Here is a 576,716-nt window from a genome sequence, read left to right on the forward strand (position 1 = left end):
GCCCTGAGACAACAGGCTTTCAAATGGTGTCACGATCTGCCGTGTGCTGGACACACTGGAGGGAAGAAAACCCTGGAAAAAATGCTACGCACCTACTGGTGGCCCACCATCCGCCCTGATGTGTTTGCTTGGGTTCAACGGTGTCCATCTGTTCACAGGCCAAGAGCGATCGTCGCCCTGCACAAGGGCTTTTGCAAACCATGCCCACTCCTATGAGTCCTTGGGAGAGCTGTTTGGTGGATTTCGTGGTGGGTCTCCCTACAGATCATGGTATGACAGCTATAGTAGTAGTGGTGGACTACTTAACAAAAATGGGTCACTTCATTGCCTGTAAAGGGGTTCCCACAGCTAGTCAGCTTGCCCATTTACTGCTCCTTCATATAATCAGGTTGCATGGACTTCCCAGGGTCATAGTTTCAGACAGAGGAGCCCAGTTCACCGCTAAGTTTTGGAAGGTCTGGTGTGACAGGTTAGGCATTGCTTCTTCCTTGTCCACCAGCTTTCATCCTCAGTCAGACGGGCAAACCGAAAGGTTAAATCAGACCCTCAAACAATACCTGAGATGTTTTGTAGATACCACTACTGAGGCATGGGTTGACTGGTTATGGACGGCTGAAGTAGCATATAATGATGCTGCCCATTCCTCTACTTCTTACACCCCGTTTTTCTGTACCTACGGGTTTCACCCTAGGTTTGCCCCATTGAGTGTTCCATCCATTGAAGCTCAGATTCCTCAGTTGCAGTCTCGATTGGTGCAGTTGCGGAAAACAGTACTCTTAGCTAGAAAAAATCTTGAGAAGGCAAAACAGAGATATAAGGCACAGGCTGATAAACACCGCAGGTTTTGCCCTGAGTATAGCAAAGGGGATTGGGTATGGTTGTCCACTCGAAATATCCGTTTCCGCAAGTACAGTGTCTTTAACCCTAGGTTTATTGGCACTTACCAAGTGATTCGCCACGTCAACCCTGTGGCTGTGAAACTGAGACTTCCAGCACATTTCAGAATACATCCGGTGTTCCATGTGTCGCTGCTCAAACCGGCGAAGTGTCCCTGTACTACTGCCCCTGCGCCTGTGAGAGTACATCAGGATGTGGAGTATGAAGTACGGTGTATCTTGGATGCCCGTAGAGTGCGGGGCAAGCTCCAGTACTTGGTGTCATGGAAAGGATATGGACCGGAGGAGGACTCCTGGGAACCTGTGGGAGCCATACATGCCCCTAGACTGGTGCGGAGGTTCCACTTGTCCCATCCTGGCAAACCTGGTGGCAGTCAGTGAATTTTGCGAGAGGGGGTGTCCTGTCAGGATTCCCCGGCCGCTGGTAGATCACTGCCTGCATCCCGAGTTCAGTATGGGCGGAAAAAACTACAATCCCCATGATCCTTAGCGTGGTGCACTGCAATGACGCTATGCGCCCGGAAGGGAATATCCTGGCGTTCTCGAAGAGAAACGCTGCCGATTATTTCTCCTGGCGAGCAAGAGGCATTGCTCGTGATTCCTGTTTCCAGTCGGCGTTTGCCGTGGTGGGCTGAGGTAGCTCACATCTCTTGTTCCCCGGTCCTGTGGATTATCTTGGAGGGGCTTAGGAAGCGCCCGTATCCTGGGTGGAGAGTCCGTGTCATCATCACCGGCGTTTCACCGGATCTGTGGATTATCTTGGAGGGGCTTAGGAAGCGCCCGCATCGCGAGTGGAGAACGTTGTTTCAGGTTTTTTCCTCTGGCCTGGGGGGTGCTTGTACTTCGAACATTCCCGGTGACAACTGCATATTCTCTCTCGCTATAAACTACCGAAGAGGAGTGTTAACCTCATATCCTGGCCGGACACCTAGGCTCAGGTGCCGCTTGTTGCTATAGGGAGTTCCGTCCCTGTTGGTGCTTGCAGAGAAGTATCTGCATAGACGCTGGGTTGGCTACATTTTTGTTTTGTGCTGGGTATCTTTTTGCTTTACTGGTTGATTACCAGGAACATACTTGGTGAACTCCATTCAGGTGATATATGAATAGTGTAGGGGTTAACTCTTACGCTTCCTGCGCTTACCCTTGACTCTTGCTGTTCATATAATTACCTCGGAGGGGAAATCCTTTTCATAATTGAATAGTATTACTGGAAAGGAGTGATAGTGATTTCCTGGGGCTTTCAGGTCTTCTTCATTCCCTTTTGGGTAGGTGTACCCGCACATACTCTTTTACATTGGAATAGTGTCACTAGAAGGGAAAGGGACAGTGGCTGATTTATGTTTTCCTTTATTGTGTCTTTAAGTAGGAAAACCAGGGGATTTAGAAGACGCCCTTTCTATTACTCTTTGCTGCTGCATACCTGTAGGATATTTCAGGTGAGGAAAAGGGTAGCTTATTGTGTAGATAAGTTAACCATTGAGGGTTACAATTCCACTCATTCCCTGCTTTATATATTTACAGGTTTCCAGTTCCAGTCGCCCAGCTGTTCCCCTCCGGACCTATTTTTCCCCCGCTTGATCTCCTTAATAGTCTGCGAACTTGATAGCCAGACTTGGGATGATCTAGAGGAGGGCCCCCTTTATAGCATCAATCCAATCCTGAGGAGCAGCCACGAAAGCCCTGACACCCCTAATCCGGTCGTTGGTTCGTATAAGGCATGCCAGAGGCTCTATCGCTAGGGCGAATAGGAGCGGTGAGTGAGAACAGCCTTGCCTCATCCCCCAATTGAAAACGGCTCTGACAGTGCTCCATTGACGAGCACACGTGCCTGCGGTCTGGCCTATAGCACCTTGACCAAATGGCGGAAGTATTGATCTAGATCCATCTCAACTGGTATATCCTCCAGGTATCGCCAGTCTACTGAATCAAAAGCCTTATTAAAATCAATGAGAAGAAGTGCACAGACCTATTAAAATTAATAAGTCTTTTTTGCCAAAGTGGATAGTACTTTGTTTAGGGTTGTGTGGGTCAACAGAAAAGCCAGGGTTTTAGTAAATTAATTTAAAAAAAACCCACGTCTAATGGAGGTGTTAATTGTCCTGACTTAGATGCCATCTTGCTTTGTTTGAAACAGGACTTAAATACTACATTGCCATCACATGAATCTTCAGAAAAAATCTGGTATTCCTTGTGTTAGAACTGGTGGTCTCTAGTTGGAAATGGTATACACCTTTGACCAAATAGGGACCCTTGCTTCTAAGTTAGGACAAGGGGATTACACTCCGAGATAACCCCTGCTTACCCCCTTGATAGCTTGGCACGACAAGACAGACTTATCTCAGAGGTAGTGTGTTAAGCATTTGTAAATATACACAGCAATACAGTGAAAACACTACAGATGGACACCACACAGGTTTTATAAAAAAGTATTCTTTATATACACTTAACACAAGATCACACATGACAAAAATCCACAATACTGTACTTAAAGTTGACTTAAAGATGGTAAAAGTTACTTAGTTCAAGTTGGTGATAAAAGCGACACAGTTCTCACAAAAGTAATTGGATGCTTAACGCAAAACAAACAAAAGGCTCGCAGAGTGGGAGATGCGTCGGTTCTGTGCTTCGGGGGAGATAATGCGTCGCGCCTCAATGCTTGCGCAGAGCAGGGGATGCGTCTTGATCCTTACCGGAGTGGATGTGATGCATAGATTCTCGTCCTGCGGCCTGGTTGCGATGCGCAAGATGGCGCCGCTATGTGATACGCCACTACGGGTGCGATGCAAGAAGATGGCGCCCTTGATGCGATGATGTGAAGACGATGCGTGCACGCCCGGCGGCCATGAGGCAAACTCTGTAGCTTTTTAGCCACGACAGGCCCTGCGACACGCTTCTCCAGCGATGCGAGCGCGACCTTGCGGTGGCAACACGCTTCTCCGGTGATGCGTCGGGTAACAGGTTTGATGAAGTCATGCTTCTTTGGCGATGCAGCGGCAACGTCGGCGGCGGCGACATGCTTCTCCGGTGATGCGATGGCAACAGCTGCGACTGCGACACGCTTCTCTTGATGCGTTGCGCTTACAGCTCCCAGCGACATGCAGGCTTTTGTAGACAGAATTCCCAGCAAGGAGACTCTGAGGGGAGCTGGAGGTGAAGTTTGTTGTCACTGTGACTTCAGCAGGAGGCATTTTTAGAGCAACAAGGGGGACCCAGCGGGTAGCTATGAACCATGGGTATCAACTGAATTTTAGAAACAAAGGTTCTTAGCTTATTTGGAAATATAACAATACTGTATAGAACACAATAGGCTACTATACGTTTAAACTTCCTTGCCCAGCCGGACAAGGAATTTATTTATCAACAAATATCAAATATAGTTATAATACATTTCTACAGCAGTAGCATGACACAATCCTGTGCCGTACTAGGAGGAAAAAGGAAATAGAGAAGAGTGAAAGAGGTGTTTTCAGGCAAAAGAAAGGAGCAGGCATGGCACTGTTAAAAGTAAAGAATAGTGACAGTGTCGCCTAGAGTAGCACATACAAAACCACATATGAATTATTTTCATGTATGCCAACTCATGGGTGTCGACGTTTCGATCCCTTTGCTCAGTTACATAAAGGGGATCATCATCAGGACATTTATAATAGAGTATGCCTGAATTTGAGAGCGCCTCTTAATGAGAGGTGAGGGATGGTAAACTTGGTTATTAGATACTGGTGATGGCGCCAGAGCTGGTTTGCAGCAAGATAGCCAGGAAAAACGTTCCTTAGATAATCGAACAGTTGCTCTAATGGTGCGGACGGGTGCTGAAAGCTTTATTGTATTCCCCGTTAAGGCATGGTGCCGAGCATTCTTTGCTGTGCTCTCCGTTCCTAATGAGATACAGGCGGAGAAGAGGGTCGCCGGCTTACTGGTCGCGCCGGATGTGGCGAGCGTAATCAAGGATAGAAAGTTAGAGGGAGGCTCAATGGCCGTCGTCTCCTTGCGAGCAATGTCGGAACGGAATGGGCCGCGGGTCGGAGTCGAACTCGCGGATCACCGTCTGGGTGCGTGGTCTTGCTGCCGGTTCCTCAGGAACTCTTCTCTATTTCCTTTTTCCTCCTAGTATGGCACAGGATTGTGTCACGCTATTGCTGTAGAAATGTATTATAACTATATTTGATATTTGTTGATAAATAAATTCCTTGTCCGGCTGGGCAAGGAAGTTTAAACGTATAGTAGCCTATTGTGTTCCATACAGTATTGTTATATTTCCAAATAAGCTAAGAACCTTTGTTTCTAAAATTCAGCAGGAGGCAAGCACAAGTTCAAGCCATTGGAGCAATATTCTGCAAGATGATGAAAGTTCTTTAAAAGTTACTTCTCCTTTCCTTGGCAATAAAGAAACCACTGCAGGCCAACCCAGCAAACAGCACGCTGGCAGAGAGGAAGTCCAAGCTCCTGCAGCTTCCTTGGTTCTTCTCCTTGGCAAAAGGCTCGTCTTGTTCCCAGAAGTGATCTAAAGTTATTGGGTCTGGGTCCCAATATTTATACTACTTTTCTCTTTGTTCTCTGAAGGCAGAGAGGCCTCTGCCTAGTTTGCCTAGTCCAAACCAGTTCTGGAGCACTCTGTTTACATGACTCCTTCTTTCATTTTACAGTGCAGGGCAGAAACATCAGACGCCCCACAGGTGGTGAAGCCAGCATTGTGGAGGAAAGGCACAGCCACGGAGCACACTGTTGACATGACTCCTGCTCTCCTTTCACAGTGCAGGGCAGAGACATCAGACACACCACAGGAGGTGGAGCCAGCATTGTGGAGGAAAGGCACAGCCCTAATCAGGTCCCAGGTGCAACTCCTCCCTCACATCTAGATGCAGATCTCTCCATTAACCACTGGGCTGACTCATCCTGTCTCCTGGAATCCCCCAGCCCTATCATTCAAACTCCAGACAAGGAATACACAACCTAGCAGAGGCAGGCTTGGATAGTTAGACAAGAAAATACCTGCTTTCTAAAAGTGATATTTTCAAACACAGAATGTTAAAACCAACTTTACTAAAATATGTATTTTATCATTCTGAGTTCAGACATACTAAATTCTGATTTCTGCCATGTTCCCTGAGTCAGTTAGGATTATAAAATGTAATAATCTAACTTCCCAATTCTGGCCTATGGAGAACTAATAGCCTTGCAATAGTGAAAATGGCTGTAATTCACTATTAGGACATGCTACACACACCAGGGCATGTCCTACCTTATACTTACAATTCACCCTGCCCTTGGGCCTACCTTAGAGGTGTCTGATATGAAGAAAAGGGAAGGTTTAGGGACTGGCAAGTGGGTGCACTTGCCAAGTCAACATGGCAGTCACAGACTGCACACAGGCCTTGCAATGGCAGGCCTGAGACACACTTTACAAGCTGCTTTTGTGGGTGGTACAACCAGTGCTGCAAGCCCACCAGCAGCATTTGATTTACCAGCCCTGGGAACACATGGTGCACTGTACTAGGGTCTGACAAGTAAATCTAATAACCCAATCATGGAGTCACTAATTAGTACAGCAATTTAACATAGGGAGCACTTGCACTGTGGCACTGAATAGCAGTGGCACAGTGCCCAAAGCATATAACCAGCAAACATATCATAAAAAGAGGAGGCAATCAGTAAAAATGGAAGGGAGACTCACACCAATGATGCCAAGTCTAACACGTGTCCCCTCCAGCTGAAATGTGGGGAGAACGACCCTTCCCCTTCGGAGTTCTCTTCACTAAGGCGGTAAAATCTGGACAGACCATCAGCGTTGGCGTTTTCTGTACCCGGGCAGTGTCCCACCGTAAAGTCCATACCTTGTAGGGAAATGGACCACCTCAACAACTTTGGGTTCTCACCCCTCATCTGCATTAACCATATGAGGGGCCTGTGGTCGGTCTGAACAAGGAAGAGAGTCCCAAACAAGTATGGTCTCAACTTCTTCAGTGCCCAGACCACAGCAAATGCCTCACGCTCAATTGCACTCCACCTCTGTTCCCGTGGAAATAACCTCCTACTGATGAAGGCTACAGGTTGGTCTAGGCCCTCCTCAATAATCTGTGATAGAACAGCCCCCACAACATGCTCTGAAGTGTCTGTTTGGACAATAACATCTTTCAAGAAGTAGGGCGCCTGAAGCAAGGGTGCTGTGCACATGGCAGTCCTCAGGGCGTCAAAAGCTTTCTGACAGGTGTCAGTCCAGTTCACTTTCTTGGGCTGTTTCCTGTAAGTCAGCTCAGTCAAGGGTGCGACAATATTGCCATACCACTTGACAAACCTGTAGTACCCTGTGAGTCCTAAAAAGTCTCTCACCTGTGTCCGAGTCTTTGGGGGTTCCCATGCCAGGATGGTATCAATCTTGGGTTGCAGGGGCGCCACCTGGCCGCTCCCTACCTGATGCCCCAGGTACACCATGGAACCCTGCTCGATCTGGCACTTACTCGCCTTGATCGTGAGGCCTGCCTTTCGCAGTGCCATCAACACTTCCCAGAGGTGGCGCAGATGTTCTTCCCAACTGGCGCTGAACACTGCAATGTCATCCAGGTACGCAGCACTGAAATCTTCCAGTCCAGCCATCATCTGGTTGACCAACCTCTGAAAGGTGGCAGGGGAATTCTTCATCCCAAAGGGCATAACCCGGAATTGGTAGTGCCCATATGGAGTGGAGAATGCTGACCTCTCTTTGGCCCCATCAGTCAAGGCAATCTGCCAGTACCCAGAAGTCAAATCAAACGTGCTGAGGTACCGTGCAGCCCCTAACCGATCAATGAGCTCATCAGCTCTGGGGATGTGGTGCGCGTCAGTCCTGGTGACTGAATTGAGTCCTCAGTAGTCCACAGACAACCGGAGTTCAGTTGTGGCACCAGGTGCGGCAGCCTTTGGGACCAAAACCACTGGGCTGGCCCAAGGTCTGCTAGAGGACTCAATCACCCCTAAGGCAAATATCTTGGAGAATTCCTCCTTAATGTTAGCTCTGACCTTGTCAGTCACTCTGTAAGTCTGGTGCCTCTTAGGAGGAGTGTCTCCAGTGTCCACATCATGGACACACCACTCTGTGACACCAGGAATCAAGGAAAACAAATCAGAGAACTGTCCCAATAGTTGGCGACAATCTTGCTGATGATCAGGGGTCAGTGTGGCAGAGAGACTGATACCATCCATTGACCCATCTTGCTATGTTGCAGACAGGAAGTCAGGAGAGGCTCTGTCTCCTCTTCCATTCCATCCTCTGTCACTAGGAGCATTCCCACTTCGGACCTTTCTAAGTGGGGCTTTAGGCGGTTAACATGTAGGACCCGCAAAGGGTTCTTGGGAGACTGCAAGTTCACCAAATAGGTGACATCACTCTTGCTCTCCACCACCTCAAATGGTCCAGTCCACCTGTCCTGGAGCGCACAAGGCTCTACAGGGGCCATGACCCAAACTTTCTGTCCAGACTGAAGCTCAATCAGAGTGGCATTCTGATCGTGCCACCACTTCTTGTCCTCCTGGCTGGCTTCCAGATTCTCCTGAGCGAGATGTCTGAATCGCTGAGTCTGGTTCCTGAAGGCCAGCATGTAACTGTATACATCCTGGGGAGGTTTCCTGGGAGATTGCTCCCAGTCTTCCTTGACCAGACTCAAAGGTCCTTTTACCGGGTGTCCATACAACAGTTCAAAGGGGCTGAACCCTTTCGACTTTTGTGGCATGGCACGGTAAGCAAAAAGAAGGCATGGCAAGAGGATGTCCCACTTACGCCTCATAGGTTTCTCAAGACCCATAATCACGCCCTTAAGGGTCCGGTTGAATCTCTTAACCAGTCCATTACCTTGTGGGTGGTAAGGAGTGGTGCACTTATATGTAACATCACATTCCTTCCACAGAGACTTCATATAACTGGAAATTAAATTTGTCCCTCGGTCAGACACCACCTCTCTGGGGAACCCCAAACTGGAGAAAATCCCCATAAGTGCACGTCCCACCACGGGGGCCGTCACTGTCCTGAGCGGGATGACTTCCGTGTACAGGGTAGCATGGTCCACCAAGACCAGGATAAACCTATTGCCTATGACTGTCTTGTGGCCCCACAGTGTCAATGCCCACCCGTTCAAAGGGGGTACTGACTACAGGGAAAGGTTGGAGAGGAGCCTTGTGCTTCCTTCCACTTTTCCCACTTGCCTGGCAAGTTTGACAAGTCCTACAATGAGAATCTGAACTTTTTCCCATCTGGGGCCAATAAAAGTGGGTGACAAGCCTTTCAAAGGTCTTGTTCTGCCCCAGATGTCCAGCTAAAGGCACGCCATGAGCCAACCCCAGTAGGAAGGCTCTGAAGCACTGGGGTACCACTAGCACACTCAACCTTAGACTCGCTATACAGAAGGTCGTTCTCCCAGTAGATCTAATGTGATCCAGACTGATCACCTGCTGCCTGGTTTGTGGCCTGTTGCCTCAAACCCACAAGAAAAAGGCCCTTCTTCTGCTCTGCACAAAGTTCCTACCTGTAGAGGCCTCCTTCTTGCTGCCAATGTAATTCTTGGCGATGTATTTAGGCATCCACATACAGGCAGTGAAATAAAATTGCATCACACATCAGATTGCACCACCGAGGTGGTTATTTACGCCATTAAGTGCCCCTGCGGATTGGTGTATGTGGGTAGGACAAGCAGAAAAATAAAAACGAGAATAGTGGAACACAAGTGTCAGATTCGAAATCACACCACAACATCCCCCCTAGTGGTACATTGGCTAGATGCGAAACACACGATCCCACAATTGAGATTCACCATTTTGGAAAAAATACAGTGCGAATCAGGAAGTGATGTGAACACCTCCCTGGCACGGAGGGAAACACATTGGATAATAATGCTGGGGACAGTACACCCAGGAGTCTAAATGATCATTACGAACTGTTATGCTTCCTATAAATAATCATGTACAGTAGCAACAATAGTAACACTTTGTGGGGTGTTTTTCAGTAAATGCGGGTTGTGATTACTGAACTTTTACTATTGTAATGGGATTTGCACCACTTGGTTGCTTTTATATCGCTTTTCTACTATGTTTTTCCTGTTTCGCTTTTTTGAAGCCTATAGTATGATTTTATTTTGCACTTTGACATAACCATAATATGAACACTCCAGGTAGCTCATACTACATTAGTAAACATATTGAATATATAGTGTGCATCCAGAGCAATTGTTAAATTGGATTACAGATAATGCATGGTTACACTATGCATTTATATTTCACGATATTGAGATAAGAGTGACCTAATGGCATCTAAATAGACAGTCACGCACAAGGGTTAATAAATATGCATAATCGCAAAAACATATTGAAATCGGGAAAAGAATGGCATGCAGGCTTGATATTTAAACCATTGTGAGTCTGAATAAAGATTTCACGTTTTGAACAAGGAAGTCAGTTTCGGGCGTAGGTCCCTTTAAATACAGAAACCGGAAGAGCAGGCAACATTCGCGTGTGAGAAGCAGAGAGGTCAGACGGCAGACGTTTGAATCTGGGTTACGGCATAGAACGGTGAGAGTTAATTGGCGATTTGGTGGACAATCAGAGCAGACGGCAATGTAGTTGTTGAACAGAGGATCTGACGCTTGGTGTCATTTTTTTCAGTTGGAGTTGAGAAAATAGTACGCGTTTGGAAAACATGAGTGAAAAATAACTGGCAACACGTGTGACGAACCCAGAAGGGTAAGGGAAATGACTAAGAAGCATAGATTCTGTAATTGGTGTTGAAAGGAACATGTGGACATGAGATGTATGGCGGATGTATTTCTTTATATCCTTTAGGTTTTATATACATTGGAGCACGCTACTACAGTCTTCATGAAGGGTGAGAGATCTCTGAAAAATGCATCGCACATATATGGTGGCTAGACACTGGGGACAGCTGGACGTGACTAAAAACTTGTTTCAATTGTGGAAAGAGAGAGTGCAACACTCTCAATAGCAAACAATTATTACAAAACTGCCCTTTTATTGAATCAATATTTATGATTTAGCATGCAACATTTGTTTATTAGTGAACCGACCAACATATTTTTTCTTTTTTATTTAAGTTTATTATGTATATTCATTGTTGTATAAAAATATATATATATATATATTTTTTTTTCTCTCTTTTCTTACAAATATTATTTATACAAAGAAGATATTAGTTGTACAAACAGAAATCCATACAATTATATAACACATACATAGGTGAAAAAATCAAACAGACATGAAATTTGGTCGATGGGAAACTGAGGTAGGCAACAAGATGGAATAAAGCACAAACTTGAGGTAGGTAATGCGGTGGAATAAAACACTTCGCGCGTTTCGGCCTGTGGCCTTCGTCAGGTGACCGTCAAACTTGTTTCAGTCACCACACTAAGAGGAGAGGGTTATAAGGTGTTGACTCAGTTGAGTGTCTACCCTAGTTTCTAAACAACACAGTATGGGAAGATAGAGCTATTAGACAGACACACATGGAGGATAGTTCTTTCACTTGTATTATTTCCTTAACCTTCACTTTATTTATAATTTCTTCTTTCTCTTATCGAGTGCAAATTCCAGCAGACATTCATGTGTAATGAAGGTTGTTAATATGAAGATTGCTTTTTGAGTCATGATTTTCTGACATTGCGTTGTAGGTCCAGAACAAATTCAAGAAGATTGAAAAGAACCGACATTGTTACTTTATAATTTCCCTGAAGAAGGGTTCAGAGGAACCCAAAATGCATTGGGAGTTTTGGGAATTTTTAGTGATGTATTAGAATGCACATATATGAAGTATATTGTGCTACAACCTGTTTAAATACAATGATGTGTATGTAATGCGTCAAATGAAATACAATTCGGGCAGGCTTTTTGTGAACTGATTTCGTTTAATAATGCATATTGTGAAACATGTTTAAATACTAAAGAAAACTAATCATAAACTTGTGATTTACAAGCTCATAATAATTGTTTGAACATTATTGAAAGCACGAAGTGTTCACAGCAGTGCACCACGCAGGCATACAAAGCTTTCTGCAATAGCTGGGGGCTCAAGAATCGGCGCTCCCGCAGGGTCCAGGACTCGCGGCAGAGGCTGGGCAGGTAAAGCACTCTGGCATAGGCGATGGAGCATCTTGCTGGATTTGTACCCCATTGATAGACACTACTACAAGTTGCCAGCAAAGCCTGACGGGCCTCGTCCATCAGTAGGGCTGCATAGCGTTGCTGAGCCAATACTAACTGTTGTCTGGCCGGGCCTCCGTCCGCCTCCCGATCCCTATGTTCCAATGCCTCCACTTCTGCCTCCCGATGCACCAAGTCCCTCTGCCACTTCCTCCGCGCAGCCACACACCACAAAATATCCACCCCACCCAGCGTGGGTTTCAATGCCCCCCAAAGTACTGCTGGAGACGTGACTGACCCCATGTTTACTACCAGATAATTATCTATCTCTTTGGTCAAATGTTCCCTGTATTCCTCCTTCTGCAACTACCACCCGACATACTCCATTTAAGTGGCTGCCTTACCGGGCCAATCCGGAATGTGAGAGCAACTGGTGAGTGATCCGACAAGCCTCTGGGCATAATGCCAGCCGACAAGACTCTGTGCACTAGCCCCCTAGGAACAAATATGTAGGCCAACCTCGAGAAAGAATCACGTGTTGTGGAGAAGTAAGTATATTCCTGGCAGAGGCCATGTAGGTGCCTCCAGACATCCACCCAGTCCAGCCCCGTCACCAGGGATTGTAATTTGGTAGGGGATCCACCCACCACAGCAGCGTCCCCGCTCCTCCATATATACTGACGCAGCTCCATCACGTCATTCCAATCCCCCCGCAACAGAGAGTGTGTCCAAAGATTTAGAAGTCGTTCCACTAAAGACCACTGTAATGGCGGTTGAGGTTACACGCTGCCCAGCGTCAAAATGTCTCCCCCAATTCTGCCCTGTATAAAGATGTACCATACCTGTGTTCCGACCAACGTCTCTCATGTGCATATAGGACCCTGTGATGGATCAGTATCACCACGCCCCTCGAACCCCGTGTGAAGCCTGAATGGAATATGTGTTGGTACCCGTACCTCTGCAGGTATAGGGCTTTAGTACCCATCAAGTGTGTTTCCTGTAGCAGGAGCACATCGACCCTGCCCGTTTGTTATAATGAAGTATGGCCCCCTGCTTCACCTTGTCTAGGGCCCTGCGGACATTCCAACTAACTATGCACAGGGAACCAGGGGTTATCTGCCTTTCCTTCTTCATGCCAGACATAGCAAGTAGTTTATGCCCTCATGGCCTGTCTATGTGCTTCCCAGTGTGTACGATGAGTTGCAAGTAACCAGCATGGACGTGCAATCAAATGAATAGAACAAACCCCCCCAACAACCCCCCTACCCCATACCTCATGAACGTGGAAGTATCTGTCGCAGTCGTATAGGAGCCAAGTCCCCAACTGGGGAACAGGAACCATACCTTCCAATGGATCCCCAACTGGCCACCCATAACCCTCGGGCCTTACCCTTCCCCACCCACCACTGCGTGGCCAGGTTTCCAGCCCAATAAATGTGCCTATTTGGACATGAAAACGCAATCCCTAGTCTCCCAGCACCTGCTAGGCCCTCGGATTAGTCCGCCGAAGCCTGTCTCTCTGGAGTCAAACCCCTCTGCCAGAGGGTGGAGCCGGACAGAGAACTATGCCTGGACCTCGATCTCCTGTTACCTCTCTGTTGGCCTGGGGGGCCCCTCCGGGCCACCTCACTCGAAGATGAGTCTGATTCCATAGCAGGCAGAGTGTGGACTCACACCCGCACAGTCTAATCAGTCCATTTAAAGACTTCCTCCGGAGAGTCGAAGAAGTGCGTGCGGTAGCGGTAGACAACTCTCAGGCGGGCCGGAAACAACAGTACGTATGGGAGCTTGAGGTCCCGGAGGCGAGCCTTGGCTACCAGGAAAGGATTGCCGCTGCTGCTGCACCACCAGGCACGTGTAGTCCGGGAATATGAGGATATGCACGTTATCACGGGTGAGGGATTCCTTAGCTCTGGCCTGCTTCAGGATAGTGTCTCGGTCCATACATTTCCGGAATTTGGCGATGATCGGCCGTATTCGAGCCCCTTGCGGGGGCTTCTGCATAAAGGCTCTGTGGTCCTGCTCTACCACGAAGCAGCAGGAGAGTGCAACCGGGGGGAGCCAGCCCTCCAGCCACTGTGTCAGGAAGCGATCCACGCTATCTCCCTTGCATCCCTCCGGGAATACCACAAAGCGAAGGTTGTTGCGCTGAGCACTCCCCTCAGAGTCCTCAGCCCACATTGCTAGACTTTTTTGAATCTTTTCCATAGCCGCCACTTTCTTCTTTAAGGTCGTAACATCATCTTCCGCCTCCGATATGCGGGTCTCTGTCATCGTGATGCTTTCCATTGCATTGGGCAAGTCCAGCATGACATCAGAGCCCTCGGCCCGACCCTGGACTGGGTAATGGCTGCCAGAAGTGCTGCGTTATCCGGTAGCTGCCCCTGCGATCCCACTGTTCCAGTCCCAGCTCCCGCTCCAGTACATTTGTCAATGGTGCCCTGCTTGGTGTGGCCCCCCGCCCTTATCGCGCGCCATAGTCATTTACTAGGCGCTTCCCTCAGGCACTCAAGGCCGGCCACTCAGGGGACGGAGCGTCAAAACAGCTCGACAGCCAGGAAGCGTACACCCAGTTCAAAAGTCTCCCCCTCCAGACCACTCTGCAAATCATACCAGCCCTGAGGCCACGTAAGATGGCTGCAGGTTCTCCCCCACCCCCACCACTGAAGGCCTCACTTCTGTGGCCAGATCTGGCCACCAATATTCGCCACTGTCCTTGGCTATGCCTGGGGCTCCGCTGTGCCTGCTTTCTGTGTTATGACTGCTGAGCTTTGCCTGCGTAGCTATGCCTGGGGCTGTGCTGTGCTGCCCTTAGCTGTGCCTGGGGCTCCCCTTGATGGCGCGTCCTAGAACAACCAGCGCCTTAATCGCTCCACTGTCTCTAGTCTTCCCTGGGACTCCAGTTATCCCAGAGTGGGCATCCTTGCAGTCGAAGGCTCTGGGGCACCGCCCCTCCCCCACCACCGCTGCGGCCCAATGCGTCCGCCGAGTTTTGGTAGCCCGCTGCGGGCAGGCAAGAAGATGAAGAAGAGGGCTATGCAGGCACCCCCAGAGCCGCCGCACCCCCAATCCGTCAGGCCACACGCGGCCGCCCCGGGGCTCCACAAGATGGCCCTCTCCTCTGACTCCTCCACCTAGGGACTCCACTGCAGTGACCCAAGTCAGCCACTGGCGCTCACCTCTTCTCACCGCTGTGTGTGGGACACCACCAGCTATCTCGCCCAACTACCCCCAGTGCTGCGATTTCAGGGGGTTCCAAGGCTGGAGAATGTATCCAGGCGCCGACCCTCCTGTGGCATGCCCGCCAGCCGCGCCATCTCTCAGGCCCCCTTCTTGGACGGACTAGTCACTTGAGTCTCCGGCTTCTCCCAGGACATCGCTCCGCCAGGCCGCTTCTGCTTACGGCACTCAGGGCGCCACCTCTGCGCCTTCTCCAGCTCTCTAGCTCACGTCGGAGAACCGCTTGGATGCTCGGATGCTCTAGGGCTCTCTGGTGCAGGTCACACCAACACAGATGTCGAAAGGCAGGATAACAGACCAGGATATTACGGGGCTGGTCGGAGCGCTATTAAACCGCAACCGCCATCTTCGCTGGCTAAGCCACGCCCCCATGTTTTTATCTTTTAAATATATAATAAAACATGTCAGTAATGACCTATTGAGTCACAGAGAATTATCTGTGATAACTTAATGAAATGAGGCACTGGAGATTAGCTTTGAGATCATGTTTCTAATAGTTGTTTGAGTTGCCTATTCACTGCATGAGCAGGAGATTGAATAAAAATAAATTAAAGATAATGGCACATCCAAAGTGAAAATATTTAAGATGTAATCTTTTTTAGATCACTTGCATTCTGCCATATATCCTGATATATTCAAGCTTAGGAATTAAATCGTCAACTGTTTTTGATATGTAGTACTTGCTAGATATATTTAAAAACCCCTCCTTTTCACTTAATAAATAAAATGTGCCGGCTATATCTTAAAGTGATGATAGCTTGGTGTTAATGGTAATATTTCCTGTTTGTGTATATTTTAACCAGAATCAAAATAGAAATGTGCCGTACTATAGTCAGGCTCACCTTTTTAGGACTTGTTAGCAAGACTGATGGGTAACTAGTGTGAAGTTGTTGTGCAGTTAAATATGGTCAAAGGTTGGTAGATGGGTTGTTTAAAGTTAATATTACAAACCTACAAGACAGCACAAAACATGGAAAAATTTGATGGCTCATAAGGAGTCTTCAGAAGTTTTTTTAAAAACAAAGGTGATATATTTATGCTTCCTTTTCAGTCTTGGCCTAAGGAGGCAACCGTTCACACTTGGCTCTTCTCATTGTATCCTTCTTCAAGACCTACTGCTTAGGCTGGTACTGCTGGGGAACGTGCCAACACCACCGTGTCTGATGTTTACCAAACCAAAACCTGGCTTTTAAAAAGAATTGACTGGAGTAAAATCTGTTGATGGGGTCAGGTGACCTCTAGAATGTTTAGCTGCTTATATATATATTCACTGAAAAAACCATAGGTTTTATACAAGTTATAGTTAGGAATTACCATTTAAAAAACCTTAGAAATTCACTGAAAAACCAAAGGTTTTAGGGGTGTTATAGTTAGTTGGACATTTTACTCGTACAAAACCATTAAAATTCCCCCGTTATAGTTAGTTGTACTAACTATAACTCGTGCGCCCGCAATCCACTGCTGACGATGGCACATATTACATAATTCATGACATGGTCAGTGACTTTTATATATATATATATCTATATATATCTATATATATATATATATATATATATATATATATATATATATATATATATATATATATATATATATATATATATGTATATATATATATATATATAGCACTCTGCCCTGAAGACTGAGTGGATGTATAAGTGTCTGAATATAGGATTTAGTAGCTATGTGATTGACTGTCTAAGTGACAACTTTAAAGCATCTCACTGAATATATGGGATAGTGATTACACTGTGTGAATACCTATATCACTCTATCTCTTGTTGTGTAAACTACTATATACGTTGGTTACTAGCTATGTGAAAGTCTATATTAGTTATTAATTAGTTAAGTGAGTATTTGTATGGGATAGTGAATGAATGTGTGTGTGGTTGGGTGGGAGGTGTGTGACTGTCCAAAGATGTGTAAATAGTTTATTTAGTAGGTATATGAGGTTAAGACTGTATGTGGAAACAATTGTTTGGGTGAGTGAATCTCTTTATGGGTGTGGTGATGAGTAAATATATTTCTCAATGATACATGTCCAACAAACCAGAAATACAAAAGGCATTGTATGTGACAGTTGTTGTATATAAATAGGTATACATAAGACTCAGTAATTGTATGAGTGTCATATGGATAACTGTATACTTGTAATAGTGATTTTATAACACACTAAGTATGAGTTACTATCTACATGAATAAATAAAGTGGTGTTTGTGTAAGTGTGTAGCTTAGTAAATATAAGTATGATCAAGTGTTTGCCTAAGTGAGTAGGATGACTGCATAAGTGAGTATGATGTGTGCTGGTGTGTAATGTTGATGTAGGTGTATAAGTATATTTAATAGTGTTCTATTGATCTTTGTTAGCATGTATGAGTGAATCTATAGGTAAGTGTTTAGATGTGTGTGTAAGAATCACTGAGTGGGTTTTTAGAAACTTGTATTGTGTGTCAATGGTTTCAAATATGGTAATTCAAATTTTATAACGAGTGTTGAAAAGTTATACTAGTGTATGATGTCATCAGTGATGTCATCAGTGATGTCATGAAGGCATGGCAAGAGGATGTCCCACTTACGCCTCATAAGTTTCTCAAGACCCATAATCACGCCCTTAAGGGTCCGGTTGAATCTCTTAACCAGTCCATTACCTTGTGGGTGGTAAGGAGTGGTGCACTTATATGTAACATCACATTCCTTCCACAGAGACTTCATATAACTGGAAATTAAATTTGTCCCTCGGTCAGACACCACCTCTCTGGGGAACCCCAAACTGGAGAAAATCCCCATAAGTGCACGTCCCACCACGGGGGCCGTCACTGTCCTGAGCGGGATGACTTCCGTGTACAGGGTAGCATGGTCCACCAAGACCAGGATAAACCTATTGCCTATGACTGTCTTGTGGCCCCACAGTGTCAATGCCCACCCGTTCAAAGGGGGTACTGACTACAGGGAAAGGTTGGAGAGGAGCCTTGTGCTTCCTTCCACTTTTCCCACTTGCCTGGCAAGTTTGACAAGTCCTACAATGAGAATCTGAACTTTTTCCCATCTGGGGCCAATAAAAGTGGGTGACAAGCCTTTCAAAGGTCTTGTTCTGCCCCAGATGTCCAGCTAAAGGCACGCCATGAGCCAACCCCAGTAGGAAGGCTCTGAAGCACTGGGGTACCACTAGCACACTCAACCTTAGACTCGCTATACAGAAGGTTGTTCTCCCAGTAGATCTAATGTGATCCAGACTGATCACCTGCTGCCTGGTTTGTGGCCTGTTGCCTCAAACCCACAAGAAAAAGGCCCTTCTTCTGCTCTGCACAAAGTTCCTACCTGTAGAGGCCTCCTTCTTGCTGCCAATGTAATTCTTGGCGATGTATTTAGGCATCCACATACAGGCAGTGAAATAAAATTGCATCACACATCAGATTGCACCACCGAGGTGGTTATTTACGCCATTAAGTGCCCCTGCGGATTGGTGTATGTGGGTAGGACAAGCAGAAAAATAAAAACGAGAATAGTGGAACACAAGTGTCAGATTCGAAATCACACCACAACATCCCCCCTAGTGGTACATTGGCTAGATGCGAAACACACGATCCCACAATTGAGATTCACCATTTTGGAAAAAATACAGTGCGAATCAGGAAGTGATGTGAACACCTCCCTGGCACGGAGGGAAACACATTGGATAATAATGCTGGGGACAGTACACCCAGGAGTCTAAATGATCATTACGAACTGTTATGCTTCCTATAAATAATCATGTACAGTAGCAACAATAGTAACACTTTGTGGGGTGTTTTTCAGTAAATGCGGGTTGTGATTACTGAACTTTTACTATTGTAATGGGATTTGCACCACTTGGTTGCTTTTATATTGCTTTTCTACTATGTTTTTCCTGTTTCGCTTTTTTGAAGCCTATAGTATGATTTTATTTTGCACTTTGACATAACCATAATATGAACACTCCAGGTAGCTCATACTACATTAGTAAACATATTGAATATATAGTGTGCATCCAGAGCAATTGTTAAATTGGATTACAGATAATGCATGGTTACACTATGCATTTATATTTCACGATATTGAGATAAGAGTGACCTAATGGCATCTAAATAGACAGTCACGCACAAGGGTTAATAAATATGCATAATCGCAAAAACATATTGAAATCGGGAAAAGAATGGCATGCAGGCTTGATATTTAAACCATTGTGAGTCTGAATAAAGATTTCACGTTTTGAACAAGGAAGTCAGTTTCGGGCGTAGGTCCCTTTAAATACAGAAACCGGAAGAGCAGGCAACATTCGCGTGTGAGGAGCAGAGAGGTCAGACGGCAGACGTTTGAATCTGGGTTACGGCATAGAACTGTGAGAGTTAATTGGCGATTTGGTGGACAATCAGAGCAGACGGCAATGTAGTTGTTGAACAGAGGATCTGACGCTTGGTGTCATTTTTTTCAGTTGGAGTTGAGAAAATAGTACGCGTTTGGAAAACATGAGTGAAAAATAACTGGCAACACGTGTGACGAACCCAGAAGGGTAAGGGAAATGACTAAGAAGCATAGATTCTGTAATTGGTGTTGAAAGGAACATGTGGACATGAGATGTATGGCGGATGTATTTCTTTATATCCTTTAGGTTTTATATACATTGGAGCACGCTACTACAGTCTTCATGAAGGGTGAGAGATCTCTGAAAAATGCATCGCACATATATGGTGGCTAGACACTGGGGACAGCTGGACGTGACTAAAAACTTGTTTCAATTGTGGAAAGAGAGAGTGCAACACTCTCAATAGCAAACAATTATTACAAAACTGCCCTTTTATTGAATCAATATTTATGATTTAGCATGCAACATTTGTTTATTAGTGAACCGACCAACATATTTTTTCTTTTTTATTTAAGATTATTATGTATATTCATTGTTGTATAAAAATATATATATATATATATTTTTTTTTTCTCTCTTTTCTTACAAATATTATTTATACAAAGAAGATATTAGTTGTACAAACAGAAATCCATACAATTATATAACACATACATAGGTGAAAAAATCAAACAGACATGAAATTTGGTCGATGGGAAACTGAGGTAGGCAACAAGATGGAATAAAGCACAAACTTGAGGTAGGTAATGCGGTGGAATAAAACACTTCGCGCGTTTCGGCCTGTGGCCTTCGTCAGGTGACCGTCAAACTTGTTTCAGTCACCACACTAAGAGGAGAGGGTTATAAGGTGTTGACTCAGTTGAGTGTCTACCCTAGTTTCTAAACAACACAGTATGGGAAGATAGAGCTATTAGACAGACACACATGGAGGATAGTTCTTTCACTTGTATTATTTCCTTAACCTTCACTTTATTTATCATTTCTTCTTTCTCTTATCAAGTGCAAATTCCAGCAGACATTCATGTGTAATGAAGGTTGTTAATATGAAGATTGCTTTTTGAGTCATGATTTTCTGACATTGCGTTGTAGGTCCAGAACAAATTCAAGAAGATTGAAAAGAACCGACATTGTTACTTTATAATTTCCCTGAAGAAGGGTTCAGAGGAACCCAAAATGCATTGGGAGTTTTAGGAATTTTTAGTGATGTATTAGAATGCACATATATGAAGTATATTGTGCTACAACCTGTTTAAATACAATGATGTGTATGTAATGCGTCAAATGAAATACAATTCGGGCAGGCTTTTTGTGAACTGATTTCGTTTAATAATGCATATTGTGAAACATGTTTAAATACTAAAGAAAACTAATCATAAACTTGTGATTTACAAGCTCATAATAATTGTTTGAACATTATTGAAAGCACTAAGTGTTCACAGCAGTGCACCACGCAGGCATACAAAGCTTTCTGCAATAGCTGGGGGCTCAAGAATCGGCGCTCCCGCAGGGTCCAGGACTCGCGGCAGAGACTGGGCAGGTAAAGCACTCTGGCATAGGCGATGGAGCATCTTGCTGGATTTGTACCCCATTGATAGACACTACTACAAGTTGCCAGCAAAGCCTGGCGGGCCTCGTCCATCAGTAGGGCTGCATAGCGTTGCTGAGCCAATACTAACTGTTGTCTGGCCGGGCCTCCGTCCGCCTCCCGACCCCTATGTTCCAATGCCTCCACTTCTGCCTCCCGATGCACCAAGTCCCTCTGCCACTTCCTCCGCGCAGCCACACACCACAAAATATCCACCCCACCCAGCGTGGGTTTCAATGCCCCCCAAAGTACTGCTGGAGACGTGACTGACCCCATGTTTACTACCAGATAATTATCTATCTCTTTGGTCAAATGTTCCCTGTATTCCTCCTTCTGCAACTACCACCCGACATACTCCATTTAAGTGGCTGCCTTACCGGGCCAATCCGGAATGTGAGAGCAACTGGTGAGTGATCCGACAAGCCTCTGGGCATAATGCCAGCCGACAAGACTCTGTGCACTAGCCCCCTAGGAACAAATATGTAGGCCAACCTCGAGAAAGAATCACGTGTTGTGGAGAAGTAAGTATATTCCTGGCAGAGGCCATGTCGGTGCCTCCAGACATCCACCCAGTCCAGCCCCGTCACCAGGGATTGTAATTTGGTAGGGGATCCACCCACCACAGCAGCGTCCCCGCTCCTCCATATATACTGACCCAGCTCCATCACGTCATTCCAATCCCCCCGCAACAGAGAGTGTGTCCAAAGATTTAGAAGTCGTTCCACTAAAGACCACTGTAATGGCGGTTGAGGTTACACGCTGCCCAGCGTCAAAATGTCTCCCCCAATTCTGCCCTGTATAAAGATGTACCATACCTGTGTTCCGACCAACGTCTCTCATGTGCATATAGGACCCTGTGATGGATCAGTATCACCACGCCCCTCGAACCCCGTGTGAAGCCTGAATGGAATATGTGTTGGTACCCGTACCTCTGCAGGTATAGGGCTTTAGTACCCATCAAGTGTGTTTCCTGTAGCAGGAGCACATCGACCCTGCCCGTTTGTTATAATGAAGTATGGCCGCCTTCTTCACCTTGTCTAGGGCCCTGCGGACATTCCAACTAACTATGCACAGGGAACCAGGGGTTATCTGCCTTTCCTTCTTCATGCCAGACATAGCAAGTAGTTTATGCCCTCATGGCCTGTCTATGTGCTTCCCAGTGTGTACGATGAGTTGCAAGTAACCAGCATGGACGTGCAATCAAATGAATAGAACAAACCCCCCCAACAACCCCCCTACCCCATACCTCATGAACGTGGAAGTATCTGTCGCAGTCGTATAGGAGCCAAGTCCCCAACTGGGGAACAGGAACCATACCTTCCAATGGATCCCCAACTGGCCACCCATAACCCTCGGGCCTTACCCTTCCCCACCCACCACTGCGTGGCCAGGTTTCCAGCCCAATAAATGTGCCTATTTGGACATGAAAACGCAATCCCTAGTCTCCCAGCACCTGCTAGGCCCTCGGATTAGTCCGCCGAAGCCTGTCTCTCTGGAGTCAAACCCCTCTGCCAGAGGGTGGAGCCGGACAGAGAACTATGCCTGGACCTCGATCTCCTGTTACCTCTCTGTTGGCCTGGGGGGCCCCTCCGGGCCACCTCACTCGAAGATGAGTCTGATTCCATAGCAGGCGGAGTGTGGACTCACACCCGCACAGTCTAATCAGTCCATTTAAAGACTTCCTCCGGAGAGTCAAAGAAGTGCGTGCGGTAGCGGTAGACAACTCTCAGGCGGGCCGGAAACAACAGTACGTATGGGAGCTTGAGGTCCCGGAGGCGTGCCTTGGCTACCAGGAAAGGATTGCCGCTGCTGCTGCACCACCAGGCACGTGTAGTCCGGGAATATGAGGATATGCACGTTATCACGGGTGAGGGATTCCTTAGCTCTGGCCTGCTTCAGGATAGTGTCTCGGTCCATACATTTCCGGAATTTGGCGATGATCGGCCGTATTCGAGCCCCTTGCGGGGGCTTCTGCATAAAGGCTCTGTGGTCCTGCTCTACCACGAAGCAGCAGGAGAGTGCAACCGGGGGGAGCCAGCCCTCCAGCCACTGTGTCAGGAAGCGATCCACGCTATCTCCCTTGCATCCCTCCGGGAATACCACAAAGCGAAGGTTGTTGCGCTGAGCACTCCCCTCAGAGTCCTCAGCCCACATTGCTAGACTTTTTTGAATCTTTTCCATAGCCGCCACTTTCTTCTTTAAGGTCGTAACATCATCTTCCGCCTCCGATATGCGGGTCTCTGTCATCGTGATGCTTTCCATTGCATTGTGCAAGTCCAGCATGACATCAGAGCCCACGGCCCGACCCTGGACTGGGTAATGGCTGCCAGAAGTGCTGCGTTATCCGGTAGCTGCCCCTGCGATCCCACTGTTCCAGTCGCAGCTCCCGCTCCAGTACATTTGTCAATGGTGCCCTGCTTGGTGTGGCCCCCCGCCCTTATCGCGCGCCATAGTCATTTACTAGGCGCTTCCCTCAGGCACTCAAGGCCGGCCACTCAGGGGACGGAGCGTCAAAACAGCTCGACAGCCAGGAAGCGTACACCCAGTTCAAAAGTCTCCCCCTCCAGACCACTCTGCAAATCATAACAGCCCTGAGGCCACGGAAGATGGCTGCAGGTTCTCCCTCACCCCCACCACTGAAGGCCTCACGTCTGTGGCCAGATCTGGCCACCAATATTCGCCACTGTCTTTGGCTATGCCTGGGGCTCCGCTGTGCCTGCTTTCTGTGTTATGACTGCTGAGCTTTGCCTGCGTAGCTATGCCTGGGGCTGTGCTGTGCTGCCCTTAGCTGTGCCTGGGGCTCCCCTTGATGGCGCGTCCTAAAACAACCAGCGCCTTAATCGCTCCACTGTCTCTAGGCTTCCCCGGGACTCCAGTTATCCCAGAGTGGGCATCCTTGCAGTCGAAGGCTCTGGGGCACCGCCCCTCCCCCACCACCGCTGCGGCCCGATGCGGCCGCCGAGTTTTGGTAGCCCGCTGGGGGCAGGCAAGAAGATGAAGAAGAGGGCTATGCAGGCACCCCCAGAGCCGCCGCACCCCCAATCCGTCAGGCCACACGCGGCCGCCCCGGGGCTCCACAAGATGGCCCTCTCCTCTGACTCCTCCACCTAGGGACTCCACTGCAGTGACCCAAGTCAGCCACTGGCGCTCACCTCTTCTCACCGCTGTGTGTGGGACACCACCAGCTACCTCGCCCAACTACCCCCAGTGCTGCGATTTCAGGGGGTTCCAAGGCTGGAGAATGTATCCAGGCGCCGACCCTCCTGTGGCATGCCCGCCAGCCGCGCCATCTCTCAGGCCCCCTTCTTGGACGGACTAGTCACTTGAGTCTCCGGCTTCTCCCAGGACATCGCTCCGCCAGGCCGCTTCTGCTTACGGCACTCAGGGCGCCACCTCTGCGCCTTCTCCAGCTCTCTAGCTCACGTCGGAGAACCGCTTGGATGCTCGGATGCTCTAGGGCTCTCTGGTGCAGGTCACACCAACACAGATGTCGAAAGGCAGGATAACAGACCAGGATATTATGGGGCTGGTCGGAGCGCTATTAAACCGCGACCGCCATCTTCGCTGGCTAAGCCACGCCCCCATGTTTTTATCTTTTAAATATATAATAAAACATGTCAGTAATGACCTATTGAGTCACAGAGAATTATCTGTGATAACTTAATGAAATGAGGCACTGGAGATTAGCTTTGAGATCATGTTTCTAATAGCTGTTTGAGTTGCCTATTCACTGCATGAGCAGGAGATTGAATAAAAATAAATTAAAGATAATGGCACATCCAAAGTGAAAATATTTAAGATGTAATCTTTTTTAGATCACTTGCATTCTGCCATATATCCTGATATATTCAAGCTTAGGAATTAAATCGTCAACTGTTTTTGATATGTAGTACTTGCTAGATATATTTAAAAACCCCTCCTTTTCACTTAATAAATAAAATGTGCTGGCTATATCTTAAAGTGATGATAGCTTGGTGTTAATGGTAATATTTCCTGTTTGTGTATATTTTAACCAGAATCAAAATAGAAATGTGCCGTACTATAGTCAGGCTCACCTTTTTAGGACTTGTTAGCAAGACTGATGGGTAACTAGTGTGAAGTTGTTGTGCAGTTAAATATGGTCAAAGGTTGGTAGATGGGTTGTTTAAAGTTAATATTACAAGCCTACAAGACAGCATAAAACATGGAAAAATTTGATGGCTCATAAGGAGTCTTCAGAAGTTTTTTTAACAACAAAGGTGATATATTTATGCTTCCTTTTCAGTCTTGGCCTAAGGAGGCAACCGTTCACACTTGGCTCTTCTCATTGTATCCTTCTTCAAGACCTACTGCTTAGGCTGGTACTGCTGGGGAACGTGCCAACACCACCGTGTCTGATGTTTACCAAACCAAAACCTGGCTTTTAAAAAGAATTGACTGGAGTAAAATCTGTTGATGGGGTCAGGTGACCTCTAGAATGTTTAGCTGCTTATATATATATTCACTGAAAAAACCATAGGTTTTATACAAGTTATAGTTAGGAATTACCATTTAAAAAACCTTAGAAATTCACTGAAAAACCAAAGGTTTTAGGGGTGTTATAGTTAGTTGGACATTTTACTCGTACAAAACCATTAAAATTCCCCCGTTATAGTTAGTTGTACTAACTATAACTCGTGCGCCCGCAATCCACTGCTGACGATGGCACATATTACATAATTCATGACATGGTCAGTGACTTATATATATATATATATATATATATATATATATATATATATATATATATATATATATATATATATATATATATATATATATATATAGCAATCTGCCCTGAAGACTGAGTGGATGTATAAGTGTCTGAATATAGGATTTAGTAGCTATGTGATTGACTGTCTAAGTGACAACTTTAAAGCATCTCACTGAATATATGGGATAGTGATTACACTGTGTGAATACCTATATCACTCTATCTCTTGTTGTGTAAACTACTATATACGTTGGTTACTAGCTATGTGAAAGTCTATATTAGTTATTAATTAGTTAAGTGAGTATTTGTATGGGATAGTGAATGAATGTGTGTGTGGTTGGGTGGCAGGTGTGTGACTGTCCAAAGATGTGCAAATAGTTTATTTAGTAGGTATATGAGGTTAAGACTGTATGTGGAAACAATTGTTTGGGTGAGTGAATCTCTTTATGGGTGTGGTGATGAGTAAATATATTTCTCAATGATACATGTCCAACAAACCAGAAATACAAAAGGCATTGTATGTGACAGTTGTTGTATATAAATAAGTATACATAAGACTCAGTAATTGTATGAGTGTCATATGGATAACTGTATACTTGTAATAGTGATTTTATAACACACTAAGTATGAGTTACTATCTACATGAATAAATAAAGTGGTGTTTGTGTAAGTGTGTAGCTTAGTAAATATAAGTATGATCAAGTGTTTGCCTAAGTGAGTAGGATGACTGCATAAGTGAATATGATGTGTGCTGGTGTGTAATATTGATGTAGGTGTATAAGTATATTTAATAGTGTTCTATTGATCTTTGTTAGCATGTATGAGTGAATCTATAGGTAAGTGTTTAGATGTGTGTGTAAGAATCACTGAGTGGGTTTTTAGAAACTTGTATTGTGTGTCAATGATTTCAAATATGGTAATTCAAATTTTATAACGAGCGTTGAAAAGTTATACTAGTGTATGATGTCATCAGTGATGTCATCAGTGATGTCATGAAGGCATGGCAAGAGGATGTCCCACTTACGCCTCATAGGTTTCTCAAGACCCATAATCACGCCCTTAAGGGTCCGGTTGAATCTCTCAACCAGTCCATTACCTTGTGGGTGGTAAGGAGTGGTGCACTTATATGTAACATCACATTCCTTCCACAGAGACTTCATATAACTGGAAATTAAATTTGTCTCTCGGTCAGACACCACCTCTCTGGGGAACCCCAAACTGGAGAAAATCCCCATAAGTGCACGTCCCACCACGGGGGCCGTCACTGTCCTGAGCGGGATGACTTCCGTGTACAGGGTAGCATGGTCCACTAAGACCAGGATAAACCTATTGCCTATGACTGTCTTGTGGCCCCACAGTGTCAATGCCCACCCGTTCAAAGGGGGTACTGACTACAGGGAAAGGTTGGAGAGGAGCCTTGTGCTTCCTTCCACTTTTCCCACTTGCCTGGCAAGTTTGACAAGTCCTACAATGAGAATCTGAACTTTTTCCCATCTGGGGCCAATAAAAGTGGGTGACAAGCCTTTCAAAGGTCTTGTTCTGCCCCAGATGTCCAGCTAAAGGCACGCCATGAGCCAACCCCAGTAGGAAGGCTCTGAAGCACTGGGGTACCACTAGCACACTCAACCTTAGACTCGCTATACAGAAGGTCGTTCTCCCAGTAGATCTAATGTGATCCAGACTGATCACCTGCTGCCTGGTTTGTGGCCTGTTGCCTCAAACCCACAAGAAAAAGGCCCTTCTTCTGCTCTGCACAAAGTTCCTACCTGTAGAGGCCTCCTTCTTGCTGCCAATGTAATTCTTGGCGATGTATTTAGGCATCCACATACAGGCAGTGAAATAAAATTGCATCACACATCAGATTGCACCATCGAGGTGGTTATTTACGCCATTAAGTGCCCCTGCGGATTGGTGTATGTGGGTTGGACAAGCAGAAAAATAAAAACGAGAATAGTAGAACACAAGAGTCAGATTCGAAATCACACCACAACATCCCCCCTAGGGGTACATTGGCTAGATGCGAAACACACAATCCCACAATTGAGATTCACCATTTTGGAAAAAATACAGTGCGAATCAGGAAGTGATGTGAACACCTCCCTGGCATGGAGGGAAACACATTGGATAATAATGCTGGGGACAGTACACCCAGGAGTCTAAATGATCATTACGAACTGTTATGCTTCCTATAAATAATCATGTACAGTAGCAACAATAGTAACACTTTGTGGGGTATTTTTCAGTAAATGCGGGTTGTGATTACTGAACTTTTACTATTGTAATGGGATTTGCACCACTTGGTTGCTTTTATATCGCTTTTCTACTATGTTTTTCCTGTTTTGCTTTTTTGAAGCCTATAGTATGATTTTATTTTGCACTTTGACATAACCATAATATGAACACTCCAGGTAGCTCATACTACATTAGTAAACATCTTGAATATATAGTGTGCATCCAGAGCAAGTGTTACATTGGATTACAGATAATGCATGGTTACACTATGCATTTATATTTCACGATATTGAGATAAGAGTGACCTAATGGCATCTAAATAGACAGGCACGCACAAGGGTTAATAAATATGCATAATCGCAAAAACATATTGAAATCGGGAAAAGAATGGCATGCAGGCTTGATATTTAAACCATTGTGAGTCTGAATAAAGATTTCACGTTTTGAACAAGGAAGTCAGTTTCGGGCGTAGGTCCCTTTAAATACAGAAACCGAAAGAGCAGGCAACATTCGCGTGTGAGGAGCAGAGAGGTCAGACGGCAGACGTTCGAATCTGGGTTACGGCATAGAACGGTGAGAGTTAATTGGCGATTTGGTGGACAATCAGAGCAGACGGCAATGTAGTTGTTGAACAGAGGATCTGACGCTTGGTGTCATTTTTTTCAGTTGGAGTTGAGAAAATAGTACGCGTTTGGAAAACATGAGTGAAAAATAACTGGCAACACGTGTGACGAACCCAGAAGGGTAAGGGAAATGACTACGAAGCATAGATTCTGTAATTGGTGTTGAAAGGAACATGTGGACATGAGATGTATGGCGGATGTATTTCTTTATATCCTTTAGGTTTTATATACATTGGAGCACGCTACTACAGTCTTCATGAAGGGTGAGAGATCTCTGAAAAATGCATCGCACATATATGGTGGCTAGACACTGGGGACAGCTGGACGTGACTAAAAACTTGTTTCAATTGTGGAAAGAGAGAGTGCAACACTCTCAATAGCAAACAATTATTACAAAACTGCCCTTTTATTGAATCAATATTTATGATTTAGCATGCAACATTTGTTTATTAGTGAACAGACCAACATATTTTTCTTTTTTATTTAAGTTTATTATGTATATTCATTGTTGTATAAAAATATATATATATATATATTTTTTTTTTCTCTCTTTTCTTACAAATATTATTTATACAAAGAAGATATTAGTTGTACAAACAGAAATCCATACAATTATATAACACATACATAGATGAAAAAATCAAACAGACATGAAATTTGGTCGATGGGAAACTGAGGTAGGCAACAAGATGGAATAAAGCACAAACTTGAGGTAGGTAATGCGGTGGAATAAAACACTTCGCGCGTTTCGGCCTGTGGCCTTCGTCAGGTGACCGTCAAACTTGTTTCAGTCACCACACTAAGAGGAGAGGGTTATAAGGTGTTGACTCAGTTGAGTGTCTACCCTAGTTTCTAAACAACACAGTATGGGAAGATAGAGCTATTAGACAGACACACATGGAGGATAGTTCTTTCACTTGTATTATTTCCTTAACCTTCACTTTATTTATCATTTCTTCTTTCTCTTATCGAGTGCAAATTCCAGCAGACATTCATGTGTAATGAAGGTTGTTAATATGAAGATTGCTTTTTGAGTCATGATTTTCTGACATTGCGTTGTAGGTCCAGAACAAATTCAAGAAGATTGAAAAGAACCGACATTGTTACTTTATAATTTCCCTGAAGAAGGGTTCAGAGGAACCCGAAATGCATTGGGAGTTTTGGGAATTTTTAGTGATGTATTAGAATGCACATATATGAAGTATATTGTGCTACAACCTGTTTAAATACAATGATGTGTATGTATTGCGTCAAATGAAATACAATTCGGACAAGCTTTTTGTGAACTGATTTCGTTTAATAATGCATATTGTGAAACATGTTTAAATACTAAAGAAAACTAATCATAAACTTGTGATTTACAAGCTCATAATAATTGTTTGAACATTATTGAAAGCACTAAGTGTTCACAGCAGTGCACCACGCAGGCATACAAAGCTTTCTGCAATAGCTGGGGGCTCAAGAATCGGCGCTCCCGCAGGGTCCAGGACTCGCGGCAGAGGCTGGGCATGTAAAGCAACCTGGCATAGGCGATGGAGCATCTTGCTGGATTTGTCCCCCCATTGATAGACACTACTACAAGTTGCCAGCCAAGCCTGACGGGCCTCGTCCATCAGTAGGGCTGCATAGCGTTGCTGAGCCAATACTAACTGTTGTCTGGCCAGGCCTCCGTCCGCCTCCCGACCCCTATGTTCCAATGCCTCCACTTCTGCCTCCCGATGCACCAAGTCCCTCTGCCACTTCCTCCGCGCAGCCACACACCACAAAATATCCACCCCTCCCAGCGTGGGTTTCAATGCCCCCCAAAGTACTGCTGGAGACGTGACTGACCCCATGTTTACTACCAGATAATTATCTATCTCTTTGGTCAAATGTTCCCTGTATTCCTCCTTCTGCAACTACCACCCGACATACTCCATTTAAGTGGCTGCCTTACCGGGCCAATCCGGAATGTGAGAGCAACTGGTGAGTGATCCGACAAGCCTCTGGGCATAATGCCAGCCGACAAGACTCTGTGCACTAGCCCCCTAGGAACAAATATGTAGGCCAACCTCGAGAAAGAATCACGTGTTGTGGAGAAGTAAGTATATTCCTGGCAGAGGCCATGTAGGTGCCTCCAGACATCCACCCAGTCCAGCCCCGTCACCAGGGATTGTAATTTGGTAGGGGATCCACACACCACAGCAGCGTCCCCGCTCCTCCATATATACTGACCCAGCTCCATCACGTCATTCCAATCCCCCCGCAACAGAGAGTGTGTCCAAAGATTTAGAAGTGGTTCCACTAAAGACCACTGTAATGGCGGTGGAGGTTACACACTGCCCAGCGTCAAAATGTCTCCCCCAATTCTGCCCTGTATAAAGATGTACCATACCTGTGTTCCGACCAAAGTCTCTCATGTGCATATAGGACCCTGTGATGGATCAGTATCACCACGCCCCTCGAACCCCGTGTGAAGCCTGAATGGAATATGTGTTGGTACCCGTACCTCTGCAGGTATAGGGCTTTTGTACCCATCAAGTGTGTTTCCTGTAGCAGGAGCACATCGACCCTGCCCGTTTGGCATAATGAAGTATGGCCCCCTGCTTCACCTTGTCTAGGGCCCTGCGGACATTCCAACTAACTATGCACAGGGAACCAGGGGTTATCTGCCGTTCCTTCTTCATGCCAGACATAGCAAGTAGTTTATGCCCTCATGGCCTGTGTATGTGCTTCCCAGTGTGTACGATGAGTTGCAAGTAACCAGCATGGACGTGCAATCAAATGAATAGAACAAACCCCCCCAACAACCCCCCTACCCCATACCTCATGAACGTGGAAGTATCTGTCGCAGTCGTATAGGAGCCAAGTCCCCAACCGGGGGACAGGAACCATACCTTCCAATGGATCCCCAACTGGCCACCCATAACCCTCGGGCATTACCCTTCCCCACCCACCACTGCGTGGCCAGGTTTCCAGCCCGATAAATGTGCCTATTTGGACATGAAAATGCAATCCCTAGTCTCCCAGCACCTGCTAGGCCCTCGGATTAGTCCGCCAAAGCCTGTCTCTCTGGAGTCAAACCCCTCTGCCAGAGGGTGGAGCCGGACAGAGAACTATGCCTGGACCTCGATCTCCTGTTACCTCTCTGTTGGCCTGGGGGGCCCCTCCGGGCCACCTCACTCGAAGATGAGTCTGATTCCGTAGCAGGCGGAGTGTGGACTCACACCCGCACAGTCTAATCAGTCCATTTAAAGACTTCCTCCGGAGAGTCGAAGAAGTGCGTGCGGTAGCGGTAGACAACTCTCAGGCGGGCCGGAAACAACAGTACGTATGGGAGCTTGAGGTCCCAGAGGCGAGCCTTGGCTACCAGGAAAGGATTGCCGCTGCTGCTGCACCACCAGGCACGTGTAGTCTGGGAATATGAGGATATGCACGTTATCACGGGTGAGGGATTCCTTAGCTCTGGCCTGCTTCAGGATAGTGTCTCGGTCCATACATTTCAGGAATTTGGCGATGATCGGCCGTATTCGAGCCCCTTGCGGGGGCTTCTGCATAAAGGCTCTGTGGTCCTGCTCTACCACGAAGCAGCAGGAGAGTGCAACCGGGGGGAGCCAGCCCTCCAGCCACTGTGTCAGGAAGCGATCCACGCTATCTCCCTTGCATCCCTCCGGGAATACCACAAAGCGAAGGTTGTTGCGCTGAGCACTCCCCTCAGAGTCCTCAGCCCACATTGCTAGACTTTTTTGAATCTTTTCCATAGCCGCCCCTTTCTTCTTTAAGGTCGTAACATCATCTTCCGCCTCCGATATGCGGGTCTCTGTCATTGTGATGCTTTCCATTGCATTGTGCAAGTCCTGCCTCAGCAGCATGACATCAGAGCCCACGGCCCGACCCTGGACTGGCTAATGGCTGCCAGAAGTGCTGCGTTATCCGGTAGCTGCCCCTGCGATCCCACTGTTCCAGTCGCAGCTCCCACTCCAGTACATTTGTCAATGGTGCCCTGCTTGGTGTGGCCCCCCGCCCTTATCGCGCGCCATAGTCATTTACTAGGCGCTTCCCTCAGGCACTCAAGGGCGGCCACTCAGGGGACGGAGCGTCAAAACAGCTCGACAGCCAGGAAGCGTACACCCAGTTCAACAGTCTCCCCCTCCAGACCACTCTGCAAATCATAACAGCCCTGAGGCCACGTAAGATGGCTGCAGGTTCTCCCTCACCCCCACCACTGAAGGCCTCACTTCTGTGGCCAGATCTGGCCACCAATATTCGCCACTGTCCTTGGCTATGCCTGGGGCTCCGCTGTGCCTGCTTTCTGTGTTATGACTGCTGAGCTTTGCCTGCGTAGCTATGCCTGGGGCTGTGCTGTGCTGCCCTTAGCTGTGCCTGGGGCTCCCCTTGATGGCGCGTCCTAGAACAACCAGCGCCTTAATCGCTCAACTGTCTCTAGGCTTCCCCGGGACTCCAGTTATCCCAGAGTGGGCATCCTTGCAGTCGAAGGCTCTGGGGCACCGCCCCTCCCCCACCACCGTTGCGGCCCGATGCGGCCGCCGAGTTTTGGTAGCCCGCTGGGGGCAGGCAAGAAGATGAAGAAGAGGGCTATGCAGGCACCCCCAGAGCCGCCGCACCCCCAATCCGTCAGGCCACACGCGGCCGCCCCGGGGCTCCACAAGATGGCCCTCTCCTCTGACTCCTCCACCTAGGGACTCCACTGCAGTGACCCAAGTCAGCCACTGGCGCTCACCTCTTCTCACCGCTGTGTGTGGGACACCACCAGCTACCTCGCCCGACTACCCCCAGCGCTGCGATTTCAGGGGGTTCCAAGGCTGGAGAATGTATCCAGGCGCCGACCCTCCTGTGGCATGCCCGCCAGCTGCGCCATCTCTCAGGCCCCCTTCTTGGACGGACTAGTCACTTGAGTCTCCGGCTTCTCCCAGGACATCGCTCCGCCAGGCCGCTTCTGCCTACGGCACTCAGGACGCCACCTCTGCGCCTTCTCCAGCTCTCTAGCTCACGTCCGAGAACCGCTTGGATGCTCGGATGCTCTAGGGCTCTCTGGTGCAGGTCACACCAACACAGATGTCGAAAGGCAGGATAACAGACCAGGATATTACGGGGCTGGTCGAAGCGCTATTAAACCGCGACCGCCATCTTCGCTGGCTAAGCCACGCCCCCATGTTTTTATCTTTTAAATATGTAATAAAACATGTCAGTAATGACCAATTGAGTCACAGAGAATTATCTGTGATAACTTAATGAAATGAGGCACTGGAGATTAGCTTTGAGATCATGTTTCTAATAGTTGTTTGAGTTGCCTATTCACTGCATGAGCAGGAGATTGAATAAAAATAAATTAAAGATAATGGCACATCCAAAGTGAAAATATTTAAGATGTAATCTTTTTTAGATCACTTGCATTCTGCCATATATCCTGATATATTCAAGCTTAGGAATTAAATCGTCAACTGTTTTTGATATGTAGTACTTGCTAGATATATTTAAAAACCCCTCCTTTTCACTTAATAAATAAAATGTGCTGGCTATATCTTAAAGTGATGATAGCTTGGTGTTAATGGTAATATTTCCTGTTTGTGTATATTTTAACCAGAATCAAAATAGAAATGTGCCGTACTATAGTCAGGCTCACCTTTTTAGGACTTGTTAGCAAGACTGATGGGTAACTAGTGTGAAGTTGTTGTGCAGTTAAATATGGTCAAAGGTTGGTAGATGGGTTGTTTAAAGTTAATATTACAAGCCTACAAGACAGCATAAAACATGGAAAAATTTGATGGCTCATAAGGAGTCTTCAGAAGTTTTTTTCACAACAAAGGTGATATATTTATGCTTCCTTTTCAGTCTTGGCCTAAGGAGGCAACCGTTCACACTTGGCTCTTCTCATTGTATCCTTCTTCAAGACCTACTGCTTAGGCTGGTACTGCTGGGGAATGTGCCAACACCACTGTGTCTGATGTTTACCAAACCAAAACCTGGCTTTTAAAAAGAATTGACTGGAGTAAAATCTGTTGATGGGGTCAGGTGACCTCTAGAATGTTTAGCTGCTTATATATATATTCACTGAAAAAACCATAGGTTTTATACAAGTTATAGTTAGGAATTACCATTTAAAAAACCTTAGAAATTCACTGAAAAACCAAAGGTTTTAGGGGTGTTATAGTTAGTTGGACATTTTACTGGTACAAAACCATTAAAATTCCCCCGTTATAGTTAGTTGTACTAACTATAACTCGTGCGCCCGCAATCCACTGCTGACGATGGCACATATTACATAATTCATGACATGGTCAGTGACTTATATATATATATATATATATATATATATATATATATATATATATATATATATATATATATATATATATATATATATATATATATATATAGCAATCTGCCCTGAAGACTGAGTGGATGTATAAGTGTCTGAATATAGGATTTAGTAGCTATGTGATTGACTGTCTAAGTGACAAATTTAAAGCATCTCACTGAATATATGGGATAGTGATTACACTGTGTGAATACCTATATCACTCTATCTCTTGTTGTGTAAACTACTACATATGTTGGTTACTAGCTATGTGAAAGTCTATATTAGTTAATAATTAGTTAAGTGAGTATTTGTATGGGATAGTGAATGAATGTGTGTGTGGTTGGGTGGGAGGTGTGTGACTGTCCAAAGATGTGTAAATAGTTTATTTAGTAGGTATATGAGGTTAAGACTGTATGTGGAAACAATTGTTTGGGTGAGTGAATCTCTTTATGGGTGTGGTGATGAGTAAATATATTTCTCAATGATACATGTCCAACAAACCATAAATACAAAAGGCATTGTATGTGACAGTTGTTGTATATAAATAAGTATACATAAGACTCAGTGATTGTATGAGTGACATATGGATAACTGTATACTTGTAATAGTGATTTTATAACACACTAAGTATGAGTTACTATCTACATGAATAAATAAAGTGGTGTTTGTGTAAGTGTGTAGCTTAGTAAATATAAGTATGATCAAGTGTTTGCCTAAGTGAGTAGGATGACTGCATAAGTGAATATGATGTGTGCTGGTGTGTAATGTTGATGTAGGTGTATAAGTATATTTAATAGTGTTCTATTGATCTTTGTTAGCATGTATGAGTGAATCTATAGGTAAGTGTTTAGATGTGTGTGTAAGAATCACTGAGTGGGTTTTTAGAAACTTGTATTGTGTGTCAATGGTTTCAAATATGGTAATTCAAATTTTATAACGAGTGTTGAAAAGTTATACTAGTGTATGATGTCATCAGTGATGTCATCAGTGATGCCACTGACCATGTCATGAATGATGTAATATGTGACATCATCAGCAGTGGATTGCGGGCGCACGAGTTATAGTTAGTATAACTAACTATAACGGGGGAATTTCAATGGGTTTGTACGAGTGAAATATCCAACTAACTATAACACCCCTAAAACCTATAGTTTTTTCAGTGAATTTCTAAGGTTTTTAAATGATAATTCCTAACTATAACTTGTCTGAAGCCTATGATTTTTTCTGTGAATTTCAAAGGTTTTTTTAAATGATAATTCCTAACTATAACTTGTCTGAAACCTATGTTTTCTTTCAGTGAATTTCAAAGGTTTTATAAATGACAATTTTTAAATGTATTGTTATTTTTATTTTTTTTATACTGATTTTCGATTTTTTTTAAACAATTTCTTTTTAGATATTTTATTTTTTAAATTACATCATAATTACATTACAAAATATACTTTCTCAAAATGAATTACTTTAGTTTAAATACTTTGCAAATAGGCAATAGACTTTTAAGTACAGTAGTTACAGTTGTTGTAATGCGCAACACAATTTCAGACACAATGCAACACTGAGATCAATGTGAATTTCTAGTTAAATGCAATTAGTTACTATTTGGCTTACTTTTCTAACCACAGGGCTGGATCCTAGATTCAATCCTTAGAATTCTCCTGTAAACGGTTGAGTAAAAGCGTTTGGTTACAGTAGTGATTTTTAAGGAATATTATTGTATTTTAAAAGTTGACACACACTTTTTCACATCGAATCACCAATGTTATCCTATGGGGGGAAATTCACTTATCAGGTAAGTAGTGTTAACGTTACTTTTTCTTACTCAGTGGTGGATCCTGGATCCAGCATGGGTGCATCTCCTGTAAACAGTCAAAAGAATGCTTTTAAGTCATATAGGCATTTTTTAAGGATCATTTTTAGTTTGTGAAAATAGACACTTAGAAACTTTTATGGTGAAAACCAGACAATGGATTCCTATGGAAGGAAATACAAGTTACTGGTAAGTATAGTTAGAATTTTTTTTCAGGATCATTACTGTGCTCAAAGAAGCAGCACTGAGGCCACTCCTGATAACAGGTGAGTAAATCGGAATTCTTAGTTCTGCTGATTTTATAGGATTTTTTTAAAGTTCAAAAACTCCACACTTAGAAGAATTTCCAAGTGAAACCAGTCAATGTTAGCCTATGGAAGGAAATTCAAGTAACTGGTAAGTACGGTTAGATCTACTTTTCATGATCAGTAATGGGCTCAAAGATGCAGCACTGACGTCTCTCCTGATAACATGTGAGTAAATCGGAATTGGTAGTTCGGCTGATTTTCTTGGAATATTTGTACGTTTCAAAATCGACAGAAACTTTTCTACTGAAAACCACACAATGGATTCCTATGCAAGGAAATACAAGTTACTGGTATGTACGCTTGAATTACTTTTCAGGGTCAGTGCTGGGCTCAAAGATGCAGCACTGGGTTCTCTCCTGATCACAGGTGAGTAAATCGGAATTCGTAGTTCGGCTGATTTTAGAGATATATATGTACAGTGGTGAAGGAAGGGGGTGGGGCTTGAGGTGACATGTGTGCAAACACTCCCTGTGGCACGTTTTAAGTTGCAGGATTAAGTCCCCTTGAATCCTGAGGTCCCCTGGGGGTCAACTAGCCCACCAGGTACCTCCAGTATGCGCCAGGGGGCTGCGTTGCAGAGAGGTGTTCAGAGGCCGTGCCCCTTTTTACAACACCCTGAAACGCAGCTCCGTGGCGCTTACTAGAGGCACCTGGTGGGCTGGTTGGCCCCCAGGGACCCTCAGTATTGACAAGGAATGAATTCCCCAACTTAAACCGCGCCACAGGGCGTGTTTGCACACATGTGAACTCAGGCCCGCCCCCTCCTTTCACCACTGTGCAAACGCGCCCCGTCGCGTGTTTTAATTTGAGGAATTAAGTACCTTTGAATCCTGGGGGTCCCTGGGGTCCAACTAGCCCACCAGGTACCTCCAGTAAGCGCCACAAGGCTGCGTTGCAGGGAGGTGTAAAAAGGGGCATGGCCTGGAGCACCTCTCTGCAGCGCAGCCCTGTGGCGCTTACTGGAGGTACCTGGTGGGCTAGTTGGCCCCCAGGGACCCCCAGTATTGAAGGGGAATTCATTCCCCAATTTAAAACGTGCCACAGGGTGCGTTTGCAGAGTGTGTTTGTGAGGGGGCGGGGCCTAGGGACAATCGCGTCTTTAGAAAAAAAAATTGAAAGGGGCGCTGTGCGGCCCCCCCCTTCCTTTTACTTTTTGGCCCTGGGGACCCCATCCCCCAGAGCCTGACCCCCAGATATAAATGTTTTCAATTTTTTTATGGGAAGGGGCCCGTGGCCCCCCTCCCGTGGACGATTCCGGGCCCCGGGGACCCCATCCTCCGGGGCATGGCCAATTAATTTAATTTTTTTTATGGAGGGGGGCTGCATAGCCCCCTCCTCAGGCCACTTCACAAATAAAAAAGAAATAAAAAAAGGCCTGCCCCGAGGGATGGGGTCCCCAGGGCAGGACTTTTTTCATGTACATTTTTTTTTTGTTAATGGGGGGTGTTGCGGGCCCCCCTCCCGGGCCACTGTTAGCACCAGGGACCCCATCCCCCGGGGCTGGCCCTCACCGTTGGGGACCGTCGGGGCATCCCCAATCCCCCCACGGTCCCGCCGGCTCCCCGCCTCCTGTGTGTGCCGGCATTGCTTTTCCATATGGGGAGCAGCTAACATGCTGCTTCCCATATGGAAAAGCAATCTGCTTTGCTTCATTGAAGCGAGAGCAGGTTTACCTGCTCTCGCTTCAATGAAGCAAAGCAGTTTGCAATGGCACGGTGGGAGCCGCTAGGCTCCCGCCCTGTCATTGCAAACAGCAGTGTCCTGGGGTGGGCACCCCGGGACACTGCAGGAGCTGGCCCTGGGTGCCCAGGGCCATTGAGGGCTCCAGGAGGGAGGCCACATGGCCCCCACCCCCATTTATAGAAAGCCCTGGGGGTTGGTGGTCCCTGGAGCTGGGGGGCCTCAGAGACCCCGCACCTAATTTGAATGAGCCCCGGGGGATGGCAGTCCCCAGGACTGGGGGGGCCTCAGAGCCCCCCACACACATTTACTAAGCCCCGGGGGTGGCGGTCCCCGGGGCTGGGGGGCCTGAGAGCCCCCCCACCCATTTGACAGAAGCCCCAGGGGCATGAGCCCCCCTCATATATTAAATCAGAGCCCCAGGGTGTGGCGGTCCCCGGGGCTGGGGTGGCCTCAGAGCCCCCCATTTAATGCTTTAAAGCTCCAGGGGGTGTTGGTCCCCGGGGCTCAGGGGGCCTGAGAGCCCCCCCACCCATTTGAAACAAGCCCCCGGGGTGGCGGTCCCCGGGGCTGCGGGGGGGCCCTGTGAGCCCCCGCATATATTAAGTAAGAGCCCCGGGGGTGGTGGTCCCCGGGGCAGTGTGGGGGGGATTGGGACCCCCCACATAATTTTTTTAATAATGCCCCCATGATTTGCCCCCCGGAGGCAAATTACTGTATTTACCGCAGGAGACGGCGTTTCTTTTTTTTTATATCGCTAGGATGCGCGGATCCTACGCGCATCCCGCGGTTAATAAAAAAATGTAAAGCATTTTTTCCCTGGGGGTCCTTGTGGGACCCCCATAGCAGGCCTAGGTGGTCAGGGTGTGTCTACCCTGCCCCCTTTTCTTGTTTTGCAGCGTTTATTTTGCGTTTCTTGTGCCTCAGTTCTACTGAATCTATTTTCAACAACAAGGGGACCCCAATTAGTATCAGCGAGGGACCTCGGGGAGCTCAATTATAAAGAAACAACAATGGTCCCTGGCAAGGAGACAGGTGAAAGCAAAATAAATATAGACTCAGTCAGTTCTATATTGCTGAAGACATGCCCAGCCGGGCAGCGGTCCTCAAAATTTATATTTAGATCAAGGTATGTAAAAAGCAATAACACCTTCAACAATTCACGCACGGGGGGCACAAGCCTGTACCCAGCCACACGAATACACAGACAAGGACATACACAAAGGGCTTGCAAGGCAAAAACAGTCTCTGCAAAATTCCAATTTTTACACAGAGAATTTCTTGTAGGTACCATTACACAGTATTGTATAGTCAATCATTCCACAGGTATATGGTACACAGTAAGTCGACGACGTTTCGGACCCCCTTACTAAATGATGGGGTCCATCATCAGGACAAAACAATGGTTGCCTTTGAAATTATAAGCCTCTTTTAGCCTACAGGGAGAAGGGGGGGAGGAAAACAAGGGATACATTAAGTTTTTTACACATAAAAGTCGTGACTTTGTGCAGTGGTTACTAATAAGATCCGCTTCTAACCGAGTGAAGACAGCGAGTGGGGTTGTGTACATGTATACAGGCATGTGACAGGTATGTGACTGAGTGAAGAAGCATTAGCTTTTTGTGACTGAATTAGTGCTGCAGTGTAGGTGAATAGTACTAGCAAGGGTGGCCAAGGAAACAAATAAAGAATGCCGCAGTAGTACGAGTGGATTCCACATTTCATGCAGTTACGGCGATACATTTTTCATGGCAGAACATCATATCCAAGTGAGAACATCGGCGCAGTGGTGACCAGGGTGGCCAAGAAAATGAATAAAGAGCGGCGCAGTAGTACGAGAGAATGCCACAATTAATGCAGTTACGGCGATACATTTTTCATAATAGAACATCGTATTCAAGTGAGGACATCGGCGCAGTGGTGCGGAGTGATTTAAAGGAAAAAGGCGTAACAATACACTTCCAGTATAGCCAGGGGTGGTAATGGTATGGCTTACCAAGGGGCATATAGTATGCGGGCTTACATCAGAGCACGCAGGCGAGTGGGTGGATCAGGACCTGTTTAGACTCGTTAATCCAATTAGGTTTGTCTAAGGGGGGGAATGGCAGCGAATGAGATAAAAGACAATCAGGGATTTAGTCATGGGCGGCCAGTGAATTATGTCAGGCAGCTTACCAGTTAGTGCAAGAAAAATAGTCCATGAGTCCAAGGGCGGGGGAGATTAATTTCCATTTCCGCAGTACCTGTGTGTAAGGTATATGTTTTACGAGCGGAAGTCAGGGGAAGAATTAACAATAATTAACAATAAAGCCGTGTGGGGCTTACCTTGTTGGCCGGATAATACCGGTGGCGCAGTAGCGCACTGGGGTCCTGGAACCAGGATAGCCTACGAGTAAGGGGAGAGTTATCAGCCACGCAGTGTAACGCACAGAGCTCTGAGAATGAGCCGGCGCCACGAATGCGACTTACCGGGTCAGTCGGCAACACTCGATTTCCTGGTTAGAGGAAGTCATGTGAACACGGCCAATATAAAGTGCTCGACTATTGGCTGAGCTATGGGCACGGGAATAGAGAAAGGACCATGACTGGGCATCCATGTTGGGTGGACCGATTGGATGCAGCATTTAGACCAGAACAGCGCTGTTGGGAATTAGTGCAACGTGGTGACATTTTGTGAATAGTGATTATAAATTGTGACAGTGGCGAACCTAACAGTGAATATAATTAAAATTAAAATCAGAGTTAGAGTACATTGGCAGTATCTGAAAGTTTCTGCGAAAGCCAGAGTGTTTTGATGGGTACACTTATATCTTTCCAGTAAAAGAGCATGTTCAGATTAGTGTGGTCCAGTCCTCTTGTTGGTTGAGGCCAGAGTTCAAGCTATCTGTCCTTATTATCCATTTTAGCTCCTCCTTGTTAAGAAGTAAATTCAGGTCACCTCCTCTTGGTGGTATTATAACTTGGCTTATCACAGTCCAGCGGATGTCATTTTCAGAATGTTCCTTGGAAGTGAAATGTTCAACCAACGGAGCGTTGGGGGTCTTACAACGTATTCTGCTCCGGTGTTGTGAAATCCGTAATTTGACTTTTCGCTTAGTTTGTCCAACATAAATGAGGTTACAGGGGCAAAAAATTGCATATACAACATTGCAACTATTACAGTTTGTGAATGTCTTCAACCCATTTTTAATTTCCTTGTAAACAAATTCCTTACTTTCAACAGTGAAGTCGCATACCACACACGTTCCACATTTCGCATGGCCCCTGAGGGGTGTCGTTGCCCAATGGTCATTAATGGTTCTTTTAAGTGGGGTAGGGGAAGGTAAGGCTGCCCTCACTAAATGGTCTTTAATATTCTTGCTTTTTTTAAAAGCAAACAGTGGACGTTCCCAGTTCAGTTGTCCAGAATTTAGGATATGCCAGTTTTTTTTTATGGTTTTCGTGACCTTGTTAGACACACTGGAGAAAGTTGTGACACAGACGAGTTTGTTTGTAGTAGGCTTAGGTTTATTTACCAAAAGGGTCTCACGTGGGCAGTACCAGGCCCGCTTCATAGAATTTTTTATGAGGCGGCGGGGATAGCCTCTTTGTCTCAATTTGGTGGCTAAGAGACTGGCTTCATGGAAATAATCCTCTTTGTGAAAATTGTTCCGTCTCAACCGGAGGAACTGAGAGTATGGTAAACTATCCTTCAAAGCTCTAGGGTGACAACTGTTATAGCTAAGAAGCGTGTTTTTCTCAGTGGGTTTGTGGTAAAGAGAAGTATAAAGTAGGCCATTCTGATGCTGGATGTTTAAGTCCAGGAAGGGGATAGATGTTTTACTATGGGACAGTGTGAATGTAAGCCCACTGCAGTTGTTGTTCAGCCAGTGTAGTAGAGCTGGGAAGGCATCGATGTCATTACCCCATATCATGAAGACATCATCTATATAACGCCTCCATGTGAGGATGCCTTGGTAGAATGGATTGCTCTCAACAAGAATTGTGTTGCATTCCAGCCAGTCCATATACAGAATGGCCAAGCTAGGAGCAAAAATAGCTCCCATGGAGGTGCCACGGACCTGCTGGAAGTACTGGTTGTCATACGTAAAGAAGTTTTGTGTAAGGCAAATCTCGAGGAGCTGGATTATGAAAAGGGTAGGGACCCTATGCGGACGAGTTCTCTGGTCCAGGATGGTTTCCATTACTAATAGTGATTCTCTCTGGGGGATGTTCGTGTATAACGATTCGACATCGAGGGTACAAAGGGTTTCAGTGTCAGAGTTAAATGGTAAATTCTCAATCAGGTTAATCATATGGGTGCTATCTTTTATGTAGCATCTGGTCGTAGGGACAAAGTCCTTTAGAAAGAAATTAACGTAGTGACCCAAGGGTTCCAGAACCGAGCCGCAGCCCGAGACGATCGGGCGCCCTGGGGGCTGGTCAAGGTTCTTGTGTATTTTGGGTAAAGTATAAATTACTGGTGTTCTTGGATTGGGGGTGTTAAGAAAGGCATACTCTTGTTTACTCAGGTAACCATTCTCCAAAGCCTCAGTAGTAATGACTCTAATTAAAGTTTGAATTTCTCTGGTGGGGTTGGTAGGCAATCTGCAGTAGTGGTCTGTGTTTGATACTTGACGCAATAATTCATTTTTATAGTTGTCAATGTCCTGCAGTACAATTCCACCACCCTTGTCAGCCGGCTTGATTATTAGGCTAGGGTTATTTTTGAGTGTTGTGATGGCAGTTTTCTCATCTACAGAGATATTGTAAGGTACAAAGATGTGAGATTTTGCCAGATCAGTGGTTTCTTTGAGAACCACCTTCTCAAATGTTAGGATTTCTTTAGGAATCATTCCCGCCATGGGGGAAAATTTAGAGGGTGGTCTGAAGGGTGTGGACACAGGTTTAGGGTCAGTTGGGTTCAGTTCAAAATAGGCACGCAGTCTAATTTTACGGAAGAATGCCATAAGTTCAGACTGTAGATCGAGGAAGTCAGGGTAGGTAGTAGGAACAAAGGATAGGCCTTTACTGAGGATAGAGATTTCATGAGAGGATAATATGTGGCTAGATAGATTGAACAGAGGGATAGTAAGTTCTGTGTTTAGAGCGTCTGTCACCACTGGTAGAATCTGTTCCGGGTCTGTCGTTCTCCCGGGGGGGTTCTGCCATCGTGTTGGTTGTTTCACGCGGCCTTTCTTGGGGGGTTCTTGCTGGCCCCTGGCTAAAAAATGGTTTTGGTGCCTTTGTGGTCTGCCACTAGGACCTTCACCACCGTCAGAATTGTCTGAGGAGTCGGCTGATGAATCAGTGAACCCAACCACCGTGTTCCTTCCATTGAAGCGACCCCAGGGCCTAGGTGTGAATTGGTTTTGGTTGAGGTTACGGTTGGTGTAAAAATCCTTCTGAAGGTAAGGGTATGCGCGTTCAGAGGTAAATGATTTAATATCTTTTTTCACTTTATTGGCCTTCTTATTTTGTTCGATTCTATGGAACTCCTGTACCGTTTTGTTAATTTTTTCAAGGAGTTTTTTAGCTTCAGTATTGGTGTTTTTTTCGGTTATTTGCTTCTCTAGATCTTTGATTACCTCATCTAGTTTTTTGAGTTCCTCAGAGGCGGTTTCAATCCCAAGAACAAGCCAATGCCGGGAACAAGTAGTCCCTATATTGCTAAATCCTTGAATATACTTTGGGTTGTCAGTAAACACCCCTGGTATGTTTTTAACCTGGAGACCTAGCGGAATCGTATTGGACCTTAGATAGTCTGTCAGCATAATAGTCATTAATTCCAACCGGACATATTTCTTTTTTTGTTTTTCTAAATCCTCACTTAGATTGGTACTTGCAACCGTTGTTGGTTCCTCTAAATCAGTGAATAGGGAGGGGCCTTCACAGATTTTTTTAATGTACTCTAAGGAATAAAGGGGGGCGTCGTCAGACATAACAAGGTGTCGTGGGCAGTGATGTGAGACACAGGGGAGTGGGAGGGCAGGGAGGAAAGGGCCCACTTAGGTGAAGTGGAAGGGAACAAGGAAACCCTTGCAATCCAGCGATTGCGCACAGTATCTATTTTCAACAACAAGGGGACCCCAATTAGTATCAGCGAGGGACCTCGGGGAGCTCAATTATAAAGAAACAACAATGGTCCCTGGCAAGGAGACAGGTGAAAGCAAAATAAATATAGACTCAGTCAGTTCTATATTGCTGAAGACATGCCCAGCCGGGCAGCGGTCCTCAAAATTTATATTTAGATCAAGGTATGTAAAAAGCAATAACACCTTCAACAATTCACGCACGGGGGGCACAAGCCTGTACCCAGCCACACGAATACACAGACAAGGACATACACAAAGGGCTTGCAAGGCAAAAACAGTCTCTGCAAAATTCCAATTTTTACACAGAGAATTTCTTGTAGGTACCATTACACAGTATTGTATAGTCAATCATTCCACAGGTATATGGTACACAGTAAGTCGACGACGTTTCGGACCCCCTTACTAAATGATGGGGTCCATCATCAGGACAAAACAATGGTTGCCTTTGGAATTATAAGCCTCTTTTAGCCTACAGGGAGAAGGGGGGGAGGAAAACAAGGGATACATTAAGTTTTTTACACATAAAAGTCGTGACTTTGTGCAGTGGTTACTAATAAGATCCGCTTCTAACCGAGTGAAGACAGCGATTGGGGTTGTGTACATGTATACAGGCATGTGACAGGTATGTGACTGAGTGAAGAAGCATTAGCTTTTTGTGACAGAATAAGTGCTGCAGTGTAGGTGAATAGTACTAGCAAGGGTGGCCAAGGAAACAAATAAAGAACGCCGCAGTAGTGCGAGTGGATTCCACATTTCATGCAGTTACGGCGATACATTTTTCATGGCAGAACATCATATCCAAGTGAGAACATCGGCGCAGTGGTGACCAGGGTGGCCAAGAAAATGAATAAAGAGCGGCGCAGTAGTACGAGAGAATGCCACAATTAATGCAGTTACGGCGATACATTTTTCATAATAGAACATCGTATTCAAGTGAGGACATCGGCGCAGTGGTGCGGAGTGATTTAAAGGAAAAAGGCGTAACAATACACTTCCAGTATAGCCAGGGGTGGTAATGGTATGGCTTACCAAGGGGCATATAGTATGCGGGCTTACATCAGAGCACGCAGGCGAGTGGGTGGATCAGGACCTGTTTAGACTCGTTTATCCAATTAGGTTTGTCTAAGGGGGGGAATGGAACTTGGATATGATGTTCTGCCATGAAAAATGTCTAGAATGTTTAGCTGCTTATATATATATTCACTGAAAAAACCATAGGTTTTATACAAGTTATAGTTAGGAATTACCATTTAAAAAACCTTAGAAATTCACTGAAAAACCAAAGGTTTTAGGGGTGTTATAGTTAGTTGGACATTTTACTCGTACAAAACCATTAAAATTCCCCCGTTATAGTTAGTTGTACTAACTATAACTCGTGCGCCCGCAATCCACTGCTGACGATGGCACATATTACATAATTCATGACATATATATATCAATCTGCCCTGAAGACTGAGTGGATGTATAAGTGTCTGAATATAGGATTTAGTAGCTATGTGATTGACTGTCTAAGTGACAACTTTAAAGCATCTCACTGAATATATGGGATAGTGATTACACTGTGTGAATACCTATATCACTCTATCTCTTGTTGTGTAAACTACTATATACGTTGGTTACTAGCTATGTGAAAGTCTATATTAGTTATTAATTAGTTAAGTGAGTATTTGTATGGGATAGTGAATGAATGTGTGTGTGGTTGGGTGGGAGGTGTGTGACTGTCCAAAGATGTGTAAATAGTTTATTTAGTAGGTATATGAGGTTAAGACTGTATGTGGAAACAATTGTTTGGGTGAGTGAATCTCTTTATGGGTGTGGTGATGAGTAAATATATTTCTCAATGATACATGTCCAACAAACCAGAAATACAAAAGGCATTGTATGTGACAGTTGTTGTATATAAATAAGTATACATAAGACTCAGTAATTGTATGAGTGTCATATGGATAACTGTATACTTGTAATAGTGATTTTATAACACACTAAGTATGAGTTACTATCTACATGAATAAATAAAGTGGTGTTTGTGTAAGTGTGTAGCTTAGTAAATATAAGTATGATCAAGTGTTTGCCTAAGTGAGTAGGATGACTGCATAAGTGAGTATGATGTGTGCTGGTGTGTAATGTTGATGTAGGTGTATAAGTATATTTAATAGTGTTCTATTGATCTTTGTTAGCATGTATGAGTGAATCTATAGGTAAGTGTTTAGATGTGTGTGTAAGAATCACTGAGTGGGTTTTTAGAAACTTGTATTGTGTGTCAATGGTTTCAAATATGGTAATTCAAATTTTATAACGAGTGTTGAAAAGTTATACTAGTGTATGATGTCATCAGTGATGTCATGAAGGCATGGCAAGAGGATGTCCCACTTACGCCTCATAGGTTTCTCAAGACCCATAATCACGCCCTAAAGGGTCCGGTTGAATCTCTCAACCAGTCCATTACCTTGTGGGTGGTAAGGAGTGGTGCACTTATATGTAACATCACATTCCTTCCACAGAGACTTCATATAACTGGAAATTAAATTTGTCCCTCGGTCAGACACCACCTCTCTGGGGAACCCCAAACTGGAGAAAATCCCCATAAGTGCACGTCCCACCACGGGGGCCGTCACTGTCCTGAGCGGGATGACTTCCGTGTACAGGGTAGCATGGTCCACCAAGACCAGGATAAACCTATTGCCTATGACTGTCTTGTGGCCCCACAGTGTCAATGCCCACCCGTTCAAAGGGGGTACTGACTACAGGGAAAGGTTGGAGAGGAGCCTTGTGCTTCCTTCCACTTTTCCCACTTGCCTGGCAAGTTTGACAAGTCCTACAATGAGAATCTGAACTTTTTCCCATCTGGGGCCAATAAAAGTGGGTGACAAGCCTTTCAAAGGTCTTGTTCTGCCCCAGATGTCCAGCTAAAGGCACGCCATGAGCCAACCCCAGTAGGAAGGCTCTGAAGCACTGGGGTACCACTAGCACACTCAACCTTAGACTCGCTATACAGAAGGTCGTTCTCCCAGTAGATCTAATGTGATCCAGACTGATCACCTGCTGCCTGGTTTGTGGCCTGTTGCCTCAAACCCACAAGAAAAAGGCCCTTCTTCTGCTCTGCACAAAGTTCCTACCTGTAGAGGCCTCCTTCTTGCTGCCAATGTAATTCTTGGCGATGTATTTAGGCATCCACATACAGGCAGTGAAATAAAATTGCATCACACATCAGATTGCACCACCGAGGTGGTTATTTATGCCATTAAGTGCCCCTGCGGATTGGTGTATGTGGGTAGGACAAGCAGAAAAATAAAAACGAGAATAGTGGAACACAAGAGTCAGATTCGAAATCACACCACAACATCCCCCCTAGTGGTACATTAGCTAGATGCGAAACACACGATCCCACAATTGAGATTCACCATTTTGGAAAAAATACAGTGCGAATCAGGAAGTGATGTGAACACCTCCCTGGCACGGAGGGAAACACATTGGATAATAATGCTGGGGACAGTACACCCAGGAGTCTAAATGATCATTACGAACTGTTATGCTTCCTATAAATAATCATGTACAGTAGCAACAATAGTAACACTTTGTGGGGTGTTTTTCAGTAAATGCGGGTTGTGATTACTGAACTTTTACTATTGTAATGGGATTTGCACCACTTGGTTGCTTTTATATCGCTTTTCTACTATGTTTTTCCTGTTTCGCTTTTTTGAAGCCTATAGTATGATTTTATTTTGCACTTTGACATAACCATAATATGAACACTCCAGGTAGCTCATACTACATTAGTAAACATATTGAATATATAGTGTGCATCCAGAGCAAGTGTTAAATTGGATTACAGATAATGCATGGTTACACTATGCATTTATATTTCACGATATTGAGATAAGAGTGACCTAATGGCATCTAAATAGACAGGCACGCACAAGGGTTAATAAATATGCATAATCGCAAAAACATATTGAAATCGGGAAAAGAATGGCATGCAGGCTTGATATTTAAACCATTGTGAGTCTGAATAAAGATTTCACGTTTTGAACAAGGAAGTCAGTTTCGGGCGTAGGTCCCTTTAAATACAGAAACCGGAAGAGCAGGCAACATTCGCGTGTGAGGAGCAGAGAGGTCAGACGGCAGACGTTTGAATCTGGGTTACGGCATAGAACGGTGAGAGTTAATTGGCGATTTGGTGGACAATCAGAGCAGACGGCAATGTAGTTGTTGAACAGAGGATCTGACGCTTGGTGTCATTTTTTTCAGTTGGAGTTGAGAAAATAGTACGCGTTTGGAAAACATGAGTGAAAAATAACTGGCAACACGTGTGACGAACCCAGAAGGGTAAGGGAAATGACTAAGAAGCATAGATTCTGTAATTGGTGTTGAAAGGAACATGTGGACATGAGATGTATGGCGGATGTATTTCTTTATATCCTTTAGGTTTTATATACATTGGAGCACGCTACTACAGTCTTCATGAAGGGTGAGAGATCTCTGAAAAATGCATCGCACATATATGGTGGCTAGACACTGGGGACAGCTGGACGTGACTAAAAACTTGTTTCAATTGTGGAAAGAGAGAGTGCAACACTCTCAATAGCAAACAATTATTACAAAACTGCCCTTTTATTGAATCAATATTTATGATTTAGCATGCAACATTTGTTTATTAGTGAACCGACCAACATATTTTTTCTTTTTTATTTAAGTTTATTATGTATATTCATTGTTGTATAAAAATATATATATATATATATTTTTTTTTTCTCTCTTTTCTTACAAATATTATTTATACAAAGAAGATATTAGTTGTACAAACAGAAATCCATACAATTATATAACACATACATAGGTGAAAAAATCAAACAGACATGAAATTTGGTCGATGGGAAACTGAGGTAGGCAACAAGATGGAATAAAGCACAAACTTGAGGTAGGTAATGCGGTGGAATAAAACACTTCGCGCGTTTCGGCCTGTGGCCTTCGTCAGGTGACCGTCAAACTTGTTTCAGTCACCACACTAAGAGGAGAGGGTTATAAGGTGTTGACTCAGTTGAGTGTCTACCCTAGTTTCTAAACAACACAGTATGGGAAGATAGAGCTATTAGACAGACACACATGGAGGATAGTTCTTTCACTTGTATTATTTCCTTAACCTTCACTTTATTTATCATTTCTTCTTTCTCTTATCGAGTGCAAATTCCAGCAGACATTCATGTGTAATGAAGGTTGTTAATATGAAGATTGCTTTTTGAGTCATGATTTTCTGACATTGCGTTGTAGGTCCAGAACAAATTCAAGAAGATTGAAAAGAACCGACATTGTTACTTTATAATTTCCCTGAAGAAGGGTTCAGAGGAACCCAAAATGCATTGGGAGTTTTGGGAATTTTTAGTGATGTATTAGAATGCACATATATGAAGTATATTGTGCTACAACCTGTTTAAATACAATGATGTGTATGTAATGCGTCAAATGAAATACAATTCGGGCAGGCTTTTTGTGAACTGATTTCGTTTAATAATGCATATTGTGAAACATGTTTAAATACTAAAGAAAACTAATCATAAACTTGTGATTTACAAGCTCATAATAATTGTTTGAACATTATTGAAAGCACTAAGTGTTCACAGCAGTGCACCACGCAGGCATACAAAGCTTTCTGCAATAGCTGGGGGCTCAAGAATCGGCGCTCCCGCAGGGTCCAGGACTCGCGGCAGAGGCTGGGCAGGTAAAGCACTCTGGCATAGGCGATGGAGCATCTTGCTGGATTTGTACCCCATTGATAGACACTACTACAAGTTGCCAGCAAAGCCTGACGGGCCTCGTCCATCAGTAGGGCTGCATAGCGTTGCTGAGCCAATACTAACTGTTGTCTGGCCGGGCCTCCGTCCGCCTCCCGACCCCTATGTTCCAATGCCTCCACTTCTGCCTCCCGATGCACCAAGTCCCTCTGCCACTTCCTCCGCGCAGCCACACACCACAAAATATCCACCCCACCCAGCGTGGGTTTCAATGCCCCCCAAAGTACTGCTGGAGACGTGACTGACCCCATGTTTACTACCAGATAATTATCTATCTCTTTGGTCAAATGTTCCCTGTATTCCTCCTTCTGCAACTACCACCTGACATACTCCATTTAAGTGGCTGCCTTACCGGGCCAATCCGGAATGTGAGAGCAACTGGTGAGTGATCCGACAAGCCTCTGGGCATAATGCCAGCCGACAAGACTCTGTGCACTAGCCCCCTAGGAACAAATATGTAGGCCAACCTCGAGAAAGAATCACGTGTTGTGGAGAAGTAAGTATATTCCTGGCAGAGGCCATGTAGGTGCCTCCAGACATCCACCCAGTCCAGCCCCGTCACCAGGGATTGTAATTTGGTAGGGGATCCACCCACCACAGCAGCGTCCCCGCTCCTCCATATATACTGACCCAGCTCCATCACGTCATTCCAATCCCCCCGCAACAGAGAGTGTGTCCAAAGATTTAGAAGTCGTTCCACTAAAGACCACTGTAATGGCGGTTGAGGTTACACGCTGCCCAGCGTCAAAATGTCTCCCCCAATTCTGCCCTGTATAAAGATGTACCATACCTGTGTTCCGACCAACGTCTCTCATGTGCATATAGGACCCTGTGATGGATCAGTATCACCACACCCCTCGAACCCCGTGTGAAGCCTGAATGGAATATGTGTTGGTACCCGTACCTCTGCAGGTATAGGGCTTTAGTACCCATCAAGTGTGTTTCCTGTAGCAGGAGCACATCGACCCTGCCCGTTTGTTATAATGAAGTATGGCCGCCTGCTTCACCTTGTCTAGGGCCCTGCGGACATTCCAACTAACTATGCACAGGGAACCAGGGGTTATCTGCCTTTCCTTCTTCATGCCAGACATAGCAAGTAGTTTATGCCCTCATGGCCTGTCTATGTGCTTCCCAGTGTGTACGATGAGTTGCAAGTAACCAGCATGGACGTGCAATCAAATGAATAGAACAAACCCCCCCAACAACCCCCCTACCCCATACCTCATGAACGTGGAAGTATCTGTCGCAGTCGTATAGGAGCCAAGTCCCCAACTGGGGAACAGGAACCATACCTTCCAATGGATCCCCAACTGGCCACCCATAACCCTCGGGCCTTACCCTTCCCCACCCACCACTGCGTGGCCAGGTTTCCAGCCCAATAAATGTGCCTATTTGGACATGAAAACGCAATCCCTAGTCTCCCAGCACCTGCTAGGCCCTTGGATTAGTCCGCCGAAGCCTGTCTCTCTGGAGTCAAACCCCTCTGCCAGAGGGTGGAGCCGGACAGAGAACTATGCCTGGACCTTGATCTCCTGTTACCTCTCTGTTGGCCTGGGGGGCCCCTCCGGGCCACCTCACTCGAAGATGAGTCTGATTCCATAGCAGGCGGAGTGTGGACTCACACCCGCACAGTCTAATCAGTCCATTTAAAGACTTCCTCCGGAGAGTCGAAGAAGTGCGTGTGGTAGCGGTAGACAACTCTCAGGCGGGCCGGAAACAACAGTACGTATGGGAGCTTGAGGTCCCGGAGGCGAGCCTTGGCTACCAGGAAAGGATTGCCGCTGCTGCTGCACCACCAGGCACGTGTAGTCCGGGAATATGAGGATATGCACGTTATCACGAGTGAGGGATCCGTTAGCTCTGGCCTGCTTCAGGATAGTGTCTCGGTCCATACATTTCCGGAATTTGGCGATGATCGGCCGTATTCGAGCCCCTTGCGGGGGCTTCTGCATAAAGGCTCTGTGGTCCTGCTCTACCACGAAGCAGCAGGAGAGTGCAACCGGGGGGAGCCAGCCCTCCAGCCACTGTGTCAGGAAGCGATCCACGCTATCTCCCTTGCATCCCTCCGGGAATACCACAAAGCGAAGGTTGTTGCGCTGAGCACTCCCCTCAGAGTCCTCAGCCCACATTGCTAGACTTTTTTGAATCTTTTCCATAGCCGCCACTTTCTTCTTTAAGGTCGTAACATCATCTTCCGCCTCCGATATGCGGGTCTCTGTCATCGTGATGCTTTCCATTGCATTGTGCAAGTCCAGCATGACATCAGAGCCCACGGCCCGGCCCTGGACTGGGTAATGGCTGCCAGAAGTGCTGCGTTATCCGGTAGCTGCCCCTGCGATCCCACTGTTCCAGTCGCAGCTCCCGCTCCAGTACATTTGTCAATGGTGCCCTGCTTGGTGTGGCCCCCCGCCCTTATCGCGCGCCATAGTCATTTACTAGGCGCTTCCCTCAGGCACTCAAGGCCGGCCACTCAGGGGACGGAGCGTCAAAACAGCTCGACAGCCAGGAAGCGTACACCCAGTTCAAAAGTCTCCCCCTCCAGACCACTCTGCAAATCATAACAGCCCTGAGGCCACGGAAGATGGCTGCAGGTTCTCCCTCACCCCCACCACTGAAGGCCTCACTTCTGTGGCCAGATCTGGCCACCAATATTCGCCACTGTCCTTGGCTATGCCTGGGGCTCCGCTGTGCCTGCTTTCTGTGTTATGACTGCTGAGCTTTGCCTGCGTAGCTATGCCTGGGGCTGTGCTGTGCTGCCCTTAGCTGTGCCTGGGGCTCCCCTTGATGGCGCGTCCTAGAACAACCAGCGCCTTAATCGCTCCACTGTCTCTAGGCTTCCCCGGGACTCCAGTTATCCCAGAGTGGGCATCCTTGCAGTCGAAGGCTCTGGGGCACCGCCCCTCCCCCACCACCGCTGCGGCCCCATGCGGCCGCCGAGTTTTGGTAGCCCGCTGGGGGCAGGCAAGAAGATGAAGAAGAGGGCTATGCAGGCACCCCCAGAGCCGCCGCACCCCCAATCCGTCAGGCCACACGCGGCCGCCCCGGGGCTCCACAAGATGGCCCTCTCCTCTGACTCCTCCACCTAGGGACTCCACTGCAGTGACCCAAGTCAGCCACTGGCGCTCACCTCTTCTCACCGCTGTGTGTGGGACACCACCAGCTACCTCGCCCAACTACCCCCAGTGCTGCGATTTCAGGGGGTTCCAAGGCTGGAGAATGTATCCAGGCGCCGACCCTCCTGTGGCATGCCCGCCAGCCGCGCCATCTCTCAGGCCCCCTTCTTGGACGGACTAGTCACTTGAGTCTCCGGCTTCTCCCAGGACATCGCTCCGCCAGGCCGCTTCTGCTTACGGCACTCAGGGCGCCACCTCTGCGCCTTCTCCAGCTCTCTAGCTCACGTCGGAGAACCGCTTGGATGCTCGGATGCTCTAGGGCTCTCTGGTGCAGGTCACACCAACACAGATGTCGAAAGGCAGGATAACAGACCAGGATATTACGGGGCTGGTCGGAGCGCTATTAAACCGCGACCGCCATCTTCGCTGGCTAAGCCACGCCCCCATGTTTTTATCTTTTAAATATATAATAAAACATGTCAGTAATGACCTATTGAGTCACAGAGAATTATCTGTGATAACTTAATGAAATGAGGCACTGGAGATTAGCTTTGAGATCATGTTTCTAATAGTTGTTTGAGTTGCCTATTCACTGCATGAGCAGGAGATTGAATAAAAATAAATTAAAGATAATGGCACATCCAAAGTGAAAATATTTAAGATGTAATCTTTTTTAGATCACTTGCATTCTGCCATATATCCTGATATATTCAAGCTTAGGAATTAAATCGTCAACTGTTTTTGATATGTAGTACTTGCTAGATATATTTAAAAACCCCTCCTTTTCACTTAATAAATAAAATGTGCTGGCTATATCTTAAAGTGATGATAGCTTGGTGTTAATGGTAATATTTCCTGTTTGTGTATATTTTAACCAGAATCAAAATAGAAATGTGCCGTACTATAGTCAGGCTCACCTTTTTAGGACTTGTTAGCAAGACTGATGGGTAACTAGTGTGAAGTTGTTGTGCAGTTAAATATGGTCAAAGGTTGGTAGATGGGTTGTTTAAAGTTAATATTACAAGCCTACAAGACAGCATAAAACATGGAAAAATTTGATGGCTCATAAGGAGTCTTCAGAAGTTTTTTTAACAACAAAGGTGATATGTTTATGCTTCCTTTTCAGTCTTGGCCTAAGGAGGCAACCGTTCACACTTGGCTCTTCTCATTGTATCCTTCTTCAAGACCTACTGCTTAGGCTGGTACTGCTGGGGAACGTGCCAACACCACCGTGTCTGATGTTTACCAAACCAAAACCTGGCTTTTAAAAAGAATTGACTGGAGTAAAATCTGTTGATGGGGTCAGGTGACCTCTAGAATGTTTAGCTGCTTATATATATATTCACTGAAAAAAACATAGGTTTTATACAAGTTATAGTTAGGAATTACCATTTAAAAAACCTTAGAAATTCACTGAAAAACCAAAGGTTTTAGGGGTGTTATAGTTAGTTGGACATTTTACTCGTACAAAACCATTAAAATTCCCCCGTTATAGTTAGTTGTACTAACTATAACTCGTGCGCCCGCAATCCACTGCTGACGATGGCACATATTACATAATTCATGACATGGTCAGTGACTTTTATATATATATATATATATATATATATATATATAGCACTCTGCCCTGAAGACTGAGTGGATGTATAAGTGTCTGAATATAGGATTTAGTAGCTATGTGATTGACTGTCTAAGTGACAACTTTAAAGCATCTCACTGAATATATGGGATAGTGATTACACTGTGTGAATACCTATATCACTCTATCTCTTGTTGTGTAAACTACTATATACGTTGGTTACTAGCTATGTGAAAGTCTATATTAGTTATTAATTAGTTAAGTGAGTATTTGTATGGGATAGTGAATGAATGTGTGTGTGGTTGGGTGGGAGGTGTGTGACTGTCCAAAGATGTGTAAATAGTTTATTTAGTAGGTATATGAGGTTAAGACTGTATGTGGAAACAATTGTTTGGGTGAGTGAATCTCTTTATGGGTGTGGTGATGAGTAAATATATTTCTCAATGATACATGTCCAACAAACCAGAAATACAAAAGGCATTGTATGTGACAGTTGTTGTATATAAATAAGTATACATAAGACTCAGTAATTGTATGAGTGTCATATGGATAACTGTATACTTGTAATAGTGATTTTATAACACACTAAGTATGAGTTACTATCTACATGAATAAATAAAGTGGTGTTTGTGTAAGTGTGTAGCTTAGTAAATATAAGTATGATCAAGTGTTTGCCTAAGTGAGTAGGATGACTGCATAAGTGAGTATGATGTGTGCTGGTGTGTAATGTTGATGTAGGTGTATAAGTATATTTAATAGTGTTCTATTGATCTTTGTTAGCATGTATGAGTGAATCTATAGGTAAGTGTTTAGATGTGTGTGTAAGAATCACTGAGTGGGTTTTTAGAAACTTGTATTGTGTGTCAATGGTTTCAAATATGGTAATTCAAATTTTATAACGAGTGTTGAAAAGTTATACTAGTGTATGATGTCATCAGTGATGTCATCAGTGATGTCATGAAGGCATGGCAAGAGGATGTCCCACTTACGCCTCATAGGTTTCTCAAGACCCATAATCACGCCCTTAAGGGTCCGGTTGAATCTCTCAACCAGTCCATTACCTTGTGGGTGGTAAGGAGTGGTGCACTTATATGTAACATCACATTCCTTCCACAGAGACTTCATATAACTGGAAATTAAATTTGTCCCTCGGTCAGACACCACCTCTCTGGGGAACCCCAAACTGGAGAAAATCCCCATAAGTGCACGTCCCACCACGGGGGCCGTCACTGTCCTGAGCGGGATGACTTCCGTGTACAGGGTAGCATGGTCCACCAAGACCAGGATAAACCTATTGCCTATGACTGTCTTGTGGCCCCACAGTGTCAATGCCCACCCGTTCAAAGGGGGTACTGACTACAGGGAAAGGTTGGAGAGGAGCCTTGTGCTTCCTTCCACTTTTCCCACTTGCCTGGCAAGTTTGACAAGTCCTACAATGAGAATCTGAACTTTTTCCCATCTGGGGCCAATAAAAGTGGGTGACAAGCCTTTCAAAGGTCTTGTTCTGCCCCAGATGTCCAGCTAAAGGCACGCCATGAGCCAACCCCAGTAGGAAGGCTCTGAAGCACTGGGGTACCACTAGCACACTCAACCTTAGACTCGCTATACAGAAGGTCGTTCTCCCAGTAGATCTAATGTGATCCAGACTGATCACCTGCTGCCTGGTTTGTGGCCTGTTGCCTCAAACCCACAAGAAAAAGGCCCTTCTTCTGCTCTGCACAAAGTTCCTACCTGTAGAGGCCTCCTTCTTGCTGCCAATGTAATTCTTGGCGATGTATTTAGGCATCCACATACAGGCAGTGAAATAAAATTGCATCACACATCAGATTGCACCACCGAGGTGGTTATTTACGCCATTAAGTGCCCCTGCGGATTGGTGTATGTGGGTAGGACAAGCAGAAAAATAAAAACGAGAATAGTGGAACACAAGAGTCAGATTCGAAATCACACCACAACATCCCCCCTAGTGGTACATTGGCTAGATGCGAAACACACGATCCCACAATTGAGATTCACCATTTTGGAAAAAATACAGTGCGAATCAGGAAGTGATGTGAACACCTCCCTGGCACGGAGGGAAACACATTGGATAATAATGCTGGGGACAGTACACCCAGGAGTCTAAATGATCATTACGAACTGTTATGCTTCCTATAAATAATCATGTACAGTAGCAACAATAGTAACACTTTGTGGGGTGTTTTTCAGTAAATGCGGGTTGTGATTACTGAACTTTTACTATTGTAATGGGATTTGCACCACTTGGTTGCTTTTATATCGCTTTTCTACTATGTTTTTCCTGTTTCGCTTTTTTGAAGCCTATAGTATGATTTTATTTTGCACTTTGACATAACCATAATATGAACACTCCAGGTAGCTCATACTACATTAGTAAACATATTGAATATATAGTGTGCATCCAGAGCAAGTGTTAAATTGGATTACAGATAATGCATGGTTACACTATGCATTTATATTTCACGATATTGAGATAAGAGTGACCTAATGGCATCTAAATAGACAGGCACGCACAAGGGTTAATAAATATGCATAATCGCAAACACATATTGAAATCGGGAAAAGAATGGCATGCAGGCTTGATATTTAAACCATTGTGAGTCTGAATAAAGATTTCACGTTTTAAACAAGGAAGTCAGTTTCGGGCGTAGGTCCCTTTAAATACAGAAACCGGAAGAGCAGGCAACATTCGCGTGTGAGGAGCAGAGAGGTCAGACGGCAGACGTTCGAATCTGGGTTACGCATAGAACGGTGAGAGTTAATTGGCGATTTGGTGGACAATCAGAGCAGACGGCAATGTAGTTGTTGAACAGAGGATCTGACGCTTGGTGTCATTTTTTTCAGTTGGAGTTGAGAAAATAGTACGCGTTTGGAAAACATGAGTGAAAAATAACTGGCAACACGTGTGACGAAACACTACGATAGGTGTTATGTTTAAAAACCACGTTCGAAAATGCACGAAATCAATCACGTTTTTGTGCATGAAAACACGGCCAATGAGTTCGCGTTCAAAAATTCACAGAGTACATCACTTCTGTAAAAAACTGTGTGTGATAACTAATGGGGCCAACCACCCCTTGAATTTTTAAAGTTGTTTTCTATCTTTCAGGAACCACGTGTTTTTGGGAACAAAATACGTAGGTATAAATGCATGCACTTAATAGAGTTTGCTGCAGTTAAAAACCTTTTTGTAAATATCTCATTGACAGAGTAAGGAGTGGCGAACACAGGGCTGGTCCCTGTGTAGTCCCGAAGAAGTGCTTGGGGTATGCACGAAACATGTCGACTTAGGAGTTGATAGGTACATCTGGACACATTAAGTTTAGGACAGCCTATCTCCCTACCCCGTTTTTAATACTACCACCTAGAGGCCAGAATAAAGTTTATTAGTAACCTACTGGGCAGGTAATTTTTAATTTCATCACATAGTCCACTCCCCACAAATACACATGCACCACACATAGTCCATTTAAGTGCTCCTACGTAACTCCGCAAGTCGTAGCACGCCCCAGCCCGTAGAGGACTGGGATGGCCCCAATGATGAAGCATGTCACCGTGGGGCAACCCCGATGAGTGAGGGGACACCTAAAAAAAGGAACAATTTTTCCTTTGTTACACATTAGACACTATTTCCAACAGCCAACCACATTGAGCAGTGGCTGTCCTTTCCTCTAGCTAGGCTCTCAGGTATCTGGAAACAGAAACCTTTTTTCTAACACGTGTGACGAACCCAGAAGGGTAAGGGAAATGACTACGAAGCATAGATTCTGTAATTGGTGTTGAAAGGAATATGTGGACATGAGATGTATGGCGGATGTATTTCTTTATATCCTTTAGGTTTTATATACATTGGAGCACGCTACTACAGTCTTCATGAAGGGTGAGAGATCTCTGAAAAATGCATCGTACATATATGGTGGCTAGACACTGGGGACAGCTGGACGTGACTAAAAACTTGTTTCAATTGTGGAAAGAGAGAGTGCAACACTCTCAATAGCAAACAATTATTACAAAACTGCCCTTTTATTGATTCAATATTTATGATTTAGCATGCAACATTTGTTTATTAGTGAACAGACGAACATATTTTTCTTTTTCATTTAAGTTTATTATGTATATTCATTGTTGTATAAAAATATATATATATATATTTTTTTTTCTCTCTTTTCTTACAAATATTATTTATACAAAGAAGATATTAGTTGTACAAACAGAAATCCATACAATTATATAACACATACATAGGTGAAAAAATCAAACAGACATGAAATTTGGTCGATGGGAAACTGAGGTAGGCAACAAGATGGAATAAAGCACAAACTTGAGGTAGGTAATGCGGTGGAATAAAATACTTTGCGCGTTTCGGCCTGTGGCCTTCGTCAGGTGACCGTCAAACTTGTTTCAGTCACCACACTAAGAGGAGAGGGTTATAAGGTGTTGACTCAGTTGAGTGTCTATCCTAGTTTCTAAACAACACAGTATGGGAAGATAGAGCTATTAGACAGACACACATGGAGGATAGTTCTTTCACTTGTATTATTTCCTTAACCTTCACTTTATTTATCATTTCTTCTTTCTCTTATCGAGTGCAAATTCCAGCAGACATTCATGTGTAATGAAGGTTGTTAATATGAAGATTGCTTTTTGAGTCATGATTTTCTGACATTGCGTTGTAGGTCCAGAACAAATTCAAGAAGATTGAAAAGAACCGACATTGTTACTTTATAATTTCCCTGAAGAAGGGTTCAGAGGAACCCGAAATGCATTGGGAGTTTTGGGAATTTTTAGTGATGTATTAGAATGCACATATATGAAGTATATTGTGCTACAACCTGTTTAAATACAATGATGTGTATGTAATGCGTCAAATGAAATACAATTCGGGCAGGCTTTTTGTGAACTGATTTCGTTTAATAATGCATATTGTGAAACATGTTTAAATACTAAAGAAAACTAATCATAAACTTGTGATTTACAAGCTCATAATAATTGTTTGAACATTATTGAAAGCCCTTAGTGTTCACAGCAGTGCACCACGCAGGCATACAAAGCTTTCTGCAATAGCTGGGGGCTCAAGAATCGGCGCTCCCGCAGGGTCCAGGACTCGCGGCAGAGGCTGGGCATGTAAAGCACCCTGGCATAGGCGATGGAGCATCTTGCTGGATTTGTCCCCCCATTGATAGACACTACTACAAGTTGCCAGCCAAGCCTGACGGGCCTCGCCATCAGTAGGGCTGCATAGCGTTGCTGAGCCAATACTAACTGTTGTCTGGCCAGGCCTCCGTCCGCCTCCCGACCCCTATGTTCCAATGCCTCCACTTCTGCCTCCCGATGCACCAAGTCCCTCTGCCACTTCCTCCGCGCAGCCACACACCACAAAATATCCACCCCTCCCAGCGTGGGTTTCAATGCCCCCCAAAGTACTGCTGGAGACGTGACTGACCCCATGTTTACTACCAGATAATTATCTATCTCTTTGGTCAAATGTTCCCTGTATTCCTCCTTCTGCAACTATCACCCGACATACTCCATTTAAGTGGCTGCCTTACCGGGCCAATCCGGAATGTGAGAGCAACTGGTGAGTGATCCGACAAGCCTCTGGGCATAATGCCAGCCAACAAGACTCTGTGCACTAGCCCCCTAGGAACAAATATGTAGGCCAACCTCGAGAAAGAATCACGTGTTGTGGAGAAGTAAGTATATTCCTGGCAGAGGCCATGTAGGTGCCTCCAGACATCCACCCAGTCCAGCCCCGTCACCAGGGATTGTAATTTGGTAGGGGATCCACCCACCACAGCAGCGTCCCCGCTCCTCCATATATACTGACCCAGCTCCATCACGTCATTCCAATCCCCCGCAACAGAGAGTGTGTCCAAAGATTTAGAAGTCGTTCCACTAAAGACCACTGTAATGGCGGTGGAGGTTACACACTGCCCAGCGTCAAAATGTCTCCCCCAATTCTGCCCTGTATAAAGATGTACCATACCTGTGTTCCGACCAAAGTCTCTCATGTGCATATAGGACCCTGTGATGGATCAGTATCACCACGCCCCTCAAACCCCGTGTGAAGCCTGAATGGAATATGTGTTGGTACCCGTACCTCTGCAGGTATAGGGCTTTAGTACCCATCAAGTGTGTTTCCTGTAGCAGGAGCACATCGACCCTGCCCGTTTGGCATAATGAAGTATGGCCCCCTGCTTCACCTTGTCTAGGGCCCTGCGGACATTCCAACTAACTATGCACAGGGAACCAGGGGTTATCTGCGGTTCCTTCTTCATGCCAGACATAGCAAGTAGTTTATGCCCTCATGGCCTGTGTATGTGCTTCCCAGTGTGTACGATGAGTTGCAAGTAACCAGCATGGACGTGCAATCAAATGAATAGAACAAACCCCCCCAACAACCCCCTACCCCATACCTCATGAACGTGGAAGTATCTGTCGCAGTCGTATAGGAGCCAAGTCCCCAACTGGGGAACAGGAACCATACCTTCCAATGGATCCCCAACTGGCCACCCATAACCCTCGGGCCTTACCCTTCCCCACCCACCACTGCGTGGCCAGGTTTCCAGCCCAATAAATGTGCCTATTTGGACATGAAAACGCAATCCCTAGTCTCCCAGCACCTGCTAGGCCCTCGGATTAGTCCGCCGAAGCCTGTCTCTCTGGAGTCAAACCCCTCTGCCAGAGGGTGGAGCCGGACAGAGAACTATGCCTGGACCTCGATCTCCTGTTACCTCTCTGTTAGCCTGGGGGGCCCCTCCGGGCCACCTCACTCGAAGATGAGTCTGATTCCGTAGCAGGCGGAGTGTGGACTCACACCCGCACAGTCTAATCAGTCCATTTAAAGACTTCCTCCGGAGAGTCGAAGAAGTGCGTGCGGTAGCGGTAGACAACTCTCAGGCGGGCCGGAAACAACAGTACGTATGGGAGCTTGAGGTCCCGGAGGCGAGCCTTGGCTACCAGGAAAGGATTGCCGCTGCTGCTGCACCACCAGGCATGTGTAGTCCGGGAATATGAGGATATGCACGTTATCACGGATGAGGGATTCCTTAGCTCTGGCCTGCTTCAGGATAGTGTCTCGGTCCATACATTTCAGGAATTTGGCGATGATCGGCCGTATTCGAGCCCCTTGCGGGGGCTTCTGCATAAAGGCTCTTTGGTCCTGCTCTACCACGAAGCAGCAGGAGAGTGCAACCGGGGGGAGCCAGCCCTCCAGCCACTGTGTCAGGAAGCGATCCACGCTATCTCCCTTGCATCCCTCCGGGAATACCACAAAGCGAAGGTTGTTGCGCTGAGCACTCCCCTCAGAGTCCTCAGCCAACAATGCTAGACTTTTTTGAATCTTTTCCATAGCCGCCACTTTCTTCTTTAAGGTCGTAACATCATCTTCCGCCTCCGATTTGCGGGTCTCTGTCATCGTGATGCTTTCCATTGCATTGTGCAAGTCCTGCCTCAGCAGCATGACATCAGAGCCCACGGCCCGACCCTGGACTGGGTAATGGCTGCCAGAAGTGCTGCGTTATCCGGTAGCTGCCCCTGCGATCCCACTGTTCCAGTCGCAGCTCCCGCTCCAGTACATTTGTCAATGGTGCCCTGCTTGGTGTGGCCCCCCGCCCTTATCGCGCGCCATAGTCATTTACTAGGCGCTTCCCTCAGGCACTCAAGGGCGGCCACTCAGGGGACGGAGCGTCAAAACAGCTCGACAGCCAGGAAGCGTACACCCAGTTCAACAGTCTCCCCCTCCAGACCACTCTGCAAATCATAACAGCCCTGAGGCCACGTAAGATGGCTGCAGGTTCTCCCTCACCCCCACCACTGAAGGCCTCACTTCTGTGGCCAGATCTGGCCACCAATATTCGCCACTGTCCTTGGCTATGCCTGGGGCTCCGCTGTGCCTGCTTTCTGTGTTATGACTGCTGAGCTTTGCCTGCGTAGCTATGCCTGGGGCTGTGCTGTGCTGCCCTTAGCTGTGCCTGGGGCTCCCCTTGATGGCGCGTCCTAGAACAACCAGCGCCTTAATCGCTCCACTGTCTCTAGGCTTCCCCGGGACTCCAGTTATCCCAGAGTGGGCATCCTTGCAGTCGAAGGCTCTGGGGCACCGCCCCTCCCCCACCACCGCTGCGGCCCGATGCGGCCGCCGAGTTTTGGTAGCCCGCTGGGGGCAGGCAAGAAGATGAAGAAGAGGGCTATGCAGGCACCCCCAGAGCCGCCGCACCCCCAATCCGTCAGGCCACACGCGGCCGCCCCGGGGCTCCACAAGATGGCCCTCTCCTCTGACTCCTCCACCTAGGGACTCCACTGCAGTGACCCAGTCAGCCACTGGCGCTCACCTCTTCTCACCGCTGTGTGTGGGACACCACCAGCTACCTCGCCCGACTACCCCCAGCGCTGCGATTTCAGGGGGTTCCAAGGCTGGAGAATGTATCCAGGCGCCGACCCTCCTGTGGCATGCCCGCCAGCCGCGCTATCTCTCAGGCCCCCTTCTTGGACGGACTAGTCACTTGAGTCTCCGGCTTCTCCCAGGACATCGCTCCGCCAGGCCGCTTCTGCTTACGGCACTCAGGACGCCACCTCTGCGCCTTCTCCAGCTCTCTAGCTCACGTCGGAGAACCGCTTGGATGCTCGGATGCTCTAGGGCTCTCTGGTGCAGGTCACACCAACACAGATGTCGAAAGGCAGGATAACAGACCAGGATATTACGGGGCTGGTCGGAGCGCTATTAAACCGCGACCGCCATCTTCGCTGGCTAAGCCACGCCCCCATGTTTTTATCTTTTAAATATGTAATAAAACATGTCAGTAATGACCTATTGAGTCACAGAGAATTATCTGTGATAACTTAATGAAATGAGGCACTGGAGATTAGCTTTGAGATCATGTTTCTAATAGTTGTTTGAGTTGCCTATTCACTGCATGAGCAGGAGATTGAATAAAAATAAATTAAAGATAATGGCACATCCAAAGTGAAAATATTTAAGATGTAATCTTTTTTAGATCACTTGCATTCTGCCATATATCCTGATATATTCAAGCTTAGGAATTAAATCGTCAAATGTTTTTGATATGTAGTACTTGCTAGATATATTTAAAAACCCCTCCTTTTCACTTAATAAATAAAATGTGCTGGCTATATCTTAAAGTGATGATAGCTTGGTGTTAATGGTAATATTTCCTGTTTGTGTATATTTTAACCAGAATCAAAATAGAAATGTGCCGTACTATAGTCAGGCTCACCTTTTTAGGACTTGTTAGCAAGACTGATGGGTAACTAGTGTGAAGTTGTTGTGCAGTTAAATATGGTGAAAGGTTGGTAGATGGGTTGTTTAAAGTTAATATTACAAGCCTACAAGACAGCATAAAACATGGAAAAAGTTGATGGCTCATAAGGAGTCTTCAGAAGTTTTTTTAACAACAAAGGTGATATATTTATGCTTCCTTTTCAGTCTTGGCCTAAGGAGGCAACCGTTCACACTTGGCTCTTCTCATTGTATCCTTCTTCAAGACCTACTGCTTAGGCTGGTACTGCTGGGGAACGTGCCAACACCACTGTGTCTGATGTTTACCAAACCAAAACCTGGCTTTTAAAAAGAATTGACTGGAGTAAAATCTGTTGATGGGGTCAGGTGACCTCTAGAATGTTTAGCTGCTTATATATATATTCACTGAAAAAACCATAGGTTTTATACAAGTTATAGTTAGGAATTACCATTTAAAAAACCTTAGAAATTCACTGAAAAACCAAAGGTTTTAGGTGTGTTATAGTTAGTTGGACATTTTACTCGTACAAAACCATTAAAATTCCCCCGTTATAGTTAGTTGTACTAACTATAACTCGTGCGCCCGCAATCCACTGCTGACGATGGCACATATTACATAATTCATGACCTGGTCAGTGACTTATATATATATATATATATATATATATATATATATATATATATATATAGCAATCTGCACTGAAGACTGAGTGGATGTATAAGTGTCTGAATATAGGATTTAGTAGCTATGTGATTGACTGTCTAAGTGACAAATTTAAAGCATCTCACTGAATATATGGGATAGTGATTACACTGTGTGAATACCTATATCACTCTATCTCTTGTTGTGTAAACTACTATATACGTTGGTTACTAGCTATGTGAAAGTCTATATTAGTTATTAATTAGTTAAGTGAGTATTTGTATGGGATAGTGAATGAATGTGTGTGTGGTTGGGTGGGAGGTGTGTGACTGTCCAAAGATGTGTAAATAGTTTATTTAGTAGGTATATGAGGTTAAGACTGTATGTGGAAACAATTGTTTGGGTGAGTGAATCTCTTTATGGGTGTGGTGATGAGTAAATATATTTCTCAATGATACATGTCCAACAAACCAGAAATACAAAAGGCATTGTATGTGACAGTTGTTGTATATAAATAAGTATACATAAGACTCAGTAATTGTATGAGTGTCATATGGATAGCTGTATACTTGTAATAGTGATTTTATAACACACTAAGTATGAGTTACTATCTACATGAATAAATAAAGTGGGGGGACCCTTGGAAGCTGTTTCTTTCTTTCATCCTACCCGGACTTTGGAGGAGTGTGGAATCTCTGCTGTCCTTGGCAGAAACGGTCCCTCGGCACCACCCGCCCAACATCTCGCCGGACCCGCTTCGCGGGTCCCGCAGCGCGTCATCTGCTCCTGGTGACTGCTGGTTGCTGAGGGACGAATAGGAGGAACGCGGGGAAAGGCGAGCCGACCAGCGGGGCTGCGAGCATAGGCAGGGACTCCAGCATCCAGGAGCCCCTGCGCGCCCAACCTGCAACACCTGGGCTGCTCTCCCCGCTGGCCACGCCCCCCGCCAACAGAGTGAAAAACAGGCTTCACTCTCGCCCCTGTGGGACCCTTGGAAGCTGTTTCTTTCTTTCATCCTACCCGGACTTTGGAGGAGTGTGGAATCTCTGCTGTCCTTGGCAGAAACGGTCCCTCGGCACCACCCGCCCAACATCTCGCCGGACCCGCTTCGCGGGTCCCGCAGCGCGTCATCTGCTCCTGGTGACTGCTGGTTGCTGAGGGACGAATAGGAGGAGCGCGGGGAAAGGCGAGCCGACCAGCGGGGCTGCGAGCATAGGCAGGGACTCCAGCATCCAGGAGCCCCTGCGCGCCCAACCTGCAACACCTGGGCTGCTCTCCCCGCTGGCCATGCCCCCCGCCAACAGAGTGAAAAACGGGCTTCACTCTCGCCCCTGTGGGACCCTTGGAAGCTGTTTCTTTCTTTCATCCTACCCGGACTTTGGAGGAGTGTGGAATCTCTGCTGTCCTTGGCAGAAACGGTCCCTCGGCACCACCCGCCCAACATCTCGCCGGACCCGCTTCGCGGGTCCCGCAGCGCGTCATCTGCTCCTGGTGACTGCTGGTTGCTGAGGGACGAATAGGAGGAGCGCGGGGAAAGGCGAGCCGACCAGCGGGGCTGCGAGCATAGGCAGGGACTCCAGCATCCAGGAGCCCCTGCGCGCCCAACCTGCAACACCTGGGCTGCTCTCCCCGCTGGCCACGCCCCCGCCAATCACCTCACGGTTAACAGCTGTAGAGTCAAAAGGAGAGTATTGTCTCCGCTGCGCGGGAGCGCGCCGGGAGAAGCCCGGGACAAGGGCGGGACCGTCTGTGGCCGTCCGGGGCCTGAGGAGGCCGGGCTGGGCCCTACTATTAACATTTTCTTCCTGACCACCTATTCATGGACCTTATTAATTGGTAACATTTTATATTTTGACTGCTCGTGTCTAAAGTGTTGTTAAAATATTGAGGCCTGAGTGGCATTGCTGATTAAGTATTAAGGTTGGTTATAGTATTGCTAGTTGTATATTTTTTAAAAGGAATAACAAAAATGCCCCTAAGGTCTGGTAAGGAGAGGCAAGTTCAGGTCTCAACCTCCAATGGTACTTTTACTGGTACAATTGATCAGTTTTTTAAGCGTTCTACTGCTATATTAGAGAAGGAGATCGCCCTGGTTGAAAAACGCCTCTCACTTGATATTATTACTGGTAAGCGGTCTTCGCTAGGCAAAATTAATGAGGCTGTCTCCCCTGTCCCACTTTCGACGTTGAATTTGGATAGTAATGCCGAAGTATTATTGGTAACTGCTCCTGAGAACCATACAGTTGAACTAGTGGATTCTTACCAGGAAAGCGCTTTTAATACCGCACATGATAATTTGCAAAATAGCGGGACTATTTGTTTAGATCAGTCCAGGGATAATACTGGTCTTTCAGACTCACCAAACCTCAACATTAGTACTGAACTCTTGGATTCCCCTTCTCATCCACAACAAACACCCACTCACAACCCTGGGAAACGCAAGAGGGTAGACTCACCGGTCATAGAGGAACAAACTGAGGGGTTGGGAAATGCCTCATCTTCCCCCCCACAGTTACCCAATATTAACGCTACTGTCCAGCAAGGGGGAGGTGAGACTATGATTAGCATTACAGAAGAGATATTTTTGGCTAAAAATGAGTTGCTATTCAAATCTTTACTCCTACCTCTTTTTGAAAGGACAAGGTTACTAAATACAAAAATGGATTCTATAGATTCGCTAGTGAAGGACAATATAGCAACTTCTGACAGAATCCTCGCCAGTTTAGCATCTGCTGGTTTGACCACTCCTGTCCCGACTATTCTGAAGCCTAACATTATGACAAATGATAAAGCGGGGGTTAATAATTTACAAGTGGGACCCTCTATATCCAAGGCCCCGCAAGTAAAAACTGTACCCGATCCTAAGAAAGTAGCTTCTACAGAGAACCCTGCAAGGCTAAAGCCTGTTAAAAACCAGCAGGTTCCGAAAAATTCAACTTCTGTTAGGAGCAAAAATATTAGTCATCAGCCCATCGCCAAACCCATCCCAAAGAAACAGTGTGTGAACCTCCCACTGGAGTCAGTACCCTATACAATTGTTTTAACTGGCGTGGCCCCGCTTGTAGATGGTAAGAGAGAAACACACAAGGATCTCTATAATAAGGTTACATTCTGGCTTAATAAAAACCGGCCACTACCTCCTAATCTAAATCCTGAAATACTTAATGTAAGGAGGGTGGATTGGATTGGCTATGGTAAAAAAGATCTTGAGGGGGATTGTGTGGTGGTTAGCTTCAGAGAGCCCTGGGTTGCCGAATACATTTGCAGGGAACCAAGATTCGGTAGAGTTGGGGATGTACAAACTCTACTACTGCATTATTTTTATCCAGCTCTATATACAAACAGATCCCACACCCCGTTTCACCATTCAAGAAGGGACAGGTCTAGAGGGAGATTCAATTTTGACACTCCACTTTATCCAATGTTTTATCCCCACCTTGCGAACCGGTTTGCTCCCCTTTCCGGCCTGGAGGGTGTGGATTGACATGATATAGTACAACCGACCAATGGGTGTTCTAGTGCTGTAGTAACGTGTTCTTTAAATAATGTGTGTGTCCCTGGGGCAGAGACTGTCCCTGTGATTAGCGTTAATTCACAGAGGGTGGAAACAAGGGAAACACTCTTGTCAGGTATCCCTAGACAGACGATCACTAAGGCTGTCGTTAACCCAACTATTAAGATGGTAGAGAAAGCAATTCACACCCTCGCAGTCTTGTCTTGGAATATAGCGGGCTTAAAGGGGAAAATGTCAGAGGCTGATTGGGGCTCCTTTGTGGATCTACATGATGTTATTATCCTGCAGGAAAGCTGGTCAACCGACGCTATTTATCGGGTCGGTTATCTTAATTACCACAAACCAGCTAGTAAGGGACCGAAGGGTCGCCCCTCAGGAGGCCTGGTTATTTGGATTAGACAATCATTAGCCATTACCATCACGGAACTCCCTACTCTGAGCAATGATATCCTAGCGTTGAAATTAACCGGTAAAAATAACCAGGACTTTTTTCTGTTTAACATATATGCTAGAGGGTCACCAGGTGGGAAGCCTGCGGGAGTGGTAGCTGAACTTGACTCCCTACTGAATAACATTAGCAGTGATAAATGTGTTATGGTGGCAGGCGACTTCAACTGCTGCTTTGAACCGTTTCCTAATCTTGATGGTGGGGGTTATGGGGATATTGATCAGATTTGGAATATTCCTCCTTTGTCTATCCCTCCAATCAAAAAAGTAACGGAGGCAGCCATGCAGTGGTTGGGTCTTTGCCTGGAATGGGACCTGCGTGCAGCGAATGGTAGGACCAAATCAGACCAGATGGGAAAAGTTACATTCGATAACTCCCTTAACTCGAGCCGCATTGACTATTTTTTGATAAAGATAGAGTTTTGGAAAATACTGGTGGACATGGAAATAGTCACTAGATCTGAGAGTGATCATAACCCCTTGATAATAAAACTTTCTGTGGATGAGGGTCTTCACATGAACCCTGCAACTAATATTGACACAGCAGATGCTGGTCTCACAAATGATTGTAGAAGGGTAAGGTGGGCTGGGCTCCAAGACAATACTGCCATTATTAACAGGATTGCCATGGAGGTCCTAGCGGCTACAAGGCAGATGGTACCCATACTTGAGGCTGGAACTTCACTCGATCAGATTGGGACAATTCATGAGTCTCTTTTTAGTAAACTAAAATCTTTTTTTATCAAACCTGTGAAAGGAGGAAAAAATGTCCCAGCAGAATCCAGGTTGAAATTGTATGATAAGACATGTAGTATTGCCCACAGCTCTCTGTTAAAGGCCATTAAATCTAAATTATGCCCGGATATAAGGATAGCCAGGGTGAATTATAAGAAAGCACTAAAGGAGGCAAAAATCAAATGGGATGACCAGCGTTGGTTAGATTTATACCAGGCAAGTACTTCATCTAACCAACAGAAATTTTGGGAGGTTGTGAAATGGGGTGGGGCGGGAGAAATACATATTCCAGTAAATCATGTTTCGGCAGAGCAATGGGTCAAGCACTACGAGGCACAGTTCAGCCACACGGAACGGATCTCCCTTACTACCATTAGGGAAGATGCCAGTGTGCAGTCTGAGGTGGCCTCACTTGATCACATTGTTTTTACTGAAACTGAAGCTATTTCTGCTCTTAAACAAGTGCAGAATGGCAAAGCCCCTGGCATGGACTGCATCCCTGCGGACCTCTTCAAATATGATCAAACACACTGGGTCCCGTATATATTAATTTTAGCAAATGCTATAGCTAGAGGGACCAGGATCCCAAATTCCTGGAAAGGTGCCGAAATTTTGCCAGTGCACAAAAAAGGGGATAGATCTGATGCGGGAAACTATCGCCCCATCAGCCTCATCGACGCCCTACAAAAAGTAATAGCTAGAATGCTGTTAGGGAAAATCCACTCGTGGATGACAGAAGTAGATATTCTGTCTCCAATGCAGGCGGGTTTTAGAGCACACATTAGCACAGTTGATCAGATATTAAGATTCGTCATGATTTATTGGAAAACTGTGCTTTTGAGAGACGGGAAGATCTTCGCTGCATTTGTGGATCTCAAATCAGCGTTTGATCTGGTCCCCAGAGAGAAGATGTGGGCAGCACTGAGAAGGATGGGGGTCCCTAGTGCACTATTAGAACTTACCATTAGGATGCACGAGGGTAACTTTGCAAGAGTCAGATGGGGTCGCCAGGGCCAGGTTACCGAATCCTTCCCCGTAACTCGCGGTGTGAGGCAGGGTTGTGTCCTGGCCCCCACCCTATTTGTACTCTTCATCAACCAGGTGGTAAAGTTCCTCTCAGATACCCCCACCGATGCTCCTTCATTGGGTGGGTCCAAATTCCCTCTTTTAATTTTTGCTGACGATACCCTCATATTGGCCAAGACGCAGAAGGGTTTACAGGTAGCAATAAATAAATTCATGGACTTTTGTACTATGAATGATCTTGAGATCAATATTAATAAAACCAAGTTCATGGTCCTAACTAAGAAAAAGCCACTGAGGGGACATGTTTTAATGAATGGGTCTAGACTGGAGCAGGTTGATGTAATGACTTATCTTGGTGTTACTTTGGATTATAGGCTACAATGGAAAGATCAAGTAGCGGCGCTTTGTCTGAAATTTGCCCGCCTGACTGGTTGTCTAGTTAAAGAGCAGTGGTGTTCCCTGACTAAAAGAGTACTGCCCGCACTTAAAATTTATAGTGCTAAAATCAGTTCAGCCATATTATATGGGGCCGATATTTGGGGTTGTGTGGACCTGTCTGTTTTGGATAGGATACAGAATAAATTCCTCCGAAACCTAGTTAGTCTCCCCCCCTCAACACCAGTTCTTCCACTCCTGATGGACATGGGAATGCATACCATTAAACACCAGGCCCTCTATAGGATGGTGGCGTTATGGAGACGTATATGGTCCACCCCGGAGTTGGCCATGTTTGCCCGGGAATTACAGGATGTGAGAACGCAACAAGGGGCAGGTGACATTCCTTGGCTAAAGCTAATTAAGAACACTCTCACTGAAATGGGTCTCCCCTTGCTTTGGTCGGAGCCGGGATCTCAAACCTTCCCTACTAAAAATGAATTCAAACTTCTCTTCTGGTCCATGGTAAAAACGGAACATGTGGCATTTTCTGAGAAAATGAATTTGACAGGCCAGTTTTTGCTCCACAAAGTAGTACCTAATAAAGAAGTATATTGGGATGTTATCCTTAAAACATTAGATAGGAAACTATACCATCAGTTCCGTGTAGGTACACTGCCGCTGAGGGCTTTTACTAGCGGCTGGCAGAGGTCAGAGTCATGTTTCTGTCCCTGTTGTACTGTTTGTAAGGAAACAGTTGGCCACTTTTTATTTGTCTGTTCTGCTTATTGTGAACCACGTAATAAGTGGCTGAAACCTATATGTACTAGACTTAACACCCGAGTGAGTAGCGAAGCACTGTATATCCTGAGAACTAACACATCTGAATGGTTAACCATAGGATTGGCCAAATTCCTTGGGTGGGCTTGGTTGATAAGGATTAAATCAATCAGTCAGCTCATAGTATCTTGACCTAAATAACCTGTATACTGTGTTACCCCACTGGTTTTTCTGGCCTATGATTTTATTGGTATTGATGATCTGCTATTTCTTATATGCTTAAATGTTTTAAAACTCCCCCTGACGTCTTTATAAGTATGTTTAATTGAGATTTTTAACTAGATCTGTTTTGTCTTCACCTCAATTGCCTTGTTTCTTTTTGACTTAGTTAGTATATGTATTTAAATATTTATGATCTTATGACTTCGTTGTACTAATTGTATTTAAAGTAATTTTATGTATATGTGTGTCTTTTATGATGAAAAATCGAAATAAAGACGTTAAAAACTGAAAACTGTAAGTGTGTAGCTTAGTAAATATAAGTATGATCAAGTGTTTGCCTAAGTGAGTAGGATGACTGCATAAGTGAATATGATGTGTGCTGGTGTGTAATATTGATGTAGGTGTATAAGTATATTTAATAGTGTTCTATTGATCTTTGTTAGCATGTATGAGTGAATCTATAGGTAAGTGTTTAGATGTGTGTGTAAGAATCACTGAGTGGGTTTTTAGAAACTTGTATTGTGTGTCAATGGTTTCAAATATGGTAATTCAAATTTTATAACGAGCGTTGAAAAGTTATACTAGTGTATGATGTCATCAGTGATGTCATCAGTGATGTCATGAAGGCATGGCAAGAGGATGTCCCACTTACGCCTCATAGGTTTCTCAAGACCCATAATCACGCCCTTAAGGGTCCGGTTGAATCTCTCAACCAGTCCATTACCTTGTGGGTGGTAAGGAGTGGTGCACTTATATGTAACATCACATTCCTTCCACAGAGACTTCATATAACTGGAAATTAAATTTGTCTCTCGGTCAGACACCACCTCTCTGGGGAACCCCAAACTGGAGAAAATCCCCATAAGTGCACGTCCCACCACGGGGGCCGTCACTGTCCTGAGCGGGATGACTTCCGTGTACAGGGTAGCATGGTCCACCAAGACCAGGATAAACCTATTGCCTATGACTGTCTTGTGGCCCCACAGTGTCAATGCCCACCCGTTCAAAGGGGGTACTGACTACAGGGAAAGGTTGGAGAGGAGCCTTGTGCTTCCTTCCACTTTTCCCACTTGCCTGGCAAGTTTGACAAGTCCTACAATGAGAATCTGAACTTTTTCCCATCTGGGGCCAATAAAAGTGGGTGACAAGCCTTTCAAAGGTCTTGTTCTGCCCCAGATGTCCAGCTAAAGGCACGCCATGAGCCAACCCCAGTAGGAAGGCTCTGAAGCACTGGGGTACCACTAGCACACTCAACCTTAGACTCGCTATACAGAAGGTCGTTCTCCCAGTAGATCTAATGTGATCCAGACTGATCACCTGCTGCCTGGTTTGTGGCCTGTTGCCTCAAACCCACAAGAAAAAGGCCCTTCTTCTGCTCTGCACAAAGTTCCTACCTGTAGAGGCCTCCTTCTTGCTGCCAATGTAATTCTTGGCGATGTATTTAGGCATCCACATACAGGCAGTGAAATAAAATTGCATCACACATCAGATTGCACCATCGAGGTGGTTATTTACGCCATTAAGTGCCCCTGCGGATTGGTGTATGTGGGTTGGACAAGCAGAAAAATAAAAACGAGAATAGTAGAACACAAGAGTCAGATTCGAAATCACACCACAACATCCCCCCTAGGGGTACATTGGCTAGATGCGAAACACACAATCCCACAATTGAGATTCACCATTTTGGAAAAAATACAGTGCGAATCAGGAAGTGATGTGAACACCTCCCTGGCATGGAGGGAAACACATTGGATAATAATGCTGGGGACAGTACACCCAGGAGTCTAAATGATCATTACGAACTGTTATGCTTCCTATAAATAATCATGTACAGTAGCAACAATAGTAACACTTTGTGGGGTATTTTTCAGTAAATGCGGGTTGTGATTACTGAACTTTTACTATTGTAATGGGATTTGCACCACTTGGTTGCTTTTATATCGCTTTTCTACTATGTTTTTCCTGTTTTGCTTTTTTGAAGCCTATAGTATGATTTTATTTTGCACTTTGACATAACCATAATATGAACACTCCAGGTAGCTCATACTACATTAGTAAACATCTTGAATATATAGTGTGCACCCAGAGCAAGTGTTAAATTGGATTACAGATAATGCATGGTTACACTATGCATTTATATTTCACGATATTGAGATAAGAGTGACCTAATGGCATCTAAATAGACAGGCACGCACAAGGGTTAATAAATATGCATAATCGCAAAAACATATTGAAATCGGGAAAAGAATGGCATGCAGGCTTGATATTTAAACCATTGTGAGTCTGAATAAAGATTTCACGTTTTGAACAAGGAAGTCAGTTTCGGGCGTAGGTCCCTTTAAATACAGAAACCGAAAGAGCAGGCAACATTCGCTTGTGAGGAGCAGAGAGGTCAGACGGCAGACGTTCGAATCTGGGTTACGGCATAGAACGGTGAGAGTTAATTGGCGATTTGGTGGACAATCAGAGCAGACGGCAATGTAGTTGTTGAACAGAGGATCTAACGCTTGGTGTCATTTTTTTCAGTTGGAGTTGAGAAAATAGTACGCGTTTGGAAAACATGAGTGAAAAATAACTGGCAACACGTGTGACGAACCCAGAAGGGTAAGGGAAATGACTACGAAGCATAGATTCTGTAATTGGTGTTGAAAGGAACATGTGGACATGAGATGTATGGCGGATGTATTTCTTTATATCCTTTAGGTTTTATATACATTGGAGCACGCTACTACAGTCTTCATGAAGGGTGAGAGATCTCTGAAAAATGCATCGTACATATATGGTGGCTAGACACTGGGGACAGCTGGACGTGACTAAAAACTTGTTTCAATTGTGGAAAGAGAGAGTGCAACACTCTCAATAGCAAACAATTATTACAAAACTGCCCTTTTATTGATTCAATATTTATGATTTAGCATGCAACATTTGTTTATTAGTGAACAGACCAACATATTTTTCTTTTTCATTTAAGTTTATTATGTATATTCATTGTTGTATAAAAATATATATATATATATATTTTTTTTTCTCTCTTTTCTTACAAATATTATTTATACAAAGAAGATATTAGTTGTACAAACAGAAATCCATACAATTATATAACACATACATAGGTGAAAAAATCAAACAGACATGAAATTTGGTCGATGGGAAACTGAGGTAGGCAACAAGATGGAATAAAGCACAAACTTGAGGTAGGTAATGCGGTGGAATAAAACACTTTGCGCGTTTCGGCCTGTGGCCTTCGTCAGGTGACCGTCAAACTTGTTTCAGTCACCACACTAAGAGGAGAGGGTTATAAGGTGTTGACTCAGTTGAGTGTCTATCCTAGTTTCTAAACAACACAGTATGGGAAGATAGAGCTATTAGACAGACATACATGGAGGATAGTTCTTTCACTTGTATTATTTCCTTAACCTTCACTTTATTTATCATTTCTTCTTTCTCTTATCGAGTGCAAATTCCAGCAGACATTCATGTGTAATGAAGGTTGTTAATATGAAGATTGCTTTTTGAGTCATGATTTTCTGACATTGCGTTGTAGGTCCAGAACAAATTCAAGAAGATTGAAAAGAACCGACATTGTTACTTTATAATTTCCCTGAAGAAGGGTTCAGAGGAACCCGAAATGCATTGGGAGTTTTGGGAATTTTTAGTGATGTATTAGAATGCACATATATGAAGTATATTGTGCTACAACCTGTTTAAATACAATGATGTGTATGTAATGCGTCAAATGAAATACAATTCGGGCAGGCTTTTTGTGAACTGATTTCGTTTAATAATGCATATTGTGAAACATGTTTAAATACTAAAGAAAACTAATCATAAACTTGTGATTTACAAGCTCATAATAATTGTTTGAACATTATTGAAAGCCCTTAGTGTTCACAGCAGTGCACCACGCAGGCATACAAAGCTTTCTGCAATAGCTGGGGGCTCAAGAATCGGCGCTCCCGCAGGGTCCAGGACTCGCGGCAGAGGCTGGGCATGTAAAGCACCCTGGCATAGGCGATGGAGCATCTTGCTGGATTTGTCCCCCCATTGATAGACACTACTACAAGTTGCCAGCCAAGCCTGACGGGCCTCGCCATCAGTAGGGCTGCATAGCGTTGCTGAGCCAATACTAACTGTTGTCTGGCCAGGCCTCCGTCCGCCTCCCGACCCCTATGTTCCAATGCCTCCACTTCTGCCTCCCGATGCACCAAGTCCCTCTGCCACTTCCTCCACGCAGCCACACACCACAAAATATCCACCCCTCCCAGCGTGGGTTTCAATGCCCCCCAAAGTACTGCTGGAGACGTGACTGACCCCATGTTTACTACCAGATAATTATCTATCTCTTTGGTCAAATGTTCCCTGTATTCCTCCTTCTGCAACTATCACCCGACATACTCCATTTAAGTGGCTGCCTTACCGGGCCAATCCGGAATGTGAGAGCAACTGGTGAGTGATCCGACAAGCCTCTGGGCATAATGCCAGCCGACAAGACTCTGTGCACTAGCCCCCTAGGAACAAATATGTAGGCCAACCTCGAGAAAGAATCACGTGTTGTGGAGAAGTAAGTATATTCCTGGCAGAGGCCATGTAGGTGCCTCCAGACATCCACCCAGTCCAGCCCCGTCACCAGGGATTGTAATTTGGTAGGGGATCCACCCACCACAGCAGCGTCCCCGCTCCTCCATATATACTGACCCAGCTCCATCACGTCATTCCAATCCCCCGCAACAGAGAGTGTGTCCAAAGATTTAGAAGTCGTTCCACTAAAGACCACTGTAATGGCGGTGGAGGTTACACACTGCCCAGCGTCAAAATGTCTCCCCCAATTCTGCCCTGTATAAAGATGTACCATACCTGTGTTCCGACCAAAGTCTCTCATGTGCATATAGGACCCTGTGATGGATCAGTATCACCACGCCCCTCGAACCCCGTGTGAAGCCTGAATGGAATATGTGTTGGTACCCGTACCTCTGCAGGTATAGGGCTTTAGTACCCATCAAGTGTGTTTCCTGTAGCAGGAGCACATCGACCCTGCCCGTTTGGCATAATGAAGTATGGCCCCCTGCTTCACCTTGTCTAGGGCCCTGCGGACATTCCAACTAACTATGCACAGGGAACCAGGGGTTATCTGCCTTTCCTTCTTCATGCCAGACATAGCAAGTAGTTTATGCCCTCATGGCCTGTGTATGTGCTTCCCAGTGTGTACGATGAGTTGCAAGTAACCAGCATGGACGTGCAATCAAATGAATAGAACAAACCCCCCCAACAACCCCCCTACCCCATACCTCATGAACGTGGAAGTATCTGTCGCAGTCGTATAGGAGCCAAGTCCCCAACTGGGAAACAGGAACCATACCTTCCAATGGATCCCCAACTGGCCACCCATAACCCTCGGGCCTTACCCTTCCCCACCCACCACTGCGTGGCCAGGTTTCCAGCCCAATAAATGTGCCTATTTGGACATGAAAACGCAATCCCTAGTCTCCCAGCACCTGCTAGGCCCTCGGATTAGTCCGCCGAAGCCTGTCTCTCTGGAGTCAAACCCCTCTGCCAGAGGGTGGAGCCGGACAGAGAACTATGCCTGGATCTCGATCTCCTGTTACCTCTCTGTTGGCCTGGGGGGCCCCTCCGGGCCACCTCACTCGAAGATGAGTCTGATTCCGTAGCAGACGGAGTGTGGACTCACACCCGCACAGTCTAATCAGTCCATTTAAAGACTTCCTCCGGAGAGTCGAAGAAGTGCGTGCGGTAGCGGTAGACAACTCTCAGGCGGGCCGGAAACAACAGTACGTATGGGAGCTTGAGGTCCCAGAGGCGAGCCTTGGCTACCAGGAAAGGATTGCCGCTGCTGCTGCACCACCAGGCATGTGTAGTCCGGGAATATGAGGATATGCACGTTATCACGGATGAGGGATTCCTTAGCTCTGGCCTGCTTCAGGATAGTGTCTCGGTCCATACATTTCAGGAATTTGGCGATGATCGGCCGTATTCGAGCCCCTTGCGGGGGCTTCTGCATAAAGGCTCTGTGGTCCTGCTCTACCACGAAGCAGCAGGAGAGTGCAACCGGGGGGGGGCCAGCCCTCCAGCCACTGTGTCAGGAAGCGATCCACGCTATCTCCCTTGCATCCCTCCGGGAATACCACAAAGCGAAGGTTGTTGCGCTGAGCACTCCCCTCAGAGTCCTCAGCCCACATTGCTAGACTTTTTTGAATCTTTTCCATAGCCGCCACTTTCTTCTTTAAGGTTGTAACATCATCTTCCGCCTCCGATATGCGGGTCTCTGTCATCGTGATGCTTTCCATTGCATTGTGCAAGTCCTGCCTCAGCAGCATGACATCAGAGCCCACGGCCCGACCCTGGACTGGGTAATGGCTGCCAGAAGTGCTGCGTTATCCGGTAGCTGCCCCTGCGATCCCACTGTTCCAGTCGCAGCTCCCGCTCCAGTACATTTGTCAATGGTGCCCTGCTTGGTGTGGCTCCCCGCCCTTATCGCGCGCCATAGTCATTTACTAGGCGCTTCCCTCAGGCACTCAAGGGCGGCCACTCAGGGGACGGAGCGTCAAAACAGCTCGACAGCCAGGAAGCGTACACCCAGTTCAACAGTCTCCCCCTCCAGACCACTCTGCAAATCATAACAGCCCTGAGGCCACGTAAGATGGCTGCAGGTTCTCCCTCACCCCCACCACTGAAGGCCTCACTTCTGTGGCCAGATCTGGCCACCAATATTCGCCACTGTCCTTGGCTATGCCTGGGGCTCCGCTGTGCCTGCTTTCTGTGTTATGACTGCTGAGCTTTGCCTGCGTAGCTATGCCTGGGGCTGTGCTGCCCTTAGCTGTGCCTGGGGCTCCCCTTGATGGCGCGTCCTAGAACAACCAGCGCCTTAATCGCTCCACTGTCTCTAGGCTTCCCCGGGACTCCAGTTATCCCAGAGTGGGCATCCTTGCAGTCGAAGGCTCTGGGGCACCGCCCCTCCCCCACCACCGCTGCGGCCCGATGCGGCCGCCGAGTTTTGGTAGCCCGCTGGGGGCAGGCAAGAAGATGAAGAAGAGGGCTATGCAGGCACCCCCAGAGCCGCCGCACCCCCAATCCGTCAGGCCACACGCGGCCGCCCCGGGGCTCCACAAGATGGCCCTCTCCTCTGACTCCTCCACCTAGGGACTCCACTGCAGTGACCCAGTCAGCCACTGGCGCTCACCTCTTCTCACCGCTGTGTGTGGGACACCACCAGCTACCTCGCCCGACTACCCCCAGCGCTGCGATTTCAGGGGGTTCCAAGGCTGGAGAATGTATCCAGGCGCCGACCCTCCTGTGGCATGCCCGCCAGCCGCGCCATCTCTCAGGCCCCCTTCTTGGACGGACTAGTCACTTGAGTCTCCGGCTTCTCCCAGGACATCGCTCCGCCAGGCCGCTTCTGCTTACGGCACTCAGGACGCCACCTCTGCGCCTTCTCCAGCTCTCTAGCTCACGTCGGAGAACCGCTTGGATGCTCGGATGCTCTAGGGCTCTCTGGTGCAGGTCACACCAACACAGATGTCGAAAGGCAGGATAACAGACCAGGATATTACGGGGCTGGTCGGAGCGCTATTAAACCGCGACCGCCATCTTCGCTGGCTAAGCCACGCCCCCATGTTTTTATCTTTTAAATATGTAATAAAACATGTCAGTAATGACCTATTGAGTCACAGAGAATTATCTGTGATAACTTAATGAAATGAGGCACTGGAGATTAGCTTTGAGATCATGTTTCTAATAGTTGTTTGAGTTGCCTATTCACTGCATGAGCAGGAGATTGAATAAAAATAAATTAAAGATAATGGCACATCCAAAGTGAAAATATTTAAGATGTAATCTTTTTTAGATCACTTGCATTCTGCCATATATCCTGATATATTCAAGCTTAGGAATTAAATCGTCAAATGTTTTTGATATGTAGTACTTGCTAGATATATTTAAAAACCCCTCCTTTTCACTTAATAAATAAAATGTGCTGGCTATATCTTAAAGTGATGATAGCTTGGTGTTAATGGTAATATTTCCTGTTTGTGTATATTTTAACCAGAATCAAAATAGAAATGTGCCGTACTATAGTCAGGCTCACCTTTTTAGGACTTGTTAGCAAGACTGATGGGTAACTAGTGTGAAGTTGTTGTGCAGTTAAATATGGTGAAAGGTTGGTAGATGGGTTGTTTAAAGTTAATATTACAAGCCTACAAGACAGCATAAAACATGGAAAAATTTGATGGCTCATAAGGAGTCTTCAGAAGTTTTTTTAACAACAAAGGTGATATATTTATGCTTCCTTTTCAGTCTTGGCCTAAGGAGGCAACCGTTCACACTTGGCTCTTCTCATTGTATCCTTCTTCAAGACCTACTGCTTAGGCTGGTACTGCTGGGGAACGTGCCATCACCACTGTGTCTGATGTTTACCAAACCAAAACCTGGCTTTTAAAAAGAATTGACTGGAGTAAAATCTGTTGATGGGGTCAGGTGACCTCTAGAATGTTTAGCTGCTTATATATATATTCACTGAAAAAACCATAGGTTTTATACAAGTTATAGTTAGGAATTACCATTTAAAAAACCTTAGAAATGCACTGAAAAACCAAAGGTTTTAGGGGTGTTATAGTTAGTTGGACATTTTACTCGTACAAAACCATTAAAATTCCCCCGTTATAGTTAGTTGTACTAACTATAACTCGTGCGCCCGCAATCCACTGCTGACGATGGCACATATTACATAATTCATGACATGGTCAGTGACTTATATATATATATATATATATATATATATATATATATATATATATATATATATATATATATATATATAGCAATCTGCACTGAAGACTGAGTGGATGTATAAGTGTCTGAATATAGGATTTAGTAGCTATGTGATTGACTGTCTAAGTGACAAATTTAAAGCATCTCACTGAATATATGGGATAGTGATTACACTGTGTGAATACCTATATCACTCTATCTCTTGTTGTGTAAACTACTATATACGTTGGTTACTAGCTATGTGAAAGTCTATATTAGTTATTAATTAGTTAAGTGAGTATTTGTATGGGATAGTGAATGAATGTGTGTGTGGTTGGGTGGGAGGTGTGTGACTGTCCAAAGATGTGTAAATAGTTTATTTAGTAGGTATATGAGGTTAAGACTGTATGTGGAAACAATTGTTTGGGTGAGTGAATCTCTTTATGGGTGTGGTGATGAGTAAATATATTTCTCAATGATACATGTCCAACAAACCAGAAATACAAAAGGCATTGTATGTGACAGTTGTTGTATATAAATAAGTATACATAAGACTCAGTAATTGTATGAGTGTCATATGGATAACTGTATACTTGTAATAGTGATTTTATAACACACTAAGTATGAGTTACTATCTACATGAATAAATAAAGTGGTGTTTGTGTAAGTGTGTAGCTTAGTAAATATAAGTATGATCAAGTGTTTGCCTAAGTGAGTAGGATGACTGCATAAGTGAATATGATGTGTGCTGGTGTGTAATATTGATGTAGGTGTATAAGTATATTTAATAGTGTTCTATTGATCTTTGTTAGCATGTATGAGTGAATCTATAGGTAAGTGTTTAGATGTGTGTGTAAGAATCACTGAGTGGGTTTTTAGAAACTTGTATTGTGTGTCAATGGTTTCAAATATGGTAATTCAAATTTTATAACGAGCGTTGAAAAGTTATACTAGTGTATGATGTCATCAGTGATGTCATCAGTGATGTCATGAAGGCATGGCAAGAGGATGTCCCACTTACGCCTCATAGGTTTCTCAAGACCCATAATCACGCCCTTAAGGGTCCGGTTGAATCTCTCAACCAGTCCATTACCTTGTGGGTGGTAAGGAGTGGTGCACTTATATGTAACATCACATTCCTTCCACAGAGACTTCATATAACTGGAAATTAAATTTGTCCCTCGGTCAGACACCACCTCTCTGGGGAACCCCAAACTGGAGAAAATCCCCATAAGTGCACGTCCCACCACGGGGGCCGTCACTGTCCTGAGCGGGATGACTTCCGTGTACAGGGTAGCATGGTCCACCAAGACCAGGATAAACCTATTGCCTATGACTGTCTTGTGGCCCCACAGTGTCAATGCCCACCCGTTCAAAGGGGGTACTGACTACAGGGAAAGGTTGGAGAGGAGCCTTGTGCTTCCTTCCACTTTTCCCACTTGCCTGGCAAGTTTGACAAGTCCTACAATGAGAATCTGAACGTTTTCCCATCTGGGGCCAATAAAAGTGGGTGACAAGCCTTTCAAAGGTCTTGTTCTGCCCCAGATGTCCAGCTAAAGGCACGCCATGAGCCAACCCCAGTAGGAAGGCTCTGAAGCACTGGGGTACCACTAGCACACTCAACCTTAGACTCGCTATACAGAAGGTCGTTCTCCCAGTAGATCTAATGTGATCCAGACTGATCACCTGCTGCCTGGTTTGTGGCCTGTTGCCTCAAACCCACAAGAAAAAGGCCCTTCTTCTGCTCTGCACAAAGTTCCTACCTGTAGAGGCCTCCTTCTTGCTGCCAATGTAATTCTTGGCGATGTATTTAGGCATCCACATACAGGCAGTGAAATAAAATTGCATCACACATCAGATTGCACCATCGAGGTGGTTATTTACGCCATTAAGTGCCCCTGCGGATTGGTGTATGTGGGTTGGACAAGCAGAAAAATAAAAACGAGAATAGTAGAACACAAGAGTCAGATTCGAAATCACACCACAACATCCCCCCTAGGGGTACATTGGCTAGATGCGAAACACACAATCCCACAATTGAGATTCACCATTTTGGAAAAAATACAGTGCGAATCAGGAAGTGATGGGAACACCTCCCTGGCATGGAGGGAAACACATTGGATAATAATGCTGGGGACAGTACACCCAGGAGTCTAAATGATCATTACGAACTGTTATGCTTCCTATAAATAATCATGTACAGTAGCAACAATAGTAACACTTTGTGGGGTATTTTTCAGTAAATGCGGGTTGTGATTACTGAACTTTTACTATTGTAATGGGATTTGCACCACTTGGTTGCTTTTATATCGCTTTTCTACTATGTTTTTCCTGTTTTGCTTTTTTGAAGCCTATAGTATGATTTTATTTTGCACTTTGACATAACCATAATATGAACACTCCAGGTAGCTCATACTACATTAGTAAACATCTTGAATATATAGTGTGCATCCAGAGCAAGTGTTAAATTGGATTACAGATAATGCATGGTTACACTATGCATTTATATTTCACGATATTGAGATAAGAGTGACCTAATGGCATCTAAATAGACAGGCACGCACAAGGGTTAATAAATATGCATAATCGCAAAAACATATTGAAATCGGGAAAAGAATGGCATGCAGGCTTGATATTTAAACCATTGTGAGTCTGAATAAAGATTTCACGTTTTGAACAAGGAAGTCAGTTTCGGGCGTAGGTCCCTTTAAATACAGAAACCGAAAGAGCAGGCAACATTCGCGTGTGAGGAGCAGAGAGGTCAGACGGCAGACGTTCGAATCTGGGTTACGGCATAGAACGGTGAGAGTTAATTGGCGATTTGGTGGACAATCAGAGCAGACGGCAATGTAGTTGTTGAACAGAGGATCTGACGCTTGGTGTCATTTTTTTCAGTTGGAGTTGAGAAAATAGTACGCGTTTGGAAAACATGAGTGAAAAATAACTGGCAACACGTGTGACGAACCCAGAAGGGTAAGGGAAATGACTACGAAGCATAGATTCTGTAATTGGTGTTGAAAGGAACATGTGGACATGAGATGTATGGCGGATGTATTTCTTTATATCCTTTAGGTTTTATATACATTGGAGCACGCTACTACAGTCTTCATGAAGGGTGAGAGATCTCTGAAAAATGCATCGCACATATTTGGTGGCTAGACACTGGGGACAGCTGGACGTGACTAAAAACTTGTTTCAATTGTGGAAAGAGAGAGTGCAACACTCTCAATAGCAAACAATTATTACAAAACTGCCCTTTTATTGAATCAATATTTATGATTTAGCATGCAACATTTGTTTATTAGTGAACAGACCAACATATTTTTCTTTTTTATTTAAGTTTATTATGTATATTCATTGTTGTATAAAAATATATATATATATATATATTTTTTCTCTCTTTTCTTACAAATATTATTTATACAAAGAAGATATTAGTTGTACAAACAGAAATCCATACAATTATATAACACATACATAGGTGAAAAAATCAAACAGACATGAAATTTGGTCGATGGGAAACTGAGGTAGGCAACAAGATGGAATAAAGCACAAACTTGAGGTAGGTAATGCGGTGGAATAAAACACTTCGCGCGTTTCGGCCTGTGGCCTTCGTCAGGTGACCGTCAAACTTGTTTCAGTCACCACACTAAGAGGAGAGGGTTATAAGGTGTTGACTCAGTTGAGTGTCTACCCTAGTTTCTAAACAACACAGTATGGGAAGATAGAGCTATTAGACAGACACACATGGAGGATAGTTCTTTCACTTGTATTATTTCCTTAACCTTCACTTTATTTATCATTTCTTCTTTCTCTTATCGAGTGCAAATTCCAGCAGACATTCATGTGTAATGAAGGTTGTTAATATGAAGATTGCTTTTTGAGTCATGATTTTCTGACATTGCGTTGTAGGTCCAGAACAAATTCAAGAAGATTGAAAAGAACCGACATTGTTACTTTATAATTTCCCTGAAGAAGGGTTCAGAGGAACCCGAAATGCATTGGGAGTTTTGGGAATTTTTAGTGATGTATTAGAATGCACATATATGAAGTATATTGTGCTACAACCTGTTTAAATACAATGATGTGTATGTATTGCGTCAAATGAAATACAATTCGGGCAAGCTTTTTGTGAACTGATTTCGTTTAATAATGCATATTGTGAAACATGTTTAAATACTAAAGAAAACTAATCATAAACTTGTGATTTACAAGCTCATAATAATTGTTTGAACATTATTGAAAGCACTAAGTGTTCACAGCAGTGCACCACGCAGGCATACAAAGCTTTCTGCAATAGCTGGGGGCTCAAGAATCGGCGCTCCCGCAGGGTCCAGGACTCGCGGCAGAGGCTGGGCATGTAAAGCACCCTGGCATAGGCGATGGAGCATCTTGCTGGATTTGTCCCCCCATTGATAGACACTACTACAAGTTGCCAGCCAAGCCTGACGGGCCTCGTCCATCAGTAGGGCTGCATAGCGTTGCTGAGCCAATACTAACTGTTGTCTGGCCAGGCCTCCGTCCGCCTCCCGACCCCTATGTTCCAATGCCTCCACTTCTGCCTCCCGATGCACCAAGTCCCTCTGCCACTTCCTCCGCGCAGCCACACACCACAAAATATCCACCCCTCCCAGCGTGGGTTTCAATGCCCCCCAAAGTACTGCTGGAGACGTGACTGACCCCATGTTTACTACCAGATAATTATCTATCTCTTTGGTCAAATGTTCCCTGTATTCCTCCTTCTGCAACTACCACCCGACATACTCCATTTAAGTGGCTGCCTTACCGGGCCAATCCGGAATGTGAGAGCAACTGGTGAGTGATCCGACAAGCCTCTGGGCATAATGCCAGCCGACAAGACTCTGTGCACTAGCCCCCTAGGAACAAATATGTAGGCCAACCTCGAGAAAGAATCACGTGTTGTGGAGAAGTAAGTATATTCCTGGCAGAGGCCATGTAGGTGCCTCCAGACTTCCACCCAGTCCAGCCCCGTCACCAGGGATTGTAATTTGGTAGGGGATCCACACACCACAGCAGCGTCCCCGCTCCTCCATATATACTGACCCAGCTCCATCACGTCATTCCAATCCCCCCGCAACAGAGAGTGTGTCCAAAGATTTAGAAGTCGTTCCACTAAAGACCACTGTAATGGCGGTGGAGGTTACACACTGCCCAGCGTCAAAATGTCTTCCCCAATTCTGCCCTGTATAAAGATGTACCATACCTGTGTTCCGACCAAAGTCTCTCATGTGCATATAGGACCCTGTGATGGATCAGTATCACCACGCCCCTCGAACCCCGTGTGAAGCCTGAATGGAATATGTGTTGGTACCCGTACCTCAGCAGGTATAGGGCTTTAGTACCCATCAAGTGTGTTTCCTGTAGCAGGAGCACATCGACCCTGCCCGTTTGGCATAATGAAGTATGGCCCCCTGCTTCACCTTGTCTAGGGCCCTGCGGACATTCCAACTAAATATGCACAGGGAACCAGGGGTTATCTGCCGTTCCTTCTTCATGCCAGACATAGCAAGTAGTTTATGCCCTCATGGCCTGTGTATGTGCTTCCCAATGTGTACGATGAGTTGCAAGTAACCAGCATGGACGTGCAATCAAATGAATAGAACAAACCCCCCCAACAACCCCCCTACCCCATACCTCATGAACGTGGAAGTATCTGTCGCAGTCGTATAGGAGCCAAGTCCCCAACCGGGGGACAGGAACCATACCTTCCAATGGATCCCCAACTGGCCACCCATAACCCTCGGGCCTTACCCTTCCCCACCCACCACTGCGTGGCCAGGTTTCCAGCCCGATAAATGTGCCTATTTGGACATGAAAACGCAATCCCTAGTCTCCCAGCACCTGCTAGGCCCTCGGATTAGTCCGCCGAAGCCTGTCTCTCTGGAGTCAAACCCCTCTGCCAGAGGGTGGAGCCGGACAGAGAACTATGCCTGGACCTCGATCTCCTGTTACCTCTCTGTTGGCCTGGGGGGCCCCTCCGGGCCACCTCACTCGAAGATGAGTCTGATTCCGTAGCAGGCGGAGTGTGGACTCACACCCGCACAGTCTAATCAGTCCATTTAAAGACTTCCTCCGGAGAGTCGAAGAAGTGCGTGCGGTAGCGGTAGACAACTCTCAGGCGGGCCGGAAACAACAGTACGTATGGGAGCTTGAGGTCCCGGAGGCGAGCCTTGGCTACCAGGAAAGGATTGCCGCTGCTGCTGCACCACCAGGCACGTGTAGTCCAGGAATATGAGGATATGCACGTTATCACGGGTGAGTTATTCCTTAGCTCTGGCCTGCTTCAGGATAGTGTCTCGGTCCATACATTTCAGGAATTTGGCGATGATCGGCCGTATTCGAGCCCCTTGCGGGGGCTTCTGCATAAAGGCTCTGTGGTCCTGCTCTACCACGAAGCAGCAGGAGAGTGCAACCGGGGGGAGCCAGCCCTCCAGCCACTGTGTCAGGAAGCGATCCACGCTGTCTCCCTTGCATCCCTCCGGGAATACCACAAAGCGAAGGTTGTTGCGCTGAGCACTCCCCTCAGAGTCCTCAGCCCACATTGCTAGACTTTTTTGAATCTTTTCCATAGCCGCCACTTTCTTCTTTAAGGTCATAACATCATCTTCCGCCTCCGATATGCGGGTCTCTGTCACCGTGATGCTTTCCATTGCATTGTGCAAGTCCTGCCTCAGCAGCATGACATCAGAGCCCACGGCCCGACCCTGGACTGGGTAATGGCTGCCAGAAGTGCTGCGTTATCCGGTAGCTGCCCCTGCGATCCCACTGTTCCAGTCGCAGCTCCCGCTCCAGTACATTTGTCAATGGTGCCCTGCTTGGTGTGGCCCCCCGCCCTTATCGCGCGCCACAGTCATTTACTAGGCGCTTCCCTCAGGCACTCAAGGGCGGCCACTCAGGGGACGGAGCGTCAAAACAGCTCGACAGCCAGGAAGCGTACACCCAGTTCAACAGTCTCCCCCTCCAGACCACTCTGCAAATCATAACAGCCCTGAGGCCACGTAAGATGGCTGCAGGTTCTCCCTCACCCCCACCACTGAAGGCCTCACTTCTGTGGCCAGATCTGGCCACCAATATTCGCCACTGTCCTTGGCTATGCCTGGGGCTCCGCTGTGCCTGCTTTCTGTGTTATGACTGCTGAGCTTTGCCTGCATAGCTATGCCTGGGGCTGTGCTGTGCTGCCCTTAGCTGTGCCTGGGGCTCCCCTTGATGGCGCGTCCTAGAACAACCAGCGCCTTAATCGCTCCACTGTCTCTAGGCTTCCCCGGGACTCCAATTATCCCAGAGTGGGCATCCTTGCAGTCGAAGGCTCTGGGGCACCGCCCCTCCCCCACCACCGCTGCGGCCCGATGTGGCCACCGAGTTTTGGTAGCCCGCTGGGGGCAGGCAAGAAGATGAAGAAGAGGGCTATGCAGGCACCCCCAGAGCCGCCGCACCCCCAATCCGTCAGGCCACACGCGGCCGCCCCGGGGCTCCACAAGATGGCCCTCTCCTCTGACTCCTCCACCTAGGGACTCCACTGCAGTGACCCAAGTCAGCCACTGGCGCTCACCTCTTCTCACCGCTGTGTGTGGGACACCACCAGCTACCTCGCCTGACTACCCCCAGCGCTGCGATTTCAGGGGGTTCCAAGGCTGGAGAATGTATCCAGGCGCCGACCCTCCTGTGGCATGCCCGCCAGCCGCGCCATCTCTCAGGCCCCCTTCTTGGACGGACTAGTCACTTGAGTCTCCGGCTTCTCCCAGGACATCGCTCCGCCAGGCCGCTTCTGCTTACGGCACTCAGGACGCCACCTCTGCGCCTTCTCCAGCTCTCTAGCTCACGTCGGAGAACCGCTTGGATGCTCGGATGCTCTAGGGCTCTCTGGTGCAGGTCACACCAACACAGATGTCGAAAGGCAGGATAACAGACCAGGATATTACGGGGCTGGTCGGAGCGCTATTAAACCGCGACCGCCATCTTCGCTGGCTAAGCCACGCCCCCATGTTTTAATCTTTTAAATATGTAATAAAACATGTCAGTAATGACCTATTGAGTCACAGAGAATTATCTGTGATAACTTAATGAAATGAGGCACTGGAGATTAGCTTTGAGATCATGTTTCTAATAGTTGTTTGAGTTGCCTATTCACTGCATGAGCAGGAGATTGAATAAAAATAAATTTAAGATAATGGCACATCCAAAGTGAAAATATTTAAGATGTAATCTTTTTTAGATCACTTGCATTCTGCCATATATCCTGATATATTCAAGCTTAGGAATTAAATCGTCAAATGTTTTTGATATGTAGTACTTGCTAGATATATTTAAAAACCCCTCCTTTTCACTTAATAAATAAAATGTGCTGGCTATATCTTAAAGTGATGATAGCTTGGTGTTAATGGTAATATTTCCTGTTTGTGTATATTTTAACCAGAATCAAAATAGAAATGTGCCGTACTATAGTCAGGCTCACCTTTTTAGGACTTGTTAGCAAGACTGACGGGTAACTGGTGTGAAGTTGTTGACGCAGTTAAATATGGTCAAAGGTTGGTAGATGGGTTGTTTAAAGTTAATATTACAAGCCTACAAGACAGCATAAAACATGGAAAAATTTGATGGCTCATAAGGAGTCTTCAGAAGTTTTTTTAACAACAAAGGTGATATATTTATGCTTCCTTTTCAGTCTTGGCCTAAGGAGGCAACCGTTCACACTTGGCTCTTCTCATTGTATCCTTCTTCAAGACCTACTGCTTAGGCTGGTACTGCTGGGGAACGTGCCAACACCACTGTGTCTGATGTTTACCAAACCTAAACCTGGCTTTTAAAAAGAATTGACTGGAGTAAAATCTGTTGATGGGGTCAGGTGACCTCTAGAATGTTTAGCTGCTTATATATATATTCACTGAAAAAACCATAGGTTTTATACAAGTTATAGTTAGGAATTACCATTTAAAAAACCTTAGAAATTCACTGAAAAACCAAAGGTTTTAGGGGTGTTATAGTTAGTTGGACATTTTACTCGTACAAAACCATTAAAATTTCCCCGTTATAGTTAGTTGTACTAACTATAACTCGTGCGCCCGCAATCCACTGCTGACGATGGCACATATTGCATAATTCATGACATGGCCAGTGACTTATATATATATATATATATATATATATATATATATATATATATATATATATTACCTACTGGCGGTCGCCAGTAGGTAGTTATAGTTAGGATTTTTTTCAATGTTAAATCTGAAAATTCTATTTGGAATAACTTTGGCGCCGGTTGACGAATCTGCCTGAAAATGGCCTGAAAATGGCCTCGCGGGGTTCCGGTCCTTCCCTGAAAGTTTGGGGGGGATACGTTAAGCGGGGGCCGAGATAAAAGGGGGGTCCCAAAACGCGTTTTCCCCATGTTAATTTCCATAGGGCGGTCGATTTCACTTTTAGCCCGAACGGCTGAATGGATTTCCACCAAACTTGGCAAAATTGTAGGGACTGGTAGCCCGATGTGCCTTTGCTATGTCTTAAGATATGTGCTTCAGTGGATTTTGAGAAATTAACGTTCAAAAAAATATATATATCTGTAGCCGCTCACCGGTGCGCGCACCGGTACGCGCACCGGGCGCGACACGCGACTTGCGCGCAGAAAGCTGATTGGCTCTCAGTTGTCTGTAAACATTCTAAACAGTCCGGAGCGGCCGCCATCTTGTCTATCGGTAAAATCTAGTCATAAGAGGTGGCAAAAACAAAGGGTGGAATTGACCATAAGGGGGCAGGGTAGACCCCCCCTGACCCCCTAGGTTTGATATGGGGGCCATTAAAGGGCCCCGCGGGGCCTCAATTTTTTTTTTTTTTTTCGTTTTGCGCGGGGGAAGCGCCCGGTGCGCGCACCAGGTAGCGCACCGGGGAGCGTAAAATGAGGGAAAAAGATGACAGAGTTTTAAAAAAATGAAGTTTTCATTTAGAAATTGGAGGTAGTTCTTAAAAGAACTTTTTTTTTTCTTCTTTTTGTTGTTTTATATTTTTTTGTGTTTTTGGAACTTTTTGAACTTTTTTTGGCTTTTCAAAACAGTTTTATATTTTTTTTTGTATTTTTTAGGGGGAGAAACAAAAAAAGGGAATTGAAACTGGCTCAACTGGAGCAAAAAAACAAAAAACCCAAAAAATTATTTCTTTTTGGGGCACTTGTGATTATCACCTGCAAGGACGATGAGCTTAATACTTTGTTCCCCATAGGAGATAAGCTTGCCACAAGCAGTGCAAGTAATTTTAAAATCAGCAAATCTCGGCTGAATGCAAGGCATCACCTCAGATGTTTCTGGTTGCGAGGAAGTGGGTTGGTTTCTTTGGGAGGGGGTCCTTGATGACTGGGGGAGGTTACTGGCCAGTTCCCGGAACTCTGCGCGAGAGTAGTTGTTTGGATGCTTTCTTGTCATGTGCCGAATCATGGTATAGTTACCAAAAGAATATTTCTTGTTTGGGTTGCCCCGTGAAAGTTCATCATTGCAGATGAGGCAAGTCACCTTGGGAGCATTCACCTTTTTTTTCCCCTCTGGAATTGAAAAAAACTGCCAAACAATGTGTGGTTTGGGTTTGTAAGGTGTATTTTCTTCTGGCAGCCATCTTCTTCTCCCCTCCTCCTCTTCCTCTTCCTCCTCCTCCTGTTCTTGACCACCAATATAATTTGGAGCTGGTCCTCTTGGTGGTGGTGGTGGTGGTGGTGGGGCAGATGCACCAGCTGATGCTACTACTGAAGCCATTATTTGGAGCAAAAAAGTAGAGAGAGCAACAAACAGGTCTTCCTCAGTCAAAGGACAAAGTCAGAATAAGGAAAAAAGGTGGGGTCTTTCATCATTTAGAAAAAAAAACTGTCCTGAACCAATGAGAAGTGTTATTTTCAGGTCACAAGACCAGGGGCTTCATCATTATGAAACTAAAACTGTTATGAACCAATGAAAAGTGTTATTTTCTGCTCACATGACCCGACGCGCTTACGCTACGCGCCCGGGGTGCGCCCGGGGGCGCGCAGCGTAAGCGCGTCGGAAGTTTACGTTGTGCGATCGTATTCGCTCGAGTACTTCCGGGTGCGCTTACGCCGTGCGTATCACGCGGTCGCGGCTACGCGATACGTCACGATCATGTTTTCGTTTGCGATATTGGCGCTCACGGGACGCTCCCCGGAGCGCGCCCGGGGGCGCTTTTCAGAAATACGCTTTTCGGGGCGCACTCCGGGGCGCGCTCTGGGAGCGCTCCCCCCAAAAATTAAAAAAAAAAAAATGGGATAATTGTAGAGACAGGTAGCCCTATTCTGAAGTGGTTTGTAAAAAAATTAACTTTATAAAAATATGTATTGTGCTACATTGGGCTTAATATATGTTAGAGCCAAAATGTAGCCCAAATGTAGCCCAAAGTAGCCCAATGTAGCCCAAAGATGGCCACCAGAGATCAAAAATTGTAAATGTAGCCCAAAATTCAACTAGATGTAGCCCAACTGTAGCCCAATGACAGAATGTACCAGAGTGTTAAAAAGAACAACTAGAGTGCTAACAGTCTTATTTATAAAGTGAAACTTATAGTTAGGAATTAGCATTAAAAAAACCTTTGAAATTCACTGAAAAAAACCATAGGTTTCACACCAGTTATAGTTAGGAATTAGCATTTAAAAAACCTATTAAATTCACTGAAAAAACCATAGGTTTCACACCAGTTATAGTTAGCTGGAAATTTTACTGATATAAAACCATTGAAATTCCCACGTTATAGTTAGTCGGACTCACTATAACTTGCGCGTGCAATGCACTGCTGATGACATCACATATTACATCACTCATGACATGGTCAGTGACATCACTCATGACATCACTGATGACACCATCCAGTGAATATGTGTCTTTCTGAAAAATAAATATTAGTGAGTTATGTTTAAATATTTAAATACATATATTAGTGTTTCACTTTGTGTATAAGTGGCTACATGTGTTGATAAGTAGCTACATGCGTATGTATATGGGTTATTTGATATTTTTAGTAGTATCAGTATGAGTGTCTATATGGTTTGGTGGAGGTATTACTTAGCACATAGATGCATGAGTGACTGACTCTTTGTTTGTATGTGTTTTGAAGACAGCATATGTACAGGACTGTATGGGTGGATGAGTGTCTATATGTGTTTGTTAGTGAGTGAATGACTGTCTCACTAGTGTCTTTATCAGTAACTACATATGTTTTAATCTAGTATATATGAATATTGATGTATATAAGTGAGTATATGTGAGAGTAAGAGATTGTAAGATTTCCTGTTTAAATAAGTATGTGTTTCTATAAGTGATTGTTTAAGAGAATAAATATGTGTAATTTTCAGTAGAAGTAAGGTGGAAGGGTGTGTATAACTCTATATTCAAATAAATGGTTGTTCAATAGTTTATTTGCACGTGTGAATATGTGTGTGAGTAACTTTTGGATGAATGTCAGTGTGTAACAGGATGTATAGGTGTATCTCTTCATATGATGAGTGAGTATATGTATGAGTGACTATATAGAACTGTTGGTGAATGAGTGGATGTGTATATAGATAGTGGAAGTACAGAATTGCTTGTTGTAACTGATATAGGTATGTCCATTTTTTAAAAATTTCAGTTTCTATTTTTGAATATGTGTCTCAAGGGTTACTTTACACTGAGAGGAGGTCTGTGACTGTGTCACAAGGATGGTGTCATCAGTGATGTCATGAGTGATGTCACTGACCATGTCATGAGTGATGTAATATGTGATGTCATCAGCAGTGCATTGCACGCGCAAGTTATAGTGAGTCCGACTAACTATAACGTGGGAATTTCAATGGTTTTATATCAGTAAAATTTCCAGCTAACTATAACTGGTGTGAAACCTATGGTTTTTTCAGTGAATTTAATAGGTTTTTTAAATGCTAATTCCTAACTATAACTGGTGTGAAACCTATGGTTTTTTTCAGTGAATATATATATATATATATATATATATATATATATATATATATATATATATATAGCAATCTGCCCTGAAGACTGAGTGGATGTATAAGTGTCTGAATATAGGATTTAGTAGCTATGTGATTGACTGTCTAAGTGACAAATTTAAAGCATCTCACTGAATATATGGGATAGTGATTACACTGTGTGAATACCTATATCACTCTATCTCTTGTTGTGTAAACTACTATATACGTTGGTTACTAGCTATGTGAAAGTCTATATTAGTTATTAATTAGTTAAGTGAGTATTTGTATGGGATAGTGAATGAATGTGTGTGTGGTTGGGTGGGAGGTGTGTGACTGTCAAAAGATGTGTAAATAGTTTATTTAGTAGGTATATGAGGTTAAGACTGTATGTGGAAACAATTGTTTGGGTGAGTGAATCTCTTTATGGGTGTGGTGATGAGTAAATATATTTCTCAATGATACATGTCCAACAAACCAGAAATACAAAAGGCATTGTGTGTATATAAATAAGTATACATAAGACTCAGTAATTGTATGAGTGTCATATGGATAACTGTATACTTGTAATAGTGATTTTATAACACACTAAGTATGAGTTACTATCTACATGAATAAATAAAGTGGTGTTTGTGTAAGTGTGTAGCTTAGTAAATATAAGTATGATCAAGTGTTTGCCTAAGTGAGTAGGATGACTGAATAAGTGAATATGATGTGTGCTGGTGTGTAATGTTGATGTAGGTGTATAAGTATATTTAATAGTGTTCTATTGATCTTTGTTAGCATGTATGAGTGAATCTATAGGTAAGTGTTTAGATGTGTGTGTAAGAATCACTGAGTGTGTTTTTAGAAACTTGTATTGTGTGTCAATGGTTTCAAATATGGTAATTCAAATTTTATAACGAGTGTTGAAAAGTTATACTAGTGTATGATGTCATCAGTGATGTCATCAGTGATGTCATGAAGGCATGGCAAGAGGATGTCCCACTTACGCCTCATAGGTTTCTCAAGACCCATAATCACGCCCTTAAGGGTCCGGTTGAATCTCTCAACCAGTCCATTACCTTGTGGGTGGTAAGGAGTGGTGCACTTATATGTAACATCACATTCCTTCCACAGAGACTTCATATAACTGGAAATTAAATTTGTCCCTCGGTCAGACACCACCTCTCTGGGGAACCCCAAACTGGAGAAAATCCCCATAAGTGCACGTCCCACCACGGGGGCCGTCACTGTCCTGAGCGGGATGACTTCCGTGTACAGGGTAGCATGGTCCACCAAGACCAGGATAAACCTATTGCCTATGACTGTCTTGTGGCCCCACAGTGTCAATGCCCACCCGTTCAAAGGGGGTACTGACTACAGGGAAAGGTTGGAGAGGAGCCTTGTGCTTCCTTCCGCTTTTCCCACTTGCCTGGCAAGTTTGACAAGTCCTACAATGAGAATCTGAACTTTTTCCCATCTGGGGCCAATAAAAGTGGGTGACAAGCCTTTCAAAGGTCTTGTTCTGCCCCAGATGTCCAGCTAAAGGCACGCCATGAGCCAACCCCAGTAGGAAGGCTCTGAAGCACTGGGGTACCACTAGCACACTCAACCTTAGACTCGCTATACAGAAGGTCGTTCTCCCAGTAGATCTAATGTGATCCAGACTGATCACCTGCTGCCTGGTTTGTGGCCTGTTGCCTCAAACCCACAAGAAAAAGGCCCTTCTTCTGCTCTGCACAAAGTTCCTACCTGTAGAGGCCTCCTTCTTGCTGCCAATGTAATTCTTGGCGATGTATTTAGGCATCCACATACAGGCAGTGAAATAAAATTGCATCACACATCAGATTGCACCACCGAGGTGGTTATTTACGCCATTAAGTGCCCCTGCGGATTGGTGTATGTGGGTAGGACAAGCAGAAAAATAAAAACGAGAATAGTAGAACACAAGAGTCAGATTCGAAATCACACCACAACATCCCCCCTAGTGGTACATTGGCTAGATGCGAAACACACAATCCCACAATTGAGATTCACCATTTTGGAAAAAATACAGTGCGAATCAGGAAGTGATGTGAACACCTCCCTGGCACGGAGGGAAACACATTGGATAATAATGCTGGGGACAGTACACCCAGGAGTCTAAATGATCATTACAAACTGTTATGCTTCCTATAAATAATCATGTACAGTAGCAACAATAGTAACACTTTGTGGGGTGTTTTTCAGTAAATGCGGGTTGTGATTACTGAACTTTTACTATTGTAATGGGATTTGCACCACTTGGTTGCTTTTATATCGCTTTTCTACTATGTTTTTCCTGTTTCGCTTTTTTGAAGCCTATAGTATGATTTTATTTTGCACTTTGACATAACCATAATATGAACACTCCAGGTAGCTCATACTACATTAGTAAACATATTGAATATATAGTGTGCATCCAGAGCAAGTGTTAAATTGGATTACAGATAATGCATGGTTACACTATGCATTTATATTTCACGATATTGAGATAAGATTGACCTAATGGCATCTAAATAGACAGGCACGCACAAGGGTTAATAAATATGCATAATCGCAAAAACATATTGAAATCGGGAAAAGAATGGCATGCAGGCTTGATATTTAAACCATTGTGAGTCTGAATAAAGATTTCACGTTTTGAACAAGGAAGTCAGTTTCGGGCATAGGTCCCTTTAAATACAGAAACCGAAAGAGCAGGCAACATTCGCGTGTGAGGAGCAGAGAGGTCAGACGGCAGACGTTCGAATCTGGGTTACGGCATAGAACGGTGAGAGTTAATTGGCGATTTGGTGGACAATCAGAGCAGACGGCAATGTAGTTGTTGAACAGAGGATCTGACGCTTGGTGTCATTTTTTTCAGTTGGAGTTGAGAAAATAGTACGCGTTTGGAAAACATGAGTGAAAAATAACTGGCAACACGTGTGACGAACCCAGAAGGGTAAGGGAAATGACTACGAAGCATAGATTCTGTAATTGGTGTTGAAAGGAACATGTGGACATGAGATGTATGGCGGATGTATTTCTTTATATCCTTTAGGTTTTATATACATTGGAGCACGCTACTACAGTCTTCATGAAGGGTGAGAGATCTCTGAAAAATGCATCGCACATATATGGTGGCTAGACACTGGGGACAGCTGGACGTGACTAAAAACTTGTTTCAATTGTGGAAAGAGAGAGTGCAACACTCGCAATAGCAAACAAATATTACAAAACTGCCCTTTTATTGAATCAATATTTATGATTTAGCATGCAACATTTGTTTATTAGTGAACAGACCAACATATTTTTCTTTTTTATTTAAGTTTATTATGTATATTCATTGTTGTATAAAAAAAAATATATATATATATATTTTTTTCTCTCTTTTCTTACAAATATTATTTATACAAAGAAGATAGTAGTTGTACAAACAGAAATCCATACAATTATATAACACATACATAGGTGAAAAAATCAAACAGACATGAAATTTGGTCGATGGGAAACTGAGGTAGGCAACAAGATGGAATAAAGCACAAACTTGAGGTAGGTAATGCGGTGGAATAAAACACTTCGCGCGTTTCGGCCTGTGGCCTTCGTCAGGTGACCGTCAAACTTGTTTCAGTCACCACACTAAGAGGAGAGGGTTATAAGGTGTTGACTCAGTTGAGTGTCTACCCTAGTTTCTAAACAACACAGTATGGGAAGATAGAGCTATTAGACAGACACACATGGAAGATAGTTCTTTCACTTGTATTATTTCCTTAACCTTCACTTTATTTATCATTTCTTCTTTCTCTTATCGAGTGCAAATTCCAGCAGACATTCATGTGTAATGAAGGTTGTTAATATGAAGATTGCTTTTTGAGTCATGATTTTCTGACATTGCGTTGTAGGTCCAGAACAAATTCAAGAAGATTGAAAAGAACCGACATTGTTACTTTATAATTTCCATGAAGAAGGGTTCAGAGGAACCCGAAATGCATTGGGAGTTTTGGGAATTTTTAGTGATGTATTCGAATGCACATATATGAAGTATATTGTGCTACAACCTGTTTAAATACAATGATGTGTATGTATTGCGTCAAATGAAATACAATTTGGGCAGGCTTTTTGTGAACTGATTTCGTTTAATAATGCATATTGTGAAACATGTTTAAATACTAAAGAAAACTAATCATAAACTTGTGATTTACAAGCTCATAATAATTGTTTGAACATTATTGAAAGCACTAAGTGTTCACAGCAGTGCACCACGCAGGCATACAAAGCTTTCTGCAATAGCTGGGGGCTCAAGAATCGGCGCTCCCAGCAGGGTCCAGGACTCGCGGCAGAGGCTGGGCATGTAAAGCACCCTGGCATAGGCGATGGAGCATCTTGCTGGATTTGTCCCCCCATTGATAGACACTACTGCAAGTTGCCAGCCAAGCCTGACGGGCCTCGTCCATCAGTAGGGCTGCATAGCGTTGCTGAGCCAATACTAACTGTTGTCTGGCCAGGCCTCCGTCCGCCTCCCGACCCCTATGTTCCAATGCCTCCACTTCTGCCTCCCGATGCACCAAGTCCCTCTGCCACTTCCTCCGCGCAGCCACACACCACAAAATATCCACCCCTCCCAGCGTGGGTTTCAATGCCCCAAAGTACTGCTGGAGACGTGACTGACCCCATGTTTACTACCAGATAATTATCTATCTCTTTGGTCAAATGTTCCCTGTATTCCTCCTTCTGCAACTACCACCCGACATACTCCATTTAAGTGGCTGCCTTACCGGGCCAATCCGGAATGTGAGAGCAACTGGTGAGTGATCCGACAAGCCTCTGGGCATAATGCCAGCCGACAAGACTCTGTGCACTAGCCCCCTAGGAACAAATATGTAGGCCAACCTCGAGAAAGAATCACGTGTTGTGGAGAAGTAAGTATATTCCTGGCAGAGGCCATGTAGGTGCCTCCAGACATCCACCCAGTCCAGCCCCGTCACCAGGGATTGTAATTTGGTAAGGGATCCACACACCACAGCAGCGTCCCCGCTCCTCCATATATACTGACCCAGCTCCATCACGTCATTCCAATCCCCCCGCAACAGAGAGTGTGTCCAAAGATTTAGAAGTCGTTCCACTAAAGACCACTGTAATGGCGGTGGAGGTTACACACTGCCCAGCGTCAAAATGTCTCCCCCAATTCTGCCCTGTATAAAGATGTACCATACCTGTGTTCCGACCAAAGTCTCTCATGTGCATATAGGACCCTGTGATGGATCAGTATCACCACGCCCCTCGAACCCCGTGTGAAGCCTGAATGGAATATGTGTTGGTACCCGTACCTCTGCAGGTATAGGGCTTTAGTACCCATCAAGTGTGTTTCCTGTAGCAGGAGCACATCGACCCTGCCCGTTTGGCATAATGAAGTATGGCCCCCTGCTTCACCTTGTCTAGGGCCCTGCGGACATTCCAACTAACTATGCACAGGGAACCAGGGGTTATCTGCGGTTCCTTCTTCATGCCAGACATAGCAAGTAGTTTATGCCCTCATGGCCTGTGTATGTGCTTCCCAGTGTGTACGATGAGTTGCAAGTAACCAGCATGGACGTGCAATCAAATGAATAGAACAAACCCCCCCAACAACCCCCCTACCCCATACCTCATGAACGTGGAAGTATCTGTCGCAGTCGTATAGGAGCCAAGTCCCCAACCGGGGGACAGGAACCATACCTTCCAATGGATCCCCAACTGGCCACCCATAACCCTCGGGCATTACCCTTCCCCACCCACCACTGCGTGGCCAGGTTTCCAGCCCGATAAATGTGCCTATTTGGACATGAAAACGCAATCCCTAGTCTCCCAGCACCTGCTAGGCCCTCGGATTAGTCCGCCAAAGCCTGTCTCTCTGGAGTCAAACCCCTCTGCCAGAGGGTGGAGCCGGACAGAGAACTATGCCTGGACCTCGATCTCCTGTTACCTCTCTGTTGGCCTGGGGGGCCCCTCCGGGCCACCTCACTCGAAGATGAGTCTGATTCCGTAGCAGGCGGAGTGTGGACTCACACCCGCACAGTCTAATCAGTCCATTTAAAGACTTCCTCCGGAGAGTCGAAGAAGTGCGTGCGGTAGCGGTAGACAACTCTCAGGCGGGCCGGAAACAACAGTACGTATGGGAGCTTGAGGTCCCGGAGGCGAGCCTTGGCTACCAGGAAAGGATTGCCGCTGCTGCTGCACCACCAGGCACGTGTAGTCCGGGAATATGAGGATATGCACGTTATCACGGGTAAGGGATTCCTTAGCTCTGGCCTGCTTCAGGATAGTGTCTCGGTCCATACATTTCAGGAATTTGGCGATGATCGGCCGTATTCGAGCCCCTTGCGGGGGCTTCTGCATAAAGGCTCTGTGGTCCTGCTCTACCACGAAGCAGCAGGAGAGTGCAACCGGGGGGAGCCAGCCCTCCAGCCACTGTGTCAGGAAGCGATCCACGCTATCTCCCTTGCATCCCTCCGGGAATACCACAAAGCGAAGGTTGTTGCGCTGAGCACTCCCCTCAGAGTCCTCAGCCCACATTGCTAGACTTTTTTGAATCTTTTCCATAGCCGCCCCTTTCTTCTTTAAGGTCGTAACATCATCTTCCGCCTCCGATATGCGGGTCTCTGTCATCGTGATGCTTTCCATTGCATTGTGCAAGTCCTGCCTCAGCAGCATGACATCAGAGCCCACGGCCCGACCCTGGACTGGCTAATGGCTGCCAGAAGTGCTGCGTTATCCGGTAGCTGCCCCTGCGATCCCACTGTTCCAGTCGCAGCTCCCGCTCCAGTACATTTGTCAATGGTGCCCTGCTTGGTGTGGCCCCCCGCCCTTATCGCGCGCCATAGTCATTTACTAGGCGCTTCCCTCAGGCACTCAAGGGCGGCCACTCAAGGGACGGAGCGTCGAAACAGCTCGACAGCCAGGAAGCGTACACCCAGTTCAACAGTCTCCCCCTCCAGACCACTCTGCAAATCATAACAGCCCTGAGGCCACGTAAGATGGCTGCAGGTTCTCCCTCACCCCCACCACTGAAGGCCTCACTTCTGTGGCCAGATCTGGCCACCAATATTCGCCACTGTCCTTGGCTATGCCTGGGGCTCCGCTGTGCCTGCTTTCTGTGTTATGACTGCTGAGCTTTGCCTGCGTAGCTATGCCTGGGGCTGTGCTGTGCTGCCCTTAGCTGTGCCTGGGGCTCCCCTTGATGGCGCGTCCTAGAACAACCAGCGCCTTAATCGCTCAACTGTCTCTAGGCTTCCCCGGGACTCCAGTTATCCCAGAGTGGGCATCCTTGCAGTCGAAGGCTCTGGGGCACCGCCCCTCCCCCACCACCGTTGCGGCCCGATGCGGCCGCCGAGTTTTGGTAGCCCGCTGGGGGCAGGCAAGAAGATGAAGAAGAGGGCTATGCAGGCACCCCCAGAGCCGCCGCACCCCCAATCCGTCAGGCCACACGCGGCCGCCCCGGGGCTCCACAAGATGGCCCTCTCCTCTGACTCCTCCACCTAGGGACTCCACTGCAGTGACCCAAGTCAGCCACTGGCGCTCACCTCTTCTCACCGCTGTGTGTGGGACACCACCAGCTACCTCGCCCGACTACCCCCAGCGCTGCGATTTCAGGGGGTTCCAAGGCTGGAGAATGTATCCAGGCGCCGACCCTCCTGTGGCATGCCCGCCAGCTGCGCCATCTCTCAGGCCCCCTTCTTGGACGGACTAGTCACTTGAGTCTCCGGCTTCTCCCAGGACATCGCTCCGCCAGGCCGCTTCTGCCTACGGCACTCAGGACGCCACCTCTGCGCCTTCTCCAGCTCTCTAGCTCACGTCGGAGAACCGCTTGGATGCTCGGATGCTCTAGGGCTCTCTGGTGCAGGTCACACCAACACAGATGTCGAAAGGCAGGATAACAGACCAGGATATTACGGGGCTGGTCGGAGCGCTATTAAACCGCGACCGCCATCTTCGCTGGCTAAGCCACGCCCCCATGTTTTTATCTTTTAAATATGTAATAAAACATGTCAGTAATGACCAATTGAGTCACAGAGAATTATCTGTGATAACTTAATGAAATGAGGCACTGGAGATTAGCTTTGAGATCATATTTCTAATAGTTGTTTGAGTTGCCTATTCACTGCATGAGCAGGAGATTGAATAAAAATAAATTAAAGATAATGGCACATCCAAAGTGAAAATATTTAAGATGTAATCTTTTTTAGATCACTTGCATTCTGCCATATATCCTGATATATTCAAGCTTAGGAATTAAATCGTCAAATGTTTTTGATATGTAGTACTTGCTAGATATATTTAAAAACCCCTCCTTTTCACTTAATAAATAAAATGTGCTGGCTATATCTTAAAGTGATGATAGCTTGGTGTTAATGGTAATATTTCCTGTTTGTGTATATTTTAACCAGAATCAAAATAGAAATGTGCCGTACTATAGTCAGGCTCACCTTTTTAGGACTTGTTAGCAAGACTGATGGGTAACTAGTGTGAAGTTGTTGTGCAGTTAAATATGGTCAAAGGTTGGTAGATGGGTTGTTTAAAGTTAATATTACAAGCCTACAAGACAGCATAAAACATGGAAAAATTTGATGGCTCATAAGGAGTCTTCAGAAGTTTTTTTCACAACAAAGGTGATATATTTATGCTTCCTTTTCAGTCTTGGCCTAAGGAGGCAACCGTTCACACTTGGCTCTTCTCATTGTATCCTTCTTCAAGACCTACTGCTTAGGCTGGTACTGCTGGGGAATGTGCCAACACCACTGTGTCTGATGTTTACCAAACCAAAACCTGGCTTTTAAAAAGAATGGACTGGAGTAAAATCGGTTGATGGGGTCAGGTGACCTCTAGAATGTTTAGCTGCTTATATATATATTCACTGAAAAAACCATAGGTTTTATACAAGTTATAGTTAGGAATTACCATTTAAAAAACCTTAGAAATTCACTGAAAAACCAAAGGTTTTAGGGGTGTTATAGTTAGTTGGACATTTTACTGGTACAAAACCATTAAAATTCCCCCGTTATAGTTAGTTGTACTAACTATAACTCGTGCACCTGCAATCCACTGCTGACGATGGCACATATTACATAATTCATGACATGGTCAGTGACTTATATATATATATATATATATATATATATAGCAATCTGCCCTGAAGACTGAGTGGATGTATAAGTGTCTGAATATAGGATTTAGTAGCTATGTGATTGACTGGGGTCCAACTAGCCCACCAGGTACCTCCAGTAAGCGCCACAAGGCTGCGTTGCAGGGAGGTGTAAAAAGGGGCATGGCCTGGAGCACCTCTCTGCAGCGCAGCCCTGTGGCGCTTACTGGAGGTACCTGGTGGGCTAGTTGGCCCCCAGGGACCCCCAGTATTGAAGGGGAATTCATTCCCTAATTTAAAACGTGCCACAGGGTGCGTTTGCAGAGTGTGTTTGTGAGGGGGCGGGGCCTAGGGACAATCGCGTCTTTAGAAAAAAAAAATTGAAAGGGGCGCTGTGCGGCCCCCCCCTTCCTTTTACTTTTTGGCCCTGGGGACCCCATCCCCCAGAGCCTGACCCCCAGATATAAATGTTTTCAATTTTTTTATGGGAAGGGGCCCGTGGCCCCCCTCCCGTGGACGATTCCGGGCCCCGGGGACCCCATCCTCCGGGGCATGGCCAATTAATTTAATTTTTTTATGGAGGGGGGCTGCATAGCCCCCTCCTCAGGCCACTTCACAAATAAAAAAGAAATAAAAAAAGGCCTGCCCCGAGGGATGGGGTCCCCGGGGCAGGACTTTTTTCATGTACATTTTTTTTTTGTTAATGGGGGGTGTTGCGGGCCCCCCTCCCGGGCCACTGTTAGCACCAGGGACCCCATCCCCCGGGGCTGGCCCTCACCGTTGGGGACCGTCGGGGCATCCCCAATCCCCCCACGGTCCCGCCGGCTCCCCGCCTCCTGTGTGTGCCAGCATTGCTTTTCCATATGGGGAGCAGCTAACATGCTGCTTCCCATATGGAAAAGCAATCTGCTTTGCTTCATTGAAGCGAGAGCAGGTTTACCTGCTCTCGCTTCAATGAAGCAAAGCAGTTTGCAATGGCACGGTGGGAGCCGCTAGGCTCCCGCCCTGTCATTGCAAACAGCAGTGTCCTGGGGTGGGCACCCCGGGACACTGCAGGAGCTGGCCCTGGGTGCCCAGGGCCATTGAGGGCTCCAGGAGGGAGGCCACATGGCCCCCACCCCCATTTATAGAAAGCCCTGGGGGTTGGTGGTCCCTGGAGCTGGGGGGCCTCAGAGACCCCTCACCTAATTTGAATGAGCCCCGGGGGATGGCATGAGCCCCCCTCATATATTAAATCAGAGCCCCAGGGTGTGGCGGTCCCCGGGGCTGGGGTGGCCTCAGAGCCCCCCATTTAATGCTTTAAAGCTCCAGGGGGTGTTGGTCCCCGGGGCTCAGGGGGCCTGAGAGCCCCCCCACCCATTTGAAACAAGCCCCCGGGGTGGCGGTCCCCGGGGCTGCGGGGGGGCCCTGTGAGCCCCCGCATATATTAAGTAAGAGCCCCGGGGGTGGTGGTCCCCGGGGCAGTGTGGGGGGGATTGGGACCCCCCACATAATTTTTTTAATAATGCCCCCATGATTTGCCCCCGGAGGCAAATTACTGTATTTACCGCAGGAGACGGCGTTTCTTTTTTTTTATATCGCTAGGATGCGCGGATCCTACGCGCATCCCGCGGTTAATAAAAAAATGTAAAGCATTTTTTCCCTGGGGGTCCTTGTGGGACCCCCATAGCAGGCCTAGGTGGTCAGGGTGTGTCTACCCTGCCCCCTTTTCTTGTTTTGCAGCGTTTATTTTGCGTTTCTTGTGCCTCAGTTCTACTGAATCTATTTTCAACAACAAGGGGACCCCAATTAGTATCAGCGAGGGACCTGGGGAGCTCAATTATAAAGAAACAACAATGGTCCCTGGCAAGGACCACTGATCGACGACGTTTCGGACCCCCTTACTAAATGATGGGGTCCATCATCAGGACAAAACAATGGTTGCCGTTGAAATTATAAGCCTCTTTTAGCCTACAGGGAGAAGGGGGGGAGGTTCTGCCATGAAAAATGTATCGCCGTAACTGCATGAAATGTGGAATCCACTCGTACTACTGCGGCGTTCTTTATTTGTTTCCTTGGCCACCCTTGCTAGTACTATTCACCTACACTGCAGCACTTATTCAGTCACAAAAAGCTAATGCTTCTTCACTCAGTCACATACCTGTCACATGCCTGTATACATGTACACAACCCCAATCGCTGTCTTCACTCGGTTAGAAGCGGATCTTATTAGTAACCACTGCACAAAGTCACGACTTTTATGTGTAAAAAACTTAATTTATCCCTTGTTTTCCTCCCCCCCTTCTCCCTGTAGGCTAAAAGAGGCTTATAATTTCAAAGGCAACCATTGTTTTGTCCTGATGATGGACCCCATCATTTAGTAAGGGGGTCCGAAACGTCGTCGACTTACTGTGTACCATATACCTGTGGAATGATTGACTATACAATACTGTGTAATGGTACCTACAAGAAATTCTCTGTGTAAAAAATTGGAATTTTGCAGAGACTGTTTTTGCCTTGCAAGCCCTTTGTGTATGTCCTTGTCTGTGTATTCGTGTGGCTGGGTACAGGCTTGTGCCCCCCGTGCGTGAATTGTTGAAGGTGTTATTGCTTTTTACATACCTTGATCTAAATATAAATTTTGAGGACCGCTGCCCGGCTGGGCATGTCTTCAGCAATATAGAACTGACTGAGTCTATATTTATTTTGCTTTCACCTGTCTCCTTGCCAGGGACCATTGTTGTTTCTTTATAATTGAGCTCCCCGAGGTCCCTCGCTGATACTAATTGGGGTCCCCTTGTTGTTGAAAATAGATACTGTGCGCAATCGCTGGATTGCAAGGGTTTCCTTGTTCCCTTCCACTTCACCTAAGTGGGCCCTTTCCTCCCTGCCCTCCCACTCCCCCGTGTCTCACATCACTGCCCACGACACCTTGTTATGTCTGACGACGCCCCCTTTATTTCTTAGAGTACATTCAAAAAATCTGTGAAGGCCCCTCCCTATTCACTGATTTAAAGGAACCAACAACGGTTGCAAGTACCAACCTAAGTGAGGATTTAGAAAAACAAAAAAAGAAATATGTCCGGTTGGAATTAATGACTATTATGCTGACAGACTATCTAAGGTCCAATACGATTCCGCTAGGTCTCCAGGTTAGAAACATACCAGGGGTGTTTACTGACAACCCAAAGTATATTCAAGGATTTAGCAATATAGGGACTACTTGTTCCCGGCATTGGCTTGTTCTTGGGATTGAAACCGCCTCTGAGGAACTCAAAAAACTAGATGAGGTAATCAAAGATCTAGAGAAGCAAATAACCGAAAAAAACACCAATACTGAAGTTAAAAAACTCCTTGAAAAAATTGACAAAACGGTACAGGAGTTCCATAGAATCGAACAAAATAAGAAGGCCAATAAAGTGAAAAAAGATATTAAATCATTTACCTCTGAACGCGCATACCCTTACCTTCAGAAGGATTTTTGCACCAACCGTAACCTCAACCAAAACCTATTCACACCTAGGCCCTGGGGTCGCTTCAATAGAAGGAACACGGTGGTTGGGTTCACTGATTCATCAGCCGACTCCTCAGACAATTCTGACGGTGGTGAAGGTCCTAGTGGCGGACCACAAAGGCACCAAAACCATTTTTTAGCCAGGGGCCAGCAAGAACCCCCCAAGAAAGGCCGCGTGAAACAACCAACACAATGGCAGAACCCCCCCGGGAGAACGACAGACCCGGAACAGATTCTACCAGTGGTGACAGACGCTCTAAACACAGAACTTACTATCCCTCTGTTCAATCTATCTAGCCACATATTATCCTCTCATGAAATCTCTGTCCTCAGTAAAGGCCTATCCTTTGTTCCTACTACCTACCCTGACTTCCTCGATCTACAGTCTGAACTTATGGCATTCTTCCGTAAAATTAGACTGCGTGCCTATTTTGAACTGAACCCAACTGACCCTAAACCTGTGTCCACACCCTTCAGACCACCCTCTAAATTTTCCCCCATGGCGGGAATGATTCCTAAAGCAATCCTAACATTTGAGAAGGTGGTTCTCAAAGAAACCACTGATCTGGCAAAATCTCACATCTTTGTACCTTAAGATATCTCTGTAGATGAGAAAACTGCCATCACAACACTCAAAAATAACCCTAGCCTAATAATCAAGCCGGCTGACAAGGGTGGTGGAATTGTACTGCAGGACATTGACAACTATAAAAATGAATTATTGCGTCAAGTATCAAACACAGACCACTACTGCAGATTGCCTACCAACCCCACCAGGGAAATTCAAACTTTAATTAGAGTCATTACTACTGAGGCTTTGGAGAATGGTTACCTGAGTAAACACGAGTATGCCTTTCTTAACACCCCCAATCCAAGAACACCAGTAATTTATACTTTACCCAAAATACACAAGAACCTTGACCAGCCCCCAGGGCGCCCGATCATCTCGGGCTGTGGCTCGGTTCTGGAACCCTTGGGTCACTACGTTAATTTCTTTCTAAAGGACTTTGTCCCTACGACCAGATGCTACATAAAAGATAGCACCCATATGATTAACCTGATTGAGAATTTACCATTTAACTCTGACACTGAAACCCTCTGTACCCTCGATGTCGAATCGTTATACACGAACATCCCCCAGAGAGAATCACTATTAGTAATGGAAACCATCCTGGACCAGAGAACTCGTCCGCATAGGGTCCCTAACCTTTTCATAATCCAGCTCCTCGAGATTTGCCTTACACAAAACTTCTTTACGTATGACAACCAGTACTTCCAGCAGGTCCGTGGCACCTCCATGGGAGCTATTTTTGCTCCTACCTTGGCCATTCTGTATATGGACTGGCTGGAATGCAACACAATTCTTGTTGAGAGCAATCCATTCTACCAAGGCATCCTCACATGGAGGCGTTATATAGATGATGTCTTCATGATATGGGGTAATGACATCGATGCCTTCCCAGCTCTACTACACTGGCTGAACGACAACTGCAGTGGGCTTACATTCACACTGTCCCATAGTAAAACATCTATCCCCTTCCTGGACTTAAACATCCAGCATCAGAATGGCCTACTTTATACTTCTCTTTACCACAAACCCACTGAGAAAAACACGCTTCTTAGCTATAACAGTTGTCACCCTAGAGCTTTGAAGGATAGTTTACCATGCTGTCAGTTCCTCCGGTTGAGACGGAACAATTTTCACAAAGAGGATTATTTCCATGAAGCCAGTCTCTTAGCCACCAAATTGAGACAAAGAGGCTATCCCCGCTGCCTCATAAAAAATTCGATGAAGCGGGCCTGGTACTGCCCACGTGAGACCCTTTTGGTAAATAAACCTAAGCCTACTACAAACAAACTCGTCTGTGTCACAACTTTCTCCAGTGTGTCTAACAAGGTCACGAAAACCATTAAAAAAAACTGGCATATCCTAAATTCTGGACAACTGAACTGGGAACGTCCACTGTTTGCTTTTAAAAAAAGCAAGAATATTAAAGACCATTTAGTGAGGGCAGCCTTACCTTCCCCTACCCCACTTAAAAGAACCATTAATGACCATTGGGCAACGACACCCCTCAGGGGTCATGCGAAATGTGGAACGTGTGTGGTATGCGACTTCACTGTTGAAAGTAAGGAATTTGTTTACAAGGAAATTAAAAATGCGTTGAAGACATTCACAAACTGTAATAGTTGCAATGTTGTATATGCAATTTTTTGCCCATGTAACCTCATTTATGTTGGACAAACTAAGCAAAAAGTCAAATTACGGATTTCACAACACCGGAGCAGAATACGTTGTAAGACCCCCAACGCTCCGTTGGTTGAACATTTCACTTCCAAGGAACATTCTGAAAACGACATCCGCTGGACTGTGATAAGCCAAGTTATAATACCACCAAGAGGAGGTGACCTGAATTTACTTCTTAACAAGTAGGAGCTAAAATGGATAATAAGGACAGATAGCTTGAACTCTGGCCTCAACCAACAAGAGGACTGGACCACAGTAATCTGAACATGCTCTTTTACTGGAAAGATATAAGTGTACCCATCAAAACACTCTGGCTTTCGCAGAAACTTTCAGATACTACCAATGTACAATGTAGTGCCTAATGTACTCTAACTCTGATTTTAATTTTAATTTTAATTATATTCACTGTTAGGTTCGCCACTGTCACAATTTATAATCACTATTCACAAAATGTCACCACGTTGCACTAATTCCCAACAGCGCTGTTCTGGTCTAAATGCTGCATCCAATCGGTCCACTCAACATGGACGCCCAGTCATGGTCCTTTCTCTATTCCCGTGCCCATAGCTCAGCCAATAGTCGAGCACTTTATATTGGCCGTGTTCACATGACTTCCTCTAACCAGGAAATCGAGTGTTGCCGACTGACCCGGTAAGTCGCATTCGTGGCGCCGGCTCATTCTCAGAGCTCTGTGCGTTACACTGCGTGGCTGATAACTCTCCCCTTACTCGTAGGCTATCCTGGTTCCAGGACCCCAGTGCGCTACTGCGCCACCGGTATTATCCGGCCAACAAGGTAAGCCCCACACGGCTTTATTGTTAATTATTGTTAATTCTTCCCCTGACTTCCGCTCGTAAAACATATACCTTATACACAGGTACTGCGGAAACGGAAATTAATCTTCCCGCCCTTGGACTCATGGACTATTTTTCTTGCACTAACTGGTAAGCTGCCTGACATAATTCACTGGCCGCCCATGACTAAATCCCTGATTGTCTTTTATCTCATTCGCTGCCATTCCCCCCCTTAGACAAACCTAATTGGATAAACGAGTCTAAACAGGTCCTGATCCACCCACTCGCCTGTGTGCTCTGATGTAAGCCTGCATACTATATGCCCCTTGGTAAGCCATACCATTACCACCCCTGGCTATACTGGAAGTGTATTGTTACGCCTTTTTCCTTTAAATCACTCCGCACCACTGCGCCGATGTCCTCACTTGAATACGATGTTCTATTATGAAAAATGTATCGCCGTAACTGCATTAATTGTGGCATTCTCTCGTACTACTGCGCCGCTCTTTATTCATTTTCTTGGCCACCCTGGTCACCACTGCGCCGATGTTCTCACTTGGATATGATGTTCTGCCATGAAAAATGTATCGCCGTAACTGCATGAAATGTGGAATCCACTCGTACTACTGCGGCGTTCTTTATTTGTTTCCTTGGCCACCCTTGCTAGTACTATTCACCTACACTGCAGCACTTATTCAGTCACAAAAAGCTAATGCTTCTTCACTCAGTCACATACCTGTCACATGCCTGTATACATGTACACAACCCCAATCGCTGTCTTCACTCGGTTAGAAGCGGATCTTATTAGTAACCACTGCACAAAGTCACGACTTTTATGTGTAAAAAACTTAATGTATCCCTTGTTTTCCTCCCCCCCTTCTCCCTGTAGGCTAAAAGAGGCTTATAATTTCAAAGGCAACCATTGTTTTGTCCTGATGATGGACCCCATCATTTAGTAAGGGGGTCCGAAACGTCGTCGACTTACTGTGTACCATATACCTGTGGAATGATTGACTATACAATACTGTGTAATGGTACCTACAAGTAATTCTCTGTGTAAAAATTGGAAGTTTGCAGAGACTGTTTTTGCCTTGCAAGCCCTTTGTGTATGTCCTTGTCTGTGTATTCGTGTGGCTGGGTACAGGCTTGTGCCCTCAGTTCTACTGAGGCACAAGATGGCTGCCAACACTTCCTGATTTTGACTGTTGACAGCCAATTAGCATAGAACTTGTGCACGGCAGGGTGCGCGTAGGGTACGTGGATAGATACGTGGATCCACCGCGCCCAAAGATATATCTGTACTTTTAACTGTCATTTTCTCAGGAACTACTGAACGGATTTACACCAAATAAGCAAAAGGCACAAGTCTGAACCAAGGTCTACCTGTTTGCCAAATTTGGTGTAATTCCTTTCAGCCGGTTGGGCTGTAGCTGCGGCTAAAGGTCCAATGGGAAATTGTATGGGGAAAATGCTTTTTGAGATCCCCCTTTTTTCTCAGCCCCCGCTTCATGAATCATCGTGAAACCTTCAGGATAGGAGCGGACCAGAGCTGGCCAAAAGTTTGGAAAATTTTGCGCAGATACGTCAATCGGCGCTAAAGTTATTCCACATAGAATGTTGCAGATTTCCTATGGATAACTACCTTCTGGCGACCACCAGTGGTAATATAAAACAAGCATTTACAATGCAACGGTTTCGCCTTTGCAAAAGTTAGAGCTATTGGCATTGTAAATGACAACATTTTTATTTATGTGTTGGTTTTGAAAACAGATAAATAAATGGCATTGTCATTTACAATTTCAATAGCTTAATCTCTCGCAAATGCCACACACACACACCCACAGAGAGCCCCCCACACAGAGCCCCCCCCCACACACACAGAGCCCCCCCACACACACACCCACACAGAGCCCCCCCACACCCACACAGAGCCCCCCCACACACCCACACAGACCCCCCACACAGAGCCCCCCAACACACTGCGAACCCCCCCACACACCCACACAGAGCCCCCCCCATACACTGCGAGCCCCCCCACACACTGCGAGCCCCCCCACACACTGCGAGCCCCCCACACTGCGAGTACCCTACCTTTTTTAGTCTCCTGTTTATTTTTTTAAACGTTCTATTGAGTAACAGGTTTCTCATGTAAAGTAACTGGTCCTATAGCACAGCGCTCTGACACCTTTGGGTAATGTCCGCGCTATATAAAAATGCACTAAATAAAAAACTCTGTGCTTAGTTTCTTCCGGAGTCTGCACCTCTCTGTTCAGGTGTGTATATATATAGTGTGCTCTGGTGTATGTTCCGGATTATGGATTCAAGCGTTTACTCCGTGGTCTGGATTCCAGTGTATCCCCTGTGTCCTACTGGTGTGTAACCTTCCGTGTCGGTGTGTTCTGGAGTTTATTGCACACATTCTTCAGGCGCAAACATACCCACAACAGCCACACATTCATCCTGCATGACACACACACATGCATTCAGAGAAATACCCTATATACTGCCTGAGCATGGTTAGTCTCCTTGCTGGATACACACGCATACATAACCATGCATATTCACACACATACAGCCATCCAGAGGCATAATAATAGTGCGAGAGCCCTAAGCAAGGTAACGTAACCCAGTAGGACTCCGTGAAGTATTTAAAAGACTCCATTGTGGGGGGACAATGGACCTCTCACTCACCTGTGACCTCATTCTTATTACACTGCATTTGCATACTAGTGTACTAGTGATAGCGACACCAATTTAATTATCTCAAACTCATGCCATGCTGCAAAGAAGTGCACCGATCCTGCGGAAATAATCTGTGAAAGAAAAAATACACCTCACGCAGATAAATAAATCCACGCTGCAGACACCCCCGTGCATGGTAGACAACCTCCTAACACATAATACAGCAGAAGCCAAACTGCAGGGGATGGTGACAGCAGGGAGGCGGATGGGGAGGTTGGGTGTTTAAACTCCCGTCAGGAAGGAGATGCCGTGAGATGAGGGGTAGTGCGGGGGCTGTCCGTGTGGAAGAGATGGTAATTGCAGGTATTGGTGCTAGTTGATGGACAGAGGACGAGTAGCTCTGCATTCATGAATGGAGGTGCAGAAATTCTACTTATCCAGCCGAGCGCTGTAAAGCGCCAAAGACAATAAATGGCACAAGCATAAAGACATATTATAGGAAGTAGCATTGATAGAACATGTTCTGGAGATATTAGGTACAAATAAGTGCAACTAGGTAGATTGGGGCATCAAATGAAAGAGGCTGCATTGTGATCAAAAAGATAGCAACATTTCGCTAATTCAAACAATAATGGCTAAACAAGCATTAAGCACGGGCAAACGGACAGCGGGAGGGGGCGGGTTAACGGGCACACGGACAGCGGGAGGGGGGGGGCGGAACGGGCACACGGTTTTTCTCCAGCTTGAACAAGGCAGGCAGAGCCCGAGACCGAATAGATAGCGAAGTTCCATTATCAGAGGAAATGGGGAGGCAGCTAGGAAGTCATTAACGTGAAAATGAAGATGGCGAGCACGCGCCGCTGTTCATTCTGCCCCTCGCTGGTGAGCGTCGTGCCGGCTCATTGGCCCCCACAAACCTGAATTTGAAAACCATCTTTTTTCAGCTCTGTTATCGGCAAAGAAAACCTGCAGGAAGGTTTGATGGAAGCCGATGGAGCGTTTTATTTTGGTATCTGCCGATTCCTCATCGGGACAGTAGCCGTCCCTGGCGGCTTCCGTCGCTGGCAGTGCTTCGGGTATAGGTGACAGGACAAAAGAGACGTGGGTTTCTATAAAAAACCTCCCCCCCCAAAAAGAAAAACACGCCCACAGCCGCATGACGTAGCAAAAAGCCTAAAAATCGCCGGAACGCCCACAAATCTGCTCGCAGAATGACGAGCAGATCTCTCTTCCAATGGCTAGCCTCCATTTATGGAGCTAGCGAATGGAAAGAGAGGGCGGGACAACACACACATACTGTAAACATTAGACTTCGCCTGCGCCGAAAAGCTGCGCGGTGCGCAGCTTTCGACAGGCTAAACCTAAAAACGAGCATGCACACAGGCGCGCGCATACACCGATTAACACTCAGCCATACCATTCAAATGCGACCTATTCCTCTCTCTCTCTCTCTCACACACACACACACACACACACACACACACACACACTCACGGCTCTCAACGCAGATCACACACTGCACACTCACCACAAAGCAGCCACGAACCCCCCCTTCATTTCCTGCATCACAGCATAAAGCCTTGCACACGTCCTCCCCTAGGTACCTGGAAAACAAACTGAAATTGTCCGGAGGCTCCCGACCCTCGCCCAATGCGGAAAAGCTTCTGCTTGAGCCCCCGTCTTCCATGGGGAAAGATCGATGGCACAATCCTTATCAGGCAATGCGGTGAGAATCTGGAACTCACTTCCCCCCAATGCTCCGTGCCACCTCCTCTACCCGGATCTTCAAAGCTGATCTCAAATCGGCTCCTCTTTCAAAGACACTTTCAGATCTAATACTTTCATGCTCAGGCCCAGGGCTTTAAGTGGGCCGGGTCTCAAGGGGTCTGAGCACCGGCAGTTCTTTTTAAGGGGCCTCGAAACGGGTCTCAATCGGGCTCTGTTTTGAGCCCTGGCACAGGTGGTCCGTGTTTTTTTCCGGACTGCACTGCAGTCCGGAAAAAAGTGCCAGGGCGCAAAACAGCCCGATTGATACCCGTTTCGAGACAGCAGGCACATCGATGTGCGCTGCCCACACTACTCACTTCTCACTAGTGGACGTTATGTTATGTTATGTTATGTTATGTTACAGCGTTCTTGTATAGCGCACGGCTACTCGAAAAGAGTGTCCCGGCGCTTTCCACCTGCAGCTCAGAATAAAAATAACACAACACAGCAAAAAGAATGAGAAAAAGAACTGAAACTGAAACAATAAGAACAGCCTAAAGATTAAAAAGCCAGGTCTTCAGGCTCTTCCTGAACTGGAACAAATTGGCAGTGCTGCGCAGCGAAAGAGGAAGCGAGTTCCACAGCTGTGGAGCTTTGCAGCTGAAAGAGCGCCCTCCCGTGCGGGCCTTCCTCACCCGAGGGACCACCGCTTTGTAAAGGGATTCCGAGCGCAAGGAGTGGACTGGTCGATAAAAGGCCAGTCTCCACCGCAGGTATCCAGCCCCTGATCCAAACAGGGCTTTGTGCATCAGAGTCAGGGATTTAAACTGGATCCGCTTCCGGATAGGCAGCCAGTGTAGCGCCTGTATTTACAACAAGGGGTGGTGAGGGACAGAGTCTCTGAATTAAACAGAATACTCTCACCCAGTCAAGAGATCAGGGCTAGATCCAACACCGTTTTTTAGCTCACTGCACCATCCCAGTTTCAGAACCTGACTGTATGCAAATTAGTCTGTTCCTGTCCCAGTGCATGATGGGAACAGGGCAAACCAAACTACAAAAGCCAATTCTTACACTGGGAAGGAAACAAGCTACCGGGGACCGGTTTCTGGCATTTCAGCCGTCTTCGGCCCGGCTTGCTTGAATCCTGATGGTGCAATGAGCAAGGGACTCACATCTGAGTATACCCTTCCACGCTTAGGGTGGACAAAAATATTTACAACAAGGGGTGGTGAGGGACAGAGTCTCTGAATTAAACAGAATACTCTCACCCAGTCAAGAGATCAGGGCTAGATCCAACACCGTTTTTTAGCTCACTGCACCATCCCAGTTTCAGAACCTGGCTGTATGCAAATTAGTCTGTTCCTGTCCCAGTGCATGATGGGAACAGGGCAAACCAAACTACAAAAGTCAATTCTTACACTGGGAAGGAAACAAGCTACCGGGGACCGGTTTCTGGCATTTCAGCCGTCTTCGGCCCGGCTTGCTTGAATCCTGATGGTGCAATGAGCAAGGGACTCACATCTGAGTATACCCTTCCACGCTTAGGGTGGACAAAAATATTTACAACAAGGGGTGGTGAGGGACAGAGTCTCTGAATTAAACAGAATACTCTCACCCAGTCAAGAGATCAGGGCTAGATCCAACACCGTTTTTTAGCTCACTGCACCATCCCAGTTTCAGAACCTGGCTGTATGCAAATAAGTCTGTTCCTGTCCCAGTGCATGATGGGAACAGGGCAAACCAAACTACAAAAGCCAATTCTTACACTGGGAAGGAAACAAGCTACCGGGGACCGGTTTCTGGCATTTCAGCCGTCTTCGGCCCGGCTTGCTTGAATCCTGATGGTGCAATGAGCAAGGGACTCACATCTGAGTATACCCTTCCACGCTTAGGGTGGACAAAAATATTTACAACAAGGGCTGGTGAGGGACAGAGTCTCTGAATTAAACAGAATACTCTCACCCAGTCAAGAGATCAGGGCTAGATCCAACACCGTTTTTTAGCTCACTGCACCATCCCAGTTTCAGAACCTGGCTGTATGCAAATTAGTCTGTTCCTGTCCCAGTGCATGATGGGAACAGGGCAAACCAAACTACAAAAGCCAATTCTTACACTGGGAAGGAAACAAGCTACCGGGGACCGGTTTCTGGCATTTCAGCCGTCTTCGGCCCGGCTTGCTTGAATCCTGATGGTGCAATGAGCAAGGGACTCACATCTGAGTATACCCTTCCATGCTTAGGGTGGACAAAAATATTTACAACAAGGGGTGGTGAGGGACAGAGTCTCTGAATTAAACAGAATACTCTCACCCAGTCAAGAGATCAGGGCTAGATCCAACACCGTTTTTTAGCTCACTGCACCATCCCAGTTTCAGAACCTGGCTGTATGCAAATTAGTCTGTTCCTGTCCCAGTGCATGATGGGAACAGGGCAAACCAAACTACAAAAGCCAATTCTTACACTGGGAAGGAAACAAGCTACCGGGGACCGGTTTCTGGCATTTCAGCCGTCTTCGGCCCGGCTTGCTTGAATCCTGATGGTGCAATGCGCAAGGGACTCACATCTGAGTATACCCTTCCACGCTTAGGGTGGACAAAAATATTTACAACAAGGGGTGGTGAGGGACAGAGTCTCTGAATTAAACAGAATACTCTCACCCAGTCAAGAGATCAGGGCTAGATCCAACACCGTTTTTTAGCTCACTGCACCATCCCAGTTTCAGAACCTGGCTGCATGCAAATTAGTCTGTTCCTGTCCCAGTGCATGATGGGAACAGGGCAAACCAAACTACAAAAGCCAATTCTTACACTGGGAAGGAAACAAGCTACCGGGGACCGGTTTCTGGCATTTCAGCCGTCTTCGGCCCGGCTTGTTTGAATCCTGATGGTGCAATGAGCAAGGGACTCACATCTGAGTATACCCTTCCACGCTTAGGGTGGACAAAAATATTTACAACAAGGGGTGGTGAGGGACAGAGTCTCTGAATTAAACAGAATACTCTCACCCAGTCAAGAGATCAGGGCTAGATCCAACACCGTTTTTTAGCTCACTGCACCATCCCAGTTTCAGAACCTGGCTGTATGCAAATTAGTCTGTTCCTGTCCCAGTGCATGATGGGAACAGGGCAAACCAAACTACAAAAGCCAATTCTTACACTGGGAAGGAAACAAGCTACCGGGGACCGGTTTCTGGCATTTCAGCCGTCTTCGGCCCGGCTTGTTTGAATCCTGATGGTGCAATGAGCAAGGGACTCACATCTGAGTATACCCTTCCACGCTTAGGGTGGACAAAAATATTTACAACAAGGGGTGGTGAGGGACAGAGTCTCTGAATTAAACAGAATACTCTCACCCAGTCAAGAGATCAGGGCTAGATCCAACACCGTTTTTTAGCTCACTGCACCATCCCAGTTTCAGAACCTGGCTGTATGCAAATTAGTCTGTTCCTGTCCCAGTGCATGATGGGAACAGGGCAAACCAAACTACAAAAGCCAATTCTTACACTGGGAAGGAAACAAGCTACCGGGGACCGGTTTCTGGCATTTCAGCCGTCTTCGGCCCGGCTTGCTTGAATCCTGATGGTGCAATGAGCAAGGGACTCACATCTGGGTATACCCTTCCACGCTTAGGGTGGACAAAAATATTTACAACAAGGGGTGGTGAGGGACAGAGTCTCTGAATTAAACAGAATACTCTCACCCAGTCAAGAAATCAGGGCTAGATCCAACACCGTTTTTTAGCTCACTGCACCATCCCAGTTTCAGAACCTGGCTGTATGCAAATTAGTCTGTTCCTGTCCCAGTGCATGATGGGAACAGGGCAAACCAAACTACAAAAGCCAATTCTTACACTGGGAAGGAAACAAGCTACCGGGGACCGGTTTCTGGCATTTCAGCCGTCTTCGGCCCGGCTTGCTTGAATCCTGATGGTGCAATGAGCAAGGGACTCACATCTGAGTATACCCTTCCACGCTTAGGGTGGACAAAAATATTTACAACAAGGGGTGGTGAGGGACAGAGTCTCTGAATTAAACAGAATACTCTCACCCAGTCAAGAGATCAGGGCTAGATCCAACACCGTTTTTTAGCTCAATGCACCATCCCAGTTTCAGAACCTGGCTGTATGCAAATTAGTCTGTTCCTGTCCCAGTGCATGATGGGAACAGGGCAAACCAAACTACAAAAGCCAATTCTTACACTGGGAAGGAAACAAGCTACCGGGGACCGGTTTCTGGCATTTCAGCCGTCTTCGGCCCGGCTTGCTTGAATCCTGATGGTGCAATGAGTAAGGGACTCACATCTGAGTATACCCTTCCACGCTTAGGCTGGACAAAAATATTTACAACAAGGGGTGGTGAGGGACAGAGTCTCTGAATTAAACAGAATACTCTCACCCAGTCAAGAGATCAGGGCTAGATCCAAAACCGTTTTTTAGCTCACTGCACCATTTCAGTTTCAGAACCTGGCTGTATGCAAATTAGTCTGTTCCTGTCCCAGTGCATGATGGGAACAGGGCAAACCAAACTACAAAAGCCAATTCTTACACTGGGAAGGAAACAAGCTACCGGGGACCGGTTTCTGGCATTTCAGCCGTCTTCGGCCCGGCTTGCTTGAATCCTGATGGTGCAATGAGCAAGGGACTCACATCTGAGTATACCCTTCCACGCTTAGGGTGGACAAAAATATTTACAACAAGGGGTGGTGAGGGACAGAGTCTCTGAATTAAACAGAATACTCTCACCCAGTCAAGAGATCAGGGCTAGATCCAACACCGTTTTTTAGCTCACTGCACCATCCCAGTTTCAGAACCTGGCTGTATGCAAATTAGTCTGTTCCTGTCCCAGTGCATGATGGGAACAGGGCAAACCAAACTACAAAAGCCAATTCTTACACTGGGAAGGAAACAAGCTACCGGGGACCGGTTTCTGGCATTTCAGCCGTCTTCGGCCCGGCTTGCTTGAATCCTGATGGTGCAATGAGCAAGGGACTCACATCTGAGTATACCCTTCCACGCTTAGGGTGGACAAAAATATTTACAACAAGGGGTGGTGAGGGACAGAGTCTCTGAATTAAACAGAATACTCTCACCCAGTCAAGATATCAGGGCTAGATCCAACACCGTTTTTTAGCTCACTGCACCATCCCAGTTTCAGAACCTGGCTGTATGCGAATTAGTCTGTTCCTGTCCCAGTGCATGATGGGAACAGGGCAAACCAAACTACAAAAGTCAATTCTTACACTGGGAAGGAAACAAGCTACCGGGGACCGGTTTCTGGCATTTCAGCCGTCTTCGGCCCGGCTTGCTTGAATCCTGATGGTGCAATGAGCAAGGGACTCACATCTGAGTATACCCTTCCACGCTTAGGGTGGACAAAAATATTTACAACAAGGGGTGGTGAGGGACAGAGTCTCTGAATTAAACAGAATACTCTCACCCAGTCAAGAGATCAGGGCTAGATCCAACACCGTTTTTTAGTGTAGCGCCTGTAGCAGCCCGGAAGCTCGGGCTCGTCTACGCAGGCCAAAGATAGCCCGGGCGGCAGAGTTCTGTACCACCTGTAGGCGCTGAACTAGGTAATCAGGGAGGCCAAGGAAGAGGGCATTAGCATAATCTAGCCTAGAGCCGACAAGAGCCTGCACAGTAATACGCCTGTGCTCCTCAGACAGCAGGGGCAGGAATTTACGGAGCATTTTCAAAATTCCATAACAGGTGCCAGCCAGACCCAGAATATGTGTTCGCAGCGACAGCTTGTTGCCCAGCTTGACACCCAGATTTTTAGCCACCAAGGAAGACTGTGCAGGAGGGCTCATGTCGGACGGCCACCAGTGCTGCCACTCCGGATCGACAACGCAACCGAAGAATAGAACCTCGGACTTGCTAGAATTGGCCCTTAGACTGTTCCGTTGGAACCAGTCAAAGACCAATGTAAGACAGTCCCGAATTCTCCCTCCATCAAACTCCTGGTCTTTCCCGCATGTGAAGAGGAGTTGCGTGTCATCGGCGTAGGAGACGATCTGGGCCTGATATGCTTCCACCAAGGCCGCCAAAGGGGACATAAAGATGTTAAACAACGTGGGGCTCAACACAGAACCCTGTGGAACCCCAACTCCCAATGGCGGCATCTCGGCAGAGCTCTGGGAAACCCAGACCGTCTGGGGCGGCCTTCAAGGAAGGATGTAAACCACCTGAGCACCGTCCCCCTAAGGCCGATGTCATAAAGCCTCGCTAAGAGCGCCCTATGTCATGCCAGGTGAGCGTTGTGTGGGAAAGGAAATACTTTAAAGAGAGTCATTTTCTCTCTGGATTTCCCTTTCCGAAACGCAAGAGCAGCAACATTGTGGTAGGGTCACCAGGGCTTTAATTGGAAGGTTTTTCAATATTATATGCACCAAGCCATAGTTGCAGCTTATTTATCTTATGCAACTAATAACCGTTGACAAAGCCTATAGTCCTGACTTGTTGTAGGTATGATGTTACTTGTTGTATGATATGATATGATTTGGCTTTTATAAAGCGCGGCTTACACTCCATGGAGCATCTTGGCGCTAGTCATAACGTGTCACAGAGGAGAAAAATTGGGAAACTACATAAAACCAGGAGAGGGGGAAATTTTAGTGGATCTGGAAAGAGTTTGTAAGGTGTAAAGGTTAAATTAGCGCTAGACAGAAGGTGTCAGAGGCATTAAAAATCCAGGTTTTAAGGGCATAACTGGAATGGATTTAATGACAGAAACCGCAAAATACAAGTGGGGCTGCACACTATGCTAAACACAGATTTTTAGCCTAAGTGATTTAAAGCCACGCCCCTAATTACTCTGGCCACGCCCCTTTGAGAGACCCCACAGTTTTTTCATCCCACTTAAAAGCCTGCTCAGGCCCCTCTTGGAAGTTCGCTCATTGTAAATTTGTATTTTTTTTCCCTGTACATTCCTCTCTCTTGCGTGCTTTGTTGGATTTTGTGTTTATGTAACCTTCATTTTCAGTTGTAATGTTGTATTGTGATTCCACTGTTCTCTTGTAAGGTAACTGGCTCTATTGTACAGCGCTCTGACACCTTCGGGTAATGTCCACGCTTTATAAAAATGCACTAAATAAAAAAAATAATTTAAAAAAATAAACACTCAAGCACCGGAACACCCTCACAACAGGAAGAAACGTGCCAGCGCCTTTCCGCCCCCGACACGCAGCGCCCAGGCAGAAGGCACGCCGACTATCACCCCCATTCACGCCTCCTGCAACTAGCGCCAAACTCCGCCCGCACGTGTGAACAGGCCAGGGTCTGTGTGCCTGTCACTGGTACTCCTCCCAGGGGCGGTGCTGGCGCTCCACAGTCTCCATTGGCCCCCACGTATGAAGGAACGTGCGCCCTCGCGCGTGGACTTCCACCCAGCGCAACGCTTTTCTGTCCTTGGCATGATCGTGCTATGCACAAGGCTCGGGCCTAGCACACCAAAGCAGAAACCCCAAGTTGCTTCTAAGAGCCAAAAAAGGCAGTGTTTTCGAAGCCCAAAAGCATCTTAGCGTGGGGAGCTGTACACAATCACATTTCACCCAGTCTCGCCCATTGTGTCAGAGCATAGAAGCATCTGCACTTAAGGGCACATACACATTTCTGAAGCAAGTAAAGTACACATTTCATCGAATATGTGTTGCAGGTTATTGTTCGCCGGGTACATCGCTGCCTTTGCAGGGAGCCCTCGGCCTTGCATCTCACAAGCACCATCCACGCGCCCCATTCCAGTATTTAATAAATGATATGCGCGCATAGCGCGCGCTGCAGGTACTTCTCAAAACGTAGACACGTAGTCCTTATCAAACAGTACAATATCAGCGCCTGGAACTGTTTTGCGGTATACTCATTTTATTTTCTTCGACAGATGAAAGGCGGAGTCTGTCAGCTCCTTTTGCGCGGCATTCTGCAGCAGGCACGCGAATAATGTAAATATATAATGCTAAATGAAAGTGCATGCATAATTTGTAACTATGCACTGTATTTTCCATTCTCCAACACTGACTTCATAACGGGTAAAGGGGAGAGCAGACGCAGTTCGCACGCAGATATTTCTGCTCCGGGCCCATGAACCGGCCTAGGTATTCTGTCAACTATCTAAAATGTATATTTTGAACCGGAGATCCGCTAGGACACGACACAGCGACTGCCCAAAATGCTCAACATGCCAGACTGGGTGTCAGTGCAGGTACAATTTAGCACCTACACTGTAGTTTCATTTAGGGTCTGGGTAAAAACGAGTTTTTAAAAGTTGTGGTGACCTGTTAAAAGGCGTTTCAGTTTTGACATCAGCCATGAGTCTGCATTCGTTAAGTCTGGTCTCGCAGTGCACAGTGTCGAGTGCACAGAGGAGCCGGTGTGTGCACAGAACGTGTTGGCCGATGCTTTATTACAAGGAAGCGTACAGCCCAGCAAGTCTTCATTAACCACCACTTTTCCAGATGCTCGAATAATAATAAAAACAAATCTTTCTCAGACACTTTTTTCTTTTCACATCACAAGCACAACCAATTAACCCATTCATTATCGGGGAAGTACACGTTTGCCGTATGCGATCGCTTTGTGTTTTGTGTGTCTGGCGAGGCTTTCATCTCAGAGATTCCCTTTATGGCTAAAGAAATCCGTTCAGCACCCCCCTCCCCCTCGCTAATATACTGGTCCCACTACAAGGGAACGGTTACCCCCACTCCTCCGTCCTCGACTCCCGCGCCAAACACCCTCACACCCAAAGAAGATAGGCGCATGGGAAAATCACGTTTTAATCACTTATGTTCAGGGTGACAGTATTTGTTCTCTTCAGAGCTGTGTCTTTCATGTTTCCTAGCGCAACCGTCGGACCGCCAACCACTAAAACAGGCCAACTAACACATTGCTACCGAAATAACAGCTCAGCGCACGCCCACTTCCCTAGATTGCACCTTATGTACAGTGGGCTTCCCTTTTATTATATTTTTCGAACTATCAGACATTTTCTTTTTTAACAATTCATCAACGCTTCCCAAAGTCTCACAACAACTTTGTTTATTGGTTTTTTGTGTGGCATGTTTTCAATGGACAGCACCTTTCTGTGTTTCTATTAGTTGTTGAATGCATTTAATATTCCGATGTCATGTCGATTCCAAACACCCGATTTCTGCCGATCTGAATCCCCCACTGCCCCTCAGGTTTACTGTATATTTTAGACCGCAGGAGCAGGCCACTGTTTTTAATTGTTGCAGGTGGACATAAAACGCATTCCTGCAGTGTTAAGCCGCCTCTGTCCCCACAGCTACAAGGGTCCGTACATTTCTGTTACCAGGGATGTATCTGCGCGAACAGACATCACTATGGTGTCTGCCGCTCTTGCCAGGTGCAAGAAATCAAGCAATTCTCTCTGATTGCCACTTGGAATCTCGTAGTAGCCAAAAATGTATTTTATCTGCAGCTTCCACTGGTGATTCCGGACTTGTGGTCCCGTTTGTACCTCTCTGCTGTCCCCTCCGTTCACGTTCCCGTGACCGCAGCATCGCTTCGAAGCTTCCGCCTGGGAGTTCAAGCGCTGTAAAGAATGTACTTAAAAAGAATACATTCCAGAATCTTGAGATCACGGCTGCAAACAACGATATCTACTGGCAGGTGTTCAGTTCTCTACTTCCCTGAAAAACATTTCACATGAACGGCAAATGTGTTTAGCACCCCTGGTAGACACCGACATCCCGCTGATGTCTGCGACAAATACATGAATCAATGGGTGGGGAGGTGAATGCATTCATTGAAGGAAATGCAACCGGCAAAGTCGTGGGCGTAATAATTCCCTACACAACTCTCTGGAGAAAAGCAAAAATACCAGTCTTTCACCTTGAAATAATTAACGTTACTGCTGGAAGCTGTCTTTTTACACATAAGTAACAGAGAGCAGAAGTTATATGTGAAAGGGAAGAAAAAACAAGTCAGGTCCCGGGCCGGCAGCCAATCACAGCGCGGCCCGGGAAATGACGTCACGGAGGTGTCCCGGGCAGGCAGCCAATCACAGCGCGGCCCGGGACACGCGGCAACAAGGGGCGGGGCTTAAAAAAAGCCAGAGAAACGCCCCCGAATCGCGTTTTCCCCCAGAAAGCGTGATTGACAGCCTCTGTCTCCCAATGGCTATCCTCCATTTATGGAGCTAGCCAATGAGAGACAGAGGCGGGCCATCAAGCCGACATAGAACTCAAGAGGTTTTTTAGCGCATGCGCACTACGTGCGCACTTGCAGGCAAAACCTAAAAATGTGTGTACAAGTAACCCAGGATGGCAACGCCTCTTATATTTTCAATGCTATTATAAGCACTTCGAAGCTTACTTCCAGTGTTTTAACCACAAACACTCAAAACTCTAACAAACATATGGTTCAAAGTGGCTCAGGTAGTATGTCACAATATTCTGGTTGAACTATTGCATCCACAATATCAGCTGCCACCAAATAATCAATACGATATTTTGTAGGTCGAGCTTTTGAGCACCATATTTTGGTATTATAAACCTGCAAGTCAGCAATGAGTCCTCAGTTTCCATCTTATACCAGTGGGATGGCAGAGGCAGATATATTTTGAACCGTTCCTGAGTGGTTTTATTTATTTTCATTTATAATAAGTTAAAAGTGAATGGCAGAAGGTTCATGAATTTTCTGCTGAACTTTTCACTTGCTCAACAGGCGTTTCGAAGGTGTTACAAACACATAGGAAGGGAGATTCAGTTAAACATCTGCCGCAATCGCTTCATCGTTTTACAATTTTCCTCTGACAGTGCACGTTACTCAATTATATAGATCATCTTAATAACTAATAATAACTAAGGAGAGGAATATTACACTATCATTATCTTTGTTTACTTCACTGTCTGACATGAATCTTTGTAATGTATATTAAAGGGGGCGCGGGGAGGCAATCTACAGCATACAAATAACAATTCATATGCAACGCAGACTACTTAATATCATCCAAAGAGATATTCATTATTAACTTTTTAAAATGTAATAGTCCTGCCCATCGTGAGCAATTACTTGTGGTTTGTATTGCTGTGCAACTGACAAACAGCTCACTCATCAGTTATATGTTATAATCAATGCTATGAAACTGTATACACAGACCAGTAGTTGTCCAATTTCAATGGCATTTTCATTGTCGTATCTTTAAAGGTTTTACTATCACTAACCATTGCATCACTGTAGAAAATATGCCTTTTTCTGCATGGTCATCCCACTGTTCCCCCTTTTTCTTCACCCTATTTCTGCTGGCATCAGGACTTGTTGCACTTAACCTCAGCTAAACAGTAGTAAATTGCCTGTGGCTATGCTCTAAATCATGTGTTGTACTTTGGAATTCCATATTTGGCCTATTTAACTACCCAATAGGTGCATTTTAGTATTAAATCATTTTTATTGAAGGAGCGTTACAGGAGAAGCATACACAAAAAAACATATCAGTGACGTCACTGAAAGTAGCTTAACCAAACCCTAATACACCAAATAAAGCATATCCAAGCGTCAATCACAGGTCCAAGCAATGCAATGCGTATAGGCGTATGAACCTCCACCAACCCTCCCAATGGTAGGGGGGAAAAACCAAAAGTAATAGGAGGACAGAAAAAGACCCACCCTAACCCCAAACCCAACCGAACCCCCCAACCCGACCCTCCCTAACCCACCCCTTCCCACTGTCCCAGTCCATCGAGTTTGAGTCAGGCCTTTATATACCATCCTGTTTCCCCTCGCCCGTGTCAGAGAGACGCAACAGCCTGAGTTATCGAGGGCAGGTAACCTCGCGAAACTCTGAAGACAACAGTGACAAAAAGGGCTGCCATAATTCCACATATTTTGCTCCCTCCCCCGCTGTCATCAAAGAAAGTTTCTCCATGCCTAACACCATCCAGAGGCGGTGGAGCCAACCATGCATCGAAGGCTCAGTTGCTGTCCGCCAATGAGCAACAATGTTCTGCAATGCAGAGCCCAGCGCAATCGCGATCAGGCGACCTCTACGGGAACACAGTGGATAAATTAGAGGGTTTGGAAGCCCCAGTAGGACATACGATGGTAGGCGGTGAATCTCCGTGTCAAAGTGTGAATTCACCTCAGTCCCAGAGCAAATGCACCAGTGTACCCACCTGTCTACAACCCTGCCAACAAAGTGCATCCTTAGTGCGATCTATTTCATGGAGCCGTTCAGGGGTGTAATACCAATACGTTACAATTTTGGTAAGAGTGTCTGTCAGCCCTATAGGGTAAGCGGAATGACGCGCCCTATAATAAATACCTTCCCACTCTTTACGAGTAAAGGTCCTATCCAATTCCTTCTCCCAGTTTGCCCTACCAGCATTGTAGACGTATGCGTATTTATTCAAAAGCATCTTATATAAATCCGAAATTAAGTTCTTATCAGTCTTACGGGTGATCAACCAAAATTCGTAGGGGGTAAGTCATCTGTCCGCTCCTGAGCGCACTTGCTCACTAAGGGCCCAGAGACGTGCCTGCATATAACGTAGTTGTTCCCCCTCTGTCAGTCCTCAGTCCTGACGGAGTTGGGCGAAGGAAACCACCCCATCTGGTGTATAAAGATGATAGAGGAATCAACATCTCCCCGCTCGCCATCTCTCAAAGGCCACGGCAACCAACCCTGGTGTGAAGTCCGGGTTGTCTAAGATCAGCGTTAGAGGGGACGGAAAGGTAGTAAATTCGTGGTGAGTATTCGTCCCATCCCATATTTACAACGGGACCCTAGTGATATAGGAGGCGTACAGATTTGGGGGTCTGTGGGGTTTACGCAAAAAGGGAATTCCCTGTAGAGGTTTGCCTGCCACTGCCTGATCTTGGAAGAGCCAGTGCTTTTCTGACTCCCACCTGCTCCATTCCACCAAGAGACGGAGCTGCGCCGCCTGGAAATATAATGACAAGTCTGGGAGGCCAAACCCTCCAGCTCCCGGCTGAAGCATCGCTATTCGGAGTTTAAGGCGTGGCTTCTTCCGGTTCCAAATAAATTGGGCCAGTTCAGATTGTGTCTGCTTTATCCAGTCTTTGGGGGGACGCAGGGGAATAGTGTGAAATAGATATAAAACATGTGGCAGAATTGTCATTTTTATTGCTGCAACCCTACCTAGCCATGACAAAGGGTAGTGCTTCCACTGTCCTAGTTCCCTCCAAATTTTGACTCATAACTGGGCATAATTAATGTCTACCGTATCTCTCAAAGAGGGGGCCAGCTTAATCCCTAAGTAAGGAACCGCCTCAGTCGCCCATTGAATGGGGGACTCCGTAGCAAGTAGTTCTCGGGTGCTCTTCTCCAAGGACAGATCAAGTGCTACCGATTTTCCCAGATTAACCTTGAAACCAGAGAGCCGGCCAAATGCGTCCCGGTCAGCTATACTAGCCGGTAAAGCGGTCGCGGGCTGCGATAACGATATCAGGACGTCGTCAGCATAGAAGCTTATCATATGCACGTAGCCCCCAAATGTAATCCCTGTGACCTCTGGGTTGCATCTTAATTTCTGTGCCAACGGCTCCATATAAAGAGCGAAGAGGAGGGGCGATAATGGGCATCCCTGCCTCGTTCCCCGCTCAATGGCGAACCGCTGGGAGGTAAAGCCATTAACTCGGACCGTCTGTGTCGGGTATTTTTAGCAATTCAAGACATGGGTTTGAAACCTTGGGCCCAGACCTGCTATCTCTAGGACTTTCGCCAGATAGGGCCAATGGACCCTATCAAACGCCTTCTCGGCGTCGATAGCCAGTATCATGAATTCCCCCGATGTCCGGGTTGCCTTTTCAATGAGATGCAGGCCCTCTTTGTGTTGTCAGAGGTCTGGTGGTCAGGTATAAATCCAGCCTGGTCTGGTTCAATCAGGCCTCCAATATATGTCTTGAGTCGTGCTGCTAATATACCTGTGTACAGTTTCAGATCAATGTTAAGAAGGGAAATGGGACGGTATGCCTCACAACGCGTCCTATCCTTTCCCGGTTTCTGGATGACCGCTATTGAAGCTTCCAGGAGGTCAATCGGGATCGCCCCCATCTCCGCGAAAGAGTTAAAAAGAGGCACCAATAGGGGAACTAGCTGTACGCGAAATGTCTTATAAAAGGTAGCTGGAAACCCATCTGGCCCGGTGCTTTTGCCACTTTCAGGCGGGGGATGGCCGCTATAACCTCTTCCGGCCTAATGGCGCTATCTAGAAGCTCCGCTTGCTCCCTCGCAAGCGTGGGGAGGGAGACAGAATCTAAAAAGTCCTCCTCACCCATTCCCCCTGTAGGCTCACCAGCATAAAGGTTAGCATAAAAATCCCTAAATGCTTCGGCTATGTCATGATCCTCAGCAAGTAGCCTCCCCTCTCTCCCAACTATCTCACGCACCATCTGCCGCTGCCTCATCTTCCTCAACTATGTGCCAGCAATCTCCCACATCAATCCCCACCCGTATAGAAGGCATGGCGTAACCGGAGGGCTGCAAACTCTGCCCTATCCTGGTCCAAAGCTACTAACTGCTGCCGCACCGCCTTCAACTGCCGCCAGATCCTGGGAGCCCCCGTTCTCTGGTGCATTTGCTCTAACTCCCTGATTTGTTGTTTGAGGTCATCCCGCTTGCGCTGTCTCTCTACATTGTCCACAGCCGAAATAGCTATAAACTCCCCTCTGAGGACCGCTTTCAAGGCTGCTCACTGAGTCGCCAGTGTGGTGTCTGTCTTACTATTATGTGAGAGATAGTCTATGAGTGTGCGCTGTATCCGAAAAATCACCTCCTTCCGCTGCAGTAGCGATTCTCTAAGACGCCACGTCCTCTGTGCGCGCTGGACTGGGGGAAGAGCAAGGCTGACACTTACAGGGGCATGGTCCTACAGGGAGGCGACTCCAATCTCCACCTTCGTGACTAAGGCATGTGTGGGCTCTGTAGCTAGCAGGTAGTCCAATCTAGCATATGTTTTATGTGCATGCGAGAAATATGAATACTCTCTCTCCCCCGGGTGAAAACTGCACCATAGATCCCTAAAACCTAAATCCTGCAATTTGGCTGAGCCTTCATCTGACAACACCCCTGCTTGTGTGGTATGCTGGCAAGACCTATCTAGCACATTGCCAAATACCAGGTTAAGGTGCACCCCCAACAGAATGTGGCGATCGGAAGTAGTATGAAAAAATCTTTCCTGTCCCTCATTTGGCACATAAACCGAGCCAATGGAGAAAAGGGTAGAGCCTAAGGAAAATCGGCAAAGGAGTAAGCGCCCTTTAATCTCCGCAAGCTTATCCAAAACTTGCCCCTTGAACTTCTGCGACACAAGAATTGCCACTGCTGCCTTCTTAGTGGGACTAGAGGAGAAAAACTGTAGAGGAAACTTTTTAGACCGCAGGCGATGACAGTCCTGATGTAAGAGATGTGTCTCCTGTAGCAGGCAAATGTCTGCCTGAGCCTGCTCTAGGGACAGTAGCACCGCCCTACGCTTGACTGGATTATTCAATCCTCGTACATTAAGAGTGAGTATTTTCAATTCTGTCACTGGCATCTAATCACTATGTGTTGAGTAGCTAGTGAAGCTTACGTGCCGCTGCGAGGCCATTCCCCCCACAAGAAAAGCACTCCTTGCTGCAGGCCCGGGCACTCAACAGCCTGCCTATGTTCCCGATGGACTAAAGACCAATGGACTCCCTCCCTCCCACCCCAACCCACCAACCACCCCAAAAAAGGAAAAACATTGTGTCCAAACTGTGTGTCCATCATCCGTAGATGCGTGGTAATACAACAATATGGGTAATTCGAACAGTCTCACCTAGCCCCCTCCCGCTGCCAGCCATTGCCAGAAAAATAATTCAAACATTAAAGGCTATGTAATCTGTAGTTCAGCCTCAATTAGTCGCTGCCAACTCCGTCACCCCAGTTTCTACCGCAGCTATCCTCGATCACTGCCGCTGGGGGTCTCTTCGCCCGTCGTCTCCTCCGCTGCTGACGCCATTGCGGCTTGGAGTCGTCCCCGTCAGCCGGCCGGGTAAGTGCCTCCTTGTCTTCCACCGGTTCCTCGCTGCCTAGAAGCCTACAGGCTTCTGCCAACGATCTCAGCTGGTAAACCTTATTGTCCCATCTGAACACCAGCCGGAACGGCTGGCCCCAGCTATATGGAATATTGCGTTGCTGCAGCAGCGCCATGACCGGCCTGAAAGTCCTGCGCTTCTGTAGAGTGAGGGCAGATAAATCTTGAAATAGGATCGGCGAGTGGTCCCCAAAGGCAAGGGCGTTCATCTGACGTGCCCTTTGAAGGATCTCCTCCTTTGTACGAAAGTCTTGAACACAAACTAAGATATTGGGAGGTGGGGCAGACACAGAGTGCGGCGGCCCCACCCGGTGTGCCCTGTCTATTGTGTACATGTATTCACAGTTCTGCATCAGCAGGGCGGCCCAGTATGTGGTTGAACAGTTTCTGAGCAAAAGAAAAAAGATCCTTATTGTCCTCCGACACTTTCACGCTCCTTATTCTGATGTTATGGCGTCGGAGGCGCTGTAGTGCCTCCATTTCTGCATCCCGGCCCTCACCCTTGCGCTCCAAGTCAGCCTCACGCTCCCCTATAGCGTCCGTGTCCCGCCCACCTCCTCGATCTCCTCTTTGAGTTATCTCTTCAAAGTATGGATGTCGTCCCGTAAGGTGTTGAATAGGGATTCAAGAAAGGACTTAGTTATAGGCTCTAAGCCGTCGGACTGGCCCGGGGCGGGCCGGCCGCCATTGCCGTAGATTCAGACAGCTTGTCCGTCAGCGCCTTAGCAAACAGGTCTTTGATAGTCTTGTCCTTCCGGCCCCTGGTTGGGGACATAGCCTACCGGAGCCCACACCCGGGCCCTGGGCAGCACAAAAGCTCCCCCCCAACGCCAAGCAGGCCGCAGTTCCCGATCAGAGCCCGTCAACCTGACACCGTCTGAGGAGACGCACCACCCAAGGGGTAACTCCGAGGAATGGGATAGCCTCGCCTGCTCTTAATATACTGGTCAGCAAGGTCAGCAAGTGGTCTACGGCGCTCCCCGACGTGTCCAAGAGAGCACCCGCCGACCCACGCTCTGTGCCCGTCTGCCCTGGCGCGGTATCCACTCTAAAGTTATCGCACACTATGGTCACCCCAGACCAGGCCGACCAGAACTCCCTCGTCTCCAGCTGTTCTCCACCAAGCCCGTCCTGCAACCAGGGGGTATTCTCCAGTGTACGCCGTCTATCCCCCAGGGCCCGACTTCCAACCGTGGGATGGGGCTCTCCACACTCACTCGGACTCCCCGGCACCAGAGGCCCGGGCACACCATCTATGTTGCGCTCCTAGGACCACCAGCCGCTCTCAGCTCCGCAAGTGCTAGGCCCAACTGTGTGCCCTACTCCAAGCCCCCTGTGGTCATAGCTCACTGCTGCAGGAGTCCACACACCTCGTAGGCCCAGTCCCAGCTCCGGTCCCCCAGCAGGTATGAGGGCCCCCAACACTCTGTTCAAGGGGCAAGCAAGCTCCGGGTGGCTCCCAAGGAGACCAAGCAGCCCCGCAGGTCACTATCCGAGGCGCTAGGTAGAACTAGAACCGCTCTCCTTCGTGGCCGGCCGGGATCGGCACTGTGTACCTCGGGCTGCTCCTCCACAGTCCGCTCGCCGAGCTGCCACGCCAAGCCTCACCTCCGCTCTGGCCTCAGGAGCCACAAGCGCCAGCCACCACTCTCTGCGTTGCCGCAGGAACCGCCAGAAGCCAACAGTGGAGGCTCCGAAAAGATGGCGGTCGGCCGAGGCCGCTCCCGACTCCTCCGCTGCTGGGCCTCCTGAAGGGGCTCGCGTTGGCCGGGTCACTCCGCCGTTGGTGGGCCAGCAGCAGCCTCTGGGCTATTCCGCCCCAGAAGCCTCGCGCAATCCTTGCGCGGGCCGGGCCCACCTCCGCCGCACTGCAGCTCGCGTAGCTCTCCTCCAGGGCGGATGCGGCCAGACCCAGCAGGCTCCAGGCCCGACTCCTGCCACGCCCCCGGATGCTCAGCGATGTCGATCCGGCGAGGAGGCTGCTCCGTCCACCGCAGCCGGGCAGCCCGCAATACTCTTCTCCGCTCCCCACCAAGGCCAGGGGCCGCTAAAAAAATCTAACGGAGGGCTCCAAAATGTAATAGCCCGTGCTAATGAAGGCCGGCGGCGGGAGCTCAGGAAGACACGTCCGCTCACACCGCCATCTTGGCCACACCACCAATAGGTGCATTTAAATTGGTGCCTTAAGTGCGCCTGTGGCGTGAAAAGTTACAAGTCCGATGTGTATTTACAACACCTACATATGTGACAAAAATATATTTCTGCCAGGAGTACCACTTTGGTCTGGATAGGATGCACTGTTAAAGCACTGCAGTGACACATGGCAGGGAAAACCGCCTTTGCCATGTAGAAAAAGGCTATTTTATATATTCATAAGACACCCTAAAGTGTGCCTTGTAAGACTTAAGACTTTGTAGTGTATTGGTTTCCTTCCATGCGCTGTATCCCAGCGCGAGGACACTTCATCACATGTTTGTAATTGTTTAAATGTGGTTCCAGGATCGGGCTCTGCTGCGTGCGTTCCAGGGTTCTGACAACGTTTATTCAGTTGTTCGGAGTCCTGGTGCACAGCGGGAGCGTCCAGTCGTGGGTGCTTTATTAGTCTCCAAATAAACTTCTAGCTTTATGCCAAACAAGTCTTCTGAGCCTACTTACTACAATTGGCAACGAGCGGACTAAGAATCCACGAACAGCTCCCACCGGCCAAGCTGTTTTGACTTGAGCACCCAACGGCCAAGCTGTTTTAACTTCGGCACCTCCTCATCTGCTTTCGTTCCTGCTTACTGCTTTTGATTCTGACTCCTGCTTTTCCATTCGACGTCGGATGTTCATGCCTTGGCCTCTCTCCATGTTTGAGCCGTTTCCGGATTGCTTTGGGCTCCCTACTGACTGGCTCTTGAGTGACGTCAGCTGTGTAGCAACCTGCCATTAGCAACATGAGCAAACGTCATTGTAGAGCCGAGAACGTCGAGGGAACGTCCTCAGCGTCAGTGTCATCAAGCAAGCGTCAGGCGGCCATTTTAACCACTTCTGGTTACCTGGCAACTCCTGCAGACGCTTTAGCGATGCTGCCTTTCCGACGCTGTTTTGCCGATAGCTGCGCTTTGAAGCACACGTATTTACACGTCTTCGCTTCCTTCAAGGTAGGATCCTGCCTGTACTTTAACGGTGATGGGAACACCTTTTAAAATGTATTGTAAAGGAGTTTTACATTATTCTGCTTAGTGCTTGGCATTTTACAGTGACCAGCACACCTCTCGTTTTAGCCTGCACTCTTCTCCGGTGACAGGCACACCTCTTCAAAAGTACTGCAAATGCATTTTTATCATTTTTTAAATTTACAATTTAATGGTGACAGGCACACCTTTCATTTCATTAAGCCTGCACATATTTTAACTTTTATTGTATATAATTTTGACAGTTTGTATTCACTTCATTGGTGAGTTAATTACTCTGGCTTGCATAAAATTGCTTTTTATTTTTATGTTAATATTTATGCAGTTGTGCATTAGTTTTTCTTTATGTCAACATTTGAATTTATAGATTTGACTCTTAGTCATGGCTTCTTCACAACAGTTTGCACAACCTCCTCCTTTCTTACAACATCCTGGAATACCAAGCATCCCATGGCGTCAGAGGGTAAAGGCATTTGAGAATCATATTGTCGCTATTGATGCTGTCAAGTTTACGTCTGAACGAAAAATGGCAATTTTGTATGGTTGTCTAGGTATTGCAGCACAACATGTGTTTGAGAACTTACCGAAGTTTCCAACTCTTACTGGAGAAGCTGGTGATGCAGATCATTGGGATTCATATAAGGAAGCTTTATCTCGTCTCGCACAGCATTATGATGAGGAGTCAAACATAATACTAGAAAGGCATCATTTTTTTTAGAAGAAGACAACGTGAAGACAAGACTGTAGAAGAGTATATTGCTCAATTAAGAGTTTTGGCTTCAACATGTGAATTTGAAGCAAATCCTGAAATTTACATTCATGATCAATTTGTTTTTGCTTGCCACTCAAAGAAAATTCAGGAACGCTTACTTAGTTGTAGGAAACCTACACTTCAAGAGACTATTGATATTGCTAAGAGCATTGAGAGGTCTATTACCACTTCAAAGTTCTCCAGAGTGATCAACCTCAGAATTCTTTCAAAACTCCGTCACAGGATGTTACAAATTCAGTCAATGTTGGTGACATTGAAATTCCCATCATGGCTGATTCTGGATCTCCAATAACAATTTTATCAGATGTCATGTTTTATGATAAATGGCAAGGATCAATTTCTTTATTGCAAACAGACGCCAATCCTAAAGCTTTAGGCGAGTTGATATTGACATGCTGGGTTATTTTAATTCTAGGTTAGAATGTTTGGAAAGATCTATTCTTACAAAGGTATATGCTGCAGTCAAAGGACGCAACATCATTGGGTGGCAAGACCTTGCAAAAATGGGAATTGCTGTTGGTGAACCTCCTAAAGGTTATACGCCCATTCCACTCTCTAAAACTGCCTGTTTATGCATCAGTGATCACACATCTGATATCAAAAAAATCTTGGATAAATTTCCAAAATTGATTTTAAACAAGCTGGGAACTGTCAAAGGGTTTCAACACCAAATCAAACTCAAGCCACAAGCCCAACCTATTGTTCACAAGGTGCGACGTTGCCCCTTAGGGTGGAGGATGAACTCAAGTCAGTTCTCAAATCCTTGTGTGACAATGGTGTTCTTACACCCTCTGACACTTCAGAGTGGGTTTCTCCCATTTTTAATGTCCGGAAAAAATCTGGTGAGGTCAGGTTATGTGCGTATTTGCGCACATTAAATAAAAACATTTTGATTGATTGTCACCCCTCCCTAAAATTCATGAACTTCTTTCTAACTTGGGGGGAGCAAAATATTTTTCAATCATTGATTTACGGTCAGCCTACCACCAGGTACCTTTAACTAAGGATTCTCAAGAACTCACTACGTTCATTACACCTTTTGGGATTTACAAGTACCTAAAACTTCCCTTTGGCATGGATTCCGCGGACAGTGTTTTCCAAAAGATCATGGATAATCTGTTTCAGGACATGCCCGGAGTCCAGGCCTACCAAGACAACATCTTGTTTTTTTCTGATGAATGGCAGTCACATTTAGTGAATCTATCTTAAGTTTTAGCTAAACTTTATGAGGCAGGCATGACAATCAGAGCTGACAAGTGTAAATTTGGCACTCAATCATTGGAGTATTTGGGCCATACTTTGTCCCCAGAGGGCATTAAACCCAAGGTTTCACTTATTAAAGCCATCAGTCATGCCACCCCTCCCAAAGACAAAGATTCACTTCGATCATTCTTAGGCCTAGCAGAATATTACGCTTGTTTTGTAAAAGGATATGCCCAAACAGTGGAGCCACTACGTGCTCTTTTATGTAAAGGATCCAAGTTTGAATGGTCAGTAGAAACTGCTTCTTCATTTGATCAAGTGAAAAAGCTGATTATTGAAGCACCGGCTCTGCGTCCTTTTCATGACTCTTCTAGATGTTTTATAATAGTGGATGCCAGTCTTACGGGCTTGGGGGCAGTGTTGTGCCAATGGGTTTCAGGAAAGGAGCACACCATAGCTTTTTCTTCAAGGATGCTCAAAGCTTCAGAAACACATTATAGCACCATCGAACATGAGTCACTCGCCTGCGTTTGGCCTACTGATAAATTCAATCATTACATTTGGGGACTTGAGTTTGATTTATTCACAGATCATAAATCTCTCACACAATTGCTCAATGGTGATGGGCTTGGTAAAGCCTCAGACAGGCTTTTCAGACTTTTGTCTAAATTATATGAATTTCAATTTTGCATTAAACACATTTCAGGCAGAAAATATTTCAGGGCGGACTGTCTATCATGCATGGCCTTTCAGGATCCTTCTGAAGTTGAGGATGTTGAAGACATTGAATGTGTGGTCGCTGCCCTTAATGCCACTAAATTGTGCCCTTGCATTTCTGAAAAGCCCTGGTTTGAAGCACAGAACAAGGATGAAAGTTTAAATCTTGTAGCTCAATATATTGTCAAGGGCTGGCAGGAAAATAGAAAACTTTCTAATGAGTTACAAGCATTCGCAATGGTTGCTTCGGAGTTATCCTTGGTTAATGGCTTGGTAATGAGACACGATTCCTTTGTACCTCCCTTCAGTCTCAGAAGTGACATTATTAAATTTGCTCACCAAGGTCATCTTGGAATTTCTAAAACTTCTCAACTCATTAAGTCTCACTATTGGTGGCCATCTCTTGAATATCAAGTCAAGTTTCACATTGACTCGTGTCCAGAATGTCTATTAGCTGATAAAAAATGGAAGGTCATGAACAAGCCCCAACATCCTGTTCCTTTTCTCGAAAAACCTTGGGAAAAAATTGGGTTAGATTTTTCTGGACCTTATGATGTTCTTTCGCATGATTTAAAATATCTAATTTTGCTAATTGATTATCATTCTAAATGGGTTAACCACATGTTTTGTGATTCAGCTAATTCCACTAATGCTATTAAGTTTTTGAAAAAAATATTATTGGTAGAAGCTTCACCTTCTATTGTTACAGACAATGGCACCCATTTCATTTCTAAAAGGTTTCCTTAATTTTTGGCTGAACATGATGTTATTCATTATAAAGTTGCTTTATATTCACCGACATCGAATGGTTTAGTGCAACGCGCAAACAGATTAGTTGAAGATGCTATTCAAGCAGCCATTTCTTCTCATCATGATGTACAAGAATTTCTTGAAGCTAAGTTGTGGTCCCATAACATTTCTCATTGCACCACTGGTGTTTCTCCGTTCACAGGCCTGTTCGTTCCTTAATTTGACTAAAAAAGAATTTGAACACTGTGATTGGTCTTTTTGGCTAAAAAAAAACGCAACATTTGATGTTGTAAATTCTTCCCCAGGTTGTTCTCTTGTTCTCCAGTCATGTATTCTAACATGTCTAGTCCATCCACTTCTACTACTATTGTTATGAATTCTAACACTCATTCCTCACCTCCGGATTTAGGAGCTTGTTGCAGAAATTTACCTGCAAGACTGAATGATTATGTGTTATCATGATTTAAATTTCAGTTCTGGTGCGCAGCGGGAGCGTCTGGTCGTGGGTGCTTTCTTAATCTCCAAATAAACTTCTAGCTTTCTGCCAAACAAGTCTTCTGAGCCTAATTACTACAGCCTTGTAAGCCCACAGTGTGCTAATAAATAAGAACTGACCACACTGTTTATTGGGGTTTGTGTAACTAAAACCCAAAAGTTATTTTACTTTGTAGGCCTGAAGCTTTACCTGATAGGCTTAGATGGGAATAAAATATGTATTTTCCATCTTTGATTTTGAACTGGCTAGAAAAGTACTTCCTTCTTGTGTGATTTTTAGAATATGACTTGATGGTGAAATCAGATTTTTCATAACTTATGGAGAAAAGTAACTTTGTAAAAATGTGCTATAGGCTACGTGAACCAGCACTGACTTAAAACCTGTTCTGCAAATCATCACACCTGTAAAAACCTGTTCTGCAAATCATCACACCTTTAGAGCTGCAATACACATCCTTGGCTGGGAGACTAAACAACCCTGACCCAGAGGACATAGGACTACCTGTAGGCCATCGAAAGGCAAATGGATGTCATCTTTTGACCACTTATCAGAGATTTGCTATATGAGCGTGGGTGGGAGCAGATGACAGAATAGAAGGCAACTTTAGCACTACCTCTTTTGAATTGGCAATTCCAGGCATAGTGTCAGAACCCCTTTCAGAGAGCCATCAGGCATGCAGGGCTACTGGGTCCAACTGTGGTGGTGGTGGCCTTTTACTCCTGATGTCCCAGGGCTCGTCCTGCTATGGATCCCGAACAACTTGGCCAAATACCCCTTCTGCGCTTGACTTGCTGTGGTAACTGGCAATGAGCAGCCAAAGGCAGAAGTTTAGATATAGGTAAGTGAGCATGACTCATAAATCAATGTGCACACAGTCCAAACAATAAATCAAAGTCCAGCCCAATAATTGCTGTTATAAGAAAAAGGAGTATTTCAGTTCTAACTCTTCACATTCAAAGGAATAACAACATTCTTGAGCAATAACGCAATCCCCTTGAGGTCGGGGCTCTAGTAGTTGCCAGGCAAATACCTGTCCCACCTTCTTCCTTATAACGTGGTTAGGGTTGCACATCCAGGCCATGCTCACTAACAGGCCTTAATAATAATTTCCTATTTGACTCTTCAGGAATTAGTCAATAGTGTCCATTGTACTGCAGTAATGCAGTAACATTAGCATGGAGTTCCACGGGGCCCCAGAGGCCCAATTCTACTCTTCCCTGCTCCAGCCCTATGGAAACTTTCAGTGGTGCAGCTAGTGTGCTCTTCACAGGCGTTTGAAGTCTGGATCCAGTTTGGCAGAGTTGGGCTGCTTGCGGTACCTGCTGTACAGTGCTGTTGTATTTTGATCCCTTGACTTGAAGGCCCCTAAAAGGAGTGGTACCCATAGCCCGGTGCCTAATTTGCCTATTTGATAATCCGGAACTGATGCAGCAGCATCTGGCAGGTGCAGGCTCTCTCCCTCGAGCCACACTGCTGGCTTGTCCCTGCAACTGGATCTGCTTCCACTCCTTGAAGACAAAGCAATCCACTCTTCCCCTCATGGGGATGTTTTTTTCCGATCCTCTCGCCCCTGACTGGAGCCCATCGAGGTTGTGACATCTCAGGCAGTGTCCTCCTCAGTCCATGTGGGTTCAGTTTTGCAGGTGCAGGCCTTGGTGTGTGGACTTGATCCTCCAGTCATAGCTGCAGTTTTCCATCCAGGTACCGATCTGAACTTCTGGAAAAGTGAGTACCGGTAGCCTCTCCTGGCAAATGGGGTTGCGGATTAAGGTGGTAACAAGTTTTCACGCTTCTGGCAACACATAGTCCAACAGCATCCCCCTTGGCATACGAGGTCACTGGAGCCAGGTCGTGCGGACGTAGTGCTTTCCGCACAGGGCTCACAACACAGCTCTGGTCACGGGGCCCGTTCCTGGCATACAATGGTTGTCGGATTGATTCTGTACACAGGGACGACCCAATCGGTGCACAGCCATTCCCTTACACCTCGCTCAGGAAGTCCTCTCTGTAGGGCTCCGCACTGGAGGTCACTCCCTCCAACACTCTCCTCTTCCTCACAGGTCACACTGGTCTTGGCAAGCAAATAGGCGCTGGTGCTTCAGATGGCAAGGCAGATTTTCTTGGTATCCCTTGGTGATATCCCCTCACTCAGCAGGGAGACTAGCAGGCCTTTGTCTCTAGTCATGGCCACAGGTAGAAGACATGCAGAGCTTCCCCTTCTCACACGGCCTGTCTGGCTGCTTGGAAGATGACCAATTTTTGGGGTCTCAACCTCCGCTTCTTATAGTCCTTTTCCAGACAACAAATATGATTTATTGTCTACGTATTTGAAGTGTTATGTTAGAGGCGTGCTTTTCTTGAAGTGTACATTTCTGTTTTTCTTCTTCCCTCTTGAATGGCTAAACATTGTTCATGGAAGTGACCAGAGTTCCCACCTGGATGTCAGCCACAGTGATATGTGCATCAAAAGATTAATCATAGGCTCACAGCCCTCCTCTTTATCCTTTCCCTATCAGACCCATCTCTTTCCTGGGATGTACCTAGACCCCTTTCTTATCATCTATCACTGATTCAAAGAGCAACCATTTGAAAGTGTAAAGGGAAAGTCTCTTACTCCAGTGTGCATCCAACCCAGCTCAGAGGAATACCGCAATACAAAAATCTGTTTGGGGGGTTTCCTCTACTCCTCATGTCTTCACCAGGCAGGCCTGAGCTTCCCAAAATAAAACCCAGGGTACTCCATGTAATGTAGCTTTGCAGGCACACTTTATCCTGCGTACTTTCACATAACACTTAATCTCCAACTCTGTTACCTCCATGCATTGTGCCACTACAGACACACATGCATTCAGCACAAATGTTTAATCTGTGTGCACTGTCCAATACTATAGCCTTTCTGTATTGTACTAGGGTGTGCAATTTTCAAACACACACACTGCCAGCACACACACACTCACCATCCTTTGTGTATGCTTCTATTGCGCATGAACTACAGATCACTTTATCTCTCATGTAATGTATTCCCAGCAGGCATACCTACACTCAGTACATGCACTAACCACACATATACTGCACAGTACTGCTCTGACCCTGTACTGTACTCTTTCCAGGCACACATAATTCCAGCGTAGAGTCACTACTTCTGCACTGAGCAACATTCCATATTCACCTGATGAAGGCCAAGGGTGAGTTAAGTACACAGCAGTAAAACTTTAAAAAGGTGAGTGAGCCTATAGGCCCCACTCCTAGTGACAAAGGAAAAAAAGGACATGTTCACTCTCACTGGTCACTACATGGTATGTTGTTACCACCCGCTCATACTGCTTAACTCTTGGTGAAGGTGGCACACCTCCATGTCCAACATGACAGCAATCTGTGAGACAGGCGCACAGGTATGATCTGTGCTTGCCTATGACAGCAAAAATCAGCATTTGGGATCCAGACAAAATTATAGTTGGGAGGGCAAGGGCACATGCCTTTTACCAGGTTGAGAACTTTTCTATCCCAACAAAGGGCTTCTTCTATTCATTCCCAGGACTTTCCTAGACAGGCCGTCTCCTGATATTGTATGGAGAAAAAACAATTCTGGAGTAGGTGCCCATACATCTCTTTTCGGCTTTAGTGCAACATTGACTTTGCCTTGCCCTTCTGACTTGTGTTGGTGTCTGTCCCCTGCCATTTTTCCTGTTAGCTGCTCATTCCGCCCAACTTTGTAACTACTCTTTCATTGTTTGTGCCATCTGTTCTATCTACTCCTTCACTGTTTAACTGCTTCATTTTGCATCCTTGTTCTTCTCAACTGTCCCTTTTTGCATCTTTTGCTCCTCTTACTGCTTCGTTTTATATGTTGGTCTCTTCTGTCAGCTTTTGCCCCCTTACTTACTCTGCCAATCACATTTTCCTGCCTTGCTGCTCCAGCCAGACTTCCCACTCTCCTCACTTAACTTTCCCATTCTGGCTGAGGCTCCCTACTACTCCCTGCACTCCCTGAGGCCCTATTAATGGAGGTTGCAGTGCCGAAGGTGTGCCAAAGACAAGCCCGTCTGTGCCTGACCGCACCTGGACCATACCCAGTGCCAGGAATCCTGGTCCAAATGCCTATTGCAGCTTCACTGCCGATGAACCACACCTGCTGAACCCTGGACCCTGCCACAAACACTGCTGCAGAGCCACACATCAGTCCGCAGTGGGCCCCTTTGCTTGCTCGCATTGCCACTTCACATGCCCCAGTCTTCCATGCCCACCACCCACACACACCCCTCACAAGGGAGAACTCAAGACCTGCACTCTCACAGCCCACCCACACACTCCACACAACAATACTGGTTCTCATGCATGAAGCTCAACTCACACTCACTTGACACGCACTCCACTTAAATAACGAATGTCATTGACTCCAACGCACTGGACCTCCTCTTCCTCACCAAAACCTAGCTCAACCCCGCATCACCACCTACATCACTGCAGCCATCCCTACTGGATAAAAAAAACTAAACCTGGACCAACACCATATACCAGGAGGAGGACTCGCCATCATCCACAGAGACACCATCAAGCGTATCTCTTACACTGACCCAGAACCCACTTTAATGAAACACATGCATATCAAGCTTCAGATAGACAGTAAAAGCACTGTTGAAGGTACCCTCACCCACCAGCCCCTAGGACCTTGCACTAAGTTCAGCAATCTCCTCACCGACCTAACCGCACACCTCGCCATGGGCACCAAAGACTTCATACTCAGCTTACATCTTGACGACCCCACATACTCCAACTCCGACTTGCTCAAAAGTCTATAAAACATCAGCCTCTCCCAGTTTGTACAAGGCCCTACCCACATCACCAGATACACACTGGACCCCATATTCACCTCCAGGGACAAGGTTAAAGTCAGCCACATCACTCCATTCACATGGATGCACCACTCCATCGTTCACTTTCTTGTAACAGGGCCACTAACCACACCTACGGAGTCTAGCAACACCTCAAGCCACTGCTGGAAAGAAATTACAAGGACAGAATGGCTCAATGCCCTCCAAGTAAACAACCCAGACCCCACCAATGACCTCATCAATGACACCAACAACCTCACCACCTGTGCCAACACTCCTGAAAAACAGCTAACCCAAAAGATCCAACAAACAAACTAGCTGGTACATAGCTGACCTCAGAGAGTCCAATAGAGTTTGCAAACAACTCAAATGGACATGGAGAACCATCCAAGGAACCATAGCAAGGAACACCTACAAGGACACACTTAGACACTATCACATCAAGTCAAAGAGACCAAGAAAAAGGCACTAACCCTGACAATCAAATCTAGCTCTAATAACGGCAAGGAACTTTTCACCTTCATCAAATAATTCACCAGCCCAACTGCTGCAACCAACACCATCACCCTACACAACAACTCTACAGCAACCTCTCCAACTTCTTCCACAAATACATCACCAAGATCAACAGCAACTTCAAACCCCAGCCACCCCCTTCGACTTTCCCAGACTGCTAACCTCATCAAGCAAAGACTACCAACTGACAGCATGGAACCCTCTTTCTTCTGAGGTCACTGCAGCCACAATGAAGACAGTACACTCAGAGGCTCCCACAAAGCCCTGCCCTCACCGTATCTTAAACCTGGGAAAAGCCACAATCAGTATTGCACTCACTTCCATCACCTCCCTCAAGACAGCCACCTTCCCAGATAGCTGGAAATATACCATAGTCACAGCTCTCTTCTGCCAACCCTGAAGTACTCAGCAACTACCGACTTATCTCGCTGCTCTACTTCCCAGTCAAAGTCATTTAGAAAACCATCAATATACAACTCTCTTACATTCAACCACTCTAGGAACCTAGGCCTCATCCTAGACAAAACCTCACCAGGATGTCCCAGGTCAACACCATCACCTCCACACGCTTCCACATCCTGTGCATGCAATGTAAAATCTTCCAGTGGCTACCACTGGATGCCATACATACCATTACGCAGGTTGGACTACGGCAACGCCGGCATCCCAACTCATCTTCTTCACAGACTTCAAACCATCCAATACACCGCTAACAGATTCATCCTCAACCTCCCACACCCAAATGTTCCCCAATTCTGGTCCTGCATTCACCTTCTGTTTCACCAATATATCCAAAGCTACAGGGGCACAAAATAAGGTAAATGATGTTAAATGAGCAGCAGTTAGTAATATCCTTTAAATAAACAGTTCTGTTGTTAATCCTGATGGTATCAGCCATGATCGCATTGGCGCATGCATGGCATGTGCTGCATTTGTGATTACCCTGAATGGGTTCACCACCTGTGATGGACTTTTGGCAGAAATTGCTCTTTTCTGTTCTTCTGGCTATGACCAGTAGATTCCGTAAGTTGTTGTTTTTCCTGAAGCAAATAGGGGTCTGGCGTGCCTAATTTCCTCACTGTTGATGTTTAAAAGATGACATTGGGTATTAACAATTTGTCTAAATTTACCGTCCAGGTTTGAATGTTTAGTGACACAGACCAGTTTTTCTTCTTTATGTTTGTTTCTCAGAGTAAACATACTCTATCTGTTGTAGTAACGTGCCCCGGGAATCTTTTATCATTTTTTCAAGATATCCTCTCACAATCAACTTGAGCTGGAGGGTCTCTGCATGAATCACAAAATGTTGGCCAGTGGGATCATATGTGCGTTGAAGCAGTGGTTAATTTGTAAAAAAAAAACATAAGTGCCGGGGCTCTAGTCAGGATGCAGCTTTCATCAGATCCTTTCTCCTGTTAGGACACCTAAAACAGAACCAACTGCTAACCTGGAAAATGGGGAGAGAATGTGGCATAATGGCCAGAGCTGCAGACAGTTGAAGAGCTTGGAGCTGTGGGATGAGTCCTAGGGAACACCACAGGTGATCTCCTTGGGTTCAGAGGTGAAAGGTAGGTGCTGTATCCTCTGGGTTCTTCCGATGAAAAAGGAGCTGATCCATCTGAGCGCATCCCCTTGGATGCTTATGTGATGGAGTCTTTCGATCAGTGTGTGGTGGGATACAGTGTCAAAGGCTGCCAAGAGGTTGGGGAGGACCAGAGCTGCTGTTTCTCCTTTATTGAGGAGGGTTTGAATGTTGTCAGTGGCTGCAATCAGGGCGGTTTCAGTGCTGTGATTGCTGCAGAAGCCAGATTGAGAGGCGTCAAGTTGCTGGTTCTGCTCCAGGTATGTCATGATTTGCTTGTTGATGATCTTTTCCAGTACCTTTGCTAGGAATGGGAGCAGGGAGTTTGATCAGTTGTTTTGAGTTCACTGCGATTGTTGGGTGCTTTTTTGAGTAGTGATCTGACTTCTGCATGTTTCCAGATATCGAGAAATATTGCAGTGCTGATAGAGGTGTTGAGCAGGGTGATGAGTCTCTGGCCGATCCTTTAGTTTCCGAGGTTGAAGATGTGGTGCATGCATGGGTCTGTCGGAGCTCTTGAGTCAATGAATTTCATGGTTGAGGTGGTGTCCTGGGTAGAGAGGAAGTTCCAGGTGGTCAGTGTGTGGTTTGTATCGGTTGCAGTAGTGGCATATCTATCAAGGAAGTCTGTAGCTGTGAATTGGGGTTCGAAGTTTCTGTATATGATTGCGATCTTGTCATGGAAGAAGTGGGTGAGGTTGTCGCACAGCTCATGTGAGGGTGAGTTGGTTTTGCTGGCAGCTGGGTTGGAGAATTCCTTAACGATGTTGAAAGGTTTTTAGGTGTTGTTGGGACCGGTTTCCATGCATGAGGCTAGGGCTGTCTTCTTTGCTGTTCTCAGCAAGTGGTGGTTGAGGTAGAGGAGGCCTTGAAGGCTGCCCTTTTGGAGGAGGTCTTGCTCTCTGAAGCTGTTTGCTGTCTCGTTTCGCTGTTCTGAGTTCTTGGGTGTACCAGCTGGCCTTCTTGAAGGATTTTCTCTTGATGATGCGCTTGATGGGGACGATGCTGTCAGCACAATTGATGAACCAGGCATTGAAGTTCTTCACTCCCTGTTTCAGGATGATGGTGGTAGCGGGGTTGTAGGTGTTGAGGACATCAATCCAGCTGGTCTCTGAGATTTTGTTTCACCTCTGGTGGGGGTACTGGTCGCCTTGGGTATGGCGGTGCAGGTGCTGAAGATGCTGAAGTGGACGATGGAGTGATCGCTCCATTTGAGTTCTGTGATGTGGCTGTATTTGAAATGGTTGCTGAAGGTAAAAATGTCCAGTGTGTGTCCTGCAGTGTGTGTAGGATCATGAATGATCTGGGTCAATTCAAGGCTGCTCATACTGTCGAGGAGGGGTCCAGTGCTGTTGTCGGTGGGGTCATTGATGAGGAAATTTAGGTCACTGAGGGAGATGTAGTCCTTGGAGTCTTGGGCTAGGGGTGCAATGAAATCTGAGATGGTGTTGCAGATGCTGGAGCGTGGGCCTGGGGTCATTATGCAAAGGTGCCTCTGATCTTGTCGTCCATGTGGAGCTTGAAGTTGAGATGTTCCATGGGGGTGGTAGTGTTGTTAGTGATGGTGCACTGGCTGGTTTCTTTGTGGAATTATGGCTGGTAATCCTCCCTGCTTTTTGGTGCTGTCCTGGTGAGTGATTTTATATCTGCTGGGGATCGCAGTCACAATGTCTTCGGTGGATGAGAGCTTGGGCCAGGTTTTGAGGGTGGCAATGAGGTTCCATATTTTGGTGGAATGCTTGCAAGTTGAGTGTGTGTTGAGAAGAGAGCATGCAAGTTGGTGTTTTTGTTCAGTTAGTGACTGTAGTGTATTCGGGGTTAGGCTGGTCAGCGGGCTGGTGTGTGTACTGTGGCAGGTAAAGTGGCAGCGGGCACAGGTGAATGTTTATACCGGGGAGCATGGGTCATGTGGCAGTGTTTATTGCAGGATCCTGGGTTGAGGGTGTAGAGCTTGGCGATGGTGTATCTTCAAGGGTTTGGAGGGCTTCAGGTCGTGGTGGTGGGCATGGTCCAGGTGTGGACGAGTGCAGACAAGCTTGCCTTTGGTGTGCTTTGGAAGTGTCAGTTGCCCACCCACTGTGCACATCCACTGTGCGGTCACACTGCGGCCTGCATTAAGTAGGGCCCTAGTGTAGGTGGGGTTTTCTGTTGGTGAAAAGACCAGTGAGTAGGAAAACCCTGGCGGGAAAAAACAGGCAATAGGGGTGTCACTGGATCAGTTTGGAACAAGCAGAACCTGGAGGCCACAGGCAAATGGCAGGCTGAGTGTTCAGGTGACTTTTGCTGCCACTAGTGGCCTGGAGGGGTCTGCAGAGGACTCCAAGTCCCATAATCTGCCATGCCAAGAGTGCCAACAAAGGAAAGTAGAGCCAGCACCATCTAGTGCTAGTTAGCGCTCATATGCCTCCCAATGGGCCCGATTCACAGAATGAACTTAAGACTCAATCCTAAACTTACTACTATTTTGGTATTCACAGAATGCACTTACTACTTTTCGCATTCACAGAATGAACTTACTACTTTTGGTATTCACAGAAGTTAGGATTTTGTCTTAAGTTTGTCTTAAGACAAACTTAAGACAGACTTAAGACAAACTTAAGACAAAATCCTAACTTCTGTGAATACCAAAAGTAGTAAGTGCATTCTGTGAATGCCAAAAGTAGTAAGTGCATTCTGTGAATACCAAAATAGTAGTAAGTTTAGGATTGAGTCTTAAGTTCATTCTGTGAATCGGGCCCAATGTGTGGGTTGCGCGTGGGCCATGTCCAGGCAAATCCAGAGCCAAGAGCGGTACGGTCATGCTCCCTTCATTGACTGTAAGAAGCTGGGCTGGGACAGCCCCCTTGGGTTTTTGCCTCCAGTCTAATTTATGGTGAGGCACTCAGGCTGGAGTGTTATTTTAAGTGGTTTCAAGTGCTTTTAACGGGTACACTTAGTGGAGCCATGGGCAAACAAAATATCCCCAGGGACAGAGAGTGGGCTGATGCCACTACCAAGCCAGCTGGAGGTACTGCAACTGCACTTGACTCTTTTTTGGTTCGGGCAGCTGGTGTTTTAGCTAAAGAAATCAACCTAGTGGAGAGACTTTTATACCTCAGCATGGGAGATTGCTACAGTAATTCCCCTTTGACACATCCAGTTCAGATGGCCCAACAACTGGCGGTGGAGAGTGAGGATTTCCCTTCATTTTGTGGCCTAGTGTTCAATGCATCCGTTATGTAATCTCAATCTACAGAAATTGGCACACCTATCAATGCAGATTCCCTGAATAATAGTGTCACTGGCCCTTCAGCCCTTGCCCCTTTAGCCAAAAGGAAATGTAACCTTAACGAAGAGGGTCTAACTAGACCAAGCAGAGCCCAAGGGGGTAATGTCTGGCCTACTGAGCACACTCCGTCAGTGTCCAGTCTAGCTTTAATGACTCCAACTGATGCTGTCAGTGCATCCATGAATACTGATTGGACCTGGATATTCGAGAATTGCAGATCTATGGTGGCAGAGTGTGTTACCACTTTGATAGACAGGATACGTAATCTGGAGGATACTATTACTCAGCTAGCTCTGGCCTAGTTTAAGCTGCTGGCCCAGGCACCGACGAAGGTTGTTCCGCGATATTCAGCAACTGCCCCTGCTTTCAAACGGTCACTTGGGGACACGTCTTTAAATAATCGAAGCTACACCTCGAATTACATAACAGAGGCAACGTTGGCACCCTTGAGTGCTTTCACCACCGGCAGGCCCGAGGGGGCACCGGTAGGAATTCACAACTAGTTCCTTTTAGTGGCCTAACATGAAAGTCCCTTCTGATTGAAAGATAAGATTGAATCACTAGACCACCAAGAAGACACTAGCTTGGACGGAGGTCCAACCTGAGCAGCACTATTGGTGTTCAATTCAGAATACGGCCAAGTCTTCCCCTCCCCTCCGCCCCCCTCCATCTTGTCCTGAAGAAGACCCGCCGCTGAGGTCCCAAATACCCCAGGAGCATTAGGGTCGAAACGTCGACGCTTATCATTTTGGATACCTGTACCCAGTCTAGTTTAAGTTTTTCCCCCTTCAATTGTTGTGGACAGGTTGTTATGATAGCGGAAGTTGTCCCGCTTTGTTTTTTGTAAATAGTGCAATTGTATATTACACTTGCTTTACTTTCCCCTCTTTTCTCTACATCACTAAGAGCACCCCTTTCCCTCCCTTTCTTCACGGACTATACTCTGATAGTCCTTTGCGCCGTTTAAAACTGTTTTATGGTATTGTGAATAAATACGAGAATTTTGATACAACAGGAAATCAGAGTGTGGTTATAACCAATGTTTCCTTTTGCAAATTGATTTTGCTATAATTTGGGTACTGTCTATGCTTGCATTTAAGGTGCATATAACCGATAGTTCTTATATATATCTCCCCCAGGTTGCTCTAATCAACACATGCAGATTTAATCGCATCATCGAGAAACAAATGATAATGATATAAGCTTGGTACTAATTTATAGTCTAGGACCATCCCCCCCTTTTTTCATACAGCTGGCTTCTGATCAGCCATCAGTGATTGGCCCGGCTAGGCCCTTGGTCCCGAGCCATGCTCTAACTGTAGGAGCTATGATAACTACTGGTGCTCAGTCCTCCACTATGCAAGTCGTGAGAGTCCTTCCAGCAAGAGACGATGGCAGACATGTTCAAATTCGTTCAGACGCTCGGAATGGATGGCAGGCGAGGAATTGTACTATTATCTCAGTCTTTTTCCAATCAGGCTAAAAGTTTCCCCTCTGTTGCTGTCCTGACTGGTGTTCTATATCTACAAACCCCTAGGGGGGAACATACAGCCCAACTCAAAAACAAAGCTTGCCATTGGTTGTCTCGAAAAACACCAATTTTAATGCCAAAGAATTTAATGTTATCTTGTTTGCGAGGAGGATTGAGTGGCTTGGTCCCTCCGAAAAATATCTGAGAGGGGACAGTGGTGCAATTAATTGCAATAATCCAAGTCTGGCTCATCGTTTAATTCAGTATGGTGACAGGAGACAAATGCAGGGAGCCAACATCAACGTTGCCCTCCTGGCTACATTTATAAATGTCTACAGTCTAGAAGGGAGATGGGGCCAGGGACCTTGCCTTTTAGGACAATTGAGACACTTAGGGTCTAATTTAGAGCTTGGTAGGACTCCCTTCGTCCCTCTGTTGCAGAGTATCCTACTACTACTCCAAGCTGATGGTATCCCAGACCGCCGTATTTAGATGTGTGCTGGTTAAACCACTGTCCGCATCAACTGACTGTTTTCCGTTATGTAAGCGGTGCACCGTCGTCAAGACAGCGGACTCTTCTGATGGCTAACAGTACTCCATCACAGTAAGGTCGATGAGCTTGCACCAAGCTTATTTAGATGTTCCCGTTGCGCTGGAGTTGTCCTTGTGGTATGCTGAAGGAGTTAGTCCCTGGTGGAGTGGAGGCTGTTAAGTACTACTGATTTATGTGTCAATCCACATATATGTTGTGTTTGCTTTAAAAATATATATAGGTAATGTGTAATGCCCCCTTTTTACATATTGCATTGTACACAAACAACACACACCCTATTGAATGCCCAGCTACAGGCACCACAAGTACAACAACCACAACACCACAACATAAACAAAAATGTAACTGTCAATACATGTGTGTTCATTTTAACTTGATGAGTTGTAAAATTAACACCAATGGATTACACAGATAAAGAAATGCATGTGAGAGCAATGTAAAACTACACATTGCTAAAGCCATTGTCAACGCATGATTCATCGTAAGACAAGTGTAAATGAAGCTTACCTTATATCCTGGTGACAACGGAGTTGATTACTGTTGTGGTCAAGTAGATGCAGCACAGGAAGGAACTGGACAATGGAGTTCGATATGAAAACAGAAGTGGGAGACATAAAGAAAGGTATGTTTCTACCTCATTTTCTTTGATTTTGCCATCTCAAAGTAGGAGGTTTTCCCATCATGGTTTCCTCGACGGAAAGGCACATTGTGATTAGCACAGCAGTAATCTTGGCTGGACTCCCGCTTACTGCTGCTTCTGCCTGTGACACCGTCAGTGCGGGTGATGATTCTTGGTGGAGTCTGCAGCACCAAGGCAGTCTTTTGCCCACATACCTGCCAACATCCAAATAGAGCTGGTGGACCACTAAGTAGTCAGACAGCAAAACCGTTGAAAAAGTGACGGTGGGACCAGATCTGCCAAGATCTAAATCAGGTCCTTAGTCCCGCAATTTCTACATCATACCGATTTCTCCCTTTATCAGAATTGGCCAACACTGACTGACAGCTAGGTATCACTGGTGTCCCTTCAGAGGCCGATATTCAAGAGCTGGAGGTCTTCGGGAATCCTATCAATTCTCTAACTTCTGATTCCAGTGGCCCTGCTTCAGTAGTAATTAAAAGAAGCCCACACCACATCACTGAAGGGGAGGCCCTCGCGCTACCCATAAGGATTGTTTCCTGGAATCATGCAGGATTAGTTTCCAAACTCTCCTGTGTAGATTTGTGCGTTATTGATATTTTTGACATTTGCCTTTTTCAGGAGACCTGGTCCCTATCTCTCCAGTTCTGCCTTGGTTTTGTCAATTTTACACCGGCTGCAGTTTCTACAGGGAAAGATCGACCATCAGGCGGTCTGACAATTTGGGTACAGCTAAAGAGATTGAAATGGGTTCAACTGATGTCTTATGTGTTAGCCTGTGGTTCACTGCTAATATGATTTATTATGACTATAATGTGTATTGTAGGCCTGGGGTAGTAGTTCTGATTCATCCATTATAGACATTGTGGAGTGTTATATTGTGTTATGTGGCCCTTCGATACATTTTCGACATTGCTAAGTTAGCATGAGTTGGCTTCCCCTATGCCGCTGCTTTGCACACGCTTCTGCTGGAGTTTGTTTTCGCGACACTTTGCCTCTGCCATGTACATGATAACAGATTGTTTTTCCCGTTCTCGGCTTTCCCTTCAATTCTATCTGAACATAATGTGCAAGGTCGATCAACAATGTCTCTTGTTATTCTGTTCTGGTCAGTCCATATTACCTAGACAAAACATGGTACTAACAGCTCCAATATGGAAGAATCATGCTTTGATATAGCGTTGATGCTTGTTTTTAACACACACTTGAAGAAAGCCGTTCCATGGAGCTGAGGTCTGCTGTTCCTATGATATAAACCTTTGCGTAAGGCTTTCAGGTAGGGGGTCTGCTAACAACGCCTAGAGATCTTATGTTATATAAAATAACTTCTTACTGCCAAAGGGAGGGTAATTAGGCCTAGTTGTTTTGCCTTTTTCACAGTCTTTATAAAATGACAACTCCTTTTGGATTCTATGGTATTGTAACAATGCTAATGAAGCTAAGTTCATGCATTTTGCTGCTGGTCGTGGTTCGCATACTGTTATCTGAATTACTTTAGTCAAAATAAACATTTAGAACTTATTTAGTGACTCTTACTCTTCTTATTGTGGACAAGTACGAGTGAGCAAAAGAGCGTCTTGTTCCCGCGATTCCTGAGGTGAGTCAGGAGTGATTGTGTTCTGGATTGTCTAAACATTCGTAGCTTCTTGCTATTTATAGGAGACCGAATGAGACACTATTGGTAGTCGGTTGGGATTTTGGGTACTAATGTGGTAGGAGGTACACCCCTATTTACTGAGGTCCTGTTTTCTTGTGCATAGTTCTGTGTATGAGCAGAATCCCCGCAACACAGCGCCGCCAATGTTTGGTCTGGTTCTTATCTGCGAGACGCATGAGTAGTGCTCCTGCTGGTCCACAATCCCCTCACTTCTGTTTCCCAAGACAGCTGTGATGGAGTAACCTCCTATATTGACATTTTTTTAGGTTTATTCAAGCTTGATGTGTAGTGTAGTTCCTATTTTCCCTATAGGCCCTGCGCATTGGAATAACATAAACAGCAGTGTAGACGTAGAAGTGCGGTCTTCCAGGTCTCTACTGACTATGCTAAACTTAATTGGGTTTGTACCAACTAGCTCAGAGGTCACTGGAAACTTTCTTGACTGAATAGGAAGTGATCAGCTTCCCTGGCTCAGACAAGAAGGGATTCAGTTTTCCAACAACCGCATAAACATGACAACTTTGCTCCTTAGAATAAGAGTCAATCTCTAGAGTCGTGTAAAACAATAGACAGCTATTTCACTCAGTCAGTTGTGCAGATTACTTTCACAGGATGCAGAGAATAGAGAGACGGGCGTTTTCAATAAAAAAGGTATTATTTATTGAACAGTCTTTCTTCTCATGCAAGAGAAATGAATTGCCACAATTGCAAACTTACTATTATATAAAGTGCGTACAGTAAAAAGAGTATTGCGTAATAATACTGTAGAAGCATTGATATGGTTTCTTAGCCATACAATGGTTAAAATGAATAAAATATATACATTCATATATACATTTAGCTAACGTACTCAACTGGTGCTTTTAACTACGCCTACCCCGGTGTACCTGACCTAAGCCTAATACTTGGGAGGGAGTAAGTAGCAGTTTAAGTTAAGTTGGTTTTGCCAAGGGTTTGCTTCAAGAATTCTCTCTAAGGGTTTAGTCAACACTGTACCTCTGGAATAGAATGTTGGAGGTCTTGTATCTCCTCTCAGGACTCGATATCCCAGTCACCTGCAAGGGTAGGCTGGAAACGCCGGAGCTGGATTTTCTCGGCAGGAGAAAAGACAGCGTCTTTCTCAGCGCGTCAAGGAGGAGGAGGGGCAGCGTCCGTGGGCTTCTCGCATCTGCTGGGCTCTGCTCCTGTATTCTCTACCACCACCGCTGTCGCGTTTGCTTAAGGCAATGCTGGTATTATTTATACCTGAAAGGTGCCTTGTTTGACGTAAGTTTTTGGACATAAGACGTCAATAAAGATGTCACTAAGAACCGGTCGTTCTTACAGTGCTCATTAGAGTTCTATTACTAATCAAAACATAGCAAGCGGGGCTTTCCCAGGTTGCTGGGGGTTTTATCTGGTGAAAGAACTCAGTGTGTAATGTAGGAATCTTAGATAGTGGCTTCTGCTGTGTCATGTACTTTAATGAGCTGCAGAGGCGAGTTTCTGAAATATGGCTGAAATATGGCTCTGATCGTTTATGCCATTATAGGGGTTTGATTTGATTATAACCGAATAGGGGCATAAGGTCACATATTGATCGGGGTCCTAGATTAGAACACGACAGATGTTTTAAAAGGTATTTCTTTTCGTATAACCTGAGTTTGCACTGCCACTCTTTAAGTTGTTCTGCTGTCTTCTCTATAATGGCTGCAGTTGATATTCCGGCTCATAGCAGAGCCACGCTGAGGGCACACTTGATTCGTTGCGCAGTCACTGATGCTAGGGCTGTGCTTATTTTTGAGGTGGAAGACGATCCAGCTGACCAGTTTGAAGTATTTTATTCTTGGGTCACCTTACCGGCGGTAGATAGTACTGATGATAAGTTTCACACATACACTCCCACTACCGTTCCTCAGCAATATCAGCCTTATAGAGCTCTTGAGATTTCGCTTACAGCTTGGCAACATCGAATATGGTTTAATGGCACCCTTCCACACCCAATAACGACAGTCTATTTAGGCCCTCTATCTATGGATGAGGCCACTTGGCCCGTTTTGCCTTGGTTTACCCCACACCCATGTGTTTTTACAACTGCCACTCTAGCAGAGCTCTGTGTCTTACACACTTCGCTAATACGCATATATAGAGATGTAATACAGTACATAACATCCACTGTCCAGGTGGGACCACCTGGTGCTGTTGTACAACCTATGGGTCCTGGTGGTGTGACCATCAGTCACCTTATGGTTAATTCTGTCATGGGCAAGTAACTACAAAATAAGGATGAATATCCTTATTGGCTTGCAAAGAAATTTGAACAGATAGAAGCTGTTTTTTTTAATTCCACTCCTGTGGAGAAACACTGGATATTAACTATTAGCTTACCTAAAGACTTAATTCTAGAGTTAGCTGATTATAACACCTGGGACAGGGTGTTTGCAGCGGTATATTCTATGTGTTTCGGCACTCCCTCCATGACCATGCGCCCCTCTGTGATTAAGCGCATTCAAGATGGACACGGTGCCGAAGCCGCTGTTGAGCTGGGGATGAGACTGGTGGGGGTGTTTGACGTGTTTGCTAACATGATTCTTGCGAATGTCAAGGGCAATGCTGTTCGCTTTCAAGTGTCAAACCGCTTACAAACGGTTGCGGAGGCTGACCACGAGAATGACCTAAGATAATTGCAAAGGCTTATAAAACCATAGGCCTCAATAGTCTGGGAAAAAAGCCTTCAACACAAACACAGTCTCTAAATCAACAGAAATCCAAGCCTGATAAGGATGGGAGCCCTTTCTTTCCTAAAAAGATCTGTCAAAGAACTAAAAAACATGGTTCACAACAGCAGAAGCAGGGTTCGCATGCAAGTTCACTGACCCCTGATGCTTCTGAGCGTACTTATGACTTGCGCGACCACGCTAAAATTAAGTTTCCGGATCGATTTCAGGTTCCTAATCAGCATTCTCCTCGTTCTTTACAGGAAACAACAGGCTCACAAGCCGGTGGAGGTGATTGCCAGGATTGAAGTAGAAGTCAACCTGCATTACAAACTTGTGAACAGCCTCGACAGTTTGCAGTCAAGGACAAGCAGGGTGATTTCCCTCGTACCCGACCTCCTTTTCAAAAGAAAAAAGTTGCTGCATTAACAGCGAGATATGCCACAGATGGTGAGGACGCGACTCTTGAATTGGACATGGGCAGTGACCCTGCTCGACAGCGTGGCAGAAGTTACCACAGTCAGGGAGGCTCTGCGTCCCTGTCTGGATGCAGTAGCAACTGACACATTCGTTACCATTGAGACTGCGGATACCCGGGTTGCCCCCCCAGAGAGACTCTATGAAGTAATTTTCCTTCTTGAAGGTGATATACAGCGTCCCATTAAGGTGGTTTTCTGGGTGAATCTGACCATTTCATATGATATTTTGTTAGCGGAGAGGGATTGGCCTCCACCCTTTGTGTAAGCCTCTTGTCGAGAGGAAGATGTGATACTTCTGAGTTTTTCATGTTGTATCCCTGAGGAAGAAGCCCAGTCTTTCGCGGGGGACTGGGCTTTGTCCTTGGCCCCAGCGTTGTATTGCAATCAGGTGGATTGGGATGTTGAATCACCGGAATCACCGGGTCTCATGAAATACCGTTGCGCTCTATGCCACAACGTCAACCTCAATATCTCATCAAGCGTAAGCAAAAGCTTTGGTCTGTGACATTCTAAGACAATTGGAGTAGCAGGGGGTAATTGAGTGAGTCATGTACATCACCTATGATTAATCCTCTCTTTACTGTCCCTAAACCTGATGGTTAATTTCGGATTGTGTTGGATTATAGAAATTTTAACAGCCATTGCCACACCTTTACAGTACAAAACACTCAGAGCTCAGCGCTAGTGAACAATCTTGTTTGTTAAAAAAATCAAGATGACACCAGACATTTCTAATGATTTCTACAGTTACAATTTCGACCGTGTGAGTAGTGACTTGACAACATTTAGTGCCATTGGAAATCAGAAAAAATTTACACAAATGCCTTTGGGGTATAAGAACAGCCCCGGGGCATTTGTGTCACGCATAGTGTCTTTGTTGCATGACGTTGACCCTGAGGTTTTGTCGTATGTTGATCGCATTTATTTGACTGACGATGAACTCGCGCCGCATCTTGACCGAGTCAACCACATTATATTGTCTTTTGCTGACTACGGTTATAAATTCAATTTTGCAAAGTCAAACATTGCCATTTGGCAGTGCTCTTTTTAGGTTATGTGCTCAATAACGAAGGAAAGGGTTTAGCACCTCACTTCCTTCATCTATGAAAAAGTTACAATCACTGCTGGTTTTTTTTTAATTTCAGGAGTACATACATTCCAGTTTATGCCCAGAGTATCAAATCGCTTTATGCATTGATACAACCTAAGTTTTCATCCGCCAGCTGGCTTCCGGTACATACTTCCATTCTGCAGTCTTTGCAGGCGGATTTGCTTGTGACTAATTTCTTAATGACTCGTGATAGCTCCACCAACCTGGTAATATGTATCGTTTCAGGAGCAGTGGGTTTCACGTACTTAACATTAAATGAAGGAGACACAATACCCATTGCATACCAATCACACTTATACACTGCGGATGAGATGCGTTTTTCTTCTGTCGAAAAAATCTTGATGGCAGCGGAGATGGCGATTCTGAAGCACACTCACAGGTGCAGGGCAAACGCATTCTTATGGTCACCCCATTCCCTGCTTTGGAAGTGGTGACTAAAGCAAGTGTACCAAACTCGAAGGCACTACACCCCCATTGGATTCAATGGACTACTTCCTTGACATCCATCACTTCAGACTCAGGAGTTTTTACAGTATGAATTTGTTCATCCACCTCCTTTGTCACTTCTTCCTCTGAGTGAATACCAAGGCATCATTTATACCGATGGCTTGGCCCCCTGGAAGCGGCTGAGCTGTTTGCCAGGGCCCGTTTTGGCCGATTCTGTTAAAGGGGACGATTTTGTAGCTAACAAAAATGGCCCCCAACGGCCCACAATCGGCCCCACCCTAGTGGCCCACCTAGGAAGTGCCCGCTACAGCCAGTCTGGCCCTGCATGTTTATGATCATTGTAAACAGACTATAGATTTAAAATCAATCTGGGTCACAAAGCCATGGCAGGTTCAGGGCACTGAGGCATTACATCGTGCCTGCCTGATCCCGAGTCAATTGTTATTTTTAAATGATACCATTTACCAAACATCTTGTTATGGCTTCACCATTGTCAAAAATTGTAATACACCCTCCATTCCTTCCTTAGCTGAATATGACAATTGGCGGTTACATACTAACTACAATATTGAGGCTTTGCAATCTGTGCTTCAAGATGCCTCTTTTAATGTTTCTGAAATTGGTTCATCAGGATGGTTGGTGTGGCATACTAATACAAATGCATGCCAGTTTAGTTTTTATAATGTTACACCTGGTTTCATTCAGACTAAACCTGACCCTCGTTATCTACCTCATCATCCTGTGACTACATACTCGATGGGTAAATTATGCTAGCAGTGGTTAGAACACTCTACCCTGGCATCTGTGAAACAACATCTTTCCCTCTTAACGAAAAATATTGATTTGGCTGATTTTCTCCTGGGCCCACGTAATCCAAGAGCTAAGAGATTTGTTTATGCCGCTTACAATGAAATTTGGAAACTTTCACAGATAGATGAAGCCTTTCGTCTGCGTCAAATTGATCAGGCTAATATAGAAAAAGTCCTTGCTGTAGTGCACAAGAGCATGAACACACTTTCTTCATGCATTTACACCTTAGACATTATTGTTTCTTCTGTAATAGATATTGTTCGAAGTGATGTTTCTGTGTTATATCATGGTCAGAATCAGTTAAGGTCCGTCATGCAATTTGCTTGGACGTTGCAGGCACTGAAAATGTGTAAAGTGCCTTGGGATTATTTGAATACCACTGCTTTATTTTTGCCTTTTTACCTGACTGATAAACAGAGGTTTATATCCATGAAAGGTGCTGTATACACACTGTTACATATTGAACAATTGGAGCCTTTCCCATTCTCAGTGGTGGAAACAGACTCTGCTGTTTGGTTAATTCTTGAGGTTATCACTTTGCCCTTTTCGCTTTTTCAATTTAAATCATCTATTCAACACTTTCCTGTTGGCCGCTTTGAACCGCTTGATAAGGCCTTTCTGCATGAATTATTGGCCCTGCCCTTTGCTTATCGGTGTCTGAGCTTTCCTTACAGGGGATTAGTGTGATTCAACAGTGGGTCACTCACTTGTGTGCAAACACGTTAAATTGCACGGCGAGTGTAACGTGTCAACGCTGAATCTGGCTTGCTTTTTAAAAGGGACCCCAGTGCCATCCATTACTCCTGTCTTTACGTTGCTTAATACCACCAGGTATCATATTTTAAACAATCAAGACTGCTGTGGTTTGCGGGCGGGAGTCCCATACTTGTTAACAGTTTCCCAGTGCGTAACTTGCTGTAGCAATGTCCTTCTCCCGCCCCGCAAGGGAGTTTGGATTCTTCACTTTGGCCTTCCATTCCGACTTTGAAAACAGAGTTCAACAAGTTGAGCAGGCTCAAAGCCCTTTTATTCCAACAGGAGGTGGCCCTCCCTCCTGCCCGAGAGACATTCCGATTACAGGTGGCTCGGACCTCGAGTGAGATACAGTCACTTCTTAACACTAACCTCCCACTTCATTTTGGGGAACTAATTCACCAAATATTTAGTGCATGACAGGCCTTGCACATTTTTTTAAATGTGTGGGATCTGACCTGGTCTCTTCCTTTCAAACTATATTCAGGGTAATACCAGCTTTTATTCATTCTATATTTTCCAGCATTTTCGGAGGGTTCCCCTTAATATTGGCGCTAGCAGCTGGTGTCCTGCTTCTCCTCATTGTGCTCCGTAAGGGCTGCTCGCTTTGCCACTGGATTCAAGATAGCCTGGCTGATGAGGGTTATGAACCCAAAACCAGTCCCAGGATGCTTGTTTCCTGTCCAGTTCAGACATGGCTTTGACAGTTCGGGCTGGACTGTTCCCATGAGGCACAGGGTCAGACTGATTTGCATATGGCCATGTCTGAATTGGGGTGGCGGAGTGAGCTAAAGAATGATGATAGATTAAACCCAAATCAGTTGACTGGGAGTGAGTACTTGCAATGTTCAACACTCCGTCCATAATCTCCTTTGGTTTTGCTCTGCACAGGCCAGCCCAGCTGCAACTGTACCGTAATCGCCTGTATGATGCTTTTGGATGCTTGCCTTTAGCAACACTTGCCGTCAGTTACGACTTGACCTTTCGCTTTGCCTATTATACAACCAGTGCTTCATTGCAAAAGACATCCTTTCTCCTGGGCTCCGGATCTTTGCCTATTGAACACGTGGTGTCCAATCCCTGATTTCAGCCGGTTGATGGGTCCCTTAGAGGCGCATGATGAGGCTTGTTTTGTGTATGGTGAAATGACGTGTGCAGCTTTACTTGGAATCTTGGCTAAATGGGATATCTGCCGCTGCGCAGACTCTCCTACAGTTTCATTGAATATCACACAAGTTTTCCAATTCTTCTTTTGGACGCTACTGCTTATGAGGAACATGTTTGTTCCTTCGACTTACTTAATTGGATGTCGTTGCTTTTTTCTACCAATGACAGGGATGAACTATTGGAAGGAATTGCATTTCTTTGCACACATACCTTCATGGATTAACTACTTGGGTTGTCACAACTCCACTGTCTGGGTTACAGACTTTTTTTTCAAGCTCACCGTGCCTTTTTCTTTTTCTTCTGACTTTTCCATTTTCTCCGAATTGGTTTTTTAGAAAGTTCCTCACTATTTTGAACACTGCCTGACTTCTCCTGTCTATGCCCTACTGACTTACCAGGGGGAGGGTGTTATATGTGTTATGTGGCTCTTAGATACATTGTTGACATTGCTAAGTTAGCATGAATTAGCTTCCCCTATGCTGCTGATTTTGCACATGCCTCTGCTAGAGTTTGTTTTTTAAACACTTTGCCTCTGCCCTGTACTTGATAACAGATTGTTTTTCATGTTTCCAGCTTTCCCTTCAATTCTGTCTGAACATAATGTGCAAGGTTGATCAACAATGTCTCTTGTTATTCTGTTCTTGTCAGTCCTTATTAGAGAGACAAAACATGTTCCCAACAGCTGCAATATGGAAGAATCGTGCTTTGATATAGCGTTGTTGAATGTTTTTAAAACACACTTGAAGAAAGCCGTTCCATGGAGCTGAGCTCTGTTGTTCCTATGATGTAAACCTTTGTGTTTAGGCTTTCAGGTAGGGGGTCTGTAAAAAATGCCTAGAGATCTTCTGTTATATAAAATAACTTCTTACTGCCAAGTGATGGGTGATTAGGCCTAATTGTTTTGACTTTTTCACAAACTTTATAAAATTATGACTCCTTTTCTATTCTATGGTATTATAACAATGCTAATGATGCCAGCTTTATGAATTTTGCTGCTGGTCATGGTTCTCATACTGTTTTATGAATCACTATAGTCAAAATAAACATTTTGAACTTATTTAGTGACTTTGACTATTCTTATTGTGGACAAGAACGAGTGAGCGAAAGAGTGTTTTGTTCCTGCGATTCCCGAGGTGAGTCAGGAATGCTCGTGTTCTGGGTTGTCTAAAAATTTGTAGCTTCTTGCTATTTATAGGAGACCGAATGAGACACTATTGCTAGTCGGTTGGGATTTTGGGTACTAATGTGGTAGGAGGTACACCCCTATTTACTGAGGTCCTGTTTTCTTGTGCATAGGTCTGTGTATGAGCAGAATCCCCACAACAGGACTCCCACATGGTAGCCCTTCTGATTGATTCTAATAAAATTGTTGCTGGTGATTTTCACTGCAAATTTGAGCCATTGAGCATTTACTCTGAGGATCTTACTAGTGATGAAGACCAGGCTTGGCCAAATCCTATGCTGACACTTTCCCCCATTAAGAAATGGCCTGCTGTTCTAGTTTAGCTAAATGCATTCACACTGAATCAAGGCCTTCAAGCCTGTAACGGGAGAATGACTTCCGATAAAGAGGGGAGGCATACATTCAACCGCTTGCACAATGCTAGTCTGATTGATTACATTCTGTTGGATATCAGACTCTGGGCCAAACTGGTTGATATGTGTGTTATACTCTGGCAGTACAGTGACCACAACTCATTAAATCTTATGTTGGGTTCACTAGGAACTGCCTTGTCCAGCACCCTTACTGATTAGTCATTAGGATCCCGAGAAGTGATGTTAGACTACTCATGGTGAGATTGTAGTCTCACGATGTTTGCTACATATGTGGAGGCACACACACAAAAAAGCTTGTAGTATAGAGGTAAGCTTTGGTAGTTTACTATAATTTGTATTTTTGTTTTACATAGGTCTATCGTCTGAATCTTGCACATTGTACCATTGTTTTTTGGATTTCTTATTTTTTACTCTATTTATGTATTTGTATTTGATTTGATTTTATGTAATTTTATTGTGATGGATATCTTGTGCTTTTATGGCTGGATAGCCAGATAAAAATTTAATGATAATGATGATGAGTGGTTTTTTGGTGTAATGTTACAATGCTATTGTTTGATGATGAAATATCTCAGTGGTTCCCAAACTTTTGACTCCTGAGGACCCCCATTGACTCACCACTGGAAGTCGGGGACCCGCAGCAATTTGTATGATTTAATTTTCAAACATTAAAGGAGTAATTTGAAAAAAATAAACACACGTGCACACAAAACAAATACTCTAATTACTAAGGATTTTAGTGTTTTATATTGCAACATTTTAATGGGAAGGTTTGTGCTGCATCTCCGTGATTACATTTTAAATGGTTAGTTTTATTTGGCAGTACAAGGCTCCTGCTCCTGCCAGGGCCAGAGTGGAAACCCAAAGCAGCCATGGCATATCTTTTCAGACCAGCCCTCATACTGCACACCAAGTGCAGTGAGTGAGCCTGACCACTAGAAAGGGGTCTTCAGGAGGCACCCCCCGAATATTTAGGATACAATGGTGCATTCTACAACAGATTTATCATTATATATTGATTTTTATTAGCTTTTAAAGAATAGTAAATGATGATCTTACTATGCACCAGGATACAACAATCTTTGTTGGGGTTCTTCAATGATTCACTTATTACCACCCTTCAACAGTGCCTCTCATATTTCCTTAGCACACCAGTCACATGTATTTCATTTGTTTTATAGCATCTCTCACACAGTTGTAGGATGTCAGAGCACTTTACATTACACACATATATAGACAATGAATCATACTTGTAAATCAGTGTAGAGAAAATGTTACATACGGTAAAGGGGACTACAAGGTGTAGGATACACATGTCATTCATACTGGCAGTCATTTTTAAAGAGTGCTTGGTGTGGAAAAGCACAAACTCAGGATTCAGAACATAACACAGTGGTTAGCATTGACTAACAATAAAAATGTATTTCCACCCAAATAATCTCCTTTAACAGCATCAGGATAATGAAAGACTGGGAAAAAACATAAGTTACTAACTTGTACCATGCAGTCTGTAAGCAGCTCTTTGATGACCATTTATATGTCACTGTGCTAGATTGATTGTCTCTAATAAGCTGCAGAGTAACCAAAGAATCTCTGTGACAAAAGCAGTAACCCACTGACCTATGCACATAAAATACTGTTTTTACAAATGCAAGGTACACGCTCTTTGCAGCAGGCATATTAACCCTCTGTGCTACATTAGATACAGCGAACCTGCCACTGGACAAAACTCTCATCTCTCTCCAGCAAGGCCATTAATCACTGGTGTTATCTTGACACTTTCATTGTGGCTCGAAAACTGCAAATTCTACAAGGGACTTTGCAGTGCTTTTAAAACTTCTGCCTGCGGACCCCCTGGGAATGTGTCACGGACCCCTGGGGGTCCACGGACCCCAGTTTGGGAAACACTGAAATAGAGTATTTGCACAGTTATAGGTCAAATGTTGTGTAGGTGCTACATTGAAATTGGGTTAACAAGTTTTCAAGTTTTAAAGACGTGACAGGGTTAGAGAAAAAAACAGCTGATGTTTACGGAATAGAATCAAAACATTTGAAAATCTTGTGAGAGGTAATGTGACAATTCCAGAAGGGGAAGATGAAGATGCGCCTCCCGAGGGTATACCAGCACATTATATGACAATGAATATGGGGTAACATACATTTCTTGGCTTCATCTATGGTGCAAGACCATTGAAAATAAGGGTCCTCTTAGTTTTCCAAAATATGGTACATTTGAACTAAGATTTTTTTTCGGATTGAGGGAAAAGCTATACGATATGAGGCCTCCATCTAGACCCACATAGTACGAGGCATTAAACATGTGGGAGAAAACAGCACAGGCTAAGGAGAGTGGGAAGTGTCAGAATAAAAGTAAGAGGGCAGTTCATAATTGATGCTTGATCGGATGAGGAACAAAAGAGATGTAGGAAAGCTATAGTTGAAGAGACTAGACTATATCCAGCTATTACTACTGACAAACCTGAGAAGCTGAGAAGAATAAGACACAGAAAAGATGATGAGGGCGCTGCAAAGAAATCAGATACCGAGAGGGATTCAGGGGATGAAATTTTGGTTGCATTGTTAGCTACTTGTCCACCACTGTATGTGGCCTCTGTAATAAATGCTGAGCCCCTGTTGACTCAAATACGGTGCTGTCATGATTCCCGTTCCTCACTAGCCTTACATGCACATACATGCAGGCGTAGTTTTCCCACTCTAAAAACCCACCCCTGTCCCGTGCAACCAGCACGCCAGTGATATGTTGGTGTATGATTGTGTAACACTCTAAATGTGTATTGTTACAGTGATTTGTGCTCTTAATGATATATATGTATTTTCATGGTTTCATTTGTTTTTACCAAGTGCTTGTTGGAATCATTGCCGAGTTTATTGGATTATGAGCCGAGCAGAGATGTACAATATGGCCTGGGAGTTGTAGGTAAGAATGCAGAGAAAGTCAGCAGACTTGTGATTGAGACGGGAGAGAGCTCAGAAAGAGACCGGAGATGCCGGTTCAGCGCGCACGCTGGAAAAACGGCACGCATGTATTTGGCGCGCGATGCGCCAACCTTCCTTGGGTGTGGCTGGGTGTGGCTTCACTATAAAAGGCCACACCCAACGTAAACCGGCGCTTTGCCTTCTGCCTCCGTCGCCCTTCAGAGGTTTCCCCTGGAGGATCCTGGAATCCAAAGACGACGGCCTGCACTTCGGAGTTCGAAGGTCTTCATCCTTCGCGCGCACCACCTGAAAAGAAGAAGAGAAACCTTTAAAAGCTAAGTTACAGTTTTCTTTTTGTTTGTATAATCTGGCGCCCATCGCAAGCAAGCTACCAGTGAATTATCGAACTAAAGACTTACCTGGAAAGAATTCAAGTTTTTGAACTCTGTAGAGATTTTAAAGGAAAAGAGCCAAGTTACAAGGACTTCTGGAAAAGGGATTTAGAGACTTTGAGAATTATCAAAGTGAAAGAGTAAATGTTATTGTTGTTTGCCAAATTGTCTTCTTGTTTTAACATTGTACATACTAGGGAGTGAAGGCGAAGAACGGCATGGTGAGAATTCAGAGTAAGTGAAAGATAGTTTAAGGGGAGGCATTGAGTAATGCAAACAATATAGAAAGACAGTAACTCATCATTCCTCTTTAAATAATTGTTTTACAGAGAACAAACACAGATCAAGCAATCTTCTGCATCATCACTGACCTTGCCCAACCTACCCCCTTCACGACGACAACACGGACGCGACGCCACATCTTAACCAGTCGCAGGTAGGACTCTTCTAAAGCACAGTTAAACCTTTAGAAACCTGATAGGGGTAAATAGACAGTATTAGAAATCAGTTTTTACAAAAGTTCTCCTTATTGCTTCGCAGGTCGACAATCAAGGAAGCAGGTAGCGTCCATGATCCGGCCTACCTCCCTGATTTCTATTTAATTGCCTCAGTGTTATAAAACAGTCACTAGGTGTTGCCTAGAATTTGGGGAAGTTGGTCCATAACGTCTCTGAGAAACCTTCTACAAGCAACCTACAGGTAAGGGTGCTTGTAACCTTGTCAGAAGGCAAAGCCCACAACGATATTTTCGCCCAGACGTTATGGATCCTTCCATCACAAGTTCCTTGCAAGACATAACAACCCTGTTAACGGCTATTCAAGCCGAAAACGCAGCCCTTCGTAGGGATATCACAGATATTCAGAGTAATATGCAATCTAGTTCAAGCCAGTGGGGCTTTCCCCCAACACAAAAATCAGTATTGAAACCAGCTACGTTTCAGCCAGGGTTTCAAACCTTGCACTCTGGTCCCAGTTCTTCCACTACTCCAACTCAAATTCAGGTAGTGACTCCAGTGACAGTACCTTTAGCACCTCCCGAACGCTTTTTGGGAGATAGTAATAAGTTCTCGATCTTCTTAAATCAATGCCATTTGCATTTTATAGCTAAGCCAGCAGCCTTCCCAGATGACTCCTCTAAGGTAGCCTTTATTCTGTCATACCTAGGGGGGGACGCAGCCCTTTGGTCTGTGCCAATTGTAGAGCGCGATGACCCGATTCTATATAACCTTAGACTTTTTAAGAACACGATGACAAAGTTATTTGCCAAGCACGTTTTTGTCCAGTCCGCAGACCATGAATTGTTACATCTCAAACAAGGGTCTTCGGATTTACTACATTACATTTCCCAATTCAATAGACTCGTTATTGAGGCCCGCTGGCCTGAAGAAAAAAGAGTTTCCCTTTTTTACAAGGGGCTTAGAAACGAGCTAAAGGACATGGTCACACAGATCTTAGACCCACCAGACGCCATCGAAGATTTCATTGACTTAGTAGTTAAGCTAAATCATCGGCTTTTAGAACGCAGAGGAGAAAAAGGTAAACAGAAATTAAAGTGTTCTCTTTTAAGGAAAGATACAACAGTGTTAAGCCTGAAAGCTCGTCAAAATTGGATTCTGGAGTAGAACCTATGCAAATAGGCACAATTAAAGGGCCCCTGAGTAAGGAAGAGAAGGACAAGAGAAGAAAATTGAATCAGTGTTTATATTGCGGCAAATCAGGTCATTTCGTCAAGGAATGTCCAGTTCGCCGAAATAAACCTAAAAGTAAGAATTCTGAGGTAGCTTTAGTACAGCAGTCGGAAAACTAACAGGCTCGACTAATCAGGAGGTCAGATTGTCGAGTGAGTTACCCAGCTTGGCCTCAATAACCCCTGAGATAGCTTCCCATCATCTTAGTATAACAGTTACTTTGCAATCTGGAACAGAAAAGGGGAAGGAATGGACGGTTGATGCTTTGATTGATTCAGGAGCTACAGGCAATTTCATAGATACCATGTTTTTGAAGAGGTTAGAGTTTAAAACCAAGGCCAAACAACACCCAGAAGTGGTCAAAGCAGTAGATGGTAAGGAGTTATCATCGGGACTGATCCAATTTCACACCGAAACTCTGTTAATGACCTGTTTACATAAACACAAGGAGGACATAACCTTTGACGTCATAGATGCCCCTCAATTCCGCTTAATTTTAGGCATACCTTGGTTAGTCAAGCATAATCCTAAGATAGATTGGGTGGAAAGAACTATGCTATTTGACTCAGATCATTGTGTATCTTCTTGTCTGACGACACCAAATTCCAAAGTGTTGATCCTAGGAAATAATTTTCCCCTGACTTCAAAGAGCATACTTTTGCTGGAAGGAATTCCAGAGGAATATTCTGATCTCCATGATGTGTTTGACAAAAAAAAGGCCAACACTCTACCACCTCACCGGGATTTCGATTGTCGAATAGATTTGGTACCGGGGGCTACATTGCCATGTAGTAGAATTTATGCTCTCACCGAGAAAGAAAACGAGCACCTAAGAGAGTACTTAGATGAATATCTGGCCAATGGATTTATCCGACATTCGAAATCTCCAGTATCCTCCCCCCTCTTTTTTATTCCAAAAAAGGGAGGTGAGTTGAGGACATGCATCGACTATAGAGCCTTAAACAATGTTACCATCAAAAATAGATATCCTCTTCCTTTGATCCCGACACTTTTGGACCAATTAAAAGATGCCACGATATACACTAAATTGGATTTGCGAGGAGCTTATCATTTGGTTAGAGTTCGCAGTGGAGACGAATGGAAGACGGCATTTCGTACTAAATTTGGTTTATACGAATACCAGGTCATGCCATTCGGGCTCTGTAACGCTCCCGCAGCTTTTCAATTTTTTATAAACGAGGTTTTGAGAGAATTTTTGGATATCTGTTGCATAGTGTACATAGATGACATTCTCATCTATTCTAAAAACACCACAGAACATGTACAACAAGTAAGAGCTATTCTTCTAAAACGACTCGACAACTCCTTGTACATTAAGCTGGAAAAGAGTGTCTTCCACACCACCAAAGTGGACTTCTTAGGATATGTCCTGAGCCCAGATGGTATAGAGATGGATCCTAAGAAAATTCAGGCAGTTTTAGATTGGACCAGCCCCTCTTCAGTCAAACAGGTACAAAGTTTCTTGGGGTTTGCTAACTTTTATAGACGCTTTATATGTAATTTTTCGCAATTGGTAACCCCAATCACTAAGTTGTTGAAGAAGAACACAAAATTTGACTGGAATAGTGATGCTGAAGAAGCCTTTCAAAATTTAAAGAATCATTTCACTTCGGCACCTGTATTAATGCACCCTGACCCTTCCAATCCATTCATTGTAGAGGCGGATGCTTCACAGTTGGCTATTGGAGGCATTTTGTCTCAAAGATACAAAGAAACTGGTCAAATGCATCCAATCGCATACTACTCAAGGAAGCTAACTCCTACTGAACAGAATTATGCCATAGCTGACAAGGAATTGTTAGCCATAAAAGCAGTCTTCGAAGAATGGCGCCATTACTTGTTAGGGGCAAGACATCCAATAACAATTTATACAGACCACAGGAATCTACAATTTTTACGTTCAGTGAAAGCTCTCACTGCTAGACAGTTAAGGTGGACATTGTTCTTCAATGATTACAATTTTGTAATTACTTATCGTCCCGGAAGGGAAAATCTAAAGGCAGATGCATTGTCACGTTTGGGGACTGTAGAGGAGAAGGAGAGTTCTCTTAAAGAAGTTCGATCTGTATTACCTGAGGCTTGTTTCAAGGTGGGAGTGGTGGTTACTGATGTAGTAGAAGACATTAAACAAAGAGTTCAGGAAAAGACTTTTCAAGAATGGAAAATTTTGTATCCTTTAATGCAAGTTAAAGAAGGTTTAATGTATTTGAATGAACAAATTGTTGTACCAACGCTGGAACTGCAAAAAAAGGTGATACAATTACATCATGATCCTCTTATGTGTGCACATCCAGGAGTTGCTAAAACCAGTCAGTTAATCAAAAGAAAATTTTGGTGGCCTACCTTGTTGAATGATGTAAAAGATTATATCGAGACTTGTGTAGTTTGCATTCAACATAAAACACAACATCAAGCACCTAGTGGTCTTTTACTTCCCCTCCCAATTTCGCCCCAGCCTTGGCACACGATATCGCTGGACTTTATTGTGGAACTTCCTGAGACCAAAGAGGGGTATAACACTATTTTGACAGTGGTAGACCATTTTTCTCGAATGGCTCATTTTATTCCGTTAAAAAACATCCCTTCTGCAAGAGATTTGACTCAAATCTTCTCTAAAGAAATAATTAGGTTGCATGGAATTCCCTCTGTAATTATTTCTGACAGAGGTCCACAATTTGTCTCCCACTTTTGGCAAAATTTAGGAGAAACTTTGAACATGGACATTCGCATGTCCTCAGGTTACCATCCTCAAACGGATGGTTTAACTGAAAGAACAAATCAAACCATAGAACAGTTTCTTAGGTGTGCTTTGGCAGAAGATGAAAGAGAGTGGTCGGATATTTTGTGGGTTTTAGAATTCGCTTTCAATAACTTAGACAATTCCTCCACCAGTCTGTCACCTTTCTTTTGTACTTATGGTTTCCACCCTAAAAATGTCCCAGAAAAAGTATGTATCCCTTCAGTCATACCATCATTGGAGGAACACATTACTAGACTGGTTCATGTTCAGAAGCAGGCTCAATATCACTTAGCTCAAGCGAAAGAAAGCCAAAAAGAATCAGCAGACTTACATAGAAAACCATCACCAGAATATTCAATCGGAGATAAAGTTTGGTTATCTACAAAGAATTTGAGAATGACTATTTGTAAAAAATTACGTCCCAAATTCATTGGCCCATTTGTGGTAGAAAAGATAATAAATCCTGTCAGTATTAAACTTACCTTACCCAGTAGGTATAAGTTTCATCCGGTGTTCCATGTGTCATTGATCAAACCTTGTAATCCAATGACTAGATTTAAAAAAAATCCACCACCCATTCTTATTGATGGGGTCCCTGAATTTGAAGTTCAAAAGATTGTAGATGCAAAAAGAGTCCGAGGGAAATTGTTTTACTTAATACATTGGAAAGGTTATGGTCCTGAAGAACGAACATGGGAACCTCTTTCCAACGTCCAAAATTCTGCTCGATTGATCAGAAATTTTCATCTTCGTTATCCAAATAAACCGAAACCTGTTCCACAGATTTTGGGAGGGATCTTGAGAGGGGAGTACTGTCATGATTCCCGTTCCTCACTAGCCTTACATGCACATACATGCAGGCGTAGTTTTCCCACTCTAAAAACCCACCCCTGTCCCGTGCAACCAGCACGCCAGTGATATGTTGGTGTATGATTGTGTAACACTCTAAATGTGTATTGTTACAGTGATTTGTGCTCTTAATGATATATATGTATTTTCATGGTTTCATTTGTTTTTACCAAGTGCTTGTTGGAATCATTGCCGAGTTTATTGGATTATGAGCCGAGCAGAGATGTACAATATGGCCTGGGAGTTGTAGGTAAGAATGCAGAGAAAGTCAGCAGACTTGTGATTGAGACGGGAGAGAGCTCAGAAAGAGACCGGAGATGCCGGTTCAGCGCGCACGCTGGAAAAACGGCAGGCATGTATTTGGCGCGCGATGCGCCAACCTTCCTTGGGTGTGGCTGGGTGTGGCTTCACTATAAAAGGCCACACCCAACGTAAACCGGCGCTTTGCCTTCTGCCTCCGTCGCCCTTCAGAGGTTTCCCCTGGAGGATCCTGGAATCCAAAGACGACGGCCTGCACTTCGGAGTTCGAAGGTCTTCATCCTTCGCGCGCACCACCTGAAAAGAAGAAGAGAAACCTTTAAAAGCTAAGTTACAGTTTTCTTCTTGTTTGTATAATCTGGCGCCCATCGCAAGCAAGCTACCAGTGAATTATCGAACTAAAGACTTACCTGGAAAGAATTCAAGTTTTTGAACTCTGTAGAGATTTTAAAGGAAAAGAGCCAAGTTACAAGGACTTCTGGAAAAGGGATTTAGAGACTTTGAGAATTATCAAAGTGAAAGAGTAAATGTTATTGTTGTTTGCCAAATTGTCTTTTTGTTTTAACATTGTACATACTAGGGAGTGAAGGCGAAGAACGGCATGGTGAGAATTCAGAGTAAGTGAAAGATAGTTTAAGGGGAGGCATTGAGTAATGCAAACAATATAGAAAGACAGTAACTCATCATTCCTCTTTAAATAATTGTTTTACAGAGAACAAACACAGATCAAGCAATCTTCTGCATCATCACTGACCTTGCCCAACCTACCCCCTTCACGACGACAACACGGACGCGACGCCACATCTTAACCAGTCGCAGGTAGGACTCTTCTAAAGCACAGTTAAACCTTTAGAAACCTGATAGGGGTAAATAGACAGTATTAGAAATCAGTTTTTACAAAAGTTCTCCTTATTGCTTCGCAGGTCGACAATCAAGGAAGCAGGTAGCGTCCACGATCCGGCCTACCTCCCTGATTTCTATTTAATTGCCTCAGTGTTATAAAACAGTCACTAGGTGTTGCCTAGAATTTGGGGAAGTTGGTCCATAACGTCTCTGCGAAACCTTCTACAAGCAACCTACAGGTAAGGGTGCTTGTAACCTTGTCAGGTGCAAATTGAAAGACCATTACAGATGAGACAGCCTATTATGCAACCTGTTATATCAGATGTTGTACCTGCATGAATTGAGAATGTTCCTACAGTAATGCCTCCAGGTGTTACTGCTTCAATTGTAACTGTACCATCACCTGTGACTAGGTTTGTTACAGTACAACCATTAGGGATTCGCACAGCAACAGCTCTAATAAATATTGTCCCAAAACTGTAGTTCAATGAGCCATTGGAAGAGCACCTGTGACTGGGTTTATCACAACATCAGAGAATTCTTCACATTGTTACTTGGACACCACCACAAACAGTCCTGTCATTGAGAGATGGAAGAAGAATTTTCCTTACAGCACCAATAACACAGGGTGAGGCCAACCTATTTGAAGATGGCATTTTCCACCATGGTTTTAAGAGATGGCAGGGAATAAAAAGACAGAAAATCAGGTTCTCATTACACAGCAGACAGAGAAGGAGAGACCATTAAATGTCCGGAGATTAAAAATAGAATCAGAAGAAATATTCAGAGAATGTTTAGATCTTGAGCATGTGAACCAGTACCAAGAGAAAGATTTTATATGTTTTTGTATAGAAATTACCAGACTTGCAGCAGTCACTTATGACAAATTGACAGATTTGTCCAGAAAATATGAAGTCAATATTTCAAAAAATTGCTCCATTTCGGAAATGTTTCAGGGTACAATTGGATAATGAAGTTATTGAGACAATGCATTCTTCACGAATGCGATTACACATCACTGAATTAGTCAAATGCCGTAGTAAATGGAGTGATTTGGAGAAATTCTAGAGCAAATGAGCATAGCAGAATAAAAAGAAAAAGAAACTATCAGAGGCAGATTAAGCAGATAATAAACCACTGACAGGTCGCCCAGATGAAGGAAAAGCTTCAACTTATCAGAGTTAAATACAAGGAGGAGCAATGTTCATGTACCTTGCAGCAGAGAAGATCTTGCAGCATTTATGAAATATTTTCCAAAGTTGTGCACAAGCCTTTTCAGTGGTACACGTAAGTTGACAGAATTGTCAAAATTTCAAAAGTGTTGTGGAATGATTTGAATAAATTTTTTGATATTGTAGTACCAAATGATTTGTGGTCTGAGTGTAAAGTTGCTGTACAATAGCAGTGAGCAGAACCAACGAGAGATGCCCGTACTAATGTACCATCTCCTGAGTTCATGGAAAAATATGAAGCAGTGGTCACATTTCTGAAAGGAAAGGTTCCTCCAAAAGATATCGATTGGGTAAAGATTAAAAGAACCTCACAAGAGCTGAAAGAATCAGTGCATGATTACTATGAGTGATTGCTTCAGGTGTTTCAACAACATAGTGGAAGGAAATATCCAGAACCAAGTGACATGGGTTTTTTGTGTCTCAGTTTGTTATTGGGTTAAGACCAGAAACCAGTATGCACATACAACAGTATGACTTGCTGGCAGACAAAATTGTTGTGTGAGATCCTAAGGTATCCAAAATATTGAAGTGATGAACAAGAGAGGAAGCCGAAAACATCTTAAGGAGAAATTCATGTTAGCCCAGAGGAAGTTTGCTAAAAAAGATTTTCAGAATCAATTGTTTACAGGAAATGGCGGTGGCATGCAAGGTGGTGATTTACAAGCTGGAGTTCAAGATACTCAAGGAGGATTTGGGTCTTCACAGGGTAGAGGTGTTCCAGTTGATCTGAATTCTGGCATAGATGTTGCAACGCTGAAGAAAATGTCTCTTTGTCATCTCTGTAATAAAATCAGCATTGGAAGAGGGAGTGTAGACTATGGGGCATATTTAGATCTCTGCAGACGGATTTCTCCTTCACAATGGTGACAGATATCCCGTTTTCCAAAATATAAATCCCGTAGGATATAATGCGATTCATATTTTATCAGACAGGATAACCATCACCGTTGTGATGGAGTAACCTGTCTGCCAAGATCTAACTCAGGCCCTTAATTCTGATAGAATAAGTGGAAATGGTCAAATGCAAGGAGGAAATCAGATGACGATGCAGAATGTACCAGTTCAACAGATGCAAATACCAATGCAGAAACAGGCTCCAATGATGCAGATTCCACACGTCGAGATGGTCCCTCAAAACATAGGAAACCCTAAATTTAATATGAATCAGATGTTAGAAAATGATAGTTTAGGCTCTGACAATTCCCAATTATGGTCCTGAGGGGGGAGGAAGATTGCGTGCTTGGAGCAGTCTTGTAGGTATACCAGAGTGGGCCATTTGTAGAAGGAGATGTTAATGGCTACCATGTGTCATTTTTGATCGACACAAGTGCTACTGAATCCACTGTTGAACAATGGAAGTCCCAGAAATACCCCTCTTGGGAAAGAAGATCCAAGTTGTAGGAATTTCAAATAAACAAATAACCAACCGAGTTTCACAGAAAGTTCCTGTAAAAATTAGTTCATTTGAGGAAAATCATCAATTTGTTGTTTGTCATTCTAGTCCTGTAAACCTGTTAGAGAGAGATTTATTGTGCAAGTTATATTGCACTATTTACTGTATACTGGATGGTGTAGAATTTCACACGTAATACAAGATTGTGGAATTAAAAATGGCCTGATAAGAAACAGCTGTAGGAGAGAATCCATTGAAGACAATTGAAGAATTGCCTCCAGGTTTAAAAGACACAGTGAACCCAAAAGTATGGGATTTTCGCTGGAAAAAAAATTGGATGGGTTAAAGGTGTAGAACTTGTAAGATTCACAGAGAAATGTAATGCTGAGTATCTGAGAACACCACCATATATTTTGACTAGAAACAGTTGCTGGAATAATGCCTGTAATTGAAGACATGCTGAGGAAAGGGGGTCCAAGAGAAATGTTTGGGAACCCTTGCAACTCTCTGATCATGGGTTTACAGGTCAGGCCGCTCCACACACCGCACAGCACCCCCACTGTGTCAGTGCCTCTCCCCCGCTGTGAGTTGCCCCGCTCCTACCCTTCTTTCAGTGCCTGTTGTTTCTCATCACTGCTGCCCACTCTTTCTTCTGTGCCACCCTGGTATTGTGGTTTAATTCGTTTTCCTTACTGTAATTTATTTTCTCCTCACTGCCTCGTTTTATGGGTTTAATTCGTTTTCCCTACTGTAATTTATTTTCTCCTCACTGCCCTGTTTTACTGTGTGTCCCTGACCCCCCCTTTTGCCGCCAGCACTCCCACTCTGCCCCCATTCCCGCCACTGCTTTCCTGCTTCCCTGTGGCCCGCCCCCTCGCTCGCCCATAGTCCGCCCGTTCCTGCCTCCCAGCTGCTCCTCCCTCCCTCCTACCCTTATATGGAGGCCGCAGCACGGACGCGCCGCTGGCACGCCAATGGTGCGCCTAAGGCAAGATCGTCTGCGTCCGTCCGCGCCTGGACCGCGCCCAGCACCAGAACCCCTGGCCCCCGCAAACACAACTACGACCGACTGCGCTACGATGTCAGCATCCTCCACAGACTCAACCCCGGACGAGAACACACCTGCTCCCAGGCCATCCCGAAGGGCACCCAAGGACCCTTCACCTGCTGGAACTGCAGCTTCACCAGCGCTCAGCCCGAAGGACCCAACTACCTCATCTGCATACTCCTCAACAAGCGATCTGCCCGTAAACACGGCGTCAACTATGGGACCTCCTCTATTCTACCTCCCCAGACATCGCCTTCCTGACGGAGACCTGGCTGAACCCCACCTCAGCTCCCGACATCGCCATAGCCATTCCGGAAGGCTACAAGATCACCTGCAGGGACCGCACCAACGGCGTAGGAGGAGCAATCACCATTGTCCACAGGAACACCATCAGAGTCTCGACCAACACCGATGACACCCTCAGCACTGAGTGTATCGGAGGAGTGTGGCTCAATGGTTAGAGTGGCAGGCCCTGATGCAGAGTTCTGGCAAGGGACCAGGGTTCGATTCCCACCTCGGCGGGGTCTCGGGCTCAATTTCCTCGGACCTGTTAATTCTCGCCTCGGTGCCTATTCTAATCATGGGCCCCACGCTACAACTCTGGGCAATAGCTTGCTTAGCCTCCACACCGGCCCCAACAGCGCTAAGGATGCCTGGCTTCACCCTGGGGGTGCCCAGGAGTGGACACTTCACAGGGAAAGCCAGGAGGGGTTCCACAGCGGTATGAGTATCAGCTCCAGGAAGCCGAATAGGCGACACCGCAAGGTGACTGTCTGGTGACAGTGCGCTCTATAAGTACCATGACATTTACGTTTACATTTCACTGCTGAACACCTGCACTTCCAGATCAACACCAACCCCAACACCACCCTCAGAAGAACCCTCATCTACAGACCCCCTGGACCCCAAACAAGGTTCAGCAACTCCATCGCCGACTTTATCAGCACACATGCCCTCGCCTCCACAGACTACATCCTCTTCGGAGACCTGAACTTCCACCTCGATAACAGCAACAACACCAACTCCACCACACTGATCGACAACCTCGCCAACCTTGGACTCAGACAGCTCATGACAACACCAACCCACGCCGCTGGCCACAAACTGGACCCCATCTTCACCGTAAGCCTCCACGTCTCCTTCAACCACACCACCGAACCCCACTGGACCGACCACCACTGCATCCACTTCACCTTCAGGAAGCCCAGCACGCACCAACGCACCCATCTGATGTCTCGATGCTGCTGGCGCAAGGTCACAGAAGACCAGCTAACCACCACCCTTGCCCAGTGCCCACCCGCCGACCCCTGCGACCCCGACACCACCGCCCGCAACCTCAGAGAATTGATTACCGACAGCGCCACCACCCTCGCCCCGCTCAAGACTCCCTCCAACAGCCACACCAATAAGAAAGCCACCTGGATCACCGAAGACCTCCAGGCCTCCGACCGAACATGCCGAAAACTGGAGAAGAACTGGCTCTGTGAATGAACACCGGACAGGTACACAGCACACCCGCAGACACCACCAACTCATCAGAACCGCCAAGAGGGCCTCATTTAAAGACCGCCTGGAAAACAACGCACATAACAGCAAAGAGCTCTTGAACATCGTGAAGGAACTCTCCAACCCCAGCTCCAACACCAACAACATTCCGCCTTCGCAAGACCTGTGCGACGCACTGGTCACCATCTTCCACTAAAAGATCACCGACATCCACGACAGCTTCAACACCACTACCGCCCCAACAACCATCGCCCCCACCACCACCTGCACCAACCGACTGCTCTCATGGACCAGCGTCAACGAGGAGGACACCAGCGAGTTCATGAACACCATCCACTCCGGAGCACCGCTAGACCCATGCCCTCACCACATCTTCAACAAAGCCAGCACAGCCATCGCACCCCATCTCCAGTAAATAATAAACATCTCCTTCGAGACCGCAACATTCCCGGAAAGCTGGAAGCATGCAGAGATCAAAGCCTTACTCAAGAAACCCAAGGCGGACCTCAAGGACCTCAAGAACTTCCGACCCATCTCCCTGCTCCCTTTCCCGGCGAAGGTCACCGAGAAAATCGTCAACAAACAGCTGACCCACTTCCTTGAGGAGAACAGCATCCGGTACCCGTCCCAGTCCGGGTTCCGCAGCAACCACAGCACCGAAACTGCCCTCCTCGCCGCCACCGATGCCATCAGGACCCTTCTTGACAATGGAGAAACAGCAGCCCTCATCCTCCTGGACCTGTCAGCCGCCTTCGACACGGTCTGCCACCGCACACTACAATCACATCTACATGATGCCGGAATCCAAGAGAAGGCTCTGGACTGGACCTCATCCTTCTACTCTGGCAGAACTCAGAGCGTCCACCTCCCCCACCTCCACTCCACTGCCACTGAAATCATCTGCGGCGTACCCCAGGGCTCCTCCCTCAGCCCGACGCTGTTCAACATATACATGGCACCGCTCGCCCACATCCCCCGACAGCACAACCTCAACATCATCTCTTATGCCGATAACACCCAACTGATCATCTCCCTCACCAAAGACCCTCACACTGCCAAAATCAACCTCCACAAAGGAATGAAGGCCATCGCCGAATGGATGAGGAACAGCCGGCTGAAGCTGAACTCATACAAAACAGAGATCCTCAACCTCAGCTCCACCCCCTCAGCCTGGGGTGACTCCTGGTGGCCGACAACCCTAGGAACAGCCCCGACACCCACCGACCACGCACGCAACCTGGGGATCATCCTCGACTCCATCCTCTCAATGACTAAGCAGGTCAATGCCGTCTCCTCATCCTGCTTCAACACCCTCCAAATGCTCCGCAGGATCTTCAAGTGGATCCCCACCAAGATGAGAACGGTTACCCAGGCCCTCGTCACCAGCAGGCTAGACTACGGAAACGCCCTCTACGCAGGAGCGTCGGTCAAGCTCCTAAGACGATTGCAATGCATTCAGAATACCTCAGCAAGTCTGATCCTCAACATCCCCCGCCGCAGCCACATCACACCCCACCTGAGACCTGCAGTGGCTCCCCGTCGACAAGAGGATAACCTTCAAACTCCTCATCCACGCACACAATGCCCTCCACAAGACCGGCCCTGGCATACCTCAACAGACAGCTCAACTTCTACTCCCCCACCCGCGAGCTACGCTCTGCCAGCCACACCCTCGCCACCATCCCCCACATCCGAAGAGCGGCGGCAGATCCTTCTCCCACCTCACCGCTAGGACCTGGAACACCCTCCCCACCAACCTACGGCAGACTCAAGACCTACCGGCCTTCAGAAGACTCCTCAAGACCTGGCTCTTTGACCACTAGCAGCACCCTCCTCCCCCCAGCTCCTTGAGCCCCTTCCCGGGTATGTAGTGCACTTTATAAATGGCACGATTGATTGAATCGTAAATTTCTGATGGTTCAAGATCTCAGGAACATTAATAACATTGTGGTTCCATGTTGCCTGTGGTACCAAATACAGCCATCATCCTTTTTCAGATTCCGTGCACTGCAGAGTGTTTTACTGTTGTGGACCTGTGCCAGGCATTTTTTTCTGATCTATTGAATGACAGTCAATTCTTGTTCTCTTTTGTGTTCAGAGAGAGAGAGTTTTCGCATGGTACCGAGTTCCACAAGGGTATAGAGAGACCAGATCCATTTTCAAATCAGATCTTGAAAAAGAGTCTCTGCAAATGCCTTACAAATCAGTTCTAGTGCAATGTTTTGCCAGACAGCCATAAGGTTACCTACTCTGTTGCAGATCTTGTTATTATTCAGAGGGGTGCGCCCCTGCAGACATCCTCCATGTACCATTCTGGAGGGCCCTTTCTACTGTTTGCATTGTGGATTCAACTCCTGGGTGTCCCCTGCCTCTGCCCCCTCAGTTTCTGCCCTTAGCACTAACCCCAAAATAAAATTGCTTAGTTTAAATTGTCGCTCCGTAGTGAAACATCATGCTGATGTATACGATTGTTAATGGATGATGCCCTCTTTTAAACTGAGACGTGGCTGTCTGGTGACAATGTGGCAGAACCTGGCTTGGCACTTCCCCTGGGTTTTAATATCAAGGTGCTTATGGAGGGTCCAGAGGGGGTGGCATTGCAGTTATTTTTAAATCTTCTTATCTGTGCTCCTGGGTGCGAAGCTGCTCAATTGGGGATTTCTCCTAATGCTAACTATACTCTGATGGGCTTATTGATCTACCGACCCTCTGGTCCCTCCGAAGAGTTCAGAATGGCTCTTATTGACACTGTAGGGCCTTTAGCCATGAGAGCAGCATATTTCAGAATCCTTGGGGATCTGAATTTGCATCTGGATAATCCTCATGATGCTGACATGGCAACTTTTTGGCCCATCTTGTGGCTTGCCAACTTCTCCAACTGGTGCAAGGGCCCAGACACTCTGCTGGCAATTTGTTGGATCCAGTTTTTACCAATCTTGCTCTCCTGACTGTTCAGTCTCCCTCCCCCACGTGTTGGTCGGATCATCACCTCATAAGAATGACACTCTGTGGTTATACCGATGAGTAGAGTGCCTCAGAAATGCAAACTTAGGCACCTTGGCATAGACTTAATATCACGCAATTCCATGATCTTCTTTCCTCATCCCTGCCCAGTTTTTCAGCAGATCCAGACTCTGCCGATAAATTCCAGTAAAATGGTCTAAAATCCGCAGTAGCAAATCCAGTCCCTGGTACAATGCTAAGCTCACTTGCTTGCGCAAAGAGTGTAAGAAGTTAGAGAGAGCATGGAGAAGAAGCTATGACCCTAACCTAAAGAAGCCCTATAATATAGCAATTAATCAATATCACAGATCTATCCAGTCGGTACGGGCCACTTACTATGCAGAGAAGATCAAAAGCAGTGCTAAGCCATCTAAAAGTATCTTCTCAATACTGAAAGAGCTGAAATAATCCACTGCCCTGAGTGCCACTCCTATTTCATCTGATGAGCAATGTGATGCTCTGACCTCCTTCTTTGTGGGGAAGGTGGAGAAGATTTATAATTCCTTCCCTCAGATTGTGGCTGATTCAGACATTGGGGCTCGTTCTCCTACTCCTTACACTCTGACTACTTTTCCTGCCATCTCTCATTACATATTGTCTGTGTTATGCAGCAAAGTCAATTCTGGCTCCCTGTCTGATCCTCTCAAGCCGGCCTATGTGAATTTTTTTTAACCTGTGCTCATACCCTCATTAAGGCACGTGAATAACTTATCTCTCTCTACGGCTATCGTACCGAATACTTGAAAACACGCTAAGGTGGTTCTCCAGCTGAAAAAATCCTAAAATGGATGCTGCCAAACCGGGGAGCTTCTGCCTCCTCTCCCTCCTGCCTTGGGTCTCTAAACTCTCTGAGGTCTACGTCAATACAATCTTGATGGGGGTACCTGGAGGAAAATAACATACTGGACCCCTCTCAGAATGGTTTCCGTTCGGGGCACAGCACGGAATCTGCCCTTCTTGCTGTTACCGAACATCCGAGATGGGCCTTAGATGAGGGTCGTACGTCAGCACTGATTCTGCTTGATCTCAGTACCGGGTTTGACAGGGTCTCCCACCAGAACCTGTTGAGGCGTTTGGAAGAGGTGGTTATAACAGGTTCCGCCCTGGATTGATTTGCCCCCTTTCTTTCTAGAAGGACCTTCCAGGTTGCCGCTCCTCCCTTTACCTCTAGAGTTTATGCCACCAAGCAGGGTGTCCCTCAGGGCTCTGCTTTGAGCCCTACCCTTTTCAATTTTTACGTTCAACTGCTGGCGAGAGTGGCCAAGGACAGAGGGCTTACAGTAGTGTTGTATGCAGACAACACTCAGTTGGTAGTCACACTCTCCGATTAAATTATCCGGGGCGCTTGTAAGTTTTAAAGCGATCTTGAGGCCATTTCAAAGTGGATGACTTCCAACTGTCTCCAGCTTAAAGCCAGCAAGTCTAAGGTACTGCTGGTGGGGAGATATGCAGAGCTGTGGAGTGAGAACTGGTGGCCTGCCATGATGGGGCCAGCACCTGCCCCCAAACAGGTGGTAAAAAACCTAGGGGTCTGGATTGACACTGCCCTTTGCTTTCAAACCCAAACCAAGATGGTGGCAGGGACGTGTTTTAGGTTATGGCGGGGGCTCACATCTCTGCTGGTTTTTGTTATCCCCCTATTAGGCAGGTTATCGTCCAGGCCTTGATCCTGTCAAGACTGGGCTATGCCAGTTCCCATTATCTGGGGGTCAACCAGTCTGAGATTGTCAGACTACAAAGGGTTCAGAATGCAGCGCCTCATACTCTCCTTGGCCTGCCGAGGAGGTGTCCTACTTCTAATGCCATCCGCCGCCTCCATTGGCTGCCCGTGGCCAAGCTTTTAGAGTTCAAGGCCCTCTGCATTACTTTTAAAATTCTTAATTGTTCATCTCGATGTATTTGACTAATCTTCATGCTTTCTATATTCCCTCCCGCCAACTTCGTTCTATGGGACAGAATATTGTGGCTGTCCCGCGGGTGAGAAGAGCTTGTGGTGGAGGGCGCTCTTTCCGTGTGTTGGCCTCGAAACTCTGGAATGCGCTCCCTATTTCTATTTGCAGTATAAAGTCCTACCTGCCTTTCCGTAAACCTGTGAAAACATTCTTCTTCTCCCCGTTATAAGCTGTCTTGTTCCGCTACCAGCTTTGCAGTTTTCTGTTTTCAGCACCGGGACGCCCCTTTGCTGGGGCAGCCGTGCGCTTTACAAGTCACCATAACATAACATAACATAACATAACATAACATAACATAACATAACATAACATAACATAACATAACATAACATAACATACTGATAACCTACTTGTGACATCAGATACACAAGCAGCTTTCAAACAGGATACAACTGCACTCTTTAATCACCTGGCTGCAGTGCTTCATTTGAGCCGCAGGTGCTCGGCACCAGAACTTAAATGTCAGAACCGGCTCTTACGACCGTCTGCCACATGGTGGCACTGTTAGAGATGTGCATAACAACAGCTGTTTATTAATTGAATATACATTAACAATGACTAATAACTGCCACCCAAACCGTTCTTATAGCTTTGGGGCCTTGGAATAGTATGAATCGTCACACTAGTTAGAGTGTGATGGTTAGTAGTAGAATGTGGTATTGTCATTGGCAGCACTGGCATGGACAATGGATGGTGAGAGCTGCAGTGGCCTTGCTGAGAACGGACATAAAGTGTCTCCAGGTAAACTACAATATTGTCAAAAAGAAGTCCAATACTTGGGACATATCACTTAGAAGGGAGCGAGAAAGGTGTAACTCAAGAGAATTGAAGCCATATTGAAGGTGAACCCAACTCATACACAGAGAGAATTCAGAATGCTTTTGGGAATGGTTGGCTAATGTAAAGAGTGGATACCAAACGTTCCCCTAGTGGCTAAGCCTTTACTAAGGCTGACACACAAAGATGTGCCTTGTCCACTTCCATGGGAAAACTGTGCCTTAAAGCTTTCATATAGATGAGAGAAAGCCTCTGTCATTCCCTGGCACTAGGAATGCCTGATTACAATAAAGATGTTTATATTGTTTTGCAGTGAGAGGGAAGGCTGCACTCTCTCAGTGCTTACCAGATGCATGGAAATTCACAAAGACCTGTGGCTTATTTTTTGACTACCCTTGACCCTGTGGCCGCAGGACAGCCCGGCAGACTTAAATCAGTCATGGGTGTTGGAGTTAGTCTGGAGGAATGTGAGGGTATAGTACTGGGACATCCTTTAACTGTGTTGGTCCCTCATTCTGTAGAAACTGTGCTTCCCAGAACAAAAACCCAGTATGTGACTAACAGTACCCTTACCAAGTATGAACAGCAAATACTTGCCAAAGAGAATGTCACTTCAAAGTGTTGCCAGATTATAAAACCCTCAACACTGTTACCCATACGTTAGGATTTCAGTGATGATGATGTTGAACATGATAGTCTAAATGTCATGGACTTATGCACCAAGCCAGGGCCAGACATAAATGATTAACCCTTGATTCAGCCTGATTATGTTATTTGTGTCGATGGCTCATGTTTGAGGAGCAATGAAGGCACCTTGAGAGCAGCTTAAGTTGTCTGTACAATTCAAAAAGATGTAGAAGCTTCATGGCCCCAAGGTATTACTTCAGCACAAGTTGCAGAACTGATTCCCCTTACGAGAGTTTGCAGTCTAACAGTCCAATTGAGAGTGACTATTTTTTTAAAGATAGACAATATGGCTTAGGTGTGGTCCATTATTTTGGGCAGTTAGGTTATTTGAAGTCCTTCAGTTACCAACAGAAGTCACAGTGGTTAAGTGTGCAGCTCACAGGAGTGGCAATTGATATGTCACAGTTGGAAACAGATTTGCTGATGAAGTTGCACAACATTGTACACTTGTGTCTTGCACATTTACCAGGTGGTGGGCATGTTTAGCAGGTTTATCCCCTGACGTTTGGCATTTTGCCTATTGTTTTGGACTTGTTTTGCTGGTATAGTGTCTCTGCACCCTTTTTCACTGCCATTCAGTGATAAAGTGCAAGTGCTCCTACTGTAAATTGTGTAATGATTGCTTTCCCATGATTAGTATATTTGATTTACTAGTAAGTCCCTAGTACAGTGCATTGTGTGTGCCCAGGGCCTATAAATCATATATTACTATTGGGCCTACAGCACTGGTTGTGCCACCCACACAAGTAGCCCTTCAAAGGTATCTCAGACCTGCCACTGCAGTGTCTGCACACAGTTTTAACTGCCATGTCATCTTGGAAAGTGCACTAACTTGCCAGGCCCTAACCTTCCCTTTTATTACATGTAATCACTCCTGAGTTAGGCCCAAGGTAGCCCCATGGGCAGGGCTCAGTGTATGTGAAAGGTAGGACATGAGGTAGAGTGTTTTACACTCAGACAGGAAAATACTGTGCATTACGTTTTTCACTATTGAAAGGATGTCCCTCCCATAGGTGAGCATTGAAGCTGCCTTGTAACATTTTACAAGTGTAACTTTCAATTGGGAAAAGATAAAGAAATGGAGTTTAGGCTACCTGAACTCAGAATTTAATAACACATCTTTGCGTAAAAGTGCTTTTTAATTGTGGGTTTGAATGCTACTTTTACCATCCTGTGTGCCTCTGCCTGTTTGTGTATTCACCGTCTGGTTTTAGAGTGACAGGAGCTGGGGATGTGCATTCACACTAGGCAGTCACAGGGGTTGAGGTGTGTCCTGCCTTTCCTGGGTGACTCATAGCCTGGCTGAATAGACCTTTTCTGCATTTAGAGTAGTGGGAGGGGTTTTTACTAGCACCTGAATAGGCTGTGTCTGCTCTGCCTAATGCTGTCTCCACTGCCTGTCGTGAAGCTGGACCAGAGAGGACAGATCTGGTTTTTACTGAACTCAATGACTTTCTGCCTTAAACTTCAAAGGTAAAAGTAGTATAAATATGACCCCAGAACTTTAGAACTCTTTTGGACTAACAAACCTGCGAAGAAGAAGAGCTGGAGAAGCTGTCAGGTGGAACTACCACTTTGCTGTGTGCTTTGCTGTGTTGGCCTGCAGTGGCTGCTTCTGTCTTGGGAAGTGAAAGGACTGGACTTTCCACAACTTATTTTCCTGCTTTTCTCCAAGGACTTAAGGTAGAGCTTGCCCCCTATTCAAGAAGTCTCAGGAACAGCAAAGACTTCAAAATCTTCTGCTACCAGCACTGGGAATGGTGTGTTTTGTGCTGCAACAGAAGAAAAAGGCAACCTGACACCGTCACGATGCCGCTGCCAGCTCTGAGACCTGTTGGCACCGCAGAGATCACCGCCTGCTTCGCATTGTAATACTGGTCTCACCAATAAGGCCGACCGATGTTGCCACAGAACCACTGCTTGCACCATGATCTGAGGGCACCACACTTTGCACTGTCTTTCTTCACACGGCCACCCTGGTATGCATGATGATGCCGCTCCACACCTAAAACGACGCTCCTGCCTGCACTGTGACCTGTGGGCCCCGCTCGTAAGTTACTAGATGCACTGCCTAGTCCCACAGCGTAGTCTTGGCCCACAATGACAACACTGATTCTGGATTAACACTGCTTGCACCGTGACCTTCCTGCACTGCGATGAGCACCACCCTACCCACTTCGCATCGCAGCCCTTGCCTCACAAATGCCGCTGATGCTGTCACCAAGATGCTGCCTGTACTGAGACCTATGCGCACTGCACGCCACACTGCTCTATTTCACACCGCTGACCTGATGCCTGATGACACGAACGCTACTGACTTCAACCTCCCGGAGTTTTATCTGCAATGCATGTGCCTTCAAAAGTCCGACGAGTCCTGCAATGACTTCCGGAACCGACGCCGGCGATGCTGCCTCTTTGGATCTCATTGCAAGGTCCACGACACCCTGCACTTCCAAGGTACTGTTTGCGGGTCTTTCCGACACCATAGCTGGCCTGCGACTCCATGGTCATCCTGAACTTTTGGATTTGGTTGCTCACGATGCTGTGATAGCCCCAACAAAGCTATTGACTTCAAGGAACTGTATTCTAAGTCTATTTTTGCAATATTGTTTTTTTGATTACTGTATATTGGATCTTTATTGTTTTGGTCTTGTTTTACACAGATACATATTGGCTATTTTTCTAAAACTGGTGTTGTGTCTATTTGTACTATTTTCAATGTATTACTGTGTGTTATGTGCAAATACCTTACACATTGCCTCTGAGATAAGCCTGACTGCTCATGCATGGCTAACACGGGGGTGGAGCAGGGGTTAGTTTAAATATGTAATCTCCTTACCCTGAGTAGAATGAAGGGTCTCTACTTGGACATGGTGCATACCTCTGCCAACTAGAGACGCTAATTTCTAACAACGGGGCTTACAAAAAAGAATTTGAAAAAGACAATGCTTTTTCGATTTTGTCAGTAGCTGATACATGTAAAGAATTCAAAGAATTGTAGGAAAAAGTTTCAAAAACAGAACAGCAGGGGTGGATCAGAGCAGGATGTGAGAAAACGCATATGACATTTAGATATCAGCAGATGGAAGACCAGTGTTGCCAGACAGTTTGTGATTTCCCATTTATTTATTTTATTTATTTTGGAATTTTATAAAGCGCTTAGTTACGCTCTCCGGCGTGTCCCTGCGCTGAGAGTGAGCCTGTGGGAGAGTGGGAAATTAAGGCAGTGCTAGGCGAATAAGGTGGGTTTTGAGGGCTCTGCAGAATTTAGCCTCAGAGGGTTCCAGGCGTAGTTCAGTAGGGAGCAGGTTCCAATTCTTGGCTGCAAGGAGTCTGAACGATCTTCCCCCCATACGAGCTTTGCGGATTTTGGGGACAGCAGCCAGACCAGTGCCAGAGGATCTAAGCATCCGCTCTGGTCTATAAAGGGTGATGAGACAGTTGAGGGGGGGGGGGTGACCTCCCTCCAAAGATGCGATGACATATGCATAGAGCTTTAAAATTAATCCTTTCACGGATCGGCAGCCAGTGAAGGGACTTTAGGGCAGCTTTAGAGGACGTTCTCCTGGGGAGCCTTAGCACCAGCCGGGCTGTGGCATTTTGCAATTTTTGGAGACGGTTGAGACTTCTGGCCGTAATGCCCAGATATAGAAGATTGGCATAATCGAGTCTCGATGTGACCAAGGCATGCACAAGAGTCTGTCTGGCACCAACAGGGAGCAGGTCAAGGACCTTACGTAAGGTCTTGAGTATCCCGAAGCACATTCCGACTACCCGATTAACCTGGGGAGCAAATGACAAGTCGGAGTCAAATAGTACCCCGAGGTTTTTGGCCTGTTGACACGGCACTGGAGTAGGGCCCAGGCAGTCAGGCCACCATGCCGAGGACCACACAGACGGCCCCCCCCACCACGAGCACTTCAGTCTTGGAGCCATTTAACTTCAGGCAGTTGTTAGACATCCAGGAGGCAAGCTCCTTCATGCAAGCACTGAAGTTGGCGGCCGCAATTCCGGGTGCCCGTGACAGAGAGATGACCAGCTGTGTGTTGTCAGCGTAAGATACTAGTTGGATATCACATCTTTCCACAATAGTGGCTACCGGGGAGGCGTAAAGGTTAAACAGGGTGGGGCTTAGGGCAGAGCCCTGGGGAACCCCTTGGTCGAGATTGAAAACCCTAGAGTAGTGTTCACCCTGTCTAACCTGAAAGCCCCTCTCCGTCAAGAAGGACTGTATCCACCTGAGTGCCACCCCATTTATTCCGCCCTTGTTGAGACACTGTAGCAAGATGGAGTGTGCTTCAGTGTCAAAGGCGGCACTAAGGTCGAGTAGGATGAGTGCCATAGTTTGTCCCTCATCTACCCCTTGCCTGATGGTCTCAGTGGCCAAGAGCAACGCAGACTCCGTGGAGTGGCGTGAGCGAAATCCAAACTGGGTGGGATGAAGAAGCTTGGATTCATCCACAAAAGTCATAAGTTGTAGATTGACCACCTTTTCTGCCACTTTGGCCATGTAAGGGAGAAGGGAGATAGGTCTCAGGTTGTCCATCCTGTCCCAGCTGAGGTTTGGTTTCTTTTGAAGCGGGAGCACAATCGCTTGCTTCCACTTTTTAGGTACAATGCCGGTCCTAAAAGAGAGATCAAGAACATCTCTGATGTAAGGTTCAAGGGTTTCAATGCTTCCTCCAAGAAGTTTCGGTGAGGCCGGATCACAGGGGGACCCAGATTTGATGGAACAACAGATCCGCAGAAGCTCATTAGAGGATGGAGTGATGAAATTGCCTAACTTATTTATGCCTGCGTCTAGCTGTAAGTTTGACACAACATTTCCATGGTTCAACACATTTAGGGAGAGATGCAATAGTTAGGTAATTCAAACAGAATTGGTTTAATCCCAGATTTAGGATGCTTGCAGAGGAATTGTGCCATTGATGTGTGACATGTCAACACATCAACTTGGGAAAAAGAACACCAGTAACACTAAGCCAAGTAGGAAAATCAGGTACTCCCTTCAACAGGTTGCAAATGGGCTTTATCGAGATGCCTGTTTGTATAGGTTGAGGTATTTCCTGGTTATAGTGTGTATTTCCGCTTAATAGGTGGATGCCTTACCCAACACAGAGAAATGGCAGTAGCACTTTTGTGGAAACTAATACCTAGGTAAGGATTACCGGCTTCTCTGGAGTCAGAGCCTTTGACTCATTTTAAAGAACAGATCATAAGAAGGATGTGTGTAGCATTACAGATTGAGCAGAGATTACACTGTGGCTATTGATCAGATGCGTCTGCAATTGTTGAACAGCTCAACGGAACCATAAAGTCCCGACTGGCAAACGTTTGTGCTGCTACATCAATGAAATGACCAGATGCTTTGCCTTTGGTGTTGATGAGTATCTGAAGTATACCTGACAGGAAGACAGGGTTATCACCACCAGAAATCCCCATAGGGCGTGCAATGAGATTGCTGAAGAGACAGAGTCAAGTGTATAAGTGACACAGAAGAAGATCAGCAAACACCAAGACGATTGTAAAGATCATGAGTGCTATGTTGGAGGTATTCTGCACCTAAATGTACATACTATCTGAATCAAGTGCTGAACACTCCAATATAAGATATGGTTGTCCGGGGCCTCCATGATATTAAGCTGAAAAACTATCTGGGAAAAAACTATTTGAAAAGAATTCTGGAAAGAAACAAAAGTTTGAGAAACATTATTAAGCGAATGATTTGCAAAACAAATAGTTTTTTTGTTTTTGTTTTAAGAAGATTCACTAAACCCAAGGCTGCTGATGAAGAGTAGGGAAGTTTATAAGAAGTCAGAGTAGGGTTAAGGATGTTAAACATGTGTTGTCTAAATAGAAATAGATTCAAGATTATTATGGGTATTACATTTTCAGTATTAGTATTAGTGATTATATTAGTCAGATATTATTTCACATCTTAAGGAGATAAGATCAATACTTGCTCCTACAACAGACACACATACAATAAATGAGACAAAATCACATTCCTTTATCATACGCAGTCAGATATAGTATATTTCTAAGTTTAGTGTATAGGCGAGAACACTTTGAATATTTTTACTCATACTATGACCTGATTCTTTCACAAGTGCCATAACAGAAGAGCATGAATTAAGGCTTAGGAAAACTATCTAACCTGCTTAACCCCTTCAGCGCTGATGACAAAGCCAGCTCGTCATGGGCATTACCTGTGCTTATGACGAGCCGGCTTTGTCATGAACAATGGGTATTCAGGATCCTCAGCACCCAGCGGGAAAACCCATAGCACCCAAGGTGTTAATGAGACCATTAGAGAAAGTATTCACCATGACATTAGAGGGAACAAGTACAAACATTTCACACAGTAAAGACAGAGAGGATAATGGTTTGCAAAATGTTTGGAACAAAGAAGAAGATTAATTTAAAAAGAAAATGATCTATCCTAAATTGAAATTAGACAAAAGACACAAAGGGAAAATAGGTGTTTGCAAAACCCAAAGTAGGAGCAGACATGTAGGAATTAGTTGTGGTAAACATTATGGAAAGTACATGGCAAATTTTACAAGGAGAAAAAACTGTTAGTACTAGAGTTTATTTCATTTGTAGACAAGATGCTTACTTTCCATTGCCAGCTGATTAGGGGTGTATTTGCTATTTATGTTTGATATTTCCTAAAATGTATCATGTATATTGTGTAGATGTTTTGACAATGACACCATCACACAGACATACACATAGTGTAGGTGATGGAACACAACTAGTTGAAAACATTTTTGGAGCAATAATACCACCAGTAGAAGTTTATTAAATGATGAAAAAATTATAAAGCTTTTACCAGTTGTCGACAAAAGCTGGCAATCACAACTTCTGGAGCTTTAATAGTTGTAAATACAGAATTAGTGCATATTAGACCAATGGTTTTACAAAATTGCCTAGCATTAGACATTTTGCATACAGAAATAGGTGGCGTTTGCAAGATGCTGATGTCTTAGCATTGTTGCACCTACATTTCAGATGAAAGTAAGAATATTCTAGAATTTGTACAGAACTTTTCAGATTTGAAACCTAAATTAGAGCCATTAGAGAACCTACTGTTTTAGAGAATTTTGGAATGGGAATCTCAACTATTGCCAATTGGTTTGCTAGTGCTGGAGGAGGAATTCTAAAGGCTATATTTATGCTGATACTGTTATGTTGCTTATTATTGTTTGCTTTTTCAGAGGCTGTAAATATTAAATTAAAGAAGAAAAAAGAGAGGGATGAGTAAAAGAATAGGTAGGGAAATAGAATTAAATGATCACTTCAATCAAGAATACAAGAAAGCAAAACACAATGAGAATTTTAAAAGAAAGATGAAAGAATCAACTCAGGATGAGAATGAAATCTAAAGCTTCAATTGTGAAGAAATTGTGATGGTTATATAATCATCAGAGATGGGAATTGGGGAAGAGTTTTAATAAAAATGCAAAATCGTATGGTTTACAATGAAAGTGCAGTATTAACGTGCAAGCTTTAATGAAGATAAAGTGTGTTTAAAAATCCATAAAATTTTACAAAACGGTCATATTTACATGTACTAGGCCTCAAATGGCTAAAGTAACACTGCTTGAAAAGTTGATTTGCTTAGAGTGCTTAAACAACCATAAAATATTTATTTGTTGACCAGGTGCTGACATGACTAAAGAATGCAGTTATAACTAAAATGTTTAGTTCTTGACCTTTCCATGGAAAAGCTTTTCATAATAAGTACACGTTTCATATATTTATGCAGAATGTTTCTACTTAAACAAAGCTCACTGTTAACAATTGATTATTTTTTTTTAATTTAATGAAAAATGAGGGGTTCAAACATGTAGATTTAGCATTTAAGCTTGATCTTGACCTTTTCATCTAATACAGCTAGAGCGGTCGACCTCCGTGCTGGAGAACCAGGTTTGAATCTCGGCAGGGACGCTAAACATCCTGTGATTCTGGGCAAATAACTTAATCTCCTCGTGCCTCACAAATAATGAATTTGTCCATCTGTAACGCAACTGGTGCTCATGTAAAGCACTCTGATACCTTCGGTCAAGTTCACGCTTTATAAAACTCTGGATTTTTTAATTTATTTTCTTTCCTATAAATAGAGGAAATGCTGAAATGTTTTATTTTAATTATATTAATGTTTCAACATCTATATAGAAATTGTTTAGAAATTTGATAAGTTAATGGTTAGAAGTGTAGTCTAAATACGTGGGAAAGTGAACCTGAATGAGAAATTGACCCACTTAAGTCATACCTCCCACAACGTAGTTGCAAACTTAACACTGCTGTCTAGACTATTGCATTCTTGGTGAGAAGACGAGGAGTGACCCTGTTCGAGGAGAGCATGGAACACTGAATTGTTGACTGAAGAAGGAAGAAACAAAATGCTGTAAAGCTTCATGAAATGTGCAGTCTATAACAATGCGTGTTCCTAGACTAGGTTTACTCACACACACTCTTACCGAACCTTTTTACCCCTGAAGCTTTTTATGCAGACCTTATGCCACGTTGCTTTGAGACTCTACTGAGTTTCTTGAAACTCTCTTTATGGCAAGTTCTGCTTTGATATTTTTCATCTATTGAGCTGATTTAATGCTGAAGCGTTATTCTTTCTCTTGCTCTGTATTGAATTAGAACTGTTTATGGATTCTGGCTGACTCCTTTCTCCCATAGTTTTAGAATAGGAATTCTTTCCTTCATGGAAAATGCTTAGTGCATTTTATAAATGTATTGCTTGTTGATTGATGATTGATTTCTAATAAGATTCTAATGACTAAACTTGGTGCATTTATCTTGTGATCTAATAAAGATGATCTACTAAAAGTTTTAATTAATAAAACCCTTTGACTCATACCAACTTCTCTTTATTGACTGAAAATAGGCTAATTATTGTGATGATAATTTATCTGATGCATTGTTCTTCTCTTCTCTAAAATAATGGCAAAGAACTGTATGGACCTGGAAATGTAAATCAGAGCGAGAATTAGCCTGTGTGATAGTAAACGACAACTCTTAATTTAAAAAGTGATTCCCGCTCCAGCAGAGTCATTCATTACATTAACTAAAGAAAGGGTTTCTAAGTTACAGTGATGATGCAGCTGGTGTCTCCATCCCCAGAAAAAGCAGTCCTAGCTTGTAGGAAGACAGAAAAGTTGTTTTAAATCTACGTTCCAACAGACATTACAATTCAAGGGTACCCAAGTAAAGTAGCTTAATTCAGCAATTGATAGGTCTTTAAGTAGTGATACCTCAGAGTTAGAAAATATCCAAACTGCAGAAGTCAGGTGTCTTTCAATGCACAGACCTGACACTTCTGTACACTCATCCGGGCATGCAGACCTGTGTGGGTTGTGATATTTCACAGTCAGATATCCATAGAACTTGTCAGTTTTGTCCCACTGCCTTAGCCTAACATCTGGATGATTTTTTCTCTTACTGACACTTCTCCACTGTTGCCTTCATCTGACCTGCCTCACCGAAGAAGGCTTTGCAGACAGTCCCGCCACTACGCTCTGTCTATTGTGTGCTGTCTTCTGTAGCACCAGCATGTAGGTTCCTATTTATACTAGATCATGCTAAACTGATATAAAGCTTCTATTTATTATACATACTGCCTGATGGTATATCATCAACGTACATGAATGTGAAATGGCGAATAGTAATTCTGTGCTTACTTATATATATGTAACATGATGAAGCAGAGGTATTCCATATTATGGACACAGTATTTTTGAGGGTTAATATAAAAAATCCTGATAACATGGTACAACACCACCATCCGGCACAGTAGTAAGCATATCATGGATGAGTTCCACTTTGCCAACCTATGGCGGGTGGGTGGTCAACTACTGAGGAATGGTCCCTTGATGTGATTCTAATAATTCTGCTATGGAGGGTGCATTCTTGGTATCCACTTCTTCCGGAGCTTTTTTGGGGTTCTTTGATCTCTCTCTCATTTTCTCTCCCTATTTCAAAGTACTATGACAGACCATCTGGGCTAGCCTTGTTCATTGTGTTGAACATAAGCATTTGATTGATGACTTATCTGATTCGAGCAGATGTTTGGAAGTACCACATCTTTTGAAACAAGCTTAGCTCCTTATCTAGCCGGACTGGTAGACTGGCATCACTTAGAGGTACAGATTCCCATGGAGATACTGGGTAGGTTGTTGTGATTGGAAGGACCATAATCAAATGGAGTCAAACGCACAGAGTGTGTTGGTTTCTCTATTTAAGATTTTTGAAAGGGGCTAACTTGCAGGAGGGCAATTTGCTCCTCTCGACAAGCTGTTTCCACAGATCATCTTCCGTGGTGGTACCTTCAGCCTTCAGACATGAGCACAGTCTCATGACTGTTTTTGGATTGGGCCCCTAACAAGGATTCTGGGAAGCAGCTATTCCCCAAGCTAACCATGTTGTTTTGCTTAATTTCTTGCAGAAGGGTTTTGGATGTTCAAGCTCTGGTCCTACTTGGGAGGATGGTTATCCCAGTAGACATTTGACGTTGACATTTACTGTCCGTAGATAAACTAAGCCCAGTTCTCAAACTACCTTGAGCCAGTATGTTAGCCAGGCAATTCAAAGTTATGTTTGTAAAGTGCCTTAAACCATATTAGGGAATGACAAGTGAGTAGAGACCTAGAGGATCACAGCACCTCCTCATTTCTTTGAAGAAGCCTTTTGTTTTAGTATCTTCACCTACTTTGATTGGTTGGGTAAGGTGGACGATGCTGGAGGCTGGTATTGATACAAGCAGGTTTATAGCACATTCGTTTAGCGGTGCTATGGCCTCTCAAGCTTTTTCTTTGGACTATAGATTGGAGGGCTGACGATATAAGCCAATCTGTTAATGGAGTACACTTTCAAAATATTATTTCAAACCTATGGTTGATTTAGCTCTTGTAGGTGTGAGTAAGCTTTATAAATGCACACTTTTCGTTTCCATTTGTGACATAGAATAGTAAATGTGTTGTCTTAAATGAAAGTTTACATTATATGAAGTATGTGGAGTCAACGATTCCCTCTCCAGTTTCTATATGCTTTTAATTGCACATGTACCACCCACGTTTATATTGGTTAAGTGGGTTAATCATTGACAGGTTAATGTCTTGTAGGGAATTAAAGTAGCTGAATGCCTTGACCATACCCTGAAGCAAACACACGGAGTGGCTGGACGGAGCTCTGAAACTTTTCAGACACAAACCCATAGTCACAGATCTGGGTTGAATGCATCATCGTTCTTTAGCTCAGTTCCCCACCCCAGTTCAGGCACAGCTATATGCAAATCAGTCTTGACCCTGTGCCTCATGGGAACAGTCCAGCCCGAACTGCAAAGCCTGGTCTTTTCCCCGGACTGGAAAAAAGCAACCTGGGACCGGTTTCGGGGTAACACTCTTCATCAGCCAGGCTAGCTTGAATACAGTGGCAAAGTGAGCAAGGGTCCCATGTCTGGGCATACCCTGCCAACCCAGGGTGAACAAAGCAGACACAAGGAGATGATGGACATAGTGCTGAAACTTTTCAGACACTCATCCGCAGTCCCAGATCTGGGTTGAATCCATCATCGTTCTTTAGCTCACTCCACCGCCCCAGTTCAGACCCAGTCAAACCTGAGGCCGTTTCTTCATTTTGTTAGAAAATGATCAAACACAGGAGTAAATGGGATTTTCAAATTTCACCAGATTGGTAACATTGCAAAAAGAGAGGGAGGGCGGGAGATCTCTTGAATGCACACACTTCATTGGTTGAAGGAAATTACGGCTCTCGGGAAGTGTAGTTTGATGTTGAAAGTTTTGTTATGTGTTTTGGTGTTACATTTTGGCTGCTGACAAGAAAACAGTAAAGAAAGTAGTACATAATACAGCTGCTGTGTCCTTAAAAAATATAAGCGTTTTTTTCTGTAGCTGTGACCTTTGTGTATCCCGGCCCAGTGCCAGCATTTAATAAATTGAAATGTTCAGAGATTAATATCTTACATCCGTAAAGGAGACATATTCCCACGCCCCATTGGTCGGAAACGATTTAAAATAAGGCTACAGCTTGAAAAGATAGACAATGTTCCGGTTTTAGTTCTCAAATAGTTAAAGCATTTTTCTGACAATGGCAGTGGTCTCTGGGCCTGTGTGGTCGGTGGAGCATTAAGGTTTGAATAAAATCAAGAACACTTGTTTGTATTCTTGCGACCCGAGGTAGACATACTTTTGCAGTTAAAAGGAGCCAGGAAGACATTTCCTGAGTCTAGTTTCTCTTCCTCATTTTATGAATTTTCAAGCTGTATCCCATTATCTTTGCCAACGAGGTAAACTATTCCACATCAGATTAATATGTAGGTTATTCATTACGCTATATGTAATTCTCTTATATCGACAAAAAGTCTACGGTAAGCTATTTTATGTTCGATTACGAAACTACCAAATCAAGCTATTTATGCTGTTTGTACCTACATTTGCTGACACACAACTTCCATTTTAAGCCTCAAATGTTATTTTGTTTCCCTTCACCTTTGCCTTCGGTGATAGTGACGTTCGCCCAATGCCAGCTAATGGCATGTTAACATACATTGTACCCAGCTAAGAACAACCACCAAGAAATTAAAAGAAAGGGAGATTCGCAAGTAGCATTGCAAGGAAAAGTCGTTGAAAAATGAGCCGCTATCATTTCAATGGAAACTGTATTTGCTTTCAATTTCAGACCCCTGTGTTGTGGGAAACCGTGAACGAAATTTCACCTGACTGCTAGGCAAGCGACTGCAATATTTGCAGTAGCAAGATATTTACTCAAGTTTCACTACATATAGTTTAATAACAACTGCCGTTTCTTGCTAGATTACGTACAATTTAACACTTTGGCTCTTCTTAATAATGTCAAATGTCTGCAGTGTGTTTATTTTTTACCACCCAACCCACAGTTTGGAGTGCCCAGATGTGACAATTGCGATAGGAGTGGCACTAGAAAGAGTGCTTTAAAAAGCAACATCGAAAACTTAAGATTTATAGCATAATAGACCCTTCCGACTCTTTGATAATAATAGTTACAGCATGTACACCTAGGCGCCATTGCACATGGCTGCCGCAAGAGGGCGCCATAACACTGCAAGTGCCCATCACATGAAGCTGCTCACATGGCATCCTCATGCCTGCGAAGGCTATCTATCGGCTTAATATATATTTCTCGTCAGAGCTGTGCTGTTTGCTACGCTGTTTACATTAGTGTACATGTTGTCCTATCGACTCTGCAGCGATTTACATTTGATTTAATTTGACTCTTGTAGGTGAACAGTAGGTAAAGTCTGCGCTGGGACACTATTAAAGTATTTTTGTAAAAATCTAATGATACTGTATGTATCGAATTGAAGGAATACATTTTAGGGTTGAATAAATGAATGTTTTAACGAGGAAGCACGTGGACCCCCAGAGCAATGCCTAATAACAATAAAATCCATTATAATCCTCTTCATTTTTGGCGTATCAAGTTACCTTAGTTTTTCTTTGCCTGCTGATCAAGGAGTCTCAAAATAGGATCTCACCGAATAAATGTCTTAACAATTTCTTAGTTTACCTGCTATCAAAAACAAACGTTTATCAGATGTGCATACTTCACAATGCTGACTGCTTTCACAATACTTCAGGTGTGATGGCAATTCATAATTTATGCCCAGTTGTTCTTTTACAGTGGGAGGTGCAAGAGCCATGGGATAAATTAATCTCTTAGTCAAGTCACTAAAGATTATTCCCCATTGGCCGTATGGCCCTTGGTTGGTTGACTTGAACCGTTGAAAGGGAGAGGACATCAATAATACATTTCTAACTTGTGAAGCCAATGTGACTCGACAATAAAGCCCACACATCACCAAACAAAGTGAATGGATTTTATTTTGGATGGCCAATCAATCCAGTATACAAGCAAACTAATAATAACTTCAGTAAGCACAGCAATAAGCAGATAAGCTGACATATCTCAGTAGGTTAATAAAGAAACAGATCACAGCAAACAGGTGTTCCATGAAGAAACCTCCCTTTTCTCTTCTAAACATACATTGTATACAAGATCTGTTAGAAATGGGACTCTCTAGTTGGCAGTGATATTACACCCAGTCCAAGTAGGAACCCTTCCTTCTAGTCAGGATACAGGGATTATTACACACTAAAGATAACCCCTGTTCACCCCTTTGGTAGCTTGGCATGAGCAGTCAGGCCGATCTCAGAGGCAATGTGTAAAGTATTTGTACATGACGCATACAGTTTCACAGCGAAAATACAACAAATGGACACCATGTTGGATTTTTGTTGTCTTTGGTCTAGTTTGGTTCATCTAAACCAAACTAGACCAAAGACAACAAAAATCCAACATACAGAACTCAAAATATTACTTTTTAAAGGTTTCATGCAAATCTGTGCATAGAACTCTATAGACGCAGCGATTTTATACAAAGTACCTTAGATGCATAAAAATCCACAAGGAAAAACAGCTGCAGGGCGGGAAGTGTCGGAAAACACAGCGATGCTTCAATTCCTGAGTCCCTGGGGAGGTGTTGCGTCAGTTCTGCTGCAGGCAGGAAAAATGTTGCGTCGAATCAGACTGTGGAGGGAAGCGATGTGTCAAAATCCAAGACAGTTCTGGTCTGCGGGTGTTGCGGTGGACACCTTGGTGAACAGCTGCAATGCGTAAAAATCCATACATGCTGGAGGTCGATGCGGTGGGGCAAACAGGCACTGCATTGATTTCTACAGCCATGGTCCCACGGTGTGTCGATTTTTTCAGCCGCCCAACAGGGACTGAGTAGGAGTCAGTGCGGGGGTCTCAGACTTTGGAGACTCGGTGCGCTGAATTGGGACTGCAGTGTTTCTTTGGCCACGGGCAGGCGATGCGTCACTTTCTTTAGCCTCATGGCAGTGGTGGGTGGAAACTTTTCCCGCATGGTGGTGCTGAGTCAGAAAAACAAGAGCTGGAAGGGTGAAGTGTCAATGTTGAAGTCAATTGTAGCTTTTTGCAGCAGGACCAACCTCCAAAGGTCCAGAACAGGAATTGGCACCACTTGGCAGGTCAGAACTCCCAGCACTACAGTTCAGTGATGCTGCAGAGGAAGTCTTTGATCGCTCTGATACTTCTTAATAGGAAGCAGGCACACACAAGCTCTTGGAGAAGCTCCACAAGCAGGATACACAACAAAGTCCAGGCAGTTTCCTCTCAAAAGGAGAAGCATCAACTGCAGGTCAACCCAGCAAAGCAACACACAGCAAAGGGGCAGTACTCCTCCTCACAGCTCTTCAGCTCTTCCCTGTGGCAGAGAATCCTCTTGACAGTTGGCTGTCCAGGCTGGACTGCTTCCATGAGGAGCAGGGTCAAGACTCATCTGCATACGGCTGGGTCCATACTGGGGTGGTGTAGTGAAGAAAAGAACTATGGATAATCCACTGGGGGTGAATGTTTGATTCATTCAGCATTCCGTCCATTTGTTGCTGCTGCACTTTTCCCCCTAAGTAGGATAGGTATGCCCAGACGTGGGTCTCTTGCTCACTGTCCCATGGAATCAAGCTAGCCTGGCTGATGAGGGGTGATGGCAAAACTGGTCCAAGGATGCTTGTTTCCAGTCCAGGGAGGCCCTGTGATGCAGTGCGATTACCAGCTTATGTACTTCATAAAACTACCAAACTCACCTGGGCCCGTAAACATTCATACAATGAGCCGATAATCCCCTCTGTGATCAGGACTTTATAATTTTCCTTGCTAAATTTACCTTTACACCAACTCTTACCAACCCTTATCACCTTGGTTCTGGATTTCCTCTGATCAATAGATCAGGTTGTTAGCAGAATAGGTAGAAATTACATTTACCTTTATTTCTTTGACTGACCACAGACTCGAGAGAATTTAAAAAACTTTATCTATGCAATCATTTTGAGAGTCAGATACCAATACATGTCAAACACCAACTTATTTAAGGAAAATGATCAAAGTAAAACATAAACTTAATAAAATCTCATGACGTACCTGAGAAGGGTGGAAAAGGAAACAGTTCAAGGACATACCACACAGAATGATATTTACCTTGAATGGCGTGTGGACCAACCCCTGGCCTAGGAGCTGTAAAAAAGACTCCTGAGTAATCAGGAGCCAACAGATCAGGACAGGTTCAGTACAGGATAGGAGACCTCATCTAAATGCAAGGTAATAAGCCCTGGACAAGGTCAGATAGAGAGGAACACAGAAGACGGAAATAATCAAGTTGTGCCACAAATCAATGAAAATAAGAGAGATCTTGAAAAAACTGAAAACACAGTGCAAGCTAAAAGAGTCAGAAAAGGTGATAATTGGCCTAGTAGTATTAAGAGACTGAGATATCGCCTTAAGACAATAAATGAAGAACCTGACCAAGTAAATGAAGTAACCAGCCAATCTGGACCACCAACAGAACAGCCAAGAAGGAGAAGTCCACGATTAAAAAGACTGAATAATAAGTTCAATGGTCCTGAATGGACATATGTGATTCTTGAAGATTTCGAGAATATGGAAATAAGTGGAGATAGTGATGAAGAATTGAATGCTGATCAAATTGACGAAGAAGTGAGACCAACTTGAAGAGAATAATTCCCCAGGTTGTATTCTGTACAAAATTTCAAAAGAGTGGAGAAATCTTCTTAGTCTAAAATGGCTGACAATAGAGCTGCTGGAAAACCGAAACAAAACTGTGTTAAGAGAAGCTGTAGAATATGTATATGTAGCATATTTCTAGTACTTACAGTATGGTTAGTACTGACAATAGCTATTCCCTATGTAATGACTGCAAACAAACAGAATGACACTAATGTACATGGAAAGGTAGCTAATATTAAGTCAGACAGAGTAGAATTAGAAGCACCAGATAAGACAGCTTTACATCACAGCATGTATAAAAATGATACAGATTTAAATGTTTTTGCTAACCTGTTACTACATTATGTAGAAACCATGGAAGTTAGCAATTGATATGTATGCATGAAATTGCCGACATCTGTAGCAGAAGGAGTAACATATCATCATTTACCACTGACAGATGGTATTTCATGTAGTATTTCAGCTAGTTGATTTTATACAACTGGAAAATTACAACATTATTATTCTAACATAGATGTGATTTTTCCTGAAGTTCCTTTGTGAAAGAGCATGAACCCGTCCTTAGCAGGAGAGATTCAAAAGTCATGGGTGCATATTTTCTAACAATGAAAACAATTGATATAGCTGAAGCACATAAGCACAATTTAACATGTAAGTTATATGAAGAAGAAATTATATTTTTTAACTTAGTAGAAAAAAGGAGACAGGGTTTCCATAGAAGGGCCTCTGAACCGAAATCTCAGATACCTAAGTGGGCTGAGAAAGAAGAATTGATTGCAACTGGCAAGACTCATACAGCTATGTCCCTGGACCTTGAAAAGAAAGGGAAAGTCTGTCTCCATAAGTTAAAAACAGAATATAAAGATATATTTATTGGTTCCACTGAATGCAAACACAATTTCCTGATAATAGGGGGATGGGGTCTAAAAGTATTTCCTGGAATGTATTATGTATGTGGAAACAAAGCTTATTTTAAGCTCAATGATCACTGGTATGGGATTTGCTATTTCGGAATAGTATTCCCTAAAGTTTATCATGTAAAAAGAATCACTGGAAGCAATGAAGAAAATAACGAACTAACACGCAAAAAAAGGGCTAGTTTTTCAGAAATTGTAGGAGATATATTTAGTGCATTGATACCTTCAGTGGGAGTAATTCTGAATACACAAAGAATTTGTAAATTATCTACAGTGGGTGATCGCTTATCGACTGACACTGCTGGAGGATTTTTATTGATCAATACCGAATTGGTTGCGGTCAGATCAATGGTTTTACAAAATCGATTTGCCCTTGATATATTATTGGCAAAAGAGGGTGGAGTCTGTAAAATGTTGAAGGCGCAACATTGTTGTACCTACATACCAGATAAAAGGGTTGAATTGGGAGATATGTAAAAAAATCACGAATTTGGAAGAAGACTTAAAACCACTTGAAGTTGACAGTGTATGGAAGAAACTTACAAATAGTATTTCCTCCATAGGTAGTTGGTTTTCTAATGTAGGAAGTAGTATTATAGGTCAAATACTGATACCGATAATGAGAATAACTTTATTAGTGTTGACAATAATGGTTTGGTGCAAATGCTGCAAGAAAAGAAAATGGTTTGGAGTGAATGAAAAGGGAAGGAAAAGAAAACATGAAGAAATTTAACTTGAAGAGATAAAAGAAGATATTTACAAAAGAATTAAAGGTTTTCAAAAGAAGAAATGAAAGGAATTGGAGAAATTGAAATGGGGAATTGCTTAAGTTGGCATCTGCTTTAGTAATTAGTGATGGCATAGAATGCCATCAAAGAGGGGATTGATGGAACAAGGTTTCGTACGTAAGAAACTTGCTTGGATGTGATCCTCTCGAATAACATGTAATACTGTAACCAACATGTTTCATAAATACTAATAATTGCTTTACACTTCATTTTATATAATCTAGGGGAAGTTGTAACTGTATTTTTACTAACAAGCAACTCGAGTGTCTAATATGGCTGCCGAAAACACGGGAATCTTCTGCGCATGCATCTACTGCATCTACGTAGTATGACGTCTTTCGCTTTGGTGCAGCTGAGCAGTAGTATTTAAGAAGGCCGCTTGAACCTTACATGTTAATGCACATGCTACCCTTAAACTAAACCTCACGTCTTATTAAACTGCTAATGCAATAGAAGTTAAAATAAACTAAAGGGATTAGAGTAGGAATACGTGGTATACAGTGCATTCATTTATTTCCGTATTCTAACATGTTTTACTTTGACTTTGTTATTAGTTCGTATTTGGGCCTGAAGGATGACTGAAATCTCCATCTTGCCTGATTATGCGTAAGCGCACTGGACTCTGTCAAACTCCACAATGTGACAATGAACCCAGCCAAGGACACTTTAACAAGAGAAGCACCTGGGAACACCACCTCTTGACCCAGAGAGGGGAAGGAGAAGAAGTCAAAATTTGTATACACTGTAGATGAAATTAACATGAAATGTAAATGTACAAAGCCTGTCACACCAACAAGAATTATCAATAAACAAATTTTTTCAACAATATTTCAATCACATAAATATAATACAAATTCGATAGAGATTCAACTTCGTTTAATCTTTAGAGGTTTTCCTCCAGTCCAGCCAACACGTGTTTCGTCGATTGGGATGGAACCCACGACTTCATCAGGGCTGCTATTCGAAGTTCATGCACTTTGCGCCTTCTGACTGGTGATAATTCCAACCCAGCCTTATGTGGCTTGGGTAGTAGTATGCTTATTGAATCTTGTGTTGGTCGAATCTTTACAAAATTATTGTGTTCCGTTATTTATATCAATTCTTCCCTGGAATCCAGATCGTATTAAATCTGTTCTTAATCCCCAGTCAATTTGAAGCCAAGGTGCTCCCTGCTTCTTTTTTTCGAAGTCCAGGGGCTGCGAGAGTCAGCTATCCATAGCGCGGTCTTCCGTATTTTGGAAGAACAGATTTAATACGATCTGGATTCCAGGGAAGAATTGATATAAATAACGGAACACAATAATTTTGTAAAGATTCGACCAACACAAGATTCAATAAGCATACTACTACCCAAGCCACATAAGGCTGGGTTGGAATTATCACCAGTCAGAAGGCGCAAAGTGCATGAACTTCGAATAGCAGCCCTGATGAAGTCGTGGGTTCCATCCCAATCGACGAAACACGTGTTGGCTGGACTGGAGGAAAACCTCTAAAGATTAAACGAAGTTGAATCTCTATCGAATTTGTATTATATTTATGTGATTGAAATATTGTTGAAAAAAATTGTTTATTGATAATTCTTGTTGGTGTGACAGGCTTTGTACATTTATATACCTAATCTAAGGATTATTTTGGGGTACGGATGACAACCCATGCCTAGGCACCCAATTACAGATACACTTAGTGGTGTGAATAGCAAGAAGAGCCTACAATTGTAAAGCGCCAATACCACCAAGATTGGTCATCCTTCTATCTCTATTAACATGAAATGTGGTTGGGAAATAAAGCATGGGGAAAGTAAAATTAAGGGGCAGGAATATTGAACAATGAACTAAAGAGATGACATTACATTAGTATGGTGTGATGACCTCTCCACATCCCATTGTCCAATCAGAAGTAGGGGATTCATGAATATTGAAACATTGGGGAGTGGTACATACACTAAGAAGAGTATAACTAAGGTAGACCCAGTCAGTTAGCTTCTCAGACTTGTCACAGACCTGTCACCGACCCATCACTGAAGCAGACAACGGCGGCTGCCACGGAGGTCAGAGACACTGTTCAAGGACTCTGATAGAAGAATTGAGAGAGAAGAGACAGAGAGAGAGAAGAGTTGAGGAAATTGCTGAAGAAGCAAACCTGTCCATCTAGACGGGGAAAGAATGGAGGAGAGCATGCCTTTCCATGGCAGTGTTGTTGCCATGGAAAGGCATGCAGTCTTTGCCTTTGGGGGCCCATAGAAGTCCCCTAGGAAGTTGGGGGGGGGTGGGTGGTGCACATGGGGGTACCATCCCCCTGCATTGGCATGGATATAGTGGCAGGCACCGCGCGGTGCCTGTCACCTTGTGCATGCTAATGCTGGGAATAGGGGATGTCACCACCACAGAGGCTTGCATCCTAATTGCAGGTGTGGGACTGGCACACCCCTTGCGGACAGTCACTCATTCTGTTACAGTGGCGGGTTGTCTTTGTTCCCCCGCCATCATAATAGGCCCCATAGCTGCTTATGTTGGCTGCCATCTTGTAACAGATTAACTTGGCTATAGTCAATGTAATTTGCATTACAAACAAATTACCAATCATGATTTATGTACACACAAAATGTTAAAATTCTGATTAAATCAAAAGTGTTAAGAAACTTAAATATCCACATGGAAACTAATTTTTTAATTCTCACATGATCCTCAAGTTCGTGCTATGTATAATACAATGTTTTAGAAGATGAACCCTTTCCCCGAAACTCCTCTCTCATAATGGTTATCACCTTTCCCATTACAAATTCATTATATTATCAGGCAAAATTCACCTGTCATACACTTGATTTGGCCCTGTATGGGCATACATCTTACGTTTTAACCTTCTAAATCTCAAGCTTCAAAACTATATGTTGACACGTTAGAAAATCTGATATATGATAAGACAAGGATAGATCCAGCAAGGCAAAGCAGAAAACATGAGGAGAGGAGTTAAACATATATATGGGATAAGATTGCAGTTCTATTCAATGATTAAAATCTAAAGTAGGAAACACGCAAAATCTAGACAGAAAGCAGAACATAAATGGCACCTATCCTCTCTTTGAATTATCCGAGATTGACTGCAAGCTACTCGTCAGTATTAAGACACATCGTTAGTAGATCTACTATGTAACAAGACCTCAAATGTCTCAGCTTGGCTTTCACTTATGGATACATGGTTGACGCAAAAGAATTGTAATACATTTCTATTGCTGTTATGATGTGTCTCAAAATGTTTGACAATTGGGTGAGTTTGATCTTTACTGGCAATTGCGCATGCATGTTTAAGGATTCTGGGTTTTGTCTGGTGTATCGTACTGCCAATATATTTCACTTGGCATAGGCATAGTGGACAATAAATAGTATGCAAGGTAATACAATTCATGAGTTTGTTTGTAGTTCTAGGGTTTCAGCATCCTGGTACATCATATGTGAGTATCTTATTACTATTTCTGCACGCCTTGCATTTGGTACAAGGAAAAATCATACAGTATCTCAAAATCCTGGGCTCAACGCTTTCAGAGATACAATGGCTGTGAACTAATCTGTCTTTGGTTGATTGTCTTTTTCTATATGTTATACTAGGATAATTTTGTATTTCTGAACCAATAACAGTGTCAGTTTTAGGGAGATTCCAGTTGCGTCAGATGACTTTATGAAGTCTACCTGCATCTTCAGAAAAACTAGTGATTAGCCTGAATTTCATATATCGGTCTCATTCTTATTGGGATTTTCCAAAATTAGATTTTTGTCTAGATTTCATTTTAGCCTTATTTAGGGCTCTATTCAATATTTTTGGGATATCCTCTTATCAGAAATCTCGTTATCGCCTCATCTGCTGCTACCTCAAAACTTGCTTTTTAAACAAAGCAGCTCCCCATAGGGAATGCTCCACTTAAGTGTGTTTGGATGATAGCTGCTGGCCTGAAGAAGGGAATTCCCAGCTGTGACTTTCTGTCTAAGGCAGTGCAGATTTTGCCTTCACTACAAACTGCTTGAGATCTAAAAAAATCACTGTCTCTGTGATTTCAAAACTCCCACCAAGCAGGAGCAAATATTAAGGGGCTAATTTAATTACAGTGGCACTGGCAGTCCGACCAGAGTATTATGACTTTGGTGGTCAGACCTCAATGTGACAGCTGCTACCGCCAGGGATTCCTACTCCCTCTGCATTCTTGCATTGTTCTGAGGTTGCAATATGCTGGTGGTGCCCTGCGGCATTACCAAGCATATTATGAGTTTCCGCACCGCCATGGTTTTCATGGCAGTGAGCCCACCATGAAAAGTGTGGCGGTGAGGAAACTAAGAAGGACATGTGCAGGAAGAGGAAGAATGGCACAGAAAGAAGCAAGAGAAGTGCAGAAAGAGGCAATAGAGGTGCAGAAAGAGGTCTACTTTGACTGTACCTCACAACAGATTCATACAAAGCACCCCAATCACTAATCCATTTCCCAAGATGCCTAAAACCTCACTTTTCTCTTGAAGGCTCAATAGACATCAACTGCTCAGAATATTAAGCCTACCAAATATAAAACAGCAATCCTTAGCATATCACTGTTGTAAGTCTGACCAAGTTTGTGAAGTTATGCATGCATGTGTCTCTGCTTTTACCCAGTGACATGTTACATAAAAATAAACATACAAATACTCGAATACCTGTGTTTCAAACAGCATACTCTGTAAATTTGTGTACAAAAAGATAGAAGCAAGAGAAGCGCAGAAAGAAGCAACAGATGTGCAGAAAGAGGCAAGAGGGGTCCAGAAAAAAGCAAGAAAGATGTAGAAAAAAGCAAGAGAAGTGCACAAAGAACCCACGGAGGTGCAGAAAGAGGCAAGAGGGGTGCAGTGAGAGGAAAGAGAAGCACAGAAAAAGGCAAGAGAGATCGACAAAGAGGGAAGAAGGGTGCAGAAGGAGGCAAGAGGGTTACAGAATGTAACAAGAGAAGTGCAGAATGAATCAACAGGCATGCAGAAAGAGCCAAGAGGGGTGCAGAAAGAGGCAACAGAGGTGCAGAAGGAGGCAAGAGAACTGCACAAAGATGCAAGAGAGTTGTAGAAACAGACAAAAGAGGTGCAGAAAGAAGGGACAGAAGTGCAGACAGAGGCAAGGGAATTGCAGACAGGGGAAGAGGGGTGCAGAATGAGGCAAGAGAGGTGCAGAAAGAAGCAAGAGCAGTGCAGAAAGAAGCAACAGAGTTACAGAAAGAGGCAAGAGGGGTACAGAAAGAGGCAAGAGCAGTGCATAAATAACCAAGGGATGAGCAGAAAGAGGCAAGAGAGGTGCAGAAAGAGGCAAGAGATGTGCAGAATAAGAGTAGGAGTGTGCATACAGAAGAAAGAGAAGTGCAGTAAGAGGCAAGAGAACTGCATAACCAGGAAAAGGGGTGCAGAAAGAGGGAGCAGGTATGCAGACAGAGGCAAAATGGGTGTAGAAAGAGGGAATAGAGGTACAGAAAGAGGCAAAAAACTGCAGAAAAAGGCAGGAGGTGCAGAAAGAGACAGAAGAGGTGCCTCAAAGAAGCAACAAGTGATACAGAAAGAGGCAAGAGGGGAACAGAACGAAGCAAGAGAGGTGCAGAACGAACAACAGGGGAGCTCAAAGAGGCAAGAGGGTTGCAGAAAGAGGCAAGAGATGTGCAGGAAGAAGCAACAGAGGTGCTGAAAGAGGCAGCAGAGGTACAGAAACAGGCAAGAAATGTACAGAAAGAGGGAACATGGGTACAGAAAGAGGTAAGAGGGATACAGAAATTTGCAAAAGAGGTGCAGAAGCAAGCAAGCAAGAAGGAAGGAAGAGCAGTGTAAAAAGAACCAACGGAGGTTCAAAAAGAGGCAAGAGGGGTGCACAAAGAGGTACAAGAGGGGCACAAAGAGGTAAGAGGGGTACAGAAAGAGGCAGGAGGGGTACAGAAAGAAGAAAGAGAAGTGCAGAAAGAGGCAAGAGAAGTGCAGAAACAGGCAGAAAATGTGCAGAAAGAGGGAACAGGAGTGCAGAAAGAGGCAAGAGAGGTACAGAAAGAGGGAAGAGAGGTGCATAAAGACGCAAGAGGGGTGCAGAAAGAAGCAAGTGAGATGTAGAAAGAGGCAACAGAGGTACAGAAAGACACAAGAGAGGTGAAGAAACAGGCACGAGAAGTGCAGAAAGAGGCAAGAGAATTGCTGTAAGAAGAAACAGGGGTGTAGAAAGAAGCAAGAGAAGTGCATAAAGGGGCAAGTGAGATACAGAAAGAGGTAAGAGGGATGCAAAAAAGGGAAGAAGGGTGCAGAAGAGGTATAGAAAGAGGCACAAAAAGTGTAGAAAGAACCAACAGATGTACAGAAAGAGGCAAGAGGGGTGCAGAAAGAGGATAGAGAAGTACCGAATTAAGCAAAAGAGGTGCATAAAGAGGTAAGAGCAGTGCAAAAATAACAAAGGGATGTTCAGAAAAAGGCAAGAGATGTGCAGAACAAAGGAAGAAGGGTACAGAAAGAAGCGAGAGAAGTGCACAAAAAGGCAAGTGAGGTGCAGAAAGAGGCAAGAGAACTGCAGAAAGAGTCAAAAGAGTTGCAAAAACATGCAAAAGGGGTACAGAAAGAAGGAACAGGTGTTCAGACAGAAGCACGAGAGGGATACAGAAATTTGCAAGAGGTACAGAAAGAAGCAAGAGCAGTGCATAAAGAAGCAAGAGAAGTGCAGAAAGGAGCAAGAGAGGTGGCGAAATAGGGAAGAGGGGTACAGAAAGAGGCAAGAGGGATACAGAAATTAGCAAAAGAGGTGCAGAAAGAGGCAAGAGGCGCCCAGAAAGAGGTAGGAGAGGTGCACAAAGAAGCAAGAGGGATACAGAAAGAGGCAGAAGGGGAGCAGAAAGAAGGAAGAGAAGTGCAGAAAGAAGCAACAGAGGTACATAAAGAGGCAAGAGAGGTTCAGAAACAGGCAGGAATGGTGTAGAAAGAGGGAACAGGCTTGCAGAAAGAGGCAAGAGTGGTGCAGAAAGAAGCAACAGAGGTGCAGAAAGAGGCAAGAGGGGTGCAGAAAGAGGATAGAGAAGTACCGAAATAAGCAAAAGAGGTGCAGAAAGAGGCAAGAGCAGTGCAAAAAGAACAAAGTGATGTGCAGAAAGAGGCAAGAGATGTACAGAAAAAAGGAAGAAAGGTACAGAAAGAAGCAAGAGAAGTGCACAAAAAGGCAAGCAAGGTGCAGAAGGTGGCAAGAGAACTGCAGAAAGAGGCAAAAGAGCTGCAAAAACATACAAAAGGGTTACATAAAGAAGGAACAGGTGTTCGGACAGAGACAAGAGAGGTGCAGAAAGAGGGACGAGGGATAGAGAAAGAGGCAAAAGGGATGCAGACATTTGCAACAGAGATATAGAAAGAAGCAAAAGCAGTGCAGAAAGAACCAACAGATGTGCAGAAAGAGGTAACAGGGGTGCAGAAAGAGGTAAGAGGATACAGAAATTTGCAAGAGGTACAGAAAGAAGCAAGAGCAGTGGAGAAAGAAGCAAGAGAAGTGCATAAGGGAGCAAGAGAGGTGGCGCAACAGGGAAGTAGGGTGCAGAAAGAGGCAAGAGAGATGCATACATTTGCAAAAGAGGTGCAGAAAGAACCAACAGAGGTGCAAAAAGAGGCAAGAGGGGTGCAAAAAGAGGTAGGAGAGGTGCACAAAGAAGCAAGAGGGGTACAGAAAGAGGCAGAAGGGGTGCATAAAGAAGGAAGAGAAGTGCAGAAAGAAGCAACAGAGGTGCTGAAAGAAGCATGGAGGGTGCAGAAAGAGGCAAGAGAAGTGCAGAAAGAAGCAACAGAGGTACAGATAGAGGCAAGAGAGGTGCAGAAACAGGCAGGAAAGGTGTAGAAAGAGGGAACAGGCTTGCAGAAAGAGGTAAGAGAGGTGCAGAAAGAGGCAAAAGAAGTGCAGAAAGAAACAACAGAGGTGAATAAAGAGGCAAGAGGGGTGCAGAAAGAGGAGAGATAAGTGCAGGAAGAAGCAAAAGTGGTGCAGAAAGAGGCAAGAGCCGTGCAGAAAGAACAAAGTGATATGCAGAAAGAGGCAAGAGAGGTGCATAAATAGGCAAGAGATGTGCAGAAAAAGAGAAGAAGTGTGCAGAAAGAAGCGAGAAAAGTGCACAAAAAGGCAAGTGAGTCATAGAAGGAGGCAAGAGAACTGCAGAAAGAGGCAAAAGAGTTGCCGATACACGCAAAAGGGATGCAGAAAGAGGGAACAGGTGTGCAGATAGAGGCAGGGAAGGAGACTCTAAGCCATCGCCAAAAACGTATGCCTCCCCAGGGGAGGCATAAGGGAGACAAAATGAGGAGAAATATTGATTTCTTCTTGTTTTGCCTTTTTGTATGTGTGCTGCATTCTGCTGCACACATAGAAAGAGGAAAAGCCTCTTGTGATTGTATTTGTGCGGGATCTTGCACAAAAACATTCATCCCGCTATGTAGGCACCCTTGCACCATGGTGCAGAGGCAGGGTCGGACAGGCAGGAGCAGGCACCAGGCATTTTCCTGGTGGGCAGGAAGGGTGGAAGATGGTTTTGGACCAGTTGGGGCAGTTTATGGCACTGGGGGCCAGTTTTTCAGCAGTGCTACAATATCGGCCCACTGTACCAAAGGCAACTGCAGTGTTTTTCACCAGCAATCCCCCCGGCAGCCAGTCAGACTTAATTGTCAGGGCCGGTTTGTGTTACCAGTCCAGTCCTGTGCAAAGGGGCCTGCGTTGGTGTCCATCAGCCCATTGTTCTCCAGTGCGGGAGAAAAGATCAGGAATGCACTGTGTCTGATCGATATGGTGCATTCCTGCCTTTTTCTTTTGCTGTAGTGCAGTGCAGTAGGATGGCCTGCCACATTGCCTTACAGCAAAAACTCATAAGTGAGGCCCAAAGTCTGTTGCCATTTCTACAGCACAGTGCCATCCACGCCATGCTGTAAAATAACAAAAACCTTTTACCACTCCAGGCACAGCTTTGGAGTGGGAAAATGCCATCCAAGCCAACCTGGAATGAATAAAAGCAATCTCTGACACATGTTTTATATTTGTCACTGTGCTCCACCGGATCAAAGAGTGTGTACAGCAGTACATCTCTTTCTCCTCCCAAAAATGACACATGCGGGGCGTGGCCAAGATGGCGGCGGAGTAGGACGTGTCTTTGGGTCCCTCCGGCGCCACGAGTTCTGTAGCTTTGTTTAGCACCCTCTTAGGACTCACCCCCGGCGGCGATTATTGGCCTCCGGACACCGCGTTGCAGCAGCGGATCAGCTGGAAGTCCGGTTTCGCCCATCGGGGCACCATTTCCCCGCGGCTGTAGGAGCGGCCTAAAGCGTGCCAGAAACCGGGCGCTGGAGTGTGCCCCAGTATCAGGAGTGCCTAAGACAGGGGAGGCGGAGTGGTGGAAGAGCCGTCGGGCGGGAGCCGGCGGGGTCAGAGCCTTGGCATACCCCGCGCGGCTGGAAGAGGTGCCGGGTCGTGAGATTGCGGTGACCCCTGGCGCCCTACGACGTGAGGCACTGTGAGCGGGAACCGGACGCAGGGAGTGGTGATCCAGCTGAACAGCCCACTTGAGGATGGGGCTCTGGGGCCTGGTTGGGCCAGGTGTCCCGGCAAAGCAGGAGGAGCTCCTGCGGCCCTGTCCCTGCTGGTGGTAACTGTGGGCCCATGAAGTCTGCACCGCGAGAATGGCGGAAGAAACGGGATAGCTGAGAGGGAGTCCCGAACTACCTGGCATAGTACTTGGAGCAGGCCCAGAGCTCCGCCGGACGTGGCCCTAAAGCGAGTGGGGGCATTTAGGGGCTCTCGCTGTACCCGCTCCCAACAACTGGAGGGCCCGCAGCGCGAAGAGGCCTGGAGAAACCGGGTGCTAAAGTGAGCGCTGAGGCCGGGACCACTGACGTAAGCAGACACCGCAGCGTAGAAGCTCCGATCCTACAGCTTGGAGGCTCCGGACACCGCGGCAGTGAAACGGCCACCCTCGCCGCCCCTGCCTGCAGACAGTGACCCGCGAGCCGTAGTGACGGCGGGCCCCAGCCTTGCAGAGAACAGATGAGGAGCCTGAGACAACTGCGGGGGCAGGAGCGAGTAGCGGACTCGCGAGGCCGGGGATCTGCACCTCCGGACGAGTCGACAGGCCCAGCGCAAGCCATCCCCCCCCGCCCGACAGTGCAGCCAGAGGGGGCAAATACTACAAGGCAGTCCCACTGCCGTGGAGAGGCACCACCGGCCCAGCGGTAGCCCACTGACCTATGGAAGGGGGCTCTTCGAAACGAGTGGGAGAAGCACCCTTGCATGGATCCAACGCAGCTGCCCGGTTCCGCTGAGGAGGGGAAGCGAGGTGGTGCCCGTGGCTGGAACTTGGGAGGCGTCATCCTCCCCCGACTCCTATGCTGGCCTGAAGGGGCATCGGAGGCAGTTAAAAGTGGTAAGGAGCCGGGAGCGCTAGAGAGGAGCGGAGCGGCGGCAGCGACCCACTTAGAACAGATCTACGCCACGGTTCATCTTGCTGGGATTGCCCTTCTCCAGGCCGGAGAGCAGCCATAGACTTCGGCTCAGAAATACCACCACATGGGGGTCTGACCCGGGTCAAATCTAAGATCCGATTACAGTGGAGAGGAGCGGACACCTAGGGCGCACCGCGACACCCGGCCTCCCGCAGAAGCAAGCCCGGAGCTCCTGAGCCTCGCAGGGCCTCGTCCTACAGCTCCCCCTGATGGGCAATTTGCAGACGAAGCGACAGAGATCGACGGGGCAGCGACCAGGCAGGAGACCCCTCTAACTGCGTAGACGGTGGAGGAGGCTGTGCGGCTGGGGTGGGCCGGAGAAGATCTTGTCTAAGTCATGGAGAGACCAAGCCAGACAGAAAGGTACCGCGTTGCCAGGCCCGGATCCCGGGGGCTCTGGGGCTGAAAGCATGGTGGGCAGCCTACGTAAGGACAAACCCGGCAAGGAGGGCCTGCCTATAGGAGCACCACCGACGACGCCACCTGGGCCCAGCAAATCGCCTCCACGGGGAGATGATGACGCACCAGCCACTAAGGCCTTCATGGTTGAACTGTTCAAGGTAATTAAGGAAGACATATCGGAGCTCCGCTCGCAGCTGACGTCAGATCTACGCGAGGTGAGGAGAGATATGGACGAAGTGGGAGAATGTGTGGCGACGCTAGAGGAACACGATGTGGGAATGGCAGAGGACGTTGATCAACTGCAACAGGATGTCATCCGACTCACGGAGCAGAACCTAGACCTCCAGTCCCATGCCGAAGACCTGCAAAACTGGTTGCGCCGCAACAACATTAGAATTCGGGAGTTGCCTTGGGCCGGAGAAGGCAAGGACCGAAGGGGGTATGTGAAAGCCCTCTTTAAACACGTCTTGGGCGAGGAAGACCTCCGAGAGATACGCATGGACGGGGTCCGCCGAGTTGGTCTGCCACGGGGCTCAAAGGCACCTCCCCCCGACATATTGGTCTGCGTCCATGACTTCCAACTGAAAGAGCGAATACTCAAGAAGGCGCGTGACGCTGGCCCCTTGCAGTTTCGAGACCATCGTCCTCAGTTATTCCATGACCTAGCAGCTTCGACTCTGCAAAAATGTAGAGAGTTCCGGCCAGTCACCAATTTCCTACTTGACCAGAATGTGGCCTGCTCTTGGGGCCACCTCTTTTGCATTATCTTTCGCTGGGAGAACAAGCAGGTCCAAGTCAGATCCCTTGCTGCGGCCATGGAGATCCTCGGCCTAGAAGAGTCTACTGCAGCACCTAAAGACGAGCGCTCCCCTGAGAGGCGACAACAGCGCTCTCCGGCCTGGCAGAGGGTGGGCCGGACCACTGTAACGAAGAGGCCAGACCCGTCTACTAGCCTTCATGAGAGGGGGGGCAGCAGTGGCCTCCGTAGCACTGGTGACAGAGGCAGCAAAGCAAGATGATCATCCTGCTGATTGAGTCCCTAGGAGGGGATACCACAGGCGCCGGAGGGTCGCAACTCTACCGGACATCACAGGTACTCTATGCCCTCCCCAGAGGAGGGACCCCAGGGCGGGATATGGGAGGACATTGACCACATTCACAGACTTCGACCCTCACACACTCGGATTCCCTTTCTGGGGGTCCTTATGTTGTTTTCATTTGCTTTTTCTGGCTATGCCTGAGTTTGCTGGGAGTTGGGGGGTGGAGAGTGCGATTTAGGGGGGAGGGAGGGGGAGGGAGGGCAGTGGTGGTAGCGGAGGGTTGTTTACAGACACTCATTGATGAATGGATGAGGCCATGAATGAGAGTTGGACATGCGTACGGAGAAAATTCGGTTTGGCTGATGGGGGGGCTGAACGCATGCCAACATGGGGCACACACACTGGGGAGGAGCATGACTGGAGAGGGGCGGGATTGGTCCGCGATTGAGAGGGGAGCTGGAGAACGCCCCACTGCCGAGCAAGTCCTGTTTTTCTGTCTATGATGTCAATCACACTGGGGTCCTGGAACGTGAAAGGATTGAACTCCCCCATAAGCGCCAGAAGGTCTGGAAATACATACTCGACCACCACCTAGACATAGTGGGGTTGCAGGAGACTCACCTGGCTTTACCATAGAATTTTACACACATTTTTCTAAACTTCTCATCCCCAAATCACACCAGTTGTTCTTATTCTTCATTTCTTCACAGAAATCAGAAGGTTATTTTCAGGAAGCCTTGATCTGTCTTCTTCCAAAAGAAAATAAAGACCATACAATGTGTAAGAATTATAGACCCATTTCTTGAATTAATTTAAATTAAATAAAATTTACCTATGCAGAATTTCATGCAGTAAAGTTCAATAAGAATACCTCAATCAAGAAATGAGAGGCAGAGTCCGTGGCATCTGAGTTTATATGGGTTTTATTCCATAAAATGGAATTGGTTCGAACCAGGTATCATGTTCCATCACCACGAAGGTTCAGGAAGGGATAGACAATGCTTTATTAACAGAATACCATATATATAGTAAATGCATGTAGTGGTGATGGATACAGAAGGCGTAACAGCTGAGAGAAAAGAGATAAGAACACATGTGCGTAACAGAAGGCGTGCACGAGGGCGTACACGGAGGTGTGTGCTGGAAACGTCATATGACAGTGTCACAGGTGGGTGGATCCATAGATGAATCCTGCAGTGTCAGCAGAAATATATGGCAGAGATGCGCGCGCAGCAGCATGACGTGTGATTGACGTGGAACTGGAGGGTGAAGGGGACTTGACATTTAGCACCATACGTGGAGACAGAAGTCTGGCGTGTCAGAACAACCTAAACCCAAATCATATCTAATATCTTGTGTTTGAGGAACTGTATTATCTAGAAGGAAAGGTCTCTCGGGCAGAGGCTATTCTATACTGACTGCTAGTGCGTGCATATGTGTCTACGCGTCTACGTGAGATGCGAGGGGCCATGGGCCTACCATGGTTAACGGGAGCAATGAATTACTTGCACGGAGACAGAAAGGCCGGGCCCTTTGCTCTGCAGCTGGGGAGATGTTTTCCTAAATCACTAGACAGGAATGTATTTTCGAGGAGCGGAGCAGATAACTTGAAGGCTGAATTGTCTTGGCAGGCAAGCAGGCCGAGCCGGGCACCGCTTGCCACGCAGGGAGTAGGGTAAGGGTCATGGATGCAGATCCAGGCTGCAGCTTTCAGAGGCAGAAGGCAGAAAGGGCTCGATGGCAGGAATCAGGGCCTAACTCGCCAGAGCCAGGAAAACCAGAAAGTGCATCATATAAAGACGGTGGCACGGCATACTTAGGAACGGAATTATCGACCCATTCATGGTGGATCTGAAAGAGAACATGTTGACGTTGGACGCAAATGTATTTGCGTCTTCATAGCAGGTTGTGGAGGGAACATACATGTACTTGAAGCACGTACATGGAGCCGTTGGGGTCTACGTTAGGGGACACAATTGACCATAAAAATTCATATTACCTCATTCCCTCCTTGTCCCCTACGGACCCTTCATGATATATCAATCAGTCTATCAATCTGTTCATATAACATCATTTGCTCTTCCTTTTTCTGACGGGATTTAGAACGTGGACTTGAATGGGGAATACATGATGTGGCACACAAGCCACAGATCGCTGGCCCACATTGTAAACATAGGCAACAACTGAATACGATGAGAAGGGCAATTCCGAGGAAGGATAGGACTTTCCATCCCCAGGCTGATAACACGCTCCAGAACCAACCGGACCAAGTCCAGGTGCCGGGATTCTGGTGTATCTGACTTGCAATCTTGTGGAGACGGGTTATGGCTCTATATACTGAGGGTGCGTTTTCTGGAATGAAAACACAGCAACTCGATCCGATGACTCTACAAGCTCCGCCCCTATCGGCCAGGATGACGTCAAGAACGAGACGATTTTGGAGGACAACAATCTGCATAGCAGACTGCTCCTCTGTTAAGTTGCCTAGGGCGGAAGTAGTTTCATTCACTACTGCTTCGAGGGTTCTTGTTAATTTACGTATCAGTTTACTATTAAAGACAGCACCTAAATAGGGAAAGAAACCTTTATTGAAGTCTGTATACTGCTCCCATGCCGTTTCAGTGTAGTCGACAATCGGGAGATCTCTCTTGGGCCTAATGTGTACTAGATGGGAGTTCCTATGATAATCAGGAGGGGCTAGGAAAACAGGTGGCAGAAGGAATGCAATGTAACAAGTACCATCCCAATCTAGAGGTAAGCGTATATATGCTGTGTGACCACAAACGAAATAGGAATGACGGGAAGCTTTAAATGTAGACTTGCCTTTATCACTGAATTCGACCACAGTAGTACATCTACTATGACCCAGGTGTACTGAACCATTCTTTCTGACACATAATTCACCTTTGACTGGTAAAACTGACATTGCGGGCAGGACTGGTTCGGCTTCGGACTGGACATTCAGAATCATGAGGTTAAGTGTAAAATTGCCTAATCCATATACTTCGTTTTCTAGATCGGTCCCTGTCCTTTGGGGAAGACCCTCCTTGTCAGGGAAACATACTTTATGCAGAACTGTGTTCAGATTTCCCCATACCCAATTGCCTTGGTAAACCACGGAATCAGAATCTAAAGAATTCATTAAACTAAACCATGCACCACAGGAACCATTATGTGTGAACGGGTACGGAAAGAGGGGCAGAACTCCCTTGTATTTCTGATAGGGAGGGAGTCGGCCACATATCCAACAATTGGTAGCATTGCTGGTCTGATGGGAATGATGTAACATACTGATGAATGTATTGTTGCGCAGCGCAAGTCGGTAAGATAACTCGTGCGGGGGCAATTCACTGAAAGTGTGCTCGACAGTGTCATTTGAAGAAGAATGTGCACGTGTGAAAATAGGAAAGTACATGTGTAACAATATACTTGCAGCAATGAACAAAAGACTCAGAAAAAACATAATCAATAATGTCACAATGCAGTGACTACGGAGAGATTTACAATATTCATGTTTCTTGATCTGTTTCTGTCTATCTCTCTCTCTATTGGGGTCTAGCGGGTACATGTCAGGAACTTGTCTAACCGATTCACCTAGGGGAGGACTTAAACAATTAAACTGTCTGACTTGCTAGACCTTAACTTCATGCGAAAGTCTTGAGAAGTAGTTTTCTCTACCAGGGGGAGTTTAGTATCTGTCTCTGGAAGGGGGCAGGGCTGGGAGTCTAGTTTCGGAGGCAGTCCATAATGTCTTTTTACATGACTCGAGTGGAGCCAGCCCTTGCGGCCCTCCACTTTGACCGCTGTCCTTGTTGTTAATAACACGAGCTTCGGCGCCTGCCAACGGGGCTCCAGCGGACTCCTCCTGTCGAAATTCCGTACAAGGACCAGGTCACCAGGGACGATCTCGTGGGGCTTCACCTCGGTGTTGTCGGGAAAGGCTGCAGCTACCTGTGAACGACATGATTGTAGTGCAGACATCAAAGAAGCAAGGTAATCTGTCAACATATTACAGTCTACATCTGTTATTTTACGAGGCAGAGGCGTCCCCCACATATTCGGTGGCCTACCAAAGACCACCTCATACGGGGATAGCCCTGTTCTTGAGTGCGCTATCATTCTCATGTAAAAGAGTGCAACTGGTAAAGCTACTATCCAGTCGACGCCTTTCTCTCTACAGATCTTAGCAAGACGGATTTTCAGAGTCTGATTGTGTCGCTCGACGAGACCTGCTGCCTCGGGATGTCGGACACAGTGGAACTTCCACTGATAACCTAGCAGGAGTGATACCTGCTTCATAAGCTCGGACGAGAATGGCTGACCGTTGTCTGAGTATACGATACGGGGCAAACCATACCTGGGGAAAAATTCACGAACCAGCTGCTTGGCAGTGGTCGGAGCAGTGTAATCTGGCACTGGATATGCTTCTGTCCAACGGGAAAGTGCACATACAACTACGAGGACATATTTGAATCCTCGACAACGTTCCATCTGGATATAATCCATCTGGAGGACTTCAAAAGGGTGATCGGGAGGATGAAATCCACCTTGCTCTACGGGAATGCCTTTACCTGGGTTGAACTGACAACAGATCATGCAAGTACGCACTTTCTGTTTGGCTGCTGCTCGTAAATGCTTATTAAACCAAAGGTTTTGAATACTGTCTAACATGGCTTTTTTCTCCTAAATGTGCAGGACTATAATACTGTGTTAATGATAACTTGAACCATAGAGTCGGGGAGAAACCATGTGGCTTTCCCCTTCGTCATCCATCCCTGTTCTGTCTGAATCCCTCCTAGTTCAGTCCATTTCTTGATTTCGTCTGGTGTAGCATGTGTCTCTATGTCTATTACATCTAGGGCGGGATCCCTAACTGTCATGCAATGTGTCGGTGTCGGGACTATAGTCTTTGTCAGGTCAGTTGCGTGAGTCTGAGTCTGAGCCGTATGCTTGGCTGTTCGATCTGCCAGGTCATTACCCTGGGAAATGGTATCTGTGACTTTCGTATGTGCCTTGCACTTCATGATGGATATCGCTGTAGGCAGATGTATTGCATCTAACAGAGCTTGAATGAGGGGACCGTGCTGGATCTTGGCCCCGTGAGAGGTCAAGAAATCTCTCTCTCGCCAGAGTACACTGAAGTCGTGTACGACTCCGAATGCATAACGGGAATCTGTGTATATGTTAACTCTCTTGTCCTTGGCTCTAATACAGGCTTGAGTCAGAGCGATGAGCTCTGCTGCTTGGGCTGACAGGGTGTCAATACGATTCGTTTCTATGACTTCAGTTTCTGTCGTTACTGCATATGCGGCCACTAACTCTCCTGTACTGTTTCTCAAACATGAACCATCCACGTAAAGTGTCAGGCCTGGATCTAGTAATGCAGTGTCTGTCAAGTCTTGTCTGGGTTTCGTCGTAATGGTAATGACTTCAACACAATCATGTGCCAAAGGGTCTGTCTCACTTAGTGGCAGAAGTGTAGCTGGATTCAATGTATTGCAACGTCTGATTTCTATGTGTGGCTGAAACAATGTCAATTCATAACCTGTCAGTCGTGCTATAGTCAAGTGTTGAGTCTGTGTTCGATTTAAAAGAACTTCCACGGAATGTGGAACTTGTACTGTCAATTGATGTCCTAACACTATGGAATCACTTTGTCTGATTGCTAGAGCTGTTGCTGCTACAGCTTTCAAGCACGCAGGCAGAGCCTGGGCTACTGGATCTAATGTACTAGAAAAATAGGCACACGGTTTGTGTGAACCTGCTTGATCCTGTGTGAGTACTGATAATGCAGTACCTTCGCGTTCTGTGACAAAAAGTGTAAAAGGTTTACTGTAACATGGTGTCGCTAAAACAGGTGCTTGACATAGGGCTTTCTTCAGATCGTCAAAAGCATGTGTATGTTCCTGAGTCCAAGGGAGGACAGTCGATGTCGCTGCCTCCTGGGTTGTCAACTGTATGAGTGGTTTGGCTAGAAATGCATACCGAGGGATCCATTGTCTACAGTACGAAGTGAGCCCTATAAAGGCTCGTACCTCCTTTTGTGTCCTGGGCTGTGACATGTTTACAATCAGCTGAATACGGTCAGGTGTTAGCTGTCTCCCCCCTTTGGACAGCAAGTGCCCAAGGTATACCACTTGCTGAACACAGAATTGCAGCTTCGAAGGAGACACCTTGTGTCCCTTGTCAGCCAGAAAATACAAAACTGTCAGTGATGCTTGTTCACATTCTGGTTCACTTCGGGCGGTGATCAGTAGATCATCGACATACTGAAGTAGGGCAGTGTTGTCAGGCATGTGAATACTGTCAAGTTCTCTTTTTAATGCTTGGCTATAGATGCTGGGGCTTTCTGTGAATCCTTGAGGTGCGCGTGTAAATTTGAAACTTCGGCCATTTAAACAGAATCCGAAAAGATATTGGCTTTCCGGATCGATAGGTACACTAAAGAAGGTGTTCTTCAGATCAATTACGGTAAAGAACGTTGCCTCTGAATCAATAGCTGTCAATAATGAAGAGATGTCTGGAACCACAGGGTACTGTGGGACAATGCATTTGTTCAATTCTCGTAAATCGATCACTAATCGATAAACTGGAGGTGCATTTGGATCAGTGCGTTTAAGAATCGGAATGATAGGGGAATTACAAAGATTTGAGTTAGTTTCTACAACCATTCCTTGTGCAATGAGCTCGTCAATGATTTTCAGTAAAGCCACTACAGCATCTGGTGGTAACTTGTATTGTCTGATTCGTGGTAAAACAACACCTTGTTTCAGTGTAACTCGGTATGGTGTAATGTGCATACAACCTACATCAGTAGGGCCTTGTGCCCATAAATGTGCAGGAACATTCTGTAGTCTGGGATCAATATCTCTCAACACATAGTGACCCTTAAAGTCACGCAAAAACAATCTTACTCCCTCCGGAGAACAACAAATTACAGCTCCTAAAGCTTTCAGCGTCTTGATACCTAATAAGTTTTCTGGACATGATTTCGTGAGTAATAAATCTGTAGTGCGGGACAACGGACCAACTGAAAGAGGAACTGGTTTCGATACTTCATTTACAATAGGCTTTCCTGAAAATCCAAGGGAAACATTCTGTGAGCCTGAGAGGGGTGCCCCTGGAACCTCGTCGTGACTGATTGTTGTTCTGCTTGCCCCTGTGTCAATCAAAAACTTTCTATCTTTTCCTAATACTTGGCTATGTACATAAGGACCCTCTTGATCTACAGGAACCTCAATAAGAGGCAAGCCAACCTCCCTCTCTAGGCTGTTTCATGTGTATCGCTGGTAATCGGGATAATCAGTTTGTGCATACTGGTACATCTGCTGTGTTGCATGTTGTGTTGCGGCAATCGGTTGTGGTTGTGGTACCGCTACGGTCTGTACTGTCTGTTGTGGAGCATGCATAGGCTGTATATTCTGTGGAACGTGTTGTTGGGCCTGGTCTTGTCTAGGTTGACGTGGTCTTTCTTTAGTTTTACCTGTAGATATATTGTGTTTCAAAACTGCACAATCGTTTACATAGTGACCAGGCTGTTTACAATAGTTGCATGTACCTTTAACAGGAGCTGTTGAATTATTGGACTGTCATGCCCTTTTTCTGACCGTCAGCTGGAACTGACTGAGCAACTAGCATTTTCATTTTCGTGTCTTTAATACGTCTTTGTTCGTGATCATGTTCTTCTCTAATTCTGTTCTGGTGGTACTGTAACATCTGTAACATTTGGGAAGGCGTATTTGCTTGCCATGTGCTCTCCACTTTCAGTACACGATTCTTAACTTGAGGCAGTGAATTCTCGACTAGTTTAGATACAAAAAGGTGTGGGTATGACTCGCTACTTGTTTTCAGGCCACTATTAATAATAAAACATTTCTCAAATCGAGAATAAAAATCACTAGTGTCTTCGTCGGGTTTCTGTTTGCAGGCTGAGATTGCATCCCAATCCTCCTTTTTAGTTGCTAATAACCTTGGCAAGACCTGTACTAACAATCCTGGTAATGCTTTAGTTTTGTCCCCAAGACCCAACCGTGGGGTTCGGCTATTTTCTTCTGTTTCTAATGCAGCCCAATCAATCTTTTTATCTCCCACCTCCCATTCTTTTTCTTTGAGTTTCTCGTAAATACCGGCAGGCAATAATACTTTTAATATTTTCATAATGTCGGGATAGGTATAATCTCCCATGAGTAACATGTCTTTTATTTCACGGTGAAAACCTGCAGGGTCTTTATCATGACTGGGCACTATTTTCTTCATTTCTAACAATTCCATTTTAGTTATGGGTGTGTATACAAACACACGTGTAAGGGTATTATCGGCATTCCTGACTGGATGTACTTCTCGTAAGGGATTCTGTCTGTCTATGTAAAACATTTTTCTTTCTGGAGGTGGAGCTGAAACAAACTGTGGATTCAGGAAGGCACTATATCTGTGTCGATGTTCTAAAATTACTTTAATTAAATCGGTACCCAGGCCTCTCCATTTATTCATGAGTAACTCTATTAGTACATCAGGCAAGGGACCTGGATCATAATGTTGGCTCTTATACAATATAAGGAGGTGTTGTATCATGTACATACCAGCTAGTCGTTGTTCGTCTGGGGAAAGATTCAAAAACGTTTGCGCTAATGCGTCATCATTATATTTATCGGAATTGTCAGCCCATTGTACTGCTGACCTGGCTAATTCTTGTTCATCCATGGAATTGAGTACATGGTACCCCATTCGTTCTTGAAGTATTTTATCGGTAGCCTGAAATAGATGTTTGGGAGTCTTCGGATTTGACATGGCAGCGTGAAAAAGTCTCTTGCTTTCTGGGCGTATCGTTTTATTAAAAGATCTACCCTTTCCTACATATGCTACCGTGTCTGTATGTTCTGGCCCCATCTCCTCTGAGGATTCATTCTTGTCATTATCTGCTTCATCTTCAGCTTTCTGTCTTTCATGAAATTCTGTTATTTCTTTACGGATTTTTCTGTACATGGCCTCTATACATTTCTTTTTATCATGTTTTCCATCTGCAATATTCTAACCCCATGTAGTTAGTACCTCCATCTCATCCTTATCTACACCAGGCCGGTCTCGTTCTCTTATGAAACAGTTTATGAGGAATCTTAAAATCATACGTTGAATGTCTACTTTCTGGTGTGCCATAGCCTCGTGAATACATTCCTGACCCTCCCCAGCCTGAACAAAACAACATATCCTGTCTAGATGATTTTTCATTCCTGGAAATAAAACTAAAAAGTTTGCAGCGCGTCTTATACGGATTGAGGCTAATATCATGCAACCGTCTTTGCCTGGTACTGGATCAAATCTACAGTCTGTAAGATACTCTTTAAGCTTTTCAATTGGGACTGCTCTCGGGGTACGTTGTATTGCTAGTTCTCTAACAGTTAATCGCTGTACTGGTGGCGGGGTATGGTAACCTCCTGAGGCACCTCCTGAGGCGGAGGCTTGAGCATCACTTGTCGGTAGGGCCGTGTCAGGCCCAAAAGGATTATGCGGATTAATAGGGGGTGCAGGTAAGGGTGGAGGAGGCAGACCGGGAGGGGTAAGCTGTTGCGGACCTGAGGGCCGACGACCAGGGGGTGGTACAGGTGCAGGTGGGATATTAGTATATTCGGGAGCTACGTCGTCTAAATAGGAAGAAAGAAAAATGTCTGCTGCGGTCTTGTGACGTAATTTAGTCGGAACCAATGGAGGGGGCAGATCTTTCGGTATTTCCGGGGTCGCTTTAGGCAGGCCCTCGGCCAGGACTGGATACAATCCTGTCATAATGGCATTACTCCGTCTATCGTGTTGTTCCATTCTAACTCGTTCCCCTTCTTCTAGTAGTTCTTTTTCTTTAGCTTTTTCAGAATCCTCTCTACTTTTCTCTGCTTTTCTGAGTGCTTTCTCTGTCCGTCTGTGTGATTCTTTACGCCATAGTTCAATGGCATCTTTCTGTGACTGTCTGGCTTTCTTTTTCCATAATGCTTCTTCTACTCTCATGATGCACTTGGCATCCCATGTCCCTGTAACGGGCCATCTCTGATTCTCTACTAATTCCTTGGTGTAATACACCCACAAGTCGAGATATAATACAGCGTCTAAGCCGTGCTTGTGGTACATAAAATATCCTGGAGTGTCCCTGGGTGGGATGGGAACAGCTTCCTCGAGTATCCCTTTTCTAGTTCCTATCTGTTTCAGTTTAGAGAACAACGGCATTTCGAACCTTGATACTTGACACTTGATACTTACTCGGACTTGACCACAACTAATACAATAAACACAGTAATGAAGATCAAACAATCATTCATACCACGACATTAAAACACATTAAAACATTTCGGAACAAACAATGACTTAATAGCTTGAGACTTGATATACTGCTAAACAGTACAGATACACTGCTAAACAGTGCAGACCGGGTCTGTGTACCCAAACCCGTCTTGACCGGACACAAATTAATGCACCCGTCTAGATGCGTCCCCAGCAACGGTACTCACCGGGAAGCACGGAACGGAAGGCCTCGGAAACTCAACACTGGACTCGACTGGACTCGACTCGTGACGTAGGTACTTCGGAACTTCGGGACTTCGGAACTGGTGGGCCTCTGAACACCTCGGACCTTGCTCTCTCGGCTGGGCTCTGGTCGGGATCCTCCGCACTCCTCACCGCCTCGTCTGGGTGTCGATCGCAGCCTCAGTCACCTCCGTTGGCCTGAGGGAGGTACAGGAAATCCTGCGGGTACGCGTTGTTGTCCTTCACGGCTGTGGCAGGAGACCAAGCCTGCAACGCACCGCCGGCGCGTAAGGTGGGGGAGGGGTCCCTGCTCGGGCACCAATTATGTGGGAAATAAAATTTACCTATGCGGAATTTCTATGCGGTAAAGTTCAATAAGAATAACTCAATCAAGAAATGAGAGGCAGAGTCCGTGGCATCTGAGTTTATATGGGTTTTATTCCATAAAATGGAATTGGTTCGAACCAGGTATCATGTTCCATCACCACGAAGGTTCAGGAAGGGATAGACAATGCTTTATTAACAGAATACCATATATATAGTAAATGCATGTAGTGGTGATGGATACAGAAGGCGTAACAGCTGAGAGAAAAGAGATAAGAACACATGTGCGTAACAGAAGGCGTGCACGAGGGCGTACACGGAGGTGTGTGCTGGAAACGTCATATGAAAGTGTCACAGGTGGGTGGATCCATAGATGAATCCTGCAGTGTCAGCAGAAATATATGGCAGAGATGCGCACGCAGCAGCATGACGTGTGATTGACGTGGAACTGGAGGGTGAAGGGGACTTGACATTTAGCACCATACGTGGAGACAGAAGTCTGGCGTGTCAGAACAACCTAAACCCAAATCATATCTAATATCTTGTGTTTGAGGAACTGTATTATCTAGAAGGAAAGGTCTCTCGGGCAGAGGCTATTCTATACTGACTGCTAGTGCGTGCATATGTGTCTACGCGTCTACGTGAGATGCGAGGGGCCATGGGCCTACCATGGTTAACGGGAGCAATGAATTACTTGCACGGAGACAGAAAGGCCGGGCCCTTTGCTCTGCAGCTGGGGAGATGTTTTCCTAAATCACTAGACAGGAATGTATTTTCGAGGAGCGGAGCAGATAACTTGAAGGCTGAATTGTCTTGGCAGGCAAGCAGGCCGAGCCGGGCACCGCTTGCCACGCAGGGAGTAGGGTAAGGGTCATGGATGCAGATCCAGGCTGCAGCTTTCAGAGGCAGAAGGCAGAAAGGGCTCGATGGCAGGAATCAGGGCCTAACTCGCCAGAGCCAGGAAAACCAGAAAGTGCATCATATAAAGACGGTGGCACGGCATACTTAGGAACGGAATTATCGACCCATTCATGGTGGATCTGAAAGAGAACATGTTGACGTTGGACGCAAATGTATTTGCGTCTTCATAGCAGGTTGTGGAGGGAACATACATGTACTTGAAGCACGTACATGGAGCCGTTGGGGTCTACGTTAGGGGACACAATTGACCATAAAAATTCATATTACCTCAGCTTTACCATAGAATTTTACACACATTTTTCTAAACTTCTCATCCCCAAATCACACCAGTTGTTCTTATTCTTCATTTCTTCACAGAAATCAGAAGGTTATTTTCAGGAAGCCTTGATCTGTCTTCTTCCAAAAGAAAATAAAGACCATACAATGTGTAAGAATTATAGACCCATTTCTTGAATTAATTTGGATTATAAGATCTTTGTGAAAATACTTGCTCTCCGTTTAGATAATATCTTACCGCAACTAATTGGCAAAGAGCAATGCGGTTTCATTAAAGGCCGACATTTATCTGATACCACCAGACTATTCTTTAATGTTCTCAGTAAATCCCAATCTTGTAAACAATCTTTGGCCGCCGTCGCCTTGGATGCTGAAAAAGCTTTTGATAGAGTCAATTGGCAGTTTCTTTTTTCAACACTATCTTGGCTTGGTTTTGGTCCCAAACTTCTGTCTTATGTCTCATTACTCTATTCTTTTCCTAGGTCGTTTATTCTAGCTAATGGTCTTGTATCTTCCTCTTTTCCTCTCCACAGAGGAGTCATACAGGGTTGTCAACTTTCTCCTCTTTAATTTATTTTGACTCTAGAACCCTTTTAACAAAGATCCGCTTGAATGATTCTATTACGGGTTTTCCTTATGGCGATAAACATCTAAAACTCTCAGCATACGTTGATGACATTCTTCTATTTATCTCTAATCCTCAAACTTCCATTACGACTTATCTGATTTTGCATTAGTTTCAGGATGCAAACTCAATGTGGATAAATGTGAAATTCTTCCTCTCAATAAACACTGTTTTCATGCTGATTTTATATCTTCCTCCTTTCACTGGAGTCCAACTAAGATTAAATATTTAGGTTTATGGTTCCCATCCTCTATTAAAGATACAGTTTTATTATATTTAAAAAATGTATTTCTTACCTTATCAGCTTCCAAAGCACGCTGGCACCCCTTATTTTTATCTTGGTGGGGTAGACTAGATTCTATAAAAAGGATGTTAGTTCCAATAATTGTATTTTTCTTATCTAATCTCCCAATCAATATCCCCACATTTTATTATAAAAATATTTATAGCATTTTATCAAATTTTTTATGGCAAAACAAATGAGCTAGGATGTCTTTCTTCAAACTTAAACAACCAAAATAAATGGGCGAGTAAATTTCCCTGATTTCTCTTCTTATCTCGCCGCATTTTTTCTCAAACATTCCTCGTATTCTGTTGTCTGATAATATGGATGTTTCTGATTCTCGTCCTTTATGGGTAGAAATTGAGTCCTTCTTTTTTCATCCCTTCATTTTTGAAGAACTCTTGTCTTTATCTCATACTCCACCAAGGTTATCTCTCCCCATCCTTAAAAATGCTCGTAAAATCTTCCAGCCTCTTTTATTTGAAGGTCTAGATGATAGAGCCCGTTTTTTACAATCCTCTATGTGGTATAATAAGCGTATTAAGATAAAGAATAAAACCCTGTTTTGGAAGGATTGGTTACATTTTGGTATTAGATGGACTCATCAGCTTTTTTAGTATAATTCTTGTATCCCCTTCTCTGTAGTTCAGATTCGCTATTCTCTACCTCTATCCTTTTCTTTTAAATATGTGTTATTGACTACAACAGCTCAAGCTTCCTACAATGCTTTTACTTCCCTCTCTACTTTCATCAAATCATCCTCTTATTACTCTTACGTTTTTAAGCTCCTCCTCCTCTGCATCTCAAATATACAGGAAATTAAGAGACACCTATACCACTCGTGACAAATCCATAGTAGAAAACAATTGGGAATCTGATTTAGGTGTATCTTTTCCTATTTTAACATGGGACAAAATTTGGACCAAAATACCGAAGTCATCTAGAGCAGCAAACACTACACAAACATTATTTCATATACAACAGATTATTGAATACTCCAGCTAAATTGCATCACATAGTCTCGACTATCCCCTCTACATGTTGGTCTTATCCAGCCCTGTGGCAGATTTTAAACATATGCTATTCACTTTTCCAGCTATTCATGATTTTTGGATTAGAGTGTGGCAGCACATTCCTAAAATTTTTCCTACTCATATTCATTTTTCTTTTGTTCACATTTTTCTAGGCAGCGTCTCAGAAGTATGGTCTTCTACCAACTCTAACTTTTCCATTATTGACCTACTTTTAGCTGTAGCCTTCCAACAAATCACTAAATCTTGGAAGAATACCTCAAATGTTTCCTTTCAAGCCTGGTGGTATGGAGTTTGTTATAATCATAGATTGGATAGAGCACATGTACACCCAATTACACTTGCTATTAAACATGATTTAATGTGGCTACCCATTACTACTTTTCTAAATACATCTGCCAAATCCCTACCTTTACATAATTCTCGCAATGAAGAAGTTTCTAAACCTCCTTGAAGTTACTGTTTTGTTATCAGTTATTTGACTATTTTTATCTTGATCATAATATAAGTTTATACTTTAGAAATTAATGTTATTCTCTTGTTGTACTCAGTTATAAACCAGTAATCTCATATTTATGCATTGTATATTAATATTGTTATGTCTTATAATTATTTTCAATAAACTTTCTTTAAACTGAAAAAAACCAATAACCAGGTTTCGAGACTTTTCCTGAAAATCATGAGTGAAGGTGCTGTCTTCAGAGTTGGTGGCAGATGATTCCACTGAAGAGCTGTGAGCCTGAAGAAGCTTCTCCCCCCCCCCAAGTAGCACGTTTAAAGGAGGTAATCTTCGTCAAGTTGGCTGAGCCAAAGCTTAATGCTCTGCCAGGAATATACTGCGTGAAGAAGGCTGTAGCTTTTCCATAAAGAGTTTTATAGGCTACATAAAGAGCCTTAAAGGTAATCCATGGCAGACCGGAAGCCAATGCAATTGTCTAATAGAGGCCCTGGCGGATTGATCTTTAGGAATTCTCAGAAGGAATCGAGCTGCCGCATTCTGGATAGTCTGCAATGAAGTGAACATTTTTGTATGGATGGCAACATTGTGCACAAGCAAAATTATGTTACTCAGACAGTGGGGAGCCAATGGCTGCAGTGGGCTGATCCATTGCGTCATGTTGTATTCTGCGGTGGAGGGGCGCAAAGTGTGAATGACAATTCAGCAGATCAGAGGTTGAAGTAGGCTTATGGAAAGCCTATATATGTGTGTTATATATATTATTTTTTTAAGAAAGAAACAATAGTCTTTCATGATAGCTAAATCAGTGTTAATTGCCAGACCTAAAAAGTATTTATTTTGACTGGTGTTTCTCAATGTTGGCAGAACAATACCTATTTGGCTGTTTTATTAAAACAAACGAACAAAACATAGACGAGTAAGCCTGCACCCACTTTGTCAATCAAATTATTCTTTTTTTGGCTTTTTAATAGGCAAAACGTATTGGCAAATATATTTCATTGTCTGTGCAAAATGTTTTCCAGGAAGAGAAGTCAACACAGCCTTTGTCACCAAGCAATGAGTCCGCGGGCAATTCACCAAAGTGCATTTCTTGTTGCAGTACTTGCCTCTTGGGAGAGGACCGGATCTCAAATCTGAAAAGACTAAAATATTTCATAAAGTTCAATAAAGTCATTATTTCTGATGATTTCGCTTGATAGCACATTTTAATACAGTTAATCGTTGATAGTTGTACAGATAGTCAGCACAGCTATGGAAACAGGCAGTCTGTAGTACCGAATATCCCTGGACAAACAGGTTACAGTCAATATACAAGGTAACCGAGAAGCCAGAGGAAAAATAAAATGGCAGTATGTTGCTGCATAGCAGAATATGAAGTCAGTTACAAACGTTACGCTTTGGTAATGTCCTAATAAATGATAGAGCGCCATGTTATTCTGAAAATTGCAGGGGTACGTTATAATCATGGGTTGTTAGCACCTGCATATTTAGAGGACCGTATTAACGCGTGATCATTAGAAATGTAGTAATTAATCAATTTATGTTAGAGTGTTTAGGAGTATTCATATCTTGAAGATCAATGTAGTTTTTAATCGAGAACATGTCTTAAGTAATGGAGAAATGATTGCTTCACATATAGGATGTTGCATTAGGATTAAACGTGCACCATGTTAAAAGTTGCACATGTAGGTTTGCTTATTCATGAGTGAAATGTAATGCTTTAAATGATTTTGAATGTAATGCTTATGATGTAGTTTTAGATATGTGTTTAACTCCATGGCTGCTAAGGCAATTCCCCTCCTGTGCTGGGAATTGCTATTTTTCTTTATTTTATGACGAGCTGGGCTCGTCATCAGTGTACGAGGAGGCTACACCATGACGAGCCCAGCTCGTCATCAGCTTGGAAGGGGTTAAATGTGTAAAGGCCTGATTGTATGAAAGCACAAATAGAGGCCTAATTCTGATTTTTTAGGTTGTCTGAATATTGTGGGCCCGAAATGTATTTTCTTTGGGAAGGCTCCTTTTCTTCGTCGAATTTGGATTTTAGACTTGTGGGCGTGCAAGGTCGATTTGCTCACAGCCTTTCTTTTGCAGGTGTAAGGACACACGTTTTGTTAGGCAGAATAACCTATTGTTTTAGGAGTTAGGATGGTATAGGCAAGCACTGTGACAGTGAACAGGAATGTCAAGACGATGCTTTTAGCGGAGAAGGTGCCTGGGACCCAAGGACACACCAACGGTTTTTGGATGAAGTTGGAGTTTCGATGGAAAAGTACTAAAGAAGAAGACCTGCCTGAAGGGGTGTGTTTAGGGCGTGTTTAATGTTTTTGGGATTTTGTATTAGGGACAGTACCCCGAGGGTGGTGAGGAGAAGGGCTAGAGGGGAAGCAAGAAGGAGCATCTTAGAACAAGCTCTGTAGATTAGGCTACTTACCCATGGAAAGTGAGTGTACTTCTGAGGAAGTCTTCACTGCTGACACCTTTTTCTCTTGCCTGGGAGGTATGCTAAGTAGGGATATCACCTTAGAGTTAGTGTAGGGACAGACTAATATTCTTTCTTTCCTTTGGGTGAATGCAGTCAAAGCTTCAAGCAGGGACTGTCATCATCTGTCTGATGCTTTTGGAGATCTCCTTGATTATAATCTTGAGTCGTCTGAGACTCCTGCGTAGGATTATGTTTGTATTAGTTCCCGTTTATTTTCTTAACCTTTTGCTGAGGTGCCTGTATGTTCAGTCGTTCTGGTTTTGTAATAAACCTTTTAAAATAAAATTCGTAGTCAGTGTCCTTTAAATTGGATTGATTTGGTTTATACAAAGATATTATGAATGTGATGTTCTTCTCTTTACACTTCTTAGCAGACAAAAATGGTACAGTCGACCAAGGATTCTAAAGATTGGTAAGATAAAGATAAAAAAATCTAGATAAGAATCTGGCGGCAACATAAATAATGACGGTACTCCATCCAAAATGTATTGAGGTGTTCTTGAGATTCCCACCACATATAGAAGCCCTTACTTTTTTTTTATTACAGAGTATAGTTCTTGACGTGGCTAGAAGTGCAGGCCTGTGCCATCCCTGAGTATACACCTCCTCTAAGAAGTTGGAGTATTACTTGACAGAGGGGGTTAAGTACCCAGCTCAAGTAATAATCACAGTCCTTGTTTGGAATCACTAAAGGCACTGAAGTAACATGGCCACATCCCCTTGGTAGCTATGTCACAGAGCAGACAGGTTTAATTTAGAGGCAATGTCTAAAGTATTTATGCAGTACGAAAACCGTAATAAAGGAAAAACACAACACAAGAAAAATACCAAACAAATGTGGAAAATTAGAATATATTTTAATAAATAAAATGACACACAACAAAAATCCAATAAGGGAAACCTGAGGTATGAATTTGTAAAGTTTAAATATAGAAATAGTGCCAAAAAGCGTTAAGTATATGTGTGCAACATTTCACAATTCTGATGCATTTCGCATGCATCTAGATTCCTTCAGGTAGGAGAGGCACTCCACCTGATGTGGAAGCCTCCTGCATGCTGAATCCAGCGGCCTTCAGGTACCGAGGTCAGGTTTCTTGTTTTTTTCCCGGTTGCTGGCTAAATTTTCTCTCAATTACAGCTGGCTAATTTCAACCGCTGATCATCTAGGCCAATTTAAATAAAGCCTCTCAGGCCAGATGTATGACCCGTCCAATTTGTGAGTCGCATATTGCATAATTTGCGACTTGCTAAATGCAATTTACAACAGTGCCTCAGACACTGTTTGCGATTTCTAATGGGGTTGCAAATTGCCTGTCTCATTAATATTCATGAGGCAGGTGAAATATGCGACCCTATTGGGAATGACTAGCACTCCCAAGGATTGTGGCCTGCTGGGCTCAGCAGACCACAATATCTGTAACTGCTTTTTTAATAAAGCAGTTTTTAAAAAAATGCAGCCCGTTTGCCTTAAAAAAAGAAAACGGGATGCATTTAAAAAAGAAAAATTAAATTTTACTGTTTGTTTTTTTAAGAATTTGCAGTGGTCCGTTAGACCACTGCATGCTCTTAAAAAATATTTTCAATGGCAGGCACAAAGAGGGAGGGGTCCCCTAAGGACCGTTTCCCGTTTGCGAGTGGCTTGCCGCCCATTTGAATTGGGTGGTAAGCTGCAAGTGCTTGGCAATGGCAGCAGCAAAAACAATCTTACATTGAAGTGCAAGTCGCTATTATGAAGGGATGCCCTTGGCATGCCCCTCCCTAATAGTGAGGCGCAAATCCTATTTTGCGAGTCAATAATGTGTTACCGACTCGCAAAATAGGGTTTCTAAATAGGGCGGAACTATTTTGCAGCCACAAACAGGCGGTATTTCCCGTTTGCGACCGTAAAAAGTGGTTGCACATCTGGCCCCTCGTTTCCTAATCTGAGTCGGTGCGCTCCCAATTTGTTGATCCCAGTGAAGGTTCACTCTCGCAGCTGCCCATCGGCTTTGGTACTTTACTCTCTCTTTGCACTTTGCAGCATTAACCATACCATTTATATTAACTCTGAAAGTAACCCCAAGTACTCTAGGTAATTTATTGTTTTTCATTTCTTTCATTTGATCCCTTTTTTTTTTTATTTTAGATTTTTATGTATTACCCATTGTGCGTACTCCTTTTTTTTTCAGAATGTATGCTCTCGCTCAATTAAAGTTATCTTTGTCCTGATTATGACCCGTTTATTTACTTGGATCAAAATTAATGATTCTGGCAACTGTAAAGGACTATTAGCCATTAAATTAGTAATTCGGAGATAGCTTTTTGGTTTGGCTACAGAAATAAAGCCAATCGGCCTCCGAGATGTCAATACCAAGGTCCGCAGCCCGAGCCTCCTGCTCCCGAGCCGAAGAGATGGGGAAGACAACAGGGCAAAAGCGTATAGTTTAGTGACCAACTTGTGAGGCGACGAGGAAGTATATACAAAATCAAGAGCCGGAAAAGTAGGCGTGGGTTGAGGGAAGGTGGAATTCAGTTTCCGGCAAGTGGCGCACAACTGATAGAATAAGAGTGTATCCTGCAGCGCCGGGGACTCGGGAAGCGAGTAGAAGAAGTTCTCTGGGTAGAGGTCCGCAATAGTCCTCAAGCCCAATCGTGCTGCATGTCGAGATATGCTGGAAGACTGAAGGGACGGAAAATCTGGGTGGTTCACAATTGGCATGGTATTGGCAAAGAGAAGAGAGAGACCAAATAGCTGGCACAGGGAAGACCAGGCCCAGTGCAGCGTCTCAACCGTATTATCCTCTGCCCGGGGACGCACCGCAGGAGCGAACAGAGCAGTGGATATTGGCCAGGGGGAGGCAACGTCAGTCTCCACCGCTAGATGGGGCTGATAGGGGGTAGGATGAATCCAAAAATGCAAGAAGCTGGCCTGAGCACATAAGGCATAGAGCCGAAAACTAGGCGCACCCATACCTCCAGCAGACATGGGAAGGGTTAGAATATCATAGGCCACCCTGGGTTGCCGTCCCGCCCATATCAGTGAGATGACTAGGGAGCGCAGTTTGCGAAAGAAGTGGGCGGTGAGAGGAATAGGTATGTTCGAGAAAAGATAAAGGAATTTAGGGACCATCTTAGCTATAGCGATGCGGCCGGCCAGATACGACGACAATCGGCTCCACACAGGGATCTTGGTTTCAAGCCAGTCAACCGCCCCCCCAAAATTCGACCTCCAAAGTTCATCCAAGTCCTTACTCAACCAAATGCCCAAGTAACATGTGGAACTGGATGCCCAATCAAATGGGAAGTCAGGCGCAAAGGGGAAGATGGCATCAGTCAAGGGGAAAAGAACAGACTTACTCCAGTTTACCTGGATGCCCGAGAGCCCGCCAAATCGGATGACCTCCCGAACTAGTCGACTAAGGTTTTCCTGGGGATGACCGACATAAAGAGTGATATCGTCTGGATACATAGAGACGAGGAGGGAGCGGGACGAGGAGCCAACGCCTCTGTGAGCGTGGTGCTGTCATAACCTGGCGGCCAGGGTCTCCATCGCGATAGCGAAAACCATGGGAGATAGAGGAAACCCCTGGCGGGTGCCACAGGTGATGCCGATGGGGTCGGACACCTGACCGTTTATGCGAAGACGGGCTGTTGGAATAGTGGAAAGGAGTTTTATATTGCGCAAACAGTGGGCACTGATTCCCATACGCGGCGGGACGTAAAAGAGGGAAGGCCACTCCAGCGCATTGAACGCCTTCGTTTCATCGAGTAGGGCGGCCATGGCTGGTAGGTTTGGATTTATTTGATGCAAGACGGAAAAGATAGTGCGAAGATTGTGGGAGGTTGCGCTACCCGGAATAAAGCCAGATTGATCGGGAAGGGCAATGGTGGGCATTAATAAAAGAAGACGAGAAGCGATTAGTTTAGCAAAAATGTTATTATCAATATTTATAGGGGAAAGGGGTTGAAAGGAGTCACGGCGGTCAGCGGGCTTGTCCAGCTTGAGGAGCAAGGTTATTAAAGCCTCATGCAGGGACGGCGGGAAGATGCCTGTGTCAAAAGACATATTATACATAGCCGCCAGTTGCAGTTCCAGCAAGGCAGCGAACGATTTATAAAAGGAGGCAGGCAAGCCGTCAAGGCCTGGTGCTTCGTCACTAGGCAAGCTACTAATGGCTGCTAAGATTTCTTCCCTGGAAAAAGGCTTGTCGAGAAATTTACGATGGTGATCTTCGAGACAGATGAGGGCGATGGACTCCTAATATTGGTCAAACTCCTCCCGGGACAGAAGAGTACCGGCCGAGGAAAGTAGGGAGTAAAAGTCTAGAAAAACTGGACTTAATTTCTTCCGGGGAGGTGGTTCTGTCTAGGCCACCATCACTGAGAGCCGGGATATAGGAGGCTGCACGCGGAGGTCACTGGAGGTTTGCGAGGGTATGCCCAGGGCGGTCCCGCTCCCCAAAACAACGAGCCCGACCCTCCCTGCCAAGAAAGGACAGTTTGCAGCCAGCTTCATCCGAAAAGTCGGAGTGTTTTTGACGTAATAGCGCCAACGTCTTAGGGCTGGGGCACGCCACATGGGCGGCATCCAAATCCCTGAGCTGCCCCTCCAGTTTAGCTAAGGTGGAGCGAATAGATCGGAGAACCCCCGCCTGCTTGGAGATATATTCACCCCGGATGAAAACCTTGAAACCTTCTCATAGGGTGGAGGCGGAGTCGACAGAACCCATGTTGAGGTCGAAATAGTATGTGATCGCTGTTTGGATTTCAGCACAGAACACAGAGTCCCTGAGGGCATTAGAAGGGAGACGCCAAGTGAAGGCCTGACATTGGGAATAAGGAGGCCTGACACAAATCTGGACCGGCATGTGATCGGAAAGTGTGCAGGCCATATGTGCCACATCGACGAGCCAGGACAAGACGTCCGGCGAAGTGAGCCAGAGGTCAATTCTTGACCAGCAGCCCCTCGCTCTGGAGACGCAAGTGCCCTCCCGGGCGTCAGGCCGCAGGTGGCGCCAGACATCATAAATGAATTATCGGTTAAAATAGACGAAAGCTCCTACATGCCCCATCCGCAGCGGGCGGATGGGGCATGTAGGAGCCAGACCGATCCAAGGTCGCTGAGAGAGTGACATTGAAGTCACCACGCCAAATGATAGTCGCAGGACCGCAGGAGGAGATTAGATGCCAAACATGGTGAAAAAACTCTGGATCGTCAGAATTAGGGCCGTAAACCGCAGCAATTATAACAGGCTGAGTCAATAGCAAACCATGAAAAATAACATATTTTCCCTCCGGATCTAAAAGAGCCTGGGATGTCTGCCAAGGAAGACCGCGACGCAAAAGGATTGAGATTCCCTGGGCATAAGATGAGTAGGTGGAAGAGTGGGATTCCCCCAGTGGCGAGATTGGAGTCTGGAGACAGAACTGGGGAGCAGGTGCGTCTCCTGTAAAAGGCATATGTCCACCCTGTGGCGCTGTAGGTGTGCATGCATCAGACGAGCCTTGCAAAAATCATTCAGGCTGCAGATATTCCATTTCCAACAGATCATTTCAGCCATAAGGGGTAGGGTGGGAGTCAACATTGCGCAGAGTGGACGGCAGGCAGCGCAGACCCACATGGTGCATGTTGGGGGCAAGGGGATCTGATAGTGGGAGGGGAGAACGCAAATGAGGAGCAACTGAGAGAAATAGAGACCATCCCTCATGGGTTGCCAGCAGCAGAGCGCCGGGAGGGGGAGCATGAGCAACTGACAGGCCTACATTGCTCAGAGGGCAGAGTGCAGAAGAAGGAGACAGTAGCGCCCCGCACGCCGGGCAATAGGGAGAAGTGACCCAAGAAATGACAGTGGCACCATTGAGGCTTTGAATAGGGTAACAAAGCATTACTAGAAAGTACAATCTGGGAAAAATGAGGAAAATTGTGCAGTGAAAAAGTCTGGACAGTACAAAATGCGAGACAGTAGTGACTGGAAACGGTGTAGTGCACAAAACATGGTGCAGCAGCAAGGTGATTTGGAAATACAAATAGGCAATTGCAACGGAGCTGTGCAAGGAGCACAATGCAGTGACAAAAGCCAAACAAGAAGTGGCCCAACCACCCAACCACCACCCCAGCCACACCCACCAACCCAAACAAAAAGAAACCCAACCACGTCACTCCCACACCAACCCCCCAATCATGCTGAGAATACCACCCACACCACCCAGGGGACCCACAACTTGGAGGGGGCCGTTCACCAGCCGTGACTGTTGCTGCGTTTGCTGCGTGAGGCTGATACTGGAATCCCCGTGTTTGTTAAACTGCTGGGACCTGACTTTGGATTTGGCCGCATCTACCGGAGAGTACACCTTGGGGCGCAGGCTGCAGGAGTGAGCTTACGGGTGTGCGACTGCGAGGCCCAGCATTCCAAGCGGCTTGCCACTCGCCGCAGCTGGAGCCTCTTCCCGCCCCGCCTCCCTTCAGCTTATCACGGCTCACGCCAACGACAGGAGTATTATCCCTTGCAACCATAATGGTTTGCAGGTCACTCAGGATTTACCTGTACCAGTTGTAACTGGGCCAAACAATTGCATTAATAAAGATCTGGCCGATAAGGGTCCTATCTCTATTGTTTCCTGGAATGTGGCGGGCTGGCCAATAAATTTGACTCCCCGGACTGGGGGTCATTTATAGATGCACAAGATGTTTGCCTTTTCCAGGAGACATGGGCTAGGGAAGAGCATTGGCGTGCCGGGTTTGCCACATTTTCAGTCTTTGCAAAATGGGGGGGGGAAGGGACGCCCGTCTGGTGGGCTACTCATTTGGGTGGGCTCCCATTTGGGCTGTAAGGCGAGGTCCCTCGAAACCGACTCTGAGGACGTCCAATGTGTACTCCTGGAGTGGCCAAACGCCGTTAAACTGGCATTGGTCAATGTCTATTCAAGACCAGTGGGTATAGCAAATGTCTCTGGCACAATTGAGGAACTAGCACTGTTCCTGAGCTCTATCCCGCAAGGCACCCCGTACGTGGATGGGGTAGATTTTAACTGTCAATTTGAGCCACTCCCATCATTTCTGGAAGGCGCAACCTTGGAGTAGGATGACCAATGGGGAATCCCTCCTTTGGTAGGCCCTCCAGTGAAGTCCTGGACACCATTAGCCACCCAAATTATGTGTTTGACTCTAGCAAATTCTCTTAGGGCCTGTAATGGCCGGGTAAGTGGAAATATCCCTCCTAAACCGTCTTTTATTAAATAGGGACACAATTCCCGCCTGGACTATATCTTTGTGGAAACATGCGATTGGGTCAGAGTTGTGGACTTCAATGTAACCCCCCGAGATGAAAGTGACCACAATGCGCTGACTTTAAAATTTGCCGTGCCGGGTGTTACTATTTCCACTCAGGGGGGCAATGAACTTATGGAGCCGAGTATGATCCTAGCTAGCAACAGGCGTAGAGTTAGATGGCCCAAAATTATAGGAAACCCTAAAGATATTCAGAGGTTATACGCGAAGACTGTCCCAGTCTTACAAAAAGTTGAAAATCTTATCCAGAAACTCCCGTCTGCAGAGAGTTATAGAGAACTGGGGGACATTCATCTGGAGCTGTGTGGTACCTTAGCCGAGGTTTTGAACCCAGTACAGAGGGTAAAGAAAAGCAAGGGGATGCGTGCTTCGTGGTATAACACTGTCTGCAGGAAGGCCAAAGCTGACCTACTGGAGGCCATGAAGCAACATAATAACATTGAATTGATAAGGGTTAAGAGGAAGGAGTACAAACATCTTATCCATAACACCAAGATCGAATGGGACAATGACAACTGGATGGACATGATGGGGGCTCTCAAATCCAGAGACGCCCGGAAATTCTGACAAATTGTCAAAAACGGCTCTGCTGATCCCACTCCAGCAGTTGAGGCTAATACTGCACCTAGTGTGTGGGAGGCCCATTTCCGATCCTTGTATATCCAGGCCGATATAGATCAGTCCAGGGACCAAGCAGACCCAGTGGCAGGTTCCACCCTCATGCCATCTTTTGAGTCGGATAAATTCACCACGGCGGAGGTTGGGACAGCTATTTCTAGACTCTCCGCAGAAAAAGCCCCGGGGTTGGATAAACTCCCAGGTGATTTATTCAAACACGAACCCACGGTGTGGGCCCCTTATCTACAGGTGGTATTCAACGCAATTCTAGGAGGGATGTCGGTGCCCACTACTTGGCTGGGGGCGGAAATTGTCCCCATCTTCAAGAAGGGTTCTCCTCTGCTCCCAGCCAACTATGAGCCCCTTCGCTTAATCGACGTCCTACAAAAGATTTTGCGAGGCTGATCTTGGATCGCCTACTAGAATGGATGTTAGACCACTCTGTTCTGAGCCCCCATCAAGCCGGGTTCAGGAACAACGTATCTACTATAGATCAAGTTTTCCGCCTAGCTCTTTTATTCTGGAAAATGGTACAGTTGGAGGGTGGCAGCCTCTATACTGTATTTGTTGACCTGCGAGCGGCCTTTGATCTTGTACCCCGTAGGAAAATCTGGTCCGTGCTTTCTAACCTGGGGGTTCCGCAACATCTCCTAAATATAGTTATCAGATTACACACAGATAACTACGCTCAGGTCAGATGTGGCAGGGAGGGAACTTTATCCAACAGATTCCCCGTTGACAGGGGGGTTAGGCAGGGTTGTGTGCTAGCACCGACCCTGTTCTGCCTCTATGTCAACGGGGTCATTGCCTATCTGTATGGGGTTGAAAATAGCGATGCCCCCAAACTTGAAGGTACAAAAGGGGGTGGTGATGGACGGAGCATCTGAATCAATCAAACACTCACACCCAGTCAAAAGATCTGGGTTTAATCCATCACTGTTCTTTAGCCCCCTCTGCCACCCCAGTTCAGATATGACTATATACAAATCAGTCTGACCCAGTGCCTCATGGGAACAGTCCAGCCCGAACTGCCAAGCCATGTCTTCCCTGGACCGGAAACAAGCTTCCGAGGACCGGTTTCTGGCATTCCAGCCGTCTTCAGCCCAGCTTGCTTGAATCCAGTGGCAAAGTGAGCAAGGGACTCACGTCTAAGCATACCCTGCCACACTTATGGCGGCCAAAAGCGGTACAAAAGGGGTTGGTGATGGACGGAGCATCTGAATCAATCAAACACTCACACCCAGTCAAAAGATCTGGGTTTAATCCATCACCGTTCTTTAGCCCACTCTGCCACCCCAGTTGAGACATGGCTATATGCAAATCAGTCTGACCCTGTGCCTCATGGGAACAGTCCAGCCCGAACTGCCAAGCCATGTCTTCCCTGGACCGGAAACAAGCTTCAGAGGACCGGTTTCTGGCATTCCAGCCGTCTTCAGCCCGGCTTGCTTGAATCCAGTGGCAAAGAGAGCAAGGGACTCACGTCTGAGCATACCCTGCCACACTTATGGCAGCCAAAAGCGGTACAAAAGGGGGTGGTGATGGACGGAGCATCTGAATCAATCAAACACTCACACTCAGTCGAAAGATCTGGGTTTAATCCATCGCCGTTCTTTAGCCCACTCTGCCACCCCAGTTCAGACATGGCTATATGCAAATCAGTCTGACCCTGTGCCTCATGGGAACAGTCCAGCCCGAACTGCCAAGCCATGTCTTCCCTGGACCGGAAACAAGCTTCTGAGGACCGGTTTCTGGCATTCCAGCCGTCTTCGGCCCGGCTTGCTTGAATCCAGTGGCAAAGTGATCATGGGACTCACGTCTGAGCAAACCCTGCCACACTTATGTCGGCCAAAAGCGGTACAAAAGGGGGTGGTGATGGACGGAGCATCTGAATCAATCAAACACTCACACCCAGTCAAAAGTTCTGAGTTTAATCCATCACCGTTCTTTAGCCCACTCTGCCACCCCAGTTCAGACAGGCAGGCAGCAGGATGCCGGCGATTATGTTCGCAGACGACACCCTGTTGCTGTCCAAGTCGCCAATGGGGATACAGCGAGTTATGGTTTCGAGGCATTTTGTCAAAAACATGGACTTGAAATTAACGCATTGAAAACCAAATATATGGTTTTCAACCCACCACCTAAAACTCTCCCTAATCCGTACATTGGTGCTAATAGGCTAGAAAGGGTCAGAACCCTTGAGTACCTGGGATCACCCTAAACGAAAAAATGACGTGGGGGCACCACCAGGAGAAATCCCAACTAAAGCTGGCCCACATAGCTGGTGGAGTTATTAAGCTTGTGAGTAAAAATAAATCTTCCTCCAAGACGGTTGATCCCCTGTTAGAGATCTATAGAGTTGCATACAAAAAAGGAGTCTAGAGGGAAAGACAGAACTAGGACGCCCTCCACTCAAAGAGTCATCAAACAAAACAATTCCTAGTTCTCACTGCAATATTTCCCTATTGATATATAAGTGACAAGGGAGAGTGGGGGCTTCCCACACTGAGTCCTGTGGTGCTCCAAATGAGGTGACAACCTCACACTTATTCAACAGTAATAAAGTTCAATTTGTTCAGAAAGTTCATCAGAATTGTGTTTAATCCATGAGAGTCATATATTTAACATCATATAGACGGTGGTACCATTCTTTCAATGATTCAATTATTTCAGCAAATATATTTCAAGGAAACCAATATCCCAATGCATTTCGGGATTTATATCCCTTCATCAGAGGAATAAGAATCTGCAGAGGAAATAAACATTTGTTTTAGGAAGGGGACTTCACCTTGACCATCGTTATCAAATCGGTGTGTAAATAGCAGAAAGTAACCAAAAAGTGACACTTGAACCAATTGGAAAAGTGAACCGGAAAACGTGACTGTGCACTAGCGAGCGCGGTAGAAAATACCAATACTAGATTAAAGATCCCAAGTCCTATGTATCAGTGCAAGATAAATTAAAACGTTTCTCTGAAAACGTGTAATAAATGAAAGGATCACCTGAGTAACATGCCGTAGAGAGTAAAGTTCATCGGCTAAATCACCGAAAGGAAAACCCCTTCCAAGTGCGTTCAAACCACCAGGAGAATAAAAAGAAAGTAACATAAAACATTTAGACATATAAGATACTGTGCAACCAGGACGTTAAACTTTACTTATCAAATCGAATAAAGTTAATTTGACTGACTGACTGACTACTTATGTTCCTTTCTTTGTTGCAAACAGTAAACACTTGAATATAAAAAGGAGAGTGTGAAGACTACCTATCACTTCACACCCCACTTACAGCCTAAGTAAGTGGGGTGTGAAGTGATAGGTAGTCTTCACACTCTCCTTTTTTATATTCAAGTATTTACTGTTTGCAACAAAGAAAGGAACATAAGTAAAGTTTAACGTCCTGGTTGCACAGTATCTTATATGTCTAAATGTTTTATGTTGTTAGTTTTTGTTGCATATAAGTTGTGTTCACTGCACCACGCACTGTCTACTTTGGGTTTGAGACACGTTTCCGTTAAAGCTTGATGGCACCAATGATGATAACAGGGACATCCTGGTGAGTACCAGCCAGGGGTCCCATTGGTGGTGCGCCCGTGAGGTGCCATCTCGCTCTTCATACATTTTTTGTCAGTTCAAAATATTTGTGAGTTCTTTGTTGTCTCGTATTTTTGAGATCAGAGCTAGGCTGCTTTTTATTTAAGCAATAGATTAAGACGTCGCGAGTATCCCTAGATTAAGGTACTCCCTGATGTGATTCATGAGCAACCATTGATGTCTATATATCAATAGGGAAATATTGCAGTGAGAACTAGGACTTGTTTTGTTTGATGAGAGATCTATAGAGCACAGGCCAGGGGTGTGGTTATGTATGGAAGCGAACTCTGGGGCTACGCTTGTAAAAGTGACATAGTAGCAACAGAGAACAAATTTATTAGACAGCTTCTATCACTTCCTCCTAGCACCCCCTTGAGGCTTGATTTGGGTTTGAGACCCCTTGATGAAGATCTGGGCCTACGGCCTATAATATTTTGGCGTAGGTTATGGTCCGTACCAGAGCTACTCAACTATAGGTCAGAATTGCAGGAAATCCTTACCCTTCCAAATGCCGGGAAAATTCTGTGGTTAAATTACATAAAGAATGAACTAGGGCGATTAGGACTACTTACTTTATGGTCCGATCCATTGTCATCATGCTCTAGGGTCACACGGAGGCAACTTGTCACACTGTACCACGAAAGCAAACTTGCTGAACACTCACAAAGAACAGGCTTGGGCACCTTAACGGAATCATTTTTAAAGGCTAAGGACATCTACAGGTTTGAACCCGTCTTAGACGTTATATTTCCAATCATTCTTAGGAAATTGTATCTTCAATGGAGGTATGGCAGCCTGCCGATTCGAGCCTATACCAGTAAATGGACTGAGTCCTCGCCGAACCATTGCCCAGGGTGTAAACTAGAACAGGAAACTGAATTGCACATATTGTTCTTTTGCAATGCTCACGTGCAGGCTAGGAGGCAATGGATTGTCCCGGTGTGTAAAAACCTGGGGTTCTCCCATTGTCTGCATGCATATAAGGTTTTCAAAACTGACTTATTATTGCCCATAGTTTTCGCAATAGCCAAATACCTGGGAACAGTCTGGCACAAGAGAAGACACCTATTAATTCAGGATGTCTGATAACTGCTAAATCACAAATTTATTACAGTAATAATGTTTGTATGTATGAGGCTGGTCCTCCTTTTATAAATTGGCTTTTAATGTTCTTAATCTCCTATTTTTATCTGTACTAAATGTAATGCTCCTTTGTACCTTTTATGGCAATATGTTGCCGAAATAAAGTTGATAATGAATGAATGAATGCAACACAAAGTGAACAAAGGCAATCTTCCCGGTGAGGGCCTGGCAGGACTCAGTGAACACCCCTGCTAAATCGCAGGGTGGCCAAGCTGGAAAGAAATGGCGACATTGAGGACAGTCCATGAGTAAACAAGAAAAAACAGCATAACAGTGTCCGCACAGTTAATTATTATCACTTAAGCGACTGGCTGTTTCATGTGGAGACTTCGGGGAAGAGGACCTGGATTCCTTGTCGAGTCTCTTGGCAAAAGCAAGGGCCTCTCGCGGGTTAGGAAAGACTAGAGTCTTGGAGCCTTGTCAGACCCTCAGCTTTGCAGGATATGCCAAAGAGTATTAAACCTGAAGCTTCTGGAGGATGCGCTTGGCCGGCAAAAACTCTCTCCTAGCGGTTTACGCGGTCAAGGTGTAGTCCGGGTAGAAAGAGAGGGAATTTCCCTGGTGCGTGATGGTGCCATTGTCACGAGCTGCCCGAAGAATGGCGTCCCGGTCTCGGAAGTTCAGGATCTTCGCCACTACTGGACGGGGAGGCAGACCAGGACGCAGGCCAAGGGAGCGATGAGCGTGTTCCACGACAAAAAATTATGAGAGTACATCCCCGAAGATTTCTCGGATGAGTTGCTCGACAAAATCTTCCATCTCGGAGATATTGGTGGACTCGGGAAGGCCCGTGATGCGGAGGTTACTCCGACCGGAGTGAGCCTCCAAATCTTCCTTCTTCTCCCGGATGACAGCCAGGACCTTATCCAGCTAGACTAACTTCTGCCTGTCCTGTGTGGCCACGTCCTCGGCATCGGAGATCCTGGATTCCGCATGGAAAAGTCTGTTGTCGTGGGAGTCAACACGTGCCTTCACTGAGTTGAGGCGAGCGGATAACTTCTCTAGTTGAGAAGCGATGCCAGAAACAGTCAATTTAACCTCTAGCATAATCACCTTAAGATCATCGTCACGGCTCGGGGGAGGTTCCGTCATTACAGCAGAGTCGGATCCGTCCGAGCCCAAGCCGTTCTGACGTGAGGATATCCATATTCCGAAGGCGATCTTGGGCTGCTTGGGATCTGACTTCCCCATAGCGCTACACAGTTAAAATGGAGACCAAAGAACTTAGAGAGGGTAAAAGGCCGGCAAGGCAGGAGGAGTAGCAGGTGATTAGCGGCTAGCAACGTTGAACCCAGCAGATATTGTGAGCAAGGGCACCAGGGGAGGCAGCATCAGCAAGCCCAACAGTCTCTACTCCCGCAAGGAAGCAATGATTGCCGGCCGGGAGTGTGGGAGAGGAGCTGGGAAAACAGTCCATAGTCCAGGTGCCATTAGCCAGAGAAGAAGTGGGGAGAACTAGGGCACAGTGCGGTGAAGGGCAGACAGTGGAATGCGGAGCCAGCAGCCAGGACGCCCCCTTAGGTCATGAGGGGCAGTACACAGTCCAAGGGGGCAGACTAGATGAAAAAAGGAGTCTGTGGGGGGTGACGCGCCCCTGAGACCATCAAACGGAGGCAACCAGCCGGACCCAAGCAGCCGCAGGGCCCAGGAACACACCAGCAGGCAGAGCAGCCGAGCACCAGAGCACCAGGGGGAGGGGAGGCAGAGGTAAGTAAAATAGGGCCCCCACGGCCAACAGCAAGGCACAGCAACCAACAAGGAGCAGAGTACAGGAGAACCAATCCGTGGGAGGGCCCACGCAGCAGATGTGGGCTGCCCAGTGCAAAGGCGGGCCCTCGAGGCACCAACAGGAAAGAGGGGCCCCGGGTCTGTGGATCCATAGCAGGCAGAGCACAAAAATGAGGAAGGCGAGGAGCAGCGACGGGCACAACACTCCTTCACCAAGGGCAGGCCCCAGAGCCAGGAGACAGGAGCGATGAAGTGGGGCAGCAAGGAGGGGGCGCCCCAGGCAGCGCGGCCATGGCAACAGGCAGGCCCCGCAGCGCCGAGCAACAGCAGCACAGCAGAGCGCGGTAGCCGGCCCCCACCGGGGAGGACAAAGCAGCGAGGCGAGCGTGGGTGGCGCACCACTCCCTCAGCCCAGCCCGGGCAGCACCAGAACCACGCAGTATCGGAGCAACACTCTAGGCCGCAACCGGGCTACAGTGCACCCGACCGGGCCTCACAGCAAGCGGCCCCCAACCCCACCGGTAAACCCACCCAGCGAAGGCATGACTCACCGCAGCAGGCAGAGTCTAGGTCTAGGGCGTCAGCACTGCAGCGGAGGCACTCAGCAGGAAGCGGCACCTCCGGCAGGATCAAAGGTGGTCCCTTGGTGCAGGAGACCAACACCAGCCACGAGGCAGGGAACTCAGCCGGGGAGGCAAGGAGAGGCACCGGAGCGGGACAGGTAGGTGTGCAATGCTCCTTCAAGGCAAAAGTTAGTAGTTTAGTATGGCAATGGTAGCGTGTGACCAGGATAATGGTGGATAAAAGTGCTTGGCCGGCAGAGCCCACTCAGAGTGCGGCCATCTTGAAGCCAAGCCACGCCCCCTACTACAAGAATTGTTGAGATATTCTATTGGCCGTTGTTTTATACATGATGTGCACTATTTATTTTGGCCTTTTTGTGTGATCATCTGAGCACGGAGCACATTTATAATGAATTTGAATAATCGACACCACAGATTTCTTCTGACAAGATTCCGCCTAAACCTGATTCATTACTCTCTAGGAGTTTTCCGTCACTGGTGCGCACCTGACAAGGCGGGTCCCTGCACTTGTGATTGCTTTTCATTACAAGACACACTCCATTTTGTCATGTTTTGCACTCACTATGAAGTATGTAGACGGAAATATTTGTTACCACTCCTGAAGAAGGCGGGCTTTATTCAGGTGAGGCCCGCTCTAACTTACTTAATGCAATTGGGTAACCCCTATATTATGTTCTGTGTGGCTAGTTTTTTGACGGCAGCTACTCGCGTAAGGAAAAATACCATCAGCCTGCCGCAGATCCAAAGCTGTTTTGAGTAATGTTTCTCTCGTGTAAATATGTATTCTACTTTACTAAGGCAGTAGTACTGACAGTTTTAAATGGTATATTTTTAAAAACTCTTAATATTAGAAATTTCTCTTTTTAATATGTATTGTATTTTTAACATTGATGGAAAAAATGTATTGTACTGAAATTTGTTAGATTGTAACTATTTGTATAATTGTACCATGTCTTTTATGATATTAATTTTATCAAATAAAGAATATCTGACTGACTGATAATGAATTTGGATTACTATTGTAAGTAAAATACACTTTTGTCATATCACTAAGTGGCCCAGTCTATTGCTTATTACCAGTGATTGATTCTTCCTGATTGACTTTTGGATATCTTTAATGTGATCACCCAGCCTTTTTAACTGAAACTGTTCTACGTTTAACCCCTGATACACATTTATATATAATTGCCCCTGGTTCCAGGTGTTGTTTGATCTGCTCCTGCTGCATGTAATTAAAAAGCGTTAAGTGCCAACCGCAAACATCTGGTTGCACTTGACCAGTACCTAAGCGCAAGGTGAGGCTGATCGCAATTGAGCCCTAGATTGAATACAGACATAAGGTTTGTCCTGGTTGGAAGTTTTACCCTCTGTCTCTAAAATGGAAGTAAAAAATCAAGTGAAGATTTCTGCATTCGGACTTAGTCTCTTTTTGGAAAATCAGGGGCATATTTACAATGAAATGGCGCAGGGCGGCACCACAAGTAATTTCGCTGTGCCAAGCTGCGTCATTCAAAAATGCAGAGCTGCACTGTATTTACAAGAATACAGCACACTTCTATGTTCTCCCCTAGGCTGGCACACAAACAGCAGTAGTGTGTCAATTCAGGCACCCTTGCACCAAGGTGCACGAGTCCCTTCGTTGCAGGGATGATTGTGTTTGTGCAGTAAGGGAGACATTCCTACACAAAAACAATCATTAATCGCGTTTTGCTCCTTCTATGTGTCCTGCAGAATGCAGCACACGTAGAAAGAGCAAAAATGAGGAGAAATAAAAGTATATCTCCTTGTTGCACCCTTTAACGCCTCCCCTGGAAAGGAGTTCGTTTTTGGTGCTGCCTCGGATTTATGAATACTTGTAAATTTAGGGCAGTGTCAAAAAGACATGGTTTTTGCGTGGGAACACCCACAGCAACACCCATGACACACCCCTTTGACACAGAGTACCCCGTGAAAGAGGGTCATATTTACAAATATTTGTAAATATGGGCCTTTTCACAGAGCCTTCGTAGCGTCAAAAAAAGTAAAGTTCCAGTGGCATTGGGGGCTTGTAAATGGCCCCCTTGATTATTCCAGCTGGGCAAGGCTGGAGGCTATAGCTATAGAGGGCTCCACAAGGCCAAATACCTTTGATGCAAGGTCCAGCAAATCAGATTTGGTCATGTAAAAGAGCTTAAAGAGGGAGCAGCTTGAGTCTCTGACCAGAGTCAATGAACCTTCATTGGATTGGGTTGGAAGGTTGGTCCTGGTCCTCCAGATGTCTTTAGAGCTAAAAACTTTCCAAGTCCCAGGTTTCAAGAGATGATACACTTTGACACCAGCCAGGGGTCCAGGAACTGGGCGACAGCTCTTGGGGGTCAAGCCTCGCTCCAGCTAAGGCCACCAACATGGTTCCAAGGCAGGTCCAGAAGGAACTGATCCATTGGGCAGCTGCAGGAAAAGTCTCTTGCAGATGTTTATGTCCCTTTAGCGAGAATCTTCTAGGCTCTCCCCAGGTTACAGACAGCTGATCCAGCCCTCTTTCGTTCTTCCCCTGGCCCAAAAATTATTCTGAGGAGGATCCTGGGGATGGCACATTTATACCTACCCTTGCCACTCCTCAACCGATGGGATAAATATTCCTAGAACTAACCCTACCCACATTTGCAGCATTCCTCTGTGCCAGACTACACACAATCTCACAGTGCTTTTCTCTGACACTAAGATGGTGGTACGTTTCTTCTTCTGTGAAGAGCTCCTGTGCCCACACCAGAGGTGTGGCCATGAAAGTGAGCAACCCTTCCTCTGTGATCACTCTAAACCAGTTCTGGGGGCAGCTCCTCTCTCACTGGGACTTGTCTTTTCCTGACTCGGGGAACAAAGGAGTGTCCTGCCCAGGTGTCAGCTAACATTTCCCTGTGACAAAGTAGACATCTTTGAAGTTAATCAGGTTCCTGGGCACAACCCACAGCCCATTAGCCATTCAGTCGATGCAACAGCATCACCTCTCCACACCAAAGGACCTATGTCCCTGCTCGGGGAGCAAGTTCATACCTCGTCAAGAAGGGCATTAAGCTGCCAGGTGCCAGTTAGAGACTAGCATTGGACCTCCAGAGACTTTAGGCAGAGAAAAGGTAACTTTCTAAAAGTACCTTTTACAAAATATTTATTAAAAATAGACTTCACCAGTGAATTGGGATTGTAATGCATATTTCAAGAAGTCCAAGAATGACATTTGTAGCTGTTTTCCAGCTGGATGTACATTAATACATTTAATATAGAATCTGAATGTTTTCCAATGGAACAGTCAACCCTGCCCAAGGTGGCTCACCCACAGCGGAAGGACGATTTGCAGCCTCTCTACTGGGAAGTTAATTTTAACGAGAGACTGCACAAGACAGCCACCTCTCTGAAGATTTTATCAGTAAGACTTTGAGTGAGGGGACGAGAAGAAGCAAAGTCTTTTCAGATTCAAAATTAATGATCTTAATGTGAAACACTCCAGTGAAACACCCCAAAGAAAAACGCTCTGCATAGAAATTAAAATAAGGATTCCACCTCTGATGTTATCACACTCTCTGGATCAAAGGCTAATAACATGCCAAGCAAATCAAGTGTACGCAGTTGGCAGTAAAATAAAATAAGGATTGAGATCAATGGCAACCATACAGTGCCAATAAAGAGAGACTTATTTTTGTCTTGATAAAGATTGGATATCAATAGACCCATCAAAACGCATTGATGCTTCATTCAACACAATCCGTGGAAATAGATTATCCTAGATAAGAATAATAGATTGTATCTAGGATTTGCAATTGAATTTGTTCCGACCGGATGTGTTCCTAAATGAAAACATTTACTGCCTGTATTTGTCTCGCAGTTGAACGTTTGTTGGCACACATCAGGTATCAAAGCTCTTGTAATCACTCTTATGTTGAATTATTGTTTTTTTCCTTTTGTATGTAACAAAGTATTTTAACGGTATATGAATTTGATGTCATTTTCTTTTTAATCAGTTGTATAGTATTTTTTTAATCACAATAAGTGATGATTTTTAATAAAGTAATATTTTTAATATACATTTCATAGTTGTGTGGTAGTTTCTCTAACTCCGCATGATCTAACTTCTTGTGCTGGGAATTCTGAGACCCAGCATTAGTACACATTTCCACCAAGGAATTTTCCCTTCTACTTGTCAAGAGTACCCTATTCCCCATGTCTGGTAAAAGTGGTGCCTCTCATTTATATTATATACAGTCAATCCTGCTACTGTGAAAATAGTTTTAGTTGCCATTTCACTGTAAGGACATGTTTAACTTTGGATTTGTACATGTACTACTTTTAAATTCATGCCCCCTGCCTAATGGGCGATACAGCCTACACAGGGGTGACTTATTAATAAACAAAAGGAAAGTTTTGACCAGTCAAAAGAGGTACATTTGACAAAAAAAACTTGCAGTTTAAAACTGCACACACCGGCTATAAATTGTAGCCCTAAAGTCATGTTTGCATTGTCGCTGAATTGGGTGGAACAATGGGTAAAGCAGTCCACTAGTGACGTTTAACTTACAAACCCTGGGTACACCGTGTACCTTATGCTAGGAATTTATTGGTAAGTTAAATATACCAATTAGTAGTATGTAAATTTAATTATATTGAAAGGGGAGTACTTTACAATTGGATAGTAGGGTAAAAGGGCACAGAGTTCTATAGCGTGCAAAACCAGTTGAGGTAGGAATCTGGGGCTACACCACACACACTATGGGCATTTCCATAACTTCCTACTAATATATGTCAGCACTCCACAATTGGTAGTAATGCATTACTTTTGACAAGCCTTGGTAATGTCCCTATCAAATGAATTATTTACAGGCATTTGAAACCTATCATATTTGTCCAATAAAAGCACTACAGCTTAGTGATTTCGTGTTGCAAGTGACTGGGACGCCAGTTGTAATGGCAATTAGGTTCTGAATGCCACAATTTGAGGTTGGGCCAGGTAGCTAACAGGAGGGCCGGGACCAACAACTACCAGGAAGCAAGTGGCTGTAGTTGATGATCGCAGCCGGTTATGTGCATGTTTCTTTTGAATCTGTACCTTACATTTTGTTCAGCTTAATGGACACACTGGTGTTCAATTGGGTGATTACTGGTGTGGTGCTATGTATGTTTCTTACAGGGGAATGCCCCTTCAATATATTATAGTGCCTGGGTCCAAGTGGTCCCTGATAATTGATCTATGCTCCATGCAGAAGATGCAAGTTGTTTTGCAGCTGTGGGTTCTTGTGAGCTATGTTGCAGTAGTGAGTTCCTATCTAAGCTAGTGAGTACCGCATCACAGCAATGGCCTCCACATTGAAATGACCAGAAACTCAATTTGTGCTTGAACAATCCAAGCCAGTTATTCTCTTAATAAGATTGTTCTAGAGTTCAAGCTTTTTACCAACAAGTACTCCTCGACTATATCAGAATAGTGTTTCCTGTACCTATGATTTCCTGTTCCATGGTCATTTCTCCTGTCTCCCATTTAAGGATGGAATAATCTGTCTGATGCATCATAAGGTTTACTCCTGCTAAGTGCTTATATGAGAAGTTCTTTCTTCTTCTGATTCTACAATCTTTCTACTTGTTGTCCTGCTGATCTTGGTCTGCCTGAAATCTCTTAGGGCTTTAGTTCTGTCTTGAGCTTCTCCCCTTAGGGAACTGAAGTTTTTTAAGTCTAATTTTTCTGAAACGGCTGCTCCAGATACTACCCAGGACTAAGTGTCAGGTGTAGCAATGCCAGCATTTGCAAGTCCCTGATAACTACAACTCCCGTGATGCTCTAATGGGAGGGGATATGCGTACAGGTCAACATGCGTAAGTCCGTTCTGGATCCGGGTCTGCTTCGGCTGAGGTAGATATGGCTGGTGACAATTGCTGTGGCTACCGGCTTCCCAATATTGAACTGGCTTGATTCTGGACTTCATTGGTTTTGGACCTGATCATGAGTAGCCTGAGTATTTTGTACGGCTGAATCTGGAGGCTGTTCACGTGTTTGCATAGACGGCTGTTTATGTATCCATAGCGTAATACTGCGAGCTGCTGCTGCGTATTACCGTGTATGGTGTTTAGAGTTTTTCCTGGAGTAAAGTTTGATTTGAAAGGAAGCATAGTGGAGTACAGATGGGAGGTAACTGCGTACTTCCGTGTATGCAGCTTCACGTCTTGACTTTGTATTAGGATACTAAAGTACCAAGGCTGCTTGCACTCGCTTATTGACGTTCTTGGGGGAACTTTGTGTGCTTTTGGTAGCATATCTAGTTTGGATTCATATAGCGGAATATAGTGGTGTATGTGCTGGAACAGGCACAGAATATGCTGTAGAGGACATTCTTTCATCCCACTACTATATATTTTTTTTAATGTCAAAAACCTTTATTGATGATTAGCACGGTACATCATTGTAATAAACAACAACATAGCAACTGTCAGAGCAGTAAACAGAGTGGTGACACCTTCCAGTGTCTTCAGTTCAAGTGTGCATGAAATTTAAAGGAAAGAAAAAAGCAATGTTCTAAAATACTACATGTGGCTGCAATTGTTAGATAATGACTACACATGGATGAAAGACAACCCCATCGCTGAGTAGGCTAGTGTCCTGATATATCATCCTCAGTTGTAGTACATTCTTAGCACAATACCCCCAATACCACCAGCTCTCATGAATTATTTTAAAGAAGTCGTCCTGAACTCCAGCAGGACTACAATACTGGTGTAGGCGGTGGGGCACGATGTGAGCCACCAGTCGTCACAGCATCTTGCTCCTCCCCCGCCCCATCTGCTTCCTGCCTAAGGAGATAAGAAGTGAATGGGCCCCAGATATCCTTCAGCCGTGACCTTATACGCAGTAGTTCTGCATAGGAGTGTATGTGATTCTGCCAAGTGGACATAGTATGTATCCAGGATTTGAATTTAAGGGCTCGACCCCTACCCCATCTGCATGCCACCAGGCGTTTGGCCAGGAGCAAGCCCATAGCCAAAAACCTTTTATGGACCATAGTGATACTTTGTTTCAGGCCCAGAAGGGCCATAAGTGGGCATGGCGCTATTGTGACCTTCAGCATGTCCGAGAGTCCCCCGAAAATCTCTGACCAGTAGTCTGCCACTCTATGGCAGGTCCACGCCTGGTGTAGAAAGCCTGCTTCCTCTTCCCTGCAGTGCTCACATCGTGTATTGTCTCTGAGGTGAAACCTATGTAGTTTAACGGGGTGTGGTACAGTCGGTGGAGGAATTTAAAGTGAATGAGGCGTAGTCTACTATTGCTTGTAAGTCTATCTGTCTGTGCGCAGCTGAGTTCCCACTGGTCATCCGTTAGGGTACAGTGAGGTCGGCATCCCAGGCTTTTCTGGCCTGCAAAGTGTGAATGGGTGTCGTGTTCTGCGTATGTTTATACAGGAGGGAGATGACGTGTCGGGGGGGCTCTTGTTGCAGTAGAGCATGATAGGGTGCGAGGGTATCCGGCTCGTCAGGTAAAACAGGGGCAATAGCTCTGACACTTTGCCGGAGCAGGGTATTTAAGAATGTGTCCATTATTGTGGATGTGTGCGCTCCGAAAAACTGCTCAATGGAGAGGAATTGGCCCCCGGTGTAAAGGTCCCCCCATGTATGATATTGCAGTTTAGTCAGCATTCTGCCGCGTATCTCTTCGCATGTCACCTGCAATCTGGGATTGTTCAATAAAGACTTCCTAGGGGTTCACCAGGACCGGAGCAAGCTGTCGCCATGCCAGCACCGTGCAGTCAACAGTGGATGGGTCATTTACTATCTCTTTCACTGGTGTAAACAGATAGCTTGCCGGAGGCGTTGGGCCATATAGCCATATTCCACTGCCAGGTGGGCCATATACGGCAGAGGGTGGGTCCACTATGTTGCAAAGTGGGCTTATGCGCAGTAATAATAATATTCAAATTTAGGGACTTCAAATACACCCTGGGGATATGGAAACATCAGTGTATCTAGGCTAAGTCTCGCTTGTTTCCCTCCCCATATGAGCCTTGTGAGTTGGGTCCTTAGAGTGTGAAAGAAAAACCTCCCTGGATGAGATGGGAAATTGCTGAACAAGTACAACAGTTTGGGTAGTGTTACCATCTTGATAAGAGAGATTCTGCCCGCCATGGAAAGAGGCAGGTGTATCCATTTAGTGATGTTGTCGGTTATCTTATCAATGGCCGTCCCATAGTTAGCTCTCATCAGTGCATCTTTATTTCTCGTAATTCGAATGCCAAGGTATTTTAACTCATCAGATTCCCAGAGTAGGGGGTAGTCCAGTTGATGTGGCTGTATGTTATCAGTAAGGGGGAATATAGCAGACTTGGACCAGTCAATTTGTACGCCAGATATTCTGCCAAATTTTGTAATTTCACGCAGTACAGGGTTTAGGTTTTCCTGAGTTTTTTTTACATATAATGTTATATCGTCTGCGTATAGAGAAATTAGCAGTTGCCTGGCTGGGTAGATCAATTCCCTATGATTATGGTGTTGTCTAAGTTTTGCAGCTAAAGGCTCAATGGCCAGGGCGAAGAGGATTGGGGATAGTGGACATCCCTGCCTGGTGCCCCTGAAAATAGTAAAGGGGGAGATCAGGCCCCGTTTAGCAGCACCGTCGTTGTGGGCCGACAGTACAGTAACTGTATCCAGTACAGAAAAGTAAGAGGCAATCCCATGTACTCCAATGTGCCCAACAAGTAGTCCCACTCTAGTGAGTCAAACGCCTTGGTTGCGTCGAGAAACACTGCCACCGCCTCACAGGTAGGATCAATATCCTGTAGTATGCCGGCTAAGGTTCTAAGGTTGTGCGATGTGGAGCGATTGGGTATGAAACTCGCTTGATCGGGCAGTACTAGCTGCTCCATCAAAAGGTTAAGTCGGGTCGCGAGGACCTTTGCCAATATTTTAGTGTCACAGTTTAATAAAGACAAAGGGTGGTATGAATTGCACAGCAATGGGGATTTCCCTGGGTTAAGTAGCGAGGTTATGAGGGCATCTCTCATAGTCTTGGGTAAGCAACCTCCTCATCCACTACTATATTGGATGATAAACTGTTTTGGGAAACAATTACTCATTTGATTTAAACTTGCTTTTTCCTGCTGTTGTGTGAGAACCTGGGGTATGTATGTGGAGTGTGGCCTCATATATGTGTTGGATAGAATTCATGGAAAGACATTTCTTAATGACTATTAGTTTTCTGTTTCAGGTCTACTGTTTTTCTAATGACATTGGGAAGTCTCCCAAGTATTTATGTAGACTGCTCTATTTCATACCAGATACATATATATATTGCATTAGCGAGATTATATGAGAGTAGATGTTCTTTCTATCTATGTCCTCTATTGTTACAGGTTCTATTCCCCTGCTGTCCCTCCACCATCCTTTTTCTTCGCCTGATCCCTCGAACACCCTGTATACCTATAGGGGTGTTGGTGATATCAGAAGGTGTACCTTTTATTGCTGCAGCTGGATCTTGTGGAGCGTAACCTGACACTTAGAGGAAGCTATTGAAAATGGCATGACCTATCCATGCTCCAAGAAGACTCCAACAATGTTGTCCAACAGACCTGCCCTTGACTTGCTGCCAGTGGATGGAACCTAGGGCCCTGGGTTGGAGAGGGAAATACCCTTGAAGCAACGTGGTTAGGGATGTGTAAAATGGAAATGGCTGTTGGTGGTCTATGAAACACACGTTAGACCTGGCATCTTTTGGCGTGTTTTCCCTGTCTTTTTGCTTTATGACGTCCTGCTTTTAATGGTATGCTGGACTAGGTTTTTTTAGTGTCTTTGCTCACTTTTTCAATGCTATTCAGTGCTCCTACTGTATATTCTGTTATGGTTGGTTTTCCATGATTGGCATATTTGATTTACTGGTAAGTCCCTAGTAAAGTGGACTGCGTGTGCCCAGGGCTTGTAAAACAAATGCTTCTAGTTGGCCTGCATCACTGATTGTGCCACCCACAGAAGTAGTCTTTCAAACGTGTCTCAGACCTACCATTGCAGTGTATTCTCCCAGTTGTAAATGCCATGTTGACCTGGCAAGTGCAACCAGTTGCCAGACCTAACCCTTCCTTTTTATTACATACTGGCCTACCCGTCACGTGTTGCTGCGATCTCAGAAGAAAGGAAATTTAAGGAAACTTGTTATGATAACATTCAATTTACATTGTGTCATTTTTATTGAAACGTATTCATTTTAATATGGAAAACATTTCCAAGTGTTGTTTTAATTCAGTTTTTTTTATTCAAGTGCTTGTGGATACACAATATTTTTTGTTTTTCCGTCTGGTGGTTAAACGAATAAATCAGAAGGTTTTCTGACGCGTGAGCTGGCCACATACAGTTGTCCATGTGAGAAGCACGGATTCTCCAAATCTAGTCCACACACTTGCAGCGATTGTCCTTGTGCTTTGTTGATGGTCATTGCAAAAGCGAGTCGCACCGGAAAGTGTAAACGTTCAGCATTGGAAAGATTATGAGGGCCCTGGGTGGCCGGGGGGCCGACATTTAAAACATTATTTTTTTTTGCCAGAAACCTTCGCAGGAGTGTGCTCAACAACTTTTAACAATTATTATTATTTTTTTTTTGCCAGAAACCTTCGCTGGAGTGTACTGAACAACTTCCCAACGTTTCATGCTGATCGGAGGAATGGTGTAGTAATGCATAAAGGAAAAACAAACATACTTTGGTTTTTATATATATAGATATAGATATCACTCCTAAGGTAGGTTCAAGGTTTCCACATGGGCAGGGTGCAGTGTATGAGAAAGGTAGGACATGTGCTGGTGTGTTTTACATGACAGAATAGTGAAATTTCAGGCATTTCATTTTTCACTATTGAAAGGCTGTCTTTCTCGTAGGTGGTCTTTGGAGCTGCCTTGTAACTTTCAATTGGGAAAATATAGCACAATTGAGTTTAGTTCCCTGGGCTCAGAATTTATTAACACATATTTTAGTAACAGTGGTTTTTAAATTGTGTGTTTGAAAAAGCCAATTTTAGAAAGTGAGCATTTTCTTGCTTAACCATCCTGTGTGCCTCAGTGTGCTTGTGGATTCCCGGTCTGTTTTTAGACTGAGAGGAGCTGTTTGAGTATTCACTCCAGACACTCACACAGTGAGAGCTGAGATGTGCCCTGCATATGCTGATGAGCCATCCTGGGTTAGAGTGATGGGAGGAGCTGTCACTGACATCTGAAGAGAATGTGGCTGCTCTGTACAATGCTGTCTCCACCTCCTGTAGTGAAGCTGGACCACTGCGGACAGAACTGGTTTTTACTGAGCTAGAGGGACTTTCTGCCAAAGACTTCAAATAGAAAAATAGTATAAATATTGGTGCTCTGACCCTAGAACTTTAGAACTCTTTTGGACTAGGGAACCTGTCAAAAAGAAGAGCTGCCAGGAAGAGTACTACCCCTTTGGTGTGTGTTGCTAATTTGGGTTGGCTTGCAGTTGCTGCTTCTGTCTTGGGCAGTGAAAGGACTGGACTGATTTTTCTGCAACTTATTTCCTGAGTATCTCCAAGGGCTTAAAGTAGAGTTTGCCTCCTGTTAGAAGTCTCAGGGACATCAAAGACTTAATCTTCAACTACCAACAGCACTGGGAATTGTGTGTTTTGTGCTGCAACAGAAGAAAAAGCACCCTGATGCCATCAATGTCCCTGCAGCGGCTCCGTGACCTATTGGCCCCACAAAGAGCACCACCGCAATTTGCACAACCCTAGTCTCACTGACGCGCTGACACAGTCACCTAACTGCTGCTTGTACCATGATCTGTGGGCAACACACGCCACACCTCCTCGCTTCACAGTATCACCTTTGTCTCCCTGACCTCGCTGTTCCAAGCTGACCTCGATGCTGCAGCCTGCACCGTGGCCTGGGGGCACTGCTCGTAAGTTATACGATGCACCACACTGCCCCGTTCAACACCGCAGCCTTGGTCCACTGACGCCAGCCACATCGACTCCAGACCATCTACTGACAACAGCACACCAACAGCAACAATGAAGCTTATCGTTTTAGGGCCATTTGTATAAAGCCAATTTGCGATCGCAAATACTGAAATTCGCAGAAGTTCAGCGTTTGCGATCGCAAATTAGCAGTGTGCAATGCAGCACCCAAAAACGCCCTAGCAAAATAAGGAATTGCAAATTTTGTGATTCCTTACTTTGCAATTGTATTTAAGGAATCGCATATTGCGATTCCTTAAATGCAATGTAAGAAGCACAAAAGAAAGTGAGATTTGGCATTAAGGAATCGCGAATTACCACCGTTGCTGGTAAATTGCGATTTCACTTAAAAATGCACTATTTTGCATTTTTTAAAGTGCCATGTGGCGCACATACATGCCACATGTACACACATGCACATTTCAGGGCTACAACAGGGTGTCCTTTTGACACCCTGCCACCCTTAAAATTGCACTCTCAATTTGCGATTCTCTAATTGCTTATCTCAAATTGAGAATGCCTTCCCATTCATTCCTATGGGCCTCCTAGCCCTTAAGAATTAATGTGAAGGTATTCCTTATTTGCGAATCTCAATTCACGATTCTCAAATAAGGAATATGTGGGATTCGCTAAATTATTAGCAAGTCCCACATATATTGCATTTTGCGATTCTCGAATTGCGATTTGCTGAAAATGGCAATTTGAGAATTGCAAAACAACATTTTGATACATATGGCCCTTGGTCTTATTTTACACAGATAAATATTGGCTGTTTTTTAAAAACTCGTGTGGTGTCCTTTTGTAGTGTTTTCACTGTATTACTGTGTGTTGTGTAAAAATGCTTTACACATTGTCTCTGAGATAAGCCTGACTGCTCATCCCAAGCTACCAACGGGTGAGGAGGGGTTATTTTAGAAGTGTAATCCCGCTTACCCTGACTAGAAGGAAGTGCCTCTACTTGGACAAGCTACAAACCTTCCAACGCAAGACCCCCATTTCTAACAACACATCTGTTACAATTGTTTTCTGGCATTTAAAGCTACCTAGTAGCTTTAAATGGTAGGTGGGGGAGGCTCCATTGTTGGGTAAAAAGTAGGGTTAAAAGGATAACGTTCACAATTGTACAATGGAAGTTTGAGCTGGGTATCAGTTGGAGATGGCTTCAGCGATGAATAACAAATTACCACAGCATGGAGAGAATATACCTGTTGCCACATATTAGACAATGAAAAGCTGGAATCCAATCGTGGCAGTGAAATATGTGCTCCCATACGTGTGGCCTCCTCGGTGTGCCACAGAAAGGTTTGTAAGTCGAAATTAGCACAATAAAGAAAATATAGAAGCTTCACAGAGAGAATAAGGGGCATATGATCAAGGACGGCATTAAAATTATCACCGGTTTAGCAGCAAAAAAACAGTGGAATTCAAATAGAAGCCCATGTTCACACCAGAACATGGACTTCCATTGGAATTCTCAAGGGCATATTATCAAGCCCATTATCGCCACTTTAGTGGCAGTTTTCTGCCGCTAAACCGGCGATAATGTTTAAAGCCGTTCTTGATAATATGCCCCCAAGTTCATAAGTATGTGCCCTGGTCTACTCATACATCGCCAAGAATCGAATGAATGCTACTTAATGACTAAGTTATTTGAATTTCTACCATGCACTTATCCTAATGGCCTGACCTCGTTCAGCTGTTAACTAAACACACACTTCTTCACTGCTGTGGGTTTTTCGTGCAGACCTTCTTTAGGCTGTGGTGGGTTGTCGTGTGTCTGTGCCTTTGTATTGTGAGAAGTTATTAATGATTGTTGTTTTCGTCATTGTAGCACAACATTGGGTACTGTTTGGGTGTGAAAAGGGACCTAACACAGCTGTATGCTTTGTTTATAAGTGATAAATACATTCAATGTCTCTATCCAAATGTTAGGCTTGGTAGCTTAGTGGTGTTGGTGTTGGTCGCGGTGGTGCGGTGGTCTGCGGCTCCCCAGTGTTGCTAAAGTGAGACAAGTGCAGATTAAGCCCATCGTGGAGCAGAAGTTCCTGGAAACGATTCTTCAGCTGAGCCACGGCACTTTCATCCTGAACCCTTTTAATGTCACAGTTCATTTGCAATACCATAACTGGTAGAAGGAATTAAAACGCCTTTCATAAAAGTCAGCAACTTTAAACCTTTAAGAATCATGTTTCATGCCACAAGATTCCACGAAGGGGTTTTATATTCTGTACAATGTTTTAGCACGTTCAATCGTTTTTTTGTTCAGGCGGTGAACGTTTTTATAGCCCCTAAATGAAAAAAGAAACTACATTACATCCTAACAAAAGGGTTTATGGATCACAGATTTTAATGCAGGTTCTGTACCTTAATGGGCAGCTGATGGAAGTTTATTAAAATTTGCTGGAAATGTTTATAAGCCAGTGATTTTTAGTTTTTCTTGAAAGGATGCGCGATCATGTATTACGATTTGCAAAATCAACTTAACCCCCTTTCCTATTGCATGACAGTGTTTTCTACAAGATGTGGTAAAAAACATATAGATGGTGTGAACTTTCATTATTATAACACTGGACATAGGTAATTAATATATAAACCAGACATTCCTGTTTTGGGAAAGTGGAGGATGGTGTACAAGTCAAAAGTCTTACACCTTTGTAGCATTCCAGAAAGGCACACAGAACATCTTTGTCAGACATGTATCAAAAGGGGTTAACCAGAAACAACATTTATTTTCTCAGTTCTACTCAGTCTGTAGTATAGTTAGAAGTCACGCTGACGACGTTTGTTCCATTGTAAGTCAAATTGAAAACAACCACAGACAAAGTCGATAGATCTGGCTTATAAGTAAATGTGCTTCTTCATTAAATGTTGAGTTGTGTGTGCCTGTGTGGATGTGTGAATCAGGGGTTACACGAATGGATGGATGAGAGAGTGAGCAAGAATATATGAAATGTTGAGTGGCTGCATGGGCTTATGAATAATTGCTTGCAGTTAATTAAGACATGGGTAAGTTAATGAGAGTGTGTGGATGGATGGGTGCATGGGATGTCTTAGAAATATTTACGTAACAGAGAGCATGTCTTTCATAAACAGGGGTAGATGAAAGGGACCTATATTCCTGAACCCGTAAAATGTTGTTTCAACCCCCATCCCCAGCTTTATTTGCCTGTAACTGGTAGTGCATACGGATGCATTCCCACTATATGTTAAGGTTTGCCACTATGATGCAAAAGCTAGCATTATATCAGACATCAGTACTATCATGCATTGGAGTCAAGGGCCAGCAATATTCCTGGGGTTGTCAGCGTAAAGCAAAAGATAATCACTATATGCCAAGCATTACCAACATTATGTTAGGGACAGTGTGATGTAGCTATGTTGCAGGTTCAAGTTTGGAGTCTGGATGATAGAGTGTTCTGTTTGAGGCAGTTGACTGAGGTCTACCTTGGATGGGGTTGATCAATAAATACTCACCAGACCTACAACTTCTACCAGTGTTATTTGTCTTTATTTCACTGGCAACTATTGTGTGCTGCCAAAAGGGAGATCAACCTCAACATTGGGAGACAGTGAGAGGCAAAGCAAAGAACTTTGGAGGCAGGAAGGTAGCGGAAACCAAAGTTTAAATGTTTTGAAGCGAAAAGAATTGAAAATCGCTTACTTGTAGTGGCGGACCTCTCATAGTACTGCAAAAAGAGATAGGAGCCGTTCCTCTATGTCTGGTGTCACCTACCAACTAATTAGTGGTGGTGAAGGGGAAAAGGGGGGAGGAGGTAGAGGGATGGGGGATCCCGCTAGGGCGGAACTAGGGTCCTCACACACCCAGCAAGCTAGGTGTCATGCTTCATCATATGGACCTGTTCCTCGTTGAGCCGACGCTGAAATGCTCAACAGGCACCCGCGAAGGGGCTCTTTGTTGGAGATCTTTTGTTCCTTTGCCGTATGATGTAGTGCGGGTATGTGGCCCTTTTGTGTGTAGATAAAAGGGGTGGTGCAGCGAGTGCGTTGTAATAAAAAAGGTTGGATATTCCAAATAAATGCGTTTATTCTGGTTGGTAATCCATCTTGATAAAAATTACATATATTAGAGTGGCAACAGCCCTGGTGAGGGGTATTTATTAAATCTTGTGCTCTACTCTATGGGTCGACATGTTTCTTGCCCTGTTGGTCAGTAAATACCTTGGCAATTCTTCAGGACCTATATATGTGCAATGTGTGTATGAATCGTGGTGTTTGGTATCTACACTAAATGGTGCTTCTAGATAGTTGCTACCATTAATGGTTAACTACATGTCCAAGCTTATGTAGTCAAGAATTGAAGGACCTGGGGAAATAAAACAGTGTGGAGAGAAGGGAGAACATACTTAATAACACTGTATAATGTCAAAGTCGCCTCCAACTTGTATACACTGGCATTCCCACTGGTCCAAACCTCCTATTTATAGTGTGTAATCAGTGCCATAGTAGTTTGAAATTTGTGCATTAAAATTATATTTCTATCACAGATAAGCATACTTTCTCACTCAAACCTCGCTCATGCCTGTTCTAACTCATGGTGTCAAAGCATAACTTGTCGTGCCTGTCGATAGAGTTCTCACTCGTAGCTATCTTAGAACCACATGCAAGTGCCCATACTGTAAACGCTGTGTCCGGAGTATCCAGACTCACCTCACTCGGTGGTATGAGGAGCTCCAACATGGGCTGGCGGTTCGTCGGGGCGCCTCGTTAGTGGGAGCTAAGCATGAGCGGATTTTGCGGATTGGCAATCCGCGAATTTGCGGATTTGCAAACTCGCAATCCGCAAAATCCGCGAATTCCCGCGAATTTGCGGATTTTTTTTTTTTTTTGTGTTCGCCCGTGTTTCTGCCAGTTCGCGAGGGTTTTTACAATTTCGCAATTTGCGAACTTACCTGTCGGGTCGCAAGTTTTGCGAACTTGTTGTTTCTACGTGTCCAACCTGTTTGGGACACTCTTCTTCATCACTGCCACTCTCTGTCACCACTGCCACTCTCTGACTACTCATGCCACCCTCTGGCCCACCCATGCCACCCTCTGTTTCATCACCACACCCTCTGGTTGTCCAGTGTACATTATTTTTGGCAAAGCAAAGCACACCTTCCCTGCCTCAAGTGACCTGAATTAATTTGGGGCTGATTAATGTGTCACAGAATATTTTTTTAGCTGGCACCTGCTTCCTTAGTGCGCCCTGATTAGTGATCTTTTGCACTTGCTAAGTGCTTTCATTGTTGCAAAATTAGTTACAACACCTGCCCTGCCCCAACTGACAATAATGAATTAGGGGCTGATTAATGGATTTTAACTTCCAGCCTGGCTCCTGCTTGTCTCCCTTAGCTGTAATTCAGGACCTTTGTGGCATATGTGTAACTATTCTGAGGTTCAGAGCAGGGTCACATAATAGTTGCAACTGGCAACTGAACTCTGGAGGGGCCCCTCAGGAAGCACTACAGGAAATGGCTACTAATGATGAGCCTGAACTTTTGAACCTGGTAAGTAGTTACTTTCAGTTTTGCTAAAATCGTATTTCTGCAATTTCGCACTTATTCGCGGGGCGCGAACTCACGCGAACAGTGCGAGCAGTGCGAGCAAAATCCGCTGCTCGCGGATTTGCGGATTTTTCAGGAAATTCGCAAATCTCGCGGATTGCGGATTTCCCGAAAATCCGCAAAATCCGCGAGCGGAACGGATTTTCCGCCCATGCCTAGTGGGAGCCCTATTGGTCACAAATCGGGAAAAAGGAGAGCATTACGGTAAAATGCTAGTGTCTGGTCAGGTTTGGTTGCCATATATCACAACAATTAATATCTGGGGGTCAAAATTAGAAAAGCAAGTTTGACAGTAAGAACCACTATACCGGACAGTAACAGTGAGAAATGATAGTTGGAGAGTGGTCGAGTCAAGACTCAAGGGTACCAGGAGGGAAATATTGTTCCCATCAGAAGCCACACTGTACCGCCCTTATTATCATCATATGGGATCTCCTTACCCAGGAGACAAGACGGCCGGTAAAAATTACCGTGACCGAGATGTAGTATGAGGTATGAGAGCAGAACAAAGGAGTGTGGTAGTGGCTAATGAAAAAAGCAGTGTATAGTGATTTGGAGTGGAAAAGTGAAGGGTACTAAAATTAGGTGAATGGGTGGTAAAAAGAATTTTAATAATAACCCCCAAACCCTAAGGTTAAAAGGCAGGTGTGGGTGCAGGTTTTAAATAATAACCGCACTTATTGGTGGTCGACATGTTTCAGCATATTGTAAGATTTTCTTAATGCATTCCTCAGGACCTATATATAGTACACTACTGCTTTCGAAAAAATGAATTAAAAGATGTCACCTGAAAATCCAGGCGTGCTCAACCGTATACTGTCAGTGAAATGGTAAGGGATCCAACATGTAAAACAAAGCAACAAACAAACAGACAAATAACACAAAGCACGTTATTATTTGTATTCATAGTGACATTGCAATATGTTCAATCATACCTGATCATTATTTCGGGTATGCACTCACCCTTACGTGTAGGCTGAGGAGCTTCACCCCACCTGGCTGCAGCGCAGGTAAAAGGAGCACCGCTCTGTGAGAAATCACATAACGTTTAATCGAGCGGCTAGTGAAAAGACACTAACCCATTTGAATAGCAAAATATACTTTGAGATGGCAGGTTATCTGAGCCTCTTATAACCAGGCTGGGCGTAAACGCCGTACTCTATCATGGCTCAGGAGCAACGGCCACACAGAGGGGATAAGTAGAGCAAAAGGGCCGATCCACGTCAGTTAAAGTTGGGAGACACTGACGGAATTCGCTTTATATTATAGATCGCGGAATAATATCTAGCAGCGTATCAGTTTGACTACAGAAAACGCACACTAGAAATCCGCTACGTATTATGAGCAGCATACAGAGTGGGGAAGCGCGCATGAAAAGCGCTGCGTGTGCTCGATGGCAGGCTGGCCTCTAGCGACATGTACGCGCTGGGCGAGGCAGCCGAAAGTAACGCATAATGCGTTGTCTAATGCGTCTACTCACCTAACCGTCGGCGTCTCCAGGCAGTCTTCAGTACTGCTCGGGGGGGCGCCGACCGCCGAGTGAGCTAGTGTTTTGTGTGCTTCACAGACCAAGCGTGATGACGAACAATCACGTGACAGTAAGACTTCTGGGAGTTGTAGTCCACTAACGAGTGAAATATTTTCTTAATGGTTCTGCCAAAGTCTAATGTAGGTCCTGTGATATGTGCCATGATGCGCAGTGGTTTACAAATAACTGTAAGTAATACATTACTTGAACAAAGTCATAACGGCATAAATCTTATGAAGTGTGCACATATGCGCAGTGGGTTATAGATGGATGTTGAAATTACAGACGACTGTTCGTATTGATGTTAATATTAATGCGCTCTACAAAGGGATTATGATGCGCTATTAATGCCGGCTCTTCATGAAGGGAAGGAACCTTGTTTTATATGTGCCCTAATATGCGATGGATTACCAATATCTGTTAATAGGCAGTGGAAACAGATTACCAACGGGTATTTGTTTTCTTATACAGTGTGAAGGCGTCAATGAGTGGAACATGATGATTACGACCATTCAGAGGGACATCCAGGGTATGGGTTCGTTAAGGCCCTCCTTGTCACTGTTGATGCGATATACCCATTTCTGTTCTATCTTGAACAAGAACCTGCTTATGTCTGCGCATGAGTCTGGAATGTGCGGTTGTTCAAGGACTGTCCAGTAAAAATCTTCGGGACCATGGCCCTTCTCCAGGAAATGTGCGGTCAGTCTGGTTGCTTGCTTACGGCACCGCACAGTGCTTTTGTGTTCCTGGATACGTGTGCGTACCTTTCTAGTAGTCATACCGACATACCGTAGTTCACAAGGACATTTGATCAAATATATCAAGTTACTGCTGTTGAAATTAGTAAACTTGTTCTGTGTCCATGGGCGATTAGTGCCAATGTCAACTTCTGTAGATTTGTTAGTCTGAGGGCAGACAGAGCAATTACCACATGGGTGGTGACCAACCACAGCCGGTAAATCCCACAGGGTGCCCACTTGTCTCTCTTCTTTGCTGCGTGGGCGTGTGTGAACCAGTTGATCCTTCAAGTTAGGTCCTCTTTTATATGCGAACATGGGCTGGGGAATATTGTCACCTCCAGTTTTTAGGATGGACCAGTGTCTCTTTATAATTTTCTGCAACTGGTTGGATCGGCTGTTAAAGGTATTTACAAAGGCAATCCGGTCTGATTTTTCTTTCGGAGGGTTGATTGCAAGAAGGGCGTCCCTTTGGTTGTTAGAGGCCCTCTTTTTGGACCTGCGAATGATTTTCTTAGGGTATCGTTTCTCCTTCAGTTGTTCCTCCAGGTTTTTAGAGTGTGTTTCGAAAGACTCCTTCTTGGAACAGTTTCTTTGTACCCTTAAGAACTGGCCAAAAGGTAAATTGTCCCTCAGGGCTTTTGGGTGGCAACTGTCATACCGCAACAATGCGTTCTTGGCCATGGGTTTGCGATATAACTCAGACTCGATGCCGGTTGGGGTTGCGTGTAGTCTCAGATCAAGGAACGCCAGTGAAGTTCTACTGTGCTCGATGGTGAACTTCAGGTATTGGTTCACACTATTTAACCAGCCATGAAATGATATTAGTTGTTCTTCAGTGCCCCGCCACACTACCAAAATATCATCAATATAGCGTTTCCACACATGTATTGATGATAGGTATGGGTTGGTGTTGGTAAATACATTCTGTTGTTCAAAATGGTGCACATATAAATTCGCCAGGCTCGGCGCGAAAACACTGCCCATGCTGGTCCCGGACGTTTGTAAATACAACGTATCTTCAAAACGGAAGTAATTTTCTTTCATCGCCATTTCTGCTAATTGCATTATAAATGGTATTGGTGTCATCGATTGATGGTTATTCTGCTCCTAATTCACCTAATTTTAGTACCCTTCACTTTTCCACTCCAAATCACTATACACTGCTTTTTTCATTAGCCACTACCACACTCCTTTGTTCTGCTCTCATACCTCATACTACATCTCGGTCACGGTAATTTTTACCGGCCGTCTTGTCTCCTGGGTAAGGAGATCCCATATGATGATAATAAGGGCGGTACAGTGTGGCTTCTGATGGGAACAATATTTCCCTCCTGGTACCCTTGAGTCTTGACTCGACCACTCTCCAACTATCATTTCTCACTGTTACTGTCCGGTATAGTGGTTCTTACTGTCAAACTTGCTTTTCTAATTTTGACCCCCAGATATTAATTGTTGTGATATATTGTGTTAGGGGCGTATATCTGGCTGGTCGGTAAACTTGCCCTCAGACCCTCCTCACTTGTTGTTGTTGTGTTACTAGTACAGCTAAGGCTGTGGGTCTTTTTAAATTCTTTAGTTGACCACACTGGTCACCAATGCAATAAAATATACTTTGAGTATCTCGCTTTGAGGCTTGACTGTTACACCTGTCTACTCGGAGCGATGGCTACCAACTGGGGGTTAGCATTCGAAAGTGCCGAAGTACAAAACATCTTAGATGAAAACCCTAGCCTTCTGGACAATGTGTCCGCTCCACCTCAGGCAGTAAATAGTGACGATAATTGGAACAAAGTCTTGATCCTAAAGAAATCCCACTCTCGAACTTCTGTTCATGGCATCATCATGGCCCAATATCTTAGGGGCAACTGTGCACCCACAGGCCTCATCGTCAATAATGCACCACGCCTCTTTCTTGACGATAAACAATTTCTTAAAGATTGGGCACTGATAGCCTGGAGATGTACGAGAGACTGGCTAGTCCTGATCATAAAAACCGCGAAAAGAGTCGCGGACAACATTCTGATTGAGATTCAGGTCCTCGAAGGCCACATAAAAGCCACTCTTAAAAGTGGACAGTTTAAAAAGGGACAGGACGACACGGATAAGACCAATAAGGATTTCAAGGAATCAATCTTATCCATAAAATTAGAGAAGTTTAAAAAGGATCTGGAGAAATTCTCAATGGAGAAAATATACCCTTACAGTAGCGACAGCTATATAGCACCCACATTTAGTCGCAGTGGCAAAAGAGGCGGTTCTAACTATGGCACTTCCAGTTCAGATGGGACATCCAGTGACTCAGATGCATCACAGACCGGATCATCCAATCAAGCCCCGCGGGGTCGTGGAAATAAGAGAAATTGGAGAAACCAATCACAAAACTTTGGTAACCACCAACCATGGTGGCCTATCAACCCATGGATGATGGGTCCAAACTGCCCTCCACAAATGGGTCCGCCCTTTTATCCACCACAGATGCAACAAGGCCCGGGATCGTTTCCTTTTTTAGGTTTTGGCCAGAGACGAGGCCGAGGCAGGAGGAGACAAGGGGCAGTGCAACAGCAAGTCCATTGGAACACGGATACGAGCATCCCGCAACAATCGGGGATGGGTCTACGCAGCGGGAAGAAAGTCCCCCAAGAAGCTGCGGGAACAAGCAACCAGCCGGCATCGTGATAAACCTCAGTTCACACACCTTGTCTACCAATGAGGAACTCCTCCTGAACAAAGGTTTGGGATTCGTGGCCACTCAAAAAGGTGACCCTTTTTTGGCCCAAATTGAACTCTCCAAGCTTTTCAGGAAGATAAGGTTGCATTACTTCTTTGCGAAAACAACCACTTTGGAGACCATCTCCATGGACATCAACACTGGCCTGAAGAGACCTTCTTCATTTAATCCACCCAGTGCCACACTACCGCCCAAAGTTCTTACCTTTGAAACGGCTGTTGAAAAGGATGTCACGGATTTATACAAAAAAGATGTCAAGCCATTCATGAATCTCTCTAGAGATGAGCAGCAAGCTTTGCGTTCACTCACTTCTAACGAAAACATCACCATTAAACCGGCCGATAAAGGCGGAGCGACTGTAATTTTAGACACTACAGTGTACAGAAATGAGTGTCTGCGACAGCTCAGTGACCGCAAATCCTACTTACCACTGAGATCGGATCCAACTGAAGGTCTACAAAACAGAATAAGTGCCTTAGTAGAAGAAGCCACTAGTGAGGGATGGATAACCTCACAGGAAGGACAATATTTGGTCACACAACACCCTACTATTCCTTACTTTTATTGCTTGCCCAAAGTCCACAAGCCAACAAGGCCACCACCCGGTAGGCCTATTATCTCTGGCATTGGGTCAGTATTAGAACCCCTTTCAACTTTTGTGGACCACTTCCTTAACCCGATGGTTAAAGCTATGCCCACCTTTCTCCAAGACACCAAAGATGTCCTAAGACTCCTTCCGTCGATACAATACAATATGGAGACTGACATCCTAGTATCGTTCGATGTCGAATCCCTATACACCTCGATCCCTCAAACTGAGACCCTAGAAGTAGTGGGAGCACTTCTGGAGCAGAATAACCATCAATCGATGACACCAATACCATTTATAATGCAATTAGCAGAAATGGCGATGAAAGAAAATTACTTCCGTTTTGAAGATACGTTGTATTTACAAACGTCCGGGACCAGCATGGGCAGTGTTTTCGCGCCGAGCCTGGCGAATTTATATGTGCACCATTTTGAACAACAGAATGTATTTACCAACACCAACCCATACCTATCATCAATACATGTGTGGAAACGCTATATTGATGATATTTTGGTAGTGTGGCGGGGCACTGAAGAACAACTAATATCATTTCATGGCTGGTTAAATAGTGTGAACCAATACCTGAAGTTCACCATCGAGCACAGTAGAACTTCACTGGCGTTCCTTGATCTGAGACTACACGCAACCCCAACCGGCATCGAGTCTGAGTTATATCGCAAACCCATGGCCAAGAACGCATTGTTGCGGTATGACAGTTGCCACCCAAAAGCCCTGAGGGACAATTTACCTTTTGGCCAGTTCTTAAGGGTACAAAGAAACTGTTCCAAGAAGGAGTCTTTCGAAACACACTCTAAAAACCTGGAGGAACAACTGAAGGAGAAACGATACCCTAAGAAAATCATTCGCAGGTCCAAAAAGAGGGCCTCTAACAACCAAAGGGACGCCCTTCTTGCAATCAACCCTCCGAAAGAAAAATCAGACCGGATTGCCTTTGTAAATACCTTTAACAGCCGATCCAACCAGTTGCAGAAAATTATAAAGAGACACTGGTCCATCCTAAAAACTGGAGGTGACAATATTCCCCAGCCCATGTTCGCATATAAAAGAGGACCTAACTTGAAGGATCAACTGGTTCACACACGCCCACGCAGCAAAGAAGAGAGACAAGTGGGCACCCTGTGGGATTTACCGGCTGTGGTTGGTCACCACCCATGTGGTAATTGCTCTGTCTGCCCTCAGACTAACAAATCTACAGAAGTTGACATTGGCACTAATCGCCCATGGACACAGAACAAGTTTACTAATTGCAACAGCAGTAACTTGATATATTTGATCAAATGTCCTTGTGAACTACGGTATGTCGGTATGACTACTAGAAAGGTACGCACACGTATCCAGGAACACAAAAGCACTGTGCGGTGCCGTAAGCAAGCAACCAGACTGACCGCACATTTCCTGGAGAAGGGCCATGGTCCCGAAGATTTTTACTGGACAGTCCTTGAACAACCGCACATTCCAGACTCATGCGCAGACATAAGCAGGTTCTTGTTCAAGATAGAACAGAAATGGGTATATCGCATCAACAGTGACAAGGAGGGCCTTAACGAACCCATACCCTGGATGTCCCTCTGAATGGTCGTAATCATCATGTTCCACTCATTGACGCCTTCACACTGTATAAGAAAACAAATACCCGTTGGTAATCTGTTTCCACTGCCTATTAACAGATATTGGTAATCCATCGCATATTAGGGCACATATAAAACAAGGTTCCTTCCCTTCATGAAGAGCCGGCATTAATAGCGCATCATAATCCCTTTGTAGAGCGCATTAATATTAACATCAATACGAACAGTCGTCTGTAATTTCAACATCCATCTATAACCCACTGCGCATATGTGCACACTTCATAAGATTTATGCCGTTATGACTTTGTTCAAGTAATGTATTACTTACAGTTATTTGTAAACCACTGCGCATCATGGCACATATCACAGGACCTACATTAGACTTTGGCAGAACCATTAAGAAAATATTTCACTCGTTAGTGGACTACAACTCCCAGAAGTCTTACTGTCACGTGATTGTTCGTCATCACGCTTGGTCTGTGAAGCACACAAAACACTAGCTCACTCGGCGGTCGGCGCCCCCCCGAGCAGTACTGAAGACTGCCTGGAGACGCCGACGGTTAGGTGAGTAGACGCATTAGACAACGCATTATGCGTTACTTTCGGCTGCCTCGCCCAGCGCGTACATGTCGCTAGAGGCCAGCCTGCCATCGAGCACACGCAGCGCTTTTCATGCGCGCTTCCCCACTCTGTATGCTGCTCATAATACGTAGCGGATTTCTAGTGTGCGTTTTCTGTAGTCAAACTGATACGCTGCTAGATATTATTCCGCGATCTATAATATAAAGCGAATTCCGTCAGTGTCTCCCAACTTTAACTGACGTGGATCGGCCCTTTTGCTCTACTTATCCCCTCTGTGTGGCCGTTGCTCCTGAGCCATGATAGAGTACGGCGTTTACGCCCAGCCTGGTTATAAGAGGCTCAGATAACCTGCCATCTCAAAGTATATTTTGCTATTCAAATGGGTTAGTGTCTTTTCACTAGCCGCTCGATTAAACGTTATGTGATTTCTCACAGAGCGGTGCTCCTTTTACCTGCGCTGCAGCCAGGTGGGGTGAAGCTCCTCAGCCTACACGTAAGGGTGAGTGCATACCCGAAATAATGATCAGGTATGATTGAACATATTGCAATGTCACTATGAATACAAATAATAACGTGCTTTGTGTTATTTGTCTGTTTGTTTGTTGCTTTGTTTTACATGTTGGATCCCTTACCATTTCACTGACAGTATACGGTTGAGCACGCCTGGATTTTCAGGTGACATCTTTTAATTCATTTTTTCGAAAGCAGTAGTGTACTATATATAGGTCCTGAGGAATGCATTAAGAAAATCTTACAATATGCTGAAACATGTCGACCACCAATAAGTGCGGTTATTATTTAAAACCTGCACCCACACCTGCCTTTTAACCTTAGGGTTTGGGGGTTATTATTAAAATTCTTTTTACCACCCATTCACCTAATTTTAGTACCCTTCACTTTTCCACTCCAAATCACTATACACTGCTTTTTTCATTAGCCACTACCACACTCCTTTGTTCTGCTCTCATACCTCATACTACATCTCGGTCACAGTAATTTTTACCGGCCGTCTTGTCTCCTGGGTAAGGAGATCCCATATGATGATAATAAGGGCGGTACAGTGTGGCTTCTGATGGGAACAATATTTCCCTCCTGGTACCCTTGAGTCTTGACTCGACCACTCTCCAACTATCATTTCTCACTGTTACTGTCCGGTATAGTGGTTCTTACTGTCAAACTTGCTTTTCTAATTTTGACCCCCAGATATTAATTGTTGTGATATATTGTGTTAGGGGCGTATATCTGGCTGGTCGGTAAACTTGCCCTCAGACCCTCCTCACTTGTTGTTGTTGTGTGTCAGGTTTGGTTGCCCCCATAGTTGACACTGTCTGAGACGCTGTCTCTCCTGCCAGGGGGCCGAGGAGCGCCGCGGACCCGTCGCGAGCTGGAAAACGAGTCTAAAGCACCACTGGTTGCGTTGTCAGTCCGTTCCCCGCCGATACTGGCCGCTGCTATCTCCCGTCTGGTCAGGGATTCAGTTCCCCCACATGTGTTACAAAAGGGGAGAAGGAGAGCGTCGCTCCTGGGGGCAATGTCCACTTACTTGTGCCGAATGCGTCCCCGTTGGCAACCTACCCTCGCCGCCAGTCCCACAGCCGCTGGTAACCATGGCGTCTCCAGGGAGGTACAGGTACTGTCGGGTGGCTGGGTGTGGGCGTGGTTGCCGTCATGGGCTTCCGGGTCGGCGTGTGTGACAGGTGCTAGCGGAGTTCCTAGTTTGTTATGGCGGCCATCTTAGACAATGTTCTTGTGTATTGACAATACATTGAGTAATTAGTGGCGTTAGTGTTTAGAAAGCCACAAAGAACTCTATATATCAGTAGCGGAGGGGCTATTGATATTGGTGGTTTATGCATGGCTAACCTAAATGCGAAACCGAAAAAATGGGCGTGTCATGTTGGGACCCATTTAGCCGGACGGTGGTGTTACCAGTTAACCGGGAAAACAAAGAACCAAAAAAAACAAACAACAAAAGGCAACCACTAGCTTATGTAGTCATGAATTGAAGGACCTGGGGAAATAAAACAGTGTGGAGAGAAGGGAGACATACTTAATAACATTGTATAATCTCAAAGTCGCCTCCAACTTGTATACACTGGCATTCCCACTGGTCCAAACCTCCTATTTATAGTGTGTAATCAGTGCCATTTTAGTTTTAAATTTGTGCATTAAAATTATATTTCTATCACAGATAGGCATACTTTCTCACTCAATTAATTATTGAGCGTTTAATTATGAGAACCTTATCCAGGTGGTGGACTAAAAATGTGGGTCATTACTCATGTAGTTTAGGTAGTGATATTAACTGGGTTGATACCAGTCATCTGTCGAGTTGTGATATTGGTTATACTAATAAGTGATGGATCAATTCGATGCTCTACAGCCTCACCAATAAAGGATAGTCGTCAACGGCTCTATGTATGATAATCGCAAGAGTTATACATCTGACCAGTGTCTGACTGTAAGTGGGCCGATAGCAATTGTTGTCTCACCTACATCCATTAGTTCCCAGTGTCTGTGTCTAGGATGACGTAAACAAAGAAGAACCACCTGGTTGATACATACGTGCATCTGGTAATCATCTTTTGTTCAATGATGCCCACGGTATGTCGTCATTCAACCCCTTGGTGGATGTTGACAAGTGATGTATCCAGCGTTGTTCAGTTCTGAAAAGGGAGTTGTGTGTGCTCCCTGGTAGATGTTCTAGGACTAGCCATTCTAGTGACTCCGGGTTATGGCCCTTCTCATGGTAGTGGGTGTACATCTTGGTGGTCAGTCTGTGGCACCTAATGTTGCTCTTGTGCTTGGTTATTCTTGTTTTGACTGGTCTCATTGTCATCCCTATGTATAGTTCGCCACAGGGGCATGTGATCATATAAATGCATCTGGATGTATTGCAATTGGTGTGTTTGTTGAGTGTCCATGTGAAGGAATTAGTAAGGGTGATGGTTTTGGTCACTTGAGTCTGATTACAGACGGAGCATCCCCAGCACGGGTAGTGTCCTTTGTCGGCAGGGAGATCCCAGAGGGTTCTCTGTGAATTGCTTGTTTGGTTCTTGGGTCTGGTATGTATGATCACATCCTTAAGGTTCTGTGTTTGTTTGAAGGCAAATGTGGGCACCGGGAGGTCTAACGACCCTGTATTGAGGAACCCCCGGTGTTTTTTGATAATCCCTTTGATGCGTGTGGAGTTAGGTGTAAATAAGGTCACAAACATCAGGGATTCTGTCTCCTCCCTATTTCTTTTCTGCAACAGGGTTTCTCTAGGGTTATGGAGTGCCCTCTTAGATGAAACTCTTATCAGTTTGTTAGGATAACCTCTGGTCTTGAGGCTTTCCTCTAGGATTTTAGCCTCTATTTTGTAATCGTTGGTTGAGCTACAATTGCATCTCAGGTGCAAAAATTGTCCAAATGGTAAATTGTCCCTAAGTGTCTTACTGTTAGGGTGGTAGCTCTGATAGAGTAGTAAGCTATTCCTGTTGATGGGCTTGCGGTAGAGTGTTGTCGTGAAACCGCCTTCTGTCACTTGTACATTAAGATCAAGGAAGGATATATTGGTGGCTGAAATTGTATGGGTGAATCTCAGGTGTTGGTTTTGTGTATTAATCCATTCACAGAATGCTTCACATGTGGTATGGGCGCCCTTCCATAGGATCAGGATGTCGTCTATAAATCTCTTCCATAATATGATATTATTCATGTATTGGTTATTCCGACTCCTAATGATGTGTTCCTCGAAATGGGCCATGCAGAGGCATGCCACACTAGGGGCGAAAGTGCTCCCCATAGATGTACCTTGGGACTGATGGTACAATTGCTTCTGGTATTCAAAAAAGGATGGGGGATCCCGCTAAGGCGGAACTAGGGTCCTCACACACCCAGCAAGCTAGGTGTAATGCTTCATCATATGGACCTGCTCCTCGTTGAGCCGGCGCTGCAGTGCTCAACGGGCACCCGCACTATATCATACGGCAAAGGAACAAAAGATCTCCAACAAAGAGCCTCTTCGCGGGTGCCTGTTGAGCATTGCAGCGCCGGCTCAACGAGGAGCAGGTCCATATGATGAAGCATGACACCTAGCTTGCTGGGTGTGTGAGGACCCTAGTTCCACCCTAGCGGGATGCCCCATCCCTCTACCTCCTCCCCCCTTCCCCCACTCACCACCAATAATTAGTTGGTAGGTGACATCAGACATAGAGGAGCGGCTCCTATCTCTTTTTGCAGTACATGACTCAGGTGAGCAGGGAGTTTGGACCTCTTTAAAAAGCCCTGCCCCTTAGTCCCCCTTCTTTTTGTCAGACCTCTCATAGTGCCATCAGATTTCGTTTGGAAAAGAATCTGGGGGAAGTAAATCAAGGGAAAGAAAAGCGGCAATGCGGCGGTGGCTGTTGGAACCCAGAGTGCGTCTGCGTTTCACGAAGGTGATCATGTGAGTACTGTTCGCAACTCTCTACTGAAAAGAGGCCCAGCGTAACATTGGTGAGCGTCAGCATAAAAGCCCAATTTCTGCATGAAATTGAGCGGAATGTTTGCATGACGGCGAAGGCAGCAGACATCTTTAAGTCTGGAATTAGAGTATTGAGAAAACAAGCCCAACCAGACATAAAAACACCAGAATGTTGGTTGGTTAAAAACGGCGGCCATCTTAAAAAAAGGAAATTGAAGGCGAAAAGTTACACTTTGTAGAAACTAGAGGAAAAGCAGGATTTTGGAAAGATCTCCAATGTTGGGCATCATGGAGTAGGTCATCAATAGTAAGCTTGATGCCACTGTGACAATAACTTCTTCAAGCTGTTGTGTTTTCTTCTTTCATTACATAGTTTTGCTTTGTGGGACTTTGTAGCTAATTATATTTGATAATCTTAGTTTAAAATATATATATATATATATTGCATTGAAAGTTATGACAGATGTAATTGTAATTTAAAAAAAATAGATAGTTTGAAAATGCAATATGTTACTGCACCCCTGTTTTTAATGTCAAATCCTGGCAAACCAACAGTGAAGTGGCAGAAATGGAAGGAAATATTTGAGAATTTTGGTAGGGTATGTGGTACAAATTTGAGCGCATAGCAGATACAAGCTTTATTACTTCATTGCTTGGGTGGAAAAGGGCAGGAGGTGTTAGAGAATTTACCTTCATTAAATCCTGCAACACAAAGAGGATTAAATGAATACGAAGTTTGTATAAAGCAATTAGATTTACATTTCCTGCCAAAAGTAAGTACTATTATGGAGCGTTATTATTTTGGATTACGAGAGCAAGGAAAGGAAGAGACAGTAGAGGAATTTGTGACTGCTCTTAGGAAATTAGCGTCAAGTTGTAAGTTTGGAGAGTTGGTGGAAGAGAGAATACGTGACCAGTTTGTGTTGAAATGTGTGAGCGATAAAATAAGAGAGGAACTATGGTTAAAAGACGAACCTCCTTTGGAAGAAGTTATGGTGATAGCGAAATGCGCTGAGCACTTGTTAAAATGTGTGAGTGAATTGAGTAAGGCGGGAAAATTTACTATTAGTTCAGAAAAAGTTGGTGAAGTTGTATGTTAGGCTGTACATAAGTCAGAGACTGACAATAAGAAAAGTGGGGAAAAAGACAAGAAAAACAAAGGTGGGGAAGAAGGAAAAAGAAATGTCATGTTTTTTCAAGGTACTTGTTATTATTGTGCAAAGGTAGGTCCAAAAGCTAATGCCAGTTTTTGTCCTGCTCTTCGTGTTGTTTGTAACTTTTGTGGGAAAAAAGGACACTTTTCAAAAAACTGCTGTTTCCGAAACAAAAAAGATGGTAGAAATGAGGTGAAAGAAGTTAGGGCCTCATTAGGATGGCGGACGGACCTGCTTCCGTCCGCCACCCCCGAGGTGGAGGGACCGTCCGCAGGTGCAATTAGGATGTGACCGCCACCCTGGTGGTCACATCCTGGATCCTCAACCTTGCGGCGGGTGCTGCTTGAAGCAGCACCCGCCGCAAGGTTAAAAAAACATGTTTTACATTTACATGCACAAAGCGGCAGGCATGGAATGCCTGCCACTTTGTGAATGTAAATGCAGGGGGGTACCATAGGTACCCCCCATGTGCACCCCCCCACCCTGTTGCGGGCCCCCAAAGAAAAGACCATATGCCTTTTCGTGGCGGCATTGCCGCCGCGGAAAGGCATGTCCCAATGCAAATCCTAATATGGCTGGTGGCATCGCCACCATATTAGAGCTTTTCGCCGCTGTCAGAAGGCAACTGCGGCGGAAAAGCGGTGGACGGTCTTCCTGTCCGCCGATGACCCCCCAGCCATCCTAATCTGGCGGGGGGTCTTTGGAATCACTGCAGCTGTGAATCCGCATCCTCCGGGCCGGCGGTGGCTTCCGCCGGCCCGGAGGATGCGGATTCACCGCAATCCTAATCGGCCCCTAAGTTTCCAGGTGAATGAAGTGTGTGGGTTGGAACATCCTTCAAAAAGGGTCAAAATAGAAAATGTCAAGATAAAAATGAAGTTTGATTCTTGTTCTCATCTGTCGTTTATTTTGAAAAAAGTTTTTGAAAAAGATTTAAAAAACAAAGTGAAATTGATGTAAACTGATGTAAGACCGACTGGTTATGGGGGAACACCAATGAAGATGTTGGGTTATTTTCAGACTTGTGTGTAATGCAATGAGAGATTTACTGATGCACAAATGTATGTGTCAGAGAAAGGAGATATTTTACTGAGTTGGACACACCAGGTATGTGAGTAAGTTTGGAGAATTATTCAAGAAGGATTTGGGACATTTGAAGGGCAACAATCACAAGATCAAACTGAAGTTGGGTGCAAGGCCAGTTGTAGCTAAAGTGAGGAGAATTCCACTAAGTGTACAAGAGTCAGTACAAAAGGAAATTGATAGATTGCTCATGGCAGGTGTGATTGAGCCTGTGGAAGCGACTGAGTGGCTGGCTCCCATAGTCGTAGCTAGGAAAAGTAACAATTAGATTCATCTTTGTGTGGATTTACGGTCACTTAATAAAGAAGTTGTAGTAGATAAGCTTCCATTACCGAATATAGACAAGATGGTGTCAACATTGGATGGAGCATGTTATTTCAGTACACTGGACGTAGCTTCAGCATATCACCAGGTGCCTCTCGACGAGAGTTGTCCGGAGCTGACTGCATTCATTATTCAGATGGGTGCATTTAAGTTTTTAAGAATGCCCTTCGGTTTAGTTTCAGCAGCTTCAGTGTTTCAGAGGATTATGAGTGAGGTGGTAAAGGGAATTAAGGGTGTTAGGTGTTATCAAGATGATCTGTGATTTATGGCAAGAACATTGAGGAACATGATGGGCAGGGCCGGACTGGCCATAGCGGGCACCGGGCATTCCCTGGTAGGCCGCTAGGGTGGGGGCCGTTTTTGTTACCAGGGGTCGGCAATGTCGCCCCTGGTAACAAAATCAGCCGAAACCGGCCGTCGCAAACTGCTCACCTGCACTCCCCCTGACCCCAGGGGGGGTCAGATGATCAGTTTGCCAGGGCCGGTTTCTGTTCTCAGTCCGGCCCTGATGATGGGAGAGTAGAAAAGGTGGTCGTTTGCTGTGTGTGTTCCTGCTGCCGCTGGGAGACCAAATTTACTACTTGCGGAACCCGCTTCGCGGGTCCCGCTGCGCTGTTGCCGCCACCGGAGCCCAGGAGTCACAGGAGCCAGCTGGGTGAGAGAGCGTGCGACAGGGCTGCGAGCGAAGGAACCGGGACTCGCTTTCCCAGGAGTCCCGGCAATCCTCCGGCCTATCATCTGGCCCGCTCTCCCTGACCGCCCCGCCCAGCTCACCTTTAAAAATCCCCGCCTCCTATTGACTTTGGGGTCGTTTGCTGTGTGTGTTCCTGCTGCCGCTGGGAGACCAAATTTACTACTTGCGGAACCCGCTTCGCGGGTCCCGCTGCGCTGTTGCCGCCACCGGAGCCCAGGAGTCACAGGAGCCAGCTGGGTGAGAGAGCGTGCGACAGGGCTGCGAGCGAAGGAACCGGGACTCGCTTTCCCAGGAGTCCCGGCAATCCTCCGGCCTATCATCTGGCCCGCTCTCCCTGACCGCCCCGCCCAGCTCACCTTTAAAAATCCCCGCCTCCTATTGACTTTGGGGTCGTTTGCTGTGTGTGTTCCTGCTGCCGCTGGGAGACCAAATTTACTACTTGCGGAACCCGCTTCGCGGGTCCCGCTGCGCTGTTGCCGCCACCGGAGCCCAGGAGTCACAGGAGCCAGCTGGGTGAGAGAGCGTGCGACAGGGCTGCGAGCGAAGGAACCGGGACTCGCTTTCCCAGGAGTCCCGGCAATCCTCCGGCCTATCATCTGGCCCGCTCTCCCTGACCGCCCCGCCCAGCTTATTCCAGCCTTAGGCCCATATAAACCTTTGTAACCCGCTGCGCGGGAGCGCCCGGGGCGAAGCCCGGGCAAAGGGCGGGCCCTCTGAGGCCCTCGTAGGCCAGAGCAGGCCGGGCTGGGCCCACTCTCTAAATCCCACTCCGTAGGCTTGTGTTACAGGTTAGTCAATGGCTACCCTACCTGATGGGGGGTCACCTGGGAAGAAGGGCAAACTTCGCAATGGGTCACTAGACAATTACTTTCCCAAGGTACTGTCCGAGGGGGAGAAGGAATTGATCATGGCTGAACGCAGGGCTGAGCGGAGGCGTTCAATCGAAAGCTTGAAAAACAGATCCTTTATTGACTCTGCGTCTGTATCCTTGTTCACCGAGGGGGACTTAATTGACCTTGGGAGGGAAACCGTTAGTCAAGAAGGCTTCCCACTTTTACTGCGTGACTGCACATCTTCGCCTGGTATGTCCCTTGATCCTATTGTGATTGACCCCCCTACCCAGATCCCATGCCACCCTGCTGCTCCCCTGAAGTTTAAATCATTGAAATCCAAGCAACTAGTGGTTGCACAGATACACGGACCACCACCAAATAAAAAAAGGAGGAAATTAAGGGCGGTACAAGGCAAAGCTAAAACTTCCCATTTAGACTTTGGCAAAGGCCCTAAATTATCTTCACCGCATGTAAGGGCTACCATGGAAGTTGCAACTACTGTAACACCTGAGGCATCACCAATGGTGGCTACTCCGCTTGTTGAGGTCCCCAATATAGCAGTTTTAGTTAACAGTCAGGGGCCCTTACTTACAAACTCATCGACTCCTCCTCCACCTGTAGGGGATTTCGAACTTTTACTGAGGTCTCTGTTGCTACCCGTGATTGAGAGTCTTAGGAAAGTCGAAACTAGATTGACCTTAGTAGAGGCTGCCTTAAATAGTATGGCCACGGTGACCAGGGCTCAGGGGAGTGGGGGAACACAACCAATACCTTGTACTGGGGTCTCGTCTAGCGAGACTGTAAAACCCCCAGTAGCTACCCCCTCTGCTCCACTCCAGCCGTCTAAACAGTCGTCTCAGCATCAGGGAAAGACGGCGCCTGCTATACATAAAGAAAATCCTACAATGAACCCGATCATTTCTGTAGCTGGGACAGAAGGTGGCGCTAAAAGGCCAATGGCAAAAGCTCCCCCAGTAAACAGTAGCGAGAGTCAGGGGGAAGGGGGACGCACCAGAGGTCCTTTTACTAGGGTACCTCAAGTGGAAATTCCACCTCAGGCGGTGCCCTATGTAGTAGTCATGACCGGGGTTCCTCCTTTAGCAGACAATAAGAAGGAAGGTTATGGCCAATTGAAAAATAAAATAATTCACTGGTTGAGGACATTCAGGCCTATAGCCCCAAATGTGGATGGAGATATTGTACATGTTAGAAGGATCCCGTGGTTGGGTAACACTAGGAAAGATATTGACGGGGATCTAGTGGTGGTCAATTTTAGAGACCCCCGTGCAGTGGACTACATTTTAAACAGGCCATATGCAGGAGGAGGAAACTCTATCACACCTAGGCCCTTAACCTACTTTTACCCGAGGCCGGTTCCTTACCCCCCCAAACATAGGGAAGAGTCTTATGCCCTATGGCCCAAGCAGTTTGGTTACAATAGTACTCATCAGGTATTTGGGCAGCATCAGCTTTACCCTAATGGTCAGGCTGGTTGGTTTACGGTTCCACAGAGACATCACCCAAGCCACAATGGTGCAATGGAGCACCTTAGACCCTTCACCCCCTTAGACACTTTTAATAGGTTTTCGCAGCTCAGTGGCATGGAGGACTGCGATTGATGCTTACAGCCTATGGAGGAGGGAGGCGGTAGCTATGGAGTGGAGCCCCAGCAAGGAGGAATTATTTGTGACAATTCCCAGGAGGTTACCATAGATGACTCTAATGCCATCCACTCGAATATGCCTCATTTTGATGCCCCGGATATGTCTATTGTTGTTGATTGTTCTGAACCCGACAGGCAATTTTGTTGTGTGAGTAACAGCCACCAATCTAGAGGTGTGGGAATGGAGCCGGGGGGGGGTGATCACGGAAGGGTACTCTCTAGTGCACAAGGGTTCTAGGGTAATCAATCTGATTTCCTGGAACGTAGCCGGGCTAAAAAGGAAATTAGACATTCCTGAATGGCATGAATTCATCGAGAAGTTCGATGTCTGCCTGTTTCAAGAAACTTGGTGCTTGATACCAATTGATAAATCTGGCTACACTACCTTCTTTTCCCCAGCGATAAGTAGAGGGAAAGGTAGACCAGCAGGAGGTCTTTTAGTCTGGATAAGAACTGACCTAGATTGGGACATGGCCTCTAATGACACCCAGTGTAATGATTTAATGCACCTTTCTTCCAGGGGTCATATCGAGGGGATCAGGCTTGAACTTTTTAATGTGTACGCTAGAGGGGCTGTGGGGGATAATACTTCGGCAACCATATTGAGCCTTGATTCTGCTCTAGCTAATTGCCCTCCCTCAGCCAGAATTATGGTGGGTGGTGATTTTAATTGCACGTTCGAACCTCTTCTTGGTGATGATCCACTAGGTACTGAGGAGGATGACTCCAGGTGGTCTATCCCCCCCTTGACGGTACCCCCCATCCGGAAATGGTCTGCTAGGGCAATCCAACTGAACGCCCTCACTAGGGAGCACAAATTAAGAGCCCTTAATGGCAGGACCCGGTCTGATATATTAGGTGCAACAACTCTTAACAGGCTATCGGCCCCGTCCAGAATTGATTATATTTTAATGAGTGTTAGTATGTGGATGGACCTTATTGATATGGAGGTGGTACCCACCCAGGATAGCGACCATAATCCGCTTTGCTGCAAGTTTAAATGGGGCAAAATTAAAGAGAAAGGGATGAGTGCACCGTTGAAATTAACCAAAGAGATCATCCCCTACGAAAACAATCGTAGATTGAAGTGGGACAAGGCTCAGTTAAACGCAGACCAACTAGAGACCATTAAATTTACCATCGAAGCCCTGTACAGGGATTTGGAAGTAATGGATCGGGTGGTTGCTAGCCCTCCGTGCCTTTCTTTACAACTAGATTCTGCATATAAAGGCACGATAGATCAAGTGAGTCTTTATTTCACCTCTAAGGGGAAATCCCCCAGATCAAATAGGACTCCCCCCATATCCAGCAACCCATGGTATTCAACGGACTGCAGGGGGAAGAGGAAAAGTCTGTCAGTTGCTTTGCTCTCAAGGAATCCTACTCTGGTTAGAGCGGCCAGGAGGGAGTACTTGAGAGCAATTGCTCTGGCAAAGCGCGAGTGGGAGGAGGAGCACTGGAGGGAAATAACAGACGCCGTCAGCAGGAGGGACTCGACGTTATTCTGGGATTTAATCAATAGAGCTAGACAGGGTAAAATCCCAGCCTTTAGCAACCCACATAACCAGCCTGCAATGGTTCAATCACTTTTCATCTCTGTATGGCGGCAGTGAAGATACATCTGGCCCTTTGGTTGCTTGTGGGGAGGGAAGGGATCCTGATGGGGAGACGGAGTGCTTATTTATGGCCTCCGAAGTAGTGGCAGCAATTAAACATTTGACGCCCAAAAAGGCAGCTGGGCCGGATGGGATCCCTGGGGACCTCTTGATTGCTGAACCCCTAGCCTTGGCAAATGCAATAGCCACCATAATGAATTTGTTAGTAAAGGGACACCCCGTGCCAGATTCATGGAAGGGTGCCGAGGTGGTCACAGTGTACAAGAAGGGGGCAAGAGATGACCCTGCCAACTACAGACCGATTAGTCTGATAGACATAGTCCAGAAAGTGGTTGGCAGGGTCATTATCGCCAGGGTGGGCGACTGGATGGAGGAGGAAGGCATTCTCTCTCATCTGCAGGCCGGATTTCGCCAAAGGGTGGGCACGATGGACCAGGTCTTTCGGCTGTTTGGGATCTATTGGAAGGCAGTTACCATCAAGAAGGGGAGCCTATATATGGCCTTCATAGATCTCAAGACGGCCTTCGACCTGGTCCCCCGTGCTAAACTGTGGGAGATTCTGGAAAGCTTGGGCTTTCCTGGCTCACTCTTAAGATTAATTGTAAGACTCCACGAGGGGACATATGCTAGGATCAGATGGGGTACACAGGGCCAACTGACAGATAGGGTACCTGTGAGGAGTGGAGTCCGTCAAGGGTGTGTCATGGCTCCGACTCTCTTCTCCTTGTTTGTGAACGGAGTGGTGGACCATCTGAGAGGAGAAGAGACGGATGCTCCAACCCTGGCGGGGGAAAAGATTCAGACCCTGCTCTTTGCTGATGATACCTTACTGATAGCTAAATCCCCGACAGGCCTGCACAAACTCCTGCAGCGTTTCTCCTCCTTTTGTACAGAGAGAGGCCTAACCATCAACACCACTAAAACTAAATTGATGGCCTTTTCACCCACCAAAAATTTTAAAAACAATTTTCTGCTTAATGGGACTCCCTTGGAGTTGGTCGAGGCATTCGACTATTTAGGGGTCCGGCTAAATAGCCGAATGACCTGGAAGGATCACTTAGCGAAAATGCTATTGGGCCACAAAAGAGTGTCGGGGGTGATCTTACGAGAGCACCGGGCATCAATTAGCAAACCAGTGTCCCCGGTAATGGCCATCTACGATGGCCAGATACTCCCGGCTGCATTGTACGGCTCCGAACTATGGGGGTTCGACAATGTAAATGAGCTAACCTTAGCAGAAAATAAGTTTTTGAGAGATGTGGTGGCACTCCCTGCTTCCACCCCGCTTATCCCCTTGCGGTTAGACCTTGGTAGACGTGCCCTAAAGGATATAGTGAGGCTGCGACCATTGCTTTTTTGGGTCCGCCTGAGAAGGACAAAGGAGTTGGCCAAATATGCTGAAGTACTGGACGAGCTAATTTTACTCGACTCTGGGTGTAAAATTGGCTGGTTGAAAAATTTGAGGCTATTGGTCTCCCGATTGGGTTTGAGAGATATTTGGGAGTCTCAAGCGCCCCCGCCAAAAATGGTGATCAAGAAATTATATTGGGATTGGGTGCAGGCTGAAGCATCACGTGGTATAACAGGGGGTTCACTTACAGAGTCTTTTCTGGAGTGTAAGAGTGTAAGGAAACTTGAACCCTTCCTTGACTTGATAACTAAGCCTCTAGACAGGGCCCTCTTTTTAAAATTAAGGTACGGTACCCTCCCAGTACGCGAATTTACTTCAAAATGGTCCAACCAGGGCGGCCCCTTGCGATCTTGTCCTGGCTGTGCGGCCCCTAAAGAGTCCGTGGCCCATCTTCTTTTTGCCTGCCCCGCGTATAAAGTGGCGCGGAAAAACTGGTTGAAACCAGTATGTAAAGGCTTGGGGATGAGGTGCCATCGCTCGGCCTTACGAGTGATTACATCGGATCTATCATCTACCCCATTGATATGCGGGGTGGCAAAGTTTTTAGGTAGTGCCTGGATTATTAGATTAAGATCTCTGGGAACGATTGCAAGGCCTCTACCTACCTAGAGTGGAGTTGTTTGAAGCTGTTAATTCTGTGTGCCTGGAGTATTTTTTGTCTGTGGTTTTATTAATTATGTCAGTGCTCTGTCGTATTTTAAGTATGGTCACCCCTTGTTGTTGCTAGTATAATTTGATGAAATGTATTTTAAAATGTATATTGTTGTCTTTTATGGTGATCAATTTACCGAATAAAGATTTATACAGAGAAAAGGTGATAGAAAGACTAATGAAAGCTGGTTTGACTTTACACTTTGATAAATGTAAGTTTGGAGTTACGTAAGTAAATTATCTAGGTCATCATATTTCTGGGACTGGTGTCAAACCAAAGAAAGGGTTAGTGGACACCATTGCTAACCTGAAAGATCCGTGTTTGAAAGGAGAACTGGCATCTTTTCTGGGTATGGCTGAATTTTATGGAAAGTTTATAAGGAATTTTGCTGATAAAACAAGTCATTTAAGAAATGTACTGTGTAAACAAACTGAGTTTGTGTGGGAAGAAGTATGTAAAGAGCAATTTGCAAAGGTAAAATTGGATTCAAGAAATTCTCCAGATTTACAAGCTTTCATTCCAGGTGACCAGACATTTATTGTAACAGATGCTAGCAAGAAAGGGCTAGGGGCTCTGTTGATCCAGAAGAGGAATAATCAAGAGTGTTTGATTGCATGTGCTTCAAGATGCTTTAGAGGTGCTGAAGAAAATTACTCAGTCATTGAGAAGAAATGCTTGCCATTTTCTGGGCTTTGAATACATTTAAGAAATTTGTGTGGGATACAAAAATCATTGTCAGATCAGATCATAAACCCCTTAAGGAGATTTTTTAGAAAAAGGACTTAGACTTGATATCTTCTAGGATCAGGAGATGGGTAATTTCTCTCCAGAAATTTGATTTTGTAGTGGAATATATTCCTGGGGCAAGTAATGTTTCGGCGGATGGTCTGCCCAGTTTAGTAGATTGTGTGGAATGTGAGGATGATAGTGGAGAAGAAGACTTGGTGGAGGAATGTGAAGCAAAAGTTGTGAAATTACTTTAGGGGTGAATAAAGAACATGATGGAAGGAAGAAATAAAGAAAGACAGTGAAATGTTGAGAGTGAATAATTTAATTTCACAAGATAAAGGAGGAAAACTTAAAAAATCTTGGGTCTTGGTCTGTGATGAGTTGGCTGTTAATAATGATATTCTTAATAGAGGAACAAGATTGGTTCCTCCGGTGAGTTTGAGAGACAATATTGTAAAAATTGCTCATGAAGGACACATGGGTATTTGTAAAACAAAGGAACGTATTAGATAGGATTTTTGGTGGCCTGGGCTGGATCTCATGGCGGAACGTACATTGCGGGATTGTATCCCATGTTCTTTAAGTGATAAGATTCTTACGCCCAGACAATCTCCAATGGTTTGTAGGAGATTACCCATGTGCCCTTGGGATGAAATAGCCATTGACATTGTGGACTGCTTCATGGTGAACATCATACTCCATATTTAATAGTTTTACTTGATTTACACTCATGTTGGGTTGAAGTGAGTTCAGTACATGACATCACAACTAAATCTGTAATTAGGTTTCTAGAAACAATTTTCAAATGAGAAAGTTTTCCTAATTCTTTGTTATCGGACAGTGGTGCACAATTTTGTTCAGGTGAAAATGAAGATTACTTAGCAAAGTGTTGAATTAAACATAAGAAGACTTCTCTTTACCATCCCGAGGGCAATGGTGCAATTGAACGATTAAATAAAATGCTTAATAAAAGCATACAATTGGCAAGAGTCAACAATTTGAATTGGAGAGAAGAGTTACAAAAGAGAATTTCGGCTTATAGATTTACACCTTACTCTTCAACAGGAAAGACCCCTTTTGAACTATTCAACGGAAGATCAACAAATACTGTCATCTGTCCTGGATGGATGATTATGGATAAAGGTCTTAAGAATAATGAAATTGGACAGTGGAGAGAATTTTTTTTTTGATGCAAAGGAAAAGGAAGTTTTATGTTGATTCACGTAAATCTGCTAGGAGAGTTGAATTTAAAGTGGGGGACAGTGTCAAGATTAAAGCTCCTGTTGACTGTTTAAATTGGTCAAAGTTCACTGATGTAAAAACTGTGGAAAATTGTTCAAATGTGCTGTGAATACCAATGATGGTCGTATATGGAATCACAGCGGTGTTGTTCTTGTTAAGTCAAGAGGCGGTGATGCAGATGGAGGAAGAAGTTCGAAGAGTTCTGCTGTGGAGGGAGAACGCGTGGAACCTTTACGTAAAAGCATCAGATCTTGCAAGATTCCTGTGTATCTCAAAGATTTTGTAAGAAGTTGACTTGTTTTTGTTATTTGGGAGAAATAGTTTACGATGCTTTAAGATATATCGTACTAGTTTTATAAAACTTACACTTTATGTTATTTTACATCTACATGATTTATTGTATACTGTCATTATATTTTCAAATTTTAAAGAGGGAGAAGTGTGATGTAGCTATGTTATAGGTTCTAGTTTGGAGTCTGGATGATAGTGTTCTGTTTGAGGCAGTTGACTGAGGTCTACCTTGGATGGGGTTGATCAATAAAGACTCGCCTGACCTACAACTTCTACCAGTGTTATTTGTCTTTTATCAGACAGCATTATACTGAAGTGGTTATGATCATACCACGGAAGCCCGCATTATGCAAAAATCAAAGCACCTTTATGCAAGTCCTAGCATTATGTCACTAGTGGGCACCATGGCACTAGAGATGAGATCTATATTGCAAAATTTCTACTATTATGCCAAGATCAGCTTTATGTGAGATGTGGGTGGTCTAATCAACTGTTTCCACTTTCCAATATGTCAGGAATTACCTCCATCATCCCAGGGCTTGTGCTAAAGGTGGGTACCCTTATGCCAAAGAAGCTGGTTGTATGGGAGAGTATCGTTAGCAAAGCATTTTCCTGACAGAAATATTGTGTCCTAAAAATTGTTTTCAAAATATTGTCCCATTGTATGTATATTTTATATTATTGACTCCAAAGGGTGATATTTTTGTAAACATTATTTATGACACAATACTCTTCTCAAATTATATTTTGGCGATGATATTCTGTTACCATTCCACGAATGTCCAAATTATGCAAAGAAATACCACCAGTAATCAAAGAACAATCAACATAATGCCAGGATCGAAATGATCTCAGATGAGGGTAGACTCAAGGGTGCTCACAATATGCCAAGAATTGCCACCATTATGCTGTTCAACCTTTGTACAAAGTGTGGACGCCATGCCCACTGATTCCCTTATTATGCCAAGAACTGCCCCCATTTTGTCAAGAATCATCACCATCTGCCAGATGTGAGCCCAATCACACCAGAGATTGATGTAACATGCGAGAGGAGTCAAGTAAGCATGGGCGAATTTTGCGAATTCGCGATCCGTGAATTTGCGCATTTGCGAATTCGCGATCCGCAAAATTCGCGAATTTGTGCGAATTTGCGGATTTTTGGTTTTTTGCGTGTTCGCGGGGTTTTTTGCGTGTTCGCGGGGTTTTTTGCATGTTCGCGGGGATTTTTGCGTCTTCGCGAGCCGCTTGCATAGCGAAGTTACCCATGCAGTCGTTTATGGGAGAGGGAGAGAGAGATAGATAGATAGATAGATAGATAGATAGATAGATAGAAAGAGAGAGAAAGAGAGGGAAAGAGAGAGGGAGAGAGAGAACGAGAGAAAGAAAGAGAGGCCGCATCTCTGAAGGGCCAGATTCCTGAGTTGCCCCTACAGAACATACAGCTTTTTATTTTTAGCAAAATGCATAGGAAAATTGTGCTGTAAAGGTCTGTTTTAGTTTAACCCCTCCTGACAACTCAAAATGGGTGTATTTGCCATCCTCTCCCTTCTTCCTGTTTTTTATATCTGTAAGTGCTTCCTGATGAGGTTTAATTTCTTGGACAGGTGCCTCGTTGCCTACTTGGAACTATTCTCTGACCCTGCTTCAAGGGTCAGAGCAGGGTCAGAGAATAGTTGCAAGTAGGCAACGAGGCGCCAGGAAGCAATTAGCAGCAGGTGTCCAAGTTGAATTTAATTTGTTTGTAACCCTTTTGTAAAAGGTTACAAATAAATTAGGTTCAACTTTTGCACCTGCTGCTGTAACCCTTGCTTGGCTGAAAATTCGTCCCAGCTGATTCGCGGATTTTACCGCGATTTCGCGAGATTCGCGGATCGCGAAAACGCGGAAAATCTGCAAATTCGCCCGCGAAACGGATTTTACGCCCACCCTTAGAGTCAAGGAGGTTCCCAAAAAATAGTTTGATTGGCTTGATATAGGTGTTATATCAATGGGTCCAGAACGGGATAGAACTCGGTTTAGGAAGACAGACGGTCATCACATCAGACACAACACCCACACACACACACACATACACGCACACACATACACCCTCGAACCAACCCATCCCAAAATAACATGTTCTTGCACCTGTTTCTTAAACATCTTGGCATTGCTATTCTCTTGCTCCAATCTGTTTCCACTGCTTGAAGCTGCAGAGTTCAGAGGCAGAGGCAGGGAGATTTGATACATGCTTGTGATGACAGTTGGTCCATAAGCAGGACAGGCATTCAGGGATCATCCTATGTTGGAAGATGCATAAAAGTGGTAGGACATTTCTATGTTACGTATTCTCCAAGGCACTGCAGCATTATAATAAGCAACTAGCAAGCAATTCCCCCTGCCAATACCAAGTCACGCTTCAGTCTCTGAAAACAACTATTAAACAAGACGCCACACATCTATTCCAGGGATGCCTGGATGTTTCCGCTACCAATCCATTGTCATCATGCTTTCCTAGACCTATTTGAATATATTTCCTCTTATCTGATTGGCAGTGAACACCTGCGTGCAGGATCACTTTTCCTGCTTACACTAATTATGAAACAGAATTTGTCTGTTAATGGAGTATTAATTAATCACAGGTTTCATCCACCCCATAAAACCTTTTTCAGGGAAGTTGTAGATATATTTTCTCTAATGTGATTGTCAGTGAGCACCTAAGTGCAGGATCACTTTTCCTGCTTACCATAATTATGGAACAGAATGTGTCTGTTAATCGAGTATTAATTCATCACAGGTTTCAGCCCCCCCTTTTTCGGGGAAGTTGTGAAAAAATTGTCAGCTCAGCTGCACAGAGCAAAGTAAAAAATAGGACAGACTCCATGCAGGCTCATCAACGTATTCTTCTGATGAAATAGTGTGCACATTTAACACATAAAATCACACAAACCAATGGCTGGGAGGGCTGATCCTGTGCCCCAAAGTCTCTGTTTTGGATTGTTTGAGCTCTGCAAGACATTTAGATTGGCTTCAACCAGACCTAAAAATGTAAACATGCCTAAAATTGTATGTATGTGTTTATGTAAGGATATTTATGTTTTTATTGTTGTTTGGTGAAAATCATTACCACAAAAAAAATCCAATTTGATAAAATCTTGAACAAACAATTGTAGAAAAAAATTACTGTAGAAATGCTAGAAATATTTTCAGTGCAAAGCTGTTTATGTAAACAATTTGTGACCAAAGGAAGCTGATCTCAAATGAAGTTCCATATTTCAGATGAGTCTTAACTCATTGGCGCACACCAAAGTGGTCGTTGGCCAAAGTAAGCTAATCTCAAATGGAGCACTACATTTCCGATGATCTTAACTCACTGGCCCACCCGAAGGTGCTCATGCTGAATCAACAACCTTGAGCCAAGGTTGCCTTTCAAAATCAGTGTACTCTAGGGGCTGACCTATAAATGTCTATTTTGGTTATTGTTGGTTAATTTCTACCATACAGTGACAATTATAATCCAAAAGTCAGTTGTTCTTTCCTTGTGGAGAATCGCGAATTATCCAATCTTGTCTCTTTCTCACCAACCAATTGATGGTGTGCCTATTGGTTGTTCAATGAGCTTTGCACCAAATTCATAATTAGTATAAAATTACTAGGAAAGAACCTGTCCCACTTACCAAAGTCAAATTGAACTGTTTCTTTAAAAGTTCATTGCCCCAGTCTTATAAATGGGTAATAACAATGATGTGGTTTGTAAGGCAAATGTTTGGGAAGCAAGGAGACTGATGGAAGACACGCCGGAACAGGAACTGGGCTCTGGGAAAATCTGGAAAAAGGGCTAGGAACAGGACTGGAATCCACAAAACCTAATATACTGGAAACCTGCACTCTAACTAGGACAGGACAAGAATAAGCAGTCAGAAAAGGAACACAGAAATTCAAGACAAGGAATCTGCGTATACAAGTCAGGTCTGGATGTGTGAAGTCATAACTAGAAAGAAGGCATACACAGGAACAAAATACAAGATAAACAAGAGAAAGGCAAAAAACACAATAAGTAATCAAAATAGGAACATGGAATCAAACAACAATGAAAATAGAAATCAAAAGGCAAGCCTGGAATATAGTAGCAGCATCCACAGGAGCACAAGGAGACTCAGTAGCAAGGACAGTTATGAGCTGCTGCACTCCAGGGTCACCAGGCAGAAATAACTGGAGGTTCAAAGGAGGAGCACAGGTGCAGGAAAGAGAGCCAGGTCCAAGGAATCCAACTGGTTCAAAGAGTCTGGCAGCCACCAATGAAAACCAGCAAGCACAAGACTTGACATGGAAAATCCAGCAACGAAGTACGAGTCAGAGTCAAAAAAGAGAAAAGTCAATAAGCCAGGAATAAGGTGTTTAGAAAGGCATGATATCCAGAAATCAAGAAAGCTAGAATAGAGTGCCACTATTGGGGCGTAATCAAGACAGGGTTTGGAGATAGATAGAACTACAGGGATCATGATGCATCTGGAAGGTGGTGTGGACGGCTGAACTGGGACTTGCAAGGTGATGGAAAGAGTTCTGTAATATTTTGATGTAACAGCTGGACCCACAGGGCCTTTTTGAGCGCCACTTGATAGCAGGATGCATACTCCAGAGAGGTGACCTTATGTTTGGTCACCATTTTGAATGACCAGTGAAACCCAATTATCAGGAATCACATCCCACAGAACCTTGCAGCTTCTGGCCTTGAAAAACAGCTGCACAGTAGATCAGCACACTTCTCCAAGGGGGGCAATCAAAGGTTAAAAACATAGATTCCCTATCAAGTTCCTCCATCATTACATGGTCACACAGAAAGAGAATCAGGTGAGTAGCCATCACAGGCTCAGGTGACCCAATGCCTTTTCCGCATCATGACTGAACACTAGACGGATGTCCCACTTACTGCATCCTTCTGCAGCTCCCTGGATTTGAAAATTGGTTGAGCAGAAGACCAGAGCACTTTGGTATTATTCACTCGAGCAATAGACAAAGAAAAACAGAATCCATTCGGATGCAGATAGTTTGGACGCTTGGATTTGGCCACCCATCCTAGCTCTCTTGCCCCTTTACACTACTTACTAGCATGAGATATGTTAATAGAACAGAGACCCATCCATGGACCACTCGAAACTGCCGCTCCTCAAAAAGCAATGATTGGCACACATATGTCCACATATGAAAAGACTAACTGACCATACTTATCTTTCAAATACTGAATCAAGTATGACATATTTTAGCTTGGTGTGATGCCAGCTGGGTGACAAACTCTTTTATTAAATTGTTTTGAATGATCACTTACCTTCATTATAAAAATAGACATACTATGTATTGTGCCCTAGAAATTCACCAGCATTTACACAACATGTGCATCTTCGAATGATTGTTCGCGCTTATGTTTTTCACCTATATCGTCTTAGTTTTCATAGTGTACCACAATTCAGGTATGGTATCTAAACCATTATCCTTTTCTTTTCAAATTGAACTGTAAAAGTATTTTAAGAGTCAGGATGTTTTAGGTTTCTCACTCATTTTTTGGTCCATCTCATATTTAACCTCTGAACCCTCTGGTTACCTATGCTACATCTCATCTCCCTATCACATTCATACAACAAGACCCTCATGTGGACATACCACCCAATCACCCCTCTACTGCTTGACAATATCCACGTCATCATGCTACTAACATTTATCCTATACACGTTCCTTCGCCACCTTGCACTGCTTCCCCAAAGTGCAGGATTCCAAGGACACTGTTCCTACTGCCACACATCCTGTGTCCCTTTCTTTTTATTTCACAACAGCTCTTCACACATCTATGGCCCATCAAATGTACTGCGAAGAAGTCATCTGCTCTCCATAATTAAATATCAAACATACTTCAAAGTATCCAAACCTCCATCCCAGTGAGTTCAATGCGTCTTATTTTGGAATGCACGATCTTTCTCCAGTATGACACCTTTCATCTTTGAAAATTTTGACTCCCCCTCTTCTCTTCATAGATATCATGGATTTGTGAGCTGACCATAATGATTCATAGAAACAGCAAAAACAAGAAGAAATTAAGCATTTCTTGACTTTTCACCATGTTAAGATCAGGTTTTTTTGGGTCTTAATTTATGCGCTGCCTCCTATTTACGTCACCCTTGTAACACAGAGGGCAGCGTCAAAATCAATGGGTGTTGCGGCGGTACGCCCACCCCAGCACCCTTTGCAAGCCCCTTTCATGCTAAGTGTAACGTGAAATGGGGCTTCATTTACAAGGTGGCGTTAAGCCACATTAAGTGCCATAATGCCACCTTGTAAATAAGGTGAAGGGTTTATCGCCACAGGAACATCATAAAAAGTGACGTTCCTGTGGTGATAGGGGCTTGTAAATATGCCCCTCTGTTCGTGCAGCTCATTCTGACCACTTACTGCTAACCATTAACACCACATTCACACACAATCAGGGTAAACTGTGGACCTTTTTCTGGTCTCAAACACTTTGACATGCTCCTCTCCTACCATCAACCAGTCTCCTTTAGACTGAGTCATTTAATTGGCCAGTATCCTTCCCAAGCCTTGATTGCCACTGACCCATTACCTGAAAGGGAACAGTCTCCCGATTCCACCATTCTTAAACCAGATCAACAAAAATATTACACATCTTCAACACATCACATCATTTGAACAGTTCAACCATGTCCTGAAACATGCTTTTGACACTCACTATCATCTAGGTGGGAAACAACACTTACAACGCAACTTTTACAACGCACTACCTTTACAACTAAACTTTTATAACGCAACATCCATTACAACGCAACCATTACAATGCATGTCACTACAACGCATACCACTACAACGCATGTCATTATAACACAGTCATTACAACGCATACCATTACAACGCATACCTACACTATCCAACACTTACCCTACTGTTGCACCCCCTGGAGTTAGAATAGTAATTTTTACCCCTACACTATCCAATACTTACCCTACTGTTGCACCCCCTGGAGTTAGAATAGTAATTTTTACCCCTACACTCTCCAACACTTACCCTACTGTTGCACCCCCTGGAGTTAGAATAGTAATTTTTACCCCTACACTATCCAATACTTACCATACATGCAATGTAATGGTATGCATTGTAATGGTATGCGTTGTGAATGTAGTATGCGTTGTAGTGGAATGCGTTGTAAAGGTAGTTTCAAATAATTTGTTGTAATGGCATGCGTTGGAATGGAATGCGTTGTAATGGATGTTGCGGTGTAAAAAATGTGTTGTAAAGGTATGCGTTGTAAAAGTATGCATTGTAACGACATACATCCCATCTAGGTACTTTCTACGCAATAGCCTCAAGCTTCGAACTTGACTCTTATTTATTCTGAGAACTGCAATGCTTGCTCTTTTTTACAAATGGTGAAAAAACAAGACCACTGAAAATCTACAAGCATACAAATGTACGCTGAAAAAAACTAACAAAAGTCCTTGATAATGCCAAATAACTTCACTACAAAAATCTCCTCACTTCTCTATGCGCTCACCTATAACTATTGATACACACAATTTGTGCTTACTTCCACAGCCACACAAAACTATTAAAAGAGCATTACTATACTACTTCTCATCTAAAATACCCATTATATATAAATCCTTGCAATGCTACTTACTGCTCATCCCCCACTCTCTTACAACCCTTCTATTCCTCAAATACCCTGACACCCACTGAGCGTATCCATATTAAAATCTACTAACCGTTCATTTTCTTCTACTGACCCTTTCAGTACCCAAAGTTTCAAACGTCTTGTGCTCAACTCTACAGCAATACTTTTGATTATTTTCCTTTTCAACCACTCCCTCATCTCTGACGCTGACTTTTTATGCTTTAAATCTTCTGTAGTTATATCTCAATAAAGAAATCCACGTCTCCTCTACTTACCACCTTGTGGCTCAAATCCTGTTTTCCAAAATCTTGAATTATTTTATTTTCAACTGTTTGACACTATTTATTATCTCCAACAATCTGCTTAACTCGCCAATTTACCTTACGGGCACTTCACTCCTCACGAATAGCGCTTTTGCATGTACCAAACTGTCATACCGTGGATCAGGGTAGCCACTAATCTGATATCTTGGCCAACATCATATCCCTCAGGAACGATGTCACTTTGGACCCTGCACCCTCTACTCACTTCTTGACCATCTGTAGTTCGGGGCAGATTGGTCCCTGAGGCAAGTCAGGGGTTGAGGGTAGAGGAAAGCGCTTATTGACCTGGAGACTATGAATGTGTGATACATCTGAAGATGATGGTCCACGTTAAGCATGAGCGAATTTTGCGGATCTCGCGTTCGCGAATTTTGCGGATTTGCGGATTCGCAATCCGCAAAATCCGCGAATTCCCGCGAATTTGCGGATTTTTTTTTTGTGTTCGCCCGTGTTTCTGCCAGTTCGCGAGGGTTTTGTACACTTTCGCAAATTGCGAACTTACCTGTCGGGTCGCAAGTTTCGCGAACTTGTTGTTTCTACGTGTCCAGCCTGTTTGGGACACTCTTCTTCATCACTGCCACTCTCTGTCACCACTGCCACTCTCTGACTACTCATGCCACCCTCTGGCCCACCCATGCCACCCTCTGTTTCATCACCACACCCTCTGGTTGTCCAGTGTACATTATTTTCGGCAAAGCAAATCACACCTTCCCTGCCTCAAGTGACCTGAATTAATTTGGGGCTGATTAATGTGTCACAGAATATTTTTTTAGCTGGCACCTGCTTCCTTAGTGCGCCCTGATTAGTGATCTTTTGCACTTGCTAAGTGCTTTCATTGTTGCAAAATTAGTTACAACACCTGCCCTGCCCCAACTGACAATAATGAATTAGGGGCTGATTAATGGATTTTAACTTCCAGCCTGGCTCCTGCTTGTCTCCCTTAGCTGTAATTCAGGACCTTTGTGGCATATGTGTAACTATTCTGAGGTTCAGAGCAGGGTCACATAATAGTTTCAACTGGCAACTGAACTCTGGAGGGGCCCCTCAGGAAGCACTACAGGAAATGGCTACTAATGATGAGCCTGAACTTTTGAACCTGGTAAGTAGTTACTTTCAGTTTTGCTAAGATCGTATTTCTGCAATTTTGCACTTATTCGCGGGGCGCGAACTCACGCGAACTCACGCGAACAGTGCGAGCAGTGCGAGCAAAATCCGCTGCTCGCGGATTTGCGGATTTTGCGGGAGATTCGCAAATCTCGCGGATTGCGGATTTCCCGAAAATCCGCAAAATCCGCGAGCGGAACGGATTTTCCGCCCATGCCTAGTCCACGTACATTTAAAACACAAAGAAATATCATGAGCTTTCTGGGCTTCATGCGGTCAGAATTTCATCCACCTTCTGGACTCCGTTTTCTGTATCTGGAAGTAGGTGAGATATTGCCCTTATGCAATCCCATCAGGAAAGTGATAATGGGTGACTGCAGACCAGGATATATCACCTGTTTCAAAGAACTGCATACTGACTACAAATTATCATACATCAATCTCTTTGAGCAAATATGACGATCTAACAGAGGTTATATGTGTAGGTTTACCTGGACCACAATTGTTGATCTGTCCTTAATCACAAAGGGCTTAAATATCCCTTTGAGCTGTTGCCCGTTGCATAGGTCTTTTTAAATGGTTCACAAAAAAACAAATCTCGAATCATTCATTTCAAAGTTCCAGGGTTGAGTTGTCTTCAAACAATATTCCAGGGTATCTTGTCTCCAAACAAAAGGGATTTTAAGGTTACATTGTCCCCAAGAGTGAAGCACAAAAGAATCCACAGAAGAAGCTGGTTCAATACACCCAATGGGGCAGATTATGATGCAGCTCTTAAAGGCCCCAATTGTAATAGGCTGCTCGGTTTCCTTTCCTTCTGCCTCATAACAATGGAAGCCGTCAGAAAGGAAACTAACTGGTCATTACGGCTGGCTTCCGACGGGCTCGAAGAGCCTGCTCGCCAGTTGAAAGATGGGTAGCAATCTCACGGGTGGGCCTTTTCACCCCTGAGATTACGATGATGGTTTCTGACATGGTTTCCATACCGGTCTGTCCTGTTCAAAGCATTTTAAGGGGAACCCACCAGGTTGCCTTTTGGGGGGCACCTATGGTGCTCCTGTTGATCCCTGCACCTTGTGGAAGGAACCTTGAGGTGCCTGTTACGGGGTGTAGGGATGAACCGCATCTCCCATTTCAGTATGGGAGCATGCATTACGGCCAGTTTACGGTCGTAAAGCATACTCCCATAGTGAAATATAGGAATACGACGAACAGTGTTTGGTCGCATCCTAATGGGGCGGCTGGGATCGACTGCCGGGTGTAGGTCAGTCCCATGACCTAGTCGGTGTTGGGCAGAAGTGATTCTGCCTGACATCGTAGTGACCCTCTAAGTGTCTAACAATTGCCTAAAATCCAAGAACTAAGCAGGATCTGGGATGGGTCTGACTTAGGCGGATTGCACTCTGGGGTACATTGAGAAGAGCCTTGAAAAGGTGTGAAGAAATTGTACAAAGAAATCCTGGGAAGAGTTCAACAAAATAGTGTTACCCGATGATCTGCCACAACGATATTCATCCTGGATGATGTCTTTAGGCAAAGTTGGTGTAGCAGCTTGGGTGAAGTCTTATACGGAACGACATTCAAGAAGACCTAAGAGGTGAGCATCCCTAAAATCAGCTGCGTCACATACAACTCCTAAGGTGTGCAGGTTACACATGTGGCCCCAACATGGAACCCCATGTAAGAGGTGGACAATCTACAGTGCTTCTCATGAGTGAACCCTTTGAGGAGGCACACTTGGGAGTGTTTTATTCAGGACTGTTGATGAAAACATGGGTTATGACACAAATGTTATCACCTCTGATAACTAGAATGAACATACATTTTTCTATTCCTATAGCTCTTGATCTTTTTACATCCTTTAATAATGTTGAGCACTTTATAATCATCTATGAAATGGATAAGCCTTCAATAAGTTTTCATTCTACATGTATGACTTCAACCTCACAGTGCCCTAGCAAGTCCAGCAATCTCCTCCTTGTCCTCTACTGGTTGGAGTCTCCCAAGGCTTGGTTCAGAGTGTTCTCTTTTTTCTTTTACATTCCACATTCTTGGTGATGTCATCTCCTCCTTTGGTTTCTCACAGCAGATGCTGATGATAACCAGATCCTTTTCTCATTCCTGGCTTTTCTCAATCTTCCTCCACTCACGCATATCTGACGGTCTCACTTCCATTTGCCACTAGAAGGCCCTCCAGTCCTTCACACTGATTTAATTTTTTTTTTTTGGTGTTCAAACTGCTTTATTGATAAGAGCACACAAGGATACACAGCTTGAGATGCCTACAACCCGGAGGCCGGCAGCAATAGCGGAGCAACAATACACAGCCTTGTAGCCGGCATCCCGGGGGCCCGGCGGCACATCACAGGGAGAAAGCTTTTCACAACGCCGTCCGGCGGGGCAGGCCAAGGAAGGATGTGTTGCAGTCGAACAGGTTTTGTGTGAGCAAGAAGAGAATCTCACTCCTAATTTTTTGTAACGAGTAGAACAAGGAAAAGAAAAAGAGAAAACCCCAACTTCTCAACGAGGTTACGTGTGTGCGGTGGTGTATTACAGTGCAATAACAATGTATTGTAGTGGTGTAGTGTGGTGGTTCTGCTAGGCGCTAGTGCGCGGGGCGGTGAATGTCCCGGGTTCAAGGACCTAAGGCATTGGTAGTCCGTGGAGCGGCAGTGCAGAGCTGCCAGTGGTATGCAGGACAGCACTCTCCAGATGGAGGGGGGGACATCCTGTGGCTCGTCGGAAGGAGAAGATGGTCGCAGGAAGGGGAGGCGAGGGGGGCGGTACCGTGGAGGCTAGTGCCACACGTTCCATGAGGAGACTGCAGGGGCATAGGGGTCCCACAGGTAGAGGAAAATAGCATGTGTCGTGTATAGCCAGGTAGTAATAAGGCGATCAAGAGTGCTAATGGGATTGAGAAGCAATGAGCCCATCGCCCGACGTTGTATCATCGTCCGAGCGTTTGAGCAGGTAGTGCACCAGTGGGTCCCAAACATTCCTAGGTCTACTCGTGAGAGGCAATAATTCAGAAAAGGTGTTGTGCTGATCTTGGCAATATGTTAGGTCAGTTAGCCAATCCTTGAACTTGGGCGCTCTGCCTCTGCTCCAGCGGCAGGCGACACGTCGCTTGGCTAGGAGGAATGCAATATCGACGAATTTTCTGCTTGCCTTGGATATGTGCTTTGTGTATCCAAGGATGGCCACCAAAGGGTCAGCGGGAATCTCCTCTTCCACCATCTGCACAACAGCCTCGATGACCTGTCGCCAGTAGTCAGCAACCTGGGGGCAGGACCATGCTAAGTGGAGAAAGTCAGCGTGGTCTGCGCGACACCGTTCACAGCGATCACTATCGGCCAGCCCGAATCTGTATTTCCGGACCGGTGTGTAGTAGACCCTCTGCAGGTATTTATAATGTATTATTTTCAACCTGCAGCTGGCAGAGATGCGGGAATTCAATGTGCAGCAGTATTGCCATTGGCCGTCCGAGACCTCTGTGTCAAGTTCCGCCGACCAGCGCAGTCTGGCAGCAGAGACCGGTAGGGGAGCAGCTCCTCGACATTGGCGGTAGAGCCCAGAGACCAAATGGGCCCCATCTGGAGATTCTAGGAGGAGGTGTAGCGGAGGCAAGGTCGCAGGTTCAGCAGGGTAATCCGGAAGGATGTCCCGCATCCCCGCGCGCAGTCGTATATAGTAAAACAGCTCAAGGGGTGTGGGGGCATGCGAGAGGAAGAAAAGATCCGCTGTTTTGAAAAGTCCGTTGTGGAACAGGTCACCCCAAAAGGAGATGTGAAGTTTGCTACAGAGCTGCCGGAACCCTATTTTCGATAGCAAGGCAAGGTTTGGATGATAGGCCAGAGGAAGCTTAGGAGAGTAGGGCAGCGCGCAGAGGAGTCGCCGGGCGAGTCGCCGCCACGCGTCCAGGGTGCAGGAGACCGAGGTATTCGCTGTAGAGATGGAATGCTCGGGACAGTGCATCAGACCGTTCAATGGAAGTGGGTGTGCTATCCAATCCTCCACTGCTATGTGAGGCATGAAGGGGGTAGGGGCCATCCAATGGTAGGCAAAATGCGCTTGTGCGCACAGGTAGTACGCCTCGAAATCAGGGATGTCGAAGCCGCCTTGGTCGTAGGGAAGGGTCAGCGTGGACCACTTTAGCCGGGGAGATTTGCCACCCCAAAAGAGTCTGCGCAGTTCGGCGCGGAGTGTCCTGAAAAAGAAAGCCCCTGGGTATTAGGGGATATTGAGGAAAAAGTACAGAAAGCGGGGCAATATCACCATTTTTATGAGGGAGGCTCTGCCAGCCATGGAGAGCGGCATCGTGATCCACCTGTCGACAGAAGCGGCCAGTTTAGTTATGGCCACTCCATAATTGGAGCGAAGTGTCTCATCTTTATCCCGTGCTACGCGGATCCCCAAATAGCGGAGATCATCCTGGCACCACACCAACGGATAATCTAATGGGAAAACACTCACCGCGTCAGTAAGGGGAAAAAATTGTGATTTGGTCCAGTTAATATGAACACCTGATAGTCCACCGAACAGGACGAATTCACGGAGTAGGGGGTTAAGGTGTAGTTCCGGGTACTTGACATTTAGTGTGATGTCATCCGCATAGAGGGACACATCGATTTGCCGCTGCAAGCATTGAATCGCTCCCTCTCGGTGTAATTGGCGCAGGCGGCATGCTAGTGGTTCGACCGCAATAGCAAATAACAGGGGTGAGAGCGGGCACCCCTGGCGAGTGCCTCTTGTAAGACTGATAGGTGACGATAGCTTCCCATTGATCAGTACTCTCGCCGTGGGGTCCGTGTAGAGGAGGCGTACCCAGGCCAAGAACAGTTTAGGGAACCCCATGCGTCCCAGAACCGAGAAGAGGTAGGGCCACTCGACGGAGTCGAACGCCTTGGTGGCGTCAAGGAACACAGCCGCCACTGGGATATCAGGGTGGACAGAGCGTAGCAGAGAAAACAGGGTGCGTAAGTTATGGGAAGTAGATCTGCCTGCCACGAAGCCAGATTGGTCGGGCAGGACGATTCTAGTCATTAGCAGTGAGAGTCTCGTGGCGAGAACCTTAGCAAGGATCTTCACATCACAATTTAGAAGGGAAAGTGGACGGTAAGAATCACAGGAAGTAGGGGCCTTGCCAGGTTTCAGAAGGGAGGTGATAACCACTTCGCGCATAGATCGAGGCAGCTTGCCGTCAGCTAACGATTCAGTGAAGACTTCATTAAGCACGGGTGCCATAATATCAATATAAGCTTTGTAGAATTCGGCTGGGATGCCATCGAGCCCTGGGGCCTTCCCATTCTGTAGGGACATAATGGCCTCGCGAACTTCCTCGAGTTCAAAAGGCGCCGCCAGGAACTCCCTATCGCCATCACTGAGCCAGCATAGCGCCACGTCATTCATATAGTCAGCATATGGAGCATCCGCTTCTGCCTTGGAAGTGTATAGTGTAGAGTAATGTGTCGTGAATGTGGTCAGTATCTCATCCGATTCTCTGGTGACAGTGCCAGTCTCATCAGTAAGTTCTAATATGGTGTTGTGTTCTCGTGGCGCGCGTGTGAGTGAGGCTAGCACCTTGCCAGGCCTATCCCCCTCGCAGTATTTCCGGGCCACCCAGTGTTTGCCCCGGTATTTCGCCTCCCTGGCAGCCTCCTCCTCATACTTGGATAGTGTGTCCCTAAAGGTCACCCGTAGGTGTGGGTCATCACTCGCCACCATTCGGAGCTCTAGTGCACGCAACTCACTTTCCAATGTGGTAATGGTACGCAGAATATCCCGCAGGACCCCATGGCTCTTAGAAATGCAGAAGCCCCGAATAGTGACTTTGAAAGCCTCCCATATGTGTTCCACTGACTCTACTGAACCCTTGTTTCTAGGGAAGAAGTCCCTGATCTCCTCACCCAACTCCGTGCGAAAAAGCTCATCAAGGAGCGTATCTGGGCTCAGCCTCCACTGCGGTCTCGGACTATCCCACCCAGGAGTACGGAACTGTAGTCTAACAGGGCTGTGTTCCGAATAGGTTCTAGGCAGATGGTCGACCTCCAACAGTTCCCCAGTGACGTCCCGGGTTACCAAAAAATAATCCAAGCGCGCCCAGGTCCCGGTGTGATGTGTAAAGTGCGTGCCCTCCCGCCCGTGGGGATGTATCTGTCGCCAGGCGTCAAATAGTCCACCCTCCTCCATCACTCCCTCCAAAACCTCCCTAGCTCGGGGCTTGTAAGAGTTAACCCCATCTGCCCTATCTAGTGAGGGCACCAGGGCCAGATTAAAATCACCTCCCCAAATGATATGTCTTGCCCCAATGGAAACGATCTTGCCCCACAGTGTGGAAAAAAAAACAGGTGAGTCAATATTCGGTGCATACATTGAGACAAATAGATAGGTGTCATGTCCCACTCTCCCCCACAACAAAACAAATCTTCCCTCTTTGTCCGCCACCTCACCCATGTGAAGGAAGGGTACACCACGGGCGACAAGAATCGCCACACCCCTGGCATAAGACGAATAAGAGGAAAAAGCGCGGGTACCCGCCCATTTCAGTCCAAACGGGGCGTCCCTGCGCACGGGCAAGTGTGTCTCTTGTAGCAGAGCTACTTGTGCATGATGTCTATTCAAGTAGGCGACAACATTCCTGCATTTCCGAGCATCGTTCAACCCCCGAACATTCCATGAAAGGCATGTCAATCGCGCAGTCGAGTTCACCGCAGCCAAGAGCACATCGACATCAAAGAAGAAGGCGCCCAATCGGGCCAAAGCATAGAATCATACCCGCACCAGAAGCGCCAAGCTCCACACCACATCAGTATATGCATACACAGTCCATGCAATAGTAACCTCATGAAGTCCGATCCCCCCCACCCACCCAGCATCCCAAACATGCCAGCAGCCATGAAATCCCCAAAAACTTCCCCCCCTCATCCCCCTCCCCCCCAACTTCAGAGTGGCAAATAGCCAAACATACAATAGATCAGCGGGGAATACCCAACTAGGGATCATCCAAAGGTGCGTGCTGCCACTATCCGGCCCATAGCTCCAGTCTGTACCGCCCTTGGTGGAGGCTAGGGCCGAGAAAGCGGTCCTTGGTATACGTTACCACGGGGGGTGCGATGTCCAGTAAGTCCGATCCTCGTGATTCTGCCTAACCACCAAATGGGGAGTCAGCGCCGACCAGCAAATAAGTACATTGTTGTCTTAGGCCGAAGGTCATGAGGGCAATCAATCCTCTTGGCGTTCAGGAGGCAAGTCGTCGATCTCTAGTCCGTCTTCAGGTGCCTGGTCGTCTCTGCGTGCTCTCCGGATGGATTTAAAGTAATCCTCGGCTTTCTGCGGGTTGGTGAAGAAGCGTTGTTTGCCCTGGTGAGTAACCCTCAGTTTTGCCGGATACAAAAGTGCATAGTCTATCTGGGCTTCCCGCAGTTTCTTTTTTATTGGAAGGAATTTGCGCCTCTCATCCTGAAGCATCGGTGAAAAATCAGGATAGATGGAAAAGGTGATGCCTTCATACCTCAGCGACCTCTGTGTCCGGGCTGCTCGAAGGGCCGTGTCGCGGTCTCGGTAATTCAGAAGTCGAGCGATTATGGGTCTCGGTGGCAGGCCAGGCTGGGGCATAGGCGCCAGTGATCGATGAGCCCTCTCCACTATGAACTGGGAGGAGAAGGCGTCCTCCCCGATAGAGCCCTTGAGCAATTTCTCCACATAGAGTTCCATTCTGCCTGTGGCAGTGGATTCCGGCACATTGGTAATGCGAATGTTATTGCGGCGGCTCCGCGCTTCCAAGTCCTCATTCTTTGCCGCAATTATGCGGAGGAGGTTATCCATTCTCGCTAACTGTGTCGCGTGGGTCGCGGTGGCGTCGGTGTTGTCGGAGATCCTTTGTTCCGCAGTTGTAAGGCGTTCCTCATGGCAATCCACTTTATGGACCAAGGCGTCCAGCCGGGCCGTGACTCCATCCACCTTCTCCACCACGGTAGCGAATCCCTGCCGCATTTCCAGTAGCAGGTTTGCAATATCCGCAGCAGGGGCATCAGGCGGGGCAGGCTGCGGGTGTGGCTCACTGGGACCCGGGCGCGTCTGCGTCGATGTGTGGCCCTTGCGAGTGCTATCAAAGCTCAGTTTGGGCTGACGAGCGTCAGGACGCCCCATGGCGGAATCTCCAAGCAGGTGAGGGTCCAGATAGGGTGGCAGAGGCAGTGGAAGCCAAGCGGGCGGGCAGCGACCAGCTGCACACCAGGGGTGTCTCAAGGCCGGAGCCCAGCAGCAACACAAGGAGCGTGCAGTGCCACAAGCAGCGCCACGCGGCCAGCAATTGTCCTATGGCAGCAGTCGCCCACCGCGCCTCCAGCAGCAGCCCTAGGTACCTGTCAGGCAACGTTTGCGTCGAAGCACCAGTCCCTGTGCCAAGGCTCCGGATCAACTTCAGGGGTCACGTCTCACCAGCCGTTATAATGCGCAATGCAGTCCACCAGGTAGCCCCTTGGGGGAAGGGCAGTCAGGCCACTCGACAGCAGCCATCCACGCTGCCAATGTGCAGAGGATCCGTGGCGCCCCGTGGGGAGGAGCGCCGTCAGTGGCGAGGGGACTCCTCTCAAGTGTAGCAGCTTCGTTTCCTTAACGCTGAAGCCGGCGGTCGAGTCCGGCATGTAGCGTCACGCAGCTCCGGGTCCGCAGCGACAACGGGGACCGGCACGGCCGTCAGCAAGGCAGCAGACGTCCCGTTGGAAACAGGTCGCACGCCATGTCGGCAAAGCCGCACTCGGGAGGAGACCAAGCAGAGGATGGTAGGTGCCGCTCACCCTCCCGACCTGCACAGTATTCCGGTCCGGAGGGGGTGAGGCAGGCAGGGTGATTGTGCGGCCTGGGCGCCTCGTGGCGGGCCCCGGAGTCGCGTAGCTGTAGTGGCCGGATTCCCTCTCCAGTGTGCTCCAGGGCAGGCGTCAGGCAATCTTCGGAAGCTCGTATCTCCGGCTCCGAGCCTCGCAGCCGCTCCAAACTTCGACCGAGTGCAGAGAGCACTCTCGTGATGCAGGAACCGGGCTTCTGGGGGTAACACGGCACCCCGTGGCAGCAGATCAGTGTAGGATCAATATCCAAGGAGCGGGAGCTGCAGGTCTAGGCAGCCATTCCGCAAGCGCGCCCTCTAGCGCCCCCTTCACACTGATTTAATTTAAAATAGAAGTCTGTACTTTCCTTCCTCATCTGTATGCATCTTCATGCCTAACTCAGTCTATTGTCCTCCTGAAACAGTAATGTTTGCCCTTTTAGTCAGAAACCTAGGGTCCTCTTCAACCCAACCACAGCATCCAGCAGGTACTTTTATTTTGAGATTACACACTGATCTCTGCACCTGGTACATTGCTGACTGAATGACTTGGGGAAGATTGAAGAAAAATGAGTTGGGGGGAAGACATGTTCTAATCTATGTTGTTTTCTAAAACCAATGCTGATGTGAAGTAGCTGTCAAAAATATCAGTTGATTTGTTCTGGCAACACACTCTAGAGCAAAGGAGAGTCCAGTGGTCGCATCACTGTAGACAGCTAGAGTAGAAACAGGGATTCAAAGTCATGGTTTACCAGCATCAAGGCTAACCCTTGTTGCTCCCTTCTGATGCGGTGGATCTTTGCCATTGTTTGAGAGAAGAGGAGGGTTGAGCAACACATCAAATAATAATCACAATAACTATTATATTTTAGTCAAGAATGAGATTTAAGTATGAGTTAAAAGGTTTTATTAATAAATCTTTTTAGCTGATCATCTTTATTGCAAATTACAAGTTAAATTCAGAGTAATATCAATAGTCAACATATGACAGAAATATAAAATCAAAATTGGTTAATCAAATCATATAATAAATTCATTACAGCACGTTCCATAAAAGGAAGGGTTCCTATTAAGCATGGGCGGAAAATCCGTTACGCTCGCGGATTTTGCGGATTTTTGGGAAATTCGCAATCCGCGAGATTTGCGAATTTCCCGCAAAATCCGCAAATTTGCACGCAGCGGATTTTTTTTGCGGCGCGCGGCGTTGGTGATACAATTTTTGCGGCGCGCGGCGTTTATCATCGTTTGCCGAGTTGTTTTTCTCGATAGTTTGCGAGTGCTGCGCCATTTTGGATCTTGCTGTGTGATCCCGCGGGAATTGGCGAGCGCGATTACGTCATCGCGGCTTGCCAGCGATAGTTTGTCAACGCGAGTACGGCGAGATCACGTCTCGCGGTACTTCGCAATTGCGAGATTTGAGATGCGGCGAGCAGCAAGAATCTCGCACAAGCGAAAATATAAAATTTGCATTTGCCTGCACTTTTTTTAGCGAGGAGTCCATTTTGGGGAGGTGGGGAGGGGGGTGGTAGGAAGGAAGTGCCCCACAGTCTTCAACTTCCTGTTCCTGTTCAGCAGGCTCCTCCCAGTGCTTTGTCCATCTCCTGGTCACTTTTCATTTGGATCTGGAGCTGGAAGGATTACTTTTTGTGGATGCTGCTGGATCTTTGGATTTGAGGCCTTTTTGACTTTCTTTGGATCACTGTTGGATTAGAAATTTTACAAGTAAGTTTGTTTGGGGCATTACAGTTGCTGCAACTAAAATTTTGGAATTTTCGATTTTTGGGCTGTTTTGGGGCCTTTTGCCCAGGGGTACTCAGTGGTGGGTGGACTGAGTCTTTCTGTGGGTTGTCTTGAACTTAAACATCATGGAGGGCATGGATGGATTGGGATTGTGCTGATTTTTCAGTGATTTTCGTTTTTTGGGGCTGTACTTGTGGCCTTTTCACCAGGGGTATTTGAGTCTAGCATGGGCCTAGTCTTTCTGTGGGCTATCTTGAACTTAAACATCATGGAGGCCATGGATGGAATGGGATTGTGCTGATTTTGCAGTGTTTTTCGATTTTTGGGGGTGTTCATGGGGAGGGACAGGCCATGTGGCTGGTGGCCATTTTGAGTGCTGCTACAGGCACTGGCCATGTGCTGGGAGAGGCAAGTGGCCATTTTGAATGCAGGCTTTGTTGTTAGGCCTGCAACCATTTTGCCTACTTGTCAACCTTTATGGCCAGGGGTAGTGAGTCTTGCATGGGCCTAGTCTTTCTGTGGGTTGTCTTGAATTTAAACATCATGGAGGGCATGGATGGATTGGGATTGTGCTGATTTTTCAGTGATTTTCGTTTTTTGGGGCTGTACTTGTGGCCTTTTCACTAGGGGCATTTGAGTCTAGCATGGGCCTAGTCTTTCTGTGGGCTGTCTTGAACTTAAACATCATGGAGGCCATGGATGGAATGGGATTGTGCTGATTTTGCAGTGTTTTTCGATTTTGGGGGTGTTCATGGGGAGGGACAGGCCATGTGGCTGTTGGCCATTTTGAGTGCTGCTACAGGCACTGGCCATGTGCTGGGAGAGGCAAGTGGCCATTTTGAAGGCAGGCTTTGTTGTTAGGCCTGCAACCATTTTGCCTACTTTTCAACCTTTATGCCCAGGGGTAGTGAGTCTTGCATGGGCCTAGTCTTTCTGTGGGTTGTCTTGAATTTAAACATCATGGAGGGCATGGATGGATTGGGATTGTGCTGATTTTTCAGTGATTTTCGTTTTTTGGGGCTGTACTTGTGGCCTTTTCACCAGGGGTATTTGAGTCTAGCATGGGCCTAGTCTTTCTGTGGGCTGTCTTGAACTTAAACATCATGGAGGGCATGGATGGATTGGGATTGTGCTGATTTTTCAGTGATTTTCGTTTTTTGGGGCTGTACTTGTGGCCTTTTCACCAGGGGTATTTGAGTCTAGCATGGGCCTAGTCTTTCTGTGGGCTGTCTTGAACTTAAACATCATGGAGGCCATGGATGGAATGGGATTGTGCTGATTTTGCAGTGTTTTTCGACTTTTGGGGGTGTTCATGGGGAGGGACAGGCCATGTGGCTGGTGGCCATTTTGAGTGCTGCTACAGGCACTGGCCATGTGCTGGGAGAGGCAAGTGGCCATTTTGAATGCAGGCTTTGTTGTTAGGCCTGCAACCATTTTGCCTACTTTTCAACCTTTATGCCCAGGGGTAGTGAGTCTTGCATGGGCCTAGTCTTTCTGTGGGTTGTCTTGAATTTAAACATCATGGAGGGCATGGATGGATTGGGATTGTGCTGATTTTTCAGTGATTTTCGTTTTTTGGGGCTGTACTTGTGGCCTTTTCACCAGGGGTATTTGAGTCTAGCATGGGCCTAGTCTTTCTGTGGGCTGTCTTGAACTTAAACATCATGGAGGCCATGGATGGAATGGGATTGTGCTGATTTTGCAGTGTTTTTCGATTTTTGGGGGTGTTCATGGGGAGGGACAGGCCATGTGGCTGGTGGCCATTTTGAGTGCTGCTACAGGCACTGGCCATGTGCTGGGAGAGGCAAGTGGCCATTTTGAATGCAGGCTTTGTTGTTAGGCCTGCAACCATTTTGCCTACTTGTCAACCTTTATGGCCAGGGGTAGTGAGTCTTGCATGGGCCTAGTCTTTCTGTGGGTTGTCTTGAATTTAAACATCATGGAGGGCATGGATGGATTGGGATTGTGCTGATTTTTCAGTGATTTTCGTTTTTTGGGGCTGTACTTGTGGCCTTTTCACCAGGGGCATTTGAGTCTAGCATGGGCCTAGTCTTTCTGTGGGCTGTCTTGAACTTAAACATCATGGAGGGCATGGATGGATTGGGATTGTGCAGATTTTTCAGTGATTTTCGTTTTTTGGGGCTGCACTTGTGGCCTTTTCACCAGAGGTATTTGAGTCTAGCATGGGCCTAGTCTTTCTGTGGGCTGTATTGAACTTAAACATCATGGAGGTCATGGATGGAATGGGATTGTGCTGATTTTGCAGTGTTTTTCGATTTTTGGGGGTGTTCATGGGGAGGGACAGGCCATGTGGCTGGTGGCCATTTTGAGTGCTGCTACAGGCACTGGCCATGTGCTGGGAGAGGCAAGTGGCCATTTTGAATGCAGGCTTTGTTGTTAGGCCTGCAACCATTTTGCCTACTTTTCAACCTTTATGCTAAGGGGTAGTGAGTCTTGCATGGGCCTAGTCTTTCTGTGGGTTGTCTTGAATTTAAACATCATGGAGGGCATGGATGGATTGGGATTGTGCTGATTTTTCAGTGATTTTCATTTTTTGGGGCTGTACTTGTGGCCTTTTCACCAGGGGTATTTGAGTCTAGCATGGGCCTAGTCTTTCTGTGGGCTGTCTTGAACTTAAACATCATGGAGGGCATGGATGGATTGGGATTGTGCTGATTTTTCAGTGATTTTCGTTTTTTGGGGCTGTACTTGTGGCCTTTTCACCAGGGGTATTTGAGTCTAGCATGGGCCTAGTCTTTCTGTGGGCTGTCTTGAACTTAAACATCATGGAGGGCATGGATGGATTGGGATTGTGCTGATTTTTCAGTGATTTTCGTTTTTTGGGGCTGTACTTGTGGCCTTTTCACCAGGGGTATTTGAGTCTAGCATGGGCCTAGTCTTTCTGTGGGCTGTCTTGAACTTAAACATCATGGAGGGCATGGATGGATTGGGATTGTGCTGATTTTTCAGTGATTTTCGTTTTTTGGGGCTGTACTTGTGGCCTTTTCACCAGGGGTATTTGAGTCTAGCATGGGCCTAGTCTTTCTGTGGGTTGTCTTGAATTTAAACATCATGGAGGGCATGGATGGATTGGGATTGTGCTGATTTTTCAGTGATTTTCGTTTTTTGGGGCTGTACTTGTGGCCTTTTCACCAGGGGTATTTGAGTCTAGCATGGGCCTAGTCTTTCTGTGGGCTGTCTTGAACTTAAACATCATGGAGGCCATGGATGGAATGGGATTGTGCTGATTTTGCAGTGTTTTTAAATTTTTGGGGGTGTTCATGGGGAGGGACAGGCCATGTGGCTGGTGGACATTTTGAGTGCTGCTACAGGCACTGGCCATGTGCTGGGAGAGGCAAGTGGCCATTTTGAATGCAGGCTTTGTTGTTAGGCCTGCAACCATTTTGCCTACTTGTCAACCTTTATGCCCAGGGGTAGTGAGTCTTGCATGGGCCTAGTCTTTCTGTGGGTTGTCTTGAATTTAAACATCATGGAGGGCATGGATGGATTGGGATTGTGCTGATTTTTCAGTGATTTTCGTTTTTTGGGGCTGTACTTGTGGCCTTTTCACCAGGGGCATTTGAGTCTAGCATGGGCCTAGTCTTTCTGTGGGCTGTCTTGAACTTAAACATCATGGAGGGCATGGATGGATTGGGATTGTGCAGATTTTTCAGTGATTTTCGTTTTTTGGGGCTGCACTTGTGGCCTTTTCACCAGAGGTATTTGAGTCTAGCATGGGCCTAGTCTTTCTGTGGGCTGTATTGAACTTAAACATCATGGAGGTCATGGATGGAATGGGATTGTGCTGATTTTGCAGTGTTTTTCGATTTTTGGGGGTGTTCATGGGGAGGGACAGGCCATGTGGCTGGTGGCCATTTTGAGTGCTGCTACAGGCACTGGCCATGTGCTGGGAGAGGCAAGTGGCCATTTTGAATGCAGGCTTTGTTGTTAGGCCTGCAACCATTTTGCCTACTTTTCAACCTTTATGCTAAGGGGTAGTGAGTCTTGCATGGGCCTAGTCTTTCTGTGGGTTGTCTTGAATTTAAACATCATGGAGGGCATGGATGGATTGGGATTGTGCTGATTTTTCAGTGATTTTCATTTTTTGGGGCTGTACTTGTGGCCTTTTCACCAGGGGTATTTGAGTCTAGCATGGGCCTAGTCTTTCTGTGGGCTGTCTTGAACTTAAACATCATGGAGGGCATGGATGGATTGGGATTGTGCTGATTTTTCAGTGATTTTCGTTTTTTGGGGCTGTACTTGTGGCCTTTTCACCAGGGGTATTTGAGTCTAGCATGGGCCTAGTCTTTCTGTGGGCTGTCTTGAACTTAAACATCATGGAGGGCATGGATGGATTGGGATTGTGCTGATTTTTCAGTGATTTTCGTTTTTTGGGGCTGTACTTGTGGCCTTTTCACCAGGGGTATTTGAGTCTAGCATGGGCCTAGTCTTTCTGTGGGCTGTCTTGAACTTAAACATCATGGAGGGCATGGATGGATTGGGATTGTGCTGATTTTTCAGTGATTTCCGTTTTATGGGGCTGTACTTGTGGCCTTTTCACCAGGGGTATTTGAGTCTAGCATGGGCCTAGTCTTTCTGTGGGTTGTCTTGAATTTAAACATCATGGAGGGCATGGATGGATTGGGATTGTGCTGATTTTTCAGTGATTTTCGTTTTTTGGGGCTGTACTTGTGGCCTTTTCACCAGGGGTATTTGAGTCTAGCATGGGCCTAGTCTTTCTGTGGGCTGTCTTGAACTTAAACATCATGGAGGCCATGGATGGAATGGGATTGTGCTGATTTTGCAGTGTTTTTCAATTTTTGGGGGTGTTCATGGGGAGGGACAGGCCATGTGGCTGGTGGACATTTTGAGTGCTGCTACAGGCACTGGCCATGTGCTGGGAGAGGCAAGTGGCCATTTTGAATGCAGGCTTTGTTGTTAGGCCTGCAACCATTTTGCCTACTTGTCAACCTTTATGCCCAGGGGTAGTGAGTCTTGCATGGGCCTAGTCTTTCTGTGGGTTGTCTTGAATTTAAACATCATGGAGGGCATGGATGGATTGGGATTGTGCTGATTTTCCAGTGATTTTCGTTATTTGGGGCTGTACTTGTGGCCTTTTCACCAGGGGTATTTGAGTCTAGCATGGGCCTAGTCTTTCTGTGGGCTGTCTTGAACTTAAACATCATGGAGGGCATGGATGGATTGGGATTGTGCTGATTTTTCAGTGATTTTCGTTTTTTGGGGCTGTACTTGTGGCCTTTTCACCAGGGGTATTTGAGTCTAGCATGGGCCTAGTCTTTCTGTGGGCTGTCTTGAACTTAAACATCATGGAGGGCATGGATGGATTGGGATTGTGCTGATTTTTCAGTGATTTTTGTTTTTTGGGGCTGTACTTGTGGCCTTTTCACCAGGGGTATTTGAGTCTAGCATGGGCCTAGTCTTTCTGTGGGCTGTCTTGAACTTAAACATCATGGAGGGCATGGATGGAATGGGATTGTGCTGATTTTTCTGTTTTTTTCCGATTTTTTTGTGGTGTATAACTGAACTGATGTTCCTCTGTCTTCCATTGTTTTTAGGTGCACAGGACTCAAGAGAACCACCAGTGCTAGGAAGAAGTCCTGCAGCGGTGTGTGTGTGCAGCATAACGTCACGCGACGCCACGTCTGGCCTCAGACAACTCTACAATTCGTGCAACTGCGGCCTGCTGTCTGACCTGCTCTGAAGAAGATGGCCCCCAAAAAAGTTCTCCGTAGCTCCTCTAGCAAGAAAGTTGCTAGTAAGGAGCAGAAGAAGCAAGTTACCAAGGAGGCTGGTGTGCCAACCGCCACGTTTTTTGGGAGAAAAAAAAAAGTATGCCTGCAGCAGCAGCAGGATCTGCTGGGGACCAAGCTGGGAGCAGCACCCCTGCTCCATTGGGTTCAGTGCCTCCACCACCACGCCAACTTAAGTCAAAGCCCTTGAGTGCTTCAGAGGCAGTCAGTGTACTTCTCCAATCACCATCGACCAGTGATGTTGGCTCATCGCAAGAAAGTAGCAGCAATGTCCCTGAATCAACACAGGTTGTTGTAACTCATCTGACAAGTGTTGAACAACCACAGCCGCAACAACAACACCATGTGCAAGTACACGCCTAAGTACATGTGGAAGGAGAGGCAGCAAAAGGAGATGCGCAAGCAGAGGTGCATGGAGGGTCACAAGTCCCCACAATAGTTGTTCCTCCCGAAGTAGGGGCACATCAGGAAATCGACAATGAAGCCGAGGTATCATTGGAAGCCACTCCTCCTGATGATCATTCATTGTCTTCCACATCCCTAGCAAGGAAAAGATCAAGGGGGGTGTGTACATCTTCTTCAAGCCCACCTCCTTCTGATGCAAGTGATCCATCTTGGGAACCAACACTGCGGTCTGACAGTGAGGCACACCATGATCTGACAAAGGTACCTGAACGTAAAAGGAAGGTCGTCGAAAAACTCATAGCTATGGATTGTGATGAGGCTCAACAAGAAGTGACAGATACTGCTGGTGATGAAGCCTCTCACGATGACGACGAGCCAGTCATCACAAAGGTCACTGCAGCCCCACCGGGCATGCAGCAAAGAGACATTTTGACCCTATCCCGAGAAGCTGCTGAGCGTGATGATGATGTCGACGAGGAGGCAATGGAAATGGAAACACAACAATCATTAGATTTGGAGTTAAGTAGTACACCAACACCTACCGCTTCCATATTTCTTCCTCGCAAGAAGGTACCCACCTCGACCTCAATTCGTGGTGGTGAAAGTGCAAAACGTACTGAAGTTCGGCAATCCACATCCTCCACTTCATCTGGCATTAGCAGCAGGACCACCACCACCAGTATCGCCGCCTCCTCCGGCCCCCAAAGACATTTCAAGTCTCCAGTTTGGGACTTCTTTAATGTTTGCCCAAAAATGGAAAACGTAGCCATTTGTAGCATTTGTAAGCTTCGAGTTAGTCGTGGTAAGCTTGGTTCTAACTATGGTACCGTAGGCCAGAGAGGTCATCTTGAGAGAGCGCACCCTGTCCAATGGTTTCCGCACCTAGAGGCGGTCAAGAAAGCCGGAATTGCACGTAATGAAAACGTTGATTTTTCATCTGATGATGACGAGGAGGAAGAAGACGATTCAAACACTTCACTTACACCCAGTACCCCTGTCAGCAGCACACCCCATGTGAGGCACACTAAGAGTGTGGGAGAGAGTGAGACATCAATGCGGAAAAGTTCATCAGCGAGCGTAACTGGGTCGAAGATATCATCATCATCCCGTAAATCCTTGGTCCAGGGCAACATTAAAAAGATGTTGTTTACAGAAGCGCAATATGAACGCAACCACCCACTGACGCGTCTATATAACACTAAGCTGGCTAAAATGCTAGCTCTGGACCTTCTCCCTTTTTCTTTTGTAGAAGAGGTTGGTTTTCTAGAATTAGTGGCAGCGCTCTGCCCTAAATGGAAGGTTCCTAGCCGGTTCTATTTTGCCCGAGTTGCGGTTCCAGCACTACATGAAGATGTTCTGAAGGTGATTGGGGCAGCTTTGCAGAAGAGTGCTGTTCACACTATACATCTGACAACAGACATGTGGACCAGTGGCGCAGGCGCTGATTACATGTGCATCACTGCACACTGGGTCTCTTTTTCAGGGGCTAAAGCAAAGCTAAACGCAGGTGTTGACGCGGACATTGTTTTTAAAGCTGCTCGGACACATGCAACACTAGCCATGTTTGGTTTGGAGAAACGCCACACAGCAGAAAACATTTTGGATGTCTTTAACACAAAGGTCCTTAACTGGCTGTCCCCACTAAAACGCCAGGTTGGTTATGTTTCCACGGACAATGGCTCCAATATAGTTAAGGCCATGAGGGACGGTCACTATTTCAGAGTGCCGTGTTTGGCGCACTGTATAAACCTGGTTGTCCAAAAATTCTTGGGTAATAAAGGCAGTGCAGCGTACAGTGTATTGGACACCTGCCGAAAAATGTGCAAGCATTTCAGCCATTCTTTTAAGGCCCGGAAGCAGCTGAGGAGCCTGCTATATCAACGTCAAATGCCAGTGAAAGCACTCATCCAGGAGGTGGTAACACGTTGGAACTCAACCTTCTACATGCTTGAGCGTCTGTATGAGCAGTATACGGAACTCGATCAATATTTCCTTACAGAGGGTACAGAGGAGCTGAGGATGGGTGCGGCACAATGGAACATAGTTCAAAGCCTGACACGCATGCTTCGTCCTTTTGAGTTCTTCACGCGTGCAGTCAGCAAGGAGGACTCTAATTTGGGAAAAGCTATCCCATTGTTGTACATGCTGGAGGACCAACTGAAGGAGGTGTGTTCTGTGTTTGAAAAAGATGAAAAAAAACAAGACTCTTTGCTTCTGGCTGAGAAATTATTAGAGCTCCTACAAGGTGATGAACGTCTTAAAAAGATCCACTCAGAAGAGCATTACATTTGTGCTACTATTCTGGATCCACGCTACAAAAAGGCGCTGGCAGGCCAAGCATTCTTTCCTTTTGATGATGAACATGTTCCAAAGTACAAACATTGGCTAGCCTTGTCAGCCAAGAGGTTTGAAAGAGAACGGCTGAAAATTGAAGGAAATGGCAGTACATCAGCAGGCCATCCCCAGTCAAAACAATCCACTTCTGCACCTGTGGCTGTGGCACAAGTGACCTCTCAGCCGTTAAAGACACCGGCAACCGGATCATCTGCACGAGACACAACAGAAACATTGGAGGCTGAAGAGGATTGGCTAGCTCTGCGTGGGTTTGGTTCTCAAAAGGTCAGAGGCACAGCAAGAGCTAAGCAAAGTGGAGGAACCTTGGATGAGGACCTTGAGTCGATGGTGAAGGACTATCTGAATGACTCAACAGAGGTCTATGTTAATTCTGACCCATTGGCGTATTGGCATGGGAAAAAAAGAATTGTGGCCACAGCTCACCAACCTGGCTTTAAACTACTTGTCTTGCCCACTCGCAAGCGTGTCTTCTGAACGGGTTTTCAGTGCTGCTGGTGGCATTGTAACTCCCAAACGGAGCCGCCTCTCGCCCAAAAATGTGGAGGTTAACAGTGATCAAGATGAATCAGCACCTCATACCACCAGATTTCAGAGTACGAGAAAGCGTGCCGGATGAAGAGGAGGTGGCCAGCAACATAGATGAGGGAATTTCTACTCTGTCAGGTGACACTGAGCTCACCCTGCCTGAATTCGCAGAGTATGATGACGAAGCCTTATTCTTATTCCTGGACCGTGATACCGAGCCCTGAAAATGAGACAACGAATCAATAACTTTCTTTTTCGTCCTTATTCACTTTTATTCCTTTGTGTCTGTCTTTCTTTGTTGTGCACAGTTAATATATTTCAAACTTTAATCAGATAATCACAAAATCAAGCCCATCAGCAGAACTGTCTTCACTGGTTTGCTAATTGATTTGAAGTTGCCGCAGTCTGCATTCCTCAGGTTCACAAGTTCAGAAGAACATGCTCCTCTATCCTCCTCCTCCAGACTCCTATTTCCATCAAACCAGAGGGCTGGTTTACGCCCAATGAAGAAAGACTCAGCACTTGTGGGGGTGTTGTTGTACCTCTTTGCAGGTGAGTTGACGGCTCTGGGACCATTGTTGGGAAGCTCCAATACCGGATAAAAGTGGTTTGGACCAAATCCCAGGCGGAATTTTTTTTGTGTTTTTGATGACTTGCTTGCCTTTTAGGTGCTCTTAGGGGGGGTTCCGTCTGTTTGTGGGTGAGTTTCGTGGTCTGGGAGCACTGCTGGGACACTCTAATCTTGATTGCATTTGCTTTTCAGGAAATCCGTGGTGGCAACCCCGACTTATGGCCTAGCTACGCAGCGCGTTTGGACCGAAGGCCGAGAAATATTGCAAGTATGAGATTTTGCTTTTGGCCTGTTTGGGGGTGTTATGCTTCTTGGCGGGTCTTGGGGCATTCCTGGGAAGGTCTAATACCGGGTAGAAGTGGTTGGGACAACATCCAGGCCGATTTTTTTTTGGCTATTGCTGACATTTTGCTCAATGTAGCGTTTTCGGGGGCCTGTTTGGGGGGCTTCCTGGTATTTGTGGGTGGGTTTCGGGGTATGGGCGCCCTGCTGGCTATATATACTTTACTTTGCAAGAGGTTTGAAGCAAATCCATGGTGGCAGAGGGGAGGTAGGGCCTAGCTGCAGAGCGTGCGCGGAGTGATTTGGGAAATTTGTGAAAAACTGACAGTCCCCATTTTTGTACTTTTGCTCTTTGGCTGTTTGGGGGTCTTCTACTCGTTTTCTCCTGGGTTGACGGCTCTGGGGCCATTGCTGGGAAGCTCTAATACCGGATAAAAGTGGTTTGGACCAAATCCCAGGCGGAATTTTTTTTGTGTTTTTGATGACTTGCTTGACTTTGAGGTGCTCTTAGGGGGGGTTCCGTCTGTTTGTGGGTGAGTTTCGTGGTCTGGGAGCACTGCTGGGACACTCTAATCTTGATTGCATTTGCTTTTCAGGAAATCCGTGGTGGCAACCCCGACTTATGGCCTAGCTACGCAGCGCGTATGGACCGAAGGCCGAGAAATATTGCAAGTATGAGATTTTGCTTTTGGCCTGTTTGGGGGTGTTATGCTTCTTGGTGGGCGGGTTGGCGGGTCTTGGGGCATTCCTGGGAAGGTCTAATACCGGGTAGAAGTGGTTGGGATAAAATCCAGGCCGATTTTTTTTGGCTATTTCTGACATTTTGCTCAATGTAGCGTTTTCGGGGGCCTGTTTGGGGGCTTGCTGGTGTTTGTGGGTGGGTTTCGGGGTCTGGGCGCACTGCTGGCTATATATACTTTACTTTGCAAGAGGTTTGAAGCAAATCCATGGTGGCAGAGGGGAGTTAGGGCCTAGCTGCAGAGCGCGCGCGGAGTGATTTGGGAAATTTGTGAAAAACTGACAAAGTCCCCATTTTTGTACTTTTGCTCTTTGGCTGTTTGGGGGTCTTCTACTCGTTTTCTCCTGGGTTGACGGCTCTGGGGCCATTGCTGGGAAGCTCTAATACCGGATAAAAGTGGTTTGGACCAAATCCCAGGCGGAATTTTTTGTGTGTTTTTGATGACTTGCTTGACTTTGAGGTGCTCTTAGGGGGGGTTCCGTCTGTTTGTGGGTGAGTTTCGTGGTCTGGGAGCACTGCTGGAACACTCTAATCTTGATTGCATTTGCTTTTCAGGAAATCCGTGGTGGCAACCCCGACTTATGGCCTAGCTACGCAGCGCGTTTGGACCGAAGGCCGAGAAATATTGCAAGTATGAGATTTTGCTTTTGGCCTGTTTGGGGGTGTTATGCTTCTTGGCGGGTGGGTTGGCGGGTCTTGGGGCATTCCTGGGAAGGTCTAATACCGGGTAGAAGTGGTTGGGACAAAATCTTCGCGGAAAAGCCTTTTGGCACTTTTTGTAACTTAGGGTTCGGGTTAGCCCTAGCAGCAGGATTGCATGTGTTTCGGGGTGTTCTAGATTTTTGCAACTGAGTTCTGGGGTCTTAGAGCACTCGTGAGAATGTGTAATTTTGGTTGCAAGTCATTTGAAGAAAATCCATGGTGGGAAAGGGGGGATTTGGCATAGTTAAAGAAAGCCTTTGCCACTATTCTTAACTTAGGGTTCATTAGGGTTAGCAGTATTTCTATTGCATATGTTTGAGTGGGGGGGATTTCGAGTCTTGGAGCGATGCTGGCTATGGATACTTTTGCTTGGTTGCTTGCAAGTGGTTTGAATGCAATCCACGGTGGGTAAGGGGTAATTAGGAAGGGGGTACTTCGGCCTACTTTTACTTTCAAAGTAAGTTTTGTCACCAGTTTTCTGCTAGGCCTCGTTTTTTGAGATTTGATTGGGGGTCTTCTACATTTTTGCGACTGGCTTTAGTAAGGGTCTGGGTGGGAGCACTGCTAGGAAGATCTAATTTTGTTCTAAAACACAGTTTACAGTACACCTAGCTTGAGGGGAAAGATCCGCTACATTAATTTGCCCCTACTTATTTATCCTTCAAAAGGTGACTCAGACAGAGTACGCACTTTCAAAAATATTGTACTGTCTACTAGGAAAATCAAATTGTGACTTTTTGCACTCCACAGCCTACATACCTTATATTTATTTATCAGTGGTGTTGTAATATTATATCACTTCCTGTTTTTCGTTGAATAATTACAGGCCGGGTTTCAGTCTCTGCAATGGGGAAAAAAGGATGGAGTCAGGCTTCACATTAGCGAGCCACAATTCAGCATCAGGCAGGCAGTGGACAGGGTGTCTTCTGGTGACTGCATTTCTTGGATCTCTCTCTGCTTCTAAATTGATCCCTTAACACATCACTTAGTCCACTCCACTATCACATCTGCACCACACATAGTCATTTGTAAGTGCTCCTACGTAATTCGCAAGTCGCAGCACGCCCCAGCCCGTAGAGGACTGGGATGGCCCCAATGATGAAGCATGTCACCAAGGGGCAACCCTGGTGAGTGAGGGGACACCTAGAAAAAAAGCAATTTCTCCTTTTCTATCTACTATACCTTCCAGACCAACCCCATTGAGTGTTGTTGTGAATGGATTTATAGTGACCAGCAAGGCTCTCAGGTATCTGGCTACAGAGACCTTATGTTGAATATAGTTATCAATAATTCCACACACGCCCTGTACTGTCGCATTCTTTCTTCCACAGTTGTCGAAAGTACTACTTACTTTTCACTGACATGCATGCAGTAGTGCATGCACTTTCAAAGATTGATGGATAGGTTTGTACCCAAATAATTGTTTATGTTCAATTGTTTGTCTATGCTGTGCTTTTTTTACAAGGTGTCTTCTGGTGACCAACATCGATGGATGAAGCGTCGGCTGCAATGGAGGAGTGCCGCTAATAAGAGGATTTTTTTTCTGCAGGCAACTTACTTACCACTTCCAACAGGACAACTACAACAACATAGATACAGTATCCCTTGCCTTTTTCTCTGACTGTGACTGCATTTCTTGGATCTCTCTCTGCTTCTAAATTGATCCCTTAACACATCACTTAGTCCACTCCACTATCACATCTGCACCACACATAGTCATTTGTAAGTGCTCCTACGTAATTCGCAAGTCGCAGCACGCCCCAGCCCGTAGAGGACTGGGATGGCCCCAATGATGAAGCATGTCACCAAGGGGCAACCCTGGTGAGTGAGGGGACACCTAGAAAAAAAGCAATTTCTCCTTTTCTATCTACTATACCTTCCAGACCAACCCCATTGAGTGTTGTTGTGAATGGATTTATAGTGACCAGCAAGGCTCTCAGGTATCTGGCTACAGAGACCTTATGTTGAATATAGTTATCAATAATTCCACACACGCCCTGTACTGTCGCATCCTTTCTTCCACAGTTGTCGAAAGTACTACTTACTTTTCACTGACATGCATGCAGTAGTGCATGCACTTTCAAAGATTGATGGATAGGTTTGTACCCAAATAATTGTTTATGTTCAATTGTTTGTCCATGCTGTGCTTTTTTTACAGGGTGTCTTCTGGTGACCAACATCGATGGATGAAGCGTCGGCTGCAATGGAGGAGTGCCGCTAATAAGAGGATTTTTTTTCTGCAGGCAACTTACTTACCACTTCCAACAGGACAACTACAACAACATAGATACAGTATCCCTTGCCTTTTTCTCTGACTGTGACTGCATTTCTTGGATCTCTCTCTGCTTCTAAATTGATCCCTTAACACATCACTTAGTCCACTCCACTATCACATCTGCACCACACATAGTCATTTGTAAGTGCTCCTACGTAATTCGCAAGTCGCAGCATGCCCCAGCCCGTAGAGGACTGGGATGGCCCCAATGATGAAGCATGTCACCAAGGGGCAACCCTGGTGAGTGAGGGGACACCTAGAAAAAAAGCAATTTCTCCTTTTCTATCTACTATACCTTCCAGACCAACCGCATTGAGTGTTGTTGTGAATGGATTTATAGTGACCAGCAAGGCTCTCAGGTATCTGGCTACAGAGACCTTATGTTGAATATAGTTATCAATAATTCCACACACGCCCTGTACTGTCGCATTCTTTCTTCCACAGTTGTCGAAAGTACTACTTACTTTTCACTGACATGCATGCAGTAGTGCATGCACTTTCAAAGATTGATGGATAGGTTTGTACCCAAAGATTTGTTTATGTTCACAATTGTTTGTCCACGCTGTGCTATTTTTTCTTGTCTCCCAAAACCTTTCCCAAAAACCCCCGTACCCATCCATTTTTCGAACCCTAACCCTCTTCCCCCGGGCTGTGTGGTTTTGATTGATGTGTGACTAAATTACAGCAATAAATCCACACACTTGCTAGGGAGGATAAGGTGATAGCAACAGGCTGGTGAAGAAATCCGAGGATATATTCTTACTCTGCTTGACAAAGACCCATGGCTAATGTCAAAGAACTTCAACCGAATTAGTAGTTATACTTTACCATTTGTTAGGCTACAATGTGGCACTGTTCTATTGTACTTCTGTCACCTGCTATATTCTCTATTGTACCGTTGAATTGCTCAGGAGGACAAACCAGATTTAATTTTCTTTTTTTTCATAGGCATGCAACTGCCACTGTGTCACACCACTAGTACCACCGCTATGAGGAAATTTTATCCGACCAAGATTGCCAACCTTATTCGCTGTTTCCCGTGGAGCCAGCCCTGGGTCTAGCCCTACTTTCAAACACAAATTACAGGTAAGATAAGCGTTTGGAGGTTTGGGGGGATAATGGAGTATTAGTAGGAGAGACGAGAGACAGACGGTAGTACTACTAAAGTCCTAGGACTCTTGGATTCACTTCACTTACTCTGTGAGAGGTACTTAGTGTTGAAAACATTTGGGCATTTACACTTAAAGGAAGAAAATGGAACTAAACTTTCAGGAAAACAAAGTCACTGTTAAACCCCCACCCACGAGGCAAGCAGTAAGAAACGGGTATGCTCAGATAAAGTTTGAAAAAGTATATTTATATCCCTAACAAAATAATCTCCAGCAAGACCCTCCCTAACCCCAACGATTGTCCTTCAAAAGTCCCCAAAAACCCAACTCCCAATTCCCACCCCCCAAAAGTCTCTAAAAAAAGGGCAAGGGACACTATGGGTGGATGCTGTCTACTTTTTGGGCCAGGGCATCATGCTCCTGGCGGAGCAAGGCGTGCTCTACGCGGAGCCCCTCCAACACGTTTGAAAAGTGGTGGAGCTCCTGCTGGAGGTGGGACACCATCAGGGTACTGCGGCGCAGGCGTGCCTTCACTGCCTTGCAGGTGCAACGGCTGTGAGAGGAAGCTGTTGTCCTTGCTACTCGGCGGTGGTGTTTGGCTTTGGCAGCCCGGCTCAGTCTGGGTGGACCACTGTGCTGGGTGGCAGCCCGTGGGGGCACGGAGGCCGATGCAGACGACGTTGTTGTTGTGGTCGACTGCACACTTTCTTCGTCCTCCAGGGCCACCAGCCGCCGATATTCGGCCACAGTGGCAGCGATCCTCCGTTGCCGGGCCGCTCTAGCCAGCTCCTTCCTCCTTGTTCGTTTGGAAGGAGAACCTATATGAAGAAAGAAAGACATAGTCTGTAACCAATGCTCTTTAAGATTAACTCAATCATTCAGCAGAAATTTGTGTTGCAGTACAACTAGCAACTTGCAAGCGCATTACATAACTATTGAGGCCAGTATCTATCTAACCTCACACTTCTTCATCCTTGCTCTAACATTAGTGGGAGTTTAAGGAACAAATTCTACGAGCACTATGGACTTCCATTGGAGTCGACTATGAAAGTACACCAGTCTTATTCTTCTTCTTGTCTCTTGTTTAGGAAAATTGGTACGTTATCTTCTGCAAGCCGGCATAATGCCAGCGCAGTAAACTTGCACCCGAGAAAAAGAGACGCACGCCATGATGAGTGACCTAGACTTGCGTTGCGTTACTGTACCCTTCCAGTACATGCAGGTGGTGAAGCTCTTACTTTTCTATTACGGGTGGCACTGAGAATACTCTGTTACAACTCAAGGGCTACTGCTTAATTAATTTAACTTTCACCCTACAGCGGAAATGAGTACTAGAAATGGAAAATTGAAGAAGATAAATAATCGGATTATCTATCACTTCACATGGGATGTTTTTGCTTATATATGGGATGACTTTAGGTGCTTTGCTTTTTATTGAGTGACCAGTGATACATCCACACATGAATGACTGAGTACTACTAAACTTATTAAGAGAGGTAGGGAGTGGCCACCGTAATAACCGGATCTATGCTGTGCTTGCAATACAAACTACTGCTACTATTGATGGTACTATTTGGACAAAATTAAAACTTCTTTTCCTTGCCTTTCCTACACTGGAACGGACGTGCGGGTGCAGTGTTACATGCTCTTCAAAGTTACACTTAGTTCATCCACTGACCCTCTACTCTCTCTAGATCATGGGTACTCACAAACTTTCTCTCAGGGGCTAAATTTACAGTGTAGTTTGCGGCCGAGGGCTGCACTGGTGGGGGCGGAGTCAGAGGGGGCGGGGCTAAAGCAAAACGAAAACTTGTGACCATGAGGTTGCACACAGGTCCCTGCAGCAGATGCCTTCATCCACTGAGCCACCAGACCCAGCATTTACATACATCTCTCTCACTCATGCTCTCCCTCCTGCCCTCCCTCTCCATCTCTCTCTCCCTCCTGCCCTCCCTCTCCCTCCCCCTCTGTCATCTCACTGTGTGTGTGTCTGTCTGTGTCAGCCTTCAGCCCGGGCTCAGACAGCTTCCTCAACGCGCACACACAGACAGCCACACCAAAGTACTTAACAGGTCTTTAAAAGACCATTAACATATTATTGAGGCTTTGTTTGTTGTAGCGCCCCTGCATCTCCACCCTGACAATCACTGCTTGCCCGGCCCCACAGAGCAGAGGCTTTGTTCTATTTCACCTCTTTGTGGCCCTGCATCTCCACTCTGCTCTGTGGGGGCCGGGGAAGCAGTGATTGTCTGCAAGGTCTGCACACCGCCAAGGAAGGCTTGCCGGGCCGCCACCGGCTCGCGGGCCGTACTATGAGTACCCCTGCTCTAGATACACATATGCTATCTAAGAGTCAGATAGTAGCATGATCCAGGTATATGGACACATACAGTTTCTGTGTCACCCACCCAGGCTGTTGTCCTTCCACCAATCATTGCTTCATCATTCACCCAGCCATGCATCTCATATTCTTTCCTTCCCAGCCACGTCTTCAATCTCAATAAGTAAGGAATATATAAGAGCTTACCTCTGCCCGCCACCACCACCGTCTGAACTCTCACAGCCGGCACTGGAACCGACGCATCCTCCCCTGAGGAATTGCCCTCCGCCTCCGTGTCGAGCACCACTAACTCCGCGTTGGCCCCGCCACCAGATGTTCCACCTACAAAGTACATTTAAGAATGTTAGAATAAACCACTCACTAGTATTTGGTCAAGGAATGAAGACATGTGAAAACAATGTAATGCATCACTTTTTGGCACAACTGATGAAGGCTGGCTTTTTAACACGCACCATTTTTTTCCACACAGACAGAAGATGGACTTCTAACAACAAGATCAAGTTGAAACAAGGTGAGAGCTCGGCTCGACCACAAGAAATGTCTTCAATTAATCGTCAGCACTAACCACTTTTACATTCTCAGTTAAACGTTTCTTTTTTTTATTATGACTTCATTTTAATAAATGTGTTTACTTTTAATAAAGCTTTTAAACTTAGAGAGACTCTGTGTTTTTTGGTCCAGAGTGACTAGAGTGACTGAGCGAAAGGTTTTGCAATTTTTGCAAGCATGAGTCCGTGCCTCTGACACTTCTTGACTCTGACTCCGTACTCTTCAGCTACGTTGGATAATAATCATCATTGGGGATCAATGATCGATGAATTCGGGAGGTAAATGACTGTGCCACACTATATAGTCAGTCAGTAAGGACATTGGGGGTTCAAAGTCTGTTATCACAGAGGTATGTGGAAACTCTAACAGCGCCTATTATAATTGATAAGCAATGCACTATTTATTGTCCATAGTTCTGTTTCTGCAGAAGAATTGTCCGCGCCACTGTAGTGGTATGGATTGTTCTCCTATCCAAACCAAAAGGTAGTATCTGATTCTTTCTTGGTGGTCATTCACATTTTATAGTTGTGAATTTTCAAAGCAGATAGAACACTTCAAAAGACATTATGGACAATCCCAGAGGACTGCACTAAGTTGATAGAGCTATTGCTGACTAGAATGGGAGTTTCGCCAACCGTGCAATCTTAGTTAGCTACACAGACAGACTAATAAGAATAATCTAGTAATACCACAGGGAGTCATAGTAGAGGCAGGATAAGAATTTAGATACAGTCTACAAGAAGATCAAAGACGATTTTGAAAAAATCAAATGAGGAACGCTAGGGAAAATAGGTACTAGTCTAAAATGAAAACTTACTGGGGCCAGCAAAGGAGCCCTCGCCTGCCCGATCCTGGCCCTGTTCAACAGCATCCGCCGCCTGCTGCTCCGGTGTCCTCCCCTCGCCCCTGGGGGGAGCTGACGTACAACATGAAAGAAAGAACAGAAAACATGGATGATTGTTGCTTGTCAATGTCAACCAAATCAAACATTTCAAAAGAACAATAACAAAATATTTCCGCGAAATTATATTAATTAGGGTTAGTTTTCATTTATTTGCGGACCTGTGACTTCAAAAGTCACGTAACTCACTAAACAAAGTACTGAAAAGTTCACCTAGGACTGGCAGGCAGCAGTCCGCAGGCAAGACGCAAAGTGACAGACAAACTCCATTGTGATTTCAGTCAGATCAGTGACAACACTAACAGTTGCCTGCTACATTACCAGTCATTTAAATAGTCAAACTATCAATCCACCGCCACTATTTTTCTTATTGTCAGGGGTACAAAGGAAGGGGCAGATTTAAGCCCCTTGCGGCTCTTTTGCTCCGTTCTCGCGTGACTTTTGTGACGCAGCAGCTAAACAAAAAAGGGCGCCATGGTGCGGCGTATAATATTATAAGAACGTGACGCATTTGGGATATGCATCCCGTTATAAAGCCCTGCGCCATCAGGGGGCGTTCCGGCGCAAGGGAGGGCATTCCTGCGCTGGAACACATCCTAAAAGTGGCTGAGGGAAATCTACAAAATTTCAATCAGTCACCTTTAGGACAATGATGCGTCACACAAACCCTGCACCTGCTTGAAGCAGACGTACGGCTTGACCCAGCATTGGGGAGATAGGGTACCCCAGAGCATTGCTGGAGCTGCGCCATCGTTGCGACGCAACTCCAGCAGTAAAGCTTCGTGACGTTTTGGGCCCATGGTGCGCCGCATTGCAAATACGGCGCACCATGTTTGGTGGTGGTAGCGGGCCGCACAATTAATGGCGCATCCCTGCTACTTTGCAGGGATGCGACGGTAATTGCAATTCTGCCCCTTAGGGGCATACTTACTTACGCGTTCTGGCGCATCTCCAGAGATGCGCCAGATCAAATGCGTCACGCAAAACTACCCTTGCGACACGGCAGATGCGCCTCATTTACAATGCGGCGCGCCCTGGCGCAAGGGTAGGCACTTGCATGACGCATCTCGTCACGTAAGAGCGGCGCATCGCTGGAGTCACGTCGCCAACGCAATGCAACTCCAGTAATGCTCAGGGCCACCCAATACTTAACATGCTGTGTCAGTCCTTTCGCCTGCTTCAAGCAGGCATAAGGAATTGAATTGACGTAGCAGCGTCGCAGAAGTGCCTGCGTTAAATCTTGTAGATTTCACGCAGGCAATTTTGCGAGGCGCACAGCCGCCGGACCGCCCACCCTGCGTACTAGGAACGCACCCATTGTGGTGCAGGCCCATGGCTTTATAACGTGACGCATCTCCCTAGATGCGTCATGCTGTAAATGACTCGCAGGATGCGGCATGTTTACGCCGCTGTTGCGTCACGCAAGGCAACGTAAACGTGGCGCAAGGGGCTTGTAAATGTAATCTGCCCCCTAGTGTCTAGCATTACGCAGTTCTGTAAAGTACACTCATACATAATAGTTACTCAGGCCAATGAGACCACAAAATAGAAAACAAATAAGCATAGTAGCAACGCCACTGAGAAGGAGAGCAGTGCACCTGAAATGCACAGAAGATTTTGAAATATAATTTAACTACAATGTAATCGTCATCAGCGGCATTATTGGCTTGCTCCATGTAAAAAACAAATATTTGCAATACAACAACACAGAGCAGGAGAAAACATCATAGTAGTGAGTGATGAAATGGCTACTACTACTCACCAAGCCCGGGGATCTCCAAGCCGAGCTGGTCCAGCAGGTCGCGCTCCCGGTCCAGGAGGTCCGTCCAGCGATGGGTGACCTGGCTGTAGGTGCGCTGGACCCCGTAGAGGTGGGATATGGCCCAGCACACCTTCTCCCACCGCTTCCGGCACTCCCGCATGTTGTAGCCGCCGGCCGCGATCCTGCCGCCTCCCGCGATGGTCCTGGGCAGGCGGCGCTGGACGAAGTAGACCAGCGCGCCCACTTCCTCCGGGCTGAAGATCTCCCGTCGCATCACCTGCTCCCCCCTCAATCGACCGCATGGTGTCCTGGCACGGGGTCCAGGACTCCTCCTCCCCGCCGCCTCTGCCGCCCTCAAGTGCCTGGGCAGCTTCACGGCGCCTGGCTTCACCATGGTCTGGGCAGGTAAGGTAGGAAGTAGAAAATTAAGAAGGAATAGGATAGGGAAGAAGAAAAGAAAAGAGTTTAAAACAGTAGTTTAAAAGTAAAGAAAAATAGCAGAAAAGACAAAAATATACAGCTAGGAAAAGAGAGGGATAGATAAGAAGCAAAATCGTGAAAAAAAAAACTGAAAACAAGCAAAGGATGGCAAAGATAGCAAGAGGATTAAACACCATGCCCAGACACAGGAAATGAATGAAAAACAAGATGGCCGGCGCCCGTTCACGAGCGCGAAAGTAAGTTCGCGCGAGATTTCCCTAGCGATCTTGTGCAAACTTCTACTCGCAATGCGCTTACTGCACGAGATTATACATAGCGGGCGGAAACGGAAATACGTCACGCAAACAAAATGGCCGCGCCCGTACTCGACCTTGGGGTAAATTCGAGTGTTGCGCTACAAGCGACTCGCGAATACTGCAAAAAAACTCGCGAAACAACAAGCCGCAAAAAAATAAAAAGCTCATTCGCACGAATTGGCGGCTTCCGCGGTCGGTTTCGCACGACGCCGCGCCCCGCGAATAGCGCGAAAAAACCGAAAAACGATTTTTGCAAAAGCAAAAGCAATGAGCAGGTGCAAAAGGTCAACCTCATGATTTGTAACGATTCCCTGTAGTGCTTCCTGAGGGGGCCCTCCAGAATTTGGTTGCCTGCTTGCAACTATTGTGTGACCCTGCTCTGACCTTAACTGTATGCCACAAAGGTCCTGATTTACAGCTAAGGGAGCAGACAAGCAGGTGCCAGGCTGGAACTTCAAATTCAGTGACACATTAATTAGCCCCTAATTCATTATTATCAGTTGGGGCAGGGCAGGTGTTGTTAATAAACTAACCCCAAATTAATTCATGTCAGTTCAAGCAGGGCAGGTGGGCTTGCTTTTCCCCCCCATCTTCTACAGTGATGATGAACCAGAGGGTGGCATTGATGTAACAGAGGGTGGCATGGGTCAAAGAGAGGGTGCCAGTGGTGAAACAGAGGGTGCTGGGAGGCTGTGATGATGAACCAGACGTAGAAACAACATAGTCGCGACCGTTGCGAGCCGACAAGTAAGTTCGCAATTGCGAACTAGTACCAAATCCTCGCGAACTGGCAGAAACACTTGCGAACACAAAAAAAAAAAATCCGCATATTCGCAAGAATTCGTGGATTTTGCGGATTGCGAATTCGCAAATCCGCAAAATTCGCGAACGCGAGATTCGCAAAATTCGCCCATGCTTAGTTCCTATGCTAAGAATCGGGAGAAAATGTCGTTACTCAGCACCCATACTGAGTTTTAGTCCGAGAGAGTGAGAAAAGCATGAATCTTTAGCATTTAAATCAGTTCAAGAAGATCAAAATATCAAAGCAGAACTTCCCATAAAGAGAGGGTCGAGAAATTCCATGGTACATAAAGTATGGGTCTGGGTAAATGGAAAAGAGTTTGGGAAAGTGGTGCCCTACCCTACACACACTGTTATAGACATCACATTTCACAAACATTTAGCAACATATTTTACTTATCATCTCCCAACAGCCAATCAGCGTCCCATGCTATCCTGGGAACAGGATCACACTAAGAAAGTCAAGTTCACAATTTAAACTCTGCATTTCAATTTATGAAACCTTCATTACCCCTTAAACGATGAAAATGAATAATAAGAGAACAGTGATCTTTGTGTATATAGAACATTTTGCAGAGGTACTATATAAGTAATTTGTACATTATTAAAAATACATGTTAATGGAGAGGACAAGAATCAAACTTTTGATGCATATTTAACATTTTCTAATCACACTTGTTTTGCAAGCTGCATTGCTTTAGTCATCTGAGGTCTAGTACGAGTAAATGAGATAGCTTACACTTTTATGCATTTTTTAACTTATTATTTTCATTAAGGTATACAAGTTAATTCTGCACATTTTTTTAAACTGTGTTATTGTCCTAAAAATTCCTTCTCAAGACAATACACTGGGATATGAATTAGAAGAGTGAGAAGATTGAAGTGGCGATCAGAGCTGTATAGGCTCATTTGCAATAGGTATGAGGCAGATTAATAGGGCTGAAACAAGCCCAGAGAAAACTGGAGACCTGGGTGGGATTCTGTAAAGAAACTAAGCAGTGACTGAACTCCAGCTACGGCACTTTGGAGAATTTCAAACATAAGTGACATACATGGGTGAGCCTGAGGTAAGTGGAGGCATAGCTAGAGGTGCTGGGCAGTGAGAGGTGGGCCCGTAAATGCGTCTGTTGATGTTCCTTCTTTGGAATTAAATGGGGACTTGTGTGATAAGAAGTCCCAGATAATCTGGGATTTGTATGCTGAGCAGGAATGCAGTGTCAAAGCTGTATGTAGCTCTAACCAGATTGATTACAAACAAAGAGCTCGAAGGTAGGAACAACTGGAGAGAGTGTTGGAATGGAGTGGATGAAACAAAGCCAGTAGGAATTAAGTCACCTGTGTGGCAGTGTGATGGAAAGAGGTGAGAATGGCAGTCATCCAATCCTTTTTTTCCTTGTTCTTAATCCTCAAAGGTTACAGTGGAAGAAGGTGCTACATGAGATTAAAACATAGCTATTGAGGTTAGAAATGCTAGCTGTGTTTCACTATGCTGCTGGGCTGAACATACATGTTCTCAACAAATCTTTTCTCTTCACCCAAGAGGAAGCCGATCCATCTTGCCTTGAAAAAGTGAAAATAAAGGCGTGCACAGCGATATTCTAACATATGGATGTGTAATCCCAATATAGGCCTTATGTTCTCTGTTGGGAATATTACCGGATTGCATAGAACCGTTTTCTCCAAGGGGCAGAAACTAGTGCAATGGGACTAACCTGAGACTTACTGGTATATAGTGATTCTATTTTCCCTCCCTGTCCCTGTCTTGTCGAGTTCTGACATTAAAATGTTTGCACTATTCTTGTATGTAAGCTGTTACTCTATGGCAGTGGCGGCTCCCCTGCTATGACGGAGGAGTGTCGCCCCCACTGCTTTTGAGCAGTGAAGTAAAGGAAACATAAAATTATATTAACTTTGAGTTATTATAATTTTATGTTTCCTTTGTGCGCAGGCAGGTGGGTGGGTTTGCTCTGTTCTTGGAGCAGGGCAGGGGAGGAGTGGTTTGCCCACTCCTAAGTGTTCGATGACTATTTGGTCGGCCCTCTTGGGCCGCCCAAACCAGTCATGCGCACTTTCCCCGTTATCCATGCAGGCTACATTACAGTCTGCGCGGAGAGCATGTCCATGCACCCATTCCCTAGTTGAGCGTCGAACCAAGATGCTCAAAACCAATCGCAACGCTGCATTGCAGCATTGCAATTGGTTAGGGGAGCCTGGCTATGCTCCCTGGTTTCTGTTCCTCGAGTCCCACGAGGAGATAAGGAGCAGAGACGCGGGACACAGCGGTAAGGTAAGAGTATATCTTCTTTTTTTTTGTATTGTGCAACCCCGTGCCCCCCATGCAGCCCCCCTGCACCCACCTACACACCCGTCCACGCCACTCGCGAGTCATGCTGGCCGCCACTGCTCTATGTTGCATTACTGGGAGTGCAGCCTGTATTGATGTCATCCTAATAAAAGATTTAAAAACATTGCTGATTTGTTCATCTTTGATTTAAATTTAAAGAAAATTCATTTAAACAAAAGATCCTTGCAACAGGCGCCAATCTCACTAAAGTTCCACTTTGGCTATTTACATTTCTGCTACAAACCCTCTCATTTCAATTAGGAATTGTGAGACAAAGTCCCTCATTACAAGTTATGGGCTAAATTCTGTTACCACCAGAATTATGAGTTTGCTTCTCTCCCCCAGTGTTGCCCAGATAAATCTCGTGCCGAAAATGATTGAAGGAAAAATGCCCAATAGACGCGGATTTTAATGCTGCAAGCAACATTATCTGCATGCTCTTCACCGTTATCGGAGACAAAATTACAATTGGGCGCATTTATTAAATCCAATGAATACCGCCCCTTGCGGTGTCGGATTTCATTACGATTACGTGCAAGCAATAGGGGCCCAAACACGGTGCCACTGGAAAAAGAGGTCCTTTAGCGTTCACTAGCTAATAGCAGGAATTTAACTCTAATCCCAATGTTTAACAAAGTAGGCAAATATATTAGTAAACTGCTAAGATTTGTTGACTGTTTCGAAATGGAGACAAATCCTTATCCTTTCTGGTTACTAGTGTTTTCTGTTTTAGCCAGCCTAGTTTGCACATTTTCTAATCGCCCCTTTCAAAATGTTTTGCACACGCATAATATATATATATATATATTTTTTTAAAGTGCTTCTTTTTCATCTGAGACCATTTTTTCGTAATCTCAGCATTACTTGTAACAATATACATTTCTGTTTGGAAGTTTTGACAAATGACACATTTCCTCTGATGTTGCATATAGGTCAAAGTGTGCCAGGGGCTTGGTACTCAAGAAATTTATTAACATTATTTTGTTGTTCACACTGAAGAACATGATGTATTACAGCAAAGCCCTGACCTTTAAAGATCTTAGGACCCAATTCATTACAACACACAATATTACACACATATATAATGCAACTGCTCGGCAGTTTTTTTTCTACTAAGGTTATGGTACAAATTGAGTGTATTGGAAGCAAAAAGTTCACATATTTCAGCAGAAGAATCTTTGCATTCGGATCATGCAATTGACTGAAGCTAAGAATGCTGTTAACTGCAGAAATAAACCCTGGCATTTGGAAGAACATATTTTGGCCATAAATAAGGGGAAATGATTGATAGCTGTTGTGGATTCACTGATAAAATGAAAAGAGCCAAATAGCCTCAAAGCAGCCAACCAGTGGCGAACAGAATAATCTCATATAGCTGTATTCCAGCAGCTACCATGCTACCCCCGCCCTCTTCCGCTTAAACAATCACTTTGGATGTTTATTACAGTATTTTACCAAGAAACAGTTACATAAAACACATTAGAAATACTAGACGAATGTCATGGATATTTATAAAATTCAGGCAGGAGCCCAAACATGAACGATTGGGGCTCACAGATAGCATTTGCTTTGAATTTGATTTTCGTGCGGCCCTGCAAACTGACCTATTTTTTAACACACCAGGGATGCCTCACTCACAGGTCAAAAGCAAAAAGTACAGATGATAGACAGAATGCTAAACAATAAAACATTTACTCCCAGGCACAGATTTGGGTTTAATCCATTTTTTTTGCTCACCATGCCACCCCAGTTTTGACCAAGCCATATACAAATTGGTCTTGACCCTGTTCTCATGGGAACAATCCCTCCCAAACTGCCGGGCCAGGTCCTCCCTAGACTGGAAACAAGCATCCTTGGACCTGTTTCAGGTCATCATCCTTCATCAGCTAGGCTAGTTTGAATCCAATGTCAAAGTGAGCAAAGGACCCACGTCTGGGCATAGTCTTCGCATATAGGGAGACAAAAGCAGAAAGAACAGATGATGGACAGGATCCTGAAAAATGCAAACATTCACCCCCAGTCACAGATCTGGGTTTAATCCATAATTTTTTTGCTTACCACTCCACCCCAGTTTGGACTCAGCCAAATCAGTCTTGACCCTGTTCCTCATAGCAAGTCCAGCTCAAACTGCCAAGCCAGGTCCTCCCTGGAACTGACACAAGCGTCCTGGGATAGGTTTCGGGGTTTTAGACCTCATCAGCCAGGCTAGCTTGAATCCAGTGGCACAGTGCGCACTGGATTCACATCTAGGAATACCGTTCCCACTTAGGCAACAAAAGCAAAAAGAACAGATGATGGACAGAATGCTGAACAATGCAAACCTTCACCCCAGTCACAGATCTGAGTTTAATCCATCGTTCTTTTGCTCACCATGTCACCCCAGTTTGAACCCAGGCATATTCAAATCAGTCTTGACCTTGCTCCTCGGGGGAACAGTCCAGCATGAACTGCAAAGCCAGGTCCTCCCTAGACTGAAAACAAGCATTATGGGACTAGTATCATGGTATCACCCCTCATCAGCCAGGCTAGCTTGAATGCAGTGTCACAGTGAGCACACGACCCACTTCTGGGCATACCCTTAGCACTTAGGGCAACAAAAGCAAAAAGAACAGACGATGGATGGAATTCTGAACAATGCAAACATTCACCCCAGTCACAGATCTGGGATTCATAGATCATTTTTTTGCTTACTACGCCACCCCAGTTTGGACACAGCCATATGCAAATCAGTCTTGACCCTCCTCCTCAAAGGAAAAAATCAGCTCGAATTGTCAAGCAGCTCCTCCCTGGACCAGAAACAAGCATCCTACTACTAGTTTCGAGGTATCACCTCTCATCAGCCAGGCTAGCCTTAATCCAGTGGCACAGTGAGTACAGGACCCACATCTGAGCGTACCATTCCCACTTAGGGAGACAAAAGCAAAAAGAGCAGATGATAGACAGAATGCTGAGCAATGCAAACATTCATCCCTAGTCACAGATCTGGGTTTAATCCATTGTTTGTTTGCTCATAATGCCACCCCAGTTTGGACCTAGCCATATGCAAATCAGTCTTGACCCTGTCCTCATGGGAACAGTCCATCCCAAACTGCCAAGCCAGGTCCTCCCTGGACTGGAAACAAGCATCCAGGGACCAGTTTTGAGGTATCATCCCTCATCAGCAAGGCTAACCTGAATACAGTGGCACAGTGAGCACAATACCCACATCTGGGCATAGATATCCCACGTAGGGCAACAAAAGGAAAAAGAACAGATTATGGATGGAATACTGAACAATGCAACAAAACACACAAGATGATGGACGGAATGTTGCTCTATAGCAAAACATCCACCCCCAGTCACAGATCTGGGTTTAATCCATCGTTATTTTGATCACCAAGCCACCCCAGTTCAGACATGGCCATATGCAAATCAGTCTTGACCCTGTGCCTCATGGGAACAGTCCAGACCGAACTGCCAAGCCATGTCTTCCCTGGACCGGAATCAAGCATCCTAGGACCGGTTTCTGGCTGTCAGCCGTCTTCAGCCAGGATAGCTTGACTCCAGTGGCGTAGTGAGCACGGGACCCACATCTGGGCATACCCTTCCCACATAGGGTGAACAGCAAAACACACAAGATGATGGACGGAATGTTGCACAATGGCAAAACATCCACCCCCAGTCACAGATCTGGGTTTAATCCATCGTTATTTTGCTCAGCAAGCCACCCCAGTTCAGACATGGCCATATGCAAATCAGTCTTGACCCTGTGCCTCATGAGAACAGTCCAGACCGAACTGCCAAGCCATGTCTTCCCTGGACCGGAATCAAGCATCCTAGGGCCGGTTTCTGGCTATCAGCCATCTTCAGCCAGGATAGCTTGACTCCAGTGGTGTAGTGAGCACGGGACCCACACGACCACAGTTTGGACCTAGCCATATTCAAATAAATCTTGATCCGGCTCCTCGTGGGAACAGTCCAGCCCAAACTGGCAAGCCAGGTCCTCCCTGGTCTGCAAACAAGTATCCTAGGACCGGTTTCAGGGTATCACCGCTCATCAGCCAGGCTAACTTGAATTCTGTGGCACCATGAACACATGTCTGGGCGCACCCTTTCTACTTAGGTGACAAAAGTAAAAAGAACAGATGATGGACGGAATGCTGAACAATGCAAACATTCACCCCCAGTCACAGATCTGGGTTTATTCAATTGTTTTTTTAATCACCACGCCACCCCAGTTTGGATTCAGCCATATGCAAATCTGTCTTGACCGTGCTCCTCATAGGAACAGTCCAACCCAAACTGCCAAGCCAGTTCCTTCCTGGACCAGAAACAAGCATCCTGGGACCGGTTTCGTGGTATCACCCCTCATCAATCAGGCTAACTTGAATCCGTTGGCACAGTGAGCATGGGACCCACGTCTTGGCATACTTGTCTCACTCAGGATGACAAAAGCAAAAAGAACATATGATGGACGGAATGCTGAACAATGCAAACATTCATACCCAGTCTCAGATCTGGGTTTTATCCATTGCTTCTTTTCACACCACCCAACCCCAGTTTGGACCCAGCCAGAGGCAAATCAGTCTTGACCCTGCTCCTCAGGGGAACAATCCAGCCTGAACTGCCAAGCCAGGTCCTCCCTGGATCGGGAACAATCATACTGGGACCAGTTTCGGGGTATCACCCCTGATCAGCCAAACTAGTTTGAATCCAGTAAACACTTTTTGTATTCACCAGGGATGCCTCACTCACAGGTCAGGCATCTTGCCTAGCTTAGTAAAAATGCTTAGCAATGCTCAGGACAGATGCAGGCAGTTTTAGCTCAGCATACGAGAAGTCTGTTTCAAACTCTTCCCTGGTATTGTGGCCATATTTCATTATTTTAGGGAGTAAATTGGTGTTCCCCTGTTGGTGGTGCCCCTATGCAGAAATTGAGTATTGCCTTGACGTGGAGCTAGTCAAGAACTGTATCACAGACTGAGAAGGAAAAGTGCAGCTAAAAACAACAACAGAAAAAGTAAACAGAGAACCATAATTTATGAAAATGACACGTATTGTAAGTGGAAGGATCTAAAGTAGCTCTCTAAATATAAAAATATGTACTTTTCTTGCTTCTATTTGTATATGTTTTTCCTCTTACTCGTATGTGTGATTGGAACAGGTGTGCTTGATGCACTCGCTGATGAACTGTCAGTAATGCATTCCAGGTCCTTTTTTTCTTAAATGTCTTTATTAAGATTTAAAAAAATAGGGATATAAACATTACCGTTTCAATAATTTCTACAGGATGCAGAGGAATCACAGTCAAATCATACAATATTGCAAGTGTACACAAATCTATATCCCTTGCAGCTCTCTTGAACATACGCTGTGCTGGACATCAATCAGTGTCCCCACTCTCCTCTATGGCCTTACTGTGCGTTTGATCACTGGTATGTTCCTCAATTCTGGTAATCATCCTGCCCAACTTCTCAAGATCTTCCTACGCTTTTTCATCTCGCAGCAACCTTTTCTCCACATCTGCACCTGAGGGGCTTGTTAGGCAACCAATGTATCACTATTCTGACCTTGGCCTGTACCAGATCACGCATCTGTGATTGCCCGAGATCCTCATGAACAGTACCCTCCTGAGGCCCACCTTCTGGCAGCTCCGACTCTGATTACATTAGTGCAGAGTAACAGGGTAGAGAGACGGGGGAAGGGAAATTAGCGTAGGTACACCAGGGTAGGAGATCTGAAAGACAAAAAGGCAACCAACAAGAATGCAGGTGCATTGTCAGGCTCAGGCAAGGCACTTATCACAGTTTAAAAGGCACATTTGTTGCATTCGCTTCCAAGGTTAAAGAATATCAGTAGCTATTTGCAGATTTCAACGGATATCAAAAACAATTCCTGAGTTAACACCTTTAAATCTCTATCACTTTATATCATTAGAAAAGCACCAATCTTTTAGGCATGAATTTCTTTGAGGTTGCATCATGACTTTCCATAGCACAGTGAAGCACACTGTGATATTTTACAATGAGCTGAAATATGCCCCAATAAAACAAAGGCACCATTAAACATGAGCAAACAGAAGTCAAACACCCCACATATGCACTGATTAGCATTCACTTGCACTGAGAACGTATGAGGCACATATACCCCTCAATGATCATTGCCTTCCAAGTGTTGAGCTCAACTCGTGCGGCGCTAAACAGCAAATGACATGAGGAGAGCTGAATGCTAATGGACACGAAAGCCTGTAACCAATTTGCAAGCCTTATCAACACATGCAAGAAGTGCAGTCCAAGAGGAAGTCTCCTTGCACACGCGGGTAGTGATAGCCACGTGTTACCAGACCATAGCTCACCAAACTTGTTCCGCACGAAAAACACTTTTGGAGCTGAGCACAACCGTCAGTGTCCTCCGAAGAGCCAGACCATCTAGCCACTCAATAAACACCTCAGAGCAGGTCACAGAATGCTTCCCAAACAGTAACACCATGTCAAATTCAGGATACCAGAGTAGTAGATGCTTGCTCTGTGCCTCGAGCGTCTCTACATACTGTCCGGTCCTGACTGCAGCAAGGATGACATCTTGCGAGATTGACACTTCCTGTTCCTTGTATATGGAACCATGGGTACCCAGGGCCTGTAAGTTAAAGTGTCCCTTGTGGACTGCAGCACTTATTGTGTCACCACAAGTTTGACAAGTAAAGTAAGACTACCAACCTGCCTTTGTTGGCTGGCAGAGCAGGTTTCGAACTGCTTACTCGATTTTACCATTTAAAACAATGACAAAGTCCATATCTTCCTTTTTAATGTTTATAAGTCACCCCTAAGGCAGACCAATCAAGCCCAAAGGGAGGGTGCAATATATTTAAACATAGGACATATGTTTTTAACATGACCTAACTGTAAAAACCCTAAAATGTCATTATTGCTGTAGAATGGCTAGCAACCCTGTTGGCGATTACATGGTTACACAGTGACACTCTGACAAGTCAGCTGTGCTACTTTCGAATGACTACTAAAGTTGGTACATCAGGGTTCCAAAAGAATCATTGCATTAAACCCCACTTGATGCCCAAGTCAAATTTAATGTAACTATTAAGTGAATGGAAACTTTATTAAGTTGCCACTCTGTTGCTCAAAGGTTTTGAGTGACCATTCATGGTTGCTGGCTATAAGACAGCCTTCTGCCCTCCTGGAGGTAGGTGTCAACAACTCTGCGGAGGGAAAACACAAAACATAGTCATTGGAAGAGGTGGTAGCTCTCCCTGTCAGGAAGGCCAAATAGGGTATGAGCCAAGAGCTGAGCTTCACAGGGAAAGCAACCTTTGAAGGGCAAATGGTGGTCACACACGAGAGGGGCTGCTGTTTTGTTATGATAAACAGGTCAGCATCAGGAACAGAGAAAAGGGAACAGTTGCTAAACCAGTTTTCTCATCTGCTTGTAGACCTCAGGTAGCTACATCTCTAGGTTGCTACGACTCCATGGAAATGGATGGTGGCTCGCCCATAGAAACTGGACCTGAACTGGAGACTGCTTTGATTGCAAGGTAACTGTCCTACCAAGCCTTATTGGCCCCGGTGACTTGCTTTCTGCGGAAGTTGGTTTCAAAAAGTGGGCCCAAGTAGCCAAACACAACTTTATAAACATTTTCCAAGTATTTGCTAACGGATCACTGACACAATATTGAAACCATAAATATCATGATACCAAGATATTGTGTCAAAAATATCGCTCACAAAATATAGTTTTTCTATAGATTTAGGGCCTCATTTCATTGTCGGATGGAATTCCTTCTGCCTGACACTGACTCGGTCCAGGAACCAACCGACACCCAGTTGGCAGTCCCTACCGGCCCATCTCAACGAGACCAAACACTTTTCAGTTGCATTGCACTCTTCTCAATGGGAGCTCGTGTAACGGCCGGAAACCGGCCGTAACACAAACTCCCATTGAAAAAAGGGAGGTGCAGTTTATCCCTGCACCCCGTGGCAGGCACCTCAAGGTGACTGCCACGGGGTGCAGGAATCCTTGCACCTCCGGTTGGAGGTGCCTTATCCTTCAACCGGAGGCCGTGCACCAAAGGGGGCCCTGCTGGGGTCCCCAAAAGTCGAGTTTCGATAGCCTCTATGTGTTGTAAAGTCCGGCACAGGAAGGCTGTCAAAACCCGATAATGGTATCTCAAGGGCAGAAATGTCTGCCTTGAGATAACAGGCCGGATGCAAACTAGGTGATGGGCTCTGTGAGCCCGTCAGATGCAAGACGGAATGTCCAGCAGGTTTTAGTTTACAACTGCCATCATCATAATGAAGAGGTCGTATAGTAATCCGATCTGCCCCTTACGGTCCACCAGTAAAGGGTCCGACCGAGGGTTGGTGCCTTATATGGCTGCATCGTAATCGGTCCCATAATGGTAAGCACACAAATATTGAAAAAAATATATTGTTTTACTCTAATTTAGAAAAAAATATACAAAAATATAGTTTTTTCATATATATACATATATATATATATATAGTTTAAAAAAGTAAAACTTATTTTTTTTAACAGGGTACATTAATAAAATCTAAATTATATATGTTTAAATATCTAAACATATAGGTAAATATTTACTAATTTAAACAAACACACATATTTATTAAAGAGTGTATGTTTACATACACACACATATATAATATAAAACTATTTAAAAAATAAATTAATTTTAGCATATATTATATTTTTATAATGTTTTAATTTTTTTTTAATATATCAAATTCAAATAAAGCTTTATTCGATTTTTTACGAGGAAAATCATAAAAGCACATATGATACAGCATAAGAAAAGAGTACGAAATTCAATCATAAAAACATACAGCATACAAATAAGGTTTAAAAAATTGAGTTTGTGCAAATTATAACTGACGGGGAACGGAAGACAGTTAATTCATAGACGCTCTACACCTTACTGCAAATTTCAAAAAGCTAGTAGCTGCATTGATTGTAAGTTCATCTTCGAGCATATAAAGCTTGAGTAAGGCTGGCCTGCACTGTCTTAAGCCCCAGAGTTTAAATATGTTTAAATATCTAAACATATAGGTAAATATTTACTAATTTAAACAAACACACATATTTATTAAAGAGTGTATGTTTACATACACACACATATATAATATAAAACTATTTAAAAAATAAATTAATTTTAGCATATATTATATTTTTATAATGTTTTAATTTTTTTTAATATATCAAATATTACCTACTGGCAGTTTCCAGTAGGTAGTTATAGTTAGGACCTAGTTCCCATTGGAATAGCATTTTTTTACTTGCCTATAAATTTGTGTTGTTTGACCAATCTTTATGACAATTTTCCCCAAAAATGTCAAAGAAGGTTCTGGCTGTCATGGAAAGTTTGAGGGTGATCCATGCACTGGGGGCTGAGAAATCAGGGTGTGAAAAAAGGGTGCGCTTGTAATGTTAATGCCTTTAGGAGCGCGTTGTTGAACCTACAGCCCAAACCGAAGGACGGAATTACACCACATTTGGCAGAAAAGTAGATTGTGCTTTTTGGTATTTGGTGCAAATCTGTCCAGTAGTTTTTGAGACAGTTAGGCTGAAAATGATAGCCGTATCTGTGGCTGCAGATATTTTGTGAGTGTTTCACGGTGAACCACAAATGCAAGCGCCAACAGGAATGCTCTGATTGGCTGGACACAACATTGTATCACCTGGGAATGGTTCCCAGGGCTGAAAATTTGTGTGAAAGCCCACATAAGGGGTCAGGGTGGAAATACTTTGACCCCATCTTTGACAAATGGGTGTGTTAGTGACATAAGTTATGTGTCCAAAACTGATTTTTTTAATTGCACACAATATTTGCGACAATGCCATGAGTGCCAGCCCCGCCCCAATGTTCTCTCACGGGGACATTGCCACCATTGCGACGTAATCGTGAATATTGGTGAAAAATGTATTAAATTTGTACACACTCGTTGGTCACTGTCACACACTCATGTATGCACTCACAAACTCACTCAGACACCCATTAACATACACAATTACACATGTATACATTCAGTCACATACATACTCAGATACTCATGAACACACTCACATACCCATACAGGTACTTAGCCCCTTCAGTGCGGCGCAAATTTTCGCGCTGTGCTGAAGGTTCTAAAAAACGGGCGTGGCCGTGACGGAACGGTTCCGTCATAAGCACAGCCCAACCGGCGCTCATGACGGAACCACTCCGATATGAGCACCTTAGGCACTCACTTACAGACCCACTCAGAGACTCATGCACCTACTTAGAAACCCACTCATAGACTCATGAATACAGTCTCATACCCACTTAGAGACTCTTATACCCACTTACAGACCCACCTAAGCACCCTTGCACCCACTCACAGACCCACTTAGATACTCATACACCCACTTACAGATTCACTCACACACTTATGTATGTCCTCACAGACCCACTGAGACACTCATACACCCACTCACAGATACACTCAGACACTCATACACCCATTAACACAACCATACAGTCACTCTTATACAGTCAGACTTATGGACTTAGTCACTCACTCCCTCATACACTCAGAAACTCATACACTCACACACAAATGGACTCAGATATACATGCACCCACTCACTCACCCAGTTAAGGCTTATGCATCCACTCATAGAGTCACCCAGTCACTCGCTCTCCCAGGCACAGACCCACTCAGACACTGATGCATGCACCCATTCACTCACCCACTCAAAGAGTTATGCTCTCAGTCAGAGTCCACTCAGACCCTCAGACATCCATTCATGGACCCACTCAAACACTCATACAGCCACTCATAGACCCACTCAGAGACTTATGCACCCAGTCAGTTATATACTCAGAGACTCATGTATCCACTCACAGTCGTATTCAGAGACTCACTCACCCGCTGACAGAACCACTCTGAAACTCACGCTGGCAGTCATCGATCCACTGATAGACTCATGCACTAACTGACAGACACACTCAGATGCTCATGCACCCACTTATTCACCCACTCAGACATCAACTTAGATACTCATGTATCCACTCACAGATCTAGTCAGACAGTGATATGCTTATTTACAAAAGCATAAGGCACTCATTCACCTACTCACAAATTGAGTGAGAGATGTACGCAACCAATCACAGACCCATTATGACACTGATGCATCCATTCATAGATGTACTGAGGCAGTCACCCATTTTATTACAGAAGCATTGAAAGATTGATGCACGATCTCACAGATCGCTTGAAATACTGATTCAGTGAATGAGAGACTTACAGGCCGATTACAATGTCGTTCGTAAAGGCTCTGAATGGGATAGGGTAATGCAGAATCTGATTCGGAACCCTTGTTTCTAAACAAATCATACACATTTCCCAATGGCCGATTAAGATGCTCGGAAACCGTTCGGGCACTCCAAATCAGTTCGGTAAGGCATTCGGACAACCCAAGTCTTTCAGAGCTTAATCGTACAGCTCTATCGACATGGTTTCCAGACGAGCGATTACGATGACTGATTTGGACAGCCGTTCCGATTCGGTCTTCCCTACATGACATGGCTCTTGGAATCAATCAATCAATCAATCGCAAAGCGCACTACATACCGTTGAGGGCCTCAAGGCGCTGGGGGTGGGGGCGCTACTGATCGAACTGCCAGGTTTTGAGTATCCTCTTGAAGGTCAGCAGGTCTTGGGTCTGTCGTAGGCTCAGTGGGAGGGTGTTCCATGTCTTGACGGCGAGGTGGGAGAAGGGCCTCCCACCGGTGGTTGTTCTTCGGATGCGTGGGACAGTGGCGAGTGAGAGGTATGCGGAGCGGAGCTGGCGGTTGGGAATGTAGAAGGAGAGCAGTCTGTTGAGGTAGGCTTGGCCGGTCTTGTGGAGTGCCTTGTGTGCGTGGGTGAGGAGCTAGAAGGATATCCTCTTGTTGACAGGGAGCCAGTGCAGGGTTCTCAGGTGGGGGGTGATGTGGCCGTGGCGTGGTATGTCGACGATCAGTTGTGCCGAGGCATTTTGGATGCGTTGTAGTCGTTTGATGAGTGTGGCTGGGGCTCCCGCATTGAGGGCGTTTCCGTAGTGGAGTCTGCTGCTGATGACGGCCTCCGTGACTGCCTTTATTCTATCTGTCAGGATCCATATGTAGATCTTGCGGAGCATGCGGAGGGTGTTGAAGCAGGAGGAGGAGACGGCGTTGACTTGATTGGCCATTGAGAGCGTTGAGTCGAGGATGATTCCCAGGTTGCGTGCGTGGTCGGTGGGTGTCGGGGCTGCCCCCAATGCCGTCGGCCACCTGGAGTTAGTCCGGGCTGAAGGGTTGGGGCCGAGGATGAGGAGCTCCGTCTTGTCTGAGTTCAGTTTCAGACGGCTGGTCTTCATCCAGTCAGCGATGGCCTTCATTATTTTGTGGAGGTTGGCTTTGGCGGTGATGGGGTCCTTGGTGAGGGAGAGGATCAGCTGAGTGTCGTCGGCGTAGGAGATTATGTTGAGGTCGTGCTGTCAGGCTACGTGTGTGAGCGGGGCCATGTAAATGTTGACCAGCTTCGGGCTGAAGGAGGATCCCTGAGGTAAGCCGCAGATGATCTTGGAGGCTTTGGAATGGAATGGGGAGGCGGACGCTCTGGGTTCTGCCAGAGAGGAAGGCGGTGGTCCAATCCAGAGCTTTGTCTCTGATCCCTGCGGCGTGGAGGCATGTGCTTAGTGTGCAGTGGCAGAGGGTGTCGAAGGCAGCAGAGAGGTCTAGCAGGATGAGTGCGGCGGTCTCGCCGTTGTCCAGCAGGGTCCTGATGTCGTCGGTGGCGGCGATGAGGGCAGTCTCAGTGCTGTGGTTGCTGCGGAACCCTGACTGGGAAGGGTCCAGGATTCTGTTTTCTTTGAGGTATCAGGTTAGCTGGCTGTTGATGGTTTTCTCGATGACCTTGGCCAGGAAGGGGAGCAGAGAGATGGGCCGAAAGTTCTTGAGGTCTCTTGGGTCTGCCTTAGGTTTTTTGAGTAGGGCGTTAATCTGGGTGTGTTTCCAGATCTCTGGGAAGGTCACGGTCTCAAGGGAGAGATTGATGACGTTGCGCAGGTGGGGTGCGATGGAGCTGCTTGCTCTGTTGAAGACGTGGTGCAGGAATAGGTCTGACGGAGAGCCGGAGTGGATTGTGCGCATGGTCTTTATGGTGTCATCTATGCTCACGCTGGCCCAGGCTAGCAGGGGGTCGTGGTCGATGGTGTGAGGAGGGTCTGTTGTATTGTTGTCGGTTGGGGCTGTCTGGGTGTTGAAGCTGTAGGGGATGTCTGCTATCTTGCGATGGAAGAAGTTGGTAAGGGAGTTGCACAGGGCTTGCAATGGCGGGATGTCGTTGATGTTAGAGCTGGGTTGGAGAGTTCCTTCATGATGTTGAAGAGCTCCTTGCTATTGTGTGCATTGTTGTCGAGGCGGTCTTTGAAGGCGGTCCTCTTGGCCACCCTGATGAGGTGGTGGTGGTTGCGGATGGCGTCCTTGTGTGCTGCGTGGCTGTCCGGAGTTTGTTCCTTGTGCCATTTCTTCTCTAATTTCTGGCAGGCTTGCTTGGAGGCTAGGAGTTCTGGGGTGAACCAGCTGGCCTTCTTGCTGGTGTCTCTTTGGGGGGGTTTCTTTAGCAGGGTGAGGGTGTTGGAGCAGTCCTCGATCCAGCGTCTGAGGCTGTGGGCAGTGTCGTTGGAGTTGGAGGATTCGGTGGGTGGGCTGAGAGCGAGGTTTACGGGTAGTTGGTCTTCGGTGATTTTGCTCCAGCAGCGGCGGGGGATCTGTTGGGTGCAGTGGTGTGTGGTGGGTTTCTGGAAGGCGAAGTGGATGCAGCGGTGGTCAGTCCAGAAGAGTTTGGTGGTGTGGCTGACAGAGACGTGCAGGCTTGAGGAGAAGACGGGGTCGAGCGTGTGGCTGGCGAAGTGGGTGGGCGTTGTGACCAGTTGCTTCAGTCCAAGGTTGGCGAGGTTGTCGATCAGGGTTGTGGAGTTGTTGTCGTTGTTGTTCTCAAGGTAAAAGTTCAGGTCTCCAAGGAGGATGTAGTCGGTGGAGGTCAGGGCGTGCGTGCTGATCAAGTCGGCGATGGAGTCGCTGAACTCTGGGCGGGATCTGGGGGTCAGTAGACAAGGGTGCCTCTGAGGGTGGAGTTAGGGTCTGTGTGGATCTGGAAATGCATGTGTTTGGCGGTGCTGAGTGCACCATCGTGCTAGTCGAGACCCTGATGCTGTTCTTGTGGAAGATGATGATTCCTCCTCCGACTCTGTTGGTGCGGTCTCTGCAGGTGATCTTGTAGACGTCAGGGATGGCTATGGCCGTATCGGGTGCGGAGGAGCCGTTAAACCAGGTCTCAATCAGGAAGGCGACGCCTGGGGATGTTGTGTCAAGCAGGTCCTAGAGCTCGACGGCATGCTTGCGTTATGAGCGGGTGTTCAGTAGTATGCATCGGAGGTGGTTGGGGTCTTTCTTGGTGGGTGGTTCGTCGGCTCTGAGGCTGGTGTAGCTGCAGTTCTGGCAGGTGAAGGGGCCATGTGTGCATTTCGGGGCAGCCTTGAAGCACGTGTGGCTCCGTCTGGAAATGAGAGCGTGCAGATGCTGGCGTCATAGTGGCTGCGGTCATCGTGGCGGGTGTGGGGCCAGGGGTTCTGGTGCTGGGCGCAGTCCAGGTGCAGACGGGCTCACCTTCAGTGCGCCTTCGGTGCACCTTCAGTGCGCCAGCGACGCATGCTCTGCACACGGCTACTGCGCGGCCGTCATATATGGGGAGGTGGGAGGGAGGAGCAGCTGGGAGGCGGGGGTAGCGAATGGGCAGTGGGCAGTCAGTGGGGCAGAGCCGCAGGGTACGCAGCAGCAAGGGCGGTGAGGGACAACAAAGGTAACAGAAGGAAAAAGGGGCACAAAAACAAGGGGAAATTGAGTGGCACAGAGGGCAGAAGGGCACAACAAAGCGAGTGGAACAGAGGGCAGAAGGGCACAAAAATGAGGGGAAAATGAGTGGCCCAGAGGGCAGAAGTTATAACCCCTTTGGTGCTCATGACGAGCTCAGCTCGTCATGAGGCATGGTGCTTGTGTGCTCATGATGAGCTGAGCTCGTCATGATCACACCCATTATCATTATGGCCCAGCACAGCAGAGGAATATCCTGAGCAGCCAAGGTGATAAGGAACAGTGATCCTAAGCTTAAAAATGGGTATACAAACAATTTCTATTATAGACCACAATGAGTACTATAAGTTCATTTCCAATGTCCAGCCGGACATGGAATATTTATTTAATCAATGTAGACAAGAATTTTTTTAAAGTAGAACACACACAAATAAAGAGGGCACAGTCCTGTACCCAGTGTGAGGGAAAGAAAAATGAAGGAATAGGTAGAAAGCAATTTAGATTCTTAGGCAATAACTTTGTGGAGCAGAACATGGCTTGCATCTTAATACATAGTGCTGCAAGCTCAAAAGCGTCAGTGACCGCAATATATTAACACAATGGTACAATTGCGACACTGTATATGAAAGTCTACTTTTATGTTTGCAGCACTATGTATTAGGATGAAAGCCACGTTCTGCTTCACAAAGTTATTGCTTGAAAATCTAAATTGCATTCTACCTTTTCCTTCATTTTTCTTTCCCTCACACTGGGTACAGGACTGTGCCCTCTTTATTTGTGTGTGTTCTACTTTCAAAAATTCTTTTCTACATTGATCAAATAAATATTCCATGTCCGGCTGGACATTGGAAACAAACTTATAGTACTCATTGTGGTCTATAAAAGAAATTGTTTGTATACCCTTTTTTAAGCTTAGGACCACTGTTCCTTATAATAATTAGTTACCCGCGGTCCGAAGCGATCCTATCGGGTCCCCTTGTTTGTTTAACTGAAACAGAGGGAAGAAGGGCACAAAAAACCAGTGGAACAGAGGGCAGAAGGGCACAAAAACGAGTGGAACAGAAGGCAAAAGAGGCACAAAACCGAGGGAAAAATGAGTGGCGCAGAAGGCAGACAGGCACAAAAAACTAGTGGAACAAAAGGCAAAAGGGGCACAAAAACGAGGGAAAAACAAGAGGTGCAGAAGGCATAAAGAGCACAGAAATACCGGAAAAGCGAGTGGCACAGAGGCAAAATACAGAATAAAGAAATACAGACGCAGCTAAGACAGAAGGCAGAACGGGCAGAGAGGAACAGGGGCAGCGAGGGGAACAGAAGAGAAAACCGGTCAGGGACACGGGGGCAGCAAGTGGTACAGAAGGAAAGACCGGGCAGAGAGTGCACGGGAAAAGTGAGCGGAACAGAGGGAAGAAAAAGGGGCGCAAACCACGTACGAGCAGCAGGGGAAGACAGACAACAGCAGTCACAGACACAACAATGAAAATACAGGCAATACAATAAAAGCAATAAAGCGGAGGATGAACAAACCTACCTACGGCCTAACACTGGCCACCAGGGATGAGGCGCAGGTTGTAGCCTGCGGGAGGTGGAGGGCCTCGAACTTCCTCAGCAGCGGCAGCTGGGGCAGGGACACACAGGCGGTGCTGTGCGGAGGGGGAGCGACCTACCTGGTAGAGTCAAGGGAATCTGTCTTCACCCAGAGGTGTCCGATCGGGGCCCGAAGGAGTACCCAAGGGACCCCTCTTCCCAACCATGCACCATGCAGGCACCATGGGGTGCCCACCACAGGGTGCATGGTTTTTCCCAATCACCCCTTTTTTCAATGGGAGCCTATGTTCTCGATCGGAACACAGGCTCCGATTGAAGTCAAGTCAAGTCAAGTCATGAAGCTTTATTCGGTGCATTAAAAATGACCATAAAAGCACAAAATAGATACATAATAAAAGAAATACAGTAATTTAAAGTTAAAAGACTATCAGTATAACAGACTGGATGGTTTAAAAACACATAATTTTCCTGGCCTTAATAGATTCAGTTAACCTCTTCGCTGCTGATGACGAGCTCAGCTCGTCATCAGCCACGGTGGTCGTGTGCTGATGACGAGCTGAGCTTATCATGTAAAACAGCTCTTTGAATTTTGCCGCACACAGCGGGAAAAGCCGTCGCAGCGATGCGGTTAAAAAAGTGGCAGTAAAAAAACAGACATCGATAAATTGCAGATTAAAAATAAGACTCATTGCCTGGGTAACTGTACGTACACCATATTTAAGAAACATAGGTTTTAAAAACGTTATACGAAAATTCATATACAGTTTACAGATCAAGAGAAAGTGCAGAGTGCTTTGTTTAGTTATACCATCACACATACAAGGCCCCAGAGGGTGTTTCTTAAGTGTTGGTAGTGCAACTAGGTGGTGAGCTACACCAAACCTCAGTCTAGTTAGCACAAACTTATGTGAAGGCCTAGTCACCCACATTAAATAAATGGGAAAGCCTTCAACAATAGAGTAACTATTGTAAAACGTGACAGTAGATAAAGACCCATTCGCAACAGCTCGTCTTCTCGCAGTGAAGGCCCGAAATTTAGACTTCATTTCAGCCTTGGGTATTGAAGACGCTGCGCCAGGGTCAACCATAACATTAATGTTGAAGATCTCAGAATAACAATTGATAACATATTTTAACCAGGGTATGTTACAGTATTTATCCAATGAGAGGCAATCCTCAATGATGGATCTAGTAAGGTATTTTTCCACCTGAAGCCAAATTGACTGCCAAATCATAAGTGGCCTCAGTGATAACTGATCTATCAAATAGTTGGTGTCCAATTCCCAATGAATTAACTCAGTTGAGGCAGATGCTGGCAAACACAGGAGCTTTTAAAAAAAATAATTTTCCTCCTGCTGCAACTTACAGTCGCATCTATGTCCCCAGATTCCTGCCCCATAGAGTGCGATAGAGACACACCTGGCTTGGTAGATCTTGAGCATGTAACAAGTACGTCGATCCCCAACCTTGCTGGCGAATCTGAAAACTCAGTTGGCATTTTTTGCCATTTTAATACTGATATTTTTAAATTCATTAGACCCTGTTCTGTCTTTAGAAAAGGTGATATCAAGATAACAAAAGGTATCCACCTGATACACCTTATCTTTATCAATGAAAAAACAGTTCACAGTTTTACTTTTAGCCCCACAAGTCATAGTGAACATGTTTCCGTTATTAATTATTAATTTTCTATCACTAATAAAACTAGAGAATGTGTTAATCAGGAGCTGTAAACCATAGAGGGGTCTAGAAAGTAGGACAGCGTCATCGGCATATAATAACACCGGCACAGAAACTCCATTGATCCGAGGCGCATCTGCCTTAACTTTTTTTAAAATGTCATCGATTCCGTTAATAAATAAAATAAAATGGAGGGGGGCCAGGACACAACCCTGTCTAATCCCTCTTTTAACACCAAATTTAGGGGTGCATTCACCGTTAGTACCAAAGCGGACACAGGTTTTAAGTTTCCCATACAACCTAGCCAGGAAATGAATTATGCCCTCTGGTGCTCCTAGCTGCAGCAGGGTTGTCCATAGGATACAGTGGTCAACCATATCAAAGGCGCTACTTAGGTCTGCGAAGCAGAGATAGATAGAGCCAGGTTTTGCTTTGGTGTACTTCCCAATCAGTAAATCAAGGTTTAAACACTGATCGAGTGTACCCATGCCCTTTCTAAATCCGTACTGACTATCAGCAAGGATTCCCTCTTGCTGCGCCCATTCCTCTAACCTCACTAACATTACTCTACTCATGATCTTAACTGAGCAGTCAAGGAGAGAGATGGGGCGATAATTTTTCACCTCCAACCTACTGCCCTTTTTATGTATCGGGATAATAATAGATTCCCCCGAAGTTTCAGGGGCCTCGGTACATGCTGCTGCATTAAAAACAATAGCCAAAAGATGGGCGCCACATTTCCGGCGCAGCTTTATAAACGTGGATAGGCACCCCATCGGGGCCCTGGGCTTTCCCCCCCTTGCTTGCCCGTATGCCTAGTTCTACCTCACTGATTGTAATATCCAGGGGCCGAACTTCCCACCTATTCGGATCAATGTCCAAATTACAGTTAGTGTCCAAAATATTTGAAAAGTGGGCGACCAAACCATCACTTGAGACGTTAGAAGTTAACACAGGTATGTTTTCGTCCTTAAGAAAAGGAGAATTCACAGTGGCCCAAAACAGAGTACTATTTGAGCATTAGGCAGCCTGGTTGAGTGAATCCCATGCCAACTGCTGCAGCTCACTCTTCCTCTTCTTTAAGGCACACTTATATTCACGTCTTAGTTTTACTACTGAGTCTGTGTCCCTGGGTTTTTTGCAAGGGCATGTTTTAATCCTGTGAAAAGCCTGGTACATGAGTGATCAAACCATGCCGGTTCATTACTACGCTGCCCCCTTTTAGGTTTGGTAAACTTGGCATCGATAGCTTTATTAAGATCACTAAAAGCCAATAAAACCTGTTTATAATCAGCACTACTATCAAGGATGAGAGTAATGTTTCCCATTTAATCCCTGACAATAGAGCCCATATGTTCAGAAGCTTTATCCCCTACCCATCTCAAATGTACTCTATTAGGTCTATGGGGTTCCACATTTGAAACCGAGTTGCCCACATTAACAAAACGTTTACCCCACAAGGATGTTTCAAGAGTAACACGATTATGGTCACTTAAAGTAGTTAATACAATCCTAGGGGGGGCACAATAGGGTGTAATACCAGAGGAAACAATTTCATGGTCAATAACTGAGCTGGCGTTTTGGCTCTTAAAAGTAGGGGTAAGTTGACCATTTTCGTCTTTTGAATACCCCAAAACATCCAGATCATACCGACCCACGAAATTATTTAGGGCCTCTCCATAACGGTTATGCCCAAAGTGTAAACCATCCGAACCAGTCTCATCCATGAACCCACACAATTTTCCTATGGTCTGTTCACATAATGGGATATTAAAATCACCGACCCATATAAAATCGAAAGAGACATTAACATTTGTAGTTACATTTTCCACACTGTTAGTCTGGTCATCCACTACGGCAACCCTAGTGATGTCAAAGATGTTGTTATAAAAGTTAACCAAAAGGATATTTCGGTCTCGCCCCTCAGTTAACCAAAGGATCTGAGCATGTGCTCCCACCATCAAATACCTTTTTACAGTAATCTGGCGGAGAATAGATATTAAAACCAAAAGACTGCCTTTCGCCCTGCCTGGCCCAGAGCCCTGCGCTGGCAGGTTGTATGAAACGAACCCCTCAAAGTTGACTTCTTCCCTACACCATGTTTCCTGGAAACAATGGATATCATAACTATTGATAAAATTCAGCCACCCCAATACATTACCCTTTGATTTCTGTCCTGCCACATTCCAGCTAGTAATAATTACCCCACTTCCCTCTGAACTAACCCCGTCCGGTTGTAGGGTTACTTTTGGTCTGTCATTTTCCCTTGAGAAGGCAACATCACTCTATCCGTTAGGTAGTTTGGGTTCTCTAACCTAATTGCCATAGGGTCCACAGAGCTTATGTTTGTTACCAATGGTGGGTAATTGATAACCTCTAGCATGACGGATGTACTGTCCACGCTGAGTCAATCGTTAGAATCCAAGCTATTTAAGGCTTGAAAACTATTTTGCAGTGGGATATTAAAACCAGGCCTAAAAAAAGGTGGGAGTGCCTTGGGCTGATTAATACGTGTAGGTGGAATATTACTGAGGTGGCTATAGAAGAAGCCGAGTGGGCGGGCGCATACTGTATTTTCAGCAAAAGGTAGGGAAGCCGCTCTGAGCAAAACTGTGGCAACATGTTGTGGGTACTTAAAATTGACAATAATACATTCCCCCTTGCTCCTCTTTCTAGAATTACCAATCCCGATAACTCTCCTGGTAGATAAAATATCATTGGAGTAGGCAATTGGGAACGCACGATTTTTGTTCAGCCATGATACTGATTTATTTTTCAAGGAATCGTGGGTTTCCTGCCGAAATTCCATAAAATGAGAGTCAGCCGGGGGTACAATAGTTAGTACAACCACGTAAGGGGCGCAGTCTGGGGGGAGATTAACAGAGCGTCTTCTCCCACTTCCTTCCATCCCACGTTATTCTCCACTGCTGTAGTTAATTGATTGGGAGGTTGATTAATATTGATTACTGCGGGTGGTTGATCAGTTGGGACTGTTTGAATAGCGCTACCCCCCCCCCCCCCCAGAGATGTTACTGCAGCCTTATTTACAATGTTATCCACTTTTTTAACCTTATTTGCTTCAACCTGGATAATGTGGGTATTCACAAGATCACCCAATCTAATTACTTCTTTAGAGACTTGATATAATTTGCCCACCAAAGGTTTAATTACCAATTCCAGTTTAGCTTCAATAATGCTGACTAACATATCAAATTGATCTGGATTCAGGGTAGTCAACCCATCCTTATTCAAAGGCTCATTAACTCCTTCTGAGCTTTTTTGTGGGGTGCCCACTCTTTTGGTTTTCCTGTTATGCACCGCTATCCCCTCACATATTATGTCACTCATGACATGTCCAGTGACATCACTGAAGGCATCTCAAAAATGTACTATTCTAGCTCTAGTCAGTGCAAAAGTAACTTCAAACAAAAAACATATTTCAACAACTCTATTAAATAACTAAAAATAAAATTATTTAAATAAAAAATGCTATGTATAAATTTGAAAAAAAATTAAACAAATTGCATAATTATTACAATGTTTAATAATTATTACCAATTAATACAAATAATATTGTCTTTAAAATACCAAAATATATTCTCACAGTCATAACAACCAACAAATAAAATGTAATTGAAATTAAAAAGCAATTAACATGTAACTGAATAAATAACACAATTTCTAATAAATGAATGATTTAAAAAGTATTATTACTTAAGTAAATTCCAACATTATATCTCTACAAACAAAACAACACACACCTAAATTATATCTTAACAAATAGAATAATTTCGCAACTTACATAATTATTAATCGAATAATTAAACAAAATACAAATAAATGATTTCCTAATTAATAGTTAAGCAATTTACAGGATTATTATCAGTTGAACAGTTAACTAATATTTAATTAATTATATTTCATTAACTTCCCCGCGTTTACTCATAAAAACCTAAAACCCCCACCTGATAAATAACTTAAAAAATATCAAGATTACACAATTTACATAATTACTCATCAATGAAATAATTCTTATTAGTTATTAATTAATTATAATGAATTACCTACCCACCCCTTACCCCTACAGACCCCACAACCTGCTACAAGACTAAAAATTACAATAAACAATTACATTTAATTTAAAAACAGCTAAAAATATATGAACTATATTAAAAAACACATTAGCAATAATTATGCAATTTATAACATATACAATGTACATTAAACAGTAAACTAATTACACAACTTACATAATCAATAATCAATTAAATAATGAATAATAATTCAACATTAATTATTAATGAATTGTTATTATTTTACTTCCCTCCCTGTATCCCTACAAACCCCAAAACCCACAAATAAAACTTTATTTAAAAAAGACAATATTTACACAATGTACATATAAATTATCAGTTATATAATTAAAACACAATTATTAATAATTTTAGAAATATTTTACTTCCCATCCTGTGCAGCTACAAACCCCACAACCTGCTACGACACTAAAAATGCCAATAAACAATAAATTAAATTTAAAAACAACAATAATGTACAAACTATATTAAAACACATTAACAATAAGTATACAAACAATTTATAACATACACAATTTAAACACATACCAAAATACATAACAATAATAAAAAAATTATGTCACTAACAATGATATTTGTGTAAGGATTTTACCAATATAGATCTTTTTAACATCGATATTAACAACTTAGATATTTGTAAACAATATTCGCAACACAGATATTTTTTATATCAATATTTATTACCGTAGAAAATTGATATTCTTGTCTAAGATATTCCTGCAACACTATATTTGTGTATCACACTATTAAAAAATTGATATTTCTGCATCTAAATATTTTTTACTCTATATTTTGTCCTAATACCTTTGCTAACTGTAGTAGTTGCCAATGCTTATTTGCTATCTGAGTGAAAAGCAGTGATTTAGGATGTTCTTAATAATTTATATCTCCAGAACCACCTGATGGAGTTTGTTCAATTTACTGTGTATACATTCAGAAAAATAAGATCTTTTTTATGAATTGGTGTTGGATTTCCTTTGTGTCATGTTTCATGTTTATTCTAGAGAACTGGGATGTTCTTAAATAATCACATAATGAGTCTTCAAAATCTTGGACAATTTAATCAATTCTTCTTTGCACTGTATTATTGCTCAAAGGAATTTTCTTGATAATATCAGACTCTGACTTGTGTAACACAGTGTGTTTGATCTCACTTATAGCTGATAGAGTTGGTTCTTCACCAATAGTATGCGTTTTTCCCGATTTAGCAATCAGTAACGAAATGTTGGAAGAAGTACGCATCCCATCGTCATCTTGTGTGAATGCTGTTGAAAAGAGTTTTGCCAATGTTGATTATTTCAAAAATGTTTCTTTAAGTGCTTGAAAATAAGATAAATCCTTATCTTTTTTATCAGCATGAACTTTTGCCTAATGTTCTTGTAGTCTTGAAGGCTTCATAGCTTCATTTGATAAAACTTTTTGGCAAATCAGGCACATTGGTAATGTATTGTTTACAGGCAACTGAATAAAGCCATAGTTCAAATATTCGATCGTATATCATCTATATTAGGTTCAGCCATGATATTATCTTTATATATATGTAAAAAAAAAATTTGCAATAGTGAAAAGCGCCCATGACATCAGGTATAGTATACAGTGTTTTTTGTGTAAGACGACAAAAGACAAACAAACTAAAATACTAATTAAACGAATAAACTGAGTTTTGCTTTCTAGTCACATTAGATGCTACCTGAAAAAAGGATGGAATACAGCACCCAGCTGGGAGGCAAGATGGCGGCCGCTTAGTTGTGGCCGTGCACAGCGGAGCAGTGGAGATCGGGTTGTAGCCCCAGTAAAAACGGCGGGGATGTCCTGCTTCCACTTTGAAGATACCTGACCCTTTTCACATGAAACCAGTAACGGGAAAAAGCTGAACTGAGTAACTTGCTGGCGAAACAAATGATTTATCTGCTGATCAGCCGCGGCTCTGCAGTACGGCTGTTGTGGGAGCTGATGCGGACCGCCGCCGCTCTCTCTGCTGGTTTCCGCGCCCGGCCGAGAGCAAAGGGGCGGGACACATGTGAAACACCGCGGTATTCGCGGAGTAGAGAGGCGTTTCTGGTGGAGTCGGCGCGAAGCGGTGGGGATTGCAGATCCAAGAGGCTTTGGCTCAGCGGGACTGAGAGGAGACGGGGGGCAATGGCTCCCAAGGTTAACACAGGAGGAAAATAAGCGGCCGATAAGAAAAAGAAGACCGGAGCTGAGACAGTGCTGGGTGAGGTTGACGGCTGCCAAAAAATGCAAACACCCCCGGTAAGGAAGCAGATTGCTGCTAGGACAAGGCAGGCTGCAGCCGCCGCCCCAATTGCTGATGTCTTTACCAAGACTGGCAGAGAGAAGGGTTCGAAGCTTACATTGCTAACGGGCGAGGGAGGCCAGTTGGGGCCAGAGGCAGGGGTCGCTGTAACCCCCTCAAGCACGCTAGAAACGGCAAATCTCCCTTTACCCTCGAGTACAACAGCACAGAGTATTTCAGGAGGAATAAATAAAGCAGCTGCTCCCCCAGAGATCTGTAGTAACCCCCGGACAATAGCAGATGGGGTCGACGGTGCCAATACAGGTAGCACAGAGCTAAAAGCTTTATCAATGCGGGAAATGCGACTGCTAGCGATCAAAGGCTGCAGGAACTAGGGGATTATGAAGCAGAGGTACCCGCATTTATTATTCAGGGCAATTTAACCATCATTGACTCAGTTGCGACTAAGGCATGAGACCAAGAAGGGCAGGAACACGACCAGGTCGACAGCAAGGTGACTAAGGCTGGAGGCCAAGTGTGCCAGGAACGTAATGTGGATGATGTTGTGGCCCTTCCAGAATCCGACAAAGGAAAGGAGAAAGAGAAAGAAAAAGACCCGAGTGAATGTTTTTTCTCGGTGTCAGAGGGAAGCGAGTGGTCAGAAGACGACGAAGAAGACCATAGCTCCTGTCTGGGGGACAGTAATCTTGACTCGGATAGTGACCCCGAGCATGGGTCCCCGGCAACCACAGTCAAACCTCAAATAGGGCCTAAAGGACGGAAGCCCCCTCAACGAGAGCTCAGTTGGGATCACTCGTTAGCAATGCTCCTGCAGGGGAGCCCCGGTGGGGTAGCTGCCCAGATGTCGCTCCTGGAAGCCATTCAGCAGGAGATTTTCGCCCACAGAGAGGAAACCCGGCAAGATAGCTGGAAGTCCCAAGCTGCGGTAAGGAAGATGCAGTGTGTCGTTAGGAAACTTTCCAAGGCCTGTATCAACCTGGGAGACCGGGTCACTAACCTCGAGGAGAGAGTGGTCTCTACGGAGATGGAGGCGGCGGCTGCAACCAGCAAGGTCAAAGCCCAAAGCTCCCAAGTCGTGGACATCCTGTGGAAACTGGAGGACATTGAAAACCGGCTCAGGCGAAACAATCTACGGATTCTTGGGGTGCCCGAGGGAGCAGACGGCTCCGATGTGAGAGCTTACATCATCAAGCTATTCGAGAAGGCGTTTCCGGAGCTCTCAAGCTGGAACTGGGCAGGAGAAATCCAGCGTGCGCATCGCACCCCGTTCAAGATGAATAGAAATGCAAAGGAAGGTGATAAACCTAGGGCTATATTAATTTTCCTGGGCAACTTCGCGCTGAGACAGGCAATCACGGAAAAGGCAAGACCGGATGCAAAGAGGATTATTGAAGGGGTAGCATTCTTTGTCCGTCCAGATATTTGCCATTTAACCGTGGAGAGACGCTGGAGACTCAGACAATTGATTAAACCATTCCAGGAGAAAAAGATGCAGGCCTATTTGATCAACCCGGCCCAATTAAAAATAATTTATGAAGGAAGAACGTTATATTTTGCCTTGGAAATTAAAGCTAAAGAGTATCTGGATTCTCAGTGGTAGTAGATCTATATAATATCGGGTTTTCCTGCTCAGGTTATTGAAGCAACATTTAAAAGGTTCGATGGGTCGGATGACTTCGGAGTATCGTTAGTTATAAGGATGTAAAGGGTAATTTGATTTTGTCATTGAATTGTTTGTTTATCTTCTTCACTGCTCTAACTGTGGCCATCACATGCACAGACACGGTCTGAGCGCCTCACGAGTGAGGGTGCAGGGGAAGGGTGGGGGGATGGGGGGCGGGCGGGGGGAGGGAGGAGAAGGAGGGGAGGGGGATCAGGGAGGAGAGGTTAGGCGGTGCTGGGGGAGTAAAGGGGAGAAAAAAACAAAAAATGAGATGATAAGGTGTTTCGAGGTAATTAATATTGGTTTGTTGGTTTCATTGAAAGTTGTAGTCACAGTCCAGGATCCCCAGGAAATTTTAGCTCAAAGATATGTCAGACTTTAAAATTTGCACAGCTAACGTGGGTGGGTTTAATGATTGGAGGAAGCGCCAAAGGGTGGGACATTTTACTAAATATAATAATATCGACATTCTCTGCCTACAAGAGACCCATCTCCCATGGGCAAAAAGGAATTTGATGAATATCATGGGGTTCGAGCTTCTGGCCTGTTCATCCAAAACCTCGACAGTTAGGGGGGTTGCCGTCCTGGCAAGACCCTCGTTAGGGGGGGCTAAGCGACACAAGGCTGATAGTGCAGGGAGATGGGCAATAGTGGAGCTCAACTCAGGCTATACCCTCTGTGTAGTCTATGGGTCTAATCAGGACGACCCAGAAGTTTATGATTTTCTGGAGGGAGAGCTAGCCAATTGGCCAACTCCCATTATAGTCTGTGGGGACCTAAATATTTCAGTCGACTGGAATAGGTCAGATGGGTACTCAGGGGCGGAAACCCAGAGTGTTGTGTGCTCTGGACGCCCTTATGAAATCTCATGGGCTCAAGGATGTCTGGGGGGTTAAGGAGCCGTTAGACCCTGGCTACACCTATTTTGCTAGCCCTAATCAGAGATATTCTAAGCTTGACTATATTCTGATTTCCTCCTCAGAGATAAATAAGGTCTGTATCAAGAAACTACCAAAGTCAATCTCGGATCATAACCCCCTGATGTTGTTTTGTGAAGCAGCTAAGATAGAGAGAAAGCATACTAGCTGGACTTTCGAAAGGAAATTATTATCAGACGTTAGATTTGTGGAACATCTTAGAAAATGGGCGGGTGAGTTTTATGACGCTAACCGATATAGCACGTCTCACAACGGTGTTTGGGAAGCATTCAAAGTCTCCCTAAGGGGAGAAACGATAAGCTGTTCAGCTAGGCTAAGAAGAGAGGATAAGAGAGAGACTGAGAATCTTATGGATGCGTTAGCGGTAGCTGAAGAGGAGCATACTAAGGACATAGGACAGGGGGTGGACGGACAGGAGAGTTTAAAGAGAATTACCACCATTAAAGCAAATCTCCAGATAATAGTTACACGGAAGGAAACCAGCGAGTACCAGGCCTCTAGGGCTAGACGCTACGAAACAGGGGAGCAGGCAGGTAGAGCACTGGCACTGCGTATAAGACAAGAGAGGACCAAGAATCTGATCTCCAGTATACAGGAAGATGGCAATAAGTATACTGAGCCTAAAGATATTCTAAGGGTTCTTAAGAATTTTTACCAAAAACTGTATGATGAGGAGGGGGTGACGTATGAGCAAAGTTCGGATTACGAGGAGTGTGGTCCCGGCTTAGATGAACAGTGCAGAGAAGATCTTGATAGAGACCTGGCTCTGATTGAAATAACTAATGCCCTAGGGGAACTAGCCGCAGGCAAGGCTGCAGACCCCGACGGAATCCCCTTGGAGGTCTACAAATGTTTAGAAAAGGAGATTGCCCCAATTCTGCTCGATTTGTTTAATGGTATCTTATGGTCAGGCATAATACCGGACACTTGGAAAGAGACTAACATCATCATATTTCATAAGAAAGGGAAACCCAAGGAGGAGCCAGGGTCTTATCGCCCAATTTCGCTAATCAACGCGGACACTAAATTATATTCTAAGGTCTGGGCTAAAAGACTGGGGGGAATCATTGGTCGTTTCGTCTCCCCGTGGCAACATGGGTTCGTGCCGGGCAGAGGCACGACGGATCATACCAGACGGGCAATAGCGCTATTTGATGCCCATGGTGCCACGGGGGCAGATGGCTATGATTATCCTCGATGCGGAGAAAGCATTCGACCGCGTGGTCTGGGATTTTCTTTGGGTCATCCTGGCTGGTAGAGGCTTTGGTAGCAAATTTCTGAGGGCTATTAAAGCTATGAATGTCGATCCGGTGGCTCGGGTCCTTGTTATGAGCCAGCATTCAGATGAAATAGTAATTAAGAGGGGACGCGTCAGGGCTGCCCCTGCTCCCCGATTCTGTTTTCTTTATATATAGATCCCTTTATACTAAAAATTCTGGCCTCCCGTCAGATTAGCCCGGATGTGTTTAATGGTTTTACCACCAAATTGCTTGCTTATGCCGATGATCTGGCAATAACAACCACGGATCCTCACCAAGCTATGCCTGTCTTGATACAACTGGACAAGGAATTCTGGTATCGATCTGGTTATCGGCTGAATGAAGGGAAAACCCAGATTATCTGCACTAAAAATATCATTAAGACGGACCATAGGTTGTATATCTGTATAGCTGTATATCTTGAGGTCAGGGTGAATGCCTCGGCGGAGAAGATTATCGCAGATAACTACCTACCCATTATTGATTCAATTGAAACTGACTTGAAAAGAATTGACGTGCTACACCTCTCACTGATCGGTAGAGTGAACGTCCTAAAAATGACTATGTTCCCCAAAATACTTTACTGGTTCAGGGCTATCCCATTGTTACTAGGAGAAAGTCTGATCAGGAAAATCGAAGCCACCTTTGTAAGATTTGTTTGGCAGTATGGCAAGATCAGGCGCTCTATTAACCATCTGTCATTGCCACTGGCTAGAGGAGGCTTGGCCATGCCGAACCTCAGACTCTATCATTGGACCTGCCTCCTTACATAAATGAACATACTGCTCCAATTTGATCCCTTACCTTTGGAAGGTCAAACCGAGAATCAGGGCCCCCCTTCTATTTTTGAGTTATTGTTGGGGAGGAAGGCTTTTGGGCTGCTGATGTGTGAAGCTGATCAAAGGTATTATAGGAAAGCCAGGTATAAGATTATTGAAGGGATTTGGGGGACCTGGAAGGCCATTAGTAAAATCTTAAATATCCCCAGAATTCATGTCAATACTAATCTTTGGAAATCCAGCCTCTTCCCTCACCTGGGCCAGAATATGGACTGCCTGGTTTGGAGGGAGTGCGGGGTAAGGTGCCTGGGTGACATTATGGCAGGTGACGCCATCCTTAGTTTTAAGGAGAGACAGCAGAAATTTGGTATCCCTCAAAATCACTGGTTTCTATATGGGCAAATTGTTCAAACACTATCAGCACATAAACCAAGGATCAGGTTGCCTCCAGGTAACCAAATGGTCGATTATTTAATTAGGGGGTTAAAAAGATAAGTACAGCCTACAATTATTTGCTGCTCGGCCTCCGAGATGATTTGGAGAAAACTGAAGCCACATTGGTGCAGAAGTTGGGGGAGCCTGTTGTCGATTTAGATTTGGCCCTACTCCTAAATAAGAGAGTATTTAGGTCTTCAAACCTGAGGGCTCAACATTATAAGAATCTGTTTAATCTCTATTACACACCCGCGAAACTGCATGGATGGGGTAAGAGAAGATGATAGATGCCCTAAATGTAACACTGGTCCTGCAGATCTTTTGCATATGTTCTAACATTGTCCCAATCTCGCCTTAATTTGTAGGGAGATTACTTTGTTTTTGGGGGGGCTGCTAGGTCTTTACATCGATCTATCCCCTACCCTGGTCCTAATAGGGACGGATGACAAACTTAAGGTTGGGAGGGATGCTCAAGCTCTTGTGTTTATTTCAGTTGTGGTATTACAAATCCTTATTTCTGCAGGATACCACCGCCCGACCTTTCAGATGTGGCTCGCCAGGTTACTTGGCATACATAACATAGAGTCATGTTTATATGAATTTAAGGGTAAGAAATCTAAAGAATTGGGCAGAAATATTTGGGCACCCCTGAAGAAGTGGAGGTATTCAAAATAGTAAATTATTTTATGATGTATATTTATTTAGGAGTACAGCTTTTACCAATCTCTGGGCCACGCTATTAATGTTTGTATGAACTGTTTTTTCGAGCTTTGACTATTTTTGTTTTACACTATTGATTAATACTAACTAATTTATTGCATATTAAGAATTTTGTATTTTTGCATCTGGATCAATGAATTGTATATGTATCTGCTTATTACGGAAATACACCTTATGTCTCAATAAATATATTTAAAAAAAAGAAAAAGCTACCTGAAAAAAATGGCTGACATTCCCAAAAACCAAAGTTCCTACTAGACATGCACTTTATTTATTTCCAAGGAACCTATAAAAAAAAATTCAATTGTTTTAGAGAATAATTCAATTCACGCAGAATTGGTCACTTTTCAACCGTAATTCGGCTGATACAAACTCAAATTACAATGATACTGAAACTCACAGATTGTGTCCAGTTTGCTGATTTACACTAGGATTGTAAGTGGTACATAGGTGAGTTTGAGTTAAAACAAATAGTAATAGGGTGCGCGGCTTGCACGGATGCATTTCTTTGAATTATCAATCATTTCACTCAGTTTGCTGAAATTTCACGTCAAGGTATGATGTGGGCATGGCCTTTGCCACTGTGACATATCGATTGCCACTTTTGGCTATACAAGTTCGAGAATTTTGTTGATCTACTTGTGTCTTTCTAATAATTTTTTTACTTTGTTGCAGCAGTGACGTTTTTCTTTGGTGTAATTAGTGTTGAGTGTTTATATTAGTGACCAGTGTCGGCTGGTTGGTGGGGGTTTGGGGGCAGGGAGGAGGGGGTTCAGAAAAAGAAAGACTTACCTTGTAGCTGACTGTCACCAGCTGCCCCCTCTCCTCCGATGCTGGATCAGGAAGCACCTAGGCTCCCAGACTCCCCTAGCGAATCAAGACGCTCCCTTACAGCAGTGCTGTGATTGGTCTGAGCACCGTGGTTTGGCACTCAGGTGGAGACTATGAGCCTGTGCATGTTCTCCAGCCAGACTGTACAATACAGCCGGTGGAGAACATGCCAAGTGTGCATGACGGCCGCCCAAACTATCATGCACACTTAAGGTACAGAAGCAACAACTCCTCCTCCTTCTCCCAGGCTGTGAAAAGACCAGCCTTGCCCGCCGCAACCTGGTGCTCGTTCCAATGTGAAAATTCTTTTTTTTCAAAACTAAAAAGCATTTTTGTAAGCACAGATACTAGAATGTTTACAAATAAGCAATCTAATTTGTCGTTTATTTGGGAATGTCTGACGTTTTGTTCTACACAGTATATGTATTTGATATTAAAGTGTCAAATATCAAACTAAATGTATCAAGAAATCATTATTTAAAAAATACATCAATATGCAATTAAAAATCATTTAAAAGTTTCAATTAACACATGCCTTATGTACCAATTGACACTGATGTTCTGAGAGATAGAAATAAATGTTAATGGTTAACAGGTTTTTATGATTTCAATCCCCTGGTTTCGTTAATATTGCAAAAAGAAATATGACAAATGTATTGACTGTACACTTCAAATAGTATTGTAATGACACAAACCTGCTACAATTTAATTATTAGTAATCACTAGACTAGCAAATACAGAAATGTACCATAGATATGTAAGACAATTCATAAAAATACTCTCATCTAAATTTGCTTTTGTATGTGATCCGTAATTTGTAAAGATCAAAGGTATTGAATATGAATTAAATTTTATAATTCCTATTTGCATTTGCAATATTGTTAACTGCTTGTTGCTCAATTCAGAAACAATCTAAATTAGATTTCATACATGTCGCCTATTTATAATATCATATTTAAGAAGGGTGACAGGAACCAATCTTTCAACTACAGGCCCATTAGCCTCATCGTTTCTGTCCCCAAAAAAATTGTCTTGCCCTCGTAGCCAAGATTCAGGAGTGGTTAAGCGACAACAACATTTTAACATTGTACCAAGCTGGCTCTAGACAAAATACAGGCAAAATAGATCAGGTGTTTCGTTTTCTTCTTTTATTTTGGAAAAACATTGTCATTGGTAAATGACGCTTGTATGTTGTCTTTATTGATTTAAAGTCAGCTTTTGATTTGCTTCCAAGATGCAAGTTATGGGATGTGCTGCACGAAATGGGGATGTCCAAGGAGATAATATCTTTAATCATTCATCTCCATGAGGCTAATTTTGCTAGAGTGCGTTGGGGAGACCAAGGCCAGCTCACTGACCCAATTAACTTCAACAGGGGGGTTTGCCAAAGGGTGCATTTTGGCACCAACTCTTTTTACCCTTTATCTTAACAATGTAGTCAAATTCTTGTCTCTCTGGCTGCAGATGCTCCCATGCTAGGGGGAGAAAATATTGTGACCCTATTATTTGCAGTAAATACCCTGCCAGTATCTAAAATACCAGGGGGTCTTTAGACTCTACTTAATCAGTCCAAGGATCTCTGCAATTTGCGTGGACTTGAGACTGAAATGTCGAAGAATGAATATATGGTGATAAATCCCCAAAAGTCCTATAGTGGGAGGCCCACCCTAAGTGGGGTTCTACTAGAGAGGATAAATGCCTTCCATTATATGGGTATTAAATGATCTGACAACATTTCATGGAAACCACGCGTGACTAAGATGTCCTAGAAGCACAAGCAAATTATTGGTGTGCTTTTGAAGGAACACCATCCATCGACCAGTAAACCAGTTGTAGCTGCTCTTCAGATTCACGATTTGAAAGGTGTAAGCACCGCCATTTAAGGAGCTGAATTGTGGGGATTCACTAAAATAAACGATATGTGTAGGACTGAACATAGGTTTTTGAGGAGTATGGTTGTTTGGCCCCCGGGCACCCCACTGCTCCCATTAAAACTGGACATGGGCAGGAAATCCATTGCCGATAAGACCAAGATTCGTCCCTTGTTATTCTGGAGGAGAATTAGGTCTTCACCTGAACTGCTCCCCATGCCAGTGTGCTAATGGAAGTTAGTACTCAAAATACATTTATTAAGATAGCTTGGATAAGCAATTTAAAGAATGGCATTGGGTTGTAAGAAACTTGGGACATCTCTATTCCTGCCTCATTTCCCTCCAAAGATCTGGTGAAATGACAGTACTGGGAGTGGGTGGCACAAACAGAGATTAACAATTCAGGCTGTGAGAAGCATACCAGTGAGTTCTTGGATTTCAACTCGGCTAGCATACTGGAACACTATCTAGATTTCATCCAGGTTTACATCCTGTTTAGAATTAGCACCCTCCTTTTAACATCTTTATCAGTGGATCACAACCTGCAGTCACCTCATTTATGCTATGGTTGCAATATTGCTACTGAATCTGTTGCCCATATATTTTTTGCCTGTCTAGCATATGTGCTTCCTAGAGCCAAGTGGATTAAACCATCTGTAAGCTGTTGGGTACATGCAACCATCAATCAGGTTTTACGAATATTAAAATCAGATGCTAGATCCTTATTTGCTTGCACTGTTGCTAAATTTCTAGGACATATGTGGGGCATTAGGAGGAAAACCTAAACGTTGTAATTTACTAATTTTAAATTGCAGTTGGTAATTACATGTTTACAGTTTTTCTCATTTTCTAGATGGTAATTTTACAAATTTGTTTTTATCCAAGCTGGAATTTTAGAGTTGTTTTCATTGTCTTGTATTAAAGAATTTAACAATATGGGACATCAGAGCAATGGTGCACTTTGAGCACTGTACCTGTGTTACTTATTTATTAGTTATGGCTTTTAATTTGTTGCTTTGCTAAGCCATGATGTAGCAAATGTAATGGCACAAATGCCAAAATAAAGTTATTAAATAAAATAAAGAAATCATTGTATTGTAAACAAGTCATGATTACACGCACATATTCGTGCTAATGCATGCTGGACTTCCTTAGAATGCGCAACACGATCACCTGCCAACACTTGCTTGTTAAGACCTGTCCGCAGACTTGACTGCCCGTCGGTACTGTTACTTGCATTTTGTTTGTTTATTTACACTCCTCCACTGTGAGAAGCAAAGGAGATTTTCAACCACAATGAATCAACTGTTCCACCACTTAATCCTCACAAGAGCAAGGCTTTGTGCAAGATGGGTCCTCCTAAGGTTACTTCAGGAATACAATATCAAACACATTTTTGTATCATCAGTACCTAGTTTGACACAGTTACCCAGAATCTCCAGTCCCTGTTGCTCAGTCCCTTTACCATTCATGCCAGTGAGGAGGGTGTCTTTTCTCTTCTGATAAAGATGTTCAAGATTTTGATGATATAACCGATGCTATGCCAGATAAAGGCTCAAATGTGCCCTGCAATTGGAGACCTGTGGAGACGAGCTGGAGAAAGTGGAGCAGATCACAAATCATTAGCATATTTTCCAAGAACGAGGTGTCGGAGTTCAAGAAGCTTCAGCCTGGTCTGTTAGCCTTGTAGTGCTTCCCAGGATTTTCAGATATTGAAAGGCTGCGTCTGATCAGCCCTATTTCCCAGGACATAGTTCTGCACATGCTTTAGTAAGCATAGAAGCATGACCCAACTTTAAGGGATTTGTGATAGTGTTCTTACAGGTTAACTTGAATTGTGTACAATAGATGGAAAAAATCAAACACATATTTACTATGGTTAACAGTCAGAAGCAATGTAATGACATAGGTGATTTTAGTTGTTCTGCTCATTGGCATACGAATGGTAGAGTCCTGTGAATCTTAACCAATGACGAGAAAGTTGTCATTAGAAATAGCAAACTTCAGTTTGAAAGTAATCCTGTTAGAAACACAACAGGAAGCAAGGGATAAACCCAAATCATAATCCATAATCTATAAACAGGTAAAAGTACAGACAGTAAAAGGAACCAAGGGGACTGAACAAGGAGCAAAAGAACAAAAATGAATACCGGGTACTGTGGTGAAAGAACTAGAGCAACAGTGAAAAAGCCATTACAACATGTAACGTTGAGAGGCACTTTCCCTGGGGAAGTGAACAGTTAAAATCAGTCCTGTCACACTGGGAGAAGGCGAACTGGCCGAGGTTGCAGGATCTGTGAATGTGCTAGTCTGAGGGCTAGCTGGACCTGGTGGAGTAGTTGCACAGAGAGGCGGAGAAATGCTGGGGGTAGGCTCAGTGCATGTGGAGGGCTCATGGTTTATGTAGAGGGCTGGGTCTCAATTGTTTGGGGATCTGATATCAGCCAAGTGTCTTGCCAAAAGTGAAAAGTGAAGTGGCCCCAACAGCCTCCACCTTCCCCAAAAGTGTAGCAGGTGGTGGTGGTGGATGCTCCCGGGGAAATTTGCCAGACCTGGTGGTACACTGGGATGTTGGAAGCATTTTCCACAACCTACCCTGTTGTGGGGGTACTTCCCCTCTTTGCTACCTTCTCCACACATTCACAGGGGTGGTGCTGGTGGAAGTGAAAGTCTTTCCCAAACAGCCCTCTGAAAGGGAGGGGTGCCAGTAGTGGCAGGCACCAGGTCCACGGCATCCAGGGCAAGTGTTTGGGTGGATTTTGGATCATGTGTGGGGATAGGATGGTGCTTGGATGGTGAGGAATGTGAGGTATGCAATGTGGATGCATGTTTTTTATTGTTATGTTTCTGAGCGTCCTGTGATGTGATGGCTGTGGTGCGGTCGTGTGTACTTTTAGTGTGCTGTGGGGATGGTGTATGGTGTCTGGTTCGCTTGGAGTGTTGTTGCTGTGTGCTGCATGTGGATGACTTGATGCCTGAGTGCTCTGGTGTGTGTGTGCTCTGGTCAGGTGGGGGCACTGGGAGTATGGTAGTGGAAGGGACAGGAGAAGGACTGGGAGATTGGGACTGCAGAATGGCTGCCGTCACTGTGGAGGACAAAGACTGGAAAGTTCTGTACAGGTCACCCACGTTCGAATGATTGCCCTCCATGAACTTAACTACCTGTGACAACTTGTTGCCATTATCCTGGAGGGCATTCAGGAGCACAGTCTGACCCACACACACCTGCTGCAAGATGTCTACTGCCTCCACTCTAAGGGAGCAGTGGAGACGGGGCAGCGGTGCCTTGTGGGGAGGAGACTCTACCCTTCTTAGGGCTTTGGGTCTGTATACCACTTGGGAGAGTATCAGGGAGGGTGGACACAGGATAGGGTGTGGGGGACAAAGAAGCAGATGCTGAACTTCCTGTGCTCGCCAACACCGAAGAGTCACAGTTGGATTCTGAAGATGTGGATGTAGATGTTTCAGGACACAACTCCTCCAGGGCACTCCTGTCACCCTCCGAGGCGCTGGTCCCCTCAGTGTCGCTGTACTCCTGGGGGCCAGTGATGCCAGTAGCTTTCCCTGCAGTGTCGTGCCTCTCTCCTTCCCGGCCCTCTGCAGATTATGCATGAGACAGAGACATAGGTTGAGTAAAGTGGCGTGCTCACAAACATGATTTCCTATACTGACAGAAACACTTGCACTGAAAGTCCCACATAAAAATCATCCATGTACTGTATGCATAATCACAATTCATGGGATGATCAGCTGATGCATGCAAACATGCCTAGTGGATAGTCATGCTCCATGTTGCATTGACACTGCCAAAGTTCTGTGCATGTGTCTACATCTCAACATCACATCCAATCATCTGTAGGCAAGCCTACATGCCTGCAGGTAAGAGAACTAAATATCCTGTGTTGTGTGTCACACACTTGAAGTGTGAGTTCACTGATCCCCACAAATACAAAAAGAAACCTAGACATTGTTAAGTGACATTACCGCCTTACATCCACTATGTTTGCCAATTATGCACAACTACTGTTTAACGAGGAGGCCCCTCCCAAGAAGAAAGGCAAGAAAGTTTCTTCTGCTCCTCTGGAAGCTCCGTCTAATACCCCTTTCACCTTCAACCCTAACAATATTGCACATCCCAGATCATCTGACTGGGACCCTGGGCCAGAGGTTGCGGAATACTTGCACAAAAACCTTCGGAAAGGATTTGATAAAGAGGTACGGAACCGGCTTCGGTCGGAATGCCCTTGACCGGATCTGCCTGACAAGGTCGCGGAACCTCTGGAAATAGTTTGCTTACATTTCTGAAAAAGTTTGCCAAAGACCCGAAGGAAGGGATTGATCATGCCTGGCGCAGTTGTCAGGACAAGCTCCTTGACGTTGTAGGCCCACTCTAAAAAATTCTGGAAATGGCCTTGGTGGCCAAGGAAGCAAAGACCCAGTGGATCCAGAAATCCTTGCAGGATGGTCACAGAGGGCAATTTGCCTGCTGGGCAATGCCAATTGTGTCATATCCATGGAACGGCAAAAGTCCTTACTTATGCAGATGGACACCAATCTTACCAATCTGGCAGCAGCTGAACCAGGGCCTCTTGCTGAGGGCAACCTCTTTGGAGACCGTTTTGTGAAGGATGTGTCAAAATACGTAGGGACCTTCACATCACTTGATAAAGCTCAGTCAGGAATCAAGCGCGTATTTCAGCAAGGCCTTTTCAACAGGGCCGGACGAGGCAATGGACGCTGGTCAGGCCGTTTCTCTAGCCAAGGTCACCCCAGAGGTGACTACGGGTACGGAAGAGGAGAGTGGGACTCTCCTAGAGGGGGCACGTTCTACCCCACTCGTCGTCGCTTCAACAGGTGCTGGTTCCACGGAGGTGGCAACAGAGCAGGCTTCCAAACACAGAATTCTGCAGGTGAGCGTGACAGATTTGTCTCTTTTACCGTTGGGGGGGTCGCACACAATTTGTTCTACACAATTGGGGCAACCTTACTCAGGATGCGTGGGTAATTCAGACAGAATTTTACGAACCACCCAGTCAGGACACATTCCCGAATCCTCTCGGTTTTTCCCAACTAGAGTGCTCTTTTATAGATGCCGAAATAGCAGAATTGCTACAAAAGAATTTGGTGAGATAATATAGGGAAACCATGAGTTAACCCAATTAGGTACTTACCACGAAAACAAATTGATATTCATGTGTAAGTATGTTACTAATCGTGCAGGACAAGTGTATGACAAATTATCTGAGTTGGCAAGGAAATATGAGATTGACTTGAAACTAACCAAGGCTTTGCAGAAATGCTACCTTGTATATTTTGGCGAAGAGGACATAAATAGCATGAAAGCTCCAAGAATGACAATTCAAATGATAGAACTAATCAAAAACCTGAGACAATGGAAAGAGTTAGATAAGTGGGATAATATATGGGCAAGAAAGGAAGAACCAAAGGATCCTACAGAAAAACCACCAGAGGAAGAAGTCGCCTTAAATTCTGCAATAAGGGAAGTGCCCAGTGGAGGTAATGTCCATATGCCCTGGAGTAGGACTGATCTTGCGTCATTTACCAATGATTTTCTGAAATTGAGAAAGAAGCTAGTAGAATGGTACAGACAGGTAGAGCGGTTTGTGAAGATCACAAAAGTTTTGTGGGTTGATTTGAATACTTTCTTTGACATGTACATGAATGTTGAGTTTTGCTCCCCTTCAGTCATTGTCCTCCATCGTCTAGCACATTCTTCGTTCACCCAGGTGTATGTTAGATTCCCCATGTTAGACTAATGTTCTAATTTGTTACCTTTGCCTCAAATTGTAAAGCACTTGAATATCCTTCAGGATCAAGTTTGCGCTATACAAAACTTTATAAATAAAATAAATAAATAAACAATGCTAACCACTTTGTAGATGTATAAATTAGATGGAAGTCCACACACCAAATCTTGCAACGCACCCTAACATGATCCTCACTGCTGTTCACTGCCAGTTGATGTCTCTGAGACTCACAATGCTGCATATGTCACATGGACACATATTTTGTGGGGATGAAGTGCCACTAAGCCCCATGTACTAATGTTGCCACAAAGACAATGCACAAAAGCATGATTAGGGCAATGTGATACAAGGCCTTTGCATGTTGTGACATGTCACATACCAACACCATTCCAGTTGCCTGCCAAACCATCAATCATTCAAGGCATGAGAGTGCCTTCTGTAGATGGAGCTATGAGTGGCCTCCATAAGGACAGCTAACGTGTGCCAATACCTAGGCCCTGGCATCTGACATCCCTACGTTGTGCTGACTGATGACATCCATTACACATCAATGCCCCTAAAAATTACTCACTGATTTAAAGCAGTAGCCACAACCTCACAATGCACTGATGCATATGGACACCCCTCCACAATGCACATATACAGAGGACTGACACACTGAGTAACATTTGTTTTTTCCATCAAAAGTTACAGTCCAACACCTCACTCACATCACAATTTGCCATACCCACTGATCACATCCAACCATGTTAAGCCTAAGTGCCAAAACAATATCACAACAGCTACATTGCATCAAACTTCCACAGTCTAACCATCCCAGACATGTTGCCATGTGCACAATTAGCAAATGCAGATCAGCCAATGCATCAATGCAATAATCCCCATCTGTGCCTGTGTGCACTTGCTGTCACTGTTGCAGGGAATTACTTCATGTGATGCCATGCTGCAGATATTTTGCTAAATGTTTCGCAGTGATGATGTCACCTGTATCATTTAGAAAAATACAACTCATGAGACAGGTGTAACCTCTGGTAACTCACTCCACCCTGAGTCCACATTTGTGCATGTCTCTAGCCACTTACACATCATCACATGAGCACACTATTGTGGGAGCCACACAGCACACACAAGGCTGACAAGTGTACTGGGCTACACACTTCACACAACGTCTTCTACAGTGGAACAATATCTCAGTTCAGACAGCATTCACCAGATTATAGATGAAACATGTCAATAAGAATTGCTATGACACCGTTCATATATTTCCCACATGAGAAAGGAAATGTTGTACACATGCAAAACCTCTGCACTTGCCACTGAGGCTACTTAGAAGCCATTGCATCACAATAGAGATATCACAGAGGTCATGCCTTGCCCTGGGCTGGGATTAATGCAGTCACTGACGCGCAAAGTCACACTTGGCACAATATTCACCCCAACTTCTGATGTTGGGCCCTTAAGCGTTCATCCAGCTCTGGCTGTGTGACTGCCAGGATGCAGGCCATCAGTGGGGTCTCGGTCCTGCGCGCCAACTTGCCACTTCGAGGGACCAGCTCAAGCGTCATCTCTGCAACATCTTTGCTGAGGTGGCAGATGTCATCCCACCTCTTGTGGCAGTGTGAATGGTATTGGTTTGAGGCCCCCCGGGACCGCACCTTGCGGGCAATGGCCCTCCATATGGCCTTACACTGCTGGACCTTGAGCTGTAGGCATGGGAGACAAGAAGATGAATGTATGTAAAATTACTGGTGTACAACTGTGTGCCAGCCCAGGAGAATGTAAACACATAGCACACAGAAATGTCAATGGACAGCAGAGGCCATAGACCATGTCACATAGTACATTTGGAGCAAGCCATCTTATTACAATGTCAACATCTTGGGTGATGGACACACTACCTGCCCATCTCATACACATGCAGAGTGCCAGTACAGAAATCAAGGTGAAAGTGGTCCTCTTCTGTGATGCAATATGTGAGTGAGCATGACATACGATACACTGTAAATGATCTGTAGTGGTCAAACTCACTGTGTCTTACACTACACACTCCTTAATTTCTTTGACCCTTGCATAGCTACACGCGTCATGGAGGTCAAAATTAGGTACCTGATCTTACATTCGCCCTCTCTTGTCACAAGGTGTAGGCCTTTCCTGTGCACTACCCAGACCTCTAATTGTTGCTTCATAAATAGGAGGGTGGACAACACATGCCTTTCTTAGTCATTTTAGTGATGGGTCCTTGATACATTGTGCATTTACTTGACTGGCCTGAGGGCTTTTCACTGACAAAAACAGTGCTGCATCACAAGAATCACATGCATGTACAATGAGAATGATGACACAGTGCATACACATGTGAAACTCTACACATATTGGAACCAAAAGAAGGATGAAATGTCCACTGTACATGTAGCAGATGTGTGAGAGGTGAGTTGCCACCAATATAGACAGATACACATGTCAAACTCTACACATAATGGAACCAAAAGAAGGATGACATGTCCAATGTACATGTAGCAGATGTGTGAGAGGTGAGTTGCCACCAATATATACAGATACACATGTGAAACTCTACACATAATGGAACCAAAAGAAGGATGACATGTCCACTGTACATGTAGCAGATGTTTGAGAGGTGAGTTGCCACCAATATAGACTGATACAGGCCTTGTACTCCTGTGCAGACTGGCCATATCTCCATAGGGTCCCTTTATAAACAGTACACACATTAATCAGTACCCTCTAGCCATTCTACATTTTGCATCTCACGAAGGATCATATGCACACTTAATGAACTATCACATGGCATGGCACAGGGAATGTGTGTTCAGAGTTTGAGTTTCTCAAATCAGCAGTGTAATGGTACAACTGCTAAACCACGTTATGTCCATGTAATCATTGCATGCAGACATGGATCTGGGGGAATGAAGCTATACACTATATTGACGTGAAGTCATTGTGCTAGGCAGTGTATAACACATTTACATGACCCATTCTCAGAACAACATGTGTGAGGTTTGGCTTTAATAGAGCTGCACCAGTGTCTGTGGTGCCATCCTCCACACATGCTCAAAGTTAAAAACGTCTTTGTCATGTATGGCCCATGCTAATAGCAAAATCGGAATGCATTAACATTTGCTTGCACTCACAGGCACATCCTACTGTACAGTAACATAATGTGAGCATTTACAGCACTGTAAAACTTTTACTCATACACTTACCAGTACTTCTGGAGCACCATATAGCTGCCTGCATCGGCCAAGGACCTCGTCCACCAGGAACTCCAGCTCCTCTGTGGTAAATGAAGGGGCCCTAAGGTTCTCAGTGTGGGCCATGACTGGGTCTGTAGATGAGGTACAGCAGCAGTTGGTGGTGATGAATAGCAGGCAGAAGTGTCTTTATGCAAGTGACAGGTGTGGATGTCTCACAGACATGTAAAGGACCCTAGGGTTATTCAAGTGGTATTCTGTTGATGCAATTGGTCCACATGTACGTATCTTTCAATTGTGGCCAATGCCTGTGACAGCAGTGGTGGAGCACTCCCACCGCAATGTTTAAATTAAACGGCACTAACGGGGTGGCGGATCCTATTGACTGCAATGACATTTGTATAGGCTGTGTCTCACCGTAGGGGTCAGGATGTCTCCACTGCAATCCGGCATCATTCAATTGTGGGCAATACTTGTTACCACAGTGGCCGGGCACACCTACAGGGATGTTTAAACTGAAAGGCACTGTAGTGTAGTTCCTAAAGTTCCCTTCATGCAGGACCTGCGCTATGTTTGAAACATCTACTGTGGATATGGTGGCAGACTGACTCTGTACACCCCCGCTGAGTAGGTTAGCCTCTTTTTGCATTAGCTAGCTCACCGTGCCACTAGAATCTCCTTTTATCAGAGGGATTAGTTTTTGCAACCCCAGAACACAAGAAACCCTGATTCCTCAGACTCGTGGAAACAATATACTACTTTTCACCCAGTCACTCTTGTAGGCTCATTTTCTCTCAGGGATATACACGGAAGAAACAGTCAAGGCTGTTTACAATAAGAATGTATTGTACCGTTGTTCTTCTCGTGTAAAATATATGCGCTGCTTCAACTGTTACACAGTAGCAGAGATATAGGATCAGCAGTACATTGAATAAAAAGAAATAGTACAGTTCTACCATTTCACAATAGTCATGAACAGATGCATGAATATAAAATGCATTTATAAAAGATAGTACGTACTCCTACGATGCTTGTCTAGATGTACCTAGCATGTGAGTAGGTGCGAAAGAGCCTAAACCTAAGAGCCTATGAGCCAAGAATCCCACTAGGATTTAGTCAAACCCCACTACCTGAAATAGTGAGAGTGTGGGACTTCATCCTGGACTCGAATTGGACTCCCTGCAAGGGATATTCAGACCACTATCAGCTGGAGCGATTGCATGTCGGAGGTGCAGCGTCCCTCGTCAGTGTGTCAGTGTGAAGTCTCGGTCCCTCCTCCTTACTAATAGCAAGAGGTGCTGAATTTATAAAGTCCATGTGTGTGTGTTAGCTATTGTTTAGAATGAGGAACTAAACCTTGTGCGTGGATTGGAGAGGTGAAGTATACCCCCCGGGTATCGTTCTCATAAATTATTCATATGCGCTAAGGATGACGTCTTAGCAATATCGATTGGGAAGAACCCTCCCTCAGCATGGAAGTAGGTGGAAGGTTTAGTCCATAAAAGGCATCAGTCCTTATAAGTTGTTCAGTCACTATAAGGCATTATGTCCTTATTAGGAGTTATGACCTTCTAAAGCTCATTCATATGAAATGAAGGGGAGATGATGTACGGAAGGTGTACTATCCCTGGACCTATATTAGGGTACCAATATGAAATATAACACCCACTCCACCTAATACTCAACAATAATAATACACAAGTTGAGATACACATTTATTATGGTGTCAGTGCATAAGATTATCCATGAGTCACTTACATTTTTCTAAAAAACGTTAAAAATTCATTTTAAAACAGTTTAAAAAACAAGGAAAGAAAATGTTCTTTGTCAAAGTTTGACTTTCGTAGTAAAGTTCCGCAAATCACAGTTCTAAATGAGTTTGATTACACAATTTGAATTACTGCAAGCGTACTTAGAAGGCCATGCTTGGTTATGGAAAGTGCCAATTTGAAAAAAGTTCTTTTGAGAAAAAGGGGAAAGAAAAAGCTGATTCGTTCCCAGCACACTGTGAGCCATATTTAGATTAAATGTCCTGGCTGGGAGACATAACATTATCACTGCCTGCTGCCGCAGGGGACAAACATTGTAGTACCTCGCACAGTACGTCAAGAGTACATAGATGAAATTCTGCGCTGCCAACAGCTGTTAGAGAGGCAGTCGCTGCTGTAGTCGATCCCTCAGTGCCAATGGTGGAGCTGAAATTCAACTCAGTTGAAAAGGGATACTCAAGGAATGAATTTGTCAAGATGGTGATACGCTGAGGACAGAGTTGAGCATGGGACCGTGGTGGTTCCAGCCTGAAGTCTAAGTCCGCTGGCGTCTCCATTAGCAGTGTCAAACAGATGTCCAACTCGCATTCTCCTCTGCAAAACAGGCATCAGAAAACAGGTACGATGCAGTCTTTGAAGACTGGTCTGAACGATAAGAACCAAGAAGCACTTAGTTCTTGAAGGCGAGGTGCACCCAGATGTTGTACCATGCACTCAATATCTCTATAAGGAGAGCTTTTGCAATATCGCTGGCGGTTGGTCCGTCCATTGCGTAGCAGGTTAAAGACAACCAGGATTCCAGCTATTGCGAGTAGGATCAGAGGTAGACCCTCAAAAATGCTTCCAACTATGGAGTGTATAAAGTTAGGAATAACTCTAAGGATTGTTCAAAAGGTGCTAAGGAATCCTGCCACTAAGGTCCTACATAGGTGTACAATACCACTCGTATCTGACATATTAATGATACGAACCACCATTTCGATGAAATTTCGGGGCAGTTAGTACGTATCAGCGCCTGTATCGCTGTTGAGGTCCTTGCAACTTGAAGTTCAAAGGTTTCTCAAGAAGAGGTTAACGTCACGGTCTGCAGCAAAAGCATGGCTTTCATTCTGCTCAAAGAATCAAACTGTATAAAAGAAATATGCAGTGAAGGCCATGGCGCCTCCCTGACTGTATTTGTCGGAAGAAACAATACTTGCATACAGCAAGTAACTCTGGTGTTCACAGTGACCAGATAGGCAATGCCCGGAAGCATCCCACAGCAACCTTGATCGTTCAGCATCAAGTAACTCCCATTCAAAGGTAACTCTAACACTGGTGTGATCACGGCAGCTGGAGTCCCTTTCATGTGGCAAGAAAGAATCGCAATTGAACCATTACAAGCTCTATGCAAAATAATATCTTGGCACATGGATAACTGCTTAAAGCTTTTCTGTAGTTCATATCACTAAGAAACACTTCCTGGTCCCCACTCCGGAATCAAAGACCTATATGGTAAATTCCAGGATTCCTTAAAGTATTCTTTAGCCAATTTTTCAAATCTGCCTGACTGCCTTCGCTCAAGGCAATAGTGAAACTGAAAGGTCGTGACCGGGAGAGTGATTTGGCCGTGAATTAGCCACTCTGTTGATGATAATTCAGCCACTGTGAATGGTAGCCTATCCAGTTTTTCAATTTGCAGCATTGTATATTTAGCTTCTCTTTGTGCCATTTCTGTCTGTGTATCAGTTGGATTGTACTCTGAAAACAGATATGTGCTGTTTATAAAATGCCAAGGCACAAAGCCTGCACGTAAAGATTGCAGCGTCCAGCTCAATTACACAATAGAACATTACTGTGATTGGCCGTGTTGTAATATGGATAAATACTGTTCCAGTATGTCAATAACAGAAGACACAATGTTGCCCAATGAATATATTCTCTTAGTCAAAGTTGTTAACCCATTATCTACCACAGCTAAATCCTTTTCTAAGTTTATACGGTCTATTTCCCGTATTCTCTCTGCGGCTTCTTGTTCGGAAATCTATGGGCAGCATAAATGCCTGCATATATGAAACGTTTTTGTCGTTGTTTCCTGGGTCAATGTAAAAAGTCCCTAAGATCCATTTCTTGTGAGAGTAAAGATAAGTGTTGTTTCACTTCTGCAAATGTTGAGGTTTCTAGCCAATCTATGCACAAATTTCCAACACTATAGGATGTCACTACCACTGGATGTTCTCTCTGTACATAACCTGGGTCTGGCCTGTGGTGATGTTCAGGAACCATTTATGATATCTGTTTCTGTCTAAGGACCAAACCACCCACTCCTTCCAATTTGGGTCTGATCTATTGTACTTTAGTATGTCATCAACTATTGACCCTTCTTTTGTAGTTGAATACTGCCACCCCTGTGTTGGATACCTACGAGTGTTCAGGTCCTTGTTCTTGGCTAGTCCAAGACAGGATGTTTGTTGCACAGTATCATTTAAAAAGATCATCTGCTGTGGAATGAGGCATGCTCTAAATATGGCCTATGTACCCTGGACCTTCCAGTCCCTGGAACCCCAAATTGATTTCAAGTCAATTTAATCTTTCTATAGGTTGAAACCCTGTTCAGACAATTGGGCCACAAAGGAAGCAGAGTAAATCTGTTTAGTGTTTCTCAACTTAACTTTCAGTGCTGATGTTGGTGCAACCTTATAGTAATATGAGGCTGGATCTGTTGTGTTAAACCCTGAAAAGTATTCAAATTTCTGTGCAAACACCTGTGCACTACTTTTTGGTGGTGTTGGGCAATGCTCCCACTGATGGTATTCAAAAACATTCCTAGCTGCAATGGATTTGTGCAGGAAATGATGACCATAATGTTGGTAACAGTACAATTTGTCATAGTCTGATGAACCCTCTAACATTTCATAATTAGAAAATGCAGCAGTTTTCTCTAAATCAGACAACATGTTATTTACTGTTTCAGTGTCCCAATCATCAGAAAATGTACTGGAGGTAATGAAATCACTTAATGAGATTTTAAATATATGATTAACTTTTAAAAGTTCGGTCGGGCCAAATATGTTAAAGTCAACCTTGTCCCATACTATACCATCCAGTATAGGAACTGATGGCAAGTCTCTTTCTTCACGATGTGATGATGGATGTGGCTTCAGTGGGATGTTGTCCTTTTGGGCTGTGGAACTTTGTTGAAGATACTGTCCATTAATAAGCATACTAAAAATTAGTCCTAAGCCTAGCCAGAAAAGAAAAAACAATATCCAAGTAATTACCCAGAGTTCAATCCAAGGTGATACCAGGTATGTCTTTTGAAGAAGGAGAAGAAAGTTCTTTAATTGTAGCTTGAATGTTTTTTTGGCTGGTGTTTTCCGGCTCACTTGGATCCAGAGAAAACATATCAAAGTTAATGAAATAGCCAGAAGAAGTTCAATCAATTGTTGGAATTCCATCAGGATTAGTAGAAATGTTATTTTTCTCTTGACGAGGCATGTTGATGTAGACGTCTGTACTATGTCTATTTATTTTATTTATTTTTGGTTTTTGTAGAGCGCGTAGTCACCCTTGAGTATCCCAGCGCTAAAACCTCGAACTCCTAATGGGGGGCACAGGGAAATTTCGAAGAAAAATCAGGGAAAAAGGAGGGTTTTGAGGGACTTTCTAAATCGAAGGAGGTTTGGTTCAGCTCTGAGGTTCGAGGGGAGAGCGTTCCATTTTCTGGCCGTGTTCACCGAGAATCTGCGGCCGCCGATGCGGGATTTCTTCACCCTGGGGACAACAATAAGGTTTCCCTGTTCGGACCGAAGCGCTCTCGACGGTCTGTATGGAGTGATCCAGGTGCTCAGAATGGGGGGACCCGCATTGTTCAGGACCTTGTGTGCCAGACAGAGGGCCTTGAAAGCGACTCTTTCCCTCACGGGGAGCCAGTGAAGTTTTTTCAAGGCAGGTTTGGCCGAAGTTCTTGCTGGGGTGTTTGTGAGCAAGCGGGCTGCGGCATTTTGGGTTTTTTGTAGTGTTTGCAAGGTGGCTTCCGGCGCCCCGAGGTAAATAGCATTACTATAATCCAACCTTGCTAGCACTAAACCTTGAATTAGCAGAAGGCGGGACTGGAATGGCAGTAGGGGGAGCACTTTTCTACATGATTTCAGGAGCCCATAGCAGATGCCGGCTGTTTTCCTGGCCTGTGTCCGGAAAGTGAGATCTGTCTCTAGCCACACTCCCAGACTCTTAACCTCTGTCTTAGGGGAGGGGGGGTCACCCATACATGCGGGCCGGATGTTAGGAGGGAGACTCGGGGTTTTGTGTCCGAGAAGCAAGATCTCTGTCTTTGACCCGTTAAGCTTTAGGTCAGAATCGCCCATCCATTGATGGACAGTGGACAGGCAGTCTTGCAGGTTGGAGGGCTGTAGCTTGGGGTGGGAGAGGGTCACTACCAGCTGAGTGTCGTCAGCGTAGCTGACGATCGTGACTCCGAAAGGGGCGACCAGCTCCTCCAGTGGGGCCATATACACGTTAAAAAGTGTGGGGCTTAATGAGGAGCCCTGGGGTACTCCACACCGGAGGGGGATTGAGGGAGACCGGCTTTCTCCTTCCCAGACTTGGAAGGAGCGTCGGGAGAGAAAGGATGTGAGCCATCTCAGCGCACTGTCTTGTACGCCAGTGCTCTCTAGGCGCTGGACTAGGACCTGGTGGCTGACAGTGTCGAATGCTGCGCTGAGGTCCAGGAGGACCACTGCCACTGATCCTCCTGTATCCATGATTTCCCTCGCTTTTTCTACTGCCGCCAGGAGGGCGGTGTCTGTGCCCTGACCTGGTCTAAAACCTGTTTGGGAGTTCTTTAGGCAGTGGTTTGCTTCCAGGAAGTGGGACAGTTTTTTGTTTGCGAGCTTCTCCGCGACCTTACCTATCCAGGGGAGGAGCGAGATGGGTCGATAATTGGATAAGTCCGTGGGGTCTAGATGCAACTTGTGAATTATTCTGATTTTCATTTTGAATTTGAATATCTGGTTCAAGTGGAACAAGTTCCACAGCATTGTTGCTTAGTCTTTCATTCCTTTTTTTAAAATTTTTTACCTTTATTCACAGTCAAAAAAATCTTATAACAGAGCGACTCGCCTGCAGCCCCAGGGGGCAGCAGCCAATATATAGAAAAACATATCAAGTGCACAGCAAATATCTGACACAGCCTGAGTGCCGACATCCCGGGGGCTCGGCGGCGTATGATGAAAGCATGGCACGTTACAGATCCAGAAGTATTCAATATAGTGTCATCATGCATTCTTTTCAGAACATACCGCTGACTGCATATAAGAGGGTAACATTACTAACCCAAGGATAAGCAGGCAAGACTCAACCCCGTATCGTGAAAAAAGAAAAGAAAAAGAGAAGGGCTAACTAACTCCTACCCCAACTACCCCCCCACCCACACATCACCATCAGTGCTCTTGACCAGAGTGCAACCTAGCTAATACTTGGTGGAACATAGCGCCACTCGAATAAAAAAGGGGAAATTTGTGCGCCGCCTAACGTCCTATGCAGCCTGCACCCCTGAGCCCCACCACCCGCCATGTCCCTACCGCACTCCCCTGGGGGCCCCAGCTATACACTAATCTCAATCCCCTACAAAGGTCCCCACTCGGGTTCCTCAGGTACGGTCAGCTCGTCAACATCCCCACCCTGCTCTGCTTCCTCCTCCTCCTCCCCAGCACCGCTAATATATGACTTATACAATGTCCAGAAGTTCTTGGGTCGGCTCATGGGAGGAAGTAATTCGCTATATACCTCAGACTGTGTGCAGCAGTATAACATGTCCTTTGCCCACCTTTTCTTTGTTGGCAATGGGCCTCTCATCCAGCAAGCGGCTACGACCCTTCTAGCTATTAACAGGACCATATCTGCCAACCGTCTCAAGGCTACAGGCAAGGGCTTCGAATATCCCAGCAATGCCAGCGCTGGATCAGCTTCGATCTCCACCTCTAGAATCAAGCTCAGCTCCGAGAACACTTCCCCCCAGAATTTACTGACTCCTGGGCAGACCCAGGCCATGTGGAAGAAATCAGCAGACATCGCATGGCAGCGTTCACACTCCGGGGATTGCCGCAAAAGCGTATCTATACAGCCTCTCCGGGGTATAATAGACACGCTGTAGAAATTTAAAATGAACCAATCTATGCCTCCCATTCAATGACAGCCTCTTCGTACTGAGCCAACAGTACCTCCACATGTCATCCTCTATCTGTATTAGAAGATCGCGCTGCCACTCTGTTCTAGCTTTGGAGGGCTGGGGTTGCCTGTGACGGGGTCCCAGTTTGTTTAGGTTAGTCACCAACTTACGAGCAGAGACAGTTTTAATCACATAAGTGAGTTCCGGCACCTCAGTTGGTTCCTGCAGATCCGGTCCCAGGAGCTCCCGCAGTGCCCCCCGGACCCTGTGATATTGAAAGCGTGACAGGAGCGAGACGTCTGCCTGCGGGGGGGACAATTGGTCCCACGTCTTCACCACTCCATCCAAGAACAGGTCCTCAAGTTTGGTCACTCCCAACTTCTGCAATGTTCTTGTGACTCCCTTTTCCCTAAGCAGGGGGATCCAAACCGCCCATTCAATTCTCACGAGCGGGGAGTACAGGAGGTCGCAGCTCTGTGCTCGTGCCAACTCATGCCATGCATGATTCGTGGCTTTTATGGAGTCCAGTCTACCTATGCTCCGGTTCACTGGCAGGCATACTGTGGCTGGCAGCGGCAGCGGTTCCGCAAAGAGGCGCTCAAGAATGACATGTGGGATCTGCGGGGATCCGTGTATCCAGGGATGAAGGTGAGCGGCCTGCGCCACTCTGTAATATCTCTCCATGTCAGGGGCGCCTAGGCCTCCCATCTCATAAGGTAACGTCAGGGTCTGCCATTGTACCCTGGGGTGTTTCCCTCCCCATGCTAACCGAGTGAGTGCCTGTGTCATTTGTTTGAAAAAAGCCTTAGAGAGGACTACTGGGATGTTGGTGAATAGGAACAGAAACCTAGGCAGCACCACCATTTTCATAATAGAGATCCTGCCCATCAGGGACAGGGGGAGTTTGCACCATTTGTCTATATCATCCACAAGTCTGGAAAATGCAGTTCCGTAGTTTTCCCGGATCAATATATCAGGGTCCATATGCAACCGTATCCCCAAGTACCGGACCGGGTCAGAGGACCACTGGAGGGGGTATTCCATCTCAAAAGGAGTGGTGACTGGGGTTAACAGGAACGCTACAGATTTGTTCCAATTGACTTTGAGACCCGACAGCGCCCCAAACCGCACCACCTCTCTGAGCACCGATTGGACATTCTTCTCCGGGTCGCGGACATATAGCAGGGTGTATCTGCGTATGTGGATATGCCAATCTTATACGTCGGGAAATTGATGCCCTCTGCGGCATGGTATTCCCTAATCGCACAGGCTAGGGGCTCTGCCACTAGTGCATATAGCAAGGGAGACAGAGGGCATCCCTGTCTTGTTCCTCTACTAATTTCGAAAGGGTCAGTGACAGTGTTCCATATTCGCAATCTGGCCGTAGGTTTATAGTACAGTGCCCCCAGCATTTGCAGGAAGGGTTCACCCAGTCCAAGTTTTCGTAGCACTCGTAACATGAAGGTCCATTCTACTGAATCGAATGCTTTTTCCATATCAAGAAATATAGCTATGGCCTTATTCTCTTGCCGTACATGTTGCATTGTGCCCAACACTGTCCTGATGTTATATGTCAGATTCCGTTCTGGGACAAACCCTGCCTGCTCCGTCGCCACGAGATCAGGGACAAGGAGCGCCAGACGAGTGGCCAGCACTTTGGCATACAGTTTGGTATCAACATTCAATAGTGACAATGGCCGATATGAGCCGCAAACCTCCGGGGGCTTACCTGGCTTCAATATCGTAATCAGCAGGGCCTCGCTCATGGTGGGAGACATCGACCCATCTGCACAGATCTCATCGAAGAGGGTGATCAGGTGGGGCATAAGTTGGTCCAGAAATGCCTTGTAGAATCCCACAGTAAGACCGTCTGCTCCGGGGGCGCTACCCGCTCTCATCCCCCCCAGAGCTTCCCGTATCTCATCCTCTTGTACCAGCGCCACCAGGAACTCCCTCATCGAGTCCGGCAGGAATGGCATCCTAATGTAGCTAAGATAGTCCTCTATCTCCTCTTCCATGTGAGAGGATTTGGAGTGATAAAGATTAGAATAATAATTTTTAAGGGTTGCAATAATCTCTGTTTCGTCCGTAAGGGAATGCCCTGTGGGTGAAATCAATTCGTCTATTACCTAAGGCTTAATCTCCTGCCGCATAATGCGGGCTAGAACTGAGCTGGGCCTATCCCCCTCCCCATACACCCTTGCCGTGGCATACTTGCCCATATGCTGAACCTCCCTGTCAGCTTCCTCATGGAATTCAGCTAAGAGTGATTTAAGACGTTCCGTGGAGTCTGAAGCATGGCAGCCGCCTTGCTTCTCCTCCACCTCTCTCAGTTGGGTTTCGAGAGTCCGCAGCCATTGCCTGATGGCCCTGAGTGTACTGGAATGTTTGGCCATGGCCATCCCTCTGATGTACGCTTTAAACGCATCCCACAGAGTTAGGAAGCTATCCACAGAGCCTAGGTTCGTTTCGAAGAAAGCGTCAATGTCTTCAGCAAGGTCACCCCTGAACCCCTCATCCAGGAACGAGTAGGGCGGAAATCTCCAAGTAAACGGGGGAATTCTTTTCTCCGGGACCACCAGCTTCTGCAGCAAGGGGGAATGATCCGAGAGTGTATGGGGCAGAACCTCGCAACTATGGACACCTGCGATTATCGATTGTCAGGCAAGGAAGTGATCAATGCATGTATATATATCGTGGTAGGCCGAGTAGTGCGTGAATCCTCCCCGTGTGGGGTGCCTAGAGCACCAGACATCCACCAGGTCTAGTTTCAACATTTCCGCCTGCATGAGGAGGGCCACGGCCGCCGGGCGGCGCGTCGGCCCCCTGGATCTATCCTTATCAGGGTCATAGACAAAGTTAAAGTCCCCCCCATAACATCCTGGAGGTCTCATAGGGCCGACAACGCGTTGCTAACCCGGCGTAAAACTCGGGGTGGTCGTAGTTGGGCCCATAAACATTAACCACTACCATGTCCAAACCTTTGCCTAAGCATCGCGTGATCAAGAAGCGCCCCTCAGGGTCCGCCTCAATGAGGGATAGCCGTAGCTGCGAGCGAGGATTGACCCATATAAGTACGCCCCTCGAGTGTGTGGTGAATCCCGCTGCGAGACAGTTACCCCTGATGCCCGAGGTATCAAGCATCTTGCTCTTGGGAGGGAGGTGTGTCTCCTGTATGAGTGCAAGATCAACATGGTGTCTATGTAGGTAGTTTAACACTTTTCTAAGCTTGCGGTGATCATTCAGACCCCTCACATTCCAGGTTAATGCATTCAGTGAATCAGGCCCACTATCAGTTGTTTGTCTATCTACGTCAGCCATTTCCAGTGAGAGAATAGTATAGCTGCTAACAACATTTCCCCCTTGCTGTTAGATATTGTCCATATACCTACTATAAGAGCAACAGTTCCTACAAGATAGCATTCAGTTAGCAGCCTGCATGGCGTACCCCCTAGAACCCCCCATTTGAAACCATAACCTCCCACAACCTGAGCCACCCCCCACCCACTGCAGCCTTCGCTTCTGCATGCTCTGGAGTTCAAACCGCATGGAGCCTCAGCCGAGCAGCGCCTCAGCGCCGCTGCACCACACTGCAGCAGGTAGTTATCAAAGTACACCTCTTAATGGTTGGCTGGGGCGTCATTCCTGTTCATCCAGCCTGCTACTGTCCGCTAGGTCATCGGATTCTCTGTTAGGACTAGCCCTCTGTTCCTTGGTCCATTCCTTAAGCGATTTCTGGAGAGCCTTTGGATCGGTGAAGAAGTGTGAGTGCCCTCTCCTGTTGATTCACAATTTTGCAGGGTACAGCATTGCATAATTGAGTCCCAGTTCACGTAATTGTCTTTTGTAGGGGGCAAAGCGTCTCCTTTCTTCTTGGACTTTTGCCGTGAAGTCCAGGTACAAGGAAATATCCATGCCTTCATATTGCAGCTTCCCTTTCTCTCTGGCTACCCTCAGTGTGGCGTCCCGGTCTCTGTAGTTCAGCAGTTTCACTATGATCGGTCTAGGGGCAGCCCCCGTGGGAGGTCGCTGAGCCAAGGTCCGGTGCGCTCTTTCCACTCCAAACATCGGGGAGAAGACATCGTCTCCAAGCAGAGTAACTAGCAATTTCTCCACAAACAGTTCCATCCTCCCGGTTTGCGTCGTCTCCGAAATTCCTGTAATGCGGATATTTGAGCGCCTCAAGCGCGCCTCCAAATCCTCCGACTTCTCCTGAATAACTTGTAGGAGTCTGGAGAATTGCTTACGATCCATGTCCCATTCAGTTTGTGCCTCCTCCACCTCTGTGATGCGCCTTTCCGACATATCGAGTCTTTCCGCATGTTTGTCAACCCTTTCCGCCATGCGATCCATGCGGTAGGTGAGCGCATCTATCTTCGTACCTATGGACGCCATACTTTCTTGTAGCCCTCGTTCCATGGACACCAGCATGTCCTTGATGTCGGCATAGAGCGTGTTTTCAGGGCCCGCACTCTTGGCCGGGGGGTCCGACTGTTGCTCTTCAGGGGCTTTCGACTTGCGTTGGTCAAAGGCCAATTTGGATTGTGTTCTGTCGTTTTTGCTCATGGTTGATTGTCCGGGGCAGTAGGCGCCGCACTACTCGGTACTGGTATTCGTCTTATGCGTGCAGCCGCAAGAAGGTAACAGGTACACTGTGCTTCGCCGTCAGGGCACATTCAATCCTGTCCGCTGCCCCCTATGTGACTGTGTCTCGTCGTCTTATCCGTTTATTCCGCGCCGTAGGCCAAGGTGCGTAGGCCCACGATACAGCGACCACGAGGGCAGCTCAACTTAGTTCCACAGCCAGCTCTCGCACCGGACCCCAGCGACGGCCGCGTCAGTGGGCCCCCAGCTTCGTGCTTGACAGCTGCCTCCGCTTGGGCACCACTAATATCCAAGGGCACCTACACACGACGCTAAGTGTCCGACTGTTCTGCTGCGCTCCCCTCGCCAAGTCCTGGAGCAGTAGTGGCAGTTTGCACAGTACCCCAAACGCAGCTCGGCACTCTGCAGTCCCTTCCAAAAATGAGAGGGGTGTCAGAAGAGGCGCAAGTTCTGTAGTTCGTGGATAGGGGGGGGGGTCTGTGTCACCACTGGGACAGGGTGAGACCGTGGATCCGCAGGTCAGGACTCACTTTCTCCGTACCGTCGCCGTGGCACTCCCGCGGCGACACCCTCTGGGCCCCCGGTGTATGGATGAGCTATTGCTGGTATCTCCGCAGCGCCGCCCAACCATTCATGGCACTGTTCGATGGGGGTGGGGGAACACCGTCGAACCCCCCAGACTTGAGATCCCCCACAAAATCACAGCATCGGGCCGCAGCTTAGGGCCTGGCTCGCTGCCCGCGTGGTCTTCTGCCGGGCGCCTCTGCCGACTCATGCTGACCAGCACCAGCCTCAGCCCTGCCTCTCACCTTTCTGCCGCTTTCAGGTACCGCCTCTGTAGTCGTGTGCCGGGCCGTCAAGCCGTCAGGGCAGCTCACTGGTTCCGAATCCCGGGGCAGAGGTCGCTCGCCGTTCCGCGGGGCCACTTTGATCCACAGGCCGCACGTCGAGTCACGCACGCCGGCCAAGCACTCAGGAAAGACCGCTGCTTTGGGGCCCAGGTCCGCCGGGTTTCTGTCACCGTGTCCCGCCGCAGATTGCAGCAGTTCCGTCGCGAGAAGGCTGCAGAGTGTTACACACAGTCTTCCCTGTCAGCAGCGCTCACTTGTAAGGGCACAGTCCCATCTACGGAGGATAATTTTGAGGATTTTGAAGGTGATGGCACGGAGCTCAGCGCTCACGCGTCCGGCACGGCGCCTGCAAGCTCCGCCCCCCTAGTCTTTCATTCCTTACAGATGGCTCTTCAAACGTGATGAGTATTCCTATTTGAACGTCTTGAATTGTAGCTAGAGGAGGGCGTCTGCTACAGCAGAGTCCACTAGGCTTACTGTTTAGGTTATGCCACATAGTGTGGTTTGATTAAGTCAATTGAGACAAATCTTTTCTCCTTTTTTCTGTCAAGAGGCAGGAGCAGCACAGTTCTTGTTCCTTGTACTGCAAGGACTGGTACAGGTTTTCTGTATGAAGGTCCAAATTCCTTTTTGTCCGCAATTTTCTGTCTTACCAGATCCCCAATTTCTGTGATCCATACAGGTCTTGCCGTGACAACCTTGACTTCCTCAGTAGCTGTCTGCTTTAGATGGACATTGCTTTGTTTTTTTCTGGATTCATTTAAATCCTGTAAAACAGCCAAACGATCATGGATATCAAATGGTTTTTCATCCATCATTGCGCCTTCACAATCAAGATCAGGTACCCACATTCATGTCCCAAAGAGGACTTCATATGGAGTGACACCCCCTAGAGAGTTTCTTGGATGGTTTTTTAATGCCGCTGTAGCCCATAAAGGTGAATGACCCAACTACCACCCTTGTCTAATACCCTAGCTGTTAAAGATTGCTTTAAGTCACATTTTTTTCTATCCACAACCACATTTTCCTCAGGATAGTACGGAGATGAGAACCGCAATGCGACGCCCATTCCTTCCATGTCCTCTTTGTAAGCCCGAGAGCTAAACGCAGGGCCGCGGTCAGAGTGTAACGTGCTAACTGCGTATGTGCGGATAAAGACTCGCAAATCTTTGATAACAGTTCAAGCATTAGCCGAATGCTGAGGCCATACACATAGGAATCTTGAGCACGAATCCACTGCAACCATGATATATTTGTAAGCCCCGTCCGTTTGTAAGGGGCCGCAGTGGTCCAAGTACACACATGCGAGAGGCTTTCTGATTTTAATATTGGCGTCTGTCCCGGGCGTGCAACGGTGGAGCCTTTCATCTGCTGGCAGATGTCGCATTCAAGACATAGTCTTTCATTTGCTTAGTTAACCCTGGCCACCAATAGCGCTGTTTCAGTAAAGGAATAGTCTCTGAAAGGTCTGTGTGCACAGAGCCCAAACCCTTATGTGAAGCTAGTATTAAACCTTGCCTATGATCCATATTTGGTATTACTCTATCCCCCGCTCCAGGAACCTGAGCATATGGAATGTTTTGTGCCTCTAACTTGTAGGAGTGTTTGAGTGGAAATGTTTTAGGTACTGCTGTGCTGCCTTTGCGTGAAGTGATAACAGCTACCATAATATCTCCGTCTATCCTCGTTTTTGAATGAGTCAGCGCAGCTACGGAAACTGTGCGAACAGCCCCCTTTGCAGCTTCATCAGCCAATGAATTTCCTGCAACGTGAACATCATCACAATGATGACTCTGTGTATGGATCACGTGAGTCCTCTGTAGCTCTGCTTTCAACTCTGCTACCTGTTCTCATGGCATTTTGTGCTTAATTGAGCCTCCTTTCACATCCTGAAACCCATTTTGTTCCCAATGTTGTAAGTACTCATTGTACGACTGTACACAGTAAAAGGAATCACACACGATTCGTGTGGGGAATTCGTGATCCGTATTTACAAGTGCCACTATTAGTGCTTTTAATTCTGCCAACTTAGCTGTGCAGTCTCCTAGAGATTGTGTTTTTGTGCAACTAGGGTGGAACTTTCCATCACACATGCAACATTTAACGAAAATATTGCTGCTTACTTCCTACGGCTGGTTGCGCATATCCGTCAGTATAAATAATATATTCGTACTGATTGAGAGGCAAGATTTCATTTGGTAGAGGATATTCTTGTTCATATTGCAGGAATGCCTGTGTTTTTAAATTTGGGTCAAATCTGTATTCAACCTCTGTTGCGGTAAGAGAAGTAGCCCATCGTATCCATCTTGGAAATAATGCTTTCGCATTTGGGATGCTGGCCTTTGTAACAGCTTCTAAAGCCGGAACTGGAGTTACGACAATAATGTGTTTCCCCTGAAACAGTGCTCTTTCTCTTGCTATAGCAGTCTGAATGGCTGCCAGGATTTTTTATCTTGAAGTGTAACGCATTTCTGCATTTGTGTACAGGTGTGATTTGTATGTGATTGGTACTGTTTCTCTTTCATTGAAGGTTAAATAAGTGTACCCGCATTGACACGCAATTATTCGGATCACCAAGTGGCATACGTTTACGCGTGTTTGTACGTGTTTGTAAGCAATCATGCCTTCCTGGAGTAAACAAAGAATATTAGTATGTTCTTGTGTTCTATCTCTGGCTGAAAAGTCAGGTTTTATTAAGTCGTAGAAAGGTTTTACCCTTTGTGTGTAATTTAAAATGTATGTCCTGCCGAAATTTGGGAATCCAAGTATTGATTGTAAATTTATTAATGATTTTGGAAAAAGTTAGCTGCCAGACTTTTGCCTTCACTTGACAGCTCATATCCCAAAAATAGGACATTAAGGTGGGCTATTTTCGATTTTTAAAGTTAAATTTGTAGCCCGCTGTGGCGAATCCCATAATAATGGTGCGTACCCTGGTCAATTGCCGCTCTAAGTCGTCGTCTGTCAGATAAATATCATCCACATAGTACAACGCTTCCTCATCAAATTTTTGAAGTAACTTTGTTACTCTTGCTGCAAATTCACCTGAGCTATTCTTATTCTTGTTGTTTGGACCCTAACTCACCAAATGAGGTCAGATACCTGCTTTCAGGCGCTCTATTTTTGCAGAAAAATCCATTTGAGATATCAAGTGTGGTTTTGTATTTTTTGCGCTCAATGTTATTAATTAATGCGACACTATGTGCATTCTGAATAGCAATTGTCTTTGTGCATCAGTTTAAATGTCTGTAATCTAGAACTAGACAATATGTATTGTCAGGTTTAGAGTTGGGAAACAAAGGATTGTTCATTGGAGTGTCATATAGTTACTGCTTACCTATAAACCGTGTTAAGTTAGCATGAGCTTATTAAATGTTTAAACGCCGTTTTACCTTTTTGCTGCTACTGCACACGACACATAATTGTTGCTATAGCTTTCAGTCTAGAAGAGTGTTGTGATTTATACGAGAATAATATGTTATTGCTCTGATAACATTGCTTAGCAGACGGCGTCTGTACAGTGAGTGCTGAAGCCTTGAAGGATGAGTAAACACGGTGTTATTGTAAGGTCTGATCTTCACACTTTCCTAGACATAACATAAGTGCAGCTGCTGGCAAATCTGGCTTTAGGCGCGTTTTATATTGCTCTGCACAAGAACAGATAAACACACTTGATGGTGCTTCGCATGCAGAGAGCTGGTGGAAGACGATATGATCCTCCACCACTGAGAGATTGAGGTATGGGGTCGCCCTGCTAAAGCCCAAAGAGACCTTCTTAGATATAATATAATATGCTAGTTAGGGAGGGAGAGAATTAGGTGTTGTTAACTCCTATTAATTTCAACATGTTAGCATGTTGTCACCTTTTGCATTTTATGGACTAGTAACTATGCTGATAACTTTGCTTCTTATAATATGTTTGCTTGTATTATCTAAGATACTGCGTTTGAGAACCCGGCATTAGTAAATAAATATTTCAAATATGCACGTGTCCTCATTTACTCCACGTTCTAGTTTGAAATGACTGTATAACGAAAGAGTGTCTATGTGTTCCACGTGACCTGAGGTATTCTAAGATCATGTTCTGGTTTGTCTAAACATTGGCAGTTTGTTATGACCAATGAGACACTGTAGCTAGCTCGGTAAGGGGATTTTGGGTACTAAGGTGAGTTTTGGGCCATCCTAATTCACTGAGGTTCCAAATCTCTATGCACAGTTCTGTAGGAGAATGGAATCCCTGCTACATGGCGCCCGTACGTTGGTGGTCTTATATCATGGCACTTGAGTAGCATGTCGTTCAATCCTTAACCCCTTCACTGTCGTTTCCGGTAAACGGAGGTGTTGGAAAAAACCTACCTGTTTGTGTAATAGGTCTTTTCAAGCTTGAATATTTCTGAAAAGGTTTCCTTGAATTACTACCCAGTTGTGCTATGAAGTTTACTTTGTCCTTTTACTTTCTGTGCCGTCATGGCTGCCGTGGACATACCGCAGCATAGTCGCATTGCGGTGCGCAATCATTTGCAGCAATACAATGTACCACTTGATGGCTGGCCGTGATAATGTTGGTGAGTGCGAGACAGCTTACCCTTACGAAATCTTTTATTCGTGGGTGACTTTTCCGGCTGTGGGCGACAATTCGGGTGTGTTCCACACTTACACTCCCTCTCCTGTACCGAATGAGTATACGCCGTACAGGGCGCAGGAGGTACCTATTGATGTTTGGCAGCATAGAGTTTGGTTTGGTGGCGCCCTCCCCCATCCTTTGACCGCTCCGAGGTTAAGTCCTTTGTCCATTCCAGGCGCTAATTGGCCTGTTCTGGCTGGATTTATGCCTCATTCTCTGCACGGAGCCTGTAACGTGGCAGAGTGGAGACGACTGCAAAAAACACAGTTGATGGACAGAATGTAGAACAATGTCATACATTCACCCCAGTACAAGGATCTGGGCCTAAATCCATCGTTTTTTTGCACTCCACACCACCCTGGGTTAGACACTGGCTATATGCAAATCAGCTCTGACCCTGTGCCTCATGGGAACAGTCCAGTCCAAACTACCAAGCCATGTCTTTCCCAGACCGGACTCAAGCATCCAAGGACCGGTTTCTGGCTATCAGCCTTCATCAGCCTGGATAGCTTGACTCCAGTGGTGTGAAGAGCCTGGGACTCACGTCTGAGTATACCCAGCACACTTGGGGTGAAAATTGCAAAAAACACAGTTGATGGACAGAATGTAGAACAATGTCATACATTCACCCCAGTACAAGGATCTGGGCCTAAATCCATCTTTTTTTTGCACTCCACACCACCCTGGGTTAGACACTGGCTATATGCAAATCAGCTCTGACCCTGTGCCTCATGGGAACAGTCCAGTCCAAACTACCAAGCCATGTCTTTCCCAGACCGGACTCAAGCATCCAAGGACCGGTTTCTGGCTATCAGCCTTCATCAGCCTGGATAGCTTGACTCCAGTGGTGTGAAGAGCCTGGGACTCACGTCTGAGTATACCCAGCACACTTGGGGTGAAAATTGCAAAAAACACAGTTGATGGACAGAATGTAGAACAATGTCATACATTCACCCCAGTACAAGGATCTGGGCCTAAATCCATCGTTTTTTTGCACTCCACACCACCCTGGGTTAGACACTGGCTATATGCAAATCAGCTCTGACCCTGTGCCTCATGGGAACAGTCCAGTCCGAACTACCAAGCCATGTCTTTCCCAGACCGGAATCAAGCATCCAAGGACCGGTTTCTGGCTATCAGCCTTCATCAGCCTGGATAGCTTGACTCCAGTGGTGTGAAGAGCCTGGGACTCATGTCTGAGTATACCCAGCACACTTGGGGTGAAAATTGCAAAAAACACAGTTGATGGACAGAATGTAGAACAATGTCATACATTCACCCCAGTACAAGGATCTGGGCCTAAATCCATCGTTTTTTTGCACCCCACACCACTCTGGGTTAGACACTGGCTATATGCAAATCAGCTCTGACCCTGTGCCTCATGGGAACAGTCCAGTCCGAACTACCAAGCCATGTCTTTCCCAGACCGGAATCAAGCATCCAAGGACCGGTTTCTGGCTATCAGCCTTCATCAGCCTGGATAGCTTGACTCCAGTGGTGTGAAGAGCCTGGGACTCACGTCTGAGTATACCCAGCACACTTGGGGTGAAAATTGCAAAAAACACAGTTGATGGACAGAATGTAGAACAATGTCATACATTCACCCCAGTACAAGGATCTGGGCCTAAATCCATCGTTTTTTTGCACTCCACACCACCCTGGGTTAGACACTGGCTATATGCAAATCAGCTCTGACCCTGTGCCTCATGGGAACAGTCCAGTCCAAACTACCAAGCCATGTCTTTCCCAGACCGGAATCAAGCATCCAAGGACCGGTTTCTGGCTATCAGCCTTCATCAGCCTGGATAGCTTGACTCCAGTGGTGTGAAGAGCCTGGGACTCACGTCTGAGTATACCCAGCACACTTGGGGTGAAAATTGCAAAAAACACAGTTGATGGACAGAATGTAGAACAATGTCATACATTCACCCCAGTACAAGGATCTGGGCCTAAATCCATCGTTTTTTTGCACTCCACACCACCCTGGGTTAGACACTGGCTATATGCAAATCAGCTTTGACCCTTTGCCTCATGGGAACAGTCCAGTCCGAACTACCAAGCCATGTCTTTCCCAGACCGGAATCAAGCATCCAAGGACCGGTTTCTGGCTATCAGCCTTCATCAGCCTGGATAGCTTGACTCCAGTGGTGTGAAGAGCCTGGGACTCACGTCTGAGTATACCCAGCACACTTGGGGTGAAAATTGCAAAAAACACAGTTGATGGACAGAATGTAGAACAATGTCGAGTGTGCTGGGTATACTCAGACGTGAGTCCCAGGATCTCCACACCACTGGAGTCAAGCTATTCAGGCTGATGAAGGCTGATAGCCAGAAACCGGTCCTTGGATGCTTGATTCCGGTCTGGGAAAGACATGGCTTGGTAGTTCGGACTGGACTGTTCCCATGAGGCACAGGGTCAGAGCTGATTTGCATACAGCCAGTGTCTAACCCAGGGTGGTGTGGAGTGCAAAAAAACGATGGATTTAGGCCCAGATCCTTGTATTGGGGTGAATGTATGACATTGTTCTACATTCTGTCCATCAACTGTGTTTTTTGCAATTTTCACCCCGAGTGTGCTGGGTATACTCAGACGTGAGTCCCAGGCTCTCCACACCACTGGAGTCAAGCTATTCAGGCTGATGAAGGCTGATAGCCAGAAACCGGTCCTTGGATGCTTGATTCCGGTCTGGGAAAGACATGGCTTGGTAGTTCGGACTGGACTGTTCCCATGAGGCACAGGGTCAGAGCTGATTTGCATATAGCCAGTGTCTAACCCAGGGTAGTGTGGAGTGCAAAAAAATGATGGATTTAGGCCCAGATCCTTGTACTGGGGTGAATGTATGACATTGTTCTACATTCTGTCCATCAACTGTGTTTTTTGCAATTTTCACCCCGAGTGTGCTGGGTATACTCAGACGTGAGTCCCAGGCTCTCCACACCACTGGAGTCAAGCTATTCAGGCTGATGAAGGCTGATAGCCAGAAACCGGTCCTTGGATGCTTGATTCCGGTCTGGGAAAGACATGGCTTGGTAGTTCGGACTGGACTGTTCCCATGAGGCACAAGGTCAGAGCTGATTTGCATATAGCCAGTGTCTAACCCAGGGTGGTGTGAAGTGCAAAAAAACGATGGATTTAGGCCCAGATACTTGTACTGGGGTGAATGTATGACATTGTTCTACATTCTGTCTATCAACTGTGTTTTTTGCAAGAGTTGAGACGACTACATGTTGTCTCCATTAGCGTTATTCGAGCTTTGGTGCAATACATAACCCGCAATCTTCCGGGTGGGCCCCCGGGAGGTGCGGCGCTTTCGGCTGCACAGGGCGGTATGAAGCTCAGTCCCGTAATGGTCAACGCTGTGATGGGCAAGCGTCCCTAGGATAAGGATGATTTTCCTTTCTGGCTTGCCGAGAAGTTTGACCAGCTGGAAGCGGTGTTTCCTAATACGTCTCCTGGTGAGAAACACAGGATTATGAAGATTAGTTTGCCCAAAGACTTGACCCCTGAAATCGCTGACTGTGATTCCTGGGGTAAGACATTTGCGGCGGTCTATGCGAGGTGTTACGGCACTCCGTCTATGGCTGTCCTGCCTACGGTCATTAAGCGTGTTCAAGATGACCACGGACCTGAGGCTGCCGTTGAATTGGGTATGCGCCTGTGTGGCACCTTTGATGTGGTTTGCGATCTCATTCTTGCGAATGTCAATGGGGATGCAATGAACTTTCAGGTGGCCAATTCTTTGGCGGCGATTCCTGATGCCGAGAAACCCCGTCAGTTAGCGAGGATTATTGTGGCGGCTTATAAGACCGTGGGTCGCAATAGTAGGGGACTAAAACCTTTTTCGACTAAAGAAAAAACGCAACCCCAAGGGCAGAAGTCTGAAACGGACGTTCAGCCCAAGTCGAAAAAACAAAATTGGCCCAAAAAACAGAAACAGGGAAAGCAACAGCAACAGAAACGGGAGTCACGTCCTGCGTCTCCATTGCCTGCGCCTACAGAACGTGTATATGACTTGCGCGATCGCGCGACGATTAAGACACCTGATCGATTTCAGGTTTCTGACCAACGCTCTCCTCGTTCCGTTCAGGACTCATCGGCCTCAGCGACCGGTGGAGGAGGAGGCGGACGGGGTCGGGGTGCTCAGCAGGAACGTGATCAGCCCCGCCCGAAGGAAGGTGCAGGAAAGCAGGACGGCTCAACGCCGAAAAGGCCACAGTTTCAAAAGAAGAGAGTCGCCGCCTTAACAGCGAAATATGCCACAGATAGTGAGAACACGGCTTCGGAATCTGACATGGGCTCTGACCTTGCTGGACAGCGCGGCGGAGATTACCATAGTATGGGAGGCCCTGCGTCCACTACTGAAGGTGACAGCGACTGATCGTTATGTTGTGATCAAAACAGCTGATACTAGAGTGTCTCCCCCTGACAGACTTTATGAAATAGTCCTGCTTATTGAAGGTGACATACAACGTACCATAAAAGGGGTATTTTGGGAAAATCTTTCGTCTACGTATGACATTTTGCTTTCAGAGGCTGACTGGCCTCCAGTTTTTGTTCTCACAGCTCCGCGAGGGGAGGAGTAGATCCTCCCTAGTTTTGCGCACACAGTCTCGAAAGAGCATGCGCTGAATTTTGCAGAAGAGTGGGCTAAGGCACTGGTGCCGGCTCTGTACCGTACACACAGTGGTTGGGATAAATTTTCCCCGAACCACGAAATCCCTTTACGGTCTCAGCGGCAGCCTCAACCACAATATCCCATTAAACGTGAAGCAAAAGCTTCCGTTGCTGCAATCCTTGACCAATTGGAATATCAGGGTGTAATTGAAACATGTGTCACCTACGAATAACCCTCTTTTTACTGTGACCAAGCCACACGGTTCATATCGTTTGGTATTGGATTACCGGCATTTAAACTCGCATTGCCGTACCTGTGCAGTACAGAATACTCACGGGTCTGCTTTAGTGGATAGTCTTGTGCGTAAGCGTTTTAAGACCACACTTGACATTTCCAATGGTTTTTATGCCCATCGATTGGATGGTCTGAGTTCCCAATTGACCTCCTTTACTTGCGGCGGTGTGCAAAAACAGTTTCGACATTTGCTATGGGCTATAAGAATAGTCCTGGGATTTTTACTGCCCGTATAGTCTCTCTTCTAGAGAGAGTAGACCCAGATGCATGCTCGTATGTGGATGACATTTATCTCACAGACGACGAACTTTGGGAGCATCTGTGTCGCGTTGACCGCTTAATTTGTAGCTTTGCAGACATGGGTTACAAATTTAATTTTGCAAAATCGCACATTGCAGAATATACAGTGTTGTTCTTGGGCTACGAGCTCAATGATGAAGGTAGAGGTTTGGCTCCTCACTTCCTGGAGAAATGCGTACAACTGCGTGCACCGTCAACTCTGAAAAAATTACAGTCTTTACTGGGTTTTTTCAATTTCGGGAGAACATACATTCCGGAATATGCCCAGCGTATCAAGTCTTTGTATGCTTTGATACAACCAACTTTTTCCAAATCATCCTGGCTGCCTGAGCACTCCGCTATTCTGCAATCTTTGCAGGCTGATTTGCTCGCTTCTAAATTCTTACAGACTCGTGACAACAACACCAACCTGGTGATAAAAATCATCCCTAAGACGGTGGGTTTCACGTACCTTACTTTTAACGAAGGAGACACAGTACCTATTGCTTACAAGTTACACTTGTACACTTCGGCTGAACTGCGATTTTCCACTGTGGAGAAAGTTTTGACGGCTGTACAGATGGCGATTCTCAAGGAACGTGCTCTGTCACAGGGAAAACGCATGTTGGTTGTTACCCCTGTCGTGTTTTTATCTAGGACCCTAATTCAATATTTCCGATTTATGCCCTTGTGAGGTTATAATCAATAATGTCCTGACAAAGGCATAAGAAACAGATTCATATTCAGTAATAGCCCATGCAATCCAAAGCACAGCACGGCTACTCCCATCGACTCCTAGAAAGCACAACGCATTCTTTAAACAAACCAAGCCTCCAGCAGCCCGGGAAACCCCCCCCCCCTGCTTTTGTTTTGATTTGAACAAGAACTCCTGAAGTCCTGCAAGAACTGTTAGTTCTTGGTGATGTCTTATGTCCAACCTTACGTCACACCCGACACCTTTCAGGTATAAAATACCAACAGTTGCCTTAAGCAAACACACAGTGGTTTGGAGCAGAGCGGCCATCTACTTGCCCGAGAGCCCAGCTGATGCGAGTGCCTGCGGAAGCCGCCCTCCTGTTTGACGCACTGAGAGAGACACTGTCTTTTTCTCCAGCCGAGAAAATCCAGCCTACCCTTGCAGGTTGCTGGAATATCGAGTCCTGAGGAAAGAGATACCAGACCTCCCACATTCTATTACCAAGGTACGGAGCTGACTAAACCCTTAGGAGAATTCTTGGTGCAGATTCTTGGCAAAACTATCTTAACCAACTTAACTCAACATCGCTACTTACTTGTCCCTTCCCACGTATTAGGCTTAGGTCAGGTACACCGGGGTAGGCTTAGTTAGAAGCACCAGTTGAGTATTTTAGTCAATGTATTTGTGTATGTATATATTTTATCCATTTTAAAGTATCATATGGCTAAGAAACCGTATCAATGCTTTTACAGTATTATTTCATAATACTACTTTTACTGTACGCACTTTACTTTACTTTAAGTATTGCAATTGTGGCAATTCACTTCTCTTGTATGAGAAAGAAGACTGCTCAATATATAACACCTTTTTATTGAAAACGCCCCTCTCTCTATTTCTCTGCAATCTGGTGAAACTAAGTATGCACTGCTGACTGAGTGAAATATCTGTCTATTGTTTTCACACGACTCTAGAGATATACCCTTATTCTGAGGGAGCAAATTTGTTATGTTTATGCGGTTGTCGGAAACTGAATCCCTTCTTGTCTGAGCCAGGGAAGGTTATCCATCCCTCTTCATTCAAGAAAGTTTCCAGTGACCTCTGAGCTAGCTGGCGCAAACCTACATTAAGTTTAACATAGTCAGTAGAGACCTAGATGACCTCAGTCCTACGTCTACACTGCTGTTTATGTTATTCCAATGCGCAGAGCCTCTTGGGAAAATAGGAACTACACTACATGGCGCCCAACGTTTGGTAAGGCGATAATCTAACGCAAGACAATAGAGTAACTCAGTCATGCTTTTTCACACAGAACCCTTTTCCCGTTAAAACTCCAATAGACGTCTGGAGTGGGTGAAAGGTTAATATCCGCAGGAACTTAGTAGGATGAGAATCCTATGTATTAGTTTCTGGTTTTGATCAACGTTGAAGGATACAGTGTTCCAAAATATTGTGCACTTAATCTTTGTTTCTTTGAAACTTTATCTGCAATAGAAAACTTTCAGTCAGTTAAAATGACAGAAAGTGACGAAGAAAGGGAGCGAGCAAGACTAGCAGCTTGACTTTTAGAGGAAGACACAAGTGTCCATGAAACTGAACCGGATGCAATACTCATTTCGGTCAATCTAAGAAGAACTATAACTCTAAAACTTATAGAAAATGGCCTGACACCGTGAGGTGGTACTGTCATATTCGTGATAGAGGCACACGAATATCGGCAGACAGAGGTATTCTATTCATGGATACACTTTCCAGCAGCACACGCTACGACAAAAGACTTCCACTATTACAAAATAGAAGAACCTCCGGATGAATACACTCCTTTCAAGGAGATTGAAATTCCACTAAAATACCAAGAGCACCTGCTCTGGTTTAAAGGCGCCCATAAACATAATGATCACATCACCAGGCTCGGTCCACTAGGTAGACCAGAAGAAACGGTACCGGTCCTATGCAACTATGCAACACACCCAGACTACGAAATAATGTCAAGCGAACAACTCCTGGTTAATCTAAAAGAATTAACAAAAGGCATATAGAGAACTAGTTAAATTGGAAAGGGATGATTTAAAGAACCTCCAGAAATTGAAGGAAACAGATATAGCAGCCCAACCATTGGAACTTGCCAGAATCATAGAAAAATCCTATGAAGAGCTAGGAAGAGATAGTTTGGGTGGGAAACCGATAAAACCCAAACTAACTGAAAATCCTGAAAAAACATTTATTAAAAATAAGTTAAAGACTCCAAAAAAGAGCTGGGATGGTAATAAACAATCCACTCCCAGGGAAAAACGTTTCCAGTCCAGAGAAAGGTCTCCTCAGTGTAGAGAGAGATCTCCAGGCCGAGAAGACAAGTCTCCCCAAAGGGAATCATCTGAAAAAAGATACAACCTTAGAGATAGGGATAAAATAAGAAAACCAGACAGATATCAAGATGTTGATACACATCCCTCTAGATCATTCTCACTGAATCCCTCTCGATCTTCCACACAGAAATCGGAAAGAAGAGGACGGTCAGAACACAGAGAAGAGCACACCAAATCCAAAGACAAGGAACCTGCTCATCAAAGTAAAAAATTATAATTTCCCAGAAAGAAGGAAGCAAGTATTAAGATTAAACATGCCGAGGATACTGAGGACACAGCTGAAAAATGGAGAGGGGCACAGACCACCCTAGACAGCGGAGCAGAAGTGACCATAGCTCACAAGACCCTGATGAATCTTCTGGAGACAGTGGACACGAATGAATACATTCAAGTGGAAACTGCAGACACACGAGTTAGTGTGCCCCATAAGCTATATGAAATAACATTATGTATAGAGGGAGATAAAACCAGGAACATAAAAAGTATATTTTGGAAAAACGTTCAAAAGGCTATGACATTCTGTTAGCTGAGAAAGACTGGCCACCAGAGTTTGTCAGGGAGTGCCCTCATGGCGAAGAAATGATTATGCCTGCCTTCTCGAATCATATCCTGATTCATAAAAAATATACTTATGCAAGAAAATGGGCAGTAGCCCAAGCTCCTGCTTTATACAAAAATCATGTAGGATGGGATGAGGACTCACCTCACCACAAGATCCAGTTAAAAAACTCAGCCCACTGCACAAAGGCAGTACCCAGTTAAACAAGACGCTAAAAAACAAGTCAGGGAGATCTTATATCAACTTGAATACCAAGGGGTGATCGAAACATGCACCTCTCAAATGAACAATCCTTTGTTTCCTGTCTCCAAGCCAGACAATTCATATCGTCTAGTTTTGGACTACAGACACCTAAACTCCTGTTGTAAAACATTTGCAGTACAAAACTCACATAGTGCAGCACTAATGAATAACATTGTGCGCAAAAAATATAAAACGACATTAGACATCTCTAATGGATTCTTCTGTCAAAACATTGCACCAGAAAGCAGGTATTTGACCGCTTTCTCAATATTTGGATCGCAAAAACAATTTTGCCGACTCCCACAGGGATTCAAGAATAGCCCGGGATTATTCTCAGCAAGGGTAACAGAGTTACTACAAATATATGATGATGAAGCATTATCATATGTCGATGACATCTATCTCACAGACGATGACTTGGAGACTCACTTAAAAAGGGTGAACACCATAATACTTGGACTCGCCTCAGAGGGTTACAAATTCAACTTCAAAAAGTCTCGAATTGCCCATCTAACTGTCCTATTTTTAGGTTATGAATTATCAAGTGAAGGCAAAAGCCTGGCAGACAATTTCTTAGAGAAATGTGCTATACTCCAAGCTCCAAAAACACTGAAGAATTTACAATCACTACTAGGTTTCCTGAATTTCGGAAGAACATACATTCTAAATTATGCGGAGAGGGCTAAACCTCTCTATCAATTGATAAAACCAGATTTCAAACAAACCAATTGGACTCAGAAACACACAGAAATTTTGAGATCACTACAAACAGACATGTTAACTAAAACAAAATTACAAACACGTGAGAACACACGCAATCTTGTAATCCGAGTCATCCCAGGAAGATGCGGATTCACATACCTGACCTCTAATGAGGGAGAAACGGTACCTATAGCTTACAAATCACATTTGTACACTCAAGCTGAAATGAAATTCAGCTCCACAGAGAAAATTCTAACTGCGGTTCAAACTGCTGTAGCAAAAGAAAGAGCCCTAGCACAAGGTAAACGAATAATAATCGTTACACCGATACCTGCCTTAGAAGCAGTGACAAAAGCAAGCATACCAAATGCCAAAGCATTACATCCGAGATGGATACAATGGGTTAATTCTCTTGCTGCTACAGACGTAGTATACAAATTTGATCCTAATTTAAAAAGCACAAGAATTTCTGCAATATGAACATGAATGTCCTCTGCCAGCTGAAGTCCTGCCTCTGGATCATTACGGATGTATAATATATACAGACGGTTTAGCACAACTCGCAGTTGGGGGCAAACAAGCATATAGTGCTGCATGCGTGATCGTTAAAGGTCGATAGCATGAAGAGAAATTTAGACCAACGGTCACTAAAACTCAATCTCTAGGAGATTGTACAGCTCAGCGAGCTTAACTACTAGCATTCAAGATGGCGCTTGAAAATACTGATTGCGAATTCCCCACACTAATAGTGTGCGATTCATAATACTGCGTCCAATCTTATAATGAATACTTGCAGAACTGGGTTCAAAATGGCTTCAAAGATGCAAAAGGTGGCACAATCAAGCATAAAATGCTTTGGGAACAAATAGTTCTTTTACAGAAGGAACTACAAAAGAATCACGTGATACATACACTGAGTCATCAACGTGATGGCATTCACGTTGCAGGGAATTCATTGGCAGATGAAGCCGCGAAGGCAGCTGTGCAAACGGCTTCGGTAGCTGCTATCACCCGGTCAAAAACAAAAATAGACAGCGACATACTACAAGCTGTCAGTGCGTCAGTAAAAGAAGACAGAAAAACAATCCCGAAAGGCTTTCCAGTAAGGTACTCATACATAACTAATGCAAACAATGTTCCATTTGCTCGAATCCCTGGAGTGGGGGATAGAGCGATTCCAAACATGGAACACAGATTAGGACTAATTTCAGCGGCACACGAAGGGTTAGCATCGGCACATGCTGGTATTTCCGCCACAACATCATTAATAAAACAGAGATATTGGTGGCCGGGTATTAGGAAGCAAACTAAGAACTATGTTCTAGAATGCAAAATATGCCAAAGAATGAAAGTATCAACAGTGAAACGACCAGCACAGACGCCCCTTCTAATCTCAGATAAACCATTAGCATGTGTTTACCTGGACCACTGTGGTCCCTTACAAAGGGATGGCTATTATAAATATATCATGGTCGCAGTGGATTCCTGCACAAGATTAATTTGGATGTGGCCCCAGAGCTTGGCTGACGCCAGAACTGTTATAAAAGATTTGCGAGTCTTTATCGGCACATACGCAATTGGCATGCAACATTCTGATCAGGGTCCTGCGTTTAGCTCTTGAGCTTACAAAGAGGCCATGAACAGTATGGGCATCGCATTGTGGTATTCTTCTCCCTTCCATACTGAGGGAAATGCGGTTGTGGAAAGAAAAAAACGGGACATAAAGCAATCTATAACGGCGAGGGTATTAGGTTCAGGTGATGGGTGGGTCAAACATTTAACAAGTGCCCAACGTAGTCTTAATAATCTGCCAAGAATTTCTCTAAAAGTCTCACTCCATACGAACTATTGTACGGAACTAGAATGCTTATTCAGGACTTAGTTAGTCACACTTCAGTGGTAGAAGAACAAAGCTTTGATATCAAAGATCATTTGGCTGTTTTACAGGATCTAAATGAAAAAAGAAAAAACCTGAGTAACATAAAGTTGAAACAACAGTCGACATCCACTGAAGAAAAACCACCTGTCCCAGCAAGACCTGTCTGGATTCCAAAGATTGGGGATCTGGTCAGAGAAAAGATCACGGTAAAGAAGGAATTTGGACCTTCATAAAGAAAAGCAGTACCTGTCTTAGCTATCAACGGAACAAGATCAGTAGTACTACCGCCCCTTGCTGGTAAAAAGGAGAACCGAGTTGTATCCATCGACCTGGTAAAACCACAATCATGTGGCCAATAATAAGTAGTAGGCCAAGTGGACTCCCAAGAAATAGCAGAATACCGAAATTTGCAACAATCCAAAAGGCTCATGCTGAGAGACTAATCAAATTGGAGAAATCAGCAATGAATAAAAAAGGACTGTGCAATAATGCCATGGAACTGGTGCCTCTTGAAACCCAAATAATACCAGTTCGTCAAGAAACACCAATCTACAATGATGTAGCCTCAGACTATTCTAATGAAACAAAGAAAAATGCAAAAGCAAATGAAAATCCGGAAGCAATTCCAACAATTGACAGAACTGCATCAGGCTACTTCATCAACTTCGACAACTTCTCTGAAGACCCAAGCGAACATGAAGAAACGCCTCCTACAATAACTTTTAAAAACAAAGCAATTGAACTTTTTCACCAACTGAAAGAGACATATCTCATTTCACCATGGATTGAATTTTGGATTGTATTAGGTGTACTTTTCCTCCTGCTTTGGCTCATCGTGGTTATATGTTTGGGAAGATTCATTGAAGAAAAATATAGTACATTGGACACAGCAAGTCAGAACATCAACTTAGTCCTAAAGCCACACACATCTTCTCACATCGAGAAAAGAGAAATGCCATTAGTGAACATCACAGCCATTCCAATACCCGGTGGGGTAGCATGAGACAGAACTGATTATGACATATTGGGCCCGGTCGAGCTTTTAAAGTATCCCCACCAGCTCAAGATGTCATTAAGTGACTTTGTAACACCTAGTACCTTTTCTGATGACTGGGACTTTGAAAACATTAATAATATGATGTCAGATTTAGTAATGTCAGCAAAATTTACAGAACAAGATTACTTGCAGGGTTCGTCCAATTATGAGGAGCTTTACAGCTACAACCATTATGGTGATCACTATTTGCATAAAAGTGCTCAGCCTAGAAATGTTTTATCTTTTAACCAGTGGGAACACTGTCCTACTCCACCAAAAAGCAGTTCAAAAACGTTTTCTGATAAATTCCAATACTTCTCAGGACTTAATAACAGTGACCCAAGAAAGTTTTATTTTAAAATGTCAAATAGAACAGGAATGAAAACAATGTTGACAAATACTAAATTGATTTATTCAGAAAAATTTTATGAGACAATGTCTACATTAGGTTTCGAAATTTTGAAAAACACCATTGAAACAAAAACAATCTGGGGTTCCAAAGATTGGCAAGTTCCAGGCCTAGAAGCACTGTTTAGGGCCTGCATGATTCCAGAACAAATTATTTTCTTGAATGATACAATTCAACAAACTACTTGTCTTGGCCTTGCTAAGATAAAATACATGAACACACCGTCTATTCCAAAACCCATGCCTGATAGTGACAGCACTACTGATGTGGAGATAGATGTTTCTAATATTTTACACCAAAACAGAACACATACTGATTGGAAAAAGTGGTTGATCTGGCCAACAGACACGAATAACTGTCAAGATAGATTCCTGAACAAAACACAGGGGTTCAAAATGACCAGACCAGACCCTAGATATTCCCAGAGACAACATCCATGGATAGTTACATCATACAGTGTAGAGAAACTATGCCTTGAGTGGCTACAGAAATCCACACTGGCTGAAATTAAGCAACACTTGACTTTACTTAAAGACGGTGCTGACTTGCGTGATTTCTTAATGGGACCACGTAAACAGCAAAAACGTTTCATAGCTGCATACAACGAAGCATGGAAAGTAATGCAAATTGAGACAGCGGGAAAAATACGAGAAATTGATCGTATTAATGTGGAAAAATCACTTTCTGTTGTGGACAATGGGTTACCGACTCTGTCTTCCAGAATATACTCACTGGACAGTATTGTATCATCTGCCTTTGATATAATAGAGCAGGACTTACTAATGCTAAAACATGGTCAGTCTCAATTACGTTCTATTGTACAGCTTGGATGGACGTTGCAAAATCTGCGTTCAGGCTATGTACCATGGCGTTTAATCAACACAACGTCATTATTCGGTCTCTTTAACCTTACTGATAAACAAATCAGTTGGCACAAAAAGGAGCAGATTATACAATCCTGAGCATTGAAAAACTTGAGAGATTACCATTGACAATGTCAGAAAGACCTGTCATTGAATGGATAATACATAGAACGATTACAATTCCGATAACAACTTTCCAGTTTAATTACTGTCAGGAGTATATACCAGCAGGTCAGTATAAAAGGTTGGGTAAAGAATACATCAAATCAACCTGGGATTTACCATATACACACAGATTTTATAGTGAAGGAAACAGAGAGGTTTTTCTTAGTGGTAAAAATTGTAAAAAATGACTAAGCGGTACACTTCTGTGTCAAGGAATTAATTTGCATGGAGCCTGCGAAGGGTCTTCAAATAACCTTTCATATCACCTGCATGGCAAGCCTGCAAAACAGATAGAGACATTCTTTAGACCACTTTCAAACGGTAGTTGCATTTTAATAAGTGGCCACAGCTGTTGTGGCATGCTGCCAGGAAAAGCCTATCTGACAACTGTAACCTCCAGGGCCATTTGCTGTATGCAAGTATTGTACCCACACAGCAATCCAGATATGGGGGCTGCGTTATGGCCTCGGTTGAATATCTTTTCTATTCAAATTGATACTTTTAGCAGAATGAAGTCTATTCTTTTACAAACAACTGTGCCTCTAACGTCATCAAAAGAAACATATGATCTGCAAGTTGCAAGGACAGCAGCATAGATACATACCCTTTTATCAACAAATTGCCCCATACATTTTGTAGAAGTGTTGAGCCAAATCTTAAACATGTCTGATACCAGTGGCATCGCACATGCATTTGAGACCATTTTTTCGGGACTGTTAGCACCCTTTGAAACAGTTCTGGGCATCTTCCCGAATTTTGTCCATTCTGTCTTTGACGGCCTAACATTAATCTTGGGACTGTGGCAGGAATTTTATTTTTGCTTCTTCTGCACCGATATAGCAAGCCAATCCACAGGCAAGACTCTAGCAACGATGGAAGAAACGATCCTAGCAATACGATACCGAGACCGTATCACTAAGGTCCTCGGATTTGCCCGGCTAAGAGATCTAAGTACAACCTGGTTTCTTTCATTCAGACTGATCTGGCAAGATTGCATCATACCTGTGCTTCGATATCTGTTATGCGGAGAAGAATGCGTGTTGGACATCTGTCTTACACTACAATCAGCAGTACCAATGGGTATCGATACTTTGCTAGGTCCGGTAACGACTCATGCATCGTGTTGTCCCCAGCGGCTACCGATTCTGATGACGGCATTCGTTGAGACTTCACCACTACGAGTATGTGGGGGTGAGGTAAGAGAGGAAAAAAGCACTGTACAGGTACAGCCTTCTGTGAGCATTGCTGATCCAACCATCGATGATAGCACTCACGCAGAGAACTGCACAGTTGCAGCATTTTCATACTTGGTCGAACTTTCGACTGATGTGGTAGACCAATTTTTTGCGGGTATGTCTGAGATAATGTTCTCTCCAGTCAACGTGAATAACTCTTAATAAAAACAATGAGTACACAGCGTTACCTGAACTCTGAATTTGGCCTTCAGTTTTTGATAAACAAAGCTACAGAAAATATTTGGAACTTTTCCCCTGAAAGCGAAAATATTTTTGCCCATATTTTCAAAATATTTACCTTTTTTTGGCACATGGTACTCTGCTTAAAGTAGAACTATTCTTAGAGAACAGAGCTTCTATTTTAGGATACTAGAGACAATATTTTACCTCAGCCTCTAGCACATATAACAGAAATTTGTATAAATATGTGATGAAATGGTCTTGACCTTCTTTTCTGTATTTAGAGCTATTTCATTTTTGCAATTCGTTCAGCTGATATATATAAGCATTTCTCTGAATGATAACACTGCTTGAAAAGCATACAGTACAAAAACTAATTTTCGTGTATTTACTGTATACCATTTCAAATACAAAATATGTATTTTGGGGTGGGTCGGGAAAAAACCCATGCACCTTTGAATGTTTAATATTGCTTAGTTTTAGTAATGATGGACATCAATTCGTGGAGTGGGTGTTGTGTTCTTATCTAGGACCCTAATTCGATATTCCCGATTTATGCCCTTGTGAGGTTATAATCAATAATGTCCTGACAAAGGCATAAGTATCAGATTCATATTCAGTAATAGCCCATGCAATCCAAAGCACAGCACGGCTGCTCCCATCGACTCCTAGAAAGCACAACGCGTTCTTTAAACAAACCAAGCCTCCAGCAGCCCGGGAAACCCCCCCCCCCCTGCTTTTGTTTTGATTTGAACAAGAACTCCTGAAGTCCTGCAAGAACTGTTAGTTCTTGGTGACGTCTTATGTCCAACCTTACGTCAAACCCGGCACCTTTCAGGTATAAAATACCAACAGTTGCCTTAAGCAAACACACAGTGGTTTGGAGCAGAGCGGCCATCTACTTGCCCGAGAGCCCAGCTGATGCGAGTGCCCGCGGAAGCCGCCCCTCCTGTTTGACGCACTGAGAGAGACGCTGTCTTTTTCTCCAGCCGAGAAAATCCAGCTCCGGTGTTTCCAGCCTACCCTTGCGGGTTGCTGGAATATCGAGTCCTGAGGAAAGAGATACCAGACCTCCTACATTTTATTACCAAGGTACGGAGCTGACTAAACCCTTAGGAGAATTCTTGGTGCAGATTCTTGGCAAAACTATCTTAACCAACTTAACTTAACATCGTTACTTACTTGTCCCTTCCCACGTATTAGGCTTAGGTCAGGTACACCGGGGTAGGCTTAGTTAGAAGCACCAGTTGTGTATTTTAGTCAATGTATTTGTGTATGTATATATTTTATCCATTTTAAAGTATCATATGGCTAAGAAACCGTATCAATGCTTTTACAGTATTATTTCTTAATACTACTTTTACTGTACACACTTTACTTTACTTTAAGTATTGCAATTGTGGCAATTCACTTCTCTTGTATGAGAAAGAAGACTGCTCAATAAATAACACCTTTTAATTGAAAATGCCTGTCTCTCTATTTCTCTGCACGCTGGTGAAACTAAGTATGCACTGCTGACTGAATGAAATATCTGTCTATTGTTTTCACACGACTGTAGAGATATACTCTTATTCTGAGGGAGCAAAGTTGTCATGTTTATGCGGTTGTCGGAAACTGAATCCCTTCTTGTCTGAGCCAGGGAAGGTTATCCATCCCTCATCAAGAAAGTTTCCAGTGACCTCTGAGCTAGCTGGCGCAAACCTAAATTAAGTTTAACATAGTCAGTAGAGACCTAGATGACCTCAGTCCTACGTCTACACTGCTGTTTATGTTATTCCAATGTGCAGAGCCTATTGGGAAAATAGGAACTACACTACACCCGTGTCCTGCCTTGGAGGCAGTTATGAAAGCCAGTGTACCGAATTCGAAAGCTTTGCACCCTCAGTGGATACAATGGGCTGCTTCCTTGACGTCCTCGCATGTCACGTTTATTTTTGATGCCTCATTGCGGTCGCAGGAGTATTTACAGTATGAATTCGTTCATCCGGCTCCTTTAGCTATGCGGCCTTTGGAGGATTTCCATTGCATCATTTACACTGATGGTTCGGCGGAGGTTGCGCATGGCTCTAAACATGCCTACGTTTCCGCATGCGCCATTGCAGTCGGTGCCATGGTGAATGATGAGTTCAAGTCCAGAGTCGTGCATACGCAGACTCTAGGGGACTTCACTGCACAATTAGCAGAGCTTCTGGCTCTTTTGCTTGCATTGGAGTACGCAGATCCTAGTGTGACGACCCTTATCCTAAGTGATTCTTACTACTGTGTCCAGTCTTACAATGAAAACTTGTTCTTTTGGATGCAAAATGACTTTCGCGATTCCAAAGGTAGCACAATAAAACATAAAATGATCTGGGTTCGAGTGGCTGAGCTTAAAGAGCGGTTGCCACTTGTGTTTGTAATTCATACTCTTGGCCACCAGCGTGTCGGAGTTCACGCTGTGGATAACTCGCTTGCTGATGAAGCGGCGAAATCAGCGGTATCTACATATTTAGTTGCAGCAGTTACACGGTCCAAAAGTAAGATAGATGATGACATTTTGGCGGCGGTGGCTGCCACTGAGAAGGGAGGAAAAATTCCTACGGGTTTCCCTTCAAAGTACACATACCACTTAAGTCCCGATAAGGTTCCTTATGTAAAACTTCCTGGAGTCGGGGATCGGTTGATTCCTAACTCAGACCGCAGGAATACCTTGATTACAGCGGCACATGAAGGTGTGGCGTCTGCGCATGCGGGCGTCTCAGCAACTGTTTCACAGCTACAACAACATTTCTGGTGGCGGGGACTGTAAAAACAGACGCGCAATTATGTCCTTCAATGTGACATTTGCCAGCAGATCAAGCCTTCGACTGCTGCGCGTCCACCAGAGACACAGTTGTACATATCTAATAAGCCGCTAGGTTGCATTTATTTAGATCACTGCGTTCCTTTTTCTTCTGATACTGCGTATAAGTACATCTTAGTAGCAGTTGATTCATGCACACGCTTTGTGTGGGTATGGCCCCATTGCAGCGCTGATTCACGGACTGTCATAAGAGATTTGCGTGTCTTTGTAGGGATTTTTGCCTGCGGTACCTTCCATTCGGATCAGGGTCCGGCTTTCGCCTCTAAGGCGTATAAGTATGCCATGATTTCGATGGGGGTCCAAGTCAAGTTTTCGTCTCCGTACAGACCTGAGGGTAACAGTGTAGTGGAACAAATGAACCGTGACTTAAAACAATCCTTGACAACTCGAGTTATAGGCACTGGCAGAAACTGGCTGGCCCATCTCAATGGCGTGCAGCATGCTCCTAATAATCTCCCTAAAAGGTCTCTGGGTGGGCTCTTTGGTATCAAGATGTATGTCCCGGACCTTGACGGTCTAGACTACGTGGCCCAAGCCACAGCCTTTGACGTAGATAAATATTGCAATGTTTTACAGGATCTACAAAAGACGAGAGATAGTCTTGCAAAGGAACATTTGCCCTCCACATCGGATGATGCGTTGCAGATCCCGGTAGTTGGCTGGCTACCCCAAGTTGGAGAACTGGTTTGAGAAAAGATCGACAACAAGAAAGAATTTGGTCCTTCCTAGCGAACTCCGGTTCCAGTGCTTGGAGTGAAGGGCACAAGAACAGTAATTTTACCACCACTTCCAGGTCATAAGGAAAACAGGTTTATCTCAATTGACAATGTCAAGATACACAGAGTGGCCGATACTTCTTAGCATGACACCGGCGGTCTCCTGTCCTTCGATTGTGAGAAATTCTGTTTTGACCACTGTTTCTAATCCTGAGCCAGAGGTGGCCATCGAGATGCCTACAATTTCCAGTCCTTTATTAGGTACTTTGCCTGGTACTAACGTTGATGAACTTGATTACACATACCCAACTGATTTACCTATGCCTGATTTGCAAACACGTTTGGCCACAGAATCCAGATTTTCATTTGACACTGTTTCACATAATTCAAACAAGCCCTCACGTTTTGCGATTTATGCCACCCTATTTAAAAAACATTTTTTAATACCCCCTTGGACATATATTTGGCTGGTGCTTTTTACAATTTACCTTTTTATGTCAATTGGTTTTGTGTTTTATTTTTTTCAGATTGTCAATGAACACTATGTCGAGGAGAGAACATGCATTCGGCATCTGAATGAAACTTTGTCCCCCTTTCCTCATCACATTCAGCACACAGACTGAAGAGAGACTTAACTTTTGTTAACATCACTGCTTGGCCTGTCCTTGATGGGATTGTGTGGGATGCGGTTAAATTTCAAATCCATGTCACAACTGAAGTCGTTAATGTTCCTAATGTGCTCAGAGTAAACATGGGGGATGTAGTTAAACAAAACATAAGTTCTGATGATTGGGATATTCAGGCCGTAGAGGCATTGTTTTCTGATTTGAAATATTATGCTGCCTTTAATGCTGAAGATTTGTACTTAGAATCTGCTAATTATGGGGATTTGTTTTGCTTCCAACATTTTGGCAACCATTTTCTGCATAAAACAAGTTTGAGAAGGAGTGCTGTAAATTATACACAGTGGGAGCATTGCCCGGCTCCTTTACAAGGCAGTTCGAGTACTTTTTTGAGGAAGTACACTTATTTTACCGACTTTAATCAGTCCAATCCCGAGTCTTTTTTTTATAAATTGTGTTAGAATTGGGGGTCTCTAGTTGGCGCAGTGTAGCACTGGCGACAAGCAGGGACCCTCTCCTCTACGTCAGGGCAAGGGATTACTCCCAGAAATAACCCCTGCTCACCCACTAGGTAGTGTGGCGCAAGCAGTATAGGCTAAACTCTGGAGTGCATAGGGTTAAACATTTGCAATATCACACACAATAATCACCAACCCACCACACAATGACACCAGACTGTATTGGTATGAAAATATAACTCTTTTATATACTTTTAAAAAACAGCACTGGGTGTGGGATTCCCACAGTAAGGCCAAGCCTCATCAATACCAATAAACAACCAGAAAGCCAGTACTGCAACCTCTATGTCACATCAATTGCCTGCGCGCAAAGAATTAAACTAAGTGCGGGCGGAGACACAGTTCCCAGATTGAATCTTTTTATTTTTGAAAGAAAGTTTTTTGAAAAGAATTCGTTGGTTCAAAGTTTGACAACAATTCTACCAAAATTCGAACACAGACAATACAAAGAACACAATTCATAAAAATGACATTTTCTTAAAAGAGACATTGATACAACAGCAATAAATAACACAATTAAGGAAGAAACACCCTAGCATACCAAGTTGATCAACAATTCCACTCATCAAGCACTCTCTCATACACAACAAACATTCGCAACTGTTAATACAAATATAATGTCAAAAACTGATCATTTAAGTACAAATCAAGAGGAAGAAAATGAACACCATAGACAGGAGTTTTAGAAAAACAACTCAGCCTATTTTTGTAATTTTAACAATGAAATGGTTAGGGTTTGGGAGTCTTAACTCCCAAACCCTAACCGTAGTGTTCTTTGTATTGTCTGTGTTTGAATTTTGGTAGAATTTTTGGCAAACTTTGAACCAACGAATTCTTTTAAAAAAACTTTCTTTCAAAAATAAAAAGATTCAGTCTGGGAACTGTGTCTCCGCCCGCACTTAGTTTAATTCTTTGCGCGCAGGCAATTGGTGTGACATAGAGGTTGCAGTACTGGCTTTCTGGTTGTTTATTTATATATTTTTAAAGCAGGCTTGTAAACACAGCCTTTGTGATTCCAAAAAGCGGTCCAGTTACTCTTTAAATATGCCACAGTTCTTGATCAGCTTCTTACAGTCTCAAAAGGTAATCTTTGGGGCCTTCTGCCCAGTTCCCAGCAAGTACAGTGCTCCCTAGCGCTTCGGAGCGGTTCCCAGCGCCTCCGTGCGCTTCTGGCAAGTAAATCGGGCCCGGCCTGCCAAAGCTCACGCTTCTCGCATGAGAAGCGTAAGGCACGGTCGGGTCTAAAAGTGCGAGTCGTACTGCTATGCCCTACTCGATCGGGAGGGGGGCGCCAGCCACGGAGAGTGCCGGGGGGGCCTCGGGGGCCAAGAGCAGTGCAAGCATCACTGGAGGGGGGCGGCTCGTACCGCAGTTCAGATTGCAGCTGCGAGGCTCCCGGGGGCAACAGAAGGTCACGGAGTGGTGCGAGCCTCGCTGAAGTGGCGGCTCGTACCGCGGCTCTGATTTCACACGCTGCGGGGCTCCCGGGGGCTGCAGAGGGACACAGAGCGGTGTGAGCTTTGAAGGCAGGACGGCTCGCACCGCGGGGGCAACACATTACCTTAGGAGATCTTTGAAGAGGGTCGAGGCAGCAATGCAGGGGTCGGCTGGTGGTCCCGCGTCGCGGTGTCTTCCTGGGCTGATGAGAGCGACGGCTCGGTTCGGGTCAGGAGGTCGACGTTGCGGCGCGGGTCGGGTCAGTCGGGCACAGCGCCTTGGGGTCCTAGAAAGAGGGGGCGACGCCCCGGGCAGCAGAGTGAGGCACAACAAGTCTTGGCAAGCACAGGGAGTGCTCCTTCTCTCCCCACGCCGCTGCTGCACTCGAACGGCGGCGGCTGGGGCTTCGGGGCAATCCTTCCTTTAGGAGCAGGCGGCAAAAGGCAGAGTCCGGTCTTGCGGTGCAGTCCGCAGTTAGGCAGGCGACTGGCACGGTGGTGGGGCCAGCGAGGCTGGTCCTGGCGATGTTATCTGGGGCCGGCCAGGAAGCAGATACGTTGCTCGACGGGACGGGGGTGCCCAGGGCCTCTCAGAGGGCACAGTGATTTCTTCACAACGCACTCGGCTTTTCCTCAGGAGGGTTACCAGGCAGATGCAGATCTCACGGCAGCTTCTCTTTCCAGGGGGGGTAGTGCCACTATTCCTGGGGCGCAGTTTAGGGGGCAAGTTCCACAGCAAGCCCTTGGAGATCTTTGTAAAAGTTTGGCACAAGTTGAAAGAAAGCAAAGTCTTTCAGTCTTTCTCTCCTGCTCTCCTTCAGCAGCAAGGCACCCACCACAGGCCAGTCTCTTGGGGTCAGAGTCAGTACTTCTCCATGCAGCTTCCAGGGTCCTCCTCTTTAGGCAGAGCTTCTTATTTGCGCAAACAGGATCTAATTTACAAGGAGCAGGGCTCCTACTTTTATACAGAGTTTTCTTTGTTCTCCCAGGCCAGGGGGGCCTTTGCATAACTTCATTCAGTCTCTGAGCACTTGTTGGGTGTACTCTGGGTTCTGCTTTCAGGGTGAGGGGCAGGCACATCAGACGCTCCCCAGGAGGTGGAGCCAGCATTGTGTGGACAGGGGCAGCCAGGAGTACCTTGATGACAGTGCTTCGCCCTTCCTGGGCCAGGTGCCGGCTGAGTCATCAGTCACTCCCCAGGGGGCGGTGCCAGCATTGTGGTGGCAGAGCACTGCCCTATTAAGAGTCCAGGGGCACTCCTACCTCCCACTAAGGTGTAATCCTTGCATTCACCACCTGTCATCCCCCAGCCCTGTCACTCACACATCCCAGACAATCAGATACACATCCTAGCAGAGGCGGGCTGAAATGGTTAGGCAAGCAAATGCTAACTTTCTAAAAGTAGCATTTGCAAACACAGGATATTAAAATAAACTTTACTAAAAGAAGTATTTTATTATTCTGAGTTCAGGCATACTAAACTTTATTTTCTACCATGTTCCCTGAGCCTGCTGGGATTATAGAGTGTAATAATTCTAGCAGCCCATCTGGCCTAAAGGGAACAGGTAGCCTTACAATAGTGAAAATCGAATTTGGCAGTAATTCACTAGTAGGACATGCCACACTCATCAGAGCATGCCCTACCTTACACTTACAATGCACCCTGCCCTTGGGCCTACCATAGGGGTGACTAATAGGAAGTTAAGGGAAGGTTTAGGGGCTGGCAAGTGTGTGCACTTGCCCAGCCAACATGACAGTACCAGACTGCACGCAGGTTCTGCAATGGCAGACCTCAGACACATTTTGCTAGGCCGCTTCTGTGGGTGGCACAACCAGTGCTGCAGGCCCACTAGCGGCATTTGTATTTACAAGCCCTGGCACCCCTGGTGCACTCGAATTGGGAACTGACAGTAAACCAAATAAGCCAAACATGGACACCAATCAATGTAACAATTTACAACAGGGAGAGCATATGCACTTTAGCACGGGTCAGCAGTGGTAAAGTGCCCAGAGTCCTAAACCAACAAAAACAGGTCAGAGGAAATATAGGAGGAAAAAGGCAAAAAGTTTAGGGATGACCCAGCAGGAAGGGCCAAGTCCAACAAATTGACACAGAAGTCCATGTCCAAGGTTAGACTTACCGAAACTAAATTATTGTGTTCAAAGTCCTTTCTAGTCAAGTTAGCTGTAGAAGGGCACGAGTTATAAAAGGAAAAAATTGACCTTAAATCAGTTTGGGGTTCTAAAAGTTGGCAGGCACAAGGCACTGAGGCTTTGCACCGTGCATGTCTCATCCCAAATCAAAAGTTGTTTTTAAATTCAACCATTTTTCAAACCACATGCCTTGGATTGGCTACTTCTAAAAAATTTAATTCTACTGCCATACCTGATTTGGAAGAATATTCTGGTTGGAGTAATAATACTGAATTTTCTATTAGAGAGTTACAAACCTTTTTGCAAAACTCGTCATATAATATATCCAGTTTGGATCCTATGGGTTGGCTAGTGTGGCACAGAAGTGCAGATTCCTGCCAACGTCGTTTTATGGGTTTAGCTGATGACTTTAACCAGATTAGACCCGATCCTCGTTTTGTAACTGACCATTCTGTCACCACTTATTCGGTAGGTAAATTATGTCAGACCTGGCTCAAACTTTCTACTTTGGCATCGGTTAAACTGCATCTATCCAAGTTGACAGATGAAGTGGATTTGAATGATTTCATAAATGGTCCGGCTAGTGGCAGATCAAAAAGATGGATAAATGCGATTTGTAACGAAATCTGGAAAACCTCACAGATTGAGGCGGCTAAACGCCTTAAGGCCATTGATCAGGCTAATCTAAAAAAAGTTCTTGCAGTTGTAGATAGTAGCATTAATATGCTCTCTTCCCGCATTTATACTTTGGATAATATTATGTCTTCTGTTGTTGATATTGTGCAAGATGAATTATCTGTGTTATACCATGGTCAAAACCAATTGCGTTCAATTATGCAATTTGCGTGGACCCTGCAGACACTTAAATCTGGAAAGTGCCTTGGAATCACATGAAGGTGTCCTCCCAATTTGCCCTGTTTAATCTAACTGAAAAACAGCGCTTACTTTCAATGAGGGATGCGTCTTTTCCTATGTTACATATTGAAAGGCTAGAGTCCTTACCATTTTCTGTGGCTAAGGATCCTGCTGCCACGTGGCTTATCCATGGGTTAATCACGCTCCCATTTGCCTTCTTTAAATTTACAAATTGTATGCGCTATATTGCAATAGGCCGATATGAACCCCTTGGTAGTGCTTTTTTGCACGAGGCCTGGTCCCTCCCCTTTACTTATAGATGTCTTAAAGATGGGCAGGAGGTTTATTTAAAAGGTGAGGAATGCACCGAAACGCCAGATCACTCATTAATGTGTAGACATATCCAATTACATGGTTCCTGTAATCAGGATCATCCAAATTTAGCCTGTGTCTTAAATGGTACTCCGGTTCCCGCAATTGTCCCTACTTTCACTTTACTGACGAACAGAAGTTATTTACTTTTGAATAATGAAGATTGTTGTGGGTTAATTCGAGGCATCGCTTATGTGATAACTGTATCTGAATGTGTAGTGTGTTGCAAAAACGTTCTGTATCTTCCTCCGCATGGGAATTTAGATGTTTCCATCTGGCCGCGAATCCCAACCTTGAAGGCAGGGTTCAATGGAATGAGTAGAATAAGAGCCCTTTTGTCTCAAAAACAAGTGGCCCTGAGTTCGGCTTGTGAAACATTTGTCCTTCACATCGCCAACACCCGCACAGAGGTGCAGGCCTTTTGAATACTGACTTACCATTGCATTTCAGCGAATTGATACATTCAATCTTTAATGCGTCCTCCACTTCTGGCCTTGCACACTTTTTTTAAATAGTTAGCAGTGGTCTTGTGACTTCATTTGAGAAGATATTTGGAGTCATTCCTGATTTCTTCCATTCCATATTCTCGAGCTTATTTGGTGGATTTCCTGTTTTGCTGGCGCTAGCTGCAGGCGTTTTGGTTATATTTTGTTTCATTAAAAATGGAAGGCCGTCCTGTATTACCCGCCGCACAGCCCCACCTGGCACTGTTCTGCAACCGGATACTGGAATACTATGGCACGTTGCCGCTTGCGACTTTAAGCACGGCATATGGATTATCGTTTCGATTTTCCTATTTCACATGTGTCCAGCCTGTGTTTCATTGCCTGAGCTGCGATTTCGACTGGGCCCTTGATTTGTGTCTCTGCAAGACGGTGTCTCCTGATGTCTATTTTAATCATCTGATGAGTCCCATAGTTGCTCACGAGGTGGTTTGTTTTGGTGGAGGAATTATGGCCATGGCAGCAATGCATGGACTAATGGGTCGTTGGAACATACTCACAGCGGCGCAAGATTTCTTGGCACACAGCTTTATTGAGAACCCACCAAGTTGTCCTCTGATGATGCTAGAGGCTCAGGTGCTTGAAGAGCATGTATGCTCTTTCCCACTATTTAATTGGATGGCTGAACTGTTTTCGGATGACGACAGTGACTTCATGTTGGAGGCTGTTGCTGCTTATTTTGTATATTCAGTCCTGTCCTGAAAGCTTTCGACTTTTTGGATGCTAGTCCGTTCTTCTTTGCAATATTTTCTTTGAAAATTATGCGTGATTTTTCATTTCTCTGACCTATTGACTTGAGCAATAATGAAAAAAAAATTAAATTGACTTACAAATGCGTTTTTTCTATCAGTATTTAAAATTTGACCTGGCTCGTTGTTCTTGAACTCTGTCTTCTCGATGTGCCAGGTGCCTTATCTTATCTTATCTTGTCTTATCTTAGCCGTGCTCCGATCATCGGGGATGTCATATAGTTACTGCTTACCTATAAACGGTGTTAAGTAGCATGAGCTTATTAAATGTTTAAACACTATTTTACCTTTTTGCTGCTTCTGCACACAACACATAATTGTTGCTTTAGCTTTCAGCCTAGAAGAGCATTGTGATTTATACGAGAATAATATGTTATTGCTCTGATAACATTGCTTAGCAGACGTCGTCTGTACAGTGAGTGCTGAAGCCTTGAAGGATGAGTAAACACGGTGTTATTGTAAGGTCTGATCTTCGCACTTTCCTAGACATAACATAAATGCAGCTGCTGGCAAATCTGGCTTTAGGCGCGTTTTGTATTGCTCTGCACAAGAACAGATAAACACACTTGATGGTGCTTCGCATGCAGAGAGCTGGTGGAAGACGATGTGATCCTCTGCCACTGAGAGACTGAAGTATGGGGTCGCCCTGCTAAAGCCCAAAGAGACCTTCTTAGATATAATATAATATGCTAGTTAGGGAGGGTGAGAATTAGGTGTTGTTAACTCCTATTCATTTCAACATGTTAGCATGTTGTCACCTTTTGCATTTTGTGGACTAGTAACTATGCTGATAACATTGCTTCTTATAATTTGTTTGCTTGTATTATCTAAGATACTGCGTTTGAGAACCCGGCATTAGTAAATAAATATTTCAAATATGCACGTGTCCTCATTTACTCCACGTTCTGGTTTGAAATGACTGTATAACGAAAGAGTGTCTATGTGTTCCACGTGACCTGAGGTATTCTAAGATCATGTTCTGGTTTGTCTAAACATTGGGAGTTTGTTATGACCAATGAGACACTGTAGCTAGCTCTGTAAGGGGATTTTGGGTACTAAGGTGAGTTTTGGGCTATCCTAATTCACTGAGGTTCCAAATCTCTATGCACAGTTCTGTAGGAGAATGGAATCCCTGCTACAGGAGAGGTACATTTTTCAATGACCCCCCTGGTATTCAAGTTGATCTAAGATCTCCCTGACCTGTTTTTCAGCTTCTTGCTTTATTGCATATTGCCTCTGAGCAAAATGTGAAACTTTTAACGGGATCACGTGGTAGGTTGAGTTCTCATCCCACCCAGCTTGATTTTTGTACAATGCTGGAGCTTGAGCTACAGCCCACTCCTGTGCATATGTATGTTTAAGGTGAACGGGAACATGATCCGAAAATACTGGAAAAATTATACTTTCTCCCATGGGGCACTCCATTACGAATGTAGGCGGCCATTCTTGTTCTGTTTAAAGGAGTCATAACAAGATGATAAGTTCTTCCCCCCAAACTTTTTACTTTCCTGGGCTTGTCTCCCTCCAACTGGACTGATATTTCCTATAAAGTATGTGGGTTGCTGACCCTGGTGTCTGGTGTTTCCACAATGATGTACTCATTCAAGTCCGCTTTCAGCAGAAATTACTTCAGGTTCTGGCAAGCTATTGTTACTTCTGCTGCACTGTCTAGCATCTTCAGAGCCCATTCCCTGTTCAGAAGTTGTGTTCTCAGAATTCTGGGCATGTCTGATTTTCAGACATGTAATCAGGGGAGAATGGATCACTTGTCCTGTTTTTTACCAGGGTCTGGGGTTCTTACCGTCTAAAAAACCCTCATTTACATATTACTTGTGGCAGCGGTATATCTTGGTTGTACACTTTTGTTTCTTACGTGAAAAGCATCATCATTGGGTCTTATATGTGCTTTCCTCCACTAGGAGGGAGACCAACTGGTTATTCACAGTATGGATCAGGGATGGTGATCAGGAGTAGTGAGGGTGATAGTGGAGTGAGCTTAATATTTCCTCCTTGCCCCTGGTTTAAATTTATTTACTCAGGGGTGGGGCAAAATTAAAAAGAATTGCGGTGCATGAATAGAAGAGCTACTGATCTATAGCACCGGTGTTAGGAAATACGTGGTCAAGCGGTCGACATGTTTCAGCCCTATGGTTGCCCAGTCAGGTCGGAGGGCTTTCTTCAGGACTGGATTGGCAGGTCACTATTGTGTGTCCTGCGAACGTAAGTAATTGCACTTACTCTTTCTTCTTAGGGCTTCAAGAAGTACATTGAAGTGTTATGGTCAGTTGTACCTATAACTCTTAATTAAGGGCTCGGTGGCACCCTCAGAGGGTGTGCAGAGCCAGCGTGCTTCTACAGTGAGAAGTCTTGCTTGTTGCTCATGTCATGTCCGTCTGACGTACTCCGGAGATGATGTAGGGAAGGTGTACAATGTTCCTTGGACCTATATTAGGGTATCGATATAAAATATAACAGCACTATAGTGATGGCAGTTCCCATTGCTGCAATCACATTCGCATAGGCTGTGGCACACCTCCGGGGTCAGGATGTCTCTCCCGCAATCCGGCATCATTTATATGTGGCCAATGCCTGTCACCACAGCGGCAGAGCATGCCTAAAGCGCCTGTGAACACATTGTGCATTAGCATTCTCGTTTTGCGATTTGCATCACAGATCGCAACACATTTGCCAAAACTAATTACAGCTCATTGTAAAGTGAATTGAGAGTGTGACATTTAACTTATGTATGCCCACACATGTCATGGCAGTACACGTGATTAAATGCATTGGTATGTCTGAACTCACATGTCAAATTTCACCCATGTGGGCATGTATACACATTTCAGGTTGAAATGGCTATCATTTTTGTGAGTATGCCAATGTGTGTAATGCAAACTCCTACAGTCATGATGGGCTACCACATAATGCGCCTGTATGTCTGTACACATTGCTGTACTTATATTGATAGTTGTCCAGCTTGCTCTCAATGGGCTCATTTTGTAATGATGTTGTGCTCAGTGTGACTAATGCATGAGGTTGTGCAGCAACAGCAGCTACATACCACTCAGCATTGATGCTGTTAGCCACATGTGCTGTGTCAGCTAAACACACGGCTGGGGACACATGATGTAGTAGTGTACCATAGAACATATACAGTCAGATATAGACTTGACAGTAGTTATTATGTAAATCCTGGCTACATGAATGGCTACAGGAGATCAAGGTGTCTATGCATGTCACTTGTGCATTAAGCTGTTTTTCCAGTCCTGTCAATATTGTGGTTGTGTTAGTCATTATGTAAGCTGTTACACACATCTCCTCTCTGACTCATTTTTACATGTGTCCTCTGCCAGAATACGTAGGAGATAACCACCTGTGTATCGGCCTGTCCCAGAGCTGGAGACAATGGAGGATACCGACATCATTAAGAAATTCTGTCTGAATCACCTTACCCTTCAAGAGCTCAGTTGGAACCCCATATGAGGCCTCACAGAACATATCCAACAGCTTTGACAACAACAGTAAAGGTGATGGCGGCCCTGCATTTCTGTGCCAGTGGGTTGTTTCAGTACACAGTGCCCATCACAGATGGGATGTCTCAACATATGTTCAGCAAGTTGCGTGATGTCTTTTCCACATTATTGACCTACAATGACAGCTACATTCACTTTCCAAGGAGACATGAATTGACAGATGTGAAGAGGGGATTTTATGACCTTGGTCACATACCTTATGTTGTTGGAGCCATGGACTGCACACACATTGGCCTTGTTCCACCACAGACATGTGAGCACATCTACCGTAACAGGAAGCATTACCATTCAATAAATGTGCAAGTGGAATGCCAAGCTGATCTGATTATCTCCTACGTATGTGCCAAATTTCCATTTCGAAATGACTGGGTCAGAAGCGAATCTGAACAGCAGATTTCGGTGCGGGCAGGAGCGCCCTACGTCATGAAGATTCTTTGCATGGCACTGAAAGCGGACCTGAAATTGCATTTTGGATATGATCCCAAAGCATCATGAATTGTAGAGAGGGCCAATGGCACTCAAAAATCAAAAATTGCCAAATTGGTTGCGTCAACAACATTGAAATGGCTGGATGATATTACTTTAGGACTGCTGAGTATGGGAAGTACACCAAACAAGAACCCAGGATTGTCTCCCTATGAAGTCTTAATGGGATGACAATGATGATTCCTGATATTCCTTCAGCTGCATGTGAATATTACTTGTGGTCTGGTTCTGGATTACTCATCTATTTTGCTACATCATCAGAAGAAGAACCCTGCTGTGACCTGGAGCCTGGTGAAGGGGTTCTGGTAAAGAAACATGTGTGTAAGAGTTGCTTGGAGCATCAATTAAAAGTACTTTGCCAAATGGTCGTGGTGATGAAACTGCTGTGATGTGTGCTAGTTGACACATTGGATCCATGCATCTCACACAAGGAGAGTGCAAATGAAGAAGTGGTGACCAAACCACTGATTCACAGAATCATGCTTGAGTTTGCTATCTGGTACCAGTGGAGGGAGAACAAAGAGTTCAATAACAACAAGAACAGCAATGAGTTCAAGAAGAACAACAAAAATAACAACAAGAAAATCAAACTTCAAAAAGTCAAAATCCGAAAACCCAAAGAGCAACTCAAGCCACTCCAGTTGCAAGTTATGCAAACCATGAAACAAAGAAAGATGAACAAGAAGCATGTGGGCAAAATGTGATTGAAAATGGAAGCTTGAAACTAATTGATTGGTTTGAAAGTATGATAGAAGGAAAACGTGTGCTGCAAATAGTTGACAGTTTGAAGAAAAAAGGAGCCAATTCAGCTGAAACAGTGACAGATCTGAACGGCAGAGATTCTGAGAAGCCTAAGGTCAGGAGATCAAAAAGAGCAGAAAAGCCAAACTTGAAGTATGCCCCTCCCGAATGGGAATATTTAGCAAAACTTGAATCAGAAGAAAGAGAAATTGATCCCAGAGACTACCGTTGTAGGCACCTCCATCAATTAACATGAACTGAGAATAAAAGTGCTCAACATTGAATGATTTTCTGATAGAGTAATCAACATGTTTTTTTTAGATTGAGAATAACTTTTTTTTGTGTGCCTGCATACCTCTTTTATATGAGATTCTTAGTTAGAGAGTTTTTTTTATGCTTGTACTTATTTAATAGTCCTGCCCACCTTTGAAGATTACTATTTGTATTTGAAAGCTAATATTGAAAGAAGTTGGCTACTTGCTACAAACATAAATATTGCTTAGTATTAAAGATAGTTTTTACGATTTCCATATTACAAATATTTCTGAATGTACTAGTGAGCACGTACTATCTGGTTGAACATGTCTGTGAAGATAAAAAGGGTTTCTCTCATAGTATTGTAATAAGAGATAGATTTGATGCTAGAGATTTTTCTGTTGGGAAATTTAAGGAAAATACTTATGTTAATTTCCTTACAGAAGGCAATGAATAATACAGATGGTTACATATGTACTTACCTGCCTACTTCTGTTTCAGAGGAAGCAACATATTTTCAACCCCTCTAAGTTATGCCATTTTTTGTGGTATCTATTAGTCAATTCTGTTTGTACAGGATCTACTGGAGGGGTATAAAGTGGACTAGGAGTTATCTTTTGATGAACTACCTAAAATCAAGAATTTGGCTTTTGCTAAGAAACATAATGGACCTATTATGCCATCTAACCAAAGTTTTAATGAAACTAATTAGAAGAGTGTGGTTAAGTTGACTGGTGTAGAGCACAATTTTATTAGAGAATGAAGGAAAGGAGAGTAAAAATTAGTAGAAATGGTGCACACACAAAAGAGATTCAATACGAGAAAGAAGCTTAGGAGAGATTTAGAAATTCAAAGATACATCCTAGACTTAGGGGACGATTATGATCCAGTTCGAAAAGCATTCCTACCGAATCGGTCCCGGTAAGCTTTCCGGACGACTCGGATTAGGTGAGTCCGACCAAGAGTATTCGATTAATCTGGATGCTTTCGGATATGATTTGGTATGACTCCGAATTGACATCAATGGGAGCCTGTGTTCTGAACGAGAACACAGGCTCACACTGAAGAAACGGGTGGCTGGGGAAATCCTTGCACCCTTTGGCAGGCACCCCTTTGGTGCCTGCCACACTTTACATGGTTGGAAAGGGGGGTCCCTTGGGTACCCCCACTGACCCAATTGTGAGGGCCCTGGGTGAAGGAGGGCCTTCTATTGGCCCCCAAAGACAGATTCCGGCAGCCGATTCGTTATGGAGAAACTGAATCGGATCAGTTGTCGTCGTAATCGCTTGCTCGGAAACCTAGTCCATAGAGCTACACAATTTGGCTCCGAAATACGCGACCTGTCCGAATACCCTTCAGAATAATTTTGGAATGCCCTACCTGGGTTTCAGGCATGGTAATCAGTCATTGGAAACTGTGTACAATTAGGTCCGAACAAGGGTTCTGAATCGGATTCGGCAAACCTAAATCTGATTCGGAGCCCTTCTGAACTGAATTGTAATTGTCCCCTTAGAATTAAACAAAAGAAAGGAATTGTATGTATGATTCATGAAAAATAAGATGGATGGGAAAGAGTAAGAACAGTTGTAATTCTATAGTTAACAGAGATTATATGGTGGAAAATCATTCAATATTTAAAGGCATTTATCTTGTATTTGGTAAAACAGCTTATTTTAACATTCCAAGTGTTAGACCTGGCATTTTTAGAGGGTTTACCCCCAGACTTATTGCTTTTTGACCTCCTGTTTTAGACCTATTTTGCGCTGGTTTTAGGACTCTGGGCATTTTACAATTGCTAATTAGTGCTTAATGCATATGCTTGCAGTGTAAATTGTGATTATGATTGGTTTTACAAGATTGGCATATTTGATTTACTGGCAAGTCCCTAGCAAAGTGCCCAGTGTGTGCCCAAGGCCCGTAAATCAAATGCTACTAGTGCGTCTGCAGCACAGATTGTGCCACTCACACAAGTAGTCTTTTAAATGTGTCTCAGACCTGCCACTATACTGTCTGCGTGTGCAGTTTTAAATGCCCGACGACCTGTCAAGTACACCCACTTGCCAGGCCCTAACCTTTCCTTTTATTACATATAAGTCACCCCTAAGGTAGGCCCATGGTAGCCCCAGGGGCTGGGTGAAGTGTATATGAAAGGTAGGACATGTGCTGGTGTGTTTTTTTTTTACATGTCTTGATAGTGAAATACTGTCCATTTCATTTTTCACTATTGAAAGGCTGCCTTTCTCATAGGTGATCATTGGTGCTGCCTTGTAACAATTTACAAGTGTAACTTTCAATTGGGAAAAGATGGAGAAATTAAGTTTGGGCTCTCTGAACTCAGAATTTAATATCACACCTTTTAGTGAATGTGTTTTTTAAATGTAGTGTTTGAAAATGCCACTTTTAGAAAGTAATGAGAAGGTAACGTGGAGAGACCCAATACACCCTTGTAGGCTTAGGCAATGTCAATAATGTCAGGTGAAGTGTGCCAGCAAGGGATTTCACTTAAACAATACAATTCGTGATAACTTGTGTTCAAAATATTTACAAAGTTCAGTTCTAGGAAATCTTGAACCAATAGTGTAACAAATTACATCAATCAATTCTGCAATGAATGTGCAGAGAAATATAAACTGCAAAATCTAAAAAGAAGAAAAAACACGGGGATATCGTATAATCAAAGTATAAATATATTTTCTTGTAGCAATTACATTCGGTAGGGTACAATCATAGCTGAAAAAAATGCAATGCAGGCACATGAAAAAGGTAAATTACAATCAAACCTATAGTTGATGTGTATAGAAAGATTATTGTTCATGAAGTTAAAACCTTGGGAGAGATTGGTGTATGGTAAAGGATTGGTTTAAGGTTCAGTACGAGTAGAAATAAAATTGCATGGATTGATGAATGGTTTGGTGATATGGGTTAATAAAAAGGATACTAACCCCAACTTTTATCTTTATTCTTAGTCTAATTGGACTGCTGATTGGTCTACTTCTTGTATTAAAACTTCTGGAAGTTATCTGTTTTAAGGGATATTTAAAATGTGGCTGTGGAAACAAGATGACCAGAAGGAGAAAGAGAAAAGATATTGTACTTGATCACAGCAAATCCGGAGTCTCTAATCCAATGAAAATTTTGTAGGAGAGAAAGATAAAGAAACTAAAATTGATGGAAGAATTGTTGTAGAGTAAAATAGGGTAGGCCATGATGATTCAAAAATCATCAGAGGGGGGAACTGGGAGGACATTTGTATTAATTAGAAAATAATGTTTATTTCTGTTTGGCTAAGTTAGTATAAATAGGCCGCAAATGTAATTTGCAGGGCCTGTGCATTTTTGCTCTGACATCCATTTTAAAGTTGCAGAAGAAAATGTGGCTATTAAAATTGCACCTACGAGTTTCCTATGTGTATGTTTTTTCTCTTCTTTGCTTTATTTTTACTAAAATAGTTGAAATGTGATGCAGTCTACGCTGTTGCTTTCTTGTACTGTAATTATCTGTGTATCTTTGAAGGAAGTCATGTCAAGATGTTCTTGTATGTTGTAATAATCAAGGCTGTTGCTAGCAGTGCCACAATGTATTTCCATTCATTTTTAAAATTGCTTATTGTTCAGTGTGTTTGCAGTGCAGAGGAGCTTATTATTTTTTTAAGATTTAGCTATTTCGTAAAGTAGTTATTTTATGTAATTACTAGGATGTTTGACGGGAGTCAGCATGCATTTCCCATGCAAGCTTTTACTTTGCAGTCACTACCCCGATTACCACACCATCTTTTATCATGCAAGTCATTAAAGTTACTTGGGGGCGCCAGGGAGTGCACAAGCAAGATGGCCACACAAGCGTGAGGCTCTTGCAGCCCGGAGTAATTATCCATCATATATCCTGCCAAATAAACATGTAAATACCTGCAAGCCTGCCATCTGGGAGAAATAAGCAGTCTCTTGCCTCGATGAAAAATCTGGATGATCGAACTGCAATTACTCCCGGTTTGAGCCGGAGAAGATCCGACTGAAGGTGCGGCTGGAGCTGGTCGGAGCTGCGGAGTGGCAGAGGCGACTAGGACTGAACGCTCTTACAGGCGGGACAGCTGGGCCACGACCGCAACATGAGCAACGAGGGGAGAGCATCCGCCCTGGAATCCAACCGGCAGAGGGCAGCGAAGAAATACTGCAAGATGACCTGCGTCTGAGTGGGGTGCCTGTAGCGGCGGCTGCGAATGGGACTGGCGATCCATTTGGAAGGTGAGAGGCGGTAGAGTCGCTCGAGCAACGGTGGTGCTGCGATATTTGGCGAAGGTGAGGATCGATCCCAACACCGCATTACAAAGGCATATGCTATTTCTGGAGGGTTAAGAGGAAGGCCGAGTGTACCCTGGAGTACTGCGCCGCTCACTGCGGGGAATTTAGCTGTGACTGGGCCCCTGTTGCACTGATTGAAATACCGAAGACCACGGCAAGCCGTATAAGAATATAGCTCTGATATCTGGACTGTCCGCTCAGCCTGTGAATTGCTTCTAAACAGAACGATAACGGAGGACCCCCGATGGGACTCTGAGGGGGAGACAACATTAACAATGCACGGCTCACTGCACTGCGGTACGACTAGCTGCACTTGAGGCACACCATTCGGTGCCATTTCGGGGAGAAGGCCGAGCGGCCGCCATTTTGTGAAACACAGAATGCATGCAGTCATACACAGATACTGCTGCTAACTGAGTCAGTATATGGAGTGACACAACATCAGGAACGCTCTGCTTCAGATCCAACACCCCCCTGTGGAGCACCCGAGGGTCAGGCACGGGGACTGAACCACGCTGCATACTGGTGCTAAAAGTTAAGGTAGAAGCCGAGGCTGTCAAGCTAGAAGAGGACGTCTCAATCAGACTGTGGATGGGCTTGAGGGTGTTGGGAGCGCTGCCTTGGTGAAGACAACAGATAATCATAATTAGCTGCGCCCAGTGGAACGTGCAGTCTGAGTTCACGGGTGGGGTGCTCCTTCATCGCATCGCAACTGAGTGTTGGTGTTTGAACTGGAGCGCCTAGAGAGCTGAGAAAGAGGATAAGTGTGGGAAAGAGCCATATGCATCAGCCCTCCGCGTTAGTGCCAGCATGTTTAAGCCAGACACCAGGCAGCCAAAATTGAATTTTGAAGCAGTGAAGAGAGGGACTCGAGGCATGCAAGATGATCAGGACTTGGAAAGGAGAGAAGAGGCCCAAGGTGGTACTATAACAGAAGCCGCAGATGTGCAGAGCATACTGCAGAAGGTTTGACAGGGATTCACCACAATAGTGGACAAAGTGGATAGAATGTCATCAAGAATGGATTCCATAGCACATAAACTTGACGGTCACGAGGACCGCATTAAAAAAACTGAGAGGCGCATATCCGATACTGAGGACGCTACCACCAGGAATACGACGCAGATTACCCACATGGATAAGCTTCTGAAAATAATTGCGGCCAAGAATGAGGACTTGGAAGCTCGCAGCTGAATGAACAATATGCGTGTGCGAGGTATTCCCGAATTAACCAACACTGGGAGAATGGAATAACACGTTGAGAGACTGCTGATATCGACCATTGGAGTGGAATCTTTCTCCAGCCAGTTTACTGTGGAAAGGGCACATAGAACCCTTGGGCCACGTCCGGCACCAGGCAATACTCCGCTTTCCATAATAGCGAGACTGATGAATTTAAAACATCGTGATGCGGCCCTTCGAGCGGCAAGAAGTAAGCAGACCATCGCCTACGACGGTAACACGTTCTCCATCCACCCGGATTTTACACCTATTGTCCAGGAGGAGAGGTGTAAATTTATAGGTGTCAAGAAGAAGCTGCTGTCAGCGTAAACTGATTCTTCGCTGTTGTGCCTGGCTCGCCTCAGGGTTACACACCAGGGGAAACCGCGGTTCTTCACTAACCCGCAACAGGTGGAGGATTTTCTTTGTCACCTGAAACTCATAAATCGAACTCATGGAAACCTGAGTGCCTCACAGCAAGCCTCATCTGCGGAGGTGGAAGAAGATTAGCATTAAAGGAATTCATGCTGCACTCAGACATTTCAGATATGACCTTACTTGAACTGATGCATAATAGTAGACTCTCGGGCAGGGTTCACACATGCTGTTATAGAATGAGACATCTGTGCTAGATATAACGCACACCAGGCACCACTCCCCCCTTAGAAGTCCCAGGAGTCACAGCTGCGGAGGGATTAGGAGTGGAGGGGTGTCTGTGTTACCGCCTAGAAATGGCCCCCAAAAGGGGATCCCCCAACGGTTGACCACAGCCCGATGCATGCAAGAACTGTGGTATTGTTACTTCCATTTCAGTTGGGGTACGGGGAGGGCAGGAGGGGGAATCATTCTGGCAAGTTGGGTGGAGGGTGGGAAGGGAGAGGGTTGGTTTGAGTTTAGAATGGCAATTCTGTATCGGGATGTCGACCACCAGAGACGTAGGTGGTTGGTAGGTGAGAACATTGGAAAGCATCAAAAGTGCACTACACCAGGTTCTTCAACTAACACAACAGATTTGGGTCACATCGTAAGATCATTATTCGGTAAAATGTCGGAACTCAAGAAACATGGCTAAGGTAAATGCAGGGGCACTGAATGTTTTAATGTGGAATGTCAGGGGCTTGAGGAATCCCAGAAAAAGATGGAATATACTTTCATACTTGGACAGACATAATGTGCATATAGCGAGTGATACAGGAGACTCACTTTAGAAGCAGGCAGTTATGAGAGGTGGCTCCCGCAGAACAGTTGTGTTCTTGGGAGATCTCCCTGCCGGGTGCCAGTTCGGGTTGTGAATTTAGATAAACTCGTATATGCATCCCGTGTTGTTAGGATTCTCCACCACACAAATTAAGATCCTTAAATTTTTTTTATACTTGGTACACTGACCGAATTACGGCTTGGCCAAGTCCAGACTGGGAACGACAGACGTCCTGAAGAAGCCCGGGGTGACCTTTTGAGGCACAGTAAGTCGGTCGAAATATGTTGGCACAAGCAGTATTAGGAGGGATGTTTTGAGAACCTTATTTCTCCTCTAAACACGACCCATCCTACTTTTCTTTTAATCCTGGTTGTGGACCCTATGAATAAAGGTTTTGTTTGGTATCCTCAAACCAGTTTTAGAGCACTTTCCCTTTAACTGCACTATTCCCAGCCACAGGGGTGATAATTGTCACTTTACCACAGAGTGTGTTATATTACGTTTTGTGTTGTGTCTTGTGATCCTGTATTAATTTGTTATTTTTACCCCCTCCCTTATGCTCCGCCCTGAGTGTGGCTACACCAGGGCATATTGTAGGCAGACCGATGATGAAGCATGTCCCATACTTCTGTGTGTGAGTGAGGGCAGTTTTTTAAAACAGATGAATTTTTCTCTGTTTTGTATTATTAAGAGTGTTTTTTAGTCTCTCGACCCCTCTTGTGTGTGTACTACTCACATTGCACCACTAAAGCCAAATGGCTTTGCAAGTAAATGGGCGGAACATAGAATATTTTCCTCTTACACCACATATAAAATGGGTTACAGGTGCCATTTCAGTTGTCGGGAGCTACATGGGACACGCAATGTCGATACTGTCTGGTGTGGGGAAGACTAGGATCACTGTCAGTTACATTGGCCTGTTGCTACGGGCCGAACACAGACGACCCACATTTTTTTACCTCACTATGGGCCAAGATTTTTGAGGTGGACTCTACTCATGTCATTTGGGGGGGGGGAGGGGTGATTTCAATGTTACATATAATCCTCGATTGGACAGATCACATTCCGCCCCACATCACAACACCAAAGCATGCACAGTTGTGCTGGATATGATCACTGCCTATAAGCTGATCGATGCTTGGAGACATGCTAATCCACATCCACAGGAAGGTACACACAATACGGCACAGGCAGCGTCATGGGCGAGACTAGATTACTATTTGGTATCCTGAGGGTTAGCTCAAGCAATAACTCAAGTACATCATCTAGCTAGAACGTACTCAGACTCACGCCCCAGTACTACTCATGCTCTCTTCCTCCGACTTTGATATACCGCATAGTCACTGGCGGCTTCATGCCCCTATCCTACTCGACATGGTCTTTCTTGAAGAATTGCGCGTAGGGATTCAAGATTTCTTTGCGCGTAACAAGGATTTGAGAACAGTGTGGAAATTGTTTGGGAGGCATTTAAGGTCACAGTCCGTGGTTACTGTACATTGAAAGGGGCTGGGGTCCTTAGAGATATACTCAACACACTGCGCAGGTTGGAGACGGAACTTAAAGCTTTGGAAATGGAGACCGCTGGGGGACTGAATGGGGCTACCCGTGCCCAGTTTAGAAACACACTCACACACTACATGGATGAGGCGCAGAGGGAAGCGCGATTTAGGGGTAAATACTCGGTGGCCAGAAGTTATGGAAAAGGAGATAGGCCAGGTAAGACTTTGGCACACAAGATACGGCAACCTCGCTGCAATAATGATATACTGGAAATTGAAGATTGGGTGGGGGAAATGTGCCGAGACACGACCAACATACTGAATGCCTTTCTGAGACATTGCAAAGGACTCTATACAACAAACAGAACGGATGAACTAAACCTAGATGGGTTCCTGGGGGACGTGGCATTGGGCTGGCTGAGTGATGTACAGAGAACCTTTTTATGTGCCCCGTTTGAGCTAGATGAAGTAAGGGAAGCTATAATGAGTATGCAATCCTGGAAAGCCACTGGTACGGACGGCATTCCGATCGAATTCTGTAAGACCTATATTGACTTGATGGCCTCTATTCTTCGAGAAGTGTACGAGGAATCGCTGGAAGTTGGTCACCTCCCCGCTTCCATGAGAGAAGCCCTAATACTCTTGCTGTTGAAACCAGGGAATACGCCCAGGCATTGTGACTCCTACAGGCCGCTCTCCCTACTTAACTGTGATGCCAAAATACTGGCCAAACTGATAGCGACAAGACTCAGCCTACTGATGGAGAACTTGATTCTCCCAGACCAGTCGGGCTTTGTACCCGGGAGGGCCACTTCACATAACTTGAGAACGCTTTTTTCTATTTTAAATAATGTCTCACCCAACCTCCCTCTAGCTGCGATTTTTTTAGATGCCACCAAGGCGTTCGATTACATAGTGAGGGATTATATTTTTGGAGTAATGCTACGCATGGGCTTCCCACCACTATTTCTGTCTTGGATTAAATTACTTTATTGCTCACCAGTTGCTTAGATGCTGATTAATGGGCACACATCAAAGTCATTTAGCATTACTAGGGGAACTCGTCAGGGGTGCCCTCTCTCCCCATTACTTTTTGCTATTGCGGTTGAGCCGTTGCAGCAAAATTGCGACAGCACCACAATAATAAGGCATTATGGTGCAATTTGTGCCAAATACTTATATCCCTATATGCAGACGATATTACCCTTTACATCCGTGACCCACAGCACAATTTGAACCCCATCCTTAGAGAATTTATAGAGTTTGGGAAATTGTCAGGGATCCAGATCAACTGGGGGAAGTTGTGTATTTTCCCACTGACAACCGCAACTGCGCGCTTCCCGCTGGAATTTCCCCTGGAGTGGTGTGAGGAGGAACTGAGGTACCTGGGGATAAAAATCACTAGAGACAGAGAGTAATTTATGAGATTAAATTATGGGATGGCCATAACTCGAATAGCGGATTGTGTCACACGCTGGATCGCACTGCCCCTCTCTATGGCGGGCCGAGCGTCCTTAATAAAAATGGTGGTACTCCCCCAACTGCTCTAGCTTTTTTTAAATATCCCGTACTACCCGGGGGCTTATTTCTTTAAGACACTGAAATCGGAATTGATACGAATAGTGTGGGGAGGCAAACAACCAAGATTGCAATGGAATGTACTGGCTATACCTTATTCACAGGGAGGGTTTGGTATACCAAATTTTGAACTGTACAACATGAGTGCACAAGCACACTACACATGGTTCTGGGTGGAACAACCACGATATATGCCACAAGTTGTGGTGGAACATTGGCTTGTACACCACATTCCATTAGATGATGTCTTATATGAATGGGTGGGGGCTAGAGATAGACAGCCATCTGTCCTCACATGCACAATAGCGGCATGGCAAAGCATAGGCTGCATGCTGAATGTCCCCATGTTGTACTCGCCACTGTTGTCTCTCACTTACCATCCGAGCATGCCACTGCTCCAGGAGGCCATTTTTCACAATTTCAAAAAGCGGACCCATATCCGAACCTGGGGAGACCTGTATCACAACAGACAATTCCGCACTGTTAAGCATATGTTTCAGGGCACACATCAGACTCCACTTGATGTTTTCCTGTTTATTAGACTTAGACAGGGGATACGAGCACTTACCCTGGTTTTCCCGGCAGAGCCACAAACACTTGCTCCATTACAGCTACTATTGTGAACTGCCATGGCTAGGCGCCTTGTCTCCCTGATATATAGAACAGTCCACACGCAGAGGAAAATACCAGCCACACTGTCTCGCATTAGATGGGGAGGGGAGCTGGATTTTGCGCTGACTGATGACACCTGTGAGCTTTGTTGTCTGCAGACATTATACATTTTTACACAGATTATACTACACTCCAGCCAAAATGTGCATATACAAACTAAGATATTCTGATAGATGTGATAGATATTGCGCTGAAAGTGCAGACTTCCTGCACTTGGCGTGGGCGTGCCCAGAGGCGAAGACATACTGGGATCAGGTCTTCCACGCCATATAATTGATGATTGATACACATGTGGAACCCACCCCACTGATGGCACTGTTGGGATATGTCAAACCCCTGAGAGCAGAGCATCGCAAGTTTGTCGCATTGGCACTACTAATGGCAAAGAGAAGGGTGGCTTGCCGTTGGGGTAGGGGAAGGGCACCTAAAGTTAAGAGCTGGATTGACGACCTGGTTATTTGCCAAGAGCGCCTTACAACCTATGCTGAACTGCTGTCCATGGCTTCCACACCCAGAGATATATGGGCTCCTTTGTCGTGTTATTTGCTTGCACACCCAAGAACCTAGCAATAGACTTCTGAAAAAAACTCTATGTATGCGGTGAACTGAAGAGTAAATGGGGTGTTGAAAGAGGGAAGGGGATGAATATAATAGACGTGACAATGTTGATGCATTTGATTTACCCCCTTTGGCATACCCTGAGAGGGAGGTCGCCTAAGTTGCATATATATGGGGAAGTGGGAATGTACAGGCAGAGAGGATGGAAGATTATGTCACTGTCTGATGTTATGATACAATGTGCCCAAGTACCTTGTATGATTTTGTTTATTCCCATGTTGTATCTTGGCCGAGAATTGCTTGGGACTTCAAAATTTATATTTTGTACCGTAGATGGACCCAAATTGTGCTTAAACCTGCTTGTCATGGTGCTGAGGTTGATTTAATGTAAATGAAAATAATAAACAGATGTTTAAAAAAAAGTCATTACAGTGACTTGTCTTAGGACGGAGCAGAACTTTGAAGTAGTATACATTATTATTCCACCTCCTGTCAGTGTATCAGTAGGGAAGGTGTTGGACTTAAAATCCAACACCAGTCCAACAACACGGCTCCTACTTGCATAGTAAAGGAACACGGGGTAATGTTTCAGTCAGGATAGTGACTGCGGAGTAAAAGCATGTTTACCAGTGGGGTAAAGGATGTTTCCCCAAACTCTACTATGTTGATTAGCTTAGGTCAGATATCGTTGTTAGTACAGCCCTATGATACCACTTAACGCCATGTTTAGTGCATGGTTTTTCATTTCTTTGAAACTATAAGATGTGCCCTTTCTTGGATATGTCTCAGACTCTTCTTTGACTTTTCTTATACTTTCCAGAGTTTTGCTAGTTTCCATGTAAGCAGACTCCACAACAGTTTGCTGAATTGATTTATGTGTACATATTTTTCATTGCCTTGCAGCTGATCAATTCCTATGTTGGATTGCTATCTGGCTTTATAAGTAGACTTTCCTTGCCTTTCTTACCCAGCAACCTTTATGTCAGACTGTTTTCTGATTTATAATAGACTCTCTCTTGACTTACAAACTGAGTAGATGCATGCTAGTTCATCATTGTACTGTAATTGGTTGGTTAATTCCCTTATGTTACAACCTCCCACAATTGGCTACATATTTATGCATTATGATGCTGATTTAAATTTGACGAACTACTTTTTGCCTTCTGTAAATGTATTTCATTTTGAATGAACCTATATAGTTTTGATTTGAAAACTGTTCTGCAAATTGTTTAAGCATGGGCGAATTTTGCACATCTGGCGTTCGCGAATTTGCGTATTTGCGAACTCGCAATCCACAAAATCCACGAATTTGCGGATTTTTTATTTTTTTTGTGTTCGCAAGGGTTTCTGCCAGTTCGCGAGGGTTTTGTACCAGTTCGCAATTGCGAACTTACTTGTCGGCTCGCAGCGGTCGCGACGTTGTTGTTTCTACGTCTGGTTCATCATTACAGGTTCACAGCACCCTCTGATTCACCCATGCCACCCTCTGGTACATCACTGCCACCCTCTGATTCATCACTGTAGAATATGGGGGGGAAAAGCAAGCACACCTGCCCTGCTTCAACTGACATGAATTAATTTGGGGTTGATGAATGTGTCACTGAATTTAAACTTCCTGTCTGGCACCTGCTTCCTTATCTGTAATTTGCTTTCTGTTGCAGTGCAATTTTTTTTCCAAGGACCTTTGTGGCCTACTTGTAGCTATTCTATGAGCCTGCTGTGAGGGTCAGAGCAGGGTCATAGAATAGTTGCAAGTAGGCAACTGAACTCTGGAGGGGCCCCTCAGGAAGCACTACAGGGAATGGTTACTAATGATGAGTTTGAACTTTTGCACCTGCTGAGTGCTTTCCGTTTTGCAAAACTTGTTTTTCTGCAGAACAGCAACTGTAATGCCCCAAACAAACATAGGCAACTGAACTCTGGAGGGGCCCCTCAGGAAGCACTACAGGGAATGGTTACTAATGATGAGTGAACTTTTGCACCTGCTGAGTGCTTTCAGTTTTGCAAAACTCGTTTTTCTGCAGAACAGCAACTGTAATGCCCCAAACAAACTTACTTGTGAAAGTTGATTTCTAATCCAAAAGTGATCCAAAGAAAGTCAAAAAGGCCTCAAATCCAAAAAAGTGCAGGCAAATGTCAACCTGAGGAGTTATTCTGATAAAAATCATCATTTTCAGAAGGTTTATGCTGCTTGCTAGAGGATTTCTTGTGCAGAATTGCAAATTTTGTAATTTCGCGAGTGCGAGATTGTTGCTGCCTGCCGCATCTACATGTTCGCAATTGCGAACTCTCGCGATGCGTCGCCAAACTCCCGCGGGATCCCGCAGCAAGATCCAAAATGGCGCAGCACTCGCAAAATATCGAGAAAAACAACTCGGCAAACGCTGAATGGCGGTAAGTGAACGCCGCACGCTGCAATATTGTATCACCAAGCAAAAAAATCCGCTGCGTGCGAATTTGCGGATTTTCGGTAAATTCGCGAGAGTTCGCGGATTGCGAATTTACCAAAAATCCACAAAATCCGCGAGCGGAACAGATTTTCCGCCCCTGCTTAAAATTGTTTCTTTATTAGTTTAAAGGACCTTGTTATTTGGGACTCACAGGTCCAAACCTGTACATCGTCCCTTTGAATTTATTACTACAAAGTACTGATTTTACTCAGAACCCGTGGTGAAAATCATCCAAGTGTTACATTCTCCATATATTTCTTTTATGATCCACTGTTACTTTAAGCATTCTGCATCTTTTATTATTGTTGAGTTCCATATAGAACTCAAGTGGCAGCTAGGCACCAGGTCAGTTGTACTGTTCCTGTCTGCCAGTGTAGCTGCTTTTGTGTTGCTGTGCCACTAACATTAAACTTATATTCAAGGATTACTTTGTTCCTGCTGGATTTATTACAAAATTTGGCGACGAGGGAAAACAGGAGCTATTGGACACCTTACCAATGTTTGTGGGGCACAGGAGTAGTGTGTCCATGAAGAAACTGCAGGATTACAAGGAAGGAACAAGTGAGGCAAGAATACATCTGCTCAGAGGTACGATATTTCGTTTGGTGAAACCCTTGTGTTAAGGTTGGGCTCCCTCCTCAGATTTTGAAGAATTATTGATAAATCAATTTGGATTGGAATGAGGTGAGAAGTGCGCTCTGATGTGAAGTGCAGGGGGAGCTTCAGAACATCGCGTCATTGCACATCGGGAGTGAAGATCGGAACGCGCCTCGGAAGCTACGGAATCTGCGAGTTTCATCAGCAGCGCGTAGTGAGAGGCACATAGTAGGCGTCAACGTCATCACGTACGACGTAGAGGCCATTTTGTTTTGTTAATGTGTTGCCATGGTAGCTCCGAGTGAAATATAACGCATCGGGAGGACTTACGAGCATCGAATTTAACAAGGAACACTTTGCAGAGTATTTTGACAAGCGCTTCACTTTTAGGGCAAAATTAATTACTTTGGATGTAAGTTTTTTTTTAGGGACAATATATTGTTTTGAGAGCCTTTGAAATCACACAGTGGTACTACAAAGCTGCACATATATTATATACTGGGTTAAAAATGTATTTATTATTTTTTTTTTCTGTTTTAAGGAATATTTTAGTTTTTTTTTATTGTACTATACTTATAATTTCTCAGCATGCAGTTTGATCCAACAGAAACATTTTTACAGAATAAAGGGGACCCACCCATCCCGTGGACACGATGGAAGGAGGAGTTTTTCAACTACATGAATTCAATTGATGGAGAACGCATGGGTGTGGTGAGTAAAAAGAGCATTCTGTTACATTGCATAGGCTCAGAGGGACAGATTGTTTTTAGGGCATTACCGCAGGTTCTGCCTTCTGAAGGGGAAGGTGAGGGAGGTAACGTTTATAAAGAAGCGTTGCTGAGGCTAGAGAAAAGATTTAAACTAGTTACTAATATTGCCCTCAACCGGTATAAGTTTTATACACGTGCTCAGCATGATACAGAATCGTTTGGTGATTTTATTACTGCGTTAAGAGCTTTATCGAAACATTGCAATTTTGGAAATATGTGTGATGAAATGTGAGAGACCAAATCATTGTTCATGTTAAAATAAGAAAACACAAGAACGTCTTTGGGAGCTTGGAGATCCCAAGTTATCCGAAGCCATTGCCATTGCTAAATCTCTAGAGCAGTCAGAAAAATGGATGCTTACTGTGAAGAATCACAATGAGCATAAACATGAAAACTCTGATGAAGTTTGTGTTGTTAAACGTACGGATGTACAGGTTAATGGAAATGTACAAACTGGTCCCAGTTCCTCGAGGTCCAATAATTTTGGGTATGTTAGGAGATTTGATAAAGCCACCATATGTTTCAAGTGTGGTAGTAGGTCACATTTGGCATCTTATCATGGATGTCCGGCAATACATAAAGAATGCAGGAAGTGTGGGAGGTTGGGACACTTTTCTACAGTTTGTAGGGATGTCAGGAAATTTGTTCAAAATTCTAAGGCTTCTGTGTCTTAGGAATTTCCCAAAGGTTGCAGATGTGCTTATGGAGGAGAGGCTGGCTGCAATGATGAAATAAAATGTTTTGTGGTCTATCTTGCTGAAGAGATTTCAAATGTTAATTATTCCTCCACATGCCTTTGCATACGGAAACCTATATGTGAAGTGTTTGTTCTGGGTGTCAAACTTGAACTTATGGCTGATTCGAGATCTCCATGGACGATCATTTCTAAGGATTATTTTGACAGTTGCTTAGAATCTTTATTGGATTTATCGGAGATTTTACCATCTGACATAAATGCAGTGAGTTTTGATGGGTCCAAAATTGACATGATGTTTTTTTTGGTGTGGACCTTACCTTTAAAATCAAATGTTTGGCAGTAAAATTGTATGTAGCAGTTAAAGGGGTGAACGTCTTAGGTTGGAGAGATCAGGGGAATTTTGGAATTGTTCTTAACCCTCGTGCTCCAGAACCGGTAATGTTGGATGAAACTGTGTTTGTTGATAATATTTCCTTGGTTAAGTCTGAAGAGAAAGGTATGCTTTTTAAATCTTTTGTTCAAGGATGTTTTTTTCGGATAAGCTGGGCATGATTAAGAACTTCTCACACATGATTTGACTCAAAACTGGTTAAATCCCTGTCAAACAGAAGTTGAGGGGAGTACCGATAAATTCTAGAGAGGAACTAAAGAATACATTAGTTGAATTAGTTTCAGAAGGGATCATTGAACCTTTAGATTCTGCGGAATGGGTTTCTACCACAGTTTTGGTGAGGAAACTGGATACAAATTTAAGAATGTGTGTTGATCTCAGAGCCCTCAATTCCTCCATTATTGTTGACTGTCATCCCCTTCCAAACATTAATGAAGTGGTGTCTATGTGGGAGGGAGCTAAGGTGTTTTCCACACTCGACCTTAGATCGGCTTATAATTAGATTCCCATTACAGATGACTCAAAATACCTTACAGCTTTCATTACCCCCCAAGGCCTGTATCAGTACACTAGAATGACGTTTGGTTTAGCCTCGGCGGCATCAGTGTTTCAAAGAGTCATGTTCAAAAGTTTCAGGGATGTTGACAGTTTTTGTAAGTGTTTCCAAGATGATATTTTAATTTATTCAAGAAACAATGAAGAACATCTTTCACATTTACGTTCAGTCTGTGAGAAGTTAAGGGAGAATGGTCTAACCTTAAAGTCGAGTAAATGTAAATTGTTTCAGAATTCTCTAGAATTTTTAGGCCATACGTTATCTGGTGATGGTGTGGGGCCAAAAAAGTCCAATGTTGCAGGCATTACTGATGCTCCCTCTCCTAACAACAAAGAACAGGCATGCGTGAATACTATAGCAAGTTTGTGAATAACTTTGCATCCAAAATGAAACCTCTTAGGAAACTTCTTAGACATAATACTCCTTTAGTTTGGCAACAAGAACAACAGTTCGCGTTTGAGTTGATCAAATCTGATATTCTGCATGCCCCCACGCTCAGGCCGTTCTGTATGAGCAAGACTTGTATCCTTACAGTGGATGCCAGCATGTATGGTATTGGATCTGTCTTGTCACAAACATCTGGTAAAGAAGAATGGAATGTTTGTTTTGCTTCTCGCACACTCAATGAACCTGAACGGAAATATGCAATAATAGAAAAAGAGCTTCTAGCATGTGTTTGGGCATTTGAACACTTCAGGAATTACATTTGGGGCAGCACATTTGTGTTGCGTACAGATCATAAACCTTTAGTTAACATCCTATCCCCAGGTGGTGGTTGGAATTCAACTGCTCGCATTGCTAGGTTGACTTATAGACTACAGGAGTATTGCTTCACACCAGAGTTTGTTCCAGGTAAGAAACATGTAATTGCAGACTTAATGTCTCGCCTCCCTTGTCAAATTTCATTTAATGACAATTTGTATGATTCTGATGTGGTCACTTGTTTACAAGATGTGTTGGTTGGTTCTTTTGAAGATATATCTGAGGAGTCCTGGAAACTTGCAGATAATCAGGATTTTTCTTTCTACAGACCATTAAGAAATATATCTTAGAAGGTTGGCGTGATAAGAAAGATTTAACAGAAAATTTTATGCCAATGTTTAATGTTTATCATGAATAAGAATTGGAAAGTGACTTGGTTTTCAAAGCGGCTAAATGTGTACCACCTTTTGGGATACAAAATACCATCCTGGATCTGGCACATAAAACTCATCCTGGAATGTCTGCCATGAAACGTTTGATAAAGAATTATTTTTGGTGGCCAGGTTTAGATCGGACTGTTGATCGCAAAGTAAGAGAGTGTGAAGTTTGCATGAGTAGCGAGAAAATGTTGAAAGTCAATGTTCTACCATTGAAGAATGTAACGTGGCCCACAGAAGCGTGGAAGAAAATAGCCTTTGATATTACTGGTCCTTTTATGTGTCTCCCTGTGGATTCTCGATATGCATTTGTTCTCATCGATTACCACTCTAAATGGCCCGAAGTCAAATTTGTGTCCTCTGCCTCAACCAATATGGGTTGGAGTTCTTCAAAGAAGTGTTTTCTAGAGAGGGTTGTCCGTCGACACTTGTCACAGACAACGGAGTACAACTTACATCATTAGAAATGGAAAATTATCTTAAGCGTCAGAACATTAAACACCATACTGTTTTTCTTTTTGAACAACATGAAAATGGTTTAGTAGAACGTTTTAACAGGGTTTTGAAAGGTTTTGTTTCAGAGGTGGTCAAGTCAAGTGGAAATTGGAAAACTTTATTAAGGGAAAAACTGTGGTTTTATCGCATCACACAGCACTCAACTACTGAAGTCAGTCCTTTCCGTCTCCTCAAAGGGCGGGATCCTATTTCCACAATTTGTCAGTGGTGGTTCAAGGACAAGTGTTTAAACAAACAATTTTCTAATGAGATGGTAGAGATGTGCTTCATAAAGTTGAATGTAAACAAGCAAAAACCAAAATGTGGTATGATAACAAATGGAAGGTCAAATCACCCAGTTTCTCTGTTGGTAATTGGGTAAGGATTAAAAGACCAGATGTTCTCACTAAATGTTCTGACAAGGTTGGTAAGCCAATGCAAGTTGTTAAAGTCTTTAGCAATAGTGTTATCACTCAGGATGGAAAGTTGTGGAATATCAGGAGGGTTGCTAAGTGTCCATCTGTTTACAAAGCCATTTTACCTGATTTACACCTTGTACCAACAGAGTCTGTTGCTTCTAGTGTAAAGTCTTCTGTTAGACCTAAATGTTTGCCCAGAAGATTTGCTGACTATGTTTCTTAATTTTTTCACCTCTTTTATTCTTTTAACTGTATTTTGCACTGAAGGGAGGTGTGTTACATTCTCCATATATTTCTTTTATGATCCACTGTTACTTTAAGCATTCTGCATCTTTTATTATTGTTGAGTTCCATATAGAACTCAAGAGGCTGCTAGGCACCAGGTCAGTTGTACTGTTCCTGTCTGCCAGTGTAGCTGCTTTTGTGTTGCTGTGCCGCTAACATTAAACTTATATTCAAGGATTACTTTGTTCCTGCTAGATTTATTACACCAAGTTATTCACTGTTACCCATCTGTAAAATTATGTTATGTATGGCCCACCCAAAACATCTGCCCCTGCTTTCAAGTACTATGCAGCAGAGGGGAATAGGAGGACCTACATAACATGGCTTCTCCTCCCTGTTGCAAAAGAAAAAAATAACTAGTTACCTGCCTCTGACCCCCACCACCCTCTGTCTCTTCTTTCCCCCTCCTCGGCCTTCCACCCTAATGTGCTCTTTGTTGTGCCAGCTCTGCACTGACAGGCTCTGTGAGGGCTCATAGCAGCTTTTCATTCCTTTATTACATAGGAACAGTTGGTAACAGCGTGCCTGCATAACAAAGGTATTTAATCATAACCACTATTGCTGCATCATAGCAGTGAAGTGCCAGGAAAATTGTGTTCTAAGAAGATGACGAGCCATGAAGAAATTGATTTCAAGGGCTTTAATAACATTACGAGCAGAGAGAAACACAACAACCACCGTTTGCCTCCAAGCTTCCGTTGTAATTCATCTAATCACATTCCAATGGAAAATGCACATGCAGAGATTCCAAAGGAATGTTAACAATTATTACACCATGAGGATGCCAATGCCACCAACACCAAGAATCCAGTTACTGCACATCTTACCCACAGAATAAACACAGTAAGAGAAAGACTACATAATGAAAAAACAAAAACATTATTTATAAGCACATTATGAAATCAAAACACAATAATGCAATAGATTGTGGTCTATAATACATCACTTACAAGAACATTCTGCCATCAAAACACAGTATTAGCATGAACATAATCCTTTAAATAATTAGATGGCATCACACTTCACAAACTCCTCCTCACTTCTACAGCCACCATTGATGGAGCAAGGATTCGTTTGTTACGCGACTTGCTTGTACTCATGAACCTCGAATAATGTAACATCATAATCAACCTGTTTTGTTTTATTAATATTGCACTTTTACACTACACGGGGGTGTCCCAGTGACGCTTGCCTATGTGTTTACTAATCCTAACTACGCTTGCATCTAAGATGGTCGCTGCTATGCGGGATTCTAGTCTGCACATGCGTCGGTCATACCCATGTGATGTGACGCACTCGCAGTTCTGGAGGGAACTTTTCGCTCATGCGCAGTACAGCTAAAGATGGCTGCTTTGTTTCTCACATGCTCTTCGCTTGCACTGCTGCTTTAGCACAGCTATTTCGTTCTGCTTAACTCCTAATGCTACAGATATTATAAAGTAAGGGGTGTAGTATAGCCAATCATGGTATACAGTGTATTCAATTTTTCTGTATTTCTAAATTTTTTTCGCTTACTTTTCATGTATCGATCTTTGTGGGCCTGGGAGCGGTGCGCCACTCCATCTTTGAAGCCTGTGTGGTACTAATCACGTGATGAAGGAAAAGCGAGTCTTGCAGTAGTGGAACTCAGCCAGCTGGCTGCCGAAGCCAAGATGCTCCTGGGAATCTGAACTCCAACCCAGCGAGAAGAGACTGATTCGCACCTGAAAATGTTACATTGTGATATTGTATTCTGTATGCTATTGTTTTCTGAATTTCTATGCCATGGGAACTGGAATGTAAGGGGTGGGTTCGAAAACTGAATATTTAGTATGGGAAAGTTCAAATTATAGGTGGTGTCATGACCTAACCGCCTCTCTTGTCCAATCCGAAGTTGGGGATCTTTTCACTTGCAACATTGGTGGGTGGTACACCGACCCGAAAACAGTATAACTGGCCTAGGTTTAGCTAGAGAAATTGCCCGACTTGTCCGAATAGCTGACCTGTCACTGACCCTACGAACTCTATAGGTGATTGATACAGAGAGCTGCGGAGCACTCTGTCTGTAATTTCCACAAACTCAGTCTGGGGTGGAGAAACCTTAAGTGCTGGCGAAGCACTTTGCTGGGAGATTCGAGAACCCAATCGGGGTTATTGGCAGATTCCTTGCAGAGAGGGCGTAGCGCAGGCGTTGCATCCGAAGCTGCAGGTGTTGGTCGTACCCTTTGGTGAGCCCAGTCCTGATCCAAATCCTGGGGTGATCCTGTCCTGACTGTCCATGAGCTGTACCTGCTCGCCTACTGGCATCTTAAGTCCTTGAGGGTCCTTTCCCGCCTTTCCCAACTGACCCGTGGCCAGGGTTAGTCTTCATTCTGTCCTAGGTAAATATAATCAATGTGGGTGTTTGTCTGTCTAAAATCTTTTCTCTTTTCGATTCTCTAAATAAACCAAACTTGCCTATGTGACTTATCTCTAACATTTGACTCTCACGAAAATTATTATTCTACCATATTCCTTATCTTCTCCCTACCTTTACTTAAACACTGAACTGTTTGCATATCTAGTATGTTCCACTGTTACCCTCCCTATAGAAAAATAAGTGCATCTTGAAAAGTATCGTTTCTTCTAAACCGTTTAGTATATACAAATTAGCATTTATTAGAATATTCTCTTGTTCTTACCCACCCTTTAGTAACGTGGTAAAAGTTTGTTAGACAAAATTAGCGTGTTCCTTTGTTTCCCCAGTTCCTTTATTTTTACGAGTAATAGAGGATCCTTACTTTGATTCATAGTTACATTATTTTCCTGATCTTAGTTATAGATGTTTTGATCTGTGTGAATTTCATTCTCATGGCATATGAAGATATTGAGGATTAGATAAAGCTTTGAAAACTTCTTGTGTTTGTGGTTATTACAAAAGTATAAACAAAATATAAATGTACATGGTATTGGTGTTTTTCTGCTTTAATCTTACAGCTAGCTCCTGATCCATTGTGATCTTAGGTACCTGTTCTCGAGGATTGGTAAGTCAGGTACACGGAAATAAATAGAAAGGAACTCGGATTACTGATAGAGGTGTGTAGGTTACCTGATTTATGAAATATAGTGATAAACACGTTATGGGCCCAGGAGTGTATATTTGGTAAAATAAGAATCGGGTGACCTACGCGCTCTATCAGTAATTTTCTGGTAGCAGAGCTATGGTTAGGACTAGTTAGGATAGGTAGAGAAATTAATTGTTGATAAAACGTGAAAATTTAAATGTGCTGCTAAAAATAATTTTTTCTTTAGATCAATCGACTGCAAAAATATTGATTTGAAATGTTATGAAATGTTTAAAATGTTTTTATGAAATGCTGCTATATGATGTTTTTGTATTAACCATTTGTTAGTGATTGTTATATGTTGTCTTAAAAAATTCCTGGGGGCAGAATAGCGGGTGGTGAGGAGAATCCTCTTGGCAGAGAGGTCACTTACAGTGAGGAAGATTAGTGCATGGTTAGGCAGAACTGGAAGCGCTAATTAGGGTTTTCTTTTTCCGTATGCATAACTGAATAACTGAGAGCAACGAGTTCGCTAATGAAACTTCAGTTGTGATATTACCTAGTAAGGGTCACACGAGGAAGGAGTAGTAGGTTCATCGGAGCTAGAGTGACAGCAAAGGAGTTCACTGGTGAAACTTTAGACTTAGTATACATCCCGGAAAGAGTGGATGAGTCAAAGAAGTAACAGGTTCTCTAATGCTTGTGTGAAGAGTAGACAGAAGGGTCTATCCGTAGTGTATGAAAAGTAGACAGAAGAGGTTTACTTGCAGTAAAACAAATCTTTCCTTTTAGACACTCAAGAACAGTGGCGAATGTTATACGTTGTAAACTAAACTAAGCACTTGCACTTTAAGAAAAATTCAAAGTTTCCGTTACCTTGTGAAGTAGGGAGTCGGTCGCGGAGCTGCGCTGACGTCACTCCGTGCCGCGCTGGTATTGGTTGAAACAGCGGGTGTGTAACGGAGCTGGTATTTGTAAGGGAGGGTTGAGTGCCGGAGCGTGAGACTGCATCTCGCGAAAAGGCCGCGCACCCATTGGTCGAGAATATTTGCAATCACAGTGTGGATTGGTTGTTGAAAAAATTGAAAGACGCGCTAGCATTGGAAAAGGGATTTGTAAACAAAATACGTAGTTAAACGCGAAAATTCTAGTTACGAAGTATATGTGGTATCCCGAATTCTTACCTGATCCACAACATTTAGGTTTTCGCAAGGATCAGATGATAAGAGGCGGTCTGCCTCTTACAATATGTACGGAAGCAAGAGGAAAATGACTTTCGCAGACAAAGTCAAGAATTATTTCAAGGAAGATAAGCCCATCAAAACTATAGAAGGTGTAATCATTCCACCACCTAATACTCCCGCATCATTTATGATGTTTGATAAAGGTTATCATACTTGTGTATGGTTGGAAAATTGGGTAAAATATAAGTATGGGCGAATTTTGAGAATCTGGCGTTCGCAAATTTTGCGAATTTGCGAACTCACAATCCGCAAAATCCGCGAATTCACGCGAATTTGCGGATTATTTTTTTGGTGTTCGCAAGGGTTTCTGCCAGTTCGCGAGGATTTGGTACTAGTTCGCAATTGCGAACTTACTTGTCGGCTCGCAACGGTCGCGACGATGTTGTTTCTACGTCTGGTTCATCATCACAGCCTCCCAGCACCCTCTGTTTCACCACTGCCACCCTCTCTTTGACCCATGCCACCCTCTGTTACATCAATGCCACCCTCTGGTTCATCATCACTGTAGAAGATGGGGGGGAAAAGCAAGCACTCCTGCCCTGCTTCAACTGACATGAATTAATTTGGGGTTAGTTTATTAACAACACCTGCCCTGCCCCAACTGACAATAATGAATTAGGGGCTAATTAATGTGTCACTGAATTCGAAGTTCCAGCCTGGCACCTGCTTGTCTGCTCCCTTAGCTGTAAATCAGGACCTTTGTGGCATACAGTTATGGTCAGAGCAGGGTCACACAATAGTTGCAAGTAGGCAACCGAATTCTGGACGGCCCCCTCAGGAAGCACAACAGGGAATCGTTACAAATCATGAGATTGACCTTTTGCACCTGCTCATTTGTTTTGCTTTTGCAAAAATCGTTTTTCGGTAATTTCGCGCTATTCGCGAGGCTCGGCGTCGTGCGAAACCGACCGCGGAAGCCGCCAATTCGTGCGAATGAGCTTTATATTTTTTTGCGGCGTGTTATTTCGCGAGGTTTTTTGCAGTATTCGCGAGCCGCTTGCAGCGCAACACGCGAATTTACCCCAAGGTCGAGTATGGGCGCGGCCATTTTGTTTGCGTGACGTATTTCCGTTTCCGCCCGCTATGTATAATCTCGTGAAGTAAGCGCATTGCGAGTACAAGTTCGCACGAGATCGCGAGGAAAATCGCGTGCGAACTTACTTTCGCGCTCGTGAACGGGCGGCCATCTTGTTTTTCATTCATTTCCTGTGTCTGGGCATGGTGTTTATCCTCTTGCTATCTTTGCCATCCTTTGCTTGTTTTCAGTTTTTTTTTGAACGATTTTGCTTCTTATCTATCCCTCTCTTTTCCTAGCTGTATATATTTGTCTTTTCTGCTATTTTTGTTTACTTTTAAACTACTTTTTTAAACTCTTTTCTTTTTGCTTCTTCCCTATCCTATTCTTTCTTAATTTTCTACTTCCTACCTTGCCTGCCCCGACCATGGTGAAGCCAGGCGCCGTGAAGCTGCCCAGGCACTTGAGGGCCGCAGCGGCAGCGGGGAGGAGGAGTCCTGGACCCCGTGCCAGGACAGCATGTGGGCGATTGAGGGGGGAGCAGGTGACGCGGCGGGAGATCTTCAGCCCGGAGGAAGTGAGATCGCTGGTCTACTTCGTCCAGCGCCGCCTGCCCAGGACCATCGCGGGAGGCGGCAGGATCGCGGCCGGCGGCTACAACATCCGGGAGCGCCGGAAGCGGTGGCAGAAGGTGTGCTGGGCCATGTCCCAACTCTCCGGGGTCCAGCGCACCTACAGCCAGGCCACCCACCGCTGGACGGACCTCCTGGACCGGGAGCGCGACCTGCTGGACCAGCTCGGCTTGGAGATCCCCGGGCTTGGTGAGTAGTAGTAGCTATTTCATCACTCACTACTATGTTTTCTCCTGCTCTGTGTTGTTGTATTGCAAATATTTGTTTTTTACATGGAGCAAGCCAATAATGTTGCTGACGTTTACATTGTAGTTAAATTATATTTCAAAATCTTCTGTGCATTTCAGGTGCACTGCTCTCCTTCTCAGTGGCGTTGCTACTATGCTTATTTGTTTTCTATTTTGTGGTCTCATTGACCTGAGTAACTATTATGTATGAGTGTACTTTACAGAACTGCGTAATGCTAGACACTAGGGGGCAGATTACATTTACAAGCCCCTTGCGCCACGTTTACGTTGCCTTGCGTGACGCAACAGCGGCATAAACGTGGCGCATCCCTGCGAGTCATTTACAGCGTGACGCATCTAGGGAGATGCGTCACGTTATAAAGCCATGGGCCCGCGCCACAATGTGTGCGTTCCTAATACGCAGGGTGGGCGGTCCGGCGGCTGTGCGCCTCGCAAAAGTGCCTGCGTGAAATCTACAAGATTTAACGCAGGCACTTCTGCGACGATGCTACGTCAATTCAATTCCTTATGCCTGCTTGAAGCAGGCGTAAGGACTGACACAGCATGTTAAGTATTGGGTGGCCCTGAGCATTACTGGAGTTGCATTGCGTTGGCGACGTGACTCCAGCGATGTGCCGCTCTTACGTGACGAGATGCGTCACGCAAGTGCCTACCCTTGCACCAGGGCGCGCCGCATTGTAAATGAGGCGTATCTGCCGTGTCGCAAGGGTAGTTTTGCGTGACGCATTTGATCTGGCGCATCTCTGGAGATGCGCCAGAACGCGTAAGTAAGTATGCCCCTAAGGGGCAGAATTGCAATTACCGTCGCATCCCTGCAAAGTAGCAGGGATGCGCCAGTAATTGTGCGGCCCGCTACCACCACCAAACATGGTGCGCCGTATTTGCAATGCGGCGCACCATGGCCCAAAACGTCACCGAAGCTTTACTGCTGGAGTTGCGTCGCAACGATGGCGCAGCTCCAGCAATGCTCTGGGGTACCCTATCTCCCCAATGCTGGGTCAAGCCGTACGTCTGCTTCAAGCAGGTGCAGGGTTTGTGTGACGCATTATTGTCCTAAAGGTGACTGATTGAAATTTTGAAAATTTCCCTCAGCCACTTTTAGGATGTGTTCCAGCGCAGGAATGCCCTCCCTTGCGCCGGAACCCCCCCTGATGGTGCAGGGCTTTATAACGGGATGCATCTCCCAAATGCGTCACGTTGTTATAATATTATACGCCGCACCATGGCGCCTCTTTTGTTTAGCTGCTGCGTCACAAAAGTCACGCAAGAACGGAGCAAAAGAGCCGCAAGGGGCTTAAATCTGCCCCTTCCTTTGTACCCCTGACAATAAGAAAAATAGTGGCGGTGGATTGATAGTTTGACTATTTAAATGACTGGTTATGTAGCAGGCAACTGTTAGTGTTGTCTCTGCTTTGACTGAAATCACAATGGAGTTTGTCTGTCACTTTGCGTCTTGCCTGCAGACTGCTGCCTGCCAGTCCTAGGTGAACCTTTCAGTACTTTGTTTAGTGAGTTACGTGACTTTCGAAGTCGCAGGTCCGCAAATCAATGAAAACTAACCCTAATCAATATAATTTTGCGGAAATATTTTGTTATTGTTGTTTTGAAATGTTTGATTTGGTTGACATTGACAAGCAACAATCATCCATGTTTTCTGTTCTTTCTTTCATGTTGTACGTCAGCTCCCCACAGGGGCGAGGGGACACAGGAGCAGCAGGTGGCGGCGGATGCTGTTGAACAGGGCCAGGATCGGGCAGGCGAGGGCTCCTTTGCTGGCCCCAGTAAGTTTTCATTTTAGACTAGTACCTATTTTTCCTAGCGTTCCTCATTTGATTTTTTCAAAATCGTCTTTGATCTTCTTGTAGACTGTATCTAAATTCTTATCCTGCCTCTACTATGACTCCCTGTGGTATTACTAAATTATTCTTATTAGTCTGTCTGTGTAGCTAACTAAGATTGTACGGTTGGCGAAACTCCCATTCTAGTCAGCAATAGCTCTATCAACTTAGTGCAGTCCTCTGGGATTGTCCATAATGTCTTTTGAAGTGTTCTATCTGCTTTGAAAATTCCCAATTATAAAATGTGAATGACCACCAAGAAAGAATAAGATACTACCTTTTGGTTTGGATAGGAGGACAATCCATACCACTACTGTTGCGGGGACAATTCTTCTGCAGAAACAGAACTATGGACAATAAATAGTGCATTGCTTATCAATTATAATAGGCGCTGTTAGAGTTTCCACATACCTCTGTGATAACAGACTTTGAACCCCCAATGTCCTTACTGACTGACTACATAGTGTGGCACAGTCATTTACCTCCCGAATTCATCGATGATTGATCCCCAATGATGATTATCCAATGTAGCTCAAGAGTACGGAGTCAGAGTCAAGAAGTGTCAGAGGCACGGACTCATGCTTGCAAAAATTGCAAAACCTTTCGCTCAGTCACTCTAGTCTGGACCAAAAAACACAGAGTCTATTTAAGTTTAAAAGCTTTATTAAAAGTAAACACATTCATTAAAATGAAGTCATAATAAAACTAAACGTTTAACTGATAATGGAAAAGTGGTTAGTGCTGACGATTAATTGAAGACATTTCTTGTGGTCGAGCCAAGCTCTCACCTGGTTTCAACTTGATCTTGTTGTTAGAAGTCCATCTTCTGTCTGTGTGGAGAAAAATGGTGCGTGTTAAAAAGCCAGCCTTCATCAGTTGTGCCAAAAAGTGCAGCAAGACAACACCCTTCCCTGGAAAAAGGGACATTTTTTTTTACTTTAGAGTAGACAGTCACAAATTACATTGTTTTCACATGTCTTCATTCCTAGACCAAATACTAGTGAGTGGTTTATTCTAACATTCTTAAATGTACTTTGTAGGTGGAACATCTGGTGGCGGGGCCAGCGCTGAGGTGGTGGTGCTCGACACGGAGGCGGAGGGCAATTCTTCAGGGGAGGAGGCGGCGGCTGTATTGCCGGCTGTGAGAGTTGAGACGGTGGTGGTGGCGGGCAGATGTAAGCTCTTATATATTCCTTACTTATTGAGATTGAAGACGTGGCTGGGAAGGAAAGAATATGAGATGCATGGCTGGGTGAATGATGAAGTAATGATGGGTGGAAGGACAACAGCCTGGGTGGGTGACACAGAAACTGTATGTGTCCATATACCTGGATCATGCTACTATCTGACTCTTAGATAGCATATGTGTATCTAGAGCAGGGGTACTCATAGTACGGCCCGCGGGCCGGTGGGGGCCCGGCAAGCCTTCCTTGGCGGTGCGCAGACCTTGCAGACAATCACTGCTCCCCGGCCCCCACAGAGCAGAGGCTTTGTTGTATTTCACCTGTTAGCGCCCCTGCATCTCCACTCTGACAATCACTGCTCCCCCGGCCCCCACAGAGCAGAGTGGAGATGCAGGGCCACAAAGAGGTGAAATAGAACAAAGCCTCTGCTCTGTGGGGCCGGGCGAGCAGTGATTGTCAGGGTGGAGATGCAGGAGCGCTACAACAAACAAAGCCTCAATAATATGTTAATGGCCTTTTAAAGACCTGTTAAGTACTTTGGTGTGGCTGTCTGTGTGTGCGCGTTGAGGAAGCTGTCTCAGCCTGGGCTGGAGGTTGACACAGACAGACACACACACAGTGAGATGACAGAGGGGGAGGGAGAGGGAGGGCAGGAGGGAGAGAGAGATGGTGGCCACTCCCTACCTCTCTTAATAAGTTTAGTAGCACTCAGTCATTCATGTGTGGATGTATCACTGGTCACTCAATAAAAAGCAAAGCACCTAAAGTCATCCCATATGTAAGCAAAAACATCCCATGTGAAGTGATAGATAATCAGATTATTTATCTTCTTCATTTTCCATTTCTAGTACTCATTTGCACTGTAGGGTGAAAGTTAAATTAATTAAGCAGTAGCCCTTGTAACAGAGTATTCTCAGTGCCACCCGTAATAGAAAAGTAAGAGCTTCACCACCTGCATGTACTGGACCGGTACAGTAACGCAGGTCTAGGTCACTCATCATGGCGTGCGTCTCTTTTTCTCGGGTGCAAGTTCACTGCGCTGGCATTATGCCGGCTTGCAGAAGATAACGTACCAATTTTCCTAAACAAGAGACAAGAAGAAGAATAAGACTGGTGTACTTTCATAGTCCACTCCAATGGAAGTCCATAGTGCTCCCAATGGAAATCCATAGTGCTCGTAGAATTTGTTCCTTAAACTCCCAATAATGTTAGAGCAAGGATGAAGAAGTGGGAGGCTAGATAGATACTGGCCTCAATAGTTATGTAATGCGCTTGCAAGTTGCTAGTTGTACTGTAACACAAATTTCTGCTGAATGATTGAGTTAATCTTAAAGAGCATTGGTTACAGACTATGTCTTTCTTTCGTCATATAGATGCTCCTTCCAAACCAACAAGGAGGAAGGAGCTGGCTAGAGCGGCCCGGCAGCGGAGGATCGATGCCACTGTGGCTGAATATCGGCGGCTGGTGGCCCTGGAGGACGACGAAAGTGCGCAGTCGACCACGACAACAACGTCGGCTGCATCGGCCTCCGTGCCCCCACGGGCTGCCACCCAGCACAGTGCTCCAGCCAGACCGAGCCGGGCTGCCAAAGCCAAACGCCGATGCCGAGCAGCAAGGACAACAGCTGCCTCTCACAGCCTTTGCAACTGCAAGGCACGCCTGCGCCGCAGTACCCTGAGGGTGTCCCGCCTTCAGCAGGAGCTCCACCACTTTACCAACGTGTTGGAGGGGCTCCGCTTAGAGCACGCCTTGCTCCGCGAGGAGTATGATGCCCTGGCCCAAAAAGTCAACTGCATCCACCCATAGTGTCCCTTGCCCCTTTTTTAGAGACATTTGGGGGGTGGGAATCGGGAGTTGGGTTTGGGACTTTTAAAGGACAACCATTGGGGTTAGGGAGGGTCTTGCGGGAGATTATTTTGTTAGGGCTATAAAAATATACTTTTTGAAACTTTATCTGACCATACCTGTTTTTACTGCTTGCCTGGTAGGTGGGGGTTTAACAGTAACTTTGTTTTCCTGAAAGTTTAGTTCCATTTTCTTCCTTTAAGTGTAAATGCCCAAACAAGAGTCCTAGGACTTTAGTAGTACTACCGTCAGTCTCTCGTCTCTCCTAATACTCCATTATACTCCCTCCCACCAAACGCTTATCTTACCTGTAATTTGTGTTTCAAAGTAGGGCTAGGCATAGGGCTGGCTCCACGGGAAATGGCGATTAAGGTTGGCAATCCTGGGCGGATGAAATTTCCTCATAGCGGTGGTACTAGAGGTGTGACACAGTGGCAGTTGCATGCCTATGAAAAAAAAGAAAAAGAAATCTGGTTTGTCCTGAGCAATACAACGGTACAATAGAGAATATAGCAGGTGACAGTACACTAGAACAGTGCCACATTGTAGCCTAACAAATGGTAAAGTATAACTACTAATTCGGTTGAAGTTCTTTGACATTAGCCATGGGTCTTTGTCAAGCAGAGTAAGAATATATCCTCGGATTTCTTCACCAGCCTGTTGCTATCACCTTATCCTCCCCAGCAAGTGTGTGGACTTATTGCTGTAATTTAGTCACACATCAATCAAAACCACACAGCCCGGGGGAAGAGGATTAGGGTTTGAAAAATGGATGGGTACGGGGGTTTTTGGGAAAGGTTTTGGGAGACAAGAAAAAATAGCACAGCATGGACAAACAATTGAACAGAAACAAATCTTTGGGTACAAACCTATCCATCAATCTTTGAAAGTGCATGCACTACTGCATGCATGTCAGTGAAAAGTAAGTAGTACTTTCGACAACTGTGGAAGAAAGAATGCGACAGTACAGGGCATGTGTGGAATTATTGATAACTATATTCAACATAAGGTCTCTGTTCCCAGATACCTGAGAGACTTGCTGGTCACTATAAATCCATTCACAACACTCAATGGGGTTGGTCTGGAAGGTATAGTAGATAGAAAAGGAGAAATTGCTCTTTTTCTAGGTGTCCCCTCACTCACCAGGGTTGCCCCTTGGTGACATGCTTCATCATTGGGGCCATCCGAGTCCTCTACGGGCTGGGGCGTGCTGCGACTTGCGAATTACGTAGGAGCACTTACAAATGACTATGTGTGGTGCAGATGTGATAGTGGAGTGGACTAAGTGATGTGTTAAGGGATCAATTTAGAAGCAGAGAGAGATCCAAGAAATGCAGTCACAGTCATAGAAAAAAACAATGGATACTGTATCTGTATGTTGTTGTAGTTGTCCTGTTGAAATTGGTAAGTAAGTTGCATGCAGAAAAAAATTCCTCTTATTAGCGGCACTCCTCCATTGCAGCTGACGCTTCGTCCATCAATGTTGGTGACCAGAAGACACCCTGTAAAAAAAGCACAGCATGGACGAACAATAATTGAAGATAAAAAAATCTTTGGGTATAAAGCTAACCATAAATCTTTTAAGTGACATAAAGGAAGTGCATGCACTACTGCATGCATTGTTACTGAAAAGTAAGTAGTACTAGAATGCAACAGTACAGGGCTGCAGCGTTTTCACTTGCCTATCTCTGCACTCAGAGAAACACTTCTTACATTAAATTAGGTTTAAAAAATAGCCGAAGTAAAACCTATAGAATGGCTGTAGGGATCAATTTAGAAGCAGAGAGAGATCCAAGAAATGCAGTCACAGTCAGAGAATAAAACAATGGATACTGTATCTGTATGTTGTTGTAGTTGTCCTGTTGAATTTGGTAAGTAAGTTGCATGCAGAAAAAAATTCCTCTTATTAGCGGCACTCCTCCATTCCATCTGACGCTTCGTCCATCAATGTTGGTGACCAGAAGACACCCTGTCCACTGCCTGCCTGGCGGATGCTGAATTGCGGCTCGCTAATGTGAAGCCTGACTCCATCCTTTTTTCCCCATTGCACAGACTGAAACCCGGCCTGTAATTATTCAACGAAAAACAGGAAGTGATATAATATTACAACACCACTGATAAATAAATATAAGGTATGTAGGCTGTGGAGTGCAAAAAGTCACACTTTGATTTTCCTAGTAGACAGTACAATATTTTTGAAAGTGCGTACTCTGTCTGAGTCACCTTTTGAAGGATAAATAGGTATGGGCAAATTAATGTAGCGAATCTTTCCCCTCAAGCTAGGTGTACTGTAAACTGTGTTTTCGAACAAAATTAGATCTTCCCAGCAGTGCTCCCACCCAGACCCTTACTAAAGCCAGTCGCAAAAATGTAGAAGACCCAAAAACAAGGCCTAGCAGAAAACTGGTGACAAAACGTACTTTGAAAGTAAAAGTAGGCCCAAATACCCCCTTACCCACCGTGGATTGTATTCAAACCACTTGCAAGCAACCAAGCAAAAGTATCCATAGCCAGCATCACTCCAAGACTCGAAACCCCCCCCACCCAAACACATGCAATAGAAATACTGCTAACCCTAACGAACCCTAAGTTAAGAATAGTGGCAAAGGCTTTCTTTAACTATGCCAAATCCCCCCTTTCCCACCATGGATTTTCTTCAAATGACTTGCAACCAAAATTACACATTCTCACGAGTGCTCTAAGACCCCAGAACTCAGTTGCAAAAATCTAGAACACCCCGAAACACATGCAATCCTGCTGCTAGGGCTAACCCTAACGAACCCTAAGTTACAAAAAGTGCCAAAAGGCTTTTCCGCGTGGATTTTGTCCCAACCACTTCTATCCGGTATTAGACCTTCCCAGGAATGCCTCAAGACCCGCCAACCCACCCGCCAAAAAGCATAACACCCCCAAACAGGCCAAAAGCAAAATCTCATACTTACAATATTTCTCGGCCTGCGGTCCAAACGCGCTGTGTAGCTAGGCCATAACTCCGGTTTACCACCACGGATTTCCTGAAAAGCAAATGCAATCAAGAATAGAGTGTCCCAGCAGTGCTCACAGACCCCGAAACTCACCAACAATCAGCCGGAACCCTCCCTAAGAGCACCTCAAAGGCAAGCAAGTCAGCAAAAACACACAAAAAATTCCGCCTCAGATTTGGTCCAAACCACTTTTATCCGGTATTAGAGCTTCCCAGCAATGGCCCCAGAGCCGTCAACTCACCCGCAAAGAGGTAGAACAACACCCCCACAAGTGCTGAGTCTTTCTTCATTGGGTGTAAACCAACCCTCTGCTTTGATGGAAATAGGAGTCTGGAGGAGGAGGATAGAGGAGCATGTTCTTCTGAACTTGTGAACCTGAGGAATGCAGACTGCGGCACCTTCAAATCAATAAGCAAACAAGTGAAGACAGTTCTGCTGATGGGCTTGTTTTTGTGATTAGGTGATTAAAGTTTGAATTATATTAACTGTGCACAACAAAGAAAGACAGACACACAGGAATAAAAGTGAATAAGGACGAAAAAGAAAGTTATTGATTCATTGTCTCATTTTCAGGGCTCTGTGTCACGGTCCACGAATAAGAATAAGGCTTCGTCATCATACTCTGCGAATTCAGGCAGGGTGAGCTCAGTGTCACCTGACAGAGAAGAAATTCCCTCATCTATGTTGCTGTCCACCTTGTCTTCATCCGGCGTGCTTTCTCGTACTCTGTAATCTGGTGGTATGAGGTGCTGATTTATCTTGATCATTGTTAACCTCTCCACATTTTTGGGCGAGAGGCGGCTCCGTTTGGAAGTTACAATGCCACCAGCAGCACTGAAAACACGTTCAGAAGACACGCTTGCGAGTGGGCAAGACAAGTAGTTTAAAGCCAGGTTGGAGAGCTGTGGCCACAATTCTTTTTTCCCATGCCAATACGCCAATGGGTCAGCATTAACATAGACCTCTGTTGAGTCATTCAGATAGTCCTTCACCATCGACTCAAGGTTCTCCTCCAAGGTTCCTCCACTTTGCTTAGCTGTTGCTGTGACCTTTTGAGAACCAAACCCAAGCCGAGCTAGCCAATCCTCTTCAGCCTCCAATGTTACTGTTGTGTCTGGTGGTGCAGATGATCCGGTTGCCGGTCTCTTTAACGGCTGAGAGGTCACTTGTGCCGCAGCCACAGGTGCAGAAGTGGATTGTTGTGACTGGGGATGGCCTGCTGATGCTGATGTACTGCCTTTTCCTTCAATTTTCTGCCGTTCTCTTTCAAACCTCTTGGCTGAGGAGGCTAGCCACTGTTTGTACTTTGTAACATCTTCATCAGCAAAAGGAAAGAATGCTTGGCCTGCCAACGCCTTTTTGTAGCGTGGATCCAGAATAGTAGCACAAATATAATGCTGGTTTGAGTGGATCATTTTAAGACGTTCATCACCTTGTAGGCGCTCTAATTATTTCTCCGCCAGAACAAAAGGGTCTTGGTTTTCTTCATCTTTTTGAAACACAGAACACACCTCCTTCAGTTGGTGCTCCAGCATGTACAACAATGGGATAGCTTTTCCCAAATTACAGTCCTCCTTGCTGACTGCACGCGTGAAGAACTCAAAAGGACGAAGCATGCGTGTCAGGCTTTTAACTATGTCCCATTGCGCCGCACCCATCCTCAGGTCCTCCTTCTGAGCTGTACCCTGTGTTAAGAAATAGTGATTGAGTACCGTATACTGCTCATACAGACGCTCAAGCATGTAGAAGGTTGAGTTCCAACGTGTTGCCACCTCCTGGATGAGTGCTTTCACTGGCATTTGACGTTCATATAGCAGGCTCCTCAGATACTTCCGGGACTTAAAAGAATGGCTGAAATGTTTGCACATTTTTCGGCAGGTGTCCACTACCCTGTACGCTGCACTGTCTTTATCACTCAAGAATTTTTTGACAACCAGGTTTATACAGTGCGCCAAACATGGCACTCTGAAATATTCACCCAGCTCCATGGCCTTAACTACATTGGTGCCATTATCCGTGGAAACATAACCAACCTGGCATTTTTTTGGGGACAGCCAGTCAAGGACCTTTGTGTTAAACACATCCAAAATGTTTTCTGCTGTGTGACGTTTCTTCAAACCAAACATGGCTAGTGTTGCATGTTTCCGAGCAGCTTTAAAAACTTGGTCCGGGTCAACACCTGCGTTTAGCTTTGCTTTAACCCCTGAAAAAGAGACCCAGTGTGCAGTGATGCATATGTAATCAGCGCCTGCGCCACTGGTCCACATGTCTGTTGTCAGATGTATAGTGTGAACAGCACTCTTCTGCAAAGCTGCCCCAATCACCTCCAGAACATCTTCATGTAGTGCTGGAACCGCAACTCAGGCAAAATAGAACCGGCTAGGAACCTTCCATTTAGGGCAAAGCGCTGCCACTAATTCTAGAAAACCAACCCCTTCTACAAAAGAAAAAGGGAGAAGGTCCAGAGCTAGCATTTTAGGCAGCTTAGTGTTATACAGACGCGTCAGTGGGTGGTTGCATTCATATTGCGCTTCTGTAAACAACATCTTTTTAATGCTGCCCTGGACCAAGGATTTACGGGATGATGATGATGATATCTTCGACCCAGTTACGCTTGCTGATGAACTTTTTCGTATTGGTGTATCACTCTCTCCCACACTCTTAGTGTGGCTCACATGGGGTGTGCTGCTGACAGGGGTACTGGGTGTAAGTGAAGTGTTTGACACGTCTTCTTCCTCCTCGTCATCATCAGATGAAACATCAACGTTTTCATTACGTGCAATTCGGGCTTCCTTGATCGCCTGTAGGTGCGCAAACCATTGGACAGTGTGCTGTCTCCTAAGATGACCTCTCTGGCCTCCGATACCATAGTTGGTACCAAACTTACCACGACTAACTCGAAGCTTACAAATGCTACAAATGGCTACGTTTTCCTTTTTTGGGCAAACACTAAAGAAGTCCCAAACTGCAGACTTGAAATGTCTTTGGGGGCCGGAGGAGGCGGCGATACTGGTGGTGGTGGTCCTGCTGCTAATGCCAGATGAAGTGGAGGATGTGGATTGCCGAACTTCAGTACGTTTTGCACTTTCACCACCACTAATTGAGGTCGAGGTGGATGGAGGTCCCTTCTTGCGAGGAATAAATATGGAAGCGGTAGGTGTTGGTGTACTAGTTAACTCCAATGATTGTTGTGTTTCCATTGCCTCCTCGTCGACATCATCATCACGCTCAGCAGCTTCTCGGGATAGGGTCAAAATGTCTCTTTGCTGCATGCCCGCTGGGGCTGCAGTGACCTTTATGATGACTGGCTCGTCGTCGTGAGAGGCTTCATCAGCAGCAGTATCCGTCACTTCTTGTTGAGCCTCATCACACTCCATAGCTATGAGTTTTTCGACGACCTTCCTTTTACGCTTAGGTATCTTTGTCAGATCATGGTGTGCCTCACTCTCAGACTGCCGTGATGGTTCCCAATCTTCATCCAGATCATCAGAAGGAGGTGGGCTTGAAGAAGATGTAGACACCCCCCTTGATCTTTTCCTTGCTAGGGATGTGGAAGACAATGAATGATCATCAGGAGGAGTGGCTTCCTCAAATGATACCTCGGTTTGATTGTCAATTTCCTGATGTGCCCCTACTTCGGGAGGAACAACTATCGTGGGCACTTGTGACCCTCCATGCACCTCTGCTTGCGCATCTCCTTGCGCTGCCTCTCCTTCCACATGTACTTGGGCTTGTACTTGCACATGTTGTTGTTGTTGCCGCTGTGGTTGTTCAACACTTGTCAGATGAGTTACAACAACCTGTGTTGATTCAGGGACATTGCTGCGTCTTTCTTGCGATGAGCCAACATCACTGGTCGATGGTGATTGAAGAAGTACACTGACTGCCTCTGAAGCACTCAAGGGCTTTGACTTAAGTTGGCGTGGTGGTGGAGGCACTGAGCCCAATGGAGCGGGGGTGCTGCTCCCAGCTTGGTCCCCAGCAGATCCCGCTGCTGCTGCAGGCGTACTTTTTTTTTTACTCCCAAAAAACGCGGCGGACGGCACACCAGCCTCCTTGGTAACTTGCTTCTTTTGCTCCTTACTAGCAACTTTCTTGCTAGAGGAGCTACGGAGAACTTTTTTTGGGGCCATCTTCTTCAGAGCAGGTCAGAACAGCAGGCCGCAGTTGCACGAGTTGCAGAGTTGTCTGAGGCCAGACGTGACGTCGCGTGACGTTATGCTGCACACACACACCGCTGCAGGACTTCTTCCTGGCACTGGTGGTTCTCTTGAGTCTTGTGCACCTAAAAGCAATGGAAGACAGAGGAACATCAGTTCAGTTATACACCCCAAAAAATCGAAAAAAACCCAGAAAAATCAGCACAATCCCATGCCCTCCATGATGCTTAAATTCAAGACACCCCACAGAAAGACTAGGCCCATGCAACACTCACTAGTCACTACCCCTGGTGAAAAGGCCACAACAACAGGCCAAAAAAACGAAAATCACAGAAAAATCAACACAATCCCAAGCCATCCAGCCCCTCCATGATGTTTAAATTCAAGACACCCCACAGAAAGACTAGGCACATGCACCACTCACTACCCCCTGGTGAAAAGGCCACAACAGGCCAAAAAAACAAAAATCACAGAAAAATCAGCACAATCCCAAGCCATCCAGCCCCTCCATGATGCTTAAATTCAAGACAACCCACAGAAAGACTAGGCACATGCACCACTCACTACCCCTGGGCATAATGGATGAAAGCTAGTCAAAATGGGTGCAGGCCTGAGAACACTGCCTGCATTCAAAATGGCCCCCTCCCTCACAGCACATGGCCAGGGCCTGTAGCAGCACTCAAAATGCCCCCCAACCACATGGTCTGTCCACAACAGGCCAAAAAAACGAAAATCACAGAAAAATCAGCACAATCCCAAGCCATCCAGCCCCTCCATGATGTTTAAATTCAAGACAACCCACAGAAAGACTAGGCCCATGCACCACTCACTACCCCTGGGCATAATGGATGAAAGCTAGGCAAAATGGGTGCAGGCCTGAGAACACTGCCTGCATTCAAAATGGCCCCCTCCCTCACAGCACATGACCAGGGCCTGTAGCAGCACTCAAAATGGCCCCCAACCACATGGCCTGTCCACAACAGGCCAAAAAAACAAAAATCACAGAAAAATCAGCACAATCCCAAACCATCCAGCCCCTCCATGATGTTTATATTCAAGACAACCCACAGAAAGACTTGGCACATGCACCACTCCCTACCCCTGGGCATAATGGATGAAAGCTAGGCAAAATGGGTGCAGGCCTGAGAACACTGCCTGCATTCAAAATGGCCCCCTCTCTCACAGCACATGGCCAGGGCCTGTAGCAGCACTCAAAATGGCCCCCAACCACATGGTCTGTCCACAACAGGCCAAAAAAACGAAAATCACAGAAAAATCAGCACAATCCCAAGCCATCCAGCCCCTCCATGATGTTTAAATTCAAGACAACCCACAGAAAGACTAGGCCCATGCACCACTCACTACCCCTGGGCATAATGGATGAAAGCTAGGCAAAATGGGTGCAGGCCTGAGAACACTGCCTGCATTCAAAATGGCCCCCTCCCTCCCAGCACATGGCCAGGGCCTGTAGCAGCACTCAAAATGGCCCCCAACCACATGGCCTGTCCACAACAGGCCAAACAAACGAAAATCACAGAAAAATCAGCACAATCCCAAGCCATCCAGCCCCTCCATGATGTTTAAATTCAAGACAACCCACAGAAAGACTAGGCACATGCACCACTCACTACCCCCTGGTGAAAAGGCCACAATAGGCCAAAAAAACGAACATCACAAAAAAATCAGCACAATCCCAAGCCATCCAGCCCCTCCATGATGTTTAAATTCAAAACACCCCACAGAAAGACTCAGTGCACCCACCACTGAGTACCCCTGGGCAAAAGGCCCCAAAACAGCCCAAAAATCGAAAATTCCAAAATTGTAGATGCAGCAACTGTAATGCCCCAAACAAACTTACTTGTGAAATTTCTAATCCAAAAGTGATCCAAAGAAAGTCAAAAAGGCCTCAAATCAAATATCCAGCAGCATCTACAAAAAGTAATCTTTCCAGCTCCAGATCCAAATGAAAAGTGACCAGGAGATGGACAAAGCACTGGGAGGAGCCTGCTGGACAGGAACAGGAAGTTGAAGACTGTGGGGCACTTCCTTCCTCCCACCCCTCCCTCTCCCCAAAATGGACTCCTCGCAAAAAAAGTGCAGGCAAATGTCAACCTGAGGAGTTATTCAGATAAAAATCATCATTTCCAGAAGGTTTATGCTGCTTGCTGGTGGATTTCTTGTGCAGAATTGCAAATTTTGTATTTTCGCGAGTGCGAGATTGTTGCTGCTCGCCGCATCTCCAAGCTCGCAATTGCGAAGTACCGCGATACGTGATCACGGCGTACTTGCGTTGACAAACTCTCGCTGTACAAGTTGGGAAGCCGCGATTACGTAATCGCGCTTGCCAAATTCCCACGGATCCCGCAGCAAGATCCAAAATGGCGCAGCACTCGCAAAATATCAAGAAAAATAACTCGGCAAACGATGAATGACGGTAAGTAAACGCCGCGCGCCGCAAAATTGTATCACCAAGAAAAAAAAAATCCGCTGCGTGCGACTTTGCGGATTTTGCTGGAAATTCGCGAATCTCGCGGATTGCAAATTTACCGAAAATCCGCAAAATCCATGAGCGGAACGGATTTTACGCCCATGCTTAGTAAAATATACCCAAGAAGATGGAATCTTAGCATTTCTCCTAGATGGTACCTTTAATAGTAGAATTCTGTTTAATTTGAGGACCCAAATGAATGACTTACATCCCAGACCAAGATTGATGCAATATGAGGCTTTAGAAGAATGGGAGATTGAGGCCTTAGAGCGAGACAGTCCCAGAATGGATAAGGGAGTTGAGGTAATATAAATTTTATGGTCAATTGTGTCCCCTATCGTAGACCCCAACGGCTCCATGTACGTGCTTCTAGTACATGTAAGTTCCCTCCACAACCAGCTATGAAGACGCAAATACATTTGCGTCCAAATTTAACATGTCCTCTTTCAGATCCACCATGAATGGGTCCGATATTCAGTTCCTAAGTGTGCCTTGCCAACGTCTTTACATGGTGCACTTCCACGTTTTTCTGGCCCTGGCGAGTTGGGCCTTGTTTTCTGCCATTCAAGCTTTCTCCTGCCTTCTGCCTCTGGAAGCTGCAGCCTGGGCCTGCATCTGTATCCATGATCTTTCACTCACTCCCTGCGCGGCTAGCGGTGCCTGGCTCAGCCTGCCGGCCTGCCAAGACTGTATTCAGCCTTCAAGTTATCTGCTCCGCTCCTCGAAAAATACATTCCTGTCTAGTGGTTTAGGTAAACATCCTTCCCAGCTGCAGAGCAAAGGGCCCGGCCTTTCTGTCTCCATGCAAGTAATTCATAGCTTCCGTTACCATGGTAGGCCCATGGCCCCCTTGCTTTACACGTAGACACGCAGTCGCATATGCACGCACTAGCAGTCAGTATAGAATAGCCTCTGCCCGAGAGACCTTTCCTTCTAGATAATACAGTTCTTCAAACACAAGATATTAGATATGATTTGGGATTAGGTTGTTCTGACACTCCAGACTTCTGTCTCCACATGTAAGGCTAAATGTCAAGTCCCCTTCACCCTCCAGTTGCACGTCAATCATACGTCATGCTGCTGCGTGCGCATCTCTGCCACATGTTTTTGCTGACTCTGCAGGATCCTTCTAGGGATCCACCCACTTATGACACCTTTATGTGACGTTTCTAGCACACACCTCCGTGTACGCCCTAGTGCACGCCTTCTGTTACGTATTCCTGTTCTTATCTCGTTTCTCTCAGCTGTTACGCCTTCTGCATTCAATATTACTGTATGAAATGACTATATATATGATTTCCTGTTAATAAATCATTGTACATGTCCATTGCAATTCCTACCCTGAACCCTCGTGGCGATGGGTCATTGTACCTGGTTCGAACCAATTCCTTTTTAAGGAATAAAACTCCTTTTAAACCTCAGATACCACGGATTCTGCTTCTTCATTTTGACTGAGTTATTCTTATTGAACTTTACCGCATAAATTCCGTATAGGTAATTAAAATTTACCACATAATTGGCGCCCGAACAGGGACCCCTCCCCCACCCCACGCGCCGGAGGTGCGTTGCAGGCCCGGTCCCCTGCCACAGCACTGACGGACAACTACGCGTACCCGCAGGATTTCCTGTATCTCCCGCAGGCCAACGGAGGTGACTGAGGCTGCGATCGACACCCAGACGAGGCGGTGAGGAGTGCGGAGGATCCCGACCAGAGCCTAGCTGAGAGAGCAAAGTCCGAGGTATCCGGAGGCCCACCTGTTCCGAAGTTCCGAAGTGCTTACGTCACGAGTCGAGTCCAGTCGAGTCCAGTCCAGTGTCGAGTTTCCGAGGCCTTCTGTTCCGTGCTTCCCGGTGAGTACCGTTGCTGGGGACGCATCTAGACGAGCGCATTAATTTGTGCCGGTCAAGACGGGTTTGGGTACGCAGACCCGGTCTGCACTGTTTTAGCAGTGTATATGTACTGTTTAGCAGTATATCCAGTATGAAATTAGTTAGTTTTATTCTAATCATTATTGTTCGTTCTGAAATGTTTTAGTATGTTTTAATGTCGTGGTATGAGTGATTGTTTGATCTACATTATTGTGTTTACTGTATTAGTTGTGTCCAAGTTCGAGTAAGTATCAAGTCCAGAGTAGCACGGCTGAAACATGCAGCTGTTCTCCAAACTGAGACAGATAGGAACCAGAAAAGGGATTCTAGAAGAAGCAGTGCCTGTTCCACCTAGGGACACTCCAGGGCACTTTATGTATCACAAACACGGCCTAGATGCTGTGTTATATCTCGATTTGTGGGTAGACTATACTAAAGATTTAGCAGAGAATCAAAGATGGCCCGCTACAGGGACATAGGATGCCGAGTGCATCATGAGAGTAGAAGAAGCATTATGGAAAAAGAAAGCCAGACAGTCACAGAAAGACGCCATTGAACTATGGCGTAAAGAATCGCACAGACGCACAGAGAAAGCACTCAGAAAAGCAGAAAAACATAAAGAGGATTCAGACAAAGCCCAAGAAAACGTATTAGTTGAGGAGGGGATACGAGTAAAAACAGAACAAGTAGACCGACAACGAAACACTCTTATGAATGGTATGTATCCTTTGCTGACCGAGGGTTTACCTAAGGCCACTCCGGAAATACCGAAGGATCTGCCCCCTCCGCTGCTCCCGACTAAAGTACATCACAAGACCACAAAAGACATATTCCTTTCTTCCTATTTAGACGACGTAGCTCCCACATATGTAAATAGACGTGTTCAAGCACCACCCGCTGATGGTACTCCACCCAGAGATAATGTTCTCCCGCCTCCGCAACGAACTCCCCCTCCCGGTCCACCCCCTACACCTGCTTCCCCAACTCTCCCTGCACCTATTCTCCCTATCCTCCATCCACAAAATCCTTTTGGTCCTGGCACCTCGGGAGGGGCGACAGGTTTTCAAACACCGCCACAAGCACACCGATTGACGTATAGGGATTTAGCGCAACAGCGTACACCTCAATCAGCCAATTATGACATACTTAAAGAACCTCTCACCGACTGTAGATATGGTCCAGTACCCGGTAAAGACGACAGAATGATGCTATCATCAGTACATCTACGACGAGTTGCAAACTATCTAATGTTATTACCAGGAATGATTGATCATCTAGACAGAATATATCATTTTGTTCAAACGGGGGAAGGTCCCGAAAGTATTGGCGATGCAATGGCATACCAGAAAGTAGACACTCAGAAAATGATATTACGATTCTTCATAAACTGTTTGATAAGAAACCAGGATAGGCCTGGTGTAGACCCGGAAGAAATGAAAGCTCTTAATAAATGGGGTCAGAATATAGCCGACGGAAAACATGATAAACAGAATTGCATAGAAAACATGTATCGAAGGATCCGGAAGGTAGTAGAACAGATACACGAAAGAAGACAGCCTGCACCAGAAATAGATTCAGATAAGAATGAATTTTCGGAGGAGGAGGAACAGCCAGAAACGGCAACAGGACAATTACAATTACCAGCTAGAGAAATGATAGCGTATGTAGGTAAGGGAAGACCTTATAATAATTCAATGGGTCCGGTACGTCCGGAAAGTAAAAGAATCTTTCATGCTGCCATGTCAAATCCAAAGACCCCTGAACATCTATTTCAGGCTACTGATAGAATACTTCAAGAACGCATGGGTTACCATGTACTCAATTCCATGGATGAACAAGAATTGGCCAGGTCAGCCGTACAATGGACTGACGATCCTGATAAATATAGTGATGATGGTTTAGCGCAGACCTTTTTAAATCTTTCCCCTGACGAACAGAAATTAGCTGGTATATATATGGTTCAGCATCTCATTACATTATTCAAAGGCCAACATTCTGATCCAGGTCCCTTACCTGATATTTTAATAGAACTACTCTCACCACAATGGAGAGGTCTAGGTACCGACTTAATTAAAGTAATTCTAGAACATCGACACAGGTATAATACTTTTCTGAATACACGGTTTGTTCCAGCTCCACCCATAGAAAGAAAAACGTATTACATAGACAGACAGAACCCCTTGCGAGAAGTGCATCCAGTCCAGAATGCTGATAATTCTTTCAGACGCGTGTTTGTGTACACGCCCATAACGAAAATGGAACTGTTAGAAATGAAGAAATTAGTGCCCAGTCACGATAAAGACCCTGCAGGTTTCCACCGCGAAATCAAAGACATGTTACTCATGGGGGACTATACCTATCCCGACATTATGAAAATATTGAAAGTGTTAATGCCTGCCGGTATTTACGAGAAACTCAAGGAAAAAGATTGGGAGGTGGGAGAGCAAAAGATAGATTGGGCTGCATTAGAAGACGAAGAAAAGACTCGTACCCCAGGAACAGGGCTTGGGGACAAATCTAAAGCATTACCAGGATTGTTAGTGCAAGTATTGCCACGTTTATTAGCAACTAAAAAGGAGGACTGGGATGCAATCTCAGCCTGTAAACAGAAACCCGATGAAGACACTAGTGATTTCTATTCCCGATTTGAGAAATGTTTTGGTATTAATAGTGGCCTGAAAGCAAGTAGCGAGTCATACCCACACCTTTTCGTAACAAAGCTAGTCGAGAATTCCTTGCCCCAAGTTAAGAATCGTGTGCAGAAAGTCGAGAGCACATGGCAAGCAAATACGCCTTCACAAATGTTACAAATGTTACAGTACCACCAGAATAGAATTAGAGAGGAACAAGAACACGAACAGAGACGAATGAAAGAAACGAAAATGAAAATGTTAGTTGCTCAGTCAGTTCCAGCTGACGGTCAGAAAAAGGGCACGACACAGTCTAATAATTCAGCAGCTCCTGTTAAAGGGACATGTAATTATTGTAAACAGCCAGGTCACTATATAAACGATTGTGCAGTTTTGAAACATAATATACTTACTGGAAAAACTAAAGAGAGACCGCGTCCTCCTAGACAGGACCAGGTCCAACTACAAGTACCACAGAATACCCAGCCTATGCAAGCCCCACAACAGGCAGTACAGACAGTAGCAGTACCACAGCCCCAACCAATTGCTGCAACACAACATGCATCACAGCAAATGTACCAGTATGCCCAGACCGATTATCCCGATTATCAGCGATACACATGAGACAGCCTAGAGAGGGAAGTTGGCTTGCCTCTTATTGAGGTTCCTGTAGATCAAGAGGGTCCTTATGTACACAGTCAAGTATTAGGGAAAGACAGAAAGTTTTTAATCGATACAGGGGCAAGCCGAACAACGATAAGTCATGACGAGGTCCCAGGGGCACCCCTCTCAGGCACACAGAATGTTTCCCTTGGTTTTTCAGGCAAGCCTATTATTAATGAAGTGTCGCAACCACTTCCCCTTGCAGTTGGTCCATTGACACGTACTACAGATTTATTGCTTACAAAGTCATGTCCAGAAAACTTGTTAGGTATCAAGACTCTGAAAGCTCTAGGAGCTGTTATTTGCTGTTCTCCGGAAGGAGTACGTCTGTTTCTACGTGACTTTAAAGGTCACTATGTGTTGAGAGATATTGATCCCCGATTACAGAATGTACCTGCACATTTATGGGCGCAAGGCCCCACTGATGTAGGTTGTATGCACATTACACCATATCGAGTTACACTCAAGACAGGTGTTGTTTTACCCCGAATTCGACAATACAAGTTACCCCCAGATGCTGTAGTGGCTTTACTGAAAATCATTGAAGAGCTCATTGCACAAGGAGTGGTTGTAGAAACCAACTCGAATTTATATAATTCTCCTATCATTCCAATTCTTAAACGTTCAGATCCCAATGCACCACCAGTTTACCGATTGGTTATTGATTTGCGCGAATTGAATAAATGCATTGTACCGCAGTATCCTGTGGTCCCAGATATCTCATCTCTATTGACTGCTATTGATTCTGAAGCAACGTTCTTTACTGTTATTGATCTGAAGAACGCCTTCTTTAGTGTCCCAATTGATCCGGAAAGCCAATATCTTTTCGGATTCTGTTTAAATGGACGAAGCTTCAAATTTGCACGCGCACCTCAAGGATTCACAGAAAGCCCCAGCATCTATAGTCAAGCGTTAAAACGACAACTCGACAGTATTCACATGCCTGAAAACACTGCACTACTCCAGTATGTCGATGATCTACTGATCACCGCCCGAAGTGAGCCCGAATGTGAACTAGCGTCACTGACGGTTTTACATTTCCTGGCTGACAAGGGGCACAAGGTGTCCCCTTCGAAGCTGCAATTCTGTGTTCAGCAAGTGGTGTACCTTGGTCACTTGCTGTCCAAATGGGGGAGACAGCTAACGCCTGATCGCATCCAGTTAATTGCAGGCATGTTACCACCCAGGACACAAAAGGAGGTGCGGGCTTTTATAGGCCTCACTTCTTACTGCAGACAATGGATTCCTCAATATGCATTTCTAGCAAAACCACTCATTCAGCTAACAACTCAGGAGGCAGCGTCTTCGACTGTCCTCCCTTGGACTCAGGAACATACACAAGCTTTTGACGACTTAAAGAAAGCCTTATGTCAAGCACCAGTTTTAGCAACACCATGCTACAGTAAGCCTTTTACACTTTTTGTCACAGAACGTGAAGGTACTGCATTGTCGGTACTCACGGAGGATCAAGCAGGTTCACACAAACCGTGTGCTTACTTTTCTAGTACATTGGATCCAGTAGCCCAGGCTCTGCCTGCGTGCTTGAAATCAGTTGCAACGACAGCTCTAGCAATCAGACAAAGTGATTCAATAGTGTTAGGACATCCATTGACAGTACAGGTTCCACACTCTGTGGAAGTTCTTTTAAATCGAACACAGACTCAACACTTGACTATAGCAAGATTGACAGGTTATGAATTGACATTATTCCAGCCACACATAGAAATTAGACGTTGTAATACATTGAATCCTGCTACACTTTTGCCATTAACTGAAACAGACCCATTGGCACATGATTGCATTGAAGTTATTACTATCACGACGAAACCCAGACAAGACTTGACAGACACTCCATTACCAGATCCAGACCTGACACTTTATGTGGATGGTTCATGCATGAGAACAAGTACAGGAGAATTAGTGGCTGCCTACACAGTCACAACAGAAACTTAAGTCATAGAAACAAATTGTATTGACATCCTGTCAGCACAAGCAGCAGAGCTCATCGCTCTGACACAAGCCTGTATTCAAGCCAAGAACAAGAGAGTTAACATATACACAGATTCCCGTTATGCATTCGGAGTTGTACACGACTTCGGAGTCCTCTGGCAAGAGAGAGGTTTTTTGACTTCTCACGGTGCCAAAATTCAACACGGTCCCCTCATTCAAACTCTGTTAGATGCCATACATCTGCCTACAGCAATATCCATCATGAAGTGCAAGGCACATACAAAAGTTACAGATACTATTTCCCAGGGTAATGACCTGGCAGACCGAACCGCAAAACATACAGCTCAGAATCAGATTCACACTACTGACCTGACAAAGACAATAGTCGCGACACCAACACATTGCATGACAGTTAAGGATCCCGCCCTAGATGTAATTGACATACAGACACATGCTACACCAGACGAAATCAAGAAATAGACTGAACTAGGAGGGATCCAGACAGAACAGGGATGGATGACGAAGGGAAAATCCACATGGTTTCTCCCCGACTCTATGGTTCAAGTTATCATTAATACAGTACATAGTCCAGCACATTTAGGAGAAAAAGCCATGTTAGACAGTATTCAACACCTCTGGTTCAATAAACACTTACGAGCAGCAGCCAAACAGAAAGTGCGTACTTGCATGATTTGTTGTCAGTTCAACCCAGGTAAAGGTGTTCCCGTAGAGCAAGGTGGTTTTCATCCTCCCGATCACCCTTTTGAAGTCCTCCAGATGGATTATATCCAGATGGAACGTTGTCGAGGTTTCAAATATGTCCTCGTAGTTGTATGTGCACTTTCCCGTTGGACAGAAGCATATCCAGTCCCAGATTATACTGCTCCGACCACTGCCAAGCAGCTGGTTCGTGAATTCTTCCCCCGATATGGTTTGCCCCGTATTGTATACTCAGACAACGGTCAGCCATTCTCGTCCGAGCTTATGAAGCAGGTATCACTCCTGCTAGGCTACCAATGGAAGTTCCACTGTGTCCGGCATCCCGAAGCAGCAGGTCTCGTAGAGAGACACAATCAGACCCTGAAAATTCGTCTTGCTAAAATCTGTAGGGAGAAGGGTGTCGATTGGATCGTAGCTTTGCCAGTCGCCCTTTTTTATATGAGAATGGTCGCACACTCCAGAACAGGGCTATCCCCGTACGAGGTGGTTTTTGGGAGGCCACCAAACATGTGGGGGACGCCTTTGCCTAGAAAAATCACTGATGTCGATTGTAATATGTTGACAGATTACCTTGCCTCCTTGATGTCTGCACTACAATCATGTCGTTCACAGGTCGCTGCAGCCTTTCCCGACAACACCGAGGTGAAACCGCATGACGTTGTTCCAGGAGACATCGTCCTTGTGAGAAATTTCGACAGGAAAAGTCCGCTGGAACCCCGCTGGCAAGCGCCGAAGTTGGTACTTCTTACAACCAGGACTGCAATCAAGGTCGAGGGCCGAAAAGGATGGCTCCACTCGAGTCATGTGAAGAAATTTCACGCATCGTTGCCAGAGACTGACTCTCTTCCCCCTCTAAGGACTGCCCAGATTCTAGTGACTCTAAACTTCCCCTGATAGAGAAAACTCCACAGCAGGAGTATAAAGAAAAACTGAGGTCTAGTAAGTCAGACAGTTTAATTGTTTAAGTCCTCCCCTAGGTGAATCGGTTAGACGTGTTTTCTGACATGTATCCCCTAGACCCCAACAGAGAGAGAGATAGACAGAAACAGCTCAAGAAACGTGAATATTGCAAATCTCTTCGCAGCCACTGCATTGTGACTTTATTGATTATGTTTTTTCTGAGCCTTATGATTATTGCTGCAAGTGTGCTTCTACACATATACTATCCTATATTCAAGCGTGCAAATTCTTCCTTCAACGTTACTGCCGAGCATTCTTTTAGTGAACTGCCCCCGCATGAATTATCTTACAGACTTGCGCTGCGCAACAATACATTCATTAGTATGTTACATCATTCCCATCAGACCAGCAATGCTACTAATTGTTGGATATGTGGCCGACTCCCTCCCTATCAGAAATACAAAGGAGTTCTGCCTCTTTTTCCGTACCCGTTCACACATAATGGGTCCTGTGGGGCATGGTTTAGTTTGATTAATTCCTTGAATTCAGACTCCGTAGTTTACCAGGGTAACTGGGTATGGGGAAACCTGAACGCTGTTTTGCATAAAGTATGCTTTCCTGACAAGGAGGGTCTCCCCAAAAGGACAGGAACTGATCTAGAAAATGAAGTATATGGATTAGGTAACTTTACGCTTAACCTCATGATTCTCAGTGTTGAATCCGAAACAGAACCAGTCTTGCCCGCCATGTCCGTACTTCCAGTCAAATGTGAATTATGTGTCAGAAAGAATGGTTCAGTACACCTGGGTCATAGTAGATGTACTACTGTGATCGAATTCAGTGATAAGGGCAAGTCTACCTTCAAAGCTTCACGTCATTCCTACTTCATTTGTGGTCATACCGCATATATACGCTTACCTCTAGACTGGGATGGCACCTGTTACATTGCATTCCTTCTGCCACCTGTTTTTCTAGCCCCTCCTGACTATCATAGGGACACTCATCTAGTACACAATAGACCGCAGAGAGATCTCCCGATTGTCGACTACACTGAAACGGCATGGGAGCAATACACAGATTTCAATAAAGGTTTCATTCCTTACTTAGGTGCTGTCTTTAATAGTAAACTGATATGAAAATTAACTAGAACCCTCGAAGCTGTAGTGAATGAAACTACTTCCGCCTTGGGCAACTTAACAGAGGAGCAGTCTGCTATGCGGATTGTTGTCCTTCAAAATCGTCTTGTCCTTGACGTCATCCTGGCCGATAGGGGCGGAGCCTGTAAGGTCATCGGGTCGAGCTGCTGTGTTTTCATTCCAGAAAACGCGCCATCAGTATATAAAGCCATTACCCGTCTTCATAAGATTGCAAGTCTGATACACCAGAATCCAGGCACCTGGACTTGGTCCGGTTGGTTCTGGACTACGTTGTCAGCCTGGGGATGGAAAGTCCTATCCTTCCTTGGTATAACCCTTGTCATTGTATTCAGTTGTTGCCTATGTCTGCAATGTGGGCCAGCGATCTGCGGCTTGTGCGCCACATCCTGTATTCCTCATTCAAGTACACCTTCAAAACGTCGTAAGAAGAAAGAAGAGCAAATGATGTTACATGAACAGATTGATAGATTAATGAGGATTGATATATCATGAAGGGTCCGTAGGGGACAAGGAGGGAATGAGGTAATATAAATTTTATGGTCAATTGTGTCCCCTATCGTAGACCCCAACGGCTCCATGTGCGTGCTTCTAGTACATGTAAGTTCCCTCCACAACCAGCTATGAAGACGCAAATACATTTGCGTCCAACTTTAACATGTCCTCTTTCAGATCCACCATGAATGGGTCCGATATTCAGTTCCTAAGTGTGCCTTGCCAACGTCTTTACATGGTGCACTTCCACGTTTTTCTGGCCCTGGCGAGTTGGGCCTTGTTTTCTGCCATTCAAGCTTTCTCCTGCCTTCTGCCTCTGGAAGCTGCAGCCTGGGCCTGCATCTGTATCCATGACCTTTCACTCACTCCCTGCGCGGCTAGCGGTGCCTGGCTCAGCCTGCCGGCCTGCCAAGACTGTATTCAGCCTTCAAGTTATCTGCTCCGCTCCTCGAAAAATACATTCCTGTCTAGTGGTTTAGGTAAACATCCTTCCCAGCTGCAGAGCAAAGGGCCCGGCCTTTCTGTCTCCATGCAAGTAATTCATAGCTTCCGTTACCATGGTAGGCCCATGGCCCCCTTGCTTTACACGTAGACACGCAGTCGCATATGCACGCACTAGCAGTCAGTATAGAATAACCTCTGCCCGAGAGACCTTTCCTTCTAGATAATACAGTTCGTCAAACACAAGATATTAGATATGATTTGGGATTAGGTTGTTCTGACACTCCAGACTTCTGTCTCCACATGTAAGGCTAAATGTCAAGTCCCCTTCACCCTCCAGTTAAACGTCAATCATACGTCATGCTGCTGCGTGCGCATCTCTGCCACATGTTTTTGCTGACTCTGCAGGATCCTTCTAGGGATCCACCCACTTATGACACCTTTATGTGATGTTTCTAGCACACACCTCCGTGTACACCCTAGTGCACGCCTTCTGTTACGTATTCCTGTTCTTATCTCGTTTCTCTCAGCTGTTACGCCTTCTGCATTCAATATTACTGTATGAAATGACTATATATATGATTTCCTGTTAATAAATCATTGTACATGTCCATTGCAATTCCTACCCTGAACCCTCGTGGCGATGGGTCATTGTACCTGGTTCGAACCAATTCCTTTTTAAGGAATAAAACTCCTTTTAAACCTCAGATACCACGGATTCTGCTTCTTCATTTTGACTGAGTTATTCTTATTGAACTTTACCGCATAAATTCCGTATAGGTAATTAAAATTTACCACAGAGTAAGTAAATGGTACCCGAAAATGCAGAGAGAGACCAAAGAGAAAAAGATGAAACAGTGGAGATGGGATATGATGGTTGAGGGACTATTTCCAGTACTTCCTATAGACGAGCATGTAGGAGAAAAAAGGACAGAGAAAACCCGACACTTAATGACTATGGGTGATTCGGAAGACGAATACCTAGAGGATTTATTTATGAAAAATCCACCCCCATATGATGAGGATTCAAGGTCCTTGAGCTCGAAAAACCCTTTCTTCAGACGTCCTAGAAGTAGAAGGGCCAGTGAAACAGATACAGCAGGTCTAGGTAATAGGCATAATAGTAAAGATGGATTTTGTAGGCCTGAAACAACTGTCCCAAATCCAGGCACCTGGACTTGGTCCGGTTGGTTCTGGACTACGTTGTCAGCCTGGGGATGGAAAGTCCTATCCTTCCTTGGTATAACCCTTGTCATTGTATTCAGTTGTTGCCTATGTCTGCAATGTGGGCCAGCGATCTGCGGCTTGTGCGCCACATCCTGTATTCCTCATTCAAGTACACCTTCAAAACGTCGTAAGAAGAAAGAAGAGCAAATGATGTTACATGAACAGATTGATAGATTAATGAGGATTGATATATCATGAAGGGTCCGTAGGGGACAAGGAGGGAATGAGGTAATATAAATTTTATGGTCAATTGTGTCCCCTATCGTAGACCCCAACGGCTCCATGTGCGTGCTTCTAGTACATGTAAGTTCCCTCCACAACCAGCTATGAAGACGCAAATACATTTGCGTCCAACTTTAACATGTCCTCTTTCAGATCCACCATGAATGGGTCCGATATTCAGTTCCTAAGTGTGCCTTGCCAACGTCTTTACATGGTGCACTTCCACGTTTTTCTGGCCCTGGCGAGTTGGGCCTTGTTTTCTGCCATTCAAGCTTTCTCCTGCCTTCTGCCTCTGGAAGCTGCAGCCTGGGCCTGCATCTGTATCCATGACCTTTCACTCACTCCCTGCGCGGCTAGCGGTGCCTGGCTCAGCCTGCCGGCCTGCCAAGACTGTATTCAGCCTTCAAGTTATCTGCTCCGCTCCTCGAAAAATACATTCCTGTCTAGTGGTTTAGGTAAACATCCTTCCCAGCTGCAGAGCAAAGGGCCCGGCCTTTCTGTCTCCATGCAAGTAATTCATAGCTTCCGTTACCATGGTAGGCCCATGGCCCCCTTGCTTTACACGTAGACACGCAGTCGCATATGCACGCACTAGCAGTCAGTATAGAATAACCTCTGCCCGAGAGACCTTTCCTTCTAGATAATACAGTTCGTCAAACACAAGATATTAGATATGATTTGGGATTAGGTTGTTCTGACACTCCAGACTTCTGTCTCCACATGTAAGGCTAAATGTCAAGTCCCCTTCACCCTCCAGTTAAACGTCAATCATACGTCATGCTGCTGCGTGCGCATCTCTGCCACATGTTTTTGCTGACTCTGCAGGATCCTTCTAGGGATCCACCCACTTATGACACCTTTATGTGATGTTTCTAGCACACACCTCCGTGTACACCCTAGTGCACGCCTTCTGTTACGTATTCCTGTTCTTATCTCGTTTCTCTCAGCTGTTACGCCTTCTGCATTCAATATTACTGTATGAAATGACTATATATATGATTTCCTGTTAATAAATCATTGTACATGTCCATTGCAATTCCTACCCTGAACCCTCGTGGCGATGGGTCATTGTACCTGGTTCGAACCAATTCCTTTTTAAGGAATAAAACTCCTTTTAAACCTCAGATACCACGGATTCTGCTTCTTCATTTTGACTGAGTTATTCTTATTGAACTTTACCGCATAAATTCCGTATAGGTAATTAAAATTTACCACAGAGTAAGTAAATGGTACCCGAAAATGCAGAGAGAGACCAAAGAGAAAAAGATGAAACAGTGGAGATGGGATATGATGGTTGAGGGACTATTTCCAGTACTTCCTATAGACGAGCATGTAGGAGAAAAAAGGACAGAGAAAACCCGACACTTAATGACTATGGGTGATTCGGAAGACGAATACCTAGAGGATTTATTTATGAAAAATCCACCCCCATATGATGAGGATTCAAGGTCCTTGAGCTCGAAAAACCCTTTCTTCAGACGTCCTAGAAGTAGAAGGGCCAGTGAAACAGATACAGCAGGTCTAGGTAATAGGCATAATAGTAAAGATGGATTTTGTAGGCCTGAAACAACTGTCCCAAATTATAGGCCATTCGGTGATGAGAGATCAGGTATGACAGCCCCAACTGCCCCGAGTCTGTACCCTCCTTTAGTTCCCCAAGTATTACATGACACATCAATTGAAAGGGTCTTACATGAACGAGAAAAGGAAGCCTTAATCAAACAGCGAAATTTAACTCATTCAGACAATACCTCAGATAAATCCGAGTCCTGAAGCTCTGACAATTCCAGTTACTATTGGTCCAGTTGTTCCTCTTTATGGGGATAGACAGACTAGTACAAAGACTCCAGTTACTACACCAACTGTAGCGCAGCCCAGAAAGGAGCCTCTCATAGTTGATGATCAGGCAAGTGAATGCGAATCTGTGATCTCCCTGATGGATCTGCCCATAAGGGAACCGGAAAGCAGTGTACCATGGACGGGAACTCAGACTAGGGCAAAGGAAGTCCTGATAGAAACAGCTTCAGGTACTCGAAGCGCCACAGTAGTGACTCCGGAAGAAATAGATTGATGGACTTGAGAATTGGAAAAGGAAATTCCTCAGCCAAAACACTTAGATATTTTCAAGCTAAGAATAGAGTTGGGAGAACTAATGGCCGGAAATGTGGGACTAGACAGATTGAACACCCTTAGTGAGGAAGAGTTGTTGTTTATATGTAAGAGACTTACCCGAAACACCAGAGTGTTCCATGAGAAATTGATGGACACCTCCAGCTCATCTTTGATCTGTCTCCCTCTTCTCTCTCGGCTTCTAACTTCCAGTCAACTATGACATTCATCAGGGACTGGATGAACCACAACCATCTTAAACTGAACCCGGATAAAACCGAGCTGGTTCTCACTGGTGGTTCATCCAGCCCCTGGAACTCTCTTTTCTGGCCCCCCTCTCTCGGCCCTGCACCATCCCCCTCCACCTCGGTCAAAACACTGGGTGTTAAAATGAATAATCAGCTCACTCTTCACTCTCAAATCAGCTCCGTGGTCTCTTCCTGTTTCCTCACCCTCCGAACTATCCGCTCTGTCTCCCGCTTCTTCTCCCCCCAGGCACTAAAGATGATCATAGCCGCCCTGGTAATTTCGCGTTTGGACTACGCCAATGCCCTCTATCATGGTATTCCAGCGTACAGCCTGCGTAGACTCCAAACTATCCAGAACCAGGCGGCCCGGCTGGTATACGGCCTTCCACGCTATCACCACTCCACCCCCCTACTAAAAGAGCTCCATTGGCTCCCCGTGAAACAACGCTCCCTTTTCAAGATCGGATGCATGGTTTTTCAGGCCCGTCAGGGCACTGCCCCTGCTTTCATCACTTCACTTATTAAACCTTATGTCCCTGCTAGAGATCTCCGGTCCTCCTCCAAGTCCCTCCTTCAGATCCCCCGCTTCTCACGCAAAAAGTGGGGCGGGCCCAACTTCTCAACCCTGGCCCCTACTTTCTGGAACTCACTTCCAGACAATCTTCGTTCTGCAACTCAGTACCTCTCCTTCCGTAGAGACCTGAAAACTTTCCTCTTCTGCCAGGCTTTCCCCGCCTAAACTTACCTCACCCTTCCCTGGTCTTTCTCCCTCAGTTGATGAACCCCCAGCGCCAAGAAACCGCAAGGTGTACGTCGCGCTTTACAAGTGTTTTAAATTAAATTAGAAATTAGCTAATATGGAAATAGATGTAAGCAAATCCAAAATATTACAAAAACCCTACAGAGCAGAATTTTTTGATAAGGATCTAGAAAATATGAATGTGTCAGGAAAAAAGATACAGATAAGAGAATTGCTGAACCTATTACAGAAATGGGGAGATTTAGAGAAATGGAAAGTCAGATGGGCAAAGAAAAAAGAAGACAGTAAGGCCAGGCAAAGGGCTTCTGAATATGTTCTAAAAGAAGTCGATAAGGCCGACACTTTGTATCCCATGAGAGAAGTACCAGGTGGGAAATATGTACATGTTCCATGGTCCCGACAAGACATTGTGTCATTTACGAATGATTTTCCGAAATTACGAGAGAAGCCTGTAGAATGGTATATACAGGTTGAAAGATTTGTAAAAGTTCAAAAGCGTCTTTTGAAGGACCTAGATGGATTCTTCGACATTGTAGTTCCTGTAGATTTATGGAGAGAATGTAAAATTGCAGTTGATTGGCCCAGTGAGGAGTATGAAAGAAACTCAAGAACCGGAGCTCCCTCCTCGGAGGTGATGAGACAGTATGATAAAGTAATACTGTATTTAAAAGGGAAAGTGCCAGCCAAAGAAACTGATTGGACCCGCATAGATAGAACTACCCAAAATCGTGATGAAACTGTTCACTCATATTATGAACGACTGTTACAGGTGTTCAAAACCTACAGTGGAATCGATAACTTTGAAATGAAGGACATGACCCATTTCATTTATCGATTCGTGTTGGGATTGAGACCTGAGATCTCACAGTGGATTAGAGACAATAAGATCTGTTGGCAAGGAAAACCTATAGACGAGGTCCTGAAATACGCAAAGTATTGTGAAGATGAGATGGAAAATAAATGAAAAGCATTAAAGGAAAAGGTCATGTGGGCACAAGTGAAATTAGCAGAACAGCAAGAAAAGCAGTTAGGTAAAATGAATAATAATACCCCGAACACAAGCTCTGGGGGAGGAGGGAAACCCCAAGTAAAAATGAGTCGAGAGGAAGTCAGTAAGAAGTTCCCCTGCCACGGGTGTGGTCAGATAGGGCACTGGAGAGACGAGTGTCCAATGCTACAGAATGGTAATGTGCAAATTAATGATTTAAGTCCACAGATGCAGAAAGAGGGGCCACGAAAGACCCAACAACAGGTAAAACAGAATCAGTTGCCTCGTGCACCTAGACCTAATTATAGGAGCAAAGCTCAGCAGAATGAGGAGGCCGAGGTATGGGAAGGAAGGGAAGATAGAAATGCAGCAACCTCGCAATTCCTGTTGAATGATACCTTTCTCTGTGATGAACCTTACTGACGGGCCTGAGGGGGGAGGACGAGGAGTGCGTACTTGGCGCCTCCTTACCGGTAGACCAGACAGGGCCATACATTGAAGGAAAGGTTGAAGGAAATGACGTCACCTTTCTGTTGGACACTGGTGCTACCCGTTCTACTGTGAGAACAACAGACGTTCCAAACCTACCCCTCTCGGGAGAAACTATCCAAGTAGTGGGCGTGTCAAATCAGATAATTAGTACCCCAGTAACTGAACCAATGGAGATTTCAAAAGGGAATTTTAAAGAGATGCACAGATTTGTCGTCTGTGATTCCAGTCCTGTGAACTTATTGGGACGTGATTTGCTGTGCAAAATGAACTGTAACATCTTTTGCACACCAAAAGGCATTGAAATTCAGACCCCAGATGAAGACGGACTGTACAAATTAATGTTACTAAGGCCTGACTCAGAAATTAAGAAATTGACAATACAAGACTTACCTGAAGAGCTCCAACAGACAGTGATACCAGAGGTGTGGGAGTTCACTGGAAAGGATGTAGGATTGATGGCAAATGTAGACCCGATTCAAATAGCCATAAAATCAAATGCAGTTTACCCAAATACCAAGCAGTATAAAATGAGTGCAGAAGTGAAAGCCGGAGTTGCCATTGAAATAAAAAGATTGCTAGAAGCAAACATCATACAAGAAGTAATGAGCAGTCCTTGTAATTCGCCCATAATTGGAATCAAAAAGCCTAGTGGAAAGTACAGGGTAGTGCAAGACCTGCGCAAGGTAAACAAGATTGTTGTCCCTTGTTGTCCTATTTTGCCAAACCCTGCAGTGATTTTGTACCAAATTCCATGGAATGCTGGATGGTTTACCATCATTGACTTATGTCACGCATTCTTTTCTATCCCATTGCATCCAGACAGCAAATTTCTTTTCTCATTTGAATTTGACAGTCATGTCTATGTCTGGAATCGTGTTCGTCAAGGGTACACAGAAAGTCCTTCTATTTTCAATCAGATTTTGAAAAGATGCCTTGAATCATTAGTCTTACCTGGAGAATCAGTTTTGGTCCAATACATAGACGACCTCTTGGTGGCGTCTAAAAGTCGGAACGACTGTGTTACTGATACCATTGCATTGTTGAATCATTTAGGTAAAGGAGGACATAAGGTATCATAACAACAAATAATACCTGGGGGTCAAAAATAGTTAGTCAGACAGAATGGATCACAACACCAATACTACGCAAAAAACACCAGTGAGAACATAGTGCATGCTAGTAAATGCAGGCCAAGTCAAGGCTCAAGAGCATATGGAGAAAATAGTTCCCATCAGAAGCCACACTGTACCGCCCTCTTTCTCATCATCTGGGTTCTCCTTACCCAGGAGACAAAACGGCCGGTCTGATGTTACCGTGACCGATAAATGTGGTAAGTGGGTGTTTTGTACAAAAATTAAAATGGCTACTGAAAAAAAGCAGTGTATAGTGGTAAGAGTGAAAAAGTGAAGGGTTTTGATAAAATTAGGTGAATTGGGTAGAAAAACAGAATTTATTAGTATCTCCCAATCCCTAAGGTTAAAAAGCAAGTGCAAGTGCGGGTTTGAAATAATAACCGTACTTGATGGTGGTCAACATGTTTCTGCATTACATAGAACAGAGTTTCCAATGCATTCTTCAGGACCTTATTTGACAACACTACTGCTTATAATCAAGAAAAATAAAGAAAAATATCACCTGAAAATCCCAGGTGTGTACTCAACCGTAAACTGTTATTGCATTGTATCGCAAGGTATTGGATCCACACAGAGAGACAAACAAACAAAAAAACAAAAGAACATGAATATGTCATATTCCCATAGTTTTTCAGTAAAAACCATAGTGTGATGGAGTCGCATTCACACATATTAGGACTTTAAAGATTCTATTCTTTTCACCAAATTAGAAAAGTTTAAAAAAGACTTAGCGAAATTCTCTATGGAAAGAGTATATCCATACACGAGCGACACATACACAGCACCAACATTCAACCGAGGTGGCAAAAAGGGTGGCTCGACATATGGCACATCAAGCTCAGATGGAGCTTCCAGTGATTCAGACACCTCACAAAATGGGTCTGCTGATCAAACCTCCAGGGGCCGAGGAAATAGAAGAAATTGGAGGAATGGACATCAACCACAGAACTTCAATAATTTTCAACCGTGGTGGCCGGCCAACCCCTGGATGTTTGGACCAAACTGTCCTCCACAAATGGGTCCTTTCGGTCCCCCTCAAATGCAGCAAGGCCCCGGATCTTTTCCTTTTTTAGGGTTTGGCACGAGACGAGGCAGGGGCAGGAGGAGACAAGGAACCACGACACCACAGGTCCACTGGAATACGAACACTCCACCACAATCGAGAATGGATCTCCGCAGCGGGAAGAAAGTCCCACAAGACACCGCAGGGACAAGCAATCAGACAGCCTCGTGATGAACCTTAGCTCACATATACTCTCTCCCAACGAAGAGCGACTTTTGAATAAAGGCCTGGGTTTTGTGGCAACCCAGAAAGGGGATCCTTTTATAGCCCAAATTACACTATTTCTTTTCTAAACCAGGAAACATTGGAACTGTCATTGAAGATAAAAACACTGGACTGAAAAAGCCATCCACATTTAACCCACCTAGCGCTGTTTTACCTCCTAAGGTTTTGACTTTCGAAACAGCCGTGGAAAATGATATAACACGTCTCTACAAAACAGAGACTAGACCCTTCATGAATCTTTCAAGAGAAGAACAGCTGGCCCTACGCTCACTATCATCTAATGACAGGATTATTATTAAGCCTGCCGATAAAGGCGGTGCTACAGTCATCTTAGATACTGAGACATACAGAAATGAATGCCTTCGGCAGTTGAGTGACCGGAAATCATACCTCCCACTGAAAGAAGATCCTACAGAGAAAATACAAACCAAAATAAGTAATCTGGTAGAGGAAGCAACCACTGAGGGTTGGATAACGCCACAAGAAGGACAATACCTAATTACCAAACATCCTACAATCCCGTATTTCTATTGCCTTCCTAAAGTGCACAAACCTCAGAGGCCGCCACTTGGTAGGCCCATTATTTCAGGTATTGGTTCGGTGCTAGAACCTCTATCGACTTTTGTCGATCATTTCTTGAACCCTATGGTCAAGGCAATGCCTACGTTCCTGCAGGATACGAAAGATGTCCTAAGACTCCTTCCAACAGTACAATTTGACATCGATACTGACATCCTTGTATCGTTTGACGTAGAGTCCTTGTACACGTCAATCCCGCAAACTGAAACCCTGGAGGTAGTAGGTGCCTTGCTAGAGCAGAGCAATCACCAGTCCATCACCCCAACACGTTTCATTATGCATCTAGCGGAAATTGCCATGAAAGAAAATTACTTTCGCTTCGAGGACACCACTTACCTGCAAACATCCGGGACTAGTATGGGCAGTGTTTTCGCGCCGAGTCTGGCGAACCTTTACGTCCATAACTTTGAACAGCAAGAAGTCCTAACGCCCGCCAACCCATACTTACCATCACTACATGTATGGAAACTTTATATTGACGATATTCTGGTGGTGTGGCGAGGCACGGAAGAAGACCTAGTGTCATTTCACGGATGGTTGAATAGTAAGAACGCTTACCTCAAATTTACCATCGAATACAGCAGGACATCTTTAGCTTTCCTTGACCTGAGGTTACATGCAACTTCAACTGGTATCGAATCGGAGCTCTATCGGAAGCCGATGGCTAGAAAGTAGAAACGCATTATTGCGATATGACAGCTGTCATCCACGGGCCCTGAGGGACAATCTGCCTTTCGGCCAGTTTCTCAGGGTGCAAAGAAACTGCTCCAGCAAAGAGGCCTTTAAAATCCACTCGAAAAATCTGGAAGCTCAACTGAGTGAGAAAAATTATCCGAAGAAAATCATTTCTCAGTCAAAAAAGAGGGCGTCTAACAATAACAGAGAGTCCCTATTAGAGATACACCCTCCCAAAGATAAGACCAACCGTATTGCCTTTGTCAATACATTTAATAGTCGATCAAACCAAGTGCAAAAGATTATAAAGAAACATTGGTCGATCTTGAAAACTGGAGATGATGACATCGCTTTACCAATCTTTGCCTTCAAAAGAGGACAAAATCTAAAGGACCAGCTAGTCCACACACGCCCACGGAATAAGGAATCAAGACAAGTGGGCACTTTGTGGGACTTACCTCCTGTTGTCGGACATCACCCCTGTGGGTCATGTACTGTTTGTCCCCAAACTTGCAAATCCACCGTGGTCGACATAGGGACCAACCGCCCATGGACACAAAACAGATTTACAAACTGCAACAGCAGTAATCTCATCTATCTGATAACGTGCCCGTGCCCACTACGATATGTTGGCATGACGACCAGGAGAATAAGGACACGGATACAAGAACACAAAAGTACAGTGCGTTGCCGAAAACAGGCCACTCGCCTAACTGCACATTTCCTGGAGAAAGGACATGGCCCCGATGACTTCTGTTGGACAGTCCTTGAACAACCGCAGATCCCTGATTTCTGCACTGACATCAGTCGTTTCTTGTTCAAAATTGAACAAAAATGGGTGTACCGATTGAACAGCGACAAGGAGGGCCTCAATGAGCCAATACCCTGGATGTCCCTCTATTTAACTCCAATACCCTGGATGTCTCTCTAATTAACTCCATTGTATGTCCATATGACTGACACTATGAATCCTTACATGGCAGATAAGGTACTTAAAAGCACCAAACATGCTCGGGTTTTCGCTAGATGTTCCAACCCACTCTCAATTAATGCCCCAGATATACAACAAAAGGTTTTCCGCCTACGTAGCCATTATCTAAACGATAATATGTCTTGATGACAGAAATTAATTTCTAGAGATCTGTCTTGAACTACATGTACCGGTGTTATTTATTGTATTGACACATAACAATGTCTTTATTTCTATGTGCAATTTGTCTAAAGATTAATTTGCCTTGTCGACAGAAAATAACTTGTAAAGATCTGTTTGGGACTACATGTCCCAGCATTCTCTGCGTCACGTGACCGCACTCAATCACGTGACGCTACTGAGCTGAACACGAACGTCCGAACAGCTCTCTCTTACGATCGCCGGTGCCCCCCCAGACAGTACGGATGACTGCCAGGAGACACCGACGGACAGGTAAGCGGGCTACACAGCGCTCGCTTTTTAGCGCGCACGCAGAAAGCCTGTCAATACAAACGTGCATAGGAAAGCAGCGCAGCTTTTAAAGCGACCTCGCTCTCCGTTTTGCTGCAACTCTTCCAACCCAAGCTTGGCTACATATCTGGTGAACAAGATTAGCGGACTAGTATCCGTGCCACAATTCGAACCTGGCCATTAGTCTGACCGCCGGGATACAGTACAGGCGGGGTCACCTGCATTAAACCTATGTAGAACTAGGTGGGGTAACTAAGCCACTTGTTGCCTCCGTGTAAACTCCTTTTTAATTCTATGTTGAAATAACCCTAAAAGTAACTTATAAATTGTTTTTAGAGCGGTGCTCCTCATACCTGCGCTGCAGCCAGGTGGGGTGAAGCCTCTCAACCATCACATATGGGGGAGTCTGTACATTGGAACTTATGTCCTAATATGTGTGAATGCGACTCCATCACACTATGGTTTTTACTGAAAAACTATGGGAATATGACATATTCATGTTCTTTTGTTTTTTTGTTTTTTTGTTTGTTTGTCTCTCTGTGTGGATCCAATACCTTGCGATACAATGCAATAACAGTTTACGGTTGAGTACACACCTGGGATTTTCAGGTGATATTTTTCTTTATTTTTCTTGATTATAAGCAGTAGTGTTGTCAAATAAGGTCCTGAAGAATGCATTGGAAACTCTGTTCTATGTAATGCAGAAACATGTTGACCACCATCAAGTACGGTTATTATTTCAAACCCGCACTTGCACTTGCTTTTTAACCTTAGGGATTGGGAGATACTAATAAATTCTGTTTTTCTACCCAATTCACCTAATTTTATCAAAACCCTTCACTTTTTCACTCTTACCACTATACACTGCTTTTTTTCAGTAGCCACTTTAATTTTTGTACAAAACACCCACTTACCACATTTATCGGTCACGGTAACATCAGACCGGCCGTTTTGTCTCCTGGGTAAGGAGAACCCAGATGATGAGAAAGAGGGCGGTACAGTGTGGCTTCTGATGGGAACTATTTTCTCCATATGCTCTTGAGCCTTGACTTGGCCTGCATTTACTAGCATGCACTATGTTCTCACTGGTGTTTTTTGCGTAGTATTGGTGTTGTGATCCATTCTGTCTGACTAACTATTTTTGACCCCCAGGTATTATTTGTTGTTATAATATTGTGTTGTGGGGCATGTACCTGGTTGGTCGGTAAACCCGCCCTTAGACCCTCCTCCCATTGTTTGTTGTGTGTGTGGACATAAGGTATCACCAGACAAATTACAGTTCTGTAAAAGCTCAGTGAAATATCTGGGGCACCAGATAGAAAAAGGTATCCGGAAAGTTACTTCAGAAAGAATTAGGATAATTCGAGACATGGAATTACCAAATACTCAGAAAGAAATCAGAATGTTCCTGGGAGTAGTAGGATACTGTAGACAGTGGATTGTGGGATTTGCAGTCCTAGCAAAACCATTAATAAAAATGACCAAGAAAGGAGCTAAGGATCCAGTTGAGTGGGATGATGAAAGCATGACATCTTTTGTGAAATTGCGAAACTGTCTATGCTCAGCTCCTGGATTGGGAATGCCTGACTATTCAAAAGACTTTGCCCTGTTTTGTGACACACGAGACAATTGTGCACTCTCAGACCTGACACAAATTCATGGTCTAACTAGACGTCCGGTGGCATATTTTTCTGCTACCTTAGATCCAGTGGCTGTTGGATTGCCTGGATGTCTGAAAGCAGTAGCTGCTACTTGCATGAGTCTTGAACAGAGTGAATCCATTGTCATGGGACATCCGGTAACTGTGTATGTCCCACATGCAGTAGTAATCCTACTGACCCGGACCAAGACTCAGTACCTCACACCTAGTCGGCTGACTAAGTATGAAAGAATTTTAGTGGGTGCAGCAAATGTAACTATCACTAGATGTAATATACTGAATCCAGCAACTTTATTACGAGATACACTGGTTGCAGAAGTCAAAGAAGAGGTCGAGCATAATTGCATTGACCTGACTGAATTTAGCACAAAACCACACCCAGATATCAAGGAAACGGCTTTGCCAATAGAAGACATTGAATTGTTTGTAGATGGCTCATGTTTAAGACATGAGGATGGAGGTCTAAGTGATGCCTATGCTGTGGTCACTCTAGAAAAAACAATAGTAGCATCCTACCTATTTGGAGTAAAGTCTGCACAAGTAGCCGAATTGGTTGCATTGGCAAGAGCCTGTAAAAATGGGAAAAACAAAAGAGTAACCATCTACACTGATAGTCAGTATGGTTACAGGGTTTTGCATGACTTTGGCCAATTGTGGCTGCAAAGAGAATTCATGACTGCCTCGGGTACCCCTATCAGAAATGGAAAAGTGGTACAGAACCTACTGGAAGCAATCCAGTTACCAAAAGAATTGGCAGTGGTCAAGTGTGCTGCTCACAAATCTGGCAATGACGATGTGACAGCCGGAAACAGATATGCTGACCAAGTAGCCCAACATTGTGCACAACATAAAATGTCATTGAATATCAATTTGGGGGGAGTCGGAAACAGCTGCCAACTTATGGTGTTTGAGGATGTATCAACTTGGGAGGAACTGAAAGGGTTGCAACAGGCAGCAGAACCAGAAGAAAAGGAAAGATGGGAGAAATCTGGTTGTCAATTAAGGAACAGAGATGGTGTCATTGTTGGTAGTGATGGTATGCCTGTGTTACCAGACAGCATGATTGCTCCTATGGCTAGACTGATACATGGAGACACACACATAGGGAGAGATGCGATGGTTCGTGTTTTCAAACAGGCATGGTACAATTCGAAGTTCAGGAACATTGCAGAGGCGCTTTGCCAGAGGTGCTTAACTTGTCGGCAGTTTAATCCTGGGAAGAAAACAGTAGTGTTACCAAGTACAATTGGAAAGGCAGAGGGTCCTTTTATCAGACTACAAGCTGACTTTATACAGTTACCCCGTTGTAAAGGAATGAAGTACGTCCTTGTCATAGTCTGCCTATTCTCAAAATGGGTGGAAGCTTACCCAGCTAAGAAAAATGATGCAATTACTGTAGCCAAGTTGTTACTAAGGGAACTGATACCTAGGTTCGGTTTCCCGGTCACAATTGAATCAGACAGAGGTGGGCATTTTGCCAATGACGTAATAACTCAGCTCTGTGAAGCATTCAAAATTACCCAAAAACTGCACTGTGCATATCATCCAGAGGCTTCTGGAGTAGTAGAACAGCTGAATGGCACTATAAAGTCCAGACTGGGAAAAATGTGTAACTCTACTGGATTGAATTGGATAGACGCTTTACCCCTTGTCCTGATGGGACTGAGAAGCATTCCAGACCGAAAAACCGGCCTGAGTCCCCATGAGATACTAATGGGAAGAGTGATGCGGCAGGCATGGGTACCAGGACACAAACTGCTAAGTATTTCTGATGATTTGGTACTAGAGTACTGCAAGCAACTGGGTGACCAAGTGCGTTCTATCTCTCACCAGATTGGGGAAGACGCCGTCGCCAGGCCAACAACTCCAGTCCATAATCTGAGCCCAGGTGATTGGGTTGTTCTTAAGAAACACACCCGGTCGAGTTGCCTAGCACCGAAGTGGGGGAAACCGAGACAAGTGATTCTTGTCACCACAACTGCGGTGAAGTGTGCAGGTGTGCCAAAGTGGATCCATGCCAGTCATACCAAGAGGGTGACAGAAGAAGAAGCAACTGAGGCTGAAGGTTGTGCAGCTGAAGGGTCTCCAGACGTTGGTCCTGAAATAGCTGATGACGAACAACCGAGCACCAGTCAAGATGAGTGGGTCCCTGTAGACGATCTGACTCTTGATCCAATAAGAACCAGAAGACACACCTACTTAGATAGAGACTGGGATAGTGAGGACGAGACAGGACTAGGAGGAGATAATCAGATCATCGAAATCCATTTAAAATCTGATGAGGAGGAAGGTCAGATAGGGACAGGGCAGGTTATCGATACACCTCCAAGAACTCCAGAGACTGAAAAGAGACAGTTAGAAATTAGGGCTGAAGTTCATGCGGAAGAAAATCAAGGGTTCGAAGTGCATGAACAGGATCAGATAGAAATAGACGAATGTGTTCAGGAAACAGAATTTGAAACGAACGAAAATCAAAATCAGCATACACCTGAACCAGGCCAGCTAAGAAACCAGGCGGAAGAAACTGAAGTTAGACCTGGGACTAGTCAGACAGGAAGGGAAGAAGGAAACGTTGAAATAAATGTGCCACAACTGAAGGAAAATAAAAGAGTACGTGAGGAAAGCCAGATTACAGTGCCAGTTAAAAGATTTAAAAAGAAGAAAAGTGAACCAAGATTCATAAAAAGACTGAAACTAAGATTGAAGACTGTAGAGGAAAAGCTAGAAGACAGGAAAAGGGTCTCCAGTGAAAAAGAAAAGGTTGGAGCCTAGCCTAAAAGAAGAAGTAACAGACTAAAACGACAAAACGAAAAATATCGGAGTCCCGAATGGACTTACCAAGTGCTAGAGGAATTTGAAGACCTCGAGATAAGTGACGAGAGTGATGAAGAACTGATTGCTGATCAGGGTTCCGAAGAAGAAGACCCAACCTGAAAGTTAACCTGCGTAAGCCACCTGTGTAAAGTTACAAAGAGGGGTTGGGAAACTTCTTTTAAGCCACAATGTCTGATTCAAATGTGAATGGAAGACCTAGACAGAATTGCTGTAAAACATGCTGTAAAATATGTTTGTGTAGTGTAGCAATAGTACTGATATTATGGATAGGACTAACAATTTCAATACCGTTCATGATAAGTAAAGACTCCAACCTGTATGCTACTAAACTAGTAACAAAAGACTCAGAAGTTCTGCCGACAGAAGAGACACCACAAAGTGTAGAAAGAAGCGAGAAAACATCTAGTCTTAGACAGACAAAAATGGACGTAGATGCATCAGATGAAGGAGGACTACATTATCACAGAATCAAAAACAGAACACATTTAAATTTATTTGCAAACCTTTTAGTACACTATGTAGAAGCCATGGGAATAGAAGACTGTTATGTCTGTATGAAGCTACCCACTTCTGTAGCTGAAGGTGTGACCTATCACCATTTACCCCTAACCTATGGAATTTCCTGTAGTATTTCAGCAAGCTTATTTTATAGAGGAACTTTACAGTATTATTATTCTAACTCTGACGTAATATTTTCTGAACTTCCAATTCGTGGAAATCTGAATATTGTACATACCAAGAGTGATGTGACACGTTATATGGGAGAATACTTTCTGACAATAGGGACTATAGATTTAGGTGAAGCACACAGAGATAACTTGACCTGTTCATTACATGAACAAGAGAAAATGTTTCTAAATATGGCAGAGAAAAGAAGGGAAGGTTTCCAAAGAAAGGCCAATGATAAAAGACAGAAAACTCCTAAATGGGCGGAAAACATGGAAAGCACCTCAAATGGTGAAGAAAACGCTTCATTGTTACTGGATTTCAAAAGAAAGGGGAAACTTTGTCTTCATAGAGAAAAGACCAGTTATTATAATAATATATTCATTGGTTCCAGTGAATGTGAACACAATTACAAGGTAATTGGAGGTTGGGGTTTCAAAAATGGGTCAGAACCTGTGTTTCCCGGAATTTATTATATATGTGGAAACAAGGCTTATTTCAAATTGCCAGATCACTGGTATGGAAGCTGCTATTTTGGCATTGTCTTCCCGAAAATATACCATGTGAATGACGCCGCTGGAAGCAATGAAAATACTAATGGTTTAGTACGTAGTAGAAGAGAAAGTGTAGGAGAAATTATAGGTGATATATTTAGTGCATTGATACCTGGAGTGGGAGTGGTTCTGAATACACACCGAATTTGCAAATTGTCTACAGTGGTGGATCGGTTATCTACTGACACTGCTGCTGATTTCCTACTGGTCAATACTGAAATGGTTGCGATCAGATCAATGGTTTTACAAAATAGACTTGCTCTTGATACCTTATTGGCAAAAGAGGGCGGAGTCTGTAGAATGTTGAAAGCGCAACATTGTTGCACTTACATTCCTGATAAAAGTGTTGAAATTAAGAAATATGTGAGAACCATAACTAATTTGGAAAAAGAGCTCAAACCACTGGAGGTTGACAGTGCCTGGAAGAGACTAACTGATGGTCTCTCCTCTGTAGGTAGTTGGTTTTCTAACATAGGTAAAAGTCTTGTGAGTAAAATACTGATGCCAATAGCAGGAATAAGTTTAATTGTGTTATTAATAATAATTTGCTGTAAATGTCAAAAATGCAAAAAGAAGTATGCTGTGAATAAGAGAGGAGTGAAACGGAATGTTGATGAGCTTGAATTGGAAGAGTTGAATAATCAGATCTATAAAAAAATGAAGAATTACCATCCTAATAAGGATGCAGAAAAAAGGCTCAACAAAAAGTTTGTAGAAATTCAAATGGGTGAAATGTGAAAGAGAAAGTTGGCATCTGGTTCCATTAATAGTGATGATAGTAAATATCATCAAAGAGGCGATTGATGGAGCAAGGATTCTCACGTTACGCGACTTGCTTGTACTCATGAACCTCGAATAATGTAACATCATAATCAACCTGTTTTGTTTTATTAGTATTGCACTTTTACACTACACGGGGGTGTCCCAGTGACGCTTGCCTATGTGTTTACTAATCCTAACTACGCTTGCATCTAAGATGGTTGCTGCTATGCGGGATTCTAGTCTGCGCATGCGTCGGTCACACCCATGTGATGTGACGCACTCGCAGTTCTGGAGGGAACTTTTCACTCATGCGCAGTACAGCTAAAGATGGCTGCTTTGTTTCTCACATGCTCTTTGCTTGCACTGCTGCTTCAGCACAGCTATTTCGTTCTGCTTAACTCCTAATGCTACTGATAATATAAAGAAAGGGGTATAGTATAGCCAATCATGGTATACAGTGTATTCGATTTTTCTGTATTTCTAAATTGTTTTCGCTTACTTTTCATGTATCGATCTTTGTGGGTCTGGGAGCGGTGCGCCACTCCATCTTTGAAGCCCGTGTGGTACTAATCACGTGAGGAAGGAAAAGCAAGTCTTGCAGTAGTGGAACTCAGCCAGCTGGCTGCCGAAGCCAAGATGCTCCTGGGAACCTGAACTCCAACCCAGCGAGAAGAGACTGATTCGCACCTGAAAATGTTACATTGTGATATTGTATTCTGTATGCTATTGTTTTCTGAATTTCTATGCCATGGGAACTGGAATGTAAGGGGTAGGTTCGAAAACTGAATATTTAGTATGGGAAAGTTCAAATTATAGGTGGTGTCATGACCTAACCGCCTCTCTTGTCCAATCCGAAGTTGGGGATCTTTTCACTTGCAACATTGGTGGGTGGTACACCGAACCGAAAACAGTATAACTGGCCTAGGTTTAGCTAGAGAAATTGTCCGACTTGTCCGAATAGCTGACCTGTCACTGACCCTACGAACTCTATAGGTGATTGATACAGAGAGCTGCGGAGCACTCTGTCCGTAATTTCCACAAACTCAGTCTGGGGTGGAGAAACCTTAAGTGCTGGCGAATCAATTTGCTGGGAGATTCGAGAACCCAATCGGGGTTATTGGCAGATTCCTTGCAGAGAGGGCGTAGCGCAGGCGTTGCATCCGAAGCTGCAGGTGTTGGTCGTACTCTTTGGTGAGCCCAGTCCTGATTCAAATCCTGGGGTGATCCTGTCCTGACTGTCCATGAGCTGTTCCTGCTCGCCTACTGGCATCCTAAGTCCTTGAGGGTCCTTTCCCGCCTTTCCCAACTGACCCGTGGCCAGGGTAAGTCTTCATTCTGTCCTAGGTAAATATAATCAATGTGGGTGTTTGTCTGTCTAAAATCTTTTCTCTTTCCGATTCTCTAAATAAAGCAAACTTGCCTATGTGACTTATCTCTAACATTTGACTCTCACGAAAAGTATTATTCTAGCATGTTCCTTATCATCTCCCTACCTTTACTTAAACACTGAACTGTTTGCATATCTAGTATGTTCCACTGTTACCCTGCCTATAGAAAAATAAGTGCATCTTGAAAAGTATTGTTTCTTCTTAACCGTTTAGTATATACAAATTAGCATTTATTAGAATGTTCCCTTGTTCTTACCCACCCTTTAGTAACGTGGTAAAAGTTTGTTAGACAAAATTAGTGTGTTCTTTTGTTTCCCCATTTCCTTTATTTTTCCGAGTAATAGATCATCCTTACTTTCATTCATAGTTACACTATTTTCCTGATCTTAGTTATAGATGTTTTGATCTGTGTGAATTTCATTCTCATGGCATATGAAGATATTGATGATTAGATAAAGCTTTGAAAACTTCTTGTGTTTGTGGTTATTACAAAAGTATGAACAAAATATAAATGTACATGGTATTGGTATTTTTCTTCTTTAATCTTACAGCTAGCTCCTGATCCATTGTGATCTTAGGTACCTGTTCTCGAGGATTGGTAAGTCAGGTACACGGAAATAAATAGAAAGGAACTCGGATTACTGATAGAGGTGTGTAGGTTATCTGATTTATGAAATATAGTGATAAACACGTTATGGGCCCAGGAGTGTATATTTGGTAAAATAAGAATCGGGTAACCTGCGCGCTCTATCACCATCACCTGCCCCATCACAAGCCCTGTCAACCATCCTGTATTTCACAACAGTAATCCTATTTAGATTCCATACTCTAGAACAGTGTTCTTCAATCTGTGGGGCGCGCCCCACTGGGGGGGCGCGACACCTTCCCAGGGGGGGCGCGACACCTTCCCAGGGGGAGTTCGAACTCCACTCTGACCTTTGTTCCCTGTCTACTTGGAAGACTCCGGTATTTGAAAGGGGGAGGGAGGGGAGTTCGATTGCATCTTTTGTGTTGCTAAGTCTCCCAGGAGGGGGTTAATTTGTAGGTGACATGCTCGATGTGCAGTGGGAGGCAAGCGTAGCTAGGGGGGTGCGGGGTGGGGGGGGGGGGCAGTCCGCCCCGGGCGGCACAATTTTAGAGGCGGCTGCGCCAGATGCAGAAGACTTTCACTTTATAAGCAGCAGAAACGAAACTGTAGAGGAGGCTGCCCAAGAGTACAAGGTATGTGTGAGGCACTGCTGGGATCGCAGCTTTCACTACAAACTGTTCTGCTTGACTGACTGTGCCCAGGAGAACAAGGTACGTGTGAGGTGCTTCTGGGAACACAGTTCTTTTACTGGGAATAATTACAACCTGGGGTACAGGGAATGTGCGAGATAATGCTGGGTAAGTAATTGTTATACTGTAGCTCCTTATCTATCCATAGCTGCCAAGGCGTCAGAATGCTATGTGTGACATTTTCATAATTTCAGTGTTATTTCGTGTGGCATATCAATAAATACGAGTGACACTTTCTCACAGACCACACCTCACCCTGTGACGATCTGTGAAAGGGTCGGTTTAGGAAGCATGCGAAAGGCGCCACAGACCAAGCTATTACGTCAGTCTGTGGCTTCAATTTAGGCTTGAGTTATTGTGTTTACGGCCATCCCAGGACGGGCTCTTTCATACTTAGTGGCAGCGCTGCATATTTGAGAATTCATCCGATACTGCACTGCGAGCTGCCTGAACTCCATAAATAACGGAGGCAAATAAATGTGGGAGCTGCGTCACATAAAGAAACGGAACATACAGCGGGACTGACAGTGCAAGAATCACAGCACATTGAGGGGAGTTCAGTTTCACTTATGAACTAGGAAAGGCACTGGAAACATTATTATACAAGTAGGAATGGGCCTCACTAAGTAGAACAGGTTTGTCTGAGGTGAGAAATGTCCAACCCTGCATTCTGGACGTCTTGGTACAGTGAAGTTTATCAGGCTTGAAACCGTTTTTCATCTTTATATCGCGCCACAGAAAAAGCTGTACATTTTGGAAATATTAATAAAGGTGTGATGAAAAGACTGTGGAACTGGAGAGCCTAGTTAGGGTCATAGGGTCAGCTTAATTAACATTCTGTGATTCTGGGCTAATCACTTAGTCAACTGCCTAAAAAAAACGACACAAATGTGCTTGTGTAACATAACTGGCGCTCATGTAAAAAGCCATAAGACCCCTTTGGGTCAAGCTCCTACTAAATAAAAGTTAAAAACAGTAAAAAACAATGATGAGTGGGAGGTAACGTTAAGTTTTCAGGTAAAATGACCGGATAAGCAGCTCCTTCAAAAAAACTCCACAAATAAGCTGGAGAAAAAAGTCAAAATCTATTCCTTTCTAACTGCTGTGCTGTCTTCTCTGCAGCACAAATGGGGTCAGTACAAAGCAACCTACTGTTACAACTACAGATGGTTCTTTTATCTCATTTGCAGATCAAATGTGCTTAATGTTGTGGGAGTAGACATTGCTAGATGTAATCTGCAGGGAGAATAAAACCGGCACTAACAACCCCACTTAGTGTAGCTTGTACATCTTTAGGTGACTGATTATTTTTATACCATCTGTGACATCAAATAATGAGCTGGCAACCCTAATCATAAGACTGGAAGTTTGTTGAGGGATCAGCACATTATTTATTTGCTCCACCCTGATCCCTGGTTACTGCCATAATAGCAATAGTTTAACACATTTGAAACCCAACACTGCTGTCAATAACATGCCGAGTTACTTTAAGTGTCTAGGAATGCACCCTGCATTCAGACCACTCACTCCTCATTCTCGCCCTTCACCTTCACTCTCACCCAGCACTCACACTGACCCAGATGCACTCACACCATTCACCCACTTACCCTCCACTCACAGTGATCACTCTGCACTCACAGTGATCACAATGCGCTCACACTGATCACCATGCACTCACACTATTCACCCACTCACCTTCTCACCTTGCACTCACACTGATCACCATGTTTTCACACCGTTCACCCCCTTACCCTCCACTCACAGTGATCACTCTGCACTCACAATGAACTTGCGCTGTTCACCCTGTACCTCACCCTGCAGTCACACGAGCACACTACTCAACCTGCACTCGTGACACTTCACTCACCTGTCCCCCGCTCTGTTAAATCTGCAATCTCACTCGAATAAGCCCACCACTAACCATACATTTATTCGTCCTACTCTGCACTAACATGCGCACCCAAATTCATATGGTCGCCTCACTCACCCCTGTACACAAGTATGGGCATGTCGTGCCCCATTAAGGTTTTCGTCCTAAATTACAAAAGGAGACATCTAAATGCACTACAATTCAGCCTTCCAGGGGGCCCTTGATAGAGACAGTTCTGTTTTTTCCCTGATGGACTGGAATAATTCCTAAACAAATTCTTGTAAATACCGTTTTGTTTAATTTCTTTTTAATGTAATTGATGTGAGGGAGTCTATTACTATTTGTATAGAAATGTTTGCTTCATGCAACAACCATAAAAAACTTATTGTATTGAATGTTATTCGCTGAATATGCCCGGAATGTGCGCGTGGCGGTCGAGTCCAGAAATTTCTGTCAGGTGGTGGGGGGGGCCCAACATCTAAAAAAATTCGGCTGGGGGGGCTCAACCTACAAAAGTTTGAAGACCTCTGCTCTAGAATCTGTAGTTTTCACTACATTCTTGAACAATTTCACAACCTGAATAGGATTAGAATACTTTATATGACATCTCAGCAATCTGATCCTCACCAAGTCACCCACTTTCACCGCTGTAGTTTTGACAAATTTTCTGTCATCAAACAACTTCTTTCTTTGAAACATACTCTCCATTTCCTTGTCCTCTATGGTCAACTTGTCAACCTTCCCTTCACAGTTACCAACTACCCAAGTAGGTGTAATCAAACTATTTACTCTTCTATTCCTGAACAACTCAAAAGGTGTCTTTACCAGTTGTTGAAATGGGGTCAAGCGATACACACTCACTTTCCTATGAACTTCTTCTCTCCAATCCATCGCATTATCTTTAGTCATTCTAACCATCTTGTTACACACATTTCCCTTTCACAACAAAAATCCCTCCATTCCACTTGAAAATAACTGTAATCCAGTGTCAGTCAACACTTTGCCCGGCACCCATTCTCGTTCAATCTGTTTTTTCAAAAAGGCAATCACATGTTTGATTTCAATGCCTCTAGTAACAGTTATTTCAGGCCATCGCGAGAATGAATCCGCCAAAACCAACACATAAAAGGACCCATTCTGACTATGACTAGGCCCCAAAATGTCGACTGCAACTTAATCTCAAGGACCTTTCGGTAACTGTCTCATCACAATAGGTTGTGTTCTTGGTTTCAATATCTTCTCAGTTATCATTCACAAACTAACCTCTCAGCCTTCATTTGCATACCCGGCCACCAGTATGCCACCATTAATCTTCCCTTTGTCTTAGAAATACCCAACTGGCTTTCATGGGGAATATTGAGCAAAACGTTCCTCAACACAACCAGGGGTGCCAATCTTATTTCACGAAATAACAACCCATTTGCCTCTGACACACCAAAACTTCAGAAGCTTTTTCCTAACATAATCCTTCTTACACCATCCAATCCTAAACTTTTATAAAACCTCTTGTAAACCATCATTACCCCTTACAGCATTGCAAATTAATTTTTCCGATTTAGTCGCTCCTTCTACAACACAAACATAATAATCCTCCCCATCAGTCTCCAGACAAGCATTACTTTCTGACACCAACCTCAACAGCGCATCATCAACATTCCTACAACCAGGATTGTAATCCACCATAAAATTATACTGCTGCAATGCCACAGCCCAGTGGGTAATCCTCCTAGATACTGCATCAATGCCCTTACTCTGAAAAATGTCTCTCAATGGCATATGGTCAGTTTTAACACAAAACTCAGAACCCCACAAAAACAGCTTCATTTTCTTTTCTGCCCAGTATATAGCTATTGCCTCCATTTCACTGACTGAATATCTCATTTCAGGTCCACCTAAACTAGAAGCAAACATGTTAGTCCTTGTGCTACGACCCACCCCTGCAACAACACAGCGCCTAAGCCTTTAACACTTGCATCAGTGATTATCTTGATTCTCAAGTAGGGATCAAAACTCCTCAAACTAGGTGCCTCACCAAGCTCATTCTTCTAGGACCTAAACTCTTCCTTACAGTACTTATCCCAATAAAAGGACACAGCCTTCTTTAAAAGCAGTCTCATTCTCATACACTTCGAAGCAAAGTTAGGATTACATTTCTCTTAACACTCTGCCATACCTAAGAACTTGAGAAGTTCCTCTTTACTAGTAAGAGAAGCCAAATCCCTTATGGTATTGACCAAACCAAGTTTCGGTTTAACACCCTCTTTAGACACCTCATGCCCTAGATACTCAATAAAGGACCGCCTACACTTGCACTTCTCTCTCTCTATTGTCAAATTCACATCTTCCAATCATTTAGGAACCTGCCTCACTCTTTCGTCATGCACACGAACATCTGGAGCAAAAACTTAAATATCATCCCGGTAAATCCTGATACCTTTCATTTCCCAGAAAAGCCTCTCCATGACCCGCTGGAAAACAGAGGCTGCAGACACCGAACCAAAAGTCATACTCTTAAATTGGTAGGTCCCAAAAGGTGTTATAAAGGCCATACAATCTATTGAATCTTCTTCTAGCTGAATCTTGTGATATGCTGCTTTTAAATCAATTGTAGAAAATACTATAACACCACCCAACAAAACCAGCATCTCAGTAATATTGGGAAAAGGATATCTGTCAGTCTCCACACCTTTGTTAAGCTCACGCAAGTCAACACATAAACGCAACTCCCCACTACTCTTCTTGACCACAAGACCAGGAGCTAACCAATCAGTCCCTTCCATCTCTTCAATGACCCCATCTTTCAACAATTTCTCCAACTCCACCTGCATGCCATTCCTCAATGAAAAAGGCATATTATGCAACTTACCGCGCTTCGGCTGCACACCCTCTCTCAACAAAATTTTATGACAATACCCCTTGAGACAGCCTAACTCAGACCTGAAAACAGATGGAAACTGATCAACCAATCCCTGCTCAAACTCATTTGACGATATGACACCTCCCACATGCGCAACAGCCTGCACTTCACATTTCACAATTATAGGGGTATCACTGTTAGGATCAAGCATGGCACCCAAATCACGCTGGTGAAACCAGCTCAAAATGCTATCACCCCTTAACAACAAATACACCTTTCCAGCAACCCATCAACCCTTGTATTCAATCATGTGCATGAAGAAGCCTCCCAATTTGTTGGGTATACCCCTTTAGGCCAATGATCTAATATCGGGTTTAAACAATTGCACACTCTTCACCAAATTTCGTTCATAAGAATCATTCTAGACTAATGTGATTTTTGCTCCTGAATCTAACAAAACGTTATTTTTTTTTCTATCCACCAAAATACTATCAATGGGGCACCAGTGACTTGCAACACTACTTGACCACACTCAAAATCAAAGTCCTCACCTCATGTAACTTCCATTTCCTTCACCTTCACACTCCCTTTTGCATCTTTGTTTTTACACTCAGAAAAAATATCCCTCTTACCACAGCCCCTGCACACCACCTTGAGGGTTGGATACTCTTTGTAAAATGCTAAACGAGGAGCACTTCCACACCTAAAACATTTCCTCCCATCTTTTGCTGTCACCACCCCCTTCATTCCTTTGTCCTCCTTCTTGCTTGCCAACCACCCTTGTTTTCTTTGAACAGCTTCAGCTTTATCTTTAATGACTTGAACTTCCATTGGCTAAGACCCCCCGCCCTTCACAACTACACCTAGCGGTGGAGAGCAGGTGCTTCTTACGCTGCCTAAAACTAACTCAAATGGTGAGGCCGTACGCCCCGGTGTTCCCCTTGCTGGGCACGGCCAGAGAGGATGGAGTGGTAACGGAAGCCATGCTGGAGAGATGGGCACATTCGGGAGTGGAGACACTAGGAGACCTCTAACCGGACGGAGCCTTGCTCACTTTTGCTGAACTCATTGCGGACACTGGCCTGCCAGCAGGACAGTTTCTGTTGCATGCGTCCCTAGGGCGAACGCTGGCGGATACCTGGGGTGACATGTCTGAGGAGCCGCCATTGCACCAATTCATGCAATATCTACATGTCATGGGCAATGGCACCCACGTGGTGCACTGGTTAGCGCAAGCTCTCTTGACACATACGCAGCACTCCACCCTACAGCTAAGAGACAAATGGGCGATGGATAGAGGAAGGGCCTGGATGGACAAATGATGGGCAATGGTGTTGAATAGCCCAGTCAATATTCCACGTAACTCCTGCTTCAAGATCATACAACTTTACATCTTACACCGCGCTTATCTATCGCCTGATAAAATTAACAGATACTTCTCTGTCACTTACACAGCATGTCAGAGATGCTCCCTGATTGGAGCGGACCTCTTACACATGCTCTGGTTGTGCCCCAGCATCCAGTCATACTGGGACACGATCACAACACTGCTGGCACAATGCACTGAAGAAGACATACCGCGCACATGGGAAGCCTGCATCCTGGGGCTCTATAAAAGGACTAAACTGAACAAAGTACCGGCTAGGTTTTGGGACCTGGGACTTGTCACGGCCAAGCGTCTGCTCACAAACACTGGAAAAACAGCGAACCCCCACATATTCGACACTGGTATGCCTCCTTTACCAATTGGGCGAGGGCGGAAGGCACAATATTGCGCCGAGAGGAGACGGCGGGACTGAGAAAATACCCCATTGCACAGCTATGGGATGATACCCTGCAGTCCTCCCAGCAGGCAAGCATAGAACAAGGAATCACTTGAGATATGGCCCTTTTTCGAAACAGACCACAGACATGGGACACAGTAGTAACCCCACGCGCCCGCCACCTCTCTCCCCGCCTGTAACTGGACGCATGACACGACATGCAAACCTACCACGCAACAACGACACGTTGACATACCGCAAAAGGTACCAAACACCCCCACGCCCCCGGTGCTACCACTTCCATAAATACTAGACACGACTACACTAACTCTCCCCTTTCCTCCCCCTCCCCCTAGACGGGAACTCAAGCCCAATACGATGGACATGGCCATATCTTTGCCGTGACCTAATGGAACTCCCCCTGCGAATAGCACATCAGCATTCCTCACGCCTCACTAGCAGTAGCATTGGCACTCCCACCTCACTCTAATTATTTAGGACCCTCTTTCTTCTTCACAGTTCCCCCCTCCAACTTGCACACCTGGAGAAGTCTTTCTTTGTTCTTCTCCTTCTTTTCTCCCCTGAATTATCCCACCTCCCTGTTTATACAATGGTTACGTTACAAAAACCAGGGTACTTTCACCACTGGTAAGATTCTTCTAGGTTTGCATGTGTGATATTGGCAGTTGCACTTCATCTGGCGCTCAGCATTTCCCCTTAAGCTAATATGATGCGCAATACGCCGCACACTGACTGCAGGATATGGTCAGGGAACACACTGTCCTGGGGAAAACATGCAGCCCGACACCACAACTCATCATCACATCCTCCCCAGCATTATTGCCAGTACCGGACAACACCACATATACAGAGACAGACGACACAGCACATGTGGCCTCAACAGCCTATTTGCAAATCCACCACTGCACAAAAACAGTTTCTCATTTACTGTGCACATCACTGTTGAGCAATGCAGTCGCTATAATGGTGTAAAAAGATTACAAATGCTGTATATATTTTTTTCTTTTCTTCTACTCTTCAACAGTTTAATATCGTCATATGTACTGAACATTATTGCCAATGATTAAGAAATGCCAATAAAATATATTCAAACAAAAAAAATGACTTGAACTTCCACCTTTGAGTCTTTTTTAATAACTTTAACACATTTCAATGACTGCCCCTTCCTTTTTACAATCGCTAACACATCCTCCAAAGAAGGATCATCCTTGAGCCAAAGTTCATCCCTGACCTTTTCAATGTTGCATCCAAGCATGAACTGGTCTCTTATACTTTCAGAAGATGAAGCTAAAAATGTGCAGGGTGACGCAAATTTACCTAAGTCTGTGACATAATTTTCCACAGCCTCACCATCTTTTTGCAAGAGCCTTCCAAAATAATATTGCTCAAGAATAGTGCTAACCTTGGGCAAGTAATGAATATCAATTTTTTTATTGGAATTCTCATACTCATTTGAGTCTGTTGCATTTGCATCTGAAAGAGGAGATACATGGTTAAAGACATCTTGCCCACTGGGACATCAGGCAATGTAGCAGCAAAGCTGTTTGCAGCTCAAAACTTAAAGAATCACCACACACCTTAGCATAACACTCAAACAACTTCTTCCACTTGCTCCAATTAATCATCAGCTCCCCGGGAAGAGACAAGAACAAGCATTAAAAATGCAGTAGGTCTCGCCTTCATTACATTAAAGCCATTTGCTTTGCTATACAATACCATAAGCAAAGCAAATGGCTTTAACTTAATCAAAGGTGAGACCTATTGGATTTTCAATGCTTGTTCTATTTGAATAACTCTCCCATGTCCTCTCCCCCTACAATCCTTGCCAAACATCACTTCTACCTGCACCTGCGACTATCCTTAGTGAGGGCAGAGCAGCCTTATTCTGCTCTGTAAAGCCTTGTCTACCCGGTAGCACCCCTTGTCATCCATCTGCTCTACAGAGCTAGTTGTTTCTTTACATCAGAGCGCGTGCCTCCTCCTACTCCACTTCTTTAAGTTGAACCCACCTTCTTATCCCCGCCCGCGTGACTCCACTTTGGGATCAAATGGATTTCGTCCTTGTCTTTCATGCACCTGTCTAATGTTCCTCCTATTGTAACTTTGCTGGCAGCTTCTTGCACCCTCCTCCTTGCCCTGACTCCTTCAGATGACATGGGTCTGTGCTGTGCATGTCCACCTCTTCCAAATTTGGATGCATTCAATTCTGCCTTCATCACTGGGGTGCACAGCTGTGGTGTGTCAGCAGTGGTGTGTCAGCAGTGAAGTGCACAGCAGTGGTGTGTCAGCATCAGTGGTGTGTCAGCAGTAGTGTGTCAGCAGTGAAGTGCAAAGCAGTGGTGGGTCAGCAATGAGGTGCACAGCAGTGGCATGTCAGCAGTGGTGTGTCAGCAGTGGTGTGTGAGCAGTGAAGTGCACAGCAGTGGTGTGTCAGCAGTGAGGTGTACAACAGTGGCATGTCAGCAGTGAGGTGCACAGAAGGGGTCAGCAGCAATGTATCAGCAGTGGTGTGTCAGCAGCAGCATCAGCAGAGATGTGTCAACAGCGATATGTCAGCAGCGGTGTGTCAGCAGTGGTATGTCAGCAGTGGTGTCTCAGCAGTGGTGTCTCAGCAGTGGTGTCTCAGCAGCGTTGTGTCAGCAGTGGTGTAAGCAGTGGCATGTCAGCAGCTGCGTGTCAGCAGTGGTGTGTCAGCAGTGATGCGTAAGCATTGTCGTGTCAGCAGTGGTGTGTCAGCAGTGGTGTGTCAGCAGCGGTGTGTAGGCAGTGGTGTGTCAGCAGTGGTGTGTCCGCAGTGATGTGTAAGCAGTGTCGTGTCAGCAGTGGCGTGTCAGCAGCGGTGTGTAGGCAGTGGTGTGTCAGCAGTGGTGTACCAGTGGTGGTGTGTCAGCAGGGGCATGTCAGCAGTGGTGTATCAGCAGTGGCTTGTCAGCAGCGGTGTATCAGAAGCGTCGTGTCAGCAGTGGTGTGTCAGCAGTGGTCTCAGCAGTGGTGTCAGCAGTAGTATGTCAACAGCAATGTGTCAGCAGCGATGTGTCAGCAGTTGTGTGCAAGCAGTGATGTGTCCTCAGTGGTGTGTCAGCAGTGGCGTGTCAGCAGAGGTATGTCAGCCGTGGCATGTTAGCAGCGGCATGTCAGCAGTGGCTGGTCAGCAGCAGTGTGTCAGCAGCAGCATGTCAGCAGCGGCGTCAGCAGTGATGTATCAGCAGTGGTGTGTCAGCAGCGATGTGTCAGTAGCAGTGTGTCAGCAGTGGTGTGTCAGCAGCACTGTGTCAGCAGTGGTGTGTCAGCAGCACTGTGTCAGCAGTGGTGTGTCAGCAGCACTGTGTCAGCAGTGGTGTGTCAGCAATAATGTCAGCAGAAGTGTGTCAGCAGTGGTGTGTTAGCAGCAGCATCAGCAGTGAAATGTCAGCAGTGGTGTGTCAGCAGCGTCGTCAGCAGCGATGTGTCATTAGCGATGTGTCAGCAGTGGTGTGTCAGCAGCGGGTTGTCAGCAGCTGTGTATCAGCAGCGGTGTGTCAGGAGCGATGTGTCAGCAGCGATGTGTCCGCAGCAATGTGTCAGCAGTGATGAAACAGCAGTTGTGTGCCAGCAGTGATGTGTCCGCAGTGGTGTGCCAGCAGTGGCTTGTCAGCAGAAGCATGTCAGCAGCGGCGTGTTAGCAGTGACATGTCAGCAGTGGCGTGCCAGCAGTAGTGTGTCAGCAGCAACCTCAGCAGTGATGTATCAGCAGTGGTGTGTCAGCTGCGGCATCAGCAGCGCTGTGTCAGCAGTGATGTGTTAGCAGCGGTGTGTCAGCAGCGGTGTGTCTGCAGCAGTGTGCCAGCAGCAGTGTGTCATCAGTGGCGTGTCAGCAGTGGTGTGTCAGCAGTGGTGTCAGCCGCGGCATGTCAGCAGCAGTGTGTCAGCAGTGGTGTGTCAGCAGCGGTGTGTCAGCAGTGGTGTCAGCAGCGGTGTGTCGGCAGTGGTGTGTTAGCAGGGGAAACATCCTTAACAACGCGCGCAGTTAGTACACCGCAATGCTGTTACATTGCGGTCGTTACAACGACCGCATGTAACAACGCTATGCCATTACAACACAAGTCTTTACATCGACTTGCGCTAGATGGCGTGCTAACATTAAAAATGGTGTAGTTTACTATCCCAACACCATCCCTACTGATAAGTGGACTGGAGTTGGAATAGTAAATTACACTTTTTTAATGTTAGCACGCCACCTAGCGCAAGTCGATGTAAAGGCTTGCATTGTAAAGGCATAGCGTGGTAACATGCAGTCATTGTAACAACTGCGATGTAACAGCACGCATTGTAATAACACGTGTTGTTACATCATACATCCGTCAGCAGTACTGTCAGCAGCAGGGTGTCAGCAGCGGCATGGCAGCAGCGGTGTGTCAGCAGCAGTGTATCAGCAGCAGTTTGTCAGCAGTGGTGTTAGCAGCGGCGTGTCAGCAGCGATGTGTCAGCAAAAACGGTTTTGTGCTTTTGGGTACAGCTCTACACACCAAACATGTTTCTATATGTTAAAACTGCTAGCACTGAGATATTGGCAATAACAAGGTATAATGTTACACAGCTTCCTCAAGGTGCCTGTAACATGGAAAATGAAAGCACCCGCAAACGGGGATGGTATGCAAGCTAAAGATTGTGGGTTTGGGATCCGCTTCCATACAAGGTCACCTCCGGGACATAAGCTGTGCCACATTACGGTCCTTAAACATATCCAGCATCATTGTAGCCTATTTGTGGGGGGTGAGTTCAGAGACACCACAACTCTGCTCCGTTACAAATCCTCTGTGCTGCCACTGAACAGGATTTCAATGACCTCTGACATTTGATGAATCGTACACAACTTCCTGCCTCTGCTTGCAGGATACCCCAGAACAGCAAAGATGTGCCTATAAAATACCTAACTGCAACACCTTCCAAGAGTATGCAAGCATGGCCGGAGCCCCACGTACACGCTTACACTCGACCTTGACTTTACACTCACACCCTCCGGCAGGCACTGGTGCTGAGCGACAGCACTGACAGCAGAGCACTCCCTCTGACCATAGTCCTTCCCTCAGGGTGTTGGGCAGGACTTGCAAAGAATTCAAACCACGAGAAAGTATCTAAATCTTTATCCCGGCGCTCATGTTCACACTTATGACGCAGCAAGTATCATTTTATTGGCTCTGACTTTAACTTCTAAATTCAATGCTAGAAGCAATCGGTTTCTTTTAATTCCACAGCATTTCGCATATGTCAGCGCAGAGCTTGCAACTGTATATTACTCACTTCACGGACCACTGACAGGATTGTGCTACCCTGTAACCTATGACTCCACTGGAAGAACTCAATGCTAGAAGAAAGTAGAGAAAATGTCGGTTCGATACGGTGCTTCAACTTAGAAACACTGAAAGGTGGTGCCATGTGGGGGCGTCTAACAGGAGATCGCTAACCTAACACACACATACCAAAGTTAAACTAACTTTCATGTAACTGCATAACATTTACCTGGCCAAAGTTTTCTTCCTCTATATAAAACATGAGATCCAGCTCCGTTGGGTCGTTCTCCAGTATCCAGCAGTTCTATAGTGAATCAAACATAAACAAGCTTTGATTGCTTGTCTTTATGGGACCATGTGTTTCTAATTAGAAACACATGGCCCCATAAAGATAAGAAAGTGCTTTGCGACATCAACAAAGCAGCCGACTTAGTCCGGATCGGAGGCGAAAGGGCGTCAACAAAAACCCCTCATTTCCAATGACAGGCCACCGTTTAGCATAAACGGTGACGCCAGCCAATGAAAATGAGGGGCGGGGCTTCAAGTCCCCTTCTCAAATCTACTCTTCTACAAAATCTCTCGCCCAGCGTGCAGCGCTTTGCGCTGCAATGCCAGGCGAGACCTAAAAATGGTGGGACAGGTGCACTCTGCATTGTAACTAAATTGAATGTTTTAATTACACCCACTAAAATGCATCAACATACACCTTCCCAACAGCAAATGAACAAAATATAAAGCTCAGTAGGAGAGAGAAAAATAAATTGAATTACTATTATGAGAGTTAACAGTTCCTACTTTGACAATAGGCATATAGCGAGTCTTCACAACCCTGTTTCAAAAACATGCATGGAGGAGAAATAGACTAATACGTTAGGCATGTGAATTTATGAGGATACATATACTTCAAAAATGTACCAGCCCAGCTGATGAGGCATGTGTGTCACAATTGAAGAGCACACACCGTGACCTGAATGGCTACACATGCTTAAAAATTGTACCAGCCCAGCTGATGATACGTGTCGCTGTTGAAGGGCACAAACTGTAAGCAGAATCGTAAATGTTTACAATAAGTATTGAGAATAACAAATAAGGCGTGCATGTCGCCGGTGAAGAAATAGATGAAGGAGGAACACGCTCTAGACTTCAGGCGTACCCATTGCTTAACAGAAAACTGGCTTAACACCACGAATCAACCAAGAACAGCGTGTAGAGTAGTGTAAACAAAATAATTCTTCCCAAAAGATGGTGCCACGTGCATTGCAAATATAACTTTCCAATGGAAATGGATCTTGTCACACAACGAAGGCAGCACGATGACGTCAGCAGTGCTTATGTACTGTTATCAATATGGGAAAACGAGTGGAGAATAGAACACTGTTCCTTCAGCACTGTGATGCCACGAGAGCAGGAGTCTACACGGACTCTGTCCAAACGGGATGTGAGTTGACACAGTAGGAGCTCAGGTAAACGCGAGCCAGAAAAGACGAAGTACTCACGGATCCTCAAATTTCCCACGAATATCGGCACATGAGGAGATAGAGCTCCCGCTGCAATTCGTCCACAAAGATTGTGATGCAATGTCCAAACACCATATGATAGATGGCCCAAATCATGACTCGATGTTGAGGTGTGTTGCAATGTTCTCTCTTCAATTGCACACCGGTCCATAACCAGATTGCTGCCAGTGTAATAATGGTAAATCCCGTTCCACGAAGATGATGAGCCATGAAGAAGTTGATTTCAAGAGCTTTAATGACATTAAGAGAAGGGAGAAACACCCCAGCCACTGTTCGTCTCCAAGATTCCGTTGTAATGCATTTCATCACATTCCAATTGAATATGCACATTCAGAGTTTCCAAAGGAATGTTAACAATATTTACAGCAACTGCGCAGACGACCTCGCCCCACTGAGGACCCCGCCTAGCAGACCCGGCAGCAAGAAGGCCCCATGGTTCACCGACGAACTCAAGAGCTCCAAGAAGAACTGCCGAGCCCTTGAGAAAGCCTGGAGAAGGGAGCCAACACCGAACAACATGACCACCCTCAAGCTCGCCACCCGGAAGCACCATCAACTGATCCACGTAACCAAGAAAACAGCATTCAAGGACCGGCTGGACAACAACGCACACAACTGCAAGGAACTTTTCAACATCGTGAAAGAGCTCTCCAACCCCAACGCCGGAAACAACGACATCACCCCGTCGCAAGACCTCTGCAAATCCCTCGCCTCCTACTTCCACAACAAGATCGCTGACATACACAACAGCTTCAGCCCACAAACAATGCTCCCAACGACCGCACCAACGCCCCCCACCACCACCCTCAGCGCCTGGACCCAGATCAACACAGAAGACACCATCTGCACGATGAACTCTATCCACTCCGGATCTCCGACCGACCCCTGCCCCCACCACGTCTTCAACAAGGCCGACGCTGTCATCGCACCCCACCTGCGGGACATCATCAACACCTCCTTCGACACCGCCACCTTCCCTGAGAGCTGGAAGCACGCCGAACTCAGCGCTCTACTAAAGAAACCAACAGCAGACCCCACCGAACTCAAGAATTACCGCCCATCTCGCTCCTCCCGTTCCCAGCCAAAGTCATCGAGAAGACCGTCAACAAGCAGCTGGCCGCCTTCCTTGAGACGAATGGATCCCTCGACCCCTCACAGTCTGGCTTCCGAGCCAACCACAGCACCGAGACTGCCCTCATCGCTGCCACCGATGACATCCGAGCCCTGCTGGACAACGGTGAAACAGCGGCCCTCATCCTCCTAGACCTCCCCGCGGCGTTCGACACTGTCTGCCACCGCACCCTAGTGCAGCGCCTCAGCAACATCGGAATCCAGGAGAAGGCACTGGAGTGGATCATCTCCTTCCTCGCTGGAAGGACACAGAGAGTCCGCCTACCACCGTTCAGATCTGCAGCCACGGAAGTCATCTGCGGCGTTCCTCAGGGCTCCTCGCTCAGCCCCACCCTCTTCAACGTCTACATGAGCCCCCTTGCGGCCATCGCATGCCAACACAACCTCAACATCATCTCCTACGCCGACGACACCCAGCTGATCCTCTCCCTGACCAACGACCCCGCCGCCGCCAGAAACAACCTCCACGAAGGGATGAAAGACGTAGCCGAGTGGATGACGACCAGCCGCCTGAAACTGAACTCAGACAAGACGGAAGTCCTCATCCTGGGCCCCTCGCCCTCCGCCTGGGATGACTCCTGGTGGCCCCCCGCCCTGGGCACTGCACCCAAACTGACAGACAACGCACGCAACCTGGGCTTCATCCTGGACTCCTCCCTCTCCATGACCAGACAAGTCAACGCCGTCTCCGCGTCCTGTTTTAACATCCTGCGCATGCTACGGAAGATCTTCCGGTGGATCCCCACCGAGACCAGGAAGACGGTCACCCAGGCCCTCATCACCAGCCGACTGGACTACGGCAACGCCCTCTATGCCGGAACCACCGCCAAGCTCCAGAAGAGACTCCAGCGGATCCAGAACGCCTCAGCCAGACTCACCCTCGACATCCCCCGACGCAGCCACATCTCCGGACATCTGAGAGACCTGCACTGGCTCCCCGTCAACAAGAGAATCACCTTCCGTCTCCTCACCCACGCACACAAAGCCCTACACGACCAAGCCCCGAGCTACCTCAACAACCGCCTCAACTTCTACGCTCCCAAATGGCACCTCCGATCGACCAACCACGCCCTCGCCGCCGTCCCCCGCATCCGAAGAGCGACAACAGGAGGAAGGTCCTTCTCCTACCTGGCCGCCAAGACCTGGAACACCCTCCCGACCGACCTTCGCCTGACCCAAGACCACCTCTCCTTCAGGAAGAAACTCAAGACCTGGCTGTTCGAGCAGCAGAGGCACCCCACCCCCCCCCAAGCGCCTTGAGACCCTCCGGGTGAGTAGTGCGCTCTATAAATGCCTTGATTGATTGATTGACCATGAGGATGGCAATGCCACTGCCACTAAGTGCCCGATTCCGATGCGGTTTGGAAATCATTCCACGCGAATCGGTTTTGGAATGGTTTCCGACTGACTCAGATCAGGAGAGTCTGACCGACCGAGAATGATGCAACCGGATGCTTCCAGATATGATTCAGTCAGACTCCCATTTGCTTCAATGGGATCCTATGTTCGGACCGAATGCATAGGCTCCCATTGAAGAAAAGGGTGGCCAGGAAAAATCAGGCACCCTATGGCGGGCACGGTATAGAGCGGGAATATCGATGGCAAAATATCGTGTTACATAAATATCTCTGCAGAAATATCGACAAGAAGAAATATCGACAACAAAAATATAGTTTGACCAGAATATCGACTGACAGGTAAGTAATATAGATAACAATAATATAGTTGTAATAAATATCGTTTACAAAAATATAGTTAACAAAAATATCGATTTTTTAATAATTATAAGTATTTTAGTGTTTTTAATGAGTATTGTTTGTCAATTTATTATATGTTGTAGCATTTTATTAGTTATTTGTTAGACAGAGACCCGGAGGGTCGGCCGAGTAAAGGGGGAGAGGCCTCCTGGTGAGGGCCCTCTCCGGTAATCGTACAGACAAGTAACTTCCCCCCCACAGATAGACACCACACAGAGATGAGTTCTGCACACTTTTATATATATCTTTAGGCAAGGTAACTGACGGTACAGCAGGACCAGGATACGAGGATCCTGTCAATTCTAGTCTCTTTGGGGAAAAGGGTAGCGGGACAGTCTCAGTACCGGACAGGTACGGGGATAGCGGGTGTGGAGCTCACAATCCTCGAGCTGGTGGGTTCGCAAGTAGGGGCCGCGGCAGCGCCAGCAGGCCTTCAAGATGGTTCACGAAAGGAGGAGCCGCGGCAGCGCCAGCAGGCCTTCAAGATGGTTCACGAAAGGAGGAGCCGCGGCAGCGCCAGCAGGCCTTCACGATGGTTTACTATGAGGATGAGCCGCGGCAGCGCCAGCAGGCCTTCACGATGGTTTACGATGAGGATGAGCCGCGGCAGCGCCAGCAGGCCTTCAAGAGCGTTCACGAAGAGGAGCCGCGGCAGCGCCAGCAGGCCTCCAAGGATGAGTTCGTCTTGGTGTCTCTCGACTCCAGGATACAACTGCCTTCCTGCTCTGGAGCTGCCCCAGTTATAGGTCTGGCGCCCTTTGATGTCCGGACCCTCGCACTTGGAGGTCGGGAGGTCCGGGATGAGGGAGTCCAGACACCCAGCAGGGGGGTGGAGCCAGCGCCCAGGGAGGCTGGGGGCGATCGAAACCTAGCGGAGGGGAGCCATTGACACTCCTCCTTCCATTGACCTGCCAAGTGGTCTCTTTACCCCCTGGGTGGATGGTGGTGCCTCGATGTCGGGCCTGGCTGGGCCCGAGGCCGAGGTCAGCCCGAGGCCACGAGGCCTGGTCGTGTAGTGTCCAAAAATGGCGGCTGGGCCGGAGACAGGGGTTTTGGAAGGGACCCGGGCCAGCCGATACTGTGGTGTTCAGGAGCCAGGGTTCCGTCGGGAAAGGGCCGTGGGTTGACCCGGCGGGTTGCAGGGGTGGTTCTTGTCCGTGAAACAGGAGTTGCAGGGGACCGTGACCCGCCATGCGGGGAGGGATCGGGCCTTCCACGAGGCCTGTCCAACATTATTAATGTATTTTATGTAGAATTTTGTGTTATTAGTTCCGTAGCGGGTTGTGGGTTTATAGGGGAATAGGGTGGGAAGTAATTTAAATATATTACATTAATTGATTAAATAATGTGTTAATTTAATATAAATTGTTTAATTATTATGTGTTAATTAATTTCAATTAGTTAATTGATAATTAATTATGTTAAATAATTATGTTAATTGTTTAATTAATTTTAGGTGTGTGTAGCGCTTTCCCTACTGTGCACTCACTGGAGTGGGAATACTAATTTTTACCCCTAAACTATTCAACGCGTTCCCTACTGTTGCACCCTTTGGAGTGGGAATAGTAATTTTTACCCCTACGCAATCCAGCGCTTTCCCTACTGTTGCACTTACTGGAGTGGGAATAGTAATTTTTACCCCTACGCTATCCAACGCTTTCACTACTGTTGCCCCCTTTGGAGTGGGAATAGTAATTTTTACCCCTACACTATCCAATGTTTTCCCTACTGTTGCACCCTCTGGAGTGGGAATAGTAATTTTTACCCCTACGCTATCCAGCGCTTTCCCTACTGTTGCACTCACTGGAGTGGGAATAGTAATTTTTATCCCTACGCTATCCAACGCTTTCCCTACTGTTGCACCCTTTGGAGTGGGAATAGTAATTTTTACCCCTACGCTATCCAACGTTTTCCCTACTGTTGCACCCTCAGGAGTGGGAATAGTAATTTTTACCCCTACGCTATCCAGCGCTTTCCCTACTGTTGCACTCACTGGAGTGGGAATAGTAATTTTTACCCCTTCGCTATAAAATGTTTTCACTATTAATGTTTTCATATTTTTATTAAATGTATGTATTTTTATTGTTATATACTTTTATGTGTTAAATATATGTATATGTACACATTTATTAAGTTTATAATGATTACATTTTGTTAATTTGTTATAAATAGTTAAAATATAAAAGTAATGTAATGTATTTTGTTAATTATAGTTATATTTTTTAATTATTTAATTTAATTTATAATAATTATTAAAGTCGATATTTTTTACATCTATATTTATTACATCTATATTTTTGAGTCGATATTTATGTACTTACCTGTTTAAGTATAGGGAGTCGATATTTTTGTAAACGATATTTATACATCTATATTTTTGTAAACTATATTTTTGTTAACGATATTTTAACATGGAACCCCGGGCACCTCCTGGTGCCTGCAACACTGTGCATGCCTGCTAAGGTGGGGACCCATGGGTACCCCCACGGGCCTGATTGGGAAGGCTCTGGGTGCAGGGTGGCCTGCTACGGGACCCCAAAGTCTGATTCCGACTGCCGATTCAAGTCTGACTGCACAATTCGGAAAGGTTTTCCGAATCGAGCATTGTCATCAGTCATTCGGAAATGTGGCCCATAGAGACGTACGAGTCTGCCCTGAAATCCCGAATGCCGTTGGGTTCGGATTGGAATATTCCTAACGCCTAATTCGCTTCATACTCGGTCAGTTGGACACCTTTCTGATTTGGTTGGAAAGACATGTTCCAGATCCCATTTGTACAGAGCAAATACCATTAGGAGTCCTTCCTAACTGCATCGGAATCGCCCTCTAAGAATCCAGTTACCACATGGAGCTTGGTCAAAGTCAAGTGTAACAGAGGTATTTACCGTAACCAGACCACAAGGGGCTACATTTGTGCAGTGAGATAGAATCAGAGGGCCTGCGATAGATAGTTTGCTGTGCCTTACTCTTGTAATTTACTTGGCTCTTTCCTGAATTTCAGGAGTAGCACAGTAGTAAGCCAAAAACGTTACTGGAATTCAGGAGTAACGCAGGAGTATTACAAGAGTAAGCCATATCAACTAATAGTGACATCCTTGTGAATAGGGACCACAGTAACAAGGCTGTGTTAGTATGGCACACGCTGATTTTCTGTAAAATAATTCTAGAATGGAATTTCGAGGTACTAGGCATTGTTTTGTCAAAGTCATGTAAGTTATATTTTGGTTAAAAGTTGGCATTAAGTAAAATACATTCAAATCTGGGCTAATAGCAAGAGTCAATAAAGTTCCTCAAATAAATCACAAAGAAGATGGTCTTAGTCTCTTCATTTATTACGATGTTGTTCTTCTTGAGACAATCTAGCCGCCAACACGTGTTTCGTCTTTGGTGGTATAGACCACAGACTTCTTCAGGGCTATTGCTAGACTTATCAATTATCGTTTGATACGAAAGTAATATCGGCGTGTAATAAAGCGTATTATCTGGATTAAAAGGTCTGGAGACTTTTCACTCAAACAATCGCGATTCAGATATAAACCTTCAAAGTCACAGTGGAGCCCCAAGTGACCTCGGACATAGTGTGATCCGACTTAGAAACCAGGAACCGGCGTTTTTTGTATTGGATTTATATGTGGTATCGTGTTTTCACTACCCATTTGGTTGATGGTGGATGGCAATCACCTTATCCTTGGAGCTTTCCTTATTGCTACCCCAGATTTTGTCACAACCCAGCGCAATTACCACTCAGCCATCCCTCATTTTTTGTATACATTCAAATATGGGATTAGTAATACTATAGTTCACTATTACAGTATTATTGTGTCACATTTTTTCACATTCCTAGCATACATTTCTATATTGTTTTGATGATGCACTATAGATTATGCATTTACCTTCATATTAGACCGGGTTTCACTGTCTAGATATTTGTTTATGTCGGAGGAGTGTGACCTCACCTGTCTTGCTCGTCAATGCGCTGTACCAGACGTTTGGCCTTAAGAAGATGACTTAAAGCAGAAATTGTTATTCTAAGAAATGTAAAGCATGGAAAGTCTCACATTGGCAGGTGTTGCGAAAAACATTAACATAATTCACCGTTAAATGCGATTTTCGTCCGCCGTTCCGTTTAGGTAGAAATGTTTCCTTCCAGATACAGAGAAACAGCTTTCGGTATGGAAATGCGCCAGGATTTCAGAAGGGGGCGCCACCTCCTTGGTCTACCACACGTTAAATTACAAGGTCACTCAGACTATTGATAAATCACACCGCCGCCATTCCTAACTGACAGCTCAAACTAACATCAAGCAGGATGAGAGGGAACAAAAGGCCATCAAGCAGCCATTTTCTTGACACTTTTATTCAATCACCAGCAGATTGCTTACGACAGCAATAGCAGCTGTTTTGTCTTCATCTTTCCACATTTGATAAAAGGTGTCAACTCAAATATTTTTAAATAATTCACTTACCCCTTCTGCGCGCCGTGGCAGTGCGCGCGCAGCACGCGTGTGTGTGCTGTGTTCGCAGATCACCGAGGCAGGTCAGGGCTCAATGACATCTGTTGAAGGTCGTCTTCCATCTAAAGGGAGGCGAGCGAAGATAAAGCCACGCAGTACTGAGGTTAGAGAAAAGCAGTGCAGTTTTCTGGAGCTCTCTCGTCTTGACGACACAACATAACGTGTGTAAACAATAATGGGAAAAGTAGGGGAAATGTAGTATCGTTTTCTGCGATGTTCAAAGGATTTGTGTTCTTCTTAGTACATGGAAACCTTTAACTCATGTTTAAAAGCCCTGATTACAATCTAGTTGTGACTCTTTAGTCTCCTGTGATGAAAGAAATAGCACAGCTAATCAACTATGATACGTTATTACAGCTGAGTTGTGACGTCACCACTCCTGCTGCCAGAGTGAGAAGCCAAAATGAAAGGCAAGTCACAGAGCAGAGTTGTAGCTGCAGTTTGAGCTAAGAGAACGAAAAGTGGCTTTTTATGTTTACTGTCTCACTACAGACAGCTCCAGCTGTTTATCGCAGACCGTGTTGTATACCGTTTGGATGCCTGTTGTGTCAATAGTCGCCTTGCTCTTAATTTTTGCTTCATTTCTTTTTTGCGTTTGACTGATCTACAGGAGCTTTTAGGTTTTGCTGTTCGTAGATTTGTCATTTGTCCTGCTTTGCCAGCAGACTTATGTCTAAATGGCAGTATTGTGCATTTCAGTGCCACCTAGTGGTCACCAGAAAAACTGCAGAAGAGATGTGGAAGATTATGATCGTACCTAGATCTTGACAGACATTGAAAACTAGTATAAACAAGCACTGTCAATGCCAAACGGGCTCGCTGGTATGTTAATTTAAATGAGACCAACTGCTATTGACAAAGTTTGTTCTGGTCTAGTTTTCTAAAAAGAACAATGATCTGCTGGAAGAAGATATTGAGGCAGCCTGTTTATTTCAGGGCATCACGGGAAAGGTGGAATATCCCATAATGTTTCTACATAGTCTAAGCTCCAACATTTTTTTAAATGAGTCTTACGTTAAGCTGATGCTAGGATTTTTTGCAGAAAATTGCTAAATGTTTTCGGGTGCATTTTATTTTGCACTACAGATTCTGATTTAAATCTTCATGTCTATTGCAATCCATTCTCTTTCACATGAAAGAGCAAGTGCAGTAGACACTCATTACTACTGGCTTCTTAATTCTGATGGGGTCAGTAACAGCAGTCATTTACTCCATCGAAGTTTTGAGATCAGTGTTAACACCATGGGTCATTAGCATTCATTGGGAGTGATTAGTTGCTAAAAACAGCCAAAATCTCTGGGTGAAAGCTTACCCCAAAATGAGGAACTACTAGAAGAATCAGATTCAGAATTACCAATTCTCCTGGTAATTACTCCTTTCTTAGTGGACTCTCAGGGTTCAACTTGTAATGGGCTGTGTTTTATTCACCCCTGGAGTTACCAGCACCCCTGCTATGGTAACTTCGGGGGTAAACCCCTGGTACAGGTAGCTTCAGGTGCGGAAAATCCAGCTCATTTATTGGACCACTCATAAAGAATCTATATTACACCCTCTGCTGTACAGTAAAGGATACTACATGCCACCTCAAGGTTCCATGACCTAATGAAAGAACTCCCCAGTAACTTGCCATATCCTTATAATGTATAACAGTGGGTATTTTATCCTATATATTAATAGGGCATTGTTTTCAGAGTTGAGAAATGATTAACCCCTCTCAACATGGCATATGGAGCAGCCCATCGTAGAATGATGTTGAAGCTATCCTATCAAACTACTCACATATTGGAAAAGCAGCGCCTCCCAGTGGATGCTTTTGCTGAGACAATTGGATTCTGTGATGTGATACTGATGCAATACTGGTTTTCTTGATGTCAAGCAAGACAGCAGGGTTGGCGATGGAGCAGAAATTTCATCCAACAAATTTCATGACAGACAAAATGATTATGACAACATTTTATGCAAATGATGACAAATATGTACTTAGTCTCCCATTTCTGAAAATGGCATCAGATACTGCATAGTAAAAGCATGCAGATTGGAGGATAGTTTGAGATATATTATGTGCTTAATGCCAATAGATGCGGTTATTAAACAAGTACTAATGAGTTTGAGTGTCATGATTGTGAATGTGATATTAATAAGACTAAAGGAAATACATGTGTAGTAGATCGATTTTCATGTCAAAAGTATGAAATCACTATTTTATGTTATAACGTGAGCACCGAAAATGACAAAAGAAAAGTAGATGCTACACGAGTTTGCTAAAAGGTGTCTTTGTGAAACGTCTTCTATTGTATGTTACATAAATGTAATCCCTGAATAACACTCATACTATAAGAGTAATAACTACTTTTCTATATGTGCAACATTGATACTTACACATTTTTATGAGTACCCTACACTTACATGTATTAATTATGAAATGTTTATTACTGTCTTCTGAAGTTATATGCTAGTTTCTTATTAATGTGTGATTCACAATTTAACTTGTCATTGTCGTATATTAGCTGATTTAGATCTCATAGTTTACTGCCCATTCTTCCAGTGAAGTCATAGACTGAATATTTTGAAGCGTATGGGAAAACTCACTAAACTTGCAAACGTATTTGAACCAATAACTTTTCCTTTTGACAGCCTTTAGACAGACTGGTGCGATTGTAACAATTTTGCAACATCCTAAAACAGCTGCTTGGGAAAGCGAACAGTCGAACTTCAGCATTACTTCTTCTGAAATATCCCATTGTTCAGCATGCCTTATGCCTACATGACTTAAGGAAACTGCGTAATCAATTTTTCTGGATTTGCATCTTCTTTCCTGCTACATCACCCTCATCTCCTTCAGGTCTGACCAATGGAAACTAAGTGGTCCAACATTTTTGGTGATACCAATATGTTACATTGGCTGCCAGTGCGGAAGCGGATTTATTTCAAAGCCTTGTGTCTGGTCTTTAAGGCCTTGCAAGGCCTGGGGCCGGTCTGCCTGAAGCAGTACTTTCAATGTTACCTCCCTCCCAGACATCTGAGGTCAGCTGGGCAGCGCTTGGTCAAAGTTCCTCATATAAAGAAGGCACTGTGGGGAGGCAGGAGCTTTGTTTTGGGGGCATCGAAGGCCTGGAATGCCTTGCTCCCTCGCTTTGAGGAACATGACAGACCTGATGGCTTTCAGGAGAGGCATTGAAACTTGGCTGTTTACACATTAATCTCACTCTGCCTGGAACCTTTAGGAGTATTCATCTAGCGCCAGGACACCTTCGGGTAACAGCGCGCTGTATAAATGCAAACAATAAATAAATAAATAAATACCAGTGGGTGTCACCCTGGAAACGTATCGAGTATAATTGCTCAAATTTTGGAATAGCGACCGGGGTGATGGCTTGGACATCTGAGGACTGAAGTAACTTTTGATGTAACACTGCAATTTGCTTCCGACAGGTATGCTAACACAGAGTGAACCTTTTTGGCTGAAGGGTTCATGTCATGCTTCTGTGACTTTGCTTATTGCAGTGATAGACTGAGACAGATTGCTGTCTAGACAAACTGGAACTGGTTACTTCGAACTTGCTGAACTTTCCGGAGGGTTTGTATGAGGCTCAACTAATTTCCTATCGACACATACACTGTATGAATCCAAATCTGCCTCGGCTGTGGAAGATTTTTCCCCTGTCATCCCTGATTCTCAGAGGCTTGGTATTATTTTATTAAATACTTTAGTAATTTGATAATAGGGCTCTATGCTATCTTTTTAATAATAATGTTCTTTACCTACAAAAGAATAACTAAACCATGAAATTTAAACTAAATTCTTCTGATTCTGCCTCTTCATTCCTTGTGGGTAAATCATTTGGTTTTGAATCATTTATAGTCACTATCGAGTATTTCTGACTGTAAGAAGTTAGAGTTGAAGATAGCAAGCATCCTATTCCTAATCCTCATTGAATAATTGCCCATCCTTCGAATATCCAGTCCCTTTCAGCACAGAACAAGATCTATCAGAGTATCAAGTCATTGTGATAGATAGCAAGAGGTTAAGACACAAATAGGTGAAGCATTAGTTTGGGAGAACATTGGGCCCAGCTGATGCTACAACATTGGCAATGCCGTTTGTCCAACCCCAACCCGCTTATCATCTAACTTTATGCTTATGTCTTCGGGGAATTCAATAACAACATCTCTTTGCTCCTAACACACAATGTTCAAATGAAGTCCTTGTATGTTGAAGTGGATGTTGATTTCATCAATAGGCATATCTGGCTGAGAAAGGAACAAGGGGCTATATGTAGGTAATTCTCATTTACCGACTCTAGAATACCGAATTTTACCGATTAGGTGTTCTAGATTCGGTAAATGAGATGTAGTTAAAAATTTGGTATTTTTTACCGATTCTGTAGGATTCGGTAATTACCGAATCGGTATTTACCCATTCAGTAATTGTCATTGATTCCTATGGGCCTTGAGGCCCATAGGAATCAATGTTAATTACCGACTCGGTAAATACCGATTCGGTAAAAATACTGAATTTGCAAGGGGGACAGGGTGTCATTTTGACACCCTGTTGCACCCCTGAATCTGACTTGTGTGCCATGTGACACACATACATGCACTTAGGGCATGTATGTGTGCCACATGGCACAGGTGTACATGCACAGATGTGCATTTACACAGGAATTCGTTATTTACCACCAAATAGTATTTGGTGGTAAATAACGAATCGGTAAGGGCCTGTGGCACTGATTACAGTGCCACCTACATGTAAATTTTCCGAATCGGTAAATATACTGATTCAGTATTTTACCGAATCGGTAAGTTTACAGATTCAGTAAATATACCGATTAGTTACATTTTAAAGGCCCCTACATCTCCATCTGCAAATACCGGTCGGTAACGGCCGAAATTGGCCGTTTACCGACTGGTATTTGCCGTCTTACATCTGGCCCTAGGTCTATTACTCACATGACTCTGTATGCCTTACTCGCAAGCCTGTAAGCATAAACCAATCCATTTTCCTTCCAGAAACTCCTGAAGACTGAATAACACAAGCTGATATTTGGCTGAATTCCCATGGAAACAAAAGTAGAGATGGCAGAGTACCACATGGGGAGTACACCTAATATTTGACTACAATATTGCTACCCACAAAACATATCTTGTGTTTTTCATGCGCTGTACATCCTAGGATGCTGCAGTAGCTGTAGCATGATGAATGATGCAGGGTAAAACTCAAAAATAAGTAAATGAAGAAGGTGAAGGAAAAATCAGAATGTATTTAGGTTGCCAAAGCATTTTCCATTGTTGGGTGTGAAAAGCCATCCCAAAGGGGTGGGTTCTAGTATGTTGTTGTATACGATGCAATTTCTGTACTCTATCTGCACTGGTATGGATTCATGACTATCCATTCCATTCATACTGACACCACATTCATCTAGGTGCTTTGCTTAGAATCAGATTCTGTCAATGTATTCATACTATGAATTCAAAGTGCACGACGGGATGTGTTAATAATTATTTATAGTTTTTTTCATTCACCTCATGGGGAAGTATAGGGCTTCTTTGGGAACATAGGCACTTACCTGGACCCGTTTCTGCTCAGTTCAGGCTTTTTTATTGAACAGAGGAGCGTTGTTAGTTGCCTTTCAATAACAGGAATTCAGTTCAGTAATTGAAATTTAAAATGAGACCCATACGATTTGGGTTACATTTGATGCAATTAAGAAAGGAGCTTACCACTGAACCCCTTCAGAGAACACTACATCTTTGTGGTTGTTCGAGAGAAGATTTGGTTTACCTTCGGGCAGCAGAAGAAACAATCAACTATGACCAAAGCCTACTTAGGTATATAACTCAAACAGGATCCCGAAATATCCAACCCAATCTTCACCAACGGTCCTTTAGGGCTCACTACACTCCTCACGTTATTCCTCACTAGTGTTTGGGACTTGCAATTTAATGTGCATGTTACACAAGAACGTAACTTATTCTCAGCACACCTGCCAATATTGGGACATCAAAACTTGTTCCTAAAAGTCTTTTTATAGGACTGTTTCCCAAAGTCTGTGTGGCGACTCATTAGAGGGTCACAAGCCAATTTTTGATGGGTTGTGAAAGTCCAAGCAATAAATAAAGATGCCTTAAATGTTGTTGTTTAAAATTATGGAAGGTGCACCAGGAAAGAAGTCAGAGTCCTTTGAATGAGTCCTTAAGTTTCTTTATTCTTCATCATAAAAAGATTAGGTATCAGCTAACGCGTTTCGTTCCTTTCAAAGAGGAACTTCATCAGGGCTATGTATGAAAGATGGAATTATCCAAGAGTTCTCTAGTATCGACTCGAAATATCTCAAGAAAAGTACAAAATGAGGTCCACAAAAAAGGTTCTGTATTTATCTTGCCACATTTGCTGCGCTTCAATGACAGAGGTCAAACGTCAGGCTATGTCTTCTGACAAAATGGTGCTCATTTTTTTTGATACAGGGATTATTGTTTACAAACTCCTCTCAATTTGCAGTCAGCAAAAAGTAAAATGACTTGTTTGACAATTGTGCTTGGGTACAGATTGTGAAAGGAAAGGTTGTAGGATGTCATATTTTGTAGTCACAGCAAAAGGTAAATACCTGTAAATTAACTGTGCTCATTCAGCAGGTCGGAAAGCAAAAAAGACGCAATTTTTTTTAAAATTCTGAAGTGTGATGGAAACAAAAGTTTTAATAGGATCAAAACATTTCAAGACACTTTTTCATGGTGATGCACATATGATAAATATTCACTGAAAACCGAATTCAACACGTTATCATTTGTGTGCAATATAGTTTTATTAGTAGAACTGTATGTCTGTGCAAATTTAGTGGGCATTTCAATGGAAAAGTACATGTACATGACAGTCCTCAACCACAGGATGCTTTAGTCACATTAAAAATCGCCTGGCTCATGTCCAGTAAAGCTAGGTGGGTTGCAAAAATTGGTAATGCTAAAAAGTGGATCGTGGGCTATAAAAACTTTGGGAAGAACCTTTTTTATAGCATTTACTTGTTGGTGTGTCTCATATGACAGAGTTAATCCTCTCTCGTCTAACAACTTTGGTGTAACTTAAAGTTCACCTCTGCTCAAAATATAATTCAATAAAGATAACTCACTAGGCACAACAACGTATAACTGCTCTTCCTCATCCAGATTTATTTGTTAGGTCAGCTTTTTCTTCACACTACAACCTTTTCGAACACCACATCAGCATTTACCACTTTTACCTAGTCTTCTGTGGATGTATTCTGATTCGTGATTTTGTTCACTTGTAGCCACTAAATACTTGTCTTCAAATTCATCCTTTGATCCTCCCTCTTCCTGCACAGGCAATCTAAACAAATAATCTGCAAGTGTCTTTCCTTCCACATGATTTATTCCATGTCATTCAAGCCATTGCTTCTCCTATAGTAGAAATAACATTGGCCAGTGATCGGTTCTCATGGCAAAGTTTTTTCCTCACTATTGGAAATGTGCCCTTCATGTAGGATCACCTCAGATTTTTGCTTTCTTTTGCTGAACCCATTTTTGCTGGCTCCAGGCCTCTTAGCACTTTACTCCTCCAGTAGTAAAGCGCTTGTGCTACTCCTTTGACACATAGGTAAATTAGCCTACACCTAATTGACAGATTTAATTTACTTATTAGTCCCTAGTGTTTGGTATTACCTGTATTTAGGGCCTGCTTCTTAAATGCTACGTGTGAGCTGCAGCACTCATTGTTTCACCCAGTACAGTTGTGCTGTAAAACATTTATCTAGCCCTGCCCATGCAGGCTGGGTGTGCAGTTTTAACTGCCATTTTGACATAGGAAAATAAATCCTTTGCCAGGCCTGAGCCTTTCTTTTTGATATTTATTAGTCGCCCCTAAGGTAGGCCCTAAATGCAGAAGGGTGCATGGTATTTAAAAAGTAGGACATGCTCATATGATGCTTCACATGTCCTGACAGTGAAAAATCTCAAAAGTCGTTTTCCACTGTGGCAAGTAGGAAAACACTGGGTCACAATTTAACAATGGATATTACTTATTTCCAATTTGGGAGCAGCTAGAACCATGATTCAAGGAGTCATTTTAAAAGTAATTTAATAGTAATTTTAAATCTGACTTAATCAAGACCCACCTCTGGGCATACCCTTGCCACTTAGGGCGGTAAATCAAACAGTGCTTGCAATAAGTCTAATCACTGGCAATTGCTCGGGTGGCATTGAAAGCTGCCATTCCTTTGCCCAACATGCCGCCTCAGTTTGACCAAGCCATTTGCAATGAAGCTTGACTTTGCTCCAATGGTAACAGTCAAGTCTGAGCTGTCAGTCCAGGCCCTTCGGGAACCAGAAAGCAAGCAACCCAAGATCAGTTTGGCCTTGATTGGGGCTTGTCAGTCAGGTGTAACTTGGTTCCAGTGGCACAGTGAGCACGGGACCCACGTCTGTGTTAGACTGGGTTTGCCAGTGGTTAGACTTATTGCAAGCAATGCTCCCATCACCTTTTGCGTGTTTGATGTAGCTGTAAGTGGCAGGGGTATGCCCAGATATGTGTCCCGTGCTCACTGAACCCCTGGAACTAAGCTATACCCAACTGACGAGGTCCAATCAAGGCGAAACCAGCCATGGCTGCATTATTTAACCCAGGTCGAAACAAAAAGGCTACGCAAATTTGAATGGTCACGCACTAATAAAACTGTCTGAAATTCATACTAACAGATGTGAAGATTATGTGGTATCATTAACTCAACAGTGTGAACGAGTGTTCAACACTCACTGATTACTTTAACTCAACGCGTCCCCGCTTGTGACAGAGCTTATTTCAACAAACAGCTTCCGCTCGGCTTCACCTACACTCACTGAATCCTGGCTACACATGAATATGACAATCACTGGCTAAAGGGTGTTTTGCACTTTTTGAGAAAACACAGCCTTTGAATATTCAGCTACCATCAAATTTGCATAGCACCTCATTTCAGAATATGTGTGGAAAAAGTTCTGCAACTTTGCTGATATTTCCCTGGCTGTTGTCTTTTATGAATATTTATCTATGTTCCAGTGGAGCCCATGGCTGCGCGTCTGAAAAGGAGCTAACACTACTTAACAGCCTTTCCTGATCTGATTGATGCGTTTGTCACGTTTCCCAGTGAACCATTTATCCTCGGCACGCCAGGGCTCTGCGGGCACTTAACTGACCACTCCCCCAAGGTTTTTACATGCCTCCTGGTGTTTTATTGTCATTTACAGGTCATTCCTTCGTGTCAGGGAGAAAAAGAAAACACAAGCTCACTGAACTTTAAGCCTTCTCTTTTCACTCATGTTGAATCTTAGTATATTTCCATAAACAAAATATGCGGAAAATGTAACTAGCTAAACATTGCATTTCTAATCTTTGATACAACGGAAACGCGCTACATTTCAATGCACAAGTTACCCAGAAAACGAACGAAAACGAGGACTTTTTTGCATAATTTGATGCTTACACGAAGATAAATAGATCACCGCAATCTTCTCTTCATTTCCTTCTGGCGTATATGTGTTGTTTCGTTGTGTGATTTGTAGTGATTGTAGGAGACGACATATGAATCGACGGGACATGGAGTTGCAGAGTAATGACCATTACACAGTTCTTGAATCTAAGCACCGTATTGCACTCGAGCGATGACAATACGTACTATATAGTTTAGTACAACACTTTTATTTCGACCACAAACGTAGCCATAACAGTGCAGCGGATAAAAATACATCACGTTACAAGAGAAGAGCACATCACATAGCAAGTAAACGGTGCACCACACAATTAACAAGCATTCGCAATGCAATAGGTCTCGCATTAGGAACGTTTGAGCTATTGGTATTGTAAATGACACATTTTTTATTTATGTTTTGTTTTTGAAAATGGCGAAATTAATAGCTTTGTCATTTACAATGGCAATAGTTATAACTTTCGCAAATGTGACACCTATAGCATTTGTAATGCAATATGTGTTGTATTTACGTGACTTACATGTATTGATATAACAAATAACAATGGCTTTTAATTTTTTTTAATAATGAATACTTAAATAAAAATTATTGTCATTTATAATGGCACATTTATAATGGCAATAGCTTAAACTTTTGTAAATAACTTTTGTGAAGATTATGTTCAGTGTATTTTATTGCGACGAAAATCCAAGAACAGAAGTGAAATATTAACATCTTTTTGTTACATGTGTAATAAAGCTTGAAATATTATGAGAACATATTTGAACCAGTTGTTGTGGAATGGTTGTACAGATTGATGCTGTGGTGGTGCTGAGTGATGCTGTATTGCAAAAAACACAGTTGATGGACAGAATGTAGAACAATGTCATACATTCACCCCAGTACAAGGATCTGGGCCTAAATCCATCGTTTTTTTGCACTCCACACCACCCTGGGTTTGACACTGGCTATATGCAAATCAGCTCTGACCCTGTGCCTCATGGGAGCAGTCCAGTCCGAACTACCAAGCCATGTCTTTCCCAGACCGGAATCAAGCATCCAAGGACCGGTTTCTGGCTATCAGCCTTCATCAGCCTGGATAGCTTGACTCCAGTGGTGTGGAGAGCCTGGGACTCACGTCTGAGTATACCCAGCACACACAGGGTGAAAATTGCAAAAAACACAGTTGATGGACAGAATGTAGAACAATGTCATACATTCACCCCAGTACAAGGATCTGGGCCTAAATCCATCGTTTTTTTGCACTCCACACCACCCTGGGTTAGACACTGGCTATATGCAAATCAGCTCTGACCCTGTACGTCATGGGAACAGTCCTGTCCGAACTACCAAGCCATGTCTTTCCCAGACCGGAATCAAGCATCCAAGGACCGGTTTCTGGCTATCAGCCTTCATCAGCCTGGATAGCTTGACTCCAGTGGTGTGGAGAGCCTGGGACTCACATCTGAGTATACCCAGCACACTCGGGGTGAAAATTGCAAAAAACACAGTTGATGGACAGAATGTAGAACAATGTCATACATTCACCCCAGTACAAGGATCTGGGCCTAAATCCATCGTTTTTTTGCACTCCACACCACCCTGGGTTAGACACTGGCTATATGCAAATCAGCTCTGACCCTGTGCCTCATGGGAACAGTCCAGTCCGAACTACCAAGCCATGTCTTTCCCAGACCGGAATCGAGCATCCAAGGACCGGTTTCTGGCTATCAGCCTTCATCAGCCTGGATAGCTTGACTCCAGTGGTGTGGAGAGCCTGGGACTCACGTCTGAGTATACCCAGCACACTCGGGGTGAAAATTGCAAAAAACACAGTTGATGGACAGAATGTAGAACAATGTCATACATTCACCCCAGTACAAGGATCTGGGCCTAAATCCATTGTTTTTTTGCGCTCCACACCACCCTGGGTTAGACACTGGCTATATGCAAATCAGCTCTGACCCTGTGCCTCATGGGAACAGTCCAGTCCGAACTACCAAGTGTTTTATTGGCATTTACAGGTCATTCCTTCATGTCAGGGAGAAAAACAAAACACAAGCTCACTGAACTTTAAGCCTTCTCTTTTCACTCACGTCGACTTTTAGTGTATTTCCATAAAAAAAAATGCGGAAAATGTAACTAGCTAAACATTGCATTTCTAATCTTTGATACAACGGAAGCGCGCTACATTTCAATGCACAAGTTACTCAGAAAACGAACGAAAACAAGGACTTTTTTGCATCATTTGATGCTTACACGAAGATAAATAGATCACCGCAATCTTCTCTTCATTTCCTTCTGGTGTATATGTGTTGCTTGTTTCGTTGTGTGATTTGTAGTGATTGTAGGAGACGACATATGAATCGACGGGACATGAAGTTGCAGAGTAAGCGCCATTACACAGTTCTTGAATCTAAGCACCGTATTGCACTTTAAACGAGCGATGACAATACGTACTGTATAGTTTAGTACAAAACCTTTATTTCGACCACAAACGTAGCCATAACAGTGCAGCAGATAAAAATACATCACATTACAAGAGAAGAGCACATCACATAGCAAGTAAACGGTGCACCACAAAATTAACAAGCATTTGCAATGCAATAGGTCGCGCATTAGGAAAGTTTGAGCTATTGGTATTGTAAATGACACATTTTTATTTATGTTTTGTTTTTGAAAATAGCGAAATTAATAGCTTTGTCATTTACAATGGCAATAGTTATAACTTTCGCAAATGTGACACCTATAGCATTTGTAATGCAATATGTGTTGTATTTACGTGACTTACATGTATTGATATTACAAATAACAATGGCTTTTAATTTTTTTTAATAATGAATACTTAAATAAAAATTATTGTAATTTATAATGGCAATAGCTTAAACTTTTGTAAATAACTTTTGTGAAGATTATGTTCAGTGTATTTTATTGCGACGAAAATCCAAGAACAGAAGTGAAATATTAACATCTTTTTGTTACATGTGTAATAAAGCTTGAAATATTATGAGAACATATTTGAACCAGTTGTTGTGGAATGGTTGAACAGATTGATGCTGTGGTGGTGCTGAGTGATGCTGTATGCTATGTTTTGTTTTGCTATTAATCAAACAATCAATCAATCAGAGGACTTGTATAGCGCGCTACTTATCCGTGAGGGTCTCAAGGCACTGGGGGGTGGGGGGTGCCGTTACTGCTCGGAAAGCCAGGTCTTGAGGCGTTTTCTGAAGATGAGTAGGTCTTCAGTCTGACGTAGGTGGGTGGGTAGGGTGTTCCAGGTTTTGGCGGCGAGGTGGGAGAAGGATCTGCTGCCGGAGGTAGTACGCTGGATGCGGGGGACGGGTGTGTGGAAGCTGAGTCTGCTGTTCAGGTAGGCTAGTCCGGCGTTGTGGAGTGCTTTGTGTGCGTGAGTGAGGAGTTTGAAGGTGATCCTCTTTTCGACGGGGAGCCAGTGGAGGTCTCGCAGGTGGGGGGTGATGTGGCAGCGGCGGGGTACATTGACGATCAGTCGGGTGAAGGTGTTTTGGATTCGCTGGAGACGACGCAGGTGTTTGGCTGGGATTCTGGCATAGAGTGCATTGCCGTAGTCCAGCCTGCTGCTTACGAGGGCCTGCGTTACCGTTCTTCTTGTCTCGGTCAGGATCCATTTGTAGATCCTGCGGAGTGTGCGGAGGGTGTTGTAGCAAGAGGAGGATACGGCGTTGACCTCTTTGGACATGGAGAGGGTGGAGTCGAGGATGAATCCTAGGTTGTGTGCGTGGTCGGTTGGCGTTGGTGCTGTTCCCAAGGTGGTCAGCCACCAGGAGGCATCCCAGGCTGAGGGGGTGGGTCCGAGGATGAGGACCTCCGTCTTGTCCGAGTTCAGTTTCAGACGGCTGCTCCTCATCCATTCGGCGATGGCCTTCATCCCGTCGTGAATGTTGTATTTGGCGGAGTGCGGGTCCTTGGTGAGGGAGAGGATGAGCTGAGTGTCGTCGGCGTAGGAGATGATGGTGAGGTTGTGGTGTCGGGCCACTTGAGCGAGGGGGGCCATGTAGATGTTGAACAGCGTCGGGCTGCTGGAGGAGCCCTGGGGAACACCGCAGATGATGTCGGTGGCTTCGGATCGGAAGGGCGGGAGGCGAACACTCTGGGATCTGCCGGAGAGGAAGGATGTGGTCCAGTCGAGGGCCTTCTCTTGGATTCCGGCTTCCTGGAGGCGGGTCTTTAGTGTGCGATGGCAGACCATGTCGAAGGCGGCCGATAGGTCCAGGAGGATGAGGGCAGATGTTTCCCCATTGTCTAGTTGGCGCCTGATGTCATCTGTGGCTGCGATGAGGGCTGTCTGGGTGCTGTGGTTTCGTTTGAATCCGGATTGGGATGGGTCCAGGATGTTGTTTTCTTCCAGGTGACGGGTCAACTGCAGGTTGACGATTTTCTCGATGACCTTCGCCGGGAACGGGAGCAGGGAGATGGGCCTGAAGTTCTTGAGGTCCTTAAGGTCCGCCTTGGGTTTCTTGAGGAGGGCGTTGATTTCGGCATGCTTCCAGCTTTCCGGGAATGTCGCATTTTCGAAGGAGACGTTGATGACCCTCCGTAGCTGGGGTGCGATGGTTGCGCCTGTCTTGTTAAATATGTGGTGTGGGCATGGGTTTGTCGGTGATCCTGAGTGGATGGAGTTCATGACTTTGTGCGTCTCGTCGTCAGAGACGTTGGACCAGGAAGTCAAATGGTTGGTGCTGATGGTGCACGCGGGAGAGGTGGGGTCTGGTGCGGTTGGGTCGGTCGCGGTGTTGAAGCTGTCATGGATGTCAGCGATCTTGCGATGGAAGAAGTTGGTGAGGGAATCGCACAGTTCCTGTGAGGGAGGGATGTCGTTGGCGTTGGCGCTGGGGTTGGAGAGTTCTTTCACGATGCGGAAGAGCTCTTTGCTTTCGTGTGCGTTGTAGTCTAGGCGGTCTGTGAAGGAGGATCTCTTGGCTTGTCTGATGAGGTGGTGGTGTCTGCGGGTGGCGTCCTTGTGGGCTGCCTGGGTGTCCGGTGTGCGGGCGTGGAGCCAGATCTTCTCCAGTTTCCGGGATGTGCGCTTGGAGGTCAGAAGCTCGTTGGTGAACCAGGAGGCTCTCTTGCTGGCGTTGTTGTTGGGGGGTTTCTTCAGAGGGGCGAGGGTGTTGGCACAGTCGTCGATCCACTGTCTGAGGTTGCGGGCTGCGATGTCAGGGTTGTTGAGCTCGGTGGGAGGGTTCATGGTGAGGGTGGAGGTCAGCTGGTCTTCGGTTATTTTGCTCCAGTATCGGCGAGGTAGCTGGTGGGTGCAGTGGTGCGTGGTGGGTTTTCTGAAGGTGAAGTGGATGCAGCGGTGGTCTGTCCAGTGGTGTTCAGTCATGCGGTTGAAGGCGACATGGGTGCTAGTCGAGAAGACGGCGTCCAGTGTGTGGCCAGCGGCGTGGGTGGGTGTGGTCATGAGTTGTCTGAGGCTGAGGTTGGGGAGGTTGTCGATAAACGTGGCAGAGTTGACATCATTGTTGTTCTCGAGGTGGAAGTTCAGATCTCCGAGGAGGATGTAGTCCATGGAGGCGAGGGCGTGGGTGCTCGCGAGGTCGGCGATGGAGTCGCTGAACTGGGCTCGGGGTCCGGGGGTCTGTTTACGAGCGTTCCTCTGAGGGTGGTGTTGGGGTTGGTGTGGATCTGGAAGTGCATGTGTTCGGCGGTGTGGAGGGTGTTGTCTGCGTGGGTGGTGACCTCGATGGTGGACTTGTGGACGATGGCTAGTCCTCCTCCGGTGCCTTTGGCGCGGTCCCTGCGGGTGATCTTGTAGCCGCCTGGGATGGCGACGGCGATGACTGGGGCCGAGGAGTCATTCCACCACGTCTCCGTCAGGAAGGCTACGTCTGGGGTGGTGGTGTCGAGTAGGTCCCACAGTTCGATGGCGTGTTTCCTTGTGGAGCGGGTGTTGAGGAGTATGCAGCGGAGGTGGTTGGGTCTAGTCCTCGATGGTTTGGTCGTTCTGTTGCAGGTGAAGCCGCAGTTCTGACAAGAGAATGGTCTGTGGGTGCATTTCAGGGCTGCCTGGACGCAGCGTTGGTCTCGGTCGGTGTTGAGAGCGTGGAGGGATTCGGCGTCGTAGCTGAGTCTAGGACTGGCGCGGTGGGGTGCGCGGAGTCCAGGGTTTCGGGCTCCGGGCGCGGTCCAGGTACAGGCGGGCGCAGACAGGCTTGCCTCTGGCGCGCCTCTGGCGTGCCAGCAGTGCGTCTGCTGCGCGGCAGCAGCGGCGTGGGCAGCAGCAGAGCACCAGCAGGGAGCGCTGGGAACGTCAGACGTGATACTTACCGCCCGCCACTGGGCCACCAGGGATGAGGCGCAGGCGGGAGCCTGCGGGTGGAGGAGGGCCTCAAACTTCCAGCGACGGCAGCAGCGGCGTGGGCAGCAGCAGAGCACCAGTAGGGAACACTGGAGCGGTGGGGGAGCGGACCTGGCCTGAGGACAGGTCAAGGTTCGCACTCTCGCCACGCAGCGGCCTGCATTAATGTTTTGTTATGCTATGCTATGTTTTGCTATCTTATGCTTTGATTTGTTATGCTATGCTATGCTGTGTTTTGTTATGCTATGCTATGTTTTGTTATGCTATGCTTTGTTTTGCTATGCTATGCTTTGTTATGCTATGCTATGTTTTGTTATGATATGCTATGTTTTGTTGTGTTTTATTATGCTATGCTTTGTTTTGCTATGCTATGTTTTGTTATGCTATGCTATGCTATGTTTTGTTGTGTTTGGTATGCTATGCTATGTTTTGCTATGCTATTATATGTTTTGTTTTGGTATGCTATGTTTTGTTGTGTTTTGTTAAGATATGCTATGTTTTGTTTTGTTGTGTTTTGTTACACTATGTTTTGTTATGTTATGCTATGTTTTATTATGCTATGCTATGTTTTGTTTTGCTATCCTATGCTTTGTTTTGTTATGCTATTCTATGTTTAGTTTTGCTATCCTATGCTTTGTTTTGTTATGCTGTGCTATGTTTTGTTGTGTTTTGTTATGCTATGCTATGTTTTGTTGTGTTTTATTATGCTATGCTTTGTTTTGCTATGCATGTTTTGTTAGGCTATGCTATGCTTTGTTTTGTTATGCTATGCTATGCTAAGCTTTGTTTTGTTATGCTATACTATGTTGTGTTTTGTTATGCTATGCTATGTTTTGTTGTGTTTTGTTATGCTATGCTATGTGTTGCTATCCTTTGCTTGGCTGTGTTTTGTTATGTATGCTATGTTTTGTTGTGTTTTGTTATGTCATGCTATGTTTTGTTGTGTTTTGCTATGTCTTGTTATGCTATGCTTTGGTTTTGTTATCCTATGCTATGTTTTGTTATCTTATGCTATGTTTTTTTCTGCTATGTTTTGTTTTGTTTTGTTATGTTATGCTATGTTTTGTTATACTATGCTATGTTTTGTTTTGCTATGCTTTGTTATGTTATGCTATGCTTTGTTTTGTTATGCTATGTTGTGTTATGCTATGCTATGTTTTGTTGTGTTTTGTTATGCTATGTTTTGCTATGCTTTGCTATGCTATGTTTTGTTATGTATACTATGTTTTGTTGTGTTTTGTTATGCTATGTTTTGTTGTATTTTGCTATGTTGTGCTTTGCTATGTTTTGTTATGCTATGTTTTGTTATGCTATGCTTTGTTTTGTTATGTTATGCTATGTTTTGTTATCTTATGCTATGTTTTGTTCTGCTATGCTTTGTTTTGTTTTGTTCTGCTATGCTATGTTTTGTTATACTATGCTATGTTTTGTTTTGCTATGCTTTGTTATGTTATGCTATGCTTTGTTTTGTTAGACTATGTTTTGTTATGCTATGCTATGTTTTGTTGTGTTTTGTTATGCTATGCTATGTTTTGTTATCCTATGCTTTTTTGTTATGTTATGCTATGCTGTGTTTTGTTATGCTATGCTATGTTTTGTTATGCTATGCTGGTGAGGGTGTGTGAGGGTGAGTGAGGGCGAGTGAGGGTGAGGGTGTGTGATGGTGAGGGTGTGTGAGGGTGAGGGTGAGAGGGTTGTGAGGGTGAGGGGGTGTGAGGGTGAGGATGAGTAAGGGTGTGTGAGGTGTGTGAGGGTGAGGGGGTGTGAGGGTGATGGGGAGTGAGGGCTGAGGGGGTGTGAGGGTGAGGGTGTGAGAGTGAGTTAGGGTGTGTGAGGGTGAGAGGGTGTGAGGGTGTGTGAGGGTGAGGGGTGTGAGGGTGAGGAGGTGTGAGGGTGAGTGAGGGTGTGTGAGAGTGAGAGGGTTGTGAGGGTGAGGGGGTGTTAGGGTGTGAGGGTGAGGGTGTGTAAGGGTGAAGGGGTATGAGGGTGAGGGGTGTGAGGTGAGGGTGTGAGGATGAGGTTGTGTGAGAGTGAGGGTGTGTGAGGGTGAGGGGGTGTTAGGGTGTGTGAGGGTGTGAGGGTGAGGGGGTGTGAGGGTGAGTGGGTGTGAGGGTGTGGGTTCATGGTGAGGTGTGTGGGTGTGTGAGGGTGAGGGGGTGTGAGGGTGTGGGGTGTGTGAGGGGGAGTGAAGGTGAGGGTGTGTGAGAGGGTGAGAGGGTGTGAGGCTGTGGGGGTGTGAGGGTGAGGGGTTGTGAAGGTGAGGGGGTGTGAGGGTGAGGGACTGTGAGGGTGTGGGGTTGTGAGGGTGAGGGGGTGTGAGAGTGAGGGTGTGAGGATGAGGGTGTGAGGGTGAGGGGGTGTGAGTGTGAGGGTGTGAGGGGGGTGAGGGTGATGGGTGGGAGGGTGATGTGGGTGAGGGTGATGGGGGTGAGGGTGTGTGAGGGTGAGGGGGTGAGGGTGAGGGGATGTGAGGGTGAGGGTGTGTGAGGGTTTGAGGGTGAGGGGGTGTGATGGAGAGGGTGTGTGAGGGCGATGGTGTGTGAGGGTGAGAGGGTGTGTGAGGGTGTGTGTGAGGGCGTGAGGGGGTGTGAGGGTGAGGTGGTGTGAGGGTGAGGTTGTGAGGGTGGGGGTGTGTGAGGGTGAGGGGGTGTGAGGGTGAGGGTGTGTGTGAGGGTGTGGGGTTGTGAGGGGGTGTGAGGGTGAGGGTGTGAGTGTGAGGGGGTGTGAGGGTGAGGGTGACATGGGTGAGGGTGACAAGGGTGAGGGTGTGAGGGGGTGTGAGGGTGAGGTGGTGTGAGGGTGAGGGGGTGTGAGGGTGAGGGGGTGTGAGGGTGAGGGTGTGTGAGGGTGAGAGGGTGTGTGAGGATGAGAGGGTGATTGAGGGTGAGGATGTTTGAGGGTGAGGGTGTGTGAGGGTGAGGGAGTGTGAGTGAGGGGTGTGGATGTGAGGGTGTGAGGGTGAGGGTGAGGGGGTGTGGGGGTGTGAGGGGGTGAGGGTGAGGGGTGTGAGGGTGGGGGGTGTGAGGGTGAGGGTGTGAGGGGGTGAGAGGGTGTGAGGGTGAGGGGGGGGGGGTTTGAGGGGGTGTGACAGTGAGGGTGGGGGTGGGTGAGAGGGTGTGTGAGGGTGAGAGTGTGTGTGAGGGTGAGAGGGTGTGTGAGGGTGAGGGGGTGTGAGGGTGAGGGGGTGAGGGAGGGTGAGGGACAGTATTGGACATTGAGGGGAGCAGGCACAGGGCAGTGAAGGACACTGGTTTGGGGCAGTGTGGGTCATGCTCTTTTATTACTGAGACCCACAGTGCATTTGGAAACATACTCAGGCTCACAAGAAGAACTGCCAATGAACACATCCACTTACAACTGAAAATTATTTACATCTCATTAGTTTCTATTTCTTCTGGCTCACACAGTCACAAAATAGGTCCCTTAATTCTTAAGCACCTAAGAGCTCAAGGCAAATCACTGAACTCAGACGTTTTGGTGGAAAATTAGAAATACTAAATATTAGGTGTAGAAGTTCTATCTTGCAGTTTTTACTGCTGACTCATAATTTCTTTTGAACTTCAGACAGCCCCAATTTGATTGAACAGCAAGGCCCTAGTTACTTTTCAAGCAGAGGACAGGCTAATGTAGCACACTTTTGGGTCTTTCTTAAACTCTTTAGCGCCATTTAAGCAGCAAAGCTCCACATTGCTCCAGATAAGAATGGCACAGGGGTTTGGGAGCTAAGCAAGCTGGAAGCAATCTCGATATCAGCCTTCCTGACTGGGTGACCCATGTATCACCAGATGGATCGATGGGGGGAGAACAGTTTCTAAGATTGCAAACCTGCACAAAGAACATTGGCGCCTCTTTTCCTTTATTTTGACAAGAAACAATAAGAACAGTAAATAACACTCATTGGCTAAGCTAGTAGGATTCACCTTTAGCTTTGCAAACGTATTATCTTTTCCAATGCCTTTTTTTGACAATGCCATTCAGCATCAGCAATACCAAAAATAGTTATTGCCGATGCTGAACAGTGTTTGCAAATTTGAAAAAGTGCAGTGGTGCGTATGCGCACGTGTCACCACGCATGCATGCCTCATTTTGATTGGGCGAGCCCAGCATTATCAAGCATGTGTCTTGATAAAGTAGCCACTTTGTTTTTTGTTTACCATTCCAAAATGGCACACTTATTTTGAATCTGTGAACAAGAAAAAACATGAAAAAAGCATTTTTGCTAGAACGGTGCAGCCCACCAAAAAACTGCTGGGTCCAAAAAAAGTTTTCAAAAAATGAGACAGCGAAAGATGAGCAACAGTGGAATGGATGTAATGAGCAACAGGATCAGTAGGGGGCAGAAACAGAGGAGCTTTGATGGTGAAATTAAAATATTTAAAAGAAATTAAGTTTGAATGCAGTTAAAGGGTGCAATTTCGAAAAATGCTTGTGTTTTTGTTGGGGAAAGACAGGTGTATGTTTTATGTTTAGGACCTGCAATACAAACAGAGGGCATACACAATTTCAACTGGGGTGCGATGTAGGGCACCAGTTGAAGCTGAGCAGAGGAAAGGCAGCACTGGGAGGGGGGCTGGGCAACCATGCCAGCATTCCGAGTCACGAGCATATGGTCCTGTTTATGACCTGCCGAGCGTGTGAAGTGGCTGGTGGCAAATGAATTCAAAGGGGCTGCGGTCGCTTTGATGTTCTTGTCTCGTCTTGCTTTGTGGGAGGGGGAGCGAGTTCCTGTGCACGCGCCTGGTTCACATGAACTGTACGCGATCCTCAGTGGGTAGACTTTTTAGGTCTCCTTACTATAAATCTCACCTACCATTCCTTTGGGATGGAATAGACGAGACCTAAAAACTGTCAGTGACGCTGTTTACAATAAAGTGAATCCACCATGTACTCCCAGGTAAGAAAATACAGTTCACAAGTAAATTTCGGGGTATTAGCAGTAATTCATGTAAAAAGAGGGGTCACCCGACTTGATAGACGCCTGCCCTGATAGCCAGATAAACTGCAAGTGGCAATTCATTACGAAAGAAATGAGTAACGTCAAAACATTGCAATCTGTACTTAAAAACCACTCTAAGGGCCAGGTGTAGGTGGCCATTTACCGACCGGTAAATGGTCATTCCTGATGTAGGGGGCCTATTTTACCGATTCGGTAAATTTACCAAATCAGTAAATTTACCGAATCGGTAAAATACCGAATGGGTATTTTTACCGATTCGGTAACTTCCATATGTAGGTGGGACTCTTCTGAGTCCCAAAGGCCAGTCAGATTCAGTATTTTACCACCCAATCCTATTGGGTGGTAAAATACCGAATACAGGGGGTGCTAGAGGGTGTCAAAGTGACACCCCCTGCACCCTTGCAAAATTCGGAATTTACCGATTCGGTAAATACAGATTCGGTATTCCACATTGATTCCTATGGGCTTCAAGGCCCATAGGCATCAATGGGGGATACCGATTCGGTATTTACAGAATCGGTAAATACCGAATCTTACCGATTCGGTATTTACGGATTCTGAATTACCTACATTTCCCCCCCTCTAATTTACCACTTCTTAAATACCGAATCGGTATGATTCGGTATTTTAGAAGTGGTAAATTAGAATTACCTACATCGGGCCCAAAAACAGAAAAAATAGAAGCAAATTAAAACAACATCGATTTCCTGCTTTGAATAGCACGTTATAAAAAGGAGTATATATTGACAGTTTGTTGAGCATTCCAGGGTTTGAGCATACTCCGGGGTTGTCAGGATAGTTTGAATGCCCCACCTTCCTGATAATAGGAAGTGAGCCCATTTTGTTATAATCCTTATAAAAGTGAAAAAAATGAAATGTAGCAAACTTTGGTTTAAAACTTCATTGCATAGGCCTATCACAATACTGGCCACATCATACTGCCCCAAGTTAAACTCAGGTGCCATCTCAACAAACCTAGGCAGAAACGCCTAAGTAACATTCACTTGCAAGAAGAGTGGATCCACCCCAAATACGGTGCCATACCCGAAATAATGTGCAGAGTGGTATGCTCTCTGACAGTCATTTTTGAGGACTCAGGTTACGTCTATTCATTTTAAACAAGGATTTTACCCAGGCAATATCTTGCTTGGACAAAGTTTCAGGATGGTTGAAAAGCAGCGACACCCCCAAATCCCACAACAAAGGCTTCACATAGTGAATCCAGGGGGCTATTCAGCCCTCTATCAGTTGGCAAGCAATCTAGAACTATTTCCCTATTGAAGGCAGCATGCATTTTAGTCCATATCGAGCACCACAACAACAGTGGGGCTAGATTAATGGAGTCCTCCGCATATTCCACCCCTCGCTCCTGGTGCAAAGTGATGGTGGAATAAATAAGTGGGACACCCAGGAGTCTCCTCAATGCTCTATTTTGCACCCCCCTGGAGTGACTTAGGGTTGCTATAACCTCATATGCTTGTGCTGTACATTGATATGAGCAGCCACTTTCTCCTGTATACCTCCAGTAAGGTGACCACTTTTTTTTCAAATGTGGCTGACCGGGTTGAAGACATACTGGACAGATCCTAAAAATTTATGCTGGACCGCAGAAACACAGGGCCCTTAATTCGCCTTTGACTCAAAAACTATGCCCAGGTAGGAGAAATACCGAGTAAGAGCCATTAAATGACCTTTTAAGTTGATACTCCGCATCTTAGTTTGCTTTAAGTTACACATCATTATAAAAGTTGTGGATTGATTAGTGGCCAAGCTCAAGGAACCCATTAAGGGTAACAAATGAATGGAATAATATCATAGGCTGTTGGGTTCTAAACAGCAAAACAGGATCATCTTCACACAGTAGTTGTTGGTCTTGGCCCTTTTTGCAGGATCATCTTTGAACTTTTTGCCTTCCTCCTGTAGTTTGTCTGGCCTGTTTTTGTTGGTTTTATGACTCTAAGCACTTTACCACTGCTGATCAGTGCTAAAGTGCATATGCTCTCCCTGTTGTAAATTGATGCATGGATTAGTGACTCCATGATTGGCTGGTTTGTTTCCTTGTCAGACCCTAGTACAGTGCACTGAGTGCGCCCAGGGCTTGTAAATCAAATGCTGCTAGTGGGCTTGCAGCACTGGTTGTGCCACCCACAGAAGCAGCCTGCAAAAATGTGTCTCAGGTCTACCATTGCAGAGCCTGTGTGCAGTCTGGTACTGCCATATTGATTGGGCAAGTGCACCCACCTTCCAGTCCCTAAACCATCAATTTTCTGCATATTAGTCACCCCTATAGTAGGCCCATGGGCAGGGTGCATTGTAGGTAAAAGGTAGGACAAGCCCTGATGTGTGTGGCATGTCCTAATAGTGAATTACAGCCATTTTCGTTTTTTCCAATATTTCAAGGTGTTAGACCTGGCACCATTGGCGTGGGTCTCCCTTCCATGTTTTGCTGTTGCCTCATGTATTTTTGCTGGTGTTAGATGCTTTGGACACTGTGCCACTGCTGTCCAGTGCAACAGTGCAAGTGCTTCCTATTGAAAATTGATGTACTAAACAGAGGTACCATGTTTGGCTATTTGTTTTTCTTGTCAGACCCTAGCACAGGGCACCGCATGTGCCCAGGGCGTGTAAATCCAAATGCTGCTGGTGGGCTTGCAGCACTGGTTGTGCCACCCACAGAATCAGCCTTGTAAAATGTGTCCAAGGTCTGCCATTGCAGAGCCTGTGTGCAGTCTGGTACTGTCACACTGACTGGGCAAGTGCACCCACCTGCCAGTCCCTAAACCTTCCCTTTCGTCATATCAGTCACCCCTATAGTAGACCCAAGGGCAGGGTGCATTGTAAGTATAAGGTAGGACATGCCCTGGCGTGTGTGGCATGTCCTAATAGTAAATTACAGCCATTTTCGCTTTTCACTATTTCAAGGCTACCTGTTCTCCATAGGCCAGAATGGGCTGTTAGAATGATTACATTTTATAATCCTAACTGACTCAGAGAACATGGTGGAAATTCGAGTTTAGTATGCCTGGACTCAGAATGATAAAATACATATTTTAGTGATGTTAATTTTAACATTCTGTGTTTGAAAATATCACTTTCTTGACTAACCTTTCAAGCCTGCCTCTGCTAGGTTGTGTATTCTTTGTCTGGAGTTTGTGGGTGACAGGGCTGGGAGATTCCAAGAGACAGTATGAGTCATCCCAGTAGTGAATAGAGAGATCTGCATCTAGATGGGAGGGAGGAGTTGCACCTGAACCTTGAATAGGGCTGTGCCTGCCTTCCACAATGTTGACTCCACCTCCTGGGGTGCGGCTGATGTTGCTGCCCTGCACACTGAAAGAAGAGAAGGAATCCTGTCAACAAAGTGCTCCAGGGCTGTACTTGCTTCCACAATGCTGGCTCCACCTCCTGTGGGGCGTCTGATGTTTCTGCCCTGCACTGTGAAAGGAAAGGAGAAGTCTGGTAAACAGAGTGCTTCAGAACTGGTTTGGACTGGGCAAAGGCCCCTCTCCCCTCAGAGAACAAAGGATTTTGGGGTATAAATATTGGGACCTGGAACCCATGAAATTATATCACTTTAGGACTACAAGAAGAAATCTCTGCTGAGGATAGGAACCTGAAGTAACTGAGGAGAGACTATTCCTAAGCTAAAGTGCTGCTTAGGGGATTGGCCTGCAGTGGTTGCCTTACTGCCAAAGAGAGGAGAAAGGAACTTTGTGTACTTTGCTTTCAACTTGTGAAGGATCTCCCAGGGCTTGGAAAAGAGCTTGCCTCCTACTGAAGTCTCATTGACAACAGAATTCAACCCCCAGCTCCCCAGAGTTCTTTTGGAAGTGCCTGCTGCTGTTTTGGGCCTTCTGAGGAATTGCATGTCGCAAGGAGCTAGAAGCGCGACGCCGTCGCTGCTGTTGCCATCGCACTTCTGAACAAGGGTGTCGCCGCTGCAGTCCATGCATCGAACCGAGAACTTCTTGCATCCACGGAGAAGCGTGCCGCATCCGGAAGATCTCCACGTCTTTATTTCTTTGCACCTGAACTTTGCAGCATTTCCCTCACTGCGACATTGCTTGTCGCATAAGGTACATTGAAGCAAAGTGTTGCATCTTAAGAACTGAACTTAACTAAGCTAAAACTACCATCTTAAAGTAACAGTATTGTGTATTTTTGTCGTTTATGGTCTTGTGGTAAATCTATATATAGTCTATTTATTTTTGATATAAAAGCTTGTGTGATGTTCATTCGTAGTGTTGTCACTGGGTTACTGTATGTGGTCACAAATGCTTTACACACTGCTCGTGCAAAGCTACCAAGAGGGTGAGCAGGGGTTATTTTAGGAGTGTAATCCCCTTACCCTGACTAGAGGCAAGGGTCCCTATTTGTCACAGGTACCTACCTGTGCCAACTAGAAACCCCCAAATCTAACACAAGGCTACCGGTTCCCCATAGGCCAAAATGGGTAGTTTGATTATTGCATCTTATAATCCTAACTGACTCAGGGAACTAGGTAGATATTTGAGTATGCCTCAACTCAGAATGATAAAATGCATCCTTTAGTGAAGTGTGTTTTAAAATTCTGTGTTTAAAAATACCACTTTAAGAAAGTAGGTATTTTCTTGTCTAACCATCCCAGCCTGCCTCTGCTAGGTTGTTTATTCCTTGTCTGGAGTTTGAGTGACAGGGGCTGAGGGATTCCAGGTGACAGGATGAGTCGGCACAGGGCTGAATAGAGAGATCTGCATGCAGATGGGAGGGAGTAATTGTACCGGGGACCTGAATAGGGCTGTGCCTTCACTCCACAATGCTGGATCCACCTCCTGTAGTGCGTCTGATGTCCCTGCCCTGCACTGTGAAAGGAAAGAAGGAGACTTATGAAGGATCTCCAAGGGCTTGAGAAAATGCTTGCCTCCTGCTGAAGTCTCAGTGACAACAGACTTCACCCACCAGTTCTCCAAGATTTCTTTGGAAGTGCCTGCAGTTGTGTTGGGCTTTCTGAGGGACTGCGTGTTGCATGAACTGGAAGCGCGACTCACGAAGGAGAAGCGTGTTGCAGAACTGCCCCAGTCGCTTCACAACGTGAAAGCACCTCGTATCACCGGAGAAGAGGATCGACATCGCACCAGATGCCGCTGAATCATCGGAGAATCGTGTCGCACGCTGTCATCGCATCGCTGCGAAAGTGTGTCGCCACTGCAAGCTGTCGCATCGTTGCCTAAACACCTTGCATCGCCGGAGAAGAGGATTAATGTCGCATCAGACGCAGCCGCATCACCGGGAAGCATGTCACCGGGCCTGTCGCGGCTCAGAAGAATCATTGAGTCGCCGCACGGCAGTCGGGCGTGTACGTATTGTGTTGCATCCAAGAGAAGATGCACCGGATCTTCATCGCATCACAGCGTTGCGGGCCGCATCGCCATTGAAGCGCAGTACGAAACCAACGCATCACCTCCCCTTGCAGAGAAGAACCGACGCATCCCCTACGCATCAGTAGGGACCCGACACATCACTGTTCTTGCGTGTAAGGAACCGACGCATCACCTTCCCGCCAACACTTTCGTTGTATAGCTTTACGCATCCTAAGGTACATTGACTCAAAGTGCCGTATTTTACATGTTAAGAGAACTAAGCTAATTCTACCATTTTTAAGGTACAGTATTGTGGATTTTTTTCGTTTGCTGTCTTGTCTTAAGTCTATATAAAAATACCTATTTTTATACTACAACTTGTGTGGTCTCCATCTGTAGTGTTGTCACTGGGTTACTGTATGTGTTCACAAATGCTTTACACACTGCCTCTGAGATAAGCCTGTCTGCTCGTGCCAAGCTACCAAGGAGGTGAGCAGGGGTTATTTTAGGAGTGTACCCCCTTACCCTGAGTAGACGCAAGGGTCCCTATTTGGTCAAAGGTACCTTCCTCTGCCAACTAGAGACCCCCAAATCTAACAGTAATACAGGGACCTTTTTGCCACCTATGGAGGGGGCATCGAAATCTTTGGCAGACAGGACAGAACCTAGACCATTTATACATAGCAGGAACAGCAGGAGGGCTAAAACAAAAACCTGGCATACCCTGCGTCCAATCTTAAATCCCTCTATCCTCTCACTTGATGGGCCAAACCGGACTGAGGCAAATAGGTCATAATGGAGGGCTCTCAGTAACAAGACCAGGTTACAGCTGATCCCCATATCTATCAGTATCTCCCAAAGCTTGTACATCCCTACACTGTCGAAGGTGCAGGACAGATCCATGAAGATCAGACAAATGGAGTCCTGCTTGGCAATGGTATATTTGCTTATCTTCAGATACATGTTTAAACATTGCTCCATTGTGCCTAGCCCCTCACGGAATCTGTACTGTACCTCTGAGAGGATACAAGTTACCCCAACCCAGTCTAAAAGGCGGGCCAGAACCGTTCTACCCACCGACTTGACAGTGGAGTCCAATATCAAAATTGGGCGATAGCATTCAGGGTATTGGGGATCGCCATTTTTAAAAACAGGAACAATAATGGCTGAGTGCCAGGATTGTGGAAGGCCTATCTAGCAGAGGGTATTAAAACAATTACAAAGTAAATGGGCCCAAAGGTCCAGAGCACTTTTATATAGGCAGGGCTGGACTGGGAACCAAAACCGGCCCTGGCAAAGTGCTCAGCTGGCCTTTCGGGGGGTTGGGTTTGCGGCCAAGCTGTTTGCCAGGACTGGTTTCGGCCGATTTTGTTACAGGGGTCGATATTGCAGCTATGCTGCAAAAACAGCCCTGTAACAAAAACAGCCCTCAGGGGCCCAAAATCAGCCCCCAACCACACCTGGGGAAAGCCCGGTGCCTGCTACTGCCAGTCCGGCCCTGTGTATAGGTCTATTGGCACCCCATCGGAACCTAGAACCTTTCTATAACGGCTTTTGTTGATTGGCTCCCTTACTTCTTCTACAGAGAATTCCAATGAGAAGGGAAATTCTACCTCCTGCTCAACACCCCAAAATTGCTTGATGAGCCATAAACATTTTTTAAATACCAAAGCCTCCTGGCTTATAGTGGTGATAACGGTGATGGATTTTACCCTCACTGACTTAATGTTTCCTATGGGAGCCCAGAAAGCTCTGATGTCTTTCAGTCTGTAGACCTTCACCATCTCTCCCCAGGACTCATCTTGTAATTATTGCCGCCTAACCTATTGCACATCCCTGTAAACCTGTCTGCATTGGTGCACTTTATGTGCATCTCTTGGTTTTGCCTTTAAGGCCTCATGTAGACACTTTGAAGCCTTTCTACATACCTGGTCAAACCATTTAGACCCATCAAGCCTTGTCTGTAGGGTTTAATCAGCAGGCCACTTACCACTACACCTAATCATACAAAGTTGGTAGACACCGCGTGAAAACATTCAGGTGATTTGAGACAAGTACCAAGGGGAGATGGTTGGAGCATATTTTTTCTAGAAGGGTGGCCATTTTCACATATCTCCAAACCAAGTGCTGCCCATGCATCTTGGTTTCTAGGGATTGTGAGGTCAGGATCATCAGACTCCCCCACCCTCGGGATACGTAATTCCGGACACAGGGCCGGACTGGCCAGCTGGGCAAGTTGGCAATCCCCCAGGAGGCTGGACCCTTGGAGGCCAGTTTCGGTACCCAGGAGGCCGGTTTCACTTGACAGAAGTGATGATGAGTTATGCAGCCCTGCAGCAACTTGCAATGTTGTCAGTTTGAGATTTTTTGCGAGCTGGAACAGATCATGCACATCAGACTTCAGAAAAGAGGTCGGAGAAGCGCATGAAGAAAGACAGTTAAAACTGCCCAAGTCATGCACTCCCAGAGCATGCTATTACTGTAATGCGCTTGGCTACCGAAACAGACACTTGGGGTACGCTGCATGGGTACCTACATACACATCGTCCTCACGATTATTGCAAACTTTGAGCAGGGCCACAGTATATATATCTGCGAGTGTTTTTTTCTTGACAGGAGCAGCAGGCATTGGGTTGAAGTGTATTTCCCTTTATTTTTGGAGAGAAGCATTTCTCTTCTCTGCGTCTTTTAGGTGCGTACAGGCAGCTTTGTTTAATTCACCAACGTGTGTGAACGTTTGACAGCAACTGTAAAGGAAAACATTTTGCTTAGATTGGGAACGGCCAGGTTTAGAGAGAAATGTTTGCATGTTTTGTAACATTTGTCTTTAGCTTGTGCTCCTTCTGCCGAGCCGAGATTTGATACTGTGGAACCTGTACCCTTGTTAATCCGTTAAAATACCCACACTTCAAGACCCAGAATGCAATGTAAAATCGTGGCCTGAATCAAAGAGTTATGCAAGTCTCTGAAAAACAAACATTGCAGCTATGCGCAATGTGTGTACCTGATTATTTGTTGTTTATTCTGGAGGAATCATTAGTAGATAATAAATGTCCTGCTTGGATTTGGAGTAGAAGGATTTAGAGACGTACTGTAAGGGGAGGACTGACTTGGTGTAAATAGGGGCTGAATTTACCATTTTTGCCAGGGCTGCTTGAAATTCCCAGTCCGGTCCTGATTAAGGTCGCCATGTGGTCTTTCATCAATTTTGGCAACCGTAACCCGTGCCCAAAGCTCCTCATTTGCAAAATGTAGTCTATTACAGAAGAGCACTCCCCCCTCTCAAAAGTTACTTTGGTTGAGTACAGAGGTTCATATCTTTCAGTGACATTCAGGAAAAGAAACAGTTTAATAAGTCGGTAAAGGGCATGATCCCCCTTATCCCTCGGTTGTCTGTCACTCCCAACAGTAACGCTTTAAAACATAGTTTGTGCATTCTCCACTTGAGTGGGCCCCAATTTAACATTGAAACCACCCCCATGATAATATTCAAGCCATTGCACAACAATGCAAAAAGTTCCTCAAGACCTAATATAAAGTCTGACAGCTTATTAAGGTTGGCAGAATGATCTGAGTCAAAATTGCCATTATAGAAATTAATTAGGACAATGCTCATACCATCTGACCAAATAGTTAAAAAGGCTTGAATTAAGAGACTATCAAAAAGTTTTGGTGTGCCAGTATAATCCAGTGTGACTTTGAACCAAGATGTTAAGCCTACCTTGTCCCGGCCTGCAGCAGAACGAGCTGAAGGGACCGAGTACGAATGGTAACCATCCAAAACAATTTCCTCAGTAGCCCAAGTCTCCTTGAATAGGGAAATGCTAGCTTACATATATATAGAGCCCCCAATCTTCACAGTCCAATTTGCTGGTTAAGCCCGCAACATTCCAAAAAAAGGATATTCTCATACTGCTTTGGGGTCCCATCAGAAGTTTCAGTTAGCTTGTTAGTTGGCGTGATCCTCTCTTTAATCTTGTGCATGTTAATAGGGTCCTAGGTAAGTGGGGTGCTGGAAAGAGCCCAAGGGTCCTTAATGGGTAAAGATTTTGACACGTTGAGGGGGCTGAGTAAATCATTTTCAGATAGGTCAACCAGAGGGGAGAATCGACTAAAAACAGGCACAAGAAAATGAAGTATCTGTGGGGGATTGGGAAACAACCTTCTGACCAGGTCCCTATATAAGAAAAGCAGGGGCAGAAGCCTAATCTTACTTTGGTGGGGAATAGCTAGGCCTAGGTTCTCACTCAAGTGCCTGGCCATCATGGGATTCCTAAAAAAGTGATGATAAAACAATTTCCCCCAAACTCCTTTTGCATTTTCCCAACCCAATCCACCCTTCTGGCCATATGTATTTCAGACAATAAACAGCCTTGGAGCCTAGAGTGGGCTGCTTTATAAATTAATTCTAAAGGGGACTAACTTGCTTTAGTATGCATTTTTGGGACATCAGCTAATATGACCACATAGGGACAGGCGGCCGGAGGGAGATCACACATTGAGGAGCTATCATTGGATAACCCTGCTATGTCAACTGGGTTGGAAGGGCTTCCTGCTAAACGGGAGCCTGGCTCTGATGTGTTTTGTGCTGGTGTGTTCAAATTTGCAACTTCGCCCAGTGGGAGAGAAGCAGTTAAGTCAGACTAAGGAGCAGTACTGCACAAACTTGCCAGAAACTGACCTCTCTCCTCAGGCAAGGGTTGTGCTGCCCGCGAAGACGGCTGCAATGCCAGAAACCGGTCCTAGGAAGCTTGTTTCCGGGCAAGGGAAGGCATGGCTTGGCAGTTTGGGCTGGACTGTTCCCATGAGGCACAGGGCCAGACTGATTTGCATATGGCCATGTCTGAACTGGGGTAGCAGAGTGGGCTAAAGACCGGTGATGGATTAAACCCAGATCTGTTGACTGGGTGTGAGTGTTTGATTGGTTTAGATACTCCATCCATCACCACCCCCCTTTTGTACCGCTTTGTTTGCCATAAGTTGGCAGGGTATGCTCAGACGCGAGTATGTAGTGGAACTGAGGGGAGCAGAGCTAAGGGGCTTCTGCACAGCAATATGTACACATCCATCCCTCCTGTTCACTTTATCTCTGTTACTATCCCGTCTTCAGTCCATGACAGTTAATTTGGCCTCAATTCGCCCCAAGCAGTCGAGCACCCCTGACATTTTAGAATCTATGACAGCCGCAATTTCTTTGACCAGTTGCCTAAGCAAGTCCTCAATAGTCTCTTTGTAAAGATTTTTGTGCTGCAACAGAAGAAACAGCAACCCAATGCCATCTACGACGCCGCGGCAGACTCTGTGTCCTGAAGGCACCGCAGAGGGAACCACCGCATGCCGCACCACTACCCTGGTCTCACCGACGATGCCATGTGACATCGCCACCGAGCCGCTGCTCGCACCACAACTGTGGGCACCGCACTCCGCACCGCCTCGCCCTGGCGCCTTGGTATCCCTGACGACGATGCTCCACGCCGACATCTACGATGCTGTTTGCACCGAGGTTTAAGGGCACCGCTCATAAGTTACATGATGCACCGTCCTCATCCCGCACCGCAGCCTCTGCCGAGAGATGCCGGTGCCTCGACTCCAGTTTGTCAGCCGACGACAGCGCTTTAGCAACAACGCCGCCGCTGTCTGCACGGTGACCTGCCAGCACCGCGACGAGCACCGCATCACATCGCACTGCGACCCTGGTCTCACCAACGACGTCATCTGATGCCACCACAGAGCCGCTGCTTGCACCGTGACCTGAGGGCATCGCACACCGCACCTCTGCTCTTTGCACCGCAGCATCCGATGCCTGCCGACGCCAGAGCTCCTGACTTCATCCATGAGGAGTTCGATCTGCAACTCGTGTGACTTCGAGGGCCCGACGGCTCCTGCACCGACCTCTGGAACCTACACCTTTGGACGCTGTACTTTCAGAAGTTCAACGAGAGGTCGCCAATGCCCTGCATTTCTAAAGGTACTGTTTTGCCGTTCTCCCCCACACCGTAGCTGGCCCGCAACACAGCAGTCAGCCAGAACTGTTTTTTTTTTGTTCACAACACCGTGATAGCCCAGGGTGGAGCTATCGACTTCAAGGATCTGTATTTCAAGGTTATTTTGATAAGTGAAAATTTCTAAGTACTGTGCTGTGGATTTTTATCGTTTTTGGTCTTCTAAGTATATAAAAATATTGGATATTTTTCTAAACTGTTGTGGTGTCCTTTTGTATTGCTTACACTGTATTACTGTTGGTTATGTGCAAATGCTTCACACACTGCCTTTAGAATAAGCCTGACTGCTCATGCCAAGCTACCAAGGGGGTGAGGAGGGGTTATTTTAGGAGTGTAACTCCCTTGCCCTGACTAGGAAGAAGGGTCCCTACTTGGAAGTAAGTTCCATTGGGAAAACAGCCCTTCAACTTTCTTTATTAGGGGAACAAAGTTTAATTTATATAGATCATCAATTAGATTGGAGAAAAAAATTCCCAAATATCTCTTTGCGTTACAGTTAACAGAGCTCCGAATATCAGGGTGTAAATTTATAGTGTCACTCCCACACTGTGTAACTTCCGTCTTGCCTTTATTTATTCGGTATCCCCCTAGAGCTTCAAAGTCCTCAAACAACTTGAAGACCTTGGATTGCACCTCCACTGTTGGCTCTATTAAGAGCAAGATGTCCTCGAAGTAATCCAGGGCTTCTGCAAGAAAATGGGTGTTAGTGGCCAATTGTCTACCAGCCAGACACCCGTTCTGGTTGGGTGGATCAACTGTACTGCGAATCCATTGAAACTACAAGATAAAAGTTTTGTGACGATTTTGTACTCCGAATTCCTCAGCGTGATCGGGCGATAGTAGCTAGGACCCATCTTATCCTTACCCTTCTTGCCCAGCAATCCAAGCTAAGAGTTCTAGTAAAAGGGAAGTTCTTTATGCTTACAAACGTAGACGATGCTCAGGGGTTTTTGGAGGGCATTTCTTCAACATCTAATGATAGAAAGGTCTAACGTGGCGGCTGGTAAGCCAAGCAATTAGCTTAATCTCTAAATTTTATTATTAAGATGCAGGGGCAGACAAAATGGATATGGTTCCCTAATCTAGTGAGCCAGATCAGATATTTTATGCTTAACTGATCGATTAGGGATGATTGAATATCCGAGTCAAAGGTCAGGATTGACCGCTTTGGTGTTAGAGGGAGCAAGTTGGCTTCCGAGCCCAGCAAAGTTTCTTAAAATGGTTAATCATAGCCTAGTGTATAGTGAGGGTGAGATTGGATATTGGGTTGAGTAGGTTGAGTAGGGTGAATAATGATGGTTAGTTGCAAGGCGCAGAAGAGAAAGTGCACATTGCTGGGGGGGGTCGGTAGTGAAGCGTACCAGGGTGTAGCAACATGACACCCGAATTGAGTTGGGGGAGGGGAAAGTGGAAGGCTTGGTGGAGGAAGAAAGTCCACTCTTTTGGGGGGTGGGGAGTGGTTGGTAAAGGGGAAAAATGAAGCAGATCGTTTGTTAATATTCTATTGCTTTTGTTTATTTCTTTCATCTGTTTCGCTAAGAAAGTCACTACTGTTTATGTATGGCTAATATGTCAACTTTAAAGGTTGTTTCTTTTAATGTTAACGCTTAATAACAATAATTCTTCTACAGGAAACCCATATTTCGACCGTTAAGATCTCTGAATTTTATATGTTTAGATCATGGGCAGGTTATAGGGGGTTCTCATCTTCTTTAGCATCCCATAGAGGGACCTCTATTTTTATTAATAAAAATTTAAAAGCAGAGCATATTAACTCCAGTAGCGATCCATCTGGGCCTCATTTTCGTTTAGATCCAAACCTTGCCCTCTCACATTTGTGAGTTTTTATGCACCGGAAGAGGACAATATGAAACCCTATGAGGAACTTTTTCTAGCACTGATTAGGATCCCGGGGGATTTAATTTTCGGAGGAGATTTTAATATTTTGATGGATCCACGGTTAGATTCTACAGTACAGGGGAAGAGGCAGAAAAAGTCCAGAGCTTTTAGAGTTTTGAAGAATTATGAATCTATGTTGAATTTACATGATCCATGGCGATTAGCGTTTCATCTCAAAGGAAATACACATGTGGATCTGGTCGGTTCTGTTCCTCCTCCCGTATTGATTTTTTTTTTGATTTCCCAGGGGTTAGAGTTTTCTCAACAAAAATTTTTCTTTAATGCATTCTCAGACCACGCAAGGCTGACATTGGAAATGCATCTGGGGGAAGGATTGAGACTCCCCAAACGGTGGGTTTTTAATAAGCAGTATCTAAATGATATTGAGTGGGTAAAGTTTATGGATTCAGAGATCAGACAATTTTTTAAGCAGAATACTCTGTCTGCTGGACCACATATAGTTTGGGACTCACTCAAAGCATTTGTGCTGGGGCTAATAATAGGCAAAGACGCAGCCATATCAAAGAAAGCTAGGCTGGAGAAGTTACAGCGTGAAGACAAGATCCATGCCCCCAATGAGATATTTTTGTAAGATCCCTCTATCTCTAATAAAAACCTTCTTGATCAGGCCAAACGTGAGCTCTGCTCTGCCTATAACATCCAAAGTGAGATCTTTTTTCAACGCTTTCAACAGAAAGTATAAGAGGAAGGTAATTTCACAGGTGGGCTATTGGCGTGGCAGGCCAAAGAGCAGGCTGCAGCAAATCAAATTAAAGCATTAAAATGCACTTTGACAGCAGTTCCCACAGAAGATCCCGATAATTGGGGACATCATGATGGCCCACTAAGATTCTATCTATGGTAAATTACAAAGGGTTGATGAACAATTACTTGCTAAATTCCTTCAGGAAAATCCATCTGACTGACCCCAGGAAGCTTGCCATAGAAGTGGACCGCTGGGTGAGTACCATGGTCCACAAGAAAGCATTTGGGGAGACTCAGCCAAAGGTGGGCAGGGTCCCCAGCAGAAAGGTGGGTGGGACAAGGGTAAAGCACAGGAGTTCTCCAAAGGGCCGCAAACTAACACCCAGGGTAAGGGTTCCCATCCCTCAGGAGATAAGAAGCAATGGGTCTCTTCAGTAAAGCCTGCAGAGACCGTCCCGTAAGTGTTTAGCATGTGACCAGGTGGGTCACTTGAAGGGGCACCCTAAATGTCCAAGGGGGCACAGTCACCCACTGGTGGGCAGACCAAAGTGTTCGCGAATGTAGCGCTTGGGGAGGAGGGTGCCCACAGGATGGTAGGGATCCTGCATCTATGACCCTCGTCACTAGGGGACAGCGAGATGGTCCCAGGAAACTAGGTTCCCCCTAACACAAAGAAATACAGCACCTGGGTGACCATCAATGGGAAAAGGGTAGAGACTCTTAGAGATACTGAAGCCAGTGTGACCTCTGCCAGGTGTCACCTGGTCTCTAAGGAGCAGGTAGTCCCCGGGGCATTCCACCAAGTAGTTGCTTTGGACAACTCAGAGTGGCAAAGTATGGTTGTGCAGGTTCCCTTTGAGCGGGGGGGGGTCTCAGGTCCCTTGAGGGTGGTTGTGAGCCCTACCATGCCTGTAGATTGTCTGCTAGGTAACGACCTAGAGCAGTCCTTGTGGAAGGATGTTGAGCTTAGGTCTCACTTGGAGATACTTGGGTTGCCAGAGTAGGTATTCGTGTCCACTTACTCAATGGCAGCCGGAAGGGTGATCAAAAGGACCTTGAGCCTGAAACAGTGGCACAGGTCCCTGCCAAGAGAAAGGGCAGGGGATGCAGGGAACCGATCCCTGAAGTTCCCATGGACCGGGAGGAGGCGGACCTTGAGGGGGACGCCCTGGTACCTACAGGGGACCAGGTAGCTGAACTTGGGACATCTCTGAGCTGACCCATTGGCAGAAAAAAGGGGGTCACACAGGGAGGAAATCTGCATAGAGCAGAAGAGTGCCCTTCTCTGGAACGTCTGTGGCAGCAGGCTGCAGACCAGGCAGCTTGTGATCAGTCCAAATCACATTGGATCTACTGGGAGAATGGTCTCCTGTACAGCGAACCTCAGGTTGCTGAGCCTGGGTCATTCCGTGTGCTGCTGGTACCCCAGCGCTTCAGGACCTTCCTACTGGGTCTGGCTCACAACGTGCCTTTGGCAGGACAGTTGGGGCAGGACAAGACCTTTGACAGGCTTGTCACCCACTTCTTTTGGCCCCAGAAGCCAATGCAGTCAGATAGGCATTGCGGGTCTTGCCAAACTTGGCAGGCAAGTGGCTAGAGTGGGAGGAAGGTCAAAGCTCTTCTCCAACCTTTTCCAGTTTTTGGAACACCCTTTTAAAGGGTAGGGATGAACAATGTGGGGCCACTGGATTCCTAGACAGCCATGGGCAACAAATACATCCTGGTCTTCGTGGACCATGCCATCTGGTACCCAGAGGCAATCCATCTCAGGAAAACGACGACCTCAGGGGTGGACCGGGCATTATTGGTGATCTTTTCCTGTGTGGGTTTCCCCATAGAGGTGGTTTCCGACTGTGGGACCAATTCCTCTCGAAGTATAGGACATCCCTGTGGAAGGAGTGTGGTGTAACCTACAAGTTTACCACTCCTTACCACCCCAAGGTAAAGGTCCGGTGTGGAGATTCAACCAGACTATGAAGGGCATGTTTAAGGGTTGAGGTTCCATGACGATTTGAACCCGTGTTTTCAATATTGTCGGAAATACATAATATTGGTATCAGCGAATCGCAAATGATCCATTTAGCATATCCTGGTGTTTTCGCTACGCTACGAGCAAGAGTACTCCTTTTATAAACACATTTCTGATCTACCCACGGCATCCATCTTAGATCATGGCCGCCATTTTTTGTTTCTTGCCCTCACATACGCAATAACCTCTGATCACTTCATTTCGATTAAGGACACGTAGCCTTAGCCGGAGATTCACGTCTTTCATGACACGTGCACCTTAAACCAGATCACGCTGTAGCTGCATGACTCGACAAAGGCTGCCTCCTCTACCCGAGGCCAGTCCTGCTAAACTGGTCTTCGTGTCCATTGTCCTGATCACGATTAGGCGGCCGAAGCCAGTAGCCTTGCCCATTTACAACCCACAAACATCCCTTATCCTGTTTTTCTATCTTCTGCACCTGGCTCTGCTCCTTTCCTTCTGGGCCTTTATTAGGGGGAGGTAACGAAATTTACGATGAGGCGGTCCGGGTCTTGAATGAAAAGTTGACATGAGATTATGATGGAAAAGTGGGAACCCCTCGTTCGTAATGTTTTGACATCAGATATTGTCGACGATTCCTGTGCAACGCCAAAAATTTATTGTTTAGGACACAAAGGTTTGGGAATGTACTAACATGTGAAGAATTTGCCCGAAGCCCAATTTTCAGTATATAAGGAGCAACCCTCTTTGTACAATTCGAACAGGCTCCTAGAATCTGCCCATGTGTGGTTTCTGTGACTTCTGTGTCCCTGCAGTAATAAACCTTTGGTCTTTGACGCCACCATTGAGAAGCCCGTGTTTCTGTTCATTTGTGCACCAAGGCAGGTGGAACTCCGGGGTCTTTGGGTGTTGTTCCCTGACACCTCTGGACGGAACCAAAAAGTCCAGAACTCCAATTGGCGCCCAACGTGGGGCCACGTCATTCGGTACCGGTCCAAAAGCCTGAAGAGTTCGAGAAGCTTCGTGTGAAGATTCCTGAGGGAGGCGCCCCACTTCATCGATCCCGGCATATCGCAAAAGTGGCCCGACGTTCTCTTCCACGAGGGTTCCCGTTCAGGACGGCTGCAGTGGGCCGTTGCCTTGACCGTCGCCCTGTCTTGGACCCGAGGTGCAGTCCTTAGTACAGCGAAACGTGACGGGTTTCTCCTTGGTGACGTCTTCAGTGCCTCAGTTAAGTATTTAGTGATAGCTAGCTGGTTACTTCGTGAGGGTTGTTAAAATCCTTTTTTGGTTCTTGGTTTGGTTTTGTTTCGTAAGATTATCACTGGTTGTTCTGGTTACGATAATCTATTTGGTTTAGTTTGGGTATCGATACATCAGTTCGTTTTGGTAGGCCTAAGTTCTTGGTTCAGGTGCACATATCTGTTTCTTGTTTTGTTTGTTCTGTGTTCCGGATTACAAAATGGTAAGTCGGAGAAACTGTATGTTGTCTTGTTTTGGTTGCAACAGTGACTCACGATTGGAGGACTCATGTCTGGTTCCTCCGATTGGGACTCCCCTATATGACTTGTATTGTAAACATGGTGTGGGTCCTATATCTTATAATGAGGTGTGGGTCCGATACACTGAGAAAGATGGTGTCCTTAGTTGGCCACTGCATGGTAGTTTTGAACCCGAAATTCTCGACAATTTAGAAGCGAAATTGTTTAGGAAGAAAGCCCGGCCGGCAATGTTTGATTCTTTCCGTTACTGGCGAAAAGAATCCAAACAGAGAGAAATGAAAAGGTTAAAGAAAGAACAAAAAGAGCAAGAAGAGTTGACTCTGGAGCAAGCGGCTAAGCAGCTGCAAGTTAACGAGTCAGAGAAGGCCATAGAGGTGGCCATTAGAGAGCATAATTTAGCGATTGACAAGTGCTATCCTGCCTTGCCATCAAAAACAGCTAAGATACTAGAGGACTCTGAAAACGATCCTCTGTTGTCTTATTTGTTACGGTCACCTCCACCGTATGCACAAGGTGCTACGGCTCCACCTTTACCGAATGTACAATTGCCGGTTGCTGGACAACCTGGTATTCCTGCTCCTGCCCCTCAGAATCAAGCTCCTGTACCTCCTGTGGTCAATGTGAATGTTCCTACGGCTCCTCCTCCTCCTGGATTGCCGACTTCTATACCTGTATCTGTCTCGCTTACACCTACTGTTCCACAAACTATCTTTCTCGATACTTCTACTGTTCCGTTACCTGTTCCTACCTCTACTGTGTTCTCTGCGTCTGCGAGTGTGTTGACTCCACTTTCTGTTCGTCGAAGAATCACTGATTCTGTATCTAACATTCTGTCTCCTTTCTATAAAACTTTAATCAAGACTCCTACTTCTGACTCTGTTCAAAGACGTAGTCAGCTTCCGAGTACTGAAGAACGGGGAATTTTAGATTCCACGGCTCTCAGATGGATTTCGAAGAGTAGGAGATATAGTACGAGAGATGTGCTAGAAACGTTTATGCAGTGGAAAGAACCAACACAGCGGTATGTCTTTGATGAGATGTGCTCGCTGTTACGTGAGGAAATAGAAGAAGACGATGTTGAATCAAATCTAGAAGATTTAATTAAGGTTCAGAAAGAGTTTGCTGCAGGAATGATAGTAGGTGAAAATATAGAAGAAGCGATGGAACTGATTTTAAGTTATAGAAATGATCCATCACTTCGTTCACCAAGAGATTTAGAGAAAAGCAAGACGAAGCTAAATCGCCAATATCCAATGAGGGAGGTTCCTCCAATTTGGCGCGAAGCTGTGCAAGCTGATCAGAATAATGGTATTGTAGCTGCTCCAGCGCAATTCCAAAGGGTGTGGATACACATTCCGTGGAAGCGAGCTGAAGTGCTAGCAGTGAAGCAGGCCTTGCCAGACCCGCGTAAGAATCCTGCTGGATACTATAAGGAATTAACACAGACAGTTGAGGCATGTATAATGAACTTAGCAGACATTGATATGTTATTTGGGAACGTAGTTCCGCAACCAATTTGGGCTAAAATTCGTAGAGAGAATCATCCAGTTGCCCTAGGTGGTGATTGGGCAGCTATTGTTGCAGCGGATGGTCAGCAAGTAGGTGGTGCAAAGCCTGAACCCCTAATTGCTAATCTTCCAGGTAGGATAATAGACTTAATGAAGACTCTGATGCCCGCATTGCGTGTTAATTGGGACAAGTTGTCCGCATGCAGGCAGAAGAAAGACGAAAGTGTCTCCGACTTTTTCACAAGGTTCGAAGAGACTTTTGTAGATCATAGTGGTCAGGATATGAGCACAGAAGGAGGACAAAGACTGTTTGTCGATAAATTTGTGCATAATCTGTTACCTGAGTTATGCAATAAATTAAAAGATTCCGAGAGTGCGTGGGCTGTTTCCACAACTGCGCAAATACTTGCGACTGCACAGTACTACGAAAATAGGGATAAAGAGGAAAAGGAGAAATCAGACAAGAAAACGAAAGACTTAAAAACTAAAGTTCTTTTGCAACAGGCGTATCCGCCTCGCATAAATCAGACTAATACGCAACAGGGTTCGTATCAAAGAACAGATTATAGTACATCGAGGCCTCAATATCAGTGGAACCAGTGTGCGTACTGTAAGAAAGAGGGTCACTACAAGAATGAATGTCCGATCTTAGCGCAAAATAATGCAGCAGCAGCTCAGAGAGGTCGTGGTGGTTTTGTGCAGAATTCTAGAGGTCGAGGGCGAGGTGCTATGCCTCCACAAACGAATGATCGTCCTTCCAATCACTTTGATCAACAAAATGGACAGTCTGCCCAGCAAAATAGATCTCAACAGTATCTTGTTGAAGACTATTGTGAAGTGGATGAGGGATTTCAGCAAAATGGGTACTCGGACAGCCATGGACAGAGAGAGGGAGTAGTATCAGTTCCAGTGGATCAGAGTGGGCCTTATGTCGCAGTAGCAACATCAGGTGTAGTCGAACCGTTTCTGTTGGATACTGGTGCCGCAAAAAGTTCTATCATTCATGCGAAACTCCCTGGCGCACCTTTGTCCGGCTCAACTAATGTCTCTGTAGGTTTTTCAGGCGCCCCTGTTTACAACCCTATATCTGGTCCTTTGTCTATTTCTGTTGGACCGTGTCAATTAAAAGCACCCCTGATTTTGACGACAGGTTGTAATGAAAATCTGCTTGGTTTAGACTTGTTAAAACGACTATATGCGACATTGTATTGTTCTCCGGAAGGAGTACAGCTTACACTGGGTAAAAATATCACTTCTCCGATGTACTTGTCAATGGATGCACTCCCGCCAGAGCTGTGTTCACTCCCAGATTCTCTTTGGGCGACTGGTCCTAATGATGTAGGCCTTTTAGAAATTCCACCATATGTAGTAACTTTGAAAGCAAATGTAAAATTTCCAAGAATTCCGCAATACAAAATATCTAGTGAAGGTGAGCGTGCACTTTTATTGATTGTGCAAGATTTGATTAAGAAAGGTGTGGTTGAAGAAACGAGAGGAAATGTCTGTAACAGTCCTGTACTACCGATTTTGAAACGAACTGATCCTACAAAGCCTCCAGTGTATAGGTTTGTTATCGACCTCAGAGAAGTTAATAAGATTGTAGTTCCGCAATTTCCTGTAGTTCCAGACATTACTGCCTTGTTAACACTGATTCCTGCTACAGCTACTTGGTTTTCAGTCATTGACTTGAAGAATGCCTTTTTCAGCATTCCGATAGCCGAGGAAAGCAGAGATATTTTCGGTTTCTGTCTAGGAGGTCGAAGTTTCAGATTTAAACGCGCTCCACAAGGCTATTGTGAGAGCCCATCTATTTACAGTCAAGCATTAAAAAGCCAGTTAGATTCCTTTGTCCTTCCTCCAGGTTCTGCTCTAGTACAGTATGTAGACGATCTTTTAGTGGCTGCTGATGATAAGGAAACTTGCAAAGCAGCTACGATTTCGTTATTGCATCATTTGTCTAATTTGAATCACAAGGTGTCACCTTCGAAATTGCAATACTGCTGCCAAGAAGTGACCTACCTAGGTCATCTCTTGTCAAAGGAGGGAAGAAAGTTGACCCCAGAGAGAATAAAAGCAATTACGCAGATGAGTGTTCCTCGCACACAGAGAGAAGTACGTGCCTTTTTAGGTATTACCTCTTACTGTAGGCAGTGGATCCCAAATTTTTCTCTTTTAGCAAAACCGTTGGTAGCTTTGACTGGGAAAAATGTTCAGAGTCCGGTGCCATGGTCTGATGAATGTCAGGAGAGTTTTTCTGAATTACGAAATGCACTTTGTTCAGCTCCTGTATTGGGTACACCTGATTACAGCAAGCCATTCACGCTCTACGTTCACGAGAGAGAAGGTTGCGCGTTGAGTGTTCTGACACAGACGTTTGGTGATAAACAACGCCCTTGTGCGTATTTTTCATCAACATTAGATCCGGTAGCTAGAGCGTTGCCTAGTTGTTTGAGAGCTACAGCGGCAGCTGCGGCTTCCATTCGACAATCTGCTGGTTTGGTGATGAACAACATGCTAGTGGTCATGGTTCCTCATGCGGTGGATACACTCATGAACCGAACGAAGACACAACACCTTACCAGTGCGAGACTATCTGGTTACGAGCTGACGTTACTAGCGAGTCATATTCAGATCAAAAGATGTAATGTATTGAATCCAGCAACGCTGTTGCCGATTGATCAAGAGTCGAGTGATTCCGAGCCACATGATTGTTGTTTTAAAACGGAGGAAGAGACAAAAGGACGTATCGACTTAAAGGATACTCCATTATCAGATCCAGATGGTACGCTGTATGTGGACGGGTCATGCTTTAAATTGGAGAATGGTGATGTGACTGCTGCTTACGCAGTAACGACTTTGAAGACGATTGTGGAGACTGCAAGAGTGAGTCAGAATTCTGCCCAAGCTGCAGAATTAATAGCTCTAACAAGAGCGTGTGTTTTAGCTAAGGGAAAGAGAGTGAATGTCTTTTCAGACAGTCAGTACGCATTTGGCGTGGCCCATAGTTTTGGCCGTTTGTGGAGAGAAAGAGGTTTTATTACGTCCCATGGGACTAAGATTCAGCATGGTCAGTTAGTTAACGACTTGTTGGAATCTCTAACCTTGCCGACTGAAGTTGCGATTGTGAAGTGCAGTGCTCATAAAGCAATCACGGATGATGTTGGTCGCGGGAATGCTTTTGCTGATGAGACTGCTAAACAGACAGCTAGAGACATGATGAGCAGAATGTATGTTGCTACGTCTGCAAGATGGATTGCTTACTCTGGAATGTGTGAGGATACAATGGAAAGTGTGAAAGAGATTCAGAAAGAGGCAACTGAGGAAGAAAAACGTGTATGGAGAGAAAGTACGGGCAAGTTAGATTCGAATGGGTGTTGGATTGATCTGACGGAACAGCAGCGTTGGATGTTGCCTGACGCGTATGTGCTTGCAGTGGTGACAATGGCGCATGGAGTAGCGCATATAAGTTCTAAAGGAATCTGTAAGATGTTGGCTCCGGTCTGGAAGAATGATGGGATCAGTAAGTGTGCAGAGAGAGTGGTGAAAAATTGTATGGTATGCCTGATGCATAATCCTGGCAAGGGAACTCCAACTCCTGCTGGTCACTTCGCTCCTCCTTCCTGCCCCTTTGAAGTGATTCAGTTAGACTTCATTCACATGGATCGCTGTAATAATCTGAAATACGTCCTGGTGGTAGTCTGTGCTTTTTCCAGATGGATCGAAGCATATCCACTAAAGGACAACACTGCCCTATCAACTGCCAAAATTCTTCTCAAAGAATATTTCCCTAGATTTGGAATGCCACGGATTGTATGGTCAGATAACGGAAGTGAGTTTATAGGGAAAGTTATGCAGAGTGTATGTGCCGGCCTAGGTCTGAAACAAAAGTTCCACAGTGCGAACCATCCCCAGTCTGCTGGTTTAGTGGAGGGTTACAATGGCACCCTCAAGCTGAAACTAGCTAAAATACAAGCATCCACAGGTTTAGCCTGGCCAGACGCACTTCCTTTGGCTTTGCTATCAACGAGAGCAACTGTACATTCTAGAGTGGGGCTTAGCCCTTATGAGATAGTTTTTGGCCGCCCGGCAAATATTTGGGGTGTGCCAAGGCCTAAGGAATTTTGTTCTCTAGAATATCCTATGTTGATAGACTACCTTTACAACTTGACTGCTAAATTGAGTCTTATTCACCAACAGGTTTTCGATGCTTTACCAAAGCCTCCGGAGAGTCCAGGGCATCAGCTGAAACCAGGAGATCTTGTGGTTATCAGGAATTTCGCGAGGACGAAGAACCTTCAGCCCAGATACGTCGGCCCCTTCCAAGTCCTGCTTGCAACGAGAACAGCAGTTCGTGTAGCTGGCCGCAAGCATTGGGTGCACGCATCACACGTCAAGCGTGTACCTTTGCCACTCCCTTACGACGACTGGGTGAAGAAGGGAATTGGTGCCTCCGAATTTGAAAGCACGCCAAAGTTCATCCCTTTCAGCGATGCCGAATTGATCACGGACACTCCAAGCTCTGACTCTCCTCCTGAAAAGACTCCTTTGAACTCTGAACATTTGTCCCCTGCATCAGAAAGAACTCTGTCATCTGCGAACCTGAACACTGCAACAGCCACCAGTGAAACGCTATTTGCCGATCAGACAGTACCTGCGAAGCAAAGATACAATTTACGAAACCGTAAAATGGACAAATAAAGCAGGCAACTGCCCATTGTGATATTTTGAAATTCTGAACTTTTGCCTTCAGCCAGGAAGTTTGCTATTGTTTTATTGTTTTTAAAATTGCCTTGCCGTCTGGGTAGCCGTAGGGTCGTGGCTGTGTGCATAGTTGAATCTGCGGGGGTCTGACACAAGGTCGATCTTTCTGTTGGTTCTGGGAACTCCCAGGGCTGATAGAGGCATTTTCATCTACGTACACATCATCAGTGGTCGCGAGCGGATTGTAGAAGATGGAGCTTCCTGCGCTGCAACGAGATAATGTGATTTATGTTCGCAGAAACAGACTTTATAGAATTCTTCACAGCAAATGCTTTTTAATACAATGTGCCATTACATTTTTGATTGTTTTGATAACATTGGTGGGTGGAATCGTCTTCGGTATGAGTTTAATTTTTGTGCCAGTAACTACAGTACCTCCCCTTGATCCTGCTACTTCTACTGTTTCTTCTATACACTCTTTTCACTCGTTTCCTGAACATGAGCAAGCTCGACGCTCTGAATTCATTAACAACACTTTTGTACAGCTCTTGCATCAACACCAACTGGTAGTTAACACTACAGACTGCTGGGTGTGTGGCTTGATACCCCACACTATGGATAAAGGTATTCCCTATCTGGTTTTGCCCTTCAGCTACAATGGATCATTTCAGGCCCTTCAAACCATCTTTGCTTATGCCCTTGAAACCTATCCTCCACGTCCACCACGTTCTACTAAATATAACTCTGCCAATAAAGCTTTAGTCCAGGGAATTATTGACATGATCAAGGACGTCAATAATACTCCATCTTACCCTAGAGACGAATTGCGAGTATATTTAAGTTGGAATACTTCAGAGTATCGCCTTAGTTTAGGAGAAAGCAAGCGCAAAACCTCAACTCCAATCTGGGTCGTACCTCACCGAGGTCAGGTCTGTTTGCAAGGTAATGGGAGAAATCCGAGAGCTCAGCTAGGGAGGAGTGAGTGCGTAGAGACTTATGTGTTTCCGGCTAACTCTTCCCCTGCCTTTCTTACTGCTAGGGGTACCTACTTCATTTGTCAAGATCGAGCTTATACATGGTTGCCTGCCGACTTTTCAGGATCATGTTATATTGCTCGATTGTTGCCTCCAACATACACTGCATCATCTGATTATCACAGGACCAGAGTAGCGAGAGGTGTCTTCAGCAAGGAAGATACTGCTGGTCAGGAAGCTGGAGACTTCTTCAAAGGCTTCCTTCCGTTCTGGGGGCCTATGGCCAATAGTAGAAACATACGTCAGCTAACACGGGTAGTTGAATCTACTATTACCGAAACTGCTGGTGCCCTTAGCAATTTGACAGCTGAGCTTCAGGCGGATAGACTCATGACGTTGCAGAACCGTATGGTTCTAGACGTTATACTTGCAGATCGAGGTGGGGTATGCAGAATGATCCAATCGAGCTGCTGTGTCTTTATTCCTAATAATGCTCCAACAGTCTATGAGGCGATCTCGAAGCTACACAAGATTTCCGACTCTATTCATGTAGACAAGGGAAACTGGTCCTTCATGGAGTGGTTTTGGAATCTGATCTCAGCGTGGGGATGGAAGGTTCTAATGGTCATTGGTGTCATCTTAGTATTCCTATTCTCATGTTGCCTGATTATCCAGTGTGGTCCTGCTCTGTGTAGTCTTTGTGCTGCAACTTGTCTTAGAAAACCACCTGCGTTTGGAGAAAAGGCACGAGAAAGGATGATGATACAACAGCATGTCACTGACCTGATGAGCATAGAATTAGACTCTGACATAGACTGAGTAATTGCCTATGTAAGGGCAAAAGGAGGGTCTGAGGTTCCGTGACGATTTGAACCCGTGTTTTCAATATTGTCGGAAATACATAATATTGGTATCAGCGAATCGCAAATGATCCATTTAGCATATCCTGGTGTTTTCGCTACGCTACGAGCAAGAGTACTCCTTTTATAAACACATTTCTGATCTACCCACGGCATCCATCTTAGATCATGGCCGCCATTTTTTGTTTCTTGCCCTCACATACGCAATAACCTCTGATCACTTCATTTCGATTAAGGACACGTAGCCTTAGCCGGAGATTCACCTCTTTCATGACACGTGCACCTTAAACCAGATCACGCTGTAGCTGCATGACTCGACAAAGGCTGCCTCCTCTACCCGAGGCCAGTCCTGCTAAACTGGTCTTCGTGTCCATTGTCCTGATCACGATTAGGCGGCCGAAGCCAGTAGCCTTGCCCATTTACAACCCACAAACATCCCTTATCCTGTTTTTCTATCTTCTGCACCTGGCTCTGCTCCTTTCCTTCAGGGCCTTTATTAGGGGGAGGTAACGAAATTTACGATGAGGCGGTCCGGGTCTTGAATGAAAAGTTGACATGAGATTATGATGGAAAAGTGGGAACCCCTCGTTCGTAATGTTTTGACATCAGATATTGTCGACGATTCCTGTGCAACGCCAAAAATTTATTGTTTAGGACACAAAGGTTTGGGAATGTACTAACATGTGAAGAATTTGCCCGAAGCCCAATTTTCAGTATATAAGGAGCAACCCTCTTTGTACAATTCGAACAGGCTCCTAGAATCTGCCCATGTGTGGTTTCTGTGACTTCTGTGTCCCTGCAGTAATAAACCTTTGGTCTTTGACGCCACCATTGAGAAGCCCGTGTTTCTGTTCATTTGTGCACCAAGGCAGGTGGAACTCCGGGGTCTTTGGGTGTTGTTCCCTGACACCTCTGGACGGAACCAAAAAGTCCAGAACTCCAGGGTCTAACAGAACCCATGAGGCATAAGTGGGAAGTCCTCTTGCCATGCCTTCTTTTTGAATACAGGGAGGTACCTCAGAAGTCTCTTGGGTTCAATCCCTTAGAGCTCCTGTATGGCCACCCTGTTAGAGGACATCTGAGTTTGGCGAAGGAAGGCTGGGAGGCAGCTCCCAGGAAAACTCCCCAGGATGTGTTTAGTTACATGCTGGCCTACAGAAACTAAACTGCCTGCTTCAGGAAACTCACGCAGGTGAACCTAGAAGCAAGCCAGGAAAAAAGGAAGAAGTGGTATGACAAGAAAGCCACTCTGGTCGAATTTCAACCTGGGCAAAAGTGTGGGTCATGGCCCCAGTAGAACCTTCTGCCTTGCAGGATAAGTGGACTAGGCCTTTTGAGGTGGTGGAGCACAAAAGAGATGTCACCTACCTGGTCAATTTGCAGACTCCAAGGAACCCTTTGAGGGTCCTTCATGTGAACCGCCTCAAGCCCCATTTCGAGAGGTCTGAAGTGAGCATGCTTTTGGCGACAGATGATGGGGCGGAAGAGGAGAGTGAAACTCTCCCTGACCTCCTTTATATCACAGAGCACAATGGGTCAGTGGAAGGTGTGATCCTCTCCCCTACACTGACCCCAGAGCAGCAGGGGGATGTGAGCAGTTGTTTTGAAAATTCACCCCACTGTTCTCTCTGACCCCAGGTGTTACTCACTGGTGAACCCATGACGTGGGCACTGGTGACAGCCCTCCTGTAAAACACAAGATTTACAGGTTGACTGACTGGGTCAGGGCCAGCATCAAAGAGGAGGTCTCCAAGATGTTGGCGTTAGGGGTGACTGAGCCCTCCAACAGTCCTTGGGCCAGCCCACTGGTCTTGGTCCCAAAGGCTGCTGCACCCAGTGCCACTCCGGAATTGTAGTCTGTGTGGACTACCGTGGGCTCAATGCCATCACCATGACTGACACGCATCCCATCCCCAGAGCTGATGAGCTCATTGATCAGTTGGGAGCTGCCAGGTTCCTTAGCATGTTTGATTCAAAGTCTGGGTACTGGCAGATTGCCTTAACCGATGGGGCCAAGGAGAGGTCTGCATTTTCAACCCCAGAAGGACATTACCAGTTCCGGGTGATGCCCTTTGGGTTGAAGAATGCCCCTGTCACCTTTCAGAGGTTGGTCAACCAGGTGTTGGCTGGACTGGAGGCTTTCAGTGCGCCTACCTGGATGACATTGCAGTGCTCAGTTCCAGCTAGGAAGAAAACTTGCAGCACCCCGGGAAGTGTTGAGGGCTCTGCAGAAGGCAGGCCTCACGATCAAGGCCAGTAAGTGCCAATCGGGCAGGGTGCTGTGGTGTACTTGGGAAACCAGGTAGAAAGTGTCCAGTTGGCACCCGTACAGCCCAAGATTGACACCATTCTGGCTTGAGAGCCCCCCAATACCCAGACGGAGGTGAGAGCCTTCTTAGATCTCACCGGGTACTACAGGAGGTTTGTTAAGGGCTATGGCACGATTGTTGCCCCCTTAACAGAGCTGACTTCCAGGAAGCAGCCCAAGAATGTGATCTGGACTGAGTCCTGCCAGAAAGCTTTTGATACCCTGAAGGCAGCCATGTGCACCGTGCCCATGCTCAAGGCATCCGACTTCTGCAAGGAATTCATCATGCAGACTGACCCTTCAGAGCTTTGTGTAGGAGTGGTGCTCTCACAACTGAACAAAGAGGGCCTAGACCAGCCTAAAGTCTTCCTTAGCAGGAGACTACTTCCCGGGGAACAGAGGTGGAGTGCCATAGAAAGAGAAGCTTTTGCTGTGGTCTCGGCATCGAAGAAGCTAAGACCCTACCTCTTCGATATTCACTTCTGAGTTCAGACATACCACAGGCCACTCAGATGGTGGATGCAAATGAGGGGCGAGAGCCTGAAACTGTTGAGGTGGTCCATCTCCCTACAAGGAATGGACTTTACGGTTGAACACCACCCTGGCACAGAACACGCCAACGCAGATGGTCTGTCCATGTCCTTCTGCCTTACTGAAGACAACTCCAAGGAGGTTGGGTAATTCTCCCTACTTTCAGCTGGAGGGGACATGTGTTAGACTTGACATCTTTTGGTGTGTTTCCCGTCTTTTTGCTTTCTGTCCTCCTAGTTTTGACTCTGTTTTTGCTGGTTTAGTGTCTCTGCGCACTTTCTCACTGCTGTTCAGTGGTAAAATGCTAGTGCTCCTGTTGTAAATTGTGTTACGGATTGGTGTTTCAATGATTGGCATATTGGATTTACAGGTAAGTCCCTAGTAAAGTGCACTGAGAGTGCCAGGCCCTGTAAATCCAATGCTACTAGTGGGCTCGCAGCACAGGTTGTGCCATCCACAGAAGCAGTCAGTAAAATGGTAACTCAGACCTGCCACTGCAGAGTCTGCGTGCAGTTTGTAATTGCCATGTTGACCCGGCAAGTGCACCCACTTGCCAGGCCCTAAACCGTCCCTTTTCCACATGTTAATCCCCCTCTAAGGTAGGCCCAAGGTACCCCTGTGGTCAGGGTGCAGTGTATGTGCAAGGTAGGACATGACATTCTGTGTGTGAAAATACCTCTTTTAGAAAGTAGGTATTTTCTTGGACAGCCATCCAGAAGGCCTCTGCTGGATTTGCGGATTGACTGTCTGAGTTTTGGATGACAGGGGCAGGAGAGGAGCAGTGGCTCCAGAAGTCTGATGAGTCAGGGCAGGGCTGAAAAGACCTGGGCTGCATTTAGAGTAGGGGGAGGAGATTTTCTTTCACCTGAATGTACCTGGTCAGCCTCTGACAATGCCGCCTCCACCCCCTGCCAGGAAGCTACAACAGAGAGGACAGAACTGGTTCTGGCTGGGCACAGACACTCTTTGCCTGAGAGGACAAAGGATTTTGGGCTATAAAAAGTGGGGCCCAAACCCCTGAACTTTAGAACTCTTTTGGACCAAGAAGACTGTCAAGAAGAAGAGCTGGAGAAGCTGTGAGGAGGAACTACCACTTTGCTGTGCGCTTTGCTGTGTTGGCAGTGGCTGCTTCAGTCTTGGGCAGTGAAAGGACTGGTCTTGAACTTTCTGCAACTTCTTTTCTTTGAGTATCTCCAAGGGCTTGAGGTAGAGCTTGCCCCCTGTTCAGAAGTCTAAGGAACAGCAAAGACTTCAAGCTCTTCTGCCTTCAGCACTGGGGAATGTGTGTTTTGTGCTGCAACAGATGAAAAAGCAACCCGACGCAATCTACGACGCCACTGCTGACTCCGTGTCATAAAGGCACCACAGAGGGCACAGCCGCACCACGACCCTGGTCTCACTGACGACACCATCTGACACCGCCACCGAGGAGCTGCTCACACCGCAACCTGTGGGCACAGCACTCCGCACCTCCTTGCTTTACGACACTGCCTTGGTATCCCCAACAACACTGCTTCACGCCGACATCGATGCCGCTGCTTGCACCGTGGGTCGAGGGCAACGGTCCTAAGTCGTAAGTTACATGACGCACTGTCCTCATCCCGCACGGCAGCCTTGGCCTACCGACGCCGGTGCCATTGACTCTAGTTCATCAGCCGACGACAGCGCTTTAGCAACGATGATGCCGCTGCCTGCACTGTGACCTGCAGCACAGCGATGAGCACAGCTTCATTGCGCACCGCGACCCTGGTCTCACTGACGACGCCATCTAACGCTGTCACCGAGCCGCTGTTCACACCGCAACCTGAGGGCACCGCACGGCTCACTTCTGCACTTCGCACCACAGAACCCAACGCCTGCCAACGCCAGCGCTCCTGACTTCAACTGTGAAGAGTTCATTCTGCAACGCGTGTGACTTCGATAGGCCCGACATCTCCTGCACCGACCTACGGAACCAAAGCCTGCAGACCCCGTACTTTCCAAAGCTTCACGAGAGGTCGCCAACGTCCTGCATTTCTAAAGGTAAAGTTTTGCGGGTCGCCCCGTCACCGTAGCTGGCCCGCGATGCCATGGTCAGCCAGAACTCTTTGGATTTGTTTGTTCACGACACCATGATAGCCCCAGGTGGAGCTATCGACTTCAAGGAACTATATTTCAAGGTTATTTTGATAACTGAAGATTTCTAAGTACTGTATTTTGGATTTTTATCATTTTTAGTCTTGTCTTAAGTATATAAAAATATTGGATATTTTTCTAAACTGGTGTGGTGTCTTTTTGTAGTGCTTACACTGTATTACTGTTGGTTATGTGCAAATGCTTTACACACTGCCTCTGGAATGAGCCTGACTGCTCGTGCCAAGCTACCAAGGGGGTGAGCAGGGGTTATTTTAGGAGTTTAACTCCTTTGCCCTGACTACAAAGAAAGGTCCGTACTTGGACTAAGGTGCAAGCCCTTGCCAACTATAGACCCCAATTTCTAACAATGATGTTCGCAAAAGGAGTGTAAGTGGATCCTGGGGGTCCAAGGACCTTGCAGATGGTCATAAGGACACATTATGTGGCTTGCAATAGGTTGCAATAGGTCACAGTGGAAATATACATCACAGAAAAATGCTAAGAGATAGGACTGTGCTTGTACAGCCTTGCCACCAGAGGGCACCAAAGCAGTAAAAGTAGAGCAAAATCTGGTGCTTAGTGTTTTTGTTTGACTGAAAATCAAATATTCCCTCTGATGGTGTTTTGTTCAATATAGTACTTTTTTGCTGAAAGTCAGAAATCATACATATATATTTCACATTTATCAGGAAGTACATCCTCCACTTCTGTCTGTTGTTTCAAATCTTCTCCTGTAGCATTATCCCTGAAGTGAACAACATCCTCAAATGCACAAGGAATTGTAATGTTTGAAAAAACACTTAGTAGACAGTTTAGTTGAAAGTTCCTTAAATAAAGTTTTATTTGAGTTTCCTTTTTTTAATTTTTCATGATGTTGTTTTCACATCATTCATTTTCTTTGACACATATATATCCCTTGCCCAATGCATTTCAGGCATTTAGCCCTTCATCAGGGGCTTCATGTTCTTGAACATGCCGGTATGATATGTATGAAATCCTCACACGTTATCAATGCGAAAACAAAGGTCACGTTGTGTATAGGCGTTTTCCGAACTCTGAGTTTTCTTGGCCGAAGCTCAAAAAAGTATCTTGATTGCAAAAATGGCTAGAGTAAACATATGTCGGCACTTGCGTCGCTCCCGTGTTGATCCCGGAAGTTGAGTGTTAAGGAGTCAGTTTCAAAATCTCTGACATTCTCTGGTAGACAAATAGCACTATACCGTCTTGTTTTGCAGCTAGCAATGCTGCAAACATACTTTTAAATCTTTACAGTGTTTCTTTTAATTCTTCCATCAAAACCATAGAATCTGTGCTATAACCATGAAACAATGATGGCCTTTGTTAAAACAAATGAATAAACATAAATAAAATTTAGAATATGAGATATTACTGTTTCATTTTTCTCCATCACACTGCCATCCACTCATATTAATTTAATCTTAACTTGGGACTTTTCTTTCTAATTTAGAACTAGTTCATGCATCAATTGAGTAGTGATAACATTAATGCTTCCATCTCTTTTACCTAATGTATAACATTAAATTGTATCTTGAAACTAAAATACTATGAAGAATTATTTTGCATGATGGAACTTTTGCTACTTTTGTGTTGTTACCTTTGTTGCAAGCCTGTTGACCTTGATCATGGTGTATTAGCACCCTTTGATATTTTCTGACATAAAATCCTTTCCTAACACTTCATGGGCATAACTGTTGATTCAGATGCTCCGTCCATCACCACCCCCTTTTGTACCGCTTTTGGCCGCCATAAGTGTGGCAGGGTATGCTCAGACGTGAGTCCCTTGCTCACTTGTGCCACTGGATGCAAGCAAGCCGGGCTTAAGATGGCTGGAATGCCAGAAACCGGTCCTCGGAAGCTTGTTTCCGGTCCAGGGAAGACATGGCTTGGCAGTTCGGGCTGGACTGTTCCCATGAGGCACAGGGTAAGACTGAATTGCATATAGCCATGTCTGAACTGGGGTGGCAGAGTGGGCTGAAGAACGGTGATGGATTAAACCCAGCTCTCTTGACTGGGTGTGAGTGTTTGCTTGATTCAGATGCTCCGTCCATCACCACCCCCTTTTGTACCGCTTTTGGCCGCCATAAGTGTGGCAGGGTATGCTCAGTCGTGAGTCCCTTGCTCACTTTGCCACTGGATTCAAGCAAGCCGGGCTGAGGACGGCTGGAATGCCAGAAACCGTTCCTCGGAAGCTTGTTTCAGGTCCAGGGAAGACATGGCTTGGCAGTTCGGGCTGGACTGTTCCCATGAGGCACAGGGTCAGACTGATTTGCATATAGCGATGTCTGAACTGGGGTGGCAGAGTGGGCTAAAGAACAGTGATGGATTAAACCCTGATCTTTTGACTGGGTGTGAGTGTTTGATTGATTCAGATGCTCCGTCCATCACCACCCCCTTTTGTACCACTTTCTAAAAGTGACATTGTCAAACATGCAATTTAAAAACCAACTTTACTAAAATGTGTTTGTTAATTTGTGAGTTCAGGAACCCCAAACTCTAAATCTCTTCCCACCTGTAAGTTACACTTTTGAGAGGTTACAAGGCAGCTCCAATGATAACCTATGGGAGAGATAGTCCTCGCAATAGTGAAAAACAAAATTTTTAGTATTTCACTATCAGGACATGTAAAACTCACCAGTATGTGTCTTTCCTTTCGAACACACTGCACCCTGCCGGCAGGGCTACCTTGACTCTACATTAGGGGTACCTTACACGCAATAAAAAGGGAAGGTTTGGCCTAGCGAGTGGGTGCACTTGCCAGGTCGACATGGTAAGTCAAACCTGCACACACAGACACTGCAGTGGCAGGTCTGAGACATGTTTGCAAGGCTACCCATGTGGGTGGCACAATCAGTGCTGCAGGGCCACTAGTAGCATTTGATTTACACGCCCTGGGCACAAATAGTTCACTTTACTAGGGACTTACAAGTAAATCCAATATGCCAGTCATGGCTAAACAATTATAGAAACACTTTGCACAGGGAGCACCTGCACTTTAGCACTGGTCAGCAGTGAGAAAGTGCCCAGAGTTCTAAAACCAGTAATAACTAATGCAGCACACAGTCAGAAACAGGAGGTCAGAAGCAAAAAAAGACAGGAGAAAAACACACCTAAAATGCCAGGTCTAAGAGTGAGGATGATAGGTATGGTAAACCACTAACAAACAAGGAACGCTGCCATAGTCAGTTCAAACACTTCCAATATTACAGTTCCATTGCTAAGATAGGCAACATGCTATCATCTATGAAGAACAGCAGGAAAGTCTATTCATGAGCCCCCAACGTCTTACTAAGTATTCAACAGGATCTATGTTTTCCTACTCACACCTTTTCCACAGCCTCATGAACTAGAAAGAAAATGTGCTAACATCAGTGTACCAGAGCAAACACTATCCCTCTGGGGCATCTTCTCCAAACTCCTTCAACACAAAGCTCTTCTCCAGTTTGGTCACAAACCTAAATGTTTTCTCCAATCCTATGTGGCATCAGCTCACCTCTCCTCCGAGTCATGGGGAAGGACAGCAGAAACCTCTGCGATGTTCAGGAGCAGCTGCCATCTCCTTTGACTCTAGTGTGGACTCCTGAATTGGAGTTATGGGCACCAGCAAAACTAGTAGGAGATGTTTTGGAATTGGAATTCTGCAGGGGAGATGGCAGCTCTCTAAAATCTTGATTGGCATTTTCCAAGGGGCTCTATTACTTCTCCAGTGACAGTCAGTGAAGAATCCTCCCCATGATTCAGAGATGAGTCAAGATGGCCACACAGGATTTGGGAGATCTGATAAGCTGGGTCAGGTGGCTTAGTGGACTAATGCGCTCACTGTACAGGCCTGTGTTTGACATCATAGTGATAGGTTCAAATCCTGGCAAGTGGTACTCAGCCTTTCGTCCTTCTGAGGTTGATAAAATGAGTAGCATTCAGTTGGGTAACAGTAAACATCTGCTATTCAGTGCCAAGATACCCTTCTGGGTGAACCTGTGCTTTACAAATTTACATATTATGTTATAAGGAGAATCCTGAATTGGCAGATTCCCAAGACCCAGTGGTGTTGTTAGTCCTATGCTCCATCAGCCGGTGGTGGGGGAAGAGATTGCCATCATGATGGACCTGGCCCTCTCTGCAGAGTCACTCCCAAAGGTTTTGATTTACCCTCCACTTTTTGATGAATTTGTACATGCACTTTTCCACTGCTAACCTGTTTTAAAATGCTTATGTTCTCTCCTTAAAACCGAATGGTATGCATATCCAGATTTAGTCCAAAAACAAACCACATCAAAAGAATCGTCAGCCGGTATCGGCATTTAATGAAACAATTGGATAAATCTTTTGAAAAACATAGTTTACTTTAAAGAAAGAATGGACTATAGGTAATCCATTAGTTCGGGCTTATAGACCATCAACATCCTTGAAAAATACTTTACAGCAACCATGGAATCCGTCACCTGTAGAGGGACATTTCTAATGTGCCACATGTGTTTGCTGCAACCAAACAATTGAAGGTTCATTGTTCCAACGCAAAAACATCAAATGGAAACATAAAACTTTTTTAAACTGCAAAAACTAAAAACATGGTATATGCAGTGAGATGTCCTTGTGAACAACTTTATATTGGGAAAATGGATCAGGCTATTCGTCAGAGGATCACTCAGCACAAATAAAGAATATGACGTAAAGGTACTGTGGCCCCATTGGTTAATCATTGGATAGAAAAACAAAACACTGAGACAGATTTGCGTTGGACTGTCTTATCAGTGATACAACCTGACCTCTGAGTAATGGATGTGGAGAAAGAACTGACTCAAGAAGAGGCTTACCTCATTTTGAATTTCAATACTGTTACCAATGGATTAAATGAGGTGACTGAAATTGAAAAATTGCAACCATTGAGCATGGCTGGAGTGTCATAAGTAACATTGCAGTTTCCACACTTGATTTTCTGATATGTTATAATACCTTTTATTGAATTTATTGGTATTTTGCAAGTTTGAACTTTTTTCAAGGTAAAGAACTACACATCCCAGCATGTTGTAACAGGTAACTTTTGTCCAAGACTAATGTGGACCAACTGTGAACAAGCATCCAATCATATGCGACCCCAGAATAAAGGAAGTGGTTCAAGTTCCTATGTGAGACCTCAAATGAGAAGGACACATCATCGAATGTGACAGAACAACAGTAAGTTTTTATGCAGTTGTTGTTTTCCTGAGTCACATCTACAACGGACTTGAGGCTACGTCGACAAGAGCTCGTAATGCTTACATCAATTGACTGGGATGTTCTGCATGAACGTAGGATATGTGTTGGTTTCGAATCAACAAAACCAAATGACAGAGCACAGCACATTCAAGTTTATAGCTGACTAATTTAAGCCAGTGATATCTTTTAATCCTTGAGAAAATTCTATTAATCTTTAAAACCACATTACAAATCTTATTGTACAATCTTAGTTTTAACAAATATTTGTTGTCCTTGTTGAAATTGACACGTTGTTGCAGCAAGAGTGGAAACAGCCGACACGTGTTTTGTTGAAGACGACTTTCTCAAGGCTTAAAGTTCTTGCAAGAAAGATCAAATTTCTCCATGTAACATGTTCCACAAACATTGTGACCACGAAGCTTTAACCGTCCGGCTTCTACTTCCCAACACCAGTATTTGTGGAACCTGTTACGCGTACATAGAGACCACTTTTTTCCATATTGAAAACTTCCTAGAGCCTGTATTGTGAAACGAACGTACAGGAATTAGTTCAGAAGTGGCAGGGTTTTGTGCTGCAACAAATTACATGGTGAAATTTGATCTTTCTTGAAAGAACTTTTAGCCTTCAGAAAGTCGCCTTCGATGAAACATGTGTCGGTTGTTTCAACTCTTGCTGCAACAACGTTTCGAGTACGTAATAGTATATTGCTTTAAAAAATCTGCCAATGATAGAAGCAGTTATGGATGAAGATGTAGACACAAATGGCATTTTTTTCTATTTAATTTTCAATATATTTTTATTTCAACTGTTATATTTCAAATGAAAACCTTGAAGCATCTACGCAAATGACATCTTGCTGAATTCAGAATTGTGTCTAGTTTTCGGAAATGTATGGCTGTTCAGGGTCCACTATGAATTTCAGATCCGTTTCCACCACTAACTGGAAGGAGGTTGAAAGCACTGAAAATAGGAAAAATGGTTTATCTCCCAGTAAAATGCCAAAACTGTATTGAAAATGTTGGTTTTCTGATTCAAGTATGTCTGTTCCTGAAAGCTGGAAAGATGGTGATTTTAAGACCGCAAACCCTTATTTGACACCCTTTGCAGGGAAAAAAGCAGATGGTTTCTTCCCCGAAAAACCCAAAATGTAGTGGTATTTTTGCTAACCTCTCGGTCCCCTCCAGGGCAATCTGGAAACCCAGGGTACCTTTAGAATCCCCCAGGATGTTGGAAAAAAGGATGCCAATCTGGTGTGGATACCTTATATCATGGGTACTCACAAACTTTCTCTCGTTGGCCAAATTTACAGTGTGGCTTGTGGCCGAGGGCCGCACTGGTGGGGGCGGGTCAGTGGGAGAGGGGGCGGGGCTAGAGCAGCAAAGAAAACTGACCATGAGGTTGAACACAGGCCCCTGCAACAGACACCTTCGTCTACTGAGCCACCAGACCTGGCATACACATCTCTCATACTCACTCACTCACTCACTCACTCACTCACTCACTCACTCACTCACTCACTCACTCACTCACTCACTCACTCACTCACTCACTCACTCACTCACTCACTCACTCACTCACTCACTCACTCACACACTCACTCACTCACTCACTCACTCACTCACTCACTCACTCACTCACTCACTCACTCACTCTGTCTGTCTGTCTCGCTTCCTCTCTCTCCCTCCGTCTCACTCTGTCTGTCTGTCTTCCTACCTCTCTCTCCCTCTGTCTCACTCTGTCTGTCTCCCTCCCTCTCTCTCCCTCTGTCTCACTCTGCCTGTCTGTCTCCCTACCTCTCTCTCCCTCTGTCTCACTCTGTCTGTCTGTCTCCCTCCCTCTCTCGCCTTCTGACTCTCTCCCTCTGTCTCTCTCCCTCTCTGTCTCCCTCCCTCTCTGTCCCTCTCCCTCTCTGTCTCCCTCCCTCTCTGCCTCCCTCCCACTCTGTCTTCCTCCGTCTCTGCCTCCCTCCGTCTCTGTCTCCTCCTCTGTCTCCTTCCCTCTCTGTCTCCCTCCCTCTCTGTCTACCTCCGTCTCTGTCTCCCTCCGTCTCTGTCTCCTCCTCTCTGTCTCCTCCTCTCTGTCTGTTCCTGTCTGTCCCTTTCTGTCCCTGTCTCTGTCTGTCCCTGTCTCTGTCTGGCCCTGTCCCCCTCCCTCTGTCTCCCTCTCTGACTCTTTGTCCCTGTCTTCGTCTCTATCTCTGTCTGTCTCTGTCTCTATCTGTCTATGTCTGTCTGGTACTGCCCCTATCGGTCTCTGCCCCATCTGTCTCTGCCCTCATCTGTCTCTGCCCCATCTGTCTCTGCCCCATCTGTCTCTGGCCCTATCTGTCTCTGCCCTATCTGTCTCTGCCCCTATCTGTCTCTGCCCCTATCTGTCTCTGCCTCTATCTGTCTCTGCCTCTGTCAGTCTGTCCCTGTCTCTGCCTTTATTTGCCCCTGCCTCTATCTGTCTCCGCCACTATCTGTCTCTGCCCCTATCTGTCTCTGCCCCTATCTGTCTCTGCCCCATCTGTCTCTGCCCCATATGTCTCTGCCCCATCTGTCTCTGCCCCTATCTGTCTCTGCCCCTATCTATCTCTGCCCCTGTCTGCCCCTGCCTCTGTTTGTCTGTTGCTATCTAGCTCTGCCCCTATTTGTCTCTGCCCCATCTGTCTCTGCCCCATCTGTCTCTGCCCCTATCTGTCTCTGCCCCTATCTGTCTCTGCCCCTGTCTGCCCCTGCCTCTGTTTGTCTGTCCCTATCTATCTCTGCCCCTATTTGTCTCTGCCTCTGTTTGTCTGTCCCTATCTGTCTCTGCCCCTATCTGTCGCTGCCCCTATCTGTCTCTGCCCCTATCTGTCTCTGCCACTCTGCCCCTATCTGCGCCCCCTATCTGTCTCTGCCCCTATCAGTCTCTGCCACTCTGCCCCTATCTGCCCCTCCCTCTATCTGTCTCTGCCTCTATCTGTCTCTGCCACTCTGCCTCTATCTGCCCCTGCCTCTATCTGTCTCTATATGTCTTTGCCCCTATCTGCCCCTGCCCCTGTCTGCCCCTGCCTCTGCCCCTGTCTGTCTCTGCCCCTTTCTGTCTCTGCCCGTCTGTCTCTCGGGCAGTGCACACATACTGTGTCTACACATCCCTGTCACCAGCCCAGAGACAGCCCCCCCCCCCACACCTCCTCCCCATGTAAAAGCCAGCTCGTTTTCTTTCAGAATTTGCTGCTTTGTAGGGTTTGTGTCCCACCACTTGGCCTGGGGGTCACAGCTGTCACGGCACCCCCAAGCAGTCAGATCAAAGGTCCCTTGGCGCCAGTCACCGGAGTACTTCACAGGTCTTTAAAAGACCATTTAATTGTTAATGAAGCCTTGTTGTATTTGACCTCTTCTTAGCGGCCCTGCATCTCCACTGTATTCCTGAAATCACCCGGCCCCCATAAATCAACAACCGGCGGTGTTTGCAGACACTCTACAAATAATAAATATAACACAGGTACATGTCTACAAGTTCCGCGGGCCGCACAGGGAGGTTTACTGGGCCGCTGACGGCCCGCGGGCCGTACTATGAGTACCCGTGCCTTATAAGGACAAAAGGTTAGAGGGGGGTCTTAGCGTGAACTACCTCAAAAAGCCAAAAAAAGGCTTAGCATGAGGGGTGTCGTGGGCGGGGGGTTGACTGTTCTAGCAGTGAAGGGGTTAAAAAGTTAAAACATCTGTGTTCTTACCTCGATTGTTTTTGGCTGTTATTATTTACAGTCGTGCTTGCTGTTACTATTTACAGCCACGCTTTCAACTGTCGCAGTGGCTTGTAAAGGCTGCATCCTCATACCCATGCCTTGTTTGACAAGATGCTGTTTGCTGGTTGTCTGGAATGCTGCTGTCAGGCCCGCTGGTGTTCTGCTCCGTGTTTGGTACAGGAAGGGCCTCTGATGTTAATTATCTGACACTTCCCTCACTTGATCTTTTCTTTTCTCTGTGTCAGCAGCCTTCGCTGTAGCTCGGGGCTCTTCACTGTGCGCCGAGCACACTCTGAAGGATTCCTTTTGACTTCTCAAAATGACAAATGTTTTATGTGGCATTCTGGATTTCTGTTTGAAGGACGGGGATAAGCAATTTAACGGAAACAGCTAGTTTAATCTTCAGAGAAGAATACACAACTGCGTTGTAAAAGCTTAAAGTATCCCTGCACTGAAGCATTGTTCGGATTTATTTTCTCTTAAAAAAGTATTTCTGTTATTCCACCGGAAAAGAAAGAAGCAATTTTGAGGCTGAAGGCAGTATTTGTTTGGTGTCTTCGCGTGGAGCTAAATTTGGATACATTTAATAGGATCCTGGTGACGTCATCTGACGTTTTCGACCAACAGGAAATTCTTCATTAAACTCTATAAGCTACTGATGTCCAATCTAAGCCATGCAAGCTCAAAATCTGATTTTCAGAATAGTCACTTAATATACATCTACAAACAATTAATCTAAATGAAACATATTCACATAACGAGTGGTTATCCTGAAACTCTAACGTGGGTTTGGTCCTCCAGGTCCAGTGTTGAATCCCTTTGGTAAACACTAGTATTGAGGTCTGAGGACATATGTGGAGGGATAGTCCATTCCGACCCTGGTTACATCCCTGTCTTTCCCTCAGCTGCAGTGGTGATGAGATGCACCCAACACGAGATTCAAAATGCAGCAATATTCTGGATTCGACAGAAAATCATATACAAGTATTTGCCAACACAAAGCATTTGAGAATGGCTACAGTAGTGAAACTAGCATTACTAATGAAAAAACTGATAGTGAGGTATGAAAATTTCAGGAACAGATTGCACAGAAGTATTTGCAACGCTGTAACAAGTAGAGGCGTTTTAAGGAATGGCCATAGTAGGCAACGGCCCAGGACCCCCCACCTTCCAAGGGGCCCCTTGGGCAAGTGAGTGTACAACAGTCGAAAATACTACCATAACAAAGGAGGCCATACAAAACTGCTTCTTTTCTAATTTGACAGATGAGTATAGTTAACAGAAAAAAGGAATACATTTACCAAGAATTCACGTAGTGCAGCAACCAAAGTTGCTGGACTGCATTGTAGAAAAGGGAGAGACCAGAACAGCACTATATCTGTTAAGATAGAGCACTGTTATCTTCTCTCCCTGCGCTGGTGCACTTTAAGTTGCCTTGTGTGTGTGATATCAAACATAGGTTTTGTATTGGAAGGATACTCTTCCAGTTCAAAATACTATGCTTTGGTATACTTTAACACCTTTATAACTTAACCTGTGTACAGTATAAGTACAGCGCATGTGCAAAGTTAGAAAAATTGTGAGAAAAGAAACATTTTCTTTAACTTTATGCCTGACTTCAAGAGGTGTAACATTGTTTGCACACATATCTGCCTATCTATGTCAGTAGATATGAATATGTGTCAAAATCTATGAGATCAGCTATGCACCACCTATGGCGTACCCAATTGGCACAAAGTAGGGCAAAGAGCTACGGTGCGTTAATCTGGAGCTACTTCCCAGTGCAGACCATGTTTTGAGCTGGAAAGTAAATCTTAAAGTCAACACTTTGCTCCAGTTTGCATCAATTTTGTGATTCAAGCCTGGCACAAGTGTTAGTAAATTTCCCCCTCAATGTGCAAGCCTGGTCTACCCAGTCTTCACCCTCACTCCCTCATACAGTTACTGACTAGTATATTGAAAAATAATCTTTCTGCATCATTTCTCTCTCCTTACTTACTCTCAGTCTTCTATCTTACCCAGCTCTCTAAACCGCTCCCTCTCTTTCTCTACATATATATGTGCTAACTCTCTGTTTCTTTCTTGGTCTTTTATACTTCATCTTTGGCTACATCACCTCTCTCTCAATATACCCAATATACCCCACTTAACTTTATCTCTCTCTAATGACCTTGCCTCTCTACAGTGTCTGTGCCTACCTCTATATCTGTCACTCTTGATCCCATCTCTGTACTGCATCTCTATCTCTGTACTTCACTGTTCTCGCTCCATCTGACTGCCCATATATCTCCTCCATTGTCTTACATTTCCCCTCAACTCAGCTCTTTCTTTTCATTGTGTCTCCCTCTCTTAATTTCTATCTCTCTACCACCTAACCTCTCTTTCTCAGCCCCTTTACTACCCTTATCTCTCTTTATCCATTCCATCTCAACCTCTCACCTCCCCCACTAACTCACCTCATATCCCTGTACCCTACCTAAACTCTTGATGGGTCTCATCATTATTTCACTACTTCATGTCTCCATCTCTTTCTATATCTCTATTCTTTTCCCTTCACCTCTCTAAATATCTTAGTCTTTTCTGGCTACTTTTTCACACACTCTCTCTCTCTTTCTCTCTCTCTCTCTCTGTCTTTCTCTCTCTGGACCTCCTTTGTTATTTCAACTCTGTAGCAAAGTGGCTCTTTTGACATGATTAGCCCCCACTTTTTGGCTGATGTGAGTCTGAACTGTAAGTGCACTGGGTCCCTGCTAACTATGTTCTCAGTGCCAGAGCTCTTTCCTAGAAACTATACCATGATTGGTACCACTTCCGTTACCCCTCTTCGATTTGATTTGATTTAGAATGTGTACCCAAAGGCATCAAGACACTATAGACAACCGTCCGGAGGATGCCTGCTAGACCTCCAGATGCAAAAAAGGTCTACAGAGGATAAAGCCAGGTGGTTTTGAGAGCCTTCCTAAAGGGTATTCCAGAGTCGGCTCGCGGCCATTTAGAATGCTCTATTACCCCAAGCGCTGAACGTAGGTGTCTGCCTTTGGTGTACCAACTAAACATAGATTTTAATCTTGTTGGATATGGGAGATAAAGAGCCTTATGTACAATGCAAGGAGATTTGAACATAATGCGCTTTCCGTTTGGAAGCCAATGAAGGGCCTCCAATCCCATGGCGGCCGACTGACACCTGGGGATATCGAGAAAAAGTCTTGCCAGTGCATTTTGTACCACTTGGAGTCAGTACTGAGTGTTCTTATTTGAGTCCAGGTACAATGAGTTGCAATAGTCCAATCTTGACATTACCAGGGCAAGAGTGACCTGTTACGGTCAGACTGCTGAATAAACTGAAACATTTTCTTAGGCATCTGTATAATCCAGATGCAGGTTGCTATTGTACGATTCGCTTGGGTATTGAGTTTAAGTTTGGTATCAATCAGAACTCCAAGATCCTTAGCCATTTTCTCTGAGGTCGGGCAAGTTCCTAAAGAATACGACCAGTAGTTGCTATTCCAGCTATGTGCTCCTGAGCCAAAAATCATCACTTCCGTCTTTTCCCCGTTAAGTTTTAAAAATTTAATAGACATCCATTCTGCCACTGTAGACATGCATCGTTAGACATTCTCTGCCAATGAGCATGAATTCTTGGAAATTGACAGCATAATTTGAGTGTCATTATCATATGACACTGCCTGGATTCCGAATGTCTGGATTATTGCCACTAGGGGGCCACATAGAGATTAAAGAGCATGGGGTTCAAAGATGAGTCTTGTGGCACTCCACAAGACAGGGAAAAGACCTCTGAGTAAAAGTACTGTACCTTCACCTTTTGAGAACTTTCCCTAAGGAAAGAGGACAGAAGGGCTAGGGCTTGGTGAGAAATGCCAAGTCATTGAAGTCTATCCAACAGCAGCAAAGGCAAGATGGTATCAAATGCTGCAGGAAAATCAGCGCCACACCCTGTCCTTTATCGACTAACTGCTTTATGCAGTCCATGGCTGAGATTAATGCAGTTTTTGTCCCTTGATGTTTCCTAAAGCCGAACTGGGAGTCATTAAGCCAATGCTGCTGGTCTGGAATTTCCATCAAATGGATATTAAGGTGCTTCTCCAGAAACTTGGATGGAACAGGAAGCAGGGAGATTGGGCGATAGTTTTTGCAGTCTGTGATATCCAAATTCGTTTTTTAGGAGGGGCCTAATGATAACCTCCTTCCAACTCTGAGGGTAAGATCCTTATATGATTACTTTATTCATTCATTTGGAAAGTGGATTGGCTATAATACTGGCCGCCAAGTGGAGAACTGCTGGTGGGCAGGCTTCCAGAGGTGATCCTGAGTTTGTTTTAAGAAGATATTGCTCCACCATCTTGGGGGGAAAGCATTGGAAAGATGGATACAACTTTAGTCTCTTGAACTGTTTGCCATGACATCCCTTGGTGTGTTAATTGGGGCCAGCTAGTAGCACTTAACTGAGTGGAGACATTAGGGGTTAACTCAAATCCTGCATGGATGTCTATGATTTTAGAATGAAA

The sequence above is a fragment of the Lissotriton vulgaris genome, chromosome 8 (assembly GCF_964263255.1).
Source record: "Lissotriton vulgaris chromosome 8, aLisVul1.2, whole genome shotgun sequence".
NCBI classification, from domain to species: Eukaryota; Metazoa; Chordata; class Amphibia; order Caudata; family Salamandridae; genus Lissotriton; species Lissotriton vulgaris.